This window comes from Myotis myotis, unplaced genomic scaffold (assembly GCF_014108235.1).
Source record: "Myotis myotis isolate mMyoMyo1 unplaced genomic scaffold, mMyoMyo1.p scaffold_m19_p_46, whole genome shotgun sequence".
Classification (NCBI taxonomy): domain Eukaryota; kingdom Metazoa; phylum Chordata; class Mammalia; order Chiroptera; family Vespertilionidae; genus Myotis; species Myotis myotis.
The window spans coordinates 593,304-1,142,770 of record NW_023416353.1 but is presented as its reverse complement, the minus strand read 5'-3'; the positions used below and the strand labels follow the sequence as shown (position 1 = coordinate 1,142,770).

General features: G+C 41.0%; 7 protein-coding genes, 2 non-coding genes and 3 pseudogenes across 32 annotated transcripts; 5 read left to right on the top strand and 7 right to left on the bottom strand.

Annotated features, from left to right (window-relative positions):
* Positions 1 to 12,172: 12,172 nt before the first annotated feature.
* Positions 12,173 to 17,141, bottom strand: MEIG1 (meiosis/spermiogenesis associated 1). Its single transcript, XM_036307276.1, has 2 exons — positions 16,981 to 17,141; positions 12,173 to 12,481 (listed from the first exon to the last, which is right to left on the bottom strand). Exons 1-2 carry the CDS (start codon positions 17,116 to 17,118, stop codon positions 12,353 to 12,355), a joined length of 267 nt encoding a protein of 88 aa, XP_036163169.1. The 5' UTR covers positions 17,119 to 17,141; the 3' UTR covers positions 12,173 to 12,352.
* Positions 17,142 to 17,708: 567 nt separating this feature from the next.
* Positions 17,709 to 17,813, top strand: LOC118655479. Its single transcript, XR_004967278.1, has one exon. It is a non-coding gene; the product is annotated as a U6 spliceosomal RNA (small nuclear RNA).
* A 7,915-nt stretch (positions 17,814 to 25,728) lies between these two features.
* On the top strand, positions 25,729 to 75,685 carry DCLRE1C (DNA cross-link repair 1C). Of its 7 annotated transcripts, XM_036307315.1 has the most exons (16): positions 25,830 to 25,920; positions 29,931 to 29,982; positions 30,840 to 30,924; positions 32,494 to 32,578; positions 35,453 to 35,512; positions 37,757 to 37,812; positions 38,354 to 38,455; positions 38,830 to 38,902; positions 39,521 to 39,661; positions 44,439 to 44,540; positions 57,580 to 57,716; positions 58,289 to 58,343; positions 66,822 to 66,910; positions 68,243 to 68,337; positions 72,385 to 72,387; positions 74,155 to 75,685. In XM_036307315.1, coding segments are annotated over exons 6-16 (1,716 nt in total). In that variant the 5' UTR covers positions 25,830 to 25,920; positions 29,931 to 29,982; positions 30,840 to 30,924; positions 32,494 to 32,578; positions 35,453 to 35,512; positions 37,757 to 37,810; the 3' UTR covers positions 75,072 to 75,685. The 7 variants fall into 7 exon arrangements, with proteins under 7 accessions (XP_036163205.1, XP_036163207.1, XP_036163201.1 ...); XM_036307308.1 differs by lacking the exon at positions 30,840 to 30,924 and having other exon boundaries at positions 25,730 to 25,920; XM_036307311.1 differs by lacking the exons at positions 30,840 to 30,924; positions 39,521 to 39,661 and having other exon boundaries at positions 25,730 to 25,920.
* Positions 75,686 to 78,793: 3,108 nt separating this feature from the next.
* On the bottom strand, positions 78,794 to 113,785 carry SUV39H2 (suppressor of variegation 3-9 homolog 2). Of its 5 annotated transcripts, none has more exons than XM_036307318.1 (7): positions 113,594 to 113,781; positions 110,897 to 111,042; positions 85,898 to 86,566; positions 83,742 to 83,888; positions 82,061 to 82,190; positions 79,496 to 79,534; positions 78,794 to 78,943 (listed from the first exon to the last, which is right to left on the bottom strand). In XM_036307318.1, the coding sequence occupies exons 1-6, from the start codon at positions 113,616 to 113,618 to the stop codon at positions 79,506 to 79,508; spliced, it is 1,146 nt and encodes a 381-aa protein (XP_036163211.1). In that variant the 5' UTR covers positions 113,619 to 113,781; the 3' UTR covers positions 78,794 to 78,943; positions 79,496 to 79,505. The 5 variants fall into 5 exon arrangements, with proteins under 5 accessions (XP_036163211.1, XP_036163210.1, XP_036163213.1 ...); XM_036307317.1 differs by lacking the exon at positions 78,794 to 78,943 and adding an exon at positions 81,103 to 81,238 and having other exon boundaries at positions 79,519 to 79,534; positions 113,594 to 113,782; XM_036307320.1 differs by lacking the exons at positions 78,794 to 78,943; positions 79,496 to 79,534 and adding an exon at positions 79,580 to 81,238 and having other exon boundaries at positions 86,435 to 86,566; positions 113,594 to 113,785.
* Positions 113,786 to 116,224: 2,439 nt separating this feature from the next.
* LOC118655458 lies at positions 116,225 to 120,516 on the bottom strand (annotated as a pseudogene).
* A 10,314-nt stretch (positions 120,517 to 130,830) lies between these two features.
* HSPA14 (heat shock protein family A (Hsp70) member 14) lies at positions 130,831 to 186,570 on the bottom strand. 9 transcript variants are annotated; one of them, XM_036307292.1, is made up of 15 exons: positions 186,409 to 186,565; positions 185,435 to 185,515; positions 185,277 to 185,359; positions 176,015 to 176,063; positions 175,777 to 175,882; positions 174,882 to 174,972; positions 171,568 to 171,672; positions 170,138 to 170,299; positions 160,066 to 160,221; positions 158,548 to 158,604; positions 153,702 to 153,804; positions 135,874 to 136,086; positions 134,854 to 135,027; positions 132,497 to 132,567; positions 130,831 to 131,053 (listed from the first exon to the last, which is right to left on the bottom strand). In XM_036307292.1, the coding sequence occupies exons 1-15, from the start codon at positions 186,463 to 186,465 to the stop codon at positions 130,975 to 130,977; spliced, it is 1,587 nt and encodes a 528-aa protein (XP_036163185.1). In that variant the 5' UTR covers positions 186,466 to 186,565; the 3' UTR covers positions 130,831 to 130,974. The 9 variants fall into 9 exon arrangements, 8 of the variants coding, with proteins under 8 accessions (XP_036163185.1, XP_036163187.1, XP_036163189.1 ...); XR_004967276.1 differs by having other exon boundaries at positions 130,832 to 131,053; positions 134,854 to 134,978; XM_036307294.1 differs by lacking the exon at positions 171,568 to 171,672 and having other exon boundaries at positions 186,409 to 186,570.
* Positions 180,360 to 185,491, bottom strand: LOC118655467 (zinc finger and SCAN domain containing 29). 3 transcript variants are annotated; one of them, XM_036307301.1, is made up of 4 exons: positions 185,435 to 185,491; positions 185,277 to 185,359; positions 182,574 to 183,302; positions 180,360 to 182,062 (listed from the first exon to the last, which is right to left on the bottom strand). In XM_036307301.1, exons 3-4 carry the CDS (start codon positions 183,133 to 183,135, stop codon positions 181,545 to 181,547), a joined length of 1,080 nt encoding a protein of 359 aa, XP_036163194.1. In that variant the 5' UTR covers positions 183,136 to 183,302; positions 185,277 to 185,359; positions 185,435 to 185,491; the 3' UTR covers positions 180,360 to 181,544. The 3 variants fall into 3 exon arrangements, with proteins under 3 accessions (XP_036163194.1, XP_036163195.1, XP_036163196.1); XM_036307302.1 differs by having other exon boundaries at positions 182,574 to 183,062; positions 185,435 to 185,489; XM_036307303.1 differs by lacking the exon at positions 185,435 to 185,491 and having other exon boundaries at positions 182,574 to 183,062; positions 185,246 to 185,359.
* Positions 186,571 to 186,950: 380 nt separating the features above from the next.
* On the top strand, positions 186,951 to 206,310 carry CDNF (cerebral dopamine neurotrophic factor). Its single transcript, XM_036307304.1, has 4 exons — positions 186,951 to 187,065; positions 198,641 to 198,768; positions 200,922 to 201,063; positions 205,017 to 206,310. Exons 1-4 carry the CDS (start codon positions 186,951 to 186,953, stop codon positions 205,193 to 205,195), a joined length of 564 nt encoding a protein of 187 aa, XP_036163197.1. The 3' UTR covers positions 205,196 to 206,310.
* A 32,652-nt stretch (positions 206,311 to 238,962) lies between these two features.
* FAM107B (family with sequence similarity 107 member B) lies at positions 238,963 to 519,393 on the top strand. Of its 4 annotated transcripts, XM_036307321.1 has the most exons (5): positions 238,963 to 239,376; positions 366,443 to 366,503; positions 506,448 to 506,631; positions 515,568 to 515,718; positions 516,709 to 519,393. In XM_036307321.1, the coding sequence occupies exons 1-5, from the start codon at positions 238,963 to 238,965 to the stop codon at positions 516,823 to 516,825; spliced, it is 927 nt and encodes a 308-aa protein (XP_036163214.1). In that variant the 3' UTR covers positions 516,826 to 519,393. The 4 variants fall into 4 exon arrangements, with proteins under 4 accessions (XP_036163214.1, XP_036163218.1, XP_036163215.1 ...); XM_036307325.1 differs by lacking the exons at positions 238,963 to 239,376; positions 366,443 to 366,503 and adding an exon at positions 432,981 to 433,160; XM_036307322.1 differs by lacking the exons at positions 238,963 to 239,376; positions 366,443 to 366,503 and adding an exon at positions 433,589 to 433,774.
* On the bottom strand, positions 274,160 to 274,267 carry LOC118655478. Its single transcript, XR_004967277.1, has one exon. It is a non-coding gene; the product is annotated as a U6 spliceosomal RNA (small nuclear RNA).
* On the top strand, positions 362,422 to 364,024 carry LOC118655476 (annotated as a pseudogene).
* A 25,332-nt stretch (positions 519,394 to 544,725) lies between the features above and the next one.
* On the bottom strand, positions 544,726 to 544,877 carry LOC118655480 (annotated as a pseudogene).
* Positions 544,878 to 549,467: the final 4,590 nt, after the last annotated feature.

Below are 549,467 nucleotides of genomic sequence, written 5' to 3'. Positions count from 1 at the left end.
CAGTCAAGGAGGATGAACAATGGCTTAGATTTTTCCAGAACTGAAGCATGATGCCAGTCCAAAGGTAAAAGATGCCCAGTGAATTCCAAGAAGAATAATTTAAAAAGAAAGAAATCTACATACAGAGGCATTATAATAAAACTGCAAAACAAAAAAGAAATGAAGACAAAGAACATATATTGAAAGCAGCCAGGCAAAGAGGAAGTGAGGGTGGACTATTATCTTGGAAGGAAGAGTAATTAGACAGAAATATAAAAAGGTAGAAGAGAGTATAATGATATCTTTAAGTGCTAAAGAGAAAATAGCCAAATTAGAATTCTCAAAACAACTTTTAAGGAACAGGGTAAACAAAAGACATTTTCAGACAAGTAAAAACAAAGTTTGTTGCCAGAAGACACTCTCTAAATAAAAATTTAAAGAAAATACTTGGGCAGAAAGTAAATGATAGCAGATGGAAGATTTGAGATGTAAAAAGGAATGAAAAACAAAGAGTGGTAAATATTTGAGCAAATGTAAAGGACATTGACTGTATAAAATAGTAGTATCTAATGGGCCTTAAAATATATGTGGAATTAAAATACCAGACAAAAATAATGTATGTCAGAAGTGAGTAAACAAAGATCCTTATGTTATTATCTTAGAGGTTTTAATAAATGTAGACTTTAATAAATATGCACGCTTTAATTTGTAAGGCAAGTCCTTAAAAGAACAGAAACACATCATAAGTCATCCAAACTAGAAGAGAGGAATATTTAGTCATTCAGTGGGCACAGAGAAAACAATCTCTAAGAGAGGAGTAGCTATTGGAAAGCAATGGAAAAGAAGGGCACGGCGACCTGAGAAAGAGGCAGAAAGAACAGCATGTTTCATCTCCCAGAGGAAACAAAAGGAGTTCTCTATGACCGGCAAGTAGAGTATGGATGAGCAGGTGGTGAGAGAAAAAGCAAGGCAGTAAGTAGGAGACGGGTTGTGAATGGCCTTGTAAGCAAGAGATTTCAACTTGATCTTAACAGTGAATTCATCTTAAGATCTTGGACTTGACCCTAGGAATGATAAGAATCCATTGAAAGATGCTGGGATTAAAACAGAAAGAGGCAAGGGTGTAGCTGAGATTTCCAGCCCAGGTGACTCCATATGTGAAGGCTGAAATCAGAGAAGTTAGGAGAGGGGACTGGCTTGAGCTGAGGAATAGGCCTACCATCCTCTTGGGGTTCACCTGGAGAACAGAGTCCTCCTTAGAACTTTCTGGACCACCCAGACCCCAGGGAAATTCAGAGTTATTATGACCCAAGCTGTGCCTGGCCAAGGACCATGTTGCACATGGCACCTGGTTGGGTAAGATTCACTGCCTGGACTGCCTGGGTCTCAGTGTACCCATCTGTGAAATCAGAGGGGTTGTAACCTCAACACTGGAATGTTCCTGAAAGATCATTTCTAAGCCTGCTGATCCACCCCCACCCTGGCTTCTCCATCCTTCTTATGGTGTTTTATTGGCCCAGATCTTCATCCAGCTCTAGCAAACCTGGCTGGAAACTCACTTGCTGCCTTGCAGCCCCACTTGGGGCCTCAGGACAATTCAGCAAGCCTCACATTTCCAGCTCTGTCCATATGTCAGGTAAGTGTTTCAAATTCTCTCTAAGTCTTGGACAAGCCCCAGGACTCAGGGTCAAAGAATTTCAGCACCGTGCTGAAGTTTTGCTTGGATGGAATTGGGTAGTAGAAGAATGGGGACAATTGTGCTGTAAGAAGCAGATAAGGAGGTTGATGCTTGCTAGCAAGATGGGCAGGAGTTAGGGCATTGAAACTGGGGGACTTCAATGGAGAAGAACCGTGCTGCCATGAGCAGAGCAAGGACGATAGGCCAGGTACAGAAGGTCACCAGGGTAGCCTAGCAATGGGCAAAGCTTGAAAAACAAGGACCTTACTCCCAGGGTAATCTTTTTTCCCCTAGCATATCACTCATCATGGGGTGTGGACCCCCTGACCTTTCATACCTCTGGCTATGCTGTTCAGACCCCTTGATCTTTCCTCCCAAGAAATAATGAGGAGGAGAACCAAGATGGTGGCATAGGTTAATGCCGGAGTTTGCTGCCTCAAACAACCACTTCAAAAATACAACTAAAAGACGGAACGGACATCACCCAGAACCACAGGAAGGCTGGCTGAGTGGAAGTCCTACAACTAGGAGGAAAGAGAAACGCATACCGAGACTCAGAGGAGGCGCAGTGCTGAAGTCAAATTCTGAGGTGCGGAGTGCATGCAGAGCGGGCTGGCGGCGGAGGGTGCGGTTGGCGTTTTCAATCGGGAGGGAGTCACAGACTCTGAGCTCCAGATCCGGGCGAGTCTTTAGGGACCCAGACTCAAACGAGAGAAGCGGGACTGTCTGGCTTCAGTCGGAACTCGAAGGCAGCTTTCTCTCCGAGGTTTGTAGCGGGTGCTGGGACTCAGAGAGGCAGAGCCCCTGGGGACGGAACTGAGAGCAGCCAAAACTGCTCGCTCTGGCCCACCCTGTTGATCCCGTGAGACCCGCCCCGCCCAAGCCCTGCACAGAGGCATTTGCTGGATAGCCTCAGGCAAAGGCTAGATTAGCACCTCCCTAGAGGACAGAAGTTCTCTCACTGCAGACACAGCTGATTCTCACAGCCAGTTGGCCTGGAGGTCAAATCCCTGCCAGTATTACTTACAACAATTTAGGCTTAACTACAACAAGACTTCGCATAAAGACCACTAGGGGTTGCACCAAGAAAGCATAAAAAATGCGGAGACAAAGAAACAGGACGCAGATGTCAGAAATGGAAGATATAGAGCTCAAAACCACACTTTTAAGGTCTTTCAATAATTTTCTAAAAACTGCCGATAACTGTAGTGAGATCCTCAAGAAATCTAATGAGACCCTCGATGTTGTGATAAAGAACCAACTAGAAATTAAGCATACACTGACTGAAATAAAGAATATTATACAAACACCCAACAGCAGACCAGAGGAGTGCAAGAATCAAGTCAAAGAATTGAAATGTGAAGAAGCAAAAAACACCCAACCGGAAAAGCAAAATGAAAAAAGAATCCGAAAATACGAAGATAGTGTAAGGAGCCTCTGGGACAGCTTCAAGCATACCAACATCAGAATTATAGGGGTGCCAGAAAATGAGAGAGAGCAAGATATTGAAAACCTATTTGAAGAAATAATGACAGAAAACTTCCCCTACCTGGTGAAAGAAATAGACTTACAGGTCCAGGAAGCGCAGAGAACCCCAAACAAAAGGAATCCAAAGAGGACCACACCAAGACACATCATAATTAAAATGCCAAGAGCAAAAGACAAAGAGAGAATCTTAAAAGCAGCAAGAGAAAGAAACTCAGTTACCTACAAGGGAATACCCATACGACTGTCAGCTGATTTCTCAACAGAAACTTTGCAGGCCAGAAGGGAGTGACAAGAAATATTCAAAGTGATGAATGCCAAGAACCTACAACCAAGATTACTTTATCCAGCAAAGCTATCATTCAGAATTGAAGGTCAGATAAAGAGCTTCACAGATAAGGAAAAGCTAAAGGAGTTCATCACCACCAAACCAGCATTATATGAAATGCTGAAAGGTATCCTTTAAGAAGAGGAAGAGGAAGAAAAAGGTAAAGATACAAATTATGAACAACAAATATGCATCTATCAACAAGTGAATCTAAGAATCAAGTGAATAAATAATCTGATGAACAGAATGAACTGGTGATTATAATAGAATCAGGGACATAGAAAGGGAATGGACTGACTATTCTTGGGGGGGAAAGGGGTGTGGGAGATGCGGGAAGAGACTGGACAAAAATCGTGCACCTATGATGAGGACAGTGGGTGGGGAGTGAGGGCGGAGAGTGGGGCGGGAACTGGGAGGAGGGGAGTTATGGGGGGAAAAAAGAGGAACAAATGTAATAATCTGAACAATAAAGATTTAATTTAAAAAAATAATAAAAAATAAATAAAAAATAAAATAATCCATTGAAAGGTACAATGACCAGAGTTGCTTTTCAGAATGATGGCTTGGGTTACAAGGTCGAGTGAGGGAAAGAGTAAGTTAGGAGTCTGTTGTAATGATCTAGGACAGAAAGGATGGTGATCTGGCTGAATCCTAAAATGTGCAAACACTTATTGAATACTTACTAAGGGCCAGGCATTGCTCTATGCTTTTAATATGTATTCAGCTTTTTATTTTCACAATTAAGTAAGTATTCTGCACAAAAATGATGGTGTTATTATTTGCATCTTGCAGATGAACAAAACAGGCACAGAGAGGTTAATTGACTGACTAAAACACACATGTGGACAGGGAGCAGACCCAAGCAGTCTGGCCCTAGGAACTGTCTGTCCTCTTAAGCACTAATACATTCCATTCTTATGCTAAGGGACTGCAGAAGAGGCTGGATTCCCCAGGTCCTTCAGCCCTGGGAGTCAAAAGGATTTGGCAATTTATTAGAGACTAGTGGCCAGGTGCACGAAATTCATGCATGGAGGAGGGGTGTCCCTCAGCCTGGCCTGCACCCTCTCCAATCTGGGACCCCTTGGGGGATGTCCGACTATTGGTTTAGGCCCCATCCCTGTGGTATCAGGCCTAAATCGGCAGTTGAACATCCCTCTCCCAATCTGGGACCACAGGCTCCTAACAGCTCACCTGCCTGCCTGCCTGATCGCCCCTAACCACTCTGCCAGCCTTCTCGCCCCCAATTGCCCCCACTTGCCAGCCTGATCACCCCCAACTGCCCCCACCCCCGCCAGCCAGATTGCCCCCAATTGCCCCCCACTGCCAGCCTGCTCTCCCCCAACTGCCCTCCCCTCCTGGCCTAATCACCCCCTAACTGCCTCTGCCTTGGCCTTACCACCATGGCTTTGTCTTGAAGGACGTCTGGAAAGTCTCCCAGAAGGTCTCCCAGTCTAATTAGCATATTACCCTTTTATTAGTATAGATAGAGGCCTGGTGCATGGGTGGGGGCAGGCTGGTCTGCCTTGAAGGGGGTTCCGGATCAGGGTGGGGGTCCCCTTGGGGGGCAGGGCCGGCCTGGGCGAGAGGTCTGGGACAGTTTGCAGGCCAGCCACTCCCCCATCGGGATGGGGGGTCCCTGCTGAGGGGGCGTGGCCAGCCTGGGCGAGGGGCTGATGGCTGTTTGCAGGCTGGGCATGCCCCCATCAGGGTGAGGGTCCCTGCTGGGGGCAAGGTGGGCCTGGGCAAGGGGCTGAGGGCCATTTGGGGCGGTTTGCAGTCCGGCCAAACCCCCGAATTTGTGCGGAAGGACGTCTGGAAGGTCTCCAGGTCTCCGGAAGGTCTCCCAGTCTAATTAGCATATTACTCTTTTATTAGTATAGATGGGGGAGGGAGGAATCTGGTTGACTCCCAGCTTTCTGGCTTGAGCAGCTGGATACATATTTACTGAAACAGAAACCACAAGAGGAGGAGTGGATTTGGGGAAAAGGTGATGCGTTTAGTTTGGGATGTGTTAAGTTTGAAGGCCTTCAAGGGGAGATTATCAAAAACTGTTTGGTACAGGATCTGGATCTGAGGAACATATCTGAGAGGAGATTTTGGGGATGGTCTTCATCAAGGGGAGACTGGAGCTACGGGAAAGACTGAGAAGGCCTGGGAGAGAACAGAAAGCAGGTTCTTAACTGGGGAGTGGGTCAGAGAACACCAAAAGTCAACATAGGCCTTCTTCCTAGAAGAAATGGCCATGACTGTTTGTGTTGCTGCTCAGTGCAATTTTGGGGGGGGGAGGTCCTGAGCTCTTCACCAAACTCACCTGTGGACTCACTGACAGCCGGTGCATTTCAGGTTACGAGTGACAAGAAAGTGGACTAGGACAGAGCCTTGGGCATCACCAGTATTTAAATAGTAGGCAGGCAAAACAGCTGCCATGGAGACTGGGATAGGAAGGCCAGGAAAGTAGGAGGAAGAGTGGCCAAGTGGGCCCCTCAGGAAGAGGCCCTTTTGCAGCCGCTGCACAAACACGATCACTGTAGAAGGGTGCTGGATAAGTGTCTTTATCCAACATTTCCTGGGCCAGGATGATTTAAGCTCCATATTCTCTGGTTAGGGAAGAGAGGTATAAATCATTTCCTCTAAAGTGTCCTTAGTTGGGGAAGATAATTCACAATTCACAAGCTAGCAGCAGGCTGCCCAAACTATTTGGCCTTGTTTAATTTTCTTATCTCAGTTTCCCCATTCCACTTTCCCAGGAATTTCCCTAGCTTCCCTGCCACACAACACGCTTTGATTTTTGTGACTTTTCAAGTTGGAAAATGGTAGGTTATGTGCCTGTGGCTTCCCCTCTCTCACCAAGGGCTCAATTCTACCACCACACTTCCTCCTGGGGTCTCAATGCTGCACCACAGAAAGTAAGATGCTCTTGACTGGTGAGCACAGAAGATGGTGGTATTTGCGCCATTCCCAGAACTTGGAACGTCACCATTCTAACAGACCAACTTTCTCTGCTCTGCGGCTTCCTTTTCTCTAATTTTGCTTCTCTGTGTTCCTAGAAGTCCGCCCTCGCCACTGCATTCTCTCCTAGCTCCTACTCACCTCCTACCTCTAGGAGGTTCAGTGAATAACTCCAGCTTTAACAATCAATGCTTCGCCCTGGCTGGTGTGGCTCAGTCAGCTGGAGTGTCTGTCATCCTGTGCACCAAAAAGTCGTAGGCTTGATCTCTGTCGGGGCATATATCTAGGTTGTAGGTTCCATCCCCTGTCAGGACATGTACACGAGGCAACCAATTGATGTCTCTCTCTCTCTCTCTCTCTCTCTCTCTCTCTCTCTCTCTCTCTCTCTCCCTTCCTCTACCCTCCCTCCCTCCCTCTCTTGTCTTTCCCTCTCTATATCTCTCCCTCCTTTTCTATATCTCCTCCTCCTCTTTCTTCTCTCTTTCTCCCTCTCTCCCTCCCTCTCCCTCCTTTCCTACCTCTTTGTTACTATACTTATTCTAATAATGATAAGGAAAGGAATCAGTCATGCTTAGATGCCTAGATTTAAAGTCATAAAAGGATTTGACCTGTATAATCACCTATTATTTTTGATTAAATATGCTCAGAAATCCAAATTTATAAACCTAAAATTAGGGAACCACTAATTTCTAGCAATATTCCTGCTACATATATAATATCACAGTCAGTAAAATTGTTAAGTGAGTTCAATACTTAACTTACTTGATAGATGTTGAGGAGGAAACTGGTCTTGCAAGGCATGTCAGGCCATAAAATCTTTGAACAATGCACTGCCCTGGGGCGGGGGAGGTGGTTATCACTGGCCCCAGGACAGATCATCAGATATGGCCTGGGGACCCCCAACACCTGGGGGCCTTCCTGTTAGCCCATGAAAGGGGGCAGAACCATATCTGCAAGACAAAGACCCCACAAGGTTATAAAAAGTGAAGCCCTCTGTGTGTTTCTTCACTCTGATTTGGAAATTATTCCTGGAGTCCACTAGTATTAATAAACAGGGTCCCTACCTTTCTCTAGGAAGCGTGCTTGGTATTTCTTTGGTCTTCTGTAACAATCTAAGAATGAAGGAAGCTGTTTTTCATAAGAGATAAAAACATAGGGCCCGATTTAGTTGCCAATTCTCTGAATATAAGAACATGCTAATTTCCATGCCTTCTAAGAACCACTTCAGAAATGACTTCCTATTTGACCCAGTGATCCTACTTCTAGACTATATCCCAAGAAGCTAGAAACACCAATCAGAAAGGATATATGCACCCCTATGTTCATAGCAGCACAATTCACCAAAGCTAAGATTTGGAAACAGCCTAAGTGCCCATCAGCAGATGAGTGGATTAAAAAACTGTGGTACATCTACACAATGGATGCTGCGGTAAAAAAGAAGGAATTCTTGCCATTTGCAACAGCATGGATGGAACTGGAGAGCATTATGCTAAGTGAAATAAGCCAGTCAGAGAAAGATAAATACCACATGATCTCACTCATTTGTAGAATATAGTGAACAACATAGACTGATGAACAGAGACAGATCCAGAGACAGAGAAGCAGTGATCAGATTGTCAAACCTCAGAGGGAAAGTAGGGAAGGGTGGGGGTTAGGGGGAGAGATCAACCAAAGGACTTGTATGCATGCATATAAGCCCAACCAATGGACACAGACAACAAGGGGATGAGAGCATGAGTGGGGGAGGGCTGGGGGTTAATGGGGGGATGAAGACACATATGTAATACCTTAATCAATAAAGAAATTAAAGATTGAAAAAAAAGAAAGAAATCACTTCCTGTGCCAGAAAGGGCAATTTTGAGAAACCTTGTACATCTAACACTTTGAACAGCAAGTCACAACATTCTCTGTGGGGTGATTTTCATTTGTGTGTTTTATTTGTGCCTGGTCAAGAAGTCTCATGCTAAGACACCCATAAACTGCCTAGTACCTTCAGAGGAATAAGACCGTAGAACAAAGATGCTCAGCAGTTGTCAGCAATGGGTCTCCAGATGGCTCTCATGGTGGATTTTCATGAGAAAAAACAGCTTTCATCCTTGTTTTATAGATTATGTGCAATAATAAAAGGAATAAAAATGGTATAGTGAGGGCTTTGAACCCAAGATGTTTGGGTCCATAGCTTGGCTCTAACATTTAGCCAGTTCTGTGACCTGGAGCCAGTTGCTGAACCTATCGTGAGTTATCATGAGTCTCAAATGTTAGCTATAGTCCTTTTTTGTTTGTTTGTTAATCCTCACCTGAGGATATTTTTTCATTGATTTTTAGGGAGAGTGGAAAAGAGAGGGAAAGACAGAAAGAAACACATCAATTGGTTGCCTCCTGCACAAGCCCTGACCAGGGCCCTGGCCAGGGAGGGGCCTGCAACCAAGGTATGTGCCCTTGACTGGAATCAAATCAGGGACCAAAGGGTCTATCGATGCTCTATCCACTGAGCCAAACTGTCTAGGGCACTATAGTCCTTTTGATCAGAAAGAAATATAACAAAATTGTAAATATGCTTTGTTTGGGGCATTGAACCATAAGTGATTTTTAATTTTTCTACTTGGGGTATTTTCTTAAATGTTCTTTAATAAGCAGTATCACTTTCAAATGAAAAGAAGAAAAAGAAAAGATATTTATCCAATGTTTCCATCTTGGAATCCACTTGGATTCTATTTTCCAATGTATAAAATTTGTTCTGGTAATAAATTATTTCTACCTTTATATCATAGGGTCCTATCAAAGTTTTAATAATAAAAGCCTAATATGCAAATTATCCCCTCGACCGGAAGTTTGACCAGGAGGCTGGGCCAGCCAGCCAACCACCCACAGCCCCTTCCCCTGGTTGGTCCGGCCCGATTGGCCCTGATCAGGGCGGGCCAGCCGGCCCCTACCTGTGCATGAATTCGTGCACTGGGCCTCTAGTAGAATTATATTTTGTTATTCATTAATAATAGGTAATATTATTACTAGTTTGTTATTATTTCTATCATTTATTTATCTACCTACCCATCCATACTAGAACTATGGTGCTAAGAGATGCAATGACAGATATACACTGTAGGCTTCTACCTCCATGAACTCAGTCCTGTAGGGAGTCAGGGAACATAAGAAAATAGACTTTTAAAACAGCGTGTAATAAAGTGCTGAAATAAAATAAGTGCTGTGAGAACATGTCAAGGGAAGGAGTTGGAGAAAATGAGAAAAGGCTTCCTCTGAAGTGATGCCAGGTTAAGCAGAGAAGGAAGAGTGGGACCAACATGAATGAGCCATTATTCCTGCCCTCCAAGGGACCACCCAACCCAATTTAAGATTGACTTGGTAAGTCCTAGGGAGTTCTGCACCTACAACTAGTTCTGATCTGTCCAAAATTCAGCTCATGTCCCAAACTTTCCAAAAAAAGCTTTCCCTAATTTCTCTAGTCTATAAAATTCATGCTTTTTCTCTTCATGCTACTGGGCCCTGTTACTCATTACATAATGAGTTTATTTTGTTATCTTAACTGGATTGTGGGATCTAGGAGGGTTGTATTATTTGGGGTTCTCCAGAAAAAAGAACCAACAGGAGATAAGAAATTTCCTATAAGAAATTGGCTCACACATTGATGGAGGCTGACAGGCTCCAAGATCTGCAGTCAGCAAAGCCGGGGGAGTTCCACTCTGAAGACAGGAGAAAACTGATGGGCCAGCTCAAGAAATCAGGCAGGCGTTCCCCCTTCCTCACAGGAGGGAAGCCTTTTTGTTCTAGTTAGGCCTTCAAGTGATTGGACAAGACTCACCCACATTAGAGAGGGCAATCTGCTTTACTCAGTCTACCATGTCACATGTTAATCTCATCTAAAAACACCCTCTCAGACACACCAGAATAAAGTTTGACCAAATATCTGGGAACTCCATAGCCGAGCATAAAATTAGCATAACAGGGTCTACCAGTGTTTCCCATCTCTTAAGTAGCATGACCTTACATGCCACGGGCTTAATGTTTAGTCCCCGCTTCCTCCCCCTGGACATGTAAGGCCTAAGGTCAGTCATGGTATCAGAGAACCTGGTAACATTCACGGTTTGAGGCAGTCTCAGCTCTTAGGCTGCAGTGCATGGAGCCATGGGCCAATCTGAGAAGCAGTATCTTGGGCAAGAAATGATGCTCTGAATTACAGAGTCAGACTCACAATCCAAAAAAGTCATCAATGCAGAGATAAAGAATGTGGCTTCAAGTCCAGGGGAGCCCTGGCCAGTGTCTCTGTTGATTGGAGTGTTGTCGCATGCACCAAAAAGGGTTGCAGGTTCAATTCCCAGTCAGGTTCAATCCCCAGTCAGGGTGCATATAGGAGGCAACCTATCGAAGTTTCTCTTTCACATCGATGAGTTTTCTCTCTCTCTCTCTCTCTCTCTCTCTCTCTCTCTCTCTCTCTCTCTCTCTCCTCTTTCTCTTTCTCTTCCTCTTCCTCTTCCTCTTTCTCTTTCTCTTTCTCTTTCTCTTTCTCTTTCTCTTTCTCTTTCTCTCTCTTAAAAAAAAATCTAGGGGAGAGGGAGATAATTCAAAGCAAAAAGTAGGAAGTGGAGCCAGAAAAAATTCCCAGATTTGGGGAGTGTATGAGATGTTTTCACTCTTGCTGGAGTTGGGTAGGGGCTTTTAGAGTCACCAGCCTGAACCTGATGTCTTCCTACTTTTGGACCACCCTCTATGGTACCATGTCATCTACAAAAACTGACAATTTTTACATCTTTCTTTCTAATTTGTATTTCCTCACAGCTATATTTCAAGTTTACTTGAAACTGAATTGATTTTACCTTGAAAGTCAATTTTTAATAGAAATTGGAGGTCATGAATATAGCCCTCAGCAGTCTTTCTTACCTTCCTCCACTATTCTTTCAAGTATGTCTTATTGCTTGGCTTACTGTATGTATATATATATATCTGATTGCTATGGCTAGGACTTTGAGTATTATGCTGAATAAAAGTGGTGAAAGTGGAAATAATTGTCCTCTTCCTAACCTTAAAGAAAAAACTTTCAGCTTTTCACCATTGAGTATGCTGATAGCTGTGAGTTTGTCATATATGGCCTTTATTATGTTGAGGTATGTTCCCTTATCCCCACTTTGCTGAGGGTATTTTATTATAAACGGATTTTTTTCAAATGCTTTTTCTGCATGTATTGATATAATTTTTACTCTTCATTTTGTTTATGTATTGTATCATGTTAATTGACTTGTAAATATTGAACCAGCCTTGCATCTTGAAAATAAATCCCACTTGATCAAGTCAGATACAGCTGCAGGTGACTGAAGCTTGTTTCTGCTGGGGAAATGGGGTGCCCGTATAAAACAAACACTTGAGATGGATTCCTGCTGAGGTGTTAGGTTGCTGGGCATTTATCCATCTCCTCTCGATCAGTCATGGGCTGAAGGTTGCTCCCAGAGGCCATCATCTCTTGACATTTTTGGTCTACTCAGCAAGAGGTAAAGGATTCCTGAGGCAAGAGAAAGGATTCCTCAGCCTGCAAAATGCAGATCTGGCCGTTCAAAGTCTTGGTCTTATAAAGTAGTAAAGGCTGAAGGCTGTGAGGGTAGAGCAGTCACCTATACTTGATAAGCCTAACCAGTGGGATGGTTTCCAATGGGGCTGTTTTTCCTGTGCATGATGGCTATTTTGCCACAGTTAAAATAATCAAAAGAACAGAACCGAGACAGGTACAATTTTAATGCTTCTGCAGTTGTATTTTAGAACAGAATGAGATGACTAACAGATACCAAGTTTCATGGCTTCTGTGTTTCAGAATATTCAGTTGAAGTCTGCATCTTGAATTCTTTTGTAAATTGACAAACATTTACATGATGCAGAATGAAACAATGAAATATTAAGAGGTAATGATAAGTAACGCAAAGAACAGAGGCCTAGTAAGCATAAATTTTCACTTTGTGGACTTCCTTGTCCTCACATTCCCTCTGTTTGTTGTAGTAATAGAAAGTATTGTCCCTTCTCTGAAGTTTCTTCACATATCCTGTCTCTGGCCAACGATCTACCTACACATCAAAAACCAGAATACAAACATTGTCATGCCGGTTTTATTTTACATAATATTTTACTACCAAATAGTTAAAAGTATAACTCGCATAAAAAGTTAAAGTATAGAATTGTTTTAAAATACTTGACCTCTTATGACAGTGTTACACCCACCCCAAAACACATCTTAAGTCATATCCTTTTACAGCAAAAGAACTAATTTGGTGCTCTCTAGATTCCAATTTCTAGATTTAAATTTCTACTCACTTGCCAAGATAGAAAAAACATTTTAAATCCTCTAAACTTTATTCATATGTTTAAAAATGATTTCAAACATTATTACTTCTTAATTTCTAAAAGTAATACCCCAGGAGGGACTAGGGCTACGCCCAGACCCCATTCTGAAAGCACCTAGAGCTGACTGTTGATGGTGCAAGAGTGACTAAAGGAAGCAGCTAGACTTCATGTATTTAAAGGGCCGTGTGTATTTCCTCACAGCTATATTTCAAGTTTACTTGAAACTGAATTGATTTTACCTTGAAAGTCAATTTTTAATAGAAATTGGAGGTCATGAATATAGCCCTCAGCAGTCTTTCTTACCTTCCTCCACTATTCTTTCAAGTATGTCTTATTGCTTGGCTTACTGTATGGTCTGGCCCGATCCAGTTTGGACATTTTTCTCCCATTCATGCAAATTCATGTTATGCCCCCCTTAATCAGGTCGGTGTGTTTCTGTGTGTGTTAGGTATGTTTGTTTTTTCTGGATTTTGGGAGATGTGCTCTCATTGCCAAAAGTCTGTTATTCAGGTTTCATGGTCTAGAAAACAAAACCCTGTCCTTCAACACCATCTGTACAGGCAGCTTCACTTCCCATAGTCCCCTCTTATAAATCATCATTTCAATGGGAACATGAATATAAAGGAATACACATTGTTTACGTTTAACAGTGCATTTTCATTTTCTTCTGCTGTCTCATTTATTTGTCAAGTAGCAAAAATAGGAGGCAGCATATCTGAAAAACCTCAGCAGGCTCTCTGACATATACACTATAGAAAAAAAATCATAAATTCTATCACTTAGGTCAGGCCTGTCTTTTGTATCTTCTATTGCGCTCAGCAGTGAAAGGAAGGTGTTCTCAAGTCACCACGTACAGCCCTCTTCCTCACGGGACCAGTAGCAGGTTTTGTTCATTTACTAGGGTCTTGAACATCATCTCATGTAGTGAAGAAACAGTATGTACAACTGCTGCTTCCACAGAACATCCAAAACTACTTCCTATGGAACAAAAGGCCTCCAAACAGCAATATTGGTTCTGCACTTATCAACATCTTTGCTATTTCATCATTTTTTCTTCTTAGCTTTTTACTTAATCACTCCCATTCAATCTAGGAAATCTTCATCCTGAAAGTATATGGAGCAGAGAGATAAGGTCCTCAAGCCCTACTCCCCTCAGCCAGGGCTGGGAGAGCAATAGCACTAATACTGCCCATAAGGTGAGCGCCTCAGGTCAGGACAAGGAACTTCACTCATACCCTTTAGACCGCTGGTACATGCCAATCCAAGCAAGCCTTCAGTCACTACTTAGAGGCATCCTCTAAGGCCCACAGCAAATGCCTCTGGGGACATGAACCCTTTTGGGAAGAAAGTCCCCAAAGGAAGTGATATTTACCATCCTCTGGATTCCTGTGCTGCTTCTTTTAAGGCATACAGGGCGTCCCAAGAAAATGTATACACACTTTAACAGCTGACAGCTCAGTTTTAAAAATGAAATGTATTTAATAAACACTGCCTTTGTAATTATTTGAAGTGTGTGTATACATTTTTTGGAATACCCTATATATTTTGACATATAAGGTTTTATTGTTTTTGTCATTCTCAATCTTCAAGATATAAGAGTAATAAATGTTATCATTCATTAAACACTATTCATTCACTCAACAAATTATCACTGAGCACTGCAATGTCAGGCACTTTAAACACATGCCTTCATTTCATTCCTGTGACAATTTCCTGTTGGAGGCACTGCCATCACAATCTTGCAGTTGAGCTCAGTGAAGTTAAAAGCCTTGTGCGGGATTACCCAGCTAGTGAGGGGGAGGGCCAGGCTGCAACCCTTGAACAATCAATTGCAAATCCTGTACTCTTCCCACTGGCCACCAAATTTGAGGTCAGGCAAGGCAAGTGCTTGTATTTTTTATTCCCTAAAGCACTTGGCACAGAAATGTGCACATGGTAGGTACCCAATAAACATACTGCTGAAGTGAAATGCAAACTCTCCATATCTGTAAAGTCATACAGTGAATAGGGTTGTTCTTTCCTTTATAACACACACACACACACACACACACACACACACACACACACACACACAAAAACCTTCTCAGGTGCTTCTGGGGACTTCTACTTTAAGGATGTTCTTATTGTCCTCTTAAATCTAATTTTACCTCAATTACAACAGTATTGTGTGTGTATGTGGTGGGGGTGGGGGTGGGGTTTAGGTGCAGCTATGCCTACATGATCACATCATCTCTATGATCCTGGGTCCTTTATACCTTTTAGGGGCATCCCAATCTTAAGGCAAGGTATGAAGCTTGTTTTTGAATAGCATTAAAATAGTCATGCTTGTGTTTTATCTGTCTAAAATCCATAGATAATACAGTAATGAAGAATACCTTTTGGCCGAACTGGTTTGGCTCAGTGGATAGAGCGTTGGCCTGCGGACTCAAGGGTCCCAGGTTCGATTCCAGTCAAGGGCATGTACCTTGGTTGTGGGCACATCCCCACTGGGGGGCATGCAGGAGGCAGCTGATCGATCTCTCTCATCGATGTTTCTAACTCTCTATCCCTCTCCCTTCTCTGTAAAAAAAATCAATAAAATATATTAAAAAGAAAAAAAGAATACCTTTTGGTAAGAGATGTCAGAATATTGATACAGTTAGCCTTTTGTATCTGTGGGTTTTGGATCTGCAGTTTCAACTAATCGCTCATTGAAAATGTTGGAAAAAATGATCTCAGAAAGTTCCCAAAAGCAAAACTTGAATTTGCCATATGCCAGGCACTACACTGAATCCACACAAATGAAGTGATGTATAGGTATATCCTGCTGTAGCCTATCTGAAAATATAGATAATATGCAAATACTATTTCATCCTATATAATAAAAGCCCAGCAACCGAATGGTGAAATGACCAGAACAACCAGTTGACCAGTCACTATGACACGTACTGACCACCAGGGGGCAGATGCTCAACACAGGAGCTTCCCCCTGGTGGTCAGTGTGCTCCCACAGTGGGAGCACCGCTGGGCTGACTGGGATGAGCAGCGCTCCCACAGTGGGCTGATCCCCGCAGGCCATGCCCCTCACCAGTGCATGAATCTCATGCACCAGGCCTCTAGTTTTATATAAGGGACTTGAGGGATCCTGAAACCAATCCCCTGGGACACTGAGGGATGACTGTATATGAAAATCACAGTCATCAAATATTAATTTGATCAGTGTTTATAACTTCATTCCTCACCAGCCCTACTATCTGTCAAATTAATATGCATCAAATTAAAGGGTCTAGCATATGTTAGCTCTGTAATGCCTCCAATTTCTTTTCCTATCTACTTTTAAAGGAAGTATTAAGCAAAGATCAAAGGAAAAAGAAAATATAGAGAGCTGAAAAATACACATGTGAATTAGTCTCTAAACAATGGAGAGTTAATACTAAAAAAAAAAAAAAAAAAAAAAAAAAAATTGAATAAATACTTTGTTGTAACCCGAAATCTGAGCATTAAAATACATTTATGGCCCTGATCAGTTTGGCTCAGTGGATAGAGTGTCGGCCTGGGGACTGAAGGGTCCCGGGTTCGATTCCAGTCAAGGGCATGTACCTTGGTTGCGGGCACATCCCCAGTAGGGGGTGTGCAGGAGGCAATTAATCGATGTTTCTCTCTCATCAATGTTTCTGACTCTCTATCCTTCTCCCTTCCTCTCTGTAAAAAATCAATAAAATATATTTAAAACAGATGTATGAATACTATATATCATATTCTTAAAAACTCTTGTCTCTTAGTATCTGGTAGAAAGAATGAATTTTTTAAAACCCCATTATAAACTGGTGCCGTGTCTAGATTTTAATCTAGTCTATGAAAAGCAAAGTCAAGAGAACCTAGAAAGGACTACCAAAGTCAGGACTTGTTCTCTAATGGTTTTTTGTCACATGTAATCCCCATAATAAACAGAATTTAACCCCTTTACAATTCGTGGTCAAAATTAAAATGAAACTGGCATTTAGCAGAGTTTAGTTGTTCAATAAAAGCTAGAAATTTCTTAATATTTCCATGCTGAGGGACCACCCCCTTCCTCATTCTGCCTAAAAATCACTTTTTTGGGCCTTAGTCTACTCTTCAATAAAATGAGAGAGCTGGATAAGAATTTCCTTTCAGTTTTCCTCTAGTTCTTTGTTTTATTTTAAAACTTTCACCATTGAACAAACTCATTTTGAGCTCAGATTTATAGAGGAATAAAACTTACCACAGAAACTTGTTTTACTTGTTTATATTCAATTTCATCCCGATATCCTGCTTGTTGAAATCTGTACAGATTTTCAATCTCTTCTGACCATTTTTTGGCACGAATTATTGACTTGGGTTTCATGTCAGAACTAGCCATGGCTACAGAGATCTTATTGCCAATTAATTCTGAAAGATGTTAAAACAAAATTAATAGATGACATAATAGTGACAATTTGAAAGTCCCTTTAAAAATGAACAAAATTAGCATATAAAAATAATTAAGAGTCCAGAATCCCACAGACAACAGTATGGTGATTGCCAGAACTGGAAGAGGAGTGGGGGAAGGTAGGGAGATAAAAGGTAATGGAAGAAGACTTGACTTTGGGTGGTGGATTCATTATGCAATATACAGATAATGTATTATAGAATTGTACACTTGAAACCTGTATAATTTATTAACCAATGTCACCCCAATAAAATCAATAAAAGTTAAAATACATATATTAAAATGTAATCATTCAATTCCAAGATTGAGAAGGATTCATGCTCTATTTTAGAAATAAAATAAGTCCTGAAAGATACATAGATAACTTTTTATTTCTTCATCAAATAAAATTGCATTCACACTCATGGAGTGATATCGTAAAGGCTGGATACTAATTCTGTTGTTCCAGGCAATAGTTTACAAATCTTTGAAATCACACATTTTTTTACTGCTCAGTAGAACGTCATAATATCCCACCACCTGTGCTCACTTCAGTAGCACATATACTAAAATTGAAACAATGCAGAGAAGATTAGCATGGCCCCTCACAAGATGACATGCAAATTCATGAAGCAAGTGTTGCTCCATAGAGGTGTTGCCTGCAGAACAGCTCTTCCACTATAGTCACAGCTGGTCCTCGCAGCCAATTGGCCTGGAGATCAATTTCTCCCAGTGATACCAAAAGCAATCAAGGCTCTACTACAAAAAGACTGGGCACAGAGCCCACACAGTGGCGCACCAAGAGTGCCCATCTCAGGTGACTGGGGAGGCTGAGCCACTGGCCCTACAGGACACCTAATACAGAAGGCCACTCTACCAATTTCAGGAGACATAACAGCTCTACCTAATACATAGAATTAAACACAGGGAAGCAGCCAAAATGGGAAGACAAAGAAACATGTCACAAATGAAACAAATGGAAGTAAGCAAACTACTGAATACAGAGTTCAAAACAATGGTTATAAGGTTGCTCAAGGATCTTAATGAGTTTCAAGGGTCTTAATGAGAGCTTTAAGAGACTTAATGAGACTTTCAAGGATCTTAGTGAGAATGTCAAAGAAATGAAGAAGGACAAGTCAGAAATTAAGCATACACTAACTGAAATAAAGAATAATTTACAGGGATTAAACACTAGAGGATTCCAAGAATAATATCAGTGATTTGGAATATGAGGAAGCAAAAAACGTCCAATCAGAAGAGCAAAAAGAAAAAATAATCCAAAAATGTGAACACAATGTAAGAAGACTCTGGGACAACTTCAAGCATACCAACATTAGAAGTATGGGGTGCCAGAAGGAGAAGAGAAAGAGCACGATATTGAAAACCTATTTGAAGAAATAATGACAGAAAACTTCCTCTACTTGTGAAAGAAATAGGCTTACACCTCCAGGAAACACAGAGCCAGAGAGTCCCAAACAAGGGGAACCCAAAGAGGCCCACACCAAAACACATCATAATTAAAATGCCAAAGGTTAAAGATGAAGAGAGAATCTTAAAAGCTGCAAGAGAAAAGCAGTTAGTGAGAGAAACTAAGATGGCGGCATAGGTAAACACCGAAATTGCTACCTCCCACAACAACTTCAAAAATACAACAAAAAGACAAAACGGACATCATCCAGAACTACAGGAAGGCTGGCTGAGTGGAAATTCTACAACTAGAAGGAAAGGGAAAAACACACTGAGCCAGAGGAGCTGCGGAAGTAAAGTGCAGAGGTACAGAGGCTCGCGCGCATGGAAAGGGGCTGGCACCTGAGGATGCGGCTGTCTTTTTGAATCAGGAGGGAGTCACAAGCTCCCGACTGCTCGGAACTCCGGTTCCAGGAAGTGTCTGGGGACCCAGGACTCATACGGGGAGAAACTGGACTGTCTGGCAGCAGGCAGAACTCTGAGCTTTCCCTCAGAGGTGCTTGCAGCAATTAAATTACTGGGACACTGAGACACGCGACCCCTTAGGGAAGGGCTGAGGACCAGCCATAGCTGCTTGCTCCACCCTTTGATTCCCTGAGACCCCGCCCCACCCAGACTGCGACAGAGGCTTTTGCATATGAATGCCCTGGCCCTTTGCAACCTGAAAATCACCTAACAAACGGCAGCTGGGCCAGACAGACTCAGAACTTCCAAGAGAAGGCCCAAGGCCCCACAGCAGCTTGCATTGCTTCACAGCTGGGCCTCATCAGGGCACCTCCAAACTCCAAAAAAGGAAGGGGAATCTGCAGTTCTCTTCGTAGCTTCTGCTGTGTAACCTCAGGCAGAGGCTAAATTAGCACCTCCTTAGATCCAAGAGCCAGTGTACCCAGTGGTCAGAGGGGGACCATCCAGATTACAACTCCTCAGATCCATAAGGGACACACTCAGGGAGCAGACTCAGTGAGCACCATAGCCCCACTGAAGCAAGTCTTGCCCCAGAGGGTGTCTTCAGCACAGAAGTTCTCCCAATGCAGACACAGCTGATTCTCACTGCCAATTGGCCTGAAGGTCAATTCCTCCCAGTGATCTGACAACAATCAAGGCATAACTACAGCAAGACTGTGCACAAAGCCCACAAGGGGGTACACCAAGAGTGTCCACCTCAGGTCACTGGGGAGGCTGAGCCACTGGGCCCTACAGGACATCTAGCACACAAAACCACTCTACCAACACAGGGAAGCACAAAAAATGGGGAGACAAAGAAACAGGTCACAAATGACAGAAGTGGAGGAAAGCAAACGACTGGATATAGAGTTCAAGGCCACGTTTATAAGGTTTTTCAAGAATTTTATGGAAACCGCTGATAAATTTAGTGAGACCCTGGAGGATATGAAAAAAGACCAACTAGAAATTAAGCATACACTGACTGAAATAAAGAATAATATACAGAGATCCAACAGCAGACAAGAGGATCCCAAGAATCAAGTCAAAGATTTGAAATACGAAAAAACAAAAAATACCCAACCGAAAAAGAAAAAAGAAAAAAGATTCCAAAAATATGAAGATAGTGTAAGGAGCCTCTGGGACAACTTCAAACATACCAACATCAGAATTATAGGGGTACCAGAAGAACAGAGAGGGCAAGATATTGAAAACCTATTTGAAGAAATAATGACAGAAAACTTCCCCTACCTGGTCAAAGAATTAGACTTACAAGTCCAGGAAGCGCAGAGAACCCCAAACAAAAGGAACCCAAAGAGGACCACACCAAGACACATCATAATTAAAATGCCAAGAGCAAAAGATAAAGAGAGAATCTTAAAAGCAGCAAGAGAAAAACAATCAGTTACCTACAAGGGAGTACCCATACGACTGTCAGCTGATTTCTCAACAGAAACCATGCAAGCCAGAAGAGAGTGGCAAGAAATATTCAAAGTGATGAATGCCAAGAACCTACAACCAAGATTACTTTATCCAGCAAAGCTATCATTCAGAATAGAAGGTCAGATAAAGAGCTTCACAGATAAGAAAAAGCTAAAGGAGTTCATCACCACCAAACCAGCATTATATGAAATGCTGAAAGGTATTCTTTAAGAAGAGGAAGAAGAAAAAAGAACTCTTACCATTTGCCACAGTATGGAACTGGAGAGTGGATAAATACCACATGATCTCACTCATTTGTGGAATATAATGAACAACATAAACTGATGAACAAGGACTGATTCAGAGACAGGGAGGCATTGATTGGACTGTTGGGCCTTGGAGGGAAGTTAGGGGAGGGTGGGGGTAAGGGGGAAAGATCAACCAAAGGACTTATATGAAAGCATATAGGCCTAACCAATGGACACGGACAACGGGGAGGTGAGGGCATGAGCGGGGGGGTGGGGGATAGGGGGTAACGTGGGGATAAGGACACATATGTAATATCTTAATCAATAAAAAATATATTAAAAAAAGAATTATTTGCCCCCCCCCCCAAAAAAAAGAAAAGCAGTTAGTTACCTACAAGGGTGTGCCCATATGACTCTCCGCTAATTTCACAACAGAAACTTTGCAGGCCAGAAGGGATTGGCAAGAAATATTCAAAGTGATGAATAGGAAGGACCTACAACCAAGATTACTCTACCCAGCAAAGTTATCATTTAGAATTGAAGGACAGATAAAGAGCTTCCCAGATAAGAAAAAGCTAAAGGAGTTCATCACCGTCAAACCAGTATTATATGAAATGCTGAAGGGTATTCTTTAAGAAGAGGAAGAGGAAGAAGAAGAAGAAGAAGAAGAAGAAGGAGGAGGAGGAGGAGGAGGAGGAGGAGGAGGAGGAGAAATATGAACAATAAAATGGCAATAAATACATATCTATCAACAATTGAATCTAAAACTCAAAATAAGCAAACCAGAAATCTAATGAACAAAATAAACTGAGAAATAAAACAGAGCCAGAGGCATGGAAATATGGAACAGACTGACAAGTCTCAGAGGGAAGGGGTGACAGGGGGTGAAACGAGATTAACCAAAGATCTTATATGCATATATGTTTTACCTATGGACACAGACAACAGGGTGGTAAGGGTTTGGGGTGGGGCAGGAACCAGTGAAGGGGGGGAGGGGATCTATGGGGAAAAAAAGGGAGGCATCTAATATTCTCAACAATAAAGATTAATTTTTTTACTTCATTAAAAGGAGTCTTATAGTAAATGTTTTAACATGTGTAATAAATGTAGCTTTATCTGGATTTAATGGGGAGAGGGGAATAGGAAATGGAAATAAAATTGACAGAATTGCTAAGTTTCAGATAAATGTTTCTTTGATATAAAAGATGGAGCCTAAAATTCCCTCAGTCCTATATAATAAAAGGGTAATATGCAAATTGACCCTAACAGCAGAAACAACTGGGAATGACTAGTCACTATAACACACACTGACCACCAGGGGGCAGACACTCAATGCAGGAGCTGCCCCTTGGTGGTCAGTGCGCTGCTCAGCCACAAGCCAGGCTGACGGCTGCCAGCACAGCGGTGGTGGCTGGTGGTGGGAGCCTCTCCCACCTCCTCAGCAGCACTAAGGATGTCCAACTGCAGCTTAGGCCTGCTCCCCGCTGGCAAGTGGACATCCCCCAATGGCTCCCGGGCTGCCAGAGGGATATCTGATTGCCAGCTTAGGCCCTATCCCCCAGGGAGCGGGCCTAAACCAGCAGATGGACATCCCCAAGGGGTCCCAGACTGCAAGAGGGCACAGGCCGGGATGAGGGACCCCCCCTCCCCCGCCCCAAGTGCACAAATTTTTGTGCACCAGGCCTCTAGTGGTTAATAAAAAACATAATGAAGGCTGTGTAATTTGTTTTAACTCCACATATAAATCACACACAAATACTGATTCACTTTTGTCTATCGACAATAAGGAAATTGGTCTTATTCTTCCTCCTACCTCCTGTTGATTTTTGTTACATTACTTATTTAATATTTTAAAGTTGTTTGGACTTAGCTCCAGATTGAAATGAATTGAAATGAAGTCATCTGAGTCATACAGTTCTTACTCTGATCAAGGTAGCAACTACCTAAGTGGATATATCATTAGTGTTTTTTTTCCATTTTTTGCAATGTGCATACCAACATATATTGACTACACCAAAAAAATATTAAGGTAATGATAAATTTGATATTTTTTAAATCTTTGATCTGTATTAATTAGATTCAGGCTCATGTTGCATTTTAAGACAATACAATGTTATGTTGCTGTATAAATTTATATAAAATTTGGAATACCTACAAAATAATAGATAAACCATATTTCAGTGAAACTCTTGTCCTTCAATTCTATTTATTTGAATGTGAGGTTCACTGTGTCATTGCTGCACAACATACTAGACAGATAAGACCAACAAGTGAGCTGGACACATGGCATAGCCCAATAATCCATTAACATATGAATATATATATGTATATATATAATATTAGGAAAAAGGGCACTAAGAAACATGAAAGGAAAAAAGGTGCTAATTCACTATGTTAAATACAATTTCAAAACTAGTCATGTTTTTATATGAATTTAGTGGCTGTATTACTTATATTTCTTTTACAGATGAAACACTTTTTCTAAGAGTAGTGGTACAATCTTAATTTTTGCTTTACCCAAGTCATGTTTGCTTTACTCATATTCACTCGAATTTCAAATATTTGAAATTCAAATATTAACCTCTAGTTCATGTAATTGTTTATTCACCTATGTAACCTTTTGTCAGTTTCAAACAAAACAATCATGTCAACTACACATATAAAAATGCTACATTTTTATGTAATGGGTGAAGGGGGTCAAAAAGTAAAAAGAAAAATAAATAAATATGACCACCACCAGAAAAAAATAGTTATCACATTTTGTATGCAGTTGTCCCTCTCTCTGTTTCTCTTGCATTACCGACCTGATAACCAAGAGTGACTAAGGGGCAGGGAGCATGTAGTATGGAGACACTGGACAAAGGGATGATTTATGTTCTGGCTGGGATGGAGCAGGCAGGCAAGAGATTTTATCACGCTTCTCAGATCGGCCTGCAATTTAAAACGTATGAATTGTTTGTTCTGGAATTTTCCACGTAATATTTTCAGACCATGGTTGACTGCAGGTAACTGAAACCACGGAAAGCAAAACTGCGGGTAACGGGGTGGGGGGACTGCTGTAATTATTTTGTGTGTCTGTATCAGTTCCGGTACTCTGAAAAGAAACTTATCAGGGGTAAAGTTTATGAAACATAAGGACAGTGATCAGGAGTCTGCAGGAAAAGCTTTTACACCGTGATGCACCCCTAACACCTGTGGATGGAAAAAGAGAAGAAGTGCAATAGGGCGGGGGAGCTTCAGACTGCCCCCTGGGGTGGGAGAGGTTCTCTAAAAGCGGAGGATCCAGTGACTGGCCCACGGAGGAACCCTGAACGGAGGCCCCAGAACCACGGCCCCTAAAGCGAAGGGCGTGAGGGCAGCTGGGAAACTACGGAGAATCAGAATCCGAAAGTCAAGAGGTCAAACGCGAGGTAATATCCACACAGAAGCAAGCAGGACGAGTCCCCAAACGAACCAGGAGCGCAGAAACGGAAGGGGCGGCGCCGGGCTTGGAGCGGGGTGGGGTGCGGGAGGTTCCCCGGGAGCGCAGAGGCGGGACCGGCGGGCGGCCCCTCAGCCCCCGCTTCCCCGCCCCGCCCCGGCCCGGCCCTCCGCGGGTACCCTCCCTGGGCCGACCTGGAGAGGCTGGGCGCCCCACCTGGACCTCGCAGGAGAGCGCGGAGGTGCCTGTGGTCCCCACTCGGGATCAGTGGGCTGGGCAGCGAGAGGCCGACAGCCTTGGTTTAGGACGCCCCTGCGTCTCCTAGCAACGAGCGGAGCGCGCCCCCCGCCCACAAGTCTCAGTGCGCAAGCGCGCGGCTTGGGCGGGGCTGCAGTCCCAAAAGGAGGAGGCACTGAAGTGGGTCCGGGTGTGGGAAGGACCCTTGAAAGGGCTCGACCCCAAGAAGGGGTGGAGGGTGAAAAGTGTTATGCTGGTCTTCAAGCCCAGGCAGAATTCCTCGTAAAAGTGGCACAGAGAGCAGAGGCTATTGGTGATTCTGTCCCTGATAGTACACATCTCGCGTCTGTCCTACCTCCCTTCTCATTTTATTGGGATTAAATGAACCAGTCCACAGAATCCTGCATAAATACTTAACAATTAGTAAACCTACAATAAAAGACATCTACAGCTTTATTTTTTCCTGACATTACCTTCATTATTATATTTAAAATAATCTGTTTACTTACATCTTCCAAATTTATTGCCTCAGATTTCCAGATCTCTCTCTGAACTCTAGATTTGTATATCCCATATCCACTTGGTTGTCCAAAACAATCCCCTCTAAATGCCCCTACACCACACCCATTCCTTGCCCAGTCTTCCCCTTTCAGTAGATGCCTCCCAGAGTTCACTCCTTTTCTTACCCTCCATATCCATCCATCAGCAAAGCCTGTGATCCTCAGAGATCGTGTATTTATTTGCTCAGTTTGGAGTTATAAATGGAAGCGGGAATTAATAGTTATTGAATCTACCACGAGTCAGATACAATTTTTTTCTCATACCATCCTCGTGGCTATTCCATACGGTTGATGCTGGGAAGAGAAGAAGGGAAACTGAGCTCGGTTTCAGGCTGTCCGTGGATAAGCAGGAAGAGGAACACAGTCTGATTTCAAGAGAAGCTCTGCATCTTCCACCCCCCACCCCTCCCACACCCCCACCCCATGCATCCCCCCTTTGCATCATTGGGTGGAACCGCCTGCTACACAGTGCTCTTTCCCTTCGCGCTACTCTCCCTGCACAGGCACGGACAACTCTTCACCGAAATGACACCGTGCTGTGTCAATGGTTTCCGGCAGAAGCCACACGCCCAGCTACACTATCGATGTAACCCAGCCGCCCAGCCCCAGGCTCTGCAGCTGCCTCGCTCGAGCGCAACGCAGCTCTGACATTTAATCCTCAGGTCGCGGGCCGCGGAAACGCTCCTAGGCACCGCCCCCTTCGCAGGGCTCCAATGATTGGGCGAGGCTGAGCCCGGCTGGCCAATGGTGAGGCGGCAGCAGCTTCCCGGAAGTGGCGGCGCGGTCCGGCATTCCGCGGCCTCGCGGCGGGCTCCCTGGCGAACCTAGCGCTTCCGGGGGGCTGGCGCTATGAGTTCCTTCCAGGGGCAGATGGCCGAGTACCCGAGCATCTCCATAGATCGCTTCGACAGGGAGAATCTGAGGGCGCGCGCCTACTTCCTGTCGCACTGCCACAAGGGTGAGTGAGCGCGGCGTGCCGCCCACCCCCGGGGGACCCGGGCTGCGCGGGTTCGGCCCCCCCCCCCCCCCCCCCCCCCGGGGAAGTCAAGTCGCCCGGGAGCTGGAGAGGAGGGACGTCGGGGGCCCGGGGCCTGGAGCGAGGGGCTGCGGGCTTTGGCAGGGAGACTAGCAACTGCCCCTCGCCCCAGCCTGGCTCTTCAGCCTCGGAGGCTTTCTTTTCTCATCTGTGCAACTGCCGGTTGCGCACTGAACCCGGGCAGTTTGATCAGGCACAGCTGTTATGTTCTGGAGGCGCTCCTAGCGGCCAGTACTCAGAGGTTGGCGAGGATTAGCTAGTTCTCCCACCTCCTCGCTACTGTGTTAGGAAGGAGAAGGTGATGGAATTCCGCCACACTCCCCAGACATTAACAGGCAGGCACACTCTCACCCTGAAATCAACCACCCTGTCAGCAAACTCGCCAACTGCAAGCCATCCCCCCCAGAGCCCCCCCCCCAAAAAAAAACACCACCCCTCCCTTAGATAGTTTGTCCACATCCAATAAAAAAGGTTCATTTTCGTTTACCTTGTAGATGGCCAGGCCAGGCAACCAGGATGCTAAGATTTCACAGCTGGAGGCGGTTAGGGATGAAGCCTGAAGCTTCAACCCCTAATGATACGGCCTCCAGACTAGATGCTCCAGGCAGGGCAGAGGGCCTCTAAAACATGCTAGCCAATCTCCAGAGATGGCATACCGCTAATTTCACAGCCGTTGTCGGTCTTTAATATCTATTATGTGATTAATGAGTCACTAACTTCACCAAGGAAAACAGCTTTAACATTCATTATGCTAATTAGCACGGCCTTTGGCCTGGATGAGAGATGAAGATGAGCTTGGGCACTCTGGTAGCTGCTGGTAGGAGTGTGGGCGTCCAGAGTAGCTTGAGAAGGATATCCCGCCCACTCCTGAAGATTGAATCAGAGCATAACAAACATATACACATGCATATCATACAGGGTAATTTTAAAGTAAATTACAGATATTGAGCATTGTCCTTCCTCACCAGTTGGTGTGAAGACCAACTGTTGTCTTGTGTGTGGAATCAATCAGTCACTTTAATCTGGTGTAAATTGTTCACATTAACTGCTTTGGAGAAACACTTACTTCTTGCGCAAAGCCGCCAATTATCTTTTAAAATATATATATTTTATTGATTTTTTACAGAGAGGAGGGGAGAGGGATAGAGAGTTAGAAACATCGATGAGAGAGAAACATCTATCAGCTGCCTCCTGCACTCTCCCTACTGGGGATGTGCCCACGACCAAGGTACATGCCCTTGACCAGAATCGAACCTGGGACCCTTCAGTCTGCAGGCCAACACTCTATCCACCGAGCCAAACCAGTTAGGGCCAATTATTTATCTTTAATGAGGAAAATCTGAAGCTCCTCTCCATTTGCTAAATAGCTCTGTGAGCCTCTTTAATAAGGGGCTTATTCTTGAGAATAACTTTTTTGGGGTCTTTTTTTTTTCCATTGAGAATCTGCTGCTGGGTGCAGATGCCCCTGTTTTTACCTTTTGTGTTAAGTCTCACTGGAGTTTCTGAATGTGTTGGCTGTGATTAAATTATGGCAAAGGGGCTTGCCTTCGGATTTAGGAGTAGTGAGTTTGGAGAAAGAATTCATCTAAAAGAATTTGTGAAATCATCATTAGTTTGTATGTTGAAGCCAGAAATTGCTACTCGAGAAATTTCTAATGTTCCCTGTTCTCGAATTATGTGTGGGTCTGTTTACTCAACCAGGGTGTAAACTCATCAAGGGCAAGCACTCAACTTCTGCTTTTGGTATTTTCCTATGTTGCCTCCTGGTGGTTTTTAACCGTTTTGAGAAAGAGATGTTTTTGGATGTTCTGTGGAATCCCCCTCCCCCAATTCACATGTTGAAGCCTTTAACCCCAATATGAATGTATTTGGAGATAGGGCATTTAGGAAGTAATAAGGTGAAATGGGGTCCTAAGGGTGGGGGTCTTAATTTGAAGAGGAAGAAATCTCTCTCTCTCTCTCTCTCTCTCTCTCTCTCTCTCTCTCTCTCTCTCTCTCTATCTATCTATCTCTCTCCCCACATACACACGGAAAAGTCATGTGAGCAGACAGCAAGAAGGTCTGCAAGCCAGGAAGAGAGGTCTTATTAGAATCCAGTCTTGGACTTCAGCCTCTAGAACTCTGACAGATAAATTTCTGCTGTTTAAACCCCCAGTCTATTGTATTCTGTTATGACAGCCAGGGCTAGTCACCCAGTGTTGGGGAGAACCCCTCTGGGGACAACTTATGATTTATTCTGGTCAAGGAAGAAAGAAAAGGCCCCAGAAAGGAGTCTCTGGGTGCACTTCTAACCGCACAAAGCAGGGCTGTCATAACAGAGTACCATAGACTGGGGGGTTTAAACAACAGCCCTTTGGTGCAAATGTTACCTGTGTTTAAATGTCATCTTTCTGTGTCTGTTAATTTGGCAGCTAATACATAATATCTGATAAAATCTATGAACCACTTTGCTAGAAAAGTTGCACATAAACATGTTAATATCACATTTTGATACAATTTGGGGTAGGCCACGATCCACTTGATGCTAGTTTATGGACCATCTGGAATGCAGTGCTGTACTTGGAGTGGGCTAGACTTTACTAACCATCACTGAGGCCTGGAAGAAGACAGGGGACCCATGGCCTGAGATAGTCACCCAGTACTGGGGAGGACCCCTTCAGGGGACAACTTATGATGATTTATTCTGGTCAAGGAAGAAAGAAAAGGCCCCAGAAAGGAGTCTGGGTGCACTTCTAACAGCACAAAGCAAATTTACTCAGGCTCTACTGGCCACTAGTCAGGAAGGGACCTGGAGAGTGGGTGGGGGTTTTGCTAAAACAGCTCGAGAGTGCTGCCTACTGACTTAGTTTCAGAGCAGGAGCAGAGTTCTGAGTCTGCCTCCTTTTTGCCATGACATGAACTCTCTGGAAACCCCAATTACTGAGATGCCTGCCCTCCGGTGCACCCGTTGGCCCTAAACACCTGGGCCAGGAGTGATCTGAGAAGATTCACCCTCCAAGGGGGCAGGTGGGTTGTCCTTTGGAGGCACCTGTCCAGTGAAGGCCTGCCACGTGAGGTGTGGTGACTGCCTTGTGTTCACCGGAGTCAACGATCACCACCTATGAACTGAGGCATGTGTGTAGGTGGTAATTAGGATAATTAGAATTTGTTTGATCTAACTAAACAATTTAGAAGTATTTGGTCATTGTTATCTCGGCCTTTGCATGCTCAAGGTCAGAGTCTATTAGAATGCACTCTGTTTTGAATGTGCTATTTGGTGTAACTGTTACTTGTGTTTAAATGTCATCTTTCTGTGCCTGTTAATTTGGGAGACTGTGGAACAAGCCTGTGTGGATAGAAATATCCCACTTCTCAACCCAGCAGTCACAGTAGGCGTGAAGATAACACAACTCTTCTTATTCTGGGCTAAGCCTGGAGGATTTCCTAGAGAATTCTGTGGAAGCAAGCTTGAATTTTAAGATGGACTAACTTAAGGGTTATTAGTTATCCCTAACTAATCTCTTAAGGGATAAATTGAATGTGTCACAGAGAGCAAGGACTGAGGGTGATTGGATTGAAATGAAAGAAGGGGGTAAAGGAAGTTGCTGGAAGCAGTTCTGAATGAGACCCTGGTCACTCTTTTTCTCTGGCTGTTCAGAGTGATTTAGACTCCGCCCTAAGATTCAGGAAACCATTCTCCTTTTAAATGGCTTCTGATGGCTCAGAGGAAGAGATGGTCAACTTTAGTGGTTCCTGTCCTATGTTCAGACCGATTCTTCACCTGCAGAAGAAAGAGTCAATAGCCTATATGAATCAATTCTCTGATAAAAGTGAACCTGTCATGTATTTTCTCTTAAAAGGAAGTAATAAAGAGCAGACAACTGAATTTCCTTGGGCTAAGTAAGACTTTGAAAATATAATGTGTTTATGTTTTTTGATTTTTTTGTTTTTAGATCACATGAAAGGGTTAAGAGCCCCTGCCTTGAAAAGAAGGTTGGAGTGCAGGTAATTTTTTTGCTACTTATTTGTGTATGTGTCTGTCTTTAACCATTTTGATTGAGCCATAAAACCTATACTGAAGAGTACATATGTTATAAGGGTACAATCTGAAGAACTTTTACAAGTGAAGCTTCCACCCAAATCAAGAAATAGAGCAGAACCAGTATCCCCGTTCCTCCTCCCAGGCAGCCCCCTCTCCCTAAGGTCACCTCAGTTTTGACTTTTGTCATCATGGGTTAGCTCTGACTTTTGAACTTTAAGTAAATAGAATCATACTGAACAGACTTTTCTCTTTCACTTAACATCTTTGTATGACTCGCCCATGCTTTTGTGTGCAGCAGCAATCTGTTCGTTTTTATAAGCAAGTGTATGTGTAAGTGGTTGTCCCACTGTAAGGAATCATATAATATTGTTGGATTTTTTCTTAAAGCTGAACTATTGTATTCTTTCCATCAGCCACTCTCTAAATCTAAATTCCAGATTCCCAAGATACCTATTTGGGAAGGGCCCCATTGACTTTTTGACTTTTGAACCAACCAGTGGATGTCAGGCTAAGTGCTATCTGCTAAGGGATATCAATAGTCTATGTTCTTGATAATGACTGTTATAGTTATTGATTATTTATATATATTCAAGGCACTGCATGTTTATCAGTTCAGCAGTTTCTTTGAGTGCCTGTGACGAGTCGGGCACTGTGCTGGATGTTGAGGACACAATAGTGAGCAACCCCAGATGAAAACCCCTGTCTTCTTGGGGCTGACATCCTCCTTAGAGCCTTTTGATAACCTCTTGAATAGATATTCCTACTATTTAGATATTTTATTATTATTATTATTGTTATAGATATTATTTCTATTTTACAGATGAGGAAACTGAGGAACCAGAGAGGTTAAATTAGTTGCCCAAGGTCACACAGCCAGTAGATGGCAGGACCAGGATTTCAACCAGGTCTGTCTGATTTTAGAGCCTGTGTATTAGTTACCTATTGCTGCATAACAAATTACCCTAAAACATAGTGGCTTAAACCAACTAATAATGCATTCTCTCAGTTTCTGTGGGTCAGGAATTCATGGGGCACAGTGAGGATGGCTGGTTTCTGCCTGACTGGGGCTGACCTGAAGGCTCATTCTTTCCATGGGTGACACCTGGGCTGAGAAGACTCAAATGCCTGGGGCTTCTTGGGCATGCCTTTGTCCAAAAAATCTCTTCAGCATGTTGTTTTAGGATAGCTGGACTTCTCCTCCTCCTCCCCCTCCCCCCTCTCCCTTCCCTTCCCCCCTCTCTTCCTCCTCCTCTTCCCCCTACCCCTCTTCTTCTTCCCCTTCCCTCTCCTCCTTCCCTTCCTCCTCCTTCCCTTCCCCCTCCTCCTTCCCTTCCTCCTCCTCTTCTTTCTCCTCTTTCCTCCTCCTTCAGCTCCTCCTCCTTCTCTTTCTCCTCCTCTTTCCTCTCCTCCTCCTTTATCTCCTCTTCCTCCTCCTTTTTTTTTTTTTAATGCTCATCCAAAGACATGTTTATTGATTTTCAAAGAGAGGGGTAGGAAGGGAAAGAGATAGAGAAAAACATTGATGTGAGAGAGAAACCTCCATTGGTTGCCTCTCCTATGCACCCTAACGGGGGATTGAACCTTCAGCCTATGTATGTGCCCTGGCTGGGAATCGAACCTGCCACCTTTCAGTGCACAGGGCGACACTCCCACCAACTGAGCCACACTGGCCAGGGCAGGATAGCTGGATTTCTTAAATGGAAACTAAGAAAAAAAAAAAAGAAAAAAAAAGAGTGTATGTCCCAGGAGAGAGTTAGCAGGCAGCCATATTGCCCAGAGATCTATCCTCAAAAGTCCTGCAGTATTACTTCCATCATGTTCTGTTGCTTAAGACAGTTACAGAGTCCTACCCAGGTTCAGGGGGAGATTAATATAGAGACCTTCTGTCATTTGAGGAACTTCCATGTCCATATTGTAAGAAAACTATGGATGGGGATATATATTAGTGTGGGCATCTTTTGAAAATACAGTCTGCCACAGATTATACTCCTAACCTTTAAGTTATACTGTTGAATTTTAAAAATTTATCATGAAATTGACCTCTGCTCACTTAAAAAACAAACAAAAAAACTCTCAAACAAAACAGAATAGATTTATATGAAGCAAAATACAGAAGTCTTCTGTCCCCCGCCCTATACACCCTTTCCATTCCCCATTTGATGGTATTTTTCTAGACATATCTGATCATGTACAATAATGCATCTTTAACATAAAGTTGGTGAGGCCAACCTTTTGAGGAGATCAGAGGATACTGTTTTTTCTGTCTGCTTCTTCCCCATCCCTTTACACTCTCGATGGGAATGAGATAGTTACTGGGGTGCTGGCATGTTGGGAACTACACTTAACACTTTGTGTGCCAGTTCACATTTTGAATTATTCGAGATGAACTGATATATGATGAAATGTATTATCTAGTCACCAAAATGTCTCATTTTGGACCCTACTGAAGTAGCTTTTTTTCCTTTCTCTTTCAGCTTGAAGGTTTACTTATACTGTTCGCCTGTTACTAAAGAGTTGTTGTTAACTAGCCCGAAATACAGGTTTTGGGAGAAAAGAATTGTAAGTTTTATTTTTTGAATGATGCCAAATTTTTTTTTTACCGGGAAATATTTTTTGAGGTAGATAGAACAAAACATTGGAATTATTCAAAGCCCAATTCCTCGCATACTATGTTCATTATAATATTAATATTTAGCCTTTTGTAATTAAGAAGTTTAAAAGAGGTCAACATTTTATATTTCAGTTTGCTTTTCTTGTCCCTCAATAGTTTAATCTTGGTTCTTAGTTTTATCTCTTTGAATTTCTGGCTAAATTGCATTTTAATACTCTAATGTGTAAAATGGTCATTAACATAATTAATAAATCATTTATTTAGACCATGGGATTGTTTAGGAAAAATAAATAAAACTTATGGGTTATAATAAGAAATGGTTAAGAAACAGAATAAAAATGGAATGAGTAATTTTGAATCTGGCAGAATAAAATGGATCTAATTAATGGAAGGAAAATACAGTAAAGGGGAGAAAAACAGAAGTATGCTATTTAGAAAATGTGAAGATGCCAGGAAAAGTTTTGTTATAACAGTAATTACTATAAATATCAATGGATTTAATTTAATTATTGATCGAAAGACAAATTCTCAGTTGAGTTTAAAAAATAAGAAAGATCCACTAGCCTTTGTATAAATGCAGGTTAAAATGGGAATAAAAAGGGAAAACTTATACTAAACAGTTAGACTCTAAAAATGCCAGAGTGGCAATTCTTATGTCATACAAAGTAGAATTGAAAGGAAAAAAAATTCCTAAGTTTCAAAGAGGATGTTATTTACTGTTAAAAGGAACAATGGGTCAAGAAGATAGGTAATTGACAAGGTAACATCAAACCAGATAAAGTAATAATGATCACCCATACTGATTAGAAGAAAAGAACCACAGTAAGTGAATAGAACTAGGGCTCATTATGTGGGTTAAACCCTAAGTAATTGTGGGAACTGGCAGAGAAGTCTGAACAAGTGTCATAATCTGTTTGTTGTTGGACTGCTGACAGCTTTCAATTTCCCCCTCCACACTCTTTCTGAAAAGCCATGGGGCAAATAGCCTTGGGTGAGGATTCACAACAACAAAAAAGATGCATATAAAAGTACAGAATACTAAAATGAAATTAATAACAGCAATGCATTTTTTGACAGTTGTTATAAGGTATTGTATTTGATAATTTAGACAAAGTGGATAGATATCTGGAAAAGTAGGAAAATACCAAATTGAGGCAAGAAAAGTGGAAAACTTGAATAAATCAGTAACCATCCAAGAAATTAAAACAATTTTTAAAGATTTTTTCTTAAATCAAGCCCCAGGCCCAGATAGTTTTATAGATGCATTTGCCAAATATTAGAGAACAAGTAATCCCTATACTAGATGAATTGTTATAGGAGTAATAAAAAGTTAAGCCACTCAACCCTGCTGCCAAAATCCTATCTAATAAAGCATAGTATGCAAATTTTCCCTTCTACCGGAGTTCTTCCAGGAGTTCAACCAGGGGGTGGGCCGGCCAGGGGAAGGGAGGGAGGCCCCGGCATTGGCAGGCGGCCAGGGGAAGGGAGGGAAAACCTGGCCGGCAGACAGCAGCCACTAGGTACCCTACAAGTGCATGAATTTTGTGCACTCGGCCTCTAGTCCTATATAATAAAAACCTAATATGCTAAATGTCCAGTCGGCTGGTTGGCCATTCAACCAATCAAAGTGTAATATGCTAATGTTATGCTAAGGCCACTCAACCACTCACTATGACGTGCACTGACCACCAGGGGGTAGACAGTCAACTGGTCGAGTCGCTATGACGTGCACTGACCACCAGGGGGCAGGTACTCTGACCAGTAAGTTAGCTTGCTGCTGGGGTCCGGCTGATCGGGACTGAGCAAGATGGGCCAGACACGCCCTGGAACCCTCCACAGTCCCTCCCTGGCCGGCCAACCTCCCGCATCTCTCTCTGGCCCCGATCGTGCACCAGTGGGGTCCCTAGGCCTGGCCTGTGCCCTCTCGCAATCTGGGACCCCTTGGGGAATGTCGGAGAGCCAGTTTCAGCCCAACAGCGGAACCACCGGTCACTATGACGCGCACTGACCACCAGCAGGCAGACGCTCAATGCAGGAGCTGCCCCCTGGTGGTCAGTGTGCTCCTGCAGGGGGAGCACCGCTCAGCCAGAAGCCGGGCTCACCGCTGGTGAGCACAGCAGCAGTGGTGGGAGCCTCTCCCACCTCCGCGGCAGCACTAAGCTGTCAGTTGGACATCCCCCAAGGGCTCCTGGACTGCAAGAGGGCATAGACCAGGCTGAGGGACTCCCCCCGAGTGCACAAATTTTGTGCACGGGCCTCTAGTAGATAATAATAGTACATTGGGGGGGAAAGGCCATTGCATATGTAAACATAAAAAGGTGAATAATTATGTTCATTCATTCATCATCTATTTTTTGAATGCCTTTCCGTGTCAGCTATTGTTCTAGGAAAATGTGCAAGTACACCTTGGAGTACTCTGTAGCAGCTCAGATATGTGAACTCGGCCAGCATATCAGGGATGGATCCATAGTGTTCTGTAGCACAAAACCTAAACATATAGAACACATAACTGTTTTACAAATACTCAAGTTCAAGGGATGAGGAGGTGAAGGAAAGAAGATTGAATTCGTGGAAATATAATTGCTGTCAAAGGAGATATGAGTTTATAAGACACTTAATATTTGTTACCACATTAAGCTCAAGAAAGGTATTATTTTAGCTTTATCACATTTTCAAGTCGTTTAAAACATTTATTTTAGTGAATGTTATAGAGAGCCTACAACTTCTTCTCTTAGTCCCCTTTCTATGTTTGAGATGGCAAAGGCCTATATGTGGAAATATATAATATGATGTATACATGACCTCTTATTTTATTTTAATAGATATCAATTGAAATTGAAACTCCTACCCAGATATCCTTAGTCGATGAAGCATCAGGCGAGGTAACTAAATTTTAAATGTCATGTTTTTGAAAATTAATACTTAGTGCTAAAATGATTATTTACCTTTCGCCTTGATTTTGAATGTTCATTTAACCATAAATAAAAATTATAGTAATTGAGTGAGTTTGTGGGAAAGTACACCATGTATAACATACTTATTCTTTACCTCCCAAGGACTAGATATGACTTCTGTCAGAACAGCTCCTTTCTAATATTACATGCTAATGATGGGAATGCCAGTTGTTGATATTACTATGGGATGTCATTGTCACATTTAATAAGCTTATTATAAATGTTCAGGATATAAAATGATGCTTAATATTTTTGCAGCAAATTTATGTATATTGTGATTTTTTTTTCCTCTGAATCATTGCATTTTCTTTTTCATCTTTATCTTTTTCTCTTTTCTTTCCCCTCCCCCCCCGAATCATTTTCCTATTCAAGAAAAAAAACCTGGTCCAAGTGGATCTATTTATTTTTTGTCCTTAAATTTAGAAGCAGGTGCTTTTGTGTTGTGAGTGTATTATTTTAATAATAAATAGGACTATGGACCTACCTTTTATTTGGTGTTTCTTTTAAAAATATATTTTTAATGACTTCAGAGAGGAAGGGAGAGGGAGAGAGAGATAGAAACATCCATGATGAGAGAGAATCATTGATTGGCTGGCTCCTGCACACCCCACACTGGGGATCGAGCCTGCAACCGGGGCATATGCCCTGATCGGGAATCAAACCATGACCTCCTGGTTCATAGGTTGACACTCAACCACTGAGCCACACTGGCTGGGCTTATTTGCTGTTTTTACCTCAAATTATATCTAGAGGTAGGAGGTATTTTCCTAATATTTGGCAAATCTAGTGAATATTTGTTCCACCGTCCAATTATAACCTGCTTTGTTGACATGGTGAACTCTGAGAGGTGTCCTGAGACTGATCAGACAGGCCCTGACTTTTCACATTTCCTCTTTGGAGAGGATCAGGCATTTGAAGTACTCCTCATCAAAGCATCGTCCTGAGGGAGGACTGCACGGCCAATTTTGGGTGGGTTAAAAGGATGGCCTGAACCTTTCTCAGTGCCAACCTGAGATCAGTTAGCTGACATGTTTTGGAGACTTAATCTCATTGCCCTGCTGCCCTGTGACATATGTTGGTGAAAGGCTTTCTTAAAATTGGGCCCTAGGCAGCAGATAGCTCTCATTGAACAGAATTTTCTGTCCACTCAGGCAGTTTCTTTTCGTGCTCTGTGGCTTTTGTGTGTTGTGTTTCCAGCTCTAACCAGTAGGAGACCCTATTTTAAAGGGGCCTTCGGAATGAATGAAGTTAGATTTATGGGAGAAGCTGGTGTGTCCAGAGTTCTGCCCACCATTCCCCCTACTCCGCCCCCGCTCTGCCCTGAGGACTGAGAGGCAGTATTGCCCATCAGGCTCAGCTCCAACAGGATGGTGTGCAGTATGGTGACTTGGGACCAGGCTACACCACGCTTTATTTATTTATTTATTTATTTATTTATTTATTTATTTATTTATAAATAATAGCATTATGAGATATAACTCACATACCTTACAACTCACCCCACTTAAGGTGTACATTTCAATGGTTTTAACTATATTTACAGACATATATCCATCACCATAATCAATTTAGAATATTTTCATCACTCAAAAAGAAACCCTGTACCCATTAGCAGTTACTCCCTAATTCTTCCTCCCTTCAGCCCCTGGCAACCACTATTTTACTTGAAGTCTCTATAGATTTGCTTATTCTGGAAATTTCATATAAATTGCATCAGACAAATGTGACTTCTTTCACTTTACCGAATGCTTTCAAGGTTTATCCATGTTGTAGTGTGTATCAGTATTTCATTTCTTTTTATGGCCAAATACTATCCCATTGTATGGATAGACCACATTTTGTTTATTCATTCATCATTTGCTAGACCTGTGGACTGTTTCTTCTCTTTGGCTAGTATGAATAATGCTGCTATGAACATTCATGTACAGCTTTCTATGTGGACCTAAGTGTTCATTTCTCTTGTGTATGTACACAAGTGTTCATTTGCTGTATCATATTGTAACTCAACGTTTAACTATTTTGTGGCAAGGATTTCACTTGTTTCCAGAGTTTGGAGAGAGAGAAGAAATGAGGAGAAAAGGCACATTCTTGAGAAGTACTTGAATATGTTCTATTAAGGAAAGATTTATTTAGCTGGGCCCTAATGATAACTTATTTTCTTTTTCTTTTTAGAAGGAAGAGATTGTTGTGACTCTCTTACCAGCTGGTCATTGCCCAGGATCAGTTATGTAAGGGAACTCATCTATTTTGCCATTTTATTATATGTAGAATTGTCTAATATTTATAGAAATACATTTTTAAGGTCTAGCAACTAATATGTATAGGGAGATTTGATTATTTTTATGGCACTTTCTTTAATCTTTGTTTCCAATCTTTAACTTGGGGGGCTGAGGTGAATATCAAGTTTGAAATGTGGGTTTCTTTATCATGGAAGTCTTCAATAGCTATTTCTCCATTAGTTTTACATTTTCCTATCACATGGATTTTTCTCTCCATGAAAAGGAATGATCTCAATATATAGTTGAGAGTGCTGACATATTTCTGGGGACATCTATTGCAAACTCAATGGAATCTTCGTGTGCCATTTTTTTCTACCCCATGGAACAGGCGGCAGCCGAGTGCCTGGTGTGGTTTAGAGATTATTGAAATTCCATTAACACTAGGTCATAGTGGTGTGTTTGGCAGGAAACATTTGCTGTGGAATTAGTATTTGCTTTATTAGGGTTTTGTATGAGACTGAGAAATCACTAATATATATTTTCTTCACAGGTTTTTATTTCAGGGTGATAATGGAACTGTCTTGTACACAGGAGACTTCAGATTGGCCAAAGGAGAAGCTGCCAGAATGGAGCTTCTGCATTGCGGGGGCAGGTACTGGGCTTTGTGTAAGGCTGCACCATTGGAAAAGTTTTATTGCCTGTTTGCCCCAAATACAAGCCTTTGCTTTTCTTAGAAATCAAACTTGATTGTAATATTTGTAATAGTAAAGCTAATTTTTATTCTTCAAACATTTTTCTTCAACATTCTGTGTGTTGATTGGTGTAGTAGATAAGTGAATTTTTCAAAGTTCACTGAACCATGTGTGCAAAATCTGTATATTTTATTGTATGGAAATCACTTCTCAGCAAATTTTTTTTTAACAAAATACTCCAAATGGAATAGAACATCCTGTAAAATAATTGATGGTTTAAACTTTCTAGATGATTATTTCACATTAGCTTAACATCAGTTTTTTTTCTCCCCAGAGTGAAAGACATCCAAAGTGTGTACTTAGATACTACTTTCTGCGATCCCAAATTTTATCAAATTCCTAGTCGAGTAAGTCTCTCTGGAGAAATGGGGTGAGAACCTGGGCATGGCATATTTCTAGTAGAAAGTTTGTGGGATAACAAATCAGGTCATAATTGTTCCCATTGGCATTAATATTTGGGAATGTTGGGAATGGAAAGAAAAGATAAGTGTGATATTCTTTTCTTTTTAATACTTTCATAATCTCAGATTTATTTGTGGTTGAATTTATTGGGGTAACATTGGTTAATAAAATTGTACATGATTTAGGTATACAGTTCTACAATACATTATATATTGTATTGTGTGTTCACCACCCCAAGCCAAGTCTCCTTCCATCATCATTTAATCCCCCTTAACTCTCTTCTACCTCCCCCCATTCAGTAACCATACTGTTGTCTGTGTTCATGAGTCTTTTTTTTTCTTTTCTTAGTGTCTTCACTCTTCTCATGCAGCTCCCAACCCCTGCTCCTCTGACAGCTGTCTGTCTGTCATGAGTTTGTCTCCACTTTGTTAGTTTATTTTGTTCATTAGATTCCACATAGAAGTGAAATCGTATGGTACTTGCTTTTCTCTGAATGGCTTATTTCACTGGGTGAGTGATATTCTTAAAATTGTTAAATGCCTTTTAATAAAACATCCTGCCAGGGAGAGTGTCTGAGTGGAATTTTGGAGCTGGTTCGGAGCTGGATCACTCGGAGTCCATACCATGTCGTGTGGCTGAACTGCAAAGCAGCGTACGGGTATGAGTATCTGTTCACCAACCTTAGTGAAGAATTTGGACTCCAGGTACGGTGGAAGCGTTCTTTTCTGCTGGTCCTTTTCATTCTCCCCACTTCACCTTTCCTCCCCCTCCCAACCCCACCAAAACTGAAAACAAAGATGGAAACAGCCTGTCAAAACATATGTGTGGCCCAGGTTGGCAGCCCCTCTGTAGTAATGTCATCTTGTTTATTCATGTCCACATTCGAGGACTTGGCAGTGATCCAAATAGCTGAGAAGCGCCCTTTGGTGAAATGTCCCATAGAGAAAGTATTTTTTCAAAATCCATGGCCCATGAAATAAATTTAGTGATTATGACCAGCATTTTTGTGAATAAACTTGAACTAGAGAATATTCGAGTATATTGCTTGCAGTCAGAGTAATTATTATTTTATGAACATTTACGGAGGGAATCAGACACAATACACATATATGTATGTGTATGTGTACTGGGTTACTGTGGAAAACATATTTCTTACTGTGGGTAATGGTAAAAAAAAAAGTCTAAAACACCTGTCCCAGAACACTGAGTCTCTGTGGACCTGTATCTGATCAGGCTGGGGGGAGTTTTCCTTTCCCTCCAGATGGCCCAGTGCTGGGCGCTCAGGACTCTGGGCGGAGAACCGGGTGTGTGTGTGTGGTGAGTGCTGCTGGGCAGGGAGCCCCTTCCTGCTGTGCCACATGGGGCCTGTGGCTTCTGCTCTTATCCCCTAAGACAAGGTGGAGCTTTGGTAACCGTGCTGAATAAACGAAGTGCCGGATTACTTGGGTATTTAAGTTCTACCTCGCTTTGTATCTTTTAATATAGATCCCCCAGCTAACTTGTGCAAAGAACTTAAGGATTATATACAATGTAATCTGTACAAATAAAAGGGTAATATGCTAATTAGGGCGGACGTCTTCCGGATGACCATCTGGATGTCCTTCTGGACAAAGCCGCAGCATTTGCCTGAGGCTCAGGCAAGCCTCGGATGGCAGCTGCCGCTATGAGGGCCAGCCCACGGCTCAGGCAGCCGCATCCGGCTGCGAAACCCGAGGCTCAGGCAGCCATGGTAGCCGCCAGTGGCAGCAGCAGTGGGATGATGGGGGCAGCACCTTCCCCTGATTGGCCAGGTCGCCTCCGACAGAGGGAGGCCAGACTGCGGCTTAGGCTGGGGGCCAAGGCAGAGGCAGTTAGAGGTGATCAGGCCGGCAGGGGGGCAGTTAGGTACAATCAGGTCGGCAGGCAGGCAGAGGCAGTTAGGGGCGATCAGGCAGGCAGGCAGGCGAGTGGTTAGGAGCCAGCAGTCCCGGATTGCGAGAGGGATGTCCGGATGTCCGTCGGGATTGGGCCCAAACCGGCAGAGTGGTTAGAGGCGATCAGGCAGGCAGGCAGGCAAGCGGTTAGGAGCTAGCAGTCCTGGATTGTGAGAGGGTAGTCCGACGGCCGATTTAGGCCCTGTGGGATTGGGCCTAAACCGGCAGTCAGACATCGCCCGAGGGGTCCCAGATTGGAGAGGGTACAGGTCAGGCTGAGGGAACCCCCCCGCCCCCGTGCACAAATTTTGTGCACCAGGCCTCCAGTTTACTAAAATAAAAAGATCCAGTCTTTTTGCATTTGAAATTTTAAAATTCTTCCCTCCCTTCCTGCCTTCATGAGTCTTTACTTCCTAAGTCCTTCTTTCCTTAATTTATTCCTTCCTTAAATCCTTCTGTCCATCCCCATTCCTTTATTGTACATAAAGTAACCGATGTATGTGCACAAGCATTTGCATTTCTTTTTAAACTAAATGGCCAATGGTATGTTTTGATCTACATCAAATGGAGATGGGATGGGGAAAAAATACTGGTTCTGTGAAAATACCCCCTTTCTCCATTAGTGGCATGCTCATCCAGCTCTTATCTTTATATTCCAGTAAGTTATTTTGCTCTCACTGTTTAACAAAAAAAGAACAACATAAAAATTCTTGCACACCTTGTTTGATTGGAGAATTTTAATGTTTTTCATTTATCATTGTAAACCAAGGACAATTTTATAACTTTTTTGTACGTAGCTGTTACATGTAGGGCAATCTGTCTTTAAGTAGGGATAAATTACTCTAAAAAAATGAATCCTAGATAGTTTTCCCTTCAAGTCAAGTGTCTTGTTGTTTAAATAAACTTCTTGTTTAAAAAAAGAAAAATCCTTCTGTCCAAATATATTGGTGTAAAGTTGCCAGTTCTCCATTTTTGGAAGGATTTGCATTCATTCTGAGATTTTTGGTGTTAAAATTGCCTTTTTTTCTTTTATTTATTTTTAAATAAAATAATTTTCTTCATAACTATTTTCTTTTATTTATTTTTTTACAACGAGCTGAGCCTTTCAGTGAGGCCATCAAGTAAATATTTGTATCCACAAAGGGCTGTGTAGCAACACCATTCAGATATAGTAATATACTTCAATCTTATAACAGACATGACCGATTTTTTAAAAAAACTGTTAGAAATATGTGTCTGAATGGAATTAAGATGCTGCAGACAAAAATAATTCTTGTAATCCTCAAGTGAGTAATCCAGTGTTTTTTAAATTTATTTTTATAGTTGAGAGTATTACAGATGTCCCCCGTTTCCCTCCTTTAGTCCCTCTCCATCTGGCTTCTGCCCCATCCAGGCCTTCACTGAACTGTTGTCTGTGTCCATGGGCTGTGCTTATATGCATGTAAATTCTTCAGTTAATCTCTTCTTGATCCCCCCTCCTTAAAATGGCCTTTTAAATTAGAATCACATAAATTATCCACTATTTTCCTCCTCATGTCCTTTCTTGGCAGAATATACCAGTAATAACTATTTACCAGTCCCAAATTTGTTTTGTAAATTTTAGCGGTGTGTGAAATTGAGCAGGCTGGTAGCTCCTGCTCTGCATGCCTTGCAGGGAGAAAGCATGGGCTGGGAAGGACTTCGGGCTGGGGAAGAGCAGCCCTTCTCTGAACCTCAGTCAACCTGCAGGGAATCCTCTCAATCTCTTTTGGGGAATAGAAACCATTTCAGATCAGGATTTTAAAAAGGGAGACCAGTGAGGCTTTTGACTAGGGAACCTCAGTGATGATCTATGGCAACTTTTTCAGGCTTCTTTATTATTGTGAGGATGAAAGTTTCTGTATCCTTCCCTCCCGCGTGCCCTTCTTTTTTTTCTTTTTATCTCCTTCTTGGAGAGGCCAGAAAAGCAAATTCATTGTTACTTCTTAGTCCTTAATAAACAGATAGGGAGTGGAATAGGCCACAGGATAAGTGTTTATGCTTGGATTCTTTTTATACCTGTCTTGGTATTAATTGCCACAGCAATTTGGCATTATTCTAATCTGTTTTGTTCAAAATGACAATACTTTTTTTGGTGCCATTTCATAATCTTTATATCAACTCAGGTACAGTAGGTTCTTGAATAATGTTTCTTTCAATGTTTCATTATAATGTCAATGAGATGCCTTAGGAACTTAACTCTTGTTTTATATCAGCTAGTCCCGTGGTTGGCAAACCGCGGCTTGCGAGCCACATGCGGCTCTTTGGCTCCTTGAGTGTGGCTCTTCCACAAAATACCACGTGCTGGCGTTCATGTACAGTGTGATTGAAACTTCGTGGCCCATGCACAGAAGTCGGTATTTTGTGGAAGAGCCACACTCAAGGGGCCAAAGAGCCTCATGTGGCTCGCGAGCCGCGATTTGCCGAGCCGCAGTTTGCGACCACTGAGCTAGTCTATGGTAAAAAATGGTTTTGTTACATGTCATTTTTCACAGTTCCAAGAAGCTACTGATGATGTTAAGAACTAGCTAGAAGCTTTAGGTAAAACTAATACATTGGCATTAATACTTTAAAATGTATTGACCTTAAAATTCTGAAGGTGACCAAGGTTTTCTTATTTTCTCTCTTCTGTCTTCCCTGTTTTCATCCAGTAAAGAGGTGTGTGGTAAGGGAGGATGGGTCCCTGCTTCCTAGTCCAGCTCTCTTCCCCCTGCCAAGTATGTTGAGTGCCTATGTTCGTGAGTGATTCTTTTTTTGTTTTGTTAATCCTTACCCGAGGATACATTTTTTTCCCCACTGATATTTAGAGTAGAAGAGTGGAAAGGAGGGTGAGAGACAAAGAGAGAAACATTGATTGAGAGAGACACATCGATTGGTTGCCTCCCGCACGTGCCCCAACTGTGGCTGGAGATTGGGCCTGCAACCAAGATACATACCCTTGACCAGAATCGAACCTGACCATTCAGTCCAAGGGCCAATGCTCTATCCACTGAGCAAAACTGGCTAGGGCACATTCTTGATTGCTTTTATCTGCTGCATTCACTGCTGTATACCCAATCTATAATAATAAAAGTGTAATATGCTAATTAGACCGGATGCCCTTCCAGACTACCTTCCAGATGAAGCTGGGGCTGTGAGGGAAGCCCAGGTCCTGGGTGCCAGAGGGAAGCCCATGGTGGCAGCGGGGGGAAGGAAGGCCTACTCTTGCACGAATTTCATGCATTTAGAATAAAGCTTGATATATAGTAGGTGTACAATAGATATTAATTGAATGACTCAGTGGACGGAAGGACTGAAATCCACCAATTGAATCTCCAGAATTTTTTCTTATCACCAACGATAGGTTATAACACTGACTGGTGGGAAAATGACCTTTGTCCTTTGCCTGTTGAGATCCTGACAGAATACTGATGGGCACTGAAATGCCAAAAACTCGGTTTCAAGAAAGAGGAGTTCCCTAACTGGATGACTTATCCCTGCATAATTACTCTTGAGTAATGTATTTGTAGGAATTACAGTTCAAATAATTTTCTTATCTAATTTTCCTCAGGTTCATGTGGATAAATTAGACATGTTTCGAAACATGCCTGACATTCTCCATCATCTTACCACAGACCGCAGCACTCAGATCCATGCTTGTCGCCATCCAAAGGTACAGAGTAAATTGCCTTTTATAGTGTTTTTATTTACTTATATATTTTTAAATAATTCTTTATTGTTGAAACTATTACATTTGTCCTCTTTTTCCCCCCCATTGACGCCCTTCAGCCTGCCCCCGTCCCCTGCCCCAGGCCCTCACCTCCGCATTGTCTGTGTCCATGGGCCATGAATATATGCATACGAGGTCCTTGGTTGATTACCTCCCACCCAAACACCCTCCCCTGCCTTCCCTCCGAGATTCCACATTCTGTTCCATGCTTCCATGTCTCTGGAACTACTCTGTTCATTAGTTTATTTTTTTACCTATATTCCACATGTGAGTGAGATCATGTGATACTGACTTATTTTACTTAGCATGGTACTCTCCAAGTCCCTCCATGCTGTCTCAAAGGGTAAGAGATTCTTCTTTTTTACTGCTGCATAGTATTCCATGGTGTAAATGTACCACAGCTTTTTTATCCGCTTATCTACTGATGGGGACTTCGGCTGTTTCCAGATTTTAGCTATTGTAAATTGTGCTGCTATGAACATAGGGGTACTTACATTCTTTCTGATTGGTATTTCGGGTTTCTTAGGATATATTCCTAGAAGTGGGATCACTGGGTCAAATGGCAGTTCCATATTTAATTTTTTGAGGAAACTTCATACTGTTTTTCATAATGGCTACACTAGTATGCATTCCTACCAGCAGTGTACTAGGGTTCCCTTGTCATTTGTTGATTTGTTGATGGTAGCCCTTCTGATAGGTGTGAGGTGATACCTCATTGTTGTTTTAATTTGCATCTCTCTGATGATCAATGACTTTGAGCATTTTTTATATGTCTCTTGGTCACTGTATGTTCTCTTTGGAGAAGTGTGTCTATTTAGGTCCTTTGCCCATTTTTTAATTGGATTGTTTGTCTTCCTTCTGTTAAGTTGTATGAGTTCCTTATATATTTTGGATATTAACCCTTTATCAGATGTATCATAGTCAAATATATTCTCCCATACAGTGGGCTCCCTTTTCGTTTTCTTGATGGTTTCTTTTGCTGTGCAGAAGCTTTTTATTTTGATGTATCCCATTTGTTTATTTTCTCCTTAGTTTTCTTTGCCCTAGGACAGTGGTCGGCAAACTACGGCTCGTGAGCCACCTGCGGCTCTTTGGCCCCTTGAGTGTGGCTCTTCCACAAAATACCACATGCGGGAGCGCACGGACAGTGCGATTGAAACTTCGTGGCCCATGCGCAGAAGTCGGTTTTCAGCCTGGGCAAGTCTATTTTGAAGAAGTACTATTGATATTTGGCTCTGTTGACTAATGAGTTTGCCAACCACTGCCCTAGGAGATGTATCTGTAAACATACTGCTATGAGAGAGATCTAAGATTTTGCTGCCTATGGTTTCTTCTAGGATTTTTACAGTTTCATGATTTACATTTAAGTCTTTTATCCATTTTGTGTTTATTCTTGTGTATGGTCTAAGTTGGTGGTCTAGTTTCATCTGTCCAATTTTCCCAACACCATTTATTGAAGAGTCTGTCTTGACTCCATTGTATGTTCTTGCCTACTTTGTCAAATATTAATTGAGCATAATGGCTTGAATCAATCTGTTCTGTTCCATTGATGTATATACCTGTTCTTGTGCCAGTACCAGGCAGTTTGGATTACAGTGGCTTTGTAGTATAACTTGAAATATGGTACTGTGATTCCTCCAACTTTGTTGTTCTTTCTCAAGATAGCTGTGGCTATTTGAGGTCTTTTTGGTTCCATATAAATTATGGGGATATTTGTTCTGGATCTGTGAGATATGTTGTTGGTATTTTAATAGGGATTGCATTTGAATCTATAGATTGCGTTGGGTAGTATAGACATTTTAATGATGTTGATTCTACAAATCCATGAACACGGTATATTCTTCCACTTGTTTATATCTTCTTCTGTCTCTTTTTTCCAATATTCTGTAGTTTTCCAAATACAGTCTTTTGCCTCCTTGGTTAAGTTTATTCCTAAGTATTTTAATTTTTTCTTGTTGTTGCAATGGTAAAAGGGATTGCTTGTTTAGTTTCTCTTTCTGAGAAGTCATTATTGGGGTATAAAAAAGCCATTGATTTTTGTGTGTTGATTTTGTATCCTGCTACATTGCCAAATTCATTTATTAAATCTAGTAGCTTTTTGGTGGAGGCTTTAGGGTTTCTGTGTACAATATCATGTGATCTGCGAATAATGAGTGTTTTACTTCTTCCTTTCCTATTTGAATGCCTTTTATTTCTTCTTTTGTCTGCTCACTGTGGCTAGGACTTCCAGTACTATGTTGAATAAGAGTGGTGAAAGCGGACATCCCTGTCTTGTTCCTGTTCTTAATGGAAATGGTTTTAGTTTTTGCCCATTGAATATGATGTTCACTGTATGTTTATCATATATGGCCTTTATCATATTGAGATATGCTTCCTCTATTTCTACTTTGCTGAGAGTTTTTGTCAAAAATGAGTGTTGGATTTTGTCTAACACTTTTTCTGCATCTATTGATATGGTCACTGATTTTTTTCTTTCAATTTGTTTCTTTCAATTTATCATATTTATTGATTTGTTAATATTGTACCAACCTTGCACCTCTGGAATAAATCCCACTTGATCATGGTGTATGATCTTTTTAATATATTGCTGGATCTGATTTGATATTTTGTTGGGGATTTTAATATCTATGTTCATCAGGGATATTGGCCTGTAATTCTCTTTCTTTGTAGTGTTTATCTGGTTTTGGAATTCGGGTAATGCTAGCCTCATTTAAAGTGCTTGGAAGTGTTCCTTCCTCTTGGGTTTTTTGGAAAAGTTTGAGGATTATAGGTGTTCTTCTTTGAATGTTTGGTAAAACTCCCCAAACCGTCCAAACCCAGGCTTTTGTTTGCTGGGAGATTTTTGATTACTGCTTCTGTTTCATCTGTTGTTATTGGCCTGTTCAGGTTTTCTGATTCAGTTTTAGGAGATTGTAGTTTTCTAGGAATTTGTCCATTTCATCCACATTGTCCAGCTTGTTGGCATATAGTAGTTCATAACATTTTCTTACAATCCTTTGTATTTCTGTGGTGTCAAGTGGTTACTTCTCCACTTTTGTTTCTGATTTTATTTATTTGGGTCCTCTCTGTTTCTTGATGAGTCTGGCTAACAGTTCATCAATTTTGTTTATCTTTTCAAAGAACCAGCTCTTGGTTTCATTGATTTTTTTTGTATTTTTTTTTTAGGCTCTATGTCATTTATTTCGGCTCTAATCTTTATTCTTTCCTTCCTGCTACTTTGGGCTTTCCTTGTTATTCTCTTTCTAGTTCTTCAAGTTGTAGGGTTAGTTTATTGTTGATTTTTCTTATTTTTTGAGGTAGGCTGGTAGTACTATGAACTTCCCTCTCGGGACTGTTTTTGCTGTGTCCCAGAGATTTTGGGTTGTTGTATGTTCATTTTCACTTGTTTCCAGGAAGTTTTTTATTTCTTGTTCTCGTTGCTAACCCATTCATTGTTTAATAACATGCTACTTAGTCTCCATGTGTATGAATGTTTTGGGTTGTTTTTACTATAGTTAATTTCTAATTTCATTCCACTGTGATCTGAGAAGATGCTTGATATGATTTCAGTCATCTTTTTAAAAAATATTTTTATTAATTTCAGAGAGAAATGGAGAGGGAGAGAGAGATCGAAACATCAATAATGAAAGAGAATCATTGATCGGCTGCCTCCTGCACACCCCCTACTGGGGATTAAGCCTGCAACCCAGGCATGTACCCTGGATCAGAATCAAACCCGGGACCCTTCAGTCCACAGTCCGACACTCTATCCACTGAGCCAAACCTGCTAGGACAATTTCAATCTTCTTGAACTTGTAGAGACTTGTTTTGTGTACTAACATGTGGTCTATCTTTGTGAATGATCCATGTGCACTTGAGAACAATGTATATTCTGCAGCTTTGGGGTGAAATGTTCTATAAATGTCAATTAAGTCCATCTGATCCAGTGTGTCCTTTAGAGTCACTATTTCCTTGTTAAGTTTTTGTCTGGAAGATCTACCCAGAGAAGTCAGCGGGGTGTTAAAGTCCCCTACTATGACTGTATTGTTGTCGATCTCGCCATTAAAGTCTTCTAGAACAGAGGTTCTCAACCTGTGGGTTGCGACCCCTGAAAATACATCCTGCATATCAGATATTTACATTACGATTCATAACAGTAGCAAAATTACAGTTATGAAGTAGCAACGAAAGTAATTTTATGGTTGGGGGTCACCACCACATGAGGAACTGTATTAAAGGGTCGCGGCATTAGGAAGGTTGAGAACCACTGCTCTAGAAGTTTTTTTATATATTTAGGTGCTCATATATTGGGTGCATAGATTTTTACTAGGGTTATATCCTCTTGTTAAATCGATCCCGTTAGTATTATGTAGTGACCTTTGTTGTCTCTTGTGATTGCCTTCATTTTGAGGTCTTTTTTGTCTGTTATGAGTATTGCTACTCTGGTTATTTTTTCTTTTCCATTTGCATGGAGAATTTTTTTCTATCCCTTCACTCATCCTGTGTATGTCTTTTGTTTTGAGGTGGGTTTCTTGTAGACAGCATATAATTGGGTCACGTTTTTATATCCATTCAGCTACCCTACACCTTTTGAATGGAACATTTAATCCATTTACATTTAAGGTTATTATTGATAGGTACTTATTTATTACCATTTTAATTCTGTATGCCTAGGTTTCTCTATTTTTTCTTCTCATTACAGCAGTCCCTTTAGCATTTCTTGTAATGCTGTCTTGGTGATATACTGCTTTTGCCTTTTTGTTGTTGTCTGGGAAGCTCTTTATTTGACTGTCTATTTTGAATGATAGCCTTGCTAGATTTAGTAATCACGGTTTCAGATCCTTGCTTTCCATTATCTTGAGTACTTCTTGCCATATCCTTCTGGCCTGTAGGGTTTATGATGAGAAATCAGGTGTCAGCCTTATTGAGGCTCCTTTGTAGGTAATAGTTTTCTTTTCTCTTGCTGGCTTTAAGATTCTCTTTGTCTTTAATTTTTGGATTTTAATTGTGATGTGTCTGGGTGTGGGCCTGTTTGGGTTCTCCTTGCTTGGGGTTCTCTGTGCCTCCTGTACTTGTGTGGCTTTTTCCTTTATCAGGTTCGGAAAGTTTTCTGCCATTATTTCTTTAAACATGTTCTCTCTTTCTCCCTTTCTGACTCTTCTGGCACACATGCTATTTGAATATTATTACATTTTACATTGTCTCACAGCTCCCTTAAGCTGTCCTCCTGTTTTTTTAATTGTTTTTCTCTTTTTGGTTCTCCGATTAAGTGATTTTTTTTTTAACACAGTCTTCTAATTCACTGATTCGATCCTCAGCTTCCCATTATCTGCTGTGTATCCCTCCCAATGTATTCTTTATTTGTGCAACAGAATTCTGTTGTTCTTTCATTTGGGGGTTGTTTCATTGTCTCCTCATTTTGGCTGCCTGTTTGGGTTTGTGACTGTGTATTAGGTAGATCTGCTACACGTATCATTCTCTAGCGTGGGACAGTGTCAAACACTGCTCATGACTAATTAGATCAGGCAAAGATTCAAAGCCTCAGGAGCATGCTCTGTCTACAGACAGATAGGATTTTGTCTTGAATTACCCTCAGGCAATCGTCCACAGGTGTGGCAAGAGTTTTTTTCAATAGGGTAGGGCAGTGGTTGGCAAACTGCGGCTCTTGAGCCACATGCGGCTCTTTGGCCCCTTGAGTGTGGCTCTTCCACAAAATACCACGTGCGGGCAAGCACGTACAGTGCGATTGAAACTTTGTGGCCCATGTGCAGAAGTCGGTTTTCAGCCTGGGTGAGTCTATTTTGAAGAATAACTGTTGATATTTGGCTCTGTCGACTAATGAGTTTGCCAACCACTGGGGTAGGACAATTGCTTCTGCCTGGAGGCTAATTGTTATTCTCAGTCTCTTAACACATTGCGGACGGATCATGAGAATTCTCACTTCATATTACACAGTGTTTTACAAAGTATCATACTTTAAAAAGATCTTAGCTTGTAAGAACATGTAATAAATAATTCAAAATGCAATGGGTATTTAATTTTAAAGCATGCCTTTAACATTTATATAAAACGTTTTTTTGTATTTGTTCAATAGAAACTTATCTGGCCACTGGGTAAAGCTAGCAATAAAACTACAGGTCCACAATGTGTTAATGGACCTAAGCAACTCTCCACTGTGAGGCAAGGTGTTTTCCAATAGGGTGGATCAACTGTCTTCCCCCCAGGCAAGGTCGCCTGTATACCAAATGTCCATGAGAAAGACGACTTCCAGAGTGTGAGGAATGACTCAGCACAGGAAACTGGGGTGTCTGCCTTTTGAGCTCTAACTCCAGGGCCCCTGATCCTGGCTTCTGCTCACCCAGCTGCATTATACTCTGCCCTACCTTTGTCAGTGTACAAGATGGGTGGTTCCACAAGGAATTGTGTGTGTTGGCCCTTTAAGCATGTGCCTGAGTTTCCAGCCGTCTCTCCCTGTCACACAGCAACCCTGCTGCTTTTCACAGCTAGATGTTATGTGGCTACCCTTCTCAGTTTTGGTGCTCTCTGCGGTGGGGCCCTGGATGGGGATTAGACCCCAGAGTTCTCAGTGGTAACCCCCCACAGTTGAGATATCTCCAGACCTTCAGTTGCTGTCTGTGGGCACCCATCAACCCTTTTGCAGTGGTATTCATGATTAAAATTTTTCTCTAAATTTTAAAGTATCTTAGCATTCAAATGCTGAGTACTTTTTATTTTAGTAAAAGCTGCCTCTATATATTTAGTTAATAACCATGATAGTAGTATTGGTCTCATTGGCCAAAAACCTAATGTGAAGTTGCTCTGCCCTAAAATAAAGCATAATTAAATTTTAAAAATTCTTTAAAAAAAAGGATTTTAATGATTTTTAGAGAGAGAGGAAGGGAGAGGGATAGATAGAAACATTGATGAGAGAGCGCATCAGTCAATCGGCTGCCTCCTGCACATCTCCTACTGGGGATTGAGCCCATAACCCTGGCATGTGCCCTGACTGGGAATCTAACCAGTTACCTCTTGGTTCCTGGGTTGACATCTAACCACTGAGCCACAAAAGTTAGGGGGGAAAAAAACTTATCCACAGAATGGAATATTCTTCAGACTATTGTAGGAGAGCTATAAGAAATTACTTTGATGATAGGTATGCTGCATGTTATAATTTGCATTCAAGAGTTTTTCTTTAAATTTTTATTTATTGATTTATTAAAGGGAGGGAGGGAGGGGGAGAGAGAGGGGGAAAAACAACATCAATTTGTTGTTCCACTTATTTATGCATTCATTGGTTGATTCTTATATATGCCCTGACTGGAGATTAAACTCAGGACAGTGCTCTAACCAACTGAGCTCACCAGCCAGGGCAGTTTATTTCATCATTTTGTTTTTGTATATATGCATATACATATACACAGCCAGAGAATTCGTGGGTGGATAAAAAAATGTAGATACACACTGAAACTCCTTTTTCTATTGGACTTAGTCTTTGGTTCCCTAACATCCCATAAATCTTTTAATTGGCCAATTTCTTTTTTCACTCTGAGTTTTTTCACATCCCACAAAGTAGCTTAATTTGGAACTGCTACACCTGTAATTTTCCACACGGCTACTTGCTTTGAACAACTTCTAGCAGCTTAGATTTCTTAAGTTACACAGTGTCACAAATATTGAGCAGAGCACAGCTCACAGAGCCCTGTGACATCTAATACGAAGCCTCAGAGGAAGCAGCATTAAAGGCTCTGGATGATGTGTGATCCGACTGGAGTGCATGTGGTTTTGAAGGATCCTGATCTAAACATAATTTCTTTGGGACAATAGTCCCATTGTTTTTCAACTTTTTAAAAACACTTTTTCTTTTCCTCCAACTTTATTTTGAAAAATTTAAAAACTATAAAGTCATGAGACTGGATTCCCCAGTTAAGACTTTGCCACATTTGCACTCTCACCTCTCTCTCTCTCTCTCTCTCTTTTTCTCTTTCTCTCTCCCTCTCTCTCCCTGCCCCTCCCTCCCTCTCTTTCTGTAACCAGCACTGCCTCACTCCACCTCCAACCCATTTGAGAGTTAGTCACAGACTTTATGATACTTCACCCTGAACCTTCAGCATGTATCATTGGAGAAAAGGTTCTCCTGTATAACTATAAATATGCTTCCCACACTCACATTTAACACAGTTATAATACAACTAGAGGCCCAGTGCATGGAAATTCATGTACTTGGAGAGGTCCCTCAGCCCGGCCTGCCCCCTCTCACAGTCGGGGAGCCGTCATGGGAGGGAGGCGACCCAGCGATCAGGGGAAGGCGACTCTCCCATCACACCTCTGCTGCTGCCACTGCCAGCAGCGCAAGCCTCGGCTGGCCCTGGTTACCTGAGCCTCGGGTGGCCCTGGGTGGCTGGGGGGCTAAGGGAACTGGGGGACTCCAGAGGCAGGTGCATGGGGCAGGCCTGGCCTTGCTGTGCACCTGCTTCCCGGTGGGGCTGAGGGGACTGGGCGCCGCCATCTTTGAGGGCATGGCAGTCAATTAACATATTCCCTCCTTATTGGCTGTGGGCGCCGCCATCTTTGCGATTTTGTGAGTCAATTAGCATATTCCCTCTTTATTAGATAGGACTAGGGGCCCGGTGCACAAAAATTTGTGCACTTGGGGGGGAGGGGAGTCTCTCAGCCCGGCCTGTGCCCTCTCGCAGTCTGGGACCCCTCGGGAGATAACGACCTGCTGGCTTAGGCCTGCTCCTGGGTGGCAGAGGGCAGGCCCAGTCCCTAGGTGCAGCCCCTAGTTGGGCTCAGAGCAGGGCCGATTGGGGAGTTGGGGCGCCGCCCCCTGTCATGCACAGAGCAGGGCAGATTGGGAGGTTGTGATGCCACCCTCAGTCACGCTCAGGGTAGGGCCGATTGGAGGGTTGGGGCACCGCCCCCGTCACACACAAGGCAGGGTCGATGGGGAGGTTGCGGCGCCACCCACTGTCACGCACAGAGCAGGGCCAATTGGGGTTGGGGCGCTGCCCCCTGTCACTCACAGAGCAGGGTCCATCAGGGGGTTGAGGAGCTCCCCCCTTTCACTCACAGAGTAGGGCCAAAAGGGGAGTTGGGGCACTGTCCCCTGTCACACACAGAGCAGGGTGGATCAGGGGGTTGGGGCGCCGAACCCTGTCACACTCAGGGCAGGGCCGATGGGGAGGTTATGGCTCTACCCCGTCACACACAGAGCAGGGCCCGTGGGGGGAGGGGAGGCGTTGGGGCGCCGCACCCTGTCAAACACAGAGCAGGGCCGATCAGGGGGTTGGGGTGCTGCACCCTGTCATGAACAGAGCAGGGCAGATAGGGAGGTTGTGGCCCCACCCCCTGTCACACACAGAGCCGCAGGGTGATCAGGGGGTTTGGGTGCTGCCCCCTGTCACGCTGATCCCGGTGCCGGGAGGCCTCGCGGCTCCGCTGATCCCGGTGCTGGGAGGCATATTACCCTTTTACTATATAGGATAGAGGCCTGGTGCATGGGTGGGGGCCGGCTGGTTTGCCCTGAAGGGTGTCCTGGATCAGGGTGGGGGTCCCGCTTGGGTGCCTGGCCAGCCTGGGTGAGGGGCTGATGGCTGTTTGCAACTGGTCACACCCCCTTCAGGGTGGGGGTCCCCGGCCAGTCTGGGTGAGGGGCTGAGGGCTGTTTTCAGGCTGGCAGGTGACTGAAGCTCCCAACCACTCCTTTTTTTCTTTTTTTTTTTTTTTTATTCTGGGCCAGCTTTAGCTCTGAGGCTTGGCTCCAGCTCTGAGGCCTGAGCTGCTGAAAACAGGTATCTGGTTTGTTTGGGTTCTATAATTGAAACACTGTTTCAACTGCAACTCTGAGATCCTGGCTGGCTGAAAGCAGGTTTCTGGGGTTTTGTTTAGCTTCTATATTTGTAACAATGTTTCAAACTGAAGCTCAGAGGCTGGCAGCGGCAGGCGGGGAATGTTAGCTTCCTCTGTCACTGAAGCAAGCAAGCCTCATGTTCACTTCAAGCTGCCTGGCTGCCGGCCACCATCTTGGCTGGCAGTTAATTTGCATATCACCCTGATTAGCCAATGGGAAGGGTAGCGGATGTACGGCTAATTACCATGTTTCTCTTTTATTAGATAGGACTAGTAGCCTGGTGCACGAAATTCGTGCACTGGGGTCGGGGGGGGGAAAGGGGCCCCTCAGTCTGGCCTTCACCCTCTCCAATCTGAGACCCCTCAGGGAATGTCCAACTACCTGTTTGTGCTCACACTTTTAACAGATAACAGCTCCATTGTTGTTTCTTTCTTATTCTTAAAATCATTGGAATTAGTAGGTATTCAAAGTGTGTATACATTTTGGGGGGACACCCTGTATATCTCTAGTCAGCGGTGAAAGAAACCAGCAGCAGATTTGGAACCCCCAGACAGGGAACCTCGCTCACTCCCCACATGTCTCCCCACTTCACTTTCCACCTTCGTTGGCAGCAGGAGAATCAACATTTTCTCTCATTAATTCGGAAAAGCACATCCTGTCACCCACTGCCTGGCAGGAGTGCACTAGGCCCCAAGCAAGCGAGGCTCAGTCAGGGCAGCCTTCGCTCATGGGTGCTGGCACCCAAAGTGCACATTCCTCCTCTACAGTCGCCCCGACTATCCCACTGTTTCACTGAGAGGACGGAATTCCTCTATGCCTCTGGGTTTTTGATCTTGAACGCTGACCGAAGGCACCTCAGCGAGGGCCGCCTGTACCCACCAGGTGTCTATCTGCACCTGCTCCTGCCTCAGCACCTGCATTAACCCCCCAGAGGTGATCTCTTAGCTGCACTGGCCTCCGTGGGAACAGGGCATCACCACTCCGCCCTCTCACTGTCATCTCAGAGGCGCCCACCCTCAGCACCCAGAACACCCAGACACTCTCCAAAGGATGTGAGCACATCAGAGGGGATGTGTGCACATCCTGTTGGGGTGTTAGGCATGCCGGGTTGATGGAAGTGCGGTGGAGAGGCGGGGGGAACTGGTGCACGCCTTGGTTTGCAACTGTTGCAGGCGTGGGAGGGTGACAGTGTGCTGGGGGATGTTCGCACACCAGGGGGGGATGTGTACACCAGAGGCCTCTGGCTTTGCAGATCCGCAAACCCCCGTGGTGCGGCCAGGAGGATGTCAGTCTGGTCCGCCACGGTGGCTGTCCCTGCGATCCTGCACCTTCTGGGCCAGGAGGCGGATCTTGCGCAGCCACTCCTGGGCGCTGATGGCCTGCAGGTGCTACTTCAGCTCAGCCTGCAGGCTCTGCTTGGCATGCTCACAGCTGTCACCACTGCCATGTGAGGAGTACAGGTCGCCCTCCGCCGGCCTGCCTCCCCTGTCCAGAGACCCTCTGCACTGCTCACCTGCCCAGAGTGACTGGGGCTGGGCCGAAGCCAGGTGTCCTGCCCTGCCCAACCCCGGCCGATTCGCCCCTGTGCGAGCTGCCGCCCCGCCGGGAAGGGTCATGGATCCGGGTCCCGGGACCGTGGACAGCCTCAAGCACTGCCCCCTGCCCGGCAGGGTCACAGATCCCGGTCCCGGGACCACAGACAGTCTCAAGCTCTACCCCCAGCCCAGCAGGATCACGGATCCGGGTCGGGGGACCGTGGGCAGCCTCAAGCGCTGCCCCCCTGCCCGCCAGGTCACGGATCCATGTCCCAGGACTGCGGACAGCCTCAAGCACTGCCACCCTGCCCGCCGGGACATGGATCCGGGTCCCAGACCGTCGATAGCCTCAAGCGCTGCCCCCCACCCGGCAGTCACAGATCTGGTTTCCGGGACTGTGGACAGCCTCCCGCGGTGCCCCGTGCCTGCCAGGTCACGGATCCGGGTCCCAGACCGCCAACAGCCTCAAGTGCTGCCCCCCGCCCGGCAGGGCCACAGATCCGGGTCCGGACAGTGGACAGCCTTGCCCGCTGCCGCCCGCCTTCAGTATGCAAATTAGCCGCCATCTTGTTGCTTCAGGGTAGGGGTCCCCACTGGGGTGCCTGGCCAGCCTGGATGAGGGGATGATGGCTGTTTGCAGCTGGTCACACCCCCTTCAGGGTGGGGGTCCCCACTGGGGTACCTGGCAAGTCTGGGTGAGAGGCTAAGAGCAGTTTTCAGGCTGGCAGGCAACTGAAGCTCCCAACCTCTCCTTTTTTTCTTTTTTTCTTTTTTATTCTGGGATTTATTTATCTTCTATGGCTGTCACTGGAGCTGAGAGCCGGCTTTAGCTCTGAGCCTCGGCTCCAGCTCTGAGACCTCAGCTTCTGAAAGTAGGGATCTGAGTTTGTTTGGGTTCTATAATTGAAACACTGTTGCAACTCCAGCTCTGAGGCCTGGCTGGCTAAAAGCAGGTTTCTGGAGTTTGTTTAGTTTCTATAATTGCAACATAGTTGCCTAGAGTGCAGCTCAGAGCTGGGCAGCGGCAGGCAGGGAACCTTGGCTTCCTCCTTCACTGGAGCAAGCAAGCCTCCTGTTCGCTTAAGCTGCCTGGCTGCCGGCCGCCATCTTGGTTGGCAGTTAATTTGCATATCGCCCTGATTAGCCAATGGGAAGCATGTCAGAGATACAGTTAATTACCATGTTTGTCTATTATTAGATAGGATTGGGTATTGTATGGTCCATACAGTATTCAGTTTTCCTCAATTGTCCATTAGTATCCTTTATAGCTTCTGAAGTGTGGGCAGGGCATCTAGGATTTAATGAAGAATCATTAAAGATGCCTCTTTAGTCTCATTTAATGTAAGTCACATCGCCAACATTTTGCTTTTCTTCCATCACGCTGATATTTTGGAGATTCCAAGCCAGTTGTTTTGTAGGAAGTTCCTCACTTTGGAATTAGCTGATTGTTTCCTCATGTCTCCATTTATTATTTTCATGTCTGAAAACTTATCTACTTTTTTGTTATTGAGACCCTGCCTGCAAAAAAAAAAAAAATTTTTTTTTATTTTTAAAAAAATTTAAAAAATTTTTAAATTTTTATTTTTATTTTTTTAAATTTTTATTTTAATTTTTTTAGGCAGAGGAATATTTTCAGTGGAATAAGTTACCCTGTGGAATTACTTCCAAAAATAGAATTCCGCTCCACACAATCAGCATTAAGCCATCCACAATGTGGTTTGGAGAAAGAACCAGAAAAACAAATGTAATTGTGAGGTAAGAAAGCACTGTCATATGTCTTCTGAGAGAAATCCTGCTTTGAGGTAAATTGTCTGATTGATTTTAGTTTAAATGCAATCTAGCGTAAGCCTAAGAAGAGGATATGTTATAATTGTGGAAAATAACTTCTGAAATTTAAACTAAAGAGAAGCTGATTCCAAACCTGTCTCGTGGCTAATACCATCAGCCAGTAGTATTTCCTGAGGCCCAGCTAGTTGGGTAGATAAGGTGGTTTGAAACAGAGTATCTTGCTTGGCAAGGAGGTGGTAATGGATTGATATCGGAGGAAACAGAGTCCTTAGTGAAATACAGGAGTACCATAATGATCATCATTTTGGGGCAACATTTCCTTAATATTAGCTGTTCAGAATGTCTACAGATATTTATATTTCTGGAAAGAGTCTCTTTGTGTTCCAGGAATAAATTCTTTTTTTTTTTAATTTTATTTTATTGCTTAAAGTTCTTAATTGTAACTTATTTTTACTGGAATAGCCTAATGGAAAAGCTTGAAATTAAGAACTTAGTTTTGATAAGTGGCCTTTTAATTCTGTGTTTTCATTTCCCTGTAGGACTGGAGAGAGTTCATACAGAGCTTGTTTTTCTTTTCACTCCTCCTACAGTGAGGTAAGAGGATCCCATATACCCATAACCCTGTTGCCAACTGCTCAGCAGCCTTCATGATTGTGAGCAAGTCTCCTTGAAGACTTGGTGTGGCTTTTTCTAAAGAAATGCAGGGAGCCCTAGCCGGTTTGGCTCAGTGGATAGAGCGTCAGTCAGCCTGCGAACTGAAAGGTCCCAGGTTCGATTCGGGTCAAGGGCACTTGCCCAGATTGTGGGCTCGATCCCCAATGCGGGATTTGCAGGAGGCAGCCGATCAATGATTCTCTCTCATCATTGCTGTTTCTGTCTCTCCCTCTTTCTTCTTCTCTGAAATCAATAAAAATATATTAAAAAAAAAAGAAATGCAGGGAAAATATCTCAGTAGATGAGTACATTTACTAAGTACAAAGGAAATTGCTGTTATTACCTGTTTTCAGCCTAAACATTGAAGACTGTATGTATGTTTAAGGTTTTCTTCCTGACTTGCTTCCTAAATATAATTTAACTTCCCCATTTCAGTTGTATTGTTCATCTGTCATAAAAAAAAAATCGTAAACATTATTTGAAGGAGTTCTACAGATAAAACCTCATTATAGGCAGCCTTAATGTCCAGATTCTTGGGCTCTTCCAAAATTTGATTGTATTAAAAAGCCACTTAAAAAATACCCCTTGAATCTTCAGCAGTGGGGAAGAACAAAAATGATTGAGCTATAGACCTTGTCTTTAAGAAGGATATAGTATACTACAACTACCCAGTTTTAGGAGAGCTTAAGATGGTTTAGTTATGGTATTTTTTATATAGAAAGTTGACCAGCTAGAACGGGAACTTGATATGTTATTTGCAAAATCCTCATGCATTTCCAAAGTAAATGCTAGCTAGCATTTAACAAGAGATTCAGTAATTTCATCTGTTGGAGAAAAGCAATATAAAAGCAGGCTTTTTATGACACTTTAAGTCATATATAACTTTAGTTTTACATTTCTGCACTTAAAAATCCATTTCCTTGATAACTGTTGTTTGTGTATCTGGGATACATGGACACAGCTGTGCAGCATGAGCCATGGACGTGTTAACGATTTGAACAGGTGGATTCTTCCAGGACTCCAGGTAGTGGCATTCTTATCATGTCAGCCATATTATAAATAATTCTTCATATTATCAAAATATCACAATGACATCTCTATTAAATAACCGACCTTAACTTCCAGGTATAAACAGGTTATCTGAGATTAGCTTGGAAATAATTCATTTTGGTGGTATATAATTTGTTTTCTTCATCAATTTCTTCTGAATCTTTGGTTGTTGTCAAAGTCCCTTCCTGATTATTTGTCCTTGTTGTAGCATCTCACTCAGCATCAGAGTCCCTTCCTCTTGATTGACAAAGTATCCTTTCTGTGTCAGCACAGGGAGGGCATCTAATCAGGGGAAAAGGACAGGGTAGGTCTTATTTTTTCAATCAGATCTACTTCTGTCTTATTTCTCTTCAGTATAGTTAGTAGCCCCACTGGGAAGAATAAGCCTTCATGGGACTTTATAAAATTACCTCCCATTAAGGATGTATTTCTCTGCGACTTGAGTAGAGATGATTGACCCACTTCATCTCTTCCCATTCTCCTTAAATCAGAGCCAGTTATCAAGCACATAGTGGGACTACTCTGAGCTCTGCTTAGTCATCTTCTTTCATAGTATTTGATGAGAGACAGGCTTTCCTGAAAATTGGTTTAATTAATATGCCTATATCCTATACACTCAGTGGCCAGATTATTATGACCACCTGTCATTTGTAGGCAAATTAGCTATAATTTCGTGTGGATGTTGCAAGAGGGCCAGACCATTATAAATAGGGAAGCAGGTTGTTTACCACAACAGTAGAAGTGATTTTTTTCTGAAGATATGGGTAAACAATGAGATTTAACAGCCTTTGAATGTGGGATACACACACACACACACACACACACACACACACACACACACACAGTGGCCAGATTATTATGACCACCCCATCAGTACTTTGTTGGGCCACCTTTTGCCTTCAATACTGGGGCAATTCTTCTTGGCATTGACTCCGAGATGCTGAAAGGTGATGCGAAGAATCTGACACCATGCCTGATGAATAGCACTGTCCAGTTCTGTGAGATTTGATGGTTGTGGAACCAGCTGTCTGATGGCTCTTTTAACTTCGTCCCACAAATGATCAATTGGATTAAGATCTGGTGATTGTGGGGGCCACCTAAGCAAGGTAAAATCTCCCTCATGTTCTTGAAACCACTCCTGCACAATATGAGTGTGCAGGCGCATTGTCTTGGTCAGCAAAGATAGTTAGGTATGTTGTGCTATTCAGTCGTTTATAATGATCTGGCCCTCTAGCAACTTCAGCAGGAAATTATAGCTAATTTGCCTACAAGCGTCAGGTGGTCATAATAATATGGCCACTCAGTGTATATTAAGAAGTGTTATGTCCTCTTTTTGTTGTTATTTTTCTTTTTAATTAAATCTTTTTTTTCTTTTTTTAAAAAAATATATTTTATTGATTTTTTACAGAGAGGAAGGGAGAAGGATAGAGTTAGAAACATTGATCAGCTGCCTCCTGCACACTCCCCACTGGGGATGTGCCTGCAACCAAGGTACATGCCCTTGACCGGAATCGAACCTGGGACCCTTGAATCCACAGGCTGATGCTCTATCCACTGAGCCAAACTGATTAGGGCTAATTAAATCTTTATTATTGAAAGTATTACATATGTCCTGCCTTTCCCCCCATTCTTTCTTTCTAGCCACCCCCACCCCTCACCGCAGGCCTTCACCATCTTATTGTCTGTGCCCGTGGGTTATACATATATGCATACAAGTTCTTTGGTTGATCTCTTCCCACCCACCCACCCCCACCTTCCCTCTGAGATTCTGCAGTCTTTTCTATGCTTCTATGTCTCTGGATGTATTCTGTTCATCAGTTTATTTTGTTCATTAGATTCCACATATGTTCATGAGATCATGTGATACTTATCTTTCTCTGACTGGCTTATTTTGCTTAGCATAATACTCTCTAGGTCCCTCTATGCCAGTGATGGCGAACCTATGGCATGCGTGTCAGAGGTGACACGCAAACTCATTTTTTTGGTTGATTTTTCTTTGTTAAATGGCATTTAAATATATAAAATAAATATCAAAAATATAAATCTTTGTTCTATGGTTGCAAATATAAAAAAATTTCTATATGGGACACGGCACCAGAGTTAAGTTAGAGTTTTCAAAATGCTGGCACTCCGAGCTCAAAAGGTTCGCCATCACTGCTCTATGCTGTCTCAAAGAGTAAGAGATCCTTCTTTTTTACTGCTGCATAGTGATGTAAATGTACCACAGCTTTTTTATCCACTCATCTACTGATGGGCACTTGGGCTTTTTCCAAATATTAGCTATTTTAAATTGTGCTGCTATGAACATAGGGGCACATACATTCTTTCTGATTGGTGTTTCAGGTTTTTTAGACTATATTCCTCGAAGTGGGATCACTGGGTCAAATGGCAGTTCCATATTTAATTTTTTGAGGAAACTCCATACTGTTTTCCATAATGGTTGTACCAGTTTGCATTCCTACCAGCAGTGTACTAGGGTTCCTTTTTCTCCACATCCTCACCAGCACTTGTCATTTGTTGATGATAGCCATTCTGACCAGTGTAGGTGATACTGTTTTAATTTGCATCTCTCTGATAATCAGCTACTTTGAGCATTTTTTCATCTGTCTCTTGGCCATCTATCTTTGCTCTGGAAAATTGCCTATTTAGGTCCTTTGCCCATTTTTAAAATACTGTAATACTTTCAAATTGTTTATCTTCCTTTTAAGTTGTATGAGTTCCTTATATAGTTTGGATATTAAATTTTATCAGATGTATCATTGCCAAATACGTTCTCCTATACAGTGGGCTCCCTTTTCATTTTGTTGATGGTTTGGTTGTCTTCTTGATGTAGTGTCCCCTTTATCATTATAAGATGTCCATTTTTGTCTTTTGTTATTTTGAAATCTATTTTGTCAGACATAAGTATGGCTATACTTCCTTTTCTATGGATGTTATTTGCTTGGAGAATCATTTTCCACCCTTTCACTTTGAGTCTAACTTTGTCTTTGCAGCTTAGATGTGTCTCCTGAAGACAGCATATATTTGGGTGTGTGTGTTTTTTAAATTAGATTGCTACATTGTGCCTCTTTATTGGTGAATTTAGTCCATTTATATTTAGGGTAATTATTGATTTATGAGGATTTCCTTTTGCCTTTTGTGTTCTGGTGGCTTTGCCTCCATTTGTTCTTTTCCTTTGTGTTTCTGTCTTATGTTTTTGTTTGCTGTTATTCCATACTTCTTTCCTGTTTCCTCCTTTGGAAGTTATATGTCTCAATTTATTCTTTTTGTGTGTGTTCTCCATTAGGTTTATGAAAAAGAAAGCTTCATGTATACTATAGTCTTTTTTCATTTGAATGCATCTGATCTCCATCCTCCTTTGCAAAATTTGGATCTTTATCCCCTCCCCTTTTGTTTTTGTTACCACATATTATCCCTGTTTATGCTTTAAGTTTGCTGTTGATCTTACTCATAGTTTTGAGACCTTTTGCCTTTGTTTCATTAGAATAACCCCTTTGAATATTTCCTGCAATGGAGGTCTTCTGGTTATAAATTCCCTCAGTTCCTGTATATCTGGAAAATTCTTTATTTCTCCTTCATATTTAAAGGATAACTTTGCTGGACATATTATTCTTGGCTGGTAATTTCTCAATAGTTTGAATATTTGGTTGTACTCTCTTCTGGCTTGTAGAGTTTGTGCTGAGAAGTCTGATGATAATCTAATGGGCTTTCCATTATTTGTCACTTTCTTCTTTTTCTTGGCTGCCTTGAGAATTCTTTCTTTGCCATTAATTTTTGACAGTTTTAATACAATGTGCCTTGGAGAAGGTCTCCGGATTGAGGTAACTAGTTATTCTGTTTGCTTCTTTGAGGCAGGGGGTCCCGCGGGGGTGAGGCCGACGGAGTCCTAACGAAGCATGCCCGACTCCGGAGACCGGTTCAAGACACAGATCTAATTTTATTGTTTAAGTGCAGCGACATATATAACATTCCAGACCAATCAGAAGTTTACACCATCCTTAGGGCAACCAATGGTAGGAAAGATCAGGGTACTATGTAGGGGCTCTAGGGGGCTTACTCAGGCGGGCGCTGCCACTTCCCGGTGTGCCGAGGAAGCTTGTACAGGCGGAGTGCGCTCACGCCATTGCATCTGCCACTGCACTGAGATAAATCTCCTGAGCTCTTCCCACACTTCTTCGATTTGAGGATTGAGCTCTTTCCATAGGTTTAGGAAGTTCTCATCAACTATTTGCTCAAATAGCCTCTCTGTTTCCTTCTCCCTCTTTTCTTCTAATTCTTATATTGCTTTTTTTGATAGAGCCAGATAGTTCTTATAGATTTCTTTCATTTTATTTTATTCCTCAGATCTCCTTCCCTCTGCATCATTTCTAGGTTTCTATCTTTGATATCACTAATTCTTTCCTCCATTTGGTCAGCTCTATTTCCTATGCTCTCTAGTTTACTCTTGCTCTGAGTTCTTAATCTCCAGAATGTTTTTCTTTTTTCTAATCCTTATTCGAGGATATTTTCTTCAATACTTTTAGAGAGAGTGGAGGGGGGGGGGGGGGAGAGAAACGTTGATGGAAGGGAGGCACATTAGTTGCCTCCTGCATGCACCTCTACCGGCCAGGGATCAAGCCTGCAACCAAGGTATGTGCCCTTGACCAGGAATCGACTCTGCGACCTTTCGGTGAGTGGGCCAGTTCTCTAAGCACTGAGCAACCGGCCAGGCCTGTTTCTTCTTAAAGGTTTCAACCTTTTTGGTAAAGTACACATTTTATTAATTTGTTTTCTGAGTTCATTAAATTGCTTGTATATTTTCAGAACTGCAACCTTGAATTCGGTCATTTCTATATCATATTTCCATGTGTTTATGCTTTCTGGAGATTTTTTATTTTTCTTTCTGAGCTGCCTTGCTACCTTGGTTATTCATGGTATTTGAGGGATTCCTTCTCTATCTAATCATCTATGTTTGAGTGGTACATCTCTAGATTACTATGAAGAGGTCTTACTCTTATTTTCTAGTAAGTGGCACTGAATCACAAGTTCTTTAGTTGTGTGAAATCCCAATGTTGACTCCTGCCGCGTCTCTGACTGCCATCAGTGTAGTGGCAATGTGCGGGTGTGGGGTTGACTGGTGGAACCCACTGTCTTTTTTGTTTTACCCTCCTGGTAATGGCAACCTTGGACCTTCATAGGTTACCCTCTTTGTCCTGACCAGGGACCAGTCACAGAGTACACCCTTTGCTCAGGGGAAATATTTATTCTGTAGTACAAGCATGTCAAACTCAAAGGCTAACACGGGCCAAATAAACAAGGTTTGTTTATGTAGGCCACAAAAAAACAAAAACTTCAATTTTCATAGAAAAGTAGGTTTATTTCAATAGAGACATGCTGAATACAAAAAGGCTGAAATAAATAATATTTAACATAAAATAATAGAACATTTTAATAAAAATTAATATTTTTTCTTGAACATTAACTTACCAGACACTGAATAACTGCACAAATAAGCATAATGCAAATTAACCTATTTTTCTTGTTCTCCAAAAGCTAAATATTTCCTGTTGCACACACCAAACAAGTCAGTACAAGGCTAATGATGTGGCAGTCGGCTGCTAAAATATTCGCTGCTAGTATTAGTGGAGACAAATGGTGCGCCTGCATGTAAGGCGCGTAAGGGAAATGAATGCAACATGATTATAGTAATCAGTCATTAGCGAACGTTGTAGTTCATTATTAATAACTAGAGGCCCAGTGCACGAAATTCGTGCACGGGAAGGGGTGGTCCCCTCAACCCAGCCTGCACCCTCTCCAATCCAGGACATCCCTCTCACAATCCAGGACCACTGGCTCCTAAATGCTCACCTGCCTGCCTGCCCCTATCTGCCCCCCCTGCTGGCCTGGTCACCCCCAACTGCCCCACCCAGCCAGCCTGGTTGCCCTAACTGTGCCCCCCCCCACCCCCCGCTGCCAGCCTGATCACTCCTCACTGCCCCCCTCTGCCGGCCTGGTCACCCCATGCAGCCTGCTGCTCAGTCGTTTGGTGGCCCCTCACTAAGCCCCTGCCGGCCTGGTCGTCCCACGCAGCCTGTTCAGTCGTCCGTTCGGTTGCAATGGTCACTTAGGCTTTTATATATAGAGATTATGTATAACAGGATATTGTAAAAATTAAGCTACAAAATTTTTAGTAAAATGTTTCTTACATACCGTTATATTGGCTGGGCTGCAAAAATATTTGTTGTGGGTCGCATGCATGGGCCGCGAGTTTGACATGCTTGGTCTAGTACCAGTTTTTGTGTTTGCAGATAACGTGTTCTGCAACCCAACACCAAGGGAAGCGAGTTCTGGGAGGTTACAGAGCAGCAGGGCTCTGTGGCTTTTTTTTCTCTGTCTGAATTGCCAACCATCCAATAAACACAGCAGTACCCTAGTGCTGTGTCCTTGCCCAAGTCTCTGCTCACTTCTGTGGGAATGCCCACTGAATCTCTGGTCCTCCTGGCTGAAGGAAGTGCCAGCCAAAACAGGATTCTTCCCCTCTCCAGGCTGAGTCCTGCTGTGAGCTTCCAACTGCAGGGCTGAGCCCATGGCTAGTCTTGAGCCCTTTTCATTCCCCCTCCCCCATTTGTTCCCACTTGCCCACCTTTAGATGCAGATCTATCAGGTTTGCCTGTATGTTGAGTAGGGAATCCTTTGTTGAATTATAGCTGTTTAAATTGTTGAAATTTCAAGGGGATCTCTCTCGCTGCCATTCCTCTGATGTTACTCATGAAGTATAATTCTGAGACTTTGTGTCTTACGTATATTAGGTACTCAACTAATCTAACTTGAAGGGGATGTGTTAATGAGTGCCTGACCTTAGATGAGGACACCAAGGTCATGAAAAATATAGAATCATTTCTTTGTTTTGTTAATCCTCACCCAAATATATTTTTTCCATCGCTTTTTAGACATAGTGGAAGGGAGGGAGGAAGAGAAAGAAACATCAATGTGAGAGAGACACATTGATTGGTTGCTTCCCGCATGCGCCCCTTGAAGGAAAATCAAATCCGTGACCCTTTGGTGTGCCAACCAGCCAGAGCAATACAGAATCTTTGAATCCCATTAATCAGTGATTGTTAGTTCTTACTGTGGGACAGAACCACCTGAAAAATACGGAATCCCAGGCCCCACTGACACTTAAGTGTTAAAAGGATCTTTGGGCTGAGGCCTGAGCATTGGGAATTTATTTTTCCCAAGAGATCCCCAGGTGAGCTCCATATGCTGCAAGCATTGAGAACCACAGCCATGATTTTTCTGCTTCTTTCCCCTGGCCTCCATTTATTTGCCTCTCACACCCAGATTTTTCACTGTTGAGATAATTGATCCATTTTATTTTCCTTCTTCTAGATTAAAGATTTCTTGAGCTATATCTGCCCTGTGAATGCATATCCAAATGTAATTCCAGTGGGCACAACTGTGGATAAGGTTATAGAAATGTAAGTTGTTGCTACTTATGGAACTTGTGTTATTGAATGGGATGGGTCCAGAGAATAGTTTCCATCATGAGAACAGGGGCAGGACTTAAAGTGATTGTGGCTGTGAATGAGTGTCTGGGTGGGAGCATAATGACTTTAAGTAGGTATGTTATATATCACCTTAAAGGCTTCTGGGAATTGGCATATAGAAGCAGACAGTGTAAGGCCCTCAAAAAAGGGCAGGACACCCTCAAATCTTATTTCTGTGCCCTTTTATGTTTCATCTTCACTGAGTATTAGCTTTCAGCCTCTAGAACAGTGGTTCTCAACCTGTGGGTCGCGACCCCTTTGGCGGTTGAACAACCTTTTCACGGGGGTCGCCTAAGACCATCCTGCATATCAGATATTTACATTATGATTCATAACAGTAGCAACATTACAGTTATGGAGTAGCAACGAAAATAATTTTATGGTTGGGTCACAACATGAGGAACTGTATTTAAAGGGCCAGAAGGGTGAGAACCACTGCTCTAGAAGGAAGTGATTAAATATGTGAGATTCTCGCAAGAGATAAGTAGGCAGGGAAGGGAAAACAGCTAGCTATATTACACTGAAAGCCAGAAGATGTCACTGTATTAAGTTTTTTAGAATAGGGACCTGCTTTTCTGCAGTGCAAGAAAAGATAAGTTTTGCTTTCCCTCAACCCTACAATTAGATACTCACCAAATTGTATTAGCAATTTATTATACTGAAATGATTTTTATTAATTGGATATTTTCAGTGTTTGTTTTGTTTTTACTGATTTTAGAGACAGGAGAGGGAGAGAAACATTGATTGGTTGCCTCCCGTAGACACCCCGCCTAGGGCTTAAACCTGCAATGTGGGTATGTGCCCTGACCAGGAATTGATCCCATGACCTTTAGGTGTATAGGATGACAATTTCACCAAGTGAGCCTCACTGGCCAGGGCTGCTTTTCAATTATTTATTTATTTATTTTTATTTTTTATTTTTTAAAATATATTTTATTGATTTTTTTACAGAGAGGAAAGGGGAGGGATAGAGAGTTAGAAACATTGATGAGAGAGAAACATCAATCAGCTGCCTCCTGCACACCCCCTACTGGGGATGTGCCTGCAACCAAGGTACATGCTCTTGACCGGAATCGAACCTGGGACCCTTCAGTCTGCAGGCCGACGCTCTATCCACTGAGCCAAACCGGTTACAGCTGCTTTTCAATTTTTAAAAGTAGTTATTATTTACCCCATGGTCACATTTTTATAATCTCTATAAATGATGCTTGCATTCCAGCAGCTTTCCCAGCAGGAAAAATAAATTATTCATATTCATTTCAGCTTAAAGCCTTTATGCCGATCTTCCCAAAGCACTGAGCCAAAGTACAAACCACTTGGAAAACTGAAGAGAGCTAGAACAACTCACTTAGACTCTGGTAAGAATGATGACCCTGGGGTCAGAAATGTGGGTTTCCTACAAGACTGCTCTGGTGAGTTAAATTGGGTATAAGTAGGCCTGGGACTCACTGTCACTTAAACTTACCACATGGTCTAAGGACATGCTTAGCTTTCCCATCTTCAGTCTGTAAAACCAGGCGTTCCATCTCCTTCACGGTTTAAAACAAGTGCCAAAGAGAACTATCCCTGTATTGAATGTCCTCAGCTTTCTGGAAATGTGCCCCATGGTTTGTATAGGCCATAAGGAAAGGCTGTGCTATTAATTCTTGAACATTTACTGCTGTCATTTTTTATCAGACTGCTTGGTAGAGCTTATATAAATGGATTTTCCCTATACTTTTCTACCTTCTTTCATTGCTACTTTCACTTTCCAGTGAAGATTAGAGAAAAAAGAAACAAATAAAATTGAAGTGAACAATAATTCAAAAACTCTTACACTAGTGGCCCAACCAGAAATCAAGCATCATTTGGTAGGTACATAAAAGATACAAATTATTAAGTTCACAAAAAATTTGAAAGATTTCTATTTCCAGTTAAGGAAGTAACGGGTTACATTGAAACTCTCATCTGAAACAACTGAAAGCAACACAAAATATAAGAAACTGGACATCAGGCAATCAAGGACAGTGACACCTGAGAAAGGTGAAACAGCCCTAAGATTGCCCTAGCTTACTGCTTTTCAGGCAAAAGGGGACACCAGGATAGAGCCCATCAGCACCCCTGACTTGAGGAAATATACCTGGGAATTTGAGGAAGCCAAGGTGGCTGGAGTTCCCAGAGGAGAAAGCAGTACAGAGTTGCTGCTCCCAACAGCTATGCGGAGCCCCCTGAGTACTCAGCATACTGATCAGTGCTTACATGTGATGCAGTACGTCCCCTGAGGCCTGGGAAAGAATCACTCTAAACAGTGAAAGGAAACAGTGCCTATTCCCAACAGCCAGAGTGGAACACCATAATTTACAGGGTGTTTTACTGTAAGAATACTGAGGGCCTTATCTCAGTGGTGGGAAAAATTACAAAGATAAAAAGCAATATACAAAAAGTGCAAACTTTACAAGTCCCTTAAGCACATGCCAGAACAAAGCTCAAGAATATTTTTAGAAATCCAAAAATATACAGAATTTAATAAGGTCAAGTTCAGGATGTATGGCAATCCAATAAAAAATTATCAGACATGCAGAAAGGTGGGGGAAATATATCTTATACTAAAGAAGAAAGAGTAATTCTTTCCTTATTCATTTATATAAATATCCATCAAAGGGGTGGAAATTGAACATGTTTAAAAAGCAACATTTTGTAGGCACCAGTGAGAACAGATAGTAGTAATCATAGTATAAGAGTAGTGTCCTAAAGTTCTCCAGTTGTGTAAGACTCTTAGTTGTTGGACTGGACAAGAAGGACACTTTGGGGTTTATGGCAAGAGCTGTGTACTAAGTAGTGTGAGAGTATTTAAGAGATCTAACAAATATAAGATTGTATAGTTGTATACAGGCTGAAAAGCACCTTGGATCACTGTATATACATGATTGCACACAAACATACCTATATATATAAAAGCCTAAGCGACTGTTACAATTGAATGACCAGTCGACCAGTCACTATGATGTGTACTGACCACCAGGGGGCAGACACTCAACGCAGGAGCTGCCCCCTGGTGGTCAGTGCACTCCTGCAGCCCCTCCCCCCAGCTGGTCGGCCAACCCCCCGGGGTCCTTCCCCGCAGCTAGCTAGCCCCCCCCATAGGCTTCAATTGCCAGCCAGGCCAAGGGACCCCACCTGTGCACGATTTCGTGCACCAGGCCTCTAAAACACACAAATAAGTTTTTGTTATTCAAAAATGCCAGTTTAATGGCTGTATGCTTTGTCATTATACATTTCAGTTATTTCTAACTTCTCAGTTTTACAGATAATAGAACAATATTATATGTTGTCTATTTCAATTTTCTCATTATATTGGGTGACATTTTAGAAATTTAAGTGCTTAGAAATAAATAAATGAGGAGAACCAAGATGGCGGCACAGGTTAACGCCAGAGTTTGTTGCCTTGAACAACTACTTCAAAAGTGAAACCAAAAAACGGAAGGGACATCACCCAGAACCACAGGAACGCTGGCTGAGTGGAAGTCCTACAACTAGGAGGAAAGAGAAACGCATACGGACACTCAGAGGAGGCGCAGTGCTGAAGTCAAATTCTGAGGTGCGGAGTGCGCGGAGCGGGCTGGCGGCGGAGGGCGCGGTTGGCATTTTCAATTGGGAAGGAGTCGCAGACTCTGAGCTCCAGATACAGGCGAGTCTTTAGGGACCCAGACTCAAACGGGAGAAGCGGGACTGTCTGGCTTCGGTCAGAGCGAGTGCAGCTTTCTCTCCGAGCTTTGCAGCGGGTGCTGGGACTCAGAGAGGCAGAGCCCCTGGGGACAGGACTGAGAGCCGCCATAACTGCTCTCTCCGGCCCACCCTGTTGATGCTGTGCTACCCGCCCCGCCCCGCCCAAGCCCTGCACAGAGGCATTTGCCGGATAGCCTCAGGCAAAGGCTAGATTAGCACCTCCCTAGAGGACAGAAGTTCTCTCACTGCTGATACAGCTGATTCTCATAGCCACTTGGCCTGGAGGTCAAACCCTCCCTGGTATTAGCTACAACAATCAAGGTTTAACTATAAGACTGCGCACAAAGACCACTAGGGGGTGCACCAAGGAAGCATAACAAAATGCGGAGACAAAGAAACAGGACAAAATTGTCAATGGAAGATATAGAGTTCAGAACCACACTTTTAAGGTCTCTCAAGAACTGTTTAGAGGCCGCCGATAAACTTAATGAGATCTACAAGAAAACTAATGAGACCCTCGATGTTATATTGGGGAACCAACTAGAAATTAAGCATACACGGACTGAAATAACGAATATTATACAGACTCCCGACAGCAGACCAGAGGAGCGCAAGAATCAAGTCAATGACTTGAAATGCGAGGAAGCAAAAAACACCCGACCGGAAAAGCAAAATGAAAAAAGAATCCAAAAATGCGAGGATAGTGTAAGGAGCCTCTGGGACAGCTTCAAGCGTACCAACATCAGAATTATAGGGGTGCCAGAAGATGAGAGAGAGCAAGATATTGAAAACCTATTTGAAGAAATAATGACAGAAAACTTCCCCCACCTGGTGAAAGAAATGGACTTACAGGTCCAAGAAGCGCGGAGAACCCCAAACAAAAGGAATCCAAAGAGGACCACACCAAGACACATCATAATTAAAATGCCAAGAGCAAAAGATAAAGAGAGAATCTTAAAAGCAGCAAGAGAAAGAAACTCAGTTACCTATAAGGGAATACCCATATGACTGTCAGCTGATTTCTCAACAGAAACTTTGCAGGCCAGAAGGGAGTGGCAAGAAATATTCAAAGTGATGAATACCAAGAACCTACAACCAAGACTACTTTATCCAGCAAAGCTATCATTCAGAATTGAAGGTCAGATAAAGAGCTTCACAGATAAGGAAAAGCTAAAGGAGTTCATCACCACCAAACCAGGATTATATGAAATGCTGAAAGGTATCCTTTAAGAAGAGGAAGAGGAAGAAAAAGGTAAAGATACAAATTATGAACAACAAATATGCATCTATCAACAAGTGAATCTAAGAATCAAGTGAATAAATAATCTGATGAACAGAATGAACTGGTGATTATAATAGAATCAGGGACATAGAAAGGGAATGGCCTGACTATTCTTGGGGGGGAAAGGGGTGTGGGAGATGCGGGAAGAGACTGGACAAAAATCGTGCACCTATAGATGAGGACAGTGGGTGGGGAGTGAGGGCGGAGGGTGGGGCGGGAACTGGGAGGAGGGGAGTTATGGGGGGGGAAAAAGAGGAACAAATGTAATAATCTGAACAATAAAGATTTAATTAAAATAAATAAATAAATAAATAAATAAATATCAAATGAGTAAAAAATCTGATTAACAGAATAAATGGTGAATGGAATAGAATCAGGGGCATGGAAATAGAACAGACTGACAATTCTCAGAGGGAAGAGGGTGTGGGGGGGTGTGGGAAGAGATTAGACAAAGATCTTATATTCATGTATGCAGTTCTATGGACACAGACAATAGGGTGGCAAGGGCCTGGTGTGGTGTGGGAACCGGGTAGTGGGAACTATGGGGGGGGGGGGGGGAGAAGAGGGACATCGGTAATAATCTCAACAATAAAGATTAAAATTTAAAAAATTTTAAAATCCATGCCTTGTAGACTGATGATTCCATATACCATAGGTAGGCAACTCAGTCACCTTAAGTCCTTTAGAAAAGGATAAGATAAATAGTTGCTTGTTTAAACAATTTTTAATCAGAACACAGGACTTTAGGAATTGGGTTTGATACCTGGCTCTCTGCCTATCTATTTTATTTTTAAAAGATTTTTAAGGAGAGAGGGAGAGAGAGAGAGAGAGGAACATTAATCAACTGCCTCCTGCACGCCCCCTAGTAGGGATTGAGCCTGCAACCTGGATATTAGCCTTGACTGGGAATCAACTGGCAACCTTTTGTTGATTGGGATGATGCCCAACCAACTCAGCCACACTGGCTCACCTGTTTCTTGACCTATGCATATTCACATACCTTCTCTGGGCCTAGCTCCTCATTGGTAAAATGAGAGCTGGATGACAGTCTCTGTGACCCATCTTTTTAGTGGCTTTGCAAACTGCAGTTTTTAGCTATATCCTTTATCACTAGGAAAATAGTTACATTTTTAAGTAGTAGGTAGTTATAAGTTAACACCAGATTCAGCACTAGAACCAAAAATAGTCTCATGACCGTACATGTGGTTTATTTAGTATTTTGGTTAAAGCTGATCAAATCTGTATGTTCCCCCTAGTACAGCGGTCGCCAACCTTTCGGAGCTCTGGTTGGCGACGACTGCCCTAGTATATATCACAGCCTTGTGAACTAGGCAGCTCTGGTTGCTATAACAAGATGTTTACTGCTCAGAGTTATATCCAAGATCAAGGTTCTGGCAGATTCAGTTCTTGGTGAGATGCCTCTTCCTGGCCTGTAGACAGATGCCTTCTCACTGTGTGCTCACAGGTCTTTCCTTTGTACATGGGCATTGAGAAATCTGTCTGACTCTTTCACAAGGATACTAATCCTATCGTTTGGGTTCATCCTCAGGAGCTCATCTAAACTTAATTATCATCCTACCTCTAATACCATCACATTGGGGTTAGAGCTTCAAATTATGACTTTTGGGAGAACACATTCAGCTCATAACAAGCACAAAGTAGGTATCAATAAAATGTTTATAGCAGGAAAACTTTAGAAAATAATGAACTGTTGTCATTATATTAAATCAGCCAACTTGAGCATCTAGTATTTATAAACCTCTCTTCTAGTGTGAGTGTTTCACTAACCTGGCTGATGATTAGAATCAGCTGTGGAACTTAAAAAAAAAAAGCAAAAATCAAATGATTGGGTCCTCCCTTAAAGAATTCAATAGGTCTGGAATGAGATATAGGAAGCTGTGTTTTTCAAAGTTCTCCAGATGATGATCGACCAGGTTTGAAAACCACTAATATAGGTATTGTGACCTTAATTTGGGGAACACAGGTCTATATTCTCAATTCACTATCTGACTTTATAAGCTCAAGAGTGGTAAATTGTTCAGAATATCCCAAGAATAAGGGGCCTTTTCATTGCTCTTGGAAGAGTAAACTCCCAATTATTTGCAATTCCATGAATTAAAAACATAGCTAAATGTTACAAATTGGCATTCTGTGTTTCTTCTAAACCCTTTTTGTTTTGTCCCCCCAGAGGAGGAGGAGGAGGAGGAGGAGGAAAATGACCTCTTTGATGATCCTCTGCCAGTACCTTTAAGGCACAAAGTTCCAAACCAGCAAACTCATCACCCTGAGGTATTTCCAATGACTGTAGTATCACAAAACCAGCCTGAAAACCTGAGACAAAGCACAGGATGCATCAAAGCAGAGAGCATGAAAACCTCTCTTTGGGCAAACTTTATAGACTGTGAAGAATCCAACAGTGAAAGTGAAGAAGAATTACCAATCCCAGCTTCAGGTCAAGGAGATCCAAGCCCTCCACACAAGCAAAAGACTGATGTGGAAGTACCACAGTGGGACGTATTCTTTAAAAGAAATGATGACGACACAGACTGCGGTTTGGAAAACTTCCCTTCCTCCACAGAGGCAGGGGGTTCTCAGTCACCAAAGCTTTTCAGTGACTCTGATGGCGAGTCAACTCACATCTCTTCTCAGAATTCCTCTCAGTCTACACACATCTCAGAACAAGGAAGTCAAGGCTGGGACAGCCAGTCTGACACTGTTTTGTTATCTTCCCAAGAGAGAAACAGGGGGGATAGTACTTCCTTGAATAAAGGTAGCTACAGACCAAGAGTCAAAGAGAATCTTCCTGGCTCTCAGATGGAACAAAATGTACTTTGTCCAAAGAGTACTTACTCTGAAGATGTAAATGTAGTTTCTAGTGCTGGAGAACCAACCACTGTAAGCAGTGGGAAACACATACCTCAAGAAAGAAAGTTGCTAACTCTTAGCACCAATGCAGATTCACAGAGCTCCTCTGATTTTGAAATTCCCGCAACTCCAGAAGCTGAGCTACCTAAACAAGAGCATTTACAGTATTTATATGAGAAGCTGGCAACAGGTGAAAGCATAGTTCTTAAAAAAAGAAAAAGCTCACTCTTAGATACTTAAGAATTCATTCTAGAGCCACCACTGAAAAAAACCTATATATACAAAGAAGTAATAGTCAAAATTTTAATAAGTCAAAATGCTCATATAACCTAAAGGAAGGCAATAAGAAGAAACAGGAACAAAAAATAGAGGGGGGGAAAAACATAAGATGTGGGAGGACTAAATCCAAACAGATAAATAATTAAAATGGTCTAAACACACCAATGAAAAGATAGGAAAAAATAAAACATAACCCAAGTATATGCTGTCTATAAGCAACTCACTTCACATGATATAGGTTGGTTAAAAGTAAAAGGATGAAAGATATGCCATGTAAACACTACTCAGTAGACAGGTGGAGTGACTATAAAAGGTGCAGTTCACCAAGATACAATTTGAAATGTGTATGTACTTAACAACAAATATGCAGGCATACCTTGGAGCTATTGCAGGTTAGTTCCAGACCACTGCAACAAAGCAAGTCACATGACATTTCTGGTTTCCTAGTGTACATAAAAGTTATGTTTTCATTAAACCGTGACCTATTATGTAATAGCAATATGTCTAAAAAAACAAAAACCAGCATACCTTACTTTAAAAATACTTTATTGCTAAAAATAAAAATAAAATGCTAACTATTGTCCGAGCCTTCAAATTGTAACCTTTTTACTGGTGGAGGGTCTTGCCTTGCAATAATATGAGGTATGCCTGTACAAAGGAGAAGCAACTGAAAGGAGAGACAAACCAATGCACAATTATAGCTGGGACTTAAGCATTCCTTTCACAGTAACAATTAGCTTACAGAAAATCAGCAAGGATAGAGAAGACATGAATAGCACCTATCCATCAAGTGGATTCAATTGATACTCAATCCAACAATAGAATACATGCTTTTCAAGAATATATGGGACACTCACCAAGATAGATCATATCCTGGGTCTTAGGAATACTTAAAATTGAAAGAATAAACTTGGCTATTATTATAAACTGATGGTTATAGGAAAATTCAGCCCTGAACTTACCTCAAAAGATGTGACACCACTTAAAACAATTAAATACTGCCAAAACCGGTTTGGCTCGGTGGATGGAGCATCGGCCTGCGGACTGAAGGGTCCCAGGTTTGATTCTGGTTGGGGGCATGTGCCTCGGTTGTGGGCACGTCCCCGGTGGGGGATGTGCAGGAGGCAGCTGATAGATGTTTCTCTCTCATCGATGTTTCTAACTATCTCTCTCCCTTCCCCTCTGTAAAAAATCAATAAAGGATATTAAAAAAAAAAAAAATTAAATACCAAAAGTATATACATGTGTTCTGTGAGTCATTCAACTTTTCTAAAGTCCACCAATAGGATATGCTTTTGCAGTTACATGTGTATTTAATAACATTTTAATTAACATTAATAAGCACTTTGGTATGCTGACATTTTGTAGATTAGGGCAGCAAAAGCAGAGATTTCACTTAAAGCTAGTTTAAGTAGAGTCTCTAAAACAATTTGCAGATCAGTTACACTAACAATGACACACATTGTCACCGCGCTGCAAGATAAACAGATCAACAGTCAGTATTGGGTCCACCAGACTAATTAGGGTTACAAGACTTAGAGTCAGTGGGAGAGGAAATAAACGGGAGTGCTCAGAGGAAGCAAGGCTGAGAGGACCCACGAAGCCAGCCCTCTCATTTCTCCAGAAGGGTATGTGTTAGGGCAGTGATGGCGAACCTATGACACGCGTGTCAGAGGTGACATGCGAACTCATTTTTTTGGTTGATTTTTCTTTGTTAAATGGCATTTAAATATATAAAATAAATATCAAAAATATAAATCTTTGTTTTACTATGGTTGCAAATATCAAAAAATTTCTATATGTGACACGGCACCAGAGTTATATTAGGGTTTTTCAAAATGCTGACACGCCGAGCTCAAAAGGTTCACCATCACTGTGTTAGAAGGGCAGATTTGCCCGTCCATTTACATGGGGGAAAAACTGCACAGTGACTTCACATTTCAGTTAAACTGGCACAAGAGGAGGGATGAGGGGAAGAAACTGATGTGGTTAAGGGATAGGGCTAAGGGCCTGGTCATTTCTGATTGGTCTTTAAGGAAATGTTGGGTCACGATTTTAGAGAAGTGACTATTCTAAATTATTCAGGAGTAAGTTTTATTAATATGTATGCCCATGGGGAGTGGTCTGAGCACAGTAAGAAACCTGGGGCAAAGGAAGTAAGAAAGATACAAGGGGTTTTAAGGGATCACTGACCCATTTTTTCTAGCTTGGCTGCTGCTCTAAGCTTTGGATGAAATACATTCTACAGATTTATATGAGGGGCAGCATTAGAGTCACTGTAAGTCATTTCATTTTGTCCGCCTCCCATCTGAGTACTGTTTCCTAAATTCCAAGTGAGTATAAAGTCTCTGGAAAGAACCAATGAGGATTGCAAATCATTGGTTGAATATCTGGTCATAATTATAATAGGTCCATCACTGAAACCCAGAGGCTTCATATTTTATTTATAGCTCTAAAAATTAGTTATAATTCATTCTCATAAACCATGCAATCAAATATACACATTTGTATATGCTGACACTTAAAGACTTCATCTTAATAGTGTAGCTTGTGATCCAAGAGGGGAGGGGGTGTTCAAAACTTGCCTGTAAACATTATTCTGAATATATTCTTAGTCAGCATTTTAAAATCACACCATCCATGTAACAGTATATACTGCCAAGTTTTTATTGTTTTATATGTGAGTCTGGCATAATAAATGCCGAATAAATGAATTTAAGGACTAAGAGCACTAGAACAGTTTTGATCAAAATACTTGTAGTGATCACAAAAGATGTTAAAGTACAGCTTTATACAGTTGACCCTTGAACATGGGACCCCCAAGTTCAAACCTGTGTTGCTCAAGCGTCACTGTATAAACCTGTAATTTAAACATCAGTACAGGTTTATATACTGTACTTAAGGTACAGAATAATTACAGCTAATACATATGGTGCTTACTCTGTGATAATGCTTAATTCTTTCACACACTGTGTATTAACTCCTTTAATCCTCACAACACCCTTTGAAGTATGTAAATACCTTCATTATTCCTATTCACAGATGAGGAGGCTGAGGCACAGAGAGGCTGGTTTACATAGCTAGTAAAGGTTGAAGCCAGGACTCAAATACAGGCAATTCAGGCCACAAAGTCCATGCTCTTAATCACTATGCAATAAGGCCCCTCAAAAAGAGAATAACAGTGAACAGGATTATTTATAGTGACTACTTGATTTTTTACTCCAAGAACTATAAAGTACTAGAAAGGCAAAAAAGTTTCAAAATGCCAAGATACGTCACAGAAGAAATCCAGTGGAGCCCCATTTGCCTTAGAGATGAATCCAAGGCTTAGAAGTTTGTCTAAACTCATAGTAGAAATTTATTTTTTTTTTAAAAAGTATGCCTGAAGATGTTAATTAAATATAGGTATAGTTTACTGGGTGATCTTGGGGATGTTAATATTACTTAATCAGTCTAAACCTACTTCCTTTGGTGTACTATAGGGGTGACAACACCAAACTCATAGATTTATGAGTACATAAAATAAAGGCCTAAGACTTGCTCAAGGAATATTTCTTAGCTCTAATTCTAAAATTCCTTTGCAGTTCTAGGCAGTATTTAATGAAACTAGTTTAAATACCTGGTGATAATAATGCTCAAACAATTTTGAGAAATATCCATTCACATTATGCTAAGTGTAAAATTATACTTTAATATCCAAATGCACGAACCATGACAACGATAAACTTTTTAAAAAGAAATCTAACATTGAAAGGAATGGTATATAAACCTTTGGTTAACCTCAACAGCAGGTAGTCAGGAATACATCAGTATTTTTCTATCCTTTTTGTAGCCTGGGAAAGACAGTAAAATATTCAGAAACAAAGCTAACCCATGATAAATAGAAAATCAAATGTCTACATTTATTTGCTAAAGAAAAACTATTGAAATATAAGAAAAATAAGTGCTGTATAGATTTTGCATATATGGAAAAATCCTGAGATTACCAATTGTGTATCACAATCTTCATATGCAGAAACCGAAAACAATGGTATTAATAGTACTTCTACAGTGGATTAACTGACAGTTTAAACTTGATCTAAATATTATCACTGAATATTTATTTGCTTTATATTGAGAGAAAAAATTATGACAACTTAGGAAACTAATGTAAAGAAGCTAAATGTTGATTTTTCTACTAAAGTTCAGCTTTTTAATAACGTAAGGGTAACACAGGTAATTAAAATCTCAAAGGCCCATTAAATTTCTATTAATAACAATACAGTTGACTGAAAATAGCCATTTTCCTTTTGCCCTCCTGTTTTATATTTTTAACACAAAAAGACAAGATTAAGTAGGCAATGAAACAGACTTTTAAAAAATGAAAATCACATCTTTAAACTTACCAATTATAATTCAAAGAATGCTTGGCCAAGGGGAGCAACCTGTAAAATCAATGATGCTCTCTCAACACTGATACCATGTCAGTATTTTTTTTTCACACCTTCTGCAAATTTTGGTTAGCAAATATACTCTGAAGTTCTAAACATGTAAACAATTTACCCTGTATTATGAAAGAGCAAAGTCATAATAACAATATAATAATGAAAAGTAGCTTCTCCCAAAAAAGAGGTTAGGGATTAAGAAGATATTTTAAATACAAATATTTTTTGAAAAAAAAATATTTGAAATGCTGCATTCTTGAAGTCAGTTCAATTTTACTAAAGCTTATTTTAGGCCATTAAAGCCTAGGGCAATGAGCTTAGAAATACCGAGAGCTAGACTTATTTGCTGCCTTTACTTTTATGTTGAACACCATGATTAGAAAACCCAGAATCACAAAGAAAACCCAGATTAGAAAACCCAGAATCAGAAAGAGATGAAAACATAGTTTTGAGGTTTTACTATTCAGGAAAATAAACAAAACCAACAATGAATATATTCCATTTCAGTCTTCACAGTTCAAGTAATAAATGGTCTCATAATTCAGGCACACACTTTGGCCAAGCCAAGTTTAGCTTTGTCACATTTTAAAAACTCACATATAAAATAGGTATCAGTTCAAAATATAGATTACTTTTAAAGAAGAGCTTGCAGGAAATATAAAAATAGTTAAATTTGGTAGAAAGGAAATGTTCAAAACAGCCTGATACTCAGAAAGTGTATGTTGATGTTATATTAAGTACAGCTGCTCTCAGGAGTATCTTGTTTTACTGTTTGGACCAGAAGTACTCACATGAATCTCCAATTCATGTCTTTGAAAAGGACCCTGAAAGCACCCCATTTCCCGTGTCTGATACTCCAACAAAAACCTCCTGGTCCCAGTGCTGTGTCATTTCCAAGAGGCATTAATGGTCAACTATTCTAGAATTTTAGAGCTTTTGGGAGATTTTTATTCTATAGGATTGTGGTTCAAACATATACCCTTCAAATAATGGTCTAAATTGCTTCAAAATATGAAATAAAGCTGTAATTTTTTCACATTTAATTTTAGACCTTAAATTTCAGTATCATTAAGATATGTTTTAATGAAAGAAGTAGAAAACAGGGTATAATTCAGTCTCACCTATTTGTCTCCAATACAAGTACAATATTTATAGTAATAAATAGGTAAACAAGAATGACAACATAATAACAAAAATAGAACTTTACTAGTTCTCTAAATTCAAGGTATATGGCAAATTGAATGTTTGATCTTAGTGATCGTGACATTATCAGTTTAACACTTAAACACCGAAGAAGGCATTTCTCTGTTCACACAGACTTCTTAAGTATGTATATGCTGACCTGTAGTAGTTTTCCTTTCTTGTTTGGTATCTAACCACTAATTAGGTATATTTCAAATTGGTCTATGTGGCCTTGTGTTCCTCTCTTCAGAAGCATCAATGATGCATTTTGGCCAATAGTTTGAAACAGGAATCGTAAATTAACATAGAATATCATCTTCATAATATGAAAAGAGTCCCAAATATTTATTTTTAAAAATGTTAACATTAGAAAAAAACAAAACTACATTTATCCTCAGCTCTATTTCCTGAAAATTCAGTTGAGGTAACCTCTGCAAGTCACAGCTCCACATTTGCACACAGTTCTGACTCTCTTTTTGGCTGGGCCGTAGTCAATAGAGTCTGAAGATATATCTCCAGAACCTGAATATGTAGAGAAAGAAATACAGGAGAAAGATAGTTAAGACAATTCAGAATGAGTTTCAAATTTTCAGCGTTAAATAATGTGAATATTCAGAGAAAAATCATTATGAATTGTCTTGAAAGGATGGTATAGGCTAATAAGAGGTAAAGTTTATGTTATTAGTCCATATTTATGAGAATTGATTTCTGAAATGATGAAACTTTCTGGGAAAATCCAATACACAATTATTCATTTTCATACATTATTTAAGAGCCATAAATAAAATCAAGTAGTAACAATATGTAAAAGCCATCATGCTTAGAAAAACAATGGAAAGAAATCACTTATAGTATCACAATAAAGTAAATAGAATTAAATGTTCTTTTAAAAAGCCAAATTCCAGTAGGAATGGAATAAGTTCATGTGTGATTTAAATCAATTTTCAATCTTTCAATTTTCTTTACTAAGAATATCCATCTCAAAAAACAAAAGAAAAAGAAAAAAAATTCATCTCTTAGTAAAGATTCAGAAATGTAGGCTTACAATTTTTTAAATACGAGTAGTACTGAGAAAGGATGTTAAAATAAGTAGGCTTCCATAATGGAAATTCTGAAAAAAGCAGTTGGCAATGTGATGTAGAAGAAATAACATTACTCAGCTCATGGTCAGGCAGACCTGGATTCCAGTTTTAGCTTTGAGACCTTGAGTAAAAAGACAAACTTATAGCCTCAATGTTTTCATCTTTAATATTGGTTCAGATGATCTAGTCTTTTCCTATTCTTGAACAGATTCTTCATACTAAAACAACTTAACACCAACAAAACTGTACTTGAAAATCATACCTTTCATTTGATAATCAAAAGTGAGTTCTTCTCCAGCATTTATGGTTCTCGTGGAAAATAATGCTATTCGGGGAAGACGAGTATCGAGGTTATCAATGAAAACATTGAACACCTGAAGATTTGGGTCACACTAAAAAAGAATGTTAGAACCCATTTAAGTAAAAATTACGTGAATGAACTCTTCTACATTCATATAAAATTTTTTGTTGCCCAGAGTATTTGCTTTTTTAAGATGTCCTGGAAATTGATTATTTAGAGGTCTCTGAGATAGGAATATGTAAAAATACTGTTTTCAAACTTATAGAAAACTTCAGACATACATTAAACTAGAGAAAATAATATAAGTCCACATGAATACACTATGCAGCTTCAAAAACTATCAACATTTTTGCAATCTTGTTTCATCTATTCCTGACTTTTTAATTTTTCTGGAAAATGTTACTGCAAATCCCAGATAACATTATCAGTTCACCTGTTAATATCTCACTCAGTAAGGCATATTTAAAGAATTGGAACTGCATTTACTAAATCAAGTCAGTACTGTAGAACTCAAATTTCATATTGCATGGGGTTTCATTACTTAAACTCTTGCTTGGAATTGTTTGATTATATTGAGAACTCTACACTAAATTCTGGAATATGTAATATTGGAGATATGGAGTATCTCAAATTTATTATTAAGAACAAAATTAAAGTAAAAATTTAAGTCAGAAAAGAAGGGAGTCAGAAGGTCTCTGGCATTTCATTATTAGTCATAAATTAGCTTCTTGGTGTAAAATCCATCAAAAGTTTAACACGGTCTACTTCCTTATATGGTCAGCTATATAACTTACTCTCTGAGATACATTTCCTTGCAATCTATAAAATGGAGAAGTCAATCTCACAAGACTAATACTTAAGAATACTAACTTAGCTCTAACCGGTTTGCTCAGTGGATAGAGCGTCAGCCTGCGGACTCAAGGGTCCCAGGTTCGATTCCGGTCAAGGGCATGTACCTTGGTTGCGGGCACATCCACAGTAGGGGGTGTGCAGGAGGCAGCTGATCGATGTTTCTCTCTCATCGATGTTTCTAACTCTCTATCCCTCTCCCTTCCTCTCTGTAAAAAAATCAATAAAATATATTTTTTTAAAAATCAATAAAATATATTTTAAAAAATAAAAATCATCGTTCTCTCCTTAAAAAAAAATACTAACTTATAATTTAGAAAACTAGCCCTAAATACTATTTCAACACTCTACAAATTTGTAAATCTTATAAAAATGTTAACGTTTACATTTTAAGAGAATACAACTATCTTTAGTTATATATCCAAAAATTTAGCGTTAACCTCTATATAATTGTATGTGTTTCTTAAACTTTCTACTTCCTACCTTTTAACTCCTCTGCTCATTAATTTCCTCCTCTATGAGGATAATAACTATCTTATAAAGTTGTTGGAAAGTTTAAGTGAAGTAACATATGTAAAGACTTGCAAAATGCATGGTATTTGCATTCTGAATTTTCCAAATGAATTTTTCTAATACAGTGATAATCCCATGCCTTAATAGAAGAAGCCCTTGTACTAAAATACTTTGGAAATATTAAAAGGGTCTTTGGTTCAAAGTTAATTATTCTCTCAACTATGGAAAACCATTAAACACAGTACTAATTAGTTCTGTCTATACTTTCCGTATTTCTTACACTGTGATTCACAAAATGAGACACATTTCCATATCGAGCTGCATCCACTGTGAATTCATCAGATTCATAATCCAGATCAAAGAGATATGTGATTCCTTTGTTGTCATATAACTGCCCCCGTCTTTCAGCTTCTTCACTTGTGATTACCTAAAAATTAAAAAACTATATTATATAGATACTGCTGAAGTGAAGAAACTCTGATCCATAAATCTATTAATTAACATAGTAGTGTCTACAACGTTTAAAAATAAAGTGTCATGAAAATATACATTCACACAAATGACTCTAGAAGAGCTAGACAAAAAAAGGCAGGAAAACAAAGGGAATAGAAATGATGGTACAAAGAATTATAACTGTTTAAATAGGAATTAGGACCATTTAACAATGAAGCTGAAACCATGTACTACTTTCATTCTAATCTATTGAGATGTTCAAAAACCGACATAACTATAGCTCTTTGTAGGATATAACAGAATGCAAAGCACTAAGTTTACAAGTATATGTGCTCTAAAGGGATATTTTTCCTATAACTAACCTGTGTGCAGTTACAAAGGGAAATTTATTAAAAATATAGGAGAGAAGGTATGTTAAATTTGCAGTCAATTGTATAGAAAGTTTCATTTTATAAGAATAGGTTGTTTTTTATGAAATTCGGCAGCTCAAAACAATCACTTACAGTTCTGCTCTTAACAACACAGCTTTACTACATGCTCAGCTTAAGAAACAAAATATGTCACCCTTCAGTGGTCAGCAAACTGCGGCTCATGAGCCACATGCGGCTCTTTGGCCCCACTGAGTGTGGCTCTTCCACAAAATACCGACTTCTGTGCATGGGCCACGAAGTTACAATCGCACTGTACGTGTACGCCCGGACGTGGTATTTTGTGGAAGAGCCAAACTCAAGGGGCCAAAGAGCCGCATGTGGCTCGCAAGCCGCAGTTTGAGGACCACTGCCCTAGCTGGTTGCTCAATGGTTAGTTAGAACGTTGGCCCACGGAATGAAGGGTGGTGGGTTTGATTCTGGTCAAGGGCATGTATCTTGGTTGCAGGCTCTATCTCCGGTCATGTCAGCATGTGTGAGGGAGGCAACCAATCGATGTATCTCTCACATCGATGTATCTCTCTCTCAGTCTCTCTCCCTCCCTCCCACTCTCTCTCAAAATCAATGAAATTAAGTACCATGCCCAAGGTCACACAGCAGTAAAGAAGAGTCAGGATTCAAAACCAAGGCTCCAAAAAAAAAAAAAAAGTCTGTGGTGATATATAATGTCAACCAAATTTAGCTGCTGTGCTTATTAAGCCAAAAAAAGAGAATAATTGAATTATAAAAGATTTAGTATCCTAAATAGTGATTTATAATAATCTGACATTGTCTAAAAATATGAAAATCAATATAGGGATCCAATTTAATCTCAAAATCAGGTGATCCAATTCCAAACAACTTTTAAAATACCAGATTTGACAGCCCAGATATGCAGTCATACTCATATTTTTCTAGTCACAGCTTAACCCACCATTCAGTTTGAGGAAGTGTAGCAGTGGTGAAGTGCACTGATTTTAAAGCAAGGTACTTAATTTCTCTGTGCCTCAGTTTCCTTGCCTGTAACAATGGAGATGATACCACTACCTCAGAGTTGAGAGAATTAATGTGTTACTATATAGGGTGCTTAGAATAGTAAGTGGCACATGGGAAATAATACTTCTGCATATATACACATTATATGTATAAAAATAAATTTATTATTTGGTCAAATGAATGCAGTAAATTATAACTTAAAAGTTTCAAAGTCAGCATGTATTTAGATTTCATTTTCTTCTTAGAAATTAGTGTAAAAATAGTTGTCATATTTTAAACTTTACAAATGTCACTTACATTGACAAATGTCAAATACATATAAATGGGTATTTGTTGAAAGATGACTGTATTTCATTTGTCAATGTACATATATATTTTTGTTTATTCAAGTTTATATTTATAACTATGCTAGTGATCCAATTCCAAACAACTGTGGACCCTTCTTTTAAATGTAAAATTTCTGCATATTTGCAAATGATATCAAAATTTATCAAATATTTGTTCCTGAGATAAAAAGGAAACTTTTTAAAAGTGTAAACCGTTCACACACATTATTTGCTGTGTGATAAGTTGAACGTACCTCTCCAACATATTCCATGACAAAACTCATTCTTTTAATCTTCACAAGGGTTTTTACACCCCAGCCACAGCCATTGCTAGTTCGAAAGATGCAAAGTGAATACTGTGTGCCTTTCTGTACAATCCTATTGGGACAATCGGGTCCACACTGGCATCTTGAGTTGCATTCATAAATAGGGGTACCAGGTGGGATTTTAATTTGCTGGTTTTTATTATAAGCCAAAAGAACTCCAGCTTCAGCAGGACAACATTTCTCAAAGAAGCAATCTGTGCATGAACAACCAAAGGTAGCTTCATTTACTAAGCTGATTCCAGGAGTAGGTTTGTATTCATTAATGTAGTAGAAGTCTGAAGGTGGGCCCTCTAAGTCAACAGTATTTTCAACAAAAATCATTCCTGTATGATTTTTTCTTCTGTTGAGTTCATCTTGCCATCTTTGCAGAGCTATCCTTTGTTTAGCCTTCTTTACAATGTATTCAGCAATGGCAGGTTTCAAAGCTTTGTTATTGTCTAGAGTTATTGCTTTGCCTTTCTTTACCTGAGATAAATAATTATGCTTGTCATTAGAGAATTGCTGAAGTAGTAACGGGCACTTGAGATTTTGCAAAGGTTCCCAAGTATTTGTAGAATCTGGCCATCCTTTCCATTTTACAAGATAATATTCCATATCCTTAAAATACAAAAGAAAACACAAATCAGATTATGTCAGTCCCAATTATTTAAAGTAATTTAATATTAGAAAGAGTAAGGTATGCCCTAGCTGGTTTGGCTCAGTGGATAGAGCGTCGGCCTGCTGACTGAAGGGTCCCAGGTTCGATTCCAGTCAAGGGCACATGCACTGATTTCGGGCTCGATCCCCAGTAGGGGGCGTGCAGGAGGCAGCCGATCAATGATTCTCTGTCATCATTGATGTTTCTCTCTCTCTCCCTCTCCCTTCCTCTCTGAAATCAATAAAAATATATTAAAAAAAAGAGAGTAAGGTATCCATTATTATTTTATTTAAAGTTCAGAATATATAATCACAGATTTCTAGCAACTGATGTACAGATCATAAAAATAAAACTATTTTTCTGTATATTACATAAAATCTTTATAGAATTTATATGTGGCAGAATATGCTTGACCATAGGCAAAAGAATTGCACCTACAGAAAAAGTACAGAAATTCATTAATATTTTACCAAATGGTGATTAAACTAAACAAAAACTATTCATCCTTATCATGCAAATGGCTAGTCCCCAAACTAACCTAGATTAGAGGCTTACTTGGCCAGCACATATATAGGTATCCTCTAAAATCTGTAACTTAATATTTTACATTAGATACGAGGCAAGTTTTTTTTCTCAATGTCATGGGCACATAAAGCCTAGATGTTCTAAAGATACACTTTCCAATAGTCATTAGCCACACACAGCTACTGAGAACCTGAAATGTGACTAAGTCCAAATTGAGTTGTGCTTTAAGTGTAATACACACTGAATTTCAGACTTAGCACACAAAAATGTAAAACATTTTTTAACTTTTTAAAAATATTGATTACTCATTGAATATTTTGGATTTACTGGATTAAATATATTATTGAAGGCAATTTCACTTGTTTCCTTTTGTTTAATGTGGTTACTAGAAAATTTAAAATTACACGTATGTAGGCCAAATTATATTTCTATTGGACAGCATGATTCCAGAGAATTCTTACCTTCAATTCAATCATGACTAGATTAGGTAGCAGACATTCAAACTACCAACGATCAAATATTTTGATTTATCCCTCAGACTACTGTTGACCACCATGGTACCTGGAATCTTGCCTCCCTATCCCAGCGACCTATGTTTTCTTCCCTTAAATTTGGATGGTCAAGTGTGTATAAATAAAAAAATTCTGAAGTCTCTCAACTTTTTTCTTTGTCGTCTGGAGTAACCAACATATATCTATGTGACATCAGGTAAAATGCCTTCTAAAACATAAAAGTTATTAAACTGCATTGTATAGTTTTTAATTACAGTATTTTAATTCATAGATATTGATAAAAACTTAATTGGGCTACATTTATTTTTCCCTGAAACTTTTTAATAAAGTTTTTATTATAAAGTAAGGATGCCCATGAAACTGTTTTATGATTCATAATTTAATAATGCCAAATAACCTCGAAGGTCTAGGAAATGTGGTATTAGACATTAAGGAGGCACGAATCGGGCTGAGGAGCACTGAGGCAGCTTTGAAGGAGTAAGTCACCTAGGTAGTGAGTGCACTTATTTTCTCCCCACTGTTTTCATCTCAATGTTTTATTATATTTCTATTCAATAAACAGTAATGCTTGTGAATTAAAATAACTTTGCTTCTTTAAAAAAATGGTCAAAATGCTTTCTGTTTAAAAAAAATGGTTAAATTATGGTGTGAGGATATGCACAAAACTGTACTTCCATAGATATCTATAATGTGATTCCAGAAAGAAAAAAAAAAGGCCTAGACATATATTTGTTATCAATCTGGTTCACTAAAATGTAACATGGATTTCTCCCTCCAATTAGGTAACTTCTAAAATTTGGGATTATTGTTAGCAGGTATATGCTCAGCAACAATGAGACCCACTTGGCAGTATCTAACATCTATTTCCCTTAATTATTAAAGTTTTAACTTTTCTGATTCCAGAACAAAGCAATACAACCTTGCTTGTTTTCTTTTCCTATTACAGCTTTTCCTACTATAGCCCTGGGTTGTGCCAAAAGTTGCCAGCAAACAGTGAAAGAAACAGAAACACTGGCTTCAAATCAGATGATCAAGCTAAATTTATCATTCAACAAAATTAAAAACACCATAACACTGAAGTATGCTTCCAAAACAATGAGTAACTTGCATTTTTAATGCCTAAGCTTTGTATTTAGTAACACTGGTACCTACTTAATTTATGAATAGTAAAGATGCTTATAAAACATTGTCATACTAGTGTCTTTGACAATAGTATATCAGTAGTATGCAATTTCTACTTTGTAGACTTTTGATTTTTATATGCATATTTTTTTAAATCCCAAAAAGATATTTCCATTTTGAAAACTAACTTTAAACAGAAAAAAGACCAGTTTGACCTAACAAATTCAATTAATTCAATACCTTAATATTCCAAATAAAAGCCAAAAAGTTTATGTCTGATATATCAGTATCTTATTCATTCTGATATACAATCAACTCTTGATTACCCACAGAAATGGAATACAGTCATAATAATGATCTATAAATTACTCCTGTATAATTTGAATTGCATCATATGAATTTTTCCTTAAAGACATTTCCACTCAATTATGTTTGTTGTAGGTTAAATTCATTCAAATATTTGCTCGGCTGGTGTGGCTCACTGGTTGAGCATTGACCTATGAACCAGGAGGTCACAGTTCAATTCCCGATCAGAGCATATGCCTCTGTTGTGGCTCGATCCCCGGTGAGGGGTGTTCAGGATGCAGCTGATCAATGATTCTCTCTCATCATTGATGTTTCTTTCTATCTCTCTCTCTCTCCCTTCCTCTCTGAAATCAATAAAAATATATTTTTAAAAAATTCATTCAAATATTTTAGTATCTATAATAATTAGTATGTGAAAACTTGGTCACTAGAGGGTGTGATGAAATGTAAGGTAATACTAACTTCAGGAGTAAAATATCATTGGTAAAAGAAGGCAATAATATGTAAAATAAGTAATAATAATGCAAAACAGTACAATTTTAACCACAAAACCAAAAAGACAATATATACCACTAGAACAGAAAGAGGGAAATTAATATAGGTCAATCAGAAAAGGGCACAGAGGAAGTAGAACAAACTTCACTGTGAAAGACTAATAGGATTTGTTGTGTAGGGAACAGGGCAGGCAGGCTGAAAAACATAAGCAGAAGCCTAAAACTAAGATTTGCATGAAGTATCCTGAAAACATGAAGAGATGAATTAGGCTGGTTTTTACATTCAGATATTAAAGAGACAGATAAAACTGTAATGGCAAGGCAATAGAAAATTTAACATAGCCTTGGACACTTAAGGCATTTGAACTTTTATTATAGGCTAATGTTCTTTATAATTCTTAGAAACCCTGGTGTTTCTGTGGGGAGTTTCATTAAATACATATACACTTAATTCCATATTGTTTATCAAGAATCATTTTACCAATCTTCTAATTGCTAAGCCAACAATTCTTCAGTTCTCATCTGTCTTGACAATTCTCCGTGGGCTTTGATATCACGATTCTCTCTACACTCTGGTTCCTCTTCTGCCTTCTTTGCTGAGACCATTAACCCTGCCCATCACTTGAAAGGAATGCAGATACCAAGGGCTCTGTCCTTAGCCGCTCTTCACACTACCCCTTCTGACAATTTGAAGAAGCTATGGACCTTTACTTAACAAAAGTCACATGTAACATTTTGGGTAATTTTAGGATATTTGGATTTCAAGTAAAGAATTCCTGCTCTAAATACTCTCTCTGGGCAACGTCACCAGTTCAAAGCTTTTAATTATATGCTGATAAGTCCCAAAATTTTATATGCAACCCAATATTCCTATAGCCTACTGGATGTCCAACAGGTTTTTAAATCAATCTATCCACATGGAATTTGTCATTGTCCTTCCCAAACAGATTATTTCTGTTCTGTATTTCCCCATCAAGAGGAATCTTACCCATCTGCCTAGTTACACAAGTTGCAAACCAGGAGGTCAATCTCGATCCTCAATCCAATCCACCATCAAATGTCTTTAGACACTTGTTCCTGTCCATCTCTATTACCTATGGTTACTTCAGACTTTCAATTCTTGCTTGGATTATTACATTAACCTCCTAACTGGTTTCCCTGGCTCGATTGGCAACACTGCAATACATCTTTCTTTACTAAAGCATAGAGGTTTTTTATTTTTTATTTTTTATTTTATTTTATTTTAAAACAATTTATATAAATCAAGACTTTATTAAATGGCTAGGCATATATGTATAAATAGAAGCTGGTCTTGAAGTATTGCATTCTTTTTTTTTTTTTTTTATTAGTTAAGGTATTACAAATGAGGTTTTTTAAATAACAAAAATATGCTCTACCAGTCATTGTTATTTGCTTACTTAAACATTTTAATGGTTTCCCCACTGCCTAAACAATTTTTATACTCTATTATAAACAAAGACCATTCTTGATTGGGTCTCTGATGCCTCTTTGCCTCAATCTTCCATTATAGCCCCATTCACATACCACCCTCTGGCAACACTGAACTGCTGCTAAGTACTTATAACAGGCCTTTTCATACCCTTGTTTTTTTATACACAAAATTCTCTAATTAGAATGGCCTCTCCCATTTGCCTAATGAATACTGGCTTGAGTTTCATCTTTTACGTGGCGAAAAACCTACTCATCTATAAAACTCAGCTCAAATGTCATCTCTTCAATGAAATCTTTCCCGCTTCTCTTGCTCAAGAAGGACTGAACACTGCCAACCCCGTGTTTCCATTTCTAATCTAAACTATAAGCCATTTGTAGGAAGAAATAAAACCTTATTCTTTGTAGCCCCAGAACCAAGCACAATTGCCTACTACCTCTTAGACTATGACTAAATATTTCTGAATGTCTAACAAAAAATGACTACCAAAATGTATGCAAGATAAAATTTACAATAGTAATTATATGAATCCTTAAAATACAAGCTGTTAAACTTAACCTGGAGATAGTTAATTCATGGTTTTTCAATATTGTTCTGAAATCCACTGTCTATAGCCAGTAAGTGGTAGCAAGCACAAAAACTTTAAAAAAATATGTATGTGAGCCCTAGCTTGTTTGGCTCAGTGGATAGAGCATTGGACTGCGGACTGAAGGGTCCCGGGTTCGATTCCAGTCAAGAACACATGCCAGGGTTTCAACTCAATCCCCAGTGGGGGGCATGCAGGAGGCAGCCGATTGATGATTCTGTCTCTCTCTCCTTTCCTTTCTGAAATCAATAAAAAATATATTTTAAAAATATGTGTGAGGAGAGAAAAAAAAATTATCTATCTTCCCATTAGCTAATTGTTTTCTGCAAGTTCTGAGATAATCACCATATTCAATACTAGTGACAGAATAGCCTGAATCTGATTATGAAAACACCAGTGTTGCATGGAGCACAGTTTGACAATTACTGTATTTTTCCATGTATAAGATGCCATTTTTTTTAAAAAAAATATGTTTTTATTGATTTTTAGAGAGGAAGGGAGAGGGATAGAGAGATAAAAACATTGATGAGAGAGGAACATCGTCAATCAGCTGCCTTCTGCATGACCCCTACTGGGAATCGAGCCTGCAACTGAGGTACATGCCCTTGACCAGAATTGAACCTGGGACCCTTCTGTCCGCAAGCCGAAGCTCTATCCACTGAGCCAAACTGACTAGGGCAAGATGCCATTTTTTTTCTAAAATTGTTAGACTGAAAATCGAGGGGCATCTTATACACGGAAGTCAGCCGAGGAGGGAGCCATGTGAGGAAGGAGCCATGCGGGTGTGTAGCTGCCCATACCTTGTCAAACAGGCTTCCTCCTATCACAAGCCTTATTGTTACTGACATGAGCTGATGCTATAATTGGAGGTGGCGAGTGGGCAGATGCAACAGGGACTGGAGCATTCTGAGCCCATAAAGATGTCCAAAAATAAAAAGATAAATACGGGTAAGCGATTGTCTTACTCTGCAAAATTCCAACTGAATGTAATCAGCTATGCAAAAGAGCATGGAAATAGAGCTGCAGAGAGACAATTTGAACCTCCTCCCACTGAATGTATGATCAGACAGTGGAGAAAACAGGAAGAACTACTACTTAAGATGCCAAAAAAGAAGAAGGCCGTAAGAGGAAAACCAGCAAAATGTTTCAAATATTGATTTCTTAATTTGGGGTTGGAAAAGTGGGAGGTGTCTTATATATGGTGGTGTTTTATACACGGAAAAATGTGGTATAATGGTCAATAGAAAGTCACTGGATTTTCATGACAGCAACCGACAGAGAGCAGGAATGTGAGAGCTGGTTAGAGGCCGAAGACTAACAAAAATGAACAAAATGTTTTTGGAAAGTCCTTTCTTAGAGCTCTGTTTTCCTGATCTCTAAAATTTGAATTTCAGTCCAATGATTTCTATGTTATTCCAGTTCTTAACAAACCATTCTAAGTGCAATCAGCCTTTTAGAAATATTCTATTGTTAGATGTGGAATATTCTGTTAGTGTGCACCATGTAGTAGTACAGTGGTGGTTCTAGAGCAGCTGTGGGCAAACTACGGCCCGCGGGCCGGATCCGGCCCATTTCAAATGAATAAAACTAAAAAAAAAAAAAAGACCGTACCCTTTTATGTAATGATGTTTACTTTGAATTTATATTAGTTCACACAAACACTCCATCCATGCTTTTGTTCCGGCCCTCCGGTCCAGTTTAAGAACCCATTGTGGCCCTCGAGTCAAAAAGTTTGCCCACCCCTGTTCTAGAGACACAAAATTACCTGGATACTTTAAGAAGGCAATCTCTTTCTTAATATTTGCTTATTAAGGGAGAAGCCCCACCAATGTACATGGGGGTTCTGATTCTTCACTGATGAGCTAAGTATGTTAATAAAGAGTACCCATAGTTTTATCAGAAATTTTTCTGTATGAAGGAGTGACATGGCTAGAAAATGGTGCGGAAAAATCACCCAGTACTGAGACTGACTACCTCAATTTACATTCTGTAAGTTCAACTGGACCCAATATGAACTCATAATAGTAACCACCCTGTTCACCCAGTTAGCATTCTTTCCATTCCCTAAGTTGGCTATTTCAGACTTTCTCCACTTTGCTCAAGGTCCCATACTACTACTTCCTGTTTTTTTTCAGTAGCACATGAACTTGTTCCTAATGCAGAGAGAAAATAAAAACCACCAGGCAGAAATTCCCTTAATTTCCACACTTCCATGGACATATAACTAGAGAAGAGGGTGGATGCAGATACAACAAAAGAGATGTACTTCCTCCATCAATTATCCCTTCTTTCCTGTGTCTTCAGCTTCTCCCTTTCTACGGTTCTCACTAGCATTTAAACCTCCCTCATTTTTAAAAAGCAAAATTAAACTAAACATGCTTTGAGATATAAATGCTTAAATATGTAAGGGATCCCTAAAAGACATGATAAATTACTAAAAGTTGGAAGACTGGAGACCAATGTTACAGGGGTATAAGATTTCCTTTCAGTATATGGCCTTTTATAACTTTCAATTTTTAAAATCACATGCATGTATTACCTACTCAGATTTTTTTAAATAAAAAAATTAAATTTATAAACACCCTTATACCTTACATTGCCCTTCCTCCCTTTCTTCGAAGCTGGAATTCTTTAAAGAGTTGTCCATACTATTTTACACTTTCTCATCTCCAATTTATTCTTTAATTCATTCTATTTTGGTTTCTTCTACCCAAGCCACAGACACTGCTCTAAGGGCATCAATATGTACTTTACAATCTTTGGCCCACTGGTCACTATCCTATTTTGCTGACATTATCTCACAGGCTTCCATGATTTAATCTTCTGGTTTTCTTCCTACCTTTCTTACTAGTTTGTCTCAATCTTTAGTAGTTCTTCCTGTGACTTCTCTCTTAGTGTTCCTCAGTCCTTGTTTTTCTCCTCACATTTTTTTTTTGGGGGGGGGGGGGACACTTGGATTACTGTAATAGCCTCTTACTACTCTCAGTCCATTCATGGCACAATAGCCAGAGTAATATTTTCAATATATCCATCATATCATGTCACCCCCTGCTCAAAACTGTTTCCCTATTCCTCTTTTTTTAAATATATTTTTATTGATTTCAGAGAAGGGAGAGGGAGAGAGAGATAGAAACATCAATGAAAGAGAATTATTGATCGACTGCCTCCTGCACACCCCCTACTGGGGATCAAGCCCGCAACCCCGGCATGTGCCCTCGACCGGAATCAAACCTGGGACCCTTCAGTCCGCAGGCTGACGCTCTAGCCACTGAGCCAAACTGGCTAGAGCTCCCTATTATTCAAAATTCTCTTTTTGGCCTGTAAGGTGTGCTACATTTCTGGGTCCAGCCTATCTTTCCAGCCTCATTTCAATCCCTCTTGCTAACTATATCACACTCACACTTTGTATTCCTTGAAGAAGTCAGGTTCTCTTCTGTCTCAAGACCCTTCTCTACTTATTTTTTCATTCTTTGACAGTAAGTTTAAACATCAGTTCCTCATGGACACCTGCCCAGTGTTTGTAGGGTAAGTTAGATCCTTCTGTTACATTAGCACTTACCTCAACTGTAACTAAGTACTCTGTACAAGGATAGTAAAGGTTTCTATCTTCACTAAAAGAGAAACTCCATGATATCAGGGACCATACCTCTGTATCATTTATTGCTGAGATCACTAGTGCCTAGCATATGATGTGGTAGATGGCCAATATATATCTGTTGAGTTAATGAATAGGTAACTGTATCTATCCCTACGGCTTCAATTACTCACTTTTTGCCAGTTACTTCAAGATCTATGTTTCCAGTTAGTTCTCACTCTTTATTAGAACCACATTTCCAACAATCATCTTACACTTAAATGCTTTCAACCTTCTTCTTCACCAAACCTAGTCCTCCTATCCTAACCCTCTTATAGTCCTGGGTCTTGGTGAACAGTATTATTATCTACACAACTGCAAGTCAGAAACCCATGTTTTTCTAGATGTGGAACCCTCACTGCCAAGTCCCCACCCAACTCCCTGACCACTAAACCACAGAGTTGTAAATTTCATATCCTTGATAATTTTAAAAAATCACCTACTTCTCTTCATTTCCATTGTTATTACTTTAGTTCAAGCATCATCATTTCTTCCTTTCTTTTTTGTTAATACTCACCTGAGAATATTTTTCCCATTGATTTTTAGAGAGAGTGGAAGGGAGGGGGGAGAGAAAGAGACAGAGAGAAACATTGATGTGAGACACATCGATCCACTGCCTCCCGCCCCATGCACCCCAACCAGGACTGGGAATGGAACCTGCAACTCAATTATGTTCCCTTGACCCGGAATTGAACCCTTTAGTGCCCAGGCCAAGGCTCTAACCACTGGGAAACACTGATGAGGGGTAATCACCATCATTTCTTGTGTGGATTACTGCAACAGCCTTTCAGAATGTGTTAGGTAGTGCATGTGTCATTTTCCTTCCTGCCAATCCACTTTCCTCATTGCATAGAGAACTCTCTAAATTACATATTTGATTGTGTCACTCTTTTTGGAACTTTTCAAACAATTCCACTGATATAGAATGGCTGAAAGCTCTTTCACTCATCTTTCATTCTTTCCCATTCCCATATCCCACTCTATTCTCTATACTAAAGCCATAATGAATTATAATACTTACCTATTCAGTCCCTGTTGGATATCACCTCTTCTGGAAAGCTTCCTGTGACCTGGCCTAAGTGTACTTCCTATAGATCTTATCATAACGTCTGCCACAGCACTTACTGTACTATATTGCAGTGGATGACTTACTTGTCAATCTTTCACTAGGCTATGGGTTCCTTAAGCTGAGGAACAGTTACTTATTAATGTTTACTTTCTAAGTGCCTAATATAGTACCTGACACAAAGAAGAAAACCAAATGTTTATTGAGTGAGATTATAGATAGAAGAAACAGAAAATACTAGTCAACAGATTGCAACTATAATATAGCATGAAGCTATGGCCTACATGTAGTGTTGTGAAGACTAGAGAAATCACTGAAGCAAAAACCAATTCATTAACCATGAACTAAAATACCCATTATGTACTTGGGACTATAGTAAGTCATAGTTCTTGTCCTTAAATGGTTGACAATTTAGCAGAAAGGTTATGAAACAAAGCTATAAAATGTGATAAGGTCTAGAAAAATGACAAGAACAGTACTTTAAAAGTTCCTAACATATAGCAATTAATTTTACTGGAGTTGTGAAAGGGAAGAAGGCTCTACAAAAGGTAGTAACCTTTCAGCTGAACCTTGCAGGCCAAGTAGGATTTTGCCAAGGAAAGAAGGGAAACAACAGTATTCCAAAGAGGGAACTAGATGAGAAATGCAAAAGTGCATGCACAAAGGTGCATGATGTATTCAAGAAATTAGAATATAAGCTATGCCTGTTTTAAGCTATGTTCCCAATATCTGAAGAGTGCCCAGCTTATAGTAGGTGGTCAGTAAATCTTAGCTTTATGAAAGAATTTACAAGTTTTTCAATGTGAATAGAAAGGGGAATATGTGATAAGACATGAAGCTGGCCAAATGATAAAGAACCTCAGTGCAAAGGGTCTCAGCTTAAAGTGGTAGACCACAAGGAGTCACTTAAAAGGTCTAAAGCAAGGCCATAATGCAACCAGAGTTGTGTTTCAGAAACAACTGTAATGAGTTTGCTTCAGAAACAACTGTAATGAGACAGTGTCCTTTATGAGCTAAGTGGGAAAACACAAGAAAAAGACAGAGTCATAAGATCTTATACCTTCCCTGAATATGACAGAGAGAGAGGGGGGGGGAGAGGAGGAGGAGGAGGAGGAGGAGGAGGAGGAGGAGGAGGAGGAGGAGGAGGGGGGGAGGAGGAGGAGGGGGAGGAGGAGGAGGAGGAGAACACTTATAGATTAAATAATTTGAACTGTTGGTCAAGTTGGTAGATTAATGCTGTGCTCCCTTCCTCCCATGACCACATCAAAATTACAACTAAATTATAAGACAACCATCATCAAGAAGCACCTGAAGACTAGCTGAATACAAGTCCTATAACTAAGGATATAAAGCAGCAGCCACAAGAATGGTAAGAGAGGCAAAGACGCAGAACAAGCTGTTCCCACACCCACAGTGTAGCAATGAAGAATCCAGAGAGCCGGGCCGGTGTGGCTCCAACCTGTGAACCAAGAGGTCATTGGTTTGGTTCCTGGTAAGGGCGCACGCCCAGGTTGCGGGCTTGACCTCCAGTAGGGGCATGCAAGAGGCAGCCGATCGATGTTTATCTCTCATTGCTGTTTCTATCTTTCTATCCCTCTCTCTCTAAAATAAACAAAAAATAAAGAAAATAACCTTACAAAATTTGGGATAAATATCTTGGCCACAGAGGTATCTGTGAGGGAGGAGCAAGGGGTACCAGCTCCACAGTGGCTTCCCCAGGCCGGGGCACCAGTGCCTGGAAGTGAAGTCCCCATAACATCTGGCTGTGAAAACAAGCAGAGATTGCATCTGATTGAGATGGACAGCTGCAGGAGACAGAAGTGTTCCTCTTGAGGAAGAAGGCCTGCCCTGCTTGTTAGGGGTTTGTGGACAGACTCACTCACAGACTTACTAACTCTGGGCTCCAGCGCAGGAATGGCAACTCGCACAGTGCCAGGAACATACATGTAGGAACTGAATTGGCTAGCTTGGGCTGAAAGAGCAGGGGTTGAAACTACTCTCTCTGGAGATGGACGTGCTGGTGGGTTCTACTGCTCCTTTGTTGAGCCTCGCCTCCCACCCAGGTAGCAGGTGCAGGTGGGTGCCAAATCTGAGCTCTCCATTATCACTGTTTACCCTGCCCTGGTGATTCCCTTAGATCTCATCCCACCCAAGCAACGGGCTGAGCCACTTCCAGTGGCTTTTCCACACAAGTGGCCTGCCTTGGCTCATGCTGCACTTTCGTAATAGCTATCAAAGGTCCACAAACCCCTAACAAGCAGGGGCAGGCCTTGGCATGACCCATATCTCTTGCTAAGTGGCCCCAAGCCTGGCACAAAAAGCAACCAGTCTCAACTTGCACTGCAACTCCCATCAGGTGGCCCAAAGCCTGGCATAAGCTGCAGCCAAGGTTGGCCTGGAATGTAGCTTCAAATAAGCAGCCACAAATCCAGCACAAGAGGTGGCTGGCCTCAGCTCAAATTGTGGGACCAAAGAGTCCCAAGCCCAGCATTAGTGGCAGCTCACCTCAATTCACAGAACAGCCTCTCTCAGGAGCCTCCAAGCCCACCACACATCATCATTCCCAGGGGGCCCCAAGCTGGGTTCAAACAGAAGCTGGACGTGACCTGCAACGGAGCCCCTCTCAAGAGCCAACACACCTGGTGGCTGGCTTCCTACCACACCAGAGCACCATCCAACCAGCTCCTAAGATGAAAAACTGGAAGGGCAGACTGAGCTGGCACCAGAGTCCCACTAAAGCAACTCCCACTCAGTGGGGTCAGCCTCCTCATAACAGCTTTTCTGCAGCAGTCATGGCCAGCCCTCCCATCTAGTCAGGCTTAGGGTCAATCCCACCCACTAACATGCCAACGCAATCAAGGCTAAACTACAATAGGAGGGCAAACACAACTAGGGACACATGTGGAGTACCCAGCTCAGGTGAACAAGTAGACTGCTCCAATGGGCCTCATAGGACACCTACTACATAAGGCAGGGGTGGGCAAACTTTTTGATTCGAGGGCCACAATGGGTTCTTAAACTGGACCGGAGGGCTGGAACAAAAGCATGGATGGAGTGTTTGTGTGAACTAATATAAATTCAAAGTAAACATCATTACATAAAAGGGTACGGTCTTTTTTTTTAGTTTTATTCATTTCAAACGGGCCAGATCCGGCCCGCGGGCCGTAGTTTGCCCACGGCTGACATAAGGCCACCTTGCCAAGACTGGGAGACTCAGCAGATCTACTTAATACAAAACAAACACAGGGAGTCAGCCAAAATAAGGAGAAGAAACATGTCCCAAATGAAAGAACAGAACAATACTCAAAAAAAGAACTCACCAAAATGGAGACGAACAAACTACCAGATAGAGTTCAAAGTGCTATTTATAAGGATTCTCAATAACTTAGGGTAAGAACAGATGAATTCAGTGAGAACCACACTGGAGATAGAAACCATAAGAAAGAATCAGTCAGAAATGAATACTATAACTGAAATAAAAAATACATTAGAGGGAATCAACAGGTTAGATGAAAAAGAAGATCAAAGCAGTGAATTGGAAGACAAGGTAGCAGAAAACATCCAATAGATACAGCAAAATGTGGGTAGTTTAAGGGACCTCTAGGACAACATAAAGCACACCAACATTTGAAACATACGTATACTAAAAGGAGAAGTGAGAGCAAGGATTTGAGAACCTATGTAAAGAAAGGACAGAAAACTTCCTTAATGTGGTGAAGAACACAGACATACAAGTCCAGCAAGCACATAGTTCCAAGCAAGATGAACTCAAAGAGGCCCACACCAAGACACATCATAATTAATAACCAAAGGTTAAAGACAGAGAGAATCTTAAAAGTAGCTAGAGAAAAGCAGTTAAGTGCAAAGGGACTCTCATCAGAATATCAATTGATTTTCAACAGAAACTTGGCAGGCCAGTCGGGAGAGGCATAAAATATTCAAAGTGATAAGCAAAGATCTACAATACAGATTACTCTCCCTAGCAAAGTTATCATTTAGAATTGAAGGAGTGATAGGAGTCTCCCAGACAAGAAAAAGCTAAAGGAGTTTATCTCCACTAAATCAATATTATATAGGAAATATTAAAGGACTTCTTGCAGTAGAAAAGAAAATATCAACAATATGAATAACATGCCCTGGCCTGTGTGGCTCAGTTGGTTGGGCGTCACCCCAGGCACCCAGTGGTTGCTGGTTCAATTCCCAATCAGGGCATATGCCTGGGTTGCAGGCTCAATCCCCACTGGAGGGCATGCAGGAGGCAGCCAGTATATGTGTCGTTTTCACATCAGTGTTTCTCTCTCTCCCTTTCTCTCTCCTCTCTAAAAATCGATGTAAAATTTTTTAAAGTAATGACTCAATAAAATATAAGACTGCCTGGCCAGTTTGTCTCAGTGGTTGAGAGTCAACGTATGAACCAGGAGGTCATGATTCACTTTCGGTCAGGGAACATGCCTGGGTTAAGGGCTCAATCCCCAGTAGGGGGCATGCAGGAGGCAACTGACCAATGATTTTCTCATTATTGATGTTTCTATCTCTCTCTCTCCCTCTCCCTTCCTCTCTGAAATCAATAAAAAATGTATTTAAAAAATATTGTGAAACTAGTACAAAGGTTGAAAGGGGGAAAATCATGTGTAATTACTACAATAAATTAAGGAATACACATATACACAAAAGAACTTAAAAAATAATGTCAAAAACTTAAACATGGGGGATGTGAGTAAAAATTGTAGTGATTTCAGAATATGTTCGAACTTAAATGACCATTAATTAAAATAGGCTGCTATAAATTTAATTTGGTATAGATGAAGCATATGGTAATCACAAACCAAAAATCTACAAGAGATACAAGAAATAAAGAGAAAGGAAGCCAAACACAGCACTATAAAAAGGCATCAACAAACAAGAGAGTAAGAGAATAACAAAGAAAACTACAAAAGTAACCAGAAAACAATAAAATGAGAATAAGTAAATGCTTATCAATAATTAAAATATAAAAGGCTTAAATACTCGAATCAAAAGACATAGGCTGCCCTAGCCAATCTGGCTCAGTGGATCAAGCGTCTGCCTGCAGACTGAAGGGTCCCAGGTTCAATCCTGCTCAAGGGCATATACCTCAGTTATAGGCTCAACTTCTGGTGTGGGCTGTAGAGGAGGCAGGCAATCGATGATGTTTCTCTCTCATCAATGTTTCTATCTCTCTATCCCTTTCCCTCACTCTCTAAAAAAACAAATAAATAAAAACATTTTTTTTTTTTAAAAAAAAGACATAGGCTGACTGAATGGATTAACAAACAAGACCCATACATATGCTGCCTATAAGAGACCCACTTCAGATTAAAATATTACAAAAAGCCTAGCTGGTTTGGCTCAGTGGATAGGGTGTTGGCCTGCGGATCAAAGGGTCCTGGCTTCCATTCTGGTCAAGGGCACGTACTTGGTTGCAGGCTCCTCCCTGGCCCGGACCCTGGTTGGGGCTTATGCAGGAGGCAACCAATCGATGTGTTTCTCTCACATTGATATTTCTCTCTGTCTTTCCTTCTCTCTTCTACTCTCCTCAAAAATCAATGGAAAAATATCCTCAGGTAAGGATTTAAAAAAAAGAAGAAGAAGAAATTACACACAGACTGAAAGTAAAAGGTTGAAAAAACATATCATGCAAACTGAAATGAAAAAAAAAAAAAAGCTGGGACAGCAATACTTATATCAGACAAAACAGAATTTAAAACAAGGGACATAACCAATAAAGAAGGGTATTTTATAATGATAAAGGGATCAATCCAAAAAGAGCATATAATGCTTGCAAACATCTATGCACACAATATAGGAGCATCTAAACATATAAAGCAAATATTGACAGATATAAGGAACAGATCAACATATCAAAGTCAGAGTTAGAAAATCAGTAAGAAAACAGTAGACTTAAGTGACATATTAGACCAGAGGGATATCTATAATAATAAAAGCACAATATGCTAATTAGACCAGACAGCCGAACGACCTTCTGGACATCATTCTGACATCCTTCTGGATGAAGCCCTGGCGGTGGGGGCTGAGGGAGAGGTGGTTAGGGGCGATCGGGCAGGCAGGCAGATGAGCGGTTAGGAGCCAGCAGTCCCAGATTGCGGGATAGGGATTGGGCCTAAACCAGCAGTCAGACATCCCCCAAGGGGTTCTGGATTGTGAGAGGGTGCAGGCCGGGCTGAGGCCCCACCCCCATGCACGAATTTCATGCACCGGGCCTCTAGTAAATTATAATAATACTAGAGGCCCGGTGCACAAAAATTTGTGCACTGGGGGGGGGGGGGTCCCTCAGCCTGGCCTGTGCCCTCTCGCAGTCTGGGACCCCTCAGGGGATGACCACCTGCTGGCTTAGGCCTGCTCCCCAGGGGATTGGGCCTAAGCTGGCAATCAGACATCCCTCTGGCAGCCCGGCAGCTCTTGGGGGATGTCCACTTGCCAGCAGGGAGCAGGCCTAACTGCAGTCGGACATCCTTAGTGCTGCTGAGGCGGGAGAGGTTCCCACCACCACCGCTGTACTGGCAGCCATCAGCCTGGCTTGTGGCTGAGCAGAGCTCCCCCTGTGGGAGCGCACTGACCACCTGGGGGCAGCTCCTGCATTGAGTGTCTGCCCCCTGGTGGTCAGTGTGTGTCATAGTGACCAGTCATTCCCAGTCGTTCTGCTGTTAGGGTCAGTTTGCATATTACCCTTTTACTATATAGGATAGAAGCCTGGTACACGGGTGGGGGCCGGCTGGTTTGCCCTTCAGGGTGGGGGTCCCCACTGGGGTGCCTCGCCAGCCTGGGTAAGGGGCTGAGAGCTGTTTGCAGGCTGGTCAAGCCCCTCCCAGTGGGGACCCTCACCCCATGGAGGTTTGGCCAGCCTGGGTGAGGGGCTGCTGGCTGTTTGCAGGCTGGTCAAGTCCCCCCAGTGGGGACCCCTACCCCATGGAGGTTTGGCCAGCCTGGGTGAGGGGCTGATGGTTGTTTTCAGGCTGGCCACACCCTCTTTGGGTGGGTGTCCCCACTGGGGTGCCTGGCCAGCCTGGGTGAGGGGCTGAGGGCCATTTTCAGGCTGACCAAGCCTCCCCAGCGACGGAAGCTCCCAGTCTCTTTTTTTCTTTTTTTTTCCCTGGGATTTATTTACCTTCTATAATTGAAACTTTGTAGCCTAGAGTGGAGCTCAGAGCGGGCCAGGGCTTGGCTTCCTCCATTGCCAGGGGCAACCTAAGGCTCCAGCTCCATGGCCACGGCCAGCTGAAAGCAAGTATCTGGGGTTTATTTATCTTCTATAATTGAAACTTTGTTGCTTTGAGTGGATCTCAGAGCCAGCCGCGACCGGGAAGCTTGGCTTCCTCTATCATTGGGGCAACCAAGCCTCCTGCTCGCTCCAGCTCCGTGGCTGCTGGCTGCCATTTTGGTTGAGTTAATTTGCATATAGTTGCTCTGATTGGCTGGTGAGCATGGCTTAAGGCGTAGCGAAGGTACAATCAATTTGCATGTTTGTCTTTTATTAGGGTAGATTAGAGCATCTCACTCCAAATCAGCAGAATATTCTTTTCTTTTTAAAATATGTTTTAATCGATTTTAGAAAAGAAGGAACAGGAATAGAGAAATAGAAACATCAATGAAAGAGAAACACTGATCAACTGCCTCCTAGACAACCTCTACTGGGGATCAACCCCACAACCCAAGCATGTGCCCTGACCAGGACTTGAACTGGTGACCTCTTGGTTCATCAGTCAATGCTCAACCACTGAGCAACCCCAGCCGAGCTACACATTCTTTTCAAGTGCACAGGAATGAGCACATGCTAGGCCACAAAACAATTCTCAATCAATTAAAAAGGATCAAACCCATATCATTTATCTTCTCCAATCCAATGGTATACTAGAAATTAATTCTAAGAACACTGAAAAACATAAACACTTGGAGACTAAACAACACACTACCAAACAATATATGGGTTAATAACGAGGTCAAGGGAGAAATCAAAAGATATTTTGAGTCAAATGGAAACAAATACATAATGACCCAAAATCTATGAACCCAGTCAAAATAGTTGTAAGAGGGAAATTCACAGCAATATAGGCCTACCTCAGGAAACATGAAAAATCTAAAATAAACAATTTAACCTGAAGGAACTAGAAAAAGAAGGACAAACAAAGCCCAAACTGAATAGGAGAGAAATAATAAAGATTAGAGTGGAAATAATAGAATCAAAAATTACAAAATATCAATAAAACCAAGAGCTGGTTCTTTGAAGAGATAAACAAAATTGATAAACTTTTAACCAAACTCATGAAGAAAAAAAGAGAGAACCCAAATAAAACCAGGAAAGAAAGAGAAGTACCAACTGATACCACAGAAATACAAAATATTCTAAGAAAATACTACCAACAAGTATATGCCAACAAACTGGAAAAACTGAAGAAATAGATAAATTCCTAGAAAAATAGAATCTTCTACCTTAGCTCTGTGGCTAAATTGGTTGGAGCATCATCCTGTACACCAAAAAGGTTACAGGTTTGATTCCTAGTTGGAGTGTGTACAAGACACAACCAATTGATATTTCTCTCTCTCCTTGATGATTCTCTCTCTCTCCTCCTCCTCCTTCCTCCTTCCCTCTCTTTCTGAAGTCAATTTATATCCATCCTCAGGTGAGGATTAAAAAAAAAAACACATATAATCTTTCAAGGCTGAATCAGGAAGAAAAAGAAAATCTAAACAGACTGATAACTACTAATGAAATCCAATCAGCAAGAAAAAATTCCCAACAAAGTCCTGGATAAGATGGCTTCCCAAGTGAATTTTACCAAACATTCAAAGATTCAATACCTACTCTTCTCAGACTATTACAAAAAATTGAAGAGGAGGGAAAGCTCCCTAACACATTATACCAGGCCAGTATTATCCTGATAACAAAACCAAACTAAGATATTACAAAAAAAAAAAAGAAAAAAGAAAAGAAAATTATAGGCCAATATCTCAGTAGAACATAGATACAAAAAATTACTCAATAAAAAATTAGCACACTAAATGGAGCAATAATTAAAAAAATAATATACTATGATCAAGTGGGACTTATTCCCAGGATGCAAATCTGGTTCAATATCTACAAATCAATGTGATACATAACATAAAAAAAATGAAGTATAAAAATCATATGATCATATAAATAGATGCAGAAAAAGCATTTGACAAAATACATTATCCACTGATGGTAAAAACTCAGCAAAGTGAAGATAGAAGGAACACACTCAACAGTATAAAGGCCATATTTGACAACCTATAGCTAACATCATACTCAATGGTAAAGAGGAAAGCTTTTTTTTAAGATCAGGAACAAGACAAGCCCTGGCTGGTGTGGCTCAGTTGACTGGTCATCATCCTGTGCACCACGAGGTTGCCGTTTTCATTCTCAGTCAAGGGCACATGCCCAGTTGCGGGCTCAATCCTTGGTAAGAGGTGTGCAGGAGACAGCCTATCGATACTGTGCTCTCACAGTGATGTTTCTCTCTCTCTCAAAATCAATAAACTATTCTTAAAAAAAAAAAAAATCAGGAACAAGCCAAGATTGTCCATTTAGCATTCCTTTGGAGATCCTAGCCACAGCAATCAGACAAGAAACAAAATGCACCTGAATTGGAAAGTAAGAATTAAACTGTATTAAATTGTTTGAGATTTTTTTTTTTTTTTTGAGGATTTTTGCAGCCATGTTCAAGAGTGCTATTGGCCTATACTTTTCTTTTTTAAAAATGTCTTTGTCTGGCCCAGCCAGAGTGGCTTAGTGGTTGAACGTTGATCTATGAACCAGGAGGTCACGGTTTGAATCCTGGTCTGGGTACATGCCCAGGTTGCGGAGGCTCGATCCCCAGTTGGGGACATGCAGGAGGCAGCCAATCAATGATTCTCATATTTTATTTTATTTTATTATTTTATTTTATTTTTATAAGGAGGTCAGCTATAGTAGGACAGAGCATGCTGTGGGGAGAGCTCAGAATAGAGTTTTGAAATGTATTGATAGGGTTAGATACTGAAGTATTTTGTAAGCCAGTCCACGGTCTCTCTCATCATTGATGTTTCTATCTCTCTCTCCCTCTCCGTTCCTCTCTGAAATCAATAAAAATATACTGGGAAAAAAGTCTTCATCTGATTTTGATATCAGGGTAATACTGGCCCTGTAAAATGAGGTAGGGAGGGTTCCCTTCTCTTCAATTTTGTGAAGTAGTTTGAGGAGAATAGGTATTAAATCTTCTTTGAATGTGTGGTAAAATTCACTTGTATGGCATTATTTGCAGATGACATACTACATAGAAAACCATAAAGAATCCACTAAAAACCTATAAGAACTAATAAATGATTCAATAAAGTAGCATAGTACCAAATTTAAAAATTGGTGTATTTTTGTACAGCAATAATGAACTACTAAAAGAGAAATTAAGAAAATAAACCAATTTACAATTGCATGAAAAAGAATAAAATACCTAGGAGTAAATTTAACCAAGGAGGTAAAAGATCTATATTTGGAAAATTGTAAGGCACTAGAAGAAATTGAAGAAAATACAAATAAATAGAAGGATATATGGTGCTCATATATAGGAATATTACATATTGTTAAAATGTCCATACTTCCCAAAACAATTTACATATTCAATGCAATCCTGATCAAAATACCAATAGCATTTTTTACAGAACTAGAACAAATAAACTTAAAGTTTATTTGGAACCAGAAAAGACCACAAATATCCAAAGCTATCTTGAAAAAAAAAAAAAAAAGACCGAAGTTGGAAGTATCACACTACCTGATATCAAACTATACTACAAGGCTAATATAATAATCAAAATAACATGGTACTGACATAAAAACAGACACAAAAATCAAGGGAACAGAACAGAGAACCCAGAAATGAACCCATGCCTATATAGTCAATTAATCTGTGACAAAGGAGGAAAGAATATACAATGGGGAAAGACAGTCTCTTCAATAAATGGTACAGGGAAAACTTGATAGATACATGCAAAAGAATGAACCTGGACCACTTTCATATACCATCTACAAGATGGATTACGCCGTGGTTCTCAACCTTCCTAATGCCGTGACCCTTTAATACAGTTCCTCATGTTGTGGTGACCCCAATTTCATTGTTACAAATTGAACATAATTAAAGCATAGTGATTAATCACAAAAACAATATGTAATTATATATGTGTTTTCCAATAGTCTTAGGCGACCCCTGTGAAAGGGTTGTTCGACCCCCAAAGGGGTCGCGATCCACAGGTTGAGAACCGCTGGATTAAAGACTTAAATGTAAATCCACAAATAACTATAAACTCAAAGTAAACTCTTCAACATTGCTCTTAGTGATATTGCTTTGGATATGTCTCCTCAGGCAAGGAGAACAAAAGAAAAAATAAACAAATAGGACTACATCAAACTAAGCAGGTTCTGCAGTGATGGGAACCATCAACAAAATGAAAAGACAATCTACCGAATGGAAGAAGATATTTGCCAATGATACATCCAATAAGGGGTTAATATCCAAAATACATAAGGATATTATGTACAATATACAAATACAACTTCACACACACACACACGCACACAGAGATCTGATTAATAAATGGACAGAGGACCTGAATAGACATATCTCCAAAGGACAATATAAAAGATGCTCAACATCACTAATCATTAGGAAAATGCAATTTAAAACCACAATGAGCTATCACCTCACACTTGTCAGAATGGCTATCATTAATAAATCCACAAATAACAAGTGTTGGGGAGGATGTGGAGGGAAGGGAACCTTCGTGCATCGCTAGTGGGATTGTAAATTGGTGCAGCCACTATGGAAAACAGTATGAAGGTTCCTCAAAAAATTTAAAAAAATAGAACTATCACATAACCCAGCAATTTCACTGCTAGGGAGTTAGCTGAAAAAATCCAAAACACTAATTCAAAAAGCTATATATACCCCTGTTTGTTGAAGCATTATTTACAACAGTCAAAATAAGGAAGCAACCTAAGTGTCCATAAACAGCGAAATGAATAAAGATGTGGCACATATATACAATGGAATATTACTTAACCATAAAAAAGAATGAAATGCTGCCATTTGCAACAACATGGTTGGACCTAGAGGTTATTATGTTAAGTGAAATAAGTCAGAGAAAGACAAGTATCAAATAATTTCATTTACATGTGAAATCTAAAAAATAAACAAGCAAAAAAAAACAGAAACAAGCTCATAGACATAGAGAACAAATTGATGGTTGCTAGCCCTAGCTAGTGTGGGTCAGTGGGTTGGGCATCGTCCTGTGCACCAGAAGGCTGCTGGTTCAATTCCTGGTTAGGGCACATGCCCCGGGTTATAGGCTCGATCCATGGCAGGGGGTGTGTGCAGGAGGCAGCCTACCGATGTATCACTCTCACATCTGTTTCTCTCTCCCTCTCCCTTCTCTCTCTAAAAATGAATTTAAAAATCTTGAAAAAAAATTGATGGTTGCTAGATGTGAGGAAAGTTGGAGAAATGGGTGAAAAAAGGGAAGGGATTAAGATGTGCAAATTGCCAGTTATAAAAACAGTCATAGAGATAGGTTTATCAAATGAGATAAATCAGTGGAAAGAGAGATGCAAACAAGACATCACAGATTAAGCAAAGTCCTAAAGGGGATGGATAACAAAAAAGACAAATGGTGATATTTCTAAAACTATGAATAAGCGAAGCTACAAATAACTGGTGTGAAGATAATTTGAGTTTTTATTTGAGGGATCCTACTTTTCACAGATAGAAGAGGTCTGCAGCTGAATATGAAAGGGTGGGATTGTAAATTGGTGCAGCCCCTATGGTAAACAGTATGGTGCTGCTTCTTGAGGAGATCCAGTAACACTAACATTGGTTTGAATTTCTAAGTTCATTTCAAGTGATAGTGGGGAAATACAATTCAGGAACAAAATGAATCCCAGGAGAAGCCAATCTGAGATAAAAGTTGGGAAAACTGCTGACATGAATGGGGAAAGAAAGCAAAGAATAGCCCAGCCGGCACTGACCTATGAACCAGGAGGTCAGAGTTTGATTTCCCCGTCAGGGAACATGCCTGGATTGTGGACTCCATCCCATGTGGGGCATGCAGGAAGCAGTCAATCAATGATTCTCTCTCATCACTAATGTTTCTATCTCTTTCTCCCTCTCCCTTCCTCTCTGAAATCAATAAAAATATATTTAAAAAAAGAAAAGAAAGCGAAGAATAAAAAGCGTATCAAGTAGAATGAGCAGTATGAGAATAGAAATAAGCTTTAGCATGCCTGATATGTTTCTCTCAGCCAACAGATGTTTCTCTCTCTCCTTCCTTCCTCTCTCTCTAAAATCAATCAAAACACATAAAAAGCCCTGACCAGTTTGGCTAGGTGGACAGAGCATCAGCCTGTGGACTGAAGGGTCCCAGGTTCGATTCGGGTCAAGGGCATATGCCTGGGTTGCAGGCTTGGTCCCCAATAGGGGGCCTGCAGGAGGCAGCAGATCAATGATTCTCTCTCATCTTGATGTTTCTCTCTCTCTCTCCTTCTCCCTTCCTCTCTGAAATCAATAAAAATATATTTTTTAAAAAACACATTAAAAAAAGAGCAAAAGATTAAAAAAAAGAAATAAGCTTTCATGGAGCCAATATGTGTGATTATACAATATTCTCAGCTAGATTGTTCAGGCCAGAGTTTATAAACTGTGAAGACAAATAATTGGGCTGTTTTGGGTTTGAAGGTTGTTGTGAAGATCATAACAATGATCATAAAATCCCACTGAGTAAGGAAGGCAGTGATATCAAAAGATGGATATTTCGAAGGAAGAACTGCATTTAATGACTAAATCGATGTGGAATCTGATGAAGAAAAACAAAGAATTAAACAAGATTCCTAATTATCTGTAAAAATGACAGAATAATGATCAAAACAGAGTTCTTGGAGAGAGAATAGGCTATAGAGATGATTACTCAAAAATTTATTGTAAGATTTAGATTGAAAAAGCTTTTAGAACAATACTGTCATTTTTAAAATGAATAGTAATAAAGTTAAGTCCCAGAGAAGTTAGGTGACTTTGCTGAAGTCTTAAGACACTAAACAGAGGCTAGAAATGACGTTAAACTCCACGCTGTTCTAGTACACCACAGAACCTCACTAATATCTGGAGCTTGACATGTTGGCAGGAAATATAAATGGTGCTGCTTCCTGAGGACATTCAGTAACACAAAAATTGGTTTGAATTTCTAAGTTCATTTCAGGTGATAGTGGGGAAATATGATTCAGGAACAAAATGAATCCCAGGAGAAGCCAATCTGAGATAAAATATTTGCTCTGGTAACCCACATAGAGAGAATCAAGAGTTGGATGTAGAATGATATAAGCACTTCAAATATTCTAATGCAAGCACACCGTATGCTTAAAAATCCTTTCAATTTTATTTGGTAATACAGACAGGACATATAAATTATTATGGCTTTAAACATTAAGAAGAGCTTTGCTTACTTAAGGTTCTTTTTATTTTACACATATGAAATACTGAAATCTAATTAAGTCTCTTTTAAGGGACTAGATATTTGCCTTACCTTTACTACCTTGTAGTCACACAAGTATTCCACCTCATAATTGTTTAGATTCCTTTTGGTGATTCCAATCGATTTACATGTGAGCTTTTCTTTTCTACATACTTCCTGAAGAGTATCAAGTGAAACTAGGCAAGGCACACACCAAGCTACAATAAGAAAATAGAACTCTTTACTAATGAAATAGCTACTGAATTAAAACAAAAAAGGAAAAGGAAAAACTTAAGATTTCTATATCCCCACCCTTCTACTGGCAATTTTACAGGACTAAAAATTCATATGACAAGAAACCATTTTTATGTCTTCAAGACAAAGGTAAGCATTAAAGAACTATTTTGGTAAATTGATCTTCTTGGACTTTTTCATGTCCTACTATGTTTAACTGATGTCAATTAATTTCTACTGAGCCACCTGAACAAAATGTTTCATGTCCGTAAGCTTTCTTAAGATTACATATATATGCAAAGGTCAAAGGGGTAATGTTTTTTACTTTTCCATTATAGTCTACATAGAATATAACTACTGCTTTAATAAAATGTAAATGGCTAGGGCATTCTTACTGTTAGAAATATATCTTAAAATAATCTTATAATTTGTTAAAATTTTAAAAAGTAACTTTTCCCCCTTTCTCTTAGTTGGATAAGAAGTGAAATCTGACTGAAATATAGTTCTATGTGACATGATCATACATCATATGCCCCTTTTTCAGCTTGCAATGTTGCATGAAATTTTAACTCCACTTATTTTGTCCATGCTTCAAAGTTATTATTAAGGGAAATAAACCCCAGTTATAACAACATAATGGAAGGTATACTGATTTTTGTCATAGTCATTTCCTGCATTGTTTTTTAAAGCCAAGAATTACAAAACAGAGTATTCAATTTACATCACCCATACACCAAGCTTGAAGAAAATCAGACACCACTCAATCAATCTTATAGTAGCCAATACCTAATTGTGCTGCAGCAGATTTTACCCTAAAATTTCTGCTGCCATATTGCTAGTAAAATATGCTAAAACAAACTGATGTTTAGACATCTGCAATAAACTTGGTTTCATGGCTAGTGGTTTGGTAAGCACTAGAGAAGATCAAAGGCCCTCTGCTCCAGCCTTTGCTAGGCCCCTTAGCGTATGACTTTAGCGAGATTTTCACTGTTCTGGGTTTCAGATGCACTGGGTTGGAGTAAATTCCAGGGTTGGAGTAAACTGGGGTTAGGAAACAACATCTATAAGTAAACTCAAGCTCTACTCGGTAGCTCTCCAAGGTAGCTGTGACAACTTTTTTTGTGTTTTGAGGTCATTTAGAGAGACCACAGCTGATCTTGCTTTATCCAGTTTTCACCCTCCACTCACACAGGGACTTCACGGTAAGAAACCCTGAAGCAGGATTTCTATCTCCACCCTACTGTCCCACAGAGGGCTCATAATTTTACATCAAGAAAGTGAAAGATATTGTGTGTGTGTGTGTGTGTGTGTGTGTGTGTGTGTGTGTGTGTGTAAGAGAAAGATACTTAAAAAAATGGGCGGGCGGGGGGGGGGTTACTTGCTTTGGGGTGGTGTTGGGGTAGAAGAGTAGTAGAAGAGAAAAGAACCCTTAAATCCTTTCCTTTAATTAAAAAACCTTCAGGCTGTTTTGTGTAAAGTTAACCTCATTATGCTGACCACATGCAAAAGAGGTTCCTCTCTACCCCAGGTGACTTGTCTGCTGTTTTTATCTAGTTGAGGTAACAAGATTCAAGACACAACCTTCCCTGGAAATGCTATTGAGTTAAAACAAACAAACAAAAAAACACAAACAAGAAAAAGGAGCATAAAACACTCTTGGTAACAATTTTGATTAACGTAGGGAAAAAAAATCATGTGCAAGATTAAACATTTCATTACCACCACAAAAACAAACAAACAAAAAAACCCCAGCTCAGTAGCTCACAGTAACCTCTAGTGGAAGAAAAAGTGGCGGATCAAGATTTCATAATGTACGCGGGGAGGAACAGTCCTGGAAAACGCCTTTAGATTCTAGAATGCAATCAAAGTTCCAGTCTTTCAAGCGCGCACAAGAACACACACACGGTCGGCACCTAGCGCCCCGGCGCCCACGCCAACCACTCCAGCCCCGGTGGGCACGAAGGGAGCCCGGGCTGCGGGGCCCGCCCCCGGCGCCCACTTACGGGGTCCCTCCGACGAGGCGCGTGCCCTCCCGGGGAGGCCGAGCTGGGATGTGCCCTCGCTCATCCCCTTCCTTAGCGGCCATACTCCGGCCGATTCCTTTCTTTCCTCGGACACTGGGGTCACACTCACACCCCGGGTTCCCCACTCCCCCGTTAAAAGTCAGCCCGAACACTACACGTCCCGCTCAAACCACCACAAAGAAGCCAAGCCACACGTGCGGCCACGGAACCCGAGCCCCTGGGAGCTAGCGGGAGCTGCGGCGGCCGCCCGAATACCTCCACACGGCCACCGGGCGGGAGGGGCCGGCCCGGCGGCGGCCGCGGGGGTCGGGGCTGCGGGGGAGGCTCCGGGGAGCGAGCTGGCCGAGGCGCGAGAAGGGTCAGGGGCCAGGGCCAGGGGCAGGGTGAAGCCCAGGTGTCGGCACGGCGGGAGACGGCGCGGGCCCGGCCCGCGCGTCCCGGCACGCTTCCCGGCGCGGGGGGTTGGCCGGCAGAAGGGGGCATATGAGGGGCGCCGCTCTCTAGCCCTCACCTCCTCGCGCCTCGGCCGCCGCCATCTTGAGGAGCTTTCATTCAAACTGGCGCGGTCGGACGGGAGAGCGCCACTGGCCGGCACCCGCCCCCGCCCGCCTCGCGCGGTAGTTGGGGGCCGGGCTGAGGGGCTGGAACCCGTGAGGCGTGCTGACGTCAACGGAGGCCGACCCCGGCCGCAGGGGCGACCGCGCCTGCGCCCCAGATCGCCGGCCTGAGCGCGGGTGGGCGCCAGGGCCGCAGAGGGGCGGGCCCGCTGGGCGGGGCGAACCCCGCGGGCCGGAGCGGGCGGTGCTGCCCTGGGTTGACAGCCGTCCGCCCCTGCTCGGCTGTCCAGCGCCCGGTCAGGGAGCACGTCTGTCAGGCCTTCCACTCGTCTCATTTACTGTTACCTCGGCACTACCTGTGCACTGTGCAGAAATAAAAACAAACAACGGAACTATTTAGTACGCTCCCTTCCCATGCCCGTTGCTCAGCTACCCGAGCCCACTGGCTGTAAGTTTCTTCCCATTGCTCAGATCACAGGCTGCCAGATTGGCTGAACCTTGGGATCCCTTTTGGAGAGGTTTTGCTTTCTGGTCCCACTCGCAGTGATTGACTTAATCGACATGGGAAGTGACCTGGACACCGGAAAACTTACAGCTCCCCAGGCGATTCTAGTGTGCAGCGGTTTGAAACAACCGTCTAGATCAGTTATTGTCACACTTGAATGCGCATAAGAATCGTCTGGGGATCTTATCAAATGGGAGATGGGGCTGGGGATCTGAGGTTCTGCGTTTTTGATGAGTTCCCATAGTGTGCCTGGTGATGCGTCTGGGTTGGGACCACACCTTTGTAGCAAAGCTGCACTGACACCCAGATCCTCTTAGCTTCTAAGGCAGCGGTTCTCAACCTGTGGGTCGCGACCCCTTTGGGGGTCGCCTAAGACCATCGGAAAACACATATATAATTACATATTGTTTTTGTGATTAATCACTATACTTTAATTATGTTCAATTTGTAACAATGAAAATACATCCTGCATATCAGATATTTACATTATGATTCATAACAGTAGCAAAATTACAGTTATGAAGTAACAACGAAAATAATTTATGGTTGGGGGTCACCACAACATGAGGAACTGTATTAAAGGGTCTCAGCACTAGGAAGGTTGAGAACCACTATTCTAAGGGGTCTCTACCCCCCTCCCCACCATATGCCTCCTGCACGCCCCACACTGGAGATCAAGCCCACAACCCCGGCATTTGCGCTGACTGGGAACCAAACCCATGCTCAACCACCGAACTGCGCCCGCCAGGCCTGGCATCCCCACATCCATTCTTCACACCGCAGCCATGGCAATTGCTCTAAACCAGCATTTTTCAACTTTTTTTTTTTAAATCTCAAGACACACATAAACTAATTATTAAAATCTGACTAAAAAATAGGTATAATTTTGATTCACACTGGAGGGCTATTATGTTGGCTGTTGTCATTTAAAATATATATTTTTATTGACTTCAGAGAGAAAGAGAGAGGGAAAGAGAGATAGAAACATCAACAATGAGAATCACTGATGAGCTGCCTCCTGGCCGCCCCCCACTGGGGATGAGCCCGCAACCCGGGCATATGCCCTTGACCGGAATTGAACCCGGGACCCTTCAGTCCACAGGCTCTATCCACTGAGCCAAATCGGCTAGGGCTCTCATTTTTTAATTTGAAAATCTAAGGGAAAATGGGTCAGTATGAAGTAGAAATCTTAGAAGAGTAAACCTCAAAAACCTTGGTAGAAAGCAGTTTGTCATCTACCAAGAATTTTAAAAATACATTTATGTAAAAAGTTACAAAAATATTTTAAAGCATCTGCATAAATTTTAAAATATTTTAAATAAACACAGGACATTAAAGGGATTAATATTCATTTCTGTTTTGAAATAGTGTCTAGTCATTTAAAAAATTTTAGGAAGCCTTTAGTATCATGGGGCTTAATATGTTAAGCAAAACAAACAAGAAAAACCTATAAAATATACAGTTTTAAGTATGTAAGAAAAACTGTATAGGAAAATAAATGTGCTAGTAAATTATCTGGGGAGAACTTTTGTCATTTTTTAATTTGACAAGCTAAGGGAAAAGAGGTCAGTGCTCCGGACTAAATAGTCAGGTATTGTATGTTTTATTTTTTCTGAAAATCCAGTTTATTTCCATGTTGTGGACAGATCCAGTCAGTGTGATCAGTTTTTCTGCTCATGTAATAATTTATCAAAATAAATTTTCCCACAACAAGTCTTTTTCATCATCTCTGAAAATCCTGGTCTGACAACATACCCAAATAAAGCTCTTGAAAACCTCCTCTTAAAATTTGGAAGAAAGTGTGGCAAGTTTTTCCTGCAATAATTATGGAAGTACACGAGGCTAAACAGCCATTTAAGTTTTAAAAAGTGACTAGTACAACAGTTGAGCTCATAAAATTAATGTTTTAGTGCACTTTGCTCCAGTTTTAGCCAACATGCTACATTGTCTTTTTTGGGAGTGGGGATGCACAAAGTGGACTTGAGGATTTCCATTGTATGAAGAGATAGGACTCTGTAAGCAAAATAGTGTAAGCTGCTTTTTTCTTAAGAGCCGAACATTTTAAAACAGAAGCTTTGCAAAACATTACACAATTTTTTATTATTAAATGAGACCATGTCATCTGTTACATTGTCACATTGTTAGTCAGAGAAATGCTGCAGTGATAAAGAGAATGAATGTTGGGTCCACCAAAGTCTTCATTTCTACAACATCCATGTACAAAGAAAGAATGTTCAACACAGCCTAACACAATATTCTTGGTTTTCTTCATATAGAAGACCCCCCCCCCAATCTTCTGATGGGGCATTTTACTACATAAATAGTTCTTCATTTTATACTCCACCCTGACTACATGAGTACATGCCATACTAAACCTTTCAGGCTGCCAGGACCCTTACACGTCCTCGTCATTGTCCTTGGACATGTGGCTGCTGCTGCTCGTCTCTGTGTCATTATTCTCAACCATGGGGTGGAAAGTACTGTTTTTCCAGGGTCTAACCTTGAAGTCACAAATCAGGCCACTTTTCAAAATACCATTTTTCCTCAGACCATTCTTCTGCAACTGTTCTCTAATAACTTGGAATTCTCTCATTTCATCCTCAGTCAAGGAAGCACAGCTTTCATTGTTTTCACTGTTTTCTTGCCAGCTCATCTCCTTTAACAATCTGTGGTCTGCCTCAAGTGAACTTGAAAGAACATCTGTTTGTGGGAAGGTTGAAGACGAAATGATCTGCTGGGAAATAACCAAAGCATTGCCATTCTCTTGTGGAATTTCATTTTCATCAAAGTTTCGGTTTAAATCTCTGTCTTGGAATTATTGCTGTTATGCAAGTTAAATGAGTCGTCATCCTTCTTGAAGCCAGCATGGCTTTCATCTTTATGGTCTTCTTCCACTCTGTCCCTTTTCTTTTCTTTTTTCTTTTTTTATTATTTTTTAAACCTTTATTGTTCAGATTATTACAGTTGTTCCTCTTTTTTTCCCCCTATAGCTCCCCTCCACCAGGTTCCCACCTGACTCTCTGCCCCCTCACTGTCCTCATCCATAGGTGTATGATTTTTGTACAGTCTCTTCCCGCATCCCCCATACCCCTTGCCCCCCGAGTATTGTCAGTACACTCCCTTTCTATGCCCCTGATTCTATTATATTCACCAGCTTATTCTGTTCATCAGATTTTTTATTCATTTAATTTTTAGATTCACTTGTTGATAGATATGTATTTGTTGTTCATAATTTTTATCTTTACCTTTTTCTTCTTCTTCCTCTTCTTAAAGAATACCTTTCACAATTTCATATAATACTGGTTTGGTGGTGATGAACTCCTTTAGCTTTTCCTTATCTGTGAAGCTCTTTATCTGACCTTCAATTCTGAATGATAGCTTTGCTGGATAAAGTAATCTTGGTTGTAGGTTCTTGCCATTCATCACTTTGAATATTTCTTGCCACTCCCTTCTGGTCTGCATAGTTTCTGTTGAGAAATCAGCTGAAATCGTATGGGTACTCCCTTGTAGGTAACTAACTGTTTTTCTCTTGCTGCTTTTAAGATTCTCTCTTTGTCTTTTGCTCTTGGCATTTTAATTATGATGTGTCTTGGTGTGGTCCTCTTTGGATTCCTTTTGTTTGGGGTTTTCTGCACTTCCTGGACTTGTAAGTCTATTTCTTTCACCAGGTAGGGGAAGTTTTCTGTCATTATTTCTTCAAATAGGTTTTCAATATCTGGCTCTCTCTCTTCTTCTGGCACCACCATAATTCGGATGTTGGTACTCTTGAAGTTGTCCCAGAGGCTCCTTACACTATCTTCATATTTTTGGATTCTTTTTTTTTTTTTTTTTTTTTTTTTTTTTTTTTTTTTTTTTTTAATATATATTTTATTGATTTTTTACAGAGAGGAAGGGAAAGAGACAGAGAGTCAGAAACATCGATGAGAGAGAAACATCGATCAGCTGCCTCCTGCACATCTCCCCCGGGAGATGTGCCCGCAACCCAGGTACATGCCCTTGACCAGAATCGAACCTGGGACCCCTCAGTCCGCAGGCTGACGCTCTATCCACTGAGCCAAACCGGTTTTGGCTTGGATTCTTTTTTCTTTTTGCTTTTCCGGTTGGGTGTTTTTTACTTCTTCGTATTTCAAATCTTCTACTTGATTCTTGTGATCCTCCAGTCCGCTGTTGGATCTCTGTATATTATTCTTTAGTTCAGTCAGTGTATGCCTAATTTCTAGTTGGTCCTTTTCCATATCCTCGAGGGTCTCACTAAATTTATTGGCGGTTTCTAGAAAATTCTTGAAAAACCTTATAACCATGGTTTTGAACTCTATATCCAGTAGTTTGCTTTCCTCCATTTCTGTCACTTGTGACCTGTTTCTCAGTCTATGCATTTTGGCTGCTTCCCTGTGTTGATAGAGTGGCTTTGTGTGCTAGGTGTCCTATAGGGCCCAGTGGCTCAGCCTCCCCAATTACCTGAGGTGGACACTCTTGGTGCACCCCTTGTGTACTGTGTGCACAGGCTTGTTGTAATTAAGCCTTGATTGTAGTTGGTTTCCTGGAGGAATTGACCTCCAGGCCATTTGGCTGTGAGAATCAGTTGTGACTATGGTGGGAGAACGTCTATGTTGGAGACACCCTTATGGGGTAAGACTTGCTTTAGTGGGGCTTTGGTGCTCACTGAGTCTGCCCCCTGAGTGTGTCCCTTATGGATCTGAGGAGTTGTAATCTGGATGGTCCGCTCTGACCACTGGGTACACTGGCACTTGGATCTCTAAGGAGGTGCTAATTTAGCCTCTTCCTGAGGCTACCCAGCAGGAACTATGGAGAGATCTGCAGATTCCTCTTCTTTGTTTGGGATTTGGAGGTGCCCAGATGAGGCCCAGCTGTGAAGCAATGCAAATTGCTGTGGGGCCTTGGGCCTTCTTTTGGATGTTCTTGGTCTCTCTGACCCAGCTGCAGTTTGTTAGGTAATTTTAGATTGCAAAGGGCCAGGTCATTCATATGCAAAAGCCCCTGCACACAGGTTGGGTGGGGTGGGGTCTCAGGGAATCAACAGGGCAGAGCAAACAGCTATGGCTGATCCTCAGCCCTGCCCTAAGAGGTCCCGGGTCTCAGTGTCCCACAGTAATCAACGCAAGCACCTCTGAGAGAAAGCTGCCCTTAAGTTCTGCCCGATGCCAGACAGTCCAGTTTCTCCTCATGTGAGTCTGGGTCCCCAGAGACTCGCCCTAACTAGAGTTCAGGGCCGTCGGGACCTTGAGACTCCCTCCCGATTGGAAAAGACAACCACGTCCTCAGTTGCCAGCCCTTTCTGCGTGCGCCTCCGTACCTCTGCACTTGACTTCCACACCACACCTCCTCTGAGTCTCAGTGTGCTTTTCTCTTTCCTTCTAGTTGTAGAATTTCCACTCAGCCAGCCTTCCTGTGGTTCTGGATGATGTCCGTTTTGTCTTTTAGTTGTATTTTTGAAGTGGTTGTGCGAGGCAGCAATTTCAGGTGTTTGCCTATGCCACCATCTTGGTTTTTGACCCACTCTGTCCCTTTTCAATGCTTGCCGAAATTCACTCTTCTTATCAGTGTGAATTTGTGTCAGTTTGGTTAGATGAGGCTGCTGATTAAGTTTGTCAACAGGTGAAGAGGAATTTGAGCAATTACACTCTTTCACTGTCATTGTTGCACTAAAATTCTTGGCTGTTGATTTAAAAGCATTGAAGTTGCCAACACCATATGTAGATTCATGAGAGAAAGAAGTCCCAGCTTTATTTCCTTTAGTTTGGCTTTTCCATTGTGTAGGTTTTGTGGGTAGAGCAGCAGGTTAGGGACTAAACCTTTATAAACACTTGGACCAGTCCTGTTCTTAACTGGCTATGATTGAAGACTTCCTGCTACTGGGAATCTAGACAGCTGTAAGTTTTTTGCATTATCTTTCTTAATGACCAGCATCCTTGGAGCTCTAAATTGCAGCTAAAGATTTATTTTGATTTGGATCTTTCTTAGTCAGGATTTAAAGACGGAAAATCCTCAGCTTCAAACTGTTTGTATTCTCTCCTTTCTTCTTCCCTGGTTCATTGTCAGGGATGTTGTTTTTGTGTAGTCCTTGGCTTTTTCAGAATGGAACGTACGGTATCCCTTCGATGATTTATGTTTTCAGTCCCCTTTCTCCCATGCGTACGCCATCCATTTTTTTCTTTCCTTCCAAAGTTACCTCCATTGGGACATCCAACACCAGAATTAAAGCCATCTGAAGAGTTGTATCGTTGACGATTCACATCATAACGATTTTCTGTCCATGAATTGTCAGAATGCTTCTCACAATTCAATGATGACTTTGTTAATGATGGTGGAGTCGGAAAATTAAGCCAGGCTGGAGCAGTCATACTGGGCCATTTAGGTCCAGTCTCTCTGACTCAATGAAACAAGGCTTCAACACTCATGGCAAGTCCAGATTCCAACGGGACTGCACAGGAAGGTGTTGGGTTTTTCTTGGTTATCTTTGTGTTTTCCAGTTTGTTTGTTTTAATTTTGTATCCTCTGAAATAAAATCCAAGTTCTTTGAAGATACTTAACTTATGACTATTTGACATAGAGTTACTTCAAGTCAGCTACTCATATTTCAGTTTTAAAGTTTTCATATGGCTATCTCCAGAATTAGCCAAGTTCCTCGGATTTAAGATGATAAAGTCTTCTTTATTATTTCATGTGCTTGTCAGTGTTGTACTTATCCACGTGAGATGAAATATCCAATTTATGATCCAAAAGGCAAAAACAAAAAGAAAATTTCACATCTGAAGAGCGTTCCTAAACAGCATTTAAAGAGACACAGTTATCTCAACATTACCAGGCTGCTGGGAAACTGTAGCATCTTAAATTTCCATGCAAATAAAAGATAAAAGAAAACACAAAAACTGTACTCTTCATTTAGAGAAGCTGTCCCATTGTGACATGAAAGGGAATGAGGTCAAAATTTCCTAAAAGTCTTAATAAGAGTAAAAATAAGCTGCCATGGAACTTCAGCAATATTTAAACAGTAATTGGAAACTTCCAAAACTACCTAATGCACAAATCAAGCATATCTTACAGCTAAAAACACCATAGGGGAGGGGAGGGGAGGCAAAAATCAAAAACAAAAACAAAAACCCCAGCAGCTGAAACACTTTAACCAGTTATATAATCCGTTTGAACCAAAATACTGAAGAATGCCTGTGTTTCTCTTTAAGTAGCTTGTAGAGCTGTGCACTACTATCAATTCAGAGATGATTCTTGCCAATTTTAGTAAACTTCTGGGGCAAAATTATTCAAAATCATTGTAATTCCAAAATGACCACTTGAAATATCTGGGGCCTTCTACACAAAACCTAGAAGAGGATCTTCATACCTGAGTAATTTCGATCACCTTCTGCCACCTGAAGGTGCCCTGGTCTGGGGTGCTGGCACTCAGACCTGGACGAGTCTCTCGGTACTTTGCATAATCCCCTTTTACCACTTTTCCCAGGTATTGCATGTTTTAAAAATTCTTTCAGCCCTAGGCGGTTTGGCTCAGTGGATAGAGCAGTTGGCCTATCCGGGTCTCGGATTCAATTCTGGTCAAGGGCACATGTCTGGGTTTCGGGCTCGATTCCCAGTAGGGGTGTGTGTGGGGGGGTGTGTATGTGTGCAGGAGGCAGCCGTTCAATAATTCTCTCTCATCATTGGTGTTTCTATCTCTCTCCCTCTCCTTTCCTCTCTGAAATCAATAAAAATATATTTTAAAAATTCTTTCAGCACTAGTGTACTGCAGCATACCAGTTGAAAATTGCTGACCTAAACAATCTAAAGCAGAAATCTACAAATTTAACCAATAATCCTAGAAAAGATGGGGGAAATTTAAGCATTTTCGAGGCATGGAGAACAGAATTGACCCAAATCCTGGTGATAGGAAACAGGGAATATTCAAAGAAGCTAAGAATTAGAATAGGAGGAAATAATGAGCAATGAGGCTTGAGAAGTAGACAGAAACCATATCACAAAAGGCCTCCATTTATAGGGTTGGATAGGACCTTTTATTCCTTATATCAAGGTGATTGTAACGGGAGAGGACTTGGATAGAGCCTAACCTCCTTCCCAGGGCTTCCATCATTATCCTTCCCAAGTGTATTCACTACATGTTCTTACAACACCCCCTTGAGCAAACATGCTTACACAGTTTCCTTCTACCTCACTGGCCACTCTTCACTCCCCTTTCTGGCTCCCTTTCCTCTATTTAACCTCAATGCTGGGGTTCCTCTGGGCGTGACCCCGAGACATTTCTTTTATGTTCTCTTTCTAAATGACAACCTCAGTTCCTGCGGACTTAAATGTTATCTTTATTTTTAAAAATTTATTTCAGAAAGAGAGAAAAACATAGATGTGAGTGAAACTGATCGGTTGCCTCCCCAGCACACCCGAGCTGGAGTCGAACCCCAACCTGCCACACTGTGGTGTACAGGACAGTGCTTCAACTAACTGAGCCACACTGGCCAGGGATAAAGAAATACCATCTTCACCATTTTCATGTTTTGTTTTTTTTGTCTCCAGCCCTGTTCTCTGCCCTGAATTCTAGACTTTAAAATCCACAGTGCCTAGCTGAACTATCAACTGAGGTGTTGCACAAACACCTCAAATTGAACATACTTATAAAAGTACCCCTGATTTTTGTCTCCAGACCTGGTCCTTCCCATAAACCTTCTCATCTCAATACACTGGCATCATCATCTACTCGGGTGTTTTAGAAAGAAATCTAGGTCTCCCCTCTCCCCGCCTCCGCTTTTGTTTGTGTGTTTATTTATTTTTTAAACCTTTATTGTTGAGAGTATTACAGATATCCAGATATCCCCCTTTTTATCTCCCCAGTGCCACTCTCCACCTACCCCAGGCCTTCATCACCCTATTGTCTATGTCCATAGGTAATGCATATAAATTCTTTGGCCAATCTCTTCCCAGACCCGCCCTTTCCTCTGAGATTCATCAGTTTGTTCCATGTTTCCATGCCTCTGGTTCTATTTTATTCATCAGTTTATTTTGTTCATTAGATTCCTTGTTCATTTGTTTTGATTTTCTAGATTTAATTGTTAGCTATGCATTTATTGCCATTTCATTGTTCATATATCTATATCTATATCTATCTATCTATCTATCTATCTATCTATCTATCTATCTATATTAATCGCCACCTGGGAATATTTTTTTCATTAATTTCTAGAGAGACTGAATGAGTGGGAGGAGAGATGGAAGGGAGAGAAAGGGGTGGGGAGATAGAGAGGGAGAAACATTGATGTGAGAGAGAAACACTGATTGGTTGTCTCCTGCACGCATCCTGGTAGGGAAATCTGCAACCAAGGTACTTGCCCTCGATGGAGAATCAAACCCAAGACCTTTTGGTCTGCAGGCTGATGCTCTAACTACTGAGCGACCCAACCCAGGCGATTGTTCATATTTTTGATCTTATATTTATTCATCTTATTAAAGAAGACCCTTTAACAGTTCATGTAATACTGGTTTGGTGATGAACTCCTTTAGCTTTTCCTTGTCTGAGAAGCTCTTTATCTGACCTTCAATTCTAAATTGGGTAGAGTAATCTTGGTTGTAGGTCCTTGCTTTTCAGGACTTTTAATATTTCTTGCCATTCCCTTCTGGCCTGCACAGTTTCTGTTGAGAAATCAGCTGACAGCCATATGGATGCTCCCTTGTAGGCAACTAATTGCCTTCCTCTTGCTGCCTTTAAGATGCTTTTATCTTTAGCCCTGGCATTTTAATTATGATGGATCTTGGTTTGGGCCTCCTTGGGTTTATCTTGTTTGGGACCCTCCTTGCTTTCTCAACTTATATGTGTATTTCTTTCACCAGGTAAGGGAAGTTTTCTGTCATTTTTTCAAATAGGTTTTCCATTTCTTTTTTTTAAAATATATTTTTATTGATTTCAGAGAGGAAGGAAGAGGGAGAGAGAGAGAGAAACATCCATGATGAGAGAGAATCATGGATCAGCTGCCTCCTGCAAGTCACCTACTGGGGATCAAGCCCACAACCCCAAGCATGTGTCCTTGACCGGAACTGAACCTGGGACCTTTCAGTTCACAGGCTGACGCTCTATCCACTGAGCAAACTGGCAAAGGGCGGTTTTCAATTTCTTGTTCCCTCTCTTTTCCTTCTGGCACCCCTATAATGTGAATGTTAGTACGCTTGAAGTTGTCCCAGAGGCTCCTTAGACTATCTTCATATTTTTGAATTTTTTCTTTTTGCTGTTCTGATTGGGTGTTTTTTACTTCCTTATTTTTTTAAAAAAATATATTTTTTATTTCAAAGAGGAAGGGAGAGGGAGAGATAGATAGAAACATCAATGATGAGACTCATTGATTGGCTGCCTCCTGTATGCCCCTAACTGTGGATCAAGCCTGCAACCCGACATGTGCCCTGACTGAGAATCAAACTGTGAACCTCTAGTTCATAGGTTGATTCTCAACCACTGAGCCACATTGGCTAGACACTTCCTTATATTCCACATGATTTGATTCTTGGTGTCCTCTATTCTACTGTTGACCCCCTATAAATTATTCTTTATTTTAGTTAGTGTATGCTTCCTTTCTGACTGGTTCTTTTTTATGTTGCTGATGTTCTAAGTCAAGCATGTGAAACCCAAAGGCTAAAACGGGCCAAATAAACAAGGTTTAAGTTTATGTGGGCTGCAAAAAAAAAAAAAAAAAAGCTTCAATATTCATAGAAATGTAGGTTTATTTCGATAGAGACATGCTGAATACAAAGGGCTGAAATAAATAATAATTGTTAACATAAAATAGAACATTTTAATAGAAATTAATCTTTTTCTTGAACATTAACTTACCAGATACTGAGTAACTGCACAAATTAATAAGCATAATGCAAATAAAACTATTTTTCTTGATCTCTGAAAGAGAAATATTTCCTGTTGCGCACACCAAACAAGTCAGTCCAATACTAATGATGTGGCAATCGGCTGCTAAAATATTTGCTGCTAGTATTAGTGGAAATGGTGCACCTGTGTGTAAGGTGCGTAAGGGAAATGAATGCAACACAATTATAGTAATCAGTCATTAGCGAACGTTGCAGTTCGTTATTGATAATTATGTATAACAGGATATTGTAAAAATTAAGTTATGAAATTTTTATTAAAATGTTTCTTACATACTGTTATATTCACTGGGCTGCAAAAATATTTGTTGTGGGCCACATGTGGGCCATGGGCTGCAAGTTTGACATGCTTGTTCTAAGTTCCTTGAAATTCTCACTAAGTTCTTTGAAGTTCTCATTAAATCCCTTGATAATCCTTATAATCATTATCTTGAAGTCTGTATCTGGTAGTTTTCTTGCTTCCATTTCATTTAGTTCTTTTTCTGGGGATTTCTCCTGTTCTTTCATTTGTGATATTTTTGTCTCTGCATTTTGGCTGCTTCCCTGTATTTATTTCTATGTACAGGCAATCCCACGGACTCGATGTACGTTGTTTCGTGGTTACGTTGCCATCTCCCATTTATTTATAAAAAAAAAAGTTCTGTCATTTCAACATATGTATATATGTGCTTTATGTTTTTTATTTATTTACCACAAGTAAAGGTCAGGAATTGTTATGTTTTAAATTTTTTTTTACTGTTTCACTTCATTACTGCTGTGTATGTGCTCCATGTGAGTGACGTAGGTGCTTATGTAGGTGGGTTCCGACTTACGGCGAAAATTGCGTTACATCACGCCGTAGGAACAGATCTCCGATGTAACCCGAGGACCTACTATATTCAGTAGATCTACTGCTTCCCAGACTTGGTAGAGTCACCTTGTGTAGTAGGTGTCCTGTAGAGTCTAGTGCAGCCGTGGGCAAACTACGGCCCGCGGGCCGTATCCGGCCCGTTCAGCTGTTCTATCCGACCCACGGAGCCGAAAGAGCGGAGGGTTCTCTTGCTCTCCCCTCCACTCCTTCACCAGCAGCAGTATTAACATGTATTAGTTCACACAAACACTCCATCCATGCTTTTGTTCCGGCCCTCTGGTCCAGTTTAAGAACCCATTGTGGCCCTCGAGTCAAAAAGTTTGCCCACCCCTGGTAGTGGCTCAGCTATCCCAGACACTTGAGCTGGGAACTCCAGGTGCACCCTTGTGTGAACTGTGTGCAGTCCTACTGTAGTTGAGCCTTGATGTATGTCAGCCTCACTGGGAGGGACTGACCTGCAGGCCAATCCACTATAAGGAACAGCTGCAATTACAGTAGAAAAGCTGCTGTGCAGGAACTGAATGCAGCAGGACTTGCTTCAGTGGGGCTTTGGTGCTCACTGAGTCCACCCCTTGAATGTGACACTCGTGGAGGTGGTAGGGTTGTAATCTGGGTGGTCAAAGTTGACCACTGGCTGCACTGGCTCTGGGGCCTCCCAGGAGGTGCAAAGTCTGCCTGTGCCCTGTCCAGAGCCACCCAGCATGGGCTACTAAGCAATCTGCAGATGGCTACTACTTGTGTTGAGCTTGGAGGTGCCCAGGAGAGACCAAGCTGTGAACCAGGGTGGGCTGTAACTAGTGCTGGACCTGGGGCAAATTGAGAGCAACAGAGTACACTGATGCCAGCTGCTGCTTGTTTAAGAGATTTTAGTAAAGCCCAAAGCAAGAGGCAAAAGAGGCCAGTTGTATGGAAAAGCCACTGGAAATGGCTTGGATGACCCTGCAAGTAGGGAGGGGCGGGGTCTCAGAGAGCCACTGGGGCAGGGTGAAAAGTGTGAGCCAGGTTGATGGAGATTCAGATATGGCACAGCCTGTTAGCTCTGTGGCAGGAAGGGCTCAGCAAAGGAACACTGGCCTCTGCCAGCACTTCTATCTCGGAGAAAACTGTCCCTCCAGCTCTTGCCCTGATTCCACACAAGGTAGTTCCTTCCTCAATGTTCCAAGTTCCTTTCAGGCTTCTGCCACTGGAACACAAGGGAGTGAGTCTGAGTAAGTCTGTGCATAGGCCTTTTAAGGGGACCTATCTGTGTCTTCCACAGCCATGTCACTCAGCCAGAAGTTGTGGGGACTTCTCTTCCTGGCACTGGAACCCTGGGCTGGGGGCCTGGTGTGTGGCAGTGTCCTCTTGTTCCTCAGGGAAACCTCCACATCCAAGATATCCCTCCCAATTTTAAACCACCACAAATGGGTGTGGGAACAACTGGTTCTGCAATTCTGTCCGGTGTCTCCACCCCTTCTACCAGTCTTGATGTGCTTCTTTAATTCCCTAGTTCACTGGTTGGCAAACTGCGGCTCGGCAAACCACGGCTTGCAAGCCACATGCGGCTCGTTGGCCCCTTGAGTGTGGCTCTTCCACAAAATACCGGTTCTTCCACAAATACTGACTTCTGTGCATGGGCCATGAAGTTTCAATCGCACTGTACGTGCACGCCTGCATGTGGTATTTTGTGGAAGAGCCACACTCAAGGGGCCAAACAGCTGCATGTGGCTCGCAAGCCGCGGTTTGCTGACCACAGCCCTAGTTGTAGGACTTCTGTTCAGCTAGATTTCAGATGGTTCTGAATGATAGTTGTTCTGTATTTTACTTGTAAATTTTGATGTGGTTGTGGGAGGCTGCAGTACCACATTTCCCTATGCTGCCACCAGATGTGACCAGATGCTAGGTATCATCTTGATTCACCCTCTCATTCTCAAAATTAATTCCATTAGTAAGCCATGTCAATGGTACGTACCAAATACACCTTGATTCTGCCCCTTTTCTCCATTGCTACTGGTATTATCTTAGTAGTATGGGCCCTCATTTCTCAACTGGAGTCCTATAAAAGCCTACCTGGTTTCACTTCCACTATGCTACCCTCCAATCCACTTTCTACACAGCCACAAAAGTGACCTTAAAACATAAAGTGGAGCCGAAACCGGTTTGGCTCAGTGGATAGAGCGTCGGCCTGCGGACTGAGGGGTCCCGGGTTCGATTCCGGTCAAGGGCATGTACCTGGGCTGCGGGCACATCCCCAGTGGGAGATGTGCAGGAGGCGGCTGGTCGATGTTTCTCTCCCATCGATGTTTCTGACTCTCTATCTCTCTCCCTTCCTCTCTGTAAAAAATCAAAATATATTAAAAAAAACAACAAAAAACAAAAAACAAAAACATAAAGTGGAATGTTTCCTTCTCCAGCTTTAAATATTTCCCTAAGTCTAGAATAAAACCCAAACCTTTGGATGATCTAAGTGGCCTTATGTGATTAGAACCTGCTTCCCTAACCTTAATTTGTGCTACAGCCCTTTGCTCACTATCCTCATTCAGAAATCATTTATTGTGCATCTCCTATGTGCCAGGCACTGTATGAGGTGCTGGAAATATAACAGTGGACATAAAAGAAAGAGACCTGGGAAGAACAGATAAATAAGTGAGAAAATAAATAACTTGAGGGAATTCTTAATTAATTTCTGGTTCAGAGTACATGCCCCTCCTGTTGTTCAGGTAGCTACCTTCTTATCACTTGGGTCTCAGCTTAAAGGTCACTTCTTCAGAGGCCTCTCCTGGTCACCCTATCTAAAGTAGGTACTTCCTATCTTCCATTCTCTTTCAGTAAAAATTTACAGAACAAATGTATTAAATATTTGTAAACCAACTGTTTCCATCATTTTCTAGTTTTGAATCCCACTAATTCCAGGGGATAGATTAGGCTTTGACTCTTCAACATGCTTTGTTGTATCTAATATCTGGAGCAGCAACTCTCAAAGTAGGGTACAGGGTCCCGAAACCCTTCAGAGAGCTCCTAAGTTCTTACCTCTCTCTACTTTCTTCTCTGAAATCAATAAAAACATATTTTAAGAAATTTATTTACAAAACTAGGTGTGGGGTAGAACTAACACACTGGCCATGGTTTGCCAACCCCTGATATAGTAAAATAAGCTAACAATACTCCAAAGTAAAATCTTAATTCTTCCAGAGCATTTAGATTTAGCAATTCAACTCTCTTAGTTGGTATTTTCCTATTTCCTGAAAACACTTAATAACTTATACATGTTTACTTTATTTTCGTGTTTATAACTTGGGAAAAGATCCTAAGATATGACTAAATAGCTAGCCTTAATCAATAAGGTATGCCTACCAAAAGGCTGCTTCTTTGTGGACTTACAATCATATCTGAATTCTCTTTGTGCTTTGGTCAATAATTTGATGCAGAATAATCATGAAAAAGTTTACTTTTGACTTCTGCATCATTTTTTTTTTGTTAATCACTCACCTGAGGTTATTTTTTTCCATTGATTTTAAGAGAGTGGAAGGGATGGGGAGAGACAGAGAGAGAAACATCAATGTGAGAGAGATGCATTGACTGGTTGTCTTCCGCTCATGCCCTGACTAGGGCCAGGGATAGAGCCTGCAACCGAGGTACATGCCCTTGACTGGAATTGACCCTTCAGTCCATGGGCCGGGACTCTCTCCACTGAGCCAAACCAGGAAAGACGGTTTCTGCATCTTTAGAAATAGAAGATTACTGCCATCTATCTCCCACGAAGTTTGAACAGGTAATAAACAACAATTTTTGAATTCTACCACTGAGTAAACATTTCTTCTTCTTGCTGGGAACCAAGGACAAAAATAAGTGGAAAATCCTATGTTGGTAATAAGATCTAGAGTCCAATGTGCGCTACTCATGTTGCACCTTTCCCCTGATACAGGCAAATTAGTTGGGTTGCTTTATTTAGAGAATAAGATTTTTCATTAATAACCCACTGAGGATCTAAATGCCCCAGAGAATATTTTCTGATGAATACTCATTTGTAAGAGGGAAAAATCAAAGTAAACAAAATTGTAAAAAAAATGAGCACCTCTCCTACATTTCCATTCACAAAAAGAAGGCACCGTTGAAAGCAGCAGTTCTCAACCTGTGGGTCGTTCGACCCCTGTCGCCTAAGACCATCGGAAAACAAATATATAATTACATATTGTTTTTGTGATTAATCACTATGCTTTAATTATGTTCAATTTGTAACAATGAAAATACATCCTGCATATCAGATATTTACATTACGATTCGTAACAGTAGCAAAATTACAGTTATGAAGTAGCAACGAAAATAATTTTATGGTTGGGGGTCACCACAACATGAGGAACTGTATTAAAGGGTCGCGGCATTAGGAAGGTTGAGAACCACTGGTTTAAAGACTTTGCTATTTAGCCTTCCAGACTTTCTTTGTGTCACATGGATATCTACACACAATTGGTGAGTTTATGAGTTTACTTTTTTCTTTTAAGCAAAAAAGGTATCTTATTTTGTACATAGTTCTGAATTTTTTTTTCCATTTAATACCAAAGACTTTTCAATTGTTCTCTTAGTCATCTAATAAGAATATAAGTCTTCTTGCTCTGGCTGGGTGGCTCATTTGGTTGGACTGTCGTCCTGTGCAAGAAAAGGTTGTGGGTTTGATTCCCAGTCAGGGGACATTAGGAGACAACTGAGCAATGTTTCTCTCTCACATTGATGTTTGTTTCTCTCTCTTTTCCTCTCTCTCTCAAAATCAATAAAAACATATCCTTGGGTGAGGATTAAAAAGAAAAAAGACTTCTTTCTTAACATTATAGAAACAATTTTAAGAAAACAATGTTAAATTCCCAGTAAAATGCACTTCAATTCACTCAATTTAATTTTAAACAGCTTCATGATAGAAAGAGTTCCTTATATTTCCCACCATTGATTCATCTTAAATGGAAAACAAAAAGGGTTGCAACATTTATCAATATATTGTATTTTAATAGAAACATAGATTACACAGTTCATCCAAAAGTATTTCAATATAAACATCACATATGAACAAAACCAAGTAATTGATGATATTTTAGTTCTAAAAGAGTCATGGTTTTTCTAAAATACTAAGATGCCACCTCAATAGTGATCGCTTCACATTTTCCAGTCTCTTGATCTGTGCATGTCACATGTAAAGATCCATCCCTAAACAAACAAAAATAACATTTCATAAGCTCATTTTATAAAAAGAGAAAGTGCTTAAGAAATTACTTGTGGACTTTTTATAAACGAGATAATGTTAATTTTTGAAAGAAGAGTATTAAGGTAAAGAATAAATAGAACTTCAGTGTCTTTAAATTTAGAATCATATGCTATAATTAGATAGTTGTTAAAAATTTCCTCCTATTGCGCTCACCCTCCCAGGAGCACACTCGTGCCTTTCCCTTCCTCCTTTTCTTCCCCCACAGCCTAGCACAGTGATGGCGAACATATGACACGCCTGTCAGAGGTGACATGCAAACTCATTTTTTTTGGTTGATTTTTCTTTGTTAAATGGCATTTAAGTATATAAAATAAATATCAAAAATATAAGTCTTTGTTTTACTACGGTTGCAAATATCAAAAAATTTCTATATGTGACATGGCAACAGAGTTAAGTTAGGGTTTTCCAAAATGCTGACACACCGAGCTCAAAAGGTTCGCCATCACTGGCCTAGCACCTCCTAAACTCTAAGGGATTCCATGAGACCTGCAACCAGGGGAGGAGTGGACAGTGGCAGCTCATCCCGGGGGAACCCCCTGAACCTGTCTCCAAGGGGCCCCTTTTTCTGACTTCCCAGTGAGCTAAAGCAGCCTAGCCTTGGCTCATTTCTTTCCTACAGCATTTTTGGAGAACCAAAGCAGGCCTGTGTGGGCTCGCCTGTTGCTTCTTTTATGCCAAGCACTTTCTTGATTCACCGTCCCAACATACTCTCAAGTAAAAAAAAATTTCTTTTAGACCACTGAAACCAAAATTATATTCCTTGCAAACCCACAATGATAAAGACCTTAAGTTCAAGACTTTATTCAAGCTCAAGACACATCATGCCATTTTTAAGCCCAGGCCAAGGCAAACATACTCTCATAAATTCAATATTCTTGTTAAGTATGGTTTATGAAATGAATTGTCCCAAATGTTAATTTCAAAATGATCTACTTGAAAGATATAGTGTTATGGATGAACTGTTGCTAGGGAAATGGTAACAGCTGGATTTAGTCAGTAATTTATTTCCTAGAGATTTTCTGTAGCAATATTGAAATAAACTATCCTTTTAGGACAAATAATGTGAATTATGTAAACCTTGGAAAATTATACTAGTATTTAAAATTAATAAAAATTATATCCCAATTTGCATAAACTAGTTTTTTGGTTGACTACACCCAAAATATTTAAAGAGTTCATAAAAAATTTAGAATGCAAATGACCTGAGATATACTTTTCTTTATAAAATACAGTAATTCTGTAGGACAAAAATACAAATCATTAATAAAATACAAGTTTTTACTAAATGATTTTCCCAGAATGACAATGGGTGAAGAATCAAACTGACAAAAAAAGGCAAGTCTCAAAGTGAATTTTTTAAACATCAGAAGTAGTTTAATTTGTACCTTTTCATAGTTAGAACAGCTAAGATGTCATGTAATCCATTTTCTTTTTTATTTAAATCCTGGAGTATAACCTGTTTATGCAGAAATAACACAAAGATGATTCAGTATTTTGACATAATAAACAGATGCATCAGTTATTTCAATGGGCCAAATCCTACTTATTACTGAAACAAAACCTTTAAAATAGGGCAGTTTTGAATTCTCTTACCAGTTATCAAAATTTAGAGAACAGGATTAAGCTTTCTTAATTATGAAATGAAATGTATCTTACAGGAGAGCATAGAAGATAACTACAGTAACATGTAAATTATATTTTGGAAAACCTTCTATATATACTTTTTAAAAAATTCAAATGTTTTAAATACACCTTGAAAACCCATTTAAAAGAAACCTGTGGCAAATTATTTTGTACAACTAAGATTGCATTTATAAGTTAAAGATACTAATGGATTTACTATAAAATTTCTCAATTTCCTAAAGAAAGGTTAACCAATAAAGCTAGTTTGGAAGTAACTTTTCAGATTTTGTCATTATCAAGTTTTATGACCTTAGGCAAGGCACTAGGTATCTTACTTTGATCATATGTGAAAGGAAGAAGTTAGAACAGGTAGGTTCTCTAAAAGAGTCTCTTTCCAAATTCAGTGTATGTGACTAACTCTTCTCCTGCTGGCATCTGTATATAGGATATGTACATATCCTGCGGGCTTGATCTAGTAAGGGGTTCAGCCAATCAATGATTCCATCTCATCATTGATGTTTCTATCTCTCTACCTCTCCCTTCCTCTATGAAATAAAAATATATTTTCACAAAAGTACTTCATGCTTATGTTCTTTGCTGTTTATATAAAAAGAAATCAGTATGATATATAATATATAGGATATACTGAGAGTAGTTGCAGAATCTCAGAGAAGTATGTGAAGAGAAAAGGTAGTAAATGTATGAGAGAGAAGCTAAGGAATCCCAAGACTGCCACTCAAGGTTAGAAATCTGGTATAGAATAAAGTGCTTACATAGTAATACACAACAGAAACATTTAGACAACTTTTTGAAAACTCTACTAGTTGAAGGAGTCCTACACCAGTAGATTTTAAGATTAGGTGGTGCCAACATGCTATATATGTATTTTCATTATTCTTTTGTTAAAATCAGAAAATAAATTTAAAGCTAAAGATACACATTGTCTTCTGTTACCTACATTTGTTTTATTATTACATAAAAGTAATTCATGCCTGTCTGGTGTGGTTCAGTGGTTGAGTGTTGACCTATGAACCAGGAGGTCATGGTTTGATTCCTGATCAGGGAATATACCCGGGTTGTGGGCTTGATCCTGAATAAGGGGCAGAGCCAATCAATGATTCTCTCTCATCATTGATGTTTCTATCTCTGTACCTCTCCCTTCTTCTATGAAATAACTAAAAAAATATTTTTTAAAAAGTAATTCATGCTTATGCCCTTTGCTATTTATAAAAAAATTCAGTATAAGTGTTAAATAAAAAAATCCTCTTGGTATCTTCAAACCTACCCACTGTTAAGGTTCCTGAATATAGTTCAAACACCTATAGATATTTTCTGTATCCATACCTGATTATCTCTAAATACATACACCTACCCAAACACCTATTCCCTCACATGGACCCTTGCTTTCAAAATACAAAATCCTATTGTAAATATGGTTCTGCAGCCCTTGTGTGTACTTTGCTCTTGACTGAGAATTGAACCCGTGACTCTCCATCCGTGGGCCGATGCTCTAACCACTGACCAAACTGGCCAGGGCTTAATGTAACTGTATTTCTTGGGTATGTTCTAAGCAAATAACATGGCTCCTTTCACTCTTTTTAAAAGGATACAGAGGACCATATAGCATAAAATATGCATGTGGTATTTTGAAAAGCAAACTTAACCTGTATCAGAGGCAATATGGTTTAATGGCAACAGCATGGGCCCAAGTGTACAACCAACCTGAGGATAAATAAGCTCAACCAAGGAAATAATAAGGTATTTACTACCATAAACCTGTTTCTTTAATCATCTATAAAATGCACATAATTAAGTCTATCTCACAGTATTTTGAGAGTATATTTGTATAGCACCTGGCAGTTAGCAAACAAAAAATGTCACACCTTATAACCAAGAAGGGTCAAGAGCAAAAAGAGAAAGAGTATAAATATAAATTGTATTTTGCTTTTATTTTCCTGTCACTCCTTCAAATTAAAATTGCCTATTTCTTCTTACAGAAATGAATGAGAATTAATCCATTCATCACATTTTCTATTAATTGATATTAAACTGAGTCTAATCCACAAAGAAAAGCTAAAGGTTCATGTGACTAATTCATAATCCAATTTTATGTATTTACCTGTGCAAACTTGTTTTCCTCTTTTGCAGAGTTTTTCCCCTCAGATTCATAGAGTTCAAGGCATACTGAAGATATACTTCCAGGGGCTTGTAATGTGTGTTGTCTTCGAGCTGGCAACGGAGTCCCTGATGGAAACAGTACTGTGAAACTGTTGGCTCCTGATTCATCAACTCCCTAATAAGCAGGAAAATAATATGCATATCTTTTTGATTTTTATTGTTATAATGATAAAAAGTTCCTATTAAAAATGTAATATATATTTCTTGCTTATAATTGTTGCAAACAACAGATAGACAAGAAAATAGAAATGATCCTTAATCCCAACCCACTTTAAAAATAAACTGAAACATCTCCTCTACCTATATTAGAAATTTATGATTAAAATTAGTTAATATATATAGCCCTGGCTGGTGTGACTCAATTGGTTGGAGCATCATTCTGTGCACCAGAACGTCTAGGGTTCAATTCCCAGTCAGAGCACATATCTAGGTTGCGGGTTTGATCCCAGTTGGGGCACATATGGGAGGCAACTGATCAATGTAGTTCTCTCACATTGATGTTTCTTTCTCTCCTCCTCTCTCTCTCCTTTTCTCCCTCTCAAAAATCAATAAAAACAAAATATAAAAACTCATTAAAAGTAAAATTATAAATTAAAAAAATTTATTAGTATACAAAGTTTTATTGTAAAAACATGGTATGCATGCCCTAGCCAGTTTTGCTCAGTGGATAGAGCTTCGGCCTGTGGATTGAAGAGTCCTGGGTTCGATTCCTGTCAAGGGCACGTACCTTGGTTGCAGGCTCCTCCCCAGCCTGGGCCCTGGTCAGGGTGCATGCATGAGGCAACCAATTGATGTGTTTCTTTTACATCGATGTTTCCCTCTGTCTTTCCCTCTCTCTTACACTCTAAAAATCAATGGAAAAATATCCTCAGGTGAGGATTAATAAGAAACAAACAAAAGAAAACATGGTTTACGGTATCAAATTTATACCACTTTTATAAAAAAGAAAAACTAAACATACCTTAACTAAAATATCTTTGGCTGAACACTCTATCTTAAGAGAGTCTTCCACTAAAAGATTTTCTTTCCCAGTAAGAATTCCTGCTTCTATAGCTGCACCAATGGGGATAACTTCATCAGGAGGGATAGAATTTAGAAGCTCAACAGCTGGGAAAAGATCTTTAATCAATTGCTGTAGCCTTGGAATTCGAGAAGACCCTCCACAAAGGACAACCTAAAAAATAAAAATAATTTTCAGTTTTTTACTTATAGAACGATGTTTTTTTCTCAAGACTAAATGTTATATGCTGACCCATCTTTACCACATGTAATGGTAAAGTATAAGAAACCATATTTTTAGTATTATTTTATGTTATACTTACCATATAAAGATATATATATATATATGTGTTGTGTGTGTATCTCTCTCTATATATACACACACACACACATATATACATGTGTATGTGTGTGTGTATATACATTTGTGCATCGGGCCTCTAGTATATGTGTGTACACACACACACACACACACACACACACACACACACACACACACACTAGAGGCCTGGTGCATGAATTCGTGCACTGGTGGGGGGGTCCCTCAACCTGGCCTGGGAGGATCGGGCTGAAACTGGCTCTCCGACATCCCTTGAGAGGTCTGGGATTGCGAGAGGGAGCAGGCCAGGCAGAGGGACCTCACCGGTGCACAATCGGGGACAGGGAGGGCTCCAGGGTGTGTCTGGCCCGTCTTGCCCAGTGCCGATCAGCCGGACCCCAGCAGCAAGCTAACCTACCAGCCAAAGCGTCTGCCCTCTGGTGGTCAGTGCATGTCATAGTGAGCAGTTGAGCAACCTTAGCATATCATTAGCATATTACACTTTGACTGGTTGAACGGACGACCGGACACTTAGCATATTAGGCTTTTATTATATAGGAGGATATATATATATATATTTACTGTCTCTGAAAAACTTCATATAAAATTGCTCCTTTATGAGCTTGTACCCTAAATCACCTGGCTCTGAATAGGCTTGCATTCACAAGTTCCATAGAACTATAGCAAAGAAACACTTTTCAAATTGGGGACGGAACATCTCATACCCCATGGCCATACACCTGGGCTCAGATGCAGAGGAAGCAGGCAAAAAGACCCATTTCCCAGTTTCTCCCTGGAAGGGATCTGACTGCCTACTTTCACAGCTGCTGCCTGAGGGCCTGATGTCTAATCAGCCAGTATCTAGGTGCTGACTGCAATGCTCATCTTTGGTATGGTCTTGACATACGCTTAACTGGTAAGAGCCAGTGAGAACAAAGATAGCAGCTTAGACATACACAAAGGTTTGAGAGGCAAGAAGCTCAGTTTGGGCTAATTGACAAGGTTCCTCTCCTACACTGTCAAGACTAGAAAAAGTGGCAGTTCTCCATGATGCATAGAAACCAACACAGAGAATCAAGAAAAACAAAAATACAGGAGAATATGTTCCAAACAAAATAATAAGATGTATCTGTATAAACTGATCTTAATGAAATTAAGATAAGCGATTCACCTGACAGAGTTCAAGATAACAGTAATAAAGACGTTCACTGAAGGGGGTGTGAGTGGCTGGGGAGAGGTTAATGGGGGAAAAAGGAGATGTAAATAATACTTTAAACAATAAAGAATTTAAATTAAAAAAAAAAAAAGATGTTCACTGAAGTCAGGAGAGTAATGCATGAGAATTTCAGCAAAGGTACAGGAAATATAGAGAGTTCCAAATAGAAACCATAGAGCTGAAGATTATAATACTTGAACTGAAAAATTCAACAGAAGGGGTTCAACAGTACACTAGAGCAAGCAAAAGAAAGAATCAGTAAACTTAAAGATAGGGCAGAGGAAGCCATCCATTCAGAGGAGCAAAAAGGGATAAAACAGAATTAAGATAGCTTAAGGGACCTATGAGACAACAATAAATGGACTAATATATACATTACTAGAGGCCCGGTGCATGAAAATTCATGCACTGGAGGGGGTGTCCCTCAGCTCGGCCTGCCCCCTCTCACAGTCTGGGAGCTCTCAGGGGCAGGAGGCAACCCGGCAATCAGGGGAAGGCGACACCCCCATCACACCTCTGCTCTCCCACTGCCAACAGCACAAGCCTTGGCCGGCCCTGGTTACCTGTGCCTCGGGTGATGCTGGGCGGCTGGGCAGCCGCCATCCAAGGCTTGCCTGCACCTTGGGCAGGCCCTGGGTGGCTGGGGGGCTATGGGGACTGGGGGACTCCAGAGGCAGGTGCGCCAGCAGGGCTGAGGGGACTGGGCGCTGCCATCTTTGAGGGCGTGGCAGTCAATTAGCATATTCCCTTATTGGCTCTGGGCGCTGCCAACCTTGAGGGCGGAGCAGTCAATTAGCATCTTCCCTCCTTATTGGCTGTGGGCACCGCCATCTTTGTGACAGCATGAGGGTCAATTAGCATATTCTCTCTTTATTAGATAAGATAGGGGGTCTCAAAAGGAAGAGAGCCCTGACCAGGTGGCTCAGTTGGCTGGATCATCATGCTGAATAGCATAAAAGGTTGTGGGTTCGATAGCTGGTCAGGGTGCGTGTGGGAGGCAACAGATCACTGTTTTTCTCTCTCTCTCTCTCTGCCCGCTTCCTCTCTCTCTCAAATCAATAAAAACATCATTGGGTGAGGATTTAAATAAAAAGACAGAAAGAGAGGAAAGGATAGAAAGCTGGTTCAAAGAAATAATGACATAAACTGGGGAATGAAACAGACATAGAGATCGAGTAAATCCAAAAAGTACCAAAATAAGATGAATCTAAAAAGACCCACACTGATGCACATTCTAATGACATTATCAAAAGTTACAGAAAAAGAGAGAATCTTAAAAGCAGCAAGGAAAAAGCAACTTGATACATATAAGGGATCCCCCATCTATACTAATAATAAGAGGAATATGCAAATTGCCCAGGATGCCGTCACGTAATGACCAATCAGGATGGGGGCAGGGCCGCGGCAGAGAGCTCTCAGTACGCCTGTGCCAGGGGTCTGATGGGCGTGGAGAGGAAGAGAGAGCAGATAGGCAGTTAGGGCGATCAGGCCAGGAAGGGAGAGCAGATAAGCAGTTAGGGGAATCAGGCCAGGAGGGGAGAGCAGATAGGCATTTAGGGGGATCAGGCTAGGAGGGGAGAGCAGATAGGTAGTTAGGGGGATCAGGCCAGGTGGAGAGCACAGATAGGCAGTTAAGGGGGTCAGGCCGGCAGTGGCAAGCAGTTAGGCAGTTACGGGGATCAGGCCAGCAGGGGAGGGCAGTTAGGGGGATCAGGCTGGCAGGGGGGAGAAGTTAGGCAGGGCGATAAGGCCAGGAGGGGAGAGCAGTCAGGGGGATCAGGCCAGCAGGGGAGAGCAGTTAGGGGCATCAGGCAGGCAGGTGAGCGGATAGGAGCCAGTGGTTCCAGATTGTGAGAGGGATCCTGGATTGGAGAGGGTGCAAGCCCGGCTGAGGGACCCCTTTCCCTTGTGCATGAATTTCATGTACCGGGCCTCTAGTAAGACTATAAGTAGATATGGCAAAAGAAACCTTGCAAGCCAGATGATACTCAAAGTAATGCAAGAAAAAAAACTGTCAGTCAAGAATATTCTACACATCAGTTGTCCTTTAGAATTGAAGGAAAGATAGTGTTTTACATTAAAATAAAACCTGAAGGAGTTCATCACCATTAGACCAAACTTACAAAAAGAGTTAAAGGGCGTTCTTCAAGTTGAAACAAAAATGCTAATCTATATATATAAAAGGCTAATATGCAAAGTGTCCCTGTGGGAGTTTGACTGGGAGACCGGTTCTATCGCTTGCTGTGTGCTGACCACCAAGGGGCGGTGTGGAATGAAGGAAGGCCCCAGCTGGGGGAAGGGAGGCTTCGGCTGGCAGCTGGAAGGAAGGCCCTGATTGCCGGCCAGACCTACGGACCCGACCTGTGCACAAATTTTGTGCACTGGGCCTCTAGTTAGTAACATAAGAAAGTATAAAACTACCTGATAAAGGTAATTATATAGTTGAATTCAGAGTACTTTAATATTGTAATGGTGGTGGGTAAGTCACAACTCTAGTATAAAGGTTAAAAGACAAAGGCACTGAAAATAACTAACTACAATAATTTGTTAATGGATATCCTATCTAATAAAAGAGAAACATGGTAATTAGCGTACGACCGCTAGCCTTCCCACTGGCTAATCAGGGCGATATGCAAATTAACTGCCAGCCAAGATGGCGGCCGGCAGCCAGGCAGCTGGAAGCGAACATGAGGCTTGCTTGCTTCAGTGATGGAGGAGGACTCCAACGTTCCCCGCCTGCCGTGGTGGCCTCTGAGCTGCAACTCTAAGCAACTATGTTACAAATATAGAAGCTAAACAAAACCCTAGAAACCTGCTTTAGTTGCCGGGCTTCAGCCAGCAGGATCGCAACATTGTTTCAAATACAGAAGGTAAACAAAGGCCAGAAACCTGCTTTCAGCAGCGGAGGCCTAAGAGCTGGTGCCTCAGAGCTAAAGCTGGCCCAGAATAAAAAAAAAAAGAAAAGAAAAAAAGGAGCGGTTGGGAGCTTCAGTCACCCACCAGCCCGAAAACAGCCCTCAGCCCCTCACCTAGACTGGCCAGGCACCCCAGTGGGGACCCCCACCCTGAAGGGTGTGTGACCAGCTGCAAACAGCCATCATCCCCTCATCCAGGCTGACCAGGCACCCCAGTGGGGACCCCCACCTTGATCCAGGACACCCTTCAGGGCAAACCAGCTGCCCCCACCCGTGCACCAGGCCTCTATCCTATATAGTAAAAGGGTAATAAGCCTCCCAGCACCGGGATCAGCGTGACAGGGGGCAGCGCCCAAACCCCCTGATCACCCTGAGGCTCTGTGTGTGACAGGGGGCGGGGCCACAACCTCCCTATCTGCCCTGCTCTGTTCGTGACAGGGGAAGGCGCCCCGACCCCACACCCCCCCTCCCACGGGCCCTGCTCTGTGTGTGATGGGGTAGAGCCATAACCTGCCCATCGGCCCTGCCCTGAGTGTGACAGGGTGCGGGGCCCCAATCCCCTGATCCGCCCTGCTGTGTGTGACAGGGGGCGGTGCCCCATCTCCCCTATCGGCCCTACTCTGTGAGTGACAGGGGAGAGCTCCCCAACCCCCTGATCGGCCCTGCTCTGTGAGTGACGGGGGGAGCTCCCCAACCCCCTGATGGGCCCTGCTCTGTGCGTGACAGGGGGCAGCGCCCCAAACCCCTGATCAACCATGCTCTGTGTGTGACAGGGTACGGAGCCCCAACCCCCCGGATGGGGCCTGCTCTGTGAGTGACAGGGGGCAGCGCCCCAACCCCCTGATTGGCCCTGCTCTGTGCGTGACAGTGGGGTGGCACCGCAACCTGCCCATAGACCCTGCCTTGAGTGTGACGGGGCGGTGCCCCAACCCCCTAATCAGCCCTACCCTGAGCGTGACTGAGGGTGGCATCACAACCTGCCGATCCGCCCTGCTCTGTGCATGACAGGGGCGGCGCCCCAACTCCCCAATCGGCCCTGCTCTGAGCCCAACCAGGGGCTGCACCTAGAGATTGGGCCTGCCCTCTGCCACCCGGGAGCAGGCCTAAGCCAGCAGGTCGTTATCTCCCGAGGGGTCCCAGACTGCAAGAGGGCACAGGCCGGCTGAGGGACCCCCCCCTTCCCCCCGAGTGCACAAATTTTTGTGCACCGGGCCTCTAGTACACAATATAAAAAGATATAAACTGTGACATCAAAACCATAAAATGTGGTGCAGGGAATGAAAAATAAGCTAAAAATGGATTAAAGACTTGAGTGTAAGACACCATGGAACTTCTAGAAGAAAACATAGGGGTAAGTTCTTTGACATTGGTCTTGGCAATAACTGGATTTTATACCCAAAGCAAAAACCAACAAATGGGAGTACATCAAACTAAAAAGCTTTTGTAGAAAAAAGGAAATCGTCACAAAATGAAAAAACCACCTGGTAATGGGAGAAAATATTTGCAAATCACATATCTGAAAAATGGTTAGTATCCATAATCCGAAAAAATTAAATTTAAAAAATGGACAAAGGACCTGAATAAACATTTTCAAGAAGACATACAAGTGGCCAGCAGGTATATGAAAAGGTGTTCAACATCACTAATCATTAGGCACATGCAAATCAAAACCTCATACCTGGTAAGATGCCTATTATTAAAAAGACTAGAGGCCTGATGCACGAAATTTGTGCAAGCGGCTCGGCCTCCACCAGTGCGGCATCCGCCTCTGCCTTGGCTCCTGCCTGCTGCAGTGGCCGCCTCTGCCTTAGTCCCTGCTGGACCCCGCTGCTGCAGCTAAGTCCAGAAGGACGTCCGGTCTAATTATCATATTACACTTTTACTATAGATTACTAGAGGCCTGGTACACAAAAATCTGTGCACTTGGTGGGGGGTCCCTCATCCCGGCCTATGCCCTCTTGCAGTCTGGGACCCCTCGGAGGATGTCTACCTGCTGGCTTAGCCCTGTTCCCTGGGGGATTGGGCCCAAGCTGGCAGTCAAAAATCCCACTGGCAGCCTGGCAGCCCTCAGGGGATGTCCACTTGCCAGCGGGGAGCAGGCTTAAGCTGCAGTCAGACATCTTTAGCGCTGCTGAGGAGATGGGAGAGGCTCCCACCACCACCGCTGTACTGGCAGCCATCAGCCTGGCTTGTGGCTGAGCAGATCTCCCCCTGTGGGAGCGCACTGACCACCAGGGGGCAGCTCCTGCATTGAGCGTCTGCTCCCTGGTGGTCAGTGTGTGTCATAGTGACCAGTCATTCCCAGTCGTTCTGCTGTTAGGGTCAGTTTGCCTATTATCCTTTTATTATATAGCATAGAGGCCTGGTGCACGGGTGGGGGCCGGCTGGTTTGCCCTGAAGGGTGTCCCAGATAAGGTGGGGGTCCCCCTGGGGTGCCTGGCCAGCCTGGGTGAGGGGCTGATGGCTGTTTGCAGGCTGGCCACACCCCCTTTAGTGTGAGGGGTCCCCACTGGCTTGCCTGGCCAGTCTGGGTGAGCGGATGAGGGCTGTTTTCAGGCTGGCCAAGCCGCCTGGCGAGGGAAGCTCCCAGTCTCTCCTTTTTTCTTATTATTCTGGGATTTATTTACCTTCTATAACTGAAACTTTGTAGCCTTGAGGAGCTCAGAGCCGGCCAGAGCAGGCGGGAGGGAAGCCTCCTGCTCGTTCCCGCTCCGTGGCCACAGATTGATGAAAGCAGGTATCTGGGGTTTATTTGCCTTCTATAATTGAAACTTTGTTGCTTTGAGTGGAGCTCAGAGCCCGCTGTGGCAAGTGGGATGCCTGGCTTCCTCCATCATTGGGACAACCAAGCCTCCAGCTTGCTCCAGCTCCGTGACTGCCGACCGCCATCTTGGTTGGGTTAATTTGCATATAGTTGTTCTGACTGGCTGGTGGGCGTGGCTTAAGGCACAGTGAAGTATAGTCAATTTGCATGTTTGTCTTTTATTAGTGTAGATTATAGAGGAGAGCTCGGCCGGCATGGCTCAGTAGTTGAGTGGTGACCTATGGAGATCAGTTTGTTTCCCTGGTCAGGGATATGCCCAGGCTGCGGGCTCAATCCCCAGTGCAGGACTTGCAAGAGGCAGCCAATCAATGATTCTCTCTCATCACTGATGTTTCTATCTCTCTCCCTCCCTGAAATAAATAAAAATATATTAAAAAAAAAAAAAAAAAGATGATCTAATGAGCACTAGCTAGTTTGGCTCAGTGGATAGAGTGTTTGCGTGCAGCCTGAAGGGTCATGTGTTTTATTCTAGTCAAGGGCACGTACCTTGGTTGCAGGCTCGATCCCCATCCCTGGTTGGGGTGCATGTGGGAGGCAACCAATGGATATGTCTTTCTCACATCAATGTATATGTGTATATATATACATATTTATATACACAATGCAGTATTATGTGAGCTAAGTCAGACAGAGAAAGACAAATACTGCATGGTATCACTTATATGTGGAATTTTATAAAAAGTCAAACTTATAGGCATGTTATACAGATAGTATAACAGTGATTGGGGCTGGGGAGTGGAGGTATAGGAAGAGGTTGGTAAAAGTGTTCAAACTTTCAGTTATAAAATGAATAAAGTCTGAGGATCTAAGTGTAACATGGTGACTATAGTTGGCAAAACTGTACTATATAATTGAGATTTGCTAAGAGAATGGAACTTAAGTCTTTTCATCCCTCCCAAAAATAAATATAGATAGACTAGAGGCCTCAGCATGAAATTCGTGCAAGGGTAGGCCCTCACTGCTGCCCTGGCTGCTGCCTTGGCCCTCGCAGCCAGGGCTTCGTTTGGAAGGTCGTCTTGAAGGTAGCCCAGATGGTGGTTCTGCTCTTTGGTCTAATTGGCATATTAGCTCTTTATTATATAGGATGTGTTAACTAACTCAATGGTGGGAATCCTTTCACAATGTATATGTATGTCAAATCTCATGAATACTTTGAATATCTTATAAGTTTATTTGTCAATTATCCCTCAATTAAGTTGAATAAAATAAAACTGCTCCTTTAAAAGTACTTTAATTTCCTCATTAAGTCATATATTTGACAATTATAACTCCATAGGTACTCTGAATATCAAATAAGTAGGTAGCCCAAGAAGGAAAATCATCAATAATCACTTCTATTTCACAGTCTTTTTATGAATGTTCTCAAAGCTCAGTATGAAGGGGAAGAGGATCAACTGATGAAAACTAGGCCTCTAACATAGGTGTGAAATGACAAGGGGTATCATATTAACCTCAGGTCAGGATATGAGGAACATCAGCTAAAAAATTCAAAGAAAGAAAGAAAAGCATGTTTGTCTTGGCAAAGTTTTCCAAAAGACCTGTTTTGGAGTTTAGTAAAAGAAGTCTTCTATAAAATCTTGTGATCTGACATAAATACTATGAGTATAAAAATGTAGAATATCTTTTCAAAGTTCTCATACTTGACATCAAAAAGCTTTATTAATAAGCAACAAGTGGTACTGTGCAAAAAAATAAATAACTCTGCAAAATCTTAGCTTTTAGTATTTTCAATTAAAAGGGTAAAAAAGTATGAATAGTGTGTTACTATTAATGCTAACAATAACCAGCAAGTTTTAAATAAATTCTGGTAGCATCTAGTCTGTAGTATGAAATATATTTTTTAAACTTTTTAAATAAAATAAAATACTATTAAAAAATATCCAACTACCTGAACTACTTGGGTATTTAAAGCACATGAAATCTAAACAAATAAAAGGGAAATAAAAAATATTCCGGTTTTTTCTGAAAATAAAGAAAATGCGATCTATTAAAGCTTGTGGAATAAAATTAAGCTATTAGTAAGTAAAATTGTAGTTAATTTTTTTATTAGGGAAGAAATAAAATAAATTAAAATAAAGGAGTTAGCATTCAATGTAAGAATTTAGAAAAATAATGAAAGTGTCCTGGAAAGGATGAAAAAAATAAAAATAAAACCAGAACATGACCAATTAGAAAAGAGAAGAACAAACTTGAAAAACAAAATCTAAGGAAGTTTTCTGGAGGTGGTAGTGGCAGAAATTAGAGCAAATAATAAAACAATTATTCATTAATCCTAGGGAAAAAAACACAGAAAAACTCAAAAAAGAAAAGAGAAAGATGAAGGGAAGGAAAAAAGAGGAAGAGGAGGAGAGAGGGAAATTGGCCCATTTTAATTTAAATAACTTCTTTACACTTTTACATTTTAGCATTAAAAGATACATAAAATCCCAAGTTATAAGTATATTTTAAAATATATTTTTGTTGATTTCAGAGAGGAAGGGAGAGAGAGAGAGAGAGAGAGAGAGAGAGAGAGAGAGAGAGAGAGAGAGAGAAACATAAATGATGAGAGAGAATCATTGATCGGCTGCTTCCTGCACGTCCCACACTGGGGATTGAGCCCACAACCCAGGTATGTGTCCTTGGCAGGAATCAAACCTGGGATCCTTGAGTCCACAAGCCAATGCTCTATCTACTGAGCCAAACCGGCTAGGGCAAAAAACTATAAGAACATTATGCAAAGTTGTATGTTAAAAATTGAAGAAACCATTATGAAATAGGTCTATAAAGTACTCAAATTCAATTTTGAAGCAATAAAGAGAACTTATGAAAATTATAAAAATATTTCAGAAATTAGTTGCAGAGAAAATCTGTTTATAGGTGAATTCTTTAAAACTCTTGAGGAACAGAGAATATCCATGCATTATGTACTAATCTGGAATACTTAAAAAGATGAAAAGGTATTCAATTCATTTTATAAGCACCTGTAGCCTAGGAACAAAACTAAAAACAAACACCAAAAAACAAAACCCTCTGGACCAGAGGTTGCAAAGTAGCAACTTATAAATTATATAAAGCAAGATATGTTTTCTCTCTCCACACAATGTTTTTAAAAGTTCTGTGTTAGTTACTAACATTTAAATGTTAAAAAATTTTATTAAGAGCCCCTATTTTGAAAGTCTCTTGAAAAGTCAAAGGCCCCAACAGCACTGGCCTGCATCCCTGAAAGGTAGTAATCAGCAGGTGGGCAGCAGCTGCCCCATTTGGACTAGGACAGCTCCTGTCTGTAGATAGCAGGCCCACCATGACCTGCTGTGGCCTTCACACCAGCTAGTGGGCATCTGCCATTTATAATCATGCTTATGCTCTTGCTATGATTCTTACAGTACGTTCAATGTGAAACTTTTAAAACTCTCTTAACCCATCTTATAGAAGAATGAAAGACCAAGAGGAATGTATGTTTCAAGAAAAATAGTAGGGAACATATTTATTTTTTGAAGAATGGAATGGGGAGAGAAACCAAAATGGTGGCATAGGTAAACACCGGAGTTTGCTGCCTCGAACAACCACTTCAAAAATACAACTAAAAGACGGAACGGACATCATCCAGAACCACAGGAGGGCTGGTTGAGTGGAAATTCTAAGCTGGAAGGAAAGAGAAAAGCATACCGAGACTCAGAGGAGGCGCACTGCAGAAGTAAAATACTAAGGTGCGGAGGAGGTGCATGCGGAGAGGGCTGGCAGCCGAGGGCGTGGTTGTCGTTTTCAATCAGGAGGGAGTCTCAGGCTCTGAGCTCCAGTTGCGGGCGAGTCTCTAGGGACCCAGACTCGTACGGGAGAAGTGGGACTGTCTGGCATTGGTCGGAACTCGAGGGCAGCTTTCTCTCCGAGGGGCTTGCAGCGATTACCGGGACACTGAGAAGCAGAGCCTCTGAGGGCTGGACTGAGAGCAGCCATAACGTGTTGAACCCATGGGACCCGCCCTGCCCAAGCCCTGCAGGGAGGCTTTTGCTGGATAGCCTCAGGCAAAGGCTAGATTAGCACCTTCCTAGAGATCCAGGAGCCAGGAAACCCAGAGGTCAGAGTGGGACCATCCAGTTTGCAGCTCCATGGAACCATAAAGGACACACTCAGGGGGCAGACTCAGTGAGCACCAAAGCCCCATTGAAGCAAGTCTAGCCCCAGAGGGGTATCTCCAGCACAGAAGTTCTCCCACTGCAAACACAGCTGATTCTCATAGACAATTGGCCTGGAGGTCAATTCCTCCCAGTGATAACTACAACAATCAAGGCTTAACTACAACAAGACTGTGCACAAAGACCACAAGGGGGTGCACCAAGAGTGTCCTCCTCAGGTAATTGGGGAGGCTGAACCACTGGGCCCTAGAGGACACTCAGCACAGAAAACCACTTTATCAACACAGGGAAGCATAAAAAATGTGGAGACAAAGAAAAAGGACACAAATGACAGAAATCGAGGAAAGCAGACTACTGCATATAGAGTTCAAAACCACACTTTTAAGGTTTTTCAAGAATTTTCTAGAAACTGCCGATAAACTTAATGAGATCTACAAGAAATCTAATGAGACCCTCAAGGTTGTGATAAAGGACCAACTAGAAATTAAGCATTCACGGACTGAAATAAAGAATATTATACAGACTCCCAACAGCAGACTAGAGGATTGCAAGAATCAAGTCAACGATTTGAAATACAAAGAAGCAAAAGACACCCAACCAGAAAAGCAAAATGAAAAAAGAATCCAAAAATACGAAGATAGTGTAAGGAGCCTCTGGGACAGCTTCAAGCGTACCAACATCTGAATTATGGTGGTGCCAGAAGAGAGAGAGCAAGATACTGAAAACCTATTTGAAGAAATAATGACAGAAAACTTCCCCCACCTGGTGAAAGAAATAGACTCACAAGTCCAGGAAGTGCAGAGAACCCCAAACAAAAGGAATCCAAAGAGGACCACACCAAGACACATCATAATTAAAATGCCAAGAGCAAAAGACAAAGAGAGAATCTTAAAAGCAGCAAGAGAAAGAAAGTCAGTTACCTATAAGGGAGTACCCATATGATTTCAGCTGATTTTTCAACAGAAACTTTGCAGGCCAGAAAGGAGTGGCAAGAAATATTCAAAGTGATGAATACCAAGAACCTACAACCAAGATTACTTTATCCAGCAAAGCTATCATTCAGAATTGAAGGTCAGATAAAGAGCTTCACAGATAAGAAAAAGCTAAAGGAGTTCATCACCACCAAACCAGTATTATACGAAATGGTGAAAGGTATCCTTTAAGAAGAGGAAGAAGAAGAAAAAGGTAAAGATATAAATTATGAACAACAAATACATATCTATCAACAAGTGAATCTGAAAATCAAGTGAATAATCTGATGAAGAGAATAAATTGGTGATTATAATAGAATCAGGGGCATAGAAAGGGAGTGGGCTGGCTATTCTTGTGGGGGAAATGGGTGAGGGGGATGCGGGAAGAGACTGGACAAAAATCGTGCTCCTATGGATGAGGACAGTGGATGGGGAGTGAAGGAGGACGGTGGGGTGGGAACTGGGGGAGGGGAGTTATGGGGGGAAAAAAGAGGAACAAATGTAATAATCTGAACAATAAAGATTTAATTAACAAACAAACAAAAAAGAATGGAATGGTATAGTGAATCAGCTGTACCACATGGCTTCTGGACTGCTTAATTGTGGTGCACTGTTTAAGATATAGTGTATTTTTCTGTGTGGAAAGAAACTGACTTTTTTTCCACATCATCTGTATGAATAACCCAGCATCAGTGCATCAGATATGATGATTCAAATATTATCTTTCTGACAACATTGTATTCCTTATAAACACTCCCAATACTTTTGTCTCTATACAGGATTGATTTACTCATTCCTAGATATTTTTTTGTTAGAACATGAAAAATAATTCTAAAGCACTATGAAAAAAAGTATGAATAAAGAGAATTTTTAAAAATTGCAATGTTAATAATGAAGGTTTACACCCAACTCAGAAAGTAGGCTGTTTTTTGGTGAGCAAATTTGGTAATAAATACTAAGTCTTAGAAGTTGGGAATTAAATTCCAAATTTAATTCTCAGGAAATCAAGAATGTTCACAAAACCATAAAGATTGCTGTTTATAAAGCTAAAATAACCTACATAACCAACATTAAGGATTAGTTTTATAAATTACTAGTGACCCGGTGCACGGATTCATGCACATTGAAAGGAAATTAATTAGAAGAAATATTTTAACATTGCTATTTGCCCTTTCTCTATAATAGAAGTGTCAACCAAATTCACAATCGACAATGACAGATTGAAACATACATGTGTGATTGGCACCAGCAAGAGCTTTATATGTATGGTGCATGTGCGAGTCAACTTAGCCTTTTATATATACAGAATAAACTTGTTTAATTAGGCCTGCTTTCTGATTTAGCTAAACTTTTTCCAGCCCAGTGAAGCACCCCAACTTCTCTTTCAGGTAACTGTCAGCAACACAGCAGTAAATATCAACATGAAGCAGATTATTGTTGTAGACCATGCAGGGAGAACAAAGGGTAAAATATTTAACTGCAGCAGTGTTTAACTATATTCTGTGCAGTGAGAAAACCTGAAGTCAGTTTCAAGTTCTACCATTTCTTACTTCTTTTCAGCCGGGTCAAGTTTCTAAACTTTCTAAATCTCTGTTTTCCGGTTAATGAACAGAAAATAGGATTCTACCAAGTCTCCTATCTACCTACTCCAGGACTTCTGTGAGGATCAAATGAGATGAGGCATGGGAAAATGCTTCACAAACATTTGGTTAAAGTGTAAAATTTTGCACCTGGCTGTAAATCAAGTCATGTTCCTGGGCTGAAGAAACTACGAGGAGGCTAGTTACTAGGGAGAGGAAGTTAGGCATTGCTACGTGACGTCATTACCCGGCACCCACAGCGACTGTTTCCAGGCTGGGCTGTGGGCCGCATTTTGTGCCATGGGGTCTTGACAGCGTTTGCTGAGATTTGGTGGGGTGTTGCTCTGGGGTGGTGGCAGGGCCTGTGTCCCACTTTGGGGGAAGCCGAGTGTTGGTTTGTTGGCACCAGGTCCATGGAGCCGTTTATTTTTAAATGGATAGTGCGTGTCATAGCTACTGGTTGGATGGTCAGATGGGCACTTAGGCTTTTATATATATAGATGGTATATTAATGCAATGAGATGCATTATTAAAATTGCAGTTGTGGAACCTGGGAGCTTGGTTAAAATAGAGGGATTGATTATATCAATTTATCTATGTGTCCTTCCATAAGACAGTAAAGGGATTTAAGATATAAATGGAAGAGAGATTGTGAGTTTAAAATTTTAACACATTTTGGAAGCTGGAAAGCAAAGAGGCAATTGTTTTAAGGCAGATGAAGTTTGAGATAACCAAAGAGAAAGCAAAGTGGTTTGTCTCATAGAATCCCAGAATGGTTGGGGGCTTGGAAGCACCAATCATATAAAAAGCAAGGGTGAAGCATGGAAGTGAAAGCAGGAAAGCCTGGTATAGAGTTATTAAGCCCCCAAGACCTCTTCCCCTAACTCAGACAGGTGGCCACCAGCACATTCTTCCACTCAGAGATGGAGGTTTGCACCACAGAATTATGGGACTTAGTTACAAAGAGGGCATGGTGCTAAAAACAAGAGGAATAAAGGAAAGTCTGCATATTAAAGAGGAAGGACCCTGAAGTTCCCTGCTCTCAGAAGACCAGACACCAGATATGTTGTTTCAAACAAGAGATCAGAAATTCCTTCTGGAAAAACGAAATACTCCTAAGATTAGACCTCCAGATACTAAAATGAGAAAGGCAATGGATGTAAAAGTAGAGAAAGAACATGGGTTATGGAGGCACACTGCCCTTGTTTCAACCTTAGCACCATCACTTACGTACCAGCATTAGGACTTGAAACAAAGTAGTTAACCTCTTTGGAAACCTCTTAAGTTTCCTCATCTGAAAATGCAGATAATAGCGCTTATCTCTTGGTTCTATTGTGAGAATAAAATATTTTAATGCACATCAAGTTCAATCATTCCCTTCTCATTCTCTGTAAGAGGATTAGACATCCCGACCCATTGCCATTGCCATTGCCCCAGCACTGTAAACCCTCAGGAGTGGAGTAGGTTTCCCAACCCTACTGTCAAGCCTGCCCTCTTGTCTAGCTTTGGACAAGTGAATGTGACTACATTCAAGTACACCAGAGCTAAAATCTCTGCATGTTCTGTAAACTCTCTTCCTCTTCGAAGCCTCACCATGGGAACTACATGTCCCAATTAGCTACTCTTTTAGCCTGGGTCATAGAATGAGACCTACAGCCACCTTCAGCTGCCCACAGGAAACATAAGTGAGAAAAACTGTTTAATGTAGAAAACCACTGAGATTTGGGGCTCATTTGCTACTGTCACTACTCTAAAGAGACAACTCTGTATTTTTAAGTTCTCAAAGGCCTATATTTTAGAAATACCTGGAAAGTATATCTTTAATAACATTTTGATTTCTAATAATGTATTTGACTTCTATTCAAGCAATTGAAAATTGTATCATTTGTGATAGCTAAATGTCAGGGCTCTATGACCAGTTAATGAAGGAAGATAACTTACATTAATTGATCACCTATAACATACCACACACAATATTTCATTTAGTCCTCATAACAATGCTATAGAATAAATTATACTTATAATAATTACCTGTAAGTGTTATCACCCTCCTAATTAAAAGAGACAAATAAGACTCACAAAATATGTGACTTGCCCACTCTGGAACTATTAACACTGTCAGCCTTTGATTCAGGTGGGTCTGTCTTCAAGCCCATTCATTTCCCACCACCACCTTGTTACTATTATATATTCAGGTCTTATTCTTTATAATCCAGCCCCTAACCTCCAAGAACCTAGCTCAATACCTGACATATTATAAATGTTCAAAAAAATACTGAATTGCAAAGAAAATTTAAAAAATGACTTTCATCATATAGCATACACTAAAATAGTTAAAATAGAAAAATTTTCAAACTATAGACAAATTAAAAGAAAATAATCCTACATAATGAGAGGAATATGCTAATTAGCTGTTATGCCCTGAGGCGTAACGACCAAGCGCATCACAACCAGATCACGGATCAGTAGGAGTGTGGGCCAGCAAGGTGCAACCGGGCTGCGGAGAGCTATAGGAGGGGGCAGGGCAGCAAGCTATGGGCAGGGGGAGGAGTAAGGGGGAAGCTACAGGAGGGCGGGGTAGCGGGCAGAGAATTACAGGAGGGCTGCAGCGACCTACTGGTGCACAGATTTGTGTGCAGGGCTACTAGTATTAAATATTTGTCATATATCTAAACAAAGATGGAATTTATAAACTTAGAAGCAGCTGAAGAAATCACAGTAATAGACCAATAGATTTAAATAGATAAATAAATGAAACTCCTATATGTCAAATAACGTTCTCCCTAATGGAACCAAAATTAAACAGTAAACTACATGCCTCAAAAGAAGACTGCAGCAAATGATAGTTAATATTCTGATTATATAAAGCAGGCAAAGAAGATGAAATTTTTATTTACACACAAGAAAATGCAAAATTAAATAAAATTAATCCTTTAATAATCAAACTATCAGGTAAAAATATATCTTTTTTTCAACTATTCAATAGGAAATTTTCTTTAAATGCCAAAACTCAGAGCTAGCAAGGTCTAATGTATATTCTTAGGTATTGTTTATAGGAGTGTTAGTTAATTAATTGAATATTTCTGGAAAGTAAATGAAGGTGAAAATAGTCTTGAGCTATTTGAACTCTTTGACCTAAAAATTTTATATGGGAATCTATTCTAAGGAATAATCCAAATATGGTAAAAGCCAAGGTTCAAAAGTGGACATCCTTGTTCTGAAGGAAGGGGAAACCCAATTTAGGTGCCAACAATAGAAAAACAAAATCATCTATTGTGCCTTTTCTTTCCTAGGATATTAATAATCTATTTAAAATTGATTTTAAGACTATGCAAAAATATGAAGAAAAATCAGTATAATATTAAATGCAGAAAATAAAATTCAGAATTGTACATACAAATTAAATTAGAAATATTCTAAAATATAACACTGCTTGCCTTTTAGCATTTTCTCTGAGTTTTCTTATATGAATGCTTACTATTTTAATAATGAAAATAAAAAACTTACATACATTTTACTTATTTTTAAAATATATTTTTATTGATTTTTTAAATTTAATGGATGTAAAACACTTAGAAATAGTGCTTGACACAGAGCAAACATTCGAATATCTGTCAATCACTGCTTACGTATTAAAAAATATACTGGGAAGAAATTATTCTCTTTTGCTAGGAAACTGATACATATCGCTAGAGTCATCAATCAAAATGTAGTTGATTTTCCTTACTCATTAATACAAGCTGAGAAAATATTTAAATTCATAAAAATATTCTTTCAGTGCCAAGGGACTATTTCCTAAATCCCAAGTCTAAAATTACTCCTAAAATGAATAAGAAAAATATAAAAGTATTACCTTGTTGATATCATCTGCTGCAAATCCACTTTGTTGTAAGAGTGCTCTGATTGCTTCTATACATTTATTAAAAAGTGGAGAACAGAGAAGTTCAAATCTTGCTCTATACACACAAAGAAGAGAAAGAAAAAAGGCTTATACAATTAAACAAGACATCTTTTACCTTTTAAAAAATTTTATTTTCATGGAAATGTGATTAATTGCATAAATTTATAAAAATCTGTTAAACTTTTTTTTACCAAGGCTTTGACTAGAATGTCATTTTGTTTTTAAATATATTTTTTAGTGTTCATAGTATTATAGATTATTTCCCACCCTCCCTCTTCCCCCCCCCTTCTCTCAGCCTCTACCCACCCACCCAGGTCTAAACTACCCTATTTATTGCCTGTGTACAGGACATCTTTTTCTTTTGAAGAGTAATGCCAAAACCTAATGTGACAGTCCTCTTAAGAATAGGTTTATGATCAGAACAGGATTATTTAGCACCTAGCAATGCAATACCATTGGGGGGGGGGGTATCTAAATTATTCATCTACCAATGTATAGACATGTTAAGATCAAATTCAGGTTGGAGATTCTTACCCAATGCCCTATTTACACGTTGTCCATAACCTGAAAATGAAATGTATGACAGTTCCAACAGTAAATCTATTGATCCAAATCAAACCATCATTTGGAAGTGTTTTTTTTTTTTTGAGTTAAAGTTTTAAAAATTATTTCGCACTATTTTTCTTTATAATCTCAGATTATATTGTACCTAAATTTAGCTCTTTGGCACCATCTGGGAAACATGAATGCTAGCATAGAATTAAAAAATATATATTTTTATTGACTTCAGAGAGGAAGGGAGAGGGAGAGAGAGAAACATCAATGAGTGAGAATCATCGATCGGCTGCCCCTCCAACGCACTCCACTGCAGATAGAGCTAGAAACTTGGGTATATGCCCTGATGGGAATCTAACTGTGACCACCTGGTTAATAGGTCAATGCTCAAACACTGAGACACACCAGCCCGGCACTAGCATAGAATTTTAAAAACAATCTACATTCAGGAAAAACATATTCCCTAATTTTATACTGAACTTCTTAGATGCAGATGACTGATTTTTAAATTTATTTGTGCTATTTCTAGATATTAAAATATTCCTATGGTTGCGATTTTAGTGATAAGGCAAAATTTCCTTAACAAAAAATTACAAATTCTATTTCATTCTTAATAACTGATATTAATAAGCCAATATATACTTATATACTGAGTACTTAGCACGAAGTTAGGAATTCTGGAAATAGAAAAAATATAGACACTCTACCCACCTTTCTATTATTTGGGCTGTAGCTTGAAATCTCACTTAAAAGATCTAGTGTAGTGCTGTCTAATAGAATTTTCTGTGAACACTAGCCACATGTGAGTACAGTAAAACCTCAATACAACAAACTAATTCAGGTGAGAGAGTGTTTGTTAAAGCCCAAAGTCCGTTATATAATAAAGTAGGTTTTCTGAGTGTATATGTTAAAAAATTGACATATTAGTTTACCTATTTTTACTTATGTAGACATGTTTGTGTAGTTAAAATTAAGTATGTATGAATACTTTAATTTCACAGAAAAGCTTCCTATATATATTACATTAATTTTAAATTTATACTGAACAGAATCTAGTAAATGCGTGCATTCACCAGTCACCACGAGTAAACAAATGCACACAGCTGGGGATGGCTTAGCGAATGTCTAAACATCAGTCCAAACATGTTAAGACTGCTGCAGAAAGTCACGCCAGTGACAACAGAACCAATTACCAAGTGGGCGATGCTTGTGATCATGTGCTAATCATTCGATGAACCCTGTTTATGAGCAGTGACTCCTGTATTTAAATATGTAATAGTTGTAGATATGTAATATTTACGTATGTCCGCGAAATTACAAGTGTTTTTTCCCAACATATGGCCTAATTGCGAAAATTTGGGAAAAATAACTATGAGTCAATAACAAAAAAGGATAACCTGTTTATTTAATTACTAGAGGCCCAGTGCACAAAATTCGTGCAGGGAGGGGGGTTCCCTCTGCCCTGCCTGCACCCACTCCAATTGGGGATCCCTCACGGGATGTCTGACCGCCAGTTGGATGCCCCTCTCACAATCTGGGACTGCTGGCTCCTAACCACTCACCTACCTGCCTGCCTGATAGTCCCTAACTGCCTCTGCCTGCCTGCCTGCCTGATTGCCCTAACTGCCCTCCCCTGCTGGCCTGATCTCGCCCCCAACTGCCCTCCCCTGCCGGCCTGATCTCGCACCTAACTGCTCTCCCCTGCCGGCCTGATCGCCCCTAACTGCCCTCCCCTGCCAGTCTGATCTTGTCCCTAACTACCCTCCCCTGCTGGCCTGATCTCACCCCCAACTGCCCTCCTCTGCCAGCCAATTTGGTTCTGATTGGTCGGTTTCTATGCCCGTCAGCGTCAAAAGCTCTGCCTCCTAGGCAGCCATTGGCTCCTCGCAGTTGACCCAGATTTGGTTTTCATTGGTCAGTTTCTATGCCAGTCAGCGTCAAAAGCTCTGCCTCCTAGGCAGCCATTGGCTCCTGGCACATCACCCAGATTTGGTTCTGATTGGTCAGTTTCTATGCCAGTCAGCGTCAAAAGCTCTGCCTCCTAGGCAGCCATTGGCTCCTGGCACTTCACCCAGATTTGGTTCTGATTGGTCAGTTTCTATGCCAGTCAGCGTCTCTGGGCCTATCAACAGGGCCTGATCAGAAAGGCGGGGCTGATCAGCAGCCCCAGTGGAGGCCTGGAGAGAAATGGAGGCACAGCTGTTGGCCAGGCTGGGAGAGAAAGAGAGGCAAGTTCTGATCAACGGCTGCCACAGAGGCTATGGATCAGATCCTGCCTCTCTCTCTGCAGGCCTCTCTCAGGGCCTGATCCGCAGCACCCTATGCAGTCAGTGCTGGGTCGGGGCGCCTGAAGCAGCCCCGGTCAGTGCTGGGTCGCAATGGCAACCCAGCACTGACTTACGGTCTGGTCAAGCCATCGGTCATTACGACCCTGGCTCTTTATTATATAGATAAGCAAATCTTGGTTAAAAGAATTTTAAAATTCACAGGGTATTAATTTTCACATATGACATATGGACCGGAAATTTTATCCATTAAATCCAAAGTCCGTTAAATTGAGGTCTGAAAAATCGAGGGTTTACAGTATTGAGCACTGAAATAGTGGCTAGTATTACTGATAAATGAAATTTTTTATTATTTGTTTCTAATTAACTTATATCTAAATGGCCATAGGTAGAGAGCAGCTATTGTATTGGACATGCAGAGCCAGAATCTTCAGAAAAGTCCAGGGAGAGTGAGGAAGCTAAACTATAATAGACAAAGAGAGAATTTAACCAAATATACTCAGTTCAATACTAAAAATAATACAATGCTATAATTCTGGAAGTTCTTAGTATGTTTCCAATTCACCTGTTAGGTTTTGGAGATGTTTAAATAGTTTAACTAGTGGTAACTATTACTATTGTTAGTAATATGCAATGTAAAATGATAAGGCACCATCCTGTGTTTGGACTTTTGGGGTAAAAGTGCAATCACTGATAAGCAATGATTTGGATTATGTAAAAGACAAAGGTATTAAAAATAGTTTTATGCACATTATATCTACACTTAGTGGAAGTCATAACAACTATTAAAATTTAAAATGATGATGGGTGACAGAGCAATCAAAACCAAAATAAATATCAATCTTTAGTATCCTACATAATAAAAGGCTAATATGCAAATAGACTGAACAGCGAACCAACCGAACTGGTCGCTATGACATGAGCTGACCGCCAGGGGGCGCGTGCGGAACATGGCAGGTGTCGGCAGCAGGCGGCAGAGCGTGGAACATGGTGGATGATAGATGCAGCAGGATGATAGAGCAGGTGAGCGGGGGCGCCAGACCAAGGTGGGGCGCCAGTCGCTGTCATCGGGGCGAGCCTCTGGTGGTTACTGAAAATTCTTTGCTCTAGCACGCTGTGGTCTTGCCTGACGCTTTTATCTGCTACCGGCCCTGACTGCCCCTCAGGGCTTGTCCACTTCCCCATGCTCCTGAGGGGCAATTGGGGCCAGCAGCCACCTCTCACACCCGCTGCTGGCAATGGCCCCACTTGCACTCGCAGCCAGCACTGGAGCCACCGCTCACACCTGCTGCCAGCACCTGGTGCTGGTCCCAATCGCTTGGTGCCATCAGCAGGTGCGAGTGGCGGCTGACGGCACCAATTGCCCCTCAGGGTTTCTAACCTTCCCCAGCTCCTGATGGGTGATTGGGGCAGCAGCCACTGCTTGCACCCGCTGTCAGTGCCGGCCCTGCTCGCACCCACTGCTGGCGCCGGCCCCAATTGCTCTGCGCCATCATCGGGTGCAAGCGGGGCTGGCGCCGTCAGCGTGTGGGAACGTTGGCAGCGGGAGTGGGGCTGCCAGCAGACAAGGAACTGGAGGCTGCGGCAGGAGGGGCCAGACAGGGGCGTGGAAGATGGACTGAGACACACCCATGCCCACTGCAGCCTCATGGCCTACAGTTCCTTTCAAGGTGCATGAATTTGTGCCCTGAGCCCCTAGTCTAATCTAAGAAAAGACAAACATGCAAATTGACCATGCCTTTGCTATGCCTTAAGCCATGCCCACCAGCCAATCAGAGCGACTATATGCAAATTAACCCAACCAAGATGGCGGTCGGCAGCCACGGAGCTGGAGCAAGCTGGAGGCTTGGTTGCTCCAGTGATGGAGGAAGCCAGGCTTCCCGCCTGCCGCTGCTGGCTCTGAGCTCCACTGAAGGTAACAAAGTTTTAATTATAGAAGATAAATAAACCCCAGATACCTGTTTTCAGCAGGCTGTGGCCACAGAGCTGGAGCGAGCAGGAAGCCAAACTTCCCGCTACAAAGTTTCAATTATAGAAGGAAAATAAATCTCAGAATAAAAAAGGAAAAAAGGAGAGGCTGGGAGCATCCGTTGCCGGGGGATGGGCCGGCCTGAAAACGGCCCTCAGCCCCTTACCCAGACTGTCCAGGCAACCAAGTGGGGACCCCCCCCAACCTAAAGGGGGTGTGGGTACCAACTGGGGGGGGGGGCTTGACCAGCCTGCAAAAAGCCATCAGCCCCTCACTCAGGCTGGCCAAGCACCCCAGTGGGGACCCCCACCCTGAAAGGGGTGTGACCAGCCTGCAAACACCCATCAGCCCCTCTCCCAGGCTGGCCAGGCACCACAGCAGGGACCCCCACCCTGATCCGGGACACCCTTCAGGGAAAACCAGCCTGCCCCCACCCATGTACCAAGCCTCTATGCTATATAATAAAAGGATAATAGGCAAACTGACCCTAACAGTGGAATGACTGGTCACTATGACACACACTGACCACCAGGGGGCAGCGCTCAATGCAGGAGCTGCCCCCTGGTGGTCAGTGCACTCCCACAGGGGGAGCTCTGCTCAGCCACAAGCCAGACTGATGGCTGCCAGTACAGCGGTGGTGGTGGGAGCCTCTCCCATCTCCTCAGCAGCGCTAAGGATGTATGACTGCAGCTTAGGCCTGCTCCCCGCTGGCAAGTGGACATCCCCCGAGGGCTCCTGGGCTGCCAGAGGGATGTCTGATTGCCAGCTTAGGCCCAATCCCCCCCTCCCAGGGAGCCGGCCTAAGCCAGCAGGTGGACATCCACCGAGGGGTCCCAGACTGCGAGAGGGCACAGGCTGGGCTGAGGGAAACCCCCACCAGTGCACAAATTTTTGTGCACCAGGCCTCTAGTAGTGTAATAATTACAGAGTCTGAACTTTGGGGTCCAACTGGCTAGGTTTGAATCCCAGGTCCATCACTTACTAGCTGTGTAACCTTGGGCAAATAAACCTCTCTGTATTTCAGCTTCCTCATATGTAAAATAAGGACATTATCTTTGGGTTGTTGTGAGGATATGATGAGTTCATACTTAGAATACAGGCTACCACATAGTGTTAATGATTAAGTTATAGTAAACAACCTTGAACCATGTGCAAGCCCCACGTCAAATTTAAGCAATAAAGTAGGAGCCATATAGATGGGGCTGCCATTTAGTAAGAGAAATCTGAAAATCTCAAACTTAAGTCTCCTCTCACCATTCTTTAAAAGATCTGGGATGATTTTTTTCAGACACTGCTATTTGCAAGTAACAATCACACCTGACATAATTATTTTGAGAACAGTTACTTATTCTGACAAAAAACTGGATCCCAGAAGTAAAGACAAGAAAGCTCTTTTATAGATGGCAACTAAATTTCAAATGAAGAAAAAACCCAAGAGTGAGAAAATTACACCTAAACATGAAAGCAGTTGACATTTTTATGAAGGTTTTTCGAACTTCAGTTTTACCTGGACACATTGCAGTCAAAATCCTGACCTTCATATAACGAGTCAAGGAAACAATTGGCACTTCCCAAGGTTGACAGAGAATGTTTTGCAATGTCAGCACTGTTCATCAATTTCATCATAGCACGAGCATTTCCTCTGATGTCATGTTTGAAGGATCTATGTTAAAAATATAGTTTCTGAAGTTAGAATTTATTATAACTAAAATCTGGATAATCCCAATTAAGATAATAAGGCTTGTTGAGTCTTTCTCTGTCCTGCCCAGACAGGACACACTGTGGTAAATTGGGGTAATGAGTGCAATAGCTAAACACAAAAATAGACAGAGATCTGAAATGGCGGCGGTATAGATGGATGTGTCCCATGCCTTGTCCCAGAGCAGATAGGGTGAGCAGCTGAACCGGTAACATCTAGCCCAAATTGGCAGGAGATTCAGCTGAGAGACAGTCTGCAGCCAGGAAAGACGGAGGACTCGAAGAGAAAGGGAACTGTTGGAGACTGCCAGATTGGGGTCCCTTAAACCGGCAGCCTCCACTGCTGCTGAAATCTCTCCCAGAGTGCCGGCTCAGCCGCAGAGACCGCGCCATCTTGAGTGGCTGATATCGGAAGCGTATACATCCAGAGACCCTACTACCACGGCATCCAGGGATCATCTCAAGCAGCGCGACTACATGGAATCAGACAAGCCTTGCTCCTCCTCATGGAAAGGCCAGATTTCACCTAAAGGTGTGGTTTGCAATCCAGGTTGGAGAGAGGAACGCGTGCGGGGGAACTCTGCGCCCCACAAAGTCCACGGCCGTTGGGGCCAGCGTGATCTGTGAATGTGGAAGGGGTCCCACAGGGCTGCTGGCAGAAGGGAACTCTAAAAATAAGCCCATAGCTTATTTTTCTTACCCTATTTCTCTTACCCTATTTCTGCTTTAGATTTTCCCTATTCCTTCTTTTTACCCCCCATAGCTGGATTGGGTGAAAAAGGCAGCCTCGGATATTGCCAGTGTGCTGGCTGCTTAATTCCAGGGGAGAGAGGATGTGTGGAAGAGACTGCGCACAGAGCTGGACGGTGGAGGGTTGCCAGTTCATGCACCTTCTCAGGCTCTTTTTCCTTTTTCTCTCTCCCCCTTAAATCTTTGTGTTTGATTATTACATCCAATACATAGGATCGCCCAATTGGGGTCACTCACAGAGACTGCAGGGGAAAGTTGTTTTGGTGGAGTGGGAATCAGAGTGGGGAGTAACGATCAAAGAACCAGTTCTGGGCAGTCGACTCTCCCAAAACCCAACTACTGGCCAGAGAGGACTTATAGCCTTGGAGGTCAATCCAGAAACACTGCTGACCAGGGTCTGAACCACAAACTGACGCTTCTGTAAACACAAATAATGGTAGTCTGGGAAACAAATACTGCCTGCTTTAAAATCAGGACTGTGGTTTACAACGCAGAGGAACAGTGTATCGCAGGGAACTTCAACACTCTCCTGAACACCTGACAGGACTAAGGCGTGCCAAACAGAAGAGTAGAGTAATTGAAGGACCTTCACTACTGCACAATTTTTTTTCACCTTTTACTCAAGAAGCTAAATTTTTTCATTTTTCATCACCTGATTTTGCCCTTTTAATTACTACATTTTTATTTTTAACCAGTATTATTACTACAACCATTTTACCTTGTTTTATAGTGTCATTTTATTTTCTCTTTATTTTATTTTGGGATTAGTGTTCTACATTCTATTTTCATCTTTCCTTTAGCATCATTTTACTCTACCTCAACTTTACCTTTACGCCAAACTCTCTTACTCACTTTTCCCCTTTTGTTGTCCTGTTTCTCTTACCCTATTTCTGCTTTAGATTTTCCCTATTCCTTCTTTTTCACCCCCTCTTAAAATTTCACCCTATTTATATATCTAATTTCCAATTCCCTGCTCTAAATCCATATACACCTCTCTCTTCTCTTTTTTCACTATCCAAATTTTTTTTCTCTCTGGCGTTTTGTTGTTGTTTGCTTGATTGTTGAGTATATTGGGTTTTTTATGCTTGTTTGTGAGATTGTTTTTCTTTCTCTTTTTCTGTTGTTTTTTTTCCCCCCGGTTATTTTTTTGCTTCTGTGTTCCCTCGCCTCGCTTGATATCAATTGTTGTTTGTAGTTTGCATTCATCTCTAGGGATCTGTTGCTGGAATTTGTTGGGATTAGTGGCTGTTCTATTGGCGTTTTCTCCCCATATAAATAGTTTCTTCCCCTCTTCTATTTCATCCTTTTTCTTTTCTCTCTTACTTTTTTTTCCTTTTCCCAACTTCATTTTTGCACTCCTCTTCTTTCTTCCTTATACCCTAATTCTCTTTGCTCTGGTGGTCACCTTTATTTGGGGTTATTAGTATTGTGAATACATTTATGTTCAGTGCCTTGTATGTTGTGCCTTGTTGTGTTGTATTTTGTGCCTTTAAATCAACGCAGCAGAGAGAGAACTACATAACCTATCACCTGGAGAAGAGAGATCATGGGGAGACAAAGAAACAGCCCGCATATGAAAGAAAAACAGGCATCACCAGAAAAGGAAGTAAACGAAATGGAGGCAGAGAAAGAATTCAGAGAAATGGTCATAAGGTGGGTGAAAAGAATGGAACACAAATTCAACAATATGTGTAAGAACCAAGAGGAAATGAAGAAGAACCAAGAAGAAATGAAAAATGACATCACTGCTATAAAGACCTCAATAGAAAGCATCAACAGTAGACTAGAAGAAGCAGAGGACGGCATCAGTGAGCTAGAAGACAAGGTAGGAAAAAATACCTAAGCAGAGCAGCTTCTAGAAAAAAAAATTAAAAAGCAGGAGGAGAGCCTAAGAGAACTTTGGGACAACACGAAATGAAACAACACCCGCATAATAGGGGTGCCAGAAGGAGAGGAAACTGAGCAAGGAATAGAAAAACCTGTTTGAAAAAATAATGACAGAAAACATCCCTGATATAGGGAAGAAAAAACTCACACAAATCCAAGAAGCTCACACAGTCCCAAACAAAATGAACCCCAAAAGACCGACGCCAAGGCACATTATAACTAATTGGCAAACACCAATGACAAAGCAAGAATCTTAAAAGCGGCCAGAGAGAGACAGAAAGTTACCTACAAAGGATCCCCCATCAGACTAGCGACTGATTTCTCAACAGAAAAACATCAGGCAAGAAGGGAATAGAATGAAATACACAGTCATGCAAAGGAAGGGTCTGAATCCAAGAATACTGTACCCAGCAAGGGTATCAATCAAAATTGAGGGTGAAATCAGGAGCTTCACAGACAAAAAATGACTACGGGAGTTTATTACCACCAAACCAGCAATGCAAGAAATGCTACAGGGTCTGCTGTAAAAAGAAAAAAATAGGAAATGAAGAAGGAATACAGGGGTAAAGAATAAAAACGGCAACAAACAAGTATCTATCAATAATAACTTTACGACAGAAACCAAGATGGCGGCATAGGTAAACACCCTGTTGATTCTGTGCGACCCGCCCCGCCCAAGCCCTGCACAGACCCATTTGCCAGATAGCCTCAGGCAAAGGCAAACACAGGAGTTTGCTGCCTCAAACAACCACTTCAAAAATACAACTAAAAGATGGAATGGACATCACCCAGAACCACAGGAAGGCTGGCTGAGGGGAAATTCTTCAACTAGAAGGAAAGAGAACAGCATACCGAGACTCAGAGGAGGTGCAGTGTGGAAAATACAAAGGTGTGGAGGTGCGCGCGAAGCGGGCTGGTGGCTGAGGGCACGGTTGTTGTTTTCAATCAGGAGGGAGGCTCAGGCTCTGAGCTCTAGTTCCGGGCAAGTCTCTGGGGACCCAGACTCAAACGGGAGAAGCGGGACTGTCTGGCATCGGTCGGAGCGTGAGGGCAGCTTTCTCTCCGAGGTTTGCAGCGGTTGCTGGGACTCTATGAGGCAGAGCCTCTGGGGATGGAACTGAGAGCAGCCATAACTGCTCGCTCTGCCCACCCTGTTGATTCCGTGCGACCCGCCCCGCCCAAGCCCTGCACAGACCCATTTGCCAGACAGCCTCAGGCAAAGGCTAGATTAGCACCTCCCCAGAAGACAGAAGTTTTCCCACTGCAGACACAGCTGATTCTCACAGCCAGTTGGCCCGGAGGTCAAATCCCCCTAGTATTAACTACAACAATCAAGGCTTAACTACAACAAGACTGCGCACAAAGACCACAAGGGGGTGCACCAAGAAAGCAAAAAAAAATGCGGAGACAAAGAAACAGGACAAAATTGTCAATGGAGGATATTGAGTTCAGAACCACACTTTTAAGGTCTCTCAAGAACTGTCTAGAAGCCGCCGATAAAATTATTGAGATCTACAAGAAATCTAATGAGACCCTCGAGGTTGTAATAAAGAACCAACTAGAAATTAAGCATACACAGACTGAAATAAAGAATATTATACAGACTCCCAACAGCAGACCAGAGGAGCGCAAGAATCAAGTCAAAGATTTGAAATGTGAAGAAGCAAAAAACACCCAACCGGAAAAGCAAAATGAAAAAAGAATCCAAAAATATGAAGATAGTGTAAGGAGCCTCTGGGACAGCTTCAAGCGTACCATATCAGAATTATAGGGGTGCCAGAAGATGAGAGAGAGCAAGATATTGAAAACCTATTTGAAGAAATAATGACAGAAAACTTCCCCCACCTGGCGAAAGAAATAGACTTACAGGTCCAAGAAGCGCAGAGAACCCCAAACAAAAGGAATCCAAAGAGGACCACACCAAGACACATCATAATTAAAATGCCAAGAGCAAAAGACAAAGAGAGAATCTTAAAAGCAGCAAGAGAAAGAAACTCAGTTACGTACAAGGGAATACCCATACGACTGTCAGCTGATTTCTCAACAGAAACTTTGCAGGCCAGAAAGGAGTGGCAAGAAATATTCAAAGTGATGAATACCAAGAACCTACAACCAAGATTACTTTATCCAGCAAAGCTATCATTCAGAATTGAAGGTCAGATAAAGAGCTTCACAGATAAGGAAAAGCTAAAGGAGTTCATCACCACCAAACCAGTATTATATGAAATGCTGAAAGGTATCCTTTAAGAAGAGGAAGAAGAAGAAAAAGGTAAGATACAAATTATGAACAACAAATATGCATCTATCAACAAGTGAATCTAAGAATCAAGTGAATAAATAATCTGATGAACAGAATGAACTGGTGATTATAATAGAATCAGGGACATAGAAAGGGAATGGACTGACTATTCTTGGGGGGGAAAAGGGTGTGGGAGATGCGGGAAGAGACTGGACAAAAATCGTGCACCTATGGATGAGGACAGTGGGTGGGGAGTGAGGGCAGAGGGTGGGTTGGGAACTGGAAGGAGGGGAGTTATGGGGGGAAAAAAAGAGGAACAAATGTAATAATCTGAACAATAAAGATTTAATAAAAGTAATAATAATAACTTTAAATGTAAATGGATTAAATGCCCCAATCAAAAGACATAGGGTAACTGAGTGGATAAGAAAACACGACCCATAAATCTGCTGTCTACAGGAAACCCACCTCAGAATAAAAGACGTACACAGACTGACGGTGAAGGGATGGAAAAAGGTTTTTCAAGCGAATGGAAATGAAAAAAAAGCTGGGGTAACAATACTTATATCTGACAAATTAGATCTCAAATTGAAGGACATAAAAAGCGATAAGGAAGGCCACTTCATAATACAACAAGAAGAAATAACTCTGGTAAACATATACGCACCCAATATAGGAGCACCCAAATACATAAGAAAACTTCTGGAGGAGATCAAGGGAGAGATAGACATCAATACAATCATAATAGGGTACTTTAATACCCCACTATCGCCATTGGACAAGTCCTCTAAACAAAAAATCAGCAAAGAAACATCAATCCTAAATGACTCACTAGATCAGATGGAATTAATTGACATCTTCAGAACATTTCACCTCAAAGCTACAGAATATACATTCTTCTCAAGTGCACATGGACCATTTTCAAAGCTAGACCATATATTGGGTCACACGCAAAGTCTCTTCAAATTCAAGAAGATAGAAATCATATCAAGCATCTTCTCAGATCACAATGGCATAAAACTGGAAACCAACTACAATAAAAACAATCCAAAAAAATCAAACACATGGAGACTAAATAGCATGCTATTAAACAATGACTGGGTTACCAGAGAGATCAAAGAAGAAATAAAAAACATCATGGCAACAAACGACAATGAAAACACAAAAATACAAAACCTACGGGACACAGCAAAAGTAGTCTTGAGAGGGAAGTTCATAGCTCTATAAGCTTACTGCAAAAAACAAGAAACAATGATAATAAATTACCTAACCCTACAACTCAAAGAGTTAGAAAGAGAGCAACAAGAAAAGCCTAGTGTAAGCAGAAGGAAGGAAATAATAAAGATCAGAGCAGAGATAAAGGACATAGAGACCAAAAAAACAATACAAAAGATCAACAAAACCAAGAGCTGATTATTTGAAAGGATAATCAAGATTGAAAAACCTCTATCCAGGCTCACCAAGAAACAAAGAGAGGACCCAAATAAACAAAATCAGAAATGAAAGAGGAGAAATAACAACAGACCACACAGAAATACAAAGGATTGTTAAAAAATACTATGAACAACTCTACTCCAACAAACTAGACAAGCTGGAGGAAATGGACATATTCCTAGAAAAATACAACATTCCAAAACTTAATCAGGAAGAATCTAAAAATCTCAATAGGCCAATAACTGGAAGAAATTGAAGCAGTAATCAAAAAGCTTCCAGCAAACAAAAGCCCAGGGCCAGATGGCTACACAGAGGAGTTTTACCAAACATTCAAGGAAGAACTAAAACCTATCCTCCTCAGACTATTCCAAAAAATTCAAGAGGAAGGAACACTTCCAAGCTCATTCTATGAAGCCAGCATCACCCTAATATCAAAACCAGATAAAGACAACACAATGAAAGAGAATTACAGGCCAATATCCCTCATGAACATAGATGCCAAAATCCTCAACAAAATCCTAGCAAATCGGATCCAACAGTACATCAGAAAGATCACACACCATGACCAAGTAGGATTTATCCCAGGGATGCAAGGATGGTACAATATCTGCAAATCAATAAACGTAATACATCACATAAACAATTTGAGAGATAAAAACCACAGTCATATCAATTGATGCGGAAAAAGCATTTGACAAAATCCAACACCCATTTTTGATTAAAAACTCTCAGCAAAGTGGGAATAGAAGGATCATACCTCAATATAACAAAAACCATATATGACAAACCCACAGCCAACATCATACTCAATGGGTAAAAACTAAAACCATTTCCCCTAAGAACAGGAGCAAGTCAGGGTTGCCCACTCTCACCACTCCTGTTCAATACAGTACTGGAAGTATTAGCCATTGTGATTAGACAAGAAGAATAAATAAAAGGCAGCCAAATTGGAAATGAAGAAGTAAAACTGTCCTTATTCGCAGATGACATGATAGTGTACATAAAAAACCCTAAAGACTCCATCAAAAAACGATTAGACTTAATAAATGAATTCGGCAATGTAGGAGGACACAAAATCAACACCAAGAAATCTATGGCATTTCTATACACCAATAGTGAACTTACAGAAAGTGAGACTAAAAAAGCAATCCCATTTACCATCACACCAAAAAAATTAAGATTGCTAGGAATAACCCTAACTAAAGAGGTAAAAGACCTCTACCCAGAAAACTACAGGACGTTGAAAAAAGAGATAGAGGAAGACATAAATAGATGGAAGAACATATCATGTTCATGGATTGGTAGAAGCAACATCATTAAAATGTCCATACTACCCAAAGCAATCTATAAATTCAACGCACTTCCCATTAAAATATCAACAGCATATTTCACAGACCTAGAACGAACTCTCCAAAAATTCATCTGGAATAAAGAAAGACCCAGAATAGCTGCAGCGATCCTAAGAAAGAAGAACGAAGTACGTGGGATCTCAATACCTGATATTACAAAGCCACTGTTCTCAAAACTGCCTGGTATTGGCACAAAAAGAGACATATAGATCAATGGAGTAGAATAGAGAGCCCAGAAATCGACCCGAACCAATATGCTCAATTAATATTTGACAAAGGAGGCAAGAACACACAATGGAGTCAAGACAGTCTCTTTAATAAATGGTGTTGGGAAAATTGGACAGATAAATGCAAAAAAATAAAACTAGACCACCAACTTACACCATACACAAAAAAAGACTCAAAATGGATAAAGGACTTAAATGTAAGACGGGAAACCATAAAAATACTAGAGGAATTTAAAGGCAACAAAATTTCAGACATATGCCAAAGGAATATCGTTACCAATACAGCTCCTATGGCATTGGAAACTAAAGAGAAAATAAACAAATGGGACTACATCAAAATAAAAAGCTTCTGCACAGCAAAAGAAACCATCAACAAAACAACAAGAAAGCCCACTGCATGGGAGAACATATTCGCCAATGTTATCACCAATAAGGGTTTAATCTCCAACATTTATAGGGAACTACATGTCTTTAAATATGTACATTAATTAGAATTGTGAGTAAAATTAACAATGCTCTACCTTGAATTGGGACACCTTTATAACAAAAAACGGTATAGGTCTTTATTTAACAAATGAGAAATTACCACTTTTTCAAGACTTTCTTTTATCTAGTATAGCTAAACCAGTGGTTCTCAACCTTCCTAATGCTGCGACCCTTTAATACAGTACCTCATGTTGTGGTGACCCCCAACCATAAAATTATTTTCGTTGCTACTTCATAACTGTAATTTTGCTACTGTTATGAAGTGTAATGTAAATATCTGATATGCAGGATGTATTTTCATTGTTATAAATTGAACATAATTAAAGCATAGTGATTAATCACAAAAACAATATGTAATTATATATGTGCTTTCTGATGGTCTTAGGCAAACCCTGTGAAAGGGTCGTTCTACCCCCAAAGGGGTCACGACCCACAGGTTGAGAACTGCTGAGCTAAACAGATGAAAACACTGTTTCAGCCACATTGTTTTTAGCGCGGTAATGTCCAAAATATAACCTTTATATATGTGGCTCTTGATATACCAAACAAGATTAGAATTTTGAATGGAATAACTGCATCCAGTAACAATAATAAAATACTCTCTGTACTAGTAGATTAGTAATTAAGTAAACACTCCATTAATTCCGTGGAATGTGACTATAACAATGTAATCGTCATCATCAGCTCTAAACTTGAAAAATGTTCAGAAGGTACTGAGGCCTTCCCTGAGACATAGAGCAGCAGATGAAGAATTAAGAAACTGGACTTGAGATCCAAATCCACACAGTTCCGTGTCTGGCAATCCCTTAAACTAAGTAAAAAATCCAAGCACAGTGCACTGGACTATGCTTGGCCTATGCTTCCCAACATTTGCGTGGATGGATATTAACTCCACAAAAATATCCAGTACATTGGAAAAAAACACATCCTCCTTTGAAGCAGAGCAATATTTTTTTTAAAAATATATTTTATTGATTTTTTTACAGAGAGGAAGGGAGAGAGATAGTTACAAACATCGATGGGAGAGAAACACTGACCAGCCGCCTCCTGCACATCTCCTACTGGGGATGTGCCCGCAACCCAGGTACATGCCCTTGACCGGAATCGAACCTGGGACCTTTCAGTCCGCAGGCAGATGCTCTATCCACTGAGCCAAACCGGTTTCGGCAAGCAGAGCAATTTCAAATAAATTAGGGCAAAAAAACTAAAGACAAACTTCAATCAAAATATATCATCAGCCCTGGCTGGTTTGGCTCAAAGCATTGGCCAGCATATTGAAGGATCATGCATTCGATACCTGGTTAGGGCATGTGCCTCAGTTGTAGGTTCCCTTGCCCTGGAAGGGGCGTGTGTGGGAGGCAGCCAATCAATGTATACTCCCACATTGATATTTCTCTATTTCTTTCTCTCTCTCTCCTCCTTCCATTCTCTCTAAAAATCAATGGAAAAAATATCCTCAGGTGAAGACTAACAACAACAATATATATAATCAAATTCATTATTACTCACCTCTGAAACTCAGAAGCTAGATGCTGTGCTAAGGTTTCTGTAAATTGTGTACCTCCGATGTTATCATCAGTGTTTGTTGAAATAACACGATATATTCCACTGTTAACTTCCATGACACTGATAGATAAGGATGTTCCTCCAAGTTTGAACACCAAAATATTGCTTAAAAAAGAGATAACATGAGTAAGTTATGAGAACACAACATTTTAAAGCTAGGCTCCACTTCTTAAACTAAGGAGCCACTTAGTTTAATCCATTTAGATCACAAATAAGGAAACTGAAAATCTCATGAGTAACTAACTTGTCCATGGTTGTATGGTGATTGCTGGGAAGAGGGGTGTGGAGAGAGGTAGAGGAGGGTATAGGGAGGATAAATGATGATAGAGATTTGACTTGGGTTGGTGAACACACAATACAGTGTTGTAGAATTGTACACCTAAAACCTGTAAATTTTGTTAACCAGTGTTACCCCAATAAATTCCATTAAAAAAAAAATTGTCCATAGTCATCACTTAGTGATGAATTAAGCTTAAAAACTAGATCTTTTAATTTTAAGTCAAAATTATTTTTCATTTAGTTGTGCTGGTAAAATTGTATTCTTCTGAATAACTAGAGTTCAAAACACCAACTTTTTAAATAAAGAAAAGATTTGTGATTATAGTGAATTGTAAGAGAATTAAAAATAGAAATTTTGTGTTAATATTATCCAAGTTACTGCTGCAATAACATGTCTATAAACATGAAACATACCCAAAACTAGAAGCTAATTTCCTATGTATAAAAATTTATAATTTCTGTTATTTTACATTTATCTAGTTTACCTAAAAATAATTTCCTACTGATTTATATATATTCATTTCTTTACTCAAACTGTGAGATAAGATACAAGGTGAAACAATTAGAGAACATTAACACATCTGAATTAATTTCCTTGAAGCTGCATATGTCAGGCCTAGTAAGACAACTTTGACAACTAAATTAGGGGTATGTTTTACTGTTTCATAATCAAAATAATTCTTAAATCCTCATGTTGGATTTCTCGTCATCTGTCAAGATAAATGTGCATAAAACTACTCACTAGTTATAAACAAATTTAATAACTGAAATTGGTAGTAAAATTAAGTGTCCTAGCTTGATTTGGAATGTGGCTGAGCTTACAAATTTCAAATCTATCTCAATTATAGGGACAAAATGTGGGTCATAAGAGAAGGATAGATATGGTCAATCTTCCCTCCTGTTATGTCCCGTCTCTGCTCCCCTAGGACACCTTTCTCATCTATTTGAAAAACTCCAGTTGAGAGTTTTGATGTCTTTCCATTCACAAAGGCTTGGAAGAGCTGCATTTTATAATAATCTCTACTGATGTAATTGCTATAAATCTTAAATGTTTTCTGCACTGAATAATTTAAAGCTGAAAACACGATTTTTACCTTTTTCCAGCGGGGGACTCTTGTCCAATTCCATAAGCCAGGAGAGCTGCAGATGGTTCATGGATTAACCGCAAAACATTAAAGCCAGCAGCTCTGGCTGCTTCCCTGTGGACAATTTGCTTTCAGTGAATTTAGCATCACATGTTCAAGTGTACATTGTAGAAATGCTCTACTATAAGATTTTATGCAATAGCAAATAAGATTTCATAAGTAGAATATGGATGGTAATGATCTTTAGAAGCAATATAATAGGACACAAGAGATGAATGTAACTTTTGAGATCTTTTTCCATTTAATAATGTTCATTGCTTGATCTCTTCCTACTCATCTCTGCCTTCCCCGAGATTCGACAGCCTGTTCCATGCTTCTATATCTCTGGATCTATTTTGTGCGTTTATTTTGTTCATTAGATTCCAAATATGAGTGAGATCATGTGATACTTGTTTTTCTCTGTCTTAGTCTGCTTAGCATAATACTCTCCAAGTCCTGCCATGCTGTCTCAAAGAGTAAGAGACCCTTCTTTCATCCTGCTGCATAATATTCCATGGTGTAAATGTACCACAGCTTTTTTATCCACTCATCTATTGATGGGCACTTGGGCTGTTTCCAGATCTTAGCTATTGTAAATTACGCTGCTATGAACACAAGGGTACATATATTCCTTCTGATTGATGTTTCGGGTTTCTTAGAATATATTCCTAAAAGTGGGATCACTGGGCCAAATGGCAGTATGCATAACTCATGGACACAGACAACAGTGTGGTGAAGGTCTGGGGCAAGGGACTGGGGCAGGCTAGAAGGGGTCAATGGGGAAAAAAAAGAGGACATGTGTAATTCTTTCAATAATAAAGATGAAAAACAAAGAAAAAAGTAATTTTGTCCTAAAGTACAACTGATTATTAAGAATGAGAAACAAAGAAATAAAGAACAAATGAAAAAGCTGGAAATAGAGAGAACTGATCTTGTATAGAGAAGCTATCTAAAATGGAACCAATGTATTATATAGTACTAGAGGCCTGGTGCATGAAATTTGTGCACTGGCGCGGGGGTGGGGGGGAGGGGTCTCTCAGTCCGGCCTGCACCCTCTTGCAGTCTGGGAACCTTCGGGAGATGTCCGACTGACGGCTTAGGCCCACTTGTGGGGAGTGGGCCTAAGCCGTCAGTCGGACATCCTTAGAGCTGCTGCGAAGGCAGGAGAGGTTCCTGCCACTGCTGCTGCGCTCGCCACCCATGCGCCCAGCTTCTGGTGAGCGGCACTCACACTGACCACCAGGGAGCAGCTCCTGCGTTGAGCGTCTGCTCCCTGGTGGTCAGTGCGCGTCACAGCGACCGATTATTCTGCTGTTTGGTCAATTTGCATATTAGCCTTTTATTTTATAGGATTTTAAAGCGCTAATATGAATAGTATACTTATGGAAAACTAAAAATTTTCTTTGATCTGCTAAATGGAGTTTTCTTTGACTATCGAGCTGCTTCTGACAAAAGTTTGAGAAAGGTTTCTCTTTACCTTGTAAGTAATCTACCTAAAAAGCAAACATTTTATTTCATCAAAATAACTAGAGGCCTGGTGCATGAAATTTGTGCACGGGGGGTGGGGGAGAAGGCCCTCAGCCCGGCCTGCACACTTTCCAATCCAGGACCCCTCAGGGGATGTCTGACTGCCTCTCGCAATCCGGGACCGCTGACTCCTAATTGCTCGCCTGCCTGCCTGCCTGGTCGCCCCTAACCCCTCTGCCTGCATGATCACCCCTAACCACCTCTGCCTGCCTGATTGCCCCTAACTGCTCCCCTACTGGCCTGATTGCCCCTAACTGCCTCTGCCTCGCCCTGCACCCGGGACCCAGGCTTCCCTTCCTCTGGCCGGCCACAGGCACCCAGGACCCGGGCCAGCCGCAGCTGCAGGGGACCGTAGGCGGGGTGCTTTGCTTGGGCTGCAGCCGGAGGTGCCCAGGACCATGGGGCGGGTGGCTTGTCCCTCTCCCGGGCTGCAGCCTGGCTGGTCCCCATTCCTCTCTCCCCAGTGTTGAGTGTCTGAGCTGTTTGGCATGTGATGGCATGACAAACATTTGCATATTAGCTGTTTATTATATAGGATTTCTTATGCTTCATGTTAGTTTTATTGTCAGGTCTTGAATTACTTTTTCAAAACTGAGTCTACTCAATATTAAAAAGCTAACGTTTACTCACAACTATGTAACATGCTATATTTGTCTTTAAACTTTTATTTTAACTCACATTGGTTAAATAAATAATTAGGTATTGTTTTATAAAAAACTAGAGGCCCACTGCATGAAGATTTGTGCAAGAACAGGCCTTCCTTCCCCTGGCTGCCAGCACCGCCTTCACTCCGGCCGGAGCTGCCTTTCTGCCTTCGCTCTGGCCCGAAGCCACCTTTCCACCTTCCACACTGCCTAGAGGCCCGGAGCGGTTAGGGTGTGTGAAACGCCTGCATCATCGCCATGGCGATGACGCAAGTGTCCCACCCTGTCCCCAGCTGCTCGGTGTGTGTGTGCTGCCCACTGGCCCACCATCTTTATTGGGTTAATTTGCATATTCACTCGATTGGCTGGTGGGCGTCGTGAAGGGACGGTCAATTTACGTCTTTTATTAGCGTAGATAATAATGTTCAGAGTCTATTTTCTTAATAAAGAAAATACCATGTGTTTATACTTAACAAGAAAAAGAAAGCTCTCAAAAATGCCTATGCTTATAAACTTTAGACAAATTTATAACATTTTGCAATTTTCCAATTTATTTTAGAGTCAGTTTTTAATATCCCTCCAGTTCAAGTAAATGAAGCAATTCTCTGCCCCAGAAGCAACCTAGATGCTTGCCAAAACCTCATGTGGAACTGTATCCCAAAAGTAAAGACATGCATTCTCACCAATTGTATCTGCAAAATCTATAAAAACTACATGCAACTTTTTGGTTAGATGTTAAGAACTAAGGTGAAGGAATACCTGCAAACATATAAAATTTCCTATTTTTATATAATTTCAACATAAACCCTAATTACATAAAAATAAGGCAAAGTAATTCATAAACATCAACTTAACCTGGTAATTAAAAACATTTCTAATCAAAATAGATAAGAAGGTACATCTAATTTTATATTCTCTTGACATTTCATAAAAGATAGGAACTATTAATTATCAGTAACATACTTTTTACCATACTATTTACAAATACACGTTACAAATAAAATTTTATTGGCCAAGAGGTTTTCAAATGCAATTTTACTTTTTTACTATATGGTGATATTGTAAAATTTGTATTTCCTTTAAGCAAATAAAATAAACCCATATTATACTTACCCAAGAGCATTTTTTTGCTTTTCTCCAAAATCAAATGGAACAGTAATAACTACATCATTTGCATCTGAGCCCAAGACAGAATGTGCCGTTTCTATATATTAAAAAAACATAAAAATAAATTCTGATGACACAGAAATATATCAAGTGATACTTTCTGAGGTTTATCAATTTGCAGCAAAGATCTTATCACTATAAAGATTTTCCAGTTCACTTGCTGTCCCACCCTATTGATTTTCTTTTTTTGCTCTCTTAAATCATGCTTGTGGATTTGGTAGTTTGTGGACATAGAACTAGGTACTTTCTAAGGTGCCTGGCTCTTAGGCTTCAGTTTTAACCACCTCCCAAATTAGACTGGTTTTTATTGGGAATGAGCTTCTAATGTGTCAATGTAAAGACAAACAGTATAATGTTAGTTCAACACATTAAAGGGATGCCTCACATCCCACAAACTCAGTATAATCCCAGAGGTGATGCGAGCCTTATGCATAATCTACTCCAAAATATCCTAAATTGTTTTAAGAATGCCACTCAGCTCTAGCCCTCCTCAGAAGTGATGAAACCAGACCTACTTAATCTGCTTAACTATTGTTGAGAGTGTACTGTCAATTTTAAAGGAGATATAATATTCATTCTTCATCACATTTATTTGGCCACTTCATCTTAAGAAGTTTTGAAAATGCTAATTCAGCCCAATCCATTTACATTACTTCTAAGGAGACCAAAGTCAGGGAAGGTAAGTCATTACCCATAGTCACACAGCCAATTAGTGGCCCAGTCAGATAGAGTGTAGGTCTCCTTACTGCTAATCTGATCAATCAGCTGCTTCTCCCTAGGGCAAAAAATATGTCTACTTTTAAGGTCAACTCTTAAAAATTTTTTTGCTTTGGCTCAATACCTTTCATTTTACTAAATATCAGTCTGGCAACATCTTCTGGGTTAACAAATTTTGTTTCTTCTCCAGTATCTATTTTATATCGTAATTTCCCATTTTTTTCAATGACCTAGAAAGAAAATTGTAAGTGTTAAATAAGGAATAATTTTAACAAAAATATAAAGTTTCAAACCAATATTATAGGACAGCACCTTAGCAATTACTTTGTGTAATAGGGAAGTAATAACAGGACCATACTCACTAAACATTTACTTTCTGTGATGTATTTCTGAGCCTGTGGGTCATCAGAGCTGTTCATAAAGATAAAGATAATTAAGTATTAAAATCTGTATTGTTCATATATAAGTTTTAAAGAACACTATATTTTTTATTACCACTGAACAAATATAAAAATATAAACAAAATTAAGTTGCTTAATATTTTAAAAAACTTCAAAAAAATTTCAATTACAAAAAATCTTTACAAAGGTTATAGTAATTCTATTAAAGTGTTATTCTTTGCATTTGAAAGTAGCTCTTCCTTATTCTAATCTTACTGCTACTAATAGGTACTATATAATACATTTGGGGATGAATTTTCATAATGTCAATGATTTTGTTACATACTTCCCCATCTATTATTCTGAAGACCCAACCACTGAGATAAAAAGGACAAAAGAGGTAAGAATGCAAACTAAGGGCAAACCAGCATGCCTAATACCATCTTTGTTGCTTGGTCTGAACATGAATCAACACCCAAAATCAAGAGTGAGCAACAGTATAAATGTTATATATGGGAAGGTACACAGTACTACAGGTGGACAGATCTATATTACCCTAGATAAAGTGGGTACTAAATAAAAGTGCATGGCAATAAAAAAAAGGGTGTTTTGTTGCTCACAATAGTAATACCAATTTGTGTAGACTGTTTTCACATATATTACCTCACTTGATCTTCACAATACCTTAATGGGATTAATTTGGCAGACATTATTTTAGAGATAACAGGTTCATAGAGGGTCAATGACTTAACAGTTAATAAGGGGCAGAATCAGTATTTGATCCCAGGTTTTCTCTATCAGGGTATGGTTGTTCACTGCCTGGCAATAAGATGGTGCATGATTAAGTACTTCTGCCCCTTGAGCAGAAATAGGAATAACTGATTTTTGGTTTAATTTCATCTTACTGAGATGAAGTAAATCCGTCCCCGAAACCAAGCATGTCAAACTCAAAGGCTAACATGAGCCAAATAAACAAGGTTTAAGTTTATGTGGGGCACAAAAAAACAAAAGCCTCAATTTTCATAGAAACATAGGTTTATTTCGATAGAGATGTGCTGAATACAAAAGGCTGAAATGAGTAATCATTAACATAAAATAATAGAACACTTTAATAAAAATTAAGTTTTTCTTGAACATTAATTTACCAGACACTGAATAACTGCACAAATTAATAAGTGCAATGCAAATAAACCTATTTTTCTTGTTCTCTGAAAGACAAATATTTCCTGTTGCGCACACCAAACAAGTCAGTCCAAGACTAATGATGTGGCAATCGGCTGCTAAAATATTTGCTGCTAGTATTAGTGGAGAGAAATGGTGTGCCTGCACGTAAGGGAAATGAATGCAACATGAGTATAGTAATCAGTCATTAGTGAACGTTGTAGTTCATTATTAATACTTATGTATAACAGGATATTGTAAAAACTAAGTTATGAAATTTTTATTAAAATGTTTCTTACATACCATTATATTGGCTGGGCCACAAAAATATTCGTTGTGGGCCACAAGTTTGACATGCTTGCCCTAAATCCTTCTTCCAAGGGCTGTGGCTATTCTGTTCAGAAACCAGTCTTAAATGTTTAATAAGAAGAGGTGGAAATGAATAGTGGCTAACTGCTAAAGCAAGCATGTTATACTATCAGTGAATATTTTAGCAGCCGATTGCCCTGTCATTAATCTTGGACTGACTTGTTTGGTGTGCGCAACAGGAAATATTTGTCTTTCAGAGAACAAGAAAAATAGGTTTATTTGCGTTGCACTTATTAATTTGTGCAGTTATTCAGTGTCTGGTAAGTTAATGTTCAAGAAAAACTTAATTTTTATTATTAAAGTGTTCTATTATTTTATGTTAACAATTACTCATTTCGGCCTTTTGTATTCAGCACATCTCTATCGAAATAAACCTACGTTTCTATGAAAATTGAGGCTTTTGTTTTTTTGTGGCCCACATAAACTTAAACCTTGTTTATTTGGCTCGTGTTAGCTTTTTAGTTTGACATGCTTGTGCTAAAGGGTTACTGAACATCTGATAACCCTACCTGTATAATTAAGAGAAAGACAAAAGGGTTGTTTAAAATTACCTAATTTGGCTTAGAAGTCTGTCTGAATACTTGCAGATTCCCCACACTTCCTTCTCTATCACCTAAAAATTAGTAGTGAGGAAACAGGTAAAATAGCTGACCCAAAGTCACATGGTTAATGGCAGAATTGGCCAGAATCCAGATCTTTAATGCAAACTTTAGTATTCTTTCCACTGAACCCTCCTCTTCTTCCCTTTTCAAACACCCAATAGACCAGCGGTTCTCAATCTGTGGGTCGTGAACAATGAAAATACATCCTGCATATCAGATATTTACATTACGATTCATAACAGTAGCAAAATTACAGTTATGAAGTAGCAACGAAAATAATTTTATGGTTGGGGTCACCACAACATGAAGAACTGTATTAAAGGGTCGCGGCATTAGGAAGGTTGAGAACCACTGCAATAGACTATATCCTAGACAAATATTTTAAGAGTAAGAATCAGATGAAGTGTGCCTATAGTAATTTTTTTGCACCAATATTGTAAATTGTGCACCTTTACCAGTTGTTTTAAGACTAGAATTTAAGTCAACCAGGATAATTTATCCTATTGTGTAGGCTACCTACCACTCAGAGAAGTTATTTGCTGGGAAAAGATATTTTATGGAATTTATAAAACTTGTAGAAAGGAAAATTATTTCTCAACTGCTATGCAAAAAGGCCCTAGCTTATGTGAAGACAGAAAGCACACATAGCTCTTGGAGGCTATGTATAGGCAAGAACCTGGAGATTAACTAGAAGAAAAGCAGAAAACAGAGAATGCAGGTGACGACAAATGATCACGGATAGCACCAGAAAGTAGTGAACTGACTCACAACTACATACAAATAAAAACTTTATTTGTCCACACCAGGATTAATTATGTAACAGAAAAACAAAGGGTGGTGGGAGGTTAGTATACATAGCACCTTATTTACATCATGGTCTTAAGGAGGCAGAATGTTAACCCTACCATAGTATCACAACCTTTATCAGCAATGCCATTTTCTCTTCCTCCTCCTTCCTTACATGTCTCTTGCATGGTCAGCAGGCCCTTAGACCGGGCACATACCAGCACTAACATGCACAGGGTCTTCTTTCCCACTACTGTCACAGTATAGTGCTTTCCATGTATGAAAGCATTTTTACATTTATCTGTTTCTTTGACCCTCACAACAATCCCGTGAGGTAGGTAGAATAGTTACCAGTTTCTTAATAGGTGAGGATCCTGAGATATACTAGTAGAATGGTAAAATGACCCACTTAAGGATGGACAGGTAGTAATGGTTTGGCCTGGAACTTAAGTAGGATTTCTGGGCTTGTTTTCTTTCACATAACATCCCCTTATTACAACTTCCCTCCTCTATAATATTTTGCCTATTTTTGTTCTGTTCACTTCTTTAAGTTATTTTCCTTTAGTTTTATTCCCACATTAAGGTTACATTACCCATTAGCTTTTTACAATACTACCTTCAAAGTTTAACTCCACTTCTATACTTTAGCACTTCCTTTATCTTAAATAAATCACTGCCTATTTATTTTGCTATCATTAATAGATTAATATAGTACAGGCCTCATTTTTCACCAAGTATTTCCCTGTTTTCCAAAATGTCTACCTATCTACATTAGTGTTATCTAGTTACAACTGACACATATCCCGCCATTTAGTGACCTAAAACAACTCAAATGATTTGCCAATGTAACTGTGACAGGATTAGAACCCAGGAGTTCTAACTTGATTCCAGTGTATGCTACCACAGCAGCTGCTGCCTCCATCCATTACCCACTCAACAGAGCAGCTCACTTGCTTGACATCTATTCATGGTTCCAGGTATGTTCCCACTGTTTTTTAACTATTTATTCACCTATTTGTATTTCCTGCATTAAGCACCTAAGCCTGCAAAATATAAAACTTCTTCCAACATGCTCAGACTTTTTTTCAGCCTCGAGATTGAAGAAAAACTTTTTAAATTGGAAATATGGCTCAACACCTGTGTTTTGGGGGGAAAATGGAATGTGTTTGTTGAGAACCTGTGCTTAAAAGGAGTTATTTATTGCAAGCAGTCTTTATTCACACCACCCTCAACTCCTTCCAAAGCTATTCTTTTCCACAACATGCCACTAACTAGGTGATTTTTCGTCTACACCAGTGATGGCGAACCTTCTGAGCTCGGCGTGTCAGCATTTTGAAAAACCCTAACTTAACTCTGGTGCCGTGTCACATATAGAAATTTTTTGATATTTGCAACCATAGTAAAACAAAGATTTATATTTTTGATATTTATTTTATATATTTAAATGCCATTTAACAAAGAAAAATCAACCAAAAAAATGAGTTCGCGTGACACCTCTGACATGTGTGTCATAGGTTCGCCATCACTGGTCTACACCATGTGAGAAAAAGTGATTTTGGAAAGTTCCCTAGAAGGAAAGTTTTCTAGTGCTTGCCTTCTGTAACATACAACACAGGAACAACACTAACAAAAAAGAGTGAAATTAGCTAAAAAGCACCTGGGAAACTGATATTATCCCAAATCTTTCCAAGATATTCAATTAGCAATCGAAATTTTACAATATGTAATTATGCATGTAAAGGACCCAAGTAATATAGAATGCAAAGAATTTACTTACATTTAATATTTTATAAACAGCCAATATCTCATTATATTGGATTATCAATATGAACCATAACATGATTGTGGCTTCCTATTAGTTTTGAATTATATCCTATAGAGACTAAGAACTATTAAAATGGAGGGAAAAATGGTTTGACTATTGAGTGCTTACTAGTAGGAATGTCACAGACAGCAGTGAAAATGAGAGAAAGGTACAAACAGATGTTGTGTCTATAGTAGTCTTGAGCTACAGAAGCATTAAAAAAAATTGAAGACTTTAAACTTCAGAAAACAATCAAGTTAAACAACTATTCAAGCAATGAAATCATCATGGTATACAACCATAATTCTATCTTGTCAACTAATGTGCCGCATCCTTGCCTTACCTCAGCCAAGGTCATATACATTTAATAACTTACATGTGTATATAGTGCTTTTAAACCCTTTCACATCTATTAGCCATTTGATCCTCACAACATCCCTGTGAGGTAGGCAGGTTAGGAATTGTTACCTAGCTCCCATTTTACTGATGAGGAAACTGGTGCAGAGAGGTAAACTAAATTGCCTCATATCAGTGACAAAGCCAGGGCTAACTAGCTCTGGAGTTGGCTCCATCCATTTTCCATTAGGCCACCTCTCACATATCTGAAGTCTTTGAATTAGTGGAGAAGTTTGGGAAAAACAACTAGCATGTATATTCCTACTCTTCTGTATATCTGCGGCTCATCCACTCTTTTCTCTCAGGACATGGAAAAAGATCCAGGTCACCAAAAGGCAAGTCTTGGATATGGGCTTCTATCAGTTTAGGGTATATACCCTTTTATCATCAGTTCCTAACTTTTGGTGTTAGAAATTAATCTCTGAAGCAATTTTTCAAGCCCTAGCTGAAAAGCACTGGTTGCCTCTTCCACTGCTGTTGCCAAGCGTCTCACTGCAATCACGGCATCCCTGCGGAGCTCATTGGCAGTGTCTTGCTGAGCACTGGCCTCCTCACCAATAGCAATCAGCCTGTCCAATTTTTCTTCCTCACGTTTTGAAAGTTCTCGTGCCAATCTCCTGTTTTCTGCCAATTCAGCTGCAATAGTCCTGGCCACTGACCGCCTTCTTCGTCTTGCCCACCTTGGAGGGGGCTCACTGGTCAAAGGCCTATCCCCACCAGAAAAAGGAACTCCGGAGGAGATTGGAGGCTGCTGTGTGAAGGCCACCCCAGGAGTGTTTCGGCCCGTGCTGGTGCAGGGACTGGGCTCACCGGACACACCCAGTCTGGTCATGGGGCTGCTCTGACAGGGAGCAACTGCACCTCTGAAAAGGTGGTGGGAACTGTTGTAGCTGGGGGTCCCTTGAGAGCACCCTGAAAAACAAAGCAACAATGTTGCAGAGAGGGCATTCCAGCTAAGGGAATGCATGGAGCCAGCAGCAGAGCTGAGAGACAATTACAAAACTGTGGTGGATCCTGGAAAATCCTCTTTCTACAAGGGACTGGGAAGAATTCAGTTCTTTGGTCTGGCCATTTTAGCCTATATTTCCAAAACCTTCCCTTTATCTTACTGAGCCCCTTTCCACTTAGCTATCCAACCCACTTTATATCCATAAATGCCTAAATACCCATTATAAATATTGCCAAAATAGTTTGGTTCTAAAGAGCACTTCTACATTTAAAGAGTTCTATACCTTACATACCTAGGGTCATAGCTTTTAAATACCTGGAGCCCCTTATCTTATAATTAGGTTTTTTAAAAAGAGGGCAGGGGCAAAAACAGGGGTTATGTTAAAAAAAAACAACACACACACCATCCAATCATATACTGTTGTTTAGAACCAAGTGACTCTGGGACCCAATCCTTTACATGTTTGGAAATTACCTGCACCTGAGGATTCATCCCAGGAGTCCTCAAGGTCACTGGTTTCTTGCATCTGGTCAGTGATTCTCAGTTGACAATCCTCATCTGATTCCTTAACTGTTTTCGAGATAGGCTGATGATCTGCTGCCTGAGTCCTTTTTGGTTTCAGAATGCCGGTTCCCTCTTCCCCTGGGTTGTCAGAGGCCATTAAGTTCTGAGTGTAGTGCTTGGCCCAAGCAGTATCCTCCATTAAGTTGTCTGGGTCAGTCACTACCTGATTTCGGAGAAGCTGATCCAAGGTCTCATAAAATGGACAGTGTGGTGGGTCACCCATACTTGTGGCATGGGCAACATATGCCTTTAAATATAATGCCTTCAGAACTTTAAACTTGGAGCGGCACTGACGATCGGTGCGGCGGAAGCCTTCCTGCTGCATTCGCTTAGACACAGCCTGATAGACATCTGCATTATGATGCACAGTCTGGAGGCGTTGAATATATTCTGCCTCGCCTAGTATGGAGAGAAGAGTTCGCGTCTCCTGTCTGGACCACCGGATGCCCGCACTGCTATTGGAATTGGCCATAGTGGACTGGGAAGGAAGGCTAGCTGAAGAAAGCTCCTGGACAGCAAGGTGCAAATCTGAAGGTGTGGGGAAACTCTGGGTGCTTTCAGTTTATTTCCAGGAGCCAACGGATTCTTCCCTCTCAGGACTAATTGCTGAGAAGCCAGATCCAAGGACCAAATTTCTGGCTGGAAGGCCACAGGGGAATGAGAGTTACAGGAAGGGTGTAAGGATAATTGTGGCAGCAAGTTAAGCTGTGCTACCTGTAAGTAGGTCACAAACAGGTAGGATGCCAAGACTGAAAAAGCCCAACTTTGGGAGTTCATCTAGGATAGACACTGCCCCAGGGGCTAAAAAGGGCCTTACTGACTTGATAACAAGGGGACTGGCTCCTCCATGAAGCACAGAATGCTTCCAAGGCCGAAACCTGAGATACCTGTGTGTCTGTAAAAATCACCTATTGTCTTCTAAGTAGACAGACGAAGTGGGAAATCCCTGAGCATGAGGCAGCTAGCAGGACCGTGGTATAGCAGTTTGTCTGAAGGGTGCTCATCCTTCACTAACCTTGCTGCAAGCAGCATACTGTGGCTATGTATTACCCATCTGACTGTCACCATTGCACTCCTTCGTTAAAGGATAACTTTCAGGGCCAGAAAAGTAAGCTTAAGTTATTCTTGTTAATACAAAGCTTTTTGCATAATATAGCAAAAAACAACCACATCTTTACTCCAACTGTCTGCCCCAAAACAGCAGCATAAAACAAATAAGACTACTAGGGAATAGATCTGTGGACATATTCTAAATCTTGATTATATCAATGTCAGTATCTGGTTGTGATACTATAATTTTGCAAGATGTTATTATTGGGAGAAAGTGGTAAATCCAGTAAAATACAGCATCTCTTTGTATTATTTCTTACAACACTATTTACAAGTACTCAAAATATTAAAGTTCAATTAAAATAACAGCTGGCTGCATACAGTGAATCTAGCTTCAACATCCATCTATAACTCCTTGTTTTTCAGAACTTAAAATTTGAACATCTTTGAAACCACCTAATTTATCATCATCATCATCACCACAAAAATTTGAATTCTCTATAAAATACTGTAGTTTCTGACTTAGTGCATAGATATCCTAAAAGGGGGACAAAGTAAAGTTCAATTTAACTACACACAAGTAAAGGATAATAAAAAGTACCTGTATGTATAAAAAAATAAATCAACATATAAAAATTTCTATTTAAATTTTCAACAGAACACAGAAAGGAAACAACCTGGGCCCAATTTATAAGTCCTGAATTGTAGTCCTATCTAGTTCACCTCCCTTACTAATTTAGGAATACCATAACTCCTATTTGCCTTGATTTTTCTCATCTACAAATGGGAAGAGATAAAACCTGCCCCACTAATCTTATAGGGACTTGAGAGGATTAAATAAAATAATAGATGTGAAAGCACTCTGAAAACTTAAAAACATTATTTCAAGTAATACTACTACAGTGAAAATGAAACCTCCTAAGTATTATGATAATCTATAATTTGAGGAGACATGAGTCTGGGGAAGCAAGACTCTTTAATCTTTTAATTAAAGCTGTAACAGATGATTAACCTGATTCTTGCGTAAGATGCTAATTAAACTGTTTCTCTAATGATTAAATTTGTAAGCCACTGGAAAAGTTAGTTCCCAGAAAGTGTCACAAAAGGACCCAAAGAAAATCGATAGCATCTACATAAATTATAACCAAATGTAATAGATTTTGCAAAAATCAACCACAGTGTAAAGAAGCCATCAAATTCCCCCCAAAATCTTTTAAGTTCTCTCAGTTAAAAAAATATTGAAATATAAAAAATCCAAATTACCACCTCTGAATGACACAAACTATCAAAATGAAAGGAATGTTGGTATTTATCAATACAAACAGACCTGTCAGCAAGAAATAAACATCTGAGTGAAACTCATCTTTGAGAAGATTTGACACTAATCATCAAAAGAAACTGGCTACTGAAGTACTCTCTGAAATAACTCAGTCAGAAAAAACTGGAAAAAAAAACAAACCCCAGAAGAAACAAATGGTGTTTCTAGTTTCATTCCACATTACGCTTAGAATGTATACACACATTTTTATTACCTATATGTTGAAGTGATATTTTATTCCATACCTTCTGCCAAGGATCTGCTTTACTTTCATGACTGTATTGGAAATATTTCTTATTCTACTTTGTTTTGCTGCCAATCCAACAACCTGAAAAAGAGCAATATATTACAATGCATGTAATTTTCACTTATTTCAAAGCAAAAATGTGAGGGGGAATAGTACCTCTTCATTTTCTGAGTAGGCAACAACAGCTGGAGTAACTCTGTCACCCGCATCATTTGCAACCACATCAGCCCGGCCATCCTGGAGAAAAATATATGTTACTTTGAATTAAATATATAGACTCATAGGACATATTCAGACATATGTGGGCCAGTGTTACTTTGCCATCTATGTGGAAAGAAATATTGATCTAGCAATATTTTAAACTTGTAGACTTAACTGCAACTATTAATTTCCTAGATTTTATGAAAGGCCAACATTCCATAAAGAACTGCTTCAACCCCCCCCCCCCCGCCCCGTCTTCTCTGCACAGTCAATAATGGAAACAAACATAACTACCTGTCTATATCCAGTAATAAGTGTTATTTCACCACCCTTTCTCCTCCTCTTCCTTCCCCTACAAATACCTCTTTCTCCACTTTTCTACATGTGATGAAGAGGCACTAACCCTTTGGCTTTCCCTGACAAGTCATCTGACATTTAAACTAGCGTCAGGGGAGTCGAGTATTACTGTTCCTTCCGCCTCCCCCGACGAGGAAGGCCACCACCGCTTGCCACGCTCTTCTTCCCAGAAAGGCCAAACCAGTAGACCGCGCACCACCAACTCGCTCCGCACGCCGCGCAGGATCAACCACAGATCACCGCAGATCACCGCCACCCCGCCCTTTCCCGGCAAAGGTCCCCAAAGCTCCGGGCCTCCTGGGGCCGCTCCATCCCAGAGACCCTCCCGGCCCCCGGCCCCCGCGCGCCGGCGTCGTCACGCCCCTCCCTCCAGGCCGCGGCTGGCTTTCCGGAGCCGCCGGCGAAGAGGCCGGCCCTTTGCTTGGAAACTTCCCCGCAGTAAAGCCTCGCCGCGCGCCGTTCCTCGGCCAGCGATACGCAGTTCCACGCCGTAGGTGACCGGAGACCTGGACACGCACTCGGACGACGGGTGGCTGACACCGGGCCCGCAGCCCAGCCCCCCACTCCCTCACCTTATAGACGGCCACGCAGGCTGAAGTGCAGCCCAGGTGAACTCCGATGGCCGCCATGAGGCGGCAGAGAAGGCGGCAGCAGCAGAGCGGTCCGCCGCCGACTACAGGTCTCCGGCTCCCGACAGCCCCATCAGGCACCGCGGAGACTCCACGTTCCTGCCCGCCCACTGCGTCGGTCCGAACGCCGCGGCCTCTCGCGTTGTCGCCAATCAGCGTGAAGGTCCCGCCTCTTGCACGGCAGTCGACGAATAGCTTTCCTGCGTCTCTACCTGCCCCGCAGAAGCCGCACGGCGTGTGCTGTAGTGCGCACGCGCAAATCAGGGTTTTTTCTATAAAACGGAAAGGGCTCTTTCGCGCCGGGTGTTTTGCCCCTTCGCTGAGAGCCAATGGCAACTTGGGCAAGTGTGGGTTGAGTGAGTTGCGTCATTAGTCCCAGCAACTCCGGGCTCGCTGCGCTCCCCAGCTTCCGGCGCAGCCTCACGCCTGCGTCGCGGCCCGCGGTCCGTGCTGCTGGCCTGGGCGTCTGGAGCTGCAGGCTCGGCATGTGGTGCGCGAGCCCAGCCGTCTGGCTGGCCTTTTGCGCCGGGCTCTGGGTCTCTAACCCGGCGCCGGCGCTGGGCCAGGAGGCCGGGGGGCGCCCGGGGGCCGACTGTGAAGGTGAGCGGTGTGAGACCTGCTTGCATGGCGGTGGCACCGCGCTGCACCGGCCCGTTGTTGGCTTTGGCTTCTTTGGGCCGTGGCTGTAAATAATCTTTCACTCCGAAAACGCGGGCCCCGTCTCGTTTTCGAGCCCCTGCGCCCGTGCCCAGGCAAAAGTGAGAGCCGGGCCCGGCACCGTATGACAGACTGCGTGGTCTAGGCTGGTGGGCTTGGATCTGGGTTCGATTTTGTGCGGCTGGATTCAGACGACCAAGGTGCCGAACTGATTCAGCTGCTCCTAACCGGCGACATTTGCTTCTCCTTGCGCAGGCGATGTCTTTTAAGTTCAAATTAGTTTGCAACTCCCCAGTGGAAAATAAAACAACGACAGGTTGTAATTGAGTTGAGGTGGCTTAACTAAGGGCTATGAGGACATAACGTTTGTTTTGTTATGACTACAGGGAAAAGTTGCTTTACAAAGGAGTATATTAACTTAGAGGAGAAATACAGAAGAACGATTCCTTTTCCGTTCATAGAATCTCAGCTGCGGACTTAAAGTCAGAACACGTGCCCTCTGGCTCTGTGGTGGACTTAACCTGGTTCTGGCAGAAATCATTGTGATAATACCTCCTTCAGAGGGCCAAGATAAAAGCTACACTAGTTTATTTCTCCTGCAATACCTCCACGATCCATTCATTGAAATAATTTAAATGTATATCCTCACCCTTCTCTTAGCTTGCAATCTATAATTACGTAACAGGAAATTGTAAATACACAGTATATGTTGAATGAATGGGTACACATAGTCTATATTACAACTAAATAAGGCCTCAGAATTGAAGCCAAATTTTCTGTTAGCCCTGCAATAATTAAACTTATCTCCAGAAATTAAAAATGTCTACACGGTGTACTTTTTAAAAACTTTATGTAGATACTTAGCTAAGTTATAATTTTGTCCTACACATTTAATGCAGAATTTGTGAGGCATAAACAATTGATTAGTCACCAGTAATTTATTTTCTGGAGCTTCTACCTAAAAACATTTCAGAAGAGCCAGAGCATCTGGATTAATTAAATGTGAAGCTTATGCCATCTTTCCTGAATTTACTATAGCATATTGTGATTATTAACTTGCATGTCTAACCTGGGTGTGTATTTCCTTTGTTAGATAAAGAAGTTACAGAATTACAGCAAAGGAAGTACTAGTTTTAAAATTAAGAAATAGATTGTAGATTTGGCTCTCTTACTGCATATGAGTATTACTAACCATTTAAATCTCCCTCAAGGTATAAGATTAAAATGCTATATGCATACTATAAGGCAAAGGTAAAATACTGATCAGTCCATGAGCCACCTGGACCTATTGAAATGTTAAGTTCGCAAAACGTTTTAAAAAACATTTAAATCAATTTGTTACTTTTTCAATTGGAAGACTTCATATTTAAAAATTCAGATTTCTGCCTTTTCTTAAAATTCAGGTGACCTGTTAAGACTAGCCCATTATGTCCAAGTAGTAGGAATTGGCTGTGGCTGCTCTTTTTAAAAAGGACATGTGTTCTCCAGGTTTTGTTTCTGTCTTTCCTACTCGGATTTCTTTCACCCATTCATTTTACTTGCGTGAACCCTGAGATTATTTAAGTTTCTGACCCCTGAACTAGTTAGGTCATTTGAGGCTTACTGGAAAAATGTAAAAATTTTCAGATCTTATTAAACACACCATATTATGATACAGCCATGGTAAAAAAAAAAAAAAAAAAAAAAAAAGAAAAGAAATAAGAAAATAAAAGCATTGTATTATGAGACTTTTAAAAAAACTTTTATTTTGAAATAATTATAGATTTGCTTATGGGACTATTTTAATTAAAAAAAAAAGCCCACAACAAATAAAATAGTATGGTTATCTGGTTATAGCAATAAATACATGCCAGAAACTTAAGTTATTAATTTGTTAGGCAATTTATGGTGAGATAAGCCCAAGGAGTAAACTTTCATTCTTTTTTTTTTTTTTTAACATATTTTATTGATTTTTTTACAGAGAGGAAGGGAGAGGGATAGAGAGTTAGAAACATCGATGAGAGAGAAACATCGATCAGCTGCCTCCTGCACACCCCCCACTGGGGATGTGCCCGCAACCAAGGCACATGCCCTTGACCGGAATCAAACCTGGGACCCTTTCGTCCACAGGCCGATGCTCTATCCACTGAGCCAAACCAGTCAGGCAGACTTTCATTCTTATCTTAACTTCTCTGTGGCATGAGACACCACTGACTTCTTTCTCTTCCAGAAACTTCCTTCTCTTGATGGCGTTGATACTGTATGCTTTTTTCTTGCCTTTGCTTCCTGTCTCTGTGCCCACTTGTTCATGGTATCTTTCTGATTCTCTAGCCAGGTCTTCAGTATTAGAATTTTCCAGAGTTCTGTCTTCAGTCTCCTATACAATCAGAATCCACCTAACTATAGTGTGATTAATCCCAAATATTTATATCTAATCCTACTTCTTTTGAGAGTCCCAGAACTTGCATCCAATTGACTACTGGATATCCCCACTTAGATATCTTATATCTCAAACTCAACAGAGTCACAAACCAAAGTCATCATCTCCTCCCTACTTAGTCTCCAAAACCTGTTATGCTTATGGTGACAGTATCTACCTGGTAAACTAGACTAGACTTTTCTTCCTCCCTGATCCCCTATGTCCATCAGTCACTATGTCTATTTATTCTACCTTCTGGTTGTCTCCTTTCTCCTTCCCCAGCTCCATTGCCTTGTTAAAGATATTCACCATTTTTATCTTCCTTTTGCCACAGCAGCATCCTTCTTGCCACCTTTCTTCCTCTACTCTAGTCTACAGCAGTGTTACCATGTTACTCCCTTATTTAATATCTTTTAGTGGTCTCCCACTTTCCCCCAGGTCTGTGCTTCTATATTTTCCCCACAGTATCTAGTATAGTTCTCCTAGTGTTCAGTAATTGTTCTGAACAAAGGTATGCATATATGTTTTCATTAATCCTCAGTGGGATCCAGTTAAAGGAGTCTTGAAGTTGACTTTTGCCTTGAGAGCATTTGCTGCACAGCAATCTGAACTTAGGTTTTCATGGCTTTGGGTACATTGAAGAGAATAAAAGACAAAGTGAGGACTCTCCCAAGTTAGAAGTGTAATACTAGGTTCTTCCCCTTCCCTCCCTAATTAATTAGGAACTCCAAAGAACTAGACCTTCATTATAAAAGGTAAGGGTGTGTGTGTGTGTGTGTGTGTGTGTGTGTGTGTGTGTGTGTAAGAACAACTCTACTACCATCTTCAAACTAAAAAGGAATTGTATTACTTGAATTGTTTAAGGATTAACAGGGGAAACAAAAATATCTCCAGATAATTAATAATCACAAGCTAATCCACATATAGGCTGAAGCCCAAATTCATATAATATGGATGGTTCAAAACATTGCAAATTGATCATTTAATATAAAGGGATTCCAAGCAAACATCAACAAATGCCAGTCTTACCTATAGGAATCCACCTTCCACCTAGTCCTCAAAGAATTCCCACAGCAGAAGTTCCAAGAAATAAAGCTTATATTCAGAAAAATGACAAACCCATGGAGAAGAAAAGCACCATAAGTGATAGCCGGTTGAGACAAGAGACAGAAGAAGCACACCAGAAAAGGCTTCGGGTATTGGAATTACTAGGGATCTATAATAAAAGCGTAATGTGCTAATGATACTGGACAACTGAATGACCTTCTGGACGAAGCCAGGGCTGTGAGGGCTGAGCCCCTTGCATGAATTTCGTGCTTCAGGCCTCTAGTAGAATATAAAAGGTATATCATTTAAAGAAACAAAGGAAGGGATTGAAGATATAAATAAAGGCAGGAGGCAATTAAAAGTCCAACTATATTTGGAAGAAAAAAACAAACTTCTACAAATAGAAATTAATGGGGTTAACAGTAGATTAAGCAGCTGAGAAAAGAATTAATGAGTTAGAAGACTGAAGTAATTAAGAAGGAATCTTTGAGATTTAAGAAAATTTATGAAAGGAAGATGAAAGTACAATGAGGATACAAAAGAATTCCAACATAGGTTAACTGGACTTCCAGAAGAAGAGGATAGCTCAATTTTCCAAATTCATGAACGTCATCAATCCACAGATTGGAAAGTCCAATATGCTCCAAACCAAAGAAATAAAATTATATGGCTAGTATCTATACTAATAAAAGGGTAATATGCTAATTAGACCAGATATTTTCCGGACATCCTTCTGAACAAAGCCACAGTGGCAGGGTCTGAGGCAGAGGCGGTTAGGGGCAATCAGGCCAGCGGGGGAGGGTAGTTAAGAGCGATCAGGCTGGTGGGGGGAGGGTAGTTAGGGGGTGATCAGGTCAGCAGGGGGGCTATTGGGTGATTAGACGGGGGGGGGGGCAGTTAGGGAGCAATCAGGCTGGCGGCAGGGAGCAGTTAGGGGTGATCAGGCCATCAGGCAGAGGCAGTTAGGGGTGATCAGGCCTGCGGGATCAGACCTAAACCTGCAGTCGGACATCTCCTGAGGTGTACCAGATTGGAGAGGGTTCAGGCTGGGTGAGGGCCTCTTCCCCCCGCCCCCTCCGCCCCCGTGCATGAATTTCATGCACCAGGCCTCTAATCATATAATAAAGGAATTGGAAAAAAAAGAAAAGAAAATGTTAACCACAGTTAGAGAAAAAAGACTGATGACCTTCAAAAAAATGGCGATTAGATTGACAGATGAATTAGCAATGCTTTAAAGGTCCAAGGTCCCACAGGTAGTAGGTAGTAAAGCCAGAATTTGGACCCAGGGAGGCTGACATCAGAGCCTGAGCACCAAAAGTTTGCAGGTTCAATTCCCAGTCAGGTTGTGTATAGAAGACAACTATTGATGTTTCTCTCTTGGATTTTTTCTCTCTCTTCCTCTCTCTAAAATCAATAAGCATATCCTCGGGTGAGTATGAAAAAAATCATGCTGGTTAGAATTTAGAATGTGGGTCAGTTTATAGCAATCCTCTGGCTAGGTGGCACTACAAATGCTGGTGAAAAAAATAAAAATATCATAAAAGAACCAAAGAGCTGGCAAGACAGACTGAATAGAACAAAGTGGAAAGGAAAGCAGCAATTCTGAGAGAGAAATTGAGCTTACAGTCATTTTGCCTTGAGGACATTGGCCAGTCAGTGTAAAGGTGACCTTTGGTGTGAGGGATATAGAAGACTTGTTTTAAGTGGCAAATCTATCTACTAGAACTCTTTCACATTAACCTGGGTTCTCCAAAGGATTTCTTCCTCAAAGTAAGGATGAATAAGTAGTAAGCCTAACCCATCCTTACTCATAAAAGACCACAAGGAAATTTTCCTTGATGTTGAGCAGGGTAGAAGAAAAGGAAAAAGAAAACATCTCTGAGAGATTTTAACCACAAGATGTCCCTCACTTGAATTTGCAGTCAAAATTCACATCAATTCTCGAAAAAACTTCAAAGTATTTACTTAGTTTAATGAAGTCCCAGTTAGGCCTGATAAATACAAACACAAATCCTTTATGGAAATACGGCATCTTTATCTTAGGTCTCACATCATCTCTACAAATATGTTCCAAGGACTATGGGTATCATGCAGTACAAAATAACCAAGCACACAAAGAAACAAGGCTCCAGGAGCAAGAATCATAGAACAACAACAACAAAAAGAAACACGGTCATGAACATTTAGAGATCAGACACAGATGATAAAACAATCTATATATATATATATATATATATATATATATATATATATATATATATATATTCTCAACTTGAAAATATCTGCAGGAAATAGGAAACTATAGGTATTGACCTAGCATATTTGAAAAAAGAAAGAGAACTTTAGAAATAAAAATTTTAAAAAACTTAGTGAGTGGATTTAATAGTAAAATATAGACAGCTAATAATGGAATAGGTTAAATAGAACTTGATTCCTCAAAGCGTGTTCTTCATATCAGCAGTGCTGGCATCTCTTAGTAACTGGTTGGAAATGCAGAATCTTGGGTCCTATTCCAGACCTATACATTAAAATCCAAACTTTAACAAGTCTCTAGGTTATTAATATGCACATTAAAGTTGATCTACGATGAGGCCAGAGAGTCTTCATTTCTAACTAACTCCCAGGTGATGCTAATGGTATTAAACCAAGAACCACAGTCTGAGTACCAAAGAACTCGAAGTTGGCTATGGGTGTTGTTGCCTGTCATAAGAATTCTACATAATGCAGCACACAGCAACAAAAGAATGGAAAATAAGAAAGAAAGATTAAGAGTTATGAGAACAGATTGAGAAGATCCAAAATATGTGTAAATGGAGTTCTGAGTTTTTGTCTCCTCCTTTCTGAAGTGCATCATTTAGTAATTATCCTACAGTGCTTCACACATAGAAAGTGCTCAGTAAATATTTATTCATTGAGTAAATTAATGTATCAAATGAACATAGTTTAAATGACTTTTAAGTGTCTAGTTTGTGCATTAGAGTGATTTATAGATCTTGCCCCATTTATAGACAGAGAATACATGATTATTGGGGCCTGGGGGACAGAGCATATTACCCAATTTTAATTAATACTATGAGTTAAGAGGAAGGATGGAGAGAACCAAGGGTCTATATCCTCTCTAATTTTCCTTACTATATTTCCATGGAAGTCTCTTTCTAATATTAGAGCTATTGATTTCCAGCATAGGCTTCTTGCCTCTGTTTCCTTCATGACTTGCATGCCCCATTTTAGAAAGTGACATGGGAAAGCATCCTCCTCCTATTATAGGGTAACCCAATGGATAATTGTGGGCCGAGTCACACCACCTGGGGTCTAATTCCTTCTCTACCACTAATTGGGCAAGTTAATTGGCCTCTCTTTGGCTCAGTTTTTTTTTTTTTCATCTGTAAAATGAGGATAGTAACGTATCTACATCATAGCTTTGTTCTGGGACTTAAATGAATTAGTATATGTAAAGTGCTTAGAACAGTGCCAGCACCGTAAATGCCCAACACATGTTGGCTATGGGTGTTGTTGCCTGTGCCTCTTTTGAGCGCCATCTATTCACTGGCTCTTGATACTATAATCCTATATAATAAAGGAATTATATGCTAATTAGACCAAACAGCAGGATAACCTTCTGGACGAAGCTGAGGCTGCGAGGCCAAGGCAGAGGGCCAAGGCAGCCGGGCTGTGAGGGCCAAGCCCCTTGCACAAATTTTGTGCATCAGGTCTCTAGTCCTATATAATAAAAGGCTAATATGCAAATTGTCCCCTCCAGAGTTTGACCAACTGGGAGTTCAACAGCTCGCTATGACATGCACTGACCACAAGGGGGTGGTGTGGGATGAAGGAAGGCCCTGGCCAGCAGCCCACAGCCAGCAGCTGGCAGCCAGGGGAAGGAAGGCTCTGATCAGCCCTGATCACTGGCCAGGCCTAGGGACCCTACCTGTGCATGAATTTTGTGCACTGGGCCTCTAGTCAAATATAATTGTTCAAATTGGGGTTTCACCTCAGGCTCATAATAATGGAACATACAGACTTATGCAGATTACCAAGGGGCTTTATCCAAGATACACATTCAGGTTTTTTCTGTGCTTTAAACTAAGATGTCCCTTAGAGTACTATAGTAGGAGACTTCTATTGACATCAGTGGATAGATCTTCTAGATAGAAAATCAAGAAGGAAACATCCACCTTAAATGACACACTAGATCAGATGGATTTAATTGATATCTTCAGAGCATTTCACCCCAAAGCAGAAGAATATACATTTTTTTCAAGTACACATGGAATATTTCTAAGCTAGAACACATGTTAGGACACAAAACAAGTCTAAATAAATGTAACAAGATTGAAATTATATCTAGCATTTTCTCTGGCCATAATGGTATGAGACTAGAAATCAGTCACAAGAAAAAAATCCGAAAAACACATAAAGACATTGAGGCTGAATAATAAGTTACTAACAATGAGATCAAGGGAAAAATCAAAAGATACCTTGAAACAAATGAAAATAAGAATCAACAACTTAAAATCTACAGAACACAGTGAAGGCAGTCCCAAGAGGAAAATTCATAGCATTACAGGCCTACCTCAAGAAACAAGAAAAATTTCATACAATCTAACCTTGCATTTAAGGGAACTAAGAAAAGAACAACAAACAAAGCCCAAAGTGAGTAGAAGGAAGGGAAGAATAATGGTAGAGCAGAAATAAATAAAACAGGGTCTAAAAAATCCCACACAATTGAAAATATCAATGAAACCAAGAACTGGTTTTTTGAAAAGATAAGAGTGACAAACCTTAACCAGACTCATCAAGAAAAAAAGAGAGAGGACCCAAATAAATAAAATCAGAAATGAAAGCAGGGAAGTAACAACTGACACCACAGAAATACAAAGGATTATAACAAAGTATTGTGAATATATACTAACAAATTGGACAATCTGGAAGAAATAGACAAATTCCTAAAAACATATAACATTTCAAAACTAAATCAAGAAGAAAACAAAGGTCTGAACAGACTGATTGCAACTAATAAAATTGTAGCAGTAATCAGAAACTCCCAACAAACAGAAGGGCTGGACCAAATGGCTTCACAGGTGAATTTTACCAAATACTCAAAGATGAAGTAACACCTGCCCTTCTCAAACTATTCTAAACAATTCAAGTAGAGAGAAAACTCCCAAATTCATTTTATGAAGCCAACATTATCTTAATTCTAAAACCAGATAAAGACACTACAAAGCAAGAAAATTGTAGGTCAATATTCCTGATGAACATAGAAGTAAAAATCCTCAACAAAATATTAGCAAAAAAACCTAGCAATACATTATAGGTCATACACCATGATCAACTGGGGATTATTTTGTGGATGCAGGGTTGTTACAACATCAGCAAATCAATTAATGTGATACATAACATAAATAAAATGAAGGGTAAAAATCTTATAACGATATCAACAGATACAGAAGAAGCTTTTGACAAAAATCTAGTACCCATTTATGATAAAAACAAACAACTTTCAGCAAAGTGGGAATAGAGGGAACATATATTAACATAAATGACATTATGACAAACATAAATGACAAACCCACAGCTAACATCATATTCAATGGGTAAAAACTAAAAGCATTTCTCCTGTGATCAGGAACAAGGCAGGGATGATCACTTTCACCATTCTTCTTCAACATAGAACTGGAAGTCCTTGCCAGAGCAATCACACAAGAAGAAGAAATAAAAGGCATCCAAATTGGAAAGAAAGAAGTAAAACTGTTATTATTTACAGATGACATAATACTGTATTTAGAGAGCCCTAAAGATTCCACCAAAAAACTACTAAAACTGATAAAAGAATTCAGTAAAGTAGCAGATACAAAAATAAATATTTAGAAATCAGTTGCATTTTTATTCGCCAATAATGAATTATCAGAAAGGGAGACTAAGAAAATCCCATTTACAATTTCATCAAAAGAAATAAATACCTAGAAATAAATTTATCCAAGAAAGTAAAAAACCTATACTTGAAGAATTATAAGACTTTGAGGAAAGGAATTGAAGGGGATACAAATAAATGGAAGCAGACACAGTGCTCATGGACAGGAAGAATTAACATCGTTAAATGTCCATGCTACCTAAAGCAATCTATAGGTTCAACGCAATTCCTATCAAAATACCAATGACATATTTTACAGAACTAGAACAAATAGTCCAAAAATGTATATGGAGCCACAAAGACCCCAAATAACTACAGAAGTCTCGAGAAAGAAGAACAAAGTTGGAGGAATCACACTACCTGATATCAAACTATACTACAAGGTCACAGTAGTCAAAGCAGCATGGTATTGGCAAAAAACAGACATACAGATCAATGGAACAGAAAAGAGAGTCCAGAAATAAATCCATGCCTGTTCGATCAACTACTATTTGACAAAGGAGTCAAGAACATACAATGGGATAAAAACTGTTTCTTCAATAGTGGTATTGGGAAAATTGGACAGATATGTGCAAATAAATGAAACTAGATCACCTTCTTACACCATATACAAGAGTAAAGTAAAAATGGGTTAAAGACTTAAATGTAAAAACTCAAAAGCATAAAACTCCTAGAAGAAAACATAGGCAGTAAAATCTCTGACACCTCTCTTAGCAATATTTTTTTTTATATATCCTCAGGCAAGGGCAACAAATGAAAAAATAAGCAAATGGGACTACATCAAACTAAAAAGTTTTGCACAGTCAAAGAAATCATCAACAAAAGGAAAAGACAACCTACTGAAAGGAGAACAAATTTACCAATTATACATCTGCAAAGGGGTTAATATTCAATATTCAGAAAGAACTCATACAGCTCAACACCAGAAAAGCAAATAGCCCAATCAAAAAATGGGCAGAGGACCTGTAGAGACACTTCTCCAAAGAGAACATAGAGATGGCTAATAGACATATGCAAAGATGCTCAACATTACTAAGCAGAGAAATGCTAAATATCCCACAATGAGATATCACCTTACACCTGTCAGAATGGCTATCATCAATCAATCAACAAACAATAAGTGTTGGTGAGGATATGGAGAAAAGGTAACCCTTATGCTGTTGGTGAGAATGCAGATTTGTACAGCCACTATGGAAAACAGTATGGAGTTTCCTCGAAAGATTAAAAATGGATCCAGTGATTCCACTTCTAGGTATATATATCCAAAGAAATAAAAAACACTAATTTGAAAGAATATATGCCCCCTTATGTTTATTGCAGCATTATTTATAATAGCCAAGATATGGAACCAACCCAAGTGCCCTTCAATAGATGAGTGAATAAAAAAGTGGTAGTACATATATAAAATGGAATAATACTTGGCCATAAAAATGGATGATATCTTCCTATTTGCGATAGCATGGATGGATTTAGAGGGTATTATGCTAAATGAAATAAGTTAGAAAAAGACAAATACCATGTGATTTCACTTACATGTTGAATTTAAAGAGAAAATAAATGAACAAACAAAATAGCAACAGATTCATAGATACAGAGAACAGACTAGTGGCTTCCAGCTGGGAGAGGGTTGAGGCCCTGGGTGAAAAGGTGAAGGGATTAAGAAGTGCAAGTTGGTGGTTAAAAATAGTCATGGGGATATAAAACATAGCATAGGAAATCTAGTTAATAATATTGTAATAACTATGTATGATTCCAGGGGGGACCACTGCTAAAGTATATGATTATCTAACCACTATGCTGTACACCTGAAACTAATACAAAGTAATATTGAATGTAACCCCCATACCTAAAACTAAGATGTCCAAAGCATTATATCCTATAAAAAGCTGTATTTTCTTTTAGGGTCAGCCAAAATTTGTAGGAATATTCTAATTGCAGGTAGAACTTGGTTCTGAAGATGGATTGATTGATTCTATAAACTTATATTACTCAAAGCCCAATCCTAAGCTAATGGCTACAGGCCCAAATCATTCTTCCTAAAATGTTAATTCATTGTCACAATGCATTAAATCGTACTTACATTTTTATTTGGTGAGTAGGACATATCTATGGTAGTGTTTATTTTGTATATAAATACATAATTTCTTTGTTCTTTCTAGTATGTGAAGAATTCTTGAACCGATTCTACAATTCCTTGATAGCCAGAGGAATTAACTTTTCTCTGGACACCATAGAAAAAGAATTGGTCAGCTTTTGCTTGGGCGTCAAAGGAAAAGAAAACCGCCTGGTATGGTAAATTTTCACCTTGTACTTGAGGGAAAGCTGATACTTTCACTTCTTATCTTGGACTTGATGTCCTCCTGCTTAGATGCTGGCCTCAGGCATGTTCACTGTAGAGAGCAAGCAGAAATTGATCATTCAGTGAAATGCAGTCATGAATTTTCATCTAGAATACATCTGATTTTATTTTGCTTTTGGAATAAACCACAGACAACCAAGCCCATATCCTATCTAATAAAAGAGAAACATGGTAATTGGCGTACGACCGCTACCCTTCCCATTCGCTAATCAGCGAGATATGCAAATTAACTGCCAGCCAAGATGGCGGCCGGCAGCCAGGCAGCTTGAAACTAACATGAGGCTTGCTTGCTTCAGTGACAGAGGACTCCAACATTCCCTGCCTGCCTTGCTGGCCTCTGAGCTTGCAGTTTAAGAAACATTGTAACAAATATAGAAGCTAAACAAAACCCCAGAAACCTGCTTTCAGCGAGCCCGGGATCTCAGAGCTGGAGTTATACATTGTTTCGACTATAGAACACAAACAAACCAGATACCTTCTTTTAGCAGCAGAGGCCTCAGAGCTGGAGCCAGAGCTAAAGCTGGCTCAGAATAAAAAAAAAGAAAGAAAAAAAGTTGCAGTTGGGAGCTTCAGTCAGCCTGAAAACAGCCCTCAGCCCCTCACCCAGACTGGCCAGGCACCCCAGTGGGGACCCCCACCCTGAAGGGTGTGTGACCAGCTGCAAACAGCCATCATCCCCTCATCCAGGCTGGCCAGGCACCCCAGTGGGGACCCCCACCCTGATCCAGGACACCCTTCAGGGCAAACCAGCCAGCCCCACCCATGCACCAGGCCTCTATCCTATATAGTAAAAGGGTAATATGCCTCCCAGCACCGGGATCAGCGTGACAGGGGTCAGCGCCCAAACCCCCTGATCGCCCTGTGGCTCTGTGTGTGACAGGGTGCGGGGCCTCAACCCCCTGATCGGCCCTGCTCTGTGCATGACAGGGTGCGGTGCCCCAACCCCCTGATTGGCCCTGCTCTGTGCATGACAGGGTATGGAGCCCCACCCCCCTGATGGGCCCTGCTCTGTGCGTGACGGGGTGGCGCCACAACCTCCCCATCGACCCTGCTCTGAGCCCGACCAGGGGCTGCACCTAGGGATTGGGCCTGCCCTCTGCCACCCGGGAGCAGGCCTAAGCCAGCAGGTCGTTATTTCCTGAGGGGTCCCACACTGCAAGAGGGCACAGGCAGGGCTGAGGGACTCCCCCTTCTCCCCAAGTGCACAAATTTTTGTGCACCGGGCCTCTAGTTTTCTTAGTATATGTGCTGCCAAAGTAAGCACTGGCCTCTAGTTTTCTTAATAAAATTATACAATTGAGTGTCTAATTGAGAATTCACTGTCATGAGTTAAGAATGGACAGACTTTCTACTTCTTACCGAGACAATGAGTTCAACCTTTCCAAATATTTTATATTATTATTTATATATAACCAATGAAATTTTCTTGTACTGGTGTTTTCATAGTGTTTCCTGGGTATACACAAATGACTTTTTAAATAAACTGGTTTACATCACTAAAAACAATCTTAGGGCAATTCCTTTTGCCTAAAATTGTCATTTTAAATTTCCAGTTAAAGTTGCATTGCTGACAGCTCACCTCTGACACATTTAAAACTCTCAGCATTTATTTGTACCATTAAGTTTTATATTTTTAAATGTGAAATGCTTAAGTTGGGTAGCTTGAAAGGCAGTATAACATGAAAAAGTGCACTGACTGTAGAGCCAAAATGCTAGATCTTAAAAAATTAATCTATTCAACTTGCTAGCTGAGTGGCCTTCAGTTGGCTTGGGTATAAAATGGGGATAATAATAGTACTTACTTCACAGGATTGTTGTGATAATTAAATAAGTCAATACCTATAAAGCCCTGAGAGCAGCGCCTAGCACAAGGAAAACACTCAGCAAGCCTTGGAGCATCATGTGAACTGTCGGGCACTTCTAATTAGGATGATCATGGCAATGCGGTCATTTGTTTTCTGGTGTCTTAGCAGGGCTTGAAATTTAATAGTGGGGCCATGAAAACTAGGTTAACCTCTTTCTTACTTTTCAAAACCGTATCACTTGCTTTGGGCCACTAAATTCTCTTCATTCTCCATCAGTGCTATTATCTAGGAGCAACAAAAGATGCAGCCACAAAGATCCTAAGTGAAGTCACTCGTCCAATGAGTGTGCACATGCCTGCAATGAAGATTTGTGAGAAGCTCAAGAAGATGGACAGTCAGATCTGTGAGCTGAAATATGGTATAATAGAGTCAAGTCTTTTTTTCCCTAGGACGTGTGAAGTATTGCCAATTCTCAAAACAGGCTATTTTTTCTAAAAAGTCAGTGTTAGAAGGAAAGAAATTCTTCATTTGTCATTATGTTGTTAGGCTGCTGAATGATACTTAATGTCTCTTGATCTTTTGGGGGGAGTAAGAGAAATAAATACTGGTATAATCAGTGTAGGTAAATCAGTGTCATTCCAAATAGGAAAGTTTAAGCTCTTATATCATCAAGGCAGTGTCAACTGTGTATGTCAAGGAAAAATTCAAAATATTGAGGGAATAACTACTCATGGTAATTTAGCTCTTGGCAACCTATTAAGGAAAGTTGCATCTATTTAAATATTCAAAGGTGATGTAAAGACTTTGAAGTTTTAAATGTGTGTGTATCGTTTTCCTTAGATTTGCCTATTATTCTGCCAGCTTTACATTTTGGGAAATAGGTTATTCACTTCAAATCAGGTTTTGCCGATGAAATGTCCTTATTGAGGGTGCATAAAATAAACAGTGAGGAAAGAAAGATGTCTTATTTAAATCATTATCATTGGCCTTCTACAGTTCACATAGATAAATCTATTCCTATACTGAAACTTTCTATCTGGGCCAGCCTTTTTGGGTAGATTGAGTAGGTATGATAAATGCTGGGGGGATTCCTCCCTTAGCCTAGCCTTAATACCTGAAATTCCACCAGTAGAGACCCGTTTCTTTTGTTCAAGTCATTGTTTTATGTTACATACCAGTGTAGTATTGTAAACTACCTAATTAGCACCCAGATCTGAATTATTTTCTAACATAGCTGTGTAATATGCCTATGGACCATAACTACATAGCTGGCTTTAAATAGGTTTAAGGTTGGAAGGTACCAAAAATCCCCAGGTCTCTCAATTTGCCAAGGGCAGGCCCTAAATTCCAGGATAGTGATTATGGGACAGGCATCCTTTTTCATTGGCTTTCAAGTAATGAAGTAGAGGCAGGAATCACTGAGTCCATATAAACAGTAGTCTTGAAAGGGACAAACCTATGCTGATTCTTTAATTCAACAACTTTATTTTGAATATCTTCTATTATGTGCCAGAGATGTTACTGGGTTCCTTGAATAATAGAAAAATTAATCATATATTATTAAGAAATGAGTATCAACCTTTTTCTTGTAGTTTTGGGGTGTCATAGTGGTTTCCCATTTTTAAAATTAATACCAGATTCGAAGTTCTTTAGAAAAGCTCAAGGAAACTACTGACACTTGAAAGAAAGTATATTTCTCCATCAACCATTTATCTTGAATAGACCACTAGTCCTTATTTTTTGTTCCCTACTTATTGTTGGCAAGAAAACTGAGATTGAACAGGGGCCTTTGAGCTGTGGGATATTAATAATTTGGGCTATAAATGCTTCTACTTATAAAGGCATTCTTCAAGTCATCCATGAAATTATGATCAAGGTAAGTGTAGAGTTGAATATGTTTTCAATTAGGAAGGTGTCATTTAGTTTTTGACCTGAAAAAATATTTTTGCTTGTTCTGTATCTTAAAAGGATGGGGATCACTATAAAAATTTAAGGGTGGTGGACCCTTTCATCTGTATCTGACCCTCCAAATAAACAAGGCTTTAAAATCCAACTTTTATTATTTTTTTCCAGGTTTATTGAGATATAATTGACTTAAAACATTGTATAAATTTAAGGAAAATTACTCCTTTCTGATAGGGAAATTATAATCATAAGTATATTATAGATAAGCTTAATTTATTTTTCTGTTTTGGGGCTTGACAATAGAGAAGTAGTTGAGTCTTAACATTCTCTGCAGACAATCTGTAAATAGGGAAATGGTAGTCTTGCTAAAGGAGTTAGATATTGGTGACAAATGTTATTGGCAAGAATGTTAGAAGCCAGATTGGCTGGCACTGAAGCACCACCATTAGAGAAGTGGGTATCCCCCAAAGGACTGTAAGTGAATGCTGTGATAAATTAGTAATTCCAGTAGGGGTGGGGGATCAGGCGAGGTTAAGCAAAATCAAATAAGGATCAATAAAAATGCTCCTAAATATATTCATGTGTTTGGATTTCTTTATATTTGTATTTAAAGACTTGATAGTGCTTTGTAAATGTATGTCTGTTTTACTGAAGACATATCTATATATATATATAAAGAGCCAGGGTCCATAACATCGCAACAACCAAGGCTCAACCGAACACTAGAAGTCAGTGTTTGCAGCCGGTGTGGTGCAGAGACGCAGCACTGACTGCCAAGGGGGCTGTGGATCAGGCCCATAGAGAGGCCTGCAGAGAGAGAGGCAGGGTCTGATCCACAGCCTCTGTGGCAGCTGTTGATCAGCCCTTGCCTCTTTTATCAGGCCCAGAGATAGGCCCGGAGATGCTGACTGGCATAGAAACTGACCAATCAGAATCAAATCTGGGTGAAGTGCCAGGAGCCAATGGCTGCCTAGGAGGCAGAGCTTTTGACGCTGACTGGCATAGAAACCAATCAATCAGAGTCTAATCTGTGTGAACTGCAAAGGCAGAAACTAAGGTGGGGGCTCAGGAGGGGTTTTAAGGGCAACAGCTGTTTGGTGTAAGGTGTAAGAAAGTGGTTCAATATTTTAATGACCGCTTTGGCAGTATAGTGCATATGGCTCTCTATCAGTCCAGATATAGGGATTATGTGTTTTTGTCTGTGAAGAGCATCTCCTCCTGCTGAAAAAGGCTTTTCTCCTCCATTTAAGCAATCCTAGCCTATATAATCTATCTATACGAATAAAAGGGTAATATGCTAATTAAACCGGGTCAACTGGCCATCTTGCAGACATCCAACTTCCTTCCAGACAAAGCCATGGTGGTGGGGGCTGAGGCAGAGGCAGTTAGGGGTGATCAGGATAGCAGGGGAGGGCAGTTGGGGGCAAGATCAGGCTGGCAGGAGAGGGCAGTTAGGGGTGATCAGGCAGGCAGAGGCAGTTGGGGACGATCAGGCAGGCAGGCAGGCAGGCAAGCCAGTGATCCCAGATTGTGGTCAGACATCCTCCTAGGGGTCCCCAATTGGAGAGGGTGCAGGCTGGGCTGAGGGAACCTCCCAACCCCCGCCCCTCTGCATGAATTCCGTGCACCAGGCCACTAGTCTTTACATCAGGGGTCCTCAAACTTTTTAAACAGGGGGCCAGTTCACTGTCCCTCAGACAGTTGGAGGGCCAGACTATAGTTAAAAAAAAAAACTATGAACAAATTCCTATGCACATGCACATATCTTATATTGAAGAAAAAAAACAAAATGGGAACAAATACAATATTTGTATTTGCATATGGCCCATGGGCCGTAGTTTGAGGACCCCTGCTTTACATAGAAAGTGAGCCATAACTTTCTAGTTATTTATGACCTATGGATTTCAGCTGGACACACACAGTTTGTCCCAAAGGCATCCCTTTTTATTGGTTCCCTTCTTTTACCTTAGGAGTGGCAATTAGAATGTGCTGCTGTTATTTTAGGATTGTTGATCTTGAGAAGGCATGGGGCAGTAGCAGGTATTGCAAAGCTACACTTTTGAAGCCTCCGTTTTGAAGCAAGCATAATTCCATGGAGAGAAAGTCTGATAGAACAACTTATCCCAATAGCTCTCTTTATACAGTGGGGCCCTGACTTACAAGTTTAATTTGTTCCGAGACCAAGCTCGTTAAGGAGCTCGTTAACTCAAATTACTCTGTCAACTCAATGCAAAAAATCGGCTGAGAGACAGCTGGTATCTCAAAAAACTCGTTAGTCGGGACACTCATAAGTCAAGGCCCCACTGTATACACTTTCCTTAGGTTCTTGATTTCCATAGAAATTGGAACTGTTCTCCACTTTGGATCATAAGGTTGCCAGCACCCAGGTTAAGTAACACCCTTTGCTTTTCTAAACGTTTCAGAGTTGTTTTTTTAAAATTTGTGTTTTTCCTTTTTGTCATTTAGAAAAGAAATTAGACTTAGCATCAGTGGACCTGTGGAAGATGCGAGTGGCAGAGCTGAAACAGATCCTGTACAGCTGGGGAGAAGAATGCAGGGCCTGCGCGGAGAAAGCTGACTACGTAAATCTGATCAAGGAGCTGGCACCCAAGTATGCAGCGATGCACCCCAGGACAGAGCTGTGACCCTCAAATGCTGGGGCACCACTGGTTGTAATTAGAGACAAAATGAGTCTCTAGGATATGGATGAGTTGGTTAAGAGTAACTGGGAATTGCACTGTGCATGGTCACATACATTTTGTTTTGATATGACACTTAAGGACTGGTTGCTTGGGTTTGTAAGTAAAACAGTTAATATTGGTGGTATCTTACATTTTCAGTGTACCAAAACCTAAAAGTGCCTTTCTCATAATTTTCTGGTAAGGACTATGTAAATGATTATTGGCTACCTCCTAAAATTGGGAAAAGCGAACTATTGAAAAATTGATGTAGTAAATTGATTCTAAGAAGGAGGATAATGCTCACAGGCCTCTCTGTGAACAAATATTTAATTGAATGGGTTGGATTAGGACAGAAGGAACAATGTTTAGCTTATTAACTCTACACTTCAACTCAAAATAATAACCTGGCATAATAAAAAGTTTTTTAAAAAAAGTAAATTGTATTTTCAACTGCAAATCATTCTACTTTCTAGTTCTCTTTGATATCAGAAATTAGAGGGCAGGAGGCACTACTTGAAATCAGTGTCTCCCATAAGAAGAAGCCTGTTTAAAACCCATTTAAAACCTGTTTAAACCTACTTAAAGGAAATAGATCAAGAATCTACTGAAGTGTAGCCAATGTTTTAGTAAATTGTATCAACACAAGTGAACAGAACTCAAGGTCTTTTGCATGCCTTTCTATCACACAGTAGATAAGCTTTTGAAAGAGGATTAAAACATATTAAGGGCACATGCAGGCAACATGGAGCTTTATGGTTCTCAGTGCTATTTTATCAGCTTTAAACTGCAAAAATCATTTTTGTCTCCATTTTCTGGTCACATAAGAAGGAGATCTGCTGTAGAAGTGGCTGCCTCTGTGTGGCAGGTGGAGATGGGGAATGACTGCAGAGCAACTCAAGGGAACTTTCTGGGATGATGGGACCCCCTATGTTTTGATGGTGGTTACATGGGTGAATATCATTGTTAAACTCATCTGGTAGTAAAATGAAGATCTGGGTATTTTGTTGTATATAAATTATATCTAAAAGACTGCTGTAGAAAAACTATTTGAAAATTAATTAAAATTAAATGATTCAAAACTTCTTGTGTGTTTAAAGAATTTCAATTACTGACTGGGAGTCCTTTTGGGGAGTGGAGGAGAAATTTTCCTGACTGAAATTATATACTGGAAATATTATTTTCACTTTTAAATGCTGCACAGGTAAACAAAATTTCAGTTGAGCAGTTGGGATATAATCAAACTTATCAGAGAACTAGTCGTTAGTAACTTAAAAATAAGAATAAGAAGGCTTTGGTGTAATAAGTGGCCAAAAGGGTTATTGTTTTTAGATTCTGAAAGCTTTATTATTATGTGTAAAGCACCCTACTTAATTATTATTATTATTATTTTTAATATATTTTATTGATTTTTTACAGAGAGGAAGGGAGAGGGATAGAGAGTTAGAAACATCGATGAGAGAGAAACATCGATCAGCTGCCTCCTGCACACCCCCTACTGGGGATGTGTCTGCAACCAAGGTACATGCCCTTGACCGGAATCGAACCTAGGACCCTTGCGTCTGCAGGCCAACGCTCTATCCACTGAGCCAAACCAGTCAGGGCCACCCTACTTAATTATGAATTATATCTTTAAAATGCTCAAATTGAGGTTTTGTTTGTTTGTTTTTACTTTTTATAAACTTACTGAAAGGTTAACATGGTGGTATGTGGGCAGGCTAAATAGCCATCTCAGATAGTGATTTAAGAAAAATTGAATTTATTTAGGGAAAGTGATGGGGGATGGGATACCCAAAAGGAAGGGCTGCACAGCACCAAGCCAAGGGGCACTGGGTCCATGACGGAGGTTCATCCTTATATATAGTCATAGGCAGGAGGCTCTTGTCCTCAGTAGTCCGGGGGCTGTCTTGGTGGGCTGAGAACGTGGATGGAATGCGGATGTGCGATCAACAGTCTTTAGGACAGTTTTAATTCCTTATATGGTCTGATTCCTGAAGCCCAGCAAGTTTTTCCTGGTCTTTGTTTTCCTGTGGTGGGAAGTTTACAAATGGCTGTTAAGGATTATATTGTCCTATAGTCCTAACACTTACGTTTGTTTTTCTTTAGTGCATTTTGAAACTAAAGTTGTTATTTGAAAAAGTATGTTTTGACATCTGATCTCAAAATCAGGTCATATTTCTCAGGGTCTTTTTTCCCCCCCCAGGATATAAATCTAGGTAATATAAGAATACTGCCCAGCAAGTCATTCAAATCCATGCTATTTAGTCTAGTTTCTCAAAGGGCATTGAATCTAAGTCAGTGCTACTCAAACTTCTCAAACTGTGTATCCAAATCACCTGGAGATCTTGTTAAAATGGGGATTTGGAATCAGAAGATCTGGGAGGGGCCTGAGCCTCGGCATTACTAACAAGCCTCAAGTCATGCCCAGGCTGCTCTTCCAGGAACCACACTTTAAATAGCAAGGGCCTGAGTAATGGATCCTGTGATTGATTTATTTTTTCCTTCTGCCAGTCTCAGTTAGTTAGGTTTATAATAGAGCTGAATATAACCATAATGACAAAAAAACAAGCAACAATAAAATCACAAGCATTGATTCTTCCATGTAAAAGTAGTCCAGAGGTAGCCAGTCCAGAGTAAACATGGCACTTCTACAAAGTTCTCAGGGACTCAGCTCTTATCTTTTTGCTTCATATCCTAGTTGTAGGTTCCATTTTAAACCCGGCCAGCTCTGCTTAGAACCCTGTTCTGGAAGGCAGAAGGCATGGAAAGACTGTCTCTGCACTGAGTCAAGCCTCTTTGGGGCAGCCTTTCTCCTCCCCACCCCCTTTCATGCTATTTGCTTCTTTCATAAATACAGGCAGTTATGTCTTTTCTTCTTTTTTCGTTTGTCAAGAAGTAGCAACTGTTTTTCTATTTTATTTTTATTTTAAATCTCTCTCTTTCGTGTGTGTGTGTGTGTGTGTGTTGTGTGTATGTGTATGCATTTTTGGTGTGTTTTTACCCAAAATCTATAAGTACACAAGATTAAAAAGTCAGACATTCTGACAGATGTGACAGAACTCTGGACTAAAGACTTGCATTTAAACAGCAGTGGTCTGGGTCAGACATTATTCCTGATCTACTCTAAATTTCTAAAATTCCAAGCAGACAACCGTTTTCTTTGCTTCCTAAATACACATGGGAGACTAGATATAACATTTGGAGCACAGTTTAAAAGTTGTAGTTCTTTGAGTATGGATATCTGTAATTCACATTCTATTGAAGAGTGTTAAATTTAGAACAAAGTAGCTTGGCATGTAGGACAAGAAAATATTTCACTATGAGATCCCTAAAAAACAGCAGAGCACTTTGTGATCCAGAGGCCCTATCTGTGAGCTTGAGCAGCTCTTGACACATGTCTTCTAGCTGAGTTTATCCATCGACTCTCACTCAGAAGAAGTGATTGTCAGGTGCCCATTCTTTTATAGTGTGTTTGAAATACAATAATTCCAGCAAGAGAGAACTAGAAAAGAGACTGGATAGCACACATTATTATGTTTTCTGTTTGTTTTAGGTATGCTTTTCACCTACAAAAATTTTGAGAATTTGGAATTGTGCAGGGACCCCTGGTGCTGAATTTCTAAAGCTCACTAGGATTTAAATTAAAAATCTAATGTATGAGACTGACAAATTAAAATTTTAAATGTGGTAGTTGCTGGAGGTAAGGTTGTTAGTGTCAGTGAAGTGGATCAGTTTTAAAGCAGTATTTTTTAAAACTTCTTAGGTGATTTCCCTGTGAGGCTGTCCTAGGTGCTATCTATATATCTAATTTGCCAGCTCCCTGCCAGGGTTGCTATTTTCTTGGTGTGCTAAACTCAGCCTGCCCAGTTTGGGTCTTCCAAAGTTTTGTGGTTGACCCTGCAAGTTAACATACCTGGTCCGGCAAGTTGAGCATTTTCTGTGAACATATAGCTGTTTATTAAGATGCTGTAGATTAGTTGAATTATACTGTGGAAGAGATGGATTAATCAGTATTTAGAACAAAAGAAGAAAGAAAAAGAATGCATAAGGACATGGAATAGAGGTCCATATCCATTACCAAAATACTTGGAGCTAGGAATTCATAACATTTTTCAGATTCTGAAAAGATACTATGTTGCATATACTAAATATTTCATAATCCCCCTAGGAGCTTGGGGCAGCACCCTGTAACACGCTCCCATAAATCCAGACCAGGTTTTGTCAACAGAAGAAGTCAGGTCAGGTTTTGCTTGTCAAAGAGTTACAAAAAAGGAACTCTTTATTTTCAGAGCTTTTTGGGTTTCTGAATCTTGGATGAGAGATTGTGGCACTGCAATTCTCTGGTGACTCCAATTTGGGTTTTATTAATCATTAATTAAGACTTTGGGCCACCTTAGATAGGACCTCTACCTCCCATGGACTAGTCTCCCACAGACAGAACTTTTTTCTCCTAGAAAGGAGTTGAAAAGCAGCTGGGGGGCCCTCAGAGAATTAGGACCCTAGGTGTCTCACTTCCTTCTTTGGCCACAAGCCTTCCCTGGGCATAGTACAGGACAGACATAAATACCCACTGAGGGAATGCACTCACCATGTTGTTTTCCGTTCAGACAGGTGCGTCAGCTGTAGTTTCCCCTCTTCAGGTCATGACAACGCAGCAACAGAGAGAGTAGCTGCTCCCCCTTTCTGCAACCACCACCCTGGAGACTTTTCTTGTCAGACTGAAACTCTGCTCAGCCTTTGCAACCAGCTGTCTGACAGTTGCTGTAGCTGCAATGTTTACAGGAGCTGCCGAAGATGTTGTTTACAGGGCTCTTGTCTTTTTTCCTTTTGAATTTTTTAAAACCTCTTTTGGAAAGAACAGATCAAATGTTGGCTCCTTAGTGACAGAACAGCTATAAATATGTTCTGAGGGATCTTGGTCTGTGCAATTTTTAGTAGGCAGTGAACTTGCTCACCTGATAGATACTATCTCAGAATGTGCGTCTATCTCAGTAATTTAGGTGTTCTCATTTCCGATTCTTCTATTGTCAGCCAAATATTTACTTCTTATATATCTTTATTCCTCCTCAGTCCTAAATTAATACACTCCTTGTTTCTCTCAGAAAAGAGTCTGGAGTTTTCTCCTTTCCAAATTATATTCATATGTATATATTTTTGTCTTCCCAGAAAGTTCAGTGTCACAGCAACTTGACCTTAGGCTGTAAGTGCTGAAGAGCCTGCTTCAGACTCATTTGCAAAGGACCTTTGCAGTCCCCTTTGCTTTCTATAATGCAGTTTATTGGTAGTTGCCAAAAGTTTCATTTTATTGGAAAATCTTATTACTGTAAGGGCATCTTGAATATACAAAGATAGAAGTAGAAATAATAAGACAGAAAGAGCACTAGATTAGAATTTGAGCCCTAGGTTTGCCGATGGCTAATTGTGCTATCTGAGAAGAGTCAATAAACTTTCCTGACCCTCAGTTTTTCATCTTAGAATATAGCTAGTAATGTCTACCTAATTGAGTTATTGTGAGGATTAAATGGGGAAAAAATAAAAAAAAAAATGTAACAGAGTGTCTAGCTCAGGGTAAAAACCTCAAAAGATATTAGTTGAATCTGAGTGGCACTTTTAAAGATTTCATTTATTGTTACAGCATTCTGCATGAAAGGCATGGTGAGTATTGGCCCATTTTATAGATTGAGGACGTGAGGCAGAGGCAACATTTAATGACTTGCCTACCAAAGCCTGGAAATGAATTCAGGTCACCTGACTTCTGGGTTGGATGTAATTTTTAGGCTGAGAAATTCAGGGGTGAGAGAGATTGATGATTTGAAACGAAGGACTTTAAAGTGATCTTTGGGCCCACCCAGTGTGGTTCCATGGTTGAGTGTGGACCCATGAACCCAAGGTGGCTGGTTCCATTTCCAGTCAGGCACATGCCTGGGTTGCCAGCTCGATCCCCAGTGGAGAGCGTGCATAAGGCAGCTGATCGATGATGTTTCTATATCTTTATCCTTTTCTCTTCCTCTGTCTCTAAAATAAATAATAACATTTAAAAATAACTATAGTGATCTTTGGGAAGCCAGCATATTCACATCTTGTGTTCTTAAAATGATTGAAAGAGTCAAGCCCTAGCCAGTTTGGCTCAGTGGATAGAGTGTCAGTGGATAGAGTGTCAGCCTGCAGACTGAAGGGTCCCGGGTTCGATCCTGGTGAAGGGCACATGACCGGGTTGTGGGCTTGATGGGGAGTGCAGGAGGCAGCCAATCAATGATTTTCTCTCATCATTGATATTTCTAGATCTCTCTCCCTCTCCCTTCCTCTCTGAAATCAATAATTTTTTTAAAAGAGTTAAGTAAAAATGACCACAAGTGATTGAAATTTGATAAATAATGAATGTAATGTGTTCTGGAATGGCACTTGTGATCAATAGTGGGCTCTTTTATTTGGGGTGACTCAATATTTCTGGAGCATCCTTTAATTCTACACACCTCCACAAGGCTATTGCGTCATGTGAGATGCAAGACAATTTAGGTCAACTGTCTTGTCCAACAACAATAAGTATGATGAATATGTTCATGGATCTTTTTATTGTAGCCACATCAATTGGTTCTCTGGAAACACCTGGGAAATTTATACATCAGCATATATCTCTAGAATGCCTATTAAAACTCTTGAAACTCAGCAATCTCAAATGAAGCACTTTGTGAGTTGTGCTTTATTTGAACTATTTTGACTATTAGTAATTTTCCCATCTGTCTTTCTTTTTCTATTAGGTAAGAAAGATAATATAATATCATACTCTATTGTCCTATTTTTGAAGAGTTATTTTTCATTTGTTTAAATTGTTAGAGAACATAGGTGTTGACCTACTTCCCCTGTTTTCATAGTAGTATCAATTATTTTCACCTAACCTATACTTACTGGAGCACACTCTAAATTATATATGTCTCTTCTGGAGGGAGGGGAAAACACACACTGTAGTGCTTGGGAGAGTCAACGAGTATCTATGGACGTGCTCTAGTTAAAAGCCTACTTGTGCCTTAATTTTAAACATAAGTCTTCATGAGTAAATATTACATTAAAAAAACAAAGCCACTTAGAAGCTTGTAATAGTCACTGCAGTTAACGCCTATGCAATTTCCCCTGGCTGTAAGAATGATGATGATCTGATGGTTTTAAAGTGACCCATAACATGTAGCTTGAGTTGAGGGATTATTGGGGCAGTGGCGTTTATAAGCTTTTCATTCCTAAGATCTTGACTCTTTGATAAGTATGTCACTTCCTAGGAAATGGAGGAAGGACTCTTAGGTTCATTGGCTCCAATGTACAAAATCAAAAGCCTCACAAAAATAACCACATACAAGCTTACCTTCTGCTTATGCACATAAATCATGTCGTGTGCTTCTGGTGATGCACAGGTAACTTGGGGGTCAGTTTTGCAAGAGAAATGTCCAAGGCTTTGGATGCTTGTCCTAGCTCAAGCTGTGCTCCTACTGTGCTTAAAGTCTCCCCGGCATGTTGGCAGAGTGATGGCTCTGCAAATACCTTTGACCCAGCCCTACCTGTTTTGGGAAGCTTATGCTCTTTCATGGCGACCTCTCCCACTTCTCTCTTCTAATTACAGATTAATGACACATGTGCAGAAACTTTGTAATTTCCAAGGAGTATATCAAGGAAGAAACTGTTTTTTTACCAACAAAAACCACAGACAAAATGGTTTCCTCTGATTATGTTTTTGCTGATTATGACTATGCCTAAATAATTTCACACGTGTATGCCTTCTGTAAAACATTCACAGTCATCAGACAAGGGAAGAAATTGCAATGCCCATTCCGAAGTAGGCTGACAGAAACCTCTTAAATTAAAAGAGAATAGACTGTTAAAAAGAAAAGAGACACCTTGACAGTTTGCTAGTTGCACTGCCAGAGATAGGCACATGGAATATTCAGGTCCCATTGTGGGGTCTTAGTAATTTTGTCCATTGGTACAAACTTTACCTTGAATTTATCATTACTTTGGAATACTTGGGTAACCCATGTCTGAAGATTTTTTTCCTCCTATGACATGCAGTCATTCACATGCTGACTTTAAGTACATGATCTTATCTATTAGTAAATTTTTTTTTTTAAAAAATACATGCTTTAATGAATATTAGGTAGCAACTTAAATATCTTCTAATGGGGAATTGGTTTAAAAATGAAAGTATCAAAATAAGGCAATTCTATGCACCAATTGAAAGGGTGAGGTAGATTTATCTCTAACTGATGTGTAAAGATCACTAGGATATTAAGTGAAAAAAGCAAGCTGCAGATGAGTTTGTATAGTGTGATCCTACTTTTTTAAAACAGTAACAAAACTCCTGTGTATGTGCATAAGCATAGAAAAATGTCTCAAATTACACCTCTTTCTCTCCCCCCCCCTTGTTCTTTTCTCTCTTTGTCTCTCTCTACACTCATGTATTATTTATTTTTGTTAAAAGTTGGTGTTGAATTTTGTCATATACTTTTTTGGGGGTAACTTTTACCTTGAAATAATTTTAAACTTACTGAAAAATTTTAGTTTCAAGAATAGTACATAGAAGTCCTATATACTTTCCCTCAGATTCACCAATTGTTATTTTCCACCATATTTTCCATCTCTCTCTCTACATATATACATATATTATTTTTTACTTGAGCATTTGAAATTAAGTTGCAAAAGCATGATGCTCCATTATCTCTAAATACCTCAATGTGTATTTCCTTAAAATAAAAAAAAATTCCTTACATAGCCAAAGAATCCCATCAAAATCAGGAAATTAACTTTGATGGCATACTATTTTCTAATCCAAAGATCCCCAGTCAAATTTCACTGATTGCCTCAATGAAGTCCTTTATAATTCAAGAACTGAACATGTCTCCTTAGTCATCTTCAGTCTGGAACAAGTCATTTAGTCTCTCCTTACCGTTCATGACCTTCACATTTTTGAAGTGTACATGGCAGTTACTTTGAAGAATGCCCTTTGATTTGGAGTTATCTAATTTTTGTCATGATTAGATTCAGTTCTATTATGGGAAGATGACAGAAATGATGGTGTGTTTTTCTCAGTGCATGTTATCAGAAGGTACATGGTATGAATTTATTACTATTGATGTTGACTTATACCCTTTGGTTAAGATGGTGTCTGTCAGGTTTCTCTCCAATAAACTAATAAATACTTTGGGTTGGAATATTAATAAGTATTGATAAGTATTCATTAAGATTTTACTATTTTGTGGGGAGATAGTTTATGGCTGCATAAATATCTGGTTCCCCATTATAACTCTATGCATGAACTTTGGTTTCTTACCTGACCTAATTATTATTAAGATGGTTGATAGATAATTATATAATGCTACCATTACTTCTATACTTATTAGTTGGTATTCTACTATAACATAGAGTCTTCTCTTCTTGTTTCTTTATATTAGTATGGATTCATGGGTTCCCGCTTTATTGAATGAGTTATAATTCATTACCAGCATTGTTTCCTTTGATACTCAAACTGGCCCAGATTTGGCCAGTGAGACCCTTTTAAGCTCCCGTCTCCATCATTCATTGAGAGCTTTCATATTTCCCATCACAAGAAATTCCAGGCTCATCTGATATATTCCCTGCTCCAGCCTTGGAATCACCCTTTCTCCATGGAGACCTAGTTCCTTTTGGCTGAGAATAATATTTAGGCATGGTAATTGCTCAGTGCTACTAGGTATTCTCAGGGGATAGAGCTACATGCACACATACATACATTATCTATATCTGTATCTATATATTTCAGAAAACTTATGTTCATGCCAATGCCTCCGATTGCAGTCCAATATCACATGAGTTATTTAGCCTTTCGTTTTCCATATTTGTACCATCCTTCATCAGTGAGAAACCTGGCTCCCATTATTTTCAATGTGTTTGAATAATTCTTTTGGATGCAACCAACCTTCCATCCATGCTGGCTGTCTTCTCAGCCCTGGTGCTTTGACTCACAGTGGCTACTGCCGGTTAAGAGCTAAAAGGTTTTCCTAGCTCTGGTGGTGTGCTGCTAGCCGGGAGTTCCATGCCTGCATTATTTTGAATGAAATCTTGATGATTTTACTGAGGGACTATAATCTAGTGGTTAACTGAGAGATCTCTACAGACAGAATGTCAGGTTTTCATAATAGCTACTAGAGGCCCGATGCATGAAATTTATGCAGAGGTAGGGTCCCCAGACCTGGCCGGTGATCAGGCCTGATCTGTGGGGCAACTGGCAGGGTGATAGGCCCCCCCACCCCCGCTAGCACCCACCTTGGCTGGCCTGGGGCCTGCGGAATGGGAGCAGCTTCTGCATTGAGCGTCTTCTCTCTGGTGGTCAGTGCGCGTCATAACGACGTGCCATTTGGTCGATTTGCATATTAGGCTTTTATTATATAGGATGCCCTTGCTAGCTGCATGATCTTTGGTAAACTAGTTAATTTCTTCTTGTCTCTAAGATTCTCTTTTCAAAGAGAGGCCATAGCAGAAGAAACCTGGCCACCTTGATGTTTCTTACTGATTTGGATATAGACCCTGTGTCTCAGAATAAAGGGTTCTGCCTTTTTCTATCAAGTAGCCACTGACTGAACAATGGACAGCAACCTCAGCAGGTCACAGGGCATGGACCGTATGAGAGGGCTTCAGGGTAGTGGGTGGGCTATACTAGCCAGTGGGAGGGAGGCATCAAAAAGGAAGCTTGTCTATGACATCAGTTCACTTGCAATAACTATAAGCCAGTGGAGAATGGTGTTGTAAATTCAAGACCTCAGTTTTTCATTTGCAAACCGAGGATGGTGATGTGAGCTTCCCCTTCCTTAGGAAATTGTTATGCAAGGATGAACCCAGCTAATGTACATGAAGTGGGAGATGTTTAAAGAACATTTTCCTTCTCCCACCCCTTTTCAAAAGGAAAACATTCGCTGTATAACATTTAGAAAATGCAGATAAGAAAAATAAGGGAATAGTTATCACTGGTAATCTCACCAGGTAAAGATAACTATTTACATTGGGACTAGGTCTTTCCAATCTTATTTCTGTGCATATTAGGTGAAAGGCACTAACATTATGGGGTTCCCCTCCCTTCTTTTCTTCCAGTGCAGGGTGAAGATGAGAGTCCCTCTGGGTACCACTCCTGATTCTCCTGAGACTCACTGGAAGTACAACATCCCCATAAAGCAGTCAGCAAGCCTGCCAGGGTACACACTCTCACCTTGTGGAAAATGCACTCCTCCTGGTGGGCACTTCTGTGTTGGCAGCCCCTTTCTTCCCAGGATTAGAAGGCCAGGGAACAAGTTTCCTCACTCTTTGATCATAATGAATCACCTACTGCAGAGACTGGCTGCAGTCCAGATTCCACAGAATAGTAATGCAAGCCTTTCTATTAAGTGCTACGTCATTTAAGTTTCTCTGTGCTGAGGTGTTTGGGAGAGCAAATGAAACTCTAGAATAGATTCAGTGGATGTGGAGGATCACCACTCTAAGAGATGTGCACACAATGATTCATGGGCTCATCCCTTCTGTCCTCCCTTTGATGTTGGTGTCAGTTCATCTGGCTGGTCCACCAACCATATGCTTGGTCATTTTGTAAATATTTTCTCAAAGGTTACATAACACTATATTGGTGCCAGGGGAGGAAAAGGGGGAAGAAGAATATGTAAATTGGCTTTTTTTCCTTGGAATTTTTTTGCCACATAACCAATGAAAGGATTCTAGTCCAAGTTTAAGTTAGCTTTGAAGCCCTTGGAGTATTTCCTCTAAAGACCCACTGATTTTCCTATTACTTATGTCCATGTCCATAAAAATTCACCAGTCTAGGGCACTGTTCTGGCATGTCATCTGTATATTTCATTCACTTAATGGACATATTGGTATATTCTAGGTATTCTGCCCAAAATTTATTCTTTACTATCTATTCGTGGTTTGAAATTTCACCCTTAGAGATTTGAGAACTTTGTTTCTGAAACATTTTATTCACCAAAAAGAAAGTATCTGATAAAAACATAAATGACTTTTCAGCTTTTATAGAAAATTCATTGCCGTGTATACATACTCCATGTGAAGTGTAGATGAAGGGAAGGAGGAAAGGAACATACAAGGGAGATGGTGACAAAGGATCAGGAGGAACTAAAGCCATGTGTCATCTCAGCATGTTTGCTGCTTTCATCATTTAACAAGCATTTGGTTATCGCTCAATTTTTTTATTGAAATCTGTAACCCCTGCCCCACACCATTATTTCCCTTCTCACCAAGCTTAGCAATGGTATAATCAGTGCTGCATATATCCACAACTCCTTTGATCCCTGCCCAGTACTCTCCTGGCAAACCCTAATGAAATCTTTCTCTGGCTGGCTCTGTCCCTGCATCTGAGCAACTGAATGTGGCTGGAGACAGGCTCCCAAACTTGAGGACTGTCTCATGTCAGCTATATGACTGTCAACCTTAGGGAGCCCTCAGTGCACCTGGCAGTCCCACCTCATTTCCCTAGTCAGTTAACTCTTGTACTCTGAGAGAATACCATTTCACGTCTGCTCTTTCACGAAATACCAGAACCTTCTCAGGGGTCCTCCCTCTCAGCTGCTGTCCTTGATTCCAACTGAATAATTGACGTGATCATAAGAGGACATACTGAACTTTATCCACAAATATACCAACCTTCTCGCCTTTGGACTAAGATACTTTGCTTTCTCTTTTGTTAGGAATGATGAACAGTCTATGCTAATCCCTTCTTACCTACTTGGGTACTTGGCTCCTGAATCCTTCTCTCCACTGCATCCTTGGGCACCTCCCCTCTTTTGGATCATTCTCATTAACATATATGTACACTGATTTTATTTTTAAAGTTTTTGTTGTGGTGAAATGCATGTAACATAAAATTTGCAATTTGTTATGGGCTGATTTATGTTCCCCTGAAATTCACATGTTGAAGCTCCAAACTGTGGTATCTCAGAATGTGACTGTATTGGAAAAAAGGGCCTTTAAAGAAATAATTAAGTTACTATGGGATCATTAGCATCTAATTTTGACACGGCCTTTAGGTGGCGGTGTTTCTGTATTAGTTTCTGGGACCAAATGGCCCCTCAACCCAGTCCCCCAGGGCTCCCTGGGGGTATTTCGAATCTTTGTTTCCCTGCTGAGTTCAAGGCTGGGTGCGGCTGCGGTGCTAGGAGGAGCCTGGTCTTTCTGTCCATGGATTGCCTCTCCAGCTGTGTTTAATTTGCCAATTTCGGGTGGATATTATTTGATTCAGCTGTTTCTTCTATCTGTTCCGTGAGAAGGCACTGGCCCTGTCTGCCTATTTGGCTGCCATTTTGTCTCCCCCTGGACAAACTTTTTAGGAGCCTGCGGCTGGGGCTAGGATTCTTTTTATCAAAACTGAAACTCTGTACCATTAAATAATAACTGCCCATTTGCTCCTCCTTCTAGTCCCTGGAAACCACCATTCTGCTTTTTTGTCTCTGTAAATTTGACTACTCTTGATAACCCATATAAGTGCAATCATAGTATTTGTCTTTTTGTGACCAATTTAACATAATGTCCTCAAGGTTCATTCATATTGTAGTATGTTTCAGAATTTCCTTCCCTTTTAAGGCTGAATAATATTTTATTGTATGGGTTATTATTCCATTATATAGATTATTGCAATCCATCACCCGAGCTCCATACAACATTTTGTTTATCCGTTCATCCATTGATGTGCACTTAGGTTGTTCCCACCTTTTGTTGTTGGAAATAATGCTTCTATGAACATGAGTCCCTACTTTCAATTCTTATACCAAAGTGGAATTGGTTGATCATCCAGTAGATCTATTTTTAACTTTTTGAGGAACTGCCACACTGTTTTCCATAGCCTTTGCTTTATATTGGTATTCCCACCGACAATGTACAAGGTTTCCATTTTTTTCACATCCTCACCAACACCTATTGTTTTCTGCTTTTAAAAAAAATAATTGCCATCAATGGTATTTCATTGCGTTTTTTGGTTTTGTTTTGTTTTTTGCTTTTATTTATTTATTTATTTATTTATTTTAAATTAAATCTTTATTGTTCAGATTATTACAGTTGTTCCTCTTTCCCCCCCCAATAGCTCCCCTCTACCCGGATCCCACGCCCCCTGCACCCTCACCCCCCCCCCCCACTGTCCTCATCCATAGGTGCACGATTATTGTCCAGTCTCTTCCCGAATCCCCCTCACCCCTTTCCCCCTGAAGAATAGCCAGTCCACTCCCTTTCTATGCTCCTGATTCCATTAGAATCACCAGTTTATTCTGTTCATCAGATTATTTATTCACTTGATTTTTAGAGTCACTTGTTGATAGATGTGTATTTGTTGTTCATAATTTGTATCTTTACCTTTTTCTTCTTATTCCTCTTCTTAAAGGATATCTTTCAGCATTTCATATAATACTGGTTTAGTGGTGATGAACCCCTTCAGCTTTTTCTTATCTGTGAAGCTCTTTATCTGACCTTCAATTCTGAATGTTAGCTTTGCTGGATAAAGTAATCTTGGTTGTAGGTTCTTGGCATTCATCACTTTGAATATTTCTTGGCACTTCCTTCTGGACTGCAAAGTTTCTGTTGAGAAATCAGCTGACAGTCATATGGTTACTCCCTTGTAGGTAACTGAGTTTCCTTCTCTTGCTGATTTTAAGATTCTCTCTTTGTCTTTTGCTCTTGGCATTTTAATTATGATGTGTCTTGGTGTGGTCCTCCTTGGATTCCTTTTGTTTGGGGTTCTCTGTGCTTCCTGGACTTGTAAGTCTATTTCTTTCACCAGGTAGGGGAAGTTTTCTGTCATTATTTCTTCAAATAGGTTTTCAATATCTTGCTCTCTCTCTTTTTCTGGCACCCCTATAATTCGGATGTTGGTACACTTGAAGCTGTCCCAGAGGCTCCTTACACTATCTTCGTATTTTTGGATACTTTTTTCATTTTGCTTTTCCGGTTGGGTGTTTTTTGCTTCTTCGCATTTCAAATCATTGACTTGATTCTTGCGATCCTCTGGTCTGCTGTTGGGAGTCTGTATAATATTCTTTATTTCAGTCAGTGTATGCTTAATTTCTAGTTGGTCCTTTATCACAACATTGAGGGTCTCACTAGATTTCTTGAGGGTCTCATTAAGTTTATTGGCGGTTTCTAGAAAGTTCTTGAAAAACCTTAAAAGTGTGGTTTTGAACTCTATATCCAGTCGTTTGCTTTCCTCCATTTCTGTCATTTGTGATCTGTTTCTTTGTCTCGGCATTTTTTATGCTTCGCTGTGTCGATAGAGTGGCTTTCTGTGCTAGGTGTCCTATAGGGCCCAGTGGCTCAGCCTCCCCAATTACCTGAGGTAGATACTCTCGGTGAACCCCCTTGTGGGATTTGTGCACAGTCTTGTTGTAGTTAAGCCTTGATTGTTGTAGGTAACACTGGGAGGAATTGACCTCCAGGCCAATTGGCTGTGAGAATCAGCTGTGTCTACAGTGGGAGAACTTCTGTGCTGGAGACACCCTTCTGGGGCAAGACTTGCTTCAGTGGGGCTTTGGTGCTCACTGAGTCTGCCCCCTGAGTGTGTCCCTTATGGATCTGAGGAGTTGTAAGTGGATGGTCCCACTCTGACCACTGGGTACACTGGCTCTTGGATCTAAGGAGGTGCTAATCTAGCCTCTTCCTGAGGCTACCCAGCAGAAGCCAGCTGTAAAGCAATGCAAGTTGCCATGGGGCCTTGGGCCAGCTGCAGTTTGTTAAGTAATTTTCAGATTACAAAGGGCCGGGCCTTTCATATGCAAAAGTCTATGTGCATGGCTTGGGCGGGCCCCAGAGTCTCAACAGGGCAGGCGGAGGGAGCAGTTATGGCTGCTCTCAGTCCTGCCCTCAGAGGCCCGGGCCATCGCTGAGAGTGCCTCTGAGAGAAAGCTGCCCTCGAGTTCTGACAGATGCCAGACAGTCCTGCCTGTCCTGCATGAGTCTGGGTCCCCAGAGACTCGCCCGGAACTGGAGCCCAGAGCCTGAGACTCCCTCCCGATTGAAAAAGACAATTGTGTCCTCAGCCACCAGCCCTCTCCGCATGCACCTCCGCACCTCTGCACTTTACCTCCGCACTGCACCTCCTCCGAGTCTTGGTATGCTTTTCTATTTCCTTCTAGTTGTAGAATTTCCACTCAGCCAGCCTTCCTGTGGTTCTGGATGATGTCTATTCCATCTTTTAGTTGTATTTTTGAAGTGATTGTGTGAGGCAGCAATCTCCAGTGTTTACCTATGCCGCCATCTTGGTTTCTCCCTACAGATAATCAATATCTTAAGTGTCAGCTGCTTGGGAGAGATCATCTGACTGTCCCTTGGGTCCTCTTAGCCACCAGCTGTCACACACACAGTCACAATAGAGCCTCCTTGCATTCATTCAAGGAGTGAGAGTTGTCATGGATTAGCTGGTGGGACACCTGTGTAGTGCCTTCAGCTAAGATCTTTCTGAGACTCAGAGGAGGAGCGGTGCAGAAGCAAAACACCAAGGTACAGAGGCGCATGTGGAACGAGCTGGCGGCGGAGGGGGCGGTTGTCCTTTGCAATCGGGAGGGAGTCTCAGGCTCTGAGCTCCAGTTCCAGGCGAGTCCCGGGGGACCCAGACTCACATGGGAGAAGCGGGACTGTCCAGCATCGGTCAGAACCTGAGGGCAGCCCTCTCTCGGAGGTGCTCGCAGCGACTACCGGGACATTGAGATGGGGAGCCTATTCACTTGATTTTTAGATTCACTTATTGATAGATATGTATTTGTTGTTAATAATTTTTATCTTCACCTTTTTCTTCTTCTTCCTCTTCTTAAAGGATACTTTTCAGCATTTCATATAATGCTGGTTTGGTGGTGATGAACTCCTTTAGCTTTTTCTTATCTGTGAAGCTCTTTATCTGACCTTCAATTCTGAATGATAACTTTGGTGGGTAAAGTAATCTTGGTTGTAGGTTCTTGGCATTCATCACTTTGAATATTTCTTGTCACTCCCTTCTGGCCTGCATAGTTTCTATTGAGAAATCAGCTAACAGTCGTATGGGTACGCCCTTGTAGGTAACTGTTTTTCTCCTGCTGCTTTTAAGATTCTCTCTTTGTCTTTTGCTCTTGGCATTTTAATTATGATGTGTCTTGGTGTGGTCCTCTTTGGATTCCTTTTGTTTGGGGTTCTCTGTGCTTCCTGGACTTGTAAGTCTATTTCTTTCACCAGGTAGGGGAAGTTTTCTATTATTATCCCTTCAAATTGGTTTTCAATATCTTGCTCTCTTTCTTCTTCTGGCACCCCCATAATTCAGATGTTGGTACACTTGAAATTGTCACAGAGGCTACTTACACTATCTTCATATTTTTGGATTCTTTTTTGTTTTTTGTTTTTCCGGTTGGGTGTTTTTTGCTTCTTCGTATTTCAAATCTTTGACTTGATTCTTGCAATCCTCTAGTCTGCTATTGGGAGTCTGTATAATATTCTTTATTTCAGTCAGTGTATGCTTAATTTCTAGCTGGTCCTTTTTCATATCCTCGAGGGTCTCACTAAATTTATCCGCGGTTTCTAGAAAATTCTTGAAAAACCTTATAACCATGGTTTTGAACTCTATATCCAGTAGTTTGCTTTCCTCCATTTCTGTCATTTGTGATCTGTTTCTTTGTCTCTGTATTTTGGCTGCTTCCCTCTATTGATAGAGTGGCTTTCTGTGCTAGGTGTCCTTTAGGGCCCTGTGGCTCAGCCTCCCCAATTACCTGAGGTGGACACTCTTGGTGCACCCCTTTGTGGACTGTGTGCACAGTCTTGTTGTAGTTAAGCCTTGATTGTAGTTGGTCTCACTGGGAGGAATTGACCTCTAGGCCAATTGGCTGTGAGAATCAGCTGTGTCTACAGTGGGAGAACTTCTGTGCCTGAGACACCTTTATGGGGCCAGATTTGCTTCAGTGGGGCTTTGGTGCTCATTGAGTCTGCCTCCTGAGTGTGTCCCTTATGGATCTAAGGAGTTGTAATCTGGATGGTCCCACTCTGACCACTGGGTACACTGGCTCTTGGCTCTCTAAGGAAGTGCTAGTTTAGCCTCTGCCTGAGGCTACAGGAGCTATGGAGAGATCTGCAGATTCCTCTTCTTTGTTTGGGGTTTGGAGGTGCCCAGATGAGGCCCAGCTGTGAAGCAATGCAAGCTGCTGTGGGGCCTTGGGCCTTCTTTTGGATGTTCTTGGTCTCTCTGACCCAGCTGCAGTTTGTTAGGTAATTTTAGATTGCAAAGGGCCAGGTCATTCATATGCAAAAGCCTCTGCACCCAGTTTGGGTGAGGCGGGGTCTCAGGGAATCAACAGGGTGGAGCAAACAGATATGGCTGATCCTCAGCCCTGCCCTAAGAGGCTCCGGGTCTCAGTGTCCCGTGGTAATCGCTGCAAGCACCTCTGAGAGAAAGCCGCCCTCGAGTTCCACCTGATGCCAGACAGTCCAGTTTCTCTCCATGTGAGTCTGGGTCCCCAGAGACTCACTCAGAACTGGAGTTCAGAGCAGTCAGGAGCTTGAGGCTCCCTCCCGATTGAAAAAGACAACCGGGTCCTCAGTTGCCAGCCCTTTCTGCGAGTGCCTCCGTACCTCTGCACTTTACTTCCGCACCTCCTCTGAGTCTCAGTGTGCTTTTCTCTTTCCTTCTAGTTGTAGAGTTTCCACTCAGCCAGCCTTCCTGTGGTTCTGGATGATGTCCGTTTTGTCTTTTAGTTCTATTTTTGAAGTGGTGTGCAAGGCAGCAATTTCAGGTGTTTACCTATGCTGCCATCTTGGTTTCTCCTCTCATTGTCTGTTTTTAAATCCTCATCCTAAGACATGCTTATTGATTTTGGAGAGAGAGAGAGAGAGAGAGAGCGAGCAATCTGTTACCTTTTCATACACGCCTGAACCTGAAACCAAGGTATATGTCCTGACTGGGAATTGAACCTGCAACTTTTTGGTGTGCAGTATGACACTCCAACCAACTGAGCCACAATGGTCAGCGCTCATTGTAGTTTTGATTTGCATGTCTGTAATGACTAGTGATTTTGAGGGGCATATTTTTATGGGCTTGTTGGCCATTGGTATATTTTCTTTGGAGAAATCTGTTCAAGTGCTTTGCTCAATTTTTAATTGGGTTGTTTGTTTTTAGTTGACTTGTTCGAAAAATCTGCCTTTTTATCTCCCACCAAAAAACAAACAAAAATATTCCCAAATTCCTCAATCACCAGCTATTGCCTCATATTTCTGTTTTCTTTTATAACTAAATATTTTAAGAGTTATCTCTACATCTTTCCCTTCATTTTCCTATACATATTATTTAAATATATATTTAAAAATACACTGGCCCTCTGTTCTATTTTTTTCTATATTTCAAATTCTCCCCTTTGTCCCAGGGAGAAGATAGATTCTATACTTTGAGCAAAAATTTGAGCTGTAAATTGCTTTGGGGAGAAGATTGAAAATTATGTGAGGTTTTTTACTTTTAAAAAACCTCACATAATTTTTCTATGGCATATTTTTCTATGTAGTTCACATTTTCTCATTGAATACATATATTACTTTTATTAAAATATGTCAACTTTAGTAATCTGAACAGGTAAATTATGGCCTTATTTTGCTTGCTTGTTTTCCCTTTGTATTTCTCTGAATTAAAAAAAATCTAACACGTTTTATTATTTTTAATAAAACAAATATGTTCAAAACCTATAATTTGAGTCATATTAAAAAGGATTATTGGCGAGTAGAATCTTGTATGCAATCTTCTGCTTAGTGCTTTATTCTTATCCAATGAGCCCTGTGACTACTGTTAAGAAGAAATGAAATGCATTCTTTTAGAAGATTTGACAATTTCAAAAAACATGAAAATATTTATATTATTGTGCTAATATCTTGATGGGATAATCTAAATATAGAGAAAAGGCTGTATTCATGAAAATTCTTCTCCCAGTGTTTTTCTTATAGTAAAAAGCAGGAAGTGGTCATACAACATATAATAGAAAGCAATAATGTAAAGACTTTGTATGCTGTGAAAGACTTCTAGTAAATGAAGAAAATAGGGTTAATAAGTTGTATATACTCTATGAGGTAGGTAAAATATTCAAGTAAGAAGACTAGAAATTATATTAGTCCTAGGGTAGTGAAATTCCAGAAGGTTTTAATATTCATTTCATAGGTTGTGTAACATTAAATATATGATAATTTTTAAAGTTACTAAAAATAGTTAATACTTTAAGAAAGTGGGAATCTCTAAAAAGCCAAGGTTCTGCTATAAACTATATAGGGATGTCACAAAAAATAAGGTGTTTTATTTGGGTAGGGGCTTTACATAGTATTATTTTGAGAGATCCTGTTAACATCTTAAGCAACATAACATCATAAAGAAATAGGAATGCCCTAACCTGTTTGGCTCAGTGGATAGAGCGTTGGCCTGCGGACTGAAGAGTCCCAGGTTGGATTTCAGTCAAGGGCATGTACCTTGGTTGAGGGCACATCCCCAGTAGGGAGTGTGCAGGAGGCAGCTGATTGATGTTTCTCTCTCATCGATGTTTCTAACTCTCTATCCCTCTCCCTTCCTCTCTGTAAAAAAATCAATAAAATATATATTTAATAAAAAAGAAATAGGAACAATTTAAGGGAATTTTGGTGACCTATTCTATGTCTAAATTTTTTTGTTCCTAGTATTTCAGAATTTTCTCTATTTTTGCTGGTATATATATAAAATTTGGTTAGTATTTCTGGATCAGAGAACAAACTGAATAGTTCTCATTCACATTCTCTGGTAAAGAGTGTATTGAGTAATTTTGTATTTTTAATACAATTCCTAGAGTGGATTAGAATAAAGCAAGGAGTTGCTAGCCTTACTTTGATTTATATTTCCCCCCCTCATATTAATAGTTTTAAGTACATGGAATTCTTTTCTTTTTGGTTACTAAATTTTATTTTATTTTATTTTTATTAGTTAAATCTTTATTGTTCAGATTACTACATTTGTTCCTCTTTTTCCCCCCATAACTCCCCTCCACCCGGTTCCCACCTTACCCTCCTCCCTCCCTCCCCACCCACTGTCCTCATCCATAGGTGCACGATTATTGTCCAGTCTCTTCCCGCATCCCCCTCACCCCTTTCCCCCCGAAGAATAGCCAGTCCACTCCCTTTCTATGCCCCTGATTCCATTATAATCACCAGTTCATTCTGTTCATCAGATTATTCACTTGATTTTCAGATTCACTTGTTGATAGATGTGTATTTGTTGTTCATAATTTGTATCTTTACCTTTTTCTTCTTCTTCCTCTTCTTAAAGGATATCTTTCAGCGTTTCATATAATACTGGTTTGGTGGTGATGAACTCCTTTAGCTTTTTCTTATCTGTGAAGCTCTTTATCTGACCTTCAATTCTGAATGTTAGCTTTGCTGGATAAAGTAATCTTGGTTGTAGGTTCTTGGCATTCATCATTTTGAATATTTCTTGCCACTCCCTTCTGGCTTGCAAAGTTTCTGTTGAGAAATCAGCTGACAGTCATATGGTTACTCCCTTGTAGGTAACTGAGTTTCCTTCTCTTGCTGATTTTAAGATTCTCTCTTTGTCTTTTGCTCTTGGCATTTTAATTATGATGTGTCTTGGTGTGGTCCTCTTTGGATTCCTTTTGTTTGGGGTTCTCTGTGCTTCCTGGACTTGTAAGTCTATTTCTTTCACCAGGTAGGGGAAGTTTTCTGTCATTATTTCTTCAAATAGGTTTTCAATATCTTGCTCTCTCTCTTTTTCTGGCACCCCTATAATTCGGATGTTGGTACACTTGAAGCTGTCCCAGAGGCTCCTTACACTATCTTCCTATTTTTGGATTCTTTTTTCATTTTGCTTTTCTGGTTGGCTGTTTTTTGCTTCCTCATATTTCAAATCATTGACTTGATTCTTGCAATCCTCTAGTCTGCTGTTGGGTGTCTGTATAATATTCTTTATTTCAGTCAGTGTATGCTTAATTTCTAGTTGGTCCTTTATCACAACCTCGAGGGTCTCATTAGATTTTTTGTAGATCTCATTAAGTTTATCGGCAGTTTCTAGAAAATTCTTGAAAAACCTTAAAAGTGTGGTTTTGAACTCTATATCCAGTCATTTGCTTTCCTCCATTTTTATCATTTGTGTCCTTCTTCTTTGTCTCCACATTTTTTATGCTTCCCTGTGTTGATAAAGTGGTTTTCTGTGCTAAGTGTCCTCTAGGGCCCAGTGGTTCAGCCTCCCCAATTACCTGAGGATGACACTCTTGGTGCACCCCCTTGTGGGCTTTGTGCACAGTCTTGTTGTAGTTAAGCCTTGATTGTTGTAGTTATCACTGGGAGGAATTGACCTCCAGGCCAATTGGCTGTGAGAATCAGCTGTGTCTACAGTGGGAGAACTTCTGTGCTGGAAACACCCCTCTGGGGCAAGACTTGCTTCAATGGGGCTTTGGTGCTCACTGAGTCTGCCCCCTGAGTGTGTCCTTTATGGTTCCATGGAGCTGCAAACTGGATGGTCCCACTCTGACCTCTGGGTTTCCTGGCTCCTGGATCTCTAAGGAGGTGCTAATTTAGCCTTTGCCTGAGGCTATCCAGCAAAAGCCTCCCTGCAGGGCTTGGGTGGGGCGGGTCCCACAGAATCAACAGGGCAAGGCTAGCAGTTATGGCTGCTCGCAATCCAGCCCTCAGAGGCTCTGCTTCTCAGTGTCCCGGTAATCATTGCAAGCCCCTCGGAGAGAAAGCTGCCCTCAAGTTCCAACTGATGCCAGACAGTCCTGCTTCTCCCGTATGAGTCTGGGTCCCTAGAGACTTGCCCTCAACTGGAGCTCAGAGCCTGAGACTCCCTCCCGATTGAAAACGACAACCGCGCCCCCAGCTGCCAGCCCGCTCCACATGCACCTTAGTATTTTACTTCTGCAGTGCGCCTCCTCTGAGTGTTGGTATGCTTTTCTCTTTCCTTCTAGTTGTAGAATTGCCACTCAGCCAGCCTTCCTGTGGTTCTGGATGATGTCCGTTCTGTCTTTTAGTTGTATTTTTGAAGTGGTTGTTCGAGGCAGCAAACTCTGGTGTTTACCTATGCCACCATCTTGGTTCTTCACATGGAATTCTTAATAACTTGGTCACAATCGGTAACACCTGAGACTAGGTCTGTGAATGTGTGAGAAAGTATAAATTACTATAACCTGACTGAGAGCTGACCAAGATCTAAAAAGCTAAACCAGTGGAGTTTTCTGTGAATAACTTTCTGACAAAAAGATAAATTTAACTCCTGCATACTCAAGATAAATGTAGAAAAACTCACAGAATTACTTAAGGGTAAGATTTTGAATTCATTCATTTATGGAATGACTTGAGAACTTTTGAGTGGTGGTAGGAAAAGGCCAGTGGAGAGAGAGTACATATGGATACTCCTTATGCATAATACTGCCCAAAGCCCATTCTACACTCCCTTATTAATTAAAATGATTTTTATCAATTAAAATGATTTAATAATGAAAGCCAATAGAGAATTCATGCGACCCTTTAGTCTGCAGGCTGATGCTCTATTCACTGGTCCAAACCAGCTAGGGCTTTAGGCTAAATGTTTAATGTATTTTTTTTCCAAGAGCAGGTACTAATTTCTTGGGTACACTTCGGTAAATTTTCCCTCTAAATGTAAACACATACATTTATATGTCCATATTTATAGACATGCACACATATTTAATGACTTAATTTCCAATTTGCTTTTGCCATTCAAAATACATTTTGGAGGTATCACACTTCCTGATTTAAAACTATACCAGAAACATTATGGTTCTGGCATAAAAACAGACACATACCAATAGAACAGAATAGAGATCCCAGAAATAAACTCTTGCATATACAATCAACTAATATTTGCTAAGGGATTCAAGAATACTCAATGGGAAAGGATAATCTCTTTAATAAATGATGTTGGGAAAACTGGACATGCAGAAAAATGAAATTGGACTCCTATCTCATGCTGCTCACAAAAAATAACTCAAAATAAATTAAAGACTACCATAATACTTGAAACTTCTAGAAGAAAACATAAGGAAAAACTCCTTGATATTAGTTTTGGCAACAACTTTTTGATATGGCACCAAAAGCACAAGCAACAAAAGCTAAAATCAAGTGGGACTACATCAAACTAAAAAGCTTTTGCATATCAAAAGAACAGACAACAAAATGAGAAGACAACCTATGGAATGGAAGAAAATATTTGTAAACCATAATCTGATAAAGGGCTAATTTCCAAAAAATATATAGAACATATAAAACTCCATGACAACAATAACAACAAAAGCTAAGCAATCCAATTTTAAAATGAGTAGAGAAACTGAATAGACATTTCTCCAAAGAAGACATACAATTGGCCAATAGGTAAATTAAAAAGTGTTCAACATCACTAATCATCAGAGAAGTATAAATCAAAACCATAATGAGATATCACTTCATACCCATTAGAATGGCTGTTATAAAAAAGTAAATAGATAACAAATGTTGGCAAGGATGTGGAGAAAAGGGAACCCATGCACACTGTTGACAAAAATGTAAACTGCTTTAGCCACTGTGAAAAATAGCATGAAGTTTCCTCAAAAAATTAAAAATAGAACTACTATATAATCCAGGAATCCCACTTCTGGGTACAAATATATCCAAAGGAAATGAAAACAAAATATCGAAAAGATATCTGCACTTACAATACAGCATTATTCACAACTAGAGGCCCAGTGCACAAAAATTTGTGCACTCGGCGGGGAGGGGGAGGTCCCTCAGGCCAGCCTGTGCCCTCTTGCAGTCTGGGAACCTCAGGACATAACGATCTGCTGGCTTAGGCCTGCTCCCGGGTGGCAGAGGGCAGGCCCAATCCCTAGGTGCAGCCCCTGGTCGGGCTCAGAGCAGGGCCGATTGGGGAGTTGGGGCGCCACCCCCTGTCATGCACAGAGCAGGGCAGATTGGGAGGTTGTGATGCCACCCTCAGTCACGCTCAGGGTAGGGCCGATTGGGGGGTTGGGGCACTGTCCCCTGTCACACTCAAGGCAGGGTTGATGGGGAGGTTGGGGCGCCACCCCCTGTCACCCACAGAGCAGGGCTAATCAGGGGGTTGGGGCACTGCCCCCTGTAACTCACAGAGTAGGGCCCATCAGGGGGTTGGGGAGCTCCCCCCGTCACTCACAGAGTAGGGCCGATAGGGGAGTTGGCGCACCGCCCCCTGTCAACCACAGAGCAGGGCCGATCAGGGCATTGGGGCGCTGCCCTCTATCACCCACAGAGCAGGGCCCATCAGGGTGTTGGGGTGCCGCCACTGTCACACTCAGGGCAGGGCCGATGGGGAGGTTATGGCTCTACCCCATCACACACAGAGCAGGGCCCGTGGGGTGGGGGGATTGGGGCTCCGCACCCTGTCACACACAGAGCTGCAGGGCGATCGGGGGTTGGGGAACTCCCCCCTATCAAGCACAGAGCAGGGCTGATTAGGGGGTTGGGGCGCCTTCCCCTGTCAGGAACAGAGCAGGGCCAATAGGAAGGTTGTGGCCCCGCCCCCTGTCACACACAGAGCTGCAGGGCGATCAGGGGGTTTGGGCGCTACCCCCTGTCATGCTGATCCTGGAGGCAGGAGGCCTCGCGGCTCGGCTGATCCCGGTCCTGGGAGGCATATTACCCTTTTACTATATAGATTAGAGGCCTGGTGCATGGGTGGGGGCTGGCTGGTTTGCCCTGAAGGGTGTCCTGGATCAGGGTGGGGGTCCCCACTGGGGTGCCTGGCCAGCCTGGATGAGGGGATGATGGCTGTTTGCAGCTGGTCACACACCCTTCAGGGTGGGGGTCCCCACTGGGTTGCCTGGCCAGTCTGGGTGAGGGGCTGAGGGCTGTTTTCAGGCTGGGACTGAAGCTCCCAACTGCTCCTTTTTTTCTTTTCTTTTTTTAAATTCTGGGCCAGCTTTAGCTCTGAGGCACCAGCTCTTAGGCCTCCACTCCTGAAAGCAGGTATCTGGTTTGTTTGTGTTCTACAATCGAAACTCTGTATCAACTCCAGGTCTGAGATCCTGGCTAGCTGAAAGCTGGTTTCTGGTGTTTTTGTTTAGCTTCTATTTTTGTTACTATGTTTCAAACTGCCAGCTCAGAGGCCTGCAGCTGCAGGCAGGGAACGTTGGAGTCCTCCGTCACTGAAGCAAGCAAGCCTCATGTTAGTTTCAAGCTGCCTGGCAGCCGGCCGCCATCTTGGCTGACAGTTAATTTGCATATCTCGCTGATTAGCCAATGGGAAGGGTAGCGGTCGTATGCCAATTACCATGTTTCTCTTTTATTAGTGTAGATAGCCAAGATATGGAAAAAAACCTATGTGTCCATTAACAGATAAATGGATAAAGGAGATGTGATATACACATATTCATATATGTACATATGCAGTATATACATTATATTTATCTGAATATAATGGATATTATTCAGCCCTGAGGAAGATGAAAATCTTGCCATTTGTGACAACATAGTTTTACTGGAGCATTATGCTAAGTGAAGTAAATCAAGCAGAGAAAGATAAAAAACTGTATGATCTCACATATGTGGAATCTAAAAGAGAAGCTGAACTTATAGAAACAGAGAGTAGAATGGTGGCTACTAGGGGCTGGAATGGGGGAATGAAACTGGGGAGATGTTGGTCAAAGGGGTACAAACTTCAGGTTAGAAGATGAATACTCTGGAGAATATGACATACAGCTTTGAAAGTTGCTAAGAGATTACATTTTAAACTAATCATAAAAAATAATGATAATTATGTGATGTGATGGAGGTGTTAGCTAATGCTATGTTGATAATCACATTGCAATATGTAAGTGTATCAAGTTAACACATTGTACTCCTTAAATTTACACAATGTTATACAGGTCAATTATATCTCATTAAAAATATATATCTTGGAGGGAGTCAAGATGGTGGCTGTTAGGACAGCAGTGAGGGAGAAAGCGTGAGTGAGAGAGGGAGTGAAAGGGTAGTGTGTGGACATGTGATGTGTGTGTGTATGTGTGTGTGTGTGTGTGTGAGACTGCAGGAGTCTTGGGGGTTGGTTGACTGGACTCTTCTAGAGTGTGGGCCCCTGCTACCACTGTAAGCACCCTGGGGTGGCTGGCTCTGGCACAGAAGTCATGCCAGCTCGAAAGGGAGAGATGCTGTGATTAGGAGCCCAGACTCATTATGACTCAAACTGGCTTCAGACATCATACCACTCTGGCCAAAGACCTGCTACCTCATCTGCAGATCCACATACACTGGGACTCCAGCCTCCCTGGCCACAGGCTCCTGTGAGTTCTGGAGTGCATTCCCCTCCTGCCAAGCCCACCACTTCACCTGGAGGCCCTGCGTGACCTGGCGCCTGGCCCTCCAGTGAAACTTGGAGTGTGTGACCCTCCTGCCAAGTCTGCTGCTTCAGCCACAGGCTCCTCATTACCTGGTGCCTGGGCACTCTGGCGAGTACCAGAGTGTGCGACCCAATCGCCAAGCCCACTGCTTTAGCCACAGGCCCTGTGCAAATCGGTGCCTGGGCCCTCCAGTAAGTTTCTGAGTCTGTGACCCTCCTGCCAAGCCCACCACTTAAGCCACAGGCCCCATGTGCCTTGGGACTTTGGACCCTTTGGTGAGAGAAAAAATGGGGAGTCAAAGAAATAACCCCCAAAGGAAAGAAAAGGAGGCAGTATCAGAAAATGAATTAAATAAAACAGAGGCATGCAATATGCTAGAAAAAGAATTCAGAGTAAAGGTCATACAGTTCCTAAACCAGCTGGATGAGAAAATCATCAACTTATGTAAGAGTCAAGAGGAAATCAAGAATGATACAGCTACAATAAAAAACATAATGGAAGGTTTCAACAGTAGACTACAAGAAGCGGAGGACCAAATTAGTGAGTTAAAAGACAGGGCAGAAAAACACACCCAATCTGAACAGCAATTAGAGAAAAAATTAGAAAGCAGGAGGAGAGCCTAAGGGAGCTTTGGGCCAACATGAAATGAAGTAACATACATACAATAGGGGTGCCAGAAAGACAAGAAGAGGAGCAAGGGTTAGAAAACCTATTTAAAAAAAGAATGACAGAAAACTTCCCTGATTTGGGGAAGAAAAAGTCACACAAGCACAGAGAGCCTCAAACAAGATGAACCCAAAAAGACCCACACCAAGACATGGCATAATTACAATGGCAAACATTAACCCTTTTCGGTCCAATGTGGAGGCTGACTCGACAGACCAGGTGCTAGGAGCAGGTCCAACGTCGAGGCTGAGGTCGACACCGTAAACTGGTTCAACATTCAATCCCTTCAATTAATTTGGACCAGAGTATTTGAATTCCAAAAATAAAATTGGACCACAAAAGGTTAATGACAAAGAGAGAATCTTAAAAGCTGTAAGAGAGAGACAGAGAGTTACCTATAGGGATCTCCCATTAGATTATCAAATGATTTCTCAACAGAAACATATCAGGCCAGAAGGGAAAAGGATGAAGTATACAAAGTGATGCAAAGCAAGGGACTGAATCCAAGCATACTCTATCCAGCAAGACTATATCATTCAAAATTGAAGGAGAAATCAGGAGCTTCACAGACAAAAAAAGGCTAAGGGAGTTTATCACTAACAATCCAGCAATGCAAGAAATGCTAAAGGGACTATTGTAAAAAGAAAAAAATACAAAGAAAAGAAGGAACACAGGCATAAAGAATAAAAATGGCTACAAACAAGTACCTATCAATAATAACCTTAAACATAAATGGATTAAATGCTCCAATCAAAAGACATCGAGTGACTGAATGGATAAGAAAACATCACCCATATAAATGCTGTCTACAAGAGACCCACCTCAGAACAAGGGATTTGCACAGACTGAAAATGAAGGGATGGAAAATATTTTTCAGGCAAACGAAAATGAAAATAAAAGCTGAAGTAGCAACACTTATATCTCACAAAATAAACCTCAAAGTGAGTGCCATAACAAGAGATAAGGAAGGCCATTTCATAGTACTCAAGGTATAGATACAAGAGATATACACTTCAAAGGGTCAGTTTTCCGTATACAGAGACATCAGAATGGAAGAATTAGCCTATGGCTGTTCAGGTGTTAGGCCAGTAGGAGGCAATAACATGTAGATTAAGATGCCCTGAGCTGTCTGGCAGCAGCAATCATCCCTTTTCAGGTTTGGGGAAATGCCCTCAGCCATTCCCAACAGGTGACTACATGTGTGACTCAATCCTGTTGAGTCCCCAAGTTCCATCAACCTTTTGATGAAACTCTTGCAATTATGACAGGCTGGAATTGGCTCCCGGCACTCAAAGAGATTGTTCTTGGTATCCATTTGTAAAGATTCTCCCCTTTTCCTCTCCATCCATTGCTCAGAATCCAGGAGCATTGTAGTCCACTGCATACTTGTAAAGCACTGTACTCTGAATGGCAGATATTGTTGCTTACCCAACTGCCATTTCCTCACTTTTCCTTGCTAGGATCCTTTTTTGTTTACCTTGGTTGTTGTCACTGATGCTGCAATTATTTTAAAATTTCTTGTCATGTCTTCTAATCTATTTGTATCTTTACAAAAGGGAGGAAGGAGTTTGAACGTTGATTGGGAGCTCTGTGAATGCTGGCAGGACTTAGCAACCACACTAGCAAAAAGATCAGTTCACTTTAACTGGCAGGAAGCTTTCTGCTATTATGTTGGATCCTAAATAGACCAAAAGACTCTATTATTGGATACTGACATCCACACAAGCTACTCTTATTAGTTCATTAGATAGTTCATTAAATAGTTTAGATAAGAGTTGATTAGATAGTTCATTAAATAGTTTAAGACCCTACCTTAATTTTTATTTTATTTACTTATTTATTTCTTTAATAATTTAATTTTATTCACTCATATTTTCATTTTAGCTATTAATTTTGTAGCAGACAGAGAAGGGTATAGGAAACTTTTGATTTCCATAATTAGACCTTCAATAAATCACACATTTTCAGACCTACTCTTAAGCTCCATTGTACCTGTTGCACAAGTCAAGAGCTTCTTTGGAGTTCTACTCTGCCGGCTGGCTTTTTTCCCTCATTAATTGATAATATTCTGTCTCCTTTTTGTTCTACAGGAATTTGTTGAGTTTTCTTATATATGAATGGCCTTTTTCTATTTATTGTGTTGTGGATTTAAGTCCTTAAAAGAAAATCCATTACTGTTATTTAATGTTTTCTTAGAAAGGGCATGATATGAATGAATACATGTGCTTAATTAGCACACAATATTAAATACATAACTTCTTTTTAATAGCTGCATAGTAATCAGTTGTATAAATCAGTGTTTTCAACCTTTTTCATTTCATGGCACAATAAATTAATTACTAAAATTCTGCGGCATACCAAAAATATATTTTTGCAGATCTGAAAAAAAGGTATAATATTTATTGATTTAAAAAAAGTAATTACCTACCCTTTTTGCTCTACAGTGACTTGTTAAAAACATTGGTGCCTATACTTCTATATAAGGATTTCTGGTACAAGAATTAACTAATCAGATGCAATTTTATTATGTGACATGACCAATAAGATGCAACTCTATTATATGATCTATATATGTATGTCTCAGGACTGGGCATTAACACTGGACAACTATTGTTGTGTTGACTGTTGTAATTTATTTTATTTGGGAAAAGAGGTCAGTGCCTCTGACTAAGTAGTCAGATATTACATGTTTTAAAAATTCTTGCTGCACACTGGTTGAAAATTGCTAGTATAGATGTTTTCTTATATATTAACTTGTCTTCTACTGATTAACAATAAAATATTTGTCTACCAATACTGCTATTATGAACATTTCTTGACGTGTCTCTATGCATATATATATATTTGTAGAATAAATTCCTACAATGGATTGAAGGTTTTTGGAAAGTTTCTCTTTGTAGTGTGTGTGTGTGTGTGTGTGTGTGTGTGTGTGTAAAGTGATATTGCATAGTGGTTAAAAGCATGAACTCTGGGGCCAGGCTGCCTGGGCTCATAATCCTGGCTCTCTGCCTCACCATGGCTGTGACCTTGGGCAAGTTACTTAAATTTCTGTGTCTTGTTTTTCTAATGAGTAAAAATGAGAATTAATAATATCACCTTTCTCCTAGGGCTGTAAGGATTAAATGAGTCAATTTGCTGAGATTCATGTCTGATAATAAACACTCAGTAACTATTATCTGCTAATGTTATTATTTTAGGTGAAGCTTAGCAACCACACTAGCAAAAAAGAGGCCACTGTAAATAAAAAACAATGAAAAATAAGAGGAAAAGAAGAGAAAGAAAAGAAAAAAAAGACTTACAATTGCACTAGTGAAAAAAACAACAAGTCAGATTTATGGTGGGCTGGAGCAGCACTCTGGCGAGTGCCTCTGGCACAGCCGTGGGCAAACTACGGCCCTTGGGCCAGATCCGGCTGGTTTGAAATGAATAAAACTAAAAAAAAAAAAAAAAGACCGTACCCTTTTATGTAATGATGTTTACTTTGAATTTATATTAGTTCACACAAACACTCCATCCATGCTTTTGTTCCGGCCCTCCAGTCCAGTTTAAGAACCCATTGTGGCCCTTGAGTCAAAAAGTTTGCCCACCCCTGCTCTGGCATGACTTTTGGTGGAGATAAGGTAAAACCCACACAGGGCTGCAAATGGGAACAAGAAGAGAGAGAGATACAGCTGAGCTGAGGGAGGGGCTTGGAGCTTTCTTACCCGGTGGTCCACAAAATGTGGCCACTTGAGAGTGGCATTGTTAACTGCTGTCGCTTTAGTTTGACACATAGTTGAGTGACTAAATGAGTGAGTGAATGAAAATAGGCTTAAGAATTATTTTTTCTTCTTTTAAATCCCTTCCTAACACCCTTAACTCTTCAATAAAGTCTTATTACAGCCTAGCCTTACTGTAAGCATGGTTGGGAGGGAGGGGACATAGGAGAAGGCACAAGTGAGAGAAGCATCATGGAGTCATCCTGTCTGAGGTCACAGAAGCAACCAGGGCTGAAAAGAGACAAACACAATTCCTAGGGCTCCCTAGGAACACTTGTGCTAATGCCTGGACTTCCTGCTGCCCTGTAGGACTGCTCGTACTTGAGTATTAAAAGGAGAATGATTTTTCAATACTGGAAGTTCTGGTAGCACATTGGCTGCTTCATGGTATCCTCTAAGTAAGTGACAGCTTTTTATACATTATTTCCAAGTTTTGGTAAAGATTAAAATAAAGCCTGCATTTGATGCTGTATTTACTCTTTCTCAAGTCATGTGTGGCTTCTTGTGTAACAGCCTATTCAAGACATATTACAAGTACAGATGCTACATTGATAAGATGATTTCCAGGCCGAATGAGACTCAAAGACCAGATAGAGTAGCAGGGATCTTGGGCTTTTAACCGGCCCTCCTCAGTAGCTTAACCTTGCTTCCTGAAACTTCAAAGAATCGGTTTCTGCTTCTGTAACATGGGGATTTAGTGCTATAATATCTACCACCTGTCTGGGCTTAAGAGCACATCTTTTTTTTAAATTTAAATTCTTTACTGTTGAAAGTATTACATATGTCTCCTTTATCCTCCATTGACCTCTCCCTAGCCACCCCCCCAGCACATGTCCCTGCCCCCCTACTGTTGGTGAAGAGCACATCTTGATATTAAATTAAAAGAGAGAGAGCAACCAAATAAGTTAGAATGAGTAATATACCCTGAAATCTTGACCTAAAAATCACTATTAATGGTAAAACCATTACAGTATTGTATTTCTCTAACATTTCTAGCAGATTCTTGGCTAAGGGGGAAAAAAATCTCCATTTTGAACACTGTCTTAGAATATGGTTATAATTATTATTTTTCACCATTTACATATTAATGTGTTGAAAAGTAGAAGACGTATGTTCAAAAAGGTGTTATTTTCGGAATTAATATATACAGTAGATGAACAGAACACACATTCACACATAATACCTGTGTTAACAGTACATGGGCCCATTTTATTTGTGTTTTTCTTTTGGTGTTGTTGAAAATTAATCAGGGACTCAGCATGATAGTAAAAAAGCAAGTTAACAAAGACATATTATAGTTACCAGGAGGGGCAATTGTGGATCCTGAACCCAGGAAGTTTGAGGCAAAGATTCAGGAAAGATCCAGAAAAGTTCTTGTGACATCAAATCCAAACTTGGATCTCTCCAGACAAAAGATTTGAGTCTGCCTCCCATTTTAATAATGAAATAGCTGCCAAGGTCGAGGATCCTCTTGGGGGTCTTCATTTGTGATAGATATCTGGGTGGGGTTGTTTTGTTTGGAGGAATAAATATTTGAAAGGGGTAACTGAAGAAGGTTATGTGGCTGTTATGATGTTATTGATACACAGGCTGACGCTATTATAGTGGATACTATCAGGCTACATTATCTTTATGCTTCCAAGGTAACCTGAAGCAACTGTCTATTGACTTGGCACTACCTTACACTGAAGCGTTTGCCCTGCCTGGGGACTGTAACCTGAGCCAACCACATACCTCGCAGACAGCCTTCTTCAGCGAATCGTCCAGGAGGAGCGCGTTCGAAGGGTGATGGCCGCTGAGTGACTCTCAGGGAGGGTGGCCTTGCCACATTCTAATCTATTTAGGGGCAACTACTAGAAAGTCCTTCTCTTCAGGCAAGGAAATAGTTATTTACAATAAGGAAACTGGAGGTCATCTGAACCCCTGGAGATTTTTCTTTCTAAAGAATGAACTTTGTCATGTTTCACTGCAGGTCATGTCCACGTGGAAAGCAAGGCTCGCCAAAAGACTGAAATCTCCATCTAGAAGGATGCATCCATTTCCATGTTCAGCTCTGCTGGCCTGTTTTGGGAATACGAGGGAGAATGCTCCCTGTGATCAGCCCATAGTGCCTGATACTCATTCCACCATCTATGATCAGCCCAAGGCCAAAGCATGTCGACACCGAGGTCACCCAAAAGGGGAAGAAGGAACTCCAGAGAAAAGGCGAGATTCTGGTACCTATTTAGATAGAAATGGCAATGCAAATCGGAATTCAAGTAACCACACTGCTGTCCAGCCTGATGAGACCTCTGAGGATGTGCCTGGGTCTCCAGATGGTGAATTGGACTGTGAAGTAGTTACTTTTCAGACTTCTATCCCCAGACCATCAGTTATTGAAATTCCAATGGTGAGTATTCCCGATGATGTTATAGAAGGAATGATGTTGGAGGAGAGTTCTGATAAATTGGTGAATGACTTCAGGGAACAAAGTTGTTTAACATTATAAGTAAATAAGACATTGAGGGGAGCTCTTACTAGTGAGAGGAAGTGTGTAAAGCCTCTTAAAGTTCTCAAAGGATGTGGAGGGAGGCAAGGACAATAGCACTGGGGCTTTAGCAATGACCAATATTGACCTTTATTTAGTTGCCTATGGTGCTGCAGAGCCAACAGTGTCTCAATAAAATATTAGGGGTAATATCGTCTGGGAAACCTTTTTTTTTTTTTTAAACTGGTCTGTGATTTTATATAAAAATGCACACTGTGTGGGGTTGGATTATAGAATTTAAGAATTTGCCTCTATTTAAAATAAATTGGGTGATATCAAAGCAATCTGGGCAAATTTGGAAATGATGACCACTGAGTGTATACAGAGCGATAAACAAAGGAACTGACTGATGCAACTATTCATGCTATAGGTGTTTCTGTGATTGTTTTCTGAGACTTAAAGGCAGGAGAAAGAAGTTGTTTGAAAAATATAGTGCTGCTACTTTTATAAGGCAGCATCTTGAGTTATTTACCTTTTTACTTTTTTTTGGCATTACTGAATTTTAATTGTTGGATATTCTGATTGGATTGAGCTACACAATCATTTCAAAGTTTTTAGTAATTCCAATTTAGGGAGGCAGAGTAGAGGCAGGGTTTCTTGAATAGTGTTTTCCAAATACCAAGTATCCCTTGAGCATTTTTTGGTCTTAGTCCTGGCAAAAAGCTTAGGACCAGACTTATATAACTGAGAAGTCTTTGAGGATCCATTACTAAAATATTCTAATGTAAAATAATACTTTTCTTTAACAAATCATTTTTGTTTGACTTGCTGACTTGAATCCAACAAGCCTCATTACCAATGGAAACTGCCAAGTAATGAAGACAGGGTTAAAATATAATTTAAAGAAGTTTCATTTGACAGGCTACAAGCTTATATACAGTGATTAAATGAACAGAGAATTTCACCAAGCCCTCTGCTATAGCAAGAACTGCAGTAGTTTTTAAAGTACCACTCAAAAATGTGTTTAATTTTCAGTTTAAAATTAAGATGTTTTAGTAGTATTCTAGTTAGCTGAGTGGAGGTCAAGGCCAAGTTTGTATTTCTTACATGTTAAATGAATGAATGATGTACTTGTTTTAATGAACTGAATGAAGACTTTCTGTTGGGTAAACATTCTAGCAACCCAGGATCTACCCTTTATTGCAAAGTACAGAAGCAACTACAGAAGGTTGACTGGATTTTATCTTTGGGGCATATGTGATACAGGGCCTCAAAGTAAATATGTATACTCAAATATAACCAATTAAACATAGCAAGGTAACATGCATATTTATTGTCTACTTGGCATGAGCGAAGCCATGGATAGATGACAGAGGTTAGATAGGCCTTATGATAGAAGTAGCCCTAAGGTAAGGCTAAATAGAAGTGTCCCAAAGAGAGACACATAAATGGTTCAAAGGAGGTTGGAGGCTCTGGAAGGTACATTGTAAAGAAGGTGGAATTTGAGATTGGTCCAGAGAGAAGGTTAGGATTTTTAAAGGCAGAGATGAAGGGGAGGACATTTCAATAAAAGAAAACTATATGAACAAAATCCTGGATGCAGGGGTATGTAGTATAGCAATAGGAACATCAGATTGGCTAGATTGGAAAAATACTGGGAAAGGTAGATTGAGACCCAGTGTGGGATGCCTTGAGTGCTGTAGTGAAAAGTTAATTCATTTGGCAGTGGCGACACTGAGAATTTTGAATAGAGAAACATCATCCTTAGGATTTCATTCTGGGAAGATAAAAAGGTAGAGCCATGTAGGTTGGATTAGAGTTGGGAACACTGGAGTTGAGCAGCCACTGAAGTAATCTCAGCCTGAGGAGTTACGAAAAAATAGTAGGAGGGTGAGGTAGGAGGGGCAAAAAAGGGCCCCATGTGGTAGCAAATGCAGCAGTTGACCCTGGGGTACAGACTAAATAGAGAGGGTGGTGAAATCCAACTGGGAGTGATGAAATGAAAACACCACAAAATTAAGTGCCAGGGTGTGTGGGAAGAACTGGTCATGTGGGCATGGTAAATGGGCATCTAATCTAGTTAAATGCAAGGAGCTAAAATTTACAGAGCTCTTGCTATTTGCCAGCCATTCTTATTTTTTTAAAAAAATATTTTTCTTTATTGATTTCAGAGAGGAAGGGAGAGGGAGAGCTAGAAACATCAATGAGAGAGAATCATTGATCGGCCGCCTCCCGCACGCCCCCCACTGGGGAAGGTGCCTGCAACCCGGGCATGTGCTCTTGGCCAGAATCGAACCTGGGACCCTTCAGTCTGCAGGCTGACGCTCTATCCACTGAGCCAAACAGGCTAGGGCAATTCTTCTAAGTGCTTTACATAGAGTATCCCAGAGGTACATTTCCTTATAATTCCCATTTTACAGATGGGGACATTGACACTTAGAGAGGGTAAGACTTGCTCAAGGTTACAGAGGAGGGATGTGATAGAGCCAGGATTGCAGCTCAGGTCTGTTTGATTCCAAAGTCTGACCTCTAAATTATAACAGGCTTCTACTGCTCATTATTATTTGTGTGGTGTTTGAAGATTTCCAATCACATATTCATACATGATCTCACTTTCTATGCAATCAAATTTAAATTCCATTGTGTGTATGTGTACATATTTATATATAAACTAGAGGCCCAGTGCATAAAATTCATGCATGAGAGGGGTGTTCCTTGAACCCAGCCTGGACCCTCTCCAATCCGGGACCCCTCAGGGGATGTCTGACTGCCAGTTTAGGCCTGATTCTCGAGATTGGGCCTAAACCGGCAGTTGGACATCCCTCTCATGATCCTGGGCCTCTGGCTCCTAATCGCTCACCTGCCTGCCTGCTTAGTCTCCCCTAACTGCCCCCCCTGCTGGCCTGGTTGCCCCTAACTGCCCCCCCCCATAAGCCTGGTCACCCCTTACAGCCCCCCCTGCAGGTCTGGTTGCCCCCAACTGCACCCTCTGCCAACATGTATGCCCCTAACTGGTTGCCTCTTACTGCCCCCTCCTGCCAACCTGGTCGCTCCCAACTGCCCCCCTGGTTGGCCTGGTTGCTCCCAACTGCCTCCCCTGCCAGCCTAGTCACCCCTCACAGCCCTCCTGCCATCCTGGTGGCCCCATACAGCCTGCTGTTCAATCATTTGGTCGTCACTCACTAACCCCCCTGCTGACCTGGTTGCCCCATGAAGCCTGCTGTTCAGTCATTTGGTCATCCCTCACTAACCCTGCTGCCAGCCTGGTCATAGGCAGCCATCTTGTGAGGGTGTGAGGGTTAATTTGCATATTACGTCTTTATTATATAGGATGTATCTTTGTGTATAATAATAATTATTTGATTTTTCTTAATTTGCTTGACCTTTTGGATCTTAGTTTCATGGTGTATCACAAGGTGGAAAGGGACACTCTCATTTGCATCCTGCTGATGATAAGGTTTTGTTGATGACAGTGTGGGACTACTTTGAGATCTTCTGATTAAAAGTGCCATAGCACAGTCCAGTTTTTTCACTACCTAGTAATTTTACTGTGACATGTTTCCTCTCATTAGATGATAAATGAGCTTCTTTTATTATAATCTTGCCTGATGACAAAAATGTTTCCCTTTTGGATGCACTGATCTCCACATTTAAGCTGCCTTGGTAAAGGCAACAAATAATACTTTTTTCACTTTTTGTTGTTGAGTTCAGCCTCAGAACATAACCATAGCTAAGAAATGGGGACAAATGAGTCCCTCTATCTATCTTTAGTTAACTGGTGTTCAGATACAAGGGTGATTCAATTAAATTTGAAGCAATATCTGGTCTTAGAGGAAAAGCTCAAGGTAGAAAAGCCAAGTGAACTAAGTAAAAAGGGAATGTTTCTGTGTGCACATGTCTATTTATAAAGTGATGCTGATTAGTCTTCAACCTTTTTTAGGTAATCTCTTCCCCGTTCCAGGCAGGAAATCAAGGTGATCACAATCCTAAAGTTAGAATGTCTTATATCTTCTGATTATGATTTTTTTTCTTTCTTAGCAGTGTTACAATTGAAGTGTCTTATAATTGGTAGGGTCATTGATCCAATGAAACACAGAAGTATGTTATTTATTTCTTTTAGCCGAGAGTTATGTGTTCTTACTGTGCATCAGGACAGCACTAGCCCTGGGGAAACAAAGATGATTAAGACACAGCCCCTGAAGTTTCTCATATTCTGGTGGGAAATACAGTTAGGTAAAGGGGCAGTATCAATGCAGAGAAGCTTATGGGTCAATACTGGATGCCACAGGGGCACATGAAAGAGTGTCCTATCTTAGCCTTGGGAAGACAGGGGAGGCTGAAATATATGGAGGAGAACCGGTTTCTTCCTTATTCTTTTATAATTTCACATAGAACCTAACACTGCAGCCTTTTAGTTGAATGGTACTGTCTTTCTCCTCGCTCTCTGTCCCTTAACAATGGTGGCAGTTTAAGAAAGACACAGCTTCCACACTGATTGGTTTCAGAATAGTTGGGTAGTTTCAGAAGGTCTTTCAGTTGTAAGTTTTTATCTTGTTCTTACTCAAACAACATAGCCAGCCTCACACAGGAAGAGAAAGTAACTGTGGTTTAGGAAATCATTCCTGAGTATTCTAACTAAAAGTCTGTTTTACAAAAAATAAGGGAAGCAGGGCTGGGGTGACTCAGTGGTTGAGTATTGACCCATGAACCAAGACATCACCAGTTTGCTTCCCAGTCAGTGCACATTTCAGGGTTGTGGGTTTGATCCTAAGTAGGGGGCATGCAGGAGGCAGCCAATCAATGTTTCTCTCTCATCAATGTTTCTACCTCTCTATCCCTTACTCTCTAAAATCAATAAAAACTTTTTTTAGAGGATGGTAAACAAGGCCCATCTTGGAGTTAGGACATCCCTGGAACCCAGATGGTGGCCTGGCCCAAGCCTCAGAGGCTCAGGTAGTCACTGCTTTCTAGGGTCCGAGTTTCAGCTCTCTAGACACTTTTATCAGTTATCCTTACCTAAAAGATAGCCCCATTAAAAATGTTTTTATTGATTTCAGAGAGGAAGGGAAGGGGAGAGAGAGATAAACATCCATGATGAGAGAGAATAATTGATTAGCTGCCTCCTGAAAGCCCCCTACTGGGGATTGAGCCTGCAACCTGGGTATGTGCCTTGACTAGGAATTGAACTGTGATTCATGGGTTGACACTAAACCGCTGAGCAACATCAGCTGGGCAAAGATAGCTTCTTGGTACCCACACTTACAAGAGCCTGATGTATAAATTAGAATGTTGTGTTACTTGTAAGTCTTGAGGACTGTCAGGAAAGGGCTGACTAAGCCATGTGTTTTCTCCACAGGAAAATTAGACATAAAAGAAATGACAACTAGAAATTTTTTGAAGAGTATAGACTCAGAGGAAGGGGAGCTACGTTATTTTATTACAGTAAAATACATATAACTCAAATTTACAATTTTAATTATTATTATTTTCAAAAAATATTTATTGTTGAAATTATTACAGATGTACCTCTTTTTTCGCCCCATAGCTCCCCACCTCCCAGTTCCCACCCCACCCCAGGCCCTTGCCACCCTATTGTCTGTGTCCATAGGTACTGCATACATGCATATAAGATCTTTGTCTAATCTCTTTTCGCACCCCCACAACCCCTTCCCTCTGAGAATCGTCAGTTTGTTCCACTTACAACCCCTGATTCTATTCCATTCACCAGTTTATTCTGTTCATCGGATTTTTTATTCATTTGATTTTTAGATTCACTTGTTGATAGATATGTATTTTTTGTCACTTTGTTGTTCATAATTTTTTATCTTTACCTATTTCTTCTTCCTCTTCTTAAAGAATACCCTTCAGCATTCCTTATAATACTGGTTTGGTGGTAATGAACTCCTTTAGCTTTTACTTGTCTGTGAAGCTCTTTATCTGACTTTGAATTCTGAATGATAGCTTTACTGAGTAGAGTATTCTTGGTTGTAGGTTCTTGCTATTCATCATTGAATATTACTTGCCACTCCCTTCTGGCCTGCATAGTTTCTGTTGAGAAATCAGCTAAGAGTCATATGGATACTCCCTTGTAGGTAACTGGTTTTTTCTTGCTGCTTTTAAGATTCTCTGTCTTTTGCCCTTGGCATTTTAATTATGATGTACCTTGGTGTGGTCCTCTTTGGATTCCTTTTGTTTGGGGTTCTCTGTGCTTCCTGGACTTGTAAGTCTATTTCTTTCACCAGGTAGGGGAAGTTTTCTGTCATTATTTCTTCAAATAGGTTTTCAATATCTTGCTCTCTCTCTTCTTCTAGCACCCCCATAATTTGGATGCTGGTATGCTTGAAGTTGTCTCAGAGGCTTCTGACGCTATCTTCATATTTTTGGATTCTTTTTTCTTTTTGCTCTTCTGGTTGAGTGTTTTTTTGCTTCCTCAAATTTCAAATCATTGACTTAATTCTTGGGATCCTCTAGTCTACTGTTTAATCCCTGTATATTATTCTTTATTTCAGTTAGTGTATGCTTAATTTCTGACTGGTCCTTTTCCATTTTTTTAGCATTCTCACTAAGATCCTTGAAGGTCTCACTAAGTTCCTCAGAGGTTTCTAGAAGATTCTTGAATAACCTTATAAATGTGGCTTTGAACTCTATATCCAGTAGTTTTCTTTCTTCCATTTCTTTCATTTGTGACATGTTTCTTTGTCTCTGCATTTTGGCTGCTTCCTTATGTTTGTTTCTATGTATTGTGTAGCTGCTAAGTCTCCTTGAGTTGATAGAGTGGCCTTGTATAGTAGGTGTCCTATAGGGCCTAGTGGCTCAGCCTCCCCAATCACCTGAGGTGGAAACTCTTGGTGCACCCCTTTGTGGGTTGTGTGCACAGTGTTGTTGTAGTTGAGCCTTGATTGCTGTTGGTATCACTGGGAGGAATTGACCTCCAGCCCTATTGGCTTAGGGACCAGCTGCAACTACAGTGGGAAAGCAGCTGTGCAGAAGACACCCTTATGGGGCAGGACTTGCTTCAGTGGGGCTTTGGTGCTCACTGAGTCTGTCCCTTGAGTGTGTCACTTATGGATGTGAAGAGTTATAATCTGGTATGGTCTCACACTGATCACTGGGTACACTGACTCTTGGATTTCCAAGGAGGTGCAAAGTCAGCCACTGCCTGCCGCCACCCAGTAGGAGCTACAGAGAAATCTGCAGATTTCTCCTCTTTGTATCGGGTTTGGAAGTGCCCAGATGAGGCCTAGCTGTGAAGCAAGGAAGGCTGGTGCTGGTGCCGGCCTTGGGCCTTTTATTGATAGCTTTGGGGCTCCCTGACCCAGCTGAGGCTTGTTTGACAGGTTTTAGGCTGAGAATGGTCAGGCCATTCATATGCAAAAGCCACTGCACACAGCTTGGGTGGGGTTGTAAATTGGGTGGGGCAAGGTCTCAGGGAACTTCCAGAATGGAGCGAACCAAAATGTCTGCCAGTCAGCACTTCACCGGGGAGGTCCCAGCATAGGAACAATGACTGGTGCGAACACCTCTATCTGTAAGAAAGCCATCCCCATGTTCCTGCCCTGATGCCAGACAGTCCAGTTTCTCCCTGTATCTGTCTGGGTCCCCCAGAGCCTCACCTGGCACTGGAGCTCAGAGCAGGCTGGAGCTTGTAAATTCAGTTCATGGTGCCAGCCTTTTAAGAGGAGCAGCTGGGTCTCTAGCAGCCTGTGTGTCACTCAGCCTCAATCTGCACTGGTTTTTACAGTCCTAGTTCTTACTGCCCTTAGGGACTTCTTTCCTTAGCTTTGGAACCCTGGGCTGGGGGTCTTGTGTGGGGCTGGGACTCCTTGCTCCTCTAGGCAGCCTCCAAAAAGGCGATCTCCCTCCTGATTAAAAAAGCAGCACACCCAGGTACCAGACCAGCCCGTTCTGCACCTTTGTGCCTTCTACCAGTCTCAATGCATTTTCTTCTTTACCTCTCTAGTTGTAGTATTTCCACTCAGTCAGCTTTCCCGCAGTTCTGGATGATAGTTGTTTTGTAATTTTCATGTGGTTGTGGGAGGCAGCAAGTACAGATGTTTACCTATGTTGCCATCTGGTTCCTCTCTCAATTTTAATTATTTTAATGTGTACAGTTCTGAGGCATTCAGTATGTTCACACTGTTGCAAAACCTTAACTACTATCCATTTGCAGAACTTTTTTCATCTTCTCCAACTCAACCCCTATTCACCCTTCTTTCCATCCTCTGGCAACCACCATTCTATTTTCTGTCTCTGTGAATTTAACTATTCTATTACTTCATGTAAGTGGAATCATACACTATTTGTTCTTTATATCTAGCTCATTTCACTTAGCATAATGTTCTCAAGGTTTATTCATGTTGAAATATGTGTCAGGGACTTCCAGTGAAGATGGTGGCATAGGTACTCTCCTTCTTCTACAACCACATCAAAAACACAGACTTGCAAAGATGGCGACTGGCAGGAAAGCAGTGAGAGAGAGAGTGTGAGAGAGTGAGGGAGTGAAAGGGGAGTGTGTGGATGTGTGTGGTGTGTGTGTGAGTGATTGAGGTACAGTTAGATCCTGTAGGACTGGCGGACCAGGCTGTCTTAGATGGGCAGTCACTTCTGCCGCTACAAGCACTCCCAGGTGGCCGGTGCTGGCACAGAAACCATGCCATCTTGAAGGTCAGAGCTGCTGTGACCAGGAGCCCAGCTTCACCACCACCCAGACAGGCCTCAGATGCAAACTGGGACTCTATAGCCACTCTGGACAAAGACCTGCTTCCACAGCTGCAGACCACTGACACTGACACTCCAGCCATCCTGGCCGCAGGCTCCTGTGAGTCCCAGAGCATGTTACCCTCCCACTGATCTGCTGCAGTAGTGCATGAGCAGACCTCCTGTTGACCTGTGGTGACCATGCCACCTGGCCCCCGAGTGCCTGTGACTGACTCTGGGTGCGCACAGGCACAGGGCTCTCACTGACCTGCTGTGGCCACGTGACCCAGGTCCTGGGCACACCTGTGATGAGCAGACCTGTGACTCTAACTCTTGGTGCATGCATGCAGGGTTGCTGCTGATGCATGGCAGCCACATAACTGGCCCCCAAGCATGCCCAACTCTGAATCTTGGTGTGTGCAGGACCCCTGCCAATACACAGCAGCTGTGCATCTTGGGACCTGAGCTCTCCTGTGACTCTTGGGCTCAGGCCCCTGCAACTCAGTGCCTGGACCGTTTGGTGCTAGCAAAAATGGCGAGACAATGAAACAATCCCCAAAGGAAAGAAAAGGAGGAACAACCCCTCCAAAAAAGGAAGTAAATGAAACAGAGTCAGAAAAAGAATTAAGAATAATGGTCATACAGTTCATAAACCAGATGGACGAGAAATGAACAACCTATGAAAGAATCAAGAAAAATAAAAGTGATATAGCTACAATAAAAAACATAATGGAAAGCTTCAAGAGTAGGCTAGGAGAGGCAGAGGCCAGAATTAGTGAGTTAGAAGACAAGGTAGAGAAAAAAGCCCAATCTGAACAGCAACTAGAGAAAAAAATTAGAAAGTAGGAGGAAAGCCTTAAGGAGCTTTGGGACAAGATGAAACGAAGTAACATACGTATAATAGGGGTGCCAGAAGGACAAGAAGAACAGCAAGGATTAGAGAACATATTTAAAGAAACAATGACAGAAAACTTCCCTGATATGTGGAAGAAAAAATCACACAAGCACAGAGTCCCAAACAAGATGAACTCAAAAAGACCCACACCAAGACATGGTGTAATTACAATGGCAAACATTAACAACAAAGAGAGAATCTTAGAGGCTGCAAGAGAGAGACAGAGAATTACCTACAAGGGATCTCCTATTAAATTATCAAATGATTTCTCAACAGAAACACATCAGGCCAGAAGGGAAGAGATGAAGTATACAAAGTGATGCAAAGCAAGGGACTGAATCCAAGCATACTCTATCCAGCAAGGCTATCATTCAAAATATAAGGAGAAATTAGGAGCTTCACAGACAAAAAAAGGCTAATGGAGTTTATCACCATCAAGCTGGCAATGAAAGAAATGCTAAAGGCACTGTTGTAAAAAGAAAAAATAGAAAGGGAAGAAGGAACACAGGCATAAAGAATAAAAATTGGCTACAAACAAGTACCTATCAATAATAACTTTAAATGTAAACCAACTAAATGCTCCAATCAAAAGACATCGAGTGGCTGAATGGAAAAGAAAACATGACCCACACATATGCTGTCTACAAGAGATCCACTTCAGAACAAGGGACTCACACAGACTGAAAATGAAGAGATGGAAGTATATTTTTCAGGCAAATGGTAATGAACAAAAAGCTGGGGTAGCAATACTTATATCAGACAAAATACACCTCAAAGTGAAGACCCTAACAAGAGACAAGGAAGGCCACTTCATAATATTAAAGGGATCGATACAACAAGAGGATATAACTCTGGTTAACATATATGCACCCAATGCAGGAGCATCAAAATACATAAAAAAAAACTCTTCTGAAAGATATCAGGGGAGAGATAGACAGCAATACAATCACAGTAGAGGACTTTTGCACCCCACTGACATCACTGGATAAATCCTCTAGACAAAAAATCAGGAAAGAAACAGCAATCTTAAATGACTCACTAGATCAAATGGACTTAATCACCATCTTCAGAACATTTCACCCCAAAGCTACAGAATATAAATTCTTCTCAAGTGCACATGGGACATTTTCAAAAATAGACCACATATTGAGACACAGGCAAAGTCTCTTCAAATTCAAGAAGATTGAAATCATATCAAGCATCTTCTCAGATCACAATGGCATAATATTAGAAATCAAGTACAATAAAAACAATCACAAAAATTCAAACACTTGGAAACTAAATAGCATGCTATTAAACAATGATAGGGTTACCAAAAAGATCAAAGAAGAAATAAAAAACATCCTGGAAACAAATGACAACAAAAACACAACAATCCAAACTCTAGGGACACAGTAAAAGCAGTCCTGAGAGGGAAGTTAATAGCATTGCATGACTACCTGAAAAAGCAAGCAATTGTCTAACTCTGCAACTTGAAGAATTAGAAAGAGAGCAACAGAAAAGCCCAGAGTAAGCAGAAGGAAGGAAATACTAAATATTAGAGTGGAAATAAATGACATAAGGGACAAAAACTCAATACAAAAGATCAATGAAACCAAGACCTGGTTCTTTGAAAGGATAAACAAGATTGATGAAGCTCTAGCCAGGGTCACCAAGAAGCAAAGAGAGAGGACCCAAATAAACAAAATCAGAAATAAAAGAGGTAAAATAACATCAGACCCCACAGAAATACAAAGGATTGTAAAAAATACTGAGCAACTCTATTCCAACAAACTGGTCAACCTAGAAAAAATGGACATATTCCTAGAAAAATACAACCTTCCAAAACTCAGTCAAGAAGAATCAAAACACTTGAATAGGCTGATAACTATGGAGGAAATTGTAGCAGTAATCAAAAATCTTCCAGAAAACAAAAGCCCTGGACCAGATGGCTTCACAGGGGACTTTTAAAAGAAGAACTGAAACCTGCCCTCCTCAGACTATTTCAAAAAATTCAAGAGGAAGGCACACTTCCAAGCCCTTTCTATGAAGCCGGCATTACTCTAATACCAAAACCCGATAAAGACACTACAAAGACAAAGAATTACACGCCAATATCTCTGATGAACATAGATGCTAAAATCTTCAATAAAATTGTAGCAAATCAGATCCAGCATTACATTAGAAATATCATACACCATGACCAAGTGGAATTTATTTTGGGGATGCAAGACTGGTATAATATCTGCAAATCAAGAAATGTGATACATCACATAAACAAATTGAGTGATGAAAACCATATAATCGTATCAACTGATGCAGAAAAAGCATTTGACAAAATTCAACACCCTTTCTTGATAAAAATTCTCAGCAAGGTGGATATAGAGGAATCATACCTCAACATAATAGAATCCATATATGACAAGCCGATAGCCAACATCATACTCAATGGGCAAACATTAAAACCATTTCCCCTAAAACAGGAATAAGACAGGGATGCCCACTCTCGCCACTCCTGTTCAACATAGTACTGGAAGTTCTAGCCATAGTGATCAGACAAGAAGAAGAAATAAAAGGCATCCAAATTGGAAAAGAAGAAGTAAAACTCTCCTTATTCACATGTGACATGATATTACACATAGAAAACCCCAAAGACTCCATCAAAAACCTACTAGACTTAATAAATGAATTTGGCAATGTAGCAGGACTCAAAATTAACTTCCAGAAATCTATGGCTTTTTTATATACCAAGAATGAACTCACAGAAAGAGAAACAAACAAACAAACAAACAAAAACACAATGCCATTTACCATTGCAACAACAAAAAAGTTAAGATACCTAGGAATAAACTTAACTAAGGAGGTAAAAGACCTGTACTCAGAAAACTACAGGACATTGACAAAAGAGATAGAGGAATACATAAACAGATGGAAGAAGATACCATGTTTATGGATTGGTAGAATCAACATCATTAAAATGTCTACACTACCCAAAGCAATCTATAGCTTCAATGCAATCCCCATTAAGATACCAACAGCATATTTCACAGATCTAGAACAAACTCTCCAAAAATTCATATGGAATAAAAATAGACTCCAAATAGCCACAGCAATTTTGAGAAAGAAGAACAAAGTTGGAGGGATCACATTACCAGATGTCAAGCCATAGTACAAAGCCACTGTTCTCAAAACTGCCTGGTTCTGGCACAAGAACAGACATATAGACCAATGGAACAGAACAGAGAACCCAGAAATCGACCCAAGTCATTATGCTTAATTAATATTTGACAAAGGAGGCAAGAGCATACAATGGAATCAAGAGAGTATCTTCAATAAATGATGTTAGAAAAATTGGACAGATACATACAAAAAAATGAAACTAGACCACCAACTTACACCATACACCAAAATAAACTCAAAATGGTTAAAGGACTTAAATGTAAGATGGGAAGCCATAAAAATCTTAGAAGAACCCACAGGCAGCAAAATAATCAGACATATGTCGTAGCAATATCTTTACCAATACAGCTCCTAGGGCAATGGAAACTAAGGAGAAAATAAACCAATGGGACTACATCAAAATAAAAAGCTTTTGCACAGCAAAAGAAACCATCAACAAAACAATAAGAAAGCCCACTCCATGGGAGAACATATTTGCCAATGTATATCCGGTAAGGGCCTAATCTCCAAAATTTATACGGAACTCATACATCTTAACAAAAAGAAAATAAACAGTCCAATTAAAAAATGGGCAAAGGACTTAAATAGACCCCTTTCAAAGTTGACATACAGAAAGCCAAGAGACATATGAAAACATGCTCTAAGCCACGAATCATCTGAGAGATGCAAATCAAAATGACAATGAGATATCATCTCACACCTGTCCGGATGTCTATCATCAACAAATCAACAAATGACAAGTGCTGGCGAGGATGTGGAGAAAAAGGAACCCTCGTGCACTGCTGGTGGGAATGCAGACTGGTACAGCTACTGTGGAGAACAGTATGGAGTTTCCTCAAAAAACTGAAAATGGAACTCCCATTTGACCCTGTGATCCCACTTCTAGGAATATATCCTAAGAAACCAGAAACACCAATCAGAAAGGACATAGCAACACAATTTACAATAGTTAAGATTTGGAAACAACCTAAGTGCCCATCAGCAGATGAGTGGATTAAAAATCTGTGCTACATCTACACAATGTAATACTACACTGCTCTAAAAAGGAAAGAACTCTTACCATTCGTAACAGCATGGAAGGGTATAGAAAGCATTATGCTAAGTGAAATAAGCCATTCAGAGAAAGAGAAATATCACATGATCTCACTCATTTGTGGAATATAATGAACAAAAATAGGTACAGAGAGCATCTAACAAAATGTTAAACTTCATTGGGAAGACAGGGGAGACCTGGAGGGGGCGGTGTAAGAGATCAACCAAAGGACTTGTATGCATGCATATAAGCAAAGCCAATGGACACTGACACTGGGGTGGGTGAGGGCATGTGCTAGGGGGTGGGGATGGCAGGGGGAAGTCAATGGGTGAAAAAGGTGACATGTAATTCTATATGTAATACTTTAAACAAACAAACAAAAATACAACTAAATTAGAGAACAACCATCATTCAGAACCACCTGAAATCTAACTGAACGGAAGTGCTCCAACTAAGGATGTAAAGAAGAAGCCACATTGAGACTGGTAGGAAGGGTGGAGATGTGACTGGCTGGTCTCATACCCTTGTATGGTGGATAAAAAGGAGAGATATCTCAGCTGCAGAGGTCTCCCATGAGGAGCAAGGGGTCTCAGCCCCACACCAGACCCCCTTGCCCAGGGTCTTAGTGCTGGGAAGAAAAGTCCCCATAACTTCTGGCTGTAAAATCCAGAGGGGATTGAGGCTGAGGGAGGCAGAGGCTGCTGGTGATCTAGACAGCTCCTCTTTAAGGTCCCACACAGAGACTTGCTTGAATTCACTCCTGAGTTTCAGCATGGAGTAGCTCCAAAGGCACCAGGGACATATGGAGAGGAACTGAACTTTCTGGCATCAGGATGAGAGCTCGAGGGGCAGCTTTCTCCCAGAAAGAAGTGTTGGTAGAGACTACTGTTCTTTTTCTGAGCTCTTAGCCCAAATAGTCAGCGGGCTGCCATATCTAAGTCTCCATCAACCTGGCTATCACTATTTGCCCTGCCCTAAGACCCGGCCCACTAACTTGTGGGTCCACTCAATCTGTTTCCATTGGTTTTTCTATACAAATGACCTGTCATGGCTCATGCTTCAGATTTTCCTAAAGTCTCTCAAACCAGTTGTATCTGGTGGCCACAGGCCCGGCACTAGCAGCAGCCAGCCTTGGTTCATGGCTCGGCTTCATCTCGGCACCTCCATGCCTACCACAAGTTGCAGCCATCTGCAGATCACTTAGTAGCTCATGCCAGGTGGCCTGGTGGCTGACCTTGGCCTACACCTCCTGGAAGGCCCCAGAGCCAGTGCACCCAGTGGATAGCTTCAGACCGTGTTGATGCACCACCATCCAACCAGCTCCTCAAATGACACACTCAAGGGGAAGACTTCGTGGGCATCAGAGTCTTACTTTGTTGGGTGGGCCCCTGCACAGCTGATCTGTTGCAGCCAGTTCTTTCAGCCAACTGGCCTTGGGGTAAATCCCTCCTATTGACCTGCCAACAGTAATCAAGGCTCAACTAGAAGAGGAGTGTGTACATATCCCACAAGGTTGGGGACGGGGCACACCTAAAGTGCCCAGCTCAGGTGAATGGAGAGGCTGTGCCACTGATACCTACAGGATACCCACTAAGGTAACCACTCTACCAAGCCTGAGGTACATAGCAGCTATACCTAATACAGAGAAACAAACACAGGAGGCTGCCAAATTGAGGGGCAAAGAAACATGTCCCAAATGAAAGAACAGAACAAATATCCAGATAAAGAACTAAATAAAATGAAAATAAGCAGTATATTAGATGCAGAGTTTGAAACACTGGCTAAAAGGATCCTCACTGAACTTAGGGGAAGCGTAGATGAACTTTGAGAGAACTTAATCAGCATAAAAAAGGACATGGAAACCATAAAAAAGAACCAATCAGAAATGAAGGCTACACTAACTGAAATGAAGACTCATTTACAAGGAGTCAACATTAGAGTAGATAAAGCTGAGAATCAACACAGTGATTTGGAATATAAGGAAGCAAAAAGCACCCAGTCAGAACAGCAAAAAGAAACCCCCCCCCCCCAAAATGAGGATAATATAAGGAGCCTTGGGACAACTTCAAGTGTACCAACATTGAGATCAGGGGTTGCTAGAAGGAGAATAAAGAGAGCAAGAAATTGAAAACCTATTTGAAAAAATAATGACAGAAAATTCCCTAACCTGGTGAAGGAAATAGGCACACAAATCCAGGAAGCACAGAGAGTCCCAAACAAGATGAACCCAAAGAGGCTCATACCAAGACACATCGTAATTAAAATGCAAAGGGTTAAAGACAATGAGAGAATCTTAAGAACAGCAAGAGAAAAGCAGTTAGTTGCCTACAAAAGAGCTCCCATAAGACTGTCAGCTGATTTCACAACAGAAACTTTGCAGGCCAGAAGGGATTGGCAAGAAATATTCAATGTTTTAATAAAGCAAGGACCCACAACCAAGATTAATCTACCCAACAAAACTATCATTTAGAATTGAAGAACAAATAGAGAGCCTCCCAGACAAGAAAAAGCATCACCACCAAATCAGTATTATATGAATGTTAAAGGATCTTCTTTATGAAGCAGAAAAAGCTAAAAAGCTAAAAAATATAAACAATAAAATAGCAATTAATACATGTCTATCAACAATTAAATCTAAAAAACAAAAGCAAATGAACAAGCAGAACAGAAACAGACTCATAGATGCAGAGAACATTTTTTTTTTTTAATAATCTTGGTTCATTCACAACAGATGGCTATTGTTGTGTTGGCTGTTGTCATTTTTAAAAAAATATTTTTATTTATTTATTTCAGAGACGAAGGGAGAGTGAGAGATAGAAACTTCAATGATGAAAGAGAATCATTGATTGGCTGCCTCCTGAATGCCCCCTATTGGGGGTCGAGCCCACAACCTGGGCTTGTGCCCTTGACTGGAATTGAACCTGGACCCTTTAGTCCACAGGTCAATGCTCTATCCACTGAGCCAAATCATCTAGGGTGCAGAGAACATTTTGATAGTTGCCAGATGGGAACAGGGTTGGGAGGATGGGTGAAAAAAGTGAAGGGATTAAGAAGTACAAATTGGTAGTTACGGAATAGTCATGGGGATGTAAAGTCAAAATATAGTCAATAATATTCTAATAACTATGTATGTTGTAAGATAGGTGTGAGATTTTTTTCAGGATGATCACTTAGTAAGTTACAAAATGTCTAATCACTGGGATGTACACCTGAAACTAATGTAATATTTTATGTTAACTGTAATTGAAAAATAAAAAATGATTTAAAAAATCCTAATCTACAATTTGTTATACATAAAGGATCAGACTGTCAAATCAGAATCACATGAATCAGAGATCTTGCCCAGTGTCAAGCTTCACTAATAATTTAAAGAATAGGTCATCAAGAGGTAGGTATGGGGCATGGAAGGTGGCTCTCACTGTGTGACAAGACTTCACTTGGTCTCATAGCTGACCTCTTCCGGACCAGAGAGTTGCATGTCCATTGCAGAAAGAAAGTACCTGAGAACAATCCTCAACTATATGGTTTTAGATAGATTTACAATTTTTAGGTGTTTTGAATTAAAATATATTTCTGGATTTATAGTAAAAATAGAAAAAGAAAGCAACATATGTCAGAATGTCCTTTTTTAAAGCTGCATAATATTCCATTGTATGTATATATCACACTTTGTTTAGACATTCATCTGTTGATGAACACGAGTCATTTCTACCTTTTGATAATTGGGAATAATGCTGCTATCAATATGTGTGTACAAATAAACTTCAAGATCCTATTTTCAGTTCTTTTGAGTGAAATTTCTTGATCATAAGGTAATTTTTTAATTTTTTGAGAAACTGACGTACTAGTTTCTAAAATGTTTGTACCACTTTATATTCCTAAGAGCAATGCACAAGGTCTCCAACTTCTCCACATCCATGCCACAACTTGTTGCTTTCTGAAGTTTTTGTTTGTTTTGATAATAGCCATCCTAATGGGTATGAAGTGCTATCTCACTGTGTTTTAAATTTGCATTTTCCTAATGATTAGTGATGTTGAACATCTTTTTATGTGCAAAAGTCATTGACCATTTGTAATCTTCTTTGTAGAAATGTCTATTCAAGAACTTTGCCCATTTTTAAATTGGTTTTTTAAATTTTTTGTTGTTGAATTATAAGAGTTCTTTACATAGTCTGAATATTAAACCCTTATCAGATATATGATTTGCAAATATTTTCTTCTATTCTGTGAGTTGCCTTTTCTCTCTGTTGATAGTGTCCTTTGATGTACAAAAATTTATAGTTTTGCCCAGCCAGTGGGGCTCAGTTTGTTGAGTGTCCCATGCACCAAGAAGTGGCTGGTTCGATTCCCGGCTGGTCATGGTACATGCCCAGTTGCAGGTTTGATCCTCAGTAGGGGGCATGCAAGAGGCAGCCAATTGATGTTTCTTTCTCTTTGATGTTTCTTTCTCTATCTCTTCCTTCTTCTCTCTGAAATCAATGAAAACATATTTTTTAAAAATAGATTTTATTGATTTTTTACAGAGAGGAAGGGAAAGGGATAGTTAGAAACATCGATCAGCTGCTTCCCGCACACCCCAAACTGGGCATGTGCCCGCAACCCAGGTACATGCCCTTGACCAGAATCGAACCTGGGACCCTTCTGTCCGCAGGCCGATGCTCTATCCACTGAGCCAAACCGGTTAGGGCTGAAAACATATTTTTAAAATTTTTTATAGTTTTGATTAAGTCCAATTTATCTATTCTTTCTTTTGCTGCCTGTGCTCTTGGTGTCATAGTCAAGAAGTCATTGCCAAATATAGTATCATGAAACTTTTTCTCTATGTAATATATATATATATATATATATACACACACACACATATATATACATATATACACATATACACACATATATACACATATACACACATATACACACATATATACACACATATATACACACACACATATATATATGTGTGTGTGTGTGTGTGTGTGTGTGTGTGTATTGATTTCAGAGAGGAAGGGAAAGGGAGAGAGAGATAGAAACACCAAGATGAGAGAGAGAATCATTAATCGGCTGCCTCCTGCACGCCCCCTCCTGGGAATTGAGCCCACAACCAGGGCATGTGTCTCTGGCTGGAATCGAACTTGGGACTCTTCAGTCCACAGGCCAAGGCTCTATCCACTGAGCCAAACCAGCTAGGGCTCTATGTATTCTTTTAAGAGTTTTAGTTCTTTACATTTTAGATCTGAGTTCTTATATTTAGGTCTTTGATCCCTTTTGAGTTAGTTTTTGTAACATGGTGTAAGGTAAGGATCCAAATGCATTTATTTTTGCATGTGGATATCTCATTTTTGCAATACCATTTTTTGGAAAGACTGTCCTTTCATTAAATGGTCTTGGCACTGTTGTGAAAAATCTTTTGACCATATATGTGAGGGTTTATTTTTGAGCTCTCTATTCTATTCCATTGGTCTATATGTCTTTATGCCAGTACCACACTGCTTTGATTACTGTAGCTTTGTAGAGGTTTTGAAATCCGACTTTCAACTTTGTTCTTTTTCCCCAAGATTTTCTTGGCTATTTGGGGTCCCTTGAAATTTCATATGAATTTTAGGATGAATTTTTCTATATCTAGAAAAAATCATTGGGATTTTGATAGGGATTGCATTGAAACTATAGATTGTTTTGGGTAGTATGACATCTTAATAAGATTCGGACTTCTAACTCATGAACATGGTTTGTCTTCCCATTTATCTGTGCTTCTTTACTTTCTTTCAGCAATGTTTTCTAATTTTCAATATACAGGCCTTTTGCCTCTTAGGTTAAGTTTATCCCTAAGTATTTTATTCTTTTTGATGCTATTGTAAATGAAATTTTCTTAATTTTCTTTAGATTGTTCATTGTTGGTGTATAGAAATGCAATTGATTTTTTGTGTATAGGCTTTTTATTCTATAATTTTGCTGAATTTATTAGTTGTGTTTGTATGTATGTGTACTTGTGGAATCTTTATAGTTTCTTCTTATAAAATCATATCATCTGTGAAAAGAGATAATTTTAGTTCTTCTTTTCTAATTTCGTTGACTTTCCCCCCACTCCTTTATTTTTTGTCTAATAGCTTTGGCTGGAACTTCCAATACTTTTCAACAACACTGTGTTGAACAGATGTTGCAAAAGTGAATATCCTCAGTTCCTTATCTTTGAGGATAAGTTTCAGTCTTTCACCATTGAGTACGATGCTTATTGAGTATAATGTGGGTTTTTCACAAATGGTCTTTATTGTGTTGAAATAGTTTCCTTCTATTTCTAGTTTGTTGAGTACTGTTACTATGAAAGTGTGTTCAATTCTGTCAATACTTTCAGTGTATCAATTGATGTGGTCATATGTTTTTTTCCCTTCATGCTATTAATGTGGTATTTTATATTAAATGATTTTTGTATGTTGGACAATCCTTGCATTCTAGGGATAAATCCTACTTGGTTATACTGTAATTCTTTTAGTATATGGTGTAATTCTTTTTGCTAATGTTATGTTAAGTATTTTTGCATCTACAGTCATCAAGGATATCGGTCTCTAGGTTTTTGTTCTTGTAGTGTCTTTGTCTGACTTTGACTAGTGTATTGCTGGCCTTATAGAGTTAGAAAGTAGTCCTTCCTCTTTAATTTGTTGGAAAAGTTTGAGAAGGATTGGTGTTAATTCTTTCCATGGTTGGTAGAATTCAATAGTGAAGCTATCTGGCCCAAGGCTTTTTTTTTTGTTGTTGTTGGGAGGTTTTGGGTTACTGATTAAATCTCCTTACTAGTTTTATAGATCTATTCAAATATTTTACTTCTTAATAATTCAGTCTTGTTGAAGAGGAGTTACTTTGACAGCATCACAGAAGTATGGTAATTATAACCACCTATTGAGCACTATCAATAGACTAGGCATGATAGTAAGTGCTTTACATGGACTAGCTTATTTGATTCTTTTAATTCTTATAAAATGTTAGTTCCTGAGAATACCAATCAATCCTGTTCTCAAAACCCTTCAATGGTTCCCCAGTTCCCTTAGAGTATAAGTCAAGTCTTTACAGTGGCCCACCGGTCCTATACAAACTATCCCCCAATACCCCCAATACCTTTCTGAATTCATCACCTACCATTGTTACTGATAAAGACTCTAGGACTCAGGGGAATTAAACATTGGACCCATTTCCACTCTAAGGGTAATCCTTCCAGTAGATGGAGAAGCTCAAGTCAACTGCTCAAAGCATGACTTTCTTGGGCAGTGCAGAACTTACACTCTCAATAACTAAATTGCTGCTTGTTCTGCTTTCCTTGTCTAGGCTCCATGCCCATCCGTCCTCTTTTCTTGGCACAGTCTATATTAAAACCTAGGGTAGCTTAATTAATTGGGTTTCAGCTTCCTTTTTTAGTATCATATTCCAGTCATACTCTATTGAAGCTACATCAAGGTTATGTTAATTGGAAGTTAGTGGAGAGACTCCTGGATACCTATTAACAGAAAAGCTCTTGGAGGTGTTCACCACTATAGGCAACTGATTTCTTTCAACAAATTGATTTTAATTTTCAACGTTTTATAGTTGTCTTGAAGTCTAGCCTTGGGATTATCTATAGAGGGCAGTGCTGCTTAAAAGTATATTGCAAACTTTTGGGGGTAAACATCTATAGCCTTTCATCCCAACCTAACTCTGCATTATCCTTATTTGAGCATTATTGGGAGAAACTCTGCTGGGCTGCATTTCTGTTTTATAGTACAAACCAGTTTTCCTGCATTTCTTTAGAATTAAGTCTTTTCATTTTTTTATGAATCCCAATAGAAGAGAAAAGAATCCTATGCTACCTATAAAAATAAATACTCTATTAAAAAAGCTCTCTGCTAGACATATAATTTGACATAATTATTTTAATAGAAAGTAACTTATATTTTCAAGCGATCAAATGTTAGTTTTCTAGTTCCTTCTCATGCTCCTGAGAAAAATCATGAACTGCCCCCATGCCAAACAAGGAAGACATCTTAGTGAGCTGGTAACAATCCTATCCCACTCCTTTTAAGTCCTGATGATTTCTTATGCTGGGTTTCTACTTTCAAAAGATGTTAAACATAGTGGCATGATATACCCAGTATACTCAGATAGGAATTTTCCAAACTAGATATTCAGTTGCATCCCAACTGGAAAAGAGAGAGAGCTTCTTGTCTTCCCTTAGAATAAAGTAAAATACATAGTCCTCATAAACCATGAAAATTTACATTGTACAGCTTTGACTATTGGAGACCATCCATTAATAACTGCAGAGAATGGCAAAAATGCCAAATGTTCATTCAGATCAATTAGAGCTGATGGGCACATATATTCCAAAGAAAGAAAGAAAAGTTGAGTGTATAATTTTGTAGAATTTAAAGCATCATTTTCAAGTGAGGTTACTCCCGCATTTATAATTCAGATGAGAATGATAAATATTTTCTAAGTAGGTGTTGATATGTTGGAAGGAGAAAGGTATAAAAGGAAGAGGTCAGCCCATTTTTGAGCAGTATCTATTTCTAGCTCATCAGAGGGAATCTGGGAATCTGTCCATGACCTAGTTGATCCTTTGCCCTCATTTTCACAGGTGGTTAATAAAAGAGTAGGGCTTACTTTGTACCTGGGCAATGTCTAACCAAAGCACCAGCAAGGATATTCCAATTTACTGACAAGACCCATTTCCCCCAAATATCTGTGTCTATAGAATTGGAATTTCCATCCTCTGTTTATATAACATGCAGTGTACTTCAATTTAAAAAAATCCAATATTCTACTCACTGGCCATGCTGGAAAATTATATATTTCTTATGCTGTAGGAACCACAAGGGCTATTTGAATGACTGTGCTATATCAATTATGGGAAATTAGAAGTTCTTCACAAGGGCATATGTTAACCTGATCTGAATCGCCTTAGGTTTTGCACTCACAGTTCCTCCTTTCCAAAGAAAATAGAACTCATCAAGTTAACACTTTTTCCAATATGAAACTGACACTCTTGGTTTCATAATTCCACACCAGAAGAGGTGAGAGCTTGGAAATTTGAGGCAATTAGAGGAAGGGGAAGTCTCCATAATGGGCATAGGAACTCTTGTGGGAAGTATTTATAATTTTGTTGTGGGAAGCTGGTTTGTGGTATCGCACATTCAGTTAAAAGGAAAATAACAACTCAAGTTATTTCTTATTTTCCATAGAAAGAAACTTCCCCTCAAAGAAGTCACCTGCATTAGGAGAGTCAGTTTCTGTAACTTACAACATCAAATCTCAAAAAGCGATCTCATATTATTTATGACTGATGTAATTGATGTACTGCAATTTGTAAATAATAAACTGACTTTAAAAACTTAACATTTTTATTTTTATATAAAACAATGGATAGTCTTATAAAAATTCAAATGTGACATATGTACACTTGTAATAGAGTCAATTCAAAATTATCCTTTAAAAAAGTTACTGATATATGGTCAAATAATCTTCACCAAATGCACCAAGAATAAACAATAGGGAAAAGATAGTCTCTTCAAGAAATAGTGTTGGAAAAACTGGCTATCCACATATTAAAGAATGAAATTGGGCCATTATCTCATGCTGTACACAAAAATCAACTCAAAATGGATTAAAGAGGCCTGGCTGGTTTGGGTCAGTGGATAGAGCATCAGCCTGGGGACTGAAGGGTCCTGGATTTAATTCCAGTCAAGGGCACGTGTCCGGGTTTCGGGCTTGATCCCCAGTGGGGGGCGTACAGGAGGCAGCCAATCAATGATTCTCTCTTGTCATTGATGTTTCTATCTCTTTCTTCATCTCCCTTCCTCTCTGAAATCAATAAAAATATATTAAAAATGGATTAAAGATCTGAAACCTTAAATCTCTTAGAAGAAAAAATAGGGAGAAAACTCCTGGACATTTGTCTTGGCAACGAGTTTTTGGATTTGATATCAAAAGTACAGGCAAAAACCAAACAAACAACAACAACAAAAACAAAGCACAGTCAACAAAAGCAAAAATTAGCTCTGGCCAGTGACGCTCAGTGGTGGAGCAGCAGCCCACGCACCGTACGGTCTTGGGTTTGGTTCCTGGTCAAAGGCAGGTACCTGGGTTGGAGGTTCACTTTTGGCCCCCAGGTGGGGTGCATGCAGGAGGCAACCTGTCAATGGGTCTCTCTTATTGATATTTCTCTCTCTTTCTTTCTCTCTATCTCTTCCCCTCTCTTTCCTTTCCACTCTCTCTGAAAGTGAATGGGAAAAATATCCTCAGATGAGGATTAACAACAACAAAAAGCAAAGATGACCAAGTGGAACTATATACAACTAACAAGCTTCTGCACAGCAAAGAAAACTATCAAAATTAAAAGGCAACGTACAGACGGAAGGAAAATATTTGTAAATCATGTATCTGATAAAATCTAATATCTAAAATATGTAAGTTATACAACTCAGTAGCATAAACATAACTTAATTAAAATATGGACAAAGAGCCTATATAGACATTTCTTCAAAGAAGATACACAATTGGCCAATGGGTATATGAAAAGATGCTCAATTTTATTAATCACCAAGAAAATGCAAGTGAAAACCACAATGAGATATCACATCTATTAAGCCAACAATACCAAAAAGGCAAGGATGTGGTGAAAAGAGAACCCTCATACATTGTTGGTGGGCATGCCATTATCAAAACAGTATGGTGGTTGCTCAAAAAATTAAAAGTAGATCTATCATCTGATCCAACAACCCCGCTTCTGGGTATATATCCAAAGGAAATAAAATCACTACCTTTAATAAATATCTGCACTTTCATTTCACAGAGGCATTATTTACAGTAGCCTATACTTGGAAACACCTAAGTCCTAACAACCTAAGTCCTACATGTCTGTCAATGGATTAGTGATAAAGAAATGTGATACACACACACACACACACACACACACACACGAATATTATTCAGCCTTAAGAAAGAGGCAAATCTTCCTTTGTCATTTGTGACAACATGGATAAACCTGGAGGACATTGTACTAAATGAAATAAGTTAGAAACAGAATGACAAATACTGCATGATCTCACTTTTATGTGGAATCTAAAAACTTGAACTCATAGTAACAGAGTGATTGTTGCCAGGGGCTGGGAGTGGTGAGGAAAAGGGGGAGATGTTGGTCAAAGGGTGTAAACTTTCAGTTATAAGACAAATAAATTTTGGATACCTGATGTACAGCGTGCTGATTACAGTTAATAACAACATATTACAGACTTGAAATTGGCTAAGAGTAGATCTCAAGTGTTCTTACCACAAAAAAAAGGTAACTATGTGAGAGGATGGATTTGTTAATTAATGAATTGTGGTAGTCATTTCAAAATGTACACATATATCAAAACACAAAACATCACATTGTACACCTGAAATATACACCTTTTATCTGTTAATCATTCCTCAATAAAGCTGGAAAAATATCACTCTCACGCATCTGCTTTCTGGTATAATAACTCAAGGGGGAAAGAAAGGAGATGAGAGCTGGGGAGGTGTTGGCCATCAGGCAGTGCTGGCCATGTTCCTGACTGTGAGTGATGGGTATCAGAAAATCACATACATAGAGGCCAAGTAAAGGGTGAGGTCCTATCTATGAAAGCTCTTGAATGGGAGCATCAACGAGTACACCTTTCACCAGTAGTAATTCCTCTCTTATCGGGAATTGTTTTCCTTTTTGACTGAGCTGGGTGTTTTAGGAGAGATATACATGAAGCAGTGATGGAAAAAGGAGACCTTTTGAATACGATGATACTTAATGAGGTGATGGTTCTCCCAGAAGATTCCCATTCCACGGCCCTTTCCAGGATTCCAGGAGGCCTTTTGGTGGCTTCCAACAATTAGAGGCACGTAGGGCTATATGTCTGCCCACCCACAACTTGTTTCCCAGTGATATGTTGTAATAAAGAAAGTCTCACATGAATTGTGTCAGAGGTACAAATATTTTTTTTGGCAAGCAGCACAAAAAGAAGCATATTCCCTGATTCTATATGCCAGAGAAATTCCCCAACTTTTACACAGTAGTCCCTTGTATGAATAAAGTGATAAATAGGAATGTGACAATATTCTAACAGCAAACCCAGCAAGCCTTATAGTCACAGGGGGTGAAGGAGCCCTCTATTAACGGTGGGTCAAAATCCAGGGTGCTACTATAAAAGAGTTGGGCTTCTGAACTGGCCACATTCTTACACTTCATTTTGCAAAGGCAAAAGTGCTGGTCAGTCATGTATCTGAATACCCTTCATTTCATAAGTGAAAAATGATTTCCAAAATCTCTTATGCTAATTACCGAACCTTCTGGTCAGATTTAGCTAACCTCATTTGAAACACTTGCGATAGCCACCTCTGAATGCAAACTTCCAATTAGAACTTCCTTCAAATACTAACTAACCACTTCTGAGCATTGGTTCCAAAACTGTCCTTGCTCCCAAGAAAGAACAAAGAAAAAACTTGCTTGAATTTGGCCTTCAAACATTGTTGGGTGAGGATGGGATGCTTGGCACCTCTGTGTGAGAGGACAAGCCTATAAATAAAGCAAGCAATCTAGAGATGGCAGGACAGGAAGGCAAAAAAGCACGTAGGTCCTTCAGGATGCCATGGAGCCATTTCGGGCCATTTTAACTGTCCTTAGGGTATAGATACTCAAAGTGTTTACACTGAATATTTAAAAGTAATTACAGACCGTTTTCACAAGAATGATCATAACCCAACTATCCCTGGAAAACCTTCAGGTGGTATCATAGTCATTTCAAATTCAACATGTTTAGAAATGAACTCTTCCGCAAACCTCTATATATCACGTAGGATACGTTTAGCTGCAAGAAACAGAAAACCCTCTTTAAAGTTAGACCATATGGAAATGGATTATCTCACTTAAAAACAAGATCTGAGGTAGGATGGTTCTAGGATTGATGGATTCAGCACTTCAATGAAATCACTGAGCATCTAGATTCATCCATCTCTCTGTTCAGTCATCTACAACATTGGCTGCATCCTGAAAATTATTTCCTTTGTGGTTATAAAATAGCTTCCTCCCTTCCCCACTACCTCCTCATTTTGGACAGTACCTTTTCTATCTCCTCTGTCACCGTTTTCTGACACTATCGCCAACACCTAGTTCAAGGTTGATGGCCCCTCCTGAGCTCCCCTGGCACTTGATGTTTACCTCAATTAAAGCATTTATTAAACTGCACCTGTTTATTTATGTATCTGACTCTTCCACTAAACTGTGAAGACCTTGAGGGCAGGGCTTTACATATTTTTCATTTTATCTATTACTAAAGGCCCAGAGCATGAAATTCGTGCATGGGTAGGGTCCCTAGCAGCTGCTGCCTGCCGGCTGGGGCCTCCCTTCCCCCAGCTGCCTGATGCCACCACCTGCTGGGAGAGGGGGGGTTGGGGGGAAGCCGATGCCTGCCATGTTCCGTGCTGCCCCTTGGTGGTCAGCACACATCTAACTCCTGGTCAGTCGAACTCCTGCCTGTGGGGATAATTTGCATATTAGCCTTTTATTATATAGGATGGATAGTGCCTAGAATAATGCCTGGCACTAAAAAATGTTTATTAAATAAATTAAAGGATGAATAAATAACATCATAATCAGGAAAGAGGTTTATGAACCTTCATATATTCTTATCACATAATCTTTGTTTAGTATTGCCAATGTCTTTGTGTTCTACTCATGATTTTAGAAATGGAAGGAAATAATTTAAGACCACTCCAGAAGATAGGAGCCAAAATAATTTTTCCCCTTGAAGAATGAACTGTCTATTACTCAGATTTGAGACAAAAGAGCCAGAAACATTTATTTGGAAGGCAACTCAGACAGAGGAAGCAGTCACTTTCCTTTTGACTATCTTTCTAGCTCATTTTCTGAACCCCTCAGTGGGTTTCCCACATGGCAAAGAACTAACCTCTTTATGCTTTCATTTCCCTATTTGCAAAAGGAGGATAATAAAAGTTCTTACGATTCTAGTACCGTATTGGGAAAAAAATGACTATATGGCACTTTAAGCATTATAGGAGAAAATATGTAATATTAATAACACAAATAATACTATTAAAATGGGAGCAGAAGAAAACAAAGGTATGCATTTATCTTATTACTTTAATAGCATGTGGAAAGTACATGGATAATATTGTTCACATTAATAAGACACCAACCTACATTAAAGACACTGCCAAGAATGTTTTATTTTTCCCCCACAATTCTGGTTTACAATGCTTTTGTTTGAATTTTTTTTTTTTACTGATTTGCAGAGACCTCGATATCTAAAAGACACTGTTTGTTAATCTGATTTAAGTTGAAGCATATTATTTTGTACTTAATGGCTTACTTTCTAAATTCAAGATAAAAGCCATATTATTGTTGTTAGAGGGTGTTAAAGAAGTAATTTGATTTAATGAGGAATAAATAATTTCAAATAATATGTTCAGCAGGCTATTTCTTCTGTGCTTTCAGTAATTAGTGTGAAGTCTAACTTTGAAGCTTTAAAGTCTTTATTCACTCCTCAATTCATCAAACTTCAATGGGCCCAGCATGTGCTGTGTCAGGAAGTGGGCATGCCACAAAGAACAAAGCACTAGTTTACCTTTGAGTTGCTTGCCCTTAACACAGGAGTCAGGCAAATAAACAGCTGCAAAATGAAATAACAAATGCCAAAATGGCATCAACATATCTCATTTCTATGGCTTAGTGTTAAAAACATTTATATAATTATATACATTTTAATTATGCATTCTAATTATGCATTTTAATTATGATATGTCTTTTTTCTTTCCCACCCAAAGAATTTCCATAAACCCTAATTTGATCATGTATGTTTTTTAAATCATAATCTCAATTTTCCCCCATTTTGCTGTCCCCTAACTCCCTATTTCTATGCTTTCCTTTATCATTCTTTACTCCTTTTCTCCTGACTCATATTTATGCTTCAGCATTTTCTGCTGTCACAGAGATCTTCTATCTCCAAGGTCATCCATCCATCCATCCATCCATCCATCCATCCATCCATCCATCCATTTATTCACCTTTTAACTGTTGTGCCAGGGATTCATTTAGTTTTGGAAAAAATGAAATGAACGAGACATATTTCTTTCTCTTGAGGAGCTTGCTGTCTGGCCAACAGAAATGGAAATACCCATAAGAGCACAGGTGTATGATAGAAGTGTGGAGTACTAGGAAGGTAGGTAGTGAATCAACGCTGCACAAGAGCAGGGTCTCAAAGCTGAGAAGATATCACCCAGTGAGCAAGGCAGAGAAAGGCATTTTTGGTAGCAAATGACTTGAGAACCTAACTCTAATTGGTTAAAATAAGGAAGGACATGTCTCATTTCACATAACTAGAAGTCCAGAGATTGGTTGACTTCAGAGTTGTTGAAAGAAGCAAAGAGACTGAATCATGAAAAGATGTGAGAGCATGTTGTTTTTTCCCTTATCTAGGAACATTATTAGGAAAACACTCTGCCTGCTTTAAGAAATCCTCAATGGTAAAATCTTTCACTTACTGGAGATTTTCCCCCCGCATGGTTTCTCTGCATGACATAGCAGTTTTGAAGTTTTAATCACACATCACCATCTACCTGCAGAAGTCATTATACAGTGGTTTCCTTCTTTAAAAAAAACTTTAATCTCTTCTTGTATCTCCCCCTCACTCTTTCCCTCTGAGATTCCTCAGTGTGTTCTATGCTTCTATGCCTCTGATTTTATTTTATTCCTCAGTTTATTTTGTCCATTACATTTCTTGTTTGTTTTTAATTTTTAGATTCAATTGTTGGTAGATATGTATTTTATTGTTCATATTTTTTTTTTAATCTTTTTCTTCTTCCTTTCTTCAGAATACTCTTCAACATTTCATGTAATACTGGTTTGGTGGTGATGAACTCCTTTAGCTTTTTCTTATCTGTGAAGCTTTTTATCTGACCTTCAATTCTACTCACTTTGGGGTTTTCTTGTTGCTCTCTTTCTAATTCTTTGAGATGTAGAGTTAGATGATTTACTACCATTTTTTTCTTGTTTTTTGAGATAGGCCTGTAGAGCTATAAACTTCCCTCTCAGGACTGCTTTCATTGCATCCCATAGGTTTTGGATTGTTGTGTTTTCATTGTCATTAGTTTCCAGGATGTTTTTAATTTCTTCTTTGATCTCATTGGTAACCCAATCAATATTTAATAACATGCTATTCAGCTTCCAAGTGTTTGAGTATTTTGGGTTGTTTTTATTGTAGTTTATTTCTAATATTATGCCATCGTGGTCTGAGAAGATGCTTGGTATGATTTCAATCTTCTTGAATTTGGGAAGACTTTGTTTGTGACCCAATATGTGGTCTATTTTTGAATGTGTCTCATGAGCACTTGAGTAGAACATATATTCTGTGGCTTTGGGGTGAAGTGTTCTATAGATGTCAATTAAGTCCATCTGATCTAGTGATTCATTTAGGATTGCTGTTTCTTTTGTTTGTCTAGAGGATTTATCCAGTGATGTCAGTGGTGTATCAAAGTCCCCTACTATGATTGTATTGTTGTCGATCTCTCCTTTGATATCTTCCAGGAGTTTTTTAATGTATTTGGGTGCTCCTGCATTGGGTGCATATATGTTTATCAGGGTTATATCTTCTTGTTGTATTGATCCCTTTAGTATTATGAAGTGACCTTCCTTATCTCTTATTTTGGCCTTCACTTTGAGGTCTATTTTGTCCGATATAAGTATTGCTACCCCAGCTTTCTTTTCATTTCCATTTGCCTGAAAGATATTTTTCCATCCCTTTACTTTCATTCTGTGTGAGTCCCTTCTTCTGAGGTGGGTCTCTTGTAGACAGCAAATGTATGGGTCATGTTTTTTTTTTTTTTTATCCATTCAGCCATTTGATGTCTTTTGATTGGACCATTTAGTCCGTTTACGTTTAAAGTTATTATTGGCCAAAACCGGTTTGGCTCAGTGGATAGAGCGTCAGCCTGTGGACTGAAAGGTCCCAGGTTCGATTCCGGCCAAGGGCATGTACCTGGGTTGTGGGCACATCCCCAGTAGGGGATGTGCAGGAGGCAGCTGATCGGTGTTTCTCTCTCATCGATGTTTCTAACTCTCTATCTCTCTCCCTTCCTCTCTGTAAAAAATCAATAAAATATATTAAAAAAAACGTATTAAAGTTATTATTGAAAGGTACTTGTTTGTAGCCATTTCTATTTTTTTGTGGCTGTTTTCTTTCTGGGCTTTTTAGTTCTTCTTTTTACACAAGTCCTTTTAGCATTTCTTGCATTGCTGGCTTGGTGGTGATAAACTCCCTTAGCCTTTTTTTGTCTGTGAAGCTTCTTATTTCCCCTTCAATTTTGAATGATAGCCTTGCTGGATAGAGTATTCTTGGATTCAGTCCTTTGCTTTGCATCACTTTGTAAATTTCTGTCCATTCTTTTCTGGCCTGATGTGTTTCTGTTGAGAAATCATTTGATAATCTAATGGGAGATCCCTTGTATGTAACTTTCCGTCTCTCTCTTGCAGCCTGTAAGATTCTCTCTTTGTCCTGAACATTTGCCATGGTAATTATGATGTGTCTTGGTGTGGGTCTTTTCGGGTTCACTTTGTTTGGGACTCTCTGGGCTTATGTGACTTTTTTCTTCCCCACCTCAGGGAAGTTTTCTGATATTATTTCTTCGAATAGGTTTTGTAATCCTTGTTCATCTTTCTGTTGTTCTAGCACCCCTATTATTCGTATGTTGTTTCGTTTCATGTTGTCCCAAAGCTCCCTTAGGCTCTCCTCCTGTCCTTTAATTTTTTTTCTCCAATTGCAGTACAGTTTGGGCGTGTTTTGCTTCCTTGTCTTCTAATTCACTAATTCGGTCCTCCACTTCCCCTAGTCTACTGTTGATACTTTCAGTGGTGTTTTTTATTGCAGCTATATCGCTCTTCATTTCTTCTTGGGTCTTACTTAAGTTGTTGATTTTTTTCATCTGTTTCTTCTTGCTTCTTGCATAAGTTGTTGATTTTTTCCTCCATCTGGTTTATGCACTCTAAGACCCTTATTCTGAATTCTTTTTCTGTCATGTTGCATGCCTCTGTATCACTTATCTGCTTTTCTGGCGTGTCCTCCTTTTCTTTCCTTTGGGGGTTTCTTTGTCTACCCATGTTTGATCTCACTGACATATCTAGATGTTGAATCGTTCAGTGGCTGCTCCCTGGGTGGCAGTGGCTCCTCGGGCTGTGGTTGCTGCTCAGGCGGTTGCGGTAGCAGCTGCTCCTCAGTTGGCAGCAGCTCCTCTGGTGGGTGCTGTTCACAGCTGTGGTGGCTCTTCTGGCTGTTTGGGGGAGGCTTCACGTATAACTGCTGTTCCTCAGACAAAGGGTGTGGTGATCAGGAGGCTGCTGTTGCTTGGATCTGCTGCATTGATTTAAAGGCACAAAATAGCCCTAGCCAGTTTGGCTCAGTGGATAGAGCGTCGGCCTGCAGACTCAGGGGTCCCAGGTTCGATTCCGGTCAAGGGCATGTACCTTGGTTGCGGGCACATCCCCAGAAGGGGGTGTGCAGGAGACAGCTGATCGATGTTTCTCTCTCATCGATGTTTCTAACTCTCTATCCCTCTCCCCTTCCTCTCTGTAAAAAATCAATAAAATATATTAAAAAATAAATAAATAAATAAAGGCACAAAATACAACACAACAAGGCACAACATACCAGGCACTGAACACAAATGTATTCACGATATTAATAACCCCAAATAAAGGTGACCACCCGAATTAAGAGAATTAGGGGATAAGGAAGAAAGAAGAGAAAAAGATAAAAGAGAAAAAATAAAAGAAAAAAAAGGAGTGCAAAAATGAAATTGGAAAAAAGGAGGGGAAAAAAAGAAAAAAAGGAGCAAAAAGAGAGAATGAAGTAGAAGAGGGGAAGAGACTATTTATATGAGAAGACTCCGATAGAACTGCCACTAATCCCAACAAATTCCAGCAACAGATCCCTGGAGATGAGTGCAAACTACAAACAACCAATAATATCAAGTGAGGCAAGGGAAAACAGAAGTACAAAAATAATTGGGGGGGGGGGGGTGGGAAAAACCAGCAGAAAAAAAGCAAAAGCAAAAGCAAAACAACCTCACAACCAATCCTAAAAAAACCCAAAACAAAACAAAAAAAAATATACTCAACAATCAAGCAAACAGCAACAAAACAATAGAAAGATAAAAGAAGAAAAAAATTTGGATAGTGAAGAAAGATAAGGGAGAGGTGTATAAGGTTTTATAGCAGTGGATTGGAAATAGGATATATAAGTAGGGTGAAATTTTGACAGGGGGTAAAAAGAAGGAATAGGGAAAACCTAAAGCAGGAATAGGGTAAGAGAATCAGGACAACAAAAGGGGAAAAGTGAGGAAGAGGGTTTTAGCATAGAGGTAAAATTGAGGTAGATAAAAATGATGCTAAAGGAAAGATGAAAATAGAATGTAGAACACTAATCCCAAAATAAAATAAAGAGAAGATAAAATGACACTTTAAAAAAATGGTAAAATGGTAGCAGTAATAATACTGGTTAAAAATAAAAATGTAGTAATTAAAAGGGTAAAATCAGGTGATGGAAAAAGAAAAAAAATTGGTTTCTTAGTTAAAAGGTGAAAAAAGAATAAAAAAATAAATAAAAATTTGCAGTAGTGAAGGTCCTTCGGTTCTTCTACTCATCAGTCTGGCTCGCCTTAGTCCTGCCAGGTATTCAGAAGAATGTTGAATTCCCCTGCGATACACTGTTCCTCCGTGTTGTAAACCACAGTCCTGATTTTAAAGCAGGCCGTATTTGTGTCCAAGACTGACTTAATTTGTATTTACCTAAGAGTCAGTTTGTGGTTCAGCCTCTGGGTGGCAGTGTTTCTGGATTGGCCTCCAAGGCTATACGGCCTCTCTATCCAGTAGCTTGGGTTTATCTTCTCTATTGCACTTAAAACTGGTTTGGGGAAGTCCACTTCCCAGAGCTGGTTCTTTAATCATTACCCTGCTCTGTGTTGTTGCTGAGACTGAAAGTCCCTCTATAGGCCAGACCCTGTTAACTCCCAGGGACTAATCATATTATTTTAATCCTTCATCTTGTTTAGGGCGGAATCTAGGTGTGGCTGTGCTCCTTGCCTGGGGGCTGGGGGGAGGAATTATAACCTCCAGAGAGAATGGCTGCCCTAGTCCTGGGCTCAGGGGTGACTCAGCACTCAATTCGCTGCCACCTCTCCTGGCCCCCCTTCTCTCCTCAGCCTCTCCCCAGATTACACTCGTCTGCACCTTCTCCCTCTCTTCAGCACAGGTGAGTGTCTGTATCCGAAATGTCCTATGAACAGGGTTCAGTGAAAACAAACAAACAAACGCCGGCCGTGGAAACGGGGAAGGCTGAGTCTCTGTAAGCTCCTCTCTTACCAGCACTGCATGGTCTGGTCAGCTCTTCACGCTGCCCCTTTTAGGCTCAGTCCTCCGTAATTACAGAACCCAGATCTCAAATCCCCTGGTGCCAACAGTCCCGTGGATCTCCTTTCCCCAGTCAGGGGCTGTGCCTGCCCCAAGAGACGTGGTTGTCTGCCACGCAGTCTCCCTCTGCTCCTCTGGGTTCAGAGTTCTGGCAAACTTTCCTGCCCAGATCCCTGGTTTTTTACTTTTCCAGGGGAGCTCTGCCCTTCCTTGCTGCAAACTGTCTCTCCAGCTGTGTAATTTCGCCAATTCGGGGTGGGTGTTATTAGTTTCAGCTGCTTACTCCATTTGCTCCGGGACAGGACCTGGGACGCGTCTGCCTATACTGCTGCCATCTTGAATCTCTTCAATTCTAAATGAGACCTTTCCTGGGTAGTGTAATCTTGGTTGTAGGTCCTTGCTAGTCATTGCTTTGAATATTTCTTGCCACTCCTTTCTGGCCTGCATAGTTTCTTTTTCTTTTTCCTTTTTAAATATGGAATGCATCTCGAATTTGCATGTCATCCTTGCACAGGGACCATGCTAATCTTCTCTGTATCATTCCAATTTTTAGTATATGTGCTGCTGAAGTGAACACTGGCCTGCACGGTTTCTGTTGAGAAATCAGCTGACAGTCATATGGGTGATCCCTTGTAGGTAACTAACTGCTTTTCTCTTGCTGCTTTTAAGATTCTGTCTTTGTCTTTAGCCCTTGGCAGTTTAATTATGATGTGTCCAGTGTTAGCCTTTTTGGGTTCATTCTTGTTTGGAACTCTCTGTGCTTCTTGGACTTGTAAGTCTATTTCTTTCACTAGGAGGGGAAGTTTTCTGTCATTATTTCTTCAAATAGGTTTTCAATATCTTGCTCTCTCTTTTCTTCTGGCACCCCCATAATGCAAATGTTGGTATGCTTAAAGTTGTCCCAGAAGCTCTTTACACTATCTTCATATTTTTGGATTCTTTTTTGTTTTTGTTTTTCTGACTTTGTCTTTTTTGATTCCTCGTATTTCAAGTTGTTGATTTGATTCTCATAATCCTTTACTCTACTGTTGAATCCCTGTAAAGTATTCTTTATTTCAGTCAGTGTATGCTTAATTTCTGACTGATCCTGTTCCATGTTTTTGGCATTCTCACTAAGTCCCTTGAAGTTCTCATTAAGATCCTTGAGTAACCTTATAACTATTGTTTTGAACTCTGTATCAAGTAGTTTGCTTGCTTCCATTTCTTTCATTTGTGACATGCTTCATTGTCTCCACATTTTGGCTGCTTCCCTGTATTTGTTTCTATGTATTATGTAAAGCTGTTATGTTTCCTGGAATTGGTAGAGTGGCCTTGTATAGCAGGTGTCCTGTAGGGCCTAGTGGCTCAGCCTCCCCCGTCTCCTGTGCTGGGCACTCTAGGTGTGCTTCTGTGTGGGCTGTGTGCACAGTATTGTTGTAGTTGAGCCTTGATTGCTGTTGGTGTCACTGGGAGGAATTGACCTCTAGACCACTGGCTGTGTGGAACAGTTGCATCTACAATGGAAGAACTGCTGTGCAGGAAACACCCCTATGGAGTGTCTTGATTTAGTGGAGCTTTGGTGCTCACTGAGTCTGTTCTTTGAGTGTGTCACTTGTAGATGTGTAGAATTATAATTTGATATGGTTTGAAGCTGTCCATTGGGTGCTGGATCTGGAACTTCCAAGGAGGTGCAAAGTCAGCCACTGCCTGGGGCCACCCAGCAGGAGCTACATAAGGAGATCTGCAGATGGCTGCTACTTATATTGGGCTAGGACAGTGATGGCGAACCTTTTGAGCTTGGCATGTCAGCATTTTGAAAAACCCTAACTTAACTCTGGTGCCATGCCACATATAGAAATTTTTTGATATTTGCAACCATAGTAAAACAAAGACTTATCTTTTTGATACTTATTTTATATACTTAAATGCCATTTAACAAAGAAAAATCAACCAAAAAAATGAGTTCGTATATCACCTCTGACATGTGTGTCATAGGTTCGCCATCACTGGTCTAGGAAGTGCCCAGGCAAGGCCCAGCAATGAAGCAAGGCAGCCTAGTGCTAGTTCCAGGTCTTAGGCCTTTTATTGATAGGTTTGGGGCACACCCCAGGTGCTGCTTTTTTGAGAGATTTTAGCAAAGTCTGAAACGTGATCCAAGACAGGCCATTCATATGGAAAAGCTGCTGCAAACAACTTGGGTGGGGCTGCAATTTGGATGGGGTGGATTCTTAGGGAATCACCAGGGTGGAGCAAACAGTGTGGCCATACTGATGGAAACTCAGATATGGCTTAGGCAGATGTTTCTTACATTCAAAGGATTTCCCTCTCACTTTCTTGATTTTCATTTGGGGAATTTTGGATTTGCCCCGTCTGGCTTATTGGATAGTATATCAGAGGTCTCCAGAGAAACAGAACCAATATGTGTGTGTGTGTGTGTGTGTATTTCTATATTTCAATATCTATCTATCTACCTATCTCTTTATTATCTATCTATATGTCTATCTATTGAGAGTTTTTTAAAGATTTATTTTTATTGATTTCAGAGAGGACGGGACAGGAGTAGAGGGAGATAGAAAAATTAAGTATGAGAGAAAATCATTGATTGGCTGCATCCTGCATGCCCCACACTGGGGATTGAGCCCACAACCCTGGCATGTGCCCTGACTGGGAATCAAATTGTGATCTCCTGGTTCATAGGTCGATGCTCAACCACTGAGTCATGCCAGCCGAGCCTATCGAGAGATTTTAAGGAACTGTTTCACTGTGTGGATCTGCAAATCTGAAATCCACAGGATAGGCCAGCAGATGGATACTCAGGCAGGACTTGCTGCAGTCTTCAGGTAGAATGCCTTTTTCTTTGGGAAATGTCAGTGTGTGCTCTTAAGGCCTTTAATTGATTGACTGAGGCTTGCCACATTATCAAGGGTAATCTTTACTGAAAGTCATCCGATTGTAGGTGTTAACCACATCTACAAATTACCTATGCAGCAACACCTAGATTAGCTTTTGATTAGATGTCTGGGTATCATAGCCTCGCCAAGTTGACACATAAGACTATCTCCAAGTTTGATAAAGAGAAAAGCATCATGGATTTTGGAATAAGAAGATCTGGGCTGTTTTAGTCCCAATTCTTGCTAACTGGATCTTGAACACATTTCACGAACTTTTAGAGCCTGATTGTACTCTTCCAGAAATTTGGGGATGGAGCATAGATAAGAAGTTTCCAAGGCAGTGATGTCTCATTCCGCTCTAAAATTCTCTAAAATTCTCAGAACCTTCCAAGGACACTCAATGTCCTGAATGTCTTCCCCTTCATCTTACAAGTACAGATGCTCCTTGGTTATGAATTTTGTGGTTATTATTAGAAAGGATTTGCAGTGAGTGAAAAGGTGTTTTCTGGGGAACAATGGATTCTCTAAAAAACAGGAATTGACCGAGTGATTCTTGGAGAGAGAAGTTATAATGAAATTGATTGGGAGGATTCACATTGAGGAAGATGCTAGAGCATTCTAACCACAGAGCCTTTGCTTTGGGGATCTCTGAGTTCCTTTTATTCCATTGCTGGTAGCTGTACTCTCTTCAAATCAACTCTGGGCTATTACCTAGGGTGATTTGTTCTTGCTCAAAGGAGATTTCTCTAGGACCACTGAGTCATTTTGAGCTTAATTTAGACCACGGTCAGTGTTAAGTACTCCTGAAAAGTGTCAAGTCACCAAACTCCTATATTTACTGACTTGGTTCAAATGATCAGTTTCCAAGTTTCTATACCTTCAAAATCTACTTTCCTCTGACAGTGAAAGTGTTGGCAGATAAATTAAACTGTTATAAAACAACTCTTATCGCAGACCCTGGCAAGCAGAGGTGACCTCAGCACTGTTTACTCACTGCATCTTGTCCTTAGGAATCTAATCCAAGCTTTGGTGTTAGGTATTTTTCATTATCTCCAGATCTGTATTTCATCGTTGACTGAATAACTTTAAAAGGAAAGAAATTCATGATTTTCAGAATATAATGGATTTCTACAAGAGAAATTAAATGATCCATATGGTTGCAGACACATAGATGTGTTGTACCTGGCAAGATATGCTGCATCTCAGCTGAAGAAACCACAACTCAAACAAGTGAGGAAAATACAGCTTTTATTACTGAAAAGTCCAGAGTCAGGGCAGGGTTTGCAGTGGTTTGAAACAGGAGCTCAAAGAGGGCACCAAAGACCAGCTCTTTCCCTGCTGCTTCTCTGCCTTTTACAGTGTCACTTTCTTTTTCTTAAAGGCTGGCTCCTTCATATAGTCACAACATGGCTGTCAGTACTCCTTAGGGCTTTCACATCCTTGTTCAGTGGAGGAAAAAGTTCGGCAGGAAGAGAGAATATTTCTTTCCCAACCATAAAACAAACCTTCGAGGTTCTCTTATTATCCTGATTTCCAAGGAGATGGAACTATAGTGCTTGGTTAGACAAGGCAGATCTTACCTCTGGAGCTGAGCTCGAGGCTATCCTACTCACAGTGCTTTGGTGTTTATTGGGGAAGGGGCTTCACAAGAGGCATAATGACCCATACATATATATTTCAGAAATTACTTGGGCTTAAAAAATATTTTTGATGTGAAAAATTTGTTAGTTAATTTCAAAGTAAATCTTTTTAGCCATTACTGGGAAGGAGGATGTTGAAAATTTGGAAAACAATTCACAAAATACTTTCTTTGATTATCAAAAGTAAGCATACTTTTTTCCTTCTTTGAAAAGCAGTAAAAATTCTCTTTGTCACCAGAGACTAGATGTAAAGTAAAAACTTGAAATAAACAAAATGTCACTCATTTAAATATTCTATTTCTTTCCTCTCATTTTCTTTCTACTCATCCACACACAGTAAATATAACATGGATATGAGGAAAACCGGAAGAGAACTCTAGTTTATCATTAAGTCAGTATTAAATAATTATGATGACTCTCAGTAAATCTAGAAGTTCCTTCCATATCCAGTGTATCTTGACCAAGCATCAACATCTGAGGAAGCCCTTTGTGAGATTAAGGTGTGGAGACCAGGAAGAGAACTTGTTTTTAGTCTGATCTCCATGTCTTCAGTATAATAGTGCTTTCTACTCCCATTTTGAACTTCTAGTTCCTGTTGCCATCCTGGTTAGGAGTGAATAGTAGAGTTTGGTTTGTCAGGAAAAGGGTGGTCATAAAAGCTTAGTGTATGTATGTCTGTGTGTGTGTGTGTGTGTGTGTGTGTGTGTGTGTGTGCATGTGCAGAGACATCTGTTACCACTCTTTTTATTATTACTCTTTCAATAATATCATAATAGCTTTTGAACTGGAAATTTTGTGCCTAGGGAGCACTTATTAAAATTATACTTAGGCTGATAAAAATTGTCCATGTTTACATTTTCTTTTATACAACATTATATTTGAATGGCTAAGATTACAGGAGCCTTATCCACCTCAATAGATACTGTCACACACATGAGGTCCTCACACACATGAGAGGATTATATACCCTGGTAGAAATTTAGTTCATATTCCATACTGGAATTTGAATTGGCTGTTTATATTCTATACCGAGCTCTTCTTATTAACAACCAAGATTTACTAGAAGCTATATGCCTTTGCATCTAGACTTGGCCCTGAAGAGGAAGGAAAATTCTAGTCTGAACTTTTAACAAATGGAATGGGAAAAGCAAACTTTTGAGTGTAAAGCAGGGTCCCTTCCAGGCATTCTGTCCCTTCCCTGGGCTCTGTGCCGGGGTGGTTCAGAAAGCCACCTTTGAGGAGATGAGTGAGGAGCAAAAAGGAAGAAACTCTGACATCATAGAGATTTGATAGGTGATAGGTTGAGTTTCTTTTTCCAGGCATCACTTTCCAGACTGCAGCAAAAACAGGAAGGAAGGATGCCCTCTCAGACCAGAGTGAATGGGTCAGTGTCTGCAGGAGTCAGTGGCAACAGCAGATGGGATATTGGGAAACCTGCAGGCCAGAAATGACATCAGCTTGAAATGGAAAAATCCACCCTGGCCCAGTAAATATCAAAAGAGGGAGACTGGTTGGTATTTCAAAAAATATTTGGAATCCAGAGTAAGAGAGAAATTGTGGATTCAGCCTCTTTCCTGATTCCTTTCATTCTTTTCACAACCTCCTTGCCTTCACAACCACTTAGAAAAGCTTTCTGGCACTGTTCAATGATGGGGCAGAGGCCATGTGCTCAGAAAAGTGCCTTCTTCCCGAGCCCAGGCCCCTGCTGGCCACGCCCAGGATTTAACAAGACCCGACTTGCGCCTGGCCAATCGGCAGGGCCCACAGCCAGCTCCCCTCCCCTCACTATTCTCACGGGTGGCACTCGGTTTCCGGTCGCTGCATCGACTGGAGGCCTGGGTCGGGTTAGCTAACTCAATAAAGGACCTTCTGCTTTTGCATCGGACTGACTCCCTGGCATGGTTTCTTGGGGATCTTGAATTCTGGGCATAACATTTTGGGGGCTCGCCGGGATCCCCAACACCATGAGGGACCCCCAGTCCGGAGGGCCTGACTGACCGCGGTAGGTCTTTTGTTTGTGTCGTGTGTTTTGTTTTGTATCTATCCGGTGTGAGCTCACTTCTGAAATCTGTAAATGCCTGTAAATGCCTGTAATAATGATCTGAGTGGATGCACAGGATCAATAGGCGGGAGGAGCCGGGGGACGCCCGATCCTCCATCTGAAGGGGTATAGCTTTGCTTCCGCGGAGTCGGAAGGTCTGTAGGAAACCCCTTAATCTGAGACAGGCAGGAGGAGAGTCGGGGGCACCCCGATCCTCCATCTGAAGAGGGGAAAATTTGCTTCCACGGAGTCGGAAGGTCTGTAGGAACCCCTCAATCTGAGAAAAGGCGGGTCGCTCCTGCTGGTTGGCGCGCAGCCATCGTCTAGCTTTCGGTTTTTGCTTCCATGGAGTTGGAAGGCTGTACTTTTTTGGGCCCTTTAGTTGTTTGTGTTTCCGTTTTATTTTGTGGACTTGCTGGATTAATAATTTCAAGGAGATTGGGGGAGGCTTTAGAGCTCCCTCAGGAATGGGGAAGTTGTTAGGAATTGAATGGATTGTTTAAACTCTGAATGGATGTCTGGTGAAAGTGTATTCTAAAATTAAAATCCTTCTTGTAATTGAAAAGCGTTTACAAATTTATAAATGCATCCGGGATTTCTGTGCACATGTAAAGGGAAAAGGCCAGTTTAAAAACGAGTGCGCATAGTTTTGAGCTGAACTTGACCTTTTGCTGTGTACAGAATAAAAACCCGAGACTGTTTTGGCCTTAAAAATGGCAAAGTTGAACCTAAGAAAGAAATACAGACTGGTTTCTCAAGGCCATTTAAAGTAGCTCTTTTGAAATTTCCTGCCCTGAGGCAAAGTACCACCAGGAAGTTGATAATCAAGTTTACATGTGAATAGCTATGGTTTTGTTTCTTGACTTCCCCAACAGGAAAATTGTGACCATTTTAGCAGCTATGCCAGGCTTATTGGCTGGAAACTTAAAACTTTTATGTGCAAATCATCTAAAAGCATTGAAATTTGTAATACTGAAATGTTGATCTGAGTATGCCTATTATGAAGTCTAGAAGATAGAAGTTAATCTATTAATTGAAAATGCCTTATTTTATTTGAAATGTCTAAGATTTAAAGCTCTGAAAGTTTAAAGTGCAAATTGAATCGGGAGAAATTAATTAAATATCTAATGTATAACTTGTTTTTGAAAAAATAGAATGTGTTTTCTCTTAAATGATTAGGAATTCAAAATATGTTACTTCTTGGTCTGATTTTAAAAAGAGGATTAATTTTTAAGATCTCAACTGAAATTTTTAATATAAAAACCAGTTTAAATGTAATTAATATCAAGATAGTTATAAAGGGTATAAACAGCTAATGAGATTTCTGTTTGTCTACAATATAATGTTGGCCATCTACTTTTAGGGGTTTTGGTTTGCTCTGTCAGAGAACGGTGGACAGCCACAATGTTGAGCTGCCTGACTTGGCAGCCGCCATGTTGGCCGCATGGCCTGCTGCTCCCCTGGGGGCCGCCATCTTGGAACAGCCCCGCCCTCTGACTTAGCCAATCACAAAAGGAGTGTCTGCTCACTGAGGCAGGATGGGATTTCAGGGGTGGAGTTTTAAGGCGGAGTTTTACTGCGGAAATGCGGATGGGGCAAAAAGTGTGCTAGCCTCGCGGATTTAATATAATTTCAGTGGTATGATAGCAGTAGAACCACAGTTATACATAATATCATAAACAAATTAAGAGTAATTGATTCCATGGTCAAGACTAAATCCTATTATGTTGAGAACTGTTTTTAAGTGTTGAAAATGTTTTCCTAAGTTTTACCTAGGTTACCCAAGAAAGATTTTTCTTTTTTCTGTGTCTCTTAAAATGTATTGCTAATCACCTAAGAATTAAGGCTAAGAGTTCTAGCTACCTGGAAAGCATGGCCTTGGTGTGATAGGAGAAAAAAAGAAATGTTAAGTGAATAATACAGGCCAGTGTCATTTAGCTTGCTGGTTAAAGGAAAACAATGGACCTTAGAATCTGTAAAGGTGGGCGGGAATGAAGCTGGTCAAATGTACTGAAAGAGTTTGGTACCTGTTGCTGCTAGCAAAGGAGGGGCTGATACCCACTTCTAGCGCACTCCCTTGAAAGAAGCCTGGTTGCTGCTCTGCCACAAAGGGAACCGGTAGAAAGACAAAAAAAGCAGAGTGCTGTAACTGATAAACAGGGTTACCTAGAAGCCATCAGGACTTGGAAGTTCTCCAAGAGAGGAGGAATCTGACTCAGAGACTGGTGAGGACTGGGTGGCTTTTCTTTAACAATCTCTTTCCTTGAGAGGGCTCCAGAGGGTGCACGAGGACATTTGGTCGCGCCTCCGCGCCATCTATGGGACCAGCCCAACCCCAACTCCTCATCAGCACAGACCAGGAGATTGGGTCTACATCAGAAGGTACTGCTGGGAGACCCTAGAGCCACGTTGGAAGGGTGTGGTGCTGAAGACCCCCACTGCTCTCAAGGTAGACGGCGTCACGACCTGGGTCCATCCGGAAAGACTTCATCACCAAATGGAGCATCGATCGATCAAGATCAACACAATCCGCTCAAGCTCAAGCTACGGAGTGCTTGACCTGCCTGATGCCGGTAACATGTCGCGATCGCTCCTGTCACCAGGAGCCCCCACAATACTGTGTAATACACTTAGATAATGCCTGCATCTTCATGGATATGGCTCCAAAGAGACAAGGACCATTTATAGGATCACATGTTTAGTGGTAGATTTGGCTACCTGAAGCGGCCATGATGCCAATATTATGTTTCATTGTATTGATATGTTATATTAACCTTTGATTCTTTTGCAGGTTTGAATGTATGTTGGCTGTCCTGGAAGGGAGCTGTGTGGGGTGACCCCCAAAAGTAAAGGGTGTCTAGCTGCCAAGAGGACAAGTGCCCAACTGGGCAGGGAAGGGTGCCCATCAGGTTTTGGTCTCTGTTGAGAGACAGCTAACAGTTGACAGCCTGTAATACTGTCTTGCAGGCCTGAGTCACCATGCCCATGTCAGGGGTAGTAAAGCTGGAAAAAGCCTGTTTAGATTAGAAAGTCTGAGGCATGGACCAACAATTACTGTTTTGTTTTAAATCCATGAAAAGAAATTAGCAAGGAAAGTCAGAAAATCTTAGAGTAAATCAGTATGTTTTTCTCCTTATGTAATTCCTCCAAAATCTGGCAATGCTAAGTAAGTACGTTTCTTTGCATAGATTCAGTAAGACTGGTGCCTAGTAGTGGTTTTATTAACGGAAAACTTTGACTGGAGTATCATGTTTTAAAGAGCCCTATCTGAGCTCTAAAGACTTGAAGCCACTAAGAATGCCACGAAGAAAGCCTGGTATCCTGCCTGGGAGCCCTGAAGACGGCTGGCGCTGGAGCGTCAGGCCCATGCCCTACCATCACTGGCGGTTGGTAAGAGTAGAAGGGGAGCAGTAAAGATGCCTCTGCATCCCTGCAGAACCCCCACACACTCTGGGCTGCAACGAGTAGGAGGGCTACTGAGATGGGCCTTAAAGCCTGGAGCATGGGCTCAGGTGGAGTTGCTACAGGTGAGGGATTCACCTAACTCAGCAGATACTGCAGGCAGGCCTGATGGCAGCTGGATGGCTTGGCTTCCTGGCCCTACGGGGCACATTAAGGTTCAACCATGAAATTCCAGCAAAGGTAGTCAGTTACCATTCTTGTTGTGTTTATGCAAACATCAGGACAGTAAATAAATTAATCTTTATTTGGCTTTTTAATAGCCATGGAGGAATTTTAAGAAGAAAAATCCTATTTCAATAGAAGTTGTTAAAGCTAAAATGGTTTCTTTCCCTTCCACCGGACCATTTGTTAAGTGTATAAAATAGCTCAGTTGATAGTTCTGTGTGCTCACTACGGGCCCCTAGCGAAGGTGAAATAAAAGTGCAGTCCGTCTCATGATTGAGCCGGAAGTTCCAAGACAAGGGGGGAATGATGGGGCAGAGGCCATGTGCTCAGAAAAGTGCCTTCTTCCCGAGCCCAGGCCCCTGCTGGCCACGCCCAGGATTTAACAAGACCCGACTTGCGCCTGGCCAATCGGCAGGGCCCACAGCCAGCTCCCCTCCCCTCACTATTCTCACGGGTGGCACTCGGTTTCCGGTCGCTGCATCGACTGGAGGCCTGGGTCGGGTTAGCTAACTCAATAAAGGACCTTCTGCTTTTGCATCGGACTGACTCCCTGGCATGGTTTCTTGGGGATCTTGAATTCTGGGCATAACATTCATAACCCTTCTCCTTCTTTGGAGGTGGAGGTGGGAGCTCAGAGCAGGTAGACCTCAGTCTGGGTATGTTACAACGGGAAGCTTCTTTGCCTACTCATCCCTGCAGCTCTCACAGCTGGAGACCAGGGCAGAGGGACAACTTCAAGGGCACCTGGGGGTGGTCTACAGACATCCCACAGTACTTCCCACATTTTTCAAGGGTTAGCCTATCAGGTTACTCCACTCTACCTGCCTCCGTTAGGAACTCTGCCCAATGCTTGGCTTCCCAGACTTGTTCAGAATTCCCTTTTCAGGGGCAGTTCCCCACCCTTAACTGATAAGCTCAAAAAGAGTCACAGAGGACAGGCTGTGCTCAGCCCCTTGAAGGACTAAGGCTGGCATATCAGAAATTATATAAAAACCAAATGATTTCCCAAAATGTCCTCTAGTTTTAATAGTAAATGAGCGTCTTTAAAAACCCACACTGTGAATTTGCTTTGGAACTATCTCTTGTTTGGGAAGGCTGGAGGTGGGATCTTTGTGTTGGGATTCAACCTTTCCCAGGGAGTCATAATGAGGAAGGAAGCGAGCAGATGTACACACTCCATCTGCCCAGCTGGGGCCTATTGTGCTCCTCCTTCTCATTACCTAGCAGATGTCCAAAAGCCTATGGGGCCAATCCCTTAACAGATGTGCTGATTTACGTAGAAATAATGCCCTGGGCAGACGTGCTCCTGATATTTGCAGGATTGGAGCAATGATTAAAAAAAAAAAGCCTGAGGCCAAACTCCCTCTGTGCCCTCCCTAATTCTGCTTTGTACTTTAGCACATATCTGTATACCTCAGCTTGCAGGTCCCAATGCCGCCCATTCCACTCCAAAGAGCCACCCTTTGAACCTTCTTCCTGACTATAGGTGCACACACCTGCCATGTAGTCCTCCAGGAATGCAGACTTGAGGAAGAAGGCCCCACCTGGCATGGTTAGGCCAGGGAATTTTTGGGTCCCAAGTACTTGGAGCATGGTCTGGAAGAGAGATGGGTGCAGTCTGGAAAGTGATGCCTGGAAAAAGGAGGTGGGTCTGTCTCCTGGCCCAGAACTCCTAGACTGAGAATCTCTAGAGCAAAGTGCTGCAGGTAGAGGCTCTGATTGCCTGGGTCTAAGGTCAGTGATGGTGAACCTTTTGAGCTCGGCCTGTCAGCATTTTGAAAAACCCTAGCTAAACTCTGGTGCCATGTCACATATAGAAATTTTTTGATATTTGCCACCATAGTAAAACAAAGTTTTATATATTTGATATTTATTTTATATATTTAAATGCCATTTAACAAAGAAAAATCAACCAAAAAAATGAGTTCGCGTGTCACCTCTGACATGTGTGTCATAGGTTCACCATCACTGGACTAGATTCTGGGTCTTGTAGGTTCATGAGATCTCTGGCACACTATCAGTAAAAGGCATGTACTATGTCTGCACTTTTCATAGACCTGAATGTTCTCATCTTTGATAGCTTTACAGTGCTTTAAAAATGCTTTTCCAGCAAATGTCATTTTTATATCTTTCCATTATGATACTTATGCTCCCTTGGTTTCCACAGATGTCCTATGTCCCAAGACGTGGCTCAGACCATGGTCAGTAGTTGTCTGGGAAGGTGCATTGAGAAGCCATTCAGGAAGGAGTGCAATTGGCTTCCATAAGAAAGGCCTTGGAGATGCTGCCAATGGGTTTTTATTCAGGCTTTGTCTCCAAATTGCTCTCCTTCCTCCAGGTGGTTTTTCCCTAGGTGTTTTCCCTATGAGCTGGCCACTCCCATCTTTCTGAGTTTCCAATTGCCCGAGCTCCTCAGGACTATCACTGAGGTGCCTCAGCCATGACTGGCTTCCATGGTAAGATTAGACCTTTTTTCCCTTCCCTCGTCTTTATCTTAGGTTTCATTCCCTCTAGGTTTACTAGCTGTGGTTGTGTTCATGGCTGCTAATGATCTCTCCATAACACATTCGCATTGTCATAAAGTCGCTTTGGAACTATGCCTTATCTCAAAGACATGACTGCTAATGATTTTAGTCACTACAGAAAAATAGTAGAAAGAATATTATTGGGGGCGGGGAGTTTGCTGGTGCCTCTGCTCCCTGAGATTTAAGAGGCCAATGGTGAGAATTTATGCAAATAGAGCAATCCTGGCATATAGCAACTAGTATCCTTCTGACTCACTTCATGTCTCTGAAGACCTCACTATGACTGGCATGTGAACTTTGGCCATGCCCCAGTTCTACAAAGGCCAGTACATTATTCATTTGGCTAGGGCACCCGGGGAAATTATTATATGCAATACGTACATTTTACTTAGATGAACTCACAGTCTAGCTTTGCTTTACAGAGTAGATTTTCACCAGGATCGAGGAATGGGCACTAATATCTCAGAAGCCAGGTTGATTGAGATGGGAAGTGGGGTAACAGGGGAATGCAAAACAACAGGAGGATCTCACTGGGAGGTGCTGAGCAAACAATGCTTTAGATCCTGGGAGCAGGGAAAGGCTTTCCAGTCACCAGCTATCCCTCTGAGTGTCACTCCTGTTCCAAATCATCAGACAAACTGGCTTCCAGAGGCTGGTAGGTCACATGATCTGGACTTTTGCTTCTTTTGAATGGCAATATTCTCTGGCTTACAGACACAGTCATTCCACCTCAATGATTCATCTTCCCAGAAAGGCTGGCTGGAACCAAATTCCAGTTCTCTTGCAGCCCTTTAAAAGGTCTAACCTAGTGCTGAACTCTGAGCATACCACAGAACACGTGGCATTGGGATTTTTTCCTTTTTTTAAAGGAAAGCTACTCTAGATCCCAAAGGTATAATCAGGTCTATTTTCACACCTTGCTTTGAGGAAGGAGAGGGAAAAATCCAGGCCAGCTGGCACTTGAGCAAGTAGGTCATATGGTCCCACTGGGACTGCTGAGGCTTTGGTGCCCCTGGAATTTTACCTGGTTTTCTTTGTGCTGCATCTTGGTTAATTGCTTTACCTTTGAAATTTCTAGGTACCAATCAGAGTTTGTAGTTGCAAGCAGCAGAAATTAATTCTGGTTGATTGAAATAAAATTGATCAAAGGATAGCTGTGTAGTTTATGGAGTCACCAGGAGGCTGAAAGATTAGGCTCTGGGCTTCACAGTCTGGAACAAACCCCATACTGTATGGCAGAATGGTTCCTGTGAAGACAGTTCTTTGGTCTTGGCTAGAATAGATGCTATACTTGCTCCTCTGATTCTACCAGTTGCTAGTAGCACCAGTGCTGTTGCTGGCCCAGAATGCACATTTGCCTAATGGCCACTGTTTCCAGTCCCAACTATCTTGAGCTGCTAGCTTCCTATTCAAAGTCTTGAGGGAGCAAGTCAAAGCAGAGCCTTTTATATAGCTACAGGAAAAACTGAGATAGAGCTATTGATATGTTCAGCATCAAAAGTGGGAGGTAGGCTCTGCTTTCCGCTGAGATTTAAAGGAATTCTCTAGGCATGGGAGAGAATGGTCAAAAAGAATGATAGATGTCCATTACCCTTTGTTAGATCTAATCTTGACCCTCATTCTTGAAGACATTCATTCATTCAACATATATTTATTGAGCACTTACTAAGAGCCAGGCACTTGTTTACTTCTGAGAGGAATATAGAAATGAAAGAGAATGACCATTTCTCAAGTAACCCCTAATTTAGTTGGGAATATAGAAAAACAAAATAAGAATGATATAGCAAGTACTTCAACAGAAATAAACAGTGGGCTCCTAATCAGAGGAGGTGACACATAAATTAAATCTTGAGGAATAAGTGGGAATTGCCAAGGCAAAGGCAGGTGATTATGTTTTAGGAAGAACTTCACTGTGGCTGTATATGATTGCAAGGAAGGATCTGATGGAGGATGGGGTTGAGGGACAGGCAGACAGAACATAAAAATTTGTTATGCCTTATTGAGAACTTTGGATTTTATATTTAAGGTCATGGGGAATAATTGGGGAATTTTAAGGAAAATAATTTTTAAAACATCACTTTATCATGGGAAATTAACTGCATAGGACAAGACTGAAAGTAAGAAAGCCACTTAGGAAGTTACTACAGGAATCTGGGGAAGAAATAATGACAGAGAATGATGTAATTTAGGAGATGTTTTGAAGATAGAATTTATAGGACTTGATAGCTGGTTAAATGTGGGATTTTAAGAAAGAAAGTAAGTTATAGATCACTTCTAGTTTAATAGGCTGGGCAGTGATGGAGAGAGTGATGTCACAGATTTTGAAGGGAGAAGACGTGTTTGATTTTGGAAATGTTGAATTTGAGGTGCCTATGAGGCATTGGCATACATATAACTGGGAGACAGAGGAAAGTAGGATAAGCTGAAGATAGAGGTTGGTCATTGTTGAATTCATGGAAGTGGCTGAGACCACTTAGGGAGAATCTAGAGCAGTGATGGCGAACCTATGACATGCGAACTCATTTTTTGGTTGATTTTTCTTTGTTAAATGGAATTTAAATATATAAAATAAATATCAAAAATATAAATCTTTGTTTTACTATGGTTTCAAATATCAAAAAATTTCTATATGTGACATGGCACCAGAGTTAAGTTAGGGTTTTTCAAAATGCTGACACGCTGAGCTCAAAAGGTTCGCCATCATTGATCTAGAGTAAGCAGAGGGAGAAAGGAAGTCCAAGGATATCACATGGGTATGGATCATCAGCATTTCAAGCAAAGAGTAAAGAGAGCCTGTGAAGGGACTGAGAAAGGTAAAAAAAAAAAAAAGGCAAGAGGAAAACCAGAAGGGTATGAAAGCTGAAGGAAGAGGAGCTTTTAAGAAGGAGAAAGTAGAAGATGCTAAGAGACATAGGGGCTAAAAAGTGCATTTAAAATACATGCACCCCTATATTCATAGCAGCACAATTTACAATAGCTAAGACTTGGATAGCCTAAGTGCCCATCAGCAGATGAGTGGATAAAAAAACTATGGTACATTTACACAATGGAATATTATGCAGCAATAAAAAAGGAAGAACTCTTACCATTTGCAACATCATTCATGGACCTGGAGCATACTATACTGAGTGAAATAAACCAGTCAGAGAAAGATAAGTATCACATGATTTCACTCATATGTGGAATTCAATGAACCAAACAAACTGATGGTCAAAAATAGACCCAGAGTTATGGAAAATGAACGGACTATTGAACCTCAGAGGGAAGGCAGGGGAAGGTGGGTGGGAAGAGATCCACAAATGAACTTGTATGCATATTTGCATAACCCATGGACACAGATAATGGGGTGCTGAGGGTCTGGGGGTGGGGGAAGGATGGGATCAGGCTGGAAGGGGTTTATGGGGGGAAATGGAGGACCTATGTAATACTTTCAACAATAAACATTTAAACAAAGTGCATTTGATTTTGTTAAAAAGTATGACCTTTATGAGAGTTGTTTCAATAGAGTAGTGGCTGCAATATTACAGTGAATCTGGGAGAGTGGGGATGAGGAATGCAAAGTGTCTTCCAGGACATTTGATTATGAAAGAGAAGGAAAGAGATGGCGCAGGGACAAAGGGGTGATATAGGATTCAGGGAGAATTGCTAAAATCTAGCCATTACTACCTTTCTAGCACTTTATTATCCAACTCTATACTAATATTTGAATTCAAACAATCTATAGTCCCTCTTTTAATTCTCTCCCATCATCTTATCCAAGAATGAAAAGAAGAATAATTCATTTAGCATTTAACAAATATTTAATAAGCATCTACTATATTCCAGGTGCTGTTTTAGGTTCATGAACAAAACAGATGAGTGCTGCCCTCATTAATCTAGATTTTCCCAAGTGGAACATAATAAGTAAGTAAATTAATAGTTGTTAGTGATAAATGCTAAGGAATAAAGAAAAAGTAGGAGAGGTAAGGGAGACTGGGAGTACCTATTGAGTGACATGCAATGGACATGTTATATGGTCTGTTCAGAGTAAGTTTCATTGTTCTTGATATCTGGCTTTTGCCTTGTTCCCTGGGAACTGACTGTCTTGACAATCTGTTCAGTATTTCAGCTCCCACCTTCTCTTTTCATTCCCCATTCTCTAGTCTGGAGTCCTATCCCTGAGCCTTCACCTGGCACCTTGATTCTGGCTGGCATATGGCTTCCATTTTTCTCATCACCAGGACCATGGGAAGGCCCATTCTAGCACTTTCTGGTTGTTGGAAAATCCTAATATCCTTTGCCAACTGCTGTCTGTCTTCAGTCAGGTTCTGTCATAGTCTTTGCATGCCATTTTATGGCCACCAAACTGAATTTCTTCCCCAAAGCTATCAGGACTATGTTCATTTGTTGTTGTTTTTTTATTAGAAGTAACAGAAAACGAACCCAAGCTTGGTTAAGCTAAAAAGACAATGTATTGATTTGTAGCTGAATAGTCCAGGGGATAGACTAATTTTAGGCATAGGTATGACAAATTATGCTATCAAGACTATACAGCTTTAAAATACACACACACACACACACACACACACACACACACACACACACACAAACACCTTAGTCTGGCCAGTGTGGGTCAGTGGTTGAGTCTTGACCTATGAACCAGAAAGTCACGGTTCAATTCCCGGTCAGGGACATGTCTGGGTTGTGGGCTTAATCCCCAGTAGCGGGGCATGCAAGAGGCAGGTGATCAATGATTCTCTCTCAACACCGATTTTTTTATCTCTTTCTCCCTCTACCTTTTTCTCTCTGAAATCAATAAAAACATATTTCTAAAAAACAACGTTATTTTTTAGAGCAATTTTAGGTTTACAGAAAAGTTGAAAAGAAAATCTCCATATACCCCTCTTCCCACCATTCCCCATCCCCTCCTGCACACAGTTTCCCCTATTATACCACATCTTGCATTAGTGTGGTATATTTATAACAACTGATAAGCCAATACTGATACATTATCATTATCCATAGTTTACATTAGGGTTTGCCCTTTGTGTTGTATATTCTATGGGTTTTGGCAATTGTATAATGACATGCATCCACTAATATAGAATCATCCTGTATAATAAAGAGGTAATATGCAAGTTAACCCTCACGTCCTCACAAGATGGCTGCCTACAACCAGGTCAACAGGGGGGTTAGTGAGGGATGACCAAATGATTGAACAAGCAGTCTGCAGGGGGCGACCAGGCCGGCAGGGGGGTTAGTGAGGTGTCAACCAAATGACTGAACAGCAGGCTGTATGGGGCAACCAGGGCAGTGGCGGGGGGGGGGGGGGGGGGCATGAGGGGCGACCAGGCTGGCAGGGTGGGCAGTTGGGGGTAACCAGGCCAGCAGGGGGGGCAGTTAGGAGTGACCAAGCTGGCAGAGGGGAGCAGTTTGGGGCAACCAGGCCAGCAGGGGGGGGCAGTAAAAGGCAATCAGGCTGGTGGGGGAGCAGTTGGGGGCGATTAGGCTGGCAGGGGGGCAGTGAGGGGTGACTAGGCCAGAAGGGGGGCAGTTGGGGGCAACCAAGCTGGGAGAGGGGGACAGTTAGGGGTGACCAGGCTGGCATGGGGGGGGCCAGTTAGGGGCAATTAGGCTGGCATGCAGAGGCAGTGAGGGGCGATAAGGATATATATATCAGGCAGTTAGGGGCAATCAGGCTGGCATGATATTTGGAATATCATATATTTGGAAGTCATATATTTGGAATCATACATTGTGTAGCCTTTAGCTTCTCATTACTGGTTTCTTTCACTTAGCAATATCCATTTAAGTTTCTTCCATGTTTTTTTTTTATGCCTTGATAGCTAATTTCTTTTTATATCTGAATAATAGTCCATTGCATGGATGTACCATAGCTTACCTATTCACCTATTAAAGTAAATCTTGGTTGTTTCCAATTTGGGGCAATCATAAATAAAGCTGCCATATATATATATATATATATATATTTATATGCACACACACACATATATATGCAGGTTTTTGTTTTTTATTAATCCTCACCCGAGGATATTTTTCCATTGATTTTTAGAGAGAGTGGAAGGGAGGGGGAGAGACAGGGAGAGAAACATCGACGTGAGAGACAATTAGTTGCTTCCCCCATGCACTTCGACTAGGGCTAGTGCCCAAGGTATGTGCCCTTGACCAGAATCGAACCCAGAAACCTTCAGTCTGCAGGCCAATTCTTTAACTGCTTAGCCAAACTGGCTAGGGCAATGTACAGGTTTTTGCGTAAATGTAAGCTGTTTTTTATTTTTTATTTTTTTTCTTTATTGATTAAGGTATTACATATGTATCCTTATCCCCCTTTTGCCACCCCCCCTCCACTCCTCCGTAAATGTAAGTTTTTAATTCATTTGGGTAAATACCTAGGATCATGACTGCTGCATAGTATGGTAAAGGCAATGATGAACTTTGTAAGAAACTACCAAAATGTCCTTCAAAGTGGCTGTTCTACTTTGCATTCCCACCACTAACAAATGAGTTCTAGTTGTCCTACATCCTAACCAAATTTGGTGGTGTCAGTGTTTTGGATTTTAGCCATTTAGCTGAATAGTCCAGGAGATAGACTAACTTTAGGCACAGCTGAATGTTAAATGATGTCATCAAGACTTTGTCTTGCTTTTTTTTTATCTCTCAGTTTTCTTTTCCCCTGGGTCAGCTCCGTTCTCTTATAGGGATTTACCTTGTAGTGTCTCTCAATGACTCTAGGATTACATGCTGACAACTCCAAGTTCAGCATAAAGAGGATACCTCTGTCCTTCTAGAAGTCCTAGAACTTGAATCATGTGTCCATCCCTTAAACAACCCTTGTGTCCAGAGGAATTAATTATTTTTCTTCCACTTATTTACAGTGAAGACTTACTATGTGCCAGACATTGTTCTAGATCAGGGGTGGGCAAACTTTTTGACTCGAGGGCCACAATGGGTTCTTAAACTGGACCGGAGGGCTGGAACAAAAGCATGGATAGAGTGTTTGTGTGAACTAATATAAATTCAAAGTAAACATCATTACATAAAAAGGGCACGGTCTTTTTTTTTTTTTTTTTTTTTTTAGTTTTATTCATTTCAAACGGGCCGGATCCGGCCCGCAGGCCGTAGTTTGCCCACGGCTGTTCTAGACACTGATGATATTGGTCAGGTCCAAATCACATGTTCCAAGGGTAAATCTATCTGCTATCCAAACCACATGAACTGAACTAAAAGGTGAGGAAGTCAGGTTCCCCAAGGTTCTGCTGCCAGAAGAGAGCTGGTTGGATCATGGATGTTGGGCAGGCAACGGTTCTTTCTGGTAGGTGGTTGCTGTTCTGTGTCCTGCAACACTGACTTTCTCCAAAACCAGACGTTACCTGGGACCTTTCTGGCCAGATTCTGAGGTAGGACACCATGGTAGATTGACAATCTGACATTGAAATGTGGAAGCTGTTTCATCCCCATTTAAATTTGAACTACTCTGTGATTGCTTTGACTAATAGGTTATAATGGAAGTGACACTATTCCACTCTGGGCATAGCCTCTATGAGGACTGACAGCTTTTGTCTGGTCATTTAGAAGCCACTCGCCATGTGAGACGTATGAATACCCTGAGACAGCCATCCTGGGAGAAGTCTAAGCCACAGGAAGAGGCCAGAGGGATGAGAAGCCATGTGGAGGGAGTCTCCAGACATGCAGATGAGGAAACAATCTTGGAGGGGTATCCTCCAGCTCCAGCCACCATAGATAATGTATGTGGATTAGAATTAAACAGCCCACCTGAGTTATTTTCAAATTTCTGACCCACAAAATTGTGAACAAAATCAAGTAGCCACTAGTTTGGGGGCTGCTTGTTACACAGCAATACTATCCAGAACAGAAAGCAACTAGTATGACAACAGAGTCACCTAAAACTTAGTATACCAACCCATTTGACCCAACCCATTTGCTAGTTTTAATGTCAGGATACTTTGCATTCACTAGTGCTACAGGCAGTCCTGCAGGTGCTGTTGACCTAATTTTGTAATTACTAATGTAACCTCTTTTTTCAGATGGCATGTGACATAATTCACGCTACCCAGAAATAGGCTACTGATGGGAATCCAATGGGAATATTTTAGAGCTGAAAAGGCCCTGAGAGACATCTCATTTAACAGATAAGATTTAAAGAGATCTAAGGAGATTAGGGGCATGACTATGGTCAGGAAGAAGAGCCTGGCCTGGAACCCAAGATGACTGTCGCTTTCACCACTTATCAGTCAACAATCAATTCTCTGTGCAAGTGCATGGGCTCAAGGGTGGTGTAGATAATTCCAACTTTGCTATGAAATTCACTTTATCTTTTCCATAACTCCAATCCCAACAAACTCACTATTCTAATTGCTTTATTTTATCTAATTTAAAACTATTTTAAGACAACCTGGGCTCTGGAGTCAGATGTGGATTCAGGTCCAAATTCAACAATTTTATTACTTTCATAATAAGTTATTATGCTTTAGCTTCCTTAGCTTTAGGATGGAGAAATCTTCCTCCCTGGTGGTTGTACATTTTTATGTGTAAATATTGTTAAATCCAATGAGGTCTTGGAAGTAACTTGTTTCTCACAAAGCTGGCAAATGGTAAATGTTCCACAATGGTGACACTGCTGCTTAGTGTCATGGGAATTAAGTGCGTAGAGTTGAAAGTTCTGTCCATGAACAGGTTTCATTCCAAGATGTTCAGCATGCTTTACAACATGACCATCAGTCAGTGGGGTCAATCACAGTTTCAGATGGAGAAAAAAGAAACGGAGGTACTGCGCTGATGCCTGGTCTAAATAAAACCAACAAGCTAGTTGGAGACAGCAGCTTCCCCCAGGGATGGACTGGCCTATTGGCCTGCGGAGAATTTTCAGAATGTTGGGGAAGATAAATTTATCTTAGACCATTTCCCTGTGGAAATAAAATGCTTTTCTAATGAAAGAAGTGCTTTTCTTCACTCTTCTCCCTCCTCTTCTCTCTCTACTTCCTTTTTCTCTTGATATCATCTCAACACTGTGATATACGAATAAAAGAGAAACCATATGAGTAAAACAAAAGGGCCTACTGTAAAGCAGAGATGAATGGAGTCTCTTTGCTTTTGTTCAGCAGCCTGATGAGATCTCTGGTTCCATCACATTCTGGGAATTTCTCTGGGCTCATTTGCTTTTTTGCCTCCTTCATTACTCCTTCCTTTATTTCCATCCTTCTGGGGGTTCACAGGACTTCACATTCTCTCTTTCTCAGGCAGTGAGATCCTTCCCCAGACTATCAACAAGGCCACCTGGTGCTGACTTCTGATTTGACTGCTGGGATATGACATTATCAAGGCCTCCGTGGGGCTTTAAGCCACGACAGTCACTCAGTATTCTATTGACAATATTTCCCATTGCATTCATTTAAGATCTATTCTTAGATGACCCTTTCAAAATTACAGCATTGACCATCCTGAAATAATACTTCATGCTTGTGAGTGGAAACAAATCCCAGTAATAGTTACCACTGGCTGCAGTTAAAATAAATTTTAGAAATGACCAGTTAATGATTTATGATGTTTGTATTTAGTAAAGGTTTTAGTATATCTTGAACTTTAAAAAAAATAGCACTGATTTATAGAGACAGTGCAGGAAAACTGAGTGATAATGTTTTTTGTGGGGTATTTTTTTGTAGCAAACTTATTGTGCTTACATTAGGTACTGTTCAATTTAGTGCAATTGGAAATTAATAATATACATATGGATAGAGTCTTAATTGTGAGTCTGTAAGAAAGCTATCTCAAACAGTGTGGCTTATTCCTTAGACTATAGGTGGGGAGAGGGAGAGAACTAGCCATATCATCAGAGGCCTGCTGAAAATGTTACATATTTACATAAAGATATTATTTCTTTTAACTTTCTTTCCCCCCCCCCAATTTTAAATCTTTATTGTTGAGAGTATCACAGATGTCACCTTTATTCCCCCCCCAATTACCCACCTCAACCTGGTTCCTTCCCCACCCTAGGCCTTCACCACTCTACTGTTTGAGTCCAGAGGTAAGACCTTTGGTTAATCTCTTCCCGTTCTCCCTCACCCCTTTCCTCTGAGATTCGTCAGTCTGTTCCATGCTTCCATGCCTCTGATTCTATTTTATTAACCAGTTTACTTTGTTCATTAGATCTCTTGTTCATTTATTCTTTATTTTTAGATTCAACTGTTGATATGTATTTGTTGTCATTTTATTGTTCATATTTTTTATCTCCCCCTCTTCCTCCTCCTCCCTTTTCTCCTTCTTCTTCTTTTTCTTCCTCTTCTTAAAGAATACCCTTCAACATTTCATGTAATACTGGTTTGATGGTGATGAACTCCTTTAGCTTTTCTTGTTTGTGAAGCTCTTTATCTTACCCTCAATTCTAAATGAGAGCTTTGCTGGGTAGAGTAAACTTGGTACTAGGTCCTTACTACTCATCACTTTGAATATTTCTTGCCAATCACTTCTGGCCTGCAAAGTTTCCATTGAGAAATAAGCTGACAGTTGTATTGGCACTCCCTTGTAGGTAACTAACTGCTTTTCTCTTTCTGCTTTTAAAATTCTCTCTTTGTCTTTAACCCTCAGCATTTTAATTATGATGTGTCTTGGTGTGGGCCTCTTTGTGTTCCTCTTGTTTGGGACTCTCTGTGCTTCCTAGATTATAAGACTATTTCTTTTACCAGGTAGGGGAAGTTTTCTGCCATTATTTCTTCAAATGGGTTTTCAATGTATTGCTCTCTCTCTTCTCCTCTGGCACCCCCATAATGCAAATGTTGATACACTTGAAGTTGTCCTAGGACTCATTACAGTATCTTCATTTTTTTTATTCTTTTTGCTCTTCTGGTTGGGTGCTTTTTGCTCCCTCATATTCCAAATCATTGATTTGATTTTCAGAATCCTCTATTCTACTGTTGAATTTCTGTAAATTATTCTTTATTTTAGTTAGTGTATGCTTAATTACTGACTGGTCTGTTTTCATGTCTTTGACATTCTAAGATTCTTGAAAGTCTCATGAATATCCTTGAGTAACCTTTTAATCATTGTTTTGAACTCTGTGTCCAGTAGTTTGTTTTCTTCCATTTTTTTTATTTGTGACATGTTTGTCTTTGCATTTTGGCTGCTTCCCTATATTTGTTTCTATGTATTAAGTAGAGCTGCTATGTCTCCTGGAATTGGTAGAGTGGCCTTATGTATTATGTGTCCTATAGAGCCCAGTGGCTCAGCCTCCCCAGTCACCTGAGCTGGGCACTCTAGGTGTGCCCTGGTGTGGGCTGTTTACACAGTCTTGTAGTTGAGCCTTGATTGCTGTTGGCATCACTGGGAGGAATTGACCTCCAGGCCAGTTATCTGTGAGGCATAGCTACGTCTACAATGGAAGAACTGCTGTGTAGCAAACACTCTTATGGAGCAGAACTTGCTTCAGTGGGGTTCTGGTGCTCATTGAGTCTGCCTCTTGGGTGTGTCACTTGTGGAGGTGTAGAGTTGTAATTTGCTATGGTCTAGAGCTGTCTACTGGTGCACTGGCTCTAGAGCCTCCAGGAAGGTGCAAAGTCAGCCACTTCCTGGGGCTACCCAGCAGGAGCTACAGAGGGATCTGCAGACAGCTGCTATTTGCTATTTGTATTGGGCTTGGAGGTGCCCAGGTGAGGTCAAGCTATGAAGCAATGCAGGCTGGTACTAGCACTGGGTCTTGGGCCTTTTATTGATATGTTTGGGGCAAGCTGTCCTCTTTTAACTTTCAGAAGCAACACGGTAGAATGAGTTTTGAATGCTATCATAATTCATTTAATTATTACCATCTCTTTGTTTTATTTATCCTTCCATTAACTTATCCATTCATTCATTCAGCAAATATTTACTGATAACTATGTCAAGATCTCCAGTTTCCCTTCAGCAGCCATATTGTCTCCCCACATAGCTTCTTCCCTTTGCTATCCAATGCCCTCAACATCATCACTTCCTGAACAAAGCTTGCGAACACCTGTCATACTTATAACTTGAATTATTCCAACCATCTGCTTTCTCCAGTTCTACATGTCAGTTTCTGAGGACTGCTGGAGGACATTTGGACCCTTGCTGTCACTAAAGTCATTCATTTATTCTGTACGCCAGGTCTGGAGTCAGCATGGGCATGGCAGTTTACAGGCAGTGCTCCCTGTCCTCATGGAGCATACATTGTTGTATTGAAACACACAATAAAGAAAGGAATAAATAAAAATATCAGATAGTCATAATTTCCCTGCGGAGAATTAAACTACATTGTTGTAAAAGCCAGAAACCAAATGGCTAGACCAGATCAGGTGTTCAGAGAAAGCCTCTCAGACATGGTGACTTTTGGGTTGAGAACTGAGTGAACAGAAGGAGCTAGACATACAAAGATTAGGGGAATAGCCTTCTCAGCTGAAGAAGATACCTGCTATGAGTGCCTTGGAAATGAGCTTAGTGTACTCAAGAAGGAAGTCCAGAGGTAGCTGGAGCACCGGCATAAAAGAGAAAGTTTCAGAGGTAGGTAGTAGCCAGATTAAAAAAAAAAAATAGGACTTTGTAAGTCAGGAAAGGAGTTTGGTTTTATTAGAAATTTGAAGGAAGGTTTTAAGCAAGCAAATTATATGATACTAGAGGCCCGGTGCACAAAAATTTGTGCAATCGGGGGGAGGGGGGGTTCCTCAGCCCAGCCTTTACCCTCTCGCAGTCTGGGACCCCTCGGGAGATAACGACCTGCTGGCTTAGGCCTGCTCCCAGGTGGCAGAGGGCAGTCCCAATCCCTAGGTACAGCCCCTGGTCGGGCTCAGAGCAGGGCTGATTGGGGTGTTGGGGTGCCGCCCCCTGTCATGCACAGAGCAGGGCGGATCGGGAGGTTGTGATGCCACCTTCAGTCATGCTCAGGGTAGGGCCGATTGGGGGGTTGGGGCACCGCCCCCTATCACACTCAAGGCAGGGTCAATGGGGATGTTGGGGTGCCACCCCCTGTCACACACAGAGCAGGGTCAATCAGGGGTTTAGGAAGCTCCCCCCTGTCACACACAGAGCAGGGCAGATCAGGGGGTTGGGGCGCCATCCTCTATCACCCACAGAGCAGGGCTGATCAGGGGGTTGGGGTGCCTTCCCCTGTCATGAACAGAGCAGGGTGAATAGGGAGGTTGTGGCCCCGGCCCCTGTCACACACAGAGCCACAGGGCGATCAGGGGGTTTGGGCGCTGCCCCCTGTCACACCGATCCTGGTGCCGGGAGGCCTCGAGGCTCCAGTAATCCCGGTGCTGGGAGGCATATTACCCTTTTACTATATTGGATAGAGGCCTGGTGCACGGGTGGGGGCTGGCTGGTTTGCCCTGAAAGGTGTCCTGGATCAGGGTGGTGGTCCCGCTTGGGTGCCTGGCCAGCCTGGGTGAGGGGATGATGGCTATTTGCAGCTGGTCACACACCCTTCAGGGTGGGGGTCCCCACTGGGGTGCCTGGCCAGTCTGAGTGAGGGGCTGAGGGCCGTTTTCAGGCTGGCGGGCAACTGAAGCTCCCAACCTCTCCTTTTTTTCTTTTCTTTTTTTTATTCTGGGCCAGCTTTAGCTCTGGCTTCAGCTCTGAGGCCTCTGCTGCTGGTTTATTTGGGTTCTATAATTGAAACACTGTATCAACTCCAGCTCTGAGATCCCGGCTGGCTGAAAGCAGGTTTCTGGGGTTTTGTTTAGCTTCTATATTTGTAACGATGTTTCAAACTGCAAGCTCAGAGGCCAGCAAGGCAGGCAGGGAACGTTGGTTTCCTCCATCACTGAAGCAAGCAAGCCTCTTGTTAGCTTCAAGCTGCCTGGCTGCCGGCCGCCATTTTGGCTGGCAGTTAATATGCATATCGCCCTGATTAGCCAATGGGAAGGGTAGCAGACGTACGGCTAATTACCATGTTTCTCTTTTATTAGATAGGATAATTTACAATACTAAGACCTTGAATGCTATGTAGAGAGAAACCGAGGAGGTCAAAAGTGGAAGCAAGGAGGCATTTGGGAGATAATTTCAGTAGCCTTGAGATAGGGTGATGGTGACTGAAAGATGTTAGTAGCAGGAATGTTAGATGTAGACAAATTCAGATTACATTTTGAAGTCAAAAGGACTCATGGATGAGTGAATGGTGGTGGTGTAGAAGGTGAGATAACACATAGATTTGGAATGTGAAAATAGGTGGTGGTGGTGGCATTTATGGATGTGAGAAGTTCAAGGACTATAAAGTTTGAGGGGAAATATCAAGGATCTCCCATGATTCAGTAATTCCACTTCTAAGAATATAAACCAACAGAAATGAGTGCTTATAGCCTCCAAAAGATATGTGTGAGAATATTCCTAGCAGCTTTATTCAGAATAACCCAACTGTAGGATAAATGCCCATCAATGGATAAATAGTGATATGTTTATATATAGAATTTACTATCATTCTTACTATCAGTTGCTATTTATTTTCTACTTATTTGTTCTTTAAAACTGGCACCTAAATGTAAAAGTGGTGCTCATAGTGGTTTTCATAGGAAATAAGTAAAATTATTTATTGTTCATTTACAATCAATTTTAAACTCAGGTTTCTGGTATGGATAAGGTATAAAACTGAAAGAAGTGAGAATTATAGGGGAGAATGTGTAGATGTAGACAGATGGGAAGGGTATAGGGCTGGGAGTTAGGCGACCTATGTTTTTGGTCAGTTCTGCCTCTCTCTTGACATAACTTGGCCTGATCATTGCCCATTTCTTGATTGGAAAACTGGAGAATAAACTTGATGGTCTCTCAGTTCCCTTTTTGCTTGTCCATTTTAAGGCTGGTTATCATAATACACTATTATAGAGGCACACACCAATGCTTTGCCAAAGAGAGGAGTTCTTTTTTGAGGACTGCCATCTTTCCTGTCTGCTCTCTCCCCACTGCTCCCTCTCCGGGCACCATAACTAAAATCTTTGTAGGATTTTATGACATTTAACCTATAATCATGCTCTACCTTCCTCATACTTTCCTGTAACAATAAAATATGATAATATATAATAGCATTTTGGGAAATTATAGAGCATATGCAAAAACTAAATGTTAACATCACTACGTTTCCTAGGAAGGGACTCTAAAATCCAAGTAAAGCTGGTCAATCACAGATCCATGGAAGTTGACTATGAATAGCATTCCAGTATATGCCTTGGTTCAGAGAAGTTTCGCAGAACATTAGTCACTCTTTTGCTTTAAATTCTTTGGAAAAGGGTCTTCCCAATCTCCCTTAATAATGCATTCCAATGTCTTATCCTCTTCAAATAGGAAATCCTTCCTAGAATCAGTTTAAAGGCACTGTCTTTTGTCCCGAATTTTCTTGCTAATCTTTAAAATTATTTTTTTAAATTAAAAAATATTTATTGTTGAGAGCATTACATATGTCCCCTTTCTCCCCCATTGACCCCTTCTAGCCCCCTTCCAATCCTCCCCTCCCTGACCTTCACCACCCTATTGTCTGTGTCCATGGGTTATGCATATATGGATACAAGTTCTTTGGTTGATCTCTTCCCACCCACTCACCCACCCACCCCTGCCTTCCCAAATGGATCTGGAATTCAGGCTCTTTTTCCTTACCTGGAAAGACATCCTGAGGGGGTCATTTAACCAGCTGGCGCCCTGCTTTTTGTCAAGGCCACCCCTAAAAAGTTCCAACAGATGTATATCTGGCCACAAAAAGCCATCAGATATTGGGGGGATGAATTCCACTTATTTTTCCCACCAGCAGGCACAGGACTTCAGAATGACCGAACACTAAAATACAACCTAATTTTGCAATACAAGCCTTGAGACAGCAGGTGGATGACATCTTGCAGGACACCAGCTTGTGTGTCAGCCAACACTGACTGGCTCAGTATTGAGCTGACTTGGCAGGTTAGACTGGGACAGATGGACTTCCGTGTGCCAAAAGGGGAGATGATGTATATTAATTTGTTTTCTGGGAGGGATTTGTAAAACTGTACCAACTGCATTTCACTACCAAGGTACCAGCCAAATAAACTATTTAAAAGCACTGAGCTATAAGGAAATGCCAAGAACAATGCTAAATCTATAGATCCAAGTTATCACTCAGCTTGAGCAATAAGGACATGTCCTAACCTTTAGGGCACAGGTCCTACTAATTCTTTTTTTGTTGGTAATCCTCACCCAGGTATATTTTTTCCATTGATTTTTAGAGCAAGTGGAAGGGAGGCAGGGAGGGGGAAAGAGAAACATTGATGTGAGAGAGACACATTGATTGGTTGCCTCCTGCACATACCCTGACTGGGGCCAGAGATCGAACCTGCAACCCAGGTACTTGCCCTTGACCGGGAATCGAACCCACAACCCTTTGGTGCACAGGCTGGTGCTATAACCACGGAGATACTGGCCAGGGTGGTCCTACTAATTCTTAACGATCACTTTTACATTCATTTAATAGGTGCTTTAATTTCCTCTCCATCTGGATAGGTCAATGTAAGAAAAGTGTAATTGGGCTATAGGTTGGGTCTGACAATATTGGTGTCTGAGCACTCCATTCATTACCATGGAAATCTGTCAGCTTGACCTTCAATTCACTTTTCCCCACATGGCTTATAAAACAGTGATACAATGGATCTTTGATTCTAAGTATGGCAGGACATTTATTCTCCTTGTTATCTTAACATTTTTAATCTCATTACAAATTGATTTAGTGTTGTCTTCAGTGAAGAAGACTCTATTGACTCCAAGTTTAAGTGTGTGTGTGCTTGAACAAGTCTAGTCCCTAAGACATGTGGGTACGGTTATAAGTCCATTTATTTGAGTCAATGGTTCAAGTGATGACAACATTATTTTAGCACCAGTTGTTTTTGCCAAAATCCTGTATAGTAAACACCAGGTGTCCAAAACCTCTTTATAGGGACTGCGAGAGTTAATTTTATGTGTAAAAGGGATGTGCCAATATACAGTTAAACATTATTGCTCAGTGTGTCTGTGAGGGTGTTTCTGGATGAGATTAGCATTAGCATTAGCATTAGAATCAGTGAATTTAGCAGAATGCCCCCCTCCCCCACCAGTGTGGATGGGCATCAACTGATCTGTTGACAGCCTGAACACAACAGAAAGGTGGAGGAAGGAGGAATTGGCACCTATTTTTTGCCACACTGCTACACTGCTTGAGCTGGGACGTCTTCTCTCATCTTCTTCTGCCTTTGTACTAGGATTTAAATCATCAGTGTCCTTGGTTCTTAGGCCTTAGGATTCAAACCAGATTATATCACTGGCATCCCTGGATCTCTAGCTTGCATACAGCAGATTATGGGACTTCTCAACTTGCATAATTGTGTGAACCAATTCTTTATAATAAATCTCCTTTTATATCCTAGTGATTCTGTTTCTCTGGAGAATCCCGAGTAATATGGGAACATTCACTGATATTAATACCAAAGGATTTATGCAGTTAACATAACCAACTTGGAAGTCTGTTGAAGAAGAAAATGTTGAACACAGTGTGGTTTTCTGGAAGAAGCATGAAATCCAGAGTTAGATAGACTCAACCACTTACCTGCTATTTGATCTTGGGCAACTTGCGTAGCCTCTTTGAGCCACAATTTTCTCATTGTTAAATGGGAATTATAAAACCCACCTCTCGGGTTTGTGAGATTAATAAGTTAGAGAATAGGAGCTGAATTTACCATAGTTTATTTTACCAGTCTTATGAACAAATTTTCTCCAATACTATGTGTGTCTATTTTAATATTTGAAGAACTCCATGATATATCATTTTCCAGAGAAATTTCCTGGTTGTGACAGCAGACTATACCCTACATTTAGGAACTAGTTTGTCATCACATGTAAAACAATACTATCTTTGGTATCTTGATAGGCACTGCATTGAATCTGTAGATTGCTTTGGATAGTATGGATATTTTAATGATGTTAATTCTTCCTATCCATGAACATGGTATATGCTTCCACTTATTTGTATCATCTTTCTTCACTGTCTTATAATTTTCCAAGTACAGATCTTTTACATCCTTGGTTAAATTTATTCCTAGGTATTTTATTCTTTTTGAAGCAATTGTGAATGGGATTGTTTTTGTTTGTTTGTTTTTTAGTTTCCATATCTGATAGTTCATTAAAATGCAACTGATTTCTGGATGTTTATTTTGTATCCTGCTACTTTACTGAATTCATTTATCAGTTCTAGTAGTTTTGTGGTGGCCTGTTTAGGGTTCTCTATATGCAGTATCATGTTATCTGCAAATGATGAAAGTTTTACTTCGTCCTTTCCAATTTGGGTGCCTTTTATTTCTTCTTTTTGTCTGATTGCTGTGGCTAGGACTTCCATTACTATGTTTAATAAGAGTGCTGAATGTGGACATCCTTGTCTTGTTCCAGATCTTAAGGGAAATGTTCATAGTTTTTGCCCACTAAGTATGATGTTGGCTATGGGTTTGCCATTTATGACCTTTATTTATGTTGAGGTATGTTCCCTCTATTCCTACTTTGCTGAGAGTTTTTATCATAAATGTGTGCTGGATTTTATCAAATGCTTTTAATGCATCTATTGATATGATCACGTGTTCTTATCCTTCATTTTGTTTCTGTGGTGTATCATGTTACTAGAACAATATAACAAAAATTTGTATGGAACCACAAAAGACCCTGAATAGCAACAGTGATCTTGAGAAAGAATAAACAAGTTGGAGGAATCACACTACTTGATATCAAGCTATATAGGCCATAGTAATCAAACAGCAGATACTGGCATAAAAAAAGACATATAGATCAATGGAATAGAATAGAGAGCATCAAAATAAATCCACACCTTTACAGTCATTTAATCTTCAACAAAGGAGGCAAAAATATACAATGGGCTAAAGAAAGTCTATTCAATAGGCAAGGATGTAGAGAAAAGAGAACTCTTGTGCACTGTTGGTGGGAATGCAGATTGGTGCAGCCATTGTGGAAAGCAGTATGGTTACCTCAAACAATTAAAAATGGAACTGCCCTATGACCCTTCTGGGAATTCCACTTCTGGGAGTTTATCTGAAGAGACCTGAAACACTAATTCGAAAAAATACATGCACCCCTATGTTCATTGCAGCATTATTTATAAGAGCAAAGATTTGGAAGCAGCCCGACTGTCCATCAGTAGATGTGTGGATAAAACAGCTATGGTACATTTACACAATGAACTACTACTCGCCATAAAAAAGAAGAAAATGTTACCCTTTGAGACTACATGGATGGACCTAGAGAACATTATGCTAAGTGATATAATCCAGTCAGAGAAAGACAAGTACCATATGATTTCACTTATATGTGGAATATAATGAACAAACTGAATGAATAAGCAACATAGAGACAGGCTCATTGATAGAGAACAGGTAAACAGCTCTGGGGTGGGGTATTGGAGTGAAGGGATTGAGCAAAAAAGGAAAAAAAAGTGAGAGAGAGCTCATGGACACAGACACAGTGTGGTGACTGCAGGGGGGGATGGGTGGGGGAAGGTGGAAGAGGGTATATGGGGGAAAATGGCGATGGAAAAATAATAAAATAAATGGGGAAAATGAAGGAAAAAACCAATACTATCTTGGTGGATATCATTTTTGCTTAACATGTAACTTTAGTCAAGTTTGTATGAAACTTGATGACATTTTGTCAACAAAATACCTTAGAGATATCTGCACGAGACTGACAAAGTTGAAAGTCCATGTGATGGTTGTGGACAAAACTGAATCAGATACATTTGGGGCTATTTGATTTCAAAAAGTTGGGTGAAGGTGATTGCATGTACTATACCTGATATTCTTTTTGGTGACAGAAGTTGGCATACTGACTGGAATAGTTAAAATACTTTGTCATTTGAATAATGTGTTCTATTTCTGAATATCTAATATATTGTATAAAATAATTATTTAGCCATATAATAAAGAGCTAATATGCAAATGGTCGTCATGCCTTCACTCCGTCACACCGTGGTGTTGTAACGGCTCAGACACTCAACACTGGGGAGAGAGGAATGGGGACCAGCCAGGCACAAATGAGCTTGCAAGAGAGGAGTGGGGTACAGCCAGGCTGCAGCCCGAGAGGGACAAGCCGCCCGCCCCATGGTCCTGGGCGCCAGTGGCTGTGCCTGCACCTGTGGCCCAGGAGAGGGACAAGATGCACGCCTCACGGTCCCAGGCGGCAGTGGCTGCACCTGTGCCTGCGGCCCGGGAGAGGGACAAGCTGCCTGCACCACAGTCCTGGGCACCAGTGGCTGGGCTATGGCCCAAAAGAGGGACACGCCACATGCCCCACAGTCCCGGGCATCTGCGGCTGTGGCTGGCCTGGATCCTGGGTGCCTGTGAACAGCTGGAGGAGGGAATCCAGGGTCTTGGGTGCGGGGTGAAGCAGAGGCAGTTAGGGGCGATCAGGCCAGCAGGGGTGTAGTAAGGGCGATCAGGCAGGCAGGCAGAGGTGGTTTGGGGCAATCAGGCAGGCAGGTAGGCAAGCGGTTAGGAGCCAGCGGTCCCAGATTGTGAGAGGCAGTTGGACATCCCCCAATGGGTCCCAGATTGGAGAGGGTGCAGGCTGGGCTGAGGGACCCCCTCTCTGTGCATGAATTTCATGCACTGGGCCTCTAGTATCCTATCTAATAATAGACAAAGATTAAAATTAACCGTACCTCTGCTATGCTTCCCATTGGCTAATCAGAGAGATATGCAAATTAACCACCAACAAAGATGGCGGCTGGAAGCCACGCAGCTGAAGCGAGCAGGAGGCTTGCTTGCTCCAGTGATGGAGGAAGCCAAGTTTCCTCCCTGCTGCAGCCCTGCTCTGAGCTCAACTCTAAGCAACAAAGTTGCAATTATAGAAGCTAAACAAACCCCAGATACCTGCTTTCAGCAGGCCATGGCCTTGGAGCTGGAGTGGCAACAAAGTTTCAATTATAGAAGGTAAATAAATCCCAGAATAAAAAAAAAAGAAAAAAAGGAGAGGCTGGGAGCTTCAGTCACCAGTGGGCTTGGCCAGCCTGAAAACCCTCAGCCCCTCATCCAGACTGGCCAGGCACCCCAGTGGGGACCCCCACCCTAAAGAGGGTGTGGCTAGCCTGAATACAGCCATCAGCCCCTCATCCAGGCTAGCCAGGCACCCCAGTAGGGACCCCCACCCTGAAGGGGGTGTGACCAGCTCCAAACAGCCATCAGCCCCTCACCTAGGCTGGCCAGGCACCCCAGCAGAACCTCCACCCTGATCCAGGACACCCTTCAGGGCAAACCAGCCGGCCCTCACCCATGCACCAGGCCTCTATCCTATATAGTAAAAGGGTAATATGCAAACTGACCCTAACAGAAGAAAGACTGGGAATGACTGGTCACTATGACACACACTGACCACCAGGGGGCAGACGCTCAATGCAGGAGCTGCCCCCTGGTGGTCAGTGCACTCCCACATGGGGGAGCTCTGCTCAGCCACAAGCCAGGCTGATGGCTGCCAGCACAGCAGTGGTGGTGGGAGCCTCTCCCATCTCCTCAGCAGCGCTAAGGATGTCCGACTGCAGCTTAGGTCTGCTCCCCGCTGGCAAGTGGACATCCCCCGAGGGCTGCCGGGCTGCCAGAGGGATGTCTGATTGCCAGCTTAGGCCCAATCACCCAGGGAGCAGGCCTAAGCCAGCAGGTGGTCATCCCCCGAGGGGTCCCAGACTGCGAGAGGGCACAGGCTGGGCCGAGGGACCCCCCCCAAGTGCACAAATTTTTGTGCACCGGGCCTCTAGTATGATATAAAATAACATGTTACAGAAAATATATTATTAAATACCAAATTTAATGCTAATGTTATTAAATGTTATATATAATGTCGTTAAATATTTTTAATAATAATAAAATACCTTCAAAATATTTGTACCTTCACACAAACATATGTTTCTATAAGTAGGAATCATATTTTGTATTAACTATGTCAATTATCATATAAAATATCAAGTGTATTTGTACTTTCATATTTAAAATATCTTACATTTGTATAGCACTTTACAATTTACAGATACTTTCACATACATTTGCTTCTTAAAACAGCCCTCTAAAATATTTGGTTCCATGATGTCCCTCTAAAATAGTCAGGCAAGTATTATTTCTCCCATTTTGAAGATAAAGCCACTTATTAGGACTCCAGTAAATGAAATGACATCTAGTAAATGACAAAGCTTTCACTGAAACAGCTCTTCGGACTCCTAGTCTAATCAATATATTCCCATGACAGCTCTGCCTCACAGACAAGTTGATGAATTATCCATCTCCTGGAAAGACTGGTTTATAGAATAGAGAAGTAGATGTGATTCATTTCCTTGCTCTTGCTCATGGGGTGTTCAGATTGTAATCAATACCTGCTGAGTGGTGATGTCTCTGCTGAGAGCTAGCTATTGTAAGAAAACGAACTAAGAAAATCAATAGTGTGATCGAGGTAGTATAGAGAGAGTGGTTATAGTCAGGCAATCACACAATTTTTTACAGAAACTGAGGCACTTTTGAGAGTGAAAGGGGTCATTAATAATAACTATGTGGGGACAGCAAGGGTAGACTGGTACTGACCCAGGGAAACCAGATGTCTGGTCACCTTAGATATAACAGTATTACAGGGGAGTAATATGGTGAAAACAGAGTAGTGTATGTGTTGAAAAGTAAATTTTGGAGGTAAAATTATTGATTTAGCTTCTCTCTCCCACCAGGCTGAGAATTCCATAAGGTCAGGTATCCTTTCTGTCTTGTTTTTTCAGTACTTAGCATCTAATAGGTGCTCAATAAATGAATCAATGAACTGACTGATATTTGTGTACCATTACCCACATTTTGGATTTTCTCTTGAACATGCTCTTGAGAGTGAGCATGTCCAAAACAAAGCTGGAAGTGAGTATAAGTAGTGTTACATGATGACCGAACACTTTAGAAACACGTGTGTCCCTCTTAGTTGAATGCTTTGCAAATTTGTCTGTGATTCAGAGTTTTGGAAATAAATCACCATGCACTGGAAAATAGGACCTCCCAACCCAATATTCTAGTCTATAAGAATATATCAGGGTGGGAAAATTCTTGACAAAGAGAAGGAATGTATTTCTTAAGGCCTTCATTGATGGATAACCGATATCAATTACCCCTGCTGACACAGCTGGGCTTCCACACCACTTGAAATCAATACTCTGGGATGGTTCTCTTCTCCTTTCCCCTTCATTTCTATTTAGTGTGTTTTGTCTTTATATTTCTCACTGATTTTACTTTCAAGTTATGACTTCTACCACTGGCAATTAAAAAAGAAAACACACACTAAAAACCACCCCACTGAAGAAATAAATAATAAAAAAGGGAGAAAGATAATTGTTGACTATTCTTCAAAAAACTTGGTGGACTGAAGTAAGTTTGACCAATGGAAAATCTTTGACTAAAGAGAACAGTGCAAATGCAATTGATCTTGAATATTCAAATAATGACCTAAGCCAGCTTTGAGCCTAGATTTGTGACCACCCACTAACTCACCAAAGTTGTGTTGTGTGGACATTAATTCCTTTTTAATTTTGGGGTTATTCAATAAACTTCCTTGCTCTATAGCTGGATGAGGGTGGATCTAGTAGTGAATGAGAGAGAGAATGTGACAATGATTGATGACTGATGATAGAGGGTGCTGATGATTGCAATGCTTGGCACAGCTCTCTTTCCTTTGTTTGGAAATTAGGAGTTTCCTAGAGGGTATTTCATCTTTTATTTGATTAGAGCTTTTATATTTAACTCAAACTTCCTGAAATCACTTTATAAGCTTCTTACATAAAATTAGGAAATGAGGTGAGCTGCTAAAGCCTGGAGATTCAGCTAAGCATCTGAGTGTCTCTTCTGGTGTGTGTTTCCCTAGAAGCCCCAGCAAAAGAGGGGGGAAGTGATCCAAGGAAGGGAAACCTGTTATTAAGTTAGCTACCATGCTTCAGCATGATCCCATTTTGAGTAAAGGGAGTTGGGATATTTATATACCATCTCCCAAGAGTTATCAGTTGAGAGCTGCTACTAGGAGGTGTTAATTTCTTGGTACTTCTGGCCTGCTGTGTCTCAGGCTACAGTCTTTGTTAGTTCTAGAAGTCCTATGGCAGAGATGCAGCTACTGACCGTTGGAAGTCCAGGCTGGAACACACTGTTATAGTTATGATTTGAGAGACATAGCTCAGGCACTGTGACCAAAGACCAAGGCACGATGGTGCTATTTCTGGAACAACACATATCTGTTTTTGAACATCAGAGAATGATCAGAGTTTAAAGGACTCCTTTATGGGGGAAGGCACAAGAAAGCAGCTGATAATTTGGGAAGCATGGAAGAGTCATTTAATTTATCCTGATCTTTTGGGGCAGTACCTACTGTGGAGGGCAGTGATGACGAACCTATGACATGTGTGTCAGAGGTGACACGCGAACTCATTTTTTTGGTTGATTTTTCTTTGTTAAATGGCATTTAAATATATAAAATAAATATCAAAAATATAAATCTTTGTTTTACTATGGTTGCAAATATCAAAAAATTTCTATATCTGACACGGCACCAGAGTTAAGTTAGGGTTTTTCAAAATGCTGACACGTCGAGCTCAAAAGGTTTGCCATCACTGGTGTAGGGTCAAGCCATTTTCACAAAGTTGGCTGTACAGATTTCTAGCTGCCATGCACGTAGACATGGTTTCTAGAGGAAAGCATGACACTATTTTCCTTAATTTTGGAAGATTACAAAAAAAAAAAATTATCCCGAGATTCAACAATAGCAGTCCTTCTAGTTTGGTTCCATGATGTCCAATAGCCCCCCTATTTGATTGGGAGTTTTTATGGACTGAATGTTTGTGTCTCCTCTCCTCTCCTCTAATTCATGTGTTAAAAATCTTAATTTCCAGTATTGTGATATTAGAAGGTGGGGCCTTTCAGAGGTAGTTAGGTCATAAGAGTGGAGCCCTCATAATGGGATTAGTGTCCTTATGAGAAGATACTTGAGAGAGCTCTCCTTCCCCCATCCCTATGTGAAGATACAATGAGAAAATGGGCATCACAAACCAGGAAGCAGTGCCTCATTAGACTTTGTATCTTGTGGGCACCTTGATCTTGGGCTTCCCAGACTCTAGATCTGTGAGAAATAAATTTTTGTTATTTAGGCCCTGCAGTCTATGGTATATTTGTTATCTATATATATAAAAGCCTAAGTGACCAAACAACCAAACGACCAGTTGACTGGTTGCTATGATGCGCACTGACCACCAGGGGGGCAGACGCTCAATGAAGGAGCTGCCCCCTGGTGGTCAGTGTGCTCCCACAGCAGGAGCACCATTCAGCTGACCAATGGGTGCCAGACCCCAGGATCACAGCTGGCAAGTGCAGCTGCGGTGGCGCAAGCCTCTCCCACCTCCATGGCAGCACTACCATGGAAGCAGCACAGCACCTGGCCCTGGCTTGGGCTCCTCCCTGGCCACCTACTGCTTCATGCACTACTACATCTGCACTACTACATCCCTCGGGGGATGTCAGACTGCCAGTTTTGGCCTGATCCCTGCCTGGCCTGTGGGGATCAGGCTGAAACCAGCAGTCTAACATTCCCTGAGGGGTTTCAGATTGTGAGAGGGCACAGGCCAGGCTGAGGGACCCCACTGGCGCGTGTGCACGAATCCATGCACTGGGCCTCTAGTAGTATATAACGAACTAAGACAGGAGCTTTGATTTAACATAAAATCCAGAGTAAAATATATTATGTACTTTATAAACCTTGCTTTCTGAGGAGTAAATCTCAATATTATTTTCCCTATCCCTCTCTCTCTTTAAGTGTCTCCAATACCAAGTAAAAATTTTAGCCTCTGGAACACCCAGCTAAGCTTCATTATCTAACTCAGTAAGGCTGGCTTTGCAAGGAGTTAGATATTGCTGAGGTTCTGAGATTCTCAACTGTTTCTGCAATGTTTGTGGGTTTCCAAACACAAAGGCCCACCCAAAGGCATATGGCACTCAGATGATGTTTCTTTTTCCCCTCTGGAGTCAAGTTTATTTTCATAGAAATCTAAATCATATGTTTCTGTTTCATTCATACCCAATTCCTAACAATGTTGTTTCCTTGCAATCTTTTGAAGTTATGAAAGCCTTATGGATAGATTCTACAAATGCATATTTTTGTGCTTTCATTCTCAAACTAGTTTTAGAAATGTTCATGCTTCATTTTCTCACAGCCAGTGACCTTAGGAAGAGAAGAGACTTGAGTCTTTCTGTGTTTGAAGCCTGGGGATTTCTCTATTCCTCAGGTGTGGGTGAACTTCTTTTTCACATTTCCTCCTTAGCCTTCTCCCTGTCATTATTATTACTCAGCTCCTGGAAATTTCTGTGAATATTGGGGACTGATTTTTCCTTCTGGGAGGGTTCTGGTCTAAGCTTCTTATACTAGAGAATACTCTCCTCCTGAAAATGAAAAGTGAGCACATGCTCCAGACAATTTCTAGAGTTGACCCCAGAATTCAAAGATCTTGTGTTCTGTGTCACACCAGTAGATAAATTATCTGAATATATGGAGTATCTGCAAAACTAGGCTAGCAGTTTTCTGTGAGTGCCTTGATATTAGGGACTGTATCTTTTTTTTAAAATTTATTTTTATTTTTTTATTTATTGCTTAAAGTATTACAAAGGGTATTACATATGTGTCCATTTTATCCCCGCGCCCTAGACAGTCCCCTAGCCTCCCCTATCCCCCAGTGTCTTATGTCCATTGGTTATGCTTATATGCATGCATACAAGTCCTTTAGTTGATCTCTTACCCCCCTACCTCCTGCCCCCCAACCCTCCCCGGCCTTCCCGCTGCAGTTTGACAATCTGTTTGAGGCAGCTCTGCCTCTGTATCTATTATTGTTCAAAAGTTTATAATGGTCTCTATTATCCATGAATGAGTGAGATCATGTGGTATTTTTCCTTCATTGACTGGCTTATTTCACTTAGCATAATGCTCTCCAGTTCCATCCATGACGTTGCAAATGGTAAGAGTTCCTTCCTTTTTAGAGCAGCATAGTATTCCATCGTGTAGATGTACCACAGTTTTCTAATCCATTCATCTACTGATGGGCACTTAGGCTGTTTCCAGATCTTAGCTATGGTGAATTGTGCTGCTATGAACATAGGGGTGCATATATCCTTTCTGATTGGTGTTTCTGGTTTCTTGGGATATATTCCTAGAAGTGGGATCACAGGGTCAAATGGGAGTTCCATTTTCAGTATTTTAAGGAAACTCCATACTGTCTTCCATAGTGGCTGCACCAGTCTGCATTCCCACCAGCAGTGCACAAGTGTTCCTTTTTCTCCACATCCTCTCCAGCACTTGTCGTTTGTTGATTTGTTGATGATAGCCAGTCTGACAGGTGTGAGATGGTACCTCATTGTTGTTTTGATTTGCATCTCTCGGATGATTAGTGACTTTGAGCATGTTTTCATATGTCTCTTGGCTTTCTGAATGTCCTCTTTTGAAAGGTGTCTATTTAGGTCCTTTGCCCATTTTTTGATTGGATTGTTTATCTTCCTTTTGTTAAGTTGTATGAGTTCCCTATAAATTTTGGAGATTAGGCCCTTATCAGATATGACATTGGCAAATATGTTTTCCCACACAGTGGGTTTTCTCATTGTTTTGTTGATGGTTTCTTTTGCTGTGCAGAAGCTTTTTATTTTGATGTCCCATTTGTTCATTTTTTCTTTAGTTTCAAGTGCCCTAGGAGCTGTATCAGTGAAGAAATTGCTTTGGCATATGTCTGAGATTTTGTTGCCTTTGGATTCTTCTAGAATTTTTAGGGTTTCCTGTCGTACATTTAAGTCCTTTATCCATTTTGAGTTTATTTTTGTGTATGGTGTAAGTTGGTGGTCTAGCTTCATTTTCTTGCATATATCTGTCCAATTTTCCCAACACCATTTATTGAAGAGACTATCTTGGCTCCATTGTATGTTCTTGCCTCCTTTGTCAAATATTAATTGAGCATATTGGTTCGGGCCAATTTCTGGGCTCTCTATTCTATTCCATTGATCTATATGCCTATTCTTGTGCCAGTACCAGGCAGTTTTGAGAACAGTGGCTTTGTAATACAACTTGATATCTGGTATTGAGATCCTACCTACTTTGTTCTTTTTCAGGATTGCTGCAGCTATTTGGGGTCTTTTTTTATTCCAGATGAATTTTTGGAGAGTTCGTTCTAGATCTCTGAAGTATGCCGTTGGTATTTTAATGGGAAGTGCGTTGAATTTATAGATTGCTTTGGGTAGTATGGACATTTTAATGATGTTGATTCTACCAATCCATGAACACAGTATGTTCTTCCATCTGTTTATGTCTTCCTCTATATCTTTTTTCAACATCCTGTAGTTTTCTGAGTAGAGGTCTTTTACCTCTTTAGTTAAGTTTATTCCTAGGTAGCTTAATTTTTTTGGTGCGATGGTAAACGGGATTGTTTTTATAATCTCTCTTTCTGAAAGTTCACTATTGGTGTATAGAAATGCCTCAGATTTCTTGGGGTTAATTTTGTATCTTGCTACATTGCCAAATTCATGTATTAAGTCTAGTAGCTTTTTGATGGAATCTCTAGGGTTTTGTATGTATAATATCATGTCGTCTGCAAATAAGGACAGTTTTACTTCCTCTTTTCCAATTTGGATGCCTTTTATTTCTTCTTCTTGCCGAATTGCAATGGCTAACACTTCCAGTACTATGTTGAACAGGAGTGGTGAGAGGGGGCATCTCTGTCTTGTTCCTGTTCTTAGGGGAAATGGTGTTAGTTTTTGTCCATTGAGTATGATGTTGGCTGTGGGCCTGTCATATATGGCTTTTATTATGTTGAGGTATGATCCTTCTACTCCCGCCTTACTGAGAGTTTTTATCAAAAATGGGTGTTGAATTTTGTCAAATTCTTTTTCTGCATCAATTGATATGACCATGTGGTTTTTTTCTTTCAATTTGTTTATGTGATGTATCACGTTTATTGATTTGCGGATATTGTACCATCCTTGCATCCCTGGGATAAATCCTACTTGGTCATGGTGTATGATCTTTCTGATGTACTGCTGGATCCGATTTGCTAAGATTTTGTTGAGGATTTTGGCATCTATGTTCATGAGGGATATTGGCCTGTAATTCTCTTTCATTGTGTTGTCTTTACCTGGTTTTGGTATTAGGGTGATGCTGGCTTCATAGAATGAGCTTGGAAGTGTTCCTTCCTCTTGAATTTTTAGAAATAGTCTGAGGAGGACAGGTTTTAGTTCTTCCTTGAATGTTTGGTAAAACTCCCCTGTGAAGCCGTCTGGTCCTGGGCTTTTGTTTGATGGAAGCTTTTTGATGACTGCTTCAATTTCTTCCATAGTTATTGGCCTATTGAGATTTTTAGATTCTTCCTGATTGAGTTTTGGAATGTTGTATTTTTCTAGGAATTTGTCCATTTCCTCCATGTTGTCTAGTTTGTTGGAGTAGAGCTGTCCATAGTATTTTTTAACAATCATTTGTATTTCTGTGGGGTCTGTTGTTATTTCGCCTCTATCGTTTCTGATTTTGTTTATTTGGATCCTCTCTCTTTGCTTCTTGGTGAGTCTGGCTAGAGGTTTGTCAATCTTGTTTATCCTTTCAAAGAACCAGCTCTTGGTTTCATTGATTTTCTGTATTGTTTTTTTGGTCTCTATGTCATTTATTTCTGCTCTAATCTTTATTATCTCCTTCCTTCTGCTCACTCTGGGGTTTTCTTGTTGCTCTCTTTCTAATTCTTTGAGTTGTAGAGTTAGATGATTTACTACCATTTTTTCTTGTTTTTTGAGATGGGCCTGTAGAGCTATAAACTTCCCTCTCAGGACTGCTTTCATTGTGTCCCATAGGTTTTGGATTGTTGTGTTTTCATTGTCATTAGTTTCCAGGATGTTTTTAATTTCTTCTTTGATCTCATTGGTAACCCAATCAATATTTAATAGCATGCTATTCAGCTTCCCGGTGTTTGAGTATTCTGGGTTGTTTTTATTGTAGTTTATTTCTAATATTATGCCATCGTGGTCTGCGAAGACCCTTTTTATGATTTCAATCTTCTTGAATTTGGGGATACTTTGCTTGTGACCCAATATATGGTCTATTTTTGAATATGTGTTATGAGCACTTGAGTAGAATATATATTCCGTGGCATTGAGGTGAAGTGTTCTGAAGATGTCTATTAAGTCCATCTAATCTAGTGAGTCATTTAGGATTGCTGTATCTTTGCTGATTGTTTGTCTAGAGGACTTATCCAGTGCTGTCAGTGGTGTATTAAAGTCCCCTACTATGATTGTATTGTTGTCGATCTCTCCTTTGATATCTTCCAGGAGTTTTTTTTTTATGAATTTGGGTGCTCCTGCATTGGGTGCATATATGTTTACCAGGGTTATATCTTCTTGTTGTATTGATCCTTTTAGTATTATGAAATGGCCTTCCTTATCTCTTGTTATGGCCTCACTTTGAGGTCTATTTTGTCCAATATAAGTATTGCTACCCCAGCTTTCTTTTCCTTTCCATTTGCCTGAAAGATATTTTTCCATCCTTTCACTTTCAGTCTGTGTGAGTCCCTTATAATGAGGTGGGTTTCTTGTAGACAGCAGATGTATGGGTCATGTTTTTTTATCCATTCAGCCACTCGATGTCTTTTGGTTGGAGCATTTAGTCCATTTACGTTTAAAGTTATTATTGAAAGGTATTTGTTTGTAGCCATTTCTTTTTTTGTGTGGCTGTTTTCTTTCTGAGCTTTTTATTTCTTCTTTTTATACCAGTCCCTTTAGCATTCCTAGCATTGCTGGCTTGGTGGTGATAAACTCCCTTAGCCTTTTTTTTGTCTGTGAAGCTTCTTATTTCCCCTTCAAGTTTGAATGATAGCCTTGCTGGATAGAGTATTCTTGGATTCACTCCTTTGCTTTGCATCACTTTGTAAATTTCTGACCATTCTTTTCTGGCCCGATGTGTTTCTGTTGAGAAATCATTTGACAATCTAATGGGAGATCCCTTGTATGTAACTTTCCGTCTCTCTCTTGCAGCCTGTAAGATTCTCTCTTTGTAGAGACTGTATCTTATTAACCTTTATTCTACTATAGTCAGACAGTGCCTGGCATACTATAGGTCATTGGTGTTTAAAGAATGAGCAGATGACTACTCAGAAAGATGTGTATAAACATATGACTATACATATACATACATACATATATATATATTTTTATTTTTATTTATGGTTTAAAGTATTACAAATAGTAGTACATATGCCTCCTTTTTTTCCTCATTGACCTTTCTCCGGCCTCCGCTACCCCCCAGCACATGCCCTCACCCCACCTCCCCAGTGTCTTGTGTCTATTGGTTATGCTTATATGCATGCATACAGTCCTTCGGTTGATCTCTTACCTCTCCCCGCGTCAACACTTCCCAGCCTTCCTGCTGTAATTTGACAGTCTGTTCGATGCTTCTCTGCCTGTATCTATCTTTTTGTTCATCAGGTTATAATGTTCTTTATTATCCATAAATGAGCGAGATCATGTGGTATTTTTCTTTCACTGCCTAACTTATTTCACTTAGCATAATGCTCTCCAGTTCCATCCATGCTGCTGCAAATGGTAAGAATTCCTTCTTTTTTATACCAGTGTAGTATTCCATTGTGTAGATGTACCATAGTTTTCTAATCCACTCATCTGCTGATGGGTATTTAGCTGTTTTCAAACCTTAGCTATTGTAAATTGTGCTGCTATGAACATAGGGATGCATATATTCTTTCTGATGGGTGTTTCTGTTTTCTTGAGATATATTCCTAGAAGTGGGATCACTGGGTCAAATGGCAGTTCCATATTTAAATTTTTGAGGAAACGCCATACTGTTTTCCACAGTGGCTGTACCAGTCTGCATTCCCACCAGCAGTGAAGAAGGGTTCCTTTTTCTCAGCATCCTCCCCAGCACTTGTGATTTGTTGATGATAGCCATTCTGACAGGTGTGAGATGGTACCTCATTGTTGTTTTGATTTGCATTTCTCGGGTGATTAGTGACTTTGAGCATGCTTTCATGTGTCTCTTGGCTTTCTGAATGTCCTTTTTCAAAAAGTGTCTATTTAGGTCCTTTGCCCATTTTTTGATTGGATTGTTTATCTTCCTTTTGTTAAGTTGTATGAGTTCCCTATAAATTTTGGAGATTAAACCCTTATCAAGATAACATTGGCAAATATGTTTTCCCACACAGTGGGCTTTCTTGTTTTGTTGATGGTTTCTTTTGCTGTGCAGAAGCTTTTTATTTTGATGTAGTCCCATTTGTTTATTTTCTCCTTAGTCTCTCTTGCCCTAAGATCTGTGTCTATAAAGATGTTGTTATGACATATGTCTGCAATTTTGCTGCCTATGGAATCTTATAGGATTTTTATGGTTTCCCATCTTACATTCAAGTCCTTTAGCCATTTTGAGTTTGTTTTTGTGTATGGTGTAAGTTGGTGATCTAGTTTCATTTTTTTGCATGTAGCTGACCAAATTATACATATATATTAATGCATGTACTCATCCATTAATCTCTCAAATTAACATGGCCTGATAAATCCAGGTTCTAAAATGAATTAAGATGGATATTTTTTCACTATTTAGGGAAAGAAAAAAATTCCCGCCCCCTATAATGTTGGTATGTCCTGAATGTTTGTGTCCACCAAAATTCATACATTGAAACTAATGCCCAATGTGATCAATTTAGGAGGTGGGGGTCTTTGGGAGGTGATTAGATCATGAGAGAGGAGCCCTTACACTGAGATTAGTGCTCTTATAAAAGTGGTCCTACAGAGCTAGCTTTTCTTTTCTACTATGTGAGGATACAGCAAGATTTCTCTCACCCAACCAACCATGTTGGCAACCTGGTCTCAGACTTTCAGCTTACAGACTGTAAGAAATACAATACAATCATTGTTTATAAGTCACCCAGTCTGTGGTAATTTGCTATATAGCAGCCCAGAGAGGCGAGGACAAATGCTTAGTGTAAAATCAAGCCAAATTATATAAATATTTAGGGTTTGTGAAAGTGAAAAAAGCTGAACTAGTTAGAGCAGCAGTTTTCAACCTTTTTATCTCATGGCACACATAAACTAATTACTAAAATTCTGTGGCACATCAAAAAAATATTTTTTGCAGATCTGACCAAAAAATAGGCATAATTTTGATTCATTTACACTGGACTGTTGTGTTGGCTGTTGTGATTTTTTTTTTTTTTTTTGACAATCTAAGGGGTCAGTGTCCCTGACTAAATAGTCAGGTATTGCATGTTTTAAACATTCTTGTGGCACACCAGTTGAAAAATCACTGTTAGAGTAATGCTGGCTGCTGAAACAAATGCCAAACTATCAGAAGCTTAATGTGGTAGAATTTAATTTCTAACTCACATAACAGTACCAGTAGGTAGAGATCAGTAAAGCAGCTTTCTGCCTACCATTGTTCAGGGACCCAGAGTGATGGAGGCTTTGCAACTTCAACTCCCTGGGGGCTATTTATATTCCAGCCAAGAAGAAAAAAAAGCATGGAGAAGCCCCATAAAGTTTTATGAGCAGCCTGAGAAGTGGCATCATTTCTCTGGACACTCCATTATTGAACATGGTACAATCAAGCTGCATAGAAATGTAGCCCTTGGCTAAGTAGCCACTTCCCAGTGACAGCTCTGCTTAAGGAAAGAGAGTATGAATTTTGGGGCAACTATCTGTCTCTGCCTTTAAAAAAAACACCAAAATATTTCAGCCCAAATCCCCCAAATTGATGGTGATATAGGTTCCCACTCTGGCATTAAGAAGTGAAGAGACAGGGCTTGGACATGGATTGTCCCAAGGCATATCTCTTCTTTCCCCCCAGCATCCCAGCCTTGAAAACACTGAATCAACAGGGAGCACGAGTCCATCTTTTTTTTTTTTTTTAAATATATTTTATTGATTTTTTTACGGAGAAGAAGGGAGAGGGGTAGAGAGTTAGAAACATCAATGAGAGAGAAACATCGATCAGCTGCCTCCTGCACACTCCCTACTGGGTATGTGCCCGCAACCAAGGTACATGCCCTCTACTGGAATCGAACCTGGGACCTTTCTGTCCGCAGGCCGACGCTCTATCCACTGAGCCAAACCGGTTAGGGCAAGTCCATCTATTTTTTGAAGGGGTGTGTATATCTGTGAAAGGAACTATTTATTCCCTCTGATACATGAAAAGTCTCTCATGCTCAATGTTTCTATTTAGTAACATTGAGAAAGGACTATCTAAGTGCATTACTTTCCTTTTATTTCTAGGAATTTTTTTAAGCTAGTGAAAATACAGGAGATAAAGTAAAAATTCTATAGGTCTGAATTTTCAAAATTACTTTCAATGATCTTGTGTCTATGTTGATCTTTAAAACCACAGGCTCAGATATGGTTAATATTTGATAAAAAGTAGTAACTGGCTATTATGGTGTTTTTTAGACTATAACAAACTTCCTTCTGCTTTCTAAATGGTTTATTCTTCATACATAAATGCCAAGTAACCTGTGGAATATGAAATAGAAACACAGAGCTCATATGTGGCTAAGTATATTAATAATAAAATAATTCAAATAATAATAGAAGCTAACTTTTATTGTGCACTTGCTAAGGGTCAGGAAATAAGTTAAGTACTTTACATAGGTAGGCTATTTGTATCTGTATAAGTTAAGTACTCAGGATCATTTTACAGATGAGGTAATTAAGGTACAGAGAAATTAAGTAATTTGCTCCAAGTTACAAAGAAAGCATAACCCCACTCTCACCTACTTCTCACAAGTGATTGAGAAAGGCATATTAATGCCAATTGCTATGGGAAAACAAGAAAAAAAAAGGCTCAAGCAACAATAGACACCCGGAATTAATAAAATAAAAATTTTGTATTATCAGATAACATTTTTCTTTTCATGCTTTTTAAATTTTTGTACCATGTATGCTTTATACATTATAGAACATCCTAAATACCTTTCCAAACAGTTTAACTGCTTTGCCCCATCTTAGGGAATTATCTAGTTAGTGGGAAGAGATCAAATGTAGTAGCTGTTTGCCGTCATTTCCATGGAAATAAAAAAAATAAATTAATTCAGAACAGTAGATATTAAAAAATCTATGGGTTAGGCCAGGGCACAAAAGTATATTCTTTTAATGATAAAAACACTCAATAAACTAAATATAGAAGGGAACTTCATCAATCTGATAAAGAGCATCTATGAAAAACTCACAGCTAAAGTCATAATGAATGGTGAATGATTGAAAGCTTTTGTTCTAAGATCAGGAACAACACAAAAATGTCTGCTCTTGCACTCCATTAAACATTGTATTGGTGGTCCTAACCAGAAAAAGAAACAAAAGACATCCAGATTCAAAAGGAGGAAGTAAAACTGTCTCTATTTGCAGATGATGATACTGTATATAGAAAAACCTAAGTTACCCATGAAAAAAATGATTGAAACCAATGAACAAGTTCAACAAGGTTGCAGGATATGAGAGTAATGTATAATAATAAATTGTATTTCTATACTCTAGCATCAAAACTCCAAAAATGAAATTAAGAAAAACATTCCATTTATAATACCATAAAAAAGAATAAAATAGTTAAGAATAAATTTAACTAGAGGCACAATACTTATATACTGAAAATTATAAAATATCACTAAAAGAAATTGAAGAAGACCTAAAGAAGTAGAAAGATATCTTTTATATTCATAGGTTGGGAGACTTAATATTGTTAAGATAGCAATACTTTCTATACTGGTCTATGTATTCAACATAATACCTATCAAATTTCCTGTCCCCTATTTTTTGCAAAAATCAACAAACTGATCTTAAAATTTATATAAAAATGCAAGGGATCCAGAACAACCAAAAACAATCTTTAAAAAATGATAAGGTTGAAGGACTCAAATTTCCTGATTTCAAAACTTAATTATAAAGCCACAGCAATCAAGACAGGCTAGCACTGGTATAAATATAGACATAATATATCTACAAAATAGAATTAATAGTTTAGAAATAAACCCTTATATTTATGGCCAGTTGATTTTTGACAAATATTCCAAGAAAATTCAAGGGGAAATAATAATTATTTCAAAAAATGGTGCTGGTATAACTGGATAGCCACATGCAAAAGAATGAAGTTGAACCCCTACCTCACACCACCTACAAAATAGCCCAGCCAGTATGACTCAGTGGTTGAACATTGACCTATGACCAGGAGGTGATGGTTTGATGCCCAGTCAGGGCACATACCCAGGTTGTGGGCTCAAAGTGTGCAGGAGGCAGCCAATCAATGATTCTCCCTCATCATTGATGTTTGTATCTATCTGTCCCTTTCCCTTCTTTCTGAAATCAATAAAAATAAATTTTTAAAAAATTAACCCCAAATAGATCAAAGACCAAAATGTAATAGCTAAAATTATGAAACTCTTAGAAGAATATAAGTAAATTTTCATGGCCTTGGATACAACAATGGCTTCTTAGATATGACACCAAAAACACAGGCTCTAAAAGAAAAACAGAGGAGAACCTGACTGGGTAGTTCAGTTGGTTAAAGCAGTGTCCTCATATACCAAGACTGCGGGTTCAATCCCCAGTCAGGGCACATACAAATATCAACCAATGAATGCATAAATAAGTGGAACAACAAATTGATCTCTCTCTCTCTCCCCCTCTCTCTATCTCTATCTCAAATCAATATAAAAAGAATGTCAAAAAAGAAAAGTAGATGAATTCAATAGTATCAAAATTAAAACTTTTTATATTTTGAAAGATATCATGAAGAAATTGAAAAGACAGCCTATAAACTGGGAGAAAATATTTGCAAATTATATATCTGATAAGGGACCTGTATCTATAATATGTAAAGAACTCTTACTACTTAACAATACAAAGACAAATAAACCAATTTTTAAATGAATTAAGGATTTGACTGAATATGTCTCCATGGCAGACATACAAATGGCCAAAAAACATATGAAAAGAAGCTTAATATATTAGTCATTAGGGAAATTCAAATCAAAATCGCAATATGATACCACTTTACAGCCATGAGGATGGCTATAATATAAAAGACAATAACAAAGATTGACACAAATGTGAAAAACTAGGACCCTTATAGGTGGGAAATCTAAATAGTACAGCTACTTTGTAAGACAGATTGGCAGTTTCTCAAAATATTAAATATATATTGGCCATATGACCTAGCAATTCTATTCTTAGCTGTGTCTATATAAAAGTTGTACCTGAATGTTTACAGCAGTAGCTATCCTATATAATAAAAGCCTAATATGTTTAGTGTCGGTTGTCTGTTCAACCAATCAAAGAGTAATATGCTAATGATATGCTATGGTCGCTCAACTGCTTGCTATGATGTGCACTGATCACCAGGGGGCAGACACTGACTAGTAGGTTAGCTTGCTGCTGGGGTCCAGCCAATCAGGACTGAGCAAGATGGGTCGGACATGCCCTGGAGCCCTCCCATGGCCCTTCCCCGGCTGGCCAACCTCCTGCATCCCTCTAGCCTGGCAATCGTGCACTGGTGGGGTCCCTCAGCCTTCCTACACTCTCTCATAACCCAGGACCCTTTGGGGATGTTGGAGAGCCCATTTTGGCCCGATTGCATGCAACACAAGGGGAGCGCTGCTCAGTCAGAAGCCAGGCTCATGGCTGGTGAGCACAGGGGCAGTGACGGGAGCTTCTCCTGCCTCTGCGACAGCGCTAAGGATGTCTGACTGACAGCTAACGCCTGCTTCCCGCAGGGTGTGGGCCTAAGTCATCAGTCAGACATCCCCCAAGGGCTCCCGGACTATGAGAGGGCACAAGCCGGGCTGAGGGACCCCCCCCCCAAGTGCACGAATTTCATGCACCAGGCTTCTAGTATCCTATATAATAAAAGGGTAATATGCAAAGTGACCCTAACAGAAGAATGACTGGTCACTATGACACACACTGACCACCAGGGGGCAGACGCTCAATGCAGGAGCTGCCTGCTGGTGGTCAGTATGCTCCCACAGGGGGAGCTCTGCTTAGCCACAAGCCAGGCTGATGGCTGCCAGCACAGCAGTGGTGGTGGGAGCCTATCCCGCCTCCTCAGCAGCAGCACTAAGGATGTCCGACTGCAGCTTAGGCCTGCTCCCCGCTGGCAAGTGGACATCCCCCGAGGGCTGCCGGGCTGCCAGAGGGATGTCTGACTGCCATTTTAGGCCCAACCCCCGGGGGGTGGGCCTAAGCCAGCAGGTGGTCATCCCCTGAGGGATCCCAGACTGTGAGAGGGCACAGGCCAGGCTGAGGGAACCCCCCGAGTGCACAAATTTTTGTGCACCGGGCCTCTAGTCCTATCTAATAATAGAGAAGCATGGTAATTAACTGTAACTTTGCCACCCTTCCCATTGGCTAATCAGCGAGATATGCAAATTAACTGCCAACCAAGATGGCGACCGGCAGCCAGGCAGCTGAAGCGAACAGGAGGCTTGCTTGCTCCAGTGATGGAGGAAGCCAAGGTTCCCCGCCTGCCACTGCCGGCCTCTGAGCTACAACTCTAAGAAACTGCCGGGAGCCAGTCCATCCTTGCTGTTTCAAAGGACCTGGCAGATATGGCATACTGTTCTTAATATGTTTGCTCACCTTCTTGGCACTATGTGTTTTAACCAAGGTTAAAGGTTGGTTAAAGGTTGTTTCCCCAGGTAGGGATTTTCCCCTGAAGTTAGGGAGGGAATAAAACCCCTCAACTAAGTGCCAGGCGGGTAATTAATCACTTTAACTATGAACAATCATGCTTAAGCTACATAATCTTTACTCCCTGGAATGGAGATAAGAAACGCCCTAACCTTTGGAATAGAGATTGATAGGATTGGAATCAACTGGTATAAATACAGATGAAGAAGTCAGAACTTAGAATACAGAGCTTAGAACACAGAACCAAGAAGACAGAACCCACACAGAACCTACAGACAGAAGAACTTTGCTGGAGAGAACATGGTAAAAGATCCTGGACTGAACCTGACTATAGAAATTGACAAAAGAACCTGACTAGAACCTGGTGACTGAACCTGGCTGGAGAACCTGGACAGAACCTGGCTGGAGAACCTAGTGAGGGAACATGGCTACAGAACCTGGCTGGAGAACCTGGAGAACCTAGCAAGAGAACATGGACACAGAACCTAGCTGGAGATCCAGACCAGAACTTGGCTGGAGATCCTGGCTAGGCTGCTGATCAACTGAACACTGTCTCCGTGTCCTTCCTTCTTCGCCGACTCCGTCCACACCTTTGGGGACCCCTGGACCTGCTGGGGCAGGACCCCGGCATCTGGTGCCCGAACAGGGACCCCTAGGTAAGCGCCCCGCACTCAGGACGGATAGGACTCCACCGTAGGAAGAGGGTGGATAGTCTTCGCCGACTCCGTCCACACCTTTGGGAACCCCTGGAACAGAATTTCCCTAGGTAAGCCCCCCCCCATTGAGAACCCCCACATTCGGGACGGATAGGACTCCACCAGGGTGCTGCAAACCCCCCTATAGAGGATAAGTAGGGTAAGAAGGTGGATAGTACAGAACTTAGATTGAGAAGATGTGCCATACTGAGTCCAAAGAAAGAAGACTCTGTATTGGTTCTTAGATTGAGAAGATGTGCCATACGGAGTCCAAAGAAAGAAGACTCTGTATTGATCTTTAGATTAAGAAGATGTGCCATACTGAGTCTAAAGAAATAAGACTCTGTATTGATCTTTTAACACATATGCTTGCTAGCAGAGGAATTAAGGTTACTCCCGGTCAGACAGAAGGCTTTATACAAGAAGTATGTCCATGCTTTTCTGAGGAAGGGAAGGTAAATGTAGAGGCATGGGAGAAGGTAGGCCCAAGGAGCCTTATTCTTAACCCCACTGCAGCCTTTCCACCCCGGGAAAGTGCAGGATTGGCAAGTTCTCCCTGGGGTGATAGATCAGGACTCAGGTAATAGCGGAAAGCGCCAATCCTACTCTTAAAATGGATATAAGAGAGCATTTCAGGTTTTTCTTTTTAATGCCTGCCTTTAAAAAATAAAAAAGGGGGAATTTGCCGGGAGCTGGTCCATGCTTGCTGTTTCAAGGGACCTGGCATATATGGCATACTGTTCTTAATATGTTTGCTCATCTTCTTGGCGCGGTGTTTTAACCAAGGTCACCTCTCCGAGAAAGGTTGAATCCCCAGGTAGGGATTTTCCCCTGAAGTTAGGGAGGGAATAAAACCTCTTAACTAAGTGCCAGGTGGGTAATTAATCATTTTAACTATGAACAATCATGCTTAAGGTACATAATCTTTACTCCCCGGAATGGAGATAAGAAACGCCCTAACCTTTGGAATAGAGATTGATAGGATTGGAATCAACTGGTATAAATACAGATGCAACAAGACAGCAAGACACAGAACTCAGAAGACAGAACCTACACAGAACCTAGAGACAGAAGAACTTCGCTGGAGAGAACATGGCAAAAGATCCTGGACTGAACCTGACTACAGAAATTGGCAAGAGAACCTGACTAGAACCTGGTGACTGAACCTGGCTGGAGAACCTGGACAGAACCTGGCTGGAGAACCTGGAGAACCTAGCAAGAGAACATGGACACAGAACCTGGCTGGAGAACCTAGTGAGGGAACATGGCTACAGAACCTGGCTGGAGAACCTGGAGAACCTAGCAAGAGAACATGGACACAGAACCTGGCTGGAGATCCTAGCCAGAACTTCGCTGGAGATCCAGACCAGAACTTGGCTGGAGATCCTGGCTAGAGGAACCTGGCTATGATGATCACCCGAAGGCTGCCTCCATGTCATTCCTTCTTTGCCGACTCCGTCCACACCTTTGGGGACCCCTGGACCTGCTGGGGCTGGACCCCGGCAAGAAACAATGTTGCAATTATAGAAGCTAAACAAACCCCAGAAACCTGCTTTCAGCCACTGGCCTCGGAGCTGGAGCTGAAACAGTATTTCAATTATAGAAGCCAAACAAACCCAGATCAGCAGCCGAGGTCTCAGAGCTGGAGCCGAGCCTCAGAGCTAAAGCCGGCTCTCAGTTCCAGTGACAGCCATAGAAGGTAAATAAATCCCAGAATTAAAAAAAAAAAGAAAAAAGGAGAGGTTGGGAGCTTCAGTCCCCCGCCAGCCTGAAAACGGCCCTCAGCCCCTCACTCAGACTGGCCAGGTATCCCAGTGGGGACCGCCACCCTGAAGGGGGTGTGAAAAGCTGCAAACAGCCATCAACGCCTCATCCAGGCTGGCCAGGCACCCAAGCGGGACCCCCACCCTGTTCCGGGACACCCTTCAGGGCAAACCAGCTGGCCCCCACCCGTTCACCAGGCCTCTATCCTATATAGTAAAAGGGTAATATGCCTCCCAGCACCGGGATCAGCAGAGCAGCGAGGCCTCCTAGCACTGGGATCAGCTGAGCAGCGAGGCCTCACTGCCCTGGTGTCAAGCGGAGCCGCGAGGCCTCTCAGCACTGGGATCAGCAGAGCCGCAAGGCTTCCTGGCCCCTGGAGCAGTGTGACAGGGGGCAGCGCCCAAACCCCCTGATCGCCCTGTGGCTCTGTGTGTGACAGGGGGCAGGGCCACAACTCCCTGATCCGCCCTGCTCTGTGCATGACTGGGGATGGCATCACAACCTCCCAATCTGCCCTGCTCTGTGCATGACAGGGGGTGGCACCCCAACTCCCCAATCGGCCCTGCTCTGAGCCTGACCAGGGGCTGCACCTAGGGATTGGGCCTGCCCTCTGCCACCCAGGAGCAGGCCTAAGCCAGCAGGTCGTTATCTCCCGAGGGGTCCCAGACTGTGTGAGGGCACAAGTGGGGCTGAGGGACACCCCCCCACCAGTGCACAAATTTTTGTGCACCGGGCCTCTAGTATATATATATAAAAGGCTAATATACAAAGTGCCCCTGTGGGAGTTCAACCAAGAGACCGGGAGTTCTACTGCTCGCCATGACATGCACTGACCACCAGAGGGTGGCGCAGAACGATGGAAGGCCCTGGCTGGCAGCTGGAAGGCCTGGATCAGCACTGATCCCTGGCCGGGTTTAGAGACCATACCTGTGCACAGATTTCAATGCACTGGGCCTCTAGTTATTAATAATAACCAAAAGTAGAAACATCCCAAATATATAGCTGATGAATGGAGGAACAATACGCAGTATATCTATAACATAGCATGCCTATTTGAATCTGAGAGCAAATAAACAAATGACTTGTATGGTTTCTTTGGGGGAAATTACTAGCATTTTTGTATCTTTCATCCTCCATAACATATTTGTATTAACTGAAATAATATAAATGAATATTTTTTAGATTCTCAAGGAATAGAAAGGATCATTGAAGGCAAATAATTATTATTTTGTATTAGGACACTTACAAATACAATTATAATTTAATTTAAAATTGTTGATCTCTTCCCTGAGGACAGTCTAATTAAGTAGGTCAGAATTTTTATTTTAGAGAAAAGAAAATAGGACCAATATAGAATATGTCTCTGGCTGAACTCTGAGGTCCCAGGCCCAGGCCCAAGTGTTTGTCATTAGGGCAGGCTTTGTCCAGTGAACCCCAAATTAGAGGACCACTGCTCTGACACCATCATCTGGCTGTGAAGGTTCACCCTCTTCTATCACTATCTAAGTGCCATAGGATAACAATGTGATGGGAATAGCACTGGACCCCAAGATGACCTGAACTCTGGTCTTAATTCTGCACAAACATGTACAGTATCAGAAATGTTGCTTCATCTTTTTGAGTCTCCATTTCCCTATCTGTAGAACTGGGAATAAAAGTTTTTACTTTTCCCAACTCTCAAGGTTGTTGAGGATCAAAACCAATAATGGCTGTGGAAAGTGAGGAAACATTTACAAATCAGAGTTAGCATGATCACTAATGTACTTCATCTACTGCAATAATCTGAGCCAACATCGCCACAAAAAGCTGTCTTGTTTTTCCATATCCTACATTTCCTGTTTCACAAAAGCCAGGTGGGTTATAAATAGAAACACATTTGCATACTCAGGGGCAGATGGAGAACCAACTAGGCTTATATTTCCACTGGAAGCTATTTTGCTGGGGGAAATTTGACTTCAGCATGGTTGATGCCTTTTTGCTACTCATGAAATCATGTTGTTATTGAATCTGTGAAGTTGAAGATTCTAATATACTTCTTCTTTTGATTTGGGTAAAGACCTCCCAAGCTCTAGAAACCAAAACATGACTTTTCATCAGCTGAAAAGTTTCCTTCAAATTCATGAGACACATGTATCAGAAGATTTCTCTGGGTTCTAAGCACAATCCCCGACATCATTCAGAAATGACAGTGAAGTGCACTCCAATTGCTTAACTGTCTGTCACTGAGGGTGCCCAGAGTTGCTGTTTCTCTGTGTTCTGGTTTGCACTTAGCCAGGACTTCACAGCAGACCACGTCTTTTCTATCTTACCCAAAGGCATCTCACTATTAACAATAATAATTATGATTTATTTAATGAAATCCTGCATAGTGGCAATATCACACCCATTCTATAGAGAAGACTGAGGAGAGGTTAAATGATTTGCTTGAGCAGGAGCCAATATTCAAGCCCATGACCATCTGACATTAGAACCTGTGTTCTTTCCACCTCACCATACCATTACTGGGCACTGATGTGAGTCAGCTCATTGCTGTTAACCCTTTCTAGCTCTCTCTCCCTGAGCCAGACTTAGTGACTTGTAGAAAAAGATTGTGGTAGAAGGCATGTTACTTCTCAAAAGCATTGCAACTTCGTACTTGCTCTTTCTCTTGGATCATTTGTTCTGGCAGAAGCCAGTTGCATGTCATGAGCACATTCAAACAGCTACATTTAGAGGTCCACATGAAAAGGAACTGGGCCTGCTGCCAACAACCAATGAGGAGCTACTTTCTGAGGGAGCCATCTTGAAAGTGACCCTATAGCCTTGTCCATGTGCCACCCTCTGGACAGCACCTATGTCACCTCCCAGGGACACCAGACTGACCTTGACTTTGCAAAATCCCTCATCCCTGCATGAAGACTCCCTTCCCTTTTGCTCTTCCTACCCCTGTTAAATAGAGAAGAACCTCTGAGTATTGGAATAGGCAGGTCTATCCTCCTCTCACAGCATGATACAGTTACAAGAAGATGGAGACATTCACCCATTTACTATTTATACCACTGTAATTAACTAGTTATTAATAACAGAAAAGGAACACAGAGAAAGCCAGACATTACAGGCACATTCCTTGCAAAACATTGGGGGAGGGAAGCACATAGGGAAGATAGACGCATGCCTAGTAAAGTTGGGGTGACATAGGGAAGATACTTGCCTTTCAATCACACCTGGGGACAGAGATGGTTAGCCAGAACGAGGATGGCCACTGCAAACACAGGAAGAGTTGGAATACTTAACTCTCTGAGAAAACAAGCTCACTATTGTGTTTTCGAGACTCTTTTCACATTCTTCACACACGGACTGGACTAATGGACTGCAGCTAGCCTGTTCCTGAACTGGACCCACGAAGCCCCAGCCACTCTTTTTCTATGAGTGGACTAAGGGAAATGGGACTCAGGGAATTCGGGGGATGTAATTCCAGGGAAATAAAGCTTTCTACCATATCTCATCCTCCTGTGGGAGCCTTTGGAAATACTGATTCAGCAGAACCCCTATCATCCTACTCCCACTAGCAACGGGGAGATGAGGCACGCTCTCCTCTGGTAACAACTGCAGTCCCGACCAACATCTTGACCACAACCTGGGACAGACTCTAAGCCAGAACCACTCATGTGTGAGACAATAAATGTTTATTATTGTTTTAAGCCAGCAAACTTCGGGGTAATTTGTTCACAATGATGGGTAACTAATACAACCTGCTAAACTAATGTTCTAATTTTCTTATATTTTTCTGCCCTACTACACTTCTGTTTCTTTTTAAATTTACTTCCTGAGAGATTTCCTTGATTTTATCTTCCAGTCTCTTTTAATTTTAGTTGTCACATTTACAATTTCTAACAGTTCTTTCATGAGCCTTGTTTCTTTTTTTGCACATCATTTGTCATTGTTTTAGAAATTTCCTTTCTCTCTGAAGATGTTAATGATTTTTAAAATATTTTCCCTCTACTCTTTGTATAGTCCCCTTTTTTTGTTTGTTTTGTTTCTCTCTCACTTGGGAAGTTGTCCTCAATGTCTGCGGAACCTTGCTTGCCCATTCATATTTTAAAAAGAGGCAGTACCTTTTTTTTTTTTTTTTTTTTGCAGGGGGTCAAACACTCTTTGAACTCTCTTTGTGAGGTCTGGAGTTGCCAATAAGTGATTTCACTACAGAACAACAGGCGGATCACCAGTCTCTTCTTGTAAACATCCTACCATCAGTATTTAATGCACTTTTCTCTGGTCTGAGTCTTTGAGGAAGGGTTGTCCAACCTTCTGCCTCGAGGGTAATCTGGCTATATGGCAAATGTAGTGAAAATTTAGCACAGCACTAAACACAGAGAGAGAAATGTAGCTTATTTTCCATCATTGATTCAACCCTGCTTCTCTGCCTTCCAACACTACTGTAGGAAGAAAATGAAAATTCTCTCAGTTTTTCCAGGTTAAGTAGTTCCAAATAGGTCAGTTTCTTTGGGTAAATAGCCAGTTTCCAGGGCTCCTTTCTGGGTGCCTTCCTGAGAATCAGTCTGGGTTTCTAGGAGGATGGCTGGGCATGTTTGTAAATAGCTTTGAATCCCTGTGCTACCATCTGCACCCTCACTGCCCACTAATGAAGACTGGCAGGTCTGGATTTATCCAGGGCTTGCTCATGTGTGACAGTCTCTTATGGCATTTTTGAGCCATTATGTGGCTCTTATTACTGGATTTCATGGTACCAGACATTTGTATCTTGTCTTAAAGTCCCAGCACACTGTCACCTCTGTGTCCTGAGCCAAGACCACCAGCCCAACAATCCTCTGCACCCATACTGAGGCACACAGAGACTGGTAAAGTTCCCTAGTTAACAGAGACTGTGAGGGTCCAGCAATATGGCCTCAGGGCCCCTCACCAACCTCTTCCTACTACCAGTGCTGAGCTAGTAGTACTCCAACTCCATGTGAGATGTGGCTGTATGAGAACTTTTCCCCAGATGCTTGCAGGAGCCTTCATACTAGGCACCCACGAACCCCGAAGTTCTGCTATTTCTGCTCAATCCATTTAACATGCCATGTTCTAGAATTCTGGTGTAGAATAGGGAAACAGAACACTGGTATCTGCCCATTTTCCCCCAACTCAGCTCCCCACCCTCTCTTCCCTTTCCTCCAGAAATGGCAAGAGATTTGCATTATTTCTTCCTACTCACAGTCTTTCCCTGTGTCACAAATTCCTCTAGCCCTAGGTGGCATTCCCTCCCCACTCTTCTTGGGCCCTAATGGTGACTGTTACAAGGAAACTTTTGAAGTAGTGCCCTGTCACATATTTTCAAAATGTTTTCTGTATCCCTGCTGCAAAATGAACATCCTTCTAGATGAGACTTTGCTGACATTTAAGAAATTGCTAGGCGAAGGGCCATGGACGATATAGAGGCTTTTGGTGTGTATTGTCAATTGTTGAGAGGCAGTAACACAATAACCCATTATCTCCCATTAAACAATGTGGTTAACTTACGCTGCTTAGCTGGAAGACAGCATGGATTTGAGTGAGATTCTAAACCTGTATGTAGAACAAATAGTGCAGGGAGTTCAGTCTTGGGGGAGGTGGGTAAGGCTCAGTAGCCAAAACTGAGGCTACAGCAGAAACCTGAAGTTTAGGAACAGAAGTCAAAGGAGACAAGAAGCCCTAAAGTGAAAGGTGGGCACACTTGTAGTCTTAGTCACCACTAAGAAAAGTGCTACGACCTACAGCCCAAAGTGATTGATATTTTTCTAAAACAAAGCCCTCCTTGAGTACTTTCAAGAAAAAGAATTCAGGGGAAAAAACCACTTCTCATCTGAAGCTCTGACCATTTTGTTCCTTAAACCTTTTCCCAGCAATTATTTTTGTAAATCATTAAGTCCTAGACCCAGTATACCAATGGTCTTGGCTTCTAGTTAGTCACCCCTATTTTGGTGACTTTCTAAAATATCAATAAACCTGCACTTTTCTTAAGTGATGCTTACAGGTTAGGGTTGAAAATTCTGTCTTTGTAAACTTACTCTTTGACAAGAAGCTGTGAATGTAAGCCTCTGACTACTTCGGGGAAACACACGTGTACCACTGGACACTAATCAAATCAGATTCTCTGAAGTGGAGCCTAGGCATTGGTAATTTTCATATCTATCTATCTATCTACCTATCTATATATACATATGTAAATTAACAGACTTTATTTGGAGCAGTGTTAAGTTTACAGAAAAATTGAGTGAAAAGTCCAGAGAGTTCTCATATACCACCTGTTCCTCCTCCCAAATTTCCCCTATTATTAACATCTTGTATTGGTATGGTACACTCATTAATATTTGATGAGCCAATACTGATACATTATTATTAACGGAAGTCCATAATTTATATTAGGATTCACTGTTTGTGTTGTATATTTTCATGTGTTTTGACAAATGCATAATGACATGTATCTACCAATATAATATCATACAGAATAAGTTTTACTGCCTAAAAGACTTGCTGTGCTTCATGTATTTATTCCTCCCACCCCATCCCCTGGCGATCACTACTTTACTATTTTCATACATTTGCCCTTTCTAGAACATTTTATTGTTGGTATCATATAGTATGCAGCTTTTTAGATTACCTTCTTTTACTAAGCAACATGTATTTAAGGTTCCTCCATGTCTTTTTATGACTTGGTAGCTAATTTCCTTTCTTTCCATTTCCTTTTATATATGAATAACATTCCATTGTCTGGTTATGTTGCAATTTGCTTATCCATTCACCTATTGAAAGCCTCTTCATTACTTCCAAGTTTTAGAAATTCTTTTTTTGCAGAACATGCATCAATGTCTTTTATTGTGTATGGGTTTTAGAAATTATTTCCTCAATTTCTCCATACATAGGCAAAAATAAAGTGTACTGTTTAGCATATCAGAACTTACAAAACTGATCACTGCCTAGAGTAGGGAAAGTTATCCCTAAACATGGTTACCCAGGAGGCTAATTCATCTACTGACCTCCAAGAACATGAAGATGAACATGATAGAGAGACTGCTCCCCATTTGAGCCTTCATTCACTACCATTTGATAACCCTTCTCTAGGACCAGATTAGCAGCACTTTTCTTGCCAACAATCATTAAATGTCCAAGATTTTTGTCATTGTCTTCTGCTACAGAAATCTGGACTATAGGCTTCTTAGGTATCACCAGAGACTGTGTTGTTGCTTGAGGGGAAATGTCATGGAGAGGGAGACACTGGTCCTCCTCAAAAACGATTTTGGCTGAGATTTCCTTGCAAATGATCTTCCCGACCCACCTGAGCCTTAGTGATCTCATCTGTCGTTGTGGCTTCCTTCCCTGATGCCTCAGAGGGGTGGGGGTGAGCTCTGGAAATTCTTAATAAAACTACTATAAACATTTATGTGTAGGTTTCTATGTAGACATAAGTTTTCAACTCATTTGAGTAAATGCTAAAGAGTGCAACTGTTGGATCAGGTGGTAAGAGTTATGTTTAGTTTAGTAAGAAAGTGCCAAACTGTCTTCCAAAGTGGCTGTACAATTTTTCATTCCCATCAGTAATGAATGAGAGTTTTTTTTGTAGCATATCCCTGCCAGCATTTGGTGTAGTCAGTGTTTTGAATTTTGGCCATTCTGATAAGAGTATAATAGTATCAAATTGTTGTTTTAATTTCAATTCCCTAATGACATATGATGCTAAGCATCTTTTCATATGGTATTTGCCATCTGCTGAGATTTCTGTTCAGATATTTTGTCCATTTAAAATTTGTTGTTGTTGTTGTTGAGTTTTAAGAGTTCATTGTATATTCTGAATACCAGTCCTTTATCAGATATGTGTTTCACAAATATTTTCTCCCAAGCTATTGTGTAACAGTGTCTTTTGTAGATCAGATATTTTTAATTTTAATACAGTCCAACTTCTTTTTTTCCCCCAAACATACTGCCAGGGTTGAGATCCAATGACCACAGAAAAGAGTGAATATGGCCTGGCTACATTTTTACTTTACCATTGATCTCAAAGGCTGTTTCCCTGGGAAATTCAGCTCCATGTAAAATGAGATAAGTGGGATATCATCCTATCATCCTTTCTGCAGACATGTGTCTGAAATGCACATGAAGCATGAGAACAGGAAATGGTCAAGCTGATTTGAGGTTCAAATCTTTTATGGTGAAGAGACTGGACAATCATAAAAAGTGACAGCAAGATGGGAAATGGAAGAGAAAGTGTGGGACAGCATGTCATGGCTGGACTGTTTGCCAGCAATGTTAGGGGATGAAGGCTCTGCCATTAATAGCTCTTAACATGTGCTGTGCCTTCCACAGCCTGATCTGAAATTGTATTGTTTATTCCCCCATATAAGCTTGCTTTCTCCCCCATAAGATGGGATCCATTGAGAGACTAAAATGTCTTTCTAATTACTTTTTTAAATGTCCCAAATGAATGACTATTTCACTATTAATAGACTGAGGGTAGGGAACCATGTTTACAAATGTCAAAAGTAAAGTGATTTTAACAGAATGAAAAATAGAAAAGAAAAAGGAGAATAAATAGTTGGGCCCTCCTACTTATGGCATTATTGTGGCTCCTTAAAATATCCCAGCTGCCACAGCTCTTGGAGGGGAGGGGAGTATTTGTTCCTTGAGACTAGAGTTCCCCAAGTTATAATACTGGCCCATGGAGGGCAGAGATAGAATCAGAGCTAAGCCATTTAAAATCATCTTAATTCCGTTTAAAAAATATTTTGTGTAATTGCAAGAGCGATAGGTGTTTATTATCATTAAAAATACATGACATAGCTAAAAGTGGGCAATGGGGGGAAAAGAGGGACATATGTAATACATGGAAGTTCTATTTTTAATTTTATGAGGAAACGCCATACTGTTCTCCATAGTGGCTGCACCAGTCTGCATTCCCACCAGCAGTGCAAGAGGGTTCCTTTTTCTCCACATCCTCTTCAGCACTTGTCATTTGTTGATGATAGCCATTCTGACAGGTGTGAGATGGTACCTCATTGTTGTTTTGATTTGCATCTCTTGGATGATTAGTGACTTTGAGCATGTTTTCATATGTCTCTCAGCCTTCTGTACCTCTTCTTTCAAAAAGTGTCTATTTAGGTCCTTTGCTCACTTTTTGATTGCATTGTTTATCTTCCTTTTGTTAAGAAACTAGACCACCAACTTACACCGTACACAAAAATAAACTCAAAATGGATAAAGTACTTAAATGTAAGACGAGAAACCATAAAAATCTTAGAAGAAGCCATAGGCAGCAAAATATCAGACATATGCCATAGCAATATCTTTACCAGTAGAGCTCCTAGAGCAATGGAAACTAAGGAGAAGATAAACAAATGGGACTACATCAAAATAAAAAGCTTCTGCACAGCAAAAGAAACCATCAACAAAACAGCAAGAAAGCCCACTGCATGGGAGAACATATTTACCAATGTTATCTCCTTTTTAATGTGGTAAAATATACAGAACATAAACTTACTATTGAAACCATTCTTATGTGTACAGTTCAGTGGTATTAAGTACATTCCCATTGTTGTAAAACCATCACCACCATCCATTTGCAGAACCTTTTCATCATTCTAAACTGAAACTTTATACCCATTATACAGTAACCCCCCAATTCCTGGTGACCCCCATTCTATTTTATGTCTCTATGAATTTGCCTACTCCAGCGGAATCATTCAGTATTTGCCCTTTTGTGACTGCTTATTGTGCTTAGTATAATGTCTACAAGGTTCATACTTGTAATACATGTAAAATTTCATTCATTTTAAAGGCTAAATAATATCCCAGTGTCTGTATGAACATGAATATGTATCTTTTAATATGTGAATAACATTGCTATAAACATGGGTGTACAAATGTCTGTTTTAACCCTGCTTTCAGTTCTTTTAGGTATATACTAGGAGTAATATTATTGGGTCATATCATAATCCTATGTTTAGCTTTTTTTAGAAACCACCATATTGTTTCCCATAGTGGCTGCACCATTTTCCATTACTACCAGCAACATCCATACTAACACTTGGGTTTGTTTTTTGAAAAATTTTAAAATATATTTTTAAAATTGATTTCAGAGAGGCAGGGAGAGGGAGAGATAGAAACATCAATGATGAGAGAGAATCATTGATCAGCTGCTTCCTGCATGTCCCCCACTGGGAGTGAGTCCACAACTTGGCCATGTGCCCTGACCAGAAATTGAACTGTGACCTCCTAGTTCATAGGTTGACTTTCAACCACTGAACCACGGCAGTTGGGCTGTTTTTGTTGTTGCTGTTGTTTTTTATAGTAGCCATCCTAATGGATGTGAAGTGGTTTGGTTTGCATTTCCTTAATGATTAATGATATTGAGTATCTTGTGCTTATTGGCCATTTGTATTTTGGGGGGGCTGGGAGAAATATCTATTTAAGTTCTTTGCCCATTGAACCGCATCCAGCACAGCCAGGGGTGAACCTGAGGAGGGGTGGTGAAGGATTAAAGAAAACAGACAAGAGAATACAGTTGGGACTAGGTGGATCACTGCCTGGATGAGGAAACAGTGACACAGCCTATAAGCCAAAGCTTTATTTTATAGTCAGATCACACACAGCAAAACAAGGGGCGTGGTCAACATATTTACAATGTTCTTGAGAATTCAAATCTATTTCATTACTCAAGCCTTGCAGCACTTGCTGCACCTCCCACAGCCCATTAGCTACCTAGGAACAAGGGAGGACTATAATGTCAAGCTTAATTGTGCTAGGAGGGCTCTGCCCACCAAGCTGGGACTTGTATGTGGCTCTGCCACAGGGCAATCTGAGGCTTAACCCTATAGCCGCTCCCTACAGCCCATTATTTTTTAAATATGTTATTTTTTCTTATCCTAGAGAGGAAGGGAGAGAGAAAAAAAATGTATATTCAAGTTGTTTGCCCATGTTTTTGGTGTTAATCCTTACCTGAGGATATTTTTTTTCCCCATTGATTTTTAGAGAGAGTGGAACGGAGGGGGAGAGATAGAGAAAAACCTCGATGTGAGAGAGACCCATCGATCTGTGCTGGGGATCGAGCCTGCAACTGAGGTTCATGCCCTTGATCAGAATTGAACCTGTGACCCTTCAGTCCGCAGGCTGATGCTCTAACTACTGGGAAGAACCAGCTAGAGCTCTTTTTTTAATTGAGTTGTTTGTTTTTGTTTCTGTTGTTTTGTACAGTTATTGGAGTTCTTTATATATTCTTGATATTAACCTCTTATCAGATGCATGGTCTGAAAATGTTTTTCTCCCATTCTGTGGGTTGTACTCTATTTTGATTTCACCTCAGATATATCCAGTTTAATTTTGAACCACCCCAACTCAGCCTGATGCTCCCTCTATTTTTTCCTGACTTTTCCAGGGATCTGTCTCTGGCTAGACCCACCTTTTGGAGAAGGGGCTATAATGTCTCAACATTTTTAGAGTAAACTAGAGGCCTGGTGCACAAAAATTTGTGCACTCGGGAGGGAAAGGGGGGGCCCCTCAACCCGGCCTGTGCCCTCTCGCAGTCTGGGACCCCTCTGGAGATAACGACCTACTGGCTTAGGCCTGCTCCCGGGTGGCAGAGGGCAGGCCCAATCCCTAGGTGCAGCCCCTGGTTGGGCTCAGAGCAGGGCTGATTGGGGAGTTGGGGTGCCGCCCCCTGTCATGCACAGAGCAGGGTGGATCTGGAGGTTGCGATGCCACCCTCAGTCATGCTCAGGGTAGGGCCGATTGGGGGGTTGGGGCACCGCCCCCTGTCACACTCAAGGCAGGGTCGATAGGGAGGTTGCGGCGCCACCCCCTGTCACGCACAGAGCAGGGCCCATCAGGGGGGTTGGGGCTCCGTACCCTGTCACGCACAGAGCAGGGTCGATCAGGGGGTTGGGGCGCTCTCCCGTCACACACAGAGCAGGGCCGATCAGAGGGTTGGGGCGCCGCCACTGTCACACTCAAGGCAAGGCCGATGGGGAGGTTATGGCTCTACCCCGTCACACACAGAGCCGCAGGGCGATCAGGGGGTTTGGGCGCTGCCCCCTGTCACGCTGATCCCGGTGCGGGGAGGCCTCGCGGCTCCGCTGATCCAGGTGCTGGGAGGCATATTACCCTTTTACTATATAGGATAGAGGCCTGGTGCACGTGTGGGGGCCAGCTGGTTTGCCCTGAAGGGTGTCCTGGGTCAGGGTGGGGGTCCCCACTGGGATGCCTGGCCAGCCTGGGTGAGGGGATGATGGCTGTTTGCAGCTGGTCACACACCCTTCAGGGTGGGGGTCCCCACTGGGGTGCCTGGCCAGTCTGGGTGAGGGGCTGAGGGCTGTTTTCAGGCTGGTGGGTGACGGAAGCTCCCAACCGCTCCCTTTTTTCTTTTTTTTTTTTATTCTGGGCCAGCTTTAGCTCTGAGGCTCCAGCTCTTAGGCCTCCGCTCCTGAAAGCAGGTATCTGGTTTTTTTTCGGGTCTATAATCGAAACTCTGTATCAACTCCAGCTCTGAGATCCTGGCTCGCTGAAAGCAGGTTTCTGGGGGTTTGTTTAGCTTCTATATTTGTTACAATGTTTCTTAAACTGCAAGCTCAGAGGCCGGCAAGGCAGGTGGGGAACGTTGGAGTCCTCCGTCACTGAAGCAAGCAAGTCTCATGTTAGTTTCAAGCTGCCTGGCTGCCGGCCGCCATCTTGGCTGGAAGTTAATTTGCATATCTCGCTGATTAGCGAATGGGAAGGGTAGCGGTCGTACGCCAATTACCATGTTTCTCTTTTATTAGATAGGATAGTAAAAATCACTTGTTAGTAGATTCTCCTATGACTAATGGCACCTTGTTAGCTATCAGTTCAAACTTGTTCCTTTTTGTTTGGATGATTCATTTATTCTATTTATTTTGCATAGCAATTGGCCCACATTTTTACTATGAACTCCTTAGAACATTTAGAAATAAAGGGAAAATAAAGTGATTGAATTTTCCCATTTGAGCCTTAAAATCCCTATGTCCCGAATCAGGGAGGTAGACTTCATTCAATCATCTAACAGTCTTTGATGCTCTATACTAGTGGTTCCCAACATGGGGCACATGCCCCACAGGGGGGCAATTTAATTTTTAAGGGGGGCAATTCGAGAATGAGTTATCAATAGTGAATTTTTTGCATTTCTTATGGTTCTAGGGGCCTCATATAGAGTATATAAATATATATTGTGGTATATTTATGCATTTCAGTTCTCTATTATATATTTTGAAACTTTATTTGATATTTTTTCATATCACTTCATATTATTATTTTTTAAACAATTTCTTAGTTTATTAAATTTCTTAAACAATTTCCTCAGTACTTCAACTGTCCTTTTGTTCTTTTATTTTTCTCTCTCATGGATGCCATGTTCTTTAGAAGCTTGTTTAGACCAAGTTAATGGCCTTTTAGGCTTCCTCCAAGTGAATAGGAGTTCACTTTTTGAATAATAAGAATTATATGTGACAGGGGGAGCATCAGGATTTTAGAGATGCTTAGATGGGGCATGGCCAAAAAAAGGTTGAGAACCACTGCTCTACACATAGGCCAAATGGATGTGCTTTTTCCAAGCACAGAAATGTGTCTCCTAACATCTAGAAAATGGGTGTCATAATTGTTGCTTCTCTCAAAAGGTGAGTTACACAGCATGCACAGGGTTTACTTAGCACCTGCTGGAAAGAGAACCTAGTTTTCTGTCCAAGCATTTTTTTCTCTCTTTTCCTCTCCAACATTAAAAAAAAAGTAGTTTGAATCATCATGCCTGTTCTCTGCTCAACCATCTCTGTTGCTACTGAACCTGGAAATAAACCAGAAATTGTAGGCTATAGACTATGATGCCCAGTTGACTATGAATAGCAACCTTAAAAATACCAAGGCAGCATTTCTGAAAAAAGATGACTTTAAGACCAAACTTGACATGAAGCCCTGATGTAGGTATGAAAAGTGGGGGCATTTCCTTACTGATTACTAAAAGCAGAGTTGGTTACTATACATTTCATTATAACATAAAGACAACATAGAAATGAGTCAAAATGCCATTTTTTAAAAGACTTTTTTTGTGTTTTGTTCAAACTAAAAAAATCCAAACTTTGCTATGGGAAAGCTAGTCTTCCAGCTGTGAAGCATCAGAATTCATGGCTTTCTACTATATTTTAAAAAAAGTAATAAAATTGATTAAATCAAAGTCTATATGAAAATGAGCAATATTTCAACAAAAAGTTAATTACATCTGGCCAAGGATGAATGCTGAGCAGAAGATAGCCTTTGTATATACATATACACATTCAACCTCTGCATATAATATAGTGTATTTACATGAATAAACCATGTTATTTCTCTTCGTTGCTTAAAAATATTTCATTAAGTGCATTTGTTTGTGGGACAAACTATCATAATTCCTGCATCTAGATATCAGCATATTCCCTATTTTCCATTGAAAAGAAGAAATAAAAGGATATTTCTACAATATTTTTTGGAAGAGAGGGTTAGCTGCTTTTGCCAGCAGCAGAAGCAACCCTGGATCTCTAAAAGTTTGTTTTAAAACATTGCTAACATTGTAACAATTGTTTTATTCTATTTTGATTTCTAAGAAGTACATTTACTGTGCTTAGCTCGTCCTTACATTTCTACAGCCCTCCATTAGTAAGAAACTGCTGCATTGCTGGTCTCAAAAGCCCACCAGAGTTTTTGTTTGTTTTGCTAGTTTGTTACTTTTAAAAACAAACTCATAAAGACAAAATAATGGTGGTTATCAGAGGGAAAAGAGGATGGAGGCGGGCAAAGTAGGTAAAGGCAGGAGGTAACTAGACTTCAGGTGGCAAGCATGCACTAGAGTTTAAAGATAACAAATTATAATCTTGTACACCTGAAAATTATGTAATTTCATTAACCAATGTTATCCCAATAAATTTAATTTAAAAAATAAAATAAATTTTTAAAAAGGAAGGAAAGCCACCAGAGGGACAAGTCCGCAACTGGCTAGTGTTGCAGAAGGTCACCACTATGACATCGCACAATTCCCTTTTCCCTCACCCTTTCTATTAGGAAAAAAAACAAAACCCTTGCCTGGGACTACCCATACTTTCTGTCCGGTCTCCATTCCAAGCTGATGGACTGGACGACCTTTGCATTCTTTTTTGTTCCCACATTCCATGATTCTGTGAGAGACAGGAAAACAGAATTGGAGCTGTTGTTATCATTAAAAATGGCAAACATTTAAATAAATAGATAGAATAAATGAATGAATAAATGAATGAATGAATGGAGGGCTTGACCTGGCACCAATTTTTGTTGTTGTTGTTAGTCCTCACCTTAGGATATTTTTTCCATTTAAGCTTAGAGAGAGTGGGAGGTAGGGAGGGAGAGAGAGAAATATCATGTGAGAGAGACATGTCAACAGGATGCCTCCCACTCAGGCCAGACCCGGGCCTGGGATGACCTGCAACCCACTACATGCCCTTGACTGAGAACTGAACCCGCGACGGCTGATGCTCTAACCACTGAGAAATACAGGCTAGGGCTGGCACTACTATTTTTAAAAAGAATTTTGTTAGAATTTTGCCACAATGTCAGGGAACAGGTTAAATTAGGACATTAAAGAATGCTCTCGCCCTGACCGCTTTGGCTCAGTGGAGAGTGTTGGCCTGTGGACTGAAGGGTCCCAGGTTCGATTCCGGTCAAGGGCATGTACCTTGGTTGCGGGCACATCCCCAGTGGGGATGTGCAGGAGGCAGCTGATCGATGTTTCTCTCTCATTGACGTTTCTAACTCTCTATCCCTCTCCCCTCCTCTCTGTAAAAAAAAAAAAATCAATAAAATATATATTTTTTTAAAAAGAATGCCCTCATAGAAATGGCTTAAAATGAGATGAACTCGAGGCTTACTTCCATAAGAAATCCGCAGTAGAGAAGAATTTTCCAAGGAAACATGACTGGGTTTCACCTCTGGTTCTAGTTGGGCATCAACATGAAGCTCTTGCTAGAGCATGCAGGGGCCATGTCAGGGGTGAGGTGGGATGTGGATGCGTGCGCGAACGAGCATGTGCGTGCGTGTGCGTGCGTCCTTGCGTGTGCGTGCGTGCGTGCGTGCGCGCGCCAGTGCTTGCAGGTGCCTGCGCTGGCCGCACTCTGCAGTCACTGAACTGGCGACTCCCTGTGACCCCGAAAGAAGGCTGGTAGTGAGCACCGCTGAACTTTGTGCTCACTCTCAGTGCCGTTCTCCCCGCTCTTGCCTATAGCATCCGAGTGACCAGCTGGGCCTGCAGATCCTTCAGAGCTGGTGAGATTTCAGATGACATTGTCTGTCAGAGCTGCCAGTGGATAGCCGAGGTTAGTCTGATTCAACATCTGGGAAGGAGGGTGTTATTGTTGTTTGTGGCAGAAAAGGGATGCCCTTGGAACAGATAGATTATGCATCATGGGTCCAGCTGAGGCTACAGAGATAAACCCAGGCTGGATTTTTTAGCTTCCACCCTCCTCCGCCCCCTCCCCCGTACCACCCCCATTTTTATTGTTGTTTCAGAATCAGGACATTCATCTTTTTATTGGATCTCCTCTTATCTCAGCACTAATTACTCTCCCTACATTAAGTTCTCTGCAAACACTGAAATGCCTCCAAGGCTTCCATATGGAAGTAAGCCATCCACTCCATATTTCTCGAGTTCTGAAAGTTAGAAGTTGTGGAGCCAGGTGCTCTCTCATCCCTCAAGGTGCCCCAGAGGATGCTAGGTTTAATGGCTTTTTAGTGCCACAGGGCTTCCCTCCAGCTTCACAAATTGCCCAAAGAAATGGCTCACCTTCAAAGAATAGTCTTCCCACTGGGGATTATTTCTTGACTCTGTTGATTTTCTTCTGGGTTTTGCTTGACCTCATTTTGTCAGCTACTCTCCCTGCATAACAATTGTCATTACAGCTTTTTTTTTTTTTTTTTTTTTAAGGACTCTTCATTGTCCTCCCACTTAGAGGCTGTACCCACACCAATCCAGTCTACACACTGTTTCCAGACCAATCTTCCCACTGGGCAATCTTTTCGCTCCTCTGAGGGTTTCCCACAGCCTTGCAAATTGAGTAAAAAGCCTTACCATGGCACTCAAATACTGTACTGTGCGTTTAACCTATTTCCCCTCCCCTACAAATGCCCTGTGTATGGCTAGAAGTTGTGCCTTATTGTTCCCACCATGCACCATACTTTCCCTTCCTTTCCTCATACTGTTTCATTAGTTTGTAATGTATCTCTACCTGCTCACAATATGCCCAGTTTCCATACTCCAAATTAAACTTGTTTCTGTCAGCAAGATTTTCCTAGTCCCCCAAAGAAATATGGTTCTATCCTTCTCAGAATCTCCACAGTGCTACTACCAGTTTTATAGTGATCACACCTACTTTGTATTATAAATTATGTTTCTGTCTTATCCTCAAAGGTAGGACAATGTTTTCTAATTTGTAGTTCCCTGAAACATGGCGCACTACTTTGTATACAGTAAGCATTAACAAGTCAGCAGGGATATGGTGAAATGAACACCATGCTAAAAATCAGATAGATGTGAAGTTGAGTATTAGCCATATGATCTTGATCCAGTCACATAACCTTTTTGAGCCCTAGCATGCCCAAGAGCAAAATAAGTATGGTAGTATTATCCTCAAAGGGCTGCTACATAGCCCATGTGAGATAATATATGTGAAATATCTTTTTAAAGTACAATGCACATATAGGTGTAAGTGGTAAATATGTTGTGAATTAAATTTTGAAGTTTGCAAATACTTTCCAAAAATCTCCAAGACACAGGTATTCAAATAACCCTCTAAGTTTTGCATTAGCTCTACCCACACTTAGTGTAACCTCTTTCTGCTTTTACTCAAATAACCCTTTTAATTAGGCCTTTGATTACCAGATTAAAAAGACACAGGGAACTGCCCCCAGTAGATTTCTGCCTCTCTCCAAACAAATCCGCCATGATTTAACTTGGCCAAGGAGCACCACCACATGACTGATTTGTTTTCATGGATTTTTAAATTACTGTGACATTATTTTTAATCTTAGTATTTGTGTTTCAAGACCAGAAGTTGAATTAGGGCTGGGCCAGTGTGTGGCAAGTGGTCCCATAACAATAAAGATGCCAAATTGTATAAAAGCTGTCTAAAGAGGGACACATAGAGATGGATGTCACAAACTAGTTAGAGGAGGAGACAACAACGGCTTTCACTGAAGTCCATGGGCAACCCGTTTTGTAGAGGAATAAAATAACTTTCAAGTCACCCTTACATTTTCCCTAGAAGTGAAGGCATTTGAAAGTGACTATTTTTATTTGCCCCTCCCTGGTTCCTCTATGATTACTGTGAGAGGGAGAAAAACAGATTCTAAAACACAGTACTTTATAAATTATTGACACCCAAATTTGAATTTGGCCTACGATTAATTCCTATGTGCAATTCCATAAACACAAAACCCTGCATTATTTCAAAAGCCCATGGTACTTGCCCTGGAATTGATTCTAGATTCTAGGCCATGGCAAATTTGAAGGAATAGCCCCCTGCCATTTCTGGGACCCAGTTGGGTTTGGAGAAGGCAGGGTTTGGGCACTGAGATGAGGTGGAAAGGAGTAAAGAAGAGTTAGCCACAAGCAGAAGAGGGAGCAGAGGAACTAAGTCAGCCTTTTCCAGCTCCTTCTTTAAGGAGCTGAGATATATCCTTTCCATCCACAGTCTCGCTAGAGGCCCAAGAATAGCATTGGCTCCCAATCCAGGCTTTGGGCTGAATATCATGCACTTCAGTGACTTTTTTCTTTCTTTCTGCACCAGCAATTTATCAGCTGTCATTTGAGTAAAATTGTTGGGCATGATTGAATAGTGGGGCCTGGGACACACTTGATTCAGACAGGAGTAAATAGGACAGAGAGGAGCAGACTGTGACAGTCTTCAGAGACACCAAAGAAACAAATCACTGGGACCAGCCAAAGAGGTCACAGCCAACAGGACTTATGGGTTGGGTCCTCTGATCCTACCCTTCTCTATGAAGTCTACTGATGAGCTGGCAAGTGCAGTCCACACTGAGAACAGCAGCTGAATCCAGGTTGGACAACTTACCGAGGTTTGTTAATGGCAGGGGACCACTGGATATTTTGTTATGGTAAGCGCAGATGAACAGTCACAGACTGATTGGTAGTTAGAATTCCATTTGAGGAAAGGCATCAGTTGTCTGTCCTGTAGTTGATCATGATTGGATTCAGTTGTTAGATTTCTTCAAAACAACAGAGGGCAGTGGTGAAGGCTGATTGCATCATCATGACTTCTGTATGTCTCTTCCTAACCCCTGTGTGCTAAATGATCTCTCCATGTTGTGTCTGTCTCTAAGATCTATAATTCTATGAACTACTTCTATTTGTATTACTCATAAAAGTTATGGGCCACATATTTTATTCTCACTTGGCACACAAAGTACCAGAGAGGTTAATTGAATCAGCTAGGCCCTTGAAGGAAAACAACATTCTCTCTGAAACCAGACTTGGGCTCAGGTACCCTTTGCCTCACCTTCTTTTGTTGATCAGTTACATACAGCAGAGGTAGGGTGAAATTTTATTATCAAAATGGACGCTTTTGAGAGTGAAAAGGGACATAATTAAGGATCATTTGGGACATCGGGCATAAACCATGATATGTGGGTATTTTAGGTGTAGGGAGAAAGTAAATAAGGTACATTTTTTATAAGGGTATCAATAGGTTTTAAACTTGAATTCTTCAAAATATATGGGGTACTTTAAATTTACAAGCATTTGTATTGCTTGCCTCTCATAAAAACCTGCCTGTGTAGGTAGGTTGGCTGCCCTTGTACCCAAAGGAAGTACATGGTGAAGCTGCCCACCCTGCCCCAATATGACTAATCTCAAGTAGAACAGCCTTAAATTTCAAATGTGCCCCTTAACATCCCTGCCATCAACACTTTAATCTCTACTACCTCTCCAAAGCAATAATTATTTGATAGTTCAAAGGGAGCCAGAGCCTCCACTGCAGCAAGTCTTTGGTAACCCCTGGGCTACATCTTGTTTGACTAGCTCCTGCCCTTTCTAGTCCTTCTTTCTAATCTAATCTGAGCAAATTGTTAGCTGAGGGCTGATTCTACCACACGGAGTTAAAAGGAGATTCCTGTGAAGTTGGTTCCCTTTCCAGTTTCTCACCGTGTGGATATAATAACAGAGAGTAAGCCAAAATTGCATGATAGCCCTTTGCCTCCAAACCTATAATTGTCTCATTCGCCAAACACCCTCTGGTCTTGGCTGTGAATTATCTATTCCTGGGAGAGACACTGCAGCAGAGTAGTTAAGAACTATGGGCCTTGGATATAAACTTGGGTTTGAATTGGATGTAGACTTTGGTCAGTAAACCCTTACTACTACTACTACTACTAGTACTAGTACTATTACTACTATTATTACTACTAGCTCTTTAATGGTTTAAGCCATTATTCAGTATCATAAGTGAAGCTTTCAGCTCCCTGCCTGGCCCATTGTGAGCCTTTGTTATCACTGTTGATACTTTTCATCCCAAAGCAGCAGACTCACCACTCAGCGGGTAAGCAAGGGAGCTCTGCCCAGAATGTAATCTGCAAAATGCAGATCTGTTACTGGATCACGTCTCAAACTTTCTCCACTTACTTTTTTCTTTTAAAGACTTGGACTCTGGAGGACTAAACTAGATGAGAGTATAAACTCTGAGAGTACTCGTTTTCCCCTTGCCCATAGCTATTGAGATCATATTTTATTGACCCCAAATTAACATAGTCTGACCATAGCAAAGAATGTTGTAACTGATACGGTCTTATAAAATCCAGAAAGTGTGGTTCTTCACCCATTGTGCCTTTCACATAGTTGACCCTCATAAATGTCCTGGCCCTCAAGAGCACCTAGAGGAAGAAACCAATCATTAGAATGTGAGGAATCCATACACGGAATAAATGAATGAATCAATTAGACACTATCATTGGCATATGTGTATACATACACACAAACATACATATATATTTATATAATTTTTGCATCCTGTTCTCTGTGATATATTTGCTATTTGTTCTGTCAATCAAGGTCCCAACAGGAAACAGATGGCCCTCAAATTGGAATAATTCCAGGAGAGCTTAATAAAGCCACTGTTTACAAAAGTGTGGGTGAGATGGAGAACCACAAGGGATATTCATAACAGTAAAAGAGCTGTTACCACTCAGAGGCCCAAAAGGATGAGGGAGGAGGAAGCCGCAACAGGAACCTAGAAAATAGAGCATTTCCTAAGAAGACTGCCTTGACAGGAGAGTGGAATAAGTGCCTTGATGTCACCCTGCTCCCTCCCTCAGATCTCCTGCTCGTTATTACCATGGACTGAACCCAGTGGGAAGCCAGAGGGCACAAGAACCCGGGATGTATTCATCAATGGGAAGGCAGGGAAGATGGATGGAGTGCATGGAAGGTATTAGGGCCACAGCTATGTCTGAGATGCAAGGTTTAACTTTAAAGAGAAAATTACAATGGAAAAACATCATCAGAAGTTGTGTTTCTAGAACCTGTTCGCTACCCAGAATACGATCATCTCCCCTTTCCTGGCACAGGGTGTTATTCCCCCAGACATCTTCCTTCTACTTCCCTCTCATCACCTGCAGACACCTGAGCACCTTCCTCTTCACTCTCCCCTTGCACTCCTCACATTCTAATGATTGGTTTCCTCCTCTAGGTGCTCTTGAGGGCCAGGGCTATGTTTGGTCCTTCCTGTCTCTCCCACTCATAGCTCAGACACTGTGCTGAATGAATAAATTTCCCACAAAAAGAAAGCAGGCTTACCATTCCATTTGGTTTTCTAGATTACAGCCCAGAATTAACCCATCCCCCCTAAGCACTTTCCTTCTCCCTTAGAGGAGTAGGCAAGAGTAGGCCCACAGAAAGAGGTGAGCAAGTACTGGTGAGCCTGCACATCTGGAGTGTGTCAACAGTCGCTGTGGGAAGGAGCGACCAACAGGAAGGTGGGTGGAGGGTGCTCAGACCATGGAGCAATGCCTGGAAAAAGGCAACTCTGTTGATTAGAACTTTGGATACTGCTTAAGTTAACACTCAAATTTTCAGTAGCTCTCCTTCTCTTTCTGGAAGCTCTGACAAAAAGACTCTGAAGCAAACAGCATGTATCCTAATAGGAAGGGCAGAGGAATTGGAGAGGGTGAGCAACTGAAAAAACTCTTTACCGGACTCTTCTTTATTGTTGCTCAGTTTACTTTTAGTACACTGTGTGTGTTTGTATGTGTGTTTGTATATGCATGTATGTGTATGTGCTTTTATGTGCATATTTGTTTCAGTGCATATGTGTGTGCTTATGTGTGTGTGCCTTTGTGTGTATATGTTTATGTGTTTGTATGGTATGTGTGTTTGAGTATGTGTGTGTGTTTGTGCATGTGGTTATGTTTGTGTAATGTGTGTGTTTGTGTATGTGTGTGTTATGTATGTGTTTGTGTGTGTATTAGGTAAGCCCACAAACTATAAATATTTGCTGGGTAATCACTGTGTGCAGGTGACAGGATTCTATTCATTGTGTTGATTTTGTATTGAATAGGTTCTGTTAAAGTAAAAAGATAAATACTGACCTTTGTAATGATCTTTTTTCTGAATAATAAGAATTTGTCTGTTATTTAAAAGAGCTCAGGGGGCTTTTTCTGCTCCCACCCTTATTTGATCAGAAAGCATGGCCATGACATTGCAAAGGGCTGCTGCTCTCTCCATTTTCTTAAGGAGAAAATAAAGCCCAGGCAGTATGAACTAGTCAGGTTCCCATTATTATATGAGATGGAAGATAGTTCTTCTGACTCATTTTTCTTTAGATGTCATTGCCCTTCTAAAATGATGTTAACAGGATTAGTGGAAGGACATTATTTTTTAAAATTGTTTTATTTGTAACACAGTTTGAAATATGAAAGCTGTATATTGACCCAGGGAAATCCTGGGTCCTCTCTAGCAGGCTTCCCGGATTTTTTTTTTTTAGCATAAAGCTTCTCTGAGGGAAATTCCTGAAAAGCCTTGAGTTCCAGGACACTACTTTAATTAAGAGCCAGCACAATTACATCTAAAAATTACATTTTAGAAGTTGTTTTAAGAGGTATGCTTGGTCAGGACCCTGCATGTTGGTGGAACCGGGGAGAGGGCAGGATAGCATTGAGCAGCCCCAGTTTAGCATTTTCCCCCCAGGATGGATCCAGACAGTATTTTAAGTTCATTTGGGCAATTACTAAATAGTACTCTATGTTAACTTGGACTTCAAAAAAAAAGTTGAGTTTTGGAACTTTAGTCTAAACTTTCTTAATGTAGCTTAGCTTTGGCTAGGACTAGAAAAAATTAAGTTTACAAAAAAAAAAAAAATCCACCATCAAATTTTCACTTATTTTTGAAAAGTCCTACAGGAAACTGAAAGAATTGTTGAGTATTACTGCCTAGGGGTAATTGTTGACTATTACTGCCTAGGGGTGTAACTTCTTCTCATCGACATAATTCCAGCTTTCACAAGTGTCATGGCTTAGAATACATTCTAAAAGTGAGATTGATCAGGATATGGAAACCAGACCCTAGAACAGAGGTCCTCAAACTTTTTAAACGGGGGGCCAGTTCACTGTCCCTCAGACATTCCACACATGCGCACTGCGGGCCCGGGACAAGTCGGCTGCTAAGCAGGACAGGCAGCGGCAGCAAAAACACCTGGCGGGCCGGATAAATGTTTTCAGCGGCCGCATGTGGCCCGCGGGCCGTAGTTTGAGGACCCCTGCAGAAGTTATCTCTAGGATTCTTACAAAAGCTCTAAGAAAGTCTTCATAATGGTGCAATTTGGGTCTCTAACAGCACCTTTTATCCTTCCTTGATTTTTGACTCCTAATAGGAGACTCCCTACTTTCTGATCCTTCTGCCTGAACTCTGAGGGAGGGATGGAAGCAAATTGAAAAGTGTTCCTTTAACGTCTAGTGAGCAAAGGGTCTGGCCTTGTACATCTTTATAATTGTGTGCCTACAATTCCTCAAATTCCTCATGTGGAAAATGAGGGTGAAAGATAAGAATAAATTTTCTGTTATATTCGTCTCTGTCCCCAGTTCCTGTAAATAGGGGTGCTCGGAGAATCTTGGCTCTAATATTTAGTCTTTGACCCCTAACACAGACCTCTTAAAACTTTGTAATTTTGTAAGTGATAGGAACATCTGACACAGGACTCCTAAATCCCTTGGAATTTCCTGGTTGATAGGAGTGTCTTTTGTTCAAATGGGACAACTCTGGGTGGGCTCCTGGATTGGGGCACCCAAGCCATGATTAGAAGGACCAAGCTATGATTACAAAAACCAAACCATGATTAGAAAGACCAAGTCATGGTTAGAAGCTTGGAAATTTCAGACCTTTGCCTCTTTCACCGGAGAAGGAAGAGAGGCTGGAAATGGAGTTAATAATTGATTGTGCTCATGTTAGGAAGCCTCCACAAAAATCCCCAAAGTATGGGTTTTGGAAAGCTTCTGAGTTGGTGAACACATCTACACATCCAAATCCAAGGGGACAGAAATTCCTATATCTGGGACCCTCCCAGATCTCTCCCTATGCACTTTTTAATCTGGCTATTCATGTATATCCTTTAAAATATCTTTTGTAATAAATTGGCAATAGAAATTGAACTGCTTTCCTGGATCCTGGAAGACACTCTAGCAAAATATCTAAACTGAGGAGTTGGCCATGGGAACTTCCAATGTGTAACTAAGTTGGACAGAAGTTATAGGTAACCTGGGGACCTACTACTTGTAATTAACATCTGAAGTGGGGGCATTCTTGTGGAACTGACCCCTTAACCTGTGGGGTCATTGTTAACTTCAGTTAGTGCCATAACTGAATTGAATTGGACACCTGCCTAATGTTGGACAATTGTTCTATGTAGGATAAACCTCCGCACATCTGGTTTTCTAAGCATGAATGGAGGAAAACAGTGTATTTTTTTCTAGAAAGGGGGATACCTGCTCTGCCCACCATGTAGAGTTATTGAAGGAATCAAATAAAATCATGTTTTGGGCAAATAGATAGATATGAGGTATCACTAATTTTGTGAACCAACATGAAGACAAAATTAAAACTAGTGCCCACATTTCCAACAAATCTCTTGTTCTCTGGTTCACAGTGTATGTATGAAATCCTTTTGGCACATTCTCTCTCAAACTTGCATTGCCTTCCAGGGATATTTGGCCATGTGCCCTGCATAGCTTGAAACAGCATGTACTATACATCTAGAGCTTTCTGGAAGTTTAGTTTTAGGCAAAAAAAAAAACAAAAAAAACAACGATTGTTGGGGAAAAAATTTCTTTAAAACAAATATTCATTCACCACGTGTTTATAGAGTGCCTATGGAGTATAAGCTATAAGTAGTTGAAGAGCCATGATTCTCTTTCATCACTCATTCAAGATCTGTAACACAAATCTATATCTCTCTATATAAAAGCCTAATATGCAACTTGTCCCTTTGGGAGTTGGACTGGGAGACTGGGAGCTTGCTCGCTTGCTATGACATGTGCTGACCACCAGGGGGTGATGCAGAATGAAGGAAGGCCCCAGCCAACAACTGGAAGGCACTGATTGGCCCTGATTGCTGGCCAGGGTCAGGGACCCTACCCGTGCACGAATTTCATGCACCGGCCCCCCTGGTATAAGATATATAATTTTCCTCAGTTAATCAGTCTTATTCTGTTCAGGTTGCTATAACAAACTATCATAGACTGAGTGGCTTAAACAACAACCATTTATTTCTTACAGTCTAAAGGTTAAGACGTCTAAGATCAAGGTGCTGGCAGATTTGGTGTCTGGTGAGAGCCTACTTCTAGGTTCCTAGACTGCCATCTTCCACCTGTGTCCTCACATGGTGGAAGGGTGAGGGAGCTCTGTGTGGGGCCTCTTTAATAAGGCGACTAATCCCTTTCATGAGGGCTCCACCCTCAAGACCTAATCACACCAAAAGCTATACTTCCCAATACCATCACCTTGGAGATTAGGATTTCAACATATGAATTTTGGAGAGACACAAACATTCCGACTATAGCAATAATAATGGGCAACCAGTCTTACAGCTTCCATTCCTCATTAGTTTGGGAGTTTATTTTAATTTGAATATTTTCACAATCATTATGTAACTCTAAACTCAGGACCAGCATGTTGAATTACAGCTCTAAAGACTGTATCAAACTTTCCTACGTACTTGGTTCTGAAATTTCCGTGTGATAAGTGTTGTTTTGTTCTGTGGTTTTCTTGGCTTGGGGCCCTATAAACCTCATTTCTGTCTTTGAAATGGCCTTCCCTAGCTCTGAGGAACAATCACTCCTTCCTTTGTAAAACTATATGATTTATGCTCTTCCTTACCCAGAGTTTTCTTCAGTTAACCTTTTCACTAAATATAGCTATTTAATAACTAGCTGTCCTTCCACTTAAGGTTAAATTTTCTATAAATAACACCAGCAGGAAGCAAACATAAAAGAAGGCAGCATGGTATGGCTCTGACCCAGGCAGATGGTCTGAATCTTGCCCCATTTAAAAGCATGCACACTTAGATAGTCTTCATCCCTCAAGGGTCCCTTCTATAAAAAAGGGTCACAGATACCAACAATGAATTCCTATGACCATATTTCTCAATCTTTCCCACAGGAGTACCCCCTGCCAGGGACCCCATGTCCAGACTTCCTTGACATCTCATGGTTATCCTAAACATTTATATCTGTTCTACATGCAATGTACTCCAATTTGTTCTAATATACAAACATGTTTTTCCTCCATATCTCTTGCTCCAGAGAGAAAGAGAGATTGTCTTTGCATACCTCTAGCATATGACAGCATACTTTCAGGAGATACCCATCCTTTATAAGTGTGGTTGTTAAGCTGATACTCAGGACTGAAAATATTCAGCAGGTGTGCATCAGTAAGAACATATTTGCTGTTAAAATATTAAGAAACCCTTTTATCAATTGGTAAATAACTGCTACTCAAGCCCTTGAGTCATGTCCATGTCCCACATTACCCCTCTCTTCAGACCCCTGAACTAAAGGGTTAAGACCTATACCCAGGAACCTCCAGGTCGCTTCCTAGTCTGAGTACCTTGTGGCCTGTACCATCCAAGCTGTTAAATATTTTGAAAATCATCCCATGTTACATGTAACATATATGATGCTCCTGTCATATGTTATGCACTAAATAAACAGCATGCATTTTCATTCTTATGGTTTTGGAGAATTCAGTCTACTTGGGAGTATATAATTTGAATAGCACAGTAGCCAGTATTCCTTCCTCCCTCACTTTGGTACATAGCCTTCCTTCCTTTAGGGAACTGCAGCTACCCTAGTCTCTGAGGTTTCCAATTGGAACACTCTCCCTCCAGTGGCCCTTGAAATGGTCAGTGATCCCCATTCCCTCATAGAGATGTGCCTGTGACTCAAGATAAGTATGTGACACAAGATGGACTAATCAGAATCTTCCCCTAGAACTCTGGATATGAATGCAGGGACTGAGTCACTCCTTGTTCCCCTTGGAAAGGATTTCTCTTTGTACTGGGGTTTAGAGACACTTCTCTGAAGTCTTAATGAGCTGAAAGGATGTGGTCCCCAAACTTCTTGTGACCTTGACCATATGATGAAGGAGCAGCCTGAGAAGTGATAAACTGACAGAAACAGACAAATGGAAATATAGTGAAAAATAGTGAAAATGATACTGCCTGAATATTAGATCCAATATCCATCCTTTACAACAGTGCTTCTCATATTTGGGTGGGAATCAGCACCACAGGCAGAGCTAACAAGGAATCCAGAGGCCCAGGATTGCTGACGACGTAAAGGGCTAGGCTGTGTTTCTGCCACATCATCTTGGTGATTTAGATACACACCCAAGTTCAAGAACTACAGCTTTACAAGCATGAGATCCAATACATCTCCTCCTTTGCTGTAGTTACTTGGGTTCCTATAAGCAGAGATGAAGAAAAGCACTTACTAGTAGCACTCTATGGTACCATAGGCAGTGAATGAAGCAAACCTCCGATCAAGGCCGCCGTCTCCCCAATCTTGGGTAGTTTAGTGAATTGAGGTTTTTGCTCCTGAGGAATATATCCTCCATGGACTCAGTGCTGGCCAGAGTGAGGTGCTGAAGTGGTTAAGGTAGGAGTGACACCTTCCATCTCCTTGGGCTCCCCTGCATCTGTAATTATCTGATGGGCTTTCCTTGCCTTTACTTACCGTCCAAAACTCCAATAAGGTCTGTGGTCTGAATGTTCCCCTTGCTCCTGACCACCCTGGTGTCTTTCCTCTGTGGCCCTGCGAAGGGTGCCATGCTTCCTTCCCTGGACCTGTGAGTGCAATGAATTTTATTTTTTCCTAAACCTCTTTTCTGTCTCCTCTTGGGGCTATACCTCACTGACCATTTCATAAAGTATACAAATCACATGGCCTCTCAATAAAACACCTTGGGATTAGTTCTCAGAAACAGATGAAAAGACCAATTGTTTGCCAACTTTCAGTAACAACTCTTCAGTGCATCATCCCTGTCACATTCCATTTAATTAGGTTGTGAAGTACATGATGGCGTGTGAACTACAGAAGCCAATAATCAACACCGCCCCCCCAAAGCTCTCCAGAACTAAAGTATCAGTTGGAACCCTTTCTGTCAGAAGTGACAAAACCCAATAGAATCTATTGCATTTAAAAATAAGTCAATGTAGTCAAAAAATAAAAAGGAATGTAATCTCTAATTTAGGCTGAAAAGTCCAGGGTTAACCTCAGGCATGGCTGGATTGGGGGCTCAAATGATATCATGGGGACTCTGTATCAGTCCATCTCTTGGGTCTGCCTTCCTTTGTGTGGACTTGTCTCAGCTGTAAGTGACAGCAGCAGCTTCAATCTTTACAGTTGTCTCAGGTTTCAGGATCAGCGGGTGAGACTAGGGGTTCTATTCCTTGAAGTCTAGAGAATAACTCTCACTAGCCCTGACTGGGTCCCATGACCACTGTGAACCAATTACAGGAAAATAAATTGGACTTATGGACACCACCCTGGGTCACATGACTATTCTAAACCAATTTCAGGGAAAATTACAGTGGATTGATAAACATTGCTCTGGGTCACATGACCACCCTCCACCAATCACAGGGAGATGCACTGGACTGATGGGCCTAGTCCTCAGTCACTGACCACTCTTGACAGTGGACAGGGGTCTATACAGGGCCTGGAACTGGTTTTATAAGAATCACAATTCATTAAGAGTTGGAAAGGATGATTTTAAAGAGGGAATCAGTATATATTTACTAGACAGAATGAGTGAATTCCAGGCAGCAAAATCAACAGATGGCTACTACAGTTGGATTGTTGTCATTTTATTATAGCTTCACTGGGAAAAAGCCAATAAGAACAAATTCAGCAAATCACAGACTTGCACAGAAGAGAAGAAACACAAGAATCTAAGGCGTTCAGCCTCTTTTCACTAACTACAACATAGTTTATGCTATCGAAGACAGATGCTTACTTATCAGCCAAAAGTATTCCAAATATCCTCCCATCTGCAGATCTTTCCAGGGCTTTGCAATTTTTACTAATTTATGAGAAAATTGGGGGAAGGGCAATTTAAAATGAAGTAATAAATATGTTTGGAGGAAAGCTAAAGGCCTAAGTTATTTCACCATTCTGGAATTCAGAGCAATAAAAAAGTAAACAGTCTTATTGGCTCAAAGGAGAATCCTTTCATGTATGAGACAACTTCATTTGGGCTATTTTGGCATCTCAAGAGACTTTCTCTGTGGGTGTATTATAAAATAGCTCCTCATGTTTTTATTATATACGGTCTTGTTGGGCCTTGTGAAACAAGGAATTATTTGCTATATTTAGTTGCTGTGTGGTGGGACTTTAAAAATCATTTATTTGTCTTTTGGTATAATAATAATTTGCATCCTTTTCACAAATGTAATTTTGAAATAAGTTTTTATTAAAATTTATTATAACATATAACTTTGAGATAATTGAACTGAAGGCTTTTTTACCCAAATTGCCATGACAGTGTTACTTCATGGATTCTAAAAGCAGGACAAATTTTTGGAACTGGTCCCTGATGCTGAACATTTGAAGATGATCTTTGATCTCTAGAAATATTTGTTCCAAAACAGTTGAAATCAATTCCCTTATGAGTTGATGGTAATTTAAGTAAAATAACCTTTATGAATTGAAAATGACTTTTTCTTTTCAAATCTTACCAATCATGAGAGGCTAGTGGATTCTCATCACCAACAATGAGATATTGCCAAGGAACTGAACATTTAGAACAAATTATGAAGTGCTCCTCTGATGGATAGTATCAATATTTGAGTTCCATTGCTCCACTCTTGTTACAGAGTAGCTTCACGTATCATTAATGGGACTCATACCCATATGGTTTATTATGGCCCAGAGTATCTCTGATCAGACTAACTTCAAAGGTGGAACAAAGTATGCACAGAAAGTGTGCCTGCCTGTGATAGAAGCTGAGTAGGTGATTACTTGCAGTATGTAATTCAAAGGATTTTGGAAGGGATCGTGCCTAAAGATTAAGGACCCACAGAAATAGCCCCATAACAGGCACTCAACAAATATTTAATCAAGGAAAAAATAAATGAAGGAACCAGCATAAAGCCATCTTGTAGATAAAATTTAAAAAGCATCGTGTAAACATTCCTCTTAATTTACCTCTCTTACTCCTAGCTGTGCCTATTCATATATTAACCCTATAGCAGTGACAATTGTTATTAAAGAATATCATACTAGGAGAGAACCAAGATGGCAGCATAGGTAAACCCCTGTACTTGCTGCCTCCCAAAACCACATCAAAATTACAACTAAAATACATAACAACTATCATCCAGAACCATGGGAAAGCTGGCTGAGTGGAAGTACTACAACTAGAGAGATTAAGAAGAAAGTGCATTGAGATTGGTAGGAGGTGCAGCGGCATGGAATGGGCTGGCACCTGGGTGTGCTGCTTTTTTAATCAGAAGGGAGATACAAGCTCCCGCTTGTTCTGAGCTCTAGTGCTGGGCGAGACTCTGGGGGGACCCAGACACATAAGGGGAGAAACTGGACTGTCTGGCATCAGGGCAGGAACGTGGGGGTGGCTTCCAGATGAAGATTCTTACAATGGTCATTGTTCCTGTGCTGGGACCTCCCTGATGCAGGGCTGACTGGCAGCCATTGCTGTTTGCTCTGCCCTAGAGATTCCCTGAGACCCTGCCCTACCCAATTTACAACCCCACCCAAGCTGTGCACAGTAGCTTTTGCATATGAATGGCCTGTCCTTTCTCAGCCTAAAACCTGTCAAACAAGCTGCAGCTGGGTCAGGGAGCCCCAAAGATATAAAAAGAAGGACCAATGATGAACATAGATGCTAAAATCCTCAACAAAATTCTAGCAATTGGATTCAGCAATACATTAGAAAGGTCATACACCATGACCAAGTGGGATTTATGACAGGGATGCAAGGGTGGTACAATACCCCCAAATCAATAAATGTTATATATCACATAAACAAACTGAAAGACAAAAATCACATAATCATATCAATTGATGCAGAAAAAGCATTTGACAAAATCCAACACCCTTTCTTGATAAAAGCTCTCATCAAAGTGGGAATAGAGGGATCATACCTCAACATAATAAAAGGCCTATATGACAAACCTACAGCCAACATCATACAATGGGCAAAAACTAAACCCATTTACACTAAGAACAGGAACAAGATAAGGATGCCCACTCTCACCACTCCTGTTCGACATAGTACTGGTAGTACTAGCCATAGTGATCAGATAAGAAGAAATAAAAGAATCCAAGTTGGAAGAGAAGTAAAACTGTCCTTATTTGCAGATGACATGATACTGTACATAGAGAACCCCAAAGACTCCATCAAAAAACTGCTAGACCTAATAAATGAATTTGGTAATGTAGCAAGATACAAAATTAATACCCAGAAATCTATGGCCTTTTTATACACCAATAATGAACTCCAGAAAGAGAAATGAAAAAAACAATCCCATTTACCATTGCACCAAAAAAATTAAGATACCTAGGAATAAACTTAACCAAGGACGTAAAAGACCTGTACTCAGAAAACTACAGGACATTGAAAAAAGAGATAGAGGAAGACATAAACAAATGGAAGAACATACCATGTTCATGGATTGGTAGAATCAACATCATTAAATGTCCATATTACCTAAAGCAATCTATAGATTCAATACAATACCTATTAAAATACCAACGGCATATTTCAAAGATCTAGAACAAACTCTCCAAAAATTCATCTGGAATAAAAAAAGACCCCGAATAGCCACAGGTGTCCTAGAAAGAAGAACAAAGTTGGAAGGATCACAATACCAGACATCAAACTATATTACCAGCCACAGTTCTCAAAACTGCCTGGTACTGGCACAAGAACAGACATATAAACCAATGGAACAGAATAGAGGACCCAGAAATTGACCCAAGCCATTATACTTAATTAATATTTGACAAAGGAGGAAAGAGCATACAATGGAGCCAAAACAGCCTCTTTAATAAATGGTGCTGGGAAATTTGATCAGATACATGCAAAAATAATGAAACTAGATCACCAACTTACACCATACACAAAACAAATTCAAAATGGCTAAAGGACTTGAACGTAAGACAGGAAACCATAAAAATCCTACAAGACTCCATAGGCAGCAAAATTGCAGACATATGTCGTAGCAATATCTTTATAGACACAGATTCTAGGGCAATAGAGACTAAGGAGAAAATAAACAAATGGGACTACATCAAAATAAAAAGCTTCTGCACAGCAAGAGAAATCATCAACAAAACAACAAGAAAGCCCACTGCATGGGAGAACATATTTGCCAATGTTATCTCTGATAAGGGTTTAGTCTCCAACATCTACAAGGAATTCATACAACTCAACAAAAGGAAGATAAACAATCAAATAAAAAATATGGGCAAAGGACCTAAATAGACACTTTTCGAAAGAGGACATTCAGAAAGCCAAGAGACACATGAAAGCATGCTCAAAGTCACTAATCATCCGAGAAATGCAAATCAGAACAACAATGAGGTACCACCTCACACCTGTCAGAATGGCTGTCATCAACAAATCAACAAATGACAAGTGCTGGAGAGGATGAGGAGAAAAAGGAACCCTTCTTCACTGCTGGTGGAAATGCAGACTGGTGCAGCCATTGTGGAAAACAGTATGGCGTTTCCTCAAAAATTTAAAAATGGAACTGCCATTTGACTCAGTAATACCACTTCTAGGAATATATCCCAAGAAAACTGAGACCAATCAGAAAGGATATATGCATCCCTATGTTCATAGCAGCACAATTTACAATAGCTAAGATTTGGAAACAGCTAAATGCCCATCAACAGATGAGTGGATTAGAAAACTATGGTAATCTACACAATGGGATACTACACTGCTATAAAAAGGAATTCTTACCATTTGCAATAGCATGGATGGAACTGGAGAACATTATGCTAAGTGAAATAAGCCAGGCAGTGAAAGAAAAATACCTCATGAACTCACTCATTTATGGATAATAAAGAACATTATAACCTGATGAACAAAAAGATAGATACAGAGGCAGAGAAACATTGAACAGACTGTCAAATTATAGTGGGAAGGCTGGGGAGTGTTGGGGATGGGTGTAAGAGATCAACCGAAGGACTTGTATGCATGCATATAAACATAACCCATGGACAAAGACACGGGGCGGGGCAGGTGAGGGCATGTGATGGGGGGTTAGGGAGGCCGGGGGAAAGTCAATGGGGGAAAAAAGGAGACATATGTACTACTATTTATAATACTTTAAACAATTAAAAAAATAAAAATAAAAGAAGGCCCAAGGCTGGCACCAGCACCAGCCTGCCTTGCTTCACAGCTGGGCCTTGTCTGGGCATTTCCAAACCTGATACAAAGAAGAGGAATCTGCAGATGTCTCTGTAGCTCCTGCTGGGTGGCTGAAGACCGTGGCTGACTTTGCACCTCCTTGGAAATCCAAGAGCCAGTGTACCCAGTGGTCAGTGCAAGACCATACCAGATTACAACTCTTCACATCTATAAGTGACACACTTAAGGGCAGACTCAGTGAGCACCAAAGCCCCACTGAAGCAAGTCCTGCCCCGTAAGGGTGTCTCCTGCACAGCAGCTCTTCCATTGTAGACACAGCTGGTCCTCACAGCCAGTTGGCCTGGAGGTCAATTCCTCCCGGTGATACCAGCAGCAATCAAGGCTCAACTACAACAGCCCACAAAGGGGTACACCAAGAGTGTCCACCTCAGGTCATTGGGGAAGCTGAGCCACTGGGCCCTATAGGACACTTACTACACAATGCAACTCTATCAACTCAAGGAGACTTAGCAGCTACCAATACATAGAAACAAACACAGGGAAACAGCCAAAATGCAGAGACAAAGAAACATCACAAATGAAGAAATGGAAGAAAGCAAACTACTGGATATAGAGTTCAAAACCACAGTTATAAGGTTACTCAAGAACCTTCTAGAAACCTCTGAGGAACTTAGTGAGACCTTCAGGGATCTTAGTGAGAATGCAAAAAAAGAAAAAGAAAAAAAAAGGAAAAGGACCAGTCAGAAATTAAGCATACACTGACTGAAATAATAATATACAGAGATTCAACAGTAAAGTATCTCAAGAATCAAGTCAATGATTTGAAATATGAGGAAGCAAAAAACACCCAACCGGATGAGCAAAAAGAAAAAAGAATCCAAAAATATGAAGATTGTGTAAGGAGCCTCTAGGACAACTTCAAGCGTACCAACATCCAAATTACGGGGGTGCCAGAAGAAGAGAGAGCACAATATTGAAAACCTATTTGAAGAAATAATGACAGAAAACTTCCCCTACCTGTTGAATGAAATAGATTTACTGGTACAAGTCCAGGAAGCACAGAGAACCCCATAGAAGAGGAATCCAAAGAGGACCACACCAAGACACATCATAATTAAAATGCCAAGGGCAAAAGACAAAGAGAGAATCTTAAAAGCAGCAAAGGAGTATCTATATGACTGTCAGCTGATTTCTCAACAGAAACCTATGCAGGCCAGAGGGAGTGGCAAGAAATATTCAAAGTGATGAATAGCAAACCAGTATTATATGAAATGCTGAAGGGTATTCTTTAAGAAGAGGAAGAAGAAAATGGTAAAGATAAAAAATTATGAACAACAAAGTGACAACAAATACATATATATCAACAAGTGAATCTAAAAATCAAATGAATAAAAAATCTGATGAACAGAATAAACTGGTGAATGTAATAGAATCAGGAGCATAGAAATGGAGTGGACTGACAATTCTTGGGGGGAAGGGGGGTCTGGGGGGTGCAGGAAGAGATTGGACAAAAATCTTATATGCATGTATGTAGTACCTATGGACGCAAACAGTGGGGTGGTGAGGGCCTGAGGTGGGGTGGGAACCGGGTGGAGGGGAGCTATGGGAGGAAAAAAGAGGGACATCTGTAATAAACTGAACAATAAAGATTTAAAAAAGAAAAAAAAAGAATATCATTCTAGAATTCAGAGAATATGTTTACCCATCTTCCTAGAGATAAAAATAATTGTATAGCACTAGTCTGGTTTGTTTGGCCCACAAGCCCAGTGTGGCCCTTGTAAATTAGTGTTACTGCTTTTACTTCTGCTCAGCCCCATCCATCTCCTTCCATATGCCCATTAACTTCTGCAAGTGCCTCCACAAGGAGATCCACAAGGACCTGCTGGTGACCAGCGCATAAGAGATCACCGACAAGTGTGGGGGTGCTGGCAGCCTGCGCACCCACCTCAAGATTAGAGATTCTGCCAGCCATATTCTGTACTCCAAGGAGGATGCAACCAAGGGGAAATTATCACTGAAGATTATAACATGTTCAAAGTGTGTTTTAAGAGCAAGGGAACAAGGTGGATACCTGACCAATTCATGATCCTAGACATGAAGCATGGTGTGGAGGTGAAAAAATTATGAAATGATCACAAAAGTTGAGAAGTTCAAACCTTTAGAGGAGGAGATAGGAAACCTAGAAGACCTTTCAGAATCTATCGTTAATGATTTTGCCTACATGAAGGAGTGAGAGGAGGACGTGCGTGTTACCAGAGCGTCAACAAATACTTGGGTCCTGCACTTCAGCATCTTTTCAAAGCCTCATTGGACTAGCCACTTGGCAGGTCTTCTGCCTTGAGCACTTCTTTTTTTTTTAAATATATTTTATTGATTTTTTATAGAGAGGAAGGGAGAGGGATAGAGAGTTAGAAACATCAGTGAGAGAGAGAAACATCGATGAGCTGCCTCCTGCACACCCTCTACTGGGGATGTGCCTGCAACCAAGGTACATGCCCTTGACTGGAATCAAACCCGGGACCCTTCAGACCGCAGGCCAACTGAGCCAAACTGGTTAGGGCTTGAGCACTTCTTTAAGACCAAGAAATTGATTGAGTAAAAATGCCTACTCCCCTCCCACCTTGTATCTCAGCCAGCAGAACGTCACTGGGAGGTGCCTAGCCTGAGGCATTCTACCAACACCACCTTCAAGGCACATTGAAACTTTCTTGTCAGAACTTTCTTGGTGTGGGAGGACATGGGTTATCACCTAAACCCAACAAATCAATGAGGGACCTCTTTTCAACTTGATAGTATTTGGACTGGTTTTGCGACAATATGACTATTATTAGAGTTACCTATGACAAAAAATAGGGGCTATCTGGGTAATGCTAGAGCCAATATTTGATCACAAGATTTCCTCCTGTCATCTGCTTGAAGCATGCTTTCTTTCCTTTTCCCACTTGCTCACCAGCTTGGGCTTCCATTCCAGTTCCTTTACCAGGATTTGTATGACCATGTGGAACTTGTTTCATTCTCATTGTCCTCTTTAGATTTTCATGTGAAAATACCCTTATCTTTATCTTAACACTTAACTGAAATGTTTAGGTAGCTTCTAGTGGTATCCTTTCATAATTTTACTAGAGGCCCGATGCAGGAAGATTCATGTAAGAATAGGCCTTCCTTCTTGTAGCTGCTGGCACTGGTTTCCCTCCTGCACCCGGGACCCGGGCCTTCGCTCCAGGCTGGAGCTGCCTTCTGCCTTTGCTCCAGCCATGCCACCCTCCTACAGCCCCCTCCACCCCCCACCTCCCCATTAAAGCAAACGTCCCGCCCAGCCCCGGCTGCTCTGTGCCTGTGCGCATGCGCGCTGCCCAGTGGCCTGGAGTGGCCAGGGCGGGACAGAACACCTGCGTCATCGCCCAGAGGCCCGGAGTGTCCCGGCTCGGCCACCACCATCTTTGTCACATCAATTTGCATATTCCCTCCTTATTTGCTGTGGGTGCCACCATCTTTGTCACGAAGTGATGGTCAATTTACATATTTCATCTTTATTAGATAGGTTGTCTTTATTTTTTTTTAAAATATATTTTATTGATTTTTTTTACAGAGAGGAAGGGAGAGGGATAGAGAGTTAGAAACATCAATGAGAGAGAAACATTGATAGCTGCCTCCTTCACACCCCCCCATTGGGGATGTTGCCCGCAATAGATAGTTTGTCTTTAAAAGGGTGATAAATGAAACATCTCATAGAAATGAGTTTTGAACTATAGATAACTCTTTTTTAAAAATATATATATATATTATTGATTTTTTCAGAGAGGAAGGGAGAGTGAGAGGGATAGAGAGTTAGAAACATCGATGAGAGAGAAACATCGATCAGCTGCCTCCTGCACACTCCCCACTGGGGATGTGCCTGCAATCAAGGTACATGCCCTTGACCAGAATCGAACCTGGGACCCTTCAATCTGCAATCCGATGCTCTATCCACTGAGCCAAACCAGTTAGGGCTATAGATAACTCTTTAAAAGAAAATTTAATTTGAGATAATTAAAATATTTCTGCTCAATGCTTCAACTTTTTCTTCTAGTGTATTTATGTGTATTTTGTTTTATGCAATTTTATTAGATGTGTAGATTCATGTGACCACCATGGCAAAATGCAGAACAGTTCCATCACTCAGATCTCTGTGCTACCTTTTTAAAGCCACAGCCATATCCCCTCCTTCTCCTGAGCCCCAACCTCTGGCAACCACTAATTTGTTCTGTCTTTCTAATTTTATCATTTCAAAAATGTTATATAAATAGAATCATATAGTATGTAAACTTTTGAGATTAACATTTTTTTCACTCAGCATAATTTCCTTCAAATCCATCCAAATTGTGGCATGTGTCAATAATTTGTTCCTTTTTATTGATCAGTAGTAGTTCATGGTATGGATGAACCACAGTTTGTTTAATCATTCACCCATTGAAGGACATTGGGGTTTTCAGTTTTTGGCTGTTACTAATAAAGCTGCTGAAAATATTAAAATATTTTATTAAATATTATTTTAATTAATATTAAAATAAATATTGTGAACAGTGATAGAATTTTCAAAAGTACATGAAATCAGGTCTTTGAATAATAAAATCTAAAATGTAATTATATTGTGTTGTATCATACTGGCAGAATTTCTGTCTTTTGGAGAAACCCATCACCACCATGTCTAAGTAACTGAAGGCCCCAAACGTATTAATCACAGAGGTCTCTAAGTTGTACTACTCATGGGAAGCATTTATGGACACAACCATGTTTGTGGCACCCTGCAGTTTGTAATCTACTGCCCCCATAGTTATTCTACTCAACATTTATTGTTACATTTGTTGCTCCTCCAAAGTCTCAGTTTTTAAATGGGCTTGGTCTAATTATTTTCAGATCTTGATCTCATATTAATTAGTAGATCTGCAAAAGTTTGCTCTAAATGAATGCATTTCTCTCTCTCTCTCTCTCTCTCTCTCTCTTCTCTCTCTCTCTCTCTCTCTCAACTGGAACTCAGGAAGAAGAGGAATCCCAAGAAGAACCTAGATGCCTTCAGTTGGAACAGAAGATGACATCAGGTAGAGTACATTCCATGTGACACATTCTTTCCTGGGTTGCTTTTGCTGACAGCAGGGCACACAGCTTCCAGATTGCAACGGAAAATCTGTATGTTCTGAGTGATTGGAAACATGACTAGAAATGTCACTTATGATGAATTCCAGGCACGATATCTGGACAATCTGGTCATGATGCTGAAAATAGCTTCTCTCCTTCCTTCTCTTATTGATTACAGTTGTTTTTTTAAATCCTCACCCTAGAATATTTTTCCATTGGTTTTTTTTGAGAGAGTAGAAGAGAGAGAGAGAGAGAAGGGGAGAGAGAGAAAAAGAAACATTGATGTGAGAGAGACACATCCATTGGTTGCCTCCCACTTGCACCCTGACCACAGCCAGAGATTGAACCTGTAACTGAGGTACGTGCCCTTGGTTGGGAATTGAACCCATGACTCTTCAGTCCACAGGCTGATGTTCTAACCACTGAGAAACCCAGCCAGGGCTGATTATAGTTTTTGATAAATAAATACTTGCAATGAAGTACATAATAATTATGATGAAAAAAATTCAAGTTCAGTAATACTAACATAAGTAGTTACTCACTGAAAAGTTTATGCTTATCTTGAAAAATGTTATTTAGATGCATTTGCTGTTGTTTTTTTATGTTAGTGTATAGTTAAATATGCAAATTTGCTAAAGATATTTACCCCATAATGGGACTTTCTATGAGATAATGTGGAAAGAGACAAATGATGGTTTCTAACTATGAACAGTACTGATACTGGGATGTAATTGTCATAAAAATACATTAGTTGAGTGGAACTAATAAGAATGAAAACTAAATCTTAATACTCTCAGCTTCTATTTTCCAGTGGCTTTTTGTCTGTTTTATATAATTAGAGGTTAGAAGTGGACTCCAGATGTGTTTGCTGCTGGCAGAGGCTCATGTTCTTGTAATTTAATGGAAATCAGGGAGCAGAATTAAGAAAATGGAAATGGTAATGAAAAGAATATGTAGAGTGAAGGAGGAAAGATGGTCCCCTGCTCTGATAGAGATGGAAGAGAGAGAATTAGCAATTAACCAGCTCAACCAGCTCCCTTTACTCCCAGGGTCTACCCCCACCAATAACAAAAATTGCCTCTTTCTAGGACATTCTCCCCTTGCAGGTCCTTGCATGGCTGGCTGACTCCTTCTCATCAACCAGGTCTCAGTTGAAAGGTCCAGTGCTGCAGGCCACTGTCTCATTCCTCCCAAGCACTCTCCATCCCATTGCCCATTTTTATTTTGTTCATAGCACCCATTATGACCCAAAATAATCTTTCTGTTGATTGGTTTACCATCTTAATGTCCCCTAGAGAGTAAGATCTTAGCTACTTTAATGTTATTTCTAGCACAGTGGGCAGTGCCTGCCACACAGTAACCAGTCAGAAAATTCTTACTGAGGCCTCATGTCCCCTATGTGAGAGGCATTCTTTTTCTCTCTGTAACTGAGATGTGGGTGGGCTGGGTTTGATGCGAGCCAAATCCATTCCTATTTTGGATTTCTGGGGTATAAAGAAAATAAGACATGATGCTTGCCCTCTAGAAAACAAATCATGTCTAAGAGACAGATGCAGTTAGAACATGAAAAATAATGTAAAAAGGTTAAAACAATTAAAGCGCTACTGGGAGCACTGAGGAAGGGGCAACTAAATTTGCGTTGGGGAAGTAGAATCTAAGAAGTCTCCTGGGCTATATGATTCTTGTACTGAATATGGGAGTTGAAAGGAGGTATTGAAAACAGAGTTGGAGTTTATTGTTATGCCCCTGAAAATATCCTGAGGGCCACTTTTGATTTTTATTTCCCCAGCTAGAGAAGAAGGCTGGAATGATGGCCATTGCTGACTCAATACGAATTTGGCCAACCAAAAAACTTTGTTTCTCAGCTGCTGTTATAAGCAATATTCTTTGCTCTCTTGACATCGTGTTCACTATATTTTGAGGACATTTGTTCACATCCAAAGCCTTGATTACCCTGTATGTCGTGTAAGCACCACTACTCATCAAGGCCTTTCTAAGACCAGTTGACTCCCATGAGTTCTGCTGTGACATCTCAGGATGAGAAATCAGATATTCCATTTTCAAATGTCCACTAGAGTTCCTAGATCATTAGGGCCTTGGTGTATTTTACCAGAAGTCTAGTGTAGTGTTAAAAATTTCCCTCACCAAATACATTTAGAATCAGAGATCTCCATGAAACATCATTCCACAGAACAGGAGGGACACATTTAGTTAGAAATCTATAATCTCAGGTTTTTTGTTACCAGATAATATGGTTTCAGATTTTTGGATTGTAAATAAATGAATAATTTCTCTGTTTCTTTAATCAACAACACTGCCTAATAACCCTATTCTCTAAGTGCCCCCATGAGTCTCCCACCTTGGTCACCAGTGAAACGTCTCCTTAGAGTCTAAGGCAAGTTCACTGGTTTCACAGGCAAAGAAAATCTAGGCCCCTCAAAAGAAAGACTTCAAGCAGAAAATGCAAAAAGTTTCTCACTATTTCTAAAAATAGAAAATAATGTTTGGGGGCCACTGACTTTGGGGCTTGCTGTAGAGTTCGTCTTCTTTATTCAGGATTTACTCCAAATGTGTATTTTTATACTGTGGCTTTAGTGTTTGCATCTTAGTCTTAGTCCATTCAATTCAAATCTACTGTTCTTAGCCATTATTTGAAATCCTATTAGGTATAAATTGTGTCTGCTAGACTAAACTATGTTTACTGAAATATGTTAACTAAAATATGTTTACTGAATGTCTACTATATGCTAGATACTGTGCTAGGAAGTATGCTATATTTAGGGTGGAAAATAGAACAGACATGACTCCATGCTTCATGGAGCTTGTGGGAAAAGGATAAATGCAGCCGTTACACATATGAAAAGAAAATGTAAATTATAGAGAAATTGTAGCCTTTAAACAAATAAAGTATAAGTTACAGATAAGGCAGGGTTCTGCAGAAGTCTTGTCTTCACAGAGCTTATTGTTAAATACAGCCTATAAAACATGGACACAGGAAGCTAAGGCAAAAGGTAGGATACAGTACGGGCTAAAACAGAGACATGAGGAGGAGGGATGGGAGTGCTAAAAAGATGGGAGAAATTCCATTTGGAGGATCCAGGAAGTTATCCAAGAGATTGTGGCATATGAGCCTACTCTTAAAGGATAGATATGAAATCCGTTTGTGAAGAGAAACACATTAGCCAAGGCATTTATAAAATGAAAACCACATTTAATCCAAAGTGATATCTATTTGGAGTTCAGCCCATTTTTTGGTTGGTGACTTAATTCTTAGGCATCTGTCACTTTTCCTGAGGTCTGTAATTTACACTTGCAGGGCCCACCCAGTGGGTAATCGCAGGTTGATTAGGAGTGTTTAAACTTTGCCACCCCCATTACCCATTTTTTGCTCTCTAATAATTCAGTGTCTGTATACATTTGAGTTTTTTTGGGTTTTTTTGTAAGTGGCCTGCCTGTAATAGACAGGAGCCTAATGCCTACTTAGGATCAGATGGCATTTGTTCCTGACTTCATGGACATATTAACTGAGTGGATAGGGTAGCCCACTTATAATAACTTCTTTTTAATGTGATACCGCGTGGGTCAGCTGGTGCTCCATTTCAGTAAGACCAGTGTGGAACAGCTTCATCAGATGCCTGCAGCCTGCCCCCTCCGTGCTCTGCCCCTCCTCAGTGGGATTCCTTCCTCACTACCTTAGGTCCCAAGTCTCTTTACCATCAGAAAGACATGCAATCAGTTCCTATTAATTAACAACACTGTGTTGCTTCTTCTTCAGCCTATTGGCATTGAAAGTTGTACATCCACCAATGGAATGAAAAACTTGGTGGCTGCTAGGAGTTTGAAACATCAGCAAACAGGTAAAGAAGGGGAGGGGCACTTCTGGCTACAGTCACAATGCATGATTAGCCACTTTCTTGACCTGAGCCTAGGAAGGCCTTGAATCATGGGGCCACTTAATGAAGGTCCCATAAGACTGCTTGTTCCTTAGAAGCTGTGTCTGTTTACAAGTGATGTTATATCCTTTATTGACAGGTGCTATTTTAAAGATGCAGTACATCTGATCTAGCATTCAATGTAAAAATAAAGAAAAAACCGAACCTGGGCTATGCATAAGGTAAGGTAAGGATGAGGTAATGCATCCATGAAAGATGATGATATAAGTGAAGGTATCATGGAGGAAAAATATCTGTACTTTAGAGTTCCTTTGATGTGACTGTGACATTGTATAATAGAGAAAAAGCAATAGTAACAAGGGAGAGATTATAATTCCAAACAGAGAGAACGGTACATCAGTGAGAAGGCACAATTTGCAGCCTGATAGTGTAACCCTCTGAAAGTAAGGCGGGCATTAGTAGCTAAGGACAGGGGAAGAAACTAGCTTACACTTGGGTTTGTGCCTCATTTCTCAGCAACTGCTATATCAAAGACTCGTTGGTCTTCAAGGTTCTCATCCCCACCTCCCCTCAGGTCTTTCTTTCCATGGGTAGTCAGTCTTTCTTTCCTTCTTGCCTTTCCATGGAATGTGTTCCTTTTTCAGACCCCTCTATGGTTGCTCTGACTTTTTATTTTAGAGAAGAAGTTTTATGATGAGTCTTCATTTTATTTCTTTCTACTCCACTGAAAGGCCCTTGGAACAAGCACACATACATACATTAGCTTATGGAAGGCATCACTATTGAGTGAGATTAAAATTGAACATTACTTTTTCAGTACAAACACTGAGGTTTATAGCTGACATAAAGAAAATACAGATCTTGCCCATATATTAGCCAAGATGAATAGACATGATGTAATACCAGTTTCCGAGAGAGAGAGAGAGATTGAAAATCCATCTTAATTTGTTCACTTATACCCCTGTGAAGAGGAAGACCAATGAATGGGCCAGTTATGCTTTCTGGAGAAAATTCTTTTAAAAAATTAATTGCATCCTTGCTGGTGGCTATTGTTGGTTTGTTTGTTTTCAAGTAAAAGGTTTTTTTAAAATGTTGGCTTGATCTTGCCATTTTTCTTGCCCATGAATTGCTTTAGAAGCAGGCCAAGTAATTTTGAATGCTGAAACAACTTTTAATGTGTTGAACATTCAAGAAGACTTTGCAGAATCCTTACTATCTTTTGGGTTGCACTCAACTTGTGCTGTCAAGACCCCAAGATTGCAACACTTTGATCAAAAGAGGAGAGAATCCTATAAGTTGAAGCCATTTTATGACAGTGAAGAAGTTTCATCAGATCATGCCCTTTTGGCTAAAGGTCACCTAGCATTGATCAGGGCCCAGCACACTTTCAGGGTTGGATGTTTGTGTCATCTGATTTTAGTTGTTTTCATTTCCTGTGGTTTGTAGCTTTCTCAAGTGTGAAGTAATGAACCTCAGACGGTTAAAATTCTTCAACTGAAAATAAATGCAATGAGGAAAAAAATACATGTATTTCTGTAACCTTTATGGGGAAGTAAGACCAGGGTTCCAATGAACAGCTTCTTTTTACTGTGTGTGAGGCCAGCCCTCTGAACTAAGAGTTCAGACTTTCTGGCTCAGAGTTTTGGGAGATGAATTTCTCTGATAATTCAGACAAAAGAAGTGTCTGCTTTTACTTTAAAGTCTTAGAAAAGTCAAAATGAGGTTTCTGCCCCCAAACAACTATATTTCAGTTGTACCCCACTTTAATTGTGCAAAAAAAAAAAGTTATCTTCTTTAGCAGTTTTCCTGAGGCTCTGGCCAAAGAATGAATAGAAAACTGTTCAGGTAGGAAAGAGAAACAGGAGGGTAGTGTACTGTTTTTCTTAAATTGCTTTTTTTCCATTCTCTTAACCTTTTGGAACAGACAGTGTGAGTGTTCTGGGAGGTCTTCTAATAGAGACAGCATTACTAGGGTTGTAGATGACTAAATTTCTGTGTGAGATGTTTGGTCTGTATGGCTCACATCCCCACCTGCTGCTGGGTCTTTGCTCTCAGCCTTTCCTGACCACTTTGAGCAGAACTGCAACCTTGCCTTCATCTTTTACCTCCTTGCTCCACCTGGCTTGTCTGAAAACAAATTGCTAGGCTCTGACACACCATCTCCTTGACTTGTTCTTTGTGTGTCTTCCCCTGTAGACATGTAAGCTCCATGAAGGCAGGAATGTTTGAGCCTTTTATGTGTTGCTGCATACAGAATGAATGCCTAAAACAGCCTGACATGGTGGGTGCTCAATAAATGTTTGTTAGATGAATGCTTGCACTTTTAAACTTTTGCTAAAGCAATTAGATCAATCAGAAACTGAACACTGAGTGTCTTCTATTTGTTCCCCACTCCCCCAGCTCATAGCACAATGCCTGAAAAATGAAAAAACTCAAAATAAATGGTTGTTTCAATAAAGTATGCATGCATGCATGACTGATTGAGTCTGGTTTACAACATAACTTTTGATATAAAAACTGTTGTTTGGTTGAGGATTTAATAAATAGGAAGTGAAGCAGGCTAATCCATAGGGTAGTCAAAGAAGCGGTAGACACAGTCTTGTCCTCAAAGCACTAAATGTATTTCCTTTATCTTGAGTTTTTTCTTTTTTCCATTCATTTAACACTAGAACAGACAGTTTGAGGTTTTCCTGGGAGGCCTTTTATTAGAGAAATGCTAGTGGGCTTGTAGATGACTTTTAGTAAAGTTCTGATCCCTAAATCCTTTATGAGACTTAGCTATTATAATTTTATTTTAGTTGAAGGAACCCCACTATTTTCTCTCTACTTCAAATGATACTGATTGGAGGTTTACTATCATATGCATTCTTCCCAAAGAAGGAAGGCAGCAACATACTTGATTCATGAGGTTAACCAAAGGAACACAGACCTGTGAAAGTGACATATTCTCTATTTTAAGAACTAAGACATCACTGGACAAGAGGAGATGCTGGGCTCTAACACTTTATTTATTTATGTTTTAAATTAAATCTTTATTGTTCAGATTATTACATTTGTTCCTCTTCCCCCCCCCCATCACTCCCCTCCTCCCAGTTCCCACCCCACCCTCTGCCCTTACTCCCCACCCACTGTCCTCATCCATAGGTGCATGATTTTTGTCCAGTCTCTTCCCGCATCCCCCACACCCCTTTCCCCCCCAAGAATAGTCAGTCCATTCCCTTTCTATGTCCCTGATTCTATTATAATCACCAGTTCATTTTGTTCATCAGATTATTTATTCACTTGATTCTTAGATTCACTTGGTGATAGATGTATATTTGTTGTTCATAATTTGTATCTTTACCTTTTTCTTCTTCTTCCTCTTCTTAAAGGATACCTTTCAGCATTTCATATAATACTGGTTTGGTGGTGATGAACTCCTTTAGCTTTTCCTTATCTGTGAAGCTCTTTATCTGACCTTCAATTCTGAATGATAGCTTTGCTGGATAAAGTAATCTTGGTTGTAGGTTCTTGGCATTCATCACTTTGAATATTTCTTGCCACTCCCTTCTGGCTTGCAAAGTTTCTGTTGAGAAATCAGCTGACAGTCGTATGGGTATTCCCTTGTAGGTAACTGTTTTTCTCTTGCTGCTTTTAAGATTCTCTCTTTATCTTTTGCTCTTGGCATTTTAATTATGATGTGTCTTGGTGTGGTCCTCTTTGGATTCCTTTTGTTTGGGGTTCTCTGCGCTTCCTGGACTTGTAAGTCTATTTCTTTCACCAGGGAAGGGAAGTTTTCTGTCATTATTTCTTCTAATAGGTTTTCAATATCTTGCTCTCTCTCTTCTTCTGGCACCCCTATAATTCGGATGTTGGTACACTTGAAGGTGTCCCAGAGGCTCCTTACACTATCTTCATATTTTCGGATTCTTTTTTCATTTTGCTTTTCTGGTTGGGTGTTTTTTGCTTCTTCGCATTTCAAATCTTTGACTTGATTCTTGCGCTCCTCTGGTCTGCTGTTGGGAGTCTGTATAATATTCTTTATTTCAGTCAGTGTATGCTTAATTTCTAGTTGGTTCTTTATCACAACATCGAGGGTCTCATTAGATTTCTTGAGGATCTCACTATATTTATTGGCAGTCTCACCAGTCTTTTCGAGGGCCTTACTAAGTTTATCGGCGGCTTCTAGACAGTTCTTGAGAGACCTTAAAAGTGTGGTTTTGAACTCTATATCCTCCATTTCTGTCAGTTGTGTCCTGTTTCTTTGTCTCCGCATTTTTTTATGCTTTCTTGGTGCACCCACTTGTGGTCTTTGCGCGCAGTCTTGTTGTAGTTAAGCCTTGATTGTTGTAGGTATTATTGGGGGGGATTTGACCTTCAGGCCAACTGGCTGTGAGAATCAGGAGAACTTCTGTCCTCTAGGGAGGTGCTAATCTAGCTTTGCCTAAGGCTATCCCGAAAATGCCTCTGTGCAAGGCTTGGGCAGGGCGGGTCCCAGGGGATCTACAGGGTGGGCGAAGTGAGCAGTTATGGCTGCTCTCAGTCCCGTCCCCAGGGGCTCTGCCTCTCAGAGTCCCAGCAACTGCTGCAAACCTCGGAGAGAAAGCTGCCCTCGAGTTCCGACCAATACCAGACAGTCCTGCTTCTCTCGTTTGAGTCTGGGTCCCCAGAGACTCGCCTGGAACTGGAGCTCAGAACCTGAGACTCCCTCCAGATTGAAACAGACAACCGCGCCCTCAGCCGCCAGCTCATTCCACACGCACCTCCGCACTTTTGTATTTTCCACACTGCACCTCCTCTGAGTCTCGGTATGCTTTTCTCTTTTCTTCTAGTTGTAGAATTTCCCCTCAACCAGCCTTCCTGTGGTTCTGGGTAATGTCCGTTCCGTCTTTTAGTTGTATTTTTGAAGTGGTTGTGCGAGGCAGCAATCTCCAGTGTTTACCTATGCTGCCATCTTGGTTTCTCCCCAACACTTTAACTTATATTTATACAGAAAATGTCTTTAGAAATTAGTTGAAGATTCTGAAGTATCAGCACAAGTAGAAAAAAGTCTTTCTTTTGGGAGGCCTAGATTTTCTTCACCTGTGAAATCAGTGAACTTGCTTTAGAATCTAAGGAGATGGTTCACTCATGACTAAAGTGGGAAAATGTGTGGGGTGAGGGTGTTGTCTGCCTTAGGCAGGAGAAGGAGCAAGGCCATGCTTCTGGACTGAGGTGAAGGGAGACTTCCTGGCCTGCCCATTAAAATGCATCAGTCTGCTCCCAGCTCACTGCCATTTTGCACTGAGAAGGTGTCAGGCAAATGAAATCTGCTTTTCACATTCTCAGTGCTTTCACAGGCAAACTCTATTAAGTGATATTACCACCCATGGCTCTGAACCACAGCATCCACCCTCCCCAGAGTCACCAGAAATCAGTCTCTGCTTTTTCTCCTCTCTTCTTGGGTGGAGCGCTAATCATGTCCATATTTTTTTTTTTTAAATTCAACAGACCACTTATTGTTCATAAATAGGAAGACATGAATACAAATAAAAATGAGAGTTTGGATTAGTCCTCTTTGTTCAAGTACACTTGATGCCTGGTTGATCAACTGGGTATCTGTTCCTTGAAGAGGAGTTGAAATGTACCCACACAGCAAATGTTTAGTTTTGATATTGTGCCCACACCCCAATGGGAAACCTCAATAGTTTTATCACGTACTATTCTCTATGTAATTCTATGTCCTCTTAACATGGTGGAAATGGAAGAATGAAACATTCTAGAAGTGTATCCAGGTCATAAAGTGAATCAGTTACCAGGAATGACATTTTCAGTGTGGTAATATTTGGAGCAGAATTACCTTATTTCTGTGCTATTTCGTTTTATTTTCTTGTTTGTTTAAAATTTGTCATTGGGCCTTTGTAAGAATCCTTTAGGGGAGAAAGAATTGGGAAGGTGACATTAATATACAAAGCAGCAGTGATTGAAGTAGCACATCTATGAAATGACTCAAACTGTAAAGCGATGGTCTTTAAATGTTTCCATCCTGGAGGCATCTCTCTACCCACTTCTCACTTCTCACTTCCTTTCTCCCAATGTGAATAAAAAGGTGGAACTTGTGTTGTATGCTCTGCACTCAGGTAACCAACCAGCTCTGTTCTTACAGTGTACCTTTCCTCTCATTTGCAGGATATGGAAAGTGGAAATCGCTGTCTAGAAATTTCAGATGACTATTGTCACAGGTGCTTTTAGGGGAAAGAATGTGAAGTTTTTAAATCTCAAAGATTGTTGTTGTTGCTATTTATCCATGTTTGCCTGCAAGCATTTAAATGAAGTGTCATTTTTAGTCCCAGTGGTTTCTGAAGTCAGCTTCTTCATTTCTCTGCACTCTCCACACTGAAGTTCAACTTGGCTTCATGGCAACCATACCTTACTATACACTTAGAGCAGCGGTTCTCAACCTGTGGGTCGAGACACCTTTGGGAGTCAAATGACTCTTTCACAGGGGTCACCTAAGACCATCAGAAAACACATATATAATTACATATTGTTTTTGTGATTAATCATTATGCTTTAATTATGTTCAATTTGTATCAATGAAAATACATCCTGCATATCAGATATTTACATTACGATTCATAACAGTAGCAAAATTATAGTTATGAAGTAGCAACGAAAATAATTTTATGGTTGGGGCTCATCACAACATGAGGAACTGTATTAAAGGGTCGCGGCATTAGGAAGGTTCAGAATCACTGACTTAGAGGCTCCTGAGGGATTAGCCACTGCTCCAGAATTTGCACATAGGAGGGCACAGGCTTAAGCAATATGGTTGAAATGACAGTAAGGGACTCGTCCTAAAGTTATTTTCCAACCTTTCAACACTTCACATAATATTGAGAAAATGTCATCGTCTATCAAAGACAGGGATGCAGGACGGATGAAGTTGGGAGGGTGCAGACAACACTCAGTGCCCCACCCTCTCACCGCACCCCCCTCCCCCCACCTTTCACTTCAGTGCACACTGGCCCCACTTCCAACACCTGCAAGTCTGTCTAAGGCATTTTCTTCCAGAAGCTATAGCCCTTACCAGTATCCCTCAAGTAACCACTGATGGGACTTGGCGAATATACCCTGCTCACTGGCCTCTTAGGAAGAACAGCTGTGGAGCACAAGATGCACAGGCTCCCCAAGTTGTCCCAGCATGTTTAAGCCCCAGTCACCCACACAAGTAGCTGGATGGACAAAGCCCTGTGCCGGCTGTTCTCCTTCTTGTCTCACCACCTTTTCCCCCTCCTGGTGTTCCCTTCGCTTCCACATAAATTGCTTCTGAGGGAACCCGAACTAAGAGAGGGTCCTTTGGCACAGTCACTGCATTGAACACACCATACCATATTTAAAAGCATCCATATCCTGACAGAGATCTCAATGCCCCCACACCCCCCGCCAAAAAACCCCCAAAGACCTTTAAATGCAAAATAGCTGCTTTGATTACCACTACATTAACTGGTGAAAATTGTGGCAGTCTTAAGCTTCCTTAAATTCTCTGACCTTTTCTGTATGTCTTATGTGTTCTGTCCTTACTTGCCCATTGGGGGATATTTAATGTAGGAAGGGTTTTTTTCCATCTTAAAGTTAACTATCACACAAAACATATTTGTTTAGATACTGCCATATATTGACTCAATTGGAGCATGCTTGAATTGAGTTTAAGAGTGGATTTGTGGAGAAACAAGATGGCAGCATAAGGTATATACCTATATGTGCTGCCCCCCACAACCACATTAAAACTACAACTAAAAGACAAAACTGCCATCATCCAGAACCAGGGGAAAGCTGACTGAGTGGAAGTTCTACAACTATAAAGAAAGAAAAAAGCACATTAAGACTGGGTAGGAAGTGCAGAGGCGCCAAGAACAGAGGTATAGAGGTGCACGAAACGGCAGCATCTGGGGGCGTGGGTGTTTTCCAATCAGAAGGGAGATACAAGCTCCTGACTGCACTGAACTCATTTCCAGCGAGACTCTGGGGACCCTACAGGGAGAAACTGGGCTGTCTGGCATTGGGTCAGTAAGCGAGGGTGGCTTTCTCGCAGAGCTGCTTGCAGGGATCATTGTTACTGTGGGGACACGGGACTCGGGGATGTGGAGACGTGGAGACGCGGAGACGCTAAGACTCGCAGACCCAGAGACGCAGAAATGGCTGAAGGACACCTTCGCTGTTTGCTCCGCCCTGGTGATTCTCTAAGAACCCACCCCACCCAATTTACAACCCCACCCAAGCTGTGCTCAGCGGTGCAAATGAATCATCTGTCCGCCCACAGCCTAACCTAACAAACTGCAGCTGGGTCAGAGAGCTCCAAAAGTCCCAAACCCCAAAGAAAGAGAAGAAATCTGTAGATCTCGCTGTAGCTCCTGCTGGGTGGACTCACACAGCAGCTGACTTTGAACCTCCTTGGAAATCCAGGAGCCAGTGTACCCAGTGGTCAGATACCATATTTCAACTCCTCACATCCATAAGTGACACACTCAAGAGGCAGACTCAGTGAGCACCAAAGCCCCACTGAAGCAAATCCTCCCCCATAAGGGTGTCTCCTGCATAGCAGTTCTTCCACTATAGACACAGCGGGCCCTCACAGTCAATTGGCCTGGAGGTCATTTCCTCTCAGGGATACCAACAGCAATTAAGGCTTAACTACAACAAGACTGTGCACTCAGTCCATAAAGAGGTGCACCAAGAGTGTCCATGTCAGGTGATTGGGGAGGCTGAGCCACTGGGCCCAGTAGGACACCTACCACACAAAGCCACTCTGTCAACACAGGGAAGCAGCCAAAATGTGGACACAAAGAAACAGATCACAAATGAAAGAAAAGGAGGAAAGCAAACTACTGGATATAGAGTTCAAAACCATGGTTATAAGGTTACTCAAGAATCTTCTACGAACCTCCGAGGAAGTTAGTGAGGCTTTGAAGGATCTTAATGAGAATGCAAAAAAAATGGAAAAAGACCAGTCAGAAATTAAGCATACACTGACTGAAATAAAGAATAATTTACAGAGATCCAACAGCAGACTAGAGGGTCCCAAGAATCAAGTCAAAGATTTGAAATACGAGGAAGCAAAAAACACCCATCCTGAAAAGCAAAAAGCAAAAAGAATCCAAAAATATGAAGATAGTGTAAGGAGCCCCTGGGACAACTTCAAACGTACCAACATCCAAATTATGGGGGTGCCAGAAGAAGAGAGAGAGCAAGATATTGAAAGCCTATTAGAAGAAATAATGACAGAAAACTTCCCCTACCTGATGAAAGAAATAGACTTACAAGTCCAGGAAGCGAAGAAAACCCCAAATAAGAGGAATCCAAAGAGGACCACACCAAGACACATCATAATTAAAATACCAAGGGCAAAAGACAAAGAGAACCTTAAAAGCAGCAAGAGAAAAACAGTTACCTACAAGGTAATACCTATATGATTGTCAGCTGATTTCTGAAACCATGCAGGCCAGAAGGGAGTGGCAAAAAATATTCAAAGTGATGAATAGCAAGAACTACAACCAAGATTATTCTACCCAGCAAAGCTATCATGTAGAATTGATGGTCAGATAAAGAGCTTCACAGACAAGAAAAAACTAAAGGAGCTCATCACCACCAAACCAGGATTATATGAAATGCCGAAGGGTATTCTTTAAGAAGAGAAAGAATAAGAATAAGGTAAAGATAAAAATTATGAACAACAAAGTGACAACAAATACCATTAACGAGTGAATCTAAAAATGAAGTCAATGAAAAAAAAACCTGATGAACAGAATAAATTGGTGAATATAATAGAAGCATGGGCATAGAAAGGGAATGGACTGACAATTTTCGGGGGGAAGGGGGTGTGAGGGGTGTGGGAAGAGATTGGACAAAAATCTTAGACCTATGGATGAGAACAGTGGCAGGGGTAATGGCAGAGCGTGGGGTGGGAAGCAGGTGGAGGGGAGTTATGAGGGTAAAAAAAAAAAGAACATCTGTAATAATCTGAACAATAAAGATTTATTTAAAAAAAAGATGAAATATTACATTTGTGACAAGGTGGATGGATCTTGAGAGTATTATGGTAAGTGAAATACTGGTAAGTCAGACAGAAAAGGACCGACAACATTGGATTTTACTCATATAGAATATAAAACAAAAAATAACATGAACAAAACAAAAACAAACTCATAGATACAGACAATAGAATGGTAGTTACCAGAAGGGGAGGGAAGAGGGTGAAGTGAGTCAAATATATGGTAAGGGAAAGAAACCAGACTTTGGGTGGTGAGCATGAAATAGCGTACATAGATGTCAAATTATAATGTACTCCTGAAATTTATATAATACTAGAGGCCCGGTGCACAAAAATTTGTGCACTCGGGGGGGAGGGGGTCCCTCAGCCTGGCCTGTGCCCTCTCGCAGTCTGGGACCCCTCAGGAGATAACGACCTGCTGGCTTAGGCCTGCTCCCAGGTGGCAGAGGGCAGGCCCAATCCCTAGGTGCAGCCCCTGGTCGGGCTCAGAGCAGGGCCGATTGGGGAGTTGGGGTGCCGCCCCCTGTCATGCACAGAGCAGGGTGATCGGGAGGTTGCGATGCCACCCTCAGTCATGCTCAGGGTAGGGCCGATTGGGGGGTTGGGGCACTGTCCCCTGTCACACTCAAGGCAGGGTCGATGGGGAGGTTGAGGCGCCACCCCCTGTCATGCACAGATCAGGGCCAATCAGGGGGTTGGGGAGCTGCCCCCTGTCACTCACAGAGCAGGGTCCATCAGGGGGGTTGGGGCTCTGTACCCTGTCACCCACAGAGCAGGGCCGATCAGAGGGTTGGGGCGCCACCACTGTCACACTCAGGGCAGGGTCGATGGGGAGGTTATGGCTCTACCCCATCACACACAGAGCAGGGCCCGTGGGGTGGGGGGTTGGGGCACCGCCCTCTATCACCCACAGAGCAGGGCCAATCAGAGGGTTGGGGCGCCACCACTGTCACACTCAGGGCAGGGCCGATGGGGAGGTTATGGCTCTACCCCGTCACACACAGAGCAGGGCCCGTGGGGGGAGAGGCGTTGGGGCGCCGCACCCTGTCACACACAGAGCCGCAGGGCGATCAGGGGGTTGGGGAGCTCCCCCCTATCAGGTACAGAGCAGGGCTGATCAGGGGGTTGGGGAGCCTTCCCCTGTCATGAACAGAGTTGGGTGGATAGGGAGGTTGTGGCCCCGCCCCCTGTCACACACAGGGCTGCAGGGCGATCAGGGGGTTTGGGCACTGCCCCCTGTCATGCTGATCTCGGTGCCGGAGGCCTCGTGGCTCCGCTGATCCCGGTGCTGGGAGGCATATTACCCTTTTACTATATAGGGTAGAGGCTTGGTGCACGGGTGGGTGCCAGCTGGTTTGCCTTGAAGGATGTCCTGGATCAGGGTGGGGGTCCCCACTGGGTGCCTGGCCAGCCTGGGTGAGGGGATGATGGTTGTTTGCAGCTGGTCACACACCCTTCAGGGTGGGGGTCCCCACTGGGGTTCCTGGCCAGCCTTGGTGAGGGGATGATGGCTGTTTGCAGCTGGTCACACACCCTTCACGGTGGGGGTCCCCACTGGGGTGCCTGGCCTGTCTGGGTGAGGGGCTGAGGGCTGTTTTCAGGCTGGCGGGTGACTGAAACTCCCAAACACTCCTTTTTTTCTTTTTTTTTTTTTTCTGGGCCAGCTTTAGCTTTGAGGCTTAGCTCCAACTCTTAGGCCTCCGCTGCTGAAAGTAGGTTTCTGGCCTTTGCTTACAATGTTGCGATCCTGCTGGCTGAAGCCTGGCGGACTTAAGCAGGTTTCTGGGGTTTTGTTTAGCTTCTATATTTTTTACATAGTTTCTTAGAGTTGCAGCTCAGTGGCCTGCAGCCGCAGGCAGGAATGTTGGAGTCCTCCGTCACTGAAGCAAGCAAGCCTCATGTTAGTTTCAAGCTGCCTGGCTGCCGGCCGCCATCTTGGCTGGCAGTTTATTTGCATATTGCCCCGATTAGCCAATGGGAAGGGTAGCGGTCGTACGCTAATTACCATGTTTCTCTTTTATTAGATAGGATTAGTAACCAATATCACCTAGTAAATTTAATAATTGAAAAAGAAGAAAAAAGAGTGGAGTTGCATAATAAAATCACTTATTCTTGAGTCCCAATGTGGGCCTGAATGTTCAACTTAATTTCTGATTGGGTCTGTGTGCACTTGAATACTCATTTATCCTGTTTTGAGCCTGATTTTTAAAACAGCTTAGGAAAGAACACCTCAGGTTCCTTATTCTTCATCAAAGAGATAATGAGAGAAAGAGTAAAGAAAATACAATAGTAAAATGTTAATGAAGACCATTCTCTAACAAGTTATGTCTTGAGGGGTCTTTCTATTTCACACAGATATTTAGACACAATGAGTAATTTTGAAAACCTGAAAGGTGATTTTAACTGCTTATGACTAATATTACGAACAGGGCAAACTCAGCTTGTAGATGTGTTTTGTTTGGCCTATAATTCTTAAAATTTAAAAAACTTGTTTGCCAATGTTTAAAAACTGGAACATTTCCTATAAAAATCCAGGTTCCAATTTCTCTTGAATAATTGTAAGAACTGGCCAGCCCAGACCTGCATTTCTAAATAGTAAAAAAAAAATTTTTTAAAAATCAGCTGGCATTGCATTCTTTTGAAGCTCCTTTCCATCCTGCCTGTGGTCTGAAGAGCAGGTAAGATTGTGTAGGGGCCATTGCTATGGAAACCAAGGAGGAAATGCTAACATCAAGCTGGGAGCACATACCTTGGCCAGTGAACTTTAAACAATTCCCCAGAGCTCCTGCAGTTACCTTTTCTTCTGTGTAAGAGGTCAATGCTGTACTATTCAGAGGCCTCTCATTATTTCAGTAATGAGGATTACAAACATTTTGCAATTAGGAAGGGCACCACCAGGAAACAGAATCACTTAATGGATGGGTGTGGCTAAACAATTAGAAGTATACTTCCAGCTGGTACCTTGATGACATAGAAAGTTGAGATCTCCAGAAAATCTACAGGGCCACAAGCTTCTCCTCCAGGCCTTCTCCCATTGCGGGAACTGAGAGGGCTATAGTGAAGGCCTTCTGCTTCTGCTTTTGCTCAGAAAGTCTGATGTAAAATTCCCTTTGCCCGTCTGGCTATGTGCCTGGCACCTTCTAGATGGATGTCAATCGAGCATGACTCCAGTATATATAATCATCATGGAAAATTTCAGCTTTCCTTCCAAGGAGAAACTGACAAAAGGGACAGGGTTTTCTGAACCAGACAGATTAAAGACTCAAAAAGTCAGGGCATGTTTTGCAAAGGCCCAATTCTAGTAGTTGGCCACAATTGTAAATACTGTGGCATCCGTTCAGTCAGTCACATTGTTAATTTGTTTGTGTGTTCAGCAAGCTTTCATGGAGCCTGTCCTTTATGCTGGGCATTGAGATATGACCTTAAGTCTCACCTTCTTGGTTTTATGTTGATTTGGAGCCCCTAATTGCTGTGTTTCCAGAAATGTATGCTTTACCATTTTTTTTCTGTACCTGAATTATTTTCATGACTGTCTTGCTCTAAGTAGGTCGTTCTTTCCAACAATTGGAAAAGGCTTAAAGAAAATGATTAATTGCATCACTTTAGGTAACTACAACTTTTTCTGCTCCTTGCCACCTACAACCCATTGATTGTATACTGAGTTAATTTGGTCCAGCTGCTGCTTTTTAATTTGAGCACATTCAGGGTCACATTATCTGCATTGTTCTTTTCGAACAACTGAACACAAAACATCTGGTAACCAGGCCTGCCTGATACTCTAACAGCAGCACTAGCTAACATTAATTTAGTACTTGCAATGCATTAGGCACTAAGCAAGTACTTTACTTAGATTTCTTGTTTACTTGGATTTCTTATTTAATCCTCTTAACAATCCTATGAATAGGTACTATGTATCCCCACTTTGCAGATAAGGAAACTCGAGCTTAAAATGTTAATTTATTCCAATATAGGCCTGGTAGAGTCCACAGCCTTATACTCAGCCATTTTAGCAACTCTGCAAAAATCAAGTACCGTACTGAGAGAGTTGATTTTATACCCATGAATTGAGCAAGTTTATCAGCAGGGATCTTAGATCTGGTGTCCTTTAGAAAGCCTAACCCTCCTGTTTCCTGTAAGAAGGGAGCTCTGGGGTAGGGTGAGTTCTTAGAACTTGTTGTGGGCATATAAAGTCATACTTTGATTAAGATAAAGCATAGAAATGAGAGTCCTCACTTAACAAACAAACAAACAAAAAGATTTGGTGAAGTTGAATATCTCTGTTTTAAATCTGTTTCACTCTATTGGAACATTATGTATAAATCTGGTAGAATCATAGATAATAACAGACTTCCCCCAAACTTGGCCCTTCTTTCCAATTGTACAATTTGTATGATTTCTTTTTATGGTGTCAACATACATCCTGGCTTTAAGCTTCAAGGCCGTTTGCTTCCTTCTTTCTGCTTAACTTCCATATCAATCTTACTATCTTTGGAGTATTTCTCATATCTATTTCAACTTTTCCTGTCCTGCTATCACACTGCAATTTAGGTCATTATTCCCTCATACCCAAACTACAATTGACCCTTGAACAACACAGATTTGAACTGCATGGGTCCACTTATACACAGATTTTTTTCAATAAATACTGTAAATGTATTTTCTCTTCTTGATGATTTTATTAATAATGTTTTCTCTAGCTCACTTTATTATAAGGATATAGTATATAACACATACACATGCAAAATATGTGTTCATTCACTGTTTATGTTATTAGTAAGGCTTTTGGTCAACAGTAGGATACTAGTAGTTAAGTTTTGGGGGAATCAAAAGTTATACACAGATTTTCAACTTTGTTGGAGGTTGATGTCCCTAACCTCTGCATTGTTTAAGGATCGACTATCTACACTAATAAAAGAGAAAGATGCAAATTGACCATACCTTCACAACGCCCACCAGCCAATCAGGAGTAAGTATGCAAATTAGCCCAACAAAGATGGCCGGTTAACTTGCATACACAGGCACCGACTGCCCCAGCTGCTCTGGGCCTCTGGGCAGCGTGGGAAGGTGGAAAGGCAGCTCTGGGCCAGAGCGAAGGCGGTGCTGACAGCCAGGGGAAGGAAGACCCATTCTTGCATGAATCTTCATGCATCAGGCCTCTAGTATTTTAATATTTTCCTAACTGGTATTTCTGCAACCAAGCTTTACCTGCTATTATACAACCTACATACCACCATGGGAATGACTATTCACTTATTAACATCACATCTAGGTTTGAAGGTCCAAGTCAAACTCTATAATCTCAATGGAGTTATGGAGTACATACCAATACAGTAAGTAATCTCTCCAATACCTCTTATATGGCCCATAATTTTCACTTATGTGGGGACATGTCATATTTCTGCCAGTTGTTTATCCAGTATTTGTATTCTATTTCTTTAGCCACAGTATCCTGACATTGTTGGGTGCAGTTTTGGACCCAGCTATAAAATTATATTTTCCAGCCTCCCTGCCAATTATATGTAAGCCAAGTTTTCAGGGGATGTCTTAATTTGGTTTCTCCAGAAGTACATCATGAGACAAGGATTCCAGCATAGCCTTTTTATTTTGGAGGAGATCTCAGGAAGCATGGGTAAGGAGGGGAAGCACAAGACATGCAGCCAATCCAGAATTGGTTAAGAAAGCAATCAATTTGGTGACTGAAGTTTTATCCTGTTGAGGAACCCTGATATATACTTCAGTACTGGCAGTTTGAAGTTGGGGATTGGCACATTGAAGGGGAAAAGGAATGTGGCTGGGGCTTTTTAAAATTTTTTTTATTGTTGTATTAGATGTCTCCTTTTTCCCCCAATTAACGTCCCCCACCCCGCCACTCCCACCCCTGATGACAAGTCCCCACTGCCCCAGTGTCTGTGTCCATTGGTCATGCTAATATGCATGCATACAATCTCCTGCTCCCCTGCCTTCTCCCTGAGGTTGGACGGTCTGCTCAGTGCCACCTTGTCTCTGAATCCATTTTTGTTCATCAGTTTATGTTGATCATTATATCCCACATATGAGTGAGATCATGTGATATTAATCTTTCTCCAACTGGCTTATTTCACTTAGCATAATGCTCTCCAGTTCCATCCATGCTATTGCAAATGGTAAAAATTCCTTCTTTTTTATAGCAGCATATTATTCCATTGTGTAGATGTGCCACAGTTTTTTAATCCACTCATCTTCTGATGGGCACTTAGGTTGTTTCCAAATCTTAGCTATTGTAAATTGTGCTGCTATGAACACAGGGGTGCATATATTCGTTCGGATTGGTGTTTCTGATTTCTTAGGATATATTCCTAGAAGTGGGATTACTGGATCAAATGGGAGTTACATTTTTAACTTTTTGAGGAAACTTCATACTGTTTTCCACAGTGGCTGCACCAGTCTGCATTCCCACCAGCAGTGCACAAGGGTTCCTTTTTCTCTGCATCCTCTCCAGCACTTGTTGTTTGTTGATTTGTTGATGATAGCCATTCTGACAGGTGTGAGATGGTACCTCATTGTTGTTTTGATTTGCATCTCTTAGATGATTAGTGACTTTGAGCATGTTTTCATATGTCTCTCAGCCTTCTGTACCTCTTCTTTCAAAAAGTGTCTATTTAGGTCCTTTGCCCATTTTTTGATTGGATTGTTTATCTTCCTTTTGTTAAGTTGTATGAGTTCCCTGGAGATTAAACCCTTATCTGAAATAGCATTGGCCAATATGTTCTCCCATGCAGTGGGCTTTCTTATTGTTTGCTGATGGTTTCTTTTGCTGTGCTTTTTATTTTGATGTAGTCCCATTTATTTATTTTCTCTTTAGTTTCCATTGCCCTAGGAGCTGTATCGGTAAAGACATTGCTACAACTTATGTCTGATATTTTGCTGCCTATGGAGTCTTCTACTATTTTTATGGTTTCCCGTCTTACATTAATTCCTTTAACCACTTTGAGTTTGTTTTGTGTATGATGTAAGTTGGTGATCTAATTTCATTTTTTTGCATGTATATGACCAAATTTTCCAGCACCATTTCTTGAAGAGACTATCTTGACTCCTTTGTTAAATCTTAATTGAGCATAATGGCTTGGGTCTATTTCTGGGTTCTCTGTTTTGTTCCATTGGTCTATATGTCTGTTCTTGTGCCAGTACTAAGAAGTTTTGAGAACAGTGACTTTGTAATATAGCTTGATACTTGGTATTGAGATCCCTCCAACTTTGTTCTTCTTTCTCAGGATTGCTGTGGCTATTCGGGGTCTTTTTTTATTCCACATGAATTTTTGGAGAGTTTGTTCTAGGTCTGTGAAATATGCCATTGGTATCTTAATGGGGATTGCATTGAATCTATAAATTGCTTTGGGTAGTATGAACACTGTATGTTCTTTCATTTGTTTATCTCTTCCTCTATCTCTTTTTTCAATGTCTTATAGTTTTCCGAGTACAGGCCTTTTACCTCCTTAGTTAAGTTTATTCCCAGGTATATCCTATTGTTGAATCTCTCCCTTCAGCTCCTTCAATGAACTTAATTTTTTTTGGTGCAATGGTAAACAGGATTTTTTTTTTTTAGTTTCTCTTTCTGTGAGTTCATTGTCAGTATATAAAAAAGCCATAGCTTTTTGGGTGTTAATTTTGTATCCTGCTATATTGCTGAATTCATTTGTTAAATCTAGTAGATTTTTGATGGAGTCTTTGGGGTTTTTTATGTACAGTATCATGTCATCTGCGCATAATGACAGTTTAACTTTTTCTTTTCCAATTTGGATGCCTTTTATTTCTTCTTGTCTGATTGCTATGGCTAGCACTTCCAGTACTATATTAAATAGGAGTGGTGAAAGTGGGCATCCCTGTCTTGTTCCTGTTCATAGAGGAATTAAATTTTGTTTTTCCCCACTGAGTATGATGTTGGCTGTAGGTTTGTCATATAAGGCTTCTATTATGTTGAGGTATGATCCCTCTATTCCCACTTTGCTGAGAGGTTTTTTTAAAAATATATTTTTATTTATTTCAGAGAGGAAGCGAGAGGTAGAGAGAGATAGAAACATCAATGATGAGAGGGAATCATTGATTGGCTGCCTCTTGTACCCCCCCTACTAGGGATCGAGCCTGCAACCCAGGCATGTGCCCTTGACTGGAATCAAACCCAGGACCCTTCGGTCCGCCCGCCGACACTCTATCCACTGAGCAAAACCAGCCAGGGCTTTGCTGAGAGTTTTATCAAAAATGGTGTTGGATTTTGTCAAATGCGTTTTCTGCATCGATTGATATGATTATGTGATTTTTGTCTCTCAATTTGTTTATGTGATGTATCACATTTATTGATTTGCAGACATTGTACCATCCTTGTATCCCCAGAATAAATCCCAGTTGGTCATGGTGTATGATCTTTCTAATGTAATGCTGGATCTGATTTGCTAGAATTTTGTTGAGGATTTTAGCATCTATGTTCATCAAGGATATTGGCCTGTAGTTCTTTTTCTTTGTGGTGTCTTTATCTGGTTTTGGAATTAGGGTAATTCTGGCTTTATAGAAAGAGCTTGGAATTGTGCCATCCTCTTGAATTTTTGGAATAGTCTGAGGAGGATAGGTTTTAGTTCTTCTTTGAATGCTTGGTAGAACTCCCCTGTAAAGCCATCCAGACCAGGGCTTTTGTTTGCTGGAAGACTTTTGATTACTGCTTCAATTTCTTTGATAGTTATCAGCCTATTCAGGTTTTTTTTCTTTCTGATTTTTGGAAGCTTGTATTTTTAAAGGATATGTCCATTTCATCTAGGTTGTTCAGTTTGTTGTAATAGAATTGTGCATAGAATTCTTTCATAATCATTTGTATTTCTGTGGGGTCGGTTGTTACTTCACCTCTTTCATTTCTGATTTTGTTTATTTGGGTCCTCTCTCTTTGCTTCTTGTTGACCTTGGCTAGAGGTTCATCAATCTTGTTTTTCCTTTCAAAGAATCAGCTCTTGGTTTCATTGATCTTTTGTATTGTTTTTTTGGTCTCTATGTCATTTATTTCCCCTCTGATCTTTATTATTTCCTTCCTTCTGCTCACTCTGGGCTTTTCTTGTTGCTCTCTTTCTAATTCTTTGATTTGTAGGGTTAGATAATTTATTATATTTTTTATTGTTTTTTGAGGTAGGCCTGTAGAGCTATGAACTTCCCTCTCAAGACTGCTTTCACTGTGTCCCATAGATTTTGGATTGTTGTGTTTCATTGTTGTTTGTTGCCAGGATGCTTTTTATTTCTTCTTTGATCTCTTTGATAACCCAATCATTGTTTAATAGCATGCTATTTAGCATCCAAGTGTTTGATTTTTTTTCTCATTGTAGTTGATGTCTAATTTTATGCCACTGTGGTCTGAGAAGATGCTTGATATGATTTTTATCTTCTTGATTTTTTTCTTTATTGATTAAGGTATTACATATATGTTCTTATCCCTCCATTTCTCCCCCCATGCTCCCCCACTCATGCCCTCACACCGCCTGGAGTCTGTGTCGATTGGTTAGGCCTATATGCATGCATTTAAGTCCTTTGCTTGTTCTCTCCCTCTTACCCCCACCCACCCCTACCTTCCCTCTGAGGTTTGACAGTCTGATCAATGCTTCTCTGTGTCTGGATCTGTTTTTGTTCATCAGATTATGTTGTTCATTATATTCCACAAATGAGTGAGATCATGTGATATTTATATTTCTCTAATTGGCTTACTTCACTTAGTATAATGCTCTCCAGGTACATCCATGCTGTTGCAACTGGTAATAATTCCTTCTTTTTTTACTGCAGCATAGTATTCCATTTTGTAGATGTACACAGTTTTTTAATCCACTCATATGCTGATGGGCACTTAGGCTGTTTCCAAATCTTAGCTATGGTAAATTGTGCTGCTATGAACATAGGGGTGCATATATCCTTTTTGATTGGTGTTTCTAGCTTTTGGGGATATATTCCTAGAAGTGTGAACACTGAGTCAAATGGGAGTTCCATTTTTAGTTTTTTGAGGAAACTCCATACTGTTCTCCACAGTGGCTGCACCAGTCTGCATTCCCACCAGCAGTGCAGGAGGGTTCCTTTTTCTCCATATCCTTGCCAGCACTTGTCATTTGTTGATTTGTTGATGATAGCCATTCTGATATGTGTGTAGTGATATCTCATTACTGTTTTATGATTGGGTTTTAAAAAAATGATATTTTAATTTTTACTATAAGCATGTAGTACTTCTTAAAAATTTAGTGATGTAATACAATAAAAAAACTAGTAATTGAATGTTAAGTGAAAAAAGATATGAATTTGTTCACTATAATTTCAACTACAAAACACAAAACCTACTTATGTAATACTTTCAGCAATAAGAATTAAAAAAAAATACAAATTAGCAGCATGGTCATGGGAATGTAAAGTACAGCATAGGAATTATAGCCAATAATATTATGATAACTATGTATGGTGTTAGATGGTACTAGATTTATTGGGATGATCACTTTGTAACTTATATAAATGTCCAATCACTGAGTTGTGCACCTGAAACTATACTGTATCTCAATTCTAATCCTATATATTAAAAGCCTAATATGCAAATCGACCAAACAGCAGACTGACTGGTGGAAAGACTGGTCGCTATGATGTGCACTGACCACCAGAGGGCAGATGCTCAATGCAGGAGCTGCCCCAGACCGCAGGCCCTAGACCACCAAGGCGGGTGCAGCAGGGAGGGCCCCCGATCACCCCGCCAGGTGCCCCACGATTGGCCCTGGTTGCTGGCCAGGCCTAGGCACCCTACCCATGCACAAATTTCATGCATCATCCCTCTAGTTAAAAAATAAAATAAAATAAAGACAAAAGTTAAAAAACAATAACAAAACATAAACCCTGATACAAAACTTTACAAAATGGAGGAAAGAAACCAGAATGCTTACTGTAGTTGCTCACCTTCCTAGCCCTAGCTTCTAGCTCTCTCAGTGTGCAATAAATATTTGTTGTTCTTTTTTTAAGTTTCTTTATTGATTAAGTTATTATATATGTGTCCTGATCCCCATATTACCTCCCATCCCCCCCACTCATGCCCTCACCTCCCTGGAGTCTGTGTCCATTGGTTAGGCCTATATTCCTGCATATAAGTCCTTTGGTTGATCTCTCCCCCTTACCCCCACCCTCTTCTACCTTCCCTCTGAGGTTTGACAGTCTGATCGATGCTTCTCTGTCTCTGGATGTGTTTTTGTTTATCAGTTTATGTTGTTCATTATATTCCATAAATGAGTGAGATCATATGATATTTATCTTTCTCTGACTGGCTTATTTCACTTAGTATAATGCTCTACAGTTCCATCCATGCTGTTGCAAATGGTAAGAGTTCCTTCTTTTTTATAGCAGCGTAGTATTCCGTTGTGTAGATGTACACAGTTTTTTAATCCACTCATCTGCTGATGGGAACTTAGGCTGTTTCCAAATTTTAGCTATGGTGAATTGTGCAGCTATGAACATAGGGCTGCATGTATCCTTTCTAATTGGTGTTTCTAGTTTCTTGGGATATATTCCTAGAAGTAGGATCACTGAGTCAAATGCGAGTTCCATTTTTAGTTTTTTGAGGAAACTCCATACTGTTCTCCACAGTGGCTGCACCAGTCTGCATTCCCACCAGCAGTGCAAGAGGGTTCCTTTTTCTCTGCATCCTCTCCAGCACTTGTTGTTTGTTGATTTGTTGATGATAGCCATTCTGACAGGTGTGAGATGGTACCTCATTGTTGTTTTGATTTGCATCTCTTAGATGATTAGTGACTTTGAGCATGTTTTCATATGTCTCTTGGCCTTTCTTCTGTCTTCTTTTGAAAAGTATCTATTTAGGTCTGTTGCCCATTTTTTTTATTGGGTAGTCTATCTTCCTTTTGTTAAGTTGTATGAGTTCCCTATAAATGTTGGAGATTAAACCCTTATCGGTGATAACATTTACAAATATGTTCTCTCATGCAGTGGGCTTTCTTGTTGTTTTGTTCATGGTTTCCTTTGCAAAGCTTTTTATTTGATGTAGTCCCATTTGTTTATTTTCGCTTTCGTTTCCATTGCCCTGGGAGCAGTATCAGTGAAGAAATTGCTTCGACATATATCTGAGATTTTGCTGCCTGTGGATTTCTAATATTTGTTATTTTAAATAAGTACTGGGATTTGGGATGAATTCATCTATTTTCCAGATTTACCATATGATAATGAAAGAAAAAGTAACTGTAAACAAATAAGACTTATTTCACAACGCCAAAAGAGTAACATGGGGGAAGAGACTTTAGTGTGTTTATAGACAGACTTTAAAGGTAGCACCTACTACTATAGGGCTTCTGGAAAGCTCCTGCAAGTGAGCACACCTTCCTCATTTTTCATTTCTAGAATATCGACAGGACATCATGGTGGCCATCTCGGACCTCACGGTTTGACTTTGAGAATCACACCACGAGTTAAGAACAGTGGGAGAAAAACACAGGGGAATCCTGGGTCTCTAGTGACCACTGATGGGTCACAATAACTAACTCTGGATTGCCTCCCAGCAGGTTTCTTTTATGTGTAAAAAGAAAAGGAAAAAAAAAAGAAAAAATGAACCCTTCAGTCTCAGTTACACCGCTGTTACCTGTAGCTAACCCTAATCCTCTCTTATGTTTCTCATATAAGATCAGCAAGCTTCTTGGGGCGAAGATGGCATCTGTGCATTTTCCTCCCTCATAGCACTCCACACTGTACACATAGAGCCAAATCCTTATTAAGTCTTAGTGAAATGAAAGAATTGAATTCAACAAACTTGGAGAACTATGTGTAAAGCACCATGTTGAATGATTTAAGCAGCTGAAGATGAATAAAACATAGTCTCTGCTCTCAGGAAACTGATAATAAAATTGCATGTGTGTATATACATGTGTTGTCACTGTTTGCAACCCACACACCTGGGTAGAAAAGGAGAGAAACGGTCAGCCCTCCATCTGTCTGAGTAAAAACAAGGTGCCCATTCACTTCTGGTTCTTTCCCGGCATCCTTGGCTCTTCAGTGCCTGTTGGAGAAGCCGAGCCTTGCCCGATGTTACCATGACGTCTGAGCTTTGAGAGCTGTTTCCTTTCCTCCCAAGCCTAAGAAAGATTATTCTAGTGATATCTGAATGGCTTGAGTTTGCTGTGTATGAGCACAGAGGAAGTGGTTCCCTAGCAACAGGAGCCTCTGAAAGCCTCTTAGGCTCAGTGCTTCTCCCTGCTTTGTGTTTTCTCTCCTGCATGTTGCCCGTCAGCTAAAGGCCAGAGTGACTGCACCTGCTCTGAATTAGGGCTGGCCAGTTAAACTTCAGCAGTTCAGTTCTAAGTCGAAGGGCTCTGTTCCTCTTTTGGTTAAGCTTCATCGTGAGGTCTGGGACCTGTTTTGCTCCTGGTTAGACCATAGTTACCGCAGATCATACTTCCGTTTTTTGTTGGTTTGTTTTTTTTCAGTTTTTGACCAGAAATGGAAAATACTGTGGTGCCCAAAGAAAATTTTAATTTTTTAAAAAGAAAAAAATAGTTTTAGCACATTTTTTAAATGAGCTAAATCTCTTAAGAAAAATCTCTTAACAAAAAAGTAGACCTTTTGTACCTGAAAAGTTCATTCTTACCCCATCCTTACTGTGTTTTTTCACAAGAACCAAACAATTTCTTCATTCCTTATATTTGTCAGCATCTCAATATGCAGTTTAATACACACACTGGCTGGGGAAATAAAGTATTTTCTCACACCATTGCCTCAGTCTAGCACAGTGGTTCTGAACCTTCCTAATGCCATGACCCTTTAGTACAGTTCCTCATGTTGTGGTGGCCTCCAATTTCATTGTTACAAATTGAACATAATTAAAGCATAGTGATTAATCACAAAAACAATATGTAATTATATATGTGTTTTTCGATGGTCTTAGGCGACCCCTGTGAAAGGGTCGTTTGACCCCCACAGGGGTCGCGACCCACAGGTTGAGAACCGCTGGGACTCTAGCAGAACAGAGCTTCTGGAGGCCGTCATTCTTAACTGGGGACAGGATCCTGTTCCAGTTCTAGCCCCAGTGACCTACTTGAAAGTGAAATTAGGCTGAGATCTAACTGTCCTTTCTGCCTCCGGGTGAAAAATCACTTATTTGGTGACAAAAAGCTCCTTTTTTTCTTGTCTCACATTCTCCACTTCATCAATCTTGAATAGGTGTCAACTCCCCAGAGGCAGTGGCTAGTTCAGTAAATCTGAAATGATCTCCAAAGGCTTGTTCCCTGGACATATTAAGATGACTTTTCTGTTCCCCTCTAGTCTCAGCCAGTTGAAAAGAACACACGGTGGCCACCTGCCTTCAGTTGGTAGTTTCTTCCCTGCATCTCCATTGGTTTATAACTCATTTTTCTGGTTACCTGGACCATGGTGGTGACAGAGCACACTACCCTGAGTAGATCCCTCAGTTTGTGGGGGGGATACCACTATTAAAGAGAGAGCCTGGCTCCCAGACAATCTGGCTCCTGAGATGCATTTTTCTTCCTCTCTCATTTGCTAGTAAAAATAATGCCTGGGAAGAAACTAAGATATACAGTGGCAATTCATATGTCCCCTAAGTTAAGATTTATTTTTTACTTTTCCCAGATCCCAGATAAATTCTTTTCCTGGTTTCTGTTCTATGTCACTTTGGCTGACATATGTCAAGCTCTTAACATTGATTAAAAATAGCCCATCTGGATTGTCAGAATATCATGACATGGGGGACTTTCCTGTTTCATTTGTTGTTTTAATAAATGTAAGTTTAATAAAAAAGAGCTAAAATAATAGTCTTGGAGATCAAGTCTTCTGTTTGTCTATAGAACAGATGTAACTGCTCAGATTTCCTCCTTTACATTCACTCTACTGGATTACTCAGTAAGTTCATGCTACCCTCCACCACTGACCCCTTCTAGAAAGAGATGATTAAAGAGAACATCTATCATTGCATCATTATATTTGCTTAGGCTATGATCTTGCTTGATAGTTACATGAGTACAGATCTTAACTCCTCTTTTAAATTGAGACCTCCCTACGATTACAAATTGTGTCATTCATGTTTTTCCCACAGATACAACATGATCTCTTCCACATAGGACATACTCAGTTACAAATACTTGGTGGTAAGATGAATGTGTGAACAAAAATATTTTAAAAGGTACAGATGACAAGAATTCTAGGCGCTGTTAGGCTCAATTATAATTACCCACATGCTGTTATGCACCACCAACAGCCCTGGACAGATAGTCAATGCTACCAATCAATACTAGCCGATTGGTAGGTAAAAACGGATTACCATCTCCTAAAAGATTATTGTTCTCATATAGATTACTATTTGAAGACAAAACAAGGCATTTTCAGTCAGCAACTCTGAACCCAGGCCAGAGCCATAAAAAAGAACTGAATTACCCAAGGATATGTCCTGAATCATGAGTTTGGGGCTCTGATGAAACTAAGTGACTCCTATGGCACACTTTCCTCTCCCCACCATACTCAGGATTTTCACTTTGGAACCCAATTGCTTACAAGAAGATCATGGCTGATTATAATTTTTACAGTACTGCAAACAGATTCCCCGTGATGCTTGATAAGCATATATCAGGCTGTATTAGTCAGGGTTCTCCAGAGAATCAATGGTGTGTGTGTGTGTATAAAGATCCAAGCTTTGAAGATTTGCTAGGTAAGATGCAACCAAACACTTTCTCACAGGAACACTCAGAATGTTTGACCAAATATCCACACACCCTATGACCCAGCCAAGTTGACACATAAAATTAACCATCACACCGGCTCTCTGTCCTATGTCCATTCAAACAAAGTAAGGAAATTAATATTTATTGAACACCTGCTAGACTAGATACTCTCTATAGACCCGTTCTTGTAAATAAGGAGAAATTTATTGCCTATTTTGTACAGCTTGGCATGAATATAATAGGCTAGAGGAAGTATAAAGAAAGACTTCTAGCCCTGGCTGGTGTGGATCAGTGGTTAGAGTGATGGCCTGCCCACTGAAGGGTCTTGTGTTTGATTCCCAGTCAAGGGCATGTACCTGGATTGTGGGTTTGCTCCCTGTCCCCAGATGGGGTGCCTTTGGGAGGCAACCGGTGAATGTGTCTCTTTCACACTGATGTTTCTCTCTCTCCTCTCTCCCCCTCCCTCTCTTCCTTCCACTCTCTGAAAAGCAATGGAAAAATGTATCCTCAGGTGAGGATTAACAACAAAAATAAAGACCTCTCCTGTCTGTCAAACAAGAAGAAAGATTTCTGCATTTTGTAAACAGCCAATCACACCCGTGCCCACATTTGTACAGCATCCTTTCAGTGCTTTCACAATCATTTTATCAAATTTGTCATTAAAATATCTTGACCAATATAACTTTTACTTTACAAGCAAAGTAACTGAGTCACTTGGTAAGGTCACATAGCAAATGGAAAGCAAAACCGAGATGACAACCATACATTTTCTGGCTTCTAGCATAGAGGAAAATATCAGCCACATTTGCAATATTTATGTCTGCTAATGTACTCGTATATGGTGCTGAGGGGCCTGAGCAGTAGCAGGCAGCATAAGTGGGAGAGGTCATGGGGTTCCAAGTTAGGCAAGCTGGCTGTGGGTCCCAGATCAAGCTCTGGCTTGTTGTTTGGGACATTTTCTTAGCTATGAAATAGGATAACAAGACCTAGCTCATCAGCTAAGTGTGGGGATTGATACAATACAATATATAGAGTGCACAATGCCAAGTACACAGTAAAGGATTAAATAAGAATTAAGTGAGAAGAATGTCTGAAACATAGTAAGCATTTAACAAATGTTAGCCATCATCGTTACCATTGCTGTGTTATTGCTGCAGATTCCCAAGTATGCTGGCCTTTACAGCTCTGCCATCTTACTGCAATAACAGGATCCAGGAGACAGAGGGAGAGAGAATAAGAAGTCACAGAGGGAGGGGAAGTATCCTTCCTCCTTACACTTGATCTCTCCTCCTTGTTACTGGCACCGTTAGATCATTTCCAAATAAGTAATATCACAATAGCTTTAAAAAAAATCCATCAATGAACAGCCATTTTCTTTTTTTTTTTAAATATATTTTTATTGATTTTTTACAGAGAGGAAGGGAGAGAGATAGAGAGTTAGAAACATCGATGAGAGAGAAACATCTATCAGCTGCCTCCTGCACATCTCCTACTGGGGATGTGCCCGCAACCCAGGTACATGCCCTTGACCGGAATTGAACCTGGGACCTTTGAGTCCGCAGGCCGACGCTCCATCCACTGAGCCAAACCGGTTTCGGCGAACAGCCATTTTCTTATGTCTTTACCCAAAGTGACTTTAAATCGCCCTCTGGAATTATCTCCTGGCTGCCTGCAATGGCTGTTGAGGCTCTGTACTCAAGGGTCAGTCACTTGAACTGGCCTAACTTGCCTTTGCATCAGTTTGTGTAACCCAGCCGTGGGCAAACTACGGCCCGCAGGCCGGATCCAGCCCCGTTTGAAATGAATAAAACTAAAAATAAAAAAAGACCGTACCCTTTTATGTAATGATGTTTACTTTGAATTTATATTAGTTCACACAAACACTCCATCCATGCTTTTGTTCCGGCCCTCCGGTCCAGTTTAAGAACCCATTGTGGCCCTCGAGTCAAAAAGTTTGCCCACCCTTGGGTAACCCAAGGATAGTGCCCAACGCAGCAACTTGTATTTTCCCAAACCAATATTGGCTTGAATTATTCAGAAGTTTCATGTGGCAGAGGACCCCAAGCTCCCAACATGTGTTTTGTCTGTTTATCTATCAAAATTGGTAGTTATTATATATAATATATAAAGTATGCATAATACAATTGGGGTCACTAGAAAGTTTCAACTTGGTTTGTTATCTGCCTAAGAAAAACTACAGTGTGTAGGACTTCGTTGACGATCAATTATATGATTTAAGCAAACACATTTGGTTAAAGCACATTTTCCCCTTATGCTAAAGCTTCTGGTAAGGAAAGCAGTCTTTTCATTTGTGAGGCAAAAGAACATTCACCTTGTAGGACATAATGGAACCAGCATACTAGTAAATCCTATTATTCTAAACCCACTTGGAAGTGGAAGCAAATTATGCTATGTATAGGGTGAAATGATTGCAATTGGATCATAAGTCCTTTAAAGCAAGTTTCCTATTTAAAAAACAAAGACTGGGGAAAATGTCAGAACTAGGTATTTTCTTTGGAGGAAAAGGATGCACCAACAGATTTTAGATTATTTTGTCTCCTCTGGCCCAGGGATCACTAACTGTGTGGCCATGGGCAGTTTGATAACTTTGCTGATTGGAGCCTCAGTCTCCCTACCATTATTTCTAAGGCCCTTCTAGCTCTAAATAAATCCACTTTTCACTGCCAGTCACAATTTAATTCAAAAAAGACTTTCTTTCGTGTCATTGAAGCAACATTTTACTGATGACTTTTTGGTTTTCCATTTGCTTTCGGTCAGTTGATGTGGCACCCATTTGAAGTGTGTGATGGTGGGTCATCATGAAGCAAAATTACTTTGCCGTGTCTTCTGGCCCATTCTGGTCGTTTCACGATCAAAGTGTGGTTCAAATAGATTATTTGTTGTCTGTAGCGATCAGTATTATGCATACTAATTGTATTATGCATACTAAAATTCTATAGTGCTAGCTAGCTAGCATTTATGCAAGGTGCTATCCTAGGAAGTCCAGCAAGCAAAAAGAAAACTTGGAGGAAAGCACTCTCTTATTATCTAGTATCTGCCACCCAGCCAGGTTATATCAGGCTCATGTGAGAGCTCTATTGGTAGAAGTTGGTTAGTCCAAGAAAACTAAAGCACATGAGAATCTCCCTTGAGAGATGTGGATCCAAAGAGAGTTTGCCTGGGATACACTAAAGTGAGCAATGGAGGCAAATGAAAAAGACAATAGATTACTTCCTATCATTCTGGAGAAACCATTCACTCATGCACACATTCATTTAACCAACATTTATTGAGAAGCAGTATAGTATATGGTTCAGGATCTGGAGTTAGATGCCCTGGGTTCAAATCCAAGTTTCACCACTTCTGTGCTTTGATCATGCTACTTAATTTTTGTTTCCTCATCTGTAGTTTTTATCTCAAAGACTTATTGTGAGGGATAAATGAATTACTATATGGAAAATATTGATAACAGTGCCTGGCACATAGAATTCATTCAGTAAATGTTGTGTGGTCACCACGCCACACTCTATGTTAGATACAAATAGGAACTCAGAGATGTCACTCTGGACAAAATAACAATAATCATAATAACTGCTTTCTTGTTATCTTTGCAAACAGTTCTTTGGAAAACAAGATTGCCTAGGCTCAGACTAAAGGTTATTTTGCCCTGTTTTAACATTCCAAAGATTTGAGTGTCATCCACAGAGAGGTTATATTTGAATTTAGATAAATTTCCTGTTGAAAGACTATAAAGAGAAAAGAGCATGATGCTTCCAGTGTGATTGGAAACTTTTAACAAGTTCTTCCATTTCTAACAATATGGAGGACTTTATAACCTGAAAGCCATTCAGTTTGAAAATAAATTAATAAAAATATATAAATATGCTACATAAAAATTAACAAAGATTTTTATAAATGCATAGCTAATTGTTAAAGAAATAATGAAAATCCCTAAGGGCCAAAACCAAATAGACAACTAAAAACCAACTAGTAATCTCATAAATTGGGGCTGTGGCAGAAGGTCTTGAAAATCTCAGGGCTTAGGTTTGATACCTATATGGGTTGGGGAATATTCTAGCTTTTTTTTCCTGTGTAACAGTACCCAAACTTGAAACAACATAGATTTGTTATCTCACAGTTTCTGCGACTCAAGAGTGTGAACATGGCACAGAGTCTCCAATAAAATGTCTCCATTTAAGAAGCCACACTTATTGACAAAATTAAATTATATATGGTCTTAAGATTGAGAGCTTCAATTTTTTATGGTTTTTGGCCAAAGGCTTCCCTCAGTGCCAGGTGAGCTTTCTAAAAATGGTAGCCTTAGTAGGGAGCTTTCTTCTTCACAGGAAGTGAGGGCTCCAGCAGAATGGGTACTAGAATCTTATATAAAGTAATTATGTACATGCCATCATCCTTGCAATGGTCTGTTGGTTAGAAGAGGTCACATGTCCTGCCCACACTAGAGAGGAGATCACAGAAGGACATGAATACTACAAGACAGAGATCATGGGAACCACCCCAAGAATCTGACTGCCACAGGGAAAGGCCTGGGCCCTATGAGAGGTGTTGTAAAAAAAAATCTCTCTCATGAAAATTCATGGTCAGAGTCTATCTATGATGCATGCGTTTGAGATTCAAGCTTGTTGCAGAGTCCTGTCACTCTCCAAGTTGAAAATTAACATAGAAAACGTCCTGGGTCAGTTAATTCTCAGAGTACCTGGCAAACACAAATGCAAAACCTCTTAGGGAGGATGTGTCCACAGTCCTTTGAAAGGATACCCACAGATAAAGCTCCATTGAAGATAAAGATCACAATTTTAGATTATGAAACCTTTGAGGAGTGACTTCATTATGAGTTAGAGGCAGCAGTCTCAAGAAGCAGGATTAGATCTTCAAGAACTTAATAGAAAATGACATGGGTTAGGGGCTGAACTGTGTCCCCTCCAAATTCATATGTTGAAGCCCTAACCCTCAGCACCTCAAAATGTGACACATTTGGATTTAGGGCCTATAAAAAGGTGATTAAGTTATAATTAGGCCTTTATGGTAATCCAATCTGACTGTTCCCTTATTAGAAGGTAAGATTAAGAATCAGACACACACAGAGGGAAGACCATGTGAGACACAAGAAGACAGCCATCTTCAAACTAAGGAGAGAGGTCACAGAGAGTCCAAGTCTGTTAGCATCTTGATTTTGGATGTCTGGCCTCCAGAGCTGTGAGAAAGTAAATTTCTGCTGTTTAAGCCACCCAGACTGTGATATTTTATTATGGCAGCCCTAACAAACTAATACAATATGGGAAAGGCTAAAAAAATAAGAATGTTGCCCTGGCTAGTATGGCTCAGTTGGTTGTGCATCATCCTAGGCACCAAAAGGTCGCTGGTTCGATTCCCAGTCAGGGCACATGCCCAGGTTGTGGGTCTGGTTCCCACAACTGATCAGTGTTTCTCTCTCACATTGATGTTCTCTCTCTCCCTGTTTCCCTCTACCTTTCTCTGTCTCTAAAATCAATAAAAACATATATTTTAAAAAGTGTACTACAATAATAAGACATTTTTTTAAATAAGAGTGTTAAAATGATAAAGAACATAAACAAATACATAAAAACATAAGAATTAGGCATGCTATCTTAAAAGCATTTCTCAATGACATAAAGAAAATCCATCCTAGTCTACTTTATAGTGCTAAGGGACCACTGCAATGGCTCACACTCCTTTACTTATGGGCGTGTGAGCTGAGACTCAGTCATTACAACTCATTTAATCTTTTCTCTAGATTTTTTTTTAAAGTGGCACAAAGAATGACCAGAAATGTTTTAAATTTCTTATGGGAAGTACAACTATAAATTTAATCCTGCAAATCAAACGTCTGTTGAATCAATATTTTCTCTGGTCCCTTTGTGAATAAAATTTATTAGCTTTTAGGTTGGAAAATTATATTCCTGACATTTGGGGGCTAATAAAAAATGAATCAACACTCATTAATTTGCTCAATAAATATTTGTTAGACCCCTATTATGTATTATTCAATTTACTTTGTTTAACGAAAGGTAATTTAGTAATTTGTGGATTAGGGATTATCTGGTCTTTTCAAGCTTTCAAGCATCAATAAATTAACTTATTTAATGAATTTAATTTAATTAATTTTTGAATGAAGCAATGAAGTAATTTAATTCAACCATGAGATCCTAATGTTTTTATTCCAAGGCCCAGAAAGATCCTGAGGTGCTTTCTGAAGTATCAGATTGATTAAGATTTGCTCAGGATAGTTTTAGCATCATTTATATCTTCTTTGCATTATTATTTGAAAACCAGGAGTCCATGTGTAGGATATGTACAGATTTTCTTAAAGTATTTTGTGAAGGTTCTTTCTATTTGTCAATTTCACAATGAAAGACCTTTGTAAATTAGCCATGCTTTCTTGAAGGAGGCCTTCCTTCAATGAGGTGCTTTTGACTAGCTGTATGATTTTACGTGGTTTGTTTATTCCTGTGTGGGCCTCCAGCTGATCTATGAACCGCTCTCCTCTCTGGCACTTCTTGCCCTGGACCCTTTCTTCCCTGTCACCTGCTGGTCAGCCTCTCAGTTCTTCTGCCATGTCCTGTGTTTCTGGTTCCGTGTCTCAGACCTTACTTATCTTCTCTCTCGGCCCTTCTTCACTCCCATCCTTTCCCTAAGAAAAAGTTACCTTTGGATTTCCTTTATGTAATAAATTTCATATGCAGATTTCTAAATCCTATGGGAGAAGATTCTGATTCTGATGGTTAGAAGTTTGCACTTTTACTGACACATGACCTTACACTGGTAGTCCTACAAGGACCAGAACTTAGAAGTGCCCTGCACTGGGCTTCATGCTATGCTCTCACCATATTGAAATGCTTAGTCAGTTTTTCTAACAAGGGGTCACACATTTTCATTTTGCTTTGGGCCCCGCAAGCTATGTAGCCAGTTCTGAATTAAGGAGGTTGCATAATTCACTAGGAAAAAGGAATAGTTGGGACTATTTATGATGTCATTGGAGTGGGGGACTGGGAGGTTAGAGAAGGAGGGAAGATGGGATCGCCTTTCAGCAGTGCTTTCTTTTCCCTGGGAATTTCATTAAAGTGCAGGGCGAGGATTAAAGGGAGTGGTGGTAGTCTTCTTATAAATCAATCAGGGATTATGTTGATCATAGACAATTTTGACCTACTCTTGGGGAATCCCTACCATAACCTAGAAAGGGAATCTATCTCTAAAAATAGATTGATTCTAAAAATCCTGCCATGAAATTTATATATCTCTTTCATCTGAACAGGTAACCTAATATAAAAGGCAAGTTTATCACCGAAAAGCTATGAGCAAACAATTAGAAGTGGCAATAAGGTACTTTTAATTGATGTTGGATATCAGATGTTATGGTAGTGGTTCAGAAAAGAACTCCTGGAAGAGGAAACTTGGAAGAGATGGTTGAAGAGATGCTAAGATGAGTTTCAGGCAGAATTTTGGGAAGAACATTGAGATTCATATGTGAGAAGGAAACAAAGGAAAACATGCAAGATAATTGTAAACTGTCCTGGAAAAAAATTTATATATTTTTTTTCTACATTTATGATAGAAACAGAGGCTTGGTTGAGATTGCAAATACATGCCTTTTTGTTTGCTTTGTGTTCATTGTTTTGTTGGCTCTCAATAAATGTAAAATAATAATAAAAGTCCATTAGGTAAACCATTTCAAACAGACTAGATCCCATCATAATTCATGGAATTTCAAACCGTAGTATTTGAAAATCCTTTGCTGAAGTTCTTTCAATACACAGAATTAACCTCTCTTAAAGAGAGTTTATTTCAAAACACGATTTCGAAAATGAGAGCTGAGTAAACTATTTATGTAAAATTCAGCTCTGCATGGGTGTATCATTTTGTCTCTTATTTGTTGAGAATTTTTGGGAGCAGTGGGCATTTCTAGGCCATCGTGAGTTTTGCTAATACTGGTAATTGCTATGATCAATCATGAAATTCAGACATTTTTCTGCAAGCCTATTTCCATTGTGTCTTTTAACCTTGAGGGAGAAGAGATGGTATATTGAACTCAACAAGTTTTAACATTGTGTATGGGGCATAAAGTACTTACTTTAATACAATAGAAACTGCTGAAGTCAGCAAGAGAAGCACATTTTATGTGTTTTCTTTAAAGTCTTGATTATTGCACTGAGCTTGGTATGGAGGACAGGAAATTCTGCAGCCAAGGAAACCTCTATCCATATGCAGCATCATGTGGAAGGAGTTAAAGCTCCATCAGAGAGCTTTACCATGATATGAGTTGTTCATTTACTATGTAACCTCAGGAACATACATATTTTTTCATTTTCTTAGATTGAAAGATTGTTCACACTTTTGTGACTTTTGTGTTTTTTAGCGTTAATACTTGATTTTTAAAAGTCATAATTTTTCTTAATTTATAAATCTTATTTTTGCTATATAGTGCCAATACCTTTCTAAAAACCACTTTAAAAGCTCTTTGATTAATCTTTGGTCCCATTTAAAACCTAAACTCCTTTAAACATTTTAAATATATTTATACATATGCAGTTTACATAGTTATCTTAATTTCCAAGTTCTTCAATTATCTTTCTAACACCAAAACTTATTTAATATGAATCTACTATATATAATAGGATAACGTATGTCATGCATATCGACTTAAATATAATGTTAAATGCTCCTAAATTTTTTAGTACTGTTTACAAACTATGTTTTACTTTGTCAACTTAATAAACATGAGTCTAGCTCTAGCAGGGTTTAACATCACCCCATGCACCAAAAGGTCACCAGTTCAATTCGAGGTCAGGGCACATACATGGGTTGCAGATTGATCCCTGATCAGGGCGTGTACAGGAGGCAATAAATTTATGTTTCTTTCTCACATCGATGTTTCTCTGTCTCTCTCTCTCTTCTTTCCTCTCTCTAAAAGCAATTAAAAAACATATCCTTGGGTGAGGATTTAAAAAATAATCATAATAATCATGAGTCTAAATCAATTATTCATGCCAATTATTAATTTAGACAATGCAGACATTTCAAATACAAGGCACACACAATGTATGTAACACAAAAATATGAATACTATAAAATGCATTTACTTAATCATCTTATACTTAGTTCTAAGCTAGCCTGGAGTTAAACATACTCACAAAGGAACCAATTACAGTATCCCACTTTAATTTCATTTTTCTCTCCAAGTATTTTGGGAAATACTGTTTCAAGGAAGTGGGATTTCCATTCAATGAGACTGAGTTGCATATAAATTAGAGAGACTGGCCTAGGTGTGAAATGAAGAGCTACAGACGTCCAGCATAATTTTTTTCACCAATGGACTACATTATTGAACCTTTAAAAATTATATAACACAAAAATACCCATTTTAAGATAAAAAGTTCAATGGCATTTAGTACATTCACATTCAGTCACCCCCTTTATTTATTTGTAAAATATTTTCATCACTCCAAAATAAAGCTCTGTACCCACTGAGCAGTTACTCATTAATCACTACCCCCAACCCCAGGTAACCACCAATCTACTTTTTATTTTTATGGATTTACCTATTCTAGATATACCATATAAATGGAAACATAAAATAAGTAAACTTTTATATCTGGCTTCTTTCTCTCAACATAATATTTTTAAGGTTCATCCATTTTGTAGCGTGTATTAACATTCCTTTTTATGGCTGAATAACATTTCATTGTATGTATATACCACATTCATCCATTAATGGACATTTGGGATTTCTAACTTTTGAATATTATGAATAATGCTGCTATGAACATGCCTGTGCACGAATTTGTGTGTTTCTAGTTCTTTGGAATATATGCCTAGGAGTGGAATTGCTGAGTTATGTGGTAATTTTAAGGTTCAGCTTTTCGAGGAACTAACAAACTGTTTTCCATAGTACCTTACCATTTTATATCCTCTTTCACAATGTATGAGGGTTTCAATTTCTGTACATCCTCACTGACACTTATTTTTTTCCATTAAAAATATTATAGCCATTCTAGTGGGGTGTGAAGTGGTTATCTCATTGTGCTTTTGATTTGCATTTCCCTAATGACTTAATGATGTTTGAGACTTCTTAATTAATGGATTATGCCAACAGGGGACTCCAAGTTGATATCTGATGCCTAGGTCCCCTGAATTCATGCTTATTTTTTCTAATTTCTCTCAATTGTGACCTCTGATTAGAACATTATATCACATGACCTTCCCTCCAAACCCCAATTTCATTCTCCCTCTTTGCTCCATAACCTCATTGGATTTAACCAATGTGTTAAATGTTTGTTTCTGCTTTGAATTCTTTTTATATTCTTTCTGTCTCACGGAGCAGCTACTTTAAACAGATATTTGGATGACATTCTTTAGATTCTGCATGTGTCTCCTTTCTGTTTATTGGCATGGTCAGTTTCTAAAGCCATTCTAATTATAATATTCTAAATATATTAATTTAAGAATATTGGAAAGTAGTAAATTTTAGACTGTGAGACAAGTGTGTTTTGATAGAATGAGATTACAATACTTTAAGAATTAATAACCATTCATTTTAGAAATTTTCCTTTTTAATCATATGACCACAATTTAGACTATGTTGTTCAAGCAATGGCAATTTACCTAAATTGCCCTGGTAGTAATTGATGCCTGAGAGGAAATAGGCCCGCCAGTGCCTGCCTTGTAAATGTCCTTTCTCAAACCTACCTTAAGGCCATGGTCACATCTAATTAGGAGCATCCTGTGGGAGGAGAAATATTGATGAGAACAGGGAGCATAGCCAGTGGGTGCGGAAGAAAATCTGGATAATAAATGAGGATTTGTAATGTGATGGCCAAAAGATGGAGTGAGGTACGAACGGCTTACATGAGGGCATATCAGAAACACATTCAGAGGCTGTTAAGTATGTCCACTGAGTATGTCCTCAGTGGTATTTTTTATGCATGGCCCAAGAGCTGTGCTGAGATACATGGAGACTTATACGACACCTAAAGCTATAAAACGATTCATATCAAATGCCACAGTCTGTTTCCATGAAAACTAGTTCCTGTGATAACTATGACTCCAAATGAAAAACCAAAAAGCAGAATTGGTAGGGTAAAATATGCTCTTTTGCATCAAAATGCCAAGATCTCTAGCTCTTGGACACTTGTATGGGACAATGGAAAATTGTGAATTGTCATTCAAATATAAAACAGCATTGTTTTTCATTGTTCCTCTAATGAATTGTATATTAGAGACAGAAGAGAGGGGGAGGGGATCTCAGTTCATTGCTGTTACAAGAAGGTTCTTGTGTAAACCCAAGGCCAGTCAGGGACTGGCAGTGGCCAGCAGTGGCCAGCCCTCAGAAAACTAAGTACAATCATCACCATAACAAGAGATGGCTTCTCTCTTTTCTTCTGCTTTGTCAACTTCAAAACAACCACTGTCTTAAAAGAGTCCCAAATGTACTTTGGAGGGACCCAGAATCCCCGTCTCCCTTTGGCCCTAATGAGGGAGGAGCATGTGCTTGGCTTTGATGTACAGCTGTAGGTTTTCTAATGAGTAGGCAAGAGATCAGATTCCATTAGGACGTTTCCTTTTAAGCCTTGATTATTCAGCAGCCCTGTTGAAATTAGCTGTTCATTTATCCATGAGCAGCTGCATGCAGGGTTGGACGATTTTGCTTGTTGTATCAAACTGAGTGGGTCTGGCTAAAGTACTCCTGAATATTTATTTAAATCAATCATTTCTCTGTGCCAATTTCTTTTTATTCTAAGCAGTAGCACTAGTTCTAAAACTACTCAAATTTCACCATAAAAATGACCAAGAAATGTGGATTGTAAACCACAGCTCAGTTCTAATATGAGGCAAATTCTTTCTGTCCGTTATTCCTATTTCTCTTCCATGCAACATTAATGCCTATTTTGGCACATCATGTCACAGCTGCAAAGCAGGGATAGTCCCTCCTGTTTGCCTGTTCTTATAAGCTCCCTGTAGGGCTGCCAGAAGAATCACATTTATGACTGTCAGACCCTGGCTGGAGGCTGGAACAATTACAGATAGGGGCCAGCTCTGCACACTGTTTTGGGAAGGTGTGGAGTGACTAGATGAGGGTCAAAGAAGAAGTGATGATGACTCTGAGAAAGGGCAGAGATTTAATGCCAACTTGAAAAATTGGCAGGGCTAGAAGGGGTATTCTCTCTCTCTCTCTCTCTCTCTCTCTCTCTCTCTCTCTCTCTCTCGATATTCTAATCAATATAATTATTGTAATGCATCTGGTGGTTGGTGGGCCACCAGAAGTACAAGTGTTTCTTCCTCCTGAATACTTACTGATCAAGATAAATAAACTTTGTTATGAATGTGTTTTGGTTTATAAGACTTCTTTATTATTGACTTAATAGTTCCACTGCCTACAGTCTCCCTGCGTTTGTCAGCTGCTTGAGTTATTATACCACATTTGTCATAAGTGCAGTTTGTGGTGCCCAAATATGGAAAGCTACTCAAGGATCTTAAAGCTCCTTGGAAAAACTGATTCCAAAGTTCTTTTTACTTTGAGATAAAGAGGTCTAAACAAAACTGCTGAGCCTTGGGAACTGGCTCTGCCATTTCTCCAACCTTTTCAATACTTTCCATACTTCTCACATCTTCTGAGGAATTTCATGGTTTTATTTATTGTTCGTATAACCATTAGATTGTTTACATTGTTAATAAGTCTCTTTCAGAGTTTCCAGTGGTTTTTAAATGGTCCTCCACGTGTTTTCTGAACCTTACCTGCTTCTACATTGTTTTATGTTTGCTAGGAACCGTTTGGGGGCATGTACCATGGAAGCTGATGACGTGGACAACAGACATTTTACAATGCTCCGTTGTTCAGAAACATGCCTTGTAATTGATGTTGGCAAGTTCATTAAAATGCAGGGTCCTCAGCAGTGTTCATGTTTAGAAAGAGGAATTTGACATCTTTGTTAAACAATAAGAAAATTAAGGAAAATGGATAGTTTATAGGCATTTAAAATGCAAAGTCCAACTGTGAGATATTTAGCTTGAAGTCTGAACTCATCATCATTCTCCATATATATTTGTGTGCATTTCTTTTTCTTTTTCTTTTTTATTTTTTTTTTTTTTTATTTTTATTTTTTTTTGTTTTTTTTTTGTTTGTTTTTTTTTAATTAAATCTTTATTGTTCAGATTATTACATTTGTTCCTCTTTTTTTTCCCCCCATAACTCCCCTCCTCCCAGTTCCCGCCCCACCCTCCGCCCTCACTCCCCACCCACTGTCCTCATCCATAGGTGCACGATTTTTGTCCAGTCTCTTCCCGCATCTCCCACACCCCTTTCCCCCCCAGGAATAGTCAGTCCATTCCCTTTCTATGTCCCTGATTCTATTATAATCAACAGTTCATTCTGTTCATCAGATTATTTATTCACTTGATTCTTAGATTCACTTGTTGATAGATGCATATTTGTTGTTCATAATTTGTATCTTTACCTTTTTCTTCCTCTTCCTCTTCTTAAAGGATACCTTTCAGCATTTCATATAATGCTGGTTTGGTGGTGATGAACTCCTTTAGCTTTTCCTTATCTGTGAAGCTCTTTATCTGACCTTCAATTCTGAATGATAGCTTTGCTGGATAAAGTAATCTTGGTTGTAGGTTCTTGGCATTCATCACTTTGAATATTTCTTGCCACTCCCTTCTGGCCTGCAAAGTTTCTGTTGAGAAATCAGCTGACAGTCGTATGGGTATTCCATTGTAGGTAACTGAGTTTCTTTCTCTTGCTGTTTTTAAGATTCTCTCTTTATCTTTTGCTCTTGGCATTTTAATTATGATGTGTCTTGGTGTGGTCCTCTTTGGATTCCTTTTGTTTGGGGTTCTCCGCGCTTCTTGGACCTGTAAGTCCATTTCTTTCACCAGGTGGGGGAAGTTTTCTGTCATTATTTCTTCAAATAGGTTTTCAATATCTTGCTCTCTCTCATCTTCTGGCACCCCTATAATTCTGATGTTGGTACGCTTGAAGCTGTCCCAGAGGCTCCTTACACTATCCTCGCATTTTTGGATTCTTTTTTCATTTTGCTTTTCCGGTTGGGTGTTTTTTGCTTCCTCGCATTTCAAATCATTGACTTGATTCTTGCACTCCTCTGGTCTGCTGTCGGGAGTCTGTATAATATTCGTTATTTCAGTCCGTGTATGCTTAATTTCTAGTTGGTTCCCCAATATAAGATCGAGGGTCTCATTAGTTTTCTTGTAGATCTCATTAAGTTTATCGGCGGCTTCTAAACAGTTCTTTAGAGACCTTAAAAGTGTGGTTCTGAACTCTATATCTTCCATTGACAATTTTGTCCTGTTTCTTTGTCTCCGCATTTTGTTATGCTTCCTTGGTGCACCCCCTAGTGGTCTTTGTTCGCAGTCTTATAGTTAAATCTTGATTGTTGTAGCTAATTCCAGGGAGGGTTTGACCTCCAGGCCAAGTGGCTATGAGAATCAGCTGTGTCAGCAGTGAGAGAACTTCTGTCCTCTAGGGAGGTGCTAATCTAGCCTTTGCCTGAGGCTATCCGGCAAATGCCTCTGTGCAGGGCTTGGGCGGGGCGGGTCGCACAGGATCAACAGGGTGGGCTGGAGAGAGCAGTTATGGCGGCTCTCAGTCCTGTCCCCAGGGGCTCCGCCTCTCTGAGTCCCAGCACCCGCTGCAAAGCTCAGAGAGAAAGCTGCACTCGCTCTGACCGAAGCTAGACAGTCCCGCTTCTCCCGTTTGAGTCTGGGTCCCTAAAGACTCGCCCGGATCTGGAGCTCAGAGTCTGCGACTCCCTCCCGATTGAAAACGCCAACTGCGCCCTCCGCCGCCAGCCCGCTCACGCACTCCGCACCTCAGAATTTGACTTCAGCACTGCGCCTCCTCTGAGTGTCCGTATGCGTTTCTCTTTCCTCCTAGTTGTAGGACTTCCACTCAGCCAGCGTTCCTGTGGTTCTGGGTGATGTCCCTTCCGTTTTTTGGTTTCACTTTTGAAGTAGTTGTTCAAAGCAGCAAACTCCGGCGTTAACCTATGCCGCCATCTTGGTTCTCCCCTGTGTGCATTTCTGCCCATCTCCATATCTTTGTGCTGTTTACTCTCCTTAGAATGCCTGTGCCTTTTCTCTAGGAGATGTCCTTCTATTTTTTTTAAATAAATTTATTTAAAAAAAAATATATTCTTATTGATTTCAGAGAGTAAGGGAGAGGGAGAGAGAAATAGAAACACCAATGATGAGAGGGGATCATTGATCAGCTGCCTTATGCATGCCCAACACTGGGGAATGGAGATTGAGCCCACAACCTGGGCATGTGCCCTGACTGGGAACCAAACCATGACCTCCTGGTTCATAGGTCTACACTCAACCACTGAGCTATGCCAGCCAGGCATAGATGTCCTTTTAACAGATCTCCATTTAGCACCTCCTGGATTAACTGTCACTCTAAATCAGTGGTTCTCAACCTTTCTAATGCTGCGACCCTTTAATACAGATCCTCATGTTGTGGTGACCCCCAATTTCATTGTTACAATTTGAACATAATTAAAGCATAGTGATTAATCACAAAACCAATATTTAATTATATATGTGTTTTCTGATGGTCTTAGACAACCCCTGTGAAAGGGTCGTTCGACCTCCACAGGGGTCGCGACCCACAGGTTGAGAACCGCTGCAAATCCTCTCTGTGAGGTGCACAGTGAGTCCCAGAATATGCTAGCTAGACCCTTGCAGCTGATGGCTGCACACTTTTGCTTTTACTGATTGAGTTGTTTGATAACTGAAAAGAAAATGTTTGCTTCAGACTTGTTTGCACCAATTGTTATTGTAATAATGTAATTAAACCTTAAATGAATCAACAATTTATGAGTGCCAAAAAAAAGTCATTACTATAAGAATCAAATCAAATGCTTGGAAAAGGATGAAGATGGGCTGCTTAAGACAAATGCTATCGAATCAGGTGTGGGCAAGAGAATCATTTAAAGGAATGGCTATCATCAACAAATCAACAAAAGACAAGTGCTGGAGACGATGTGGAGAAAAAGGAACACTCGTGCACTGCTGGTGGGAATGCAGACTGGTGCAGCCACTATGGAAGACAGTATGGAGTTTCCTCAAAAAGTTAAAAATGGAACTCCCATTTGACCCAGTGATCCCATTTCTAGAAATATATCCCAAGAAAACAGAAACACCAATCAGAAAGGATATATGCACTCCTATGTTCATAGCAGCACAATTTACCATAGCTAAGATCTGGAAACAGCCTAAGTGCCCATCAGTAGATGAATAGATTAGAAAACTGTGGTACATCTACACGATGGAATACTATGCTGCTGTAAAAAAGAAGGAATTCTTACCATTTGCAACAGCATGGATGGAACTGGAGAGCATTATGTTAAGTGAAATAAGCCAGTCAATGAAAGAAAAATACCACATGATCTCACTCATTTATGGATAACTAAGGCCATTATAAACTGATGAACAAAAATAGATACAGAGGCAGAGCAACATTGAACAGACTGTCAAACTATAGCGGGAAGGCCGGGGAGTGTTGGGGGGTGGGGTGGGTAAGAGATCAACTGAAGGACTTGTATGCATGCATATAAGCATAACCAATGGACACAAGACACTGAGGGGTATGGGAGGCTAGGGGAAGGTCAAGGGGAGAAAATAAAGGAGACATATATAATACTCTTTGTAATACTTTAAGCAATAAAACAATTTTAAAAAATAAAATAAAAAAGATAAATTCTAAAAAAATGTTAAAAAAGGAGAATCATATAAAGCAAATACAGTACTAAAAGTCAAGATGGATTCTCTATCAGATTGCTTTACAATCCCCTCCACATTCTGGCTCCCGTTTAAAGAAAAGCACTGGAAAGAAAAGCACTGGAAATTGTGTAGTTAATGCATTACGGGTGTCATCTTTGTGGCAAAGGAAACAAGGGAACTCCAAGTAGAAGGCTTATGTTTAAAGGAAAACCTTGATCCTACAATCAAGTAACCTGGCGAACAAATGCCCTGTATATGTTACTGTTTAAATTAAGTGTTTAAGGCATCCGTTATTTTTATATAATTTATTGTTCTGATTACTGCCCATCTATCTGAACCAACAGCCGATAAAGGGCTTTTGAGTGTACAGACCCTTTAACATACTTATTAGGGGCAGACTCCTCTGGGAAGCTTTCTCTGACGCGCCTCTCCAGTCTGGGTTAAGAATCCCTCATCCTGGCTCCTGGCTGTTTGTCCATCACAACATTTTATGGGACCATAACTGGTTACTTTGTTGTCTGCCTCTTCCATTGCCCTGTTCCCTTGCAGAGGGCAGTGAACTCTATTAATATCCATATTCTTAGGGTCCTAAAATACTGCCTGGCTCTGGCATGGATGTATAAATGCTTGTTGAATCAATGTTGAAAGACAGACTTCATTAAAGTGTTGATAGAATAATTAAGATTAAAAATAGTACTAGGTGTATTACATTATGGAAAGACCGTGGAAAAACTTTCTTGGTATAGGGGTCGTTTCTCTGGTAATTTAAGATGTGTTATGTAATGAGCTTCAAGAGAAACTAGCTGGGGGGTTCCAGAACAATTCAAATATATTTTGTTAGTTTGCATTTTTTTTTTGACAAATCCTCTAATTGCCAGATATTTCTGTAGATCTTTTCTATCCTCAAGAAGTTCCCCTCCCCTATTTTGTGCTCTCCGCATTCTGGTTTCAACGCCTGTGAGCACACTGTGGATGGAGCAGGGCTCATTTCCCACATTGGCTGGGAAAGCCTCACAGCATCTGAATCCCTCCGTTTCAAATCCTGTTTATTCTTCTTCCTGTCTTCCCCCACCTCAATTGGCATATGCTTCTAGTCTGGGAATCTAGGGGAGTTCTCAAGGCCATGTATCCTGTTTCCTTTAATAGATTTCCAGCCTAACTGTTAGCTTCCTTTTTGTCCTTTACATTCTTTAGTTCCCTGATCTTAAACTCTTTAATCAAATGTCTTGCTTTAATTTTCCCTTGCCCTGTAGCATTTGGCTTATGTCTAGCCACAAAAGTTCCATTTTGTATATGTTTTAAAAAGTGGCCACAGGAGGAAATATTTCATCCAAAGTGAACATTATAGTTTGAATATTTTGGAGCTTAGAACCAAAGAGTCTGCAGCAGGAATCAGTCACAGAGCACAACTGACACAGGCAGTCAGTCTCATAGAAAATTGAAAAATGGATGCAGTTAATAAAGCAGCAGTTTGATGTAGGTTTTGTCAGCATATAAACATAGAACTGGATCTGATTCTTCTCATTTGCTGTAGATATGCCTTCTTTTCCTGGAGTCCCCTGAAAGAAATGCCAAATTAAAAACAAACAAGCAAACAGTGAACCTAAGAAAGAAAACTCTCTTTATTGCAAATGACATGATTATCTACATTAAAAATCCCGAAGGACTCTCAAATAAACTACTAGAAGTAGCACGAGAATTTATCAAGTTCATAGGCTATAAGGTCTATACGGAAATCAATTGTATTTCTATATACTACAATAAATAATTGGATATTAAAATTTTAAAATTTATCCTTTACAATAGCATCGAAACTATGAAATATGTAGGGATAACTATAACAAATCATTTGTAAGATTTGAATAAACAGAAAGATATAGCATGCTTATGGTTTAGAAGACAAAGTATTAAGATGTCAGTTCTCCCCCAAATTACCTATAGGTTTAATACAATCTCAAAATCCCAACAATTCTTCTGAAAAAAAAAATTGGCATGTTGATTCTAAAATGTGTACTAGGAAAAGCAAAGGACTTAGCAGAACCAAAATAATTTTGAAGAACAAAGCTGATTGATGCACAGTGCCTGATTGTAAGACCTATAGTTATCCCCTTTATATGTAGTTTTGCTTTCTGAGGTTTCAGTTACCCTTGGTCAACTGTGGTCCGAAAATTCCAGAAATAAAAAATTCATAGTAGTGAGATGAAATCTCACAATGTTTTGCTCTGTCCCACCCAGGACGTGAATCATCGCTTTGTCCAGTATTTTCATACTGTTCATGCTCCCCACACATTAGTCATTTAGTAACCATCTTGGTTATCAGATCTACTGTCACACTATCGAAATACTTGTGTTCAAGTCATACTTATTGTACTTAACGATGGCCCCAAAGCATCAGAGTAATGATGCTGGCAATTCAGATAAGCTGAAGAGAAGACATAAAGTGCTTCCTTTAAGTGAAAAGATATGTATGTATAGGGAACCACATAGAATATAGAGAGTTGGCACTATCCAAGGTTTCAGGCATCCATTAGGGGTCTTGGAATATAGTCTCTATATGGGGGACAACTGTACTATATAAAGCAAAACAAGTAATATTGTGTGGTGTTGATGAAAAGATAGATATATTTACACATGAAAAAGAATAAAAAGTCCAGAAATAGACCCACATTTATTGCCAGAAATTCTTAGCATTCCTTGATGCATCACTCCAATCTTTGCCTCTGTTGTCACATGGCCATATTCTTCTTGTGCAGTGGTCGACTCATTAGTCAACAGAGCCAAATATCAACAGTACAACGATTGAAATTTCTTTTGAGAGCCAAATTTTTTAAACTTAAACTATATAGGTAGGTACATTGTTATTAACTTAATTAGGATACTCCTAAGCTGGCTTTTGCTAAAAATGTCCTCAATCTGATTGAGGTACATTCGCTGAGGTTGACCCCTTCCAACTCTCCCATCCACACTCGTCTTGTATACTTGTTTCAGATAGACGAGTGTGCATGGGAGAGTTGGAAGGGGTCGACCTCAGTGAACGTACCTCAAAACAATGTACCTCCCCCCGTGCTGTGTATCCCGTGGCCCGCCTGCGCCGTGTCTCCGGTTGGTCGCTGACCGACCGACACCCCCCACTTCTTCTAACTCCACTTCTTCAAAATAGACTCGCCCAGGCCGAAAACCGACTTCTGTGCATGGGCCACGAAGTTTCAATCGCACTGTACATGCGCGCCCGCACATGGTATTTTGTGGAAGAGTCACACTCAAGGGGCCAAAGAGCCGCATGTGGCTCGAGAGCCGCGTTTGCCGACCACTGTTCTTGTGTATCTCTGCTTTTGTGTCTCTTCCCCTCTTCTCATGAGGACACCAGTCATATTAGATTAAGGACCCACCCTACTCCAATATGATCTCATCAATCAATTACATGGGAATGACTTTATTTCCAAATAAGATTACATTCTGGGGATGAGGACTTCAACCTGTTCTTTTTGGGGAGCACAATTCAACTCATAGCATCATATAAAACAATTATCGCACTCCTAGGTATTTACCCAGGAGAAATGAACATGTAGGTGCTTCTAAAGACCTCTATGAGATGTTTATAGCAACTTTATTCATAGTCACCCAAAACTAGAAAGATTCTAAACATTCAGCAACTGTAAATGGATACATTGTGGTATATCTGTACAATGGGATACTTCTTGGCAATAAAATAACCAAACTACTTATATGTCCTAGAACATGGATGAATCTCAAAGTATTATGGTAAGTGAAAAAAAGCTATGTAGAAAAGAATAAAAAGCATATAATACCATTTGTTCAGCATTCTGGAAGAGTAAAAACTATAGATAAAAATCAGAGGAGTAGTTGTAGGGACTAGAGGTGGGAGGAGAGTACTGATCACAAAGGAGCAACAGGCAACTTTTTCAGGTGATGGAAATATTCTCTATCTTAGTTGTGGTGGTGATTATACAGCTGTGTACCTTTGTCAAAATTCATAGATCTGTACATTAATTACAAAGAGTAAATTTTACCTCAATAAAATGGACTTTTACACAAATTCTATGTACTGCAATTTAAAAATCAAAAGTACTTAAAAAAAGTAGGACCCAAGACTCTTTGAGATCTCACTACAAGTAATCTGTAGAGTTGACCCTTGGACAATGGGGGCGAGGAGGTAAGAGCTGCTGAAACTTAGCAGTTCCTTGGTATCTGCACAAAGTTGTCCCAGGACCCTTCACAGATCACAAAATCCATGGATCACAAAGTCCCTTATATAAAATAGTGTCGAACAATTCGTACAGTCAGCCCTCCATATCTGAATTCTCCCGACCATGGATAGAACAGTATAGGTATTTATTGAAAAAAAATCACATATAAATAGATCCATAAAGTTCAAACCCATGTTGTTTGTTCAAGGGTCAACTATATATTAACGATTATAATTTGAGGAATTAAGGTTTCTAGCAAAGATTGTTAGACATATTAAGGTTAATTGGAATTAGTAAACGTCAGCATAGCTTCCCCCACGTGGAAATCAAGAAAGGAAATCTTTAAAGAGTCAGGGTCCACACTTTGGGGGAATGGCCTTCTGATAATTACAGGGAGTAGACCTTCAGACAACCTGAGACTTAGGAAACCTAAATGGTGAGCAGCAATGAGACCTGCAGCCAGGTAGATACTATTTCTTTGGCATCTACCTGAATGTTCCCTACTTCTTCTGTCTATTCTCCTGACAGACCTTCCCCAGACATGGCTGTGTTATACCTTCCCTACCAGGACAACTTGTCTTGGTTTTTCATCTGTCCTGGCTTTGGATTTAGCACTCTGCTTTTATCTGAACTCAAATATAGATAACTGTGTACAGGGTGGAGCAAAAGTAGGTTCACAGTTGTTCATATGGAAAACAATATAATAATTAAGAAATAATCATACAAGAATAAACTCTATTTAGAGTACCCACAACTGTAAACCTGTTTTTACCCACCCTGTGGTTCCATGTTTCAATTTGAAGAAGCCATCAGTTGTGAAATTATGATATATTAAGCTTCAAATGACAGAACATGCAATGTTACGTTAAATCATATTAATGTATACCTTTTATGTAGACTATGTCTCTTGCATGGATTGAGTCCTTCTTGAGCAAGACCAAGGCTCTCTCTCTCTCACTTCCTTTTTCAAGTGTAAAAGACATGTATCTTCTTCGAGGAAAGGGCCCCAGCCTTTAGATGCAACCCCCTTCTCTTTGCAGATACTCTTATCTTAATACACAAGCGCTTCTGAGGAACATAACAAGAATCACACACATGAAACAGGAAGGTTTGTTTCCTGAATCTTTAATTCACAGTAAAAACCAGGGCATGACCTTTAAAAAAGATATCTTAAAATATCCAATGTCTTTCTCCCTGCTAACTTCCTTTTCCTTCTCAGCCTTTTTATTTCCTCTTCTGCCTCCTGCCCCCTTCTTGTCCCCAGTCAGTTCTTCCTCTCTGTCTTCCTTCTTCTGTCTTTTTTCTCTTATAGCTCCCCCTCCCCTTCCTTCTCTTCCTCCTCTTGCTTTCATCTGCTCACCTGCTTATCTTCTTTGACTTTATTTTTCCTACTCCTCACTCTCTTTAACTGACAATTATAAGGGACTCACATGTATCTTTCATTATTGCTGCTTTCACTTAATAAAGTTTTGTGTTCTTCAATAAGCCTAGGAGAAAATCTGCCAAAAACTTGCCAACAGTACACTCACTGGATCCATGCACTGTTTTATTATACCAGGCCGATCTAGGCGAGGAACAATACCCTGTAGCATCTTCTTTGTGTGATTTCAGCACATGCATATTCACATTTCCTACCTCAATAGTAGTCCCTGTGGCTTACTCTGTGTCATCAGGAAAGCACTGGGAATTGTGAAAATCTCAGTTAAGACAATGCCTCTTGTCTTTTCATTTGCTTTGATATTTTTTGAAACACAAGTTTCCAATCACTCCATAGAACTGCTTATCAGATTATTTTTCTATATATAAAACTGAGTCTTAAGAACAGTTATTGCAGCAAATGTGCAATATGCCCTAAGTTCAGCTTTATCAAAGTCCCCAAGAAAGATACCCAGTTCTGCCTCCCACAAGGAGATCAGAATCATTTTTGAAAATATCATCTTTAAGGACCTTTATAAAACACATCAGGGAAATATCTAACATCTTTTAGAAAGACTTAAAATAACTGTTATAAAAATGTTTGAAGAAATAAACTATTAAGCTAAGGTTTGGGGAGTAATTATTTCATATAATTGGGAAGTAATATTTTAAATAATTAAAATAACTTTATCATACTAATGGCCCTCTCATTGTGCTAAACACTGAGAAAATGAAAGCACTAATTCTCGCCTGCCTTCAAGATTTACAAGGTAATTAGGGGGAAAAGATATGTACAAAATATTATAATGCACAACAGATAGCAAGTTTGTTAGCTTCTTGAGCATGGACACTGTGCTTCTTATTTAACTTATTCGCCTCCCAAATCTAGCTCATTCCTTTGCACACAGAGGTACTTGAAAGTGTCTTACAAATACTAAGTGTTATAAAAGTAAAATAAAGGAAGCAATCAATCTAGATTACAAAAGTTAGGGAAAGCCTGCTGATGGAAGTAGAACTTGAGCTGAACCTTAATATATGGTTAGAATTTGAATCTGTTTAAAAAGGAAGAGGAACAGCATTCCTGCCAGAGGGAATGGCATCAACAGCATTCAGAAGTGGGAGCTAGTGTACTCATGTCAAAGGGAAGAAAATTGGCTGGAGCAGAGTGTTCAGTTTATCCAGGTCTGGGTTTCATGTTTAAAAGGCCAGTAAGGTTAATCATTACTTCTCTTGTAAAGGATCATTGCCATCAGCTTACAAAAAACCTAACAAGAATTAAACACAGATCTCAACATGCCATTGAATTTTTCCACTTTAAAAACCAAACAAAACAATGAAAGAGAACCTTTCTTGGCTCTATCTTCTCCTTCATTTCCTGTTCTAGAAAAAGTTTCCTAGACCAGCTGCCTCCAGTACCTTTCCTTCCATTCTTTCTTGGAACTGTTCCAGCCAGGTTTCCATCCCTGCTGCTCCATGAGGGACATTCTAGTGCAGTGGTCGGCAAACTCATTAGTCAACAGAGCCAAACATCAACAGTACAACGATTAAAATTTCTTTTGAGAGCCAAATTTTTTAAACTGAAACTATATAGGTAGGTACATTGTTATTAACTTAATTAGGGTACTCCTAAGCTGGCCTTTGCAAAAAATGTCCTCAATCTGATTGAGGTACATTCGCTGAGGTTGACCCCTTCCAACTCTCACATCCATACTTGTCTTGTATACTTGTTTCATCTATCTCCTTTCGTTCATCCTCTCTATATGCCCACCCCCCACTTCTAACACCACTTCTTCAAAATAGACTCGCCCTGGCCGAAAACCGACTTCTGCGCATGGGCCACGAGGTTTTAATCGCACTGTAAGTGCGCTCCCGCACATGGTATTTTGTGGAAGACCACACTCAAGGGGCCAAAGAACCGCATGTGGCTCGAGAGCCGCGGTTTGCCGACCACTGTTCTAGTGGGTAAATCCAACATTCAACTCTCAGTTCCCATCTCACTGGACCTGTGAGAGACAGTGAGCCACTCTCCTCTCCTTGAAACAAAGGACCTACTTAGCCCATACTCTCTTGGTTTTCATTCTTTCACTGGCTATTCATTCTCAGTCTACTTTTCTAGTTTTCACTCATCGCCCTGACTTCTCTGTTAGGATAACCCACGGCCCAGACCTCAGTTACTTATTTGGTGATATATGCAGCCTCCTGGCATTCAGTGTCATATACCCCCTGATGACTCCTAACTTTCTAGCTCCAATGGGACCTCTCCTCTTAACTCTGGACTCATCTCCAACTACTTACTTGATACCTTCATTTGGATCACGAAGGCAACTCAGACTCAACATACCCCAAACTGAACTCCTGTTCTCTCTATAAGCAATTCCTCTCATAGCCTCCTCCTTCTCAGAAAAAGGAATCCATCCTTCCAGATCCTCAGGCCCAAAACTTTGGAGTCACCTTTGACTCTTTTTCTCTCATTCCATATCTAATCCAGTTGTAAATCCTATTGTTGGTTCTACCTTCAAAATATCCACAATGTAATTGTTTCTTATCACTCTTGTTCAAAGCACCACACTCTCTCTCCTGGATCAGCGCAACAGCCTTCTCAGTGTTCTGAGTCTACCTTTGTTCTCCTAGAATCTATTTTCAACCCAGCTATCAGGTGATCCAGTTAAAATGTACATCAGACCAGGTCTTTCCTCTGTCCCAAAGCCTCTGGTGGCTTCCCAGCTTGCTCAGAGTAAAAGCCAGACTCCCCACAGTAGTTTACAGGGCTTATGTGATCTGTCCTGCCTTCCCTCCATGACTCTCTGACCCCATCATCTACCATATTTCCTGCTCACACTCTCGGCCATGCTGGACCCTTGCTGTGCCTTGAATTTGTCATGTGTGCGAGCCTTAAGACCTCTGCTCTTGCTATGCTAGCTGCTCAGAGAGCTTGCCCTCCAGATGCCTGTACAAGGAGCTGCCTCACGTCCTTCAGGTGTTTGCTCAATGTCACTTTCTCAGAGACCTTGCCTTGCCACTCTATTTAAAATTACAAATTCCTGCCACGCTTTCTACCCCTTTCCCAGCTTTATTATTATTTTTCTATAGCATAGCAATAATGAAGGCTCTCTGACAAACTATTTACTTTTCTGTTTTTCTTCTCCTTCCTTCCTTCCTTTCTTCCTTTCCTGTTTGAGTCTAAAATATACATAATGGCAGTAATTTTTTTCTGTATCATTCACTGTTGTATTCTCAGGAACTAGAATAGGCCTGGAACAAAGAATGTACTCGAGAAACACTTGTTAAATAAATAAGTAAATCCCAATTTTACTGATGAGAAAACGGAGTCTTAAGGAAGTTGAACAACTTAACCAAGGTTATTCAGCTTGTAAGCAGGAGATATAGGACACTAACACATCAGTTGGACTGTGGACCTAATCATAATATTTGGCCCTCTGATTGGCAAAGCAACCATTCCTTTCTTATACCAGGCATGGCACTGCTCTCCTAAGGCATTTTTAATTATGTGATTTGATGACTTCTCCATAACATGAAAAATTTGATTTCCCCCCATTATTGGTAGTCATACCTTGCTCATAAATAAGTAAGAATTGTATTTGCCTTTCTCTGACTGAGCATAGTAGTATCTAGATCCATCCATGATGTCTCAAATGGTAAGATTTTATTATTTTTTATGGCCAAGTAATATTCCATTATATAAATGTACCACAGCTTTTTTACAGGTGGGGTACTGGAAATGTAGAGGGGAACACTATGTAAAGTAAATGACTGTCTAACCACTAAGCGGTACATCTGAAACCAATATAAAATAAAATTAAAAGTCAAAAAAAGCAAGAAAAAAATAGCAACACAAAAGCAGCAGCATTGGATAAATATTTACTAGTATCATTTAGTTGTCCTATTCACACCTATGCAGCATCTTCATATTTACCTGGTAAACTCTTCCCTTGAAAATCCATAGCATTGCCGTGGCCCATGTTTCTCAGTGGTTAGAGCATCAGTCCACACAAGGAAGGGTCTCTGGTTTGATTCCTGGTCAAGGGCATGTACCTGAGTTGCAAGTTCACTCCCTGCCCCGGTCAGGGGCTTGTGCGGGGAGGCAACTGGTTGATATGTCTCTCTCACATTGATGTTTCTTTCTTTCTCCTTCACTTCTGCTCTCTCTGAAAAGCAATGGAAAAAATATCCTCAGGTGAGGATTAACCAAAAAAAAAAAGAAGAAATTCTATAGCATTATGCAAGAAGAGCACTATTATATTAACATAATTAAGATTAAGGAGAGTTAAATAAATAAATAAATAAATATGATAAAAGAACACATTAATTCCAAATCCACATGTTACTTTATAGAGTACTGAAGGTTTCATTTTAGAATTCATTTGTATTTTGAGAAGGTGGACAAATCAGAAATTGAATTAAATTTATTATCTAGAATTGTATAGCAGTTAAAAAAATTTCATGAAAAAAGAACTATTCAGAGTCTTTCATAACTTGGCTTATCTATTTTCATACTAAATATAAAAAAAACCCCAGCTAATTAGGCAATAATTATCTAGACATTTATTTTTATATTATTCATAAATAATATTTAAGACCTAGCTCTTTCCAAATCCTTACAACACTAATATTTATGAAGATGTGTAAAGTTCTTTTATTAAAATAATAATTCTGATCAGCAACTATAATTCATGAGAAAATGAATTATTCTATAAGAGTAAATTTCCGCAGTCTTTATAAATTTAGCTCGGTTGAATTAATTAGCATTGGCTCCTTAGAAAAACTGTTTAGGGAGAAAGAAAATAATTTTTAAAATAAAAATGGTTATCTTTGAAGTACATACTACATAGTAAAATGATTACTACAGCCAAGCTAATTAACATATCATTTGCTTATATAATTACCATTTTTTGTGTGTGTACTGAGAGTGCCTAAAATCTACTCTCTTAACAAGTTTCCAGTGTACAATACAATATTGATAACTATAGTCATCATGCTATACATTAGATCTCCAGACTTATTCATCCTATATAACTATAACATCTCCCCATTTTCCCTACCTCCCTATCCCTGGTAACCACCATTCTACTCTCTGCTTCTTTGTATTCAAAATTTTTTAGATTCTACTTATAAGTGAGGATCAAGCAGTTCTTTTCTTTTTGTGTTTGGCTTATTTCACTTAGCATAATGTCCTTCATCCATGATGTTATAAATGGCTGGATAATATTCCATTGCATATACATAGCACAATTTCTTTACCCATTCATCCATTGAGGGACACTAAGGTTGTTTCCATGTCTTAGGTTTTGTGAATAACTCTGCAAAGAGGAGATAGTACTGATATCTCCAGAAGTACTGATTTAATTTCTTTTGGGTACATACTCAGAAGAAGGAATGTTGGATCATATGATAGTTTTATCTCTAAGGAAACCATTTCTGAAAGGAAGAAGTAATTTTGAATTTTAATAAGAAAGCCACTGCTCTGGATCTGAGGGGAAAAGCATTGTACAGTTTGTACTGGATTAGCCTGGTAGATGTGGCCTGCTGGTGTGTGGGTATTTGGAAGTAAAGCAGCATTCCTTCTAGTGGATGTCCAATCAAGGAGGATTAAGTATCTTTGGTTCAGGCAGAACTTGATAGAGGTGGAGAGGAAAATATAGATATGAGAGAAATGACAGAGCAAGTAATGTCTTGTTTTGATGACCTAAGTGGATCTGGAGCATGAGAGAGGAAATTAAGATTATCTTAAAGTTGTGGGTCCAAGATTATTAGGGGTCTTCTTAAAATGGGGCGTACAGATAAGTAGGGAAGTGAAGAGTGAAAAGAGAAGCTCTGCGTTCTGTTAGTCATGGTGATAAACTGTCTCTCTAATAAAAAGATTAAAAATATCTCTAGCCAAGCTAAGAACTGCCATTAGCAAATCATTCTTAAAACCAATTTCCTTAGTACTAGGTTCTTCTTCTTCTATGAGAAAATTTTAATTGTTGATCCCATTTATTGAAAACTTATGAAACATTCCATTTTCCTATTTCATCCTGAGTCAGGTTTAAGAAGTTGTCTTTTTCTAGGACTTCCCTCATTTCATCTAAATTTTCAAATAAAATTGTTATTGTTCATAGTTTGTTTTCATAGTCTCTTCTTAGCCTTTGGGTACCTATAGTTATGTCTGCATTTTTATTTCTAATATCGTTGTACTTGTTCTACTCTGTGTGTCTGTCTCTATCTCTCATCATTTTGGACAGAAGTTTGTCAATTTTATCTTTAAAAAAAGATAATTTCCATTACACTTTTGTATTTTTTCCTTCTTTTACCCTTTTAAGTAGTCCTTCATGTGCTGATGTAGATGATAGCAGATGGCTTAAGCAGTTGTTGTAGACAGAAATGATCTGGGGAAAGCAGGTGTGTGTCAAAGTACCCTTTCCTGCTATGTATCTCAGCTGTTGACTTGCAAAAGGGAGGTCATCAGAGCAAGCTGGAACTAGGACAAGGCAGGTTGTTTGAGCAAGGACAGTGGCTGTCTGTGAGGTTAATGGGGAGGATTATAAACATCTCCAGAAATTGCCTTCAGATTCCCCAGTATATTCAGCCTTTTCTCATTCATTCTTTCTCCTTATAAAGTGCAAATTTTTATTCATATTAACATTATCTAGCTATAGCTAACATTAGGTAGACTTTTAATTCATGTTAAAATTGGGCAGAAGAAATAGAAGAATGTTACCACTTAAGCCCAGTAATTTGGACTTCAATGTCTGGGTGATACAGTTCTCTAAGCAAAGTTAATAAGCAAACTTTCTCTGGCAAGATTTAACTTTAACTGCAGTTTGGACTTTACTTGGAAACTCAAAGTGGATGGAACAGACCTCCTTTCTAGCCAAGCCTGGCCAGCAACAGAAACACTATCAGTACTATAACTTTTATATATATATATATACTAGAGGCCTGATGCACAAAATTCATGCAAGGGGTTCAGCCCTCGCAGCCCTGGCTTCATCCAGAAGGTCGTTCAGAGGGTTGTTCGGCTGCCTGGTCTAATTAGCATATTATGCTTTTAATATTATTATTACTAGAGGCCTGGTGAAATTTGTGCACAGGGGCAAGGGGAGTCCTTCAGCCCAACCTGCACCTTCTCACAATCCAGAACCACTGGCTCCTAACCACTCAACTGCTTGCCTGCCTGATCACCCCTAACCTCTCTGCCTGCCACTCTGGTCACCCCTAACTGCCCTCCCCTGCCAGCCTGATCTCCCTAACTGCCCTCCCCTGCCAGCCTGATCACCCTAACTGCCTCGGCCCTGCAACTATGGCTTTGTCTGGAAGAATGTCCAAAAGATGTCTGGTCTAATTAGCATATTACCCTTTTATTAGTATAGAGGCCTGGTACATGAAATTCGTGCGGGGTGGGGGGGTGGGGGGGGGTCCCTCAGCCTGTCCTGCACACTCTTCAATCTGGGATTCCACTTGCAATCCAGGACTGCTGGCTCCTAACTGCTCACCTGCCTGCCTGCCTGATCACCCCTTAACTGCCCCCCCCCCCCACTGGCCTGATCGCCCCTAACTGCCCTTCTCTGCCAGCCTGATCACTCTTACCTGCCCTCCCCTGCTGGCCTGATTGCCCCTAACCACCTCTGCCTTGGCCCCTGCCACCATGGCTTTGTCCGGAAGGACATCCAGAAGATGTCTGGTCTAATTAGCATATTACCCTTTTATTAGTATAGACTAGAGGCCCAATGCACAAAAATTTGTGCAAGAGTAGGCCTTCCTTACCCTGGCTGCTGGCACTGGCTTCCCTCCGGCACCTGGGATCCGGGATGCTTCCCTCCTCCAGCCGACCCCACAGGCACCCAGGATCTGGGCTGACTTCCCTCGGGCCACCTGCAGGCACATGGGACCTGGGATGGCTTCCCTTGGGCCCAGGCTTCATCAGGAAGGATGTCTGAAAGATGTCTGGTCTAATTAGCATATTACCCTTTTATTATTATAGATATATATATGTATACATACACACACCTTTGTATATATATACATGTATGTATACATATATATGTATACTAGAGTGCTGCAATTTTTATATGGAAGATTATGTCTATATCATGCTATAGAATCATTAAGAATTAAACCCAGAGGAAACAGTGAATTAAATATCTTGTCCAAAGTCATAGAATTAGGATTGCAGAGCCAGGAGCAGAGCCAGGATTGAGATCTCTTTTACCCCAGGTTAGTCTACATTTCAATACTCCCTAAACTTATTTTAAGACATCATTTAAAAGGTAGATGAGTATATATAAATGGCATTCAAGTAGGTACTACCAATACAAGAGTTTTAAGGGATACATCCTGTTAATAGAAATGTGTGTATCTGGAATGTATAGCAGAAAGAAGAATAAAATGTTTGAGTAAAATCTAGAATGTTCTCAGTGAATTGGCCATTGGTCTTATATGTTAGTTATTTGAATTAGGAAATATACAGAAATTGTCTTTATTATGCTTAAATGCAGAGATGGTATGTTTACTCATTATTATCTACTATTAAGATATCTTAATATTTTTAACAGGATGAGAGTTTCAATGTTTTTCCCCTTCTCTGCTTTTTGGAAATTTTAGTTTTAATATACAGGAAGACTCTCAGGAAATCCTTTCTTTCTGGTTTCTGATTTATGTAAAGAATAAGACATAAAACTTAGGTCTTTGCATCATTTAATAGTTGTTTATGTGACTAACAGCTGTTTCTCTTGATTCTTAGGTGATATTTAGTTACACATTTGAATCACCATTTTATAGAGTACCTTTGATTTTAAAATTATAAATAACAAAGAGCAAGTGTTTTGTTAAAACTAAATTAAGCATTTTAGGGAACACATTGAAATTAAAACTCCTAAACTTTAAACTGTCTAGAAACATTAGTGTTCAGTTACATTATGAACTCCACCACTGATGTTAGGTTTGCAAAACATGTTGTAGAAGATAACTATTAAAGGGGAGGATGTTCATTTTTATTATTGGTATTATTAGCATATTTAATGAAATTATTCCATTCCTTTGCTCATGAATGCTCATGCAAAGAGACTACCAGTATTTTAATACAGCAGCTCAGGATCTCACTTATAACACATCCTTCTTGATTTGGTTATATAATTTTGACCCTTTCTAAGTACTACTAATTTTAAAAGGTACATACTATATTTATTTGGCAAGCCATACATCTTTTGACAAAAATTTTCTACAAGTGAGTTCTATGAGTCTCTCCATTGAAAAGTATTGGGCAGCAACAGAAACACTAGAACACTGTGTTACCATGGAACAACAGTGCAAACTAGCAAAATATGAATATAATAGCATTCCTTTTATTTTGCTTAGTTTGCACTGTTGTTCCATGGTAACACAGTGCAAACTAAGCAAAATAAAAGGAATGCTATTATATTCATATTTTGCTACTTAGGTGATAAAATTAGCTAATATTCTTAACTGTCTTTATTTTTTCAGTAATCAAGTCATCAGGATTTAATGAAAACTTACTATCTATTGAGCTGTATGGGAGGGAGCTAGGCTGTTACCTAATCAGAATTCTTTCTTCTACCTGGCTTCTGGTTTACCTAAGTAACTGATAAACTTGTATGGGATATCTCCCCAATGCTCCCATCTTCTGGCTGGCTGCCCTCACATTATATGTTTTATATTAAGGAACATCTGTCTGTCTATGTGCCTATCCATCTATCTATATTCCTGATGATGTGCACAGAATTCTAAGATAGGCTCCAAGATTTCTGGTCCTCCATGTTATACACACCTTCTCCCAATTATTCAATCATACAATAATTTAGGTACTACTGTGCAGGGATTTTGCAAATGTAAGTTCTCAAATTAGTTACTTAAAATAGATGATCTGAGTGGGCCTTACCTAATCATGTGAATACTGTAAATCACGGTCTAGAAGCATAGACCCAGGGAGGTGGAGGTTGGGAACACCAGAAAGATTTCTTGTGCCATTGCTGACTTGATGATGGAGAGGGCCACATGGTAACATGTGGACAGCCTTTAGGAGCTGAGAATGGCTCCTAGTTGACAGTCAGTAAGGAAACGGAGGCTCCAGTCCTACAACCACGAGGAACTGAATTCAGCCAGCAGGACCTCAAGCTCCACATGAGTTGAGCTGCGAGTTCTGATGAGATCTTGATTTCTGTTTTGGGGGTCTTGAGCAAAGAACCCCACCAGGGAGTGTGTGAACTAAAGCAAGGATAAGCTAATATATGTTAATTAGTTATGCAGCAATAAATAATACACCCATTTAGAATCTGGTCAATCTTAGCTTCTTTAGAGACCTAAAGCCTTAGTTCTTTATTGAATCTATTGTGGGTTTTATTATGTTCAATCAGAAAGGACTTTTGGCTTGTTTATAATCAGAATGGTTTCCCTTGAGACTCCTGTTATCACCTGTCATGGTTATCCTCTTTTGTGTAGTTCCACAACTGATTCAGGGGAAGATTATTTGCAAAGATGGCCACAAAATTCCCCCTATTTTAGTACTCCTGTCCCTTTGTAATATGATTACCTCTTCTACCATTGAGGGGTAGAGTTCATTTTTCTAAACCTTGGATTTGGGCTGGCTCTGTGATATTTTTGATTGGTGGAATGAAACAGAATGATCTTTGGGCTAGACCTCATGAGGCCTTACAGCTTCCTCTTTCACCCTCTTGGGCCCAGCTGCCCTGTGAAGAGATCATAGTGAGTCAGTTGAGAGCTGTGTGAGGGGCATCTGAGGCAGCCAAGCAAATAGCTCCAGTTAACATCTGGACTTTGAGGCTACCCAGGACAAGCTGGTCCCTAGTTGACCTCCCAACTGACTGCAGATGCACGATAGAGCCTAGCTAAGACCAAATGAAGCAAAAATGAACTGCCATGATTTAGCCTTACCCAAACTGCCAACCCACAGCGTTGTGAGCAAATCATTAGTTCTTATTTCAAGCCATTACCCTTTGAGGTGATTTGTTATACAGTAAAAGATAACTAATACAAATATTAAAGAACATGACTTCAAATATGATTTTAAAATTAAAACTTTATATATTTTTGCATGATTATTCAAATCCCATGTATACAGTGCAAAATTTAAGATACAAAAGAATAATCACATAGAAATAAATTTCCTTCTTTAGAGCTTTGTTTCATTTCTTTGGAGCTCTTCAGGATGATGGTTAGGGCAAAAAACAAAGTGAAGATTGTGCATTGGTAAATGACCTAAGTAGGACATTAAAAAAACAACATTCCAAATTGATTTTCTTTGCTCCACTTTTTGTCCCCTAATGTTCATCTCTGCTTTCTTCAGTTTTCCTTAGGAATGAATTTAAAGGCCCCCAGATGTCAAAGCTAAAGGGTGATGCTAAAGCAGAGTATATGAGTAATCTTGTGGGTATTATAGGATGGAAAATTATCACGTATGTTTTCCAGTAATGTGAGACTAGAGAATCTACCATCAGTGATCAGTTAAGTGACTCAAAAAATTATTCAGAGCAGTATTTCCTTTGTTTTGTATTTGGAGAAGGCAAATCACAAAAACCCTCCACACACCTGATAAAGTGTTAGCCCAGGAGCAGAGACCCATGTAGAGCACTAGGTGCCTGGGCCACTGGCTCACCTGACCTTTTTCCTGGAGCCCTGTCCACAAGCATAATATAAAATCTACAAGACATTAGACTCAGGCTGGGAGTTTGGTGTCACCTGGCATCACCATGAAGAGTCTAGCTGTGCCCTAAAAATCCAGACTTATTCATTCAACAAACATCTATCATGCATTTATGTTCCAGGCACTGTTGGTAGATGGTATGGATATAAAAATAAATACCACTATAGTCTATAACCATAAAGTTCTTATTTCTGGGGTCCACCCACAGTGACCCCAGAGACTTCAAACCAAATTGGATACTTGATCCTTCATGGATCAAAACCCCTCTAAGATTCCTAAAGAATGTGAAATATTCAGCCCCCAAACAGTGGATTTAATAAATGAGTGTTGGTGTCCTGCCTCTTAATGAAGCTTTGATGTAAGAAGTTCAAAGTAATGTTTGATCTCCTCTTATTGTTTTTGGTTTAAGAGAAATTATTGTTCCTGATACAAGAGAAGGGCCATGGCTGAGAGCCTATGGACATTTATATCTCAGACTATGGAATAAGCAGCATGTTTCTATTTCTCTCATGGGACAGGGAAAAGGGTGTGCGGTCACTTACCATATCCAGACACTGTCCACTGTGCTGGCATCATAGAAGTTTGTCCAGGCTGCTTTGAGGGGACATTACAGGCTCATTGATAGGTTAGTGCTTTTCTAAGATTAGAACTAGAGGCTAATGTGCATCTAGTTATTAGTCTTCTTGGGCTCCCATAACAGTGGCTTAAACAACAGAAATTTATGTTGTCATAGTTCTGGAGGCTGAAAGTCCAAGATCAAGGTGCTGGCAGGGTTGGTTTCTGGTGAGACCTCTTCCTGGCTTGCAGATGGCAGCTTTCTACTAGTAGCTGTGCCCTCACATGGCTTCTTCTCTGTGTGTGTGCAGGCTGAGTGAAATCTCTGGTGTCTCTTCCTCTTCTTAAAAGGTCACCAGTCCTACTGGATTAGGCCCTTGCCCTTATGATCTCATTTAACCTTAATCATCTCTCTAAAGGCCCTATCTCCAAATAGTCACATTGAGGGTTGGAGTTTCAACATATGAATTTGGGGGTGGGGACACAATTTACTCCCTAACACTTCTTATATGCCAGACACTTTGTTAAGCACAAAGATGTAAAGACATGTACTAGTATATACTAGTATACCAAGTACCAATTCTGCAATGCAATAATTACTAGACTGTGTTAGGTGTGGGGAAGACAGATAAGGTCCATTCAGTTTGAGCAGGAGAGGGAAGGCTTTTAAGAGGAACCTCAGAGAGGAGAGAAGTTCTTAGGAGATGAAGGGGTGGAGGATAAGGTGTGTTGGGCAGAGAGGAGGCACGGGGAAGAGCATAAAAGGTGACATTCTTTCGTCCAGTCGTCATATTAACAGAGCAGGGCCATTTAACAAATATAGTACCTGGCTGAGTGAAGCTATGGGTGATTGAGGGATGTAGGAAGAGTTCACAGAAGTGGTTAAGGCTGACCTTTGGGGTATTGTACTAAGGTGCTTGGACTTAATCACGTAATAGAAATCCGGCACCTCATTTAAGGAGAGGAAGAACCCAGGTATATTTGCACTTGGAAAGGTCACTGGGGAAGCAGTTTGGAGAAAAAGAGTGTATGAGATTGGAGGCTGGGGAGAGTTGGGAGACCAGTGCCACAGTATGGTGACAGACTCCAAAAGTCAACTGTGGCAGTGCCAGATGGGGATAGGCATCCTGTAGAATGCACAGGACTTGGAATTGAATTTCATGTGAAGAGTAAGGGGAAAATCTAGGCTGGATCCAAGGTTCTGGTTTGGTGACAGGGGAACCCATGGCCAAGAATAGAAATAGCACAATGCAAAGGGGAGAGAAGGAAGACTGGTGGGAAACACCGTGGATGAAGTTTACACAGGGCAGTTTCTTGGGCCAAGAGGAGCTTTTTTCCACTCTAAATCCTGTGGCTGGTGATTCCACCCCTTGTTGGGCTTCCGGGACCTAAGAATGGCCAGGTCCTATAAAGGAGTAATTTGTTTATTGAAATGCTTAATTGATATGACTTTTCTGTAATCATGACCAAGATGTTTTAGTCTAAAAAGCTTCCCAATAAATAAACACTCAGTAATATGTTTCCAAGAAAATTAAATCACTTTTGATCTAACATCCATCAACCTGTCCTTGTTTGTGACCCTGAAACAGGTATCACCCATTTTTGTATCTACTAAGATTCAGGTAGTCTTAGGGTTGGATAGAGAAGTAATTTACTCTAAGAGAGCTGAAAAACAAAAAACACACCAGAGAGTAAAAAGAGGTAAAACAAACCCTTTTCTCCTTGCGCTCAGATTAAAATATCCAATTACCTTTTGATGGGGAGGAAGAGAAAGGGAGTGAGGAATATGAGAAAATTCCCAGGTCACTGGGTTTCAAGCTCTTGCTTGACATTTGTAGAATTACATCAAATCTGTTTCCTTTTCCTTGTAACTCCTTTTGAGTTTTCTTCTGAGACAGTAATCTCAGACCATCACAGACGTAGAGAAGGAGGCCAGACACCCACCAGCCACCTTTGATTTCCCATCTCTCTCATCTGGTGACACGTAGTTTTGTTCTCCCAACATTTCCTCTTCTCTTTCGAGAGTTCCGAAGCCAACCAAACTAATGCAACGCAGGGAAAACCTCCCGGAACCAAACCCGGAGACTTTCTTGTCGCTCCCAGCGGCAGAGAGAGCGCGGGCCCGAGGCCAGCGCGGAGGGGAGGGGCGGGGCCGGGGCGGGGCCTCCGCGGCGTCGCCACGCCCCCCGCCCGCCCCGCCGCTTAATTCGGACGCGCGGGGCCGCGGGTGTGAAGAGCTGTCCTGCGTCGGACGGGCCGCAGCCGCCGTCTGAGCCGCGTCCGCGCCGCCGCTGCCGCCCAGAGCCGCGGGGAGCCCCCGAGCGCCGCCGCAGCCCCGGAGCGAGCGCCGCGGAGGGAGCCGAGCGCCTTTGTGCGCGCGCCGAGGTGGGTTCGCCTCCCGCACTTACTTTGCACACAAAGACCGGGAGCTCGGGGGAGGCGGGTGCCCGCGGGGAGACGGCGCGGCCCCCTCCCTGCGCCGACCTCCGGCTCCCCGACCCCGGGACCCCCGGCGGGCATGGCCACGGGGCTTATCTACGGTGGCGGTCCGTCCGAGCACAGCGGACCGTGAGGCGGGGGTTGCTGCGAACGCGGGGAGACGCGCAGGGCGGTGGGCGTGCGGGGTGCGCTGGTCACTCCCCGTCTTGCCCCGGGAGGGCTCAGGGTCGGGGCGTGGCGGGCCCCGGCGGGGTGATCCCGGGCCCGAGGGGTGTTGGGCGGCATGAGAGAGTAGAGCCCGGGCTGCTGCTCCGATCGGCTTATTGTTGCTTTCTGGGCCCTGAAAATGGAGAGACCCCAGCTGGAGCGGGATGAGCCGCCCACCGGGTGCGCCGCGAGCGGTCAGATGCCGAGCCCTTGGTGCCCGGCTAGCCCCTCGCAGCCCGGGGCGGCTGGACACGCGCTCTGGCCCAAGAGAGCCACCGCCTGGGCAAACAAAGGAGGGGCCGCGGGGGGTTGCCCCGCTGGTTTCAAGATGACAGTGGCACTGTTTCCAGTCTGTAAGTAACTTTTTCATTTTGACATATCTCCTCTCCTACTGCGCCAATGATCCCAGTAGCTTGGGTGGCCTCTGCACCTAAGAAGTCCTAAAATTTTGGTTCCCAATTTCTCCCCAAGCATCTTCTGGTCCCTCGGGGATGGCATGGATACTGATGGCTAAGTTTTGATAGAATGGGTAGGGGATGGTAAAGCCCCTTCTGAAACGTGGACAGGAATCCTCTTAAGTAAGCGGACAAATTGCAGATTTTACTGTCTGCAGCAAGGTTCCATGTCCTTCCTCCGAAAGACTTCAGTCAATGCCAGTAGAGCAGTCATTTGATTAGAATGAGTGTGTCAGTCAAAGAAGTACAGAAAAATGGGATGAGGCCTGCTAGATTTACATTCTTAATTGAGGATTTCTTGCTAACAGAAATTAGTTTTCTCCTCTGGCCATGTTCCTCCTATATACTGGTAGCTTTGGAGATTTTAGCTGTCCAAGTTGTTTTAAGTTGAAATAGTATCCAGGATTCCTGCTAGATATTTCTTAGTGCTGATACATTCAAGTTTAAAACTTTGAAGTATAAAATTAAATATATTCATAAAAAGTGAAAACAATAAATAAAAAGTCACTCATGTACCCAACCACCAAGACACAGCCTGAGGATGAAGGCATCTTTGCTTAATTTATGACTTGGCAGCCATGGTGTGTGTACGAGTGAGTGATTGAGTATGTGTGTATGTGTGTGAATAAATGAGGGAGTTACCGATTCTTCATCTTTACCAGTCACATCCGACTAAAATATATCCAATAACTTTAGTTCTACAATAGTGGTTTGCCACTTTCAAACAGGATTAGTACCAATAAGTTGTTTAAGTATTTTTTCTTATACTCTTGCAAATAACCACCTGAACAGAAAGGGAAGGGAAGAAAGGCAAAACAATGCAAATTCCACTTACTTTTGAAGAATAAATATACTGACAGAAAAGTTTTGTGGATTTCAGTAGTACTTTGGGATAGACTATTTTTGAATAAAAGTCAATCCTTCAGCTTTAAAAATATTTAAAAATTAAAATTGAGATTCATAGGAAATATATATTGGAAAGTACTCTTTTTGTAGCACAAGGAATAGCAATGTCATTTCTGTGTTGACAGCTCACTGCTCTACTGGCATTGACTAAAGTCTTTCGGAGGAAGGACTTACACAAGCTGACTACATGCTTGCTTCTGAAAGACTTTGCGTTGAGAAAGTAAATAACAGGGATTTCCCTATGAGTAGAGTATTTTTGAGTATGTGCCTTTTGTGAAAAACAAAACAAAAAAACAACCCCCCCCCCCCAAAAAAAAACCCCAAAAAACAACACGTTGTTCAATATCAGTTTAACCACTGAATGTTTTTGTTGTTACATACTTGTATTTTCCACTTGTAAAATTTTGAACATTTCATTTCTCCAATGTGCAATGTAAAAAGAGGTCTTGGAGACAACTGTTTAGGAGTAGATTGATCATTAGGATGATGCAATACTTCTTGAAGTTAGAAGAATTTAAAGAAGGAAGTTGTGGTTATGTACTGTCAGGTACAATTTTTGTTCCTGTTCCTTATTTGGGGCTTTTTAATCTCCATGCACACGTAAGGTGTTTTTGCAGTGCAGTAATGACCAGTAAGTTAATGTGTGTAGAATGTAGTCTGCTGTAGTTATCCGCATTCCTTCTGAAATAATGGTACCTTTCTACATACAAAAGTAAAAAAAGAAACTCAAATAGAACATATCAGAATCTCTAAATCTTGTGTTTCAACTCTCCTGTGGCCTTGGGCAATGTAAGCAGCATAGCCAAGCTGGATTGAGGTCAGAGTTCAGTAGCTTTATTTTTTTTTTCTGTAATGTTGCCTCACAGGGAGGAGAAAAAGTTTGGAGTGGTCCAGTGTGATGGCCTCACTATGGCTATTTGTGATGGCCAGCCTCATACCCCTGTGGATTGGAGAGTTCATTCCTGGGACATTTAAAAGTAGATTTGCTTTGTGCTTGAGAGAAGTACGTACTATGAGAAATACTATCCCTGAACTGGATAGACATCGCCTTTCCTCCTCCTGCCCTCCCCCCAACCATTCCTTCCTTCTTCCTTCTTTCCTTTGATTTCTAAATTGTTTAAAATAATATCACAAGTAAAGGTGGAAGAGAGTTTTACTCGTTTCCTTTGAAGGTGGTTGAGGGGTGGAACACTTTTCTCTAAAAAAGAGGGACCTTAGTAGGTTAGTATGGCTTATTGTTACTATTTTTTTTTTTTTTTTAAATATATTTTATTGATTTTTCACAGAGAGGAAGGGAGAGCGATAGAGAGTTAGAAACATCGATGAGAGAGAAACATCGATCAGCTGCCTCCTGCACATCCCCCACTGGGGATGTGCCCGCAACCCAGGTACATGCCCTTGACCGGAATCGAACCCGGGACCCCTCAGTCCGCAGGCCGACGCTCTATCCACTGAGCCAAACCGGTTTCGGCTTATTGTTACTATTAATGTCCCGTCTGCCCCTCCCTCCAGAATTCTTTGTGGGTGAGGAAGTTTGGTTGTATGAGATCTAGATTTCAGGCACTTGTAAAGATCTCCAGATATCTTGGGGGAGCCATTACCCTTCTTTAAGTCTAGAGAAAATAGCTGTGGACACCAATCCACTTTACCTCTCACTTTTGGCATGCATTGCGTTGGGAAAGCTGTGCCAATGAGAAGTCTGTGTGCCCAGCCCAGGACCTTGTAGTGCTGGGATGACTTGATGACACTTCCCTTCATTTCCTTGTGTAATTTCCTTATCTAATCTAGGCCTATTTTTGTTTTTCTTAAGCAAGAAGTTCTGGGCCTATCCTTAGGAACCTTTCCTTACGCTAAGTACTTAAAACTCAGCCAAAAGGCATCCACACTTTTACGCATCTGATAACTGATTTCAGTACCCTGTCAGTAAAGAAATAAACTAATTTGGCAGACTGGTGTAGTTTGCCAGTTAGTCATGTTAAGTTGACAACAGGATGTTTCTAAGGCTGATAAGGGAATCTTTGCTTTTCATTCACTCCATCATTTAACATTTACTTAGAGCTGCCTATGCGTCAGCACTGGCCTAGCATTGGGTATACTGCACTTGACAAGACTGATGGAGGTCCCTCATGGCAGGACAGGATATTTAAAGAACTGTTCAAAATTACACAAAAAATATTTAATGACAATTATGTTAAGAGCTCTGAGGGGAAAGTAGCACTTTGTGAATTATAGTAACTCAGAAAGAATGATATAAATCAGAGCTAAGGCCTTGGATTTGGGTTCCTGACTGTAAGGTAAAGGGCAAGTTGGGAGAGGCATGGAGGGAAATGAGTGGTTTTTTCCCAGGGCTGATTAAGAGCATCATGGTGAGATCTGGGCTGTTCAGTTTTGTCTAGAGGAGGGACTGGGAAACTATGGTATTGTTCCAGAGTTCTCACTAAAGATAACCCTAAGGGGCAGTTGCGGAGACATGGTGTCCCTGAGCTATTCTGAGGAACTCCCAGAAGTTGAAGACTAGTGTTACGCAGAGGGGAACTGACTACATCTACGACCACCAGAGGCTCTCTTACTAATGAGAAGATTTGCCATGGATTTGTGGGGGAAATTGTAGAAAGACATATTTAATAATATTTTTCAAACTCAGGAAGGAAAGCAGGGGAGAGTGCAGAAACAGGGAGTGTTGCTTAACATTAGGTGAGCTCTTTAACAGAGTGTGGTTCTGTCGAAGACTTCATGTAAGATGAGGCAGCTGGTGTAGAGCAGTAACCATCCTCTGTGCTCTGTAGTGTTGTGTGTGCACAGGGAGGTGGGGCGGAGGCATGGTTTGGTGACTGTAATGTTCCCTATCTGTAGCAAAGTCTTGGGATTTAGGGGTGTGGAGAAAATCCCCTTTAGAGGCCATGAAATGCAGGAACCTCTGGGCTGATTGTAGTACTATCCCTGCTACTGAATCATAAATCCTTAGCAGTCCTTAGGAGGAGAAATCTTAAGGGGGAAATACTGAATCCGTCTGGGTTGAGTATGTGCTGGGAAGTCTCCTCTAAAAACAAGATAGAAACAATGTAGGTAGACCAGTTAACCACACCCTGGCTGGTTGTAAGTGCATGTAGTTGGCATGATTTTTGTCACCTCATTATCCATTGGTCTTTTTTGTTGTCAATGCTGATTTATGTTACACTGAAGCACCTACTGGATACAGCCTTCCTCAGTGCCAACCCTAGACCAAAGTGGCATTTGGGGAAGGGGGTTCAGTTAGGATCCAGGTCCCAGTGTCGTGACCTCCAGTAAGTTACAGAACCCCTAGCGGCTCTAGTGCTTTCAATTGTGAAATGAACTTATTAGTGAGATATACCTCTCACAGCAAGGTGAGGGCAAATACAAGGTGGTGAAGTTCTGAACACACAGTCCCTGACATGGCTGGCCAAGGTGTTTATGCTGTTGTGCCATTGCCCATGGCTTTTGACTCAGATTTTTAATAACTTAGCAGCAGTGATGCCAAGATAAGGATGAGAGACATGGGGGAAGGTGGGGACTTCCTCCCTTCTCTCTTCACCCGCTTCTCAGGATGTCTTTCTGCCTTCAGGAGTATTGTAAAGATAACAGAAATGGCATGTTTTACTCTATTCTGGGACACAAGTTTTGTACAATAAAGTGTATTGGACAGAGGGCTGTAGTACTGGTGTAAGTTTTTCTGTATCGTTATTAATATACTAGAGGCCTGGTGCACGAAATTAGTGCACTGGCGGGGTGGTGGTGGTGGTGTTTCCCTCAGCCCGGCCTGTGCCCTCTCATAGTCCAGGACCCCTCAGGGGATGTCCGCTTCCCTGTGGGGAGCAGGCCTAAACCAGCAGTAGGACATTCCTCTCACAATCCAGGACCCCTTGCTCCTTACAGCCCGCCTGCACACTGCTCCTTGCCGCTTAGCTTGCTCGCTGCTCCTTAGCGCTGCCATGGAGGTGGGAGAGGCTCCCGCCACCACCCCTGTGCTCACCAGCTGTGAGCCTGGCTTCTGGCTGAGCGGCACTCCCCCTATGGGAGCGCACTGACCATCAGGGGACACCTCCTGTGTTGAGCATCTGCCCCCTGGTGGTCAGTGTGCATCATAGCGACCAGTTGTTCTGGTTGTTACACCATGATAGTCGCTTAGGCTTTTATTATATAGATGAAACACAGCACATTCTGTGACAGTTCAAGTTAAAACTCATTTTATCCAGGTTTTTCAGACCTCTGGGCTTGATGCATTCTAATCTATATATATAAAAGAGTAAGTGACTGAATGACTGAACGACCGGTTGACCAGTCACTATGACGCACACTGACCACCAGAGGGCAATGCAGGAGCTGCCCCCTTGTGGTCAGTGCGCTCCCACAGCCAACCTCCTGTGGCCCCTCAATGCAGGAGCTGCCCCCTGGTGGTCAGTGCGCTCCCACAGTCAACCTTCCTTGGCCCCTCCCCCCGGCCAACTCCTGTGGCCCTATTGCTGGCCAGGCCGAATTTGTGCACCGGGCCTCTAGTGAGTTTATAAAATCATGCAGTCATATTATAAACTCCTGCAGTATACATAGTGACCAGCAGTGCCTCCATTGCCACTTGTTGCCAGCGCCGTGTTGCCAGCGCCCACCATGTCCCGTGCCGCCCCCTGGTAGTCAGTGCACGTCATAGTGAGCAGTTGAACTCCCAATCTAGGGGACATTTTACATATTAAGCTTTCATTATATAGGATGTTCACAACAGCCTCTGACCTTAATGAGATTATGAGTCCTATTTCTTAGATGTGGAAACAGGGTCAGAGAAGTAAGAAGTTTGACCTAGGAAGAAACTCAGGATTAATATCCAACTCTGGTTCTTGCCAAGCTTTGTTTGCTCAACTATTTTTGCTATACCGTGGAAAATATCTGAATTTGCTATCATAACAGATTGGCATGAAAATACACGTGCAAACACTTTCAAAACACATCCTTTCTTTTAGTACAGCTTTATTGAGAAATAATTTATATGCCATACAGTTCACGCTTTCTACATGTACAGTCCCATCATTTCTAGTAAACTTGTGCTATAAGCAACTATCACCCCAATCCAGTTTTAGGCTTTGTAGCCCATTTCTGTTCCCACTCCCGTTTTGGGCAACCACTAATATTTCTTCTGTCTTGAGTGTTGCCTTTTCCAGGAAATTTTCGTATACAGAGAATCATAGTATGTGGCTCTGTTCATTTCGTAGAATGTTTTTGAGGTTTATCCATTGTTGCACAATATATTTCCTTTTAAGGAACATTCTTTGCCCTTGTCAGAAAGAGATACTCTGGGCTAGTGAAAATGATTTCCACTGAGATGGGCCTTAGGATGATAACCGTAATAGCTAGCATTTACTGAGCACTTACTGTTATGCCAGGCATGGTTTCCTTCATTATCTCCTGTGATCTTCCAGGTCATTCTATGAGAGAAGTCCCATTATTAGTGTTTCATAAATGAGGGAACTAAAGCATGGAGACATGAAATAGCTTACCGAGGGTTATAAGAAAGGTTATAAGAATGAGGATCACACTTGGGACTTCTCTCTGTGTTCTCTTAATTGTGTCTGTAAAAGTTTGACTTCTTATCTTCAGAAGGGCTTTGAAATCCCAGTTGGAATAATCAACTTGCTAGATAAACCTTTAATTGTTATTTTAAGGAGAATTTTGTACTGCATTTTAATTTTGGCATTGCCATGTGGAAATGATAGTGTCTTAAAGCGATCCATTTGTGAAGTAGCTTTCTTAGGCATAGTATGAGGATGGCGCCAAATGAAAAACACATAATTCTGTCATTAGGCACAGTTTGTGTGTTTGAGTTGTGTTTTAAATGTTATATGTACCAGAAACACCACTTTTGTACAAAATGTCCCAAGGCTATTGCCTTATTAACGGATGGCATTTAATTAGGCATCATGTACTTTTCATGATGTTTATATAATTATATTTTATATGAATATATTATGTCCTCTGTATCAATTCTGTATTTAAATGATATTTTTTTCCTATTTACATAAAATCGTTTTTGGAAGATTTCATATTCTCTATTGCAGAGGAATTCTTTATGTATCATAAATATCTGAAAATTTAGAAAAGATTTTAAACACCTCATATCTTTTAGTCTGTATTTTTAAAAAGATTATCAAATGGCTTGGTAAGAGCTAGTTATATAATTTTAGCTATGCTGAGTGAAATAGGCTCAAGGGGGCAACCATTGTTCCAAATATATTGGACCATTCCAGGAAGCAGTAGGTTAAAAACCCTATGACTTGGGTAGCTTTGGGAAAGCAGGATTTGGAGGCAGAGGTAGATACTTAAGAATACAGTAAAGAAGCTGTACTGTTAGTTGCCGTTGGACTCTGTTTAACTTAACTCTGTGTGCCCTGGCTGGACATCCGAGCAGGCAGCCGGCATGCAGGGCTCAGAAGTTGGAAGCAGGTCCCAACATGTTTCTTCTTGCATTCCAAGCTTGCTTCTGACCAGCACTAGTCTTGAGGAAAGGGGATGTTATACTGGAAAGCCAAACCAAATGAAATTATAATCGCAGGAGGTAAAAAGTGATGGAGCTGTTTATGTAAGATGTGCACCTTTTACTTTGTGTAAGTTATGCCTCAATTAAAAAGATATATAGCCCTACCTGATTTGTCTCAGTATATAGAGCGTCGGCCCATAGACTGAAGGGTCCCGGGTTCGATTCCGGTCGAGGGCAATTGCGTGGACTGCAGGCTCAATCCTGGCCCTGGTCCGGGCGTGTGCAGGAGGCAACCAATTGATGTTTCTTTCTCACAGCAGTGTTTCTTTCTCTCTGTCTCTTCTCCTTCCTTCCACTCTCTTTAAAAATTAATGGAAAATTATCCTCAGGTGAGGATTAACAAAAAGAAAAAAATAATTTTAAAAAAGTAGACAAAAAATAGATAAAAAAGAATAAAACCAAAATGCTCCAGGGAATAGAGATGCTGGGTGGAGCACTACTTAATGCAAAAATATAAGTTTCCACTTGGTCCTTGCCCATCTCTTTTCCTTCTCATTTCAAATACTACCTGCACAGAGCAATGATTTTATGCTTTTTAATTTTTTTTACTCCTCACCCAAGGAATGAGGATATTTATCTTTTTTTTTTTTTTTTTTTTTTTGAGTGGAAGGGATGGGGGCGTGGAGAGAGGGAAGAAACAAGAGACATCAACGTGAGAGAGAGACATCAATTGGTTGCCTCCTGCTCGCATCCTGACAGGGACCGGGGATTGAACCTGCAACCCAGGTACATGCCCTTGACAGGGAATTGGTGAGTGACTGAATGTGCAGTTCCAGAACAGATATCAAGGGGCGGGGGAAGTCCAGGTATCTATAGAACTCCCCATCTCACCAGTGTTGTTTTCACCCCTTTTAGTTAAAAAAATATATTTTTATGGTTAGTTTCTTCAAACCAGGATTTGAATAAAGCCCACAGATTGCATGGGACTGTTACACCTCTTGAAGCTTTTAAACTCTAGAACACCTCTTCTTCCCTTACTCTTTTCTCCCCATGCTATTGTTTGTTGAAGAATCAGGTCAGTTGTCTTGTACAGTGTCCCACATTCTGGACTTCACTGATAGTTTTCTCTTTAAACCTAATCTCTCTATTTCTGTAAATAGAAAGTTAGCACCAAAGCCTGATTAGCTTCATGTCCAGAATTTGAGGTAAGATTGGTTTGTTGGTGGTATTATGTACTGCATATTTTGTCATCTCAGGAAAGTGGCTGGCTGGCTGCCTTGAGATATTGAGGTTGATAGGGTGGCAGCTTGATCCTTGCATTGTGGATTTCCTCATTCACCTTTCTCCCAATGTCTGTTTAGCATCCATTGAGGACTGTTGCTCCAAGTAATTATTTCATTAGAGCTTGTTGATGCTTCTTTCTTAATGACCATGCTAGTAGCGTGTGAGATGAAATTTAAACTGTCCAAGGTGTCAGGGAAAATGGTCATTGATGCAGCTTGGGGACATCTAGAGAATTAATAGAGAAGCAAGGATTGGCCTGGCTTTATCTAAGTATTTGAAATACTTGCAATTATCAGAACTAAGTACCATTTTTACAAGCTTTTATGAAAATTATTGTGTCAGGTTAATTTTATTAGTCTTGTTTAGCAGTGACATTAAATTCTATCTGTATATGCTAATTCTATTGCTTACATAACTTGGGTACCTGGCACCCACCTAAATTAAGAGATTAGAACATGAGGTTATGAGATAGAATTCCACGTGATGGTGGAGACCATAATAGATTATCTTTTTTAGCAATCATTTAAAATTTCCTAATATGTTAGGACTCTTTTGTGATCACACACTTATATCAGATAAATCTTGGCCATGACCAATAAGTCATAAAGAAGGTGTGACCAGAAACCGAAAAGAATTTGAAATTATAAACTATATTGAGCTGTTAAGGGGGTTTGAGCTTGGAGAAGCCATAGAGATCAAGAAATCATGTAACCTAGACTCATCGTTTCTTTGGTCAATAAGCCAATGCTCAGATATGCTAACTAGTTTGCCCAAGAACACACAGCTAATTATGAGTAGAATTGGAACTAAAACTCATTCCAGAATGACAGTCACTAATACTTGAGTGTTTCTGACACACATATTAAATGTTTTACATGCATCGTTGTTTTGATCCTCGCCCTGTGATGCAGGACTATAATTGACTGCATTTTACTGAGGAGCACATGGAGACATAGAGACATTCAGTAACTTACCCAAGATCACACAGAACTCAGCTATACTCAATGCAGAGAGTGTGTGCTTATCCACTCCTGGCACTGCCATTCACTTGGATTCTTTCTTCCTTTCTTTTTATTATTATTATTATTAACTTTATTATATCTTATTAAAGGAGTGCCTTATTCCTAACAGTCCATAAACATTGACTTTTCAATGCCTTCCATGTACTCTAAAGATCTGCATTAAACTGGCCAGCACTAACTTACTGTAAATAAATTATTTATTGGAAAATAACACACTAGCTATGATTAATATTTAAATAATTAGTAATTTTGCTTGTCTTCTTAGCATTTAAAAAAGCTTTTGGGTGATAGATGGCCCAGGACTTGTTTTTTCGGGAGGGGGGGGGATACTTTAATATCAATGTAACTTTTGCAAGTCTTAATGACATTTTAAACCTTTAAAATAGGGGAGGAAAGGGATATCTGTAATACTTTCAACAATAAAGATAGCTTTAAAAAGTTAGTAGTAGAGGACAAAATTTCAGAATGTGTCAGTGACCCACTATTGCAATACTTCATTTTATTAAACATAATCATAGTACTTGTACACCAGATTTTCCCATGTAGAATGTCACAAAGTCTTTACAAATTTTAAGCAATGTGTAAACTTTATATTTTGCTACACAGGGGACATCTGAAAGTTTCTGATTCACACCTTTTCCTAGAAAATGTCTTCTTCTCATCAACATAATTAACATTGGTCCAGGGCCTTTGTCCAGAGTTTCCTGAGACTCAGTGATTCCTGACTTATTTATGGTTTAGTTGTTCAATACTTCTTTGGATTACATGAACCAATTTAATTCTTCTCTTGCCTTAATGCAGTACCGTAAACTCTCTCTCTCTCTCTCTCTTTAATACCCCCCCCCCCCACACACACACCTAATACCTGCTGCAACAAAGATTTACATGTTTAAGGTGATATCTGTCAGTCAGCTAGGATGCTGAGCTGAGTAGGTCAAATAGGAAAGTGAACAGTAGGAGTGAGCAGCCTCGGGAATGGCTCAGGACTCTTAAAACATGTCTAGGTAGGTTTGAACTGACAGGTTCTTTCTTTTGTAAATACTCTATATAACAACCCAAAGCTTTAAAAAAGAATTCCTTTGGTTCTTCTTTTTTTTAAAAAATCACTACTTATCCTTTAAAGATTGAAAACATCACCAAGGAACTGACTTGTGGTAGGTCTGGAAAGCAAAATTTCTTACAAAAGAGCCTCATTGTCTCTTTTTTATCATCTTCCTCTCTCGAGAGGCCCCTCCTCCTCAGTCACATTCTGGGTAGTTTTATGGCAAAGGTTTCATAAAGAGCAAGTCTACTTTTGAGAGTAAGTGTGTGAAGGGTGATGGACGGGGAATGATGGAGGTGAGAAGTCAGCTCTCTGAAAACAGGATAAGGCATTTGGTGTTGATTTTCTGAGTTTGGCAGCCTCTTATTCTTAAGACTGGTAGACTCACCTTTTTCTCTGTCTGTGCTGCCCACACAGAGCCTGAAGTGGATGCCACAGAGGTGGTTATTAGGCTCTACGATCTGCATTAAATGAGTACACAGAGTTGGGGAAATGTGAACTCTGGTCAAGTCCAGGGAAATCTCCACCTGTATGTCTCTTGTACTCTCGACCATTGGTGATTTTAAATAATTTTCGGTAAAACAAAATCACAGTTGGCTTTGTAGCTATCCACGTATATATACCCCCAAAGTAGGTTTTTTTCTTTTGTTTGTTTTAAATGCTTCTAATTTACAATTCTTTGTGAGATTCCTGTTTCATAAATACAGCTGGAATCTATAATGATTGGATACTCTGAAACCAAAATTGCCGCCCCCCCCCCCCGCCATTTGTGCTAGAAAGCAAACAGCTTGCAAATGCAGTCTGCAACATGTTGACTACATGTGCTTCTTGGTGAGCCATTGCACATAGCTCACTAATTTCAAATACTGCCTATTTATAGCTTCCTCAGAATAATTGTAAGATGTTCTCTCTACTAACATCCTGTAGATTAACATGACTTTTTGAATGGAAATAAATTACTTTTTACTCATGGATGATTCATTTGATAGTCTTCTTTAAATACACACCCCATGGTTTCTCTGCAGTGTGTCACTCGAGTCATCAGCCCATGTTTGCAATAGTCATGGGGTGTGGGATGAGGCCTCATAGAATATAGAGCTCTCAGATTTCATAGAGGACACTGAAGCTCAGGGATGCTGATGACACCAGCTCTTATAAAGCTCTTTAATGTAGATCTAGGACTAGAACTCTCTTTCTGATTCCTAACTGAGTACAGTTTTCTTTGCTCTCACCTGCCTTGCCTCATCCTACCTCCCCCATGTGCTGGCACTTGCCACCACAAAAGAATAAAAACCAAAACCAAAACTTCTAGTTACTGGGATGATAGTGATGATTTTATTGCAGAAAAATAATGTTTTTTTTAAAATGTCACACAATTCTGTCCTAAAAAACTTTCCTTTTTTAGATGTGTGTTCTTAGTTCTTGCTTACACTAACACAAAGTGTCGAAACATTAAACATTAAAAATTGTTGTTCAGCCCTAACCGGTTGGCTCAGGGGATAGAGCGTCGTCCTGCGGACTCAAGGGTCCCAGGTTCGATTCTGGTCAAGGGCATGTACCTTGGTTGTGGGCACATCCCCGGTGGGGAGTGTGCAGGAGGCAGCTGATCGATGTTTCTCTCTCATTGATGTTTCTAACTCTCTATCCCTCTCCCTTCCTCTCTGTAAAAATCAATAAAATATATTTAAAAAAATTGTTGTTCATAACCTAAACCAAAGCCTAGGTATTTATTTAAATTTATGAGAATTGTCTTTGCCAAATGTAATCTGTTGTCCACATTTTGACTTTTTTTTTTTAATATATATATTTTATTGATTTTTTACAGAAAGGAAGGGAGAGAGATAGAGAGTTAGAAACATCGATGAGAGAGAAACATCGATCAGCCGCCTCCTGCATATCTCCTACTGGGGATGTGCCCGCAACCCAGATACATGCCCTTGGCCGGAATGGAACCTGGGAACCTTCAGTCCGCAGGCCGATGCTCTACCCACTGAGCCAAACCGGTTTCGGCCACATTTTGACTTTTAAGGCTAACTGAATACGTATATGATTTCTTTCTAAATAAATATAGGAGTTCTTTCTATGATTTTGGAAGGATGCTTTTCACATTACCATGCCCCACAAGACTTTTTCAAGTGTTTGTTATCGTTTATTAGTTCTAACATTGGCGTTAGAAGGAACACATACCTGATTTTAGGTGGACCTGGTGGTATTTGGTAAGTTCTTTTATCTCTCTGAGCTTGTTTTCTCAGCTGATTCTACGATGTGAATATTAGGCAGGTAAGTACAGGTAAAGTACCTGGCACGGTGCCTGCACATATGTTAACAAGCTGGTTTTCTCCCTGTGTGTGCTGTCTCCCAACTGCTGTCTGGATACGATGTTATACATGACCAGAAGCCCAGCGCGTGAAATCGCGTGGCCCTGCCCACCCACGTGCGCCCCGCCCACTCACGCTGGTCTTTGGTCCTTACGGCGTTAGGTCTACAGACCTTTTTAAAATAGATGGGTTTTGCTCACCCAGTAGAACAAAACTAATCAATTCAATAAGGACTCGAGTTTGCCCCAGGTGTGGGATGAGTGCCTATTTCACCTGTACCATCCACATGTCTTCTACACCTGAAGTGCTGAGCCAGTTTTATGAGCGATGGAAAAATAGAGAGCTGGGTTAGGAAGCCGGGGGTGAAGGGCCAAAGCTGGAGCTCTGGGGCCTAACTGGAGAGTGGGAGAGAGACCACTGGGCTCAAAGGTATGGATGGCTGTCTTAGCTATAACAAACACCGTACACTGGGTGGCCTAAACAACAAATACTCGTTTCTCACAGTTCTGGATGTTGGAAGGTCCAAAATTAAGGTCCTGGCAGATTTGGTGTCTGGTAAGGACCCACTTACTGGTTTGCAGGTGGCTGTCTTATGTCCTCACATGGTGGAGAGATCATCTTTCTCATGTCTCTTCTTCAAAGGGCATTAATTCCACTCATGAGGGCTCACCCCCCAGTCCCGTATCTTTAAGTACCATCACATTGAGGATTAGGGCTTCAACATTTGGATTTGGGGGGAATAAACATTCAGTCCATGGTAATGGACACAGTGAACAGAGGTTTAGAATCTGTGGGCAGGCAGGGTTCTCAGAAACAAAGAAGTGTTCTGTTAGAGAGGTAGGTTTTCAGTAACCAGGATGTAAGTGGAAGGAGGAGGATATCACTAGAAGTGAGAGTGAAGTCCGAGGAGAAAATCAGGTCAGAGGTCACAGGTAATCAGGAGTTCACAGTGATGCTGAGTAAAAGGCTCTCACTCAGTTCATTTGTTGGTTCATGGGCTCCTGTAAACACAGGAATTGATTGCTGAGTGAGGGAAGCTCTCCACCCCCAAACAGAGGGGTCCAGGGTCAGCAGTTAATGGCAGGAGAGTGGGCCACGCTGGTACCTCACACACAAGGCGGGCACCCCTCCTGTTTTATCTGGGGTGAGCTTGGCTCCTATCTTTTTTGTCCAGGTGTAATTACTAGTAGAGCCTTTATCCACATTCCGTCCAGCCAGACCTGGTCTGGCTGACAAATACTTTGTCCATCCTCCACACATATCTATAGTTGCAAGTTAGTGTTGTGTGTATGAATAAAGATCCTCATCAGAGGTTTGTCTGATGTGAGGTTCTATGGTAAGCCCATGGCCTACTTGCTTCATCAGGGGAGCTTGGCTGCTATCTCTTTCCTTATTATTTGAACTCTGAAGAATATTCCACATTACATTTTCCAGCATTATTTTTTCTCTTGGTTTATTTTTTCCAATGACTGTGTTTTGGCAGTAATCTACTAGTGCCGTAAAGTTTAGTACAATCACACCCAGCATCCGTAATTGCACCTCTGCCTGGGGTCTCAGGAGAGACTGTTCCTTCCCTGAGGCTCCCTGGGATGCAGGAGCCCCACCTAACCAGTCCCTTGGTGGCAGGGACTGGTGAGGGAGGGAAAGGGGGAAAGAGGAGGGAGATGAGGCTTTGCCTCCCTTTACTGGTCTGCCTGGTTAGAAGAGTTTTGGGAAGTCTTATTTGAGTTCTTGGAAATGGAGGTGTGAGGGATTGAAGGTAGGTGGGGTGGGGTGAACAGGGCCCAGGGTACCACCATCCCAGTGTTGTTGGTAATGCAGTTCCCTTTGTCATGGATTCTCTGTCCCTTCTGGTAAGAGCTCCAATCCCCAAAAGAAGAGTCGATATTTTCCTCAGGTTCTGCGTGAGCTATTTGGTTTGAATTCCAGCATGGCATGGGGCACTGGTGCTTTGAGGTTGCTTTGTTTATGATGCAGTGGAGTGACCCTGGTATGAGGAAGCAGGACTCCTCTGCCCTGCTGGGAAGTGCGTTCCACCTTAGGTTTCTCTGTGGTCACTTGATCATTGACTTTGATTGGAAACTCTGAGAATGGGGACCCTCCTCCTAATCTCATCCTATGGAAAGTCAGTACTTCCTATTGTTACTGCTGCTGTTCTGGGTGGGCCACGGAGGGAGCAGATTTGGACCCTGACTATTGCTGTTTGTTTAGATAGGACTGGGCTGGCTTTAGTCATAAAGTCATAAAGCACATAAAGAGGGCTTGGTCTCTTCAGTCAGTCTTTTTCAGACTCACTGTGTCAGCATCTGAGACCTGTAGGAGTTCCTTTTAAAAGCATCGTTTACTTCCATTTTTGTATAATTTTAGTCCCACCTTTTCTGAGCTTTAAACCCTCCCTCCTAAGGACTTCTCTTGAAACATATACACTCACATTCCCACACATCCACTTCCACACACCCTTTCCTCCTAAGGACTCGCCATGTGTATACACACACACAGCAACAACAATAACAACAACAGATCTTTTAGGAGAAAGCATTATCTTATACTTTGTATTGTGTATCCAGACCCTAGACCCCAAGAAGTGGCCTTGTGGTACACTGCAGAGTCCCAGCCATGTCCATATGCAGAAGATTGTTCCAGTGAGTGGAAGATGGTGTGTTTGTGTGTTTTTTCCCTCCTGTTGCTGTCTTACATTCTGAACTTTTCTCCTTCCTCTGTGGCAGCTGATGTTGACAACGGAATGTGCAAGATGGTTGGACTGATCCTTTCTCTCCCCCCCCCCGCCCCATCATATCTTTATGCTTTGGATGGTATGTCAGGCCACGACTTCCATGACTCCTTTAAAAAAATAATAAAGCAGTTGGAGAGCTATGCAACAAGCTTGTGACCTTCCACAGATGAAATAATATAAAAATGTGAGAGAAGGGCAGCTGGTAGGTTGGTGGTTGCATGCCCAGGAAGGTGAGCCTGCATCCTGTTTTCAGAGTTCTGTGGTCCATGCTGTGGTTCTATATTTCATATCGCTTGTCACTAAGATTCAGTAGATTCTTTCCCTGTAGTATATTTAGCTCTGGGTTACTTATATCTCCCTAAAGAGTATTGATTCTGGGTGATAATAACATATAGATTGTCTTATTAGCTAAATAGAAAAGGATATGTCCTCCACTCTGTCCCTGGGTAACATCTGTCAATGAGTAATTCTTTTCCATCCAGTTTCTTTTAGTAGAGAGGTAGTGTGACTTGACAGCCTCTGGAACCAGACAGTTTGGGCTTACTTTCTGGGTCTGCATTCTGTTAGCTTTATCAGTAAAATGGGGATAATAATAGCACACACCTTATAGAATTTTACAAAAACCCAACTAATGCATTAGCGATGTGTCTGCATATAGTAAGCACTCAATAAAATGTTAAAAAATGTGGGAATGTTATTGATAAAAACATATACCTCGATACTCTGGTACTGTTTTTTTGTTTGGTTTTTTAACATTTTTGTTGATTTCAGAGAGGAAGGGAGAAGGAAAGAGAGATAGAAACATCAATGATGAGAGAGAATCACTGATCAGATGTCTCTGCACGCCTCATTTGGGGTATTGAGCCTGCAACTGGGGCATGTGCCCCTGACTGAAATTGAACCCAGGACCCTTCAGTCCACAGGCCAGTGCTCTATTCACTGAGTCAAATCAGCTAGGGCTCTGGTACTGTTTTTAGAAGCACTGTTATCTGTCTCCTAATTATGTGTATTCTCTAATATGACTAAAGTCTATTATTTGAGAGCTAAGCATGCATTTCTGGGGGACAGCAAAGGAGAGTATTTGAAATGGGAGTGTCTCAGGGAAACCCAGGTAACCTGTGGTAAATGAAATGATGAGACTATGCTCTGTGGTTGAGGAGTTTTAGTCTAACAAACCATAACCGTTGGAGTTTTAACTGCTTTCACAAAGAATGTGTCAATAGTATGCCCAAACTAAAACTCAAGGATTTTACACATCTGAAACAATAATTCTAAAGTCCCTACAGTATGTCTTGCTATAGTGACTGGGCATTGATCTCAAAACTACTGCTGGTGTGAACAGCTGCAGGTCAAGTCCAACTTAGGTGTCCCTTGGGATTCTCCTGAATGGCTTTAAGCATCTTTCAGGCCAGTTGATTTCCACGAGGTTCGGTGGCATAGAACTGTGCAATCTAAATCAACCATGTCTTTAAGTGTTGAGTGAATCAGAAGCTGGTCTTGCCCCTGCTGCCTCCCTGACCTAGTTTCCAACCACTTTCCTCTTTTGCTGGCTCCAGCCACATTGGCCTCTGTTCTGCTTTTCCTAAATAAGCCAAGCTCACACTTGCCCAGGGCTTTAAAAAAGCAGCCCCTGACCTGCTTTATTTGTCCTCCTGACACTTCCCTAGACCTACTGCAGTTAGCGTGTATGCTCCTTGTGTTCTGCCTGTCTTCCTTCTCCCCTCACCCTACCACCAGAACATTAAAGCCCATGGAACCAGTTTCCAGTGATACTCTGCTTACAGCACTGGCGAAATGGCTTCTCATACTATACTTCCAAAGCAACACAGGGTAAGAGTTCTGTGGCCTTACATCTAGGATTACCGAATCATCTCTCTTCTCAATATGAAAGAATATATTTGGGAAGAAAATTCTGCAGAATACATTAAGTCCCATCTTCGTATGAAGTCATAGTTTGGAGGCCAAAGAGGAGGGTCAGGTAGCATTTTCTTTTAGTAAATTAAAATGAATGAAAGGCAAGGCATAATCAATCCTATGCCTTCTGCCTTTAACAGGCTGTTTTAATAGAAAATAGCCATGTGGGCCATGAACTTTTTATTTGTGGGTAAATGAATAAAGGATATTATTCACACTGTTCTCATTGGTCCTCGTGTAAAGTCCCAAGTGGGGAACTTCTTTTAGACTCTCATGCCACATGCCATGATATATTTTTTTTTCTTTTTCTTGAGAAAGAAGATGGGATGCTATTATTTTTTCCTTGATAAAGAAAAGGATATTACTTTTTTGTTGTGTTTTTGGCCACTAGGAAGCTCAAAACCACTCTTAATACTCAGATTTGGGAATTATATTAGCTTGAATGTGTCACGCTTTTGCTGTTTCTTCTCTAGTGTGGCCTTGACTTTTAAGTTCTATTTATCTAGTTGCATATCTGACTTTTATTTTGAGGTACTCTAAATCTTTTCTGGAAAGAACTAGAGAATCACAAACAATTTTATCCCCTTCTCATCTCTTAATGTAAGGTAGCCATCTTGGTTTTGAAATTCACTTGCCTTTGTGTGTTTTTACTTGGATAATGCTTCTGAAAGAAATATCTGTGTTTGCTTAGGTAGAATTTCCATTTCTTTGGCAGATAAGGTCAGGTAAGCAATTTTAGATCAGTTGGATAGGGAGGTAAGAAACTATAAATAATCAAAGTACAGTTTTGAGTTAAATATCTCACTGGCTTTATCTGATTTATTTTAATTGCAAGAGTTTGCTTACTTTGTAGTTGAGGGCTTTAAACTAAATATGCACTGTTATGAAAAAACCAGATAACTGGCTTTTGAATTTTTTTTGCTTTTGAATATGAAAATACAATTTCTTGAGCATAGTTATTTCCAAAGGATTTGAGTTTTTTCATTTGGTAACTGAGTGCCGTCCTGTGTTCGAAGATTTACTCTAGTTGGTGTGGATGTTTACAAGTGATGCTTAACTAGCTGAGCTTCCTTTTGAGAAGCTTACATTCTAATAAACTGGTTTTCAAAATTGGTGTGTCAAATTGGTAACTCATGAGCAATTAAGGAAATATCTTTCCCCTTAGGAAATCAGTTTGCTTAGTGACTTGAACTTAATGCTTAATGTAGTGAGTAGGTCTTTTCCAGGTGTTTGTTTCTAGAGTTTTCCTGAGGGGTCTATACAAATTAATAGAAAATACTCATGTTTTTCTTTTGCTAAATAAGAATTCCTAAATAAATAATTTATTCTAGTGATGAAGGGTGCAGTTTGTATTTTGTTGCCTTATCAATGGCTCCAGTGGGGTATCGATCCAAAATGAAGAATGCTGTTATTTACTTTTTAACCTGGACCCAACAGTGAACTATTTGACAAGATCCTATCTCTTGGCAAGTCTGATAGGTTTTTGTTTTTTTCCCTCCCTCAATAAAGTCTTGTAATATGTATAGCCTAGTGCAGCGGTTCTCAACCTGTGGGTCGCGACCCCTTTGGGGGGTCGAACGACCCTTTCACAGGGGTCACCTAAGACCATCGGAAAACACATATATAATTACATATTGTTTTTTTGATTAATCACTATGCTTTAATTATGTTCAATTTGTAACAATGAAATTGGGGGTCACCACAACATGAGGAACTGTATTAAAGGGTCACAGCATTAGGAAGGTTGAGAACCACTGGCCTAGTGGTATGATTTTAGAATCTCCAAAGGACATGGTGTCCATGATAAGGAAGGAACTTTTTTATTCTAGATTTTTCTTCACTGTATTTCTAACATTGAGAAAATTACTCAAAGACATTTGGCAAAATGAAGAATGATGAATAAAATGGATTGAGTGTGTGGAGTGTATTCATCCAAGTAATGTTTATAAAACTGATAAAAGACCCAGCATCCTGGGCACAGATAAGTCTGAAGGATATTTCTCCTCAGGGAGTTTATATCTAATTAAGGAGGCTAGGCACACTCCTAGAGTTAACAAATATGTTAGGCAAACTAGTTGCACAATCTCTTGGAAGTGAAGTCGCTGCCATTTTGCTTAGTGAACTTTCCTGACTGAAAGAAAGCTTTGTACTTCCATGTACTAACTTTAGGTCTAGAGCAGCCGTGGGCAAACTACGGCCCGCGGGCCGGATCCGGCCCATTTGAAATGAATAAAACTATTGAAAAAAGAGACCGTACCCTTTTATGTAATGATGTTTACTTTGAATTTATATTAGTTCACACAAACACTCCATCCATGCTTTTGTTCCCGCCCTCCGGTCCAGTTTAAGAACCCATTGTGGCCCTTAAGTCAAAAAGTTTGCCCACCCTGGTCTAGAGTATGAGGACCCCACAAGGCTTGATTTAATAGGTATCAGCTTTAGGACTGAGCTCAATTGGGAAGAACTTGGGGAAAAGAAACCATTCTAAGGTGGTATTAGTGACAATACTTTTAATAAAACTTAGTTTAGCTAATTGTATTTCCTGGCCTGCTGCAGCCACAGAAATATTAATTGCCTGGAAATGTTTATTTGGAGAAAAAGGGACTTTAATATTGGATTGGTAAGTGAATAGAAAACTGTGGATTGTAAGTAAATATTTTTATTCACATTTGTGGTAAAAAAACATTGGGCCTACTTAACCAGATTACCTACTGTGGACTTGTGTTGTTATAGTATAGGTGTATAGATCTAAGTTTAAAAGGTTTAGCACTTGGGGAAACTGGAGCCTAAGATTATGTAAGAGAACAAGGCCCCTTCTACCCTCTTGAGAACTAAATTCCTCAGCTCTCAACTTGAAAAGCAAGGGTAAACACTGTGGTATTAATCAGCATATCTTTGAAAAAAAGTTTTTAAAAGAAATAATTTTTTTATAAAAAAGTCTTGCATTATTATACTTTTTTTTTAATCTACCACTTAAAATCAGTGTTTAGTTTTGATTGTTTTTTTAGTGCTTTTTTTTAAATGTTAATCTCACTTGAGGATATTTTTCCATTGATTTTTAGAGAGAGGGTGGAAGGGAGCAGGAGAGACACAGAGAAAGTAACATAGATGTGAGAGAGACAGATCAGTTGGTTGCCTCCCACATGGGCCTTGTCCGGGGCTGGGGATGGAGGCTGTGACTGAGGTACGAACCCAGGACACTTGATTCCACAGGCCGATGCTCTGTCCACTGAGTCAAATTGGCTAGGACATTTTTTCTTAGTTTTTAATACATGTGATACATTACTAATCTCAGAATACTTTGGGAATATTTAATTTAATAAAATATCCTTTGCTATTCAGTGATCTGATCATTTTTATTAACTAAATTTTCAGGGTTCCCAACTTTTTCATCAACAAATAATTTTTGAGCATTGTGACTTTCCTTGATTTTGTAGTAAACATCCTTATTCCTGTTTTATAGTTGGGAAAAAAAGCAAGATTCAATAGTGTGAGTTGAGTACACTATTAGGATTGTAATTGTCTTTGGAAAAAATCAGTGTCTTCCCTCCCACATCTCTCCTTTACTCTCACACTACTACCAAACCCACAACTCTTCTGACACCAGATGTGAGGGGGTTTTCCCTCCAAAGCAGTTCTCTGCAACACCAGCTGGATGTCCTATAATTTAACTCAATTCTGACACTATTTACCAGAGACAGTGTCAGATCCCACAGGTAAGGGTTAGTTCCAAGAAACTGCCCCCTACTTCACATGCCAATCACAGGTCCCCAGGTTATTCACAACTGTCTGATGTGGCTATAGATTTTCGGTTCCTACAACTCCCTCCTTGGGTTCGATTAATTTGCTAGAGTGGCTCACAGAACTCAGGGAAACATGTTTATCAGTTTAGTACAGACGAACAGCCAGACGGAGAGAGACACAGGGCAGTGTCTGGGAGGATCTGAGCATAGGCGCTTGTGTCGTTCTGGAGTTTGGGGTGCATCACCCTCGAGCACGTGGATGTGTTCACCAACACAGAAGCTCTCTAAACCTCTAGTACACTGGGGATTTTTATGGAGATTTCCTCATATAAGCATGATCAATTATTAACACAGTCTCCAGCCCCTCTCCCCTCTCTGAGGAATGGGCAGGGGACAGGGGGCAGGGATGAACAAGCTTCTAACCATGGCTTGGTCATTCTGGTGACCAGCCCCCATCCAGGAACCCACTCAGAGTCACCTCATTAGAACAAAAGGTGCTCCTACTGCTCTTATCACTTAGGAGAATACAGGGGTTTTAGGAGCTATGTGCCAGAAACCTGGGAGCCGAGACCACTATACTTATTCTCTATTATCTCACACTAATGCTACTGAATACTACTATGAATACTTCTTTCCAATTATGCAGGCTTCACTAATATCACATAGCATAGAAAACTTTCATTTTTTAGGGGAATTTCCCAGTTGTTGACTGCTTTCAAACTCAGTGTTCTTTTATGTTTATTTTTTATTGTGGTAAAATACACAAAATAAAATTTACCATCTTATCCATTTTTGACTGTATAATGTAAGTGGCATTAAATACATTCACATTAGGTACAACCTTCACTGCCATCCTTCTCTGGAACTTTTTCATCTCTCCAAACTGAAACTCTATACCCATGAACGTTAATTGCATTCCCCTCCCTCATTCCCTAGGAACCACCATTGTACTTTCTGTACCTATGAATTTGACTACTCTGGGTACCTCATAAAGTATTCATCTTTCTGTGACTTGCTTATTTCACTTAATATAAGGTCTTCAGGATTCATCCATGTCGTATGTAGCATGTGTCAGAATGTCATTCCTTCCTAAGGCTGAATAATATTCCATTGTATCTCTGTACCACATTTTGTTTCTTCATCCTTTAGTGGATCTAACTTTTTTATACTGTGGGTCACAATCAGCATTTTAAAACATAAAATGCAGTAGGAAATGTGTCCATTTTAGGGATCAGTACTATTTTGTGAAACTGTGTGTGTGTGTTGTACTAAAACCCTTTTGTTTGTTTGTGGGTTTTTTTGCATTTTTTACAGAGTAGAGTTGCACTCTCAAGTATCTACCAGGTATTTTTCACGTTGAGAGCTACACAATCTTTCCTGTGTTGTGGGAGGGACAGAGTGAGAAAGAAGGAACAGGGGGAGCTGTTAACTCATGGGGCCTACTTATTTAAAAGAAAAAATCACATGTGCGCAGTGATACACATGTGGACATCTGAATTCAAGTGAATCAGATGTGAGCCTGATAGCATTATTTGTAAACAGTTTTTAGGGTTTTCCGTGAATCCTCTTTCTTCCACAGTGCCCTGTAGGACTCGGGCTGTGTTAGCTGGAAAGGCCTACGGGCCCCGTGTTTCGTCAGGCTTGGGGCAGGAGTTCAGTGTACTGGACAGACCTGAAGTTGGTTCACTAAATATACCCATACAGAGGTATATACCTCTATAATTGTAATTTCGGATTCTTGCCTCAATTTAGATTTGCTATTTCCTGCTAATTTATTAACAACAATATAGGACTGGAAGGAAACGTTCTTGGCTTACAGAGGTGGACCCCTCCACTCAGAGGCACACAGGTAGTATGAATTGGGACTAGAGTTAGGCCCTTCCTCCCCTGATTTCAGCCTTTCCCCCACTATATTACACACTTAAACTAAAATAGAAAATCTCAGCACCTTTCATGAGTGGCTTGTAATGTCATGAATTATGAACCTTAGGAGTGGAAATTTTAGTTGTCTTAAAGCTTGTGTGCTATAGGTAATGCAGTGGCATTATAATGAATATTAAACCTCAACTTCCTTTGGTTGGGGAGGGTATTTTTAAGTAGTTGGAGAGGTGACTGGCACATGGTTAAGGTGTGAATGTTGGGCTGGGATGTTGCATATACAGGTGTGATAAGTTCCCAGTGCATTTGACGTGTTCATATATGTGTATTTTCTCACCACTTAATGAGGGAGTTGATTCAGAGGGGAAAATGTTTGCTTTTGTTAATAGATCTCAGTTAACTTGTATAGAGGGTATTTGCTTTCAAGCAGAGTAACTGATGTTTAATGCATAACTGCATTATACTTGTGCTGCTGGAGACAGTGTGTTCCATTAGCCTGGAAGGTCTGTAACTGGTACTAGAGTTGGAACAGTTTGTTGTTTTCCATTGTTTGCTCTTGTTTCTGTGTCTTATGAAGTTGCTACAGCGTGTTCCATTGGTCTGGAAGGTCTGTAACTGGTACTAGAGTTGGAACAGTTTGCTGTTTTTCATTGTTTGCGCTTGTTTCTATGCCTATCAAGTTGCTATGGTGTCTCCCTTTGAACTTGAACTCTGATTTTTTTTTTTTTAATTTCCAAAAAGAGAGCTTCTGGGTGGGGGAGGGAAGTTTGGTGGTAAATTCTTGTTTTAGGTGCTTTTCTTCACCACCAGAAGAAACTGCTACTGTTAGGAGGTGCATTCTTACTGCAATCTTTTTATTTGTTGCCGTGGACAAGGAGCCTGCAAATATCCAAAGAGGTTAGTGTTCATTCTCCGTAACCTTTTGTCTTGTAGGCCTTGAATAGGTGACAAGTCTGATGCAATTTTCTCAGCAAACTTTTTCTTACTACTGGGTGATTTTTCAAAACTTTGAATGTTCATGATTAAAGTATAAACAAGAAAAAGTGTATCTGAAGTAGGAATAAACTTGAGATCTGCCCATTAGTCACTGAATAATCTATTCCTTCAAACATGTGAACTTATGGGTTTGACAAACAGCAGACTTACATAAGACTAAAAAAAAAGTCAACTTTTTATAGTTTTGGATATTATATCTTTGTCAGGGAAAGAACTCTGCAGTAGCTTTTTGCAATCAAAAACTATCTTTTTCTCCTAAGATTTCTTCAAATATCTATCTATCTCTGTCATGAGTTGCTCTTGGTTTACCTTTTAAAAATGTCTTTTTATGTTATGTAAGTTTTTTTCTCCATTATTTAATTCATATTTCTTTCATTCAGTGTCTGGGTTCCTGATGTTTAAGTTGTACTCTTCTTTAAAAAAAGATAACCACTTCTGGTAAAATATGGCAATCCAATGAAAATTATAAGACATATGTATTTTGAAGTTACTCATTTTAACAAACTAGCACTTGATTTGAAATTGTTTTGCTCATTGCCTTCATCTTCTCCCTAGTAGTTGTAGATATAAAGAAACACTAATATGTGATGACAGCAACAACAACAACAAAACATTCTGATATGCTGTTAATTTGCTTCTTATTCCTTGGTTGGGATTAGGAAAGATGATTTCTTGGGTGTCCACTATAGAAGAAGTATGTCACCTGGCTGGCTCAGTAGTTGAGCGTCAATCTATGAACAAGGAGGTCACAGCTCAATTCCTTATCAGGGCACATGCCCAGGTTTTGGGTTTGATCCCCAATGTGGGGCATGCAGGAGGCAGCCGATCAATGATTCTCATCAATGTCTGTCTGTCTGTCTGTCTGTCTGTCTGTCTCTCTCTCTCTCTCTCTCTCTCTCTCTCTCTCTCTGTCGCGCGCGCGTGCTCTTTTCCTCTCTGAAATCAGTAAAAATATATTTTAAAAAAGGAGTATGTTGAATCTCTATTCCTGTCTAATGAGAATAGGTATTTAAATGTTCTCCTTCATTGTGGTGTAATAATGATTTTCACAGTGGTTTTGTCTTATCTTGCTACATACTACTTCACCATATTTGTGCCTGGCCTACATACACAAATATTTGATGACAATGTAATGTTGATCTAGACAAACAGATTACACACACACAAACTCACCTTCTTTTTGTCTTTTTTTTTTTGGCTAGGTGCATTTGCAGTGTTTTTTCACTTGAGAAAAAACATGGGCTAACCATATTAACATAGGGTTCTCATGTACTTTGTATGTGGTGATAAATGCCATCTTAATACTGGCTTGACTTTTGAAAGCTTTATAAAGGGATTCTCTTTCTGTGGCTAATGAGAATGATTTAGAAATTATTTATTGGTAAAGGCATTTGTGTAAATTGGACTTGGTTGGTGAAGGTTTGCTTCAGTTTCTGTGTTCAGTTTCTGGTTTTTGATGAGCCCTTGACTGGCCTAGCCTGCATGGTTGCATGCTGGGCTGAGGCTGGGGAGTGTCTTACTGTAACGCTCCTGAATCCTGGGGAACCCACAAAAGCACACCATTGAGGCACAGATTCCAAGTTCTCCTTCATGAAGCCCAGCCTTGAATTGATGGGCTAGATGGGGAGAGAGAAGTCATGGGCTACATGAGAAAGGAGGCAAAGGGCACTCGGTTTCCCAAAGGGTCCAGTAACCATCATGTCTCCCGGTGAACTATGAGCTTGCTGTTCTTTTTTTGTTTGGTTAGGACCCTGCACTCTCAGGCCTGGTTTAACACTGTCTTCTCCCAAATTTGAGAGCAAGGTTTGACTGAAAAGAAGTACTTGAGTTGTTCTTGAGTCAAGGGAGTTCTTTTTGAATACACTTTTTTCTAATTAATGCTAAAGGTTTTTGCTGAAACAATATGTTTTATTGTTGAGTTTTTCTAGCTTCCATAGGACTTAAATCTCTAGGTGGTATGCGCACACATACACACACAACACACACACATACACAAAACAGAAAATACAACTCACCATGATAAAACACAACAGAAACCCTCCTCATCTTCCTTCTGTGCTGATGTAATAATTTTGACATTTTATTGTCAATAAATATATTTCTCTACTTTTACTTCTGTATTAGTTATTGACAGTTACATAAGCAAGTTCATGAGGATTTTCTGGATTCGGTTAACACATACATGTGTTAGTGAGATGTGAGAGACTTAAGGAGAATCTTAGGGTTGGGTGAAGATTTGAATATCAGAACAAAGATGATGATTTGTGAAACAGAGAATTGAGTCCCAAGATCAAAGGACTTTTAGACAAGGACCAGAGGAACTCATTGTGGAGCTCAGAAAATTCCTAATCTCTTTTCTTCAGATCAAATAGCTACTTTTAGTGTGTGAAATTACACCTATGCTTATGTCCCACAGACCATGGGAAAACAACTTCCCTGGAGTAGCCATTGGTATGTCACCATCCATCAACCCTGCAAACTATATGGGATAATATCCCACACCATTCCCATTCTCCCTGTGGTTGCCTCTGTGGGATTCTCTAGCTCTGGGACTCATGGGACTTTCCCCTCTCACCCTAGACCCGTGGTCGGCAAACTGCGGCTTGCGAGCCACATGAGGCTCTTTGGCCCCTTGAGTGTGGCTCTTCCGAAGCCTTAGGAGTACCCTAATTAAGTTAATAACAATGTGCCTACCTATATAGTTTAAGTTTAAAAAATTTGGCTCTCAAAAGAAATTTCAGTTGTTGTACTGTTGATATTTGGCTCTGTTGACTAATGAGTTTGCTGACCACTGCACTAGACTTCCCACTGTGTGCTCTGACTCCACTCCATCTTCTTCAGCTAGCTTCTTCCCTCAAGTTGCTCCTGTTCCTGATTGAATCCGGCTGTCTGGGTTTGCTACTGTCTCAGGCCATTATGAATGAAGAATGAGCCTTTTCCCACACATGGGATGGGGTCCCTCTTCCTCATGGCCACTTTCAGATTTTTACTCTTTTTCTCCTTATGCATTGGTTGCTCATTTCAGTCATATTCTATCTTCTATTCTTCAGTGCTGTCATTTATTGGTCATCTCCTCCTTCCTTGATAATGTTGGCACCTGGATGGTGATCTTCTGCTCCAGGTGTCAGTGTTTGTTAAATGATAAACAAAGATGGATGACCAGCAGTCTCAGTTGCCTGAAACTGGGGAGTGGAGCTTTCTTTGATGAAGGACTTTTCGTTTTAAGACCATCCCAGTTGGCCTGGGACTGGGGGATTTCCCAGGACATGGGACTTTCAGTGCTCAAATCGGGAGTCAATGTAGATCTTGTTAATACCAGGAGCTACTTCTGATCTGACGTTCTGAGATCCCATTTGCTGGCTTGAACCTTTCTTCCTTCTAGTTCATCTGACAGTCTATCTCAAGTAACATCAGATTTTGGCTCCTCCGGGTCCATTTCAGGTCCCTTGCCCCTGCTATCACTCTGCATGTCAAGCATGTCTCCCCTCTACTTTTTCAATTCTGTGGCCAGCATTTCCACTGTGCCCTTCTTAATACACCGAATTCCCTTTCATCTGCTGTCTTGGCACATCCCAACACTGGAGGATCGAGGGACCCAGTGTCTCCACCTCTGTTCCTGGACTGCCAGGTTCTGCCAGAGAAAATCACACCAATGCCATTATAAAGTCCCGGACTCCAGCTTCACCAGGTTCTTAACGCTGCCTGGAAGTTAGTTACATGCTTTCCTCATCAGCACTCTTGATTTGCATAATGACTATTTTCAACCTTCCCTGCACTTCTTAAATCTCTCATTTCACAGCTCATTCCTCCTACTTGTACCTCGCCCTCAGCAGATTACCTTTCCACTACTAATAAGATAGTCATGTGAAGACCATTCTTTCTTCTTGCCACTGCCCCTTTGCAAATCTGCCTGGTCTTGGATCCTGTAGTCATTTTTCTGTTTATAGTGCAAGAGGTATAATTTCACTTTAAAAAATTGGTTTCTCCACAACCATCTCCTCCCACCTCCTATTTCAACCTCTATCCTGGTGTTTTTTCTCGTAAGGATTTACAAATTTTTAAGTCTCACCTGTCAAAAAACAACAACTGAACACTGTGAAAGCCAGCCTTCCCTCAGACCTCCTCTTTAGCTGCCACTTTCTCTCTCCTTTCATTTAAACTTCCAGAGAGGATTATTTTACTTTCTGGCTTGTACTAGTTATCTACTACTACATAACATATCATAAACTTAGTGGCTTAAGGCAACACACATTTATTACCTCACAGTTTCTGTGGGTCAGGAATCTAGGCCCAGCTTATCTGGTGTCGGTGCTTTAGAGTCTCCCCAGGATGCAGGCCATGTGTGCACCAGAGGCCCCCTGGGGAAGAGACCACTTCTAAGCTCACTCAGGTTGTTGGCAGAATGCATGTCCTTGCAGTTGTGGGACTTAGGCTGTCCTCACCTCCTGGAGGTCACTTGCACTTCCATGCCTGTGGGATTTCATTTACTTTGTGGCAGCTTGCAGAGATGACAAGGGAGAGAGGGAGACTTCAGCAAGCTCGCAGGAGTGATATCTAATCACCTTTGTCATATTCTGTTGGTTAGAAGTGACTCATAGGTCCTGCCCACACTTGCAGGTGGGGGATTATACTAGGAGGAGATGAGGATCCTGGGGGCTACCGGAAAGTCTGTTCACCACATGTGTTTATTGGCTCAATTCTCATTTACTCTTCAAACCGCTATATTCTGTGTTTGTTTTTTAAACATTCAAAGCACTATATTCTACTTTGTAAAAAATTTTTCTTAAACATATCTTAGAGAGACAGAATTGGCTACACAACATGCAAGGCCCAGTGTGGAATGAAAATGTGGGGTTCCTCATTAAAAAATCACTAAGAATTTCAACAGGTAACAGCAAAGCATTAAACCAAGTGCAAGTCTCCAAAGTGGACATAAAGAAGGCCAAGAGACATATGAAAAAATCCTTCAAGTCATTAATCATATGAGAGATGCAATTAAAATGACAATGAGATATCACCTCACACCTGTCAAAATGGCTACCATTAACAGATCAACAAATGACAAGTGCTGGTGAGGTTGTGGAGAAAAAGGAACCCTAGTACACTGCTGGTGGGAGTGCAGACTAGCGCAGTCACTGTGGAGAACAGTATGGCGTTTCCTCAAAAACTAAAAATGGAATTCCTATTTGACCCTGTGATCCCACTTCTAGGAATATATCCTAAGTAACCAGAAACACCAATCAGAAAGAATATATCAACTCTTATGTTCATAGCAGCACAATTTACAATAGCTAAGATCTGGAAACAGCCCAAGTGCCCATCAGCAGATGAGTGGATAACAAAGCTCTGGTATATTTACATAATGGAATACTACATAGCAGTAAAAAAAGAGAAAGAACTCTTACCATTGGAACAGCATGGAGGGACCTGAAGATTATTATGCTAAGTGAAATAAGCCAGCCAATAGTATCACATGATCTCACTCATATGTGGAATCTAATGAACAAAACAAACTGATGAATAAAATAGAACCAGAGACATAGAAGCATGGAACAGACTGATGAATTTCAGAGGGAAGTCAGCGGTGGAGGGGAGTGAGAAGGGAGTGATTAACTGGGGAACTTATATGCATATATGTATAACCCATGGACACAGACAATAGAGTGGTGAAGGCTTGGGAAGGGCGGGTACATGTGGAGGGGGTCATTGGGGGAAAAAACCTACAAAGGGGACATCTGTAATATTTTCAACAATAAAGATAAATTAAAAATCAAAACAAAAACAACCAAATGCAGGGCCCATCTGAGCATGGGGAAGGCTCCCATGACTGCCTGTGAAGCCAGCCCCACAGGGATGCCATCCTGCTTGGTGTTACATCGAGGGTGCTTCCTTTTCTCCCACTTGATCACTCAGCAGTTTTGTTGACTGAAAGTCTTCTGAGACATTCTCATATCTCTCAGCTGCTGAGACCTTGTTCTCCTGGATTTCCTTCTCTTTCCGTCTTCTTTGCAGGCTCCTCTTTTTTTTTTTTTAAATTTATCTTTATTGTTGAAAGTATTACAGATGGCCCTCCCCCTTTTTTTATCTCATTGACCCCCTCCACCCACCCCTCCAAGGCCTTTTCCACATATTGTCTGTGTCCACGGTGCAGGCTCCTCTTCTTTACCACCTTTTTATATTTGGGGACTTGGGGCACCTTTATCATCCTATTGAGGAATAGCAGCAGTTCCCATAGCTTCAAGTTGCTTGTGCATTTTTGGTTCTTAGGTTTATGTATTTAACCTGTATCTGACTCCTGGACTCAAGCACTGTGTCCGATGCTTCCTTTCTGTGCTCACTTGCATGCTTTATGAGCATGTGAAATGCAGCATGTCTCAAACCGACCACTTGATTTTCTTTGATCCACCAAGCTTGTTCCTCCTCAGTGTCTTCAATTTTGGTAGGTACTTCACTATCTGCCCAGGTGAGTTTGGATTTTCATGTATATGCTAGAGGCCTGATGCACGAAATTCATGTAAGGGGCTTGGCCCTCGCAGCCGCAGCAGCTTGCCTCGACCCTCTCAGCCCCCTTTATCCAGAAGGTCATCCTGCTGTCCGGTCTAATTAGCATGTTACACTTTTATTATTATAGATATTCCTGCTTTTGACCTCCTTCTTCCTTCTTCTGATTACTCTTAAACTTACACCAAAAGTCTGCGCCACCACATGTCCATGAAGAGTTCTCCCCTGGGGCTGTGTTTCATCCTGGTGATCTTCCTGGACCTCTGCAGCCTGGTCTCAGGGTTTTCTGGGCTCCTTTTATTAAAACCCAGCACACTTTATGACTACGCCTTTGTTAATGTCTACTTCCTGCGTTTGAATATAAGCATCATAAGAACAGGGACTTCATTTTGTCACTGCTTTATCCTCACTGTTAAGAAGTATGCTGGGTACCTGCTACATACTTGATAAATATGTATTTCAATGAAAGAGGGTTTGTTTGTTTTTTCAGCCTGATTTTTTAAAAAGTGTGATTGTTAATGTTTCTTTGTAGGAACTGGGAAAACAGGACCGTGACAGAATTTTTGTTCTTGAGATACTAGGAATATCTATAGTGTTATTATAGTTTTGGGCCTTTGATTGCATTGTTGTTGATTAGAAAGTAAACAGGAATTAAATGGGTGTGGTTTTTAAATTTATCTTTATTGTTGAAAGTATTACAGTTGTTCCCTTTTTCCCCCAATAACTCCCTCAATCCCACTCCAGCCCCCTCCCCAGGACTTCACAGCACTATTGTCTGACCATGGTTTATGCATATATGTATATACATTCATTGGTTAATCTCTTCCCACCCACCCACTCCTCCCTCTGAGATTCTTTAGTCTATTGCATGCTTTAGTATCTCTGGATCTATTTTGTTCATCAGTTTATTGTGTTTGTTAGATTCCACATATAAGAGACATCATGTGATACTTGTCTTTCTCTGACTGACTGATTTCACTTAGCATAATACTCTCCAGGTCCCTCCCTGCTGTCTCAAAGGGTAAAAGATTCTTCTTTTTTACTGCTACATAGTATTCCATGGTGTAAATATACCATAGCTTTATATCTACTCATTTGCTTATGGGCACTTGGGCTATTTCCAGATCTTAGCTATTGTAAATTGCACTGCTATGAACAAAGGGGTGTATATATTCTTTCTGATGGTTTTTCTGGTTTCTTAGGATATATTCCTAGAAGTGGGATCACTGGGTCAAACGGCAGTTTTATTTTTCATTTTTTGAGGAAACTCCATACTGTTTTACAAAATGGCTGGACCAGTCTGCATTCCCACCAGCAGTGTACTATGGTTCCCTTTTCTCCACATCCTTGCCAGCACTTGTCATTTGTTGATTTGTTGATGATAGCCATTCTGACCAGGTATGAGGTGATACCTCATTGTCATTTTAATTTGCATCTCTCTGATGATTAGTGACTTGAAGCATTTTTTCTTATGTCTGTTGGCCATCTGTATGTCCTCTTTGGAGAAGTGTCTGTTTGGGTCCTTTGCCCATTTTTAATTGGATTGTCTTCCTTTTGTTAAGTTGTATGAGTTCTTTATATATTTTGGAAATTAACCCCTTCTCAGATGTATCATTGGCAGATATGTTCTCCCATACAGTGGGCTCCCTTTTCATTTTGTTAATGGTTTCTTTTGGTGTGCAGAAGCCTTTAATATTGATGTAGTCCCATTTGTTTATTTTTTCCTTTGTTTCCCTTGCCCTTGGTGATGTATCCGCAAACATATTACTACAATAGATGGCTGAGATTTTGCTGCGTCTGGTTTCTTCTAGGATTTTTATGGTTTCATGACTGACATTTAAGTCTTTTACCCACTGTAGTTTATTCTTGTGTATGGTGGTGTAAATTGATGGCCTAGTTTCTTTTTCTTTCTTTCTGTTTTTTTTTTTTTGCATTCTTTTCATTGAGTTCTGGGCACTGGTAGTTGGAAGGGAGCATGTGTCATTTGGCCTGCAGTGTTCGCAGAATTGCTTGTGTGATTTTGGTAGGAGGAAGTAAAAACAAATGATGACGAAGTTAAGTGTGTATCTGGCACCACATCAGAATCATTATGCTCTTACTCAGGTATAGTTTGATATATATGTTTTTTAAACCAACAAGTGGAGAGGTAGCAGTGGTTAGAGATCTACATCTCTGATTTTCTGGGGTCCTGTTTACCTTGCAATAGCTGCTTTGAAAAGTGTTTGGTAATTGAATACTGAAATATACTAAGTCTTTGGCTGGAAGAGGAAGGTTTCACCCAACAGAGACACTAATCTGTGAAAGGTTTTGGAGAGTCTCATATTAAGCAGACATCATTGACAAGGAAACAGAATAATGCATGGGTTTATTTATTTGATAAAGAGAGCCTTTTCTCTATAGCCTAGTGTAGCAGTTCTCAACCTATGGGTCACGACCCCTTTGGTGGTTGAACGACCCTTTACAGGGGTCGCCTAAGACCATCCTGCATATCAGATATTTACATTACGATTCATAACATGCCGGGGTCCAGCCCCAGCAGGTCCAGGGGTTCCCCATAGGTGAGGACGGAGTCGGCGAAGAAGGAGTGACACGAAGACAGTGTTCAGTTGATCAGCAGCCTAGCCAGGATCTCTAGCCAGGATCTCCAGCCAAGTTCTGGTCTAGATCTCCAGCGAAGTTCTGGCTAGGATCTCCAGCCAGGTTCTGTGTCCATGTTCTCTTGCTAGGTTCTCCAGCCAGGTTCTGTCCAGGTTCTCCAGCCAGGTTCTCTTACCAGGTTCTAGTCAGGTTCTCTTGCCAATTTCTGTAGTCAGGTTCAGTCCAGGATCTTTTGCCATGTTCTCTCACTAGGTTCTGTCTCTAGGTTCTGAGGCCAGTTTCTGTCCAGGAACTTTTGCCATGTTCTCTCCAGCGAAGTTCTTCTGTCTCTAGAGAATGTTCTGTGTAGGTTCTGTGCCTAGGTTCCGTCTCTCTTGGTTCCGCATTCTAAGTTCTGTGTTCTAAGCTCTGTATTCTAAGTTCTGTCTTCTTACAACTGTATTTATACCAGTTGATTCCAATCCTATCAATCTCTATTACAAAGGTTAGGGCGTTTCTTATCTCCATTCCAGGAAGTAAAGATTATGTAGCTTAAGCATGATTATTCATAGTTAAAGTGATTAATTACCCGCCTGACACTTAGTTAAGAGGTTTTATTCCCTCCCTAACTTCAGGGGAAAATCCCTACCTGGGGAAACAACCTTTCTCAGAGAGGAGACCTTGGTTAAAACACATAGTGCCAAGGTGAGCAAACATATTAAGAACAGTATGCCATATATGCCAGGTCCTTTGAAACAGCAAGGATGGACCGGCTCCCGGCAATAACAGTGGCAACATTACAGTTATGAAGTAGCAACGAAAATAATTTTATGGTTGGGTCACAACATGAGGAACTGTATTTAAAGGGCCAGAAGGTTGAGAACCACTAGTAGTGGTTCTCAAACTTTTTGATCTCAGGACCCCTTTACATTGTTTAAAAAGTAGTTGAGGCCCCAAAGAATTTTTTCTGTTGTTGTATCTATTGATATTTACTGTGTTAGGCATTAAAACTTAAGAAAGTTAAAATTCACTTAAAATCAACAAAAGTAACAATAAACACATTACACATTGACAAAGAGATCTTTTGTGATGAAAAAATAACTTTTTGAAACAAAAAAGTGAGATGAATGACATTGTCTGCATTTGTACAAGTCTCTTTAATGATTATTTATTATTTGTTAATCCTCATCCGAGGATATCTTCTCCACTGATTTTTAGAGAGAGTGAAAGGGAAGGAGGGAGAAAGGGAGAAGGGGGGGGGGTGGAGAGACAGAGAAACATCAATGTGAGAGAGACACATCAGTTGGTTGCTTCCATATGCGCCCCAACAGTGTCTGGGTATTGAACTTGCCACCCAGATATACGCCCTTGACAGGGAACTGAACCCGGGACCCTTTGGTGCACTGGCCGATGCTCTAACAACTGAACAACACTGACACTGATTTGATTTTTTAAATGAAAAATAACTCTTTTCAAAACAAAGAATTTAGTGAGAAGAGTGGCACTGTTTTATAACTTTTTAAATCTGTTTCATTATCAGCTTTAAGAGAAAGTACCTGGGTTCTCATATCTATTTCTGCATGGTCTGTTGATAAGTTGTATTGGTTAAGTGTATGCAGAAAATCCCATCTCACACAGATATGCAATTGGGAAAGGCAGGAGCATTGAAATAATCTTTTCAGATAGATATGGATATTCTTCTTTTATGCCAAACCAAAACTTGACAACTAGTAGTTTCTTAAAGGTTAGATACAATGTGGATTTTAGAACCATAACAATAATCTTTTTCTACTCCGTTATGTTAAAATTCTTTAATTTATCTTGCATTTTTGAAAGGACAGAAGAGGGATGGATAGTTAAGTCAGTTCTAATACATCCATGTAATTGTGGTAGTTAGTTAGACAAGCATGATCAGAGCAAGGATGATGACCAATATAGAAGGTCGCCAGGAGGAAAGCCCCACTGCCTAGCAAGGGGCAAAACTGGAAAAAGAACCTTGCCCCCAGGTTAACCTTTCCTCCCCTAACATATTACTGGTCATATGATTTGGACCTTTCATATTGCTAGTCAGGTGGTTTAGACTTCATGTTGCTGGTTATGCAGTTCGGACCCTTCCTCTGGCATCTCGATAGTCATGTGGTAGTCCCCCTTAGAGGAAGAACAAGGGATCGAAGATTGGCCTCATGTGACTCTCATGCGGGCCGGGCCCTTGCATGACCACTCCCTTAGGCATTAACCTTTAGGGATAACATTTAGGTCTCAGTGTGTTTCAGCTCCAGGCCCAGAAAAGCAGCAAAACCAGACAAGTGATGCCATGTCTGACATTAGAGTCAGCTGCATTGACTAATTCCCCTCTGCCCTGGCACTGACCAAGCAGTGGAGACCATGATCCTGAAAGGACACACCTGGAAAGCTAATGAATATTCTGTGGAGATCCTCCCCTGGGACCTCCCTTAAAATTCCCCCACCCCCTTAAAAGTCCTAAGGCAGTGGTTCTCAACCTTGGCTGCATGTTAGAATCACCTGGGAATCTTTTTAAAATCCCGATTTCTGGGCCTCATCTTCCGGAAATTCTGTTTCTTTGTTATGGGGTTGGGCCACAACATTAGTAACAAAGAAACAGAATTTCCGGAGGATGAGGCCCAGAAATCAGGATTTTAAAAAGATTCCCAGGTGATTCTAATGTGCAGCCAAGGCTGAGAACCACTGTCCTAAGGACTGAGGACCCATCATACCTCCTGGGCATGGGCACAAAAGTGCCTTTCCTCTTCCTCTCTTCTTCCCCCTAGGTGTTACCTTTACCTTTCTCTCTCCTAAGCTCAAGGGCCTTCTTTCTGAACCCATTTCTTCTGCAGCTCACTTCTTCTACCTCTGTGACTTTTTAAGTAAACTTGTGTAGTTTGAGTCTTGACTCTCAATTCCTTCTTAGCCAGAACTCAAGTACCAAGGTAGCTGAACCAAGGTCCAGTCTGGCTCCAGTGGTGCTGGTTTTGTTTCCATCATAATGGCGTATTATGCAGCCATAATTTAAAAGCATTTTCCTACAGATGAAAAGCTTATAAGTGTAACAAATAAATTGTCTACTCAGTATGATCCCAATTTTGCTAAAAAAAATGAAGAGGTGTGTGCATTAATTGAAAGGAAAATATATTGAAATAAGAATATGTTTAGTGAGGCATTCATGGATGATATTTTATTTTCGTTATACTTTTCTGTATTTCCTAAATTTTCTATGATCAGCGCATTACTTCTAAACTCAGAGGGAAAAATAAGTTTCTTGTTTTAAAAATACAGAAATAAGGATGTCTATTAAATTGCTTTTCTCATTCATAGGCCACCTTTTGTAAGTAAAACCCCAGTATTTAAGTGCTAACAAAGATTCGGTTTTTTTTTTCACCCAAAGTTTTTGGTTTGTTTAATATAGTATTGTACCCTTTCTGTGGCTACTTTGAGCCTTAGAACTTTCCTTTTGTATGTTAATAGCAGTTGATTTATTAGAGAAACTTTATTCAAGAAAAGAATTAATTGTCAAACTTTAAAAGCAGAGACATAATTTGCGTTTCTGCCTTTGTGTTACACCTCAGGCAAGTTCTAATTCCTATCTAAATAAATAGTAAAAGGATCTTGTCCTATGGCAGTGATGGCGAACCTTTTGAGCTCAGAGTGTCAGCATTTTGAAAAACCCTAACTTAACTCTGGTGCCGTGTCACATATAGAAATTTTTTGATATTTGCAACCATAGTAAAACAAAGATTTATATTTTTGGTATTTATTTTATATATTTAAATTCCATTTAACAAAGAAAAATCAACGAAAAAAATGAGTTCATAGGTTCGCCATCACTGCCCTATGGTGATAATAGAGCTACTCTCACAGTGGAGACGAACTTTGGAAATTAGCATGTAGTTAACCTCTTGGCCATTGCCTCTGAGTCATTTTGCCAGTGGTGTGTTTCTCTTTGTAATTTATGGGTGGAAGTTGAAGTAGCTTCAGAGAAATGAAAAGGGCAGCTCATGAATCTGGGGATTAGTTCCCTGCTTTTACCCCTGGATTTAGAAAGGATGTTTGCTCACTGTTATGTTGCTGATGCGGTGTTGTACTGAAGCATTGTTGCATTAAGGCTTTTGTCCTCTGTCTGTAGAGAGGAATCCAAATCTGCTGATGGTCTGTTTTCCTAAAAAATGGAGGACTTTATCCATTGTTGCTATTTATTTGTTTTATGTTCCTTATAATATAATTAAGTGATTATTAAGATGTCTACAGAAGCTACAAAACATTCATAAAGCAGGAAATGAGTGGTTTCACTTCCTCTACTTACCATCTTATAGATGAGAACATTACCACTTTGACATTTCCAGCTGAACTCCAGTGCTATGGCTTTAGTTAATAAGTTAGTGACAGGCAGTGTTTGCAGTCACTCCCAAGACTGTTTACTAAAAGGCACATCTCACTTTGAAGTGTAAATTGTGATGGGAAACTACTTCATTTAATTGCCTGTTCTAATATTGTTTTACATTAAAAGGCCATTCCATCCTCTGTTTAAACCACTGAGGTATTCTACTTGGGGATATCCCTAATGATTAAAGTCAACATTAAATTTGGAAATATTGTAATTTAATTTCCATCAGACTTTATGAGTGGAACATTTGGGAGGCTAGGAAATGTACTCCAAATATACCTAGTGGTTTCTTCTTTTTATTATTGAAACTGCTCTTTGCATTTAGTTATTTCTTAGATAAATGCAAAGAGCATGTACATTATCTTTTATGTAATAGGCTGGGTTGGGAAGGATTTGCAGAGCCTAAGTAAGGAATGAGGACCTCGTTTATTGTATTACCATAACCATAAACCACAGGGGCGTTTTACCCTTGCCAACCTGCAGTGTTGAGAATAGGATCTGAAATCCTTGCCATAATCTGGTTTCTAATTACTGTTCCCATCTTCCCTCTTCGTAGGCTTCCTGTGCTGCAGCCCCTGGTGCCTCCTTGCCTCTGGTCTTGGCCTCTGCACTTGCTGGTGGCTCTTTCTGGAATGGAACTCTCTTCCCACAATAGCACATGGCTTGCTCCCTCCCTTCATTAGAACTTTGCTCAAATACCATTCAGGTGTCTGCTCTCTGCTTAATGAAGTCTTCCTTGAACATCCCAAATAGCGCAGCCTGCCGTTCTCTATTTCCTTACCTGTATTTTCCCATAGCACTTATTAGTAGCTGCTATTATATTTCTGTTTACTTGCTTATTGTCTGCCTGCCCCGCATAATATAGGTTTCACAAGGGCAGGGGCTTTGTTTCATCTGCTGCTAATTGCTAGTTCCACTCCATCGAGAACAGTGCCTGGCACTTAGGAGACAGAATAAATACTTGATACGTATTAATGGAAGAATGAACTCAGATTGTCTCTTGTATAGTATACACAAGGTTGCATTTGCTTGCCAGTTATTATACATAACTCTTTTGAAAGACAGGGGATCAAAGGCTTTGTTGCATTTTAAGCTTGACTCAAACTTGTGAAAACCATGCCTGACATTCAGTTGATGGTCATATGTTTAGAGAACAAAATTCCAGTTGCAAGGCCAGATCGTTGGCCATATGCTCATGTCTTGTCAGTGTCTTCCAGAACAGTAATATACTTTGTAGGTGGAGAAAGTGCGGACATAAAAAGCCCAGGGAGGTAGGTGGAATCAATTTTGAATTCTTAATCTTCTATACATATAAAGAGGTAATATGCTAGTTGCCCGTTATGGTGTCCCAGTAACAACCAATTGGCATATTGACAGACCAGCAGGTGCACGCGCAGCAGGGGGACTTTATGTGAAACTCGCTTCCCTGCCCCCAGCGCTGGAGTCCTCTTTTTCTCCCGGGTGCACGTGCCCGACAAACACCCCTGCAACACTGCACCCCGTCCGAGAGCACTCTGCCCGGGGATGCCACCAACCTCCCCCCCCCTTGAGATGGGGGGAGCTGAGGGACGACACCCACATGGCAGAAGGCTGGTTCTCGGGGCGCAGTCGGCAGAAGGGCCCGGGCGCAACAACAGACTGTGCACAGGCGACCCTCACACCACAGGGAAGCTGCTGCGGCTTTCTCCAGCCATCCATTCATTCATCTGTCCTGTCGGACCCGGATGGGGGCTCGCATCCTGGGCAGAATGTCCCCACCCCTCCCCCCAAGGACCAGCCGGGCCTGACCATGCCTGCACAAGCACGTCCGTCGCCTGCGAATTCCAGAGAGGAGTGGACAGAGAGCCACTTGAGGCATGGGAGTGGGCACGCTGTGGGGTGGGAAAGGCCTCCGCATCCTCCCCACCCGGCTTCAGCACTCAATGGGAGAAAAGCCTCCCGCGTGCATGAATGCACACGCGCATGCATGTAACGCAGCAGTCCCTGGTCCCTGCGATGGACGCTGGCCTGGGCCAGCTGGACCCTCCCCAACTCGGAGTGGGGAGGCGCGGGCCATGATAGGCAAGAGACAGCTGCGTCGTCGCTTGGCCCCTCAAAGCCGGTGTGAGAGGGGCCTGAGTGCCCAAACAGAGGCAGCTGTGGGTCCCAGAGAGGAAAGCAGTCAGTACTAAGGAAGCATAGAATGTTTAATTAGTCTGTAAAAAGAGTAAAAGAGTGTGAGGGAGGGTGGGGGAAGATGGGGAAGAAGGGAAGGAGGGAAGAACTTTGTAAAGGAGTCAGTAGAGAACAGAGTTAAAGAAGGAAAGAGGATATATGAGTGAACTGTAGGAGCTATAATGAAAATCAAGTGTAGTTGTGTACTGGGGACAGATTTTAAAAGTAGGAGTCAGAAAAGAAAAAAGATAAATGATAGTGAATAATTAGGCAGGTAGATAAATAGATATTAAAACAGTGGAAGTAGAGAAAAGTGTATGGGAAAGGTAGGATGAGAGAGAAAGAGGGAGGGAAGAGAAGTTTAAAGGGGAGCCGGTAGAGCTTAAAAGGAGACTAGGAAGAGGGAAGAAATGGAGCAGGGAGCAAAGCAGGTCCGAGGGAGGAAGTGAAGAAAAAATTTAAGGTGGGAAGGAAGGAAAAGGGGAGGGAGGGCAGGAGTAAAGATAAAGGAAAGAAGGAATGTGGGGAGGGAGCGAGGGTAGGAGAATGATGGGAAGAAAGATGATGGAACAAAAGTAGGAAATAAGGAGGAAAGAAAAGTTTATAAATGATGAGTCAGTAGAAAAAAGTGTACATAAAGGAGAGAGAAAAATTGTGTGAGAGGGAGAAGCCATTAAGAAAGTCAAATACAATTATGTGTGAAGGGGATAAGATTTTTTAAAAAATTAATAGGGGTGACCAGGCCAGCAGGGGAGGGCAGTTAGGGGGATCAGGCCAGAAGGCAGAATGGTTAGGGCAGGCAGGCAGGTGAGCGGTTAGGAGCCAGAGGTCCACATTGGAGAGGGTACACGTTGGGCTGAGGGACCCTTCCCCCCCCCCCCCCCCAATGCACGAATTTCATGTACTGGGCCTCTAGTTTGTAAATATTGGGCCTTTGGCATTTTCGACCTGATTTTTGATGTAGGACTCCTTCTCAGGGACCTGTTGCAGATAAACTACATCTGGTTTCAGAGTCCTGCGCTAACTGCTTCTCCTATTTATTCAGCCTTATATTCTGCCACTTACAGGATGAGTCCTCCTTGATTCAGCCAGGCTGATGTCTCCATTGTTTCTCCCATCTGTGGGCCCTTGGTTCTCCTTAAAATATCCTGCTTGGCCAAACCCTTCTTTCTAGGTTTACTTCAATCAAGCTTTTGCATACTGACCAACCTGTTGTCCCTACTAGTCATACAATTAAGTTTTAAATCAGCATGTGATATTCTCTAATGTTAGTTTGTTATATATCTTGGTTTAGTATTTACAGAAAGACTAAACACTCTTTAAAAGGGACTCTTGTACATATTTTATATCCCCTGATCCTGTGATTTGTTCCAAGTGGGCGGGAAAAAAAAGAAAGGAAGAAAAGATGAAATCCAGAATGCTGATGGGACCAACTTTGTCTAAGGGGCACTGAGCAAATACTGATTGGTTATCTGATCAAGCTGTTGAGTTGGGCCAGGTGTTCGGTAATGCTAGTTGAAATGATATTGGGCAGGCAGGAGTTGTAGATTTATAAACCTGGAGATCATGTGAAAAATAAAAAGAGCTAGAATTTTTCAGCCTGGCAAGGAAGTTGAAATATTAAAATTTAAACGAGTATAGTTTTCTTTATATTTTGAGAAGGCTGAAAGGACTTAAGTTCAATAACATTTATTGAAATTGCTTGGGGGGGGGGGACTTTTAAAAGGTTCTAAAAGCTCCTTTTAAAAAAGAATAAAGTAACTTAAATTTCCCTGGTAAGGTTTCCACTAGTTGTTGGCCGTGTGTTCTTGGTACTCAGTCCTGGCACAGGTGCTCAGTAAAGGGTGGATGACTTCTTGGTCGGTTCAGCTGCTTGGTCTTGGAGATGGAGGGAGAGGAGATATGTGGACTAATTGGCGTTTGCGGTCCTGACCAGCCTTCCCTCTTTACATGGCTGTGTTATGTTGTAGGCATGACTGGTCATGATTGAGTCCTTTAGTGGTTCTCTCCTGGACCTAGACACTGCTTTTTTTTTTTTTTTTAAGTTCCACAGCTGGTTGTGATGTGCAAGCCAGTGTTGAAAACCATAGAAGTAGACTGAAAGAAAATGGAGGTTAAGCTGCTTGGTTCATGTGTAAATAAACAAAATTAGCATGTCCTCTTGGGGTATATATTATTTTTCTGCTCTTTAGTTGGACCCATACAACTCCATTTTGGTTTTCTTTCCCCTGCATCTTCAGCTGCTACTATGGACTTCCTCTCACGTTTAGCTCTTGGTAGCTAATAAGATTCAAGCTCTTTGGGCACATTCTTATTATATACTACTTGGCAGAACATATTATTAAGGTGTTGATGTGACTTAAAAAAATCAGCAATATAGTGTAAGAGTGTAGGTCAGTGGTTCTCAACCTTCTGGCCCTTTAAATACAGTTCCTCCTGTTGTGACCCAACCATAAAATTATTTTCGTTGCTACTTCATAACTGTAATGTTGCTACTGTTTATGAATCGTAATGTAAATATCTGATATGCAGAATGGTCTTAGGTGACCTCTGTGAAAGGGTCATTCGACCGCCAAAGGGGTCGCGACCCACAGGTTGAGAACCGCTGGTGTAGGTGGTCTCCAGCTCTGAATACTAGATTTAGAATCTTCTTGCTCAACTCTTCACCCATTCCCCAGTTTCTCAGTCCTTCCTGCGCTCACCAGAAGCACAGTTATTAGAGTTCAGAATCCAAGGAAGGAATACAGTTAGGAAAATTAGGACCAGCTGAGTGGGTGCCAGTTAGCCTCTGTTTAATTAACTTTCTGGACAGTTCTTGAAATTTCCACCCAATTTTGGTCATTTTTAGGCTGTGTAATAATTCAAACTCTTTTCTCGAGTAACATTGTAAAGGTTATGCATTTTGGCATCTCTAGAAAGGTCAAGTCATTTACCTTTTACACCTCAGGGTGAAATAATTAGGTGATTCATTTACCTCCTGACTTCTAAAAGCTAGAGAGAGCAAATAGGAGCTTCAGAAACATGTGTGTGCGAGTGCACCTGCGTGTGCACGCACAGGTGGGAGAGGAAAGTCATGGACGGTGTTCTGAATGCCAAAGCATAGAGGTTCCTTAATGGGGGAGCTCAGGAAAGTGGGAGGGCACAGGGAAGAGAAGCTGGAGGAATTAGGAGGGAATTACCTGGACTGAGGTAGAGGGCCAAAAAGTAAGTTTAGTTTTTTTCTAAAACTTTAAAATATTTTCTCTTCCAGCCTGTGGACTACTTCAGCAAGGAATAAAATACAGTGCAGTGGTGAAAAGCAAAAGCTGTGGCAGCAGACCCCCTGGCTGAGTGCCGATAGGCTCTTCGAGCTCTGTGCCTCTGGGGAGGTGGTCCCTGTGCCTCAGCCTCTCCTCTGTCATGGGGATAATAATATCTCCCTCATAGAACTGTGCTGAGGTTAGCTGAGATGAACTATACAGTGTTTAAAATGATACCTGGAACCATTTTAATCACGAGGAAGCACTGAATAAATATTAACTAGTACAAGGAGTAGAATGTCTGGATTGTGTGGGAACCAACCATCATTGATAATATAGTTTCTGTTATATATTTTGAATTATTAAAAAAAAAAATCCCATTGCAGTAGAGCACAGATCCAACCAGGGTAGGGATAAATAGAGAAAGTAGAAATAAATTTTACCCATGATCAGTGAATAACTTTTTTTGTACCATGGCCAATTTAGGGCAAATAAAAATGTTTATGGCCTGCATCTCTTTTTCATGCAAAACTTATTGAGACATTGAATTGCATTAGCAAATGCTAATTGAATATTTAATATATTCTAAATCCTGGTGATACAATGGTGTATAAGAGAGAAATAGCCCTGGTCCTTAGCTATATATAACTACAGGGGAGATGATGACATAGTGTGTACTCAGCATCAGTTAAACATGTCTAGACTGAGAGAGTTGGGACACAAGCTTAGAACAGAGACTGATGTGGAAAGGACCCAAGCTAATAGGGTGATATGGGAAGGTGATATTTGAGTAGAAGTTAAAAGGGTGAAGATGAGCCAGTGGTAGGAGAGATTTGGGATGGGGTTGATTTGGGAGGGGAGTGCCCTAGGTTGGGGGATTTGCATGTGCAAAGACTTGGCCAGGTAAGAAATGAAGGAAGGCCTGACTGTCTGGAGTGCAGGGAACAAGGCTGGAGGAGAGGCTGAGATGAGGTATGAGAAGCAGGCCCAGGTCAGATCAGGTAGGAGTGAGTGCCAGAAGCTACTGGGGAGTGACCTAACTCAATTTACATTTTTAGACAATCCCACAGGAAGAAAGATAATTCTTAGTGCAGGTTGCCTGCTTTGACATTTTTCTATTCAATAATGAAAACATCGGTACTGTTTTTTTAGCCATGGAACTGTTGGTATCTGGGTATATTTGAGAAGCACAATACGAAGGCGGCCTTCTGAATTTTTACCCTGAATTACATTGCAGCTGAACTGTGGAGGCCAGCTGGTGGCCTGTGGCCCTCATCACATCAAACAGAGTCCCGATGTCCTGTCGAGCAGAGCTCCAAGTAGATTGCTCATCAACTCAGAGGTCCGCACAGCTTTGTTATGTCAAGAGCAGAACTCTCATTCATTTGGTCAGGGCTGTGATAGATGAGAATATTATGACCTAGCCAATAGTTGGCATGTGGAGTGCTGACTAGTCTATTTCCTTTTCCAATCACAGCATCCTGGCCAAGCCAGGAACAGTCCAGAAACTCATTCATCAGTACTTGTGGATCTTCTATGCTTTTGGGGTGGAGTAACCCTGGACTACTGGATTGTAAATTTCTGATATCAAATACTGACTTTCAGATCAGTTGGTTCTGAGGACAGGGCAGGACTCTTTGGGAAGCCATTTTAAAGTAATCTTCATTCGTCAAACAGTGCTCTTTTTATATTGATATTAAGAAGGGAATGTAATACTGTTACTGCACTTTGCCCTCTCTCTCTGCCTGACCCCTCCAAATATTGAAAGGCCCATCACAGCAGTGGGGGACTACATTCAGACACAAGCTTTGATACGGATTTCTTATGGGTCATAGATCTCTTAGGAGTCATGTATTATAGCTGCAGACAGGTAAAATGCAGATTTCTCATGGTTCCCTTTTGTGTGTATGTTTGGGGCGGGGGTGGGAGGGTTTGGGGAAGTGCATGTGGCTTTGAAAGAGAGCCTGACTGTGGTGCCCAGTGCTGTGTGTGTGTGTGTGTGTGTGTGTGTGTGTGTGAGAGAGAGAGAGTGTGTGTGTATGTATGTGCGTGTAAGTCAGCAAGTTTGGATCAGAGTGTCCTAACTAGTGAGAACCTCTGACCCCAAGGGCCACTATCATCTTCCTAAGGCACAGTACCTGAGGGCAGCAGAGCTGCTAATAGGACTTGGCATTTCTGATGCTGGGACCTGTGCCCTTTGACAAAACATAGTGCTTAGTTAACTATAAAGAAAATGGTCAGTAACAAATGTAATGAAGAAATGAATAATGTCCAATTATTCCAACTCACTGAGTTGAATCTTTTCATCTCTGCAGTGAGCCATTTGAAAACAAAATTTGTTTCTAATGGGGCTAGGGAACAGAACTTATTTTTAAAAAATAAGAATGATGCAAAATACAACTAGATTAAAGACAGAAATAAAATGTTTGTCTAGTATACTTTGTATGTTATTTTTCTAATCAAGTATTAAAGTATGTCAGTGGGAATGACATTAATGATCCTGGGTTTATAATGTCATCAGTACTTAATTTAATTCAAATAATAGATGTATTAGTAAATCTACTTTTGTTAGATAATATTATTTAATTTAGTAGGTAGTTCCATAATTAATTTTTTTCTTAAGAGTAAAAAAAAAACATTGTATCTTGTCAGATTATTAAATAGCTTTATAATAACAGTGTCCTGTTTTGTGAACATTTATACATTCAACTTACGCCATTTAGACTTATGGGTGCTTTTTCCAAGCTAAACTTATAGATTATATTCTCCTTTGGTATGGCAAACCAGTGCTTTCTTATTACTTGGAAGGTAGTTTATGTAATAATTAATGATAATGTGTAATGTAAAAGAGCTAAACTGCTCAGTACCAATATGAGCAGGCATTATGATCCACTGTGGCTATGACAGCTAACAATTTAAGTCTAACATTTATACTTAGCTTGTTTCACCATAGGGGCATACATACTCATAACAGTTACTGCATATTTGTTTTAAAAAGTGACCTGATCAGTAGTTAGGTGATGGTATATTATCAGCATGTCTTTCATCAACTTGGTTAAATTAAATTTGTTGATGTACTTTGGTTATTTCCCTTGAACAGGCTCTCAGTGCCTCCATTTAGACTGTGTGTGTGTGTGTGTGTGTGTGTGTGTGTGTGTGTGTGTGTGTGTTTGTGTAAGAAAGTGGAGAGGAAAGCATTGGCCAACTAATGTAGAAGGAAAGAAAGAGAATGTAACCCTTTTTTTTGAAAAATTCTGTCCAAACTTATTAGCTACTTTGTACTGGTACTTCCTGTTTCCAAAAACCGATGTTAATGTAATCCTACCCTCCATCCTGAGATTGTTTATTTCCTTCAGCAGAATTCCTGGCATATTTGAGGCCCTGCCCCTCTAATTTATGCCAGATCCCCAAGCCACAACTAGCCCAATCCAGCTCAGGCAGCACTACCCACCTAGTCTCTCTCCTGCCTTCAGGCTGCTGCTGGTAAAGCTCTTCTCTGATGAAAAAGTTAACCCTAAAAAAAAGTTAAGCCGTTCCAGTGTGCTCCTGCTGCACCCTCTGAGTCCCAGTCTTTATTGCTCTCTGCCTGTCATTGTCTTGGCTTTGAATTAAGCTTGACAACTTTGCTCCGTCTTACATTAGACACACACCTCCCTTCCTTTAGTAAATATACTCATGATAGCTGTTGTATTACTCATACCTTCATTGCTGATGAAAGAGGTCATATTTCCTAAGGTCAATGAAAGGTATTCCTGGGGGAGGAGTGTTTGAGGGGTGGGGCAGTAGGAGAGTAGAAGAAAAAAGATAAAGCCTCTGACTCTGAACAAAAGATAAAGAAATTTCTGACTTTAAACAGATGAAACCAGTTTCTCTGAGATACTTCTGTAACCTGTGCTAGTGGCAGCTGTGTTACAGATCATGGTGATGATGAGTCCTTATATGACAGGCCAGAGGCATTTTGTTAATCCACATAGCAATGCTGAGAGAAGGGTAAGGAACCCGGGGCTCAGAGGCAATGTGATCCCTTGTAAAGGTTTCAAAATGATTTGTTTGAACTCTGGCCTTCCCATTACTAATTGTAAGAATCTGGGCAAGTTCTTAGCCTCTCTGGCCCCAGAACTTACCGTAGAGTGTTGTGAAAATTCAGTGAGGTCATGGATGTGGGCATTTAGGACTGTGCCCAGCCCATAGCTAATATTTATTGAGTAATTATCTTGAGTGTTTTTATTATTGAACTAAGGACATACAGCCAGGATGTGACAGAGCTGGGTTTGAGTTTCTCTGACTCTAAAACTGAGGCTCTTTCTTCTGTACTGCCATCATTGTTGCCCTATCTTTTTATTTGAGGAGGAAAAATAGAGCAGATCTTTGCTTTCTTACTGTTTTCTCTGTGGTGGGGATAAATGGCCTTGGACTGTTTGGGTCCAGGTACCTCCAGCCTGCAGAACTTTCTCTTACTGTTTGTAGAATTTTGTTCTGCTTCTTAAAAAAATATGCAGTCAGAATTTTTGTTTTGATATTAAGAAACATGAGTTACACTGTAACTTTTTTTTAAAAGTCAAATACCATTAAAGTTAATTTTAAATATTTATGTATTATATAATTTTATTTATAATTGAGAAACTATTGAAAATCCTATATAATAAAAGGTTAATATGCAAATCGACTGAACAGTGGAATGACCAGTTGCTATGATGCGCACTGACCACCAGGGGGGCAGACACTCAACACAGGAGCTGCCCCTGGTGCTCAGTGCACTCCCACAGGGGGAGTGCTGCTCAGCCAGAAGCTGGGCTCTTAAGGATATCCAACTGATGGCTTAGGCCTGCTCCCTGCACAGGCCCTGGGCTGAGGGACCCTCCCCCCCCCCCCCCCCCCGAATTTCATTCACTGGGCCTCTAGTATTTTAATAAGAAGAGGAAATACTTTCTGGGTCATCTCTATTTCTCATGTTCCATCATAGCAAGGAAAAAAGACTTACCTAAGAACAAATATAATTCTTTAATCTTTAATTAGTATTCCTTTCCTCATTCACACATGGCCAGAAGGATTTGAGGTCATTCTTTAAGGATTGGAATAAGGATGGTTCAGAGATTAAGCAGAAGAGAAGATGGCGGCTTTAGTGTCATTACTACTAGCCCAAATAAAACTTTTTTAAGATCATAGTTTTTAAGTGTTTCCCATTTGGAAGGGATGATGATAATTGACATCCAGCAGTTCATTCAATTTGCATATGTGTTGGGAGTTTTCAGGTGCCTTCTCTAGTATTCAGAGTGCTGCCAAATTATGTGGTAAGTTTAAGTAAATGAATTAGGGCCGGATTTTTCAAGCTGCATCCATTAGAGCAGTGGTTCTCAATCTTCCTAATGCCGCGGCCCTTTAATACAGTTCCTCATATTGTGGTGACCCCCAACCATAAAATTATTTTTGTTGCTACTTCATAACTGTAATTTTGCTGCTGTTATGAATTGTAATGTAAATATCTGATATGCAGGATGTATTTTCATTGTTACAAATTGAACATAATTAAAGCATAGTGATTAATCACAAAAACAATATGTAATTATATATGTGTTTTCCGATGGTCTTAGGCAACCCCTGTGAAAGGGTCGTTCGACCCCCAAAGGGGTCACAACTCACAGGTTGAGAACTGCTGCATTAGAGGGTCATAAATCAATTTAGTGGGTCATGACAAGCTTTATAAAAATGTGAAATGATGAAAATGTCAGGGTGTACAGCATATAGTAAGGGCTATGTATTGCTTCTGGAAAATTTTATTTCAGCTAATTTTAGTGCAGGTGTCAATTGGTTCACTGTGTGTAAAGAGGATTACAGACAGCAAAACTTGAAAGCCATTGATCCGAGGTATTTCAGAAAGTTTATCCACTTTAGAGCAAGTCTCTGAAGAAAAGAAAGTGCTTATAACTGAGTCTTTAGCATTGGTTTTTGTATATTGACAACAGATATAATGAAATTTAAGGATGGTAACAGAATTTTTTCCAGCGCTAATATAGTTTATAAATGGAAAATAAGGTTTATGACTTCAGTTCTGAAGATTCATAGATGAAATTAGGAAAATAAAGTTGTTAGTGTCCTTTCTAATTAACGTGTTACACATACCATTGTGTTTATAGATTTCGTATTATAAACTGAATTTTAAAATCTTAGATAAATTGTACTCCATAATACTTGGAATCTTATCAGTTTGATATTTGTAGGATTACAGACTAAGGAGTAGAAAATTTATTTCCAGATTTTGTTCTTTGAACTCGGGATTGCCTTAACAACCTTTTAAAAAATTATCTCATTTTTCATGCCCTTTGGCTACATTTTACTTTGAATACTATCCTATCTTAATTAAGCTTTTTAGATTAGGGTTTTTTGTTTTGTTTTTAAGGCATAAGGGAAGTAGTTAGCTATCCTGATACATCTGTAGTTTCTTGTTAGGGAATTATTTTATAATTGTCCTTCTGGAACCGATTAATGATTTCCATTATAAGTAAAAGATAAGTTTTCATTAGCAATATGTTGATATGTCATTTGTTCTTGCCCTTTTAAAATATTTTAAAACAGATACGGTTAAAATGAAGTCCTGAGATTTTTATTGATTTCAGAGAGGAAGGGAGAGGGAGAGAGAGAGAAACATCAATGATGAGAGAGACTCATTGATCAGCTGTCTCCTGCATGGAGATCGAGCCCACAACCCGGGCATCTGCCCTTGACCAGAATCAAACCCGGGAACCCTTCAGTCCACAGGCTGATACTCTATCTGCTGAACCAAATCAGCTAGGGCTTAAGATTTTTTTAAAGAGCTGTGATAGAAGTGAGAGCTGGTGGGAAAATTCTGTAAGCTGAGTTCTTAAGTAATGGAACCTCTCACAACAGAAGAAATGAAAATGTTTAAAGCTTGGGTAACTTTAGGGAGAGAGAGAAGCAGAGTTTTCCATTTCATGTGGAACTGGTGTCGGGCAGAGCATTTACCAGTTACCAGCCCATCCTATGTTTTTACTTAATCAGTATTTCTGCTATAGGATTTAAGTAGCTTGATGATGTGTGAAGACTTGGGGAAAATATTATCTGAATGTAGTATTATTATTAAGTAGTAACAGGTTTGATTAAAATGCCAGAGTGAGTTGCCTGATGGAGGATATGTTGGTACTTGGGGCAAAAGTCTCATCCTTGTGGCTAAGGACATTGGGATTGTAGACACAGTGGGTAGGTGGTTTGAGTTCTACATACTTGCATGTGGAGAGGAAGGAGTGATTGTTAAGGCTTTATTTTAGGAGAGAGAATTTACTTAAAGATGGAAGCTATAAAGTAAATATGAGACAGTAATCATAAACCCCATTTATAGTAAGTATTGCAATAGTCATAAATTGTCCTTGATAGCATCCTGTTTGAATGAATGTGAATGAAATCACTCAACTTCTAAAGCAGTGGTTCTCAACCTTCCTAATGCTATGACCCTTTAATACAGTTCCTCATGTTGTGGTGACCCCCAATTTCATTGTTACAAATTGAACATAATTAAAGCATAGTGATAAATCACAAAAACAATATGTAATTATATATGTGTTTTCCAGTGGTCTTAGGTGACCCCTGTGAAAGGGTCGTTCAACCGCCAAAGGGGTCGCGACCCACAGGTTGAGAACCGCTGTTCTAAAGGGTCTGGATTCTGACTGAGGTATCTATTTCTCATCACTAAAATTAGTGATTATTTCTCTCAAGCCTCTGTTTACTCCAGAAGTATATGAATTTTGGAAATCTTGAGTATTTTTTTAAACAGTGAGCCTCCTTGCCATTCCAGTTAGGAAAAAGGCTATCCCACTTTTCAGACATTGTGGTACCTGATATCCACTCACTTATGTGGGCTACTTGCTTTTAAGCATTCATTTTTCTATGTTCCTTGTTTGCCAACTGTCATTTCCCCCCCATTCTCATTTTCTTCTACCTATTACTGTACTTACAGGTAGTCAAGACTTTGGTGTAGCCCCAAGGGGTAATCAAATCCAGTTTCTGGATGGAGTGTGCCTAGGAGATGAGTGTGACTAAAATAACTGGTTGTGATAATCAGACAGTCTTGAGGAGCTGGGGGTGCCTTGCTTTGTTTTTCTGTGACTGGGAGACAGCCTGTGGGAAAATGAAAAGGCCTGGCATCTCAGAATGACAAATCTCCGGAGGGAGTTGAATTAATGTGCAGAGTTCAAGCAGAGAAAGTTAAGAGTCAGTATAGTTTACTCCCTCTTCCGGGGGCCCACACCCACTACAAATTTGTTTACATTTAAACTTTGCCCAAATCCCTTTAGTTTAAAAAGGGAGGTTTTGTGGAGATGGAAAAGCTAAGGCTAAAGGGTTTCCATTAAAAGTCTCCTGTCTTTGTTGCTTAATTAAGCTTTCATTACAGATGCTGTGAGGACTAAACACTTCTGAGAAATTATCATTGCTGTAGTTTCCCTTTTAGCTTTGGAGCTGAGGTCCAGATTAGCTCAGTGACTTCACCCACAGGGGACAAATGAGCCCCATCAGGAGGTCAAAGTGCTTTTGAAGACAGTTGAATTGAGTATGTGTCTTAGCCTGTTAGGCTGCCATAAGTAAATACTATATAGACTAGATGGCTTAACCAGTGGACATTTATTTCTCATAATTTTGGAGGCTGGGAAGTCCAATATCAAGGTGCTGGCTTCAGTTTCTGGTAAAGACTCGCTTCCTGGCTTGTAGATGGCAACCTTCTCATTGTGTCCTCCCAGGAGAGGGGGGCGGGGGAGAGAGAGAGAGAGAGAGAGAGAGAGAGAGAGAGAGAGAAATTTGGTGTAAAAAGGACAGTGTTTTCATCATGGAACCCCAGCCTTATGACCTCTTCTAATTCTAGTCACCTCCAAGTACAATCACATTGGGGGGTAGGGCTTCAACATATGAATTTGGGGATGGGGGGGAGGGGTGGGCACTCATTCAGCCCATAATAGTCTATGTATGTGGCAGAGTTGATTGTCTACCTTACAGCCATGCTATTCCCTTTTCACTGTTGGATTGCCATATTCCCATTTTCGTAGCTTCCTTTGTAGCTATGGTCATATGACACAGTTCTGGCCAGTGAGATGTGAGAAGTTCCCCAAAGGCTTCTGGTAGTGACCTTCCTCCAAGATAAAGAGAGAGGCTGGTGAGGGGAGGCCTTCCCAGTCTGCCTTTCCTCTTGGAGGTTCACAGGGCTGCTGAGGCAGAACAGGACGAGGAAAAGAGCCTAGGCTCCTGACGTCACCACTGACATCTGAAACGATGCCAGATTCTGTTGTTCAAGATAAAAATGAGCCCCTGTGGTTTCAGTGACTTATAGTCTGTACTTACATGTGTCCTAGAGCATCATCACTGATGTGGTCTACAAGGGAAAGCCTTCCTCCTTTTGGAGGTGGAAGGAGGTTCAGTCTTAGGAAAACCTGATTTCTGATACCTCCCTAGAGTTTCCACTCTCTAGATGTACACATCACGCTGTATTTATTGTGTTTGCTTGTCTTCACTATCTTTGCTTGAGCTCTGGACATCGGAGACCACATCTCACTCCTCTCTAGATCTTTAGGGCCCAACCCACAGCTCATACATAGGAGAGCCATGGTGATGGTCTAAGTATACGAATGGCCACTCTTGCTTCTGGTCTTACTGAAAGCCATTGGTTTAATATTCCTACTTTGCTTTTGGTGTCCTCCATAACAAGACTAGCTCTTCATTGGTCATAGAATGCCCATGAGGTAACCTGAAGAGAGGCAAGATGGAAAACAGACTTTAATTAAAAGTACCTGGGCTATGTAAGAAGCTATTCTCTGGGGTTTAGTTAGAGCCAGATAATCCTCCGAAGACCCAGATGGAAACATGCCCCATTTTAATTGTGGAAGCAGAAATCAAATACCAGTCAATTTATCTATTTATATAAAAACCCTGGGTGTAATGCGTCACATCCAAGGCTCAACCAACCAGAAGGAAGTCAGTCCTGCAGGGGTCATCTTGGCAACAGCTGCGCCTCCCTGAGCTGTTTCCCGCGAGGGCGAGGTTTCAGGCCGGAACCCGCCCTCGGAGCGTGGATGCACTGAGTCCTGGGTTGCCTTGCCAAGGGCTGTGCCCTCCCAGAGCTGTATCCCGCGAGGCCTGAGGAAAGAACCCATCCTCGGAGCGCCAGGAGCACCCAGCAGCAGTCAGTCCTGGCTTGCTGAGAAGGAGGCCATGGCATGGTAGAACTCTGGGTCTGACCCAACAGGGGGCGTGGCCCGCCTTCAAAACAGACCCTGTGAGGAGGGAGCCCCATTCCTCACAGAATCCGATGTTGGATAACTTGCTGTCAGTGGCCTGCCAGCCAGGAACCCCATTCACCTGCACCCTGGACCCTGACAGGAGGGAGGAGGGTGCCCTATTCCTCACGGAATCGACAGGTGGCCAGCTTGCTGTCACGGGCCTGCCAGCTAGGAATCCTATTCACCTGCATATCTGTATAAAGTTTATTAGAGGTTGTGGTGGTACTGTTTCACCCACAGCGTCTACAGGAATTGCTGCAACTTTACTTCTCGGTGGAAGCACCTTTCATGCCCAATATAAATTACCATTAAATGAAACTTTAATTTCTAAACTCGCTATAAACAGTGAAGTTGCTAAAACTATTAAAAAGGCCCAACTTCTCATTATTTTTTTTTTATTTTTTTTAAAATATATTTTATTGATTTTTTACAGAGAGGAAGGGAGAGAGATAGAGAGTTAGAAACATCGATGAGAGAGAAACATCAATCAGCTGCCTCCTGCACATCTCCCACTGGGGATATGCCCGCAACCAAGGTACATGCCCTTGACCGGAATCGAACCCGGGACCCTTCAGTCCGCAGGCCGACGCTCTATCCACTGAGCCAAACCAGTTTCGGCCCAACTTCTCATTATTGATGAATGCATCATGGCATCCAGTTATGCTATAAACGCCATAGACAGATTACTAAGAAAAATTATGAATTTGAATGTTGTCGTTGGTGGGAAAGTTCTCCTTCTTGGAGGGGATTTTCGACAATGTCTCAGTATTTTACCGCATGCTGTGCAATCGGCCATAGTACAAACAAGTTTCAAGTACTGTAATGTTTGGGGATGTTTCAGAAAGTTGTCTCTGACAACAAATATGAGATCAGAGGATTCTCCTTATAGTGAATGGTTAGTAAAACTTACAGATGGCAAACTTGATAGCAGTTTTCATTTAGGAGTGGATATTGAAATCCCCTGTGAAATGATTTGTAATGGATCTATTATTGAAGCTACCTTTGGAAATACTATATCTATAGATAATATTAAAAATATATCTAAACGTGCAATTCTTGTCCAAAAAATGAGCACATTCAAAAATTAAATGAAGAAATTTTGGATATACTTGATGGAGATTTTCACACATATTTGAGTGATGATTCCATTGATTCAGCAGATGATGCTGCAAAGGAAAATTTTCCCATCGAATTTCTTAATAGTATTACTCCTTTGGGAATTCCGTGTCATAAATTAAAGTTGAAAGTGGATGCAATCATCATGCTATGGAGAAATCTTAATAGTAAATAAGGTCTTTGTAATGGTACCAGATTTATTATCAAAAGATTATGACCTAACATTATCAAAGCTGAAGTATTAACAAGATCTGCAGAGGGAGAGGTTGTTCTGATTCCAAGAATTAATTTGTCCCCATCTGACACTGGCCTCCCATTAAAATTGATTCAACGACAGTTTCCAGTGATGCCAGCATTTGTGATGACTATTAATAAGTCACAAGGACAAACTCTAGACAGAGTAGGAATATTCCTACCTGAACCCGTTTTCGCACATGGTCAGTTATATGTTGCTTTCTCTCGAGTTTGAAGAGCATGTGATGTTAAAGTTCTAAATTCTTCATCACAAGGGAAATTAGTCAAGCACTCGAAAGTGTTTTCACTCTTAAGGTGGTGTACAGGGAGATATTAGAATAAGTTTAATCACTTTATCAGTCATTGTTTGCATCACTATTGTTTTTATATCATGTTTTTGTTTTTATATCATGTTTTTATTGTTTTCATTTCATGCCTCTATTGTTGTTATATCCTTTTGTTACTGTTTATTTATTAATAAATTTATATATTCATATACATTTTACTAATTTCCTTTCATCTCTTACACTTCTATTATAGAGAAAGGGCAAATAGCAATATTAAAATATTTCTGCTAATTAATTCCCTTTTAATGTGCACGAATTTCGTGCACTGGGCCACTAGTATTCTCATAATTATAAAGCATTTTAACTATTTAGAAAAACCTAACCATTGTTTCTGGCATGAAAGCCTCTCTTTGTGAGAAATTAAATTCTCCAGACAAACTCTAATAGTGAAATAGGAAGTTGAGTGAGGACAGAGCATGTCCTTCCATAGGAAAAAAATCTATTTGACCCATAATATGGCTGGAATTTGAGAAATAGCAGATTTAAGATGAAAAATTCTAAAATGATAGGATTACAGGCTCTCATTTTAGCAGTAAGGAAAACAGACCCAGGAAAGTGATAAGTCTCAATATAGGTTTGTGGGCCTTTTATTTGAGGTTCTTTCTACTCTCCCACACATTACTGGTAACTTACTGCAACAAAAATGTTAAAACCCATCAGCCAGCAACCACTAGGACCACATGTGTAGTCATACCAAAGTTTGGTTCATTTAGTTGCAGTCGGTGGATGGAGACCAAGAGAATGCTGGGATTTTTAATTGGGTTGGTGCTTTTGCTGGGTGATTTGATGGTGGAGTTAGGGAAATGGGGCCAGACCTGGTTAGGATTTGCTCAGGAAGCAGGCACAATTCAGTGATCAAGTATCTTAATTTTTATCTAGGTGGCAGGAGGTGAATTTGGGGTTAGATTGGTCACTTAGTAAAGAATTAGCAATTACATGTGTTAGTGAGAGAAGGGGGATGTGTGGTTATTTTTGTAATGGTAGTGTGGGCTCATTCTGAGCATTCTTTATGTTCTCCTGGCAGTACTGGGTTTGGTTGTCAGTAATCAGGCTTTACTTTTCCAGTTGTCAGTAGAGTTGATCTTTGCTTTTTTAGTAGTGTATTATTCAGTTACTAGAGGCCTGGTGCATGATATTTGTGCACTTGGGGGGAGGAGAGGTGTCTCTCAGCCAGGCCTGCACCCTCTCACAGTCAGGAGCTCTCAGGGGATGTCTGACTGACAGATGGCAGTCGGACATCCTTAGCCCTGCCGCAGAAGCGGGAGAGGCTCCCGCCACCACCGCTGTGCTCACCAGCCATGAGCCCGGCTTCTGGCTGAGTGGACCTCCCGCTGTGGGACCACACTCCCTTCGTTGAGCCAATTTGCATATTGGACTTTTATTATATAGGATACCCTGAATGCTGATGCTTGAGGAAGAATAGGTTTTAATAAAAGAAGGATGAGGTATAAATGGACAGTCTAAGGAGGATGTCTGAAGTTACTGTGTCTACTAATAAGCAGTCACTGTTTTCTAACATTGTAGGTGCTCAGTGTTAGTATTTCAGGTTTAAAAAAAAGGCAAATGAGTAGTTTTCTCCCATCTTAAGGGATTTTTCTTTTTTCTTTTTTAATCATCACAATGACTATTTTGGAATTTGATAGGATATAGAAACAGAACTGTGGTGGTGTTATTAAAATATACTTAATAATTTAAACATATTATCATCTTCAAAGATGCCATCCAGTTATTGAAAAACAGATAATATTAAGGTTGGTGTTAGTAATAATGCCAAAAACACCAATTCCCGAGTCAGTAGAAAATGTAGGAAAATCAATGTAGAAAAGTCAATATTGGAGTCCGAAGTGAGAGAGGCAGTATGATATAGTGAAGTGTGGACCAGAGTTAGATACTGGTTGTAGTCCAGGCTTTGCTACCTTGTCTGTGAACTTAGCCAGGCCATATGTAATAATGGCCTCTGTTTCCTCATCTGTAACTTGAGGAAGTTGACAATTTTCCAAACTTTCTGTCATTTCTCTGTGTTTCTTCCAAATTTTCTGTCATTAAGTCCTTTTGAAGATAATCTCCTCTTTTGAAAATATTTGTTTGGTTGCTTAGTTGGGCCAGGTCATAATTTTTATGGAATTATTATTTAGCTCTAAAGACAGGCACGTTTGGGGGCTTTGACAACTAGCCCAGATGGAATTTTTTTCTAGTTTGTGTAGTTTCCTTCCTCTCAGTGATGACTCGGCCTAAATCAACCATCTTCCCAGTCCATCTCCTTTGTCGTTTCCTGAAATGAATGACTGAGGTGTTTCCTCTTTAGAAAATAACATATAATAAAAGTGCTAAGGGAGGCCTCTTTATTAGGAATTTGCAGTTTGGGAATAAAGGCTGGTAGCATTTGTTAGCAAATCTGAATTTTGTGAACATAAAATAGCATAATACAAAACATGAAATATTGTTATGTATAAATTTTGAAATAATTTAGGACTCTTCCCCTAAAAGAAATTGATCAAAAGTTGCATAATTTCAAAGATGGTAGGCCAAATGGTTTGTAGTGGTGTTTATGGGATTGCCACTTGGCAGCTTCACTTTAGCTGGCAACAGAGAGCCTTCTCTATTTAGTAGGTCTCATGCTCTCCATGCTGTTTGTCACTGGTGGGCATTAAAGTTTCTGCTAATGTGGGCTGGTATTTATGTATTTATTTTTACTGGTTTTTTTTAATCCTCACCCAAGAAGTAGGGATATTTTTTCCATTGATTTTTAGAGAGAGTGGAAAGGAGGGGGAAGGAGGAGAGAAACATTGATGTGAGAGAGACACATAGATTGGTTGCCTCCCACTTGTGCCCCCACTGGGCCAAAGATTGAACCTGCAACCAAGGTATGTGCCCTTGACCAGGAATCAAACCTGTGACCCTTCGGTCCATGGGCCGATGCTCTAACCACTAACCCATACTAGCCAGGGCTGTGGGCCGGTATTTAATGTGCACATAAGTCTAAACATGTTTTTATACCCTTCAAAAATGTCAAGCAAGTATTCACCAAGAGGTCTGTCAGTGGTGATACCAGTGGTAGTGCCAAACATCCCCACCCCCAGTCAATAACTTTGTAACAGCAGTGCTAAAGCCCCATGAAGTAAACAAAACAATAGGTGGGATGCATCATGCTATCAATTTAGGGGAAAGAGCACAGATCACACTTCAAATCCTATACGAGTTAACCTAGAGACACACTAGAGCAGTGGTTAAGAGTGTAGACTCCAGAGGTAGCTATATTATGCTGCTTTGTAGCCTTAGCTGAGTTACCTATCTTCTCTGGGCCTTAGTTTTCCCATCTGTACAATGGGGTGAATTTTAGTACCTACCTGAAAGCTCCTGTGGCACTTAGTAAACATGAAAGCACAGATTGGTGGGCCCACACTCAGTGATTCGGCATTTGCATTTAACAGGTTCCTTGCTGGTGCTGATAATCAGAAGCTGGTCCTTGGACTGCACTTTGAGTACCTTCCGTACACACAAATGCACATAGTAGAAAACAAAGGGCATACTGTTTGGAACCTGATATTTGTGAATATTTCATCTTTTCTTATTTATTTTAATAATATAAATTTTAGGCTGCATTGCATTACATTATTAGATAGTTATTGGTTTTCTTTCTTTTTCTCACTATCATAGATAAAATATACTTATACATGTATTTTGTGTATATTTCTGATTATCTCCTTGGAGTAAATTCCTAGAAGTAGAATTACCAGATTCAAGGGTGTGTACACGTTAAAGCTTTTTGTCACATACTACCAACAAGTTCTTCAGAAAGGAAATAGCAAAAATTTATCTTTCTATGCGTAGTCTGTGAGAGGAGACACTGATTTTCTAAATGTAAGATGAAGAGTAAACAACTTATTAACCTTATAAAACTCATATGTATTTGGGATTTGGTACAAGTAGGCAAGAAGAGTGTCTAGATTTATAGAGAAGACAAAGATAAATGAAGAGAAACTAAGGGAAGAGCAATAAGGCCAGCCTTGTGACTTGATTGCAGAGTAGGCTTAGGATTCAGATTTGAATTAACTTAATTATGGTGTAATACCTACTCAATATAGGTGACTTTATTCAAAGAAGAATAAATGGTGCTTTATTTTTATTTATCAGCTATGGTATATGTGTGCTTTGTGACTGTGATAGCTAGTAACCGCCTTGTTTAGAGTTTGGTTTAATAAAGTCTGTACTCCATCCTGTGTGGACATCTCTAGCCCAGGGCCTACCAGTTGAGATTCTTTTACAGCAGTGATTCTCAACCTTCCTAATGCCGCGACCCTTTAATCCATTTCCTCATGTTGTGGTGACCTCCAACCATAAAATTTTTTTCTTTGCTACTTCATAACTGTAATTTTGCTACTGTTATGAATCATAATGTAAATATCTGATATGCAGGATGTATTTTCATTGTTACAAATTGAACATAATTAAAGCATAGTGATTAATCACAAAAACAATATGTAATGATATATGTGTTTTCCGATGGTCTTAGGCGACCCCTGGGAAAAGGGTCGTTCGACCCCCAAAGGGGTCACGACCAACAGGTTGAGAACCGTTGTTCTACAGGGACTTGGAATGAGGGTGGCCGCGCCTGGGAGCATAACTAGGAGAAACCTACTCAGCATAGATGTCATGTGGAGAAGTCTGTGATTCATGGGAACAGGGTGAGTGGCAGTGGCAGTGGCAGCCTAGGTAAGGTATGTGTGGAATGTAAGAGGAGTGTCCTTCCCAGGTCTGTCGGCCCTAATGGTGGGGCCGAAGCTCTTTCTGAAGCCCTTGACTCCTCAGCTCTATAGTGGAGACAACAGGTAAACCGGATTCTTCTCTATGTTAGAACTAGTAGGGATCTCAAGGGTCATCTGGCCCAGCCTTCTCTTTTTACAGATAAGGAAGTAAATAATTCATTATTTTCAATTAAACTTCACCTTATATGTTTTAAAGTCAGATAGTCGATCTTGCAACAGAATTGGCTGGTTTTCCTTTCCTTGTTCTGGAAGAGCTGAGCTTTTGAGAATTGAAGTGGTTGAAGGATAAGTAGTAAAGCAGATAGCAGGGGTGACTGTGGTCCTATTGTTCATCCTGGGGACACTGAATTGATTTAAAGTCAAACCTGCACTAACCCTGAGTCACAGGAACATCATTGTACCGCTCTTTAGATCTACATGCTCCTATGTGGTCCCAAAACTTCAAAGGAACCTTGCACATAGGGTAGCTCTCTTTTTGTGCCAGGCCCATATTTTCTGGATTTTATAAACTTTTGTTTTCTAGTGCAACTTAAAAAACATTTTTGTTTTTTTCTTTTCCTTTTAGTAAAAAAACAAAGATATGGGATCAGTATTTCTTTTAAAAAGCACAGCTGCTCTGAGCACAAGCTGCCTTCTACCACTGGTGATGCTGTTAGACCACACACTCTTCACTGGTAAAATTAAGGGTCCTTGAACTTCAGACCTCAGCAAGCTGCTTTATGTAGGAGACAGAGAATGTCTGAATCACTTAATGGTCATCTATCAAATATTATTTGGTAACTGTATTTTATTCAGTAAAAGGCCATTTTAAGGCCATTGAGTTTAAGGTGATCAATTATTGAAGAAATCTGTTACTTGTACAAATTCTTCAGAAAGGAAATAGGAAAATTTATCTTTCTATGAGTAATCTGTGAGAGGGGATACGGATTTTCTAAATGTAAGAGAATGAAGAGAAAGCAAGTTATTAACTTTATAAAACTCATTTGTATTTGGGATTTGGTGTATTTTAATTGCTTAGAGATTTGTTTTGATAAATGGGCTGCATATTAATGAAGTGCTAATTACTTCCTGGGAATATTTATGCAAGCTTGTGTACTCATATTTATTTCCCATCAGACAACAACCTGAGTTATCTTTCTGTGGCAAAAGACTCATTGCTCATACACAGCCATTAATGTTATGGACTTTTATGGAGGGTTTATTGGGTTATCTTATTTAAGAGAGAGCATAATCAGCTGGTTTAGAAAAATGGGCATTTGGTTGGGTTCCCTGTTCTGATCTGTTATCAGGAGAAGCAGGCAGTTGTTTGTCTAACTCATTCTGAGCTCCTTCAAGATCAAATGAGGACCGTTTGTTCAAAGCATGAGTTGACCTCCCCCTTTCCCCTCCCGGCCCGTTTTTGGCCCCTTCTGTAAATCTGAACTCTTCTCTTGACCTGAGTGTCAGCTGGTCAGATTTAGTCGAGCAATATTTGGAAGACCCACCAAGATGTTTCTGGGGATAAGAAATGAGTCAGGCCTTCCCTTTGTGAGTTTAATGTAATGGGTAACAAAACTTCGAGTTTGGGGTTTTTTAAAAATATATTTTTATTGATTTCAGAGAGGAAGGGAGAGGGAGAGAGCAATAGAAACATGAATGATGAGAAAGAGTCGTTGATCGACTGCCTCCTGCACGCCCCCTACTGGGGATCAAGCCCACAACCCAGGCATGTGCCCTTGACCAGAATCGAACCCGGCACCCTTCAGTTCACAGGCCAGCACTCTATCCACTGAGCCAAACTGGCTAGGGCAAAAATTTCTAGTGTTAATGGGGACAGTTTGTTCAAAGCATGAGTTGACCTCCCCCATCTCCCCTCCCGGCCCCTGTGGGGATTGGAAGAAGAGAAACCTCAAGAGGAATCAGGAAAGTCTTCATGGAATGAGTTACTTCATTTGGATGCTCTAACCCTTCAGCATTTGCCCCCTTCATTGAGTACAGTTCTGTAGAGTGCCCAGGGTGTGACACAAGCATGGTACTGGGAACGCAATAGGGAGTAAAGCCAGATATGTGCTGACCCCCATGGATTTTAGCCAAAGGCACAAGGAGTCTGTGGCTGCAGCTTTCTATCAGTTCTGTATCAACTAGTCACAGTGCGGCTACTCTATGGCTTATGTATGAGGCATGTGCTAGAGCCGTGGGGAGTGAATTCAGTCAGTCCGAGGTCTCTTCCCTTTTGAAGGGACACCCTTGAAGGGAGACAACATGGAGACACATGAAAACTTGTCTCATGGTAAGTGTCAAATTCATGGTAGGGAGGGAGATCAAGTAAAATTGTACTCAGATCTACTCAGAGCTGTTCTCTAGTTGAGCAGGAGATGGCTCTTGAGGAGTGGCCATGGGTAGACTCATGGAGAGGTAAACCTCACACACACTGTAGAAATTGCCTAGAGCGTGAGGGGTTTCCAAAGGCAAGACAGAGAGAAGAGTGTAGGGCCAGGGACCTGTTCCTGGAGAACTGTTAATAACAAGAGATGAAGAGAGAGGAGGATGCTTGAGCAGACAGATGGGGGATTGTCCAAGGGGCTGACTTTTAACTCAAGGAGATTGACAGTGGCCTCGAATTCTAGAGGGAGGCTGAGGGGAGTGAACCCTAAGAAGCCAGGAGCCCTGGGAGCCTGAGGGAAACCCCTGAATGTGGACTGTTATTCTAATAGCACATACTGCTTAGGCAGTGAATGTTCATTGCACAGAATTTGTTTTCTGTCATGTTTTTTTAATGATCCAGTGGTGGCTTTTTGTCATTGGCTGCCTCACAGATCATAGCCCTATGGACGTGTTATTGGAAAGAGACCAGGCCCATAGTGGGTCTGCCTGTGGTTGCCTATAGTGTGTGGGTTCTTGTCTTTGTGCAGGGAAGATTTCACAATATGAGTCTAGGTTATTTTGAGAGTACATTTATTAAAACTAAGGACAGTGAAATAAAGAAGGGTTTATGACAAGAAGCAATAGGAGAGAGCCTACACTGGGCTGCTTTGGTTCTTTAGAAGTGTTACAGGACAGAAATGAGCCGAGGAAGGGCTGCTTTGGCTCACTGAAAAGTCCAATCAATTGAGCCCGCAACACGCACATGTGCCCTGATCCTGACCAGGAATCCCTGGGACACTGAGAAATCAGTGTTTCTTTTGAAAGCCAGCAACAACCGCCAGTGTTGGCACACCTGAGAAGTTACAGGTGCCTCAGTCCAAACATCAGGTCTCAAATAATTTTTTTTCTCAAATGCTAGTGGTCAAAATTAGCATTCAACAAGTTTCTGAGCTGTGTAGGCCCTGATTATTAGCTTAGACTGTTACAGCTGGATATCTCTCTATAGGCTACTCTATGTCAGCCACCACAACCCACAGCCACTCCCATAACCTCAGAAAAGTTACATATTCTTAGCCCTCCACTTGTGGACAAGTTCCTCCACCTCTTTTTTGCTGGCAAGTCTGGCAATGCACTTCTCTTCAGATCAATTGCATCTGTCCACCCATCTCAGTGATATCCAGGCCAGATACAGAATCTGTTGAGAGGAATTGCTAGGCCACTGTAGCAAGGTCTCACTTTCTTGTTCTCCTTTTTTTAAAAAATATATTTTATTGATATTTTACAGAGAAGAAGGGAGAAGGATAGAGAGTTAGAAACATCGATGAGAGAGAAACATCAATCAGCTGCCTCCTGCACACCTCCTACTGGGGATGTGCCCACAACCAAGGTACATGCCCTTGACCGGAATCGAACCTGGGACCTTTCAGTCTGTAAGCCAACGCTCTATCCACTGAGCCAAACTGGTTAGGGCTCTTGTTCTCCTTCTTGATAAAGTTGGCTATGGGGTCCCTTTCTTTCTTGTTCTCTCAGCATCCAATCCAGATCTTAATCAATATAGCGAGCCAGAGGCTTTTACGTTTCCTTTATTGCATTTTGTTGCTGCTACGGCTCTGAACAAGTCCCTTTCCCCACTGGGCATACAGCTCATCTCTCTCTGAGTCCTCTGATTTCCTCCTTTGCTCTAAACATTCCAGTTTCAAATTCTTCTTATGACCACATTTATCTCAAAATATGTTTTCAGCACACTGGAATTCAGCTTCAAATGCCATGGTTTCTTGGTCCTGTTTCTTGAGTTCCTGCTGCTCTTGCTGTTTGTCAGTTAACACCAACTCAATGTTAGCCCCAGAATACATGTGTGCAACCGTCTTTCCCAGAGGCAAGCCCTTTGAGGTGGAGCCAGGTTGGAGGTGACAGACCTGAATCAGAGGCTTTTGTTTTTTACTGTCACTTGGGTGGGAAGAAGAGTCCAACATGTGACTCTTCTGTCTTCTAGGTGAAGAAGAGCTTGTATGAAATTTTCTATGGCTGGTGAAGAACCTTTAGAATCATGCTGTGTATTTTCTGAAATGGAATTTTGTTTGCTTGTTTCATGGATAAGAGAGGTCCGAGTCATATTCCTACTTGCTCTTCTTTGGGGCTGAGGGGTGAGAGGGAGGGTCCTGACCCCTTCCAGTGTGAGAAGTTTTGCTAGCTCTTTCTGGGGCTTTACTGCTTTTGGTTTGGGGCAGTGAATGAGGAACATTAGGAGCCAAACCAGGGGCATCACGATGGCCCCTCCTATGTCCAAGTAGTCAAGAGTGTTTTTAGGTTGAGATGAGTCAGGGAAGGTGTTACGGGCCCTTCTGTGGGGAGAGATATCTGAGGAACTGTGAACAGCCCTGCTATGAACATTCTTATAGTAATACTAGAGGCCTGGTGCATGAAATTCATGCACTGGGGGGAGGGAGGAGGGTGTCCCTCAGCCCAGCCTGCACCCTCTCCAATCTAGGACCCCCTCAGGGGATGTCCTACTGTCGGTTTATGCCCAATGTCTCTCACAATCCAGGACTGCTGGCTCCCAACCTCTTGCCTGCCTGCCTGCCTCTAACCACTTCTGCCTCTCAGCCTGATCACCCCCTAACTACTCCCCTGCCAGCCTGATCGACACCTAACTGCTCCCCTGCTGGCCTGGTCGCCCCCAACTGCCCTCCCCTGTTGTCCTGGCTCCCCACAACTGCCCTCCCCTGCCGGCCATCTTGTAGTGGCCATCTTTGACCACATGGAGGTGGCCATCTTGTGTGAGGGCGTGGCAGTCAATTAGCATATTCCCTTCTTATTGGCTGTGGGCACCGCCATCTTTGCAATGGTGTGAGGGTCAATTAGCATATTCCCTCTTTATTAGATAGGATTTATGTCTTAAAGAAAATGTCTTTCCTGATGTTTATCCTCACTTGAAAGTGTTCTTCTACAAGGTGTTTTCTGTTTGGGATTATAAAGCTATGATTTTAGAAAGCTTCTACAATCTTTTGGAGAAATAATCCTATTAAAGTGAAACCCAATTCTTCCCTCTCATTATTTCAGACCAGAGAGTGGAATGCTAAAGAGCATTCTTTGGGAACCAGACAGACCCGAGTTCAAATCCTGGTTTTGCTGTTATTTATTGCCAGTGACAGTCATTGAAGGTTTACTATTTCTAACACTGCATTTGGTATGCATTTCTTATTTGCCCTTCATAACAACCCTATGAGATCATCTGCCATTCTTTTTTTTTTTTTTCCAACTGGTAAGGAAACATGCTAAAGGCACATGTACAGTAAATGAGGAAGCTGGAATTTAAACTTTGTCAGTGTGATTTGGAGCCCATGTTCTTGAAGCGGTCTGAGCCTCCTCCATAGATTATCGTGAATAGATAACCCTAGCTCATAGAGCTGTCATGCGGATTAAATGATGGGGAAAAGCTTGTGTACAACATCGAGGGCAGATACACAGTGACTCCACAATAGATTTCTTCCATGGCATATCCCTAATGCTTTCTGTGAGTACCTTTACTCATAGTGCTGGGGTCCATGGTGAGGCATCACTGCTCTCTGGCTGTCCTGAAAAGGGACACCTAGTTATTTGCGGAGCCATCGCCACCTGCTGGTTTCACCTCACCCAGACCAGCTTCAGTTTATCTTTACTATTGGCACATGTTCTGTCTTCCTGAAGTTTCTTGTCTCGTTTCCCACTTTCTAAATATAAAATATGTGCCTTTTATGTGAAAACACATTTTATAAAAAAACTGATGAGAAAACAAGTTTGATATTTTCCCAAGAGCTTCACTGTTTGACATTTGTACAGCAGCATATTTGTAGGCAATTTACTGAGAGTTTAGAGTTCCAGCAGTAGTGGGGCTGGGCAGAGGGAAAAGTCATGTTTCTGCACTTGCATAGATTGCTCTGGTTGGGTGTCATCTGTAAGCCTAAGTTTAGGTTTGTGGCCATGAAGGCCCTGTGGGCACTTGTCCAATGCCTATGGGTACTAGATGGCGTCACTGTCTCCTGGTCCCAAACTGAATTTTAGGTTTACCTTGGGGTCAGGCAAGTCAGGAGTTTGTCAGCAAAAGACTTTGCTTTTTTGGGAGAAATTACCATCTTAACTCACTTTTCTCCTCACCATCATTCTCTCAACTGGGATCCTGGGTGCAGAGCAAATGGCTGGGGATCCAGGTTGGCCCAGGCCTAGAGTTTGCTGGCCTGCAATCAAAAGTGACTTGGATCTTTCAGATATTGTCAGTGGATTGCTAGAATCTCTTAGAGACAGCCTGGGAAATAAATTGTTTTAAAGAATGTCTTGGAATTACATTAAATTTTCCAGAAGTAGCTGGAGGAATTCAAAAGTTTAATTGTTTAGCTTCAATTGGTTATAGTACACCTGAAAAATGTATATATTACTATGCTTCATGTATTGTTTTAAAACGCATTCAACTGTTAGTCCTTATAGGTACAATTAGATTTTTAAAAATTAAATTTATTGGAGGGACATTGGTCAACAGGGTCATAAAGCTTTCTAGTTTACATTTCTTTGATACACGATCTATATATTACGTTGTGTGCCCACCATCCAAAGTCAAATCATTTAGGTGATCATGAAATTTAACATAACCTCTAAGTTCTGACCTTTAAATCTCATTGGATGAGGTTTTTAAATTTACCTTTCTGAAATAGAAAAATGCAAATAAACAACTGGAGCCAACAAGGTATGATGAAAAATCCAGCTGCGATAAATGTTTATTAGCACAGTTGTGAAATTTTTCTGTGGTAATGTTTACTAACCTCTGTAAAGCAGGTCACACAAAATACCCAGGATATGCACAGAGCTGGGCCCAGAATGAACTTCTGGAAGGGGCGGGCAGGGGGGCGGGGCAGAGGGGGAGTAGCGAAAGAAAGAAGAGAGCAAGAACCCAAATCCATCTATAAGAATGGGATTTTCTTATCCTCTGGGAGAGTGGAGTTTAGTAATGATATCATTTGTTGATTCACAGAATTTAAAGGCAGAATTCTATCAGGTGGCAATTTCAGTGCATATTTTTAGTATCTCTCTAAAATGCAATTCAGTGTTGTTATTTATTCAACTTAAAATCTTTGAGTGAGTCCCCTCCATCTCACGACAGACCCTCACCATCAGGCCTGTCCGTTTTCTTGCTGCACCCTTACAGTCTAGCTCAGCCGTGGGCAAACTACGGCCCGCGGGCCGGATCCGGCCTGTTTGAAATGAATAAAACTATTGAAAAAAAAGACCGTACCCTTTTATGTAATGATGTTTACTTTGAATTTATATTACTTCACACAAACACTTCATCCATGCTTTTGTTCCGGCCCTCTGGTCCAGTTTAAGAACCCATTGTGGCCCTCGAGTCAAAAAGTTTGCCCACTCCTGGTCTAGCTGGAACCATTCAGAACTCTATGTAGCACTTTGAAGGTGTGATAGACCTTTTTACACTTTCCAAAAGTTTCTTAAATGTGTGTAGAACAAATAGGTCTTAGAACCCTTGAAGCTTACCATTGAGAAGGCCTGTGGGTCATGTAGTTGAACTCTTACGTTTTTTAAAAAGCCAAGGCCTAGAAACTTGGAGTTTTGTGTACAGTTTTTGCTAGACTATTAAATAAAATATGGTATGGCATTGGTCACATAGTTTGGCTAATAGTGGCTTCCATTGATTGAGTTCTTCCAGATGTGTCAGGAATTATACAGAGTGCTCACATCCACATTTCAACCAGTTCTTGCAACCACACCCATCCTATCTAATAGAGCAGTGATATGCAAATTGACCATCACTCCAACACACAAGCTAGCCGCCCCCATGTGGTCAAAGATGGCCACCCCCATGTGGACCATAGATGGCCAGCAGGGGAGGGCAGTTGTGGGTGATCAGGCCAGCAGGGGAGGGCAGTTGGGGGGAACCAGGCCTGCAGGGGAAGGCAGTTAGGTGTGACCGGGCCAGCAGAGGAGGGCAGTTAGGTGTGACCAGGCCAGCAGAGGAGGGCAGTTGGGGGCGACCAGCCCTGCAGAGGAGGGCAGTTGGGGGTCGGGGGGGAACCAGGCCTACAGGAGAGGACAGTTTGGGATGACCATGCCGGCAGGGGAGGGCAGTTAGGGGTGACCAGGCTGTCAGGGGAGGGCAGTTAGGGGCTACCAGGCCGGCAGGGGAGGGCAGTTAGGGGCAGTCGGACTGGCAAGGGAGCAGTTAGGCATTGATCAGGCTGGCAGGGGAGTGGTTGGGGGATGATCAGGCTGGCAGGCAGAAGCGGTTAAGGGCAATCAGGCAGGCAGGCAGGCAAGCGGTTGGGAGCCAACAGTCCTGGATTGTGAGAGGGATGTCCGACTGCCCTCAAGGGGTCACAGATTGGAGAGGGTGCAGACTAGGCTGAGGGCACATCCCCCCCCCCCCCCCCCCCCCCCGCCGCTCGTGCACAAATTTTGTTCACTGGGCCTCTAGTTTTTATATTTGGGAGAATTGAGGGTCAGGGGAATTATTAAGCTTTGTCCAAGATCTCAAGCCAGTTTTCTTTCTCTCACACTGAGTGGACACCAGTTTTTCTTTACTGACTTAATACTTTAAAAATAAAAAAAATAAAAATAAAAAAATAAAATAAATTACTTATGAATCAGTTACTTGACTAGAGGAGTGAATATGAAAAGAATGTCTTCATGTTTATTTCTGGAAGGATGTTTCTTGTAGTAATAAGAATAAGCACTTACAAAGCGCTTTTACTTCCAGACATTTCTGTCATCTTTTCTGTCAGACTTCTCTATTACTTGATGCTCAGTGAGGAAACAGGCTTGTCCTCCCAACTCCACAGTGCTTTACTTGCTGCTATGGACTCAACAAGTCATGGGCTCCCTCTACTGGTAGTTAACTGTGACTATGTTCATTTAAGTTATTAATATTTATTGACCTAGTCCACGAGGAATGTGAATATAAATGAGATGTGGTCTTTGCAGTGAAGAGATAATATATATGTATTTCTGTAATACAAGGTGGATATCAATGAATACTAGGAAAGGGGGACAAAGAAAATTTCATAGATGTTTAGAGGTCAGAGTGTTTTGTTGCAATTGGGGAATTAGGGAAGGCTTTGTGGAAGATTTGACATTTATCTGGATCTGAAGTGGTGAGTGAGATTTGGCTTGTGGCAGTCCAGGGAAGGGTAGGAAGAGGATCAGCACCCCTGCTGGAGGGAGCAGTGCTGCAAAGGTACTGGGTGAGGAAGGGAGATGTGTGCAGACACAGGAAGCATAAGTGCTTGTTTCCATTCAATCAGTGGGTAGGATCTTTGGGATGGAGCTCCGTTAGGATCAGAATGGCATTTCCCAGTCTTGATGGCAGTGAGGAACATGGTTAGCAAAGGGAAGTTGAACAAGGCTCCCTAAAGGTGATGATTGCCATATGTTGGTCATGGTTCTAGTGTGGAGAGTGGCCAGAACCAGCTCCTAGATTCTTCCTTAGCCACCACCGCTCCTATATGCACACAGAGTGACAAATTGTTCCCAGTAGTTCAGCCCCTCAGTGTGGTCTACTGTGTGAGGGGTGTAAAGACTGCAGCCTGGTCCCCAGGCAGGCTTAAAGCCGTCTCAGACCCACGGGCTTCCATGTCCCCTTTCCAGTTGTGTAGCAGGGCAAACCAGTGAAAAATCAAGGAAAACGTTTGCACCTTCCTTTACAGCAGAACTCCTCCAGCCCCCACCCACCTACTCTCTCCAGTGAGAGGCAGGCTGAGGCCCATCTTACTACACTGGTCCTGTGGGAGAAGGACTTTACCAAACACTAAATCTGAAGAGAAATCACAAAAAATAACCCAAGCTAGAACGTGTTCCCGAGACTCAGAACTAAGCCTTTTCCCCCTATTTCTTTTTTTTTTTTTTAATAACTTTAATGATTTTTAGAGAGAGGACTGGGAGAGAGAAAGAAACATCAATGTGAAAGCTAAACATTGATCAGCTGCCTCTTGCATGCCCCGTACTGGGGATCAAGACCTCAATCCAGGTATGTGCCCTGACCAGGAATCGAACCAGTGACATTTTGATGCACCAGGACAGTGCCCAACCCACTGAACCACACTGGCAGGGTAGAAGCCTTTTTGGCACACTGGAAGCTCAACCTATCTCGTGGCTCCAACGCCCAAGACATGTCTGGTGCTGACCTTCGGAAAAGATGAGGAGTGGAGATCTTATGCTGCCACTAACTTGTGGGAATGCACCTTGCACTCCTCTGTGCAGTCCCAACTGTCTTTAAAAGCTAAGGGCAGTTTCATTCTAGTTAATCTTTAACTAGAATGGAGGGACAGAGGAGGGGTACAGGCAAAGTGAGGACCTTGGAGTCAGGTCAGTAAGACAGAGGAAGGAGTCACCCCAGGGTTTGAGTACTAACTGTCTTTGCCTTTTCACCGTCACCACTAAGATATCTAGCAGGCACCCCCAATTCAGTTAGTCCCAGATGAACTCCTGATCACATCTTTTGTCTGCTCTGCGCACAGCCTACCCTCCTCCACAATGCTCACCTTCTAGTTGCGCAGTCATCCTTGATTCCTCTCGTCTTTCACCCCTCATCTCCAGTCCTGTAGGAAATCCCAGAGGCTTTACCTTCAAAATAGTACAGCGTGATCGGTCTCTCCTCTAACCTGCTCTGTAGTCACCCTGGGCTAAACCATCTCTCACCTGCACTAATATAACAGCTGCCTCCCTTATTCCTTCCTTGCTTGCTTCAGTCTGTTCTAAACTCAGTAGCTAGAGTGATCTTTTAAAAACATGACTCAGATCTTGTCACTTCTGTGCTCAAAACCTCGAATGAGTGGCTCCCCATTGTCCCTCAGCCTGAAGGCCAGAGTCCTTACAAACCGGCTTCTTTGCTATTCCTCCCTCATCCCTATCAGGCGCACTCCTTCCTATGGCCTTTGCGTGGGGTGTTCCCTCTGCCTGATAGGCTCTTTCCCCACACGTCCGCAGGGCCTCCCCTCCCCACTGTGGTAGTGACGGTAGGAGGCAGTGATCTGCTTTGGTGTCATGGAGATTATTTATGGTTTAGGGCAGCGAGACAGATCCTTTTGTGGAAGCATACAGGCCTTCTGGTTTAAAGATTAACGAGGATGAAACTGCCATTAGCTTTTAAAGACAGTTGGGACTGCACAGAGGGGTGTATGGTGCATTTCATTTTCAAGCGAGGATCACATTTTTCTGAGGGCCAGCATACCAAAGTCGGGCTGACGGTGATGGGACCACTGACTCAGCATGTGCGAGGTTTGTAATTCTCCATTTGGTGAAGGTTGAAGGCATTCTTATTTAAAAGATCAATGCAGGTAGCGTTTGTGGAATGGTAGGTGTAATTTTTTAGATGTGTATTATCATTTGGTAATTTTGAGCCTTGATTATGTATTTGTACATAAAATCTCCATAAAGATTATTTATTCTTTAGATGTTTATCCTCTTTATTGGCACAATATTTTTCTATAAAAATATTAAGCTTCATAATTTGGTAGAGAGAACGTGGACTTGGAGATAAGAGAACATTCATTTTTATTCATTTTCATTCGAGCTTTAGTACTGGCAATATTAGCATGGACAAGTTACTTAGTTTTTATTTCTCCATTTTGTTGTCTGTAAACTGAAGGGTCTGACTCTGCTTTTAGGATTCCTGTAGGATCACACGTGGTCACGCTGCATCTAAAGCACTGGTCATGTTGACTGCCACTCATAACGGCATTTCTTACTGGACGCGTTAGAGTTACGGCAGTGTCTTAGGACAGTTGAGGGATTCAGGAAAGCATCATTGATGACTTTTAAACCAAGACTCCTGTTTGTAGCGGATGGCAACTTGACCTTTTTTTTTTTGTTTTTTTGTACACATCTTTCCAGTGCCCCTCACCATGCCCGAGTCCATGGACACACACCCTTGTGTTCTCTCCTCCCGTCACCCTGCCCCATGTGTACATGCACACAGTCTCCTCGGTGTTTGATTTCCTGGGCTGTAGGGTTGAGCTGGCCTATAGATGTGGTGGTGGGAAGTGTCCTGTGTGTCCTGAACTTTAAGGTCTGACCAGAGGCAGGTTAGAGGATTATTTGCTTTAGTCATAGACAGCACAGGACACTGTGGACATTCTTCCCTGTCCTTTGCTGCCCCAGTTGCATTCACAGAGCTTCAGGAAATTTCTGAATGAAGTAGTAGAGTGGACCGAGGAGGGTGGCGTGTTCAGCATGTTCACTGTGCACAGTGGCGCTGGCCACTGCATTTGTGCGAGATGTCTTCTCAGAAAAGACCACAATGAGTCTTATCTTTCTGTTTCAGACAGCCCGTTGGAGGATCCTGACCTTAAGGATTCATATCTCATTCCAAGAAACATCATGGCTGAGCCAGACTATATAGAAGATGACAATCCTGAACTAATTAGGCCTCAGAAACTTGTCAATCCCGTCAAAACGTCCCGCAACCATCAAGATCTTCACAGAGAACTTCTTATGAATCAGAAAAGGTAAGATAGTTTCTTGAGCAGTTTCAGGACTTTACGGTAACTAGATTTAATTTTAATTATGTTTACAAAGGCTTCAAAGACTTTTTTGTTTCTTCACTATATTTGAGGCTTCCTTATTCCCTCTAGCACCCTTGAGCTAGGATGTCCCTCCAACAAGTAAAGCCAGCAGCAGGCACAGTTGCCACCACCAGTGTTACTCGGAAGTCTGCCGTCCTGTCTCCCCTTCTCATATGGGTGCAGATTTTAAAATTTGGATGGAACAGTCTAGATTAAAGATAAAAGGGAGTGTCCTAAGTCAAAAAGAAATATTTTACAAGTCTGTTTCTTAGATTTGTAAAAATCTTTGTATTTTCCCTTTATATATGTGAATGTGTGGGAGGCAGATGTAAATATTGCCTGCTTCAGCATTTGTGAGTAGCAGCTTGAAGTCTCTAGAACAGGTATGGGGAACCTTTTTATTGCCAAGGGCCATTTGGATATTTATAACATCATTTGTGGGTCATACAAAATTATCAGCTTAAAAATTAGCCTGCTGTACTAGTATATGGTAAAAATTTAATTAACTCACCCCTAATGCCTTGTCAGGGCCAGACCAAATGATTTCGAGAGCCTTATGCGGCCTGTGGGCCGGATGTTCCCCTGCGCTAGAAACACTTCAGTATTGACTGTAGATAAGAATACTCTGTCTTGCCCTGGCCAGTGTCCACAGGCATGGCTCAGTTGACTGGAACATCGTCCTCCTATACACCAAAAGGTGGTGGGTTCAATTCCTGATCAGGGCACCTACCCAGGTTGCAGATGTTCTCTCTCTCTGTCTCCCACCTCTCTTTCTAAAACCAATTTTTTAAAAAACAAACCCAAACCACTCTTTTTTGTCTATTCTTTGTTTTTATTTATTTTTTTTTTATTTTATTTTTTTTTTTAAATATATTTTATTGATTTTTTACAGAGAGGAAGGGAGAGAGATAGAAAGTTAGAAACATCGATGAGCGAGAAACATCGATCAGCTGCCTCCTGCACATCTCCTACTGGGGATATGCCCGCAACCCAGGTACATGCCCTTGACGGGAATCGAACCTGGGACCTTTCAGTCCGCAGGCTGACGCTCTATCCACTGAGCCAAACCGGTTTCGGCTATTCTTTGTTTTTAAGTAGCATTTTAATTATCACTATCATCATTTGTATTACTATTAATTGTTGTGGAGAGGAGCAAAACATTTATCTTCCATTTTCTTTATAAACCATTTGTTAGTTCCCCCCGTGTCATAAGTAATTTTGGATGTTGGGTTAGAGAACTCTGCTTTTAAAGTGATGTTAGTCAGGGCCAGGAGACTGGGAGAGTGGAGAGTACAAAGGTGTCTTATTTACTAGGACACAAGGTTACCTTTTTTATTTAAGATCTGTTAAGCTTCATTTAGAAGTATTTTGACACCTTCAGAATGAAACAGTTGATCTGAATTGTGAGACTATATAGATCACACATCCACACATTGAACTGAAAGATACGCACGCCAAGTTAAGCATTGGCCATGTTTTAGAGGGAAGGTCTAATGTAAAATTTTAAAAAATTATTTTAAAGGAAATGAGGGATCATTTTTATACCAGTTTTTCCAATTTGTACCTCAGGCAGAACTCCTGTCCCAGGAACTCTCTGTAAGCTTATCCTCTCTCTGGGTTGTGGGGATGTGGCTTACTCCCTTTCAGCCCCAGTGCCCACCAGCGTGGTGCTGCTGGGTTGGAGAACTCTGCTTCTAAAGTGATGTTAGAAATTGAATGCAAGTTTGATCCTTTCCGCATAGTGCTTAGCTTCTACTGGTGTTTGTCACATAAAAGAAGAAGAAAAAATGGATTCATTATCATCATGCCCAAAGCAAAAAAGGATTCTATAATTTCCTAAATAGGCCTCAGAATTTAGAGACAATCCTGCCTGGGAAAGTCTGTGTTTTCGGAGAAAGAAAGTTTAATATACTCCAAAAGAGAGTAGTTAAATGTTTTTCTAAACTAAATGGTTTCCTGTTGTCTTTACCTCTCGAACCTCAGTTCCATTTTCTGTAAAATGGAGTAGGCAAAGGTAAAACCAAAATTGGCAGCATAACTGTTTTTCTGAATTATAGGCTACAATTTATTTGCAAAAATTTAATAGTCTAGGTGTTATCTTTGTGAAACATATAGGTTTGTGCAATTGAATCTGTTACGCCAATTTTTTTAGAATAGGTACTTTCTGTGAAAATGGAATACCCTTCTGACTTTCTCTGGGTTATGCTTTCTCTTCTTTGTTTGCACAGGTGACTCTTTAGCCAGGCCCAGCTCTACTAATTTAGGAGAATGCTGGTGTTCCCTCAAGCACCATGGGGTAGAGAGGATGTGGGCTTTGAAGTCACAGGGAAATGACTTTACGATCTTGGACAAGGTTCCCCTTCTTGAGGTCTGTTTCTTCATATATAAAATAGGAGATAAAAATATCTTTCTTATAAAAATGGAAGTATATAGTAGCATGTATAAATACCTATTAAAATGTATGGCATGCCGAAACCGGTTTGGCTCAGTGACTAGAGCGTCAGCCTGCGGACTGAAAGGTCCCAGGTTCGATTCCGGTCAAGGGCATGTACCTGGGTTGCGGGCATATCCCCAGTGTGGGGTGTGCAGGGGGCAGCTGATCGATGTTTCTCTCTCATCGATGTTTCTAACTCTCTGTCTCTCTCCCTTCCTCTCTGTAAAAAATCAATAAAATATATTTTAAAAAAATAAAATAAAAATGTATGGCATATAGTAAGTGCTTGATTAATCCCAACCATCTTTCACTTTCTATGTAGTGCCATCTGGAAATTCCTATTACTTTTCCCCCTTCTTTGGAAAGTCCTGGTGTGGCTATAGAAGTACATTTAAACCAAAGAAACAAAAAGGCAGGTTTCAAAATCAAATGAATGTGTCTTATTCTATGTCTTCAGGTTTCTCAAGGGACAGTCTTAGTTTGGTAGAGTCCTCTTACTAGAAATACAACTGATTTTTAGAGTGAAAACTCCTCAAGCAGTTTCTAATTTTGTTAATCTGTCACATATACATTTTGGAGACTGGGGTTTTTATTTCTAAATTTTAATGTGGGGAAAATAGGAAGTATCACTTCCGTAATATATATGTTTGGTTAAAGGGTAATCAATCATACTTGATTACTGGCTTGTACCATAATGAAAGTCTATTTATTTCCTACAGTTTGTAGTGGGCCTTCCCATATTTTATCTTGTCCAATCCAGTGATCTTTCTGGGGATTTAGTGTGTGTTATCTTGGGGTTATCCTAATGTGACAAGTTAGTAAGAGAAAACTCAGAGTAACAGGCTAAGGGATCTTCTCAAGATTTCACAGTAGTTTTTTGGAATAAAAAGGGTAGAAAGAAATATATATAATTAAAGGCAGTTTAAATTAAAGGCAGAGCTTGATCAAATATAGTAATAATAAAAATTAGAAAAGGGGTAGGGAAGTGAGAGGGAGACAGAAATGAGATCAGCACAAACCGAGCTGTCCATGAAGGCTTAGACTTTGCCCTCCATAGCCAAAAATGTGGCTCAGAGCCCTGTAGCAGTTAGCTCAAAGAGGTTTTTTTTAGTTACTTTTTAAAGATCATAAGATAAAAGCAAAGTTACTACTTATGAGAACAAATACTCTACTCATAGGTATTCTAGCTCTGAACTCTATGCTCTTTTAAGTATGTAATTCTACTCCTATGTTTGCTATCTTTGGGACCAGCTAAGTTTCAGGTTAAAAGTCTTTACATTTCCATCTGCTCACAGCTTGCCACAAGGTCTGAGTGAGACCATTTTCAGATTCTCAGGGTCTGTAGATATTCCCAGTAACATAAGGGCAGATTTCAAGAGACAAGGTTGTTTTTAAGTTGTAAGATTAGTGTTTAAGATGTCTTAAAATATTTCTAATATAAATTAGGTTCTATCTTCTCTACAGGAGTACTTTTGGGGGGCAAATATAAATACCCAACTATTGAAATTGGTTTTTTGACTTGTACATTTCAGTCACTGGCTTTTATTCCCTGTGTTTTTAGTTGATCTACATATCTTCATTTGGCATGCTTTTTTTTTGTTTGTTTGTTTGTTTGTTTTTTAATATATTTTTTATTGATTAAGATATTACATATGTGTCCTTGTCCCCACGTTACCCTCTACCCCCCCACCCCCCCGCTCATGCCCTCACCCCCCCGTTGTCCATGTCCATTGATTAGGCCTATATGCTTGCATATAAGTCCTTTGGTTGATCTTTCCCCCTTACCCCCACCCTCCCCTACCTTCCCTCCAAGTCCCGACAGTCCAATCAATGCCTCTCCGTCTCTGGATCAGTCCTTGTTCATCAGCTTATGTTGTTCATTATATTCCACAAATGAGTGAGATCATGTGGTATTTATCCGCTCTCCAGTTCCATCCATGCTGTGGCAAATGGTAAGAGTTCCTTTTTCTTCTTCCTCTTCTTAAAGAATACCTTTCAGCATTTCATATAATGCTGGTTTGGTGGTGATGAACTCCTTTAGCTTTTTCTTATCCGTGAAGCTCTTTATCTGACCTTCTATTCTGAATGATAGCTTTGCTGGATAAAGTAATCTTGGTTGCAGGTTCTTGCTATTCATCACTTTGAATATTTCTTGCCAGTCTCTTCTGGCCTGCATGGTTTCTGTTGAGAAATCAGCTGACAGTCGTATGGGTACTCCCTTGTAGGTAACTGACTGTCTTTCTCTTGCTGCTTTTAAGATTCTCTCTTTATCTTTTGCTCTTGGCATTTTAATTATGATGTGTCTTGGTGTGGTCCTCCTTGGATTCCTTTTGTTTGGGGTTCTCTGCGCTTCCTGGACTTGTAAGTCCATTTCTTTCACCAGGTAGGGGAAGTTTTCTGTCATTATTTCTTCAAAAAGGTTTTCAATATCTTGCCCTCTCTCTCCTTCTGGTACCCCTATAATTCTGATGTTGGTACGCTTGAAGTTGTCCCAGAGGTTCCTTACACTATCTTCATATTTTTGGAATCTCTTTTCTTTTTTCTTTTTCGGTTGGGTATTTTTTGTTTCTTTGTATTTCAAATCTTTGACTTGATTCTTGGGATCCTCTTGTCTGCTGCTGGATCTCTGTAAATTATTCTTTATTTCAGTCAGTGTATGCTTAATTTCTAGTTGGTCCTTTTTCATGTCCTCCATGGTCTCACTATACTTATTGAGGGATTCATTAAATTTATCGGCGGTTTCCATAAAATTCTTGAAAAACCTTATAAACGTGGCCTTGAACTCTATATCCAATCGTTTGCTTTCCTCCATTTCTGCCATTTGTGACCTGTTTCTTTGTCTCCGCATTTTGGCAGCTTCCCTGTGTTGATAGAGTGGCCCTGTGCGCCAGGTGTCCTGTAGGGCCCAGTAGCTCAGCCTCCCCAGTTACCTGGGGTGGACACTCTTGGTGCACTCTTGGTGCCTTGGTTGTTGTAGAATCACTGGGAGGAATTGACCTCCAGGCCAATTGGCTGTGAGAATCAGCTGTGTCTAAAGTGGGAGAACTTCTGTGCTGAAGACACCCTTCTGGGGCAAGACTTGCTTCAGTGGGGCTTTGGTGCTCACTGAGTCTGCTCCCTGAGTGTGTCCCTTATGGATCTGAGGAGTTGCAATCTGGGTGGTCCCCCTCTGACCACTGGGTACAGTGGCTCCTGGATCTAAGGAGGTGCTAATTCAGCCTCTGCCTGAGGCCACACAGCAGGAGCCATGAAGAGGCTCAGCTGTGAAGCAATGCAAGCCGCTGCGGGGCCTTGGGCCTTCTCTTGGAAGTTCCGGGTCTGCCTGGCTCGGCTGCAGTTAGGTACATTCACATGCAAAAGCCTCTGCCGCAGCCTGGGTGGGGCGGGGTCTCAGGGAGTCAAAGGGCGGAGAAAGCAGCTATGGCCGATTCTCCGCCCGGAGTCGCGCGTCTCAGTGTCCCGGTAACGGCTGCAAGCACCTCTGAGGGAAAGCCGCCCTCAAGTTCGCCCGCTGCCGGACAGACCAGCCTCTCCCCGTATGAGTCCTGGGTCCCCAGAGACTTCCCGGAACCGGAGTTCAGAGCAGTCGGGAGCTTGTGGTTCAAAAAGACAGCCGCGTCCTCAGGCGCCACCCCCTTTCCTCGCGCGCGAGCCGCCGTACCTCTGCACTTCACCTCCGCAGCGCCTCTGGCTCTCAGCATGCTTTTCTTTCCTTTTAGTTGTAGAATTTACACTCAGCCAGCCTTCCTGTTGTTCTGGATGATATTTGCTCAGTCCTTTGCGGTAATTTTCAATTGTTGTGTGAGGCGACAATTTCCCGGTGTTTACCTATGCCGCCATCTTAGTTTTCCTGGCATGCTTTTCTAGACAAATATTTCCTCAATAAATACTCATTGGTGTACAACATGGAAAAATACGGGAAATTGAGGTGGAAATATTTACATTTGAATTTATACAGGTAGAAATGGTTCAGCCACAAATGTAGGCAAGGCAGGCCAGACCAGAAAACTCCAAGATTAAAGATCAAGGGCTTGCAATCCAAATGCACCCTCCCCTCCACCCTAAGAAAAAAAATTAGGCCAGCAAATATTTGAGTGTCAGGGGTGTTCTTTTGGGGTCTGTGCCAGCCCTCGCCCCTGGCTCAGGCCTTCCAGCTGAGGAGGCAGTTTCACTTGGATGGGTTCAAGTGCATCTGGGGTGGAGGTGGACCCTTTCAGTCAGCCCCTGGGTGTATTCAGTGGTTTATGTGAAATGTGAAATGTACTATTAAAAGTTGTCTGTATATTGCACCACTGATGGTGGAAATATAAAGTATTGTGGCCTTATTGGAGGGCAGTTTGGCAATATACATCAAATTGTAAAATGTACAGATACTTAGCCAGCAGTTCTACTTCTATGAATGTAGTCAGCGGGAATGCTTATATAAAGGAGTGCAAATATGAATGTACAAGGAAGATCATTGCCTCATTACTTTCAGTAGGGAACAATTGGAAATGACCTAAATGCATGTCAGTATGGGAGTGGCAAACTTCCACACTGTGAGGTCTTGTGCAGATGTTAAGAACGATGAAGCAGAGCTTTGTTTGTAAAGGTATAGAAAGTAAGGAGGAGCCCAGATTAGCTGTTACCTCTGAGTCCATGTTCAATTTTCGGGGCCACTACTCACATAGAATACAATGTAGGTGGTGCTCCCAAGATCTGTTTGACAGGGTTGAGGTGTGCTTTCACTTTTTATTTTATGTATATGTCACCTAACCTATTTTTTATTCAAGGAGCACTTATTAAATTTAAAAATTGGCTTGACCCACTATCATAGTTACAGCAAGCAGGCTCAGGATTAACTGTTGGTCTTGAGTGGTACAGACACCAGGACTTTAAGGGATAATGGGATTAAAAGGATTTGTTAATTGTATACGTCACAATTGATTAAAGAGAATCAACTATTGTCATGTGCAGAATGATATTGTAGTTTTTAAGAAATTTGCAGAAGCTGATTTCTCTCTTAAGTCTGACCCAGTTTTAGACTCAGGGAAACATATAGGCAGTGCTTGCTTGACTTTTTCCATTCAGCACAGATTAAGTGATCGGCTACGATAAAATATTAACTAAATTTATATGACTTCTTGACTGTTCTAAGTACAGAACATTTATCACATGAGCCACCATTTCCTGAGCTTTCTGTTACTAAATATTTTATCTTACTGCTCCCATTATATAAAGTCTTACAATAGAAAATGAATACTGTATATCAGTTAAACCCATTCATATGTTGCGATAGAATGTCAGATTAGTATGTCATACATCAAAGTTTGTGCAATAGCTTTTGCATAATCCAGAAGCATTTAATAACATTTGAGGTTAATTTTGCCTGTGAAGTATTTTGAAATTTAAATGATGCAGATAGCTAAATCCTTAATCCTAAAATATAAATCCCTTAAGTTTGTCTGTAGTGTTATAGAGGCTTTTAATAGTCATGAAATTGAGTGGGTCTTTACTCAGATTATTTACAAACAAATTTTCCTGTGTGCTCAGTGACATTTAGGTTTATTGTGAACAAAATACCATCAGCAACTTTTATTGTGCTGATTAAAGATTAAATTTCCTGAATACTTACCTATACTTCTGCCCCCGCCCCATACAATCTAGTAACTGTGAAACCATAATTAAGTCACAAAAGTAGCCTGTCTCTTTTGTTGTAATGCAAATTTGCTAATGGAAATTGGGGAAGAGGAGACAAGTTATTTAATTTTAAGTATTAATAAAGTGGAGATTACTTAAGAGCTAGTGGAGACTGGCTGAAATGTTAGGGAATAGTCTTCCCCTGACTTGCCACGGAATTCTTAGATGGAGGGTTGGTAGGCCTAAGTTTTGGTTTTGTTTCTCCCCATTTGATGAGATAGTAGCCTGACTTATCCCTTAGAAATGTGAGGCTTTCCTGGGGCCTGACTTCCATGCATTGTCAGTAGTCAACCACACATCTGAAATGGTTCAACTGGAAGGATCACTGAACTGGGAGTCAGAGGCTCAGAGTTCTGTGTGGCCAGTAATGATGATGGACATGCCTTTACACATGCAAGAACCTTCCTAAAAATCTGAAACTTTGGCCATTTTGCTGTTTAAATTTCTGGTGAAGCCATCTCATCTCCATGTCCATGTCCATGTCCATGTCCATCTTGGGTGGTTGTCATACTCATCGAATGAGCATAATGTTCCTCACCTTCCCCAGTGAATAGATTTTGCTTACTATCGGAAGATGCTCTTGCTTTTTCTTTCATGATTGTGAATTTCTGAGATAATTAATGTGGACTAGTAACTGGTAGTAGGGGGTCACAATCATGCTAATTCATCGGACCCTTTCTCTGTGGCTAATGGCTTAAATTTCTTTTGAGGAAAGATGTGTCCATTAGATTACAACTTCTTCATTTTGTTCATGCTTTTTTTGCAGGGGTCTTGCCCCTCAGAATAAGCCAGAACTGCAGAAGGTAATGGAAAAAAGAAAACGAGATCAAGTAATAAAGCAGAAGGAAGAAGAAGCACAAAAGAAGAAATCTGACTTGGAAATAGAACTATTAAAACGGCAGCAGAAGTTGGAGCAGGTAAGGGTGACTGTGGTGAAAGTGGCCTTTTTTTATTGAGCCATATTTGACATACAACATTGTGTAAGTTTAAGGTATTCAGCATATTGATTTGGTACATTTATGTTGCAATGTGATTTCCATTGTACCTTAGCTGACACCTCTGTTGCATCACATAAATTATTTCTTCTACACTTGGGAACCATTAAGATAATCTCTTAGCAAATGTAAGACACAGTTTTGTTGGCTGTAATCACTCTACTGTGCATTAGGCCTCCAGGACTTATTTATCTACTAATTGCAAGTTTGTACCCTTAAACAACTCCCATTCCCCCTCATTTCTAGCCCTGGATAACCACCGTTCCACTCTCTGCTTTTATAAGTTGGTTGTTGTTGTTTTTTTAAAGATCCCATATATAATATATGATACAATGTTTGTTTTTCTCTGACTTTTCTCACAAATTGTCTTTTTGTCCTGAAAACTAAGAATGTTAGAGAACAAGCAGAATTTACCAGACAGGACAGATGTAAATGTTTATACCATGAAAGAAAATATGAGACAAAATGTGAGCAAATGGGCTAAAATACATTGAAAGTAAAGTCCAGAATTCTATTGAGGGCCTAGAAGAGATTCAGGAGGAGACAGAACTAGAGCTTTCACTGAATTCAGCAGTGTTGGGAGCTCAAGCACTTGAGTGAAATTTAACTTCACCGAGAGTACAGGCCAGCTGTGTTGATTGCAGGATCTTGTCTTAACATTGATTTTTAGATTCTTGTGATCTCTCTGTATTGCTTGTAGTAACAACCCACCTGCTGCTCTTGCGAGGAATTACCTGAATCTATGTGTACACACACACACACACAAACACACACACACTTATTTATTTTAACTGGGGACTGGGAGAAAATTTATTTCATTGGGAAACGAAGTCATTGGGGACTTTGGAAAGAGGGAATGTCTTGAAAAGCCTCAGTTTGTAAATAATTTTTCTGTTTCTGAATTTTATTTAGCTTGAACTTGAGAAGCAGAAACTGCAAGAAGAACAAGAAAACGCCCCAGAGTTTGTGAAGGTTAAAGGCAATCTTAGGAGAACAGGCCAAGAAGTGGCCCAAGCCCAGGAGTCATAGACGCACGCTTCAGAGACCGCAAGGAAGCTGCGAGCAGGCACCTCCTCAATGCTTAATCTCAGGGCAAAAGCCCCTGGGAGCATCCCAGCCAGCAGAGAATTGTTGCTTAAAAAAGGATTTGGTCTTGGTTCACCTACAGTCTGGGTGGGTAAATTACCTGTGACAGTTGCAATTCCTATTCGCCAAACGAAGGACGTTGACCAGCACTTAGGATGGGATATGGACCTGTGTTCAAAGACTTTAAAAAAACAAACAAACAAAAAAGGAAGAGGACACTGGAGTAAATTCTTGAGAGTTGCACTACTTGGTTTTTCTTCCAATCCAAGTTTAGTGGGGCACAGAGCCTTTTTTCTTTTAAAACCTAAAGAAACTGTGTTTCATTCTTCCTTTAGTTATCTATCAGATAATTTAGATCACATAGAAATACATTTGATCTGTTACAGTCAATATTCATCAATTCTCTTTTGAGAATCCAAATTTTCTTGTTTAATTTATACCTTCACCCATGTTAGGATTCATACCTGAGAATGTTGATGTTAATGTTGAGCACAGCTATCACCTTTATTGACATCAATAGGGTGAGAAGGTTTAAAAATATGTAAACAGACATACGTAAACAAAAATATGTAAATGGCCATTTTGATCTTATCTTAACTCCGTCTGGTTATGCTCCATGGTAACATTCCATTTCAGAGAAGGCACATTCTATAAAACCATTTATTGCTTTGATAACTATTAAGGTTTTAAAAAATATTTCTTGCTGAGCTAGCTCCTTTTATATATTAAATAATCTCCCCGTCTTTTGGAGAATGAAAGCTAGTCCACATAACTGAACTTCAGTGTCAAAAGTAGAGAGCCCAAATTTTTTTATTCCTTCTGAGAGCAGTGTGGGGAGTGCTCCCACTGGGAGCCTGGGAAGGAGGAGTGATTTTAGTATTTTAATGTGAAGCAAATGTAGATTGGTCTCAAGAGGCCTCGTTGGAAGATTCATAGAAACTGTACATGTTGAATGTTACCCATTTCTTTACTTTTTTTTTTTTTTCTTAAGAAGAAAAACTATTTCCCCACTCTCTTAGTTATGATGATGGTATTGATAACGATGACGTTTTTGACTACTGTACTGCATCTCAGGAAAAGCCCAGGTAAAGGGAGAAGCTGCTCAGTTTTCTCACCCTAGCAAGCAAGCTACTCAAAGTGAAGCCCAGGCTACCAATAACAGCAGAGTTCTTAGACATTTTATACTCTGGTATGGGCCATTCGACTTGGGTGGTCTGGAAGAATTTGTGTGGATTCAGTATGTTCTCCCTAGAGACGATTCAGCCAGTAATTTCTACATTGAAGACTCTTCTTATAATTCCTCTAATAGCTTGTAGAAAGTTGGATTCTGAGCTTCTGAATTCTTAGTAAGCATAGTAGAAATTAGCTTTCTGTGGGAATGCTTCAATTTTCATACTTGACGATTAGTCTCATATTCAGTCCTAATGTGAACAAGATAAAAGTAAATGGCAGTGATCATATACTGCTAGTTCAGGAATATGTGGATTACACCTGCAATGGATGATTTCTCTCATCAGCAAGTATTATTTGAATAAAATAGGAGATCCTTAAGATAAGATACTGCTCTATAATAGTTTGCTTTTGAAGGATGGAATGGTAGCTATTTTTCCCATCACTCTTCCTTATGAGAGAAGAAAGTACGTTAACTGATCATCTTGAAAGTATATTTCTGATTGCACATTGACTGGAGTTCTTTCTTTGTGCATATGGACTAATGATGTGACTTGTAAAATGAGGATTCCGGACTGGCCTTACATACCCTTTAACTGCATGCAAGTTCTTTTTGATCCTGTGTCCTTGAAGCAGTTCTCCCACTTGATAAAATTCTCAAGAGCTCTGACAGGCTCCTTCAGAAGGACCGATTCTGTTCCTAAAACTTACCTAGAATTCACTCTTCCCTAGGAAATAAATTACAAAAGCATTTCCCTCCCAATCTCACTCACAAATCTTCAGAATTATTTGTAGTTAGTGTACGAGGTCTGGCCAAAAGAAGACTTGTAAATAGCATACAGTGATGTCTTATGACTAAACAGTGGAAGGTCCACTTAGAGAAGCTCTTTGAAGTCATCAGATCAGCTTAGCTCACAGGCCTAAGTTTAAAAAGGCGTCAGTCTCCCCCACGCTTTAATACTGTACAGTCCAAACCCCTAGGACTTGTGGACATCCCAGCAGTTTGTGCTTTGAGCCACTTTTTTTTACAAAAATGGCTCCATTTTTCCACTCTGTGGTTTTCTTAAAGTAGTTCAGTGTTTTATAGTTTCCTAGTAGTAAAGTAGTGTTGCTTTCTAAGCTATAACAGTTGACTTTATTCTTCTACTCTGAAAAATCTTGACTTGTTTGAGTGTATATAATATATACAAAGGGAGCCTTAATGGATTTGTTTTCATAATTTAATATTTTTTGTATTTGCTCTTGTATAATTGTTTTTAATGGAAAGTATTACAGAATTGAGGGTGGAATTCTTAGAACCAAAGTTATTCTTAATAAAAATCACCACATGCTTGGACCATACAGCTGTTTGTCTGATGTGTTGAAAATGGGTGTCTGGGCCTGAGGGGACGGCGGGAGGCTGTGTTCAGTTCAAAGATCAGAAGGCGGTGCTAGGGCCTCCCTTGGGTGACTATCCTCCTTGACAGCCTTGCTCACACGTCACTTATGTCCTCTTGCCTTGTGTCAGTCAGGACTGACAATTTATTAAGTCAAAGCACACTAAGGTTGCTGCGCTTGCATAAAATATGTGGTATTTTAGCAGCAGCTGTCAGTCTGCCGATCAAAGTATTCTGAATTTTAGGTAACTTGGAAGAACAGTGGGAGATATATTTTGGGAAGGAACATTTTTCAGTGCTTGTGAACTAGTATATCTGGCATGTCTGAAGTGTGACCATAAAATTATTTTGTTTATGCAGCTAAGTTAATGTAATTCTCAGAGAAGTTACTTTGGGAAGCTATACACATGATTTCATTATACTATTGGTTAAATTAGTTTGGAGGTTTCAGTCTTTTTACTTTTCCAATCCCAAGTTATTACTCAGCTTGATCACCCAATTCATACTATCTTTGGACTCTTTGAAAATCAGATCTACTCAGGGCAGTGACATCTGTTACCTCTAAGGTTATACCGTGAGTTCTAAAGGCCAGCATAGAAGATGGTCCCAAAAATTATTTGAAGAGTAGCTGATCTTTGGAATAACTAGGCATTTTCTCAAGGTGACAGTTTTGAGGCAGTCAGTCCATTTCATTGGTTGTTTCTTATAGTAATAGTAATAGATTTGAAAGAAGACAGAGGGCAATTAATGTGTTTGGTAAGACTTGAAATGCTATAGTACATCTAAAGAAGTATTAGAATATTACTGCCAGGTTTACATTTTACTGGTATAATGAGAAACAAAGTGTTTTCTTCCTGAGGTCTTAGGTTAAATAAAATCTTTATGAGCTAGCCTTATAATTACAGTTTCTCTTTTTTTTCCTCATGAGAAAATGCATTCTGATTATCAATTAGGGATGTTTTGAATGTCTTCTCAGTTGCTCCTAGATTTCCTACTAAGATAGTAGTTGCCAACCACCTTGCCAATAAAAAGGGCACTTGGTTATTTAGGGAAAGTATACTGATTACTACTGGGATGTTATTGCTCCAGGCCCCTCAAGGTTAGGAAATATATTTGTGTGTGTGAGTGTAAATACGTATTCATACACTTTCATTGATATTTATTTTTATATCTCTAGTTACTAAAAATCATTAGTCAACAGCAGTGTCTCCAATTCTAACCCAATAGCACATTCTAGCTTTCTTCCTTCCCATGATTAGGGCATGAAACCTGGGTGAGCTGTTCAAGCTGATTCACCTATGAGTCACAGGCCTTACTTAGATAAGTCCTTTTTAGGAGGGGGGAGGTTCTGAGAGGGAAGATAAGTCCTTTTATAATTCTTGCTTTGTCATGGGATTTTTAATATCTTGCCATTTATATTACTTCAATTTTTTGAAACTTGGTGTAATCCCCAGAAATTGTGTGCTTTGGATAGCCGGCATTACCTCATTGTCCTGCCTTTATAATATACTAGAGGCCCAGTGCATGAAATTTGTGCACATGAGGGGAGGGGGTCCCTCAGCCCAGCCTGTGCCCTCTCGCAGTCCAGAAGCCCTTGGGGGATGTCAGACTAACAGCTTAGGCCTGCTCCCCACCGTCAGTTAGACATCCTTAGCGCTGCTGCGGAGGCAGGAGAGGTTCCCGCCCCCGCTGCTGTGCTCACCAGCCACGAACCCAGCTTCTGGCTGAGCAGTGCACTCCCCCTGTGGGAACGCACTGACCACCAGGGGAAGCTCCTGCATTGAGCGGGATAGGGCCAAAACTGGCTCTCCAACATCCCCTGAGGGGTACCAGATTGTGAGAGGGTGCAGGCAGGGCTTAGGGACCCCACTGGTGCACGGTCAGGGCCAGGGAGGGACTCAGGAGGTTGGCCAGCCTGGGAGGAACTGTGGGAGGGCTTCAGGGCATGCCCAGTCCTGATTGGCTGGACCCCAGCAGCAAGCTAACCTACCAGTTGGAGTGTATGCCCCCTGGTGGTCAGTGCACGTCATAGTTGTTGAGAGCCTTAGCATATCATTAGCATATTACACTTTGATTGGTTGAATGGATGACTGGACACTTAGCATAGTAGGCTTTTATTATATAGGATTGGTCTTGTCCATTAGCATTATTGAAAACTTAGGTATATTTTATTAATATATAATTAGTAGGATCATGTTGAGATTTTGTCTTCGAAGAGTCATTAAGTTTTTATGCTGAATTCTTTGGTTTGAGACATTTAATATTTATTATCTTGGACATACTGTTGGGTCCTTCTAAATTTTTTATCATTGATCAACTGGACTTCTTTTCTGCTTGATTATTATATGTGACCATTGATGGTGATCAGTATTCTTCTTGTACTATTGTTTTTTAGTTTCTTTATCTTTCAGATTTCCTGTGTTTCTTATTTTCTGTATACATAGCTAGAAATAAGATATGCCTATAATTTATAAAAACATATCTAATAAAGAGAAACATGCAAATTGACCATACCTTCACTACAGTCACAAGCCATGCCCACCAGCCAATCAGAGCGACTATATGCAAATTAACCCAACCAAGATGGCGGCCGGCAGCCACAGAACTGGAGCAAGCAGGAGGCTTGGTTACCCTGGCGATGGAGGAAGCCAAGCTTCCCACCTGCCCTAGCCGGCTGTGGCCTCCGCTCAAGGCAACAAAGTTTCAATTATAGAAGACAAATAAATCCCAGATACCTGCTTCCAACCAGCCTCCACTGGCAGCTTGCATGGCTGGGGGCTGTGACCAGCCTGCAGACAGCCATCAGCCCCTCACCCAGGCTGGCCAGGCACCCCAACGGGGACCCCCACCCTGAAGGGGCTGTGACCAGCCTGCAAACAGCCATCAGCCCCTCACCCAGACTGGCCAGGCACCCCAGCGGGGACCCCCCACCCTGAAGGGGCTGTGGCCAGCCTGAAAACGGCCCCCAGCCCCTTACTCAGGCTGGCCAGGCACCCCAATGGGGACCCGTACCCTGAAGGCACTGTGGCCAGCCTGCAAACAGCCATCAGCCACTCATCCAGGCTGGCCAGGCACCCCAGCAGGACCCACCTCCCTGAACGGGATGTGGCCAGCCTGAAAACGGCCCTTAGCCCCTCACCCAGGCTGGCCAGGCACCCCAGCGGGACCCCCACCCTGATCCGGGACACTCTTCAGGGCAAACCAACTGGCCCCCACCCATGCACCAGGCCTCTATCCTATATAATAAAAGGGTAATATGCAAATTGACCCTAACAGCAGAACGACTGGGAATGACTGGACACTATGACACACACTGACCACCAGGGGGAAGATGCTCAATGCAGGAGCTGCCCCCTGGTGATCAGTGTGCTCCCACAGGGGACGCTCTGCTCAGCCACAAGCCAGGCTGACGTCTGCCAGTACAGTGGCAGTGGTGGGAGCCTCTCCCGCCTCCTCAGCAGTGCTAAGGATGTCCGACTGCAGCTTAGGCCTGCTCCCCGCTGGCAAGTGGACATCCCCCAAGGGCTCCTGGGCTGCTGGAAGGGTGTCTGACTGCCAGCTTAGGCCCAATCCCCCAGGGAGTGGGCCTAAGCCAGCAGGTGGACATCCCCTGAGGGGTCCCAGACTGCGAGAGGGCACAGGCCGAGCTGAGGGACCCCCCCCCCCCAAGTGCACAAATTTTTGTGCACCGGGCCTCTAGTATTCTTAATAGAATATGCTAATGACCCTCATGTATGAATATTCCCTTAAATATATACTGTAATCATCTTTATTTTGTATTACAATTCCTTTTTCTATTTGGTATGAATCTGCAGCATTTTATATATTCAACTTGAAATTTTCATCTTTCTTTTTAGATGCTCAGAATGTTAAAATGTGGGTAGTAGAAGCTTTTCAAGCTTATTTCTTTCTTTTTTTTGAGTTTTACCAAATATTGCTTCTAACAGTTATGAAAGCATCCTTATCTTGTTACAACAGTACAATGTTTCAGACCATCCTATTTTTTCCCGACATAAGATGTAGGACTGTGTGCTTCTTAAGGAGTACTGGTTCCTCTTGATGGAGAGTAGAAATAGAGGTCAAGATCTTGTGTGAGGTGTGCTAGAGAGGTGCTGGTGGACAAAAGTGCTCCTGCACTTTGAGTAATGATAGAGCAAAAGGACATGAAGTTACCCTGACTTTTCCATTTAAACCCCTGATGTGGCTCTAATATTTCTTAACGTATGAGTCTCATTGCACCAGAAACCTTTTCATTACACTTACAAAGATTTCTTGAGAGATTTTCTTTTAAAATAGGAATTATGAAAGGGGATTTGCCTGACCAGATACACACTTTCAAGCAACTGTAATTTAACTAGGTTGATATCAGCCCAGATTAGACAAATAGGTCAATAGAATGGAATAAAGTCCAGGAAGAGAGTCATTTACATACTGAAATTTATGATTGAAGAAGAATTTTATTTCAAATTCATTTCCAAAGGTTAAACAATTCAGTGAAAGGTTTGGGGCCATCAGAACCAAACAAATATGTATTCCTCTATTTTACACCATATATAAGATTAATTTCCATATTTATTAGTGTTCAGCATAAAAGTAAAACTATAAAAGTATTAGAAGAAAATATACAGGAATTTGTTTATAATCCTGGGTGTGGGAGAGACGTTTCTAAACAAGACATCTTGCCCAAAATCTAGTACAAAGAAAACTGACATATTTAGGGGGTGAAAATTAAACTTTTTAAAAAATATATATTTTATTGATTTTTTACAGAGAGGAAGGGAGAGAGATAGAGAGTTAGAAACATCGATGAGAGAGAAACACCGATCAGCTGCCTCCTGCACACCCCCTACCAGGGATGTGCCCACAACCAAGGTACATGCCCTTGGCCAGAATCGAACCTGGGACCATTCAGTCCGCAGGCCGACACTCTATCCACTGAGCCAGACCAGTTAGGGCTAAACTTTTTTTGTAATTTAAAAGGTTAAAAGACAAGTAACAGACTAAGGTATACTACATATATGGCAGAAAATGAATAATACCTACATTACATATAGTATGTCTATACTTGTCAATCCAATAAAAAATGACCAAATATATAACAGGCAGTTCACAAAAAAAGAAATACAAATGGCCCATCAACACATGAATTGCACAAATATTAGGAAAATGTAAATTTAAATAACAATGAGGCCATCTTATACAAATATTCACTAACCAAAAATTAAATACCAGATAGATTGATAATTGATACTGTTCTTGAGGACATGTAAAAACACTACTCTTATATTCACACTGTTGGTGGGAGTACAAATTGGTAAAGTCAATTTTAAAACATCTTTACATTGACTAGAATGGAGATAATAAAAAAAAAAAGACAACAGGTGTTGACTAGGATGCTGGTCATAATGTCAAATGGTGCAGCCACTTTGGAAAAGTCTGGCAGTTTCTTAGAAAGTCAAACATAGATCTATCTATAACAGTTCTACTCTTAAGTATATACCCAAGAGAAATGAAAACATACATCCACACAAAGTATTGCATACGTCATGGCAGTTTTATTCATAATAGCTAAAAAATGGAAACAGCCCAAATGTCTATCAACTGGTGAATGGATAAGCAAATGTGGTCTATCCATGCAATGGAATACTATTTGGCCATAAAAAGGAGTGAAGTACTGATACATTCTACAACATCAATAAACCTCAAAAACATGATGCTCAGTGGAAGAATGCAAACACAAAAGGTGATGTAGTGTATGGTTACATTTGCATTCAAAGTCCAGAATAGATAAAACTGTAAGGACAGAAGGTAGAGTAGTGGTTGCCTAGGGCTGGGGCAGTGGGTTTGGTGAGGGTGGGAAGTGACAGCAAATGGGCATGAGATTTCTTTTGGGGGATGATGGAAACAATTTAAAATAAAATTGTGATGGTTACACAACTCTTACACTAATAATCACATTACCTTAAATATACCAATACCCACTTAAAATGGCTACATCTTACGGTATTTGAGTTATACCTCAATAAAGCTTTTAAAATGCACTAATACTTTGATACACAATTGCATCTCTAGGAATTTGGCCTTCAGAAATATTTATATGTACAAAGATGTTCTTCAAAGATATATTTGCAGCATTTCTCATAATTTATCTTGGGAACTACCTTACTTTACTAAACTAAGTATAATACCTCCATATTCCCTATTATGGACCACAATGCATGTCTATAAAAATAATTTATTTTTATTCTACATATGAAGCCATTCTATATAAATCAGCCATACTGATTTATAAGCATAAACAATACATACAGTACAAAATTATTTATTAAAATGTAAATGCTACTCATTTAACAATTGTGTGTAGAGTGTACGTGTGGTGAGAAATTACAGCACCATGGTTTTAATGTTCCCAAACAATGAAGTGTAAGTGAATCTGAGGAAACTGTCAAGAATCCAGTTTTAAGCACCCAGACCTGTAAATGATGGAGAGTCACAGAGAAAAGGGTCCAGTGAAGGAACAAAGAGAAGCTGAGACTCCAGAATGGCAGTGAGAAGCTTTCGATTCTTTGTCAACCCCTAATGATGGAAGAAAGACCTAAGTTGGGGTTCCTCATAGGGATCCAGCTGCAGGCTTCACGTGAAAACAACCCTGCCCTTCAGATGTTTCCTCTGCTGCTGGCATTTAAGGTAATGTGGTTGTGGATTGGCTTTTCCTGCTGTTGTTTTGTTGGCTGAGATCAAGGTGACTGAAGATGCAGCTCCCTGATGAACTCCTGGGCCCTGGGCCTTGGAGGGGGGACTCTAGGTTGGCCAAAGAGGCTGGCTTAGTATGGAGTTCACAGCAGAGAACACAGGTGTCAGTCACTGTGTTCTCACTTCACTGTTGAAGCCCTAGGTGCACCCTCATGGCACCTCCTCGATCATTGGCCACAGTGCTTTATTCATTCCCGAGGTTCCAGGAAACCATCCACCTGTGTCAGCTGGTTGCCAGCAGAGGGAAGCAGCTTGACTAAGCCATCTGCTAACCAGAAGGGCAAAATCTCACTGACGAACTCTGAGCCAGAATCAGGGTAGGATCTCAGGTAGCCTCTTTGGGGCTGATAGCCACCCTAGGACTATAACAAGGACAACATTTACTGTGTAAACTCAAACGAGCAAAGATGATTTTCTGGCTACTGTAAATCTGATGAGTCGGTATTTTGTTATGGAGAGAGGGTTCTCCCCATTGTGCTTTTCTTTCCATTCCTGTTTCCATTCTCAGTGATTTTCATGTCTCTCAAAGATAAGCAGCCAGATAAGTCAACTAAAATTACTGATGGAACATAATTGCAAGATAGCTTGCTAGGAGCTGGTTCCAGCCCTGGAGGTGATTATAATCTTGTTCTAAGATAAGACATTGCATAAGGTGTAATAAATAATAAGCATTAAATTAAATAAAATGCCCACATGAACACCTAGAAGATAAGAACCATAGGAGCAAATTAAAGAAAGAAATAAACACACTAAATCAAACAGTTGTGTTGCCGCATATAGATGTGACAGAAATGTTCTCTGAGGGAGGCCGTGGAAATGAACAGCTCAAATGATGTTTTAAATTAAATGGGACTCCTAGTCTTGATCTTCCTCTTTGTTTCACAGACTTTTCTCCAGAAAATACGACTCAACAGTTAAAAACCCAGGTCCTTATGAGTATCAATAATAGGAGAGTGGAGTGTGGTGAGGAAGAGGCAAGAAAAAGAACGGATAGCTTCCCTCAGGCGTGACGTACTGGGAGTGTGGCCAGGTAATGCCTGTCTCTGTTTATTTCCAAAGAACTTCCTGAGGTGTTTGAGGTTGGGATGTGGTAGGTTTAGATTTGCTTCCTAGCATGAATTGAAAGAATGGGCGGCTTGCTGTGGCGTAATTAATAACAGCTAAGTGACCGGCTATCTCTGTGTAGCTGTCTATTTGGCACAGAAATGAATGGGGCTGGGGAGGCATGCATTTTGTGTTCAGGCTGTTGGTTCATTTTTATCTCAAAGCCCAATGTTTGGGATGCAGTGTTGAACAAAATCACATTCAGTCCTTGCCTTTGTGGAGCTTAATATCATCTAGTTAGCAGACAAATGTTTTTTAAAGAATCACACCAATGAGTAGATAATGACAGTCCTGGTGAGTGCTCCAGTCCTCAAAAGAAGCAGAACCAGGCAGTGAGGTGGGCGAGTCATTGTGAACAAGTCAGCCAACTAGAAATTACCTGACAGACGGAGAAATCACAGGCAAGTCTGACTGGAACAGCACAAAACTGCCCTTTCTCTTCCACATTTTGTTTTTCAGGAAAGGGAATTTAACCTGTAGGCTATTTATTTACTCTTACTGATTAGCCTTAAAAATAAGTCCCCTCTACCCTCATTCTCAATACAACTCATTAACTTTCCCTCCCTCTCCACCTTCCCTCTCTCCCTCCCTCTTACATAGTGAAAGAAAGGAAAAAGTTATCTTAAGGGCTGATCATAAATTATTTAGCCAGGTGAGTTCTTTTTTGCAAACCTGTGACCTCGTGGCTCAAATGAATCAACTTATTGGTTGGTGGTCACTACTCATTTTATCTTATTTTCTACAGGGGTCAGTTTCTTGCCCATGGTCTTGAGGAACGCTGCCGCCTATTTTCAATCCAAGCTGCACTGGCTCTGTCTGCAGTGCTGTGGAGTTCTCTGCCCAGCTATTTAGCACACCAGGACTTTGGGCCCAGGGTTTGCTTTCTCACACCTCCTTCTGGTCTGTCATGGAGTAGTGGGAGAAGCCCAGGGAGGGAGCAGCGAGGTGGGGGATGCCATCCCAGGCAGTGGGCTGGCAGGAACCATGAGAGACCCGTTCGTTCTTCCCTGAGCCCACGCTCTCCTTGCCTAGGGTGTGTTCACACTTTATCTGGTGTCAGCCAACATTTGCTGACAACCACCGGTGTGTGCCAGTCAGCATGAAGATGAAATGTGAGCAGGACAGAGTCCCAGTTCTTGAGCTTATACTCCTTGAAGGCCTTGCAAGTAAACAGTGTCCTGCAGAGAGCCTTCATATGTTGACCTTGACAAAGGTGGATATGGAAAGGGTTATAGGAACCATGAAAGTGCAATTCATACCTTCCTAAGAGAGTGTAAGGAAAGTTCAAATGCAGGTGTCACAAGGAAGTCCCACAGTCTTGTCTGTGACACCAAATAAACACACCCAAACACACATATGTTTGTCTATGAACATACCCAGACATGCATATTGTTTGTATATGAACATACCTAGACACACGTTTTTATAAGAACGTACCCAGACACACACATCGTTTGTGTAAAAGCAAAATGTAGTAAAGCCAGAGGTGATAGACACTTCTGGGTCTCAGTGCTTCCTTTCCCTAGTTCAGGACTAATTGCTGGACTCTAACTGGCTGACAGCCTGAACCTGGAAGTATCAGGGGCTGGATGCATTCAGTGGTTCTCAACCTTCTGGCCCTTTAAATACAGTTCCTCATGTTGTGACCTGACCATAAAATTATTTTCGTTGCTACTTCATAACTGTAATGTTGCTACTGTTATGAATCTAATGTAAATATCTGATATGCAGGATGGTCTTCGGCGACCCCTGTGAAAGGGTCATTCAACGCCAAAGGGGTCGTGACCCACAGGTTGAGAACCACTGCCTTCAGTGGAAGGGTCCTGTGTGTGTGTGTGTGTGTGTGTGTGTGTGTGTGTAGGGGCTTCTTTCTATAACTGAAGTTGGATGAAGTTCACATTGGATGTCAGTTTGGAATTTGGGGAAAAATTGGGCAGGGCTGGCCCAGCTCAGCTGAAGTCTAGGGCCAGGAAGGAAGGCAACGGGAGGTGTTGCCGTCCCATTCTAAGGCCCAGGAGAAGCCTCTGTTCCGGCCACACCTTCTTAACTCCGAAAAACCCTAATTAAGAGGCTTCTAGGAATCAAGTCTTCCTGGGGGATGTCTTTAGTGAAGAGGCAAGGCAGCCCAATGAAACCTCATTCCATGCCCACTCTGGCAACAGGAAGGTGACATTAGGCTTCTGCAAGTCAGGATTTGATGCTTTTTGCTGGGAGACTTTAATCTGCAGTGTTGAGTGGTGGTGGGGCATAGATAAAATAATAAATTCAAGCCCTAGGTTAGGGCCTAGTCTATACAGACCTTCAATGAGAAAAGGGTGTGGTTGCTGCTGTTGCTGTCCTTAAAATGATGCAAGATGCTGCCATCTAGTGTGCATCAGCAGAATTTTTAACTTTTTATTAGAATTGGAAATGTATTATTATTATTATTATTATTATTATTATTAGTTAGTCAGTTGGTCTTTGAATTTTTTTTCTTAGAATGCCAATCTTCTGTTCTTGGCCGAGGCAAACTAATGTAAAACAAATCCATCAGTTTGATAGGATGGGTTCCTGCATGAAGAGTAAAAAGTCCTCTTTCCTAGTCCCAGGAAGCGTCCTATGTGGGTGCTGGGCGAGTCATGAGCCTCCTGATATTTACTTCTCCTCATCCGTGACACAGGCCAACCATCCTTTCCCTACCTGCAGCCGAGCAGTGTTGCAAGGGTCGCAGTGTCACCTGTTCATTCATTTGTTCATTCACCTGGTGATGCCTAGTGAAGCCGGCTGTGCTCTGACCCTGGACCCCGGGGAGGAAGGAAGGCAGGGTGCTGCCATCAGAGAGCCGGCATCCTCTGGATGAAATAGATACACACACACACAATGACAAACCATTAAACCTTTCCTCACACTGACTAATAGAAGGCTCTCTTCCTCCATTCTCTCTGCTTCCAGACTCTTTCCTTGCAAATACTGCCAGTTCCTTCCTGAACGGATCTCAGCATATTGCTGCCTTGCTCAGAAACCTCCCTTGTCAATAGGATAAAATCTGTTTATCTGTCATGGAGGCTCTGGCCCTAATCACACTGGCCAGCTTTTGAGAGAATAGCAGGTAGACTTTGCCATGTGTCAGGTATTTTGCCAAGGGCTTCATCTATTATTCCTCACAGCAACCCAAAAGTTATGGTGTGCTATTACCTTCTGTTTTCCATGAGGAATCTGAGGCAGAAAAACATAAAGAACATACCTAATAGACAAGTAAACTGCAGCCCTGCAACTCAGACCCAGGACCACCTGGCGGCAGAGCCCACACCCTTAGCCGGTAGGCCACACTGCAACTCTGCTCCTGCTTCTGCACCTCACACCTGCTTGCTGTGCTTGCCTTTCCACTCCACCTGTTGCAATCACATCCACTGCTCCTGACCCAGCTCAAATATCCTGACACCAGGCTGCACCTAACATTCACATTGCTCCGGCTCTGCTACCCCCAGCTCTGGAAGAGTCACGGCATGCATCCTGCCGTCACACATGATAGAGATGGTGCACATGTTTGCTTCCTTGGACATAGTGCAGGAGGTCTCGCGAACATTTGCAACAGTCTGACCCAAATGAAGGTTTGCTGAATTGTAGCAAACAAACAGCACAGGAGAAAGTGCTCTGTAAACTGTAAAACATCAGAGAAACATAAGCCAGCAGATGCTTTTAAAATTTCTTTATAAAATGAAACAGACTTAGAATATTCACTTGTGCCTGAGCATTGTCTTCTTTTTTTTTAAATTTAAGTCCGCTTTCCATATCAACTAAAGATATTCCTGCCCCTTTAACCGGAGGTTACTACATGGGAAATGTTCTATTCTAACTGAGAGAGAGAGATTTGAAAGTATCTTACACAGAGTTTGAATAAAAGCAAGCCCGACCCCCCTTACAGAGCCTTCACAAGCTTCAGTGCAGTGCCTCCAGCTGGAGGGAGAGCCTTGCCAGGTAATGGAAGGGACCCTGGCCTGGGAGTCAGGGACTTGGCTGGGGCTCGGGCTGGGGCTCTGCCCCTCACTGGCTGAATCTCATTAACCTTCTCAGCAGAACGAAGGAGCTCAAAATGATTTCTGAGGTCCCCAAACAATCCTATGTATCTTAGATTCAGATCTTGGCTCTGCAGCCTCATTACTTAGAGTCACTTAATTGATTTTGGAAGTCAATTTTCTTGCCTATAATTGGAGCCTATCTTATCGGAAAATGGTGAGCATTGCAGAGAAGTATGAAGGTAAATTGCTTGTACAAAAATCTAACAAATGCAGGGAAGATGGAAGGAGCACAGAGTGTTGCCATTGATAAGTTAAAAAAGGATGGCTACCTCATGGTGCCAAATTTCCTCTTTCTGGAAGGTGGGTTAGGTAGGTTAAACCTGAAATCTTTTTTCTTTGGGGTTAATAATGAAGCATTTTCTTAAGACAAAAATTATAAGGAAGATACTAGTAAAATGATAATTGACAAAGGACTCACATGCAGAATATATTAAGAAACCTTATCAATTAATAAGAAAACATAAAGAACCAATAGAGATTGGACCAAAAGATGTGAACACATATTGCACAAAGGAAGGAAAACTCAATAGCCAAAAAAAATATGAGGGATGGTTAGCCTCATTAGTAATTACAAAAATGCAAATTAAAACCACAGCATAATGCCATTACATGCACACCAGATTTGAACATTTTAAAGAACTGACAATATCATGGGTGGGCAAGAATATGGAGTAACTAGAACTACTACACTCTGGGGCAGCAGTAAATAAGTTTCTGTACTTTGGAAAACAGTTGGTATTACTTTGTAATGTTGAGCATGTGCATGCTCTAGGACAGTGGTCAGCAAACCGCGGCTCGCGAGCCACATGTGGCTCTTTGGCCCCTTGAGTGTGGCTCTTCCACAAAATACCACATGTGGGCGCGCACCTACAGTGCGATTGAAACTTCGTGGCCCATGCACAGAAGTCGGTTTTTGGCCTGCGTGAGTCTATTTTGAAGAAGTGGCGTTAGAAGAAGTGGGGGGTGTCGGTTGGTCGGGTGACAGGAGACGCGGCGCAGGCGGGCCGTGGGATTCGTTGAGTGAGCCAGTCAGCCAGCAGTCTCATGTGCAGTGGTTAGTGCTAGTCGCGTCCGCAAATCGCGCACGGGTGATAAAAGTACCTACTCGAAGCATAAAGTTACCTGTATTTTTCCAACCAGCTGCAAATCCTACAGGTATTTTTGTCATCAATTTAAGAATTGTAATTCTTTTGTGTTGGTGGCTTTATTATTATAAAATGAAACATTTTTTTTAGGTGCCCTGTTTGAGATGGCTACAAAGAAGAAGCAAAGAAAAACAGAAAACGAAAACCGTGAATTTAAAGTTGAATGTACCTACCTATATAGTTTAAGTTTAAAAAATTTGGCTCTCAAAAGAAATTTCGCCAAAACCGGTTTGGCTCAGTGGATAGAGCGTCGGCCTGCGGACTGAAAGGTCCCAGGTTCGATTCCGGTCAAGGGCATGTACCTGGGTTGCGGGCACATCCCCAGTGGGAGATGTGCTGGAGGCAGCTGATCGATGTTTCTCTCTCATCGATGTTTCTAACTCTCTATCTCTCTCCCTTCCTCTCTGTAAAAAATCAATAAAATATATTAAAAAAATAAATAAATAAAAATAAATAAAAACAATGGCAATAACAACAACAACAAAAAAACATGTTTCAAAGGAACAGTGGAGATAAAAAAAAAAAAAAAAAAAGAAATTTCAATCATTGTACTGTTGATATTTGGCTCTGTTGACTAATGAGTTTGCCGACCACTGCTCTAGGACATAAGAATTTCACGTGTATGGATTTGTATTAGTTTGCTAATGCTGTGTAACAAAACTCACCACTAATGTAGCAGCTTAAAATACTACACATTTATTAGTTGACAGCTCTATAAGTCAGAACTCAGATGAGCTTGACTGGGTTCTCTGCTTAAACTGTCAAAAGGCCAAAGTCAAGGTGTCATCTGGGCTGGACTCTTTTTGGAATCTTGGGGAGGAATCCATGTCCAAGCTCATCAGGTTGTTAGCAGGATTCATTTCCTGTGGTTGTAGGACTTAGCACTCCTTTGTGCTATCAGTGGAGGACAGGGTGGGGAGGGGAGTAGAGGTTATTCTCAGGTCCTGGATCCCTATCTTTGGCCAGCAGCAGCAAATCAAATCCTTCTCCTGCTTTGAACCTCACTGACTTCTTTAGTGACCAGCTGGAGAAAACACTCTGCTTTTATTCTGTTTTATTTTTTATCTGTAAGATTTTATTTAGTTTGCTTTTTATTTATTTTTAATTTATCCTTATTGTTGCAAGTATTAAAGATGTCTCCTTTGATTTTTTTCCCCCATTGACCCCCTCCTCTCCACACCTACCCCTCCCAAGCCTTTACCACACTATTGTTGTGTCCATGGCTATGCATGTATGCATATAAGTTCCCTAGTTAAATTCTCTCCCCATACCTCTCACCTCACATTCCCTCTGAAATTCATCAATCTGTTTCATGGTTCTATGTCTCTGGATCTATTTTGTTCATCAGTTTATTTTGTTCATTAGATTCCACATATGAGTGAGATCTTGCGATACTTATCTTTCTCTAACTGGCTTATTTCGCTTAGCATAATATTCTCCACGTCCATCCATTCTGTGCAAATGGTAAGAGTTCCTTCTTTATTATCACTGCCTAGTATTCCATTGTGTAAATGTATCACAGCTTTGTTATCCACTCATCTGCTGATGAGCACTTGGGCTGTTTTCAAATCTTTTTTTTTCCTTTTCAATTTCTTTTTTTTAAATTTTTAAACTTTTTTCTTTATTGATTAAGGTATTACATGTGTGTCCTTATCCCCACATTGTCCCCCACCCCTCACCTCATGCCCTCACCCCTCTGGTGTGTGTGTTCATTGGTTAGTCTTATATGCATGCATACAAGTAAGTCCTTTGGTTAATCTCTCTCCCTTACCCCCCCACTCCCCTACCTTCCCTCTGAGGTTTGACAGTCTGATCGATGCTTCTCTGTCTCTGGATCAGAGAACTTGGTTACTATAGCTAAGTCTCCTCTGGTTGCCCCCAAAAATGCCTTCCAAATTTATATTTCATGTCCAGTCTCTTTATTAATTTACTGCAGCCCCTTCTCAGATTCCTGAACCCTTCTAGATGCAGGAAAAGACCCCTGGCAACATACCATTTGAAATGACTGGGTAACTTGTAACTTCCCTTTTTCTGGACCCCTTGGGGCACAACCTATTATGCTGGGCACCAGGACAGATACCACAAATTCCTTCATTGTTATCATGTTAATTGTTCCTGCACCCACCTAAGTATGTGTCTATCATTTTACTTTTATCCAATCCCAGGGGTCTCCCCGCTTTGCTTTCTCCAACCTTTCTAGTCTGGGATTTCATGTAACCCATCTACATCCCTTTCCTTTGATTGCAATGTATAAATACATGAGACAGGGGGTCCCTCGGGGGTGAGGACGACGGAGTCCAACGCGCTGGGGCGTCCTGCATGCATGACTCCGGAGATCAGGTTCAGAGACACAGATCTAAGTTTATTGAGGAAGTACAGCCGTATATAAACGGGTAAGCAGCCAATGCAATAGGGGCATGTTTGCTATGTTATCCAATGGGCGTGAGGTCGGGGCTAAGAGTAGGTGGCTCCTGGAGATTTGTCAGGTGGGCGTTGCCACTTCCTGGTGTGCCAAGGAAGTCTGTTCGCTGGAGTGTACTCACAGCGTTGCTTCGGCCGCAGCACTGAGATCTCCTGAGCTCTTCCCACAAATACAGATGTAATCCGCCATTCTCCAGAGCATTATCTCAATTCATTGAGGTTCTGCTTCCCAGCATCTGTCGACAGTTTGGTTCAAATAAACTCACAAAAATTCTTTACAGGTATCAATGGTTTTTTTACGTTAACAGGTGTTTCTTGTTCCTTGGGATATATTCCTAGAAGTGGGATCACTGGTCAAATGGGAGTTCCATTTTTAGTTTTTTGAGGAAATTCCATACTCTTCTCCACAGTGGCTGCACCAGTCTGCATTCCCACCAGCAGTGAAGAAGGGTTCCTTTTTCTCCGCATCCTCGCCAGCACTTGTCATTTGTTGATTTGTTGATGATAGCCATTCTGATAGGTGTGAGATGGTACCTCATTGTTGTTTTGATTTGCATCTCTTGGATGATTAGTGACTTTGAGCATGTTTTCATATGTCTCTTGGCCTTCCTTATGTCCTATTTTGAAAAGTATCTATTTAAGTCTGTTGTCCATATTTTGATTGGGTTGTTTATCTTCCTTTTGTTAAGTTGTATGAGTTCCCTGTAAATGTTGGAGATTAACCGCTTATTGGTGAAAACATTGGCAAATATGTTCTCCAGTGCAGTGGGCTTTCTTGTTGTTTTTTTTGATGGTTTCTTTTGCTGTATAGAAGGTTTTTATTTTGATCCTACTCTTCTAATGACTGTGGCTGACTGTTCTGTCTGCCAATTCTGGGCTTCCCATGAGGTACCTAGCTGCTAACCACTGTCAGAGACTGTCCTTTGGCTTTCAGCAACCTGCTTGAAGCTCCATGCGATCCACAGTTGTCTGTCTCCACAGGACTTCGCTGCATGCAGGAGGGGCCAATCTGCCCTCTAAAGCAGGTTTTGTTAGTGTGGGGCCCAGGGCTGGGTCAGCAAACTTTCCCTGGTTTTCTGGGCTCCACCCCTGCCCACCTTTGCCTGCTAGCCAGTTGTCAATCTTAAAATCCCTCAAAGGTCCGGTTCTGAAAGTGCCTCAGGTGGGGGAGGTGTTGTTTAGCTTTCTGGGAATGTGCTTGGTGTGTTTCCCATTCTAGAGCTACTCCTCTGAAAGTGGCCCAAAGTAGTACTCTGCCCTCAGCTAGACAGAGTTCCTTGTGTGCAATCCAGTGGGATCGGCTAGAAACCTGGAGGTTCTACCAGCTCTCCTGTGTGGGGAAAATACCCATCTGGTTCCCAGGATAGTGGGGCAAAAGGTCCCTACCCCAATTCAGTCACTGAAGCCCCTGAGATTGTTCAAACCCATAGGCTCCGCTTCTGCTTTTGTTTCCTTTGAAAAGGTCAAAATGCAGGGTGTGGCTGGCAGGACTCCTGAGGGTGGGGCGGTCTGTATCACCAAGGGCTGGGTTGTTTTTTGTTTGTTTTTTTCTTTACCTGCCCTGTAGCTACTGGGATGGGCTCCTCTCAAGAAAAATGGCCAGTTTAGGTTTGGGTGCCTATGAATGACCAAATGCAGGACTCCTGGCCACTGCCTCGCCATGTCTCCTTACACTGCCTTCCACCACAGCCTCTCCCTAGGCACCTCAAATCCACCCATCCCTCCCTGCACCAAGCCTCAGGTGAGTAGCTGCAAATGAAAACTCCTGTGTTATGGGTTTAGAGAAAACAAAGCAAAGCAAAACAAAACAAAACGGTGGCTCTTTTGGCTCCAGACTCTGATGCAGCCAGCAGCCCTGCCTCCTTTCACAGCTGGATGTTACATGGGCCTTGGGTTTCAGCTCTGGTGCTCCGGGCTGTGGAGCCCAGCCTGGTTTGCAGGCCTCTATCTTCTGAGAGAACAGATCCTCCCACAGCCAGGACCTCCCTCCTCACTCTCGGCCCTGCTGCCCCTGGGAGCTGGGTCAGCTCCTCTCACGACCTCACCCTTCCTTCTGGTCTCCACGTGTTTCCTGTCCTTCCTTGATATGTCTCCTCCTCAGCTGGACCTCAATTGGTAACCCCATGTAGATGTTCTCTAATTTAGTTGTATTTCCAGTCTGGCCCTGGAAGGAAGTGCATGACAGGTCTACTTATTCGGCTGCCATTTTCCCTACAACCCTCTGCTATTAAAGGGCTAATGTGATCTGATTAAGACCTTGGGATAACCTGCCTTTGGATTAACTCAAAGTCAACTGACAAGTAACCTAATTACATATGCAAATCTACTTTTCCACATAACAGCCTCATGAGTATGCTGTCTCCTCCAGGTAAAAGGGTGGGAAATCTTGGGAGGCATTTTAAGGTTTTGCCTTATGTCATATGTACCTACGAGAAACTTTTACAGATGTACTAGGAGCCCAATACAAGGATTTTCATAATTACCCCCCAAATGAATACACAGCAAGATTTATCACCATAGGCTAGATGACTAAATTGTGTTACAGTCGTAAGATTAAATTCCGTACAGAAGTAGAAATAAGTGAACTACAACTACATTTATCAACAGGATGGATCTCACACACAATGTTAAACAAAATAAATTTATCACAAAGGAATGCATACAGTTTGGCTTGAAAGGGCAAGTCATCGCGGGGCCTACATGGGCCGGCCGCCGGGCCCAATGAGGCATAGCCTGACCACACTGCTGGCGGCCTCGGGCACTGACTCCCCAGCCCATGGCGGGAGCCCGGCGCAGGCCACCCGCCCGCTGCCCCCGGACCGGACCCGCGGCAGCGGTGGCGGCGGGGCGGGGCGTGTGCCCTTGCCTGAGGAGATGGAGGAGGAGGCGATCGCCGGCACCCCCGGGGACGAGATGGAGGATGTGGACTTCCTGTCTGGGCTGGAACTGGTCGATCTGCTGGACCGCCGGCAACCGGACTGGCCCCTGGAGCCCGGGCTCAGCTCGCCCTTGGGGGGGGGGCGAGGACTGCGCCCTCCATCTTGCCCTGGGTCCTCCATTTTTGGGCAGAGCCATGTGCTCCGCGGGGGCTTCTTCCCGGAGGCCCAGGCCTCTGCTGGCCACGCCCAGGATTTCTCTGGACTAACCAATGATAATCAAGGGAAGTGCACGCCATCAATATGACCACATCCTGTGTAACAAGACCTGCCTGACTCGCGCCTGGCCAATTGGCGGGGCCCACAGTCCCCTCCCTTGCCCTTACTATAAAACCCACAATCCCATCAGGCCTCGCTCTCTCGCGGCCACTGGGCTTACCGTTGTTGCATCGGTGAGTGTGGTCGGGGAGCCAAACTAGTTAGAAATGAAGGACTCTTTGCTTTTGCATCGGACTCGCTGGCTCCCTGGTGGGCTTTTTGGGAACATTGAAATCTGGGCACAACAGGCTCTTATTACATACAGTACAGAGAGAGGCAAAATGAAACTATTGTGTGAAAAAATCTATTGCATAGGGATGTATTAAAATGTGGCAAAACTGTAAGAAAGGGAAGGAAATGATACTTACAAAAATCAGGATGCAGTTGTTTCACTTACTTTTCAGGGATTAGAAGGAGGATGCATCAGGGAGAGGAATACAAATAGCTCTCACCTCTGACCACTTAGCCTGGGTCATGGTTGCATCAGTGTTCAGTTTATGATTATTTACAATGCAGACATATCTTTGATATCCTCTTCTATAATATGAGATATTCACATTAATGTTTTTAGTGTGAATTTTTAATGAAACCTTATGATTGGTGTCATAAGAAAAACCCTGGTCACCTAGGAAGTGGACATGAACATATCTGGAAAGGAGAAGGAAGCCAGGGGCTAGTGGAAAGACGCCAAGCAGGAGGCTTTTGCAGTATAAACTGTTCAAGAAAGGATGCCCAATTTCATCTCAGAGCAGGTCCTTCTCTCATTGCTCTGTAACAATATCAACCAGCACTCCCAATGGGTTCTAGTAACTGCCAATACATAGTAGCAGAAATAGAATTTTTCTGTTCTAAGGTTTTAGATGTGATTGCATCTTTAGGGTGCATTAATATTGCAGCAAAAGGATTTAGGTAAGATGTGCTTTACCTATTAGTTTTTTAAAATCAATAACACTGCCAACAATTAATCTATCAAATGCATATTGGCCTTCCATGTTTGTCTATAGCAGTGGTCGGCAAACTCATTAGTCAACAGAGCCAAATATCAACAGTACAATGATTGAAATTTCTTTTGAGAGCCAAATTTTTTAAACTTAAACTATATAGGTAGGTACATTGTTATTAACTTAATTAGGGTGCTCCTGACTGACTGGCTCACTCAACTCGTGCATGAATCGCGCGTGCCTCCCCCACGCTGCATATCCCGCAGCCCGCCTGCGCCACGTCTCCCGTTGTCTGACCGACCGACACCCCCCACTTCTTCTAAGGCCACTTCTTCAAAATAGACTCGCCCAGGCCGAAAACCACTTCTGTGCATGGGCCACGAAGTTTCAATCGCACTGTACGTGCGCGCCCACACGTGGTATTTTGTGGAAGAGTCACACTCAAGGGGCCAAAGAGCCGCATGTGGCTCATGAGCCGCGGTTTGCCGACCACTGGTCTATACAAACTCAAGACCCCCTCATCTTCTCCTTTTACTAGCCTCTTATCTTGAGGCTAAGAGAGTACAAGCATCTCCTTATAGGAAAGTTCAGTTGGAATTCCCTTGAAGAAAACAAATTTCTGGCCTGCTGGTGGCCCTCTATTTCCAAGCCCTCGTTTCTTTGCTTATTTTTATAATCTTTGGTTATTTCAGTGGAAGTTTGAAAGGCAGAGAATCTAAATAGCAATCTGAAAATGATTCCTAGGACAATTGCAAAATGGTGGTCTCATTATAGTAAGTGTATTCTGCTTGTTTGAGGGAAAAACACTAATTTGGGTGTACTGTCTGTTACAATATATGTATTAAGAAACAAAGTCCATTCCTCTGAGCACACCAAGCATGCTTCCCCAGGGCCTTTGCACAAGTCTTCCCACTGCTGGGCTGGCCCTTAAACCAGATGCTTACAAAGCATATTCTCTCTTCACTCAGTTCTCTGCTTGGGTATCACCTCAGAGGAACTGCTCCTGAACACCCTTACTCTCCCCTCAGGGGAACTGCTCCTGAACACCCTTACTCTCCTCTCAGAGGAACTGCTCCTGAACACCCTTACTCTCCCCTCAGGGGAACTGCTCCTGAACACCCTTACTCTCCCTTTTTTTTTTTTTTTTTGCTTTATTTTTATTTCTTAGCACTTATCACTCCTTGACATTGTATGATATGTTTATCTGGTTGCCTTTTGTTTTTCCTCTTAATAGGAATAAACTCCAAGAGGACAGGGGCTTTTTCTGCCAGTTCCTCTATCCCCGGCACCTAGAATAGTGTCTGTCTGATATACAGGAGCTTCTGTCAATATTTGTGAATATAAGGACCTGTGACAGTAGAGAAGGGTGACTAGTCCAGCTGGGGTAGCTGGGCGAGTGTCCCCACTTATTTTTCTGTAATGTCAGAGTCACAAAATAACTTGCCTTATAGTTTTACTAGTTTTTTCATTCCTGTATTTAAAAATCTTACATTTCATTGCTTAGTAATAAATTGACATTTTGGCTAACAATTCAGCCCTCTGTTATACTGACTTACAAAACCTGGAGGTATAAGCACGTCTACACCCCACTGACAGTCTTTTTGGTGTCTGGGGTGTCCCTGAGAATAACCTTTTATTTGTGAGCACGTAGCTTGGCTCTGGCAGCTGGACAATAATTCAGAGATAATAAGCAACACAACAGTTCCCAGTGGCTGTGTCTGGTTGGTTCTCTCCTCGGTTGACATGATTTTATTAATACCAGCAGTCACTGTTCACCATTCTGTTATTTTTCAGTGTGATTAATGGTAAGCCTATGGATGAAAGGAGCTTTACAGTAGCAAGCTATCACTTAAGTCATGCTTTGACTACCTCCAGCTGCCTGTTCAAATAGAAACTAACTCCTCAAGGTGAAAAGCAATTGGTAGATGGAGAATTTAAGTACCAAGAGATGGTAAAGTGGGAAAGAAGCATATTTGTACACTGGAGGTTGACTTTTCGGAACCACATTTGGGCAGTGGCAAGGGTTGGCCATCTCATTAGCAATGTGCAGATACTAGTGGTACTCAAAGTCCTCCAGGAGAGACACATAAGCAAAGAAAGATAACAGTTACAAGGAAGGAAGGGGGAGCAGAAGAGGCAGAGAGGAGGAAGGAAAAAGAAAAATTTGTTTTTGTTGCAAAGTAATAGAATATTATAAGAATAGAATTTGCTCACTAACCTCAGTGCAAGGTCTTCTATCCAGAACACTTATAAGTAGGGCAAGAATTGGCTCTCACTTTTCTATTGATTTCTGGAGTTAATAAATCAGAAGTCAATGGAAGTGCTTTGATGTTGCCAAAATTGATCTGGAGATCTTCAGCTCTTGAAAGAGTATTTCAAGGCACAGATATCAGGCTTTGAAAGACTTTCAATTGTAAAGTGAAGCTAGCACCAATGGACAAACGTAGTAACCATTCTGATGCCAGGTGCCATGTTAGAGCAGTTGATAGACAAGGATCAAGACTCGCTCAAAGGGTACATTTTTTATGAAAGCTATGTTAAAGAAAAATCCCTTCTCTCCTTGGAACATTCCAGAATTCCCGCTTGGTTTAGCATCCCCTGTTGGCACCAAGATCAGATGTGATATTAACTGATGGGATATAGTCAGGGAAGAATCCCATGGTGCAAGTTTTGTCTCCAGTTCAGCCTTAAAGTTGCCTTGATAGGCTCTTTTTGGTTCATGCTCAGTACAGGGAGCTAACACTATAATCACCACTGAAAACTCTCCAGACTTCTCCTAAAATGTTGGCAACAAAGATATCACTTGACTTTCTCTCCACTATGTTCAGCTGTAACTCAGGCAAATAATACAATTGCATAAATTCTAGCACGAGGGCTAGTCATCAACAAGGGGCCTTGATTAATGGCTAAAAAAATTAGAAGATTTTATAGGGTTAAAAACATGGACTTGGGAGTCTAAAAATAATCCAGGATCCCATACTTGATAATGATATGAACTTTGGCTAATTACCTAGTCTCTGAGAGCCTCGATTTCTTTATCTGTGAAATGGGGAAGCCTGTTTCACATGGGTTCTCAGGTGAGGTTCTTAGTACCAGGCCCTCCATATTCCTATTGCACAATAAGTAACTGCACTTGCATGATTACTATTATTATCATTAATTTGAGAGAATAATGGGAAGAAATTTTAGCCCAAACAAAATTGATTCCAGATCTTCTCTGGCCAGTCAAATTCCCCAACACTGAATTCAAGAATCCCTCAACAGTGTGTAATTATGATCAATACAAACTGGATAGTGTTGTGGCCCTCCAACCCATTTTTCATAAAATCTCCACTTATTATTTAAAAGCAAAAATTTTACCATGTCACTTCTACCTTCAGTGTTCTGAAAAAAGGCTTCTATATCTCCACATAGGGGCCCCTGAGGACACCCTGTCTTGATCCCCCTATAGTTCCATATTCACCTTCAAGAGATGCCGGGGTTCTTGTTCCAGCGTTAAGAAGGGTTCAGCAATCTGGAAAAGGGGCTGTGTGTAACTTAAAGAGTCCAGAGATGAAGCATAATTTTGAAAGGCATTTGGGGGTCAGAGGAGCTTAGCTAAAAGGAAACTAAGATCTCCTCATCTCAGGACCCCGTGGTTTTTATTAACACAAATTGTCCTGAGGTGAGGTGGAGATATACACTTCAAAGGGTCAGGGTTTCCTATACAGAGTCCATTGTCAGAATGGGGAGAATTAGCCTATGGCTGTTCAGGTGTTTGGCCAGTAGGAGGCAATAACATGTAGATTAAGATGCCTTTAGTTGTCTGGCAGCAAGCAATCATCCCTTTTCAGGTTTGGGGAAATGCCTTTAGCCATTCCCAACAGGTGACAACATATGTGACTCAGCCCTTGTTGAGTCCCCAAGTTCCATCAACCTTTTGATAAAACTCTTGCAATTATGACATGCTGGAATTGGCTTCCGGCAAAGAGAGCTCCCAACCCATGTGCTGGATTCTGATCAAATGGAACCACCTGTAGTGGTGATTTCAGGCTCTTCCTGTATGTCCTCCTTATCTCTTCTTCCTCTTGCTAGCTTTGGGCACTGTTGTTCATCTTCAAGACAACCCAAATCCAGCCTCCTCTGTATCCTTGGCTCCAATCCTGCCACTCACTCTCTCCATTGTGCGGGACCATGGCATAGCTCTCTGGCTGTGTTTATGTCATGGTATAAGTGGGTGCTTGTCACCCTTTCTCCTTCCCCACTAGACTGTGAATTCTGAGGGTTCAGACCCTGTCTTGCTCATCTTGGTGACCTTTTTGCAGAACCCAGGGCCTGATAACAGAAAGTGCTCAGCAAGTCAGTTGAGTGAATCAATGAATGATAATATCTCCTAGGAGAAGCAGACGCATGTGCTCCCCTTCCTTCCCATCATGCTTTATAGGAAATCCAACTTCCACCAGTCCTGAGCACTGCCTGTGCTTTCCCAGCTCCAGCTGCTGGTCCAACTCTGTCCATCTTTGAAGCAGTGGCTAGAAGTGCTGCCGTTTGAACATTGTTCAGTCCTATTTGTAATCTACTAGTATCTGCGTCTGCTTATCATCTCTGGGCCCCTGAGGATAGGGGTTATGTCTTTCATCCTTGTAGTTTGGGCCTAGTCAAGTGTTTGGAACATGGGATTTACTCCCATTTAGTCTGTTGAGTATATAAATGAAAGGTATACACTTAATAACCACATTATTCACTCAGGACTCACTCACTACTGATATTTTAGTTGTTGCCTTTTCATATCTTAGAGTTCGTGAAATGACTTTTAGTACCTATCCCAGGGCTGAAGATTTAATAGAACCTTAATAAATATTTCAATTTTCTTAGATTTCCTTAATATTGTGTGTTGCAGCTTATATTTTTCCATTCTTCATTTTTTTGGTATTTATTTATTTATTTTTCATTCTTCTTTTTTTTAAATTCTCACCATAGGATATGTTTTTATTGATTTTAGAGAGAGAGGAAGGGAGAGGGTAAGGGAAAGAGAGAGAAACATTGATGTGTGAGAGAGAAACATCGATTGGCTGCCTCCCATCTGCACCCCGACTGAGGATTGATCCCACAACCCAGATATGTGCACTGACTGGGAATCGAATCCGTGACCCTTTGGTGCATGGGACAATGTTCCAACCAACTGAGCCATACCAGCTAGGGCTGCCATTCTTAAATGCATTAAATTTATACCAGAAGTAAAAGACAAAGGCTTCCTTTAACCTTTTAAATCAAAGCTTTCTCAGAGAAACAGATAATCATCAGAGAGAAATAAACCTGAGTCAATAGTGCTGCTGGGTGGCAGAGAAGTAGCTCGGCACTAGAGGTCCCTCTCTCCATGTGATGCAACGCCCTGCCCAGGATCCTCACTAGCTTCAGTGGCTTCTGACTTGGAACAAAAAGTGAGGAGCAAAGGAAATTTGAAGCTGTGAATTCTTTGTGGCATCACAAATTAGATCTTACACATCAGGCCTGCATTACTGAGGCCCTGGCCAGAGCCACAAGAAAAGAACTATTTTCTCTCCCCAAAGCCTAGCCCCAGCTCATTTTTATTTTATTTATATCTCTCAAATCAGCCATGTGACTTTATTCAGCTTCTTTTATCTCATCCCCATCTTGGAGGCAATCCGGGTCTGGCTGCTAGGTTTTTATTTTTTGGTTTTTTTTGTGCCTCAGGCATGAAACAGCTCTGGCCACCGACACAGGACACAGGCATCAAGCTAGGATGAACTGAGGACTGTACATCTGCTTTGCCCCTGACTGATATAAGAGCAACACCACCAATCAGGTGTCTCCTTGCCCATTGCCAGGGGTGGCTGCTAGTTTTTACACTGAAATATCACCGTGGAATATAAGCAAGGAATGCTACTCCCTGTTCCTCATAGTAGTATGCCCAATGACAAAACTTAAACAATTTAGTAATGAGTTTGATGTCCTTTATTCAGGGTAAAGCAACCCATGGATGGAGGAGGGCAGTACCTCCCACGCAGCAAAGACTCTTTCCAAAGGAATTTTGGGCAAGAGTGACTTTTAGGGAACATTAGAAGGAGCAATGGGAAACTGGGCAGATGGACTAGGAGGTTGGGATTTCCTTCTTAGGCCAAACAGGTCCTGTTTTCTCGAGTCAGGTGAGTGAGCTAAAGCTCAGGTGGAGGATGATGATTGGTGCGTGTTAGGTCTCCTTGACAGGTATTTCCTGTAGATGCAGGCTGACTTAGGTTTAGATTTGTAGCATGGGCTGGTCTACTGGGTGGCCTCCATTTTGTGGGTTTCCCTGTATGAGTTCACTTTATCAAGCATGAAGGATGTGGAAATAAACTCAGGGCTAGCAGGGTCTTGTAGCTCAGGCTGTGCCTTGTCCAGGGATGGCTTTTCATTCCAAGGGTTTGGGCTCCTCACAGAATGACGCACCTCATTATTCACTGCAACTAACAAGTGCCGCCAAGGAAAACCTCGATGGTTATGTCATTTTCCCACCAAGAATCAATAACTCATAAGAAGTCAGCAGAGAAGCATGTGAAAAGGCTAACCATTGCTTTTAAAATAAGAAACAGAAAAATTAACTTATGTTAAGAAATATAGAATAGAAAGATGACTTTGAAGGAAATAAGTTTTAGGGTTTTGTCCTGGTAGTGATGGAGTAGTGGAGAAGGTGAAAGTGTTATCAGAGTTCTTGGGGTGCCACGGGGAAAAGAATTTACTTAGGTCCCCCATGGGAAGAGGGGGTTTCATGGGAAGCTTTATTGATGATGTAAAACTAAAGGAGTTCCCCTTCATGATCCCATCTCTGTCCATCCCACCATGGAAGAAGTCTAAGCTTATGTTCAACAAGGGGAGAATTAAGTCCACTGCCCAGAGTCTCCGTTCCATATTGAAGCACAATCCAGGCCAGCATCCTGTGTGTGGAGTCCGCGTGGCCATTGGCCATGTGGCTTCTAAGGCCACGTGGCTATGGAGAAAGAACAGGCAAGTGCACCAGGTAAGTGTGGGTCATGAAGCAAGAGCAACAGGGCACAAGAGAACAAGACAGTGGGAACTCTGGGGATTACATATTCCCACATTTTGAGAGCTTGCATTGGGGTCCACCCACCTAGCCAATCCATTGTTCTCCAGGCAAGCACCTTCCTTCTATCTCCCTGACTTCACTGCACATGAGCCCATCTGTCCCTTTGTTCCATCCCTTCCCCCAGTGATCTTCAGGGAATGGACCAGTGGTTCCCTGGGGAGCATGAAGCAATAGCTTCCTGGTGAAGTTGCCCAGGTGGCCAAGCTTATCATGTCTGGCTTCCCCTTTGCTCCCCTCCCGTTATTAATATTAATAACTAGCTAACTACAACAATAAAAAAAGGATTGCTGTGGCTTCCCTGTTGCTCCAGTAACCTCCCCAGTTCTGTGCTCTGTAGGGTGGCCCATACTGCCAACATGCATCAGCACGGACAGAGAGAGCCATGAGGTGGGTGCTTATAGGGGAAAGGGCTGGAGGCCCCCTGTGGGGCAGAAGGAGAAGGAGGGAAGGCTCTTTCCTGGGCCCTGCAGTGCTGCCACTGGCAATTCATACACAATCAGTCCTCTCAGCCTAATGAACTGCACTCTCCATGTGAGGGACTCAGCTGGAGAAGGACCAGCTCAGGGGCCTGGGCAGGGACCCTACTTGCCTAGGTATAAGGTAGAACTGGCTTATCTCCAGGTTTCCATTCTTGGTTCCTGTGTCTTCTGGTTCCATGTCCAGTGACCTCTGAGCTACAGCCTTCCCAACTCAGGACCAAGGAATATGCTGCATCTAACCTTGTTGACTGTTTCCTTCCACGTCCGCATGGAATAGGGTTCGGTATCTGAAAGAGGAACCGCACACAAATGAGAGAAAAATGACACGAGATAATTTTGAAATATTGGGGGACCAGGCAGGCAAGTCCAGAAGGACTTCCACCGATGCTCAGGCCACTCCAACCTTTTATTGATCTGGAGTAGCCCTTAGGGTAAGGAGGTTTCAATGACACACAGACTAGGTCATAGCATGACCCTTAGGCAGGCAAGTTCCAGTAACAGGCAGAATATCTAATCAACAATAATCAACAAGGATTTACATAAGTATCTAAGGAATTAAGTGAACTAAGGTGGGGATGATGGTTCAGCTACCATTACCTAAATTAACTGGTGGTTCCTAGATTAACTGGGTGGTATACAGCCCTGACCTTTGCTAGGACTTCAAAGGTTACTAGCTTTTGGGGGTCTCTGTCTATACTCAGCTAGTGAAGACAATAAATGGACTCCGGCATAACCCAACCAAAGTTGCCTTTTTTCACGTCCAGTCGCTAAGCACTTGAGGACTTTTGCCAAATCCACTGGCTTTGGACTTGGCACAGAATATGTGCAGCAAAGAAAATTTGGCCCAGCAAGTGCTGGGTCAAGGCGAGTTTTCTTCTGCTAAAGACTTGGGACTTGGTTTGGAAGTGGTGGATAGTTATCAGGCAATTCTACATAGTTCCTCGAACCCTGACTTGTTCCAAAGTGATTTTCTTTTAGTTGCAAAATGGATTACACCAAGAGATGAGATCACACACATTGGAGGTGGGGCGGGGTGGAGGGAGAAGGGGGATGGTTGTGCTGAGTACCTTTTGTTGGCTTTTACCACCACAGGCCAAACAATGACCTGGGAGTGTGAAGAGACAAAGAATAGAGGAGGGATGGGGAGTGCCTCAGACACACCCTCATGCTGGGACATTTCTGACACCTCATTTTCATAAGCCAAACATCAGATTCTAGGATTCCAGATCGGTTAGTTTGCCACCCTGGAATTCTGCTTGGGGTTTTGGCAGAGCCTCTTAGTTGACTGACTGGGCCACAATTTGGGAGGAAGTTAATGTGTTACACATGTTATTGGCAACTCTGGGCCCACCCACAGTAATGCAATAACTCAGGAAATTCCTTTGCTGACTTCCTACTGCTTTTATTCTTCCTACAAAGAAACACAACTCAGAGACCTCTGCAATTTACAAATCAATGAGCAGGAACACACCTGTCCATTGCTAATGGCTTGAAACTTCGGGGAAAGAAAGTCAAAGCCTGACAATGGCATTAATGTGGGGAGAGCAGTGTGCAACCGGGGACCCAGAGTGAGCTGAACTCCCCAGCATCTTGTAATGTTTTTGGTGTGGAATCTGAGGTGCACAGATTCTGAAATGGAATCCAATTAACCTTTAGCGATGTTTCAGCTGGGAGGCCAGAAAGCACATGTGTTTCACCTCATTCTGCAGTGGTCATGATACCAACAGATGATAGCACATGGAGGCACCTAATCCGCATTGCGTTTTTATAGCCTGGCAATTTAAATTCCCCATTTTACTGCAGCCCAGAAGGAAGGGGCAATCTCCAGGCAGGGTCCTTCTCCTTCACTCTGCAGGTGCCTGGAAACCAACACCCCCATCCTCTCTTCTCACTGGGATTACAGCAAAAGCAACAGTTAAGCTTCAGTAAGAAGAATGTCGGTTTCAAAACATGACAATCACTTTTCTATATGAAATGCATATCTTTGGAAGGTGTAAAGCCTGTATTGTACCAGTAACTTAAAAGTATTTATTTCTGGGAGATTGGGGTATTATGGTTATGAGTTGTTGTGTAACAAATTACCCCCAAATGTTAGTGTTTTAAAACAACAATATTCGCTTATGGTCTTGTATTGATTTGCCAGGGCTGCATAACAAAGTGCCACAGACAGGGAGGTTGAAACAACAGGAATTTATTTTCTCAGTGTTCTGGAGGCTGGACATCTGAGATCAAGGTATGGGCAGGCTTGGTTTCTTGCTGTATTCTCTCTTGGCTTGTGGAAGGCTGTCTCCTCCTGTGCCTTCACACGGTCTTCCCTCTGTGTGTCTGTGTCTTAATCTCTTCTTTGTATAAGGACACCGATCATGTTGGATTAGGACCTACTTTGGTGGCCTCATTTTAGTTCATTACCCTTTGAAGGCCCCTTCTCCAAATACAGTAACATTCGGAGAGGCTGGGGCTTTGGACTTCAACTTATGAATTTGGGGGGACACAATTCAGGCCATAATAGTCATGAATGCACAATATGGACAGAGGTCAGCAGAGATGTCTCATTTCTGCTTCTCAGTGTTAGGTTAGGTGGCTCAGGAGGCGGCGTGGGAAAGAGAGTCGAGTGAACCAGAAAAGAAAGAAAAGGAAAGGTTTATTCTGCGTCCCCGGGCGACCCACGAACCCCAAAGACAGGGCACGTGGATCCGCGACAACAGGGAGGGGGGCGCTTTTTTTATACTGCGGTTGGGTGAGGGGCGGGGACATGAGCTGAGGTATTCCTCTGAGGAAGTTTCTGCTGCAGGGTATTCAGGAAGGAGTCAGTATCTGTGTGGGGGTCATCAGGGAGAAGCCAGTATCTGTGTCGGGCACG

Coding starts and splice junctions, on each gene's coding strand:
- MEIG1 (XM_036307276.1), bottom strand. CDS start 17,118: ATGGCTAGTTCTGACATGAAACCCAAGTCAATAATTCGTGCCAAAAAA. Junction 12,482..16,980: donor AAGTAAAACAAGTTTCTGTG/GTAAGTTTTATT, acceptor TTTGATGTGTAG/GTAGATCGTTGGCCAGAGAC.
- DCLRE1C (XM_036307308.1), top strand. CDS start 25,812: ATGAGTTCCTTCCAGGGGCAGATGGCCGAGTACCCGAGCATCTCCATA. Junction 32,579..35,452: donor GGTTTTGGGAGAAAAGAATT/GTAAGTTTTATT, acceptor TTATTTTAATAG/ATATCAATTGAAATTGAAAC. Junction 35,513..37,756: donor TCGATGAAGCATCAGGCGAG/GTAACTAAATTT, acceptor TTTTCTTTTTAG/AAGGAAGAGATTGTTGTGAC.
- SUV39H2 (XM_036307317.1), bottom strand. CDS start 113,618: ATGGCGGCGGCCGAGGCGCGAGGAG. Junction 86,567..110,896: donor GTGACTACAAGGTAGTAAAG/GTAAGGCAAATA, acceptor TTGTATTTTAAG/GATATGGAATATTATCTTGT. Junction 82,191..83,741: donor CTCATTTTGTGAATCACAGT/GTAAGAAATACG, acceptor ATTCTTTTTTAG/TGTGACCCAAATCTTCAGGT.
- LOC118655467 (XM_036307301.1), bottom strand. CDS start 183,135: ATGGCCAATTCCAATAGCAGTGCGGGCATCCGGTGGTCCAGACAGGAG. Junction 182,063..182,573: donor GGATGAATCCTCAGGTGCAG/GTAATTTCCAAA, acceptor TTTGTTTTTCAG/GGTGCTCTCAAGGGACCCCC.
- HSPA14 (XM_036307292.1), bottom strand. CDS start 186,465: ATGGCGGCCATCGGAGTTCACCTGGGCTGCACTTCAGCCTGCGTGGCC. Junction 158,605..160,065: donor TTTGACTGCAATGTGTCCAG/GTAAAACTGAAG, acceptor GAAACTTTGTAG/CGGGAAGTTTGGCTTCCTGC. Junction 132,568..134,853: donor AGGAAAACAAGTTTGCACAG/GTAAATACATAA, acceptor CTGCATAAACAG/GTTATACTCCAGGATTTAAA.
- CDNF (XM_036307304.1), top strand. CDS start 186,951: ATGTGGTGCGCGAGCCCAGCCGTCTGGCTGGCCTTTTGCGCCGGGCTC. Junction 198,769..200,921: donor AAGGAAAAGAAAACCGCCTG/GTATGGTAAATT, acceptor ATTCTCCATCAG/TGCTATTATCTAGGAGCAAC. Junction 201,064..205,016: donor GATCTGTGAGCTGAAATATG/GTATAATAGAGT, acceptor TTTGTCATTTAG/AAAAGAAATTAGACTTAGCA.
- FAM107B (XM_036307321.1), top strand. CDS start 238,963: ATGTCCACGTGGAAAGCAAGGCTCGCCAAAAGACTGAAATCTCCATCT. Junction 366,504..506,447: donor GGAACAGAAGATGACATCAG/GTAGAGTACATT, acceptor TTTCTGTTTCAG/ACAGCCCGTTGGAGGATCCT. Junction 515,719..516,708: donor GGCAGCAGAAGTTGGAGCAG/GTAAGGGTGACT, acceptor AATTTTATTTAG/CTTGAACTTGAGAAGCAGAA.